Source organism: Anopheles gambiae, chromosome 3 (genome assembly GCF_943734735.2).
Source record: "Anopheles gambiae chromosome 3, idAnoGambNW_F1_1, whole genome shotgun sequence".
In the NCBI taxonomy this organism is placed as follows: Eukaryota; Metazoa; Arthropoda; class Insecta; order Diptera; family Culicidae; genus Anopheles; species Anopheles gambiae.
The window spans coordinates 16764384-17223084 of record NC_064602.1 but is presented as its reverse complement, the minus strand read 5'-3'; the positions used below and the strand labels follow the sequence as shown (position 1 = coordinate 17223084).

General features: G+C 43.6%; 22 protein-coding genes across 47 annotated transcripts; 12 read left to right on the top strand and 10 right to left on the bottom strand.

Annotated features, from left to right (window-relative positions):
• The first annotated feature begins 6481 nt into the window (after positions 1 to 6481).
• On the top strand, positions 6482 to 8794 carry LOC133394118 (very long-chain specific acyl-CoA dehydrogenase, mitochondrial-like). Its single transcript, XM_061663120.1, has 3 exons — positions 6482 to 6970; positions 7043 to 8311; positions 8378 to 8794. The coding sequence occupies exons 1-3, from the start codon at positions 6530 to 6532 to the stop codon at positions 8729 to 8731; spliced, it is 2064 nt and encodes a 687-aa protein (XP_061519104.1). The 5' UTR covers positions 6482 to 6529; the 3' UTR covers positions 8732 to 8794.
• Positions 8795 to 9134: 340 nt separating this feature from the next.
• Positions 9135 to 11398, top strand: LOC133394119 (very long-chain specific acyl-CoA dehydrogenase, mitochondrial-like). Its single transcript, XM_061663123.1, has 3 exons — positions 9135 to 9511; positions 9595 to 10863; positions 10935 to 11398. The coding sequence occupies exons 1-3, from the start codon at positions 9224 to 9226 to the stop codon at positions 11286 to 11288; spliced, it is 1911 nt and encodes a 636-aa protein (XP_061519107.1). The 5' UTR covers positions 9135 to 9223; the 3' UTR covers positions 11289 to 11398.
• A 242-nt stretch (positions 11399 to 11640) lies between these two features.
• Positions 11641 to 15426, top strand: LOC1275626 (very long-chain specific acyl-CoA dehydrogenase, mitochondrial). 2 transcript variants are annotated; one of them, XM_061663122.1, is made up of 4 exons: positions 11641 to 11775; positions 13225 to 13417; positions 13501 to 14982; positions 15048 to 15426. In XM_061663122.1, the coding sequence occupies exons 1-4, from the start codon at positions 11699 to 11701 to the stop codon at positions 15186 to 15188; spliced, it is 1893 nt and encodes a 630-aa protein (XP_061519106.1). In that variant the 5' UTR covers positions 11641 to 11698; the 3' UTR covers positions 15189 to 15426. The 2 variants fall into 2 exon arrangements, with proteins under 2 accessions (XP_061519106.1, XP_061519105.1); XM_061663121.1 differs by lacking the exon at positions 11641 to 11775 and adding an exon at positions 12451 to 12806.
• On the bottom strand, positions 15350 to 17932 carry LOC1275625 (leucine carboxyl methyltransferase 1). Of its 2 annotated transcripts, none has more exons than XM_061663126.1 (6): positions 17835 to 17932; positions 17448 to 17700; positions 17178 to 17361; positions 16753 to 17104; positions 16485 to 16679; positions 15350 to 16404 (listed from the first exon to the last, which is right to left on the bottom strand). In XM_061663126.1, the coding sequence occupies exons 2-6, from the start codon at positions 17661 to 17663 to the stop codon at positions 16368 to 16370; spliced, it is 984 nt and encodes a 327-aa protein (XP_061519110.1). In that variant the 5' UTR covers positions 17664 to 17700; positions 17835 to 17932; the 3' UTR covers positions 15350 to 16367. The 2 variants fall into 2 exon arrangements, with proteins under 2 accessions (XP_061519110.1, XP_061519109.1); XM_061663125.1 differs by having other exon boundaries at positions 17811 to 17887.
• A 2922-nt stretch (positions 17933 to 20854) lies between these two features.
• Positions 20855 to 47163, top strand: LOC1275624 (neurogenic protein big brain). Of its 2 annotated transcripts, none has more exons than XM_061656451.1 (6): positions 20855 to 21454; positions 24744 to 24910; positions 26238 to 26364; positions 45207 to 45414; positions 45490 to 46328; positions 46410 to 46600. In XM_061656451.1, exons 1-6 carry the CDS (start codon positions 21270 to 21272, stop codon positions 46420 to 46422), a joined length of 1539 nt encoding a protein of 512 aa, XP_061512435.1. In that variant the 5' UTR covers positions 20855 to 21269; the 3' UTR covers positions 46423 to 46600. The 2 variants fall into 2 exon arrangements, with proteins under 2 accessions (XP_061512435.1, XP_314891.5); XM_314891.5 differs by having other exon boundaries at positions 20856 to 21454; positions 46460 to 47163.
• Positions 47164 to 48157: 994 nt separating this feature from the next.
• Positions 48158 to 64993, bottom strand: LOC1275623 (neurogenic protein big brain). Its single transcript, XM_061656450.1, has 6 exons — positions 64294 to 64993; positions 63645 to 63811; positions 61999 to 62125; positions 52398 to 52605; positions 49977 to 50770; positions 48158 to 49838 (listed from the first exon to the last, which is right to left on the bottom strand). Exons 1-6 carry the CDS (start codon positions 64458 to 64460, stop codon positions 49436 to 49438), a joined length of 1866 nt encoding a protein of 621 aa, XP_061512434.1. The 5' UTR covers positions 64461 to 64993; the 3' UTR covers positions 48158 to 49435.
• Positions 64994 to 96389: 31396 nt separating this feature from the next.
• On the top strand, positions 96390 to 199609 carry LOC1275619 (inactive dipeptidyl peptidase 10). Of its 3 annotated transcripts, none has more exons than XM_061663118.1 (17): positions 96390 to 96591; positions 121652 to 122556; positions 165647 to 165742; positions 172232 to 172346; positions 172492 to 172586; positions 175170 to 175297; positions 176721 to 176932; positions 177644 to 177803; positions 185695 to 185808; positions 190230 to 190353; positions 191384 to 191498; positions 193009 to 193123; positions 193264 to 193878; positions 193953 to 194305; positions 194372 to 194490; positions 194921 to 195106; positions 197707 to 199609. In XM_061663118.1, the coding sequence occupies exons 2-17, from the start codon at positions 122527 to 122529 to the stop codon at positions 197755 to 197757; spliced, it is 2628 nt and encodes an 875-aa protein (XP_061519102.1). In that variant the 5' UTR covers positions 96390 to 96591; positions 121652 to 122526; the 3' UTR covers positions 197758 to 199609. The 3 variants fall into 3 exon arrangements, with proteins under 3 accessions (XP_061519102.1, XP_061519103.1, XP_061519101.1); XM_061663119.1 differs by lacking the exon at positions 96390 to 96591 and adding an exon at positions 96765 to 97385; XM_061663117.1 differs by lacking the exons at positions 96390 to 96591; positions 121652 to 122556 and adding an exon at positions 140198 to 140392.
• An 8908-nt stretch (positions 199610 to 208517) lies between these two features.
• LOC1275618 (uncharacterized) lies at positions 208518 to 218881 on the top strand. 13 transcript variants are annotated; one of them, XR_009766018.1, is made up of 10 exons: positions 208523 to 208789; positions 213121 to 213338; positions 213537 to 213548; positions 215036 to 215114; positions 215203 to 215317; positions 215399 to 215630; positions 215818 to 216182; positions 217298 to 217625; positions 217689 to 218012; positions 218095 to 218881. XR_009766018.1 is itself a non-coding variant. In XM_061656981.1 (9 exons), the coding sequence occupies exons 2-9, from the start codon at positions 213228 to 213230 to the stop codon at positions 217911 to 217913; spliced, it is 1467 nt and encodes a 488-aa protein (XP_061512965.1). In that variant the 5' UTR covers positions 208523 to 208775; positions 213121 to 213227; the 3' UTR covers positions 217914 to 218881. The 13 variants fall into 13 exon arrangements, 10 of the variants coding, with proteins under 10 accessions (XP_061512966.1, XP_061512965.1, XP_061512963.1 ...); XR_009766019.1 differs by lacking the exon at positions 213537 to 213548 and having other exon boundaries at positions 208523 to 208775; positions 213064 to 213338; XM_061656981.1 differs by having other exon boundaries at positions 208523 to 208775; positions 217689 to 218881.
• A 5903-nt stretch (positions 218882 to 224784) lies between these two features.
• On the top strand, positions 224785 to 229084 carry LOC133393751 (protein split ends-like). The gene is made up of 2 exons (XM_061660060.1): positions 224785 to 224889; positions 226189 to 229084. The coding sequence occupies exons 1-2, from the start codon at positions 224878 to 224880 to the stop codon at positions 228238 to 228240; spliced, it is 2064 nt and encodes a 687-aa protein (XP_061516044.1). The 5' UTR covers positions 224785 to 224877; the 3' UTR covers positions 228241 to 229084.
• A 1623-nt stretch (positions 229085 to 230707) lies between these two features.
• On the bottom strand, positions 230708 to 236974 carry LOC1275617 (REPTOR-binding partner). 2 transcript variants are annotated; one of them, XM_314882.3, is made up of 3 exons: positions 236601 to 236974; positions 232117 to 232198; positions 230708 to 232002 (listed from the first exon to the last, which is right to left on the bottom strand). In XM_314882.3, the coding sequence occupies exons 1-3, from the start codon at positions 236646 to 236648 to the stop codon at positions 231788 to 231790; spliced, it is 345 nt and encodes a 114-aa protein (XP_314882.4). In that variant the 5' UTR covers positions 236649 to 236974; the 3' UTR covers positions 230708 to 231787. The 2 variants fall into 2 exon arrangements, with proteins under 2 accessions (XP_314882.4, XP_061509029.1); XM_061653045.1 differs by having other exon boundaries at positions 230708 to 232005; positions 236601 to 236972.
• A 360-nt stretch (positions 236975 to 237334) lies between these two features.
• Positions 237335 to 238674, bottom strand: LOC1275616 (translocon-associated protein subunit gamma). The gene is made up of 2 exons (XM_314880.5): positions 238299 to 238674; positions 237335 to 238203 (listed from the first exon to the last, which is right to left on the bottom strand). Exons 1-2 carry the CDS (start codon positions 238432 to 238434, stop codon positions 237782 to 237784), a joined length of 558 nt encoding a protein of 185 aa, XP_314880.3. The 5' UTR covers positions 238435 to 238674; the 3' UTR covers positions 237335 to 237781.
• Positions 238675 to 238894: 220 nt separating this feature from the next.
• LOC1275615 (pre-mRNA-splicing factor CWC25 homolog) lies at positions 238895 to 240993 on the top strand. Its single transcript, XM_061662610.1, has 2 exons — positions 238895 to 239027; positions 239094 to 240993. Exons 1-2 carry the CDS (start codon positions 239010 to 239012, stop codon positions 240936 to 240938), a joined length of 1863 nt encoding a protein of 620 aa, XP_061518594.1. The 5' UTR covers positions 238895 to 239009; the 3' UTR covers positions 240939 to 240993.
• A 981-nt stretch (positions 240994 to 241974) lies between these two features.
• Positions 241975 to 244361, bottom strand: LOC1275614 (glutamate receptor ionotropic, kainate 5). Its single transcript, XM_314878.4, has 5 exons — positions 243525 to 244361; positions 243334 to 243460; positions 243150 to 243258; positions 242287 to 243091; positions 241975 to 242221 (listed from the first exon to the last, which is right to left on the bottom strand). The coding sequence occupies exons 1-5, from the start codon at positions 244248 to 244250 to the stop codon at positions 241988 to 241990; spliced, it is 2001 nt and encodes a 666-aa protein (XP_314878.4). The 5' UTR covers positions 244251 to 244361; the 3' UTR covers positions 241975 to 241987.
• Positions 244362 to 245415: 1054 nt separating this feature from the next.
• Positions 245416 to 248286, top strand: LOC3291806 (uncharacterized). The gene is made up of 8 exons (XM_557916.2): positions 245416 to 245906; positions 245984 to 246093; positions 246170 to 246236; positions 246316 to 246732; positions 246847 to 246966; positions 247018 to 247246; positions 247308 to 247923; positions 247988 to 248286. Exons 1-8 carry the CDS (start codon positions 245752 to 245754, stop codon positions 248077 to 248079), a joined length of 1806 nt encoding a protein of 601 aa, XP_557916.2. The 5' UTR covers positions 245416 to 245751; the 3' UTR covers positions 248080 to 248286.
• LOC1275613 (BOS complex subunit TMEM147) lies at positions 248203 to 249512 on the bottom strand. The gene is made up of 3 exons (XM_314877.4): positions 249229 to 249512; positions 248968 to 249109; positions 248203 to 248881 (listed from the first exon to the last, which is right to left on the bottom strand). The coding sequence occupies exons 1-3, from the start codon at positions 249303 to 249305 to the stop codon at positions 248411 to 248413; spliced, it is 690 nt and encodes a 229-aa protein (XP_314877.2). The 5' UTR covers positions 249306 to 249512; the 3' UTR covers positions 248203 to 248410.
• Positions 249513 to 249653: 141 nt separating this feature from the next.
• On the top strand, positions 249654 to 251969 carry LOC1275612 (syntaxin-5). Of its 2 annotated transcripts, XM_314876.6 has the most exons (3): positions 249654 to 250593; positions 250672 to 250955; positions 251040 to 251969. In XM_314876.6, exons 1-3 carry the CDS (start codon positions 250008 to 250010, stop codon positions 251523 to 251525), a joined length of 1356 nt encoding a protein of 451 aa, XP_314876.5. In that variant the 5' UTR covers positions 249654 to 250007; the 3' UTR covers positions 251526 to 251969. The 2 variants fall into 2 exon arrangements, with proteins under 2 accessions (XP_314876.5, XP_061518593.1); XM_061662609.1 differs by having other exon boundaries at positions 249670 to 250593; positions 250672 to 251969.
• Positions 251970 to 255767: 3798 nt separating this feature from the next.
• LOC4578045 (striatin-3) lies at positions 255768 to 285816 on the bottom strand. 6 transcript variants are annotated; one of them, XM_061662603.1, is made up of 7 exons: positions 285636 to 285816; positions 281182 to 282417; positions 261468 to 261669; positions 261152 to 261379; positions 260823 to 261041; positions 260358 to 260486; positions 255768 to 259868 (listed from the first exon to the last, which is right to left on the bottom strand). In XM_061662603.1, exons 2-7 carry the CDS (start codon positions 281542 to 281544, stop codon positions 258721 to 258723), a joined length of 2289 nt encoding a protein of 762 aa, XP_061518587.1. In that variant the 5' UTR covers positions 281545 to 282417; positions 285636 to 285816; the 3' UTR covers positions 255768 to 258720. The 6 variants fall into 6 exon arrangements, with proteins under 6 accessions (XP_061518587.1, XP_061518590.1, XP_061518589.1 ...); XM_061662606.1 differs by having other exon boundaries at positions 260433 to 260486; XM_061662605.1 differs by having other exon boundaries at positions 281182 to 281786; positions 285636 to 285809.
• Positions 285817 to 286548: 732 nt separating this feature from the next.
• Positions 286549 to 287421, bottom strand: LOC1275609 (barrier-to-autointegration factor). Its single transcript, XM_314872.4, has 2 exons — positions 287267 to 287421; positions 286549 to 287179 (listed from the first exon to the last, which is right to left on the bottom strand). The coding sequence occupies exon 2, from the start codon at positions 287141 to 287143 to the stop codon at positions 286871 to 286873; it is 273 nt and encodes a 90-aa protein (XP_314872.1). The 5' UTR covers positions 287144 to 287179; positions 287267 to 287421; the 3' UTR covers positions 286549 to 286870.
• Positions 287422 to 287493: 72 nt separating this feature from the next.
• LOC3291804 (zonadhesin) lies at positions 287494 to 292028 on the bottom strand. Its single transcript, XM_061653780.1, has one exon. The coding sequence runs from the start codon at positions 291902 to 291904 to the stop codon at positions 287678 to 287680; it is 4227 nt and encodes a 1408-aa protein (XP_061509764.1). The 5' UTR covers positions 291905 to 292028; the 3' UTR covers positions 287494 to 287677.
• A 5384-nt stretch (positions 292029 to 297412) lies between these two features.
• On the top strand, positions 297413 to 408055 carry LOC1275605 (E3 ubiquitin-protein ligase TRIM9). Of its 2 annotated transcripts, XM_061653778.1 has the most exons (10): positions 297413 to 299867; positions 376335 to 376430; positions 376903 to 377034; positions 377323 to 377424; positions 383430 to 383589; positions 386253 to 386285; positions 390590 to 390729; positions 398985 to 399123; positions 406189 to 406422; positions 406554 to 408055. In XM_061653778.1, the coding sequence occupies exons 1-10, from the start codon at positions 299004 to 299006 to the stop codon at positions 406841 to 406843; spliced, it is 2190 nt and encodes a 729-aa protein (XP_061509762.1). In that variant the 5' UTR covers positions 297413 to 299003; the 3' UTR covers positions 406844 to 408055. The 2 variants fall into 2 exon arrangements, with proteins under 2 accessions (XP_061509762.1, XP_061509763.1); XM_061653779.1 differs by lacking the exon at positions 386253 to 386285.
• LOC133393849 (uncharacterized) lies at positions 371469 to 373287 on the bottom strand. Its single transcript, XM_061660660.1, has 3 exons — positions 373170 to 373287; positions 371849 to 373075; positions 371469 to 371742 (listed from the first exon to the last, which is right to left on the bottom strand). Exons 1-3 carry the CDS (start codon positions 373215 to 373217, stop codon positions 371536 to 371538), a joined length of 1482 nt encoding a protein of 493 aa, XP_061516644.1. The 5' UTR covers positions 373218 to 373287; the 3' UTR covers positions 371469 to 371535.
• Positions 399158 to 403489, top strand: LOC133392748 (interaptin-like). The gene is made up of 4 exons (XM_061653777.1): positions 399158 to 400244; positions 400308 to 400949; positions 401030 to 403044; positions 403167 to 403489. The coding sequence occupies exons 1-4, from the start codon at positions 400032 to 400034 to the stop codon at positions 403213 to 403215; spliced, it is 2919 nt and encodes a 972-aa protein (XP_061509761.1). The 5' UTR covers positions 399158 to 400031; the 3' UTR covers positions 403216 to 403489.
• Positions 408056 to 458701: the final 50646 nt, after the last annotated feature.

Here is a 458701-nt window from a genome sequence, read left to right as displayed (position 1 = left end):
CGTCGAAATCTATCAGCTGATCGTGAAAATCTGGGAGCAGTAGGAACTACCGGAGGAGTGGAAGCTGGGTGCTGTTCACCCAGTCTACAAAAGGGGCGACAGGTTGGATTGATCGAATTTTTGTGCCATCACAGTCCTCAATGCTGCCTATAAGATCCTGCTCTGCAGACTTGCGCCCCTTGCTACAAATATTGTCGGCAGCTACCAAGCTGGGTTTGTTGCAGGCAAATCCAACACCGACCAAATTTTCACTCTACGGCAGATCCTCCAGAAGTGACGAGAGCGCCAGACCCCAACGCATCACCTGTACATCAACTTCAAGGCGGCCTACGACACCATAGACCGGAATGAGCTATAGAACATCATCCAGCGGTGCCACTTCCTTGTGAAGTAGATCCGGCTGTTAGAGGCCATCATGAACGGGATGGTGCAGTGCAAGGTGAGAGTATCGAACTTGACGTCGGAATTGTTCGAATCTCACAGGGGTCTGAGGCAAAGTGACGGACTCTCCTGTCTGCTCTTCAACATCGCCCGGGAAAGTGTCATTCGAAGTGCGGTGCTAGACAACGATATCCGAGGCACGATCCTGTATCGGTCTCTCCAATTTCTTGGCTTCGTGGATGACAACGACATCATCTGCAGGACAACAGCAAGGCGTACATCCGATTCAAACGCGAAGCAGCAAGAATTGGAGTAGCCGCAATGAGACGAAGACGAAGTACCTGCTTGCCGGAGACTCAGACCATCTGGGAAGCAGTGTATTAGTTGATGACGACGATCTCGAGGTAGTAAAGGAGTTCTGCTATCTTGGGACGATCATTACTTCGGACAACGACATCAGCAGTGAAATCCAGATCCAGAAGACTTCAAGCCCGCACGAAATGTGAGATATGTCGCACATTGATTCGCCCAGTGGTCCTCTATGGACACGAGTCTTGGACCATGCCGAGCGGAGGATGCAAACGCTCTGGGCGTGTTTGAGCGACGCATCCTCCGGACCATCTTGGGTGGTGTGTTCGAGCATGGAGCGTGGAGGAAACGGATGAACCACGCTTGCTGAGTTGTACGGTGAATCGAGCATCCTGACGGTGGCGAAGGTTGGCAGGATACGATGGTTGGTGCATGTCATGAGGATGCCGGACTCATGTCCCACCAAGAAGGTGTTCGACAGCGATCCCCAGTTCGGCCTAAGTCGCAAGGAAGCACAGCGAACTAGATGTGTTGTGAGCTAACCTGGCCCGGACTCATTCACGGCGGTAACTCACGGATGACAGCAAAGCGTCATCCGTCAATGTATGCGTGTGATCGATCCGGGGGTCATCGGTTGCGCGGTCACGGACGTTGACCGCCAAACACCAGCGCGCACTGAAGAACTAGCGGTCACCAAGGAAGCGTGCTCGAAGCCAACACCAAATTGTAACCAAGTGAAGTTGAATATATACGTTAGTAAATTTATTAGTAACGCGTGAGTTTTATTCGACCACCTCTGCGATCGAAAGAACATAAAAGTGGCGACGAGTAAAAAAAAAGCGACGTAAAAAAAAAAGGATTTTTTTTTTTATTGCATTTCGACTGTGAGTGAAGTTGTGCTGTTCGAAAAATTACGCGCCCGCGAGCAAAACGCAGAAGGATGAGCACCAGCGAAAACGGTGCATCGGATTTCCCCATGGAAGGAGAGCAGCGAAGATCATCCTTGCTGCGTTCGACTGGTTTTGCTACGGGACAGCAAATTTTTCCACCCGCGAACGAGAATGTTGTGCCAACGGTGAATCTGCCATCGCAGAATGCAGCGGGGCAGCCATCGCTACAGCATTTTGCTGCGTCATCATCAGTGCCGGCGCAGTCACCCGATTCTGCGATGCTGATGCAGATGATGCAGTTAATGCAACAGCAGATGCAGCAGCAGCAGCAGCAGGTGCAGCAACAGATGCAGCAACAGCAGCAACTAATCACGCAAGTATTGCAGCAGTCACAAATTACAAACCAGCAAAGCCAGGCCTTCCCGACGCAGGTCATTGCCCCCAGTAATCCGGAGTTGATTATTGATGCGTTGTCGGGTAGCATCACCGAGTTCCGGTACGAGGCGGAATCCGAAATAACTTTCGATACGTGGTTCGCGCGCTACGAGGACCTGTTCGCACAGGATGCCTCCCACCTCGACGATGCAGCAAAGGTGCGCTTACTGGTGCGCAAGTTAGGCCCTGCGGAGCACGCACGCTACGCTAGTTTCATCCTGCCCAGCGTTCCTCGGGAGATACCGTTCGATGAAACGGTGAAAAAGCTGAAGGCCCTTTTTGGGAGAGCTGAAACGCTTGTGAGTAAGCGCTACAAGTGTTTGCAGCTAACGAAATCTCGTACGGAGGATTTCGTGTCGTTTGTTTGCCGCGTGAACCGCTCCTGCGTCAACTTTCAGCTGTCCGCAATGAGCGAGGAGCAGTTCAAATGCCTGATATTAGTGTGCGGCTTAAAGGATGATGCTGATGCGGACGTGCGCACGAGACTTCTCTCTCGTATCGAGGAGAGAACCGACGTCACGCTAGAGCAGCTCTCCGCTGAGTGTGAGCGAATCTCCAGCTTGAAGGTGGATACCCTACTAGCAATGAGAATGAAAAAGTGTGCGACTTTCAGGTGAGGGGCATGTAGAAGCATGGGGAGACGGTTGGAAATTCGCGGAATTGCTCGGAGGCGCGAGCGTGTTTTGGTTTCTACACAGTTTTTGCACTCACACAATTACACATGTGTGAATGTGTGCGTTCACTTTCAGCCTGCGCGCTCAGTTTGGTTTTCTCGCAGCGGCATGCGGGTATCGGTGTCTCGCTCGCACTAGTGCAGCGAGTGTTCCTCTGTGCGCTCCCCTTCTTGCCACCACACGAAATCGTCAGTTCAGCTCAAGCGTTCGCCGTGAAAGGCTGCGCGCGTGTTAGCCTAAGTCCCGGGCGATCGAAGTTTCGCTAAGTGTTGAAGTGTTGTGCACATTGAAATGAAGCTGCGCTTTTGTTTCACCATTTATCTTAAATGTGTGATATGCGCTGCTTTATTTCAATGTTTATTTTTGCTGTATCGAACATCAACAACGGGATCCACGCAGTTTGACGGTTCTTTGAAATACGACGATTTTTTTATATTAAGAATTTGTGTGATTTTGTGGCAAGATTGTGTGAAGCTATGTGTGAAAATGCCCCTTTATTTGCAATAAAAGTGATAAAATATAAACCAAGTTTGATGTGTTCAAGTTTTTGTTTTGATTCGGGTGTACCAAGTCCGAATGAAGGAAAGCGCACAGCGCGCTACGAAAGAAACGAGCGGGAGGGGGTGTCAGTCCAGCGCAGCGCAATTCGCTGGAATCAAGTGGGAGGGGGTACCAGTTCAGCGCTGCGCAAGCCGAAAGAAACGGGAAGGAAGGGGTATGAAGAAAATACGATGAAACAGCGCGAGCGAGCGTTCTTTACAGCGAGAGCGCCTCGTGTATTTTAAAGGCAAGCAAGAGAGCGCATTCTCTCCGTGGTAGCGCTCCATCCGCCATTTTTAATTTCGAGCCCAAAACAACGGACTTTGGATCCGATCTTGGGCCGGGCCCCCACCGCGTGTTTCTACCTACCCCTCGCCTGAAAATTTCGTTCTCTTTGTCTGTCGGGTAGCGCCATGATCGCTACTCAGGCGGAGGAGCAAATCCTAGCACTAAGAAGTAGAAGCAATGCACAACAGCAGGCGAGCAAGTGGAAACAAAGGAAGCAGTACCAGCATACGAGGAACAGTGATAATGTAAACAAACCACCTGGGCCGTGTTGGTTATGTGGTGAGGCTCATTGGGCAAGTGAGTGCTCATATGCTCTGCACAAGTGTCGCGATTGTAACGTAACCGGTCACCGAGAAGGTTTTTGCAACCAGCAGAAAAGAGGCAACAAAAAGGGGAAGTACAAGAAAAAAAACGCACGTCGGTGGACATGCGTACGGTGACGGTCAATGTTTGTAATGTCCAGCAAGCTAGAAAATTTGTTTGGACACGGGAGTACGCAAATGCTTTTAACAGGTTCAAAGACCTGTTAGCATCCGACTTGCTGCTGACGCACTACGACCCGAATGCAGAGATAATGGTCTCTGCCGATGCATCGTCGGTTGGACTAGGCGCGACCATAAGCCACAGGTACGCGGATGGCTCGCTGAAGGTTGTTCAGCACGCATCGAGAGCCCTTACGAAGGCTGAAGCAAATTACAGCCAAATTGACCGCGAAGGTTTGGCGATTATATTTGCTGTGAAAAAGTTTCATAAGATGCTGTTTGGGCGCCACTTCCGATTGCAAACCGATCATCGACCCTTGTTGCGGATTTTCGGGTCACATAAGGGTATACCAGTGTACACGGCAAATAGGTTGCAGCGGTTTGCATTGCAGTTGCTGATGTATGATTTTACCATCGAGTACGTGCAAACCGATAAGTTTGGCAATGCGGACGTGCTCTCAAGGCTGATACACGAGCACGCAAAACCGGATCCGGAATACATAATCGCAAGCGCTGAGTTGGAAAATGATGTAAGTTCCATAGCATCATACTGTATTAATATATTTCCACTCAATTTTAGAGACGTTGCGAAGGCCACGGAGTCCGACCCTGTCCTGAAGAAGGTTTACGGATACATCATGGAAGGGTGGCCCCAAAATGTCGCATATGCTGCAGAGCTGGCTTGCTTTTACCACAGAAGCGAAGCCCTAACCACGGTCCGTGGTTGCATTTTGTTTGGGGAAAGAGTGGTGATCCCTAGCAAGCTGCAGCAGCGTTGCTTGAAGCAACTACATGAAGGGCACCCCGGTATCCAGCGAATGAAGTCGAAGGCCCGGAGTTACGTGTACTGGCCATCCGTTGATAAGGACATAACGGAGCACGTAAAGGGATGCCATGCTTGTGCGATAGCGGCAAAGACTTCACCTCGCGAAAAACCTGTTCCCTGGCCAGCGACACAGAAACCTTGGGAACGTATTCACATCGATTTCGCTGGGCCAATCGATGGTGACTATTTTCTGATCGTGGTAGACGCTTTTACCAAGTGGCCAGAGGTGATACGAACGCGAAGTACCACATCAGCAGCAACGATCGCGATACTGAGGTCAATCTTTGCGAGATTTGGATACCCGGAAACGATGGTGAGCGACAACGGGCCACAATTTGTCAGTGCTGAGTTTTCGGAGTATTGCAGTAGTCGCGGTATACAGCACGTCACAACTGCGCCATTCCATCCGCAATCGAATGGGCAGGCGGAGCGCTTTGTTGACACCTTCAAGCGGTCGATGAGGAAGATCCAGGAAGGGGGAACAACGCAGGACGAAGCGCTTGACGTTTTTCTGGCGAGCTACCGGTCAACCCCCAACGCTATTTTGCCGGACATGCAGTCACCAGCTGAAGCCATGCTAGGCAGAAAAATGCGAACAGCGTTGGCACTGCTGAAACCTCCACCTGCAGCGCAAGCAGAACCGGCCAACTTGGATAGACGATTTCAGCGCGGTGACCTCGTCTACGCCAAGTTCTATGCGCGGAATTCATGGAAGTGGGTTCCGGCGCAAATCATACGAGAGTTGGGCAGCGTTATGTTCGAGGTGCAGACGAACAATCAACGGGTTCACAGGCGCCATGTGAACCAGCTGCGAAAACGTGATACGGCCGTGGGGGCTTCCAGCGAGGACGTGGACATAGATCATTTGCCGTTTGATCTGCTGACGGACAGCGCGGTAGCGGAATCGAGTTCTGTTCCCTTGACGGACCATCAAACTAGCGCGTCACCCACACAACCATCTCCACGCCCAATCCCGTTCGCTACTACAAAACGCCAGCAGCCGATACGGTCGCCACGCCGGTCTTCTAGGCTTAGAAGACTTCCGCGTAGGCTCGAGGGGTATCGTCTGTAATTAAAAGGGGGAGATGTTGTGAGCTAACCTGGCCCGGACTCATTCACGGCGGTAACTCACGGATGACAGCAAAGCGTCATCCGTCAATGTATGCGTGTGATCGATCCGGGGGTCATCGGTTGCGCGGTCACGGACGTTGACCGCCAAACACCAGCGCGCACTGAAGAACTAGCGGTCAGCAAGGAAGCGTGCTCGAAGCCAACACCAAATTGTAACCAAGTGAAGTTGAATATATACGTTAGTAAATTTATTAGTAACGCGTGAGTTTTATTCGACCACCTCTGCGATCGAAAGAACATAAAAAGATGAGTGTATCAGGTGAAGCGAGACCTGTTGGAAATCGAGTGTCTACATGGATGGGAGGCTGCAGCCACGCACTGAGAGAGACATTAAAATACTAAGCTTAATTTTCGGAAGAATATCTTCGAACGCGTGGCTTCAAATATTTGAATTCTCAAGCAATATAAGAAAGAACACGTTCAAAATCCAGTAAGAAGGGCAACAGATAGCCCGTAAAAAGTGCAAAGTTCGCCCACTTATCGATAAACGTGACCACAGTTTGTGCAAGGCCGGCCTGCACATTATCAGCCTAACCGGGTGCGTCCAACAAGAAATGACGTGCATTTTTCGCTATGCGATTTATCCTGCGCTTTACCTTTTTTAGCGACTTGATAAATCCTCGATTGGATAAGACGGGTTTCGCACGAGCGCCGGCTCTGCATCATCGTGCAGTATTTTATCGCAAGACAGTCACAGAGCAGTACAACTCAGTGTTGTTCCGGCATAACGACATCAACGTTGCACTCTCGCGCTTTCCCAAAATGTTTCGTTTAAATACTATCCCGCAAAGGTTTGTTCGATGGAACAAGGTGAATAATCATGCTGTTAGAAGTGTAGCAGTGAGAGCTGCTTCATCGCTGTCGGACCCACAGCGCCCTAACCGATCGTTTCTGATGAACATGTTTGGCGGGAAACTCGAAACAGCAGAGCTGTTCCCCTATCCGGAACCACTTAACGCGGAGCAGAAAGAGTTTGCGGCAGCTCTAGTCGATCCTGTGCACAAGTTTTTCACGGTAAGTGTGATCGCGATGACCCACTGTTCTCTTATTGCTTTATTCTAATGGCTTGTTGGTCCCTTTTTGCAGGAAGTGAACGATGCCGTCCGAAACGATGATACGAGCAACGTTGATCGTCGAACGATCGACGCGCTGTGGGATCTTGGACTTTTGGCCGTGTATGTACCGCCGGAGCTCGGTGGTTTGGGCCTGTGCAATGTGCAGTCCGTGCTGATGGCCGAAATAAGTGGTAGCTACGATCTGGCGCTCAGCTTACTCATCGGCGCCCACAAGAGCATCGGGACGAAGGGCATCCTGCTGTACGGCAGTGAGCGGCAGAAACAAAAGTATCTGCCCATGCTAAGCAGCGGGCGTGTGTTTGGTGCATTCGCGCTCACCGAACCGGGGACCGGGTCGGATGCGGCATCGATAAAAATGAAAGCAGTGTTAAGCCCGTGTGGCACCTACTACACCCTGAACGGTTCGAAGCTGTGGATATCGGGTGGTGGGTTGGCCGACATCTTTACCACCTTCGCGCAGGTGGAGTCGGTCGATGCAGCGACCGGTGAGAAGCGTAACAAAATGACAGCGTTTATTGTGGAGCGAAGTTTCGGTGGCGTTAGCACCGGGCCGCCCGAGGACAAGATGGGCTTGAAGTGTTCCGTCACGAATGAACTGTTTCTGGACGATGTTAAAGTGCCGGTGGAGAATGTTTTGGGTGAGATTGGCAATGGGTTTAAGATTGCGGTGAACATTCTGAACTCTGGCCGGTACGGGCTAGGAGCGATGCTGTCCGGGACGATGAAGACGTGCGTTGAGAAGGCAGCGGCTCATGTGAGTGACAGGGTGCAGTTCGGGCGGAAGTTGATTGAGTTTGAAAATGTGCAGGAAAAGCTGGCGATGATGACGATTCAGCAGTATGTGGCGCAGAGCCTAACGTACATGGTGTCTGGGAATATGGATAAGGGTTCGGTGGACTATCATCTGGAGGCGGCCGTGAGCAAAGTGTTCTGTACGGAGGCGGCTTGGAACGTGTGTGACGAAGCGATACAGCTGCTCGGTGGGAATGGGTTCATGAAGCCTAGTGGATTGGAGCGTTTTTTGAGAGATATAAGGGTGTTTCGAATTTTCGAAGGGGCGAACGATGTATTGAGGATGTTCATTGCCTTGACGGGTATGCAAAAGGCGGGGAAAGATCTTCGTGGGCTGCAGGATGCGCTAAAGAATCCATTTTCGAACATGGGAGTGATCTTCACTGAAGGTACAAAGCGAGCAGGACGCAGTGTTGGAGTTGGTGGAACGAATCTGCGACCTTTTGTTGCAAGCGAGCTCCAAAATGCAGCCAAACAGTGTGCTGAGGTACGTTGTAACTGCTTGAAATAAGAAATTCCTAATATTTGATTATTTGTGTCTTCTTCATCGCAGAGTATTGATGTCTTTAGTGCCACAGTTGAATCTCTCCTTCGAACACATGGCAAAGGAATAGCGGAACGACAGTTCCAGCTCGCCCGTGTTGCGGATTGTGCTATCTTTATCTACTCGATGGCCACCGTACTGTCCAGGGCTAGCCGTGCGGTAAAGTTGAATCTTCCCTCCGCGGAGCAGGAACTGCTGATGGCACAGATCTGGTGCAAGGAGGCAAGTGATCGTGTCCAGCAAAACATTCACCGTATCCAATCGAAGTCTTTCAAGGAGAACTATCAACGGATGGCAACGGTAGCTAGCTGTATTTCCAAACAACGAGGACCGACGTACACGAACCCATTGGAAATAGACTAATAACATGTGAAAAATGTTGAAATTTGGAAGAAAAGCAATAAATATAAAATAGTAATAAAAATGTTAACAGATTTTGACCACTGCTTCTCTGAACCGTTGTGCTTATTGGTCCAAAACGGCGCAATACGAGATAAGTTATGGGCTCCCCCTCCCGTCCTCGGTCAATGGTCGAATGGAATTCCCCTAACCTAGGCAAAAATGTCTGCAAACTCCCGGTGGGGTAGCTTGAGTTCATAAGCCCCCTCTACCCCATAATAGACACGGTAGTACGTCCACTTCCGTTGCAGACTCACACGCAGATACCTGCCGCCGGTGGAAAGATAGTGAACTTTTCGCTTCGATATCACCGTTATCCGATAAACCCCTGCATACGCCCCGAACGACGCCACCGTGTGAACTCTGATTTAAAGTAAAGTTTAGGAATTCGGTTGCGGGTCAGTTTTGAAACAGCCGCAAACTGGTTCACACGTGTCGTTTCGCCGTATATCCACCATGTTGCAAGTGGGCAAGAACATTGTACTGACCGCCTCAGTTCGTCGCGCGGTGCAGTTGCAGTGCAGTGGAGCAGTGGTTAGAAATGTGTCCTCTAGCGGTGTAGTGAACGCGAGTGCCGCTGCACAGTCCAGCAGCGATCAACCGAAACCGAACCGATCGTTCGTGATGAATCTGTTTAGTGGGAAGTTGCAGACGGCGGAACTGTTCCCCTATCCGGAGCCGTTGAACGAGGAGCAGCGTGAATATGTGCAGGCTTTCATCGATCCGACAATTAAGTTTTATACGGTACGTTGAGGGAGATTGGGAGCTTTTGGAGTTGTTGGGACTCAATTTTGGATTTTTTGGTTGTTGTTTGTTTTGCACTCCAGGAAGTTAACGATGCAGCTAGAAACGATGCGACGGCCTCGGTGGAGAAAGCGGTCGTGGATGCGCTGTGGGAGCAGGGCTTTCTTGGCCCGTTCATTCCAACCGAGTACGGTGGACTGGGACTCTCCAATGCCCAATCCGTCCGGTTGTCGGAGATCTCCGGCAGTTACGATCTCGGTATGTCGATCTACGCCGGAGCGCATCAGACGATCGGTACCAAGGGCATCCTGATGTACGGCAACAAGGAGCAGAAGGAGAAGTATCTTCCCCAGCTAAGCACGGGCCGTGTATTTGGTGCGTTCGCACTCACCGAACCGGGAACTGGCTCGGATGCGGCATCGGTTAAAACGAAAGCCGTCCTAAGCCCGTGCGGAAAGTATTACATCCTGAACGGTTCGAAGCTGTGGTGTTCGGGCGGTGGCATTGCGAACATCTTTACCACGTTCGCGCAAACCGAGGTGGTTGACCCGAAGACGGGCGAGAAGAAAAACAAAATGAGTGCGTTTATTGTGGAGCGTGGCTTTGAGGGTGTCAGTACGGGTCCGCCCGAGGACAAGATGGGCATCAAGTGTTCCGTCACGACGGAAGTGTTTTTCGACGATGCAAAAGTGCCGGTGGAGAATCTGTTGGGTGAGATTGGGAATGGGTTTAAGATTGCGGTGAACATTCTCAATTCGGGCCGGTTTGGGTTGGGCGCGATGTTGTCCGGGACGATGAAGACGTGCGTTGAGAAGGCGGCCGAGCATGTGAGCAATCGGGTACAGTTCAAGCGGAAGTTGGTTGAGTTTGAAAATGTGCAGGAAAAGCTGGCAATGATGGCGACGTATCACTATGTGGCGCAGAGCCTAACATATATGGTGGCGGGCAATATGGATAAGGGTTCGGTGGACTTTCATCTGGAGGCGGCCGTGAGCAAAGTGTTCTGTACGGAGGCGGCGTGGTATGTGTGTGATGAGGCGATACAGCTGCTCGGAGGGAATGGGTTCATGAAGTCCAGTGGGTTGGAGCGGTTTCTGCGGGATATGAGAATATTCCGAATTTTTGAAGGCGCAAACGATGTGCTGCGGATGTTCATTGCTCTGACGGGCATACAGAAGGCAGGAAATGATCTCCGAGGGCTGCAGAAGGCACTGAAAAATCCACTCGGAAATATGGGAGTGATTCTGGCGGAAGGTACGAAACGAGCAGGACGCAGTGTTGGAGTTGGTGGAACGGATTTGCGTTCTTTTGTTGCAAGCGAACTTCAAAATGCTGCCAAGCAGTGCGCTGAGGTAAGGCGAAGGAGACATCCCGAGGATTTCCCATCCTCATTGACTATTCTCACTCTCCATTCCATTTCCAGTCAATGGACATGTTCAGCAAGACCATCGAATCTCTGCTCGTGAAGCACGGCAAAGGCATCGTCGAGCGACAGTTCCAGCTCGCCCGGGTGGCGGACAGTGCCATCGACATCTACACCATGGCGGCCGTACTTTCCCGGGCGACCCGTGCCTCCCAGCGGGGACTTCCCTCCGCCAGCCATGAACTCCTGATGGCCCAGATCTGGTGCCAGGAGGCGAGTAGCCGCGTGCAGCGCAACATTAACCGCATCCACTCGGGCAGCTTCAAGGAGCACTATCAGCGGCTGGCGCAGGTCGCACGGAACGTGTCGGAACGGCGCGGCCTACCGCACACTAATCCGCTGGAGATAGATTAAGTGTGTTTGTGCTTTACAATACCTTCCCCCAGTTTTGTAGATAAACGATAATTATCTTAGCACAGTAAATCATTGACGGATAATAATAGAAAAGAAGGAAGAATACACCACGTGCAATGTGTCTTATCTTAGTTCTTTTCCCCGCCGGCCCGGTGGTTCGTTTTATCACAAATCGAATGAAACCGGTCAGCGGGCGTTATCTATTTCCTTGAAGTCCAATCGGTTACGGCTGCAGATTGTAATCCGGTTCCCGAGTATTAAGGGTTTTTTGGTTGTTTTATTTTAGTCTTTTTTTGTGGAGTGCATGAAAATTCATACTACAACTGGTGCGATGCAACTCGCGAACCGGTCAGTCTCGTGCTTACCGTCGTAATTGGTTGGTGAATCGGAATCGGTCAGTGTACGCCAGAATGTTGCGTTTGGGAAGTCGTTTGATTGTCGCAAGGAATGAGCAGTCGTCCAAGGCCATTCTCGAGCAATGCTGCAGGCAAGTACTTTATGGAAAGGAAAGAACGAACCTGTTGCATGGTGGAAGTGAAAATTACTCACCTGGAAGGCTAAAACAGAGGCTGGAAAGACTTCACGGTTAAGTGGCGTCGTCTTCCAAGGGATTTTTGAAGGATAAATTCATGTAACGTAGATATGGTAGACATTGATTCACTGATCAACTACGTTGCTTGCCTTTGAAGGTTGTAGATGAGTCACAACAATTCTTTTGAACATCTTGGAGGAGTTTTTCTGATTTTGAAGGGATTTGTGGTGTAAAGGTTCTGGATGTAGATCCTTCCGCCATGTTGTTGTCTGTGCTTTTCTATAGTGAGTAGAAGTACATTTAAACTGAAAAGATACACGATATGTACTGTATGTTCAGATTATCGAAACAGGTTCTACAAGATTTTGAATTTCTTACTATTTCTATAAGTGATTTTCGCAATTAAGAAGGTGCCGCTTTATTTCACAACATTATCCAATGACGTCACTAGAAGAACAGGGTGCTTTAATTCCAAACCTTCACCATACTTCTGCAAGTTGCTCAGTATCCACAAGGACAGCGCTTACTGTGATCAACCCTTCCAGAGGAATATTGCGAGAAAACAACCCCTTTCTGAAGTGTCAATGAACGAGCGCGCCCGTTCGATTGTTGATAAACAATGTGCGTGTGGGGAGCCGCGCAGCAGCCTCCTGCTCGCGTATTGCTTGTTCGTTGTTCGCAGTTCCGCATCAAAGCAACACGCGCGCGAGAGAGAGCGTACACGCAAGCGAGAGCACGCGAGAGATTTGCGCAAACTGTCATCAATGAGCAATTCCTCCACTCCCCTCGGTTTGGTTATTCGCGTATCGGCTGTTGACGTATACGCACACGTACTGTGAGTTGTGGCGGAAATTTAATAAAAAACACACTAAAAGCGACAAAATGCATCGCTTCCATCGGCTGGTCGGAGTGTCCAATCGAGGCGTAGTGGTGGCGTGCGATACTAATGGTGCCGCCTGCTGGCTGGCTGGCAAAAGCCAGCAAAGGTAAGTTGTGCAGTAGGCGGCGAAAGTCGGTCAGTGTTTCGGTATTTGCGCTACGCGGTTGGACTTTGCACCCTTCCGCTGGTAGATAGAAGCAGCCAGGGCTACACTTGCGCGTCTAAATCCGTGATGAAATCGTAAAAGCGCGGTGAGTTGGCAACATTCGCCACAGTGCGGTGTCGACTGTGAACTTTGTAACGGGGAAGCCGGATCGCTTAACCGGGTGGCTCAACTGATAGGCGAGCCTGTGTGCGTGTGTGTGTGTGTCTGTGCGTATGGCGATAATGCGCACTCAAACCATGGGTCAATGACGCACAGGGCGGTGTGTCCGGGAGAATGGGAATTTGTGTGCAATTGATTCCACCCATGCCAATTGAAGCAAGTGACCTAATGCTGCTGCTTCTTCTTCCTTTTATTGCAGATGGCTTTCCGCATCGCCGCAAACGAAACCGAAGGAGCGCGCCGCGGCCGCCCCCACGGTCAACACCTCGTTCATGGCGAATCTGTTCCGTGGCGAAATCGAACCGCTGCAGGTGTTCCCCTTTCCCGATTCGCTCAATCCGGACCAGAAGGAGATGATCGGTTCGTTGATTGATCCGGTCACCAAGTTTTTCGTACGTTGGAACCTTTTTTTCAACCTGTTGCTTACATGAACTTTCTTAAGATATATTAATAACCTACTTTTCTCAATTTTTAGGACGGCTACGATCCAGTCAAGGCGGAAAAAAATGGCGGCCCGGACGAGGCCACGTTCCAGAGCATGTGGGAGATGGGCCTGATGGGCATGCAGGCACCGGAGGAGTACGGTGGACTTGCCCTGCCCAACACCGGGTACGCCCGCATGGGCGAGCTGGTCGGTGCGGCCGATTTGGGGCTGGCGGTGGTGTTCGGCGCCCACCAGAGCATCGGCTGGAAGGGTGTGCTGCTGTACGGTACGGAGGAGCAGAAGCGCAAATACCTGCCCCAGGTCGTCACCGGTGGCACAATCGCTTGCTTCTGCCTGACCGAGCCAAGCTCGGGCTCGGACGCTGGTTCCATCCGCAGCCGGGCGGTGAAATCGGCCGACGGTTCACATTACGTGCTGAATGGGTCAAAAATCTGGATCAGTGGCGGTGGGCTGGCGGACATCTTTACCGTGTTTGCGCAGACGGAGGTGACGGATCCGAAGACGGGCCAGAAGAAGGACAAGGTGACGGCATTCATCGTGGAGCGTGGATTCGGGGGTGTGACCAGTGGGCCGCCGGAGGATAAAATGGGCATCAAGTGCTCGAACACGGCCGAGGTGTACTTTGACGATGTGAAAATCCCGGCCGAAAATGTGCTGGGTGGTGAGGGCAATGGGTTTAAGGTGGCGATGAACATCCTGAACAACGGTCGGTTCGGTATGTCGGGCACGCTGGCGGGTACGATGGCCCACTGCATCCGGAAGGCGGCCGAGCACGCGACGACACGCGTGCAGTTCGGGCAGAAGATTGAAAACTTTGGCAACGTGCAGGAGAAGCTGGCCCGCATGGCGATGCACCAGTACGTGAGCCAGTCGATGGGGTACATGATCTCGGGCAACATGGATGCGGGCCACACGGACTACCATCTGGAGGCGGCCATCTCGAAGATCTTCTCGTCCGAGGCGGCCTGGTACGTGTGCGACGAGGCGATCCAGATACTGGGCGGCAATGGGTTCATGAAATCGAGCGGACTGGAGAAGTTCCTGCGCGACATCCGCATCTACCGGATCTTCGAGGGTGCGAACGACATCTTGCGGCTGTTTGTGACGCTTACCGGCATTCAGTACGCTGGGTCGCATCTGAAGGAGCTGCAGCGGGCGTTCAAGAACCCGACGGCGAATCTGGGGCTGATCTTTAAGGAGGGTTCGCGCCGCGCGGTACGAAGCATCGGGTACGGCGGCACGGATCTGAGCACGTTCGTCGTTGATCCGCTGAAGGAATCGGCCGCCCTGTGCGCGGACAGCATTGATCGGTTCTCGAAAACGATCGAAGCGCTGCTGATCAAGCACGGGAAGGGCATTGTCGATCAGCAGTTCCTGCTGATCCGGCTGGCCGACTCGGCGATCGACATTTACGGCATGTCGTGCGTGCTTTCGCGCGCTAGCAAGGCGGTGCGCGAGAATAACCCTTCCGCCGAGCATGAGCTGCTGATGGCGAAGGCGTGGTGTGTGGAGGTAAGTTGAAATGGCGTGAAAAGGGAGGTTAGAATTGGGAACTAAATCCATCTTTTGCGTTGCAGGCAAACGATCGAGTGCGCATCAACATCCGACGGGTGAACAACGGTGTGTTTGTGAAGAACTACGACACGATGAGTGCGATCGCGAAGAACATCTGCGCCCGGCAGGGAATTGTGCAATCGAATCCGGTCGGAATTGCGTAAAAAAGGGGTGCCAGGGTGACCTGCTGCCATCATCACTACACACACCACACCATATGCAACCATATATTGTGATAAAAATCGTACCGAAATTAAAGCGCGTGTTAATTGCCGTTGTTACGTTTAATACATATCAAAAAAAGGACGTTTAAAAGAGACGGATCTTTTTGCTTTTTTTTGACACGACGTTTGATTTAGATTACTTTATTTAAAATAAATAATAACACAACATTCGCAGACACATGCTATGTAAGGAACACATGAGACCAATTCCGAACCCTGCTACGTTTTGATCCTGATTTTTTTGTATTTTTAGGTTTTGTTGTATTTTGTATGTTGTTTTTTTTGGCTACAAACTTCCAATGCCTTTTGTTCTGCCATCTTTGTACTGCCACATTGCAGCGGGTGCAAAAGGTATTGGTGGGGGACCGATGCTTGGCTCATAAGATTTTGAATAAGAAAACGGTTTTGGGGGCTGTTGGAAGAGATGTACTTTAAACACGGGGCCACCACTTCGTTCGATTTCTATTAAATTAAACGAGTTGTTTCGAGAAATTCGATGTATTTGACTGTGTGCGCAGATGATGTCCAATTTGTTATACCAACCTATCTACAAAAAAAAATCCCACCAACCAGCCAGTGCAGTCTCTTTTCAGGTGCTGGAGAGAGGAGGGCAATTAATGGGATGAAAAAGGAGGTGAATGGTATTTTTGCTGCTTTTCGTTGTTGAAAACTATGCTACATCAGAGATACAATGGTATGGATGACATCATGGGCAAGAGTGGTGGAGTATGTCACCCACCAACACACATACACACGCACACACACTTTAATGAACGTCTAGAGACTGTCCTATCGATCCGGCCGCGTTCTATTGGCCCTTAGAAGTAGGGTAGGACAAGGCGGGCTGATACGAATAATACGAACCGTGTGCAACAAACGTTTAAAATACGATTCAAAGGTGCTAAAGATCGTTACGGTTGTGTTTTCATTCTTACAAAGAGTTGATTGTAGAAGTTGACGCTACCGCCACGTGCTGAGGTAAAGGGGGATTAAGAGGAGTTCGGGGTGGTTGTAGGGGGTTCGGCGTTTTGTTTTTAGTTCCGATCGTTAATATGTGTGGGGGGGGGGGGGGTTTAAATGTTCATCCTGTTGTTGTTGTTGTTGTTGCAGCGCGTGCGTTTAGTCTATGTTCAGCGAGGAAAGCTGCTTTTCCACCCTGAAAATGTACAGCAAGAGAGCGAACGTTAGAGTAGGCGATCGTTGCTAGGGTTCAAATATGCTGCAAAGGATGCTTACGTAATCTCCACGTCCTGAAACAGGTCCCCTATCCAGGCGATCGAGATGCAGTAGTGTTGAAACAGCTGCACCAGCAGCTCCGCCTCGTCCAGCATCTCGATCCGTTCGGTTCGTGCGCGCTCCGACGCGGGAATGCTGTGGTAGATCTGCACCATATCCCACGCCCTGGCACCGTGCCAGTTGCACTGCAGAAATCTGTAACGGGGGCAATCAAGTCGCGCAATCAAATCAAATGCTGATCCGTCTCATTGCAGTGTTTCGATTTTACCTGGAAATCTGTGCGTCAAGCGATACGCATGAATCGACGCCGGCTAAGCTGCAGCCCCGCTGCCGCAGGTTGTTCAGCATCACCTCGCCGAACCGGTCGTTCATGTTGACCTGCTCGTAGTTGACGAACGCGGCCGTCTTGAAGTTGGCCGCGAACCATTTCAGCAGATTGTGGCAGTTCTGCGGCTCAATGTACACCAACACACACTCGGCGAGGAAGATGGTCGGCACGCTGTAGTCGATCTCGGACTGCTGCAGCTTCAGTGCCACCTCCTCGATGTTGCGAAGGTCCACGCCCACTATGTGGTAGTTGGTAGAGTGGAGATCGGTCGGGCTGAGGCGCACTTCCCCATCTGCGGGAGGGAAGGGAGCGAACATCGGTTTGTCAAAAGAGGTGAGCTAATTAAACATTTATCTCCCTCCTACCTTCGACGTGGATTTTCTCAAGCAACACTTTGTTTCGCTTGATTTGGTAACATTTGCGGGAGGTAACGTTGGGGAAGTCGAGCTCGACGAAGTTGGTCACCATGTGGCCGGCCTCCCGCAGCCTCCAGTACAGCGTGTCGAAGCCGCAGCCCAGATTCACGATTTGGCATTTGTCTCCGGTTTTCTAGAGAAAAAAAGTAAATAAATCATCACCGTCAACGACACAGGCATTTTACATACGCACACTCACACACAAACACACCAACTAACCTTGAAAAACTTTTCAATGCACATCTCTATACCCTTGACGCGGGCATAGTAGCCCCGGTTTATTTCGGGCGCCTTGCGATCCGGGTTGCGCACAAAGTGCGCGATGTAGTCGTCCTTCCAGTAGCCCAGCTTCACCGCGGACCGTTTGCAGTTGCTCGCGTCATCGTTGGTGGAGATGACGGCTTCGTCGCACGGATGGAAACTCGGTGGTTCCATTTTTTCGGTCTGCTGTATCCTGCGGAAGGATCTCCGCCTGCAAGGGAAGAGAGCGTTTGCTTTTAGCCTTATTCAACGCGACGTGAAAAAAAACACAACGCTGGGATAGAGCGAGGGCTAGCTTAGCAGCTAAAGTGCAGCAATTACCCTTTTCCGTAGGTATAAACAAACCTTTTTGAGTATTTTTCACGAAACACAAATAGAAGACTTTGGTTCTGCGAAGGAGGATGATTTTTTGTTGACAGAGTCTCGATTTGACAGTTGTGAATTTGTCCATTTGGCCGATTGTTTTGAACGTACATTTGCCCATAGTCCAGCGTATGCAAGGCCCTACACAGACGCTCAGTTTAAACGGTAAAACATTATTTAAAAAAAATATTCGAAAAATAGCTATAACATGTTAGAATTTTAAAAAAAAGAGAGATGCGTTTTAAAGAAAAACAGCAAACAATGTGTTAATCTCGCACTACTGACCAATTTGTCAACAATCGGTGGTACTGGGTGCTCGTGTTTCAAGAACGCCTAAAAGTATGCAATCAGTACAACGTCTGAGTATTTTCATAAACTGGGCAACAGATTGAGCAAATCCTATTTCAGCTTAAAGTTGCCCAAAGGATAATACCGTACTTTGGCGAGTATAACGACCCCCTTTTTGGTCAAATTAAGGGGGTCGTTATACATGGTAAAATACAGCACTTTCTTAAATTATTATATTATTAATGTGTAGCAATTTTATCGAGAAGAACATATCTGGTAAAATTAAACATAGCTTAATCAATTCAGGCAAAATATAATATCGTTTTAATATATGTCTTTGATATAAACTTAAATGATAGTTTACGGAACAAATGAGCCGAATTCTAACGATAGATCCCATCTGGAACATTGAATTGTTGCTGCTTGTTTTTTTTGTTCCTGTAATACAGTAGAACGCCATTTATCTGTGGTAATGAGGTCTCGACCTCGCCTGCATAGGTCGTATAATACGGCTAATAGGTTGAAGTATAGTTTTTATCACAATTTCGTGCAGTTTTTAAAATGTTGTGTTACGTCTGTGACCAGTATTACGTCTGTTTCAGTAGTCAGTTTTTAAGAAGGAAAGTATGTTCAATGAAAATATTTGAAATTTGCCATGAATCTTTGTGTTTTTAGTGTTGACAATGTGCTCTGATTTTTTCCAATACCTTCCTCAGCAAGGAATGTCTCCTTTGTATTGAACTGTAATTTCACAATAACACGGTCACTTAACACGGGCAGTCGGATAAAAGGTACCCGAATAAACGGCGTCACACTGAATGTTATTTGTGACACTTGTTTACTTGTTGTCATCACGGGTTCAAACCTAGAATAAACCGGGAGATCTCCAAATCACATGATAGACCTTGTGAAAACCCCACAAATCTTTGTGACCTTATGCAACAGAATGTCAAATCTATCCCATAGCTGGCTAACGAAGGCTTTTACGCACCTGTCATGTTTTATGTTATGTTTTGTAATCCGATGATGTAATACTAGAGTCAAACAGAAAAACATACATAAAAACTTTTTTTTTTCTTTAAAAGATGCATGAATATTTGAGAAAATTACGAGCTTCTGCGTTTTAAACGAATTCTTCAGTTTAGTACAAGAACACTGTAGAAATTCAGTCACGTGGAGCTCCCGAGGGGGGCTGTAGGCTTCAATCATACCACTCCGTGTTTCTCTCTTGGTCCTTCTACGGTTGAACTAAACCCACGCTCGAGTCTTCTGCAGTGTTAACTTTCGTGAAACTGCTTAGAGCAGAGGATTTCAACCTTTTTGCAGCTTTTCCCCATGTGTGGGGTGCATGTAGGATTGCATTACTTCCTCACAAATTATTGAGCGGGTAGTATTCAATTTTAAGTACGGTACTTAACCAAATTTTGACCAGGTTTATTTGATAATTAGTCCAAATATTCCAAAGAAATTTGCAATTGCAAAAATACTGTTCGTGCTATAAATTTAGTCAACTACGAGTATACGTTAACGAAGAAGGTGTGTGAGTTTAATATAATTTAATAAAAAGTATATATTCATGAAGTATATTTCATTTTGAAATTTAATTTCATTTGGCTAGTTCTGATCATGAACATTACAAACTTCGAAACTCATCAGCTTCTTTAAAGTCATAGTTGGTCGTATATTACAAGAAGTGAACTAGACACAAACCTGCAACCGTCAACAACGGACCGTTGGACAACGGAGAGATGATGTACGATAAGCTGCACCGGTAAAAGAGTAACTCTCACCTAAACATCTTCGCACGGTACGACATTTTAAAAAGCCTATGAAATCAGAGCAACGCTTTGTTTTAAAACATATCAATTATTGTTTTAAATAAGCTCTTCTGTAGTATACAAACATAGCGCATTATGTTGCTGTAGGCTCTTGATATTTTTGCTAAAGATAAACCGTATGAAGGCTAGATCAAACTGGGACAAGAAACTTTATCCTCTAGTTTCTAGCTAGACTTTGTTTTGGTCAATTCAAACCTTCTACTAGAAGCGTCAGCGCTAACCACGTATCAGTTTCTCGACAAAAGAATACATCCCCATCTTTAAGATATCATTTTTACTCACCCATCAACAGCTTAACGACAACGGCCACACCACGAACGGGGGAAAGGAATGTTGAAAGCCGGGGGGGAATGTTTACACAGCACAAGAAGGCGCATCAGATACGCAATTTTCTTCCGTACCACGGTAGGCCCCACCATAAATCATCGATTGCATGCCGAATTTCCCGAATCTCGTACACGTCCAGCGCCTGCGGCCGCTTTGGAGGGAATTCCAGCTGGGAGTACAAGCATAAAAGTGACCTATTCTATCATGAAGCAATTAAAATATTGACGCCATAAATAAAACTCTCACGTATCGCGCGCCACGCACCGGAGGGACAGCCGAAAACAGGGAGCGCATCCTGGGGTGTGTGTACCTTGGCTGTAGGTCAGGAAATCCCCTGCCTACCCGCGTGGAATCCCCTCCGTACTTTCCCTTCGCCGTATCGCGGGCGTAGATGTACCAAAGCCGGGAAAGCATAAGCATGCTCGGAGGAGCTGCTGCACGAAGCAGCGCACACTTCGGGCCGTGTTCGGGTGTTCGCTCCGAACCTTTTTGTGTTTGCTCGCGCGACTCTGCGGAGCATCAGCCGCATCAGCAGCAACAGCAGCAACGGCAGCATGTTTGATGTTTGCTCCGGCCAACCGGCATCTCTCGAGCGCACCACACCATTTCGGATGATCATAACACGCAACGCAGCGACCGTGAACGCACGTGTTTTTCGTACAGTTTGGTTCGCTCCCTGTTCGCTCCGTGGACGTTGTGTGTTGATCAGTATCTAGAGTGACTTCATTATATTGATATCAAGCAATGGTAGTGTTTGTGAGATTTTAAGTGGCTGGTTTGCTGTGTTTAATTATTGGAAGAAACAAATGAGTATTCTCAGCAGTGATTAAACATTATTTATGTGATTGAAGCGAAAGTGTAGACAAATCACTAAGTGGTTCTACAAACTACTAACGTACTAAAGCAGTGACATTAGTGGCGTTTTTACTGAAAGTGGTTCACCGTACCAAGTGCTCAGTTTGCAATGAATCAATCGACGACTTCGGAGGAGTCGCACTGTCACATAATGGATAAGAACATCGATTTCCATATCGTTCAGCTGTTCGAGCGGCTGGAAACGCTGCGGAAGGATCCGGGCCCGAAGCTATCCCTCTCCGTGCAGGGACGTGCTAACATGCACAAGGAGCTGCGTACGCTGGAGCTTTGGAGGTGCGTATTACACAGACCGTTCGTTGAAAGCTCGACAACAAACAATTCCCATTCCAACCCGGTTTTCCATCATCCGTTCAAATTCCAACTACATCCTACTCCCGGTTCCCGTAAAGCACATTCAAAGAATCAATTATATTCGTCCCGACTGTGCGGGGCGGAGGCCGTATGAAAACGGAAAACGTCGCTAATTAATCACTTGTATAGGCAATTATCATTTCCGCCCATCCGGAACGGCGATCTCCCCCACTGCAGGGCTAAGGTGCAGTCAAGTGTTATTGTCTACTGGTTGGCTTGTGTTTTTGGTGTGTTTTTTTCCTCCTCCACTCGGCGCCTCTCGGGCTTAATTCTGGCATTTCTTTAATGCCAGTGAGACGCTTGACTGAATCGGTGACTCGCCTTGGGGCTAGGCGATAGCTTAAGTGTGAGCTACCGAAATGGTGGATAGTTGGTCTTTGATAGTGCTGGAACATGCACACTTTTAAACTATTTCCCCCGCTACACCCTCAAGGCGGACAGCATACCATCGTTCGGCATGTGGTTGTTGTTATGATAGGTCTATTAAAATTTAATTTCACTCTCTATGATCGATGGCACAGGGCGGTCGATGGCCCAAGATAAAACTCGACGGTAGGGATTAATTGAAAGGAATAAAATGGAACAGTTATTTCTTTCCACTTCAGCGATGATAATTTGAGATGTCTCAAAACAGAGCGCGTTTTGTCGAAGCCGGGGGTAATGTAACCAAAATAGCCCATTTTAAATTGTAAACGAACTTAAGTTCAAGTAATGATCGTTCATCAGCTTCTTTCAGGTAATTTATAAAAAAGGATTAGATCTACAAACTGTTTTTTGTTAAAGTTTAGCAACTAGACAATTTGCTTCAGTTTAAAAGATATTTATTTTTGCTTTTTAATGTTTACGATGTGCTGAGCTTTGAAAGCAAAGTAAATGAATGGTTTTATTCAACCAGTTGAAGTCCAAACGTATAACATTAAAATATCTTTGTTGATCAATGTAGGTTTTATGACATTTGAAGTAAATAAGTCATTTGAATATTCCATTGATTGATTGATCTCAACAAATCATTCGTAAATTATGCTACAATGATAATGCAGTTGCGTTTGATTTAAATAATGTATGCAAATTTATTAAGTTATTAGTAAGAGCTTTAACAGAATATTGTTGAAAACTAGAAATTGCCTTAAACAGTCCCTAGTTGTCCTTAAATAAAACAAACTACATCTGAACAAGAAAAAAACAACCATAAAATACACACACATATACCAGATAAGAACCTTACACACACATTTACCAGATAAGAATTGCTTATAAGAACCACGATTTCTTACAAAACGAAAACCCACGAATACAAATACGAAAATCAATCAACAAAACAAAAAATCTTCATTTCCGTTTTCAATAAATCTTTAATTACAAAAAAACTAAATCCTGCACACATCTTCAATTCTACCAAAAAAAAACTGTCCTCAAAAAACGATCTTCTTTCGTTAACAACCAAACTCCCAGCGTCCCCATATCGTCGCTGCCTTTACGGTCTGAAAACGGACGCGCAATCGCGTGTACACGTCGCGCGCATGTTTCGCGCCCGTCCACAGAGCTCAACCGCGGCAAGCGAAAACATCTGCATCGTAAAACGTGCATCGCGTCGTTTGAATGCTTCATCTTTCTTGTTTTCAAACTGCTTTTTTTTTTGGTTTTTGGTTTTTTGGTTCGAAACACTGTGACATGAAAAACTCTCAACAAAGCATCCCAAAAAAAAGTAGCCCTCTAAAAATCGGTTTCGGTTTTGTTTTTGAGTGATGGCGTTTGGTGAACGGAAAGAGTCAAAAGCAAAGCACGCGTAAACCTACAGAAGAAAATTCATAACACACACCCCAAACCAACACAAAATGCATGACGGATGTGTAACAAATGTGTATGACGCGCTGGTGTACCGTGGCGCACGAGGAGGGGGATTGAGCGAGGAGACAGGGTTGTTGGCGAAAATGGTTAAAGGATATCTTAAAATAGCTCCAAACGGCTCCAGGCCCGTAATGGGTGACCACTGGCGGGAAGAAAGGAAGGTAGTTGAGACCGTTAAGATGACAAAAACGTAAACCTTCGAAAAACGTTACACATACACAGCGAAACAGAGGGACTAGCTCACTCTCTGTCCGATCCTCATACTGCACGATCGCCAAATTCCACTCGAAAGCAAATGATCTGTCGTTTCGATGAACGGCTGCTGCCATACGTGCTGACCTTGGGATGTCGATTTTTTTTTGGGTTTGAAATTCACTCAAAAGACCTTCTCCCCCACCGGATGACGGCTGCATGAAAATTGGCTAAATGCTATCGAATAAACTGCGCGAAAAGCAGCCTACACCCACCCTGTCAGCGCCGGTCCCGATCGGTTGCATCCAGGCAGGCAGGCCTGGTTGGGATTCGACAATTTATTGCAACCATAAAACAGTGTGTATGTGTCCGTGTTTTCTCGCCCCGTAAATTCCCGACTGCAACGAGGATCGCCTTTTCGCAGCTTGGGCGAAAGAAAATATTGCATGTTTGGCTATCATCGTCAGAATTAATGATCGTCCACAATAATAAGGGACATCATCATCACCACGTCGTACACGTCGTCGCTGGTTGGTTTGTTTAAACAGTGTGACAGCGGTTGATCGATGCTATTGCTACTGCTACGGCTGCACCGTACCCTATACCGGTTTGTTCGTTTGCGTTTGCTCCTTTTGGTTGTTCTTGCAAGGGAAATAAAATTTATCATCATCCTTCCTATCCGCCGACGAGCGATGGGATGAACATCTGGGCGACAATCTCAGATGATAATGGAGATCCTGCGCCGAAGGACGACCAATACCGTCTTCCAGGTATTTGTCTTTGGGTCGTTGGGTAAAAGCCTGGTAGCAAGCGCATCTTGCTCCGTGTGTGTGTTTTCCCTCGAAGAAGCAACAGGCAAACAACGGGGACGAACGGGACAAGAATAGGGACGGCCAACACAGGCACCCACAGGCACAGAGCTTCTTGTAGAACAAGCTTGTTTTTGCTACTCCGACCATAACGCCGATAGTCACCATAAGCATTCCGACGCACCAGCCACGTGTGTGAACACGCCAAACGACATTAGATGCCGCGGCATGGCAAGACCTCCCCGAGTCGTTCGCCGGGTGCCAGATAAGAAGAATGCAAATGTTGCCGCCCGTATGCGTGTGTGTGTGTGTATGTGCTAAACTGCCGTTCTACCAAATTTTCTCTCCTCTCTCCCTTCCAGATCGGTCACGTCCGAGTGTTTGGCTTCGTTCTTCTACGTGTTTGTCGTGTGCGGTGCAGCTGCCGGTGCGGGCGTTGGAGCGAGCGTCTCCTCCCTGCTGCTGGCCACCTCGCTCGCTTCCGGCCTGATCGTCATCGTGCTGACGCAGTGCTTTCTGCACGTCTCAGGTAAGTTTGGAGGATACTGTTTTAAACCGTTTTATAGATGTAGGGCTTTCCCGGCTGAAGCTACGATTGTCGTAAGGCGTGAGACTTTTCAACCAGGTACAGAGGATGTGGGGCTTAGGTCAATAAAATAATTCCAAGCATTTTTAAACAAGGCAATTGGAACCTTAAAATTACGCGCCAATGGTAAGCTGGTTCTGTAGCGTGAGAATCAGCAACATGTAAGGGAATGGTCCATAAAGCTGCCAAAACTAATAGTAAGCTCGTTTTTACACACAACGACCCATTATAAAAGAATGTTACGTTTACTTTACATTTCCATTTTTTCCCCCTTAAATAAATACTATCCATACACGCATCGAAAAATGCAAGGTTCGAATGTTTATCTAGGCGGAAATTTTTCCCAGTTTTTTAATTGTGCTCGTCCGCTCGTCCTGCTCGGTTGTAATTTATTAATTTACTCTCACCCACATCGTGGTGGTTCGCACCGCGAAGGCTCGTGACCATTTCCCACAGCTGTGTCACTGGCAGAAGGATCACGATAGAAATGGGAAATTTATGAGCCTCCCTAGTGAGGTGGTTGCAGTAATTACAAGAGCGCCAGCGAGCGAAAGCCAAAGACAAATTGGGCCAAATCGAACCAAAAAAAAGGAAGGAAAGATATAAAGGAACAATATTTATCGTACAATATTTTATCGATTTTACGTATTTTTGTTGTTGCTTCAATTGCACTCCGTACCACACCGAACCGTGCAGTGTATAATTATCGTTTTCCTGTCCTGGCGGTATCTCCGTTTCGGCTTGTTTATCGGTAAATAATATCTTCATCTGATCCAGCTACCAGAGTTCTTGGTATGAGAGAACGAGTCAGTGAAATAAGCACAAAACCTTCCATTCCCTGATATCGATCGATAGTGCATGAACCAGAGAGTTACCTACAGTGTATCTAAGCATCGCAAGAATGAGGCCAGCAAGAGAACGCGCGCGCGTGCGTTTGCTGCCAGCGACAGACCGGGGCATCGTAATGGCATCGGCTGAATTCATTACGGGCCAGCCGTTGGAGCCGCTGCCGATTATGCCACGGGGCCGGCCGGGCAGCTGCACGGGTTGGCACGCGTGGCGAAGACGGCACCGTGCATTCATAAATGTGCATGCTCAAATCAACAAGTGCAGGGCGGCATCCTTTCGGAGTTGCACTGGACCGGCACCGGCTGACCGGATGTAATGGTGTACTTAAATGCGATCTCACTGTCTCCAACCCCAAAACTTACATATGTGTGTGTGTGTTTTTTTTTCTTCCTCTCGTTTTCTTCTCCTACCCTTCCTGCAGGCGCACATATAAATCCAGCTGTCACCATGGCCCTGGCGGTGACACGAAAGATATCGGCTCTGCGGGCCATCCTCTACATTACGGCCCAGTGCGGTGGATCGATCGCCGGTGCAGCCATGCTTTATGGGTAAGTAGACGGTTTTCTGTAGAAGTTGCAATGGAACCGCATCGCAGTTCTTGATTCTTGAAGTTGATTTTAGTTAAACATTTTAAATGTGTTATAAACAACATTGTAAGCTCAATTACTTCTCGAGAAATGTAATAGTTAAACGATTTAATGAGGTTGCACGAGCAGGTGGGGAAGAATAGCATAGTAAAAAGGATTAAAAACCTCATAAAAACAAAACCAGCACATATCTCAACAAGTGATCAAGGTCAAGGCCTCCCGAAAGTGAGACCTCAAACTGACCTAATGCATCGCAGCCGAACGCTTTCCCCCTCGTCACATAAATGCTACATAAATGCTGTTGCCCACCGCCGTAGGTTTGGGCTTCAGTTTCGTCCCTCCATTCCACACCGGAAGAGCTTCTTTTTAGCTCTTTGCCAAAGTGAAAAAAACCTCATCACTTACGAAACAAACGTCCCTTACTCTTCTTAGCCCCAGGTGTTGCGGGAAGTGGTTTGCTAACAACAGAAGAAACAAAAAAAATCCCAACCTCCTTTTTGCCTACCGAGCTGCGGGAAGTCACCCTATCCCCCCGTTATCCCGGGTGGGCTGCACCAGATGCTCCTTATTTACGCCGCAACAACCGAGCGTCGCCAGCCAGCAAATGGAAATAGAACGGACAGCGGGAAATAGAACCAAGAAGCATCAAATGATGGGGAACCCCTTTCGCTCCGTTTGCGCTACAGCACGTGGCTCCCCAAAACGCGAGCAGCGAGTTGGGCGCCGCCGTGTGCACGGAACCGGAGCGAAAGCGATACCCGCGCCCGGGCCCGGTGTTTTTGTGACTGTGTGTGTGTGTGTGTGTGTGTGCGAGCGTACGGCGGGCATATATAACCTAAATTTTGTGCCGACCAGAGCCTGTTGCTGATGATAATTTATGGATGATAAACGCCGTGCTCTCGGGGCAGGTGCTCCGGCTGCCAAGACCAGCGTCGCGTTGCGTTCGCCACAGTCCGACGGCGGCTCGTGCCAATCGTCTGCCTTTTGGGTGGGGTGGGCGCACCTTTCAATGGCAAGCTTCCCGACCAGCTATCGCTATCCCTCAAGTGCCGTGGTGGTCGAGTTTGAGCGAGCAATAGCGAAAACAGCCATACGGGACGGATAAGGGTAGGGATTCTCGCGTGAATTGAATGAGTAAAAAAGCACAACAAACTGGGGTGGAGGGGGGGGGGGGGGTAAAAGAGGGAGCCAAGCGAGTTGTGTCATTCCAGAGCGCGCTTGGGGGCATCTCGCTGACGCCATGGGTTGGGTGTGCCTTTGGTGCGAACGTTAAGGCTGGCTGCTCGATAATGATGATGATAACAGTGCGGTGCACGGGGAAGCATATGGGTTGAGTTGAAGTTTTGCAGCGATCTTCTGACGCTGGAAGCGAACGTTTGTTTGCAGGGGGTCTCCACCCGAGCTGTCTTTGAATTGAGTTGAGTGGAGGGAGCTCTGTGATGTGATCTAAATTCGATGCGTTTTGTGCCGCTTATTCCCGGGGAGTTTAAAAGTTGATGAACCGGAAGGATTTGTCCTTAAATCTCACAGCACATATGCCTCCAGTGGCAGGGTAAATGCACGTGATTCGATGGCCTACATCCTTATGGCCTGATGTCCAACAGTGCAGTCGGGGCGACCGGCTGCTCAGCGCCACGGTTGTTGCAGGAAACAGGATGTGTTGCACAGAGTGACGGCCCGATTTGATTTGTTCCAACCAAGGTGCACCGAGCGAACAACGAACGGAAGTCCTGCAGCAGTCCTTACAGCCGCATATACATTGTAGCTATTCTACGGCCGGACGTCTTAGGACCCAAGAGCCGTGAGATGTTTTCTGCCTTGTGCCATCTGCGCACATCCTGCAAAGGCTCTCAAGGCGTTATTAGTTTTTTGTCTTTTCATCAAGATCCTTTCCCAGGGCTACGGCTACGGCCTTAAGCGTGTTTGTGTGAGCCTCGCAGCATGTTGTAGGAGTCGCTCAAGATGTTGAGGATTCAGTGGTGCTTGTTGTGATGCAAGCAGCAAAAAGTGGCCGGTGGGAAACTCAATCATTGAGTGTTAGGTTTTTTTTCTTCTTTCGAATACATCTTTCTTCATGAGAAAATAATTCTTAAAAAGAGAATGATTCTTTGGGTTCTCTTTATACCCCGAACATTTGGTAGACTTGAGCGTTTCCTAGTAAAGACGAATTTGAGAGATTACTGCATCACCTAAATCACATCGGCAAAATAGAACACCTAAGATGCTCAATTTTTGGACCCAACTTTTCCATTCTTCGATGCAAAACACCCAAAAGTGCAGGCCTTGTGACGCAAAGGCACGGTAAAAGTGGCAGCTGTTGCTGTTGTTGTGCCACTTTTGCTCACTTCGCAGTCATTTGCGGTTGCTGTTTTGTCGTGTTGTTTTGTTGTGCAGCCCGGAACGCTCGCCCGGACCATGCGGCGCGCTTGGAGTGGGTCTCCCCGGGTGGCACAACGTGCGTGCTTCGATTATGATGCCGATGTGTTCTTGCTGTTTGTGCGTGTGTTTGCTGATGCACACTCTTCATTCCTGTGTCCATCCGGTGTTTCGGTGTGCGTCCTTGGCAGGACCACGTCGGGGCTGCTGGCGAAAACGTCTTCAAGATGCACCCGGGACAGTGATGAATTGCTTTCATGCGTGTGCCCGAAGCTGTGCGCAGACGGCATACAATGTCTCCTGCTTCGCTGTGGGATGCCAGCGAGAAGACGTTCTGTACATGATGATGTGTGCGCTGCACAGTGCCCGGAAGGGAGAATCAATCCCTCAATCCCTGGACTTGCTCAATGTGGCTTCGATTGATGTCGGAAAACAAATATGTCAAATTAAGAGGAGCGTAGACAAAACCGTTCGTAGATTGATGGTGACACAGTGGCAATGATTGACCACCGGTTTTGGTTTGTAGCTCGAACCGGTTGTTGGGACATCGTCTTCAAAAAGCCAGTCACGATGAGTGTTTGATGTTGAAGTTGATTAAACATTTCATAATGATTGATTAAGTTCATTTCAAGTTTTCTCAATAAATTGTTGTCCTTTATGTGCGTGTCACAAATGTGAATTTTCTAAAATTCTAACAGCAGATATCTGCAGAAAACATAATAGTATCATCATTTGAATATCTCTATGGCAACCTTTAGAGACTCGTGGGTCATAAAATGACATTTTCATAGGCAATTCAAGCAGATATACGGGCGCAACATTGAACCAGTGTGGCGTTGTTGATCCTTTCGTTCCAATTCTATGCGCGTTGATCTCTTTGATCAATAAACCCGAATCAACCCGAATGCATATGTCATTTTTACAGCTGATTATTCAATCTGCATCCAGTAATCCCATAACTACAATAGATGCAAATGCAACCCTGCGGCACACGGTGCATTTACTTTTGTTGCGTTCGCAGATGGACCCAGCAATTGGCCTGCCAGTCGTAATTTGGCGCAAGGCAGCTCTGTCGAGGGAAGGGTTTTAGGGATCTGCTCCGATTGCAATTGGCTCGATCGCGATGGGACAGCTTTACCCGATCGGTCTCGGTTTGCTCGAACCTTTTAACCAATGTACGATCGAGTGTTCTGCTCTGCTCGGAATCCTTTCACGGCTTTTGTCAATAGTGATGAGGACGACAAGCGTAGTGCGTACTGTGGCACTCGCCAGTTGCAATCTGAGGGCTATGCAATTGAGCGCAATCCGTTTCTAGCTCTAGCTCTGTGAAGAGAGAAAGGACATAGACCCGGACAATTAAACAATAGCGTGGTGGTTGCCAATCAACCGATTCCCGGTGCGTACATTCTATTCGTACCACACCAGCTGGTTTTATAGGTTCTGCCATTTTTCCCCCTTTCATGCCCTTATGCAGAATTGCATCCACTGTCCGACGGGCGCAGGATGGTAGAACAAAAGCGAAACGGCAAAGAAAGGACAGTGGAAAGGATTAAGCGCTACGCATGGCAAAAGGGTTTGTACGGGAACGGAACCGCAAGGATCTATCAGAAAGGATGGGAAATCCCTGGGAAAGCTGTGTTTTTGTGACAAGGATATGCGCGCATGTGGAAAGCGAACAAAAGGCGAAGATGATTACGAAATACGGTTCTGTATATGTGTGTGTGTGTATTTGAAGCAACGTAATCTCTTCCCACCCTCAAGGAACGGGATCTTCGCAAGACGACGGCGCAAGACGCGAAGCCCCTTACAGATCGGAAGAACGTTTGCTCGATCTTCGTGGCATTGTCCAGATGGTGTCAGATTTCGCTCGATCTCACCGTTCGCGTGGTTTCTTGACAGGAACAGGAATCAGAACCCGAGTTCCCAGATTCCGGCACTGCTGTGTGAATGATGTGCAACAGTTTGCCGATGGTGGATTGGTGTTGCCTTAGACCTTGGGCTTGCCGCTCGCAAACGTCCCGCTCCGTTCCGTTTGTAATTCTCATGCGCAGGAGGACGGCTCTGGGACGCCATGCGTGGCCAAATGTGCCGTTCGTTGCAGTGTGTTTCAATCTGTTGCATCTTCTGGGATTGGTTTCTCGTTGTCTTCTGGACCACAAATGCTCTTTTGTTCCCGTCCAGCGCGCTCGGTGCCGTTTGCTTCTTGAACCGTGAACAGATCAAACCCGATCCTTGCCTGTTGCATTTGCCAGGCACACGAACGAACATCTTCGGAGGAAGCAGCTGCCCCTGTCCCAGTGATTCTGTTGCTTGGTTTCGCCCTTCGTTCCCTACGCCTCTCAAACGCCACACGCCACTCTGATTCTGCTGCTGCTTCTTTTCTATCGCCTGGCGTTCTGGTTGGTTTTTGTTTTTGAATAGAAATGATAGAAATCTTTTTTTCTTTCATGGAAAAATGCATCGCAATGCCAACAGAGGTTTCGGCAGGACAGTCAATAGAAAGCGCCAAAACCTTAAGAATGGCACGAAAGATCACGCGTGACGTCTCAGGGATCGCTGTATCATCGCTGCTGGATGCGTCCTTCTTAAAGCCCACAACACAATAGGAACACCAACCCGGGGGAACGGGGATTGTTTACGGTTGTTCTCTTTAATGCTAAAGGAACTGTTCGGCAGACCCGGCCGGAACTGCAGAAGGGGAATATCAAACGACGTTGACGACGTAATACGCTCTATCTTCCCGTTCATGGGCATTTAAATCGTTTAGCGTAAGACGAAAGGAAAAAAGGGGCCGAGCAAAGGTGACCTTGTGCTCAATTCGGTGTGAAAAGTAAACAGTAGGACCCTACGTACGACTTCTATAAAATGGATACGGCAGCAGGACAGCACAATGTACACACGCATCCTTTCTTCCCGAAATGTTTTGGCGCCGAGACCATTCAATATCCTCTCTCGCTCGGCGATCTTCGACGATGAATGATGCAGCACGAATGCAATTCTGCGCGCATGCTTAGTGTCCTTACGGTATAGACAGACAGGAGCCCGTCCCAAGGATGAACCGGGACGCTTTTGTTTGTCTTGCGGCTTTGTTGGCAACACGGTATGTTTGCTAGGAGTTGGTGGAATTGGCGCCAAATCGAACGCACATCGAAACCACATTAATAACACATTAATTCGCCCAATGCACACATGCAGGAGATGGAAGGAGGATGCAGCTGAAGAATGTAGAGCAAAGCATCTGATGCTAAAGATTAATGAATGAATGAGAGGCTCTGTTTGTTATAGGGAGCTAAAATCTATTTGTTTATCGTTACAAGAATTCGAAATGGATCTGGCGTTGATGTTTAAATTCGTGCCTTCAGCATAATCCGATCAAAAGGTGTCAGTTTAGAGCTAATCCTGGACCTTAACGCTTCCGGTTCGGTGTTAATCTTTTAAATCTGACATTGAAACCTCATGACTTACTGTTGCTTCAGAAATGTTGATGATTTCTTGGCTTATTGCTTGAGTTTGCTCCAAGAGCAACTTTTGGAGCTGCATGGAAAATTTGAACCTCATTTTCATTTCTCATTTCTCAACAAATCTCCCCATCACTTTCGCTGTTCATCATGCCAGTGATATCACCTTTTAACAGCGCTAATAAAACGCCCTGCTAACGATGCATTAACGACACAACAACGCTCTTTGTTCTTGCACGATATGGCAATGTGTATTCCCAGTTCAAGGGAATGCTGTGCAACAAAAAAACAGCAAACACACACACAAAACTGTGCCGTGCGCCGTTTCTCATTCGTGGAAACGCAAATAAAATCTCACTACATGGCATCAGGTTTTCCCAGCAGTGTCGTAGCCGCAGCATCAAGTCACGCATGAATATCCTGCCAAAATTAACTCGGCATGTTTTCGGCACGGTCCCCCGGTTTGCCCGACCAGACACAAAGAGTTTTCGGCGAAAAATCACATCTCCGACGACGAGATGTTTCGTCTGTTTTGGGTAGTGAGAATGGGAAAAAAGACCAAAAAATCGGTACAGGAAAATTGTCTGCTTTTGGAGTGCCATTTGTAATGGCGGAGCGTGCAGTCCCTTTGCGTTTAGTGGTTTTTCGTCGAGCTCAAGGTTAATAACCGTTTGCGAAGTTAATTGTGTTTTCTAAAAATAAGTTTACTATTGAAGTATGCGTATCAGTTTTTAGAAACAGTTTTAGAAAGCAATGCAGTTGAGTTTTTCTATCTTTAGTTTCAAAGTATTGTGAGAAGATAAGGTTTTGTGAAGTCAAAATTATATGTAATAGTGACTGAACGGAAACGAGTCCTTATAACTTATAGGTCCAAAATCTGTTGAAATAATTTCAAGTTTATCTTTCATTTTAATGAATAATTTCTTGACAAATTTCTTGAAATTTCTTCACATATATCTAACGATGTATTGTCCAAAAGTGTGTAACGCAAATTATTCAACACATCTTTGAAAGATGCCATATGCCAATCACCATACGCTATCATAAAGATAAAGCCTGCAATGTCTAGCAAGATGCTTAATTTCATCAAATGTACAAGATATAACCCATTCATATTGAACGGAAGCAGACTCTTTAGCAATAGACTGCTGCTAGAATGCATCAATCTCCTGCTGAAGAAAAGGAAGCTTCTTAAGCAGCTCTTTATGCGTTTTTTTCTTTCTTATAATCTGTCTACCTCCGCTCATCGAACCAGCTGATGCCAAGTAATGTAGAAAAAGATCGAACAAAACATGCACACACACACACACTTAGACAACCCATACCATCGGAATGCACTGCACCAGAAGCGAAGATGATCTAGATTGATATGTGCGCGTGGCTCTGGGTGTCTTCTTGGATATCATTAGCAGCTACGGCAGATCATCCGGTCGGATGTCGCTACGGCGGGGCTGGCTTTTGGGTGTGGAGTGTAGTAAGCATCTTAAAGATGAAATACAACGGCTCCATGGCAACGGGCGAGGGCTCGGGAGTGAAAGATCCTGAACTATTAATAAATATTTCCTGGCACGGGGAATGCCATTGCTGAAGGGATGGGGAACATTGATGACGAAGAGTACCTTCGTACGAAAGGGTTTGGAAGAAGCGGGACCAAGAGCCGGAAAACCTCCGACCCTTTTTTACAGTTCAGTTTTTTTCGGGATAAGATTTTCGCTTCCCCTAACCGAAGGAGCATAAGGCTTCGCCATTCATTGCTTTTACTTGGCACCGGGGAGGACCAAGATAAAGAGCCGAAGAAAGTTGCAGCGTGTGTGAGTGTGTGTGTGGTGTGGGCATGTGAAAGGTTAAGCTGCATCGTTTATGAGTTTCCTTTCATGCATCAGGATGAAGGTGATCATCTGCTGTCAGTGCAAGCCGTAGGTTAGGATATACAAAACGAGCATTCAAGCAAAAAGAGTTCACCGGAGAAAGACAAATCGTCTACTGGTTGTATGAAAGGGTATTTTTTTTCTTTCATTTTAATTCCCTTAGTTTTCTTTTGCTTGGGGGGCGGGGGTTAATACCAAATGCATTGCTGAGGTATGCAACCCATCGCTTTCATCGTTTGCGGTCATGAAATTGAAGAGACTAATTTTGAGCTAACCCTTAGCTTAGGGGATCCAACATACACACGAAAAAGCTGCTGACGTCAAGCCCGACGCTGGCAGCGGATTTCGTGTAAGTTGGACAGTTTTTTAAAGCCAGTTGAAAAGGCATAAATAATGCGATACAACACGCCCTGGTAGCAGCATCTGTCGGGGTATGTGTAGTGTGTTTGCCGGGTCGCTGTTGGAATGCTGTGACGCTCGCTGCCAACTGTGTCTCTGGTTTGGCGGGAAGGAAAGAACATTGCGCTACATTTGGTAGGTTTCAATTTAATTTTCCAAAAAACTCTCAAATTCCATCATCGCATTGGAGTGTGTCACGGAACCATGAAGTGTATGTGTTGCATGATTTATGCCTTACTTGGCTTAGGCCATCTTTGCTCCGGATGCTTGGGAAGACATAGTTTTTGTCCGGTTTTTTTTGGTATACATTTAATTAAAGTATATTTTAATGGAATCATCATTCATCATTGTTAAAACAAACGTCATCGAAGCCAGATTTATGCTCTTACTGATATCTTTGTTTTAAATCCACGAAAATAATAGTTTTTGGTTAAAGGTGATAAAAATTTATAAGAATAAGAAGAGAATAAGAGTGATAAGAATTTAATAATTTTGATTTGATGAATTTCTATTCTATTCTATAATACATCACTATTTAGATGGTTGTTTTTCCTTTCTCGAAGGAAAATTCATATTAGCATATCTCCAACTTACTATATAACTTTATCCTAAGTTAATTCCTCTGTTGCGGATATCCTACCAAATTTGTATGTGCATTGATTTTTTTCAATTTCTAGTTCTTGGATCATAAATCTTAGTATCTTGTATGATAAAAGGAAAACTGACCTCTGTTCTGGCAATCCTAAGAATTTATTTAAAAAACATTTTCCATTCCTGGTGTTGCTTAATATTTAGAAACGAAAGGATGAAGGATAATAGGGGAAAGCGGGGCAAAATGGGCATGTGGGGCAAAATGGGCACCCTCTATTTAAGCATTATTTGACTACAAAGATACTTTCCAATGCTCAAAATGTATTCATTAGAGTGTTATATGAACACCATGTAAGTTTCATAACCCTTACATAACAAATAACTAAGAAAAATGCAAAATAAGGTTTAGCAGCATATTGATGTAATTTTTGCCACTTCGAAAATAAGCTTAAACGTGTGTCACAGGGATGCGTTGAAGTTTTTAATGATATATTTTTAAAGATATGATATTTCTTTACAATTTGTCTGAAGCAATCAAGGCGATTGAATTCGTATTTTTACTAATATAACAAAAAATACAAAAATGCTACACGTGGGGCAAAATGGGCAGTTACTCTTGGGGCAAAATGGGCAGATGCTTTTGACATACGGCGCTTGGTGAGGCTATGGTGTTGTATTTGTCGCCTCAATAATGATAACAGGCACAGCTTCAAAACATTCGATTTTGTAGATTTAAACGTGTAAAAACTGTTATAATTTTGATAACATATTTTTGGAAGAATTTTAAGGGCTTTTCTGACCAGCAAATTAAAAGAAAGAACGAAAAATACATTTCACGAAACGTGCGCAAAAGCATAGACCATTACCTAAGCGCAGTTGTTGTGGCCCATATTGCCCCAGTGTTTTGACGTTTCACAGTTTGTTTACATATGCCCATTTTGCCCCAGGGCTATGCCCATTTTACCCCGTGTGTCAAAATAGCTTCTCGTAAAACATCAACTTTTATTTTACATTATTTTATTGTTTTTAAGTTGTTTTCATTCTATGTGGCAATTTTAATCCATAGATAAATGGTGGAGGCATACAATAATGAAAGAAAAATTGTGTTTTGTGGCATATTCAAAGGAATATTCAGTAAACTGCTTAACATGCCCATTTTGCCCCGCTTTCCCCTACATTATAAACCATCATCATTATTATAGAATAACAAAAACATTGAATCAATTTTTTCATTATAAACTCAAAGCATAGCCTCCAAGACATTTACCAAATGTCAGGTTGTTCCTCTAACAGCAACATCCTTTTCCTGTCCTGTACCACACGCAAAACACCGGGTTCGAACGGGCCGCTTACAGCTTCCACCTGGCATTCAAACCAGGATGGGACCGAGCAGTGTGCCACCATCGGAATGAGATCTTGGTCTTTATGTGTGTGTGTCTGTTTTTTCCGTTTGTATAGAATCTTCTACTTGAAAAGAAATGCAAAATATTCATAAAAAAACATGGTGTACGGTGTGGTCCTCTAGCACCAGGTGCTGCGTGCAACAGGAGGACCATCATACCGATGGTGGGCCAAAAAAGGTTATCAACGAAGCGAAGCGGAGAGTGTTTTTGTCTGATGTATGGAAGTATGTCAAAAACTGGAAGGAAGAGAGCAAAAAAAACAAGGAACGCACACACACAGAGTTTGTTTAATAGGAGAAAGCGGAAATAGGCGCCGAACAAGTTGCTCCATTGCCCAAGCGGCCCAAGCGTGCCGTACCGAAAACACCCGGAAGCGGCTCATCCGGTAGCCGGTCGTGCGACAGAGCACAGAGAGTAATCCAACACCATTCATCTTCCTGCTTCGGAACGACGAACAGATATCCGGACGTGCAGTGTGCAGTGCCGTGTGTATCGGGATGCAAGGCAAGGCGGAACCGCTTTCGCGAAACACGTGAAGATCCTCGCCCGCAAAGACGCGAGACGAGGTGCAAAGTAGGGCCCTCGTTAGCCTCTCGTGAGGATCGTCCGTATCAGAACGTTGACGATGATGATGAAGAGGCTGATGATGAACGAAATTCTGAAAAGTAAATAACATGAGAAGGGAGTTGGAAGTACCCGCTGGGAGGTGGCAGCAAACAAACCACCGTAAGCAACTACGTAAGAACCTCTCTTAATCCTTGACAAGGAGAAGCAGTTCGTTGGCAGGTCCAGGAAAGCACGTGTGTATGTGCTGCTGCTGCTGCTGCTGCTGTGGCTGCTTTTCTGCCCGATGGTCAACGTGAATGACACGAGGACAGTCCGCGCTGCTGAAGGGTAGAGCAGGTCCAATCCGCTAAAGTGAAATGTGTCCGGCCACGTTTTGACACGGGTCCATCGTCCGAGGCCGGATGTGGATAGCAAGCGAAAATGGTTCCGGTTTGGTTTGTTTTTTGCTTCTCTTCATTCCTTCTGATGACACCTGCACGACCTCTGTCCACACGCTTTATTCCATCTTTTTTTGTGTCTCCCACTTTCCGGTCCGCCCCTCCTTTGCCACAATTTTATTCACCCGCGTGAAAAGATGGAAAAACAAACGTAATGGAATGAAGGAATCGCTTGCGTGTGAGTGCGCGCGTGTGTGTGTGTGTGTGTGCTTTATTTTTTGGTCCTTCCATACTGGACCGACTGGAAGACGAGTGTAAAAATGCAAACCCGAAAATGTAATGTAATTATCTCGTGGTACGTTTTCGGGCATCGTTTTCGGACGGGATCGGGTTGAGTGTCTCCACCCGGCAGGGGACCGGTAATAATCATCATAACTGAATGTTAATGCGGTACCGCTGCTTCCTGCGCTCGATCGAGATGCACCTTACGGGAGGGAAGGGAGTACATGATCGTGATGCATTAAGGGTGCGTGCCGGCAGTCCGATCTAATGGAGGAAAAGCACTTTCTTTCGCTCATAATCATTAGCACAGCCGGTACTGCAAGGTGGCACTGCATGTTCGAATGCACTTGCCGAGGGACGATGGGCCAGGGGATGGCCGTTCTAAGAGCGGAGGGTTGCTACGGAGGGAGGGCGAGGTTGCGGTTGAGAAGACTGTCTATCATGTTTAATTTTGTAAAAGTGTAACCACGCGACCGCGCATGCACGTTGCTGCGGCTGATGATATCTTCGCTTTAGCACTAAAAAGCACCTTATCATGTATCTTGATTAATAAGGGAATTTTCGGGCGAATGAATTTGAATTGGGTTTATGCATTATTTCTTTGAAGCTTTTGCAGGGTATTTGATGTCACAGTTGCTTTGCAGTTTACGTAATTTATGGTGACACGCAGAAGGTGTAAGATACAGCTGCAAGTTTGGGTGATCAACTTTTATGCATTATACTCCAATTAGTATAATGTATTCGCTCATCTACCATCACACGAAAGTTCGATCAAAAATATTCAATTTTGATTTTAGGATAGGTTATCATTGAAAGAGTGATAAGGCCATCTGCTCAAATGGAAAACAGACAAATCTATTCCGGAAGGAGTCTTCATACATGTTTAACTCATCTTGCGCATTATACGTGTTGTATTCTGCTAATAAACATTTTTTTATGTTAATATATAGCAAAAAAAATCGTAAAATTCAAATGTAATTCTAAATCGTACATGTAGTACGTGTTTTTTTTTTTTTTAAATTTAATAATAGAGACTGTTTTCTTCCGTCTGCACAAGCCCTCTAAAATTGCCTCAGCAGTAGGAGAAACTTGGTTTTGGAGTTGCATACTTTTAGGCGCTTTTCTTCCTTCTCACCGTACAATCTTGAGATGATGTTTGTGTTCTTTTAGCTAACTTCAATCCTATTCAACAGTACAAAATTAATGAATCTTTATTCAATTTCTACAATCTGCCAGATTTTTGTAAAAGAAAAAAAATCTTAAAAAAGTCGGTCACACAATTTTTAACAAACCGTACAAAAACAGCCACCCATTATTCAGCCCATTTCTTGGTGATACATATTCACCCTGCACTCCGGTGCAGTGCAGCGATAAGTGTGAAGCCCACCAGAAGAGGCAACGCCAGCACTCACATGGCAACGACCTCAATTCGCAGCGCGCGTTTTTTCGAGCGGAACCGGCTTCCGCAAACCAGCGCTGTGACGAAAGCTGCCGCCGGTGCCGGTACTTCAGAATTTCGGAAGAATTATGTAGCGGGATGAAAATATTTATATGCACAGTGTTCTCCTCTTGCTGTTCGTTGTCGTTTGTTTTTTTTTTCACCTTTGCGGGGCGGAAAATGGCATCCCGAAAAACAATGGGCATCTCCGGATGTTGCTGAGAAACGGGGTCGCCCTTGGGGCAGCATGGCAGGGAAAGACGAGCAAAACCGCCACACCCCAATGCACCCTAACGAGGCTTGCGGCCAGGTCGAAGAAAGTGCAGCGTGCTGGAAAGTGCACGTGCATGGGTGCTGCGAATGCATACAATGCCGACTTCCTTCGGGGCGGTGCATTCTGGTGAGAGATGACAGCAAAATAACAAGAAGAAGAAGAAGAAGAAACCCAACCACACCCCCTGCTACCGACACACGTTACACACGTTGGTGTTGTTCCTTTTTTATGCGAGTGTATGTGTACATGTTTTGCTTGGAAAGCAACTCACTTTTATCGGGCCGGAGTGGATTCGAACACGAAAAATACGAATCACAACGAGTGCCACTTGAGCCTCCTGCCTGCATCATTTGAAGCGGGGCGGCGAAAAACATGCATGAGCAATCCGGAAGTATAGAATATCACTTCCACCGGCTAGCAACCTCGAGCCCAGGGCACGATCGTTTGTCATGCCGGGGGCTCTGCTGATGGCTCTTTATGAATACGATGGGACATTTGCAGTGCAAGAGGCAAAACGCATAATTATGTGCACGCAGCGATGCCTCCTGAGCCGCGCTCGAGTGTCAACTGACAGACGCAACTGGAGAAGGATGCTCTGCCGTGCCCTGATTTGTCACCCGAGAGGGGCTCGCGGGAGACACTGACGTCTCCATGCCTCCTCGAACGTGGACGAGTGCATGAAGGGAGAACATATTTTTAATAATAAAGAACCCACTCGAGAAAAATGCCTCTTTCTATCGCTCCCCCTTCTTCGATGCGGAACGCTGCAGCATCACTCGTGCCCCTCGTTTTTGTTGCGGCACGTCTTCGAAGTGTTCCACGTGCTGACGGAGAGGCACGATGCACCCGTATGAATGCATTTTACGTGCGAACTGATGAACTGAAGATGCCGATTCCGGATGAAGACGGGGAGAATCCATCAATATGTTTCAATATCAGATCGGCTCGATCACGATGCACCGTTGTTTGTGGTTGTGTGGAAACCGTGGTGGGGAGCGCTGTATGGTGTTTGTTTTCGACGGATAGGATCATTTAAAAGATCTCAAAATAAACAAGCTTACTAAGGTGTCCTTGATGGCTGGGGGCAGACAGACGATGGGGGTTCTTCGTTGCTAGACGATGGAGTAGGTCATGCTTATTTATCTTTGCGTGATGATCGAGTGACGACGACGAGTGAGGCCGTGAAAGTGCCTCAGAGGTGTTTAAAGTACACATCGCTGGTATTGTAAACTATGCACAGTTTGTATGGAATTGGACAATGGATAAGGAGATGTTGTTTATAAGTTGTTAATTTTGTTCCAATTCGGTCTTGTATCATATTCGTCTATGTGATGACGAGCTACCGGTCCTGTCAGTTTTCAAATCTTTATGCGGTTCATGTTTGGATATTCCATTTATGCACTTCATTTATATAAAGTAATCCAAATTAATATTCTCCATGTGCTGATATGACCTTCTCGTTACTGTTCAGTGTCAAAAATGTAATATCACCCTTCATTAACTCATTAAATTATTCCCTAGAAACTTTGAGTTATGATTTATCTTGCTCTTCTTTTGAACACATTTTTCAAGCAATTATTTTCTTATTAAAAATATGTGTGGGAAAAAAGAACGGTGAACCTCGCAAACGAGCACCGTTAGCCTTCTCTGTCAAGGACACGAAGGTCGGTTTTATGATCCATCACCATAACCGAAACGACACCACGCCAACAAGGCAGTCCAAAATTTGCCCTTGCACGCATATTTTATGTTTAATATATCCCATTAAACCCCGAATAAGTTCACTGAACTTTGCTTCGTTGCATCGTTCGCATTGCGTTTGCCTCCTGTGCCTTTATTCACTGTTTCACGTTCACATCGATTGTTTACACCGCAAAGCATAATTAGACGAAAAGATGCAAATGAATGGGCACCGAACGGTGGAATCAAGTAAAAGTTTAATGAAATTCTTATCAATTTGCTACCAATTGGCTGTGGTGGGGACGGAAGCAGCGGAGACTTTCGTGTGCCGTTTGGGCAGTAATTTGTGGTGTCCAGTTGCCAGTTTGGTGCTGCTCGTTCGCTTCGCCGCTTAATTGTTACTGCCAAAAGGGAAGGATGCTTTATCGCCCATCCGTACGCTCTTCTCTTCCTATTGTTTATTGTTACGTTTTCATCCTTTTTGTTGTTTTGTTCTTGCCTTTGCCTTGCTGTAAGGAAAGTGGAAAAACGCCACACCCGTACCTGGAATCTATTTTTTCCCACGGGCCAACCAACACAAACACGAAAGCGGTCCATCATCCGTCAGCTGCAATTTTGCATTAAAATTTGTAGCAGCATCAGAGCCAACAATCAATTTGCATATTTTGCGCGTCACAAAACTTTGCGACCACCACCACCACCGCTGACGGGATCAATTTTCCCTGGGATCCGCGCACTTGGGTACGTCGTACAGCAGTGAGGACATGTGTATTTTGTATGCACTATGCGGGATGAATTTCCCCGTTCCCGTAGGGTGTGGGTTTGCAATTGTTAAATTTTATTGCTAATTTATGCGTCCCGGTGACCGTTCTTGCCTAGTGCGGGAGCGATGCAGATTTAGCTGTCGGGGTTTTTCAACGATGCAGTCGTTGATTGCACGAATTTGGCACGACCGAAACCAACACCGTACGAAAACGGTGTGCCCGAGCGGTGGTTTTGTTGCAATTAAGTCATTTTGGGGCGAATGCAAACACATTGTTAGAAAGGAAGAACGCTTGCCATGCTCCTGCCGATAATAGCATTAGAGGTAGCGGATGCTTTCCTCACGTTCTCTATTTAAAAGCAAGGAAAGAAAGGAAATGGTTGTTGTTGGTTGATTTATTCCGGATCGTGCCTAAGCGTGCATTCAGACACTGCGCCGACGACGGGTTGACATTTTTGATGTGATCGGGCCGGAGTTGGTTTCCGAGTTTTCTTCCCGGCGACGGAAGATCGACACTCGGGACGTGATTCGAAACGCAAACGTTGGCATTGTTACGCTTGTTGTCGCTGATTCCGTCTTTCTTCTCACAAGAACGTCACAAATATCGACATTTGGCTGGAAATGCTGGTCGTGCTGCAAGTGAGCGTCTCTTCTGCATCGCACCCTATGCTTCTTTGCCACTTGTTTAATCGACCTGTGTGTAGTTTGTGTCATCAAAAAACAGTCCAACAGTTCCATCCAGCCAGAACAAAAGAGTGCCAGATTAACACCCATCCCTCGCATCCTTCTATGCCTTCCCTGGCGCCGGATGGCACTGCATTCACAAAAGTACACCCAAAATGCACCAAAAATGTTCCTCGATCCTAACGATGGCCATAAATCTCGCGCGAAAACAAGTGCCGAAGTGGAGGATGATTATTTTTTATGCCCTCCGAAGGTCGTCCTTGCTGATTAACGGAAGCCAAACAATAGACACCATAACACGCACTTCGAGTGTATTTTCCGGCTTTCCTGCTCAGGGGTTGCACCGTTCGCCTATTTTTCCAATGGAAATGATACACTTTTTCCACCCAAAATAAAGCACACCAAGCAAATAGTTCCTCCCCCTGTTGGGTTTTTGGGTTTTTCCTTTCCCAACCCCACGAAACATGGCGCGAGAGAGCGCGGGTTAGCGTTTGTGTGCCATATGCAAATAAATAATAACCACAATCACCCGTGGGCGCAACTCGTGTCCTCATCGGGTGGTTGTTATTGTTGCTGCGAGGCTCGCACTTTGCAGAGGGACGGTACTTGTTCGATTGGCTTAGCCACACTGGATTGGACTCGAACGAGGAAGTGATTGTCGTCGAGTGAATAACATCTGCATATGCCAACAATTATGCACTTCCGAAGGAGGCAGTCGCAACGGGAAAGGATTGCAAGGAACGCCTCGTGGCAGATGTGAAGATGTCGGTTGCGGTTTGGGCGGTGACGATGGTGTGAAGAAAGTGCCCCCGTACCCAAGCCAGCGGAAGCAAGCTAACAAATAAATTATCTTCCGACCACTTCAAGTCATCGACAGACGTTGACGTTGAGGAGGAGTGAAATTGGACTGAGTCGGAGGAAAGAATGATGCCTTGCGGAAAGACATTTCGAGACAAAGTGAAGCGAAAATAATTCGTTGGACAAAACGTTCCACTTTGGGCAATTACAATCAATTCGAGCCCGAACATTGAGTTGATTGTGATCGTAAAAGTTTCAGCGGTTTAAAAATTTATTGCACCGTTGCAAAATTGTCGACCGATTGGCCAATGTTTGCAATGCTGCACTTCCTGCTAGATGGTCCATTCCGTGCGCAAAAACATGAGAAACGAATGCATGGCGTAATGCGCACTTGTCCCTAGACCCTAGATTGGTCGCAAGTATAAAAAAAACTGTAACAAACTGCTTTGACCTGCAAACCCACTGCGCCCTGTGTTCTTGTATGAAGGGGGAAATAAAGGTTCATGCAGGCGCGGTGTAGCGCCCCTTATGCTCTCTCGCGCCCTTGCTTGTTCCGAACATGCGGAGGTCACAGAAAAACAAACAACTGTTCGCACAGCCCCGCTTCTCCCTTGGCCAATTTCACCTCGGCGATGTGCATTGGAAAGCCAACCCTCCTGTGTTGCGGTTAGCATTATACACTCTCCTTTGCTGGATGCTGCAAGGACGTGGTATGATCACAGATTACGAGAGTGTCGAGCTAGTGCAGTGTGGTGTTTAAACTGTCTCTCCATCTCCCGCCACATGTATCAATTACACAGCAATGAACTTTAAAATCCACTTCCTATCCCTGGAGAATATCCTTCTTTCCAACAGCAAAAAAAACCTCAGCCAATTGCATAACCGGCGGAAGTGCCTTCTTCACCTTCTGCCAACCCGGAACTGGTTTTCAAACCCCTCGGGTTAGTGGTTTTTTTAAAACACACTTTTCGCACCACTCGACCCTTTCGCGTTGTCCAAACAAGAAAGAAAAAGGGATGGTCACGCACAATAGAGTCTAAAATTGCGATAAAAAATACCCTCCAATGGTGGATGGACCCCTGTCGCCGTCGATTGGCTTAATGTGCAATGAATTTTAAGGTTGCGCAGTGTTGTAATTGAATTAAATTCCACTTGTTGTCGCTCCCACAACTGTCCAAAGGAGGGAGATAGAGCAAAAAAATACGCCAAACCGGATATCGGGAACGATTTATCAAACTTTTCATCGGAACATCAGTGGCAAGTGAAGCGCACAGTGAACCACGTGTACAGTGATGGATGAATGGGCAGTATTTGTGTGTGTGTGGTTTCTTTGCCGCCGCTGATGACAGTTGTTTGAGAATGGTTTGAATAGAACGGCTAATTGTGCCGTATGGTGAATAAAAAAAAGTGTAAGCGAACAGGTTGACACAGTAGCTAAAAAATGAAACTCATTGCTTCATTTGATTCTTGTCGAATCGAATCACTCCCTATTTTGTCACAAGATACAATGACTCCTGTGCTTCCGGTTTGTCGTATTGATCCTTCTTAGCCATTGTTCATGGAAAATCGTGTGCGATGAATAAGTGATCGCTTGATTATCGTTTGATCTTGCAATATGCAAATCATCCCTGGATGAGACGGCAATTCCCGGCTTAGTCCGTAGCATTTACCTTCTCAATCTCTTCAATGAACCGTGCAACCCTCCAAAGAACATTTCTTCACCGAGCGTTTCCTCTAATCCTTAAATATCCTTATTAGATTCGTAAGCAAAAACTGGAACAATTTCCCCTAGGCCACTTTGATGCTAATATCCTTTTATCTTGTTGTATCTCTCCCTTGCAACAGTGTAACAGTTCCGGGTTACCAAGGTAATCTACAGGCAGCTGTTTCACACAGCGCACAGCTAGCACCCTGGGAGCGGTTCGGGGTCGAGTTCATCCTCACCTTCATCGTCGTGCTGGCGTACCTCATTTCGACCTGTTCCTTCAAGAAGTATTTCGGATCGTCCGCGATCGTCATCGGTGCGGCGTACAGTGCGTGCAGCTTCGTATCGGTAAGAGTCTTATCTTTTACACTATAATAATGTTCTAAACAACTTGATATACTAATAAGAGATGCTTCTTTGCAGATGCCCTACCTGAATCCAGCCCGTTCCCTGGGTCCCTCGTTTGTGCTGAACAAATGGGACAACCACTGGGTGTACTGGATTGGGCCGTTCTTCGGCGGCATCATTGCCGGTCTGATCCATCAGTTTGTGTTTACGCCGAAACCGAAATCCAAGAGCAAATCGAAGAGCGGCAACAGCTCAAGCATCTCCGCCGTTGCTGCCGAGGAGCCGAACAACTACACGGTGGATGTGAGCAAGATGGCCGCGGCGCAGGGTGTCGTCGGGAAGTTCCAAAACGCCCGGCACCACAGTGGAACGCTGCCGTCGCGCTTCTGCCACAGCATGTACGCGAGCAGCGATCAGCCGACGATCAAGATTGAACCGCTAGATCCGATCTACGGCGCTGCCAGCAAGTCCATGTTTGGGAAGAGTCCGCAAATGTCCCGCTCGAACTTGAATCGCTCGCAGTCGGTGTACGCTAAGAGCAATACGGCACTGCATCAGGAGATTCCGGCTACCGTAGCGGCCACGGCTACCCTGCGCCCGGGCATGCTGGTCCCAGCACAGAGCCTATACCCGCTGCGAGTGTCTCAGCAGCAACAGCAGCAGCAACAGCAACCACACGTGCACACACAAAACCAGAACGTGCAGAATCAGCTGCATCAGCGCTCGGAAAGCATCTACGGTATGCGTAGTGCCGTGCGACAGCAGCAACAGTTGGCCGACCATCTTTCTCAGCAGCTCGCCCCACGGCCAAGCCACTCGGAAGCGGGCCAGACCGGCTTTCAGCCCATCTACTCCGTGCGGAACAATCCCGCCTGCTCGACCGATGGTTTGCGCGATGTCCACGAACAGGCTGGGTAAGTGTGTAGAGGCGCGTCGAACCGTCCACAACACCACGCAACACCTCACTCACGTACTGTTCTTTCTCTAACGCTTAGTTCCCTTTTCTGAACCTCTTCTTCCCCCCCTCTCACGAAAACACGTGCAGCTGCGATAAGGTAATCAACACGCTCGCCCGCACCGACCGGCCGGAATCGGTGTACGCCGCAACGCGCCGCATCCACTCGACACACTCGGACGACAGCTCGTACGGGTCGTACCACGGCAATGGGCAGGGTAATACGCCACCCACTCGCAACGATCCGCATCAGCAGCACGGTGGACCTGGTCCGTACGGTGGAGCTTCCCTGCTGCATCCCGCGTCCAGCTCACGCACGCTGCCCCATCCGCACGGACATCGGGGCGTGATCCTGCACGATCCTAATATGCCACCGCCACCGCCTCCGCTCATGAGCTGTAGCTAAGCGGGGAGCGCACGCTCCACACCACCACCACCATCACCAAATGAACCCGTAGCCGTTAAGAGTGTAGAGTTTTTTGCGTGTTTGCGTGTGTACTGCGTTTATACGAAATAGTGATCCTATTAGACTGTAAGCATGTTATTTATAAAGCAGAACTAAGCCACAAGACAGGCTCGCTCTCCTCCCTACCTTGTAGATTGTAGTAATTTATGGCCAGCTTGAAAGGATGTCACATCATTGCTGTTGTGATGAGCTGTGGGAAGGTGAAGACTGAGCAAATATAAGCGAACATGGCGAACGCAAAACGAATCGAGCAAAACCGTTGTAATTGAGAAGAATTTCTATGTTTTGTGTACTTATGGTGAATAAAATATAATCCTGGTTAAAGAAACAATAACGGTTTTTCTTGATATATCAATTGTGATTGGTGAATTTGGTCAATGGTGTTGTTGCACATCCGGGAGGTCTGGGCTGATTATATGGCATGCATATGAATTCATTACTATCAGTATCAAAGCGATAATTAAGAAAAACAAGTTCTAAAATTATTAATACACTGGTTTTGGGCTGAATTGAATTAGAATTGAGTCAGAATTTTAAAATACTGCAATATCGCTGACAGTGATGCTCCAAAATTGCATACCTGTAGGCGTTTAAGACATTTTTGACCGTACTGTATAACAGTTCGACAGATGGTGAAGTAGAACAGTGAAACGCGGTAATTTAAAAACGTATTAGAATCAATTTATGATTTATAATAAATGATATTGAACTAGTGAAACTGGCATATGTGAAAAAAGCCTCTATGCAGATGTTGTGAATTATACAACCATGTCTCGTATATGAATTAATTTTACTCCCTCATATGATCTCCAAATGTTCGAAATTTATACTTAGATCATTTTAGATGATTTAAGTACTTTTAGCTAATTTATTTATTTTCAAAGAAACTTGTAAAAATGATAAGAAATCAGAATATCAAAAACCATACACAATTTCAAATATTTTACTATCGTTTTTATTATCTTTTCATGGAGAAATATGACGTGATTGTAGTGTGTGATCATTCGTTACTTTCATATTTTAGTAAACATCTCTAGCAAACTAGATTCCGATTTTCAATCATATCCGTACTTACTTCATCGGTCTAGATAAGGGGAAACACTTCAAAACTAACGACATTTACATTTTCCCCGAAAAGAAATGTATCGGCATACCGATCAGTCATGCCGTTCATATATTGGCTTAAGAACATTATTTTCAATTAATACGCCAAATAGTAATCTTTGCTTCGAGAGAACGTATAAGATGGGAATCGCCTCAATTCCCAAATTATAGGAGATGTGGTGAAAATTTCTTTCGTATAAAAACACAATCAAGAAACGTTATATTGAAAAGTTTGTTATATATTTTAGCTTCAATTCGCTGTGTTGCTACAATTTGTTAAAGTCGTTACATTCTGGTCTAGGTTAATCACAAATAAATATGTACAGTGCACGAAACCTTTCGAAAGACGCACAAGCATCAAGCTCCTATCTCACGCAGTATAATACTATTTTTTCTTCAATAAATCTATGAACAAATTCAACTTTTCGTTACAATACAGCGTCAGCGTGCCGATACAGTCGAAGCTACTAACATGGTCGATACATTTATCGTGTGCATTGCTTTTGTTCGCCTACATTTTTACTCGTTTTTCTTACAACAATTCCTTCCATCAATTTTACGCATCAAACTGACCACGATGCAATGAAGGTCTACTCGCAAAAATAATAAAATTAAAAGCGTAAAAACATAAAAAAATAAAACAACCTCCACATGTCTATCTATTTACATTTGTACTAGAAGGGGGAAGTGTAAAACCTAGAAACGAGTTCATCAAAACTGAACCCAGATTGAACAGATAAGAAAATAACCTTACTATACAAATTTGTTAAGTCAGTCTGAGCTTTGGAATTCGCATAAAGTGTGCGTCTAAAGAATTCATCCAAACGTCTCTGCTTTGTCTGTCTTCTTTCGCGTTCTCTTTTGCACAAGAGTATAGTGTATAACTGACACGCGATATCATATGGCATTTCTGGAAACAATCCGCACTAGCTATTCGAAACCGATAACGAGTGATCGTAGTTTGGAGATGAAGATTCAGTCTTATTATCAACCGGATTGTAAGGGTTTTGGGGAAAAACGCTCAGCTATCGAATGTCGGCACCATTAACAAGCGTGTAGACTGACCTTTAGCGAGGTCCCAGGTTGGAGTTGAGAGAGGGGAGATATTAGGATTTATATATAAATTGATTGCCGTTAACCGCAATTGACCGAGATCGCTGCTGGATCAATTGATCATGATCAATCGAAACAGTCAATCCATTCGGTTTAGGGTCAATCGCAACCGACTCTACGCTTAGCTCACTGGGGAAATTTCCGAAGAAAAAAGGTTTGTCGCCACCCGAAACCGAACGGTTTGAGGGTGAAACTTAAACATTAAGAGGAACACACACACGCACACGCGCACACAAGCACACAGCACAATGAACAAAAAGCACTCAAACACAAACAAAACGCACACATTCAATGCACTTACATTCTAGCTCCGCGAGCGATCGTACTTGATCAGTCTGGAGCAACTAGCTTAGTGTCTTCTGGAGAGGGGTGATAGGAAGTATCTAGTTCTGTCTCACGGAATGCATCCCGTATGGCATCGTGTGGTGCAGTGGTGGCGGTGGTGGCGGCAAGCTTGTGTTCTGTATGCTGGCCGTACCATTCTGGCCATTGCGCGATTGCTGCTGTTGCTGTTGCTGCTGCTGGTTCGAGGAGGACGATGAGGACGTCTTCCGTTCGTAGTTGGGCAGCACGGTACCGACGACCGGGTTGTAGGTGCTGCTGCTGTTGCTAGCGTTACGCGTCGGTGGCGTCAGTGCTGGCCCGGGGCCATGGTACGAGCCGTACGAGCTGTCGTCCGATTGGGCCGAGTGGATGCGCCGCTGGCCGGCGGCCCCACCATACATCGATTCCGGCCGGTTGGTGGCGTTGCCGCGCGAGAACTTGCAGCTGGGCGGTTCGTCACGGCTACACGTGCGGGAAGGAACGGGGCGAAAACGAAGTTCAAAGGAGAGAACTGTGTCAGTTAGCGGGGAGAGCGAATTAGATGGGTAGGTTCGAAAAGCAAGAAGAAAAGACTCTCATTGCGCTGAGATTGCCGCTTACCTGTTGGGATCTTGACGGTCGAACTTGAGCGCATCGGTCGAGCAGTTGGGATTGTTGCGCGAGCCGTAGATTGGCTGGAAGCCCTGCCCCGGTGGCCCATCACCGAGCGGTGCCATCTGCGGTGGCATCTGGGAGCCCATGCGCCCGTCGCTGGGTGGGCCCGGTTGTCGCATCGAGCTGCGAATGCCGTAGATACTGTCCGAGCGCTGCTGCAGCTGGTTCTGTACGTTCTGGTTCTGGAGGTGTGTCTGCGGTGCGGCTGACACGCGCAACGGGTACAGGCTTTGGGCGGGCACTAGCGGACCGGAACGTACCGGCAGGTCACGGTTCAGTGCGGTGTTGCTCTTGGCGTACACGGACTGCGAACGGTTCAGGTTGGCACGCGTCAGCGGCGGTGACTTGCAGTACATGGACTTGGTACCGCCGTAGATCGGTTCAACGCGCTCCACCTTGGACGTCGGTTCGGCCGTGTAGATGCTTTGACAGTAGCGTTGCTGACTACCGGTCAGAGTGCCGCTCGGTGGCCGGTACTGATGATATTTGCCCTGGTGCGGTGGCTGTTGCTGAGGTTTCTCCAGGTCCATGTCGTAGTTGATGTCGTCTTCGGAGTTTAGGCTCGAGTCGACGTCGTCCTTGGTGCGTTTGGAGGAGCGCTTCGCGCTAAAGATGAACTCGTGCAGCACACCGGACACGGCACCGCCAACCATCGGTCCGACCCAGTACACCCAGTGGTTGTCCCATTTGTTCAGCACAAACGAGGGACCGAGCGAGCGGGCCGGGTTCAGATAGGGCATCTGCAAATGGGAATGGGAATGAGGAAAAGAAAGAAGAAGAAAACACATTAGACGCTTTTGTTCCGGCAGCAAACATCTTCAGAAATGTCATGTAAGGATGTCCCATCAGGGGGGAGAAGACATCTTTTCGTCGTCCTTTTCTTTTAAGCGATTGGTCACACGTACGCAGGCTACTAAGCGCTGCACAAAAACGGGATCCTCTAAGCGTTCTAAGGATCCAAAGAACAAAGAGCGTCATCTACCTGGCATCTTTGGTCCCGGTGGTTATTGTTTGAGGCCGGTTTGAGAAGGATATCCTTCTTGGTTGTTGCGCCGAGCGGATTTTATATCTCAAGGAAGTGCCCGTTCCTCTCTCACAACATCCCGTCCCGTCCTTTATTCTAGCGTAGCATTCGTGTCTCGCTTCATCAGAAAACAAGGATCGTAGATCGGTGATCCTCGGCTCAGTCTACCTGCCAGTCCATTATTTCCCTTTTTTTTAATGCTCAAACTGACACCTCTTCAGGGGTTCTACGACTCCGCGCAAGCGTTGCGTATCGCAATGGACAACAAAGCAGGGGAAATGGAAGCGCGCAAAAGCAGATAACTAATGGATGGAAGGAAGAAGGAATCAACCCAAGCACGGTTCCACCGAAGCAGAAAGCGCTGTTCAAGGCAGGTGTTTTATCCAGATTCAAATTTCATACTTTTACAACGCTACGGGGAAGATTTTCAACCAAAAGAAAAAGACAGAGAGGAGGAGGATTGAAATCGTTTTGTCTATTACCGCACCGGTTCGCTGCTGCTCAATTCCACCTTCATCAAAGCTTCAAAACGGAAATCGCTTGAAGGAAGTAACAAAAAAGGTATGATACGGATGAAAAAACGCAAGAATTTAGAGAAAAAGAACCTTCCAACACACTGCCCACAGGAACTAGGAGGAACTGTACGCTGTAGGGGTGTCGTGATGTAGAACACATCATTTTATGCTGGCAGGCAACATGTATGTATGTGGACACATTGATCGCTTATCGCTTAATGCTTGGTCCCTTCCCAAATGTGTCTCTCCCTCTCCCTGTCTGGCTGTGAGTGAGTATGTGTGTGTGTTCCCAATAATCATTCGCTTTGTTTGTGTTGCGAGTTTGCCTGTAGCCATAGCGATCTATCGCTGATGGGTTTTACAAGTGAGGGAGTGTAAAATTTGACCGTTATCGGTACCGAAGCGAAAAAAAACGAGACGCTATCGGACGAGTTTTGTGGCCCATCATCCCAAGGAGCGACGCTTACGATGATATCTTCATTAAATAGTGGATTTTGAGTTGCTCGATAACAATCAACCCAGGCTAGGAGCATTTTAGGATGGGTGCAGTGTTTTGTTACTGCTTTTTTGGGTTCTCCTTTCCTCCTTTCCATTTTTTTTGTTGGTAATGCCCAGGCTTATCGTTTTATCCTTGCTTTTACGATCGGTCGTAAAATGGGAAGTAAACAGTGGACCGATCACGCGGATTCGAAGCCGGATTGCAACAATGATGTTGTCCCCGAGGCCCTCCGAGTTCTGTGTGTGTGTCTGTGTGTGTGTGAAATTGAAGTCATCCCGAAGGCACAATTAGACCCCACGCCGGGGTTGGCATTGCTCGTTTGATCTTACCGATACGAAGCTGCACGCACTGTACGCCGCACCGATGGCGATCGCGGACGAGCCGAAGTACTTCTTGAACGAGCTGGTCGAGATGAGGTACGCCAGCACGACGATGAACGTCAGGATGAACTCGACTCCGAACCGCTCCCAGGCGGCGAGGGATGAGCTGTGGGAAACGGCCGCCTGCAGATTGCCCTGATAACCGGGCACGGTGACACTGTGGAAGATGAAAGAGCAAAAAAAAACCGAAAAGATAAGAAACATTATCAAATACACGAGAGCGAAGCAATGCGAAAATTTGACATTCATCCCCGGGAAGTCGTTCCGGGAAGATGAGCAGATTTTCGAATGTCAAAACCCGGTACGGATGTCAGGTAATTTGGATAATGGACCGAAAATTGGTTCGATGCTTTGCAGGGAAAATCCTTTACAGGCTCATCACTTCTTCCACAGCGCAGAAGATGACAGGTAGTACAGGTTCTGGCTGTCCTGGTTTTGGGATTTTTCGGTCACAAAATTTCCCAAACTTAAGGTAATTGCAAAAAGTGTGTGTGTGTGAGAAAGATGACCAAAAGATAATAGGCTAACTGTGCAGAATGGTGACCTCCTGGGGCTGCGTTTTTCCCTAAGAAGGTAAGTGGTAAGAATTGACACAAAACCTTACCCCTTGGAGGTGGTCTAACTGTTTCGAGGCTAAAATAATTTAAATGTTTTTGTAGTGTACAAAAAAAGGCTGTTAAATACGAAAGCAATTCATTGTTCAAGTGTCACATCCTCCCAAACTGTTTCTCGGTTGGGCTCGTTGTGATGGATGAAAATTGCAGATAATTGTCCTTGTGCTAATATGCTTTACAGTCGAAACCCCGCCGAGAAGGCCTAACCCTCCTAACTGTTGTTGTGTCTAAAACTCGCGTGAGAACGCTTGCATTTTGTGTGTATTTTTTGTAACAGGTTTGAAAGGCTGAGCACTCGAGACACTTCCTGCACACAACACTTGACCGAATATCGGGGATTGTGGTGCACATGTTTCGAAAAATCCACCAAAAAAAAAAAACTATCCTCTAATTGATGTCGAGGTTTAAAATGCGCTTCTTCAACTGCAACGTAGAGCAGCAGCAAAAAAAAGAAGACTGACACATAATTTATTGTCGTTTTTTGCTTCGGAAGGGCAAAACCCAACAAGTGAAATTTAATTCAATTACGATATCATGCACTACTGCACAGTGCCTGAGTACTCTTCAGACATTTGATCGCAGCTGACAAGTGTGTTTGTTGAACCCCTCGTTCTCTCTCTCTCTCTCTCTCTCTCTCTCTCTCTCTTTCTCTCTCTCTCTCTCTCTCTCTCTCTCTCTCTATCTCTCAACTACAACACATTTGTGTGATGTTTTAAACATTTGAAGGGGAAGTTTGGCAGCAACAATAATAAAAAATGGTTCTAGATCCGGTTTTGATTTTCCAGTCCAGAAGGTAAAGGGCATTTTTGCGCATGAAACGAACCGCGAAGTGATCGAGGGGATAGGAAGTGGATTTTAAAGTTCATCACTGTGTAATTGATACATGTGGCGGGAGATGGAGAGACAGTTTAAACACCACACTGCACTAGCTCGACACTCTCGTAATCTGTGATCATGCCAGGTCTTTCCACGTCCTTCCACTTGCAGCATCCAGCAAGGGAGAGTCTATAGAGCTAACCGCAACACAGGAGGGTTGGCTTTCCAATGCGCATCGACGAGGTGAAATTGGCCAAGGGAGAAGCGGGGCTGTGCGAACAGTTGTTTGTTTTTCTGTGACCTCCGCTGTTCGGAACAAGCAAGGGCGCGAGAGAGCATAAGGGGCGCTACACCGCGCCTGCATGAACCTTTATTTCCCCCTTCATACAAAAAATCACAGGGCGCAGTGGGTTTGCAGGTCAAAGTAGTTTGTTACAGTTTTTTTCATACTTGCGACCAATCTAGGGTCTAGGGACAAGTGCGCATTACGCCGTGCATTCGATTCTCATGTTTTTTGTCCACGGAATGGACCATCTAGCAGGAAGTGCAGCATTGCAAACATTGGCCAATCGGTCGACAATTTTGCAACGGTGCAATAAATTTTAAAACCGCTGAAACTTTTACGATCACAATCAACTCGATGTTCGGGCTCGAATTGATTGTAATTGTCCAAAGTGGAACGTTTTGTCCAACGAATTATTTTCGCTTCACTTTGTCTCGAAATGTCTTTCCGCAAGGCATCATTCTTTCCTCCGACTCGGTCCAATTTCACTCCTCCTCAACGTCAACGTCTGTCGATGACTTGAAGTGGTCGGAAGATAATTGATTCGTTAGCTTGCTTCCGCTAGCTTTGGTACGGGGGCACTTTCTTCACACCATCGTCACCGCCCAAACCACAACCGACATCTTCACATCTTCCACGAAGCGTTCCTTGCAATCCTTTCCCGTTGCGACTGCCTCCTTCGGAAGTGCATAATTGTTGGCATATGCAGATGTTATTCACTCGACGACAATCACTTCCTCGTTCGAGTCCAATCCAGTGTGGCTAAGCCAATCGAACAAGTACCGTCCCTCTGCGAAGTGCGAGCCTCGCAGCAACAATAACAACCACCCGATGAGGACACGAGTTGCGCCCACGGGTGATTGTGGTTATTATTTATTTGCATATGGCACACAAACGCTAACCCGCGCTCTCTCGCGCCATGTTTCGTGGGGTTGGGAAAGGATAAACCCAAAAACCCAACAGGGGGAGGAACTATTTGCTTGGTGTGCTTTATTTTGGGTGGAAAAAGTGTATCATTTCCATTGGAAAAATAGGCGAACGGTGCAACCCCTGAGCCGGAAAACACATTCAAAGTGCGTGTTATGGTGTCTATTGTTTGGCTTCCGTTAATCAGCAAGGACGACCTTCGGAGGGCATAAAAAATAATCATCCTCCACTTTGGCACTTGTTTTCGCGCGAGATTTATGGCCATCGTTAGGATCGAGGAACATTTTTGGTGCATTTTGGGTGTACTTTTGTGAATGCAGTGCCATGCGGCGCCAGAGAAAGCATACAACGATGTGAGGGATGGGTGTTAATCTGGCACTCTTTTGTTCTGGCTGGATGGAACTGTTGGACTGTTTTTTGATGACACAAACTACACACAGGTCGATTAAACAAGTGGCAAGGAAGCATAGGGTGCGATGCAGAAGAGACGCTCACTTGCAGCACGACCAGCATTTCCAGCCAAATGTCGATATTTGTGACGTTCTTGTGAGAAGAAAGACGGAATCAGCGACAACAAGCCAACAATGCCAACGTTTGCGTTTCGAATCACGTCCCGAGTGTAGGGGTTTGTGTCGATCTTCCGGAGCCGGGAAACAAAACACGTCACTGCGTTCGATCACGATCCAGAATAAATCATTTGCCCCCTTTACTTCATTCTCAGAACGTTTAAAACACTTCCCTCCGGGCTTTGCGTTCAGTTCGGCGGCACTGATGGTTAGTTCGCTTCCTGTCACGCCAAATCGTCCACTTCCCGTTCCCGTTCTGTGGTTACGTATGCATCGAAAATAACTTAATTGCTGTCGAACGGGACCGCATCCAATCGGTAGCTACCCTTTTTCGGCTTTTAAAATTGGCAAATCATCTTCGAGCCGGCGGCATAGCCTCGGTTGCCTTTTCGTTGCATCCCAAAATACACACAAACACCGGCCGGTAGGGTATGCATAAATTAGCAATAAAATTTCACAGTTCTCAAACCCACTGCTGCCCCTTTCGTGCGCGCAGTTACTGTGGCGGATTGCTATCGATTTCGGCAGCGGTGCAAAACTGTCATCAGCAAATTAAGGTCGTGGTATGCAAATTAAATCGTTTGTGACCGTGAAATATGCTTCCAATCGGTGGTAGCGTGAGAATCACAGCCCCATGTTGCGTGTAGCTATCTCGAAAGCACATCTCGTTTCGATTAAAATGGTAGCTCGCTTCGGGGGAAACGGTTAAAATAGAAAAGCATTCTGTTTGCACAACTGTTGCTCTTAAAAATCGCATCAGGTAGAGGGTCAACTACGATGCTTCGAGCAAACAAACCCCGCAGGTCGTATTGTCAATTCAATACCAATGAAAGGTCCTGCGGATGGTTTATATAGGACAAAGGTCTCAAAAACACACACACACATGCGCTTATTTAGGCGATATTACTGCGTAGGACAGGTCACAGCAGCTTTCAATTCAAATTCCATCGCACTACAGGTCGGTCGGCTCATTGTCGAGGAGGTTGGAAAAAAGACACCGGCACCGGCAGGATCGACCCACGGCGGGGTCCTGTTTTGTTCTTTTGGCCGAGCTCCGAGCTATCGCTCCGAGAGCTACTAAACAAAAAAACCTTCAGATATGCACACAAAACGGACGGAGTTTCACCATCGTCGTAGGAGTTCTCCGCTTTTCTCCACTGCGCCAAACAAGCGCCCTTCCAAACATGGTTTTGTAAACGCTGCTTACTTCCCTCTGCTTTGAATGCGGTAGTGCACCTGGTTCCGAAAAGGGATTTCTCGTCCCTTATTTTTTCTCTCTCTCCTCACAATTCTCATACCACATTTCCTGTGCGGCATGTTCGTTTCATATGCGTATTTGTATTCAAAACTCGGTACGGTAAAGAGCAAATGGTGGGGGGGGGAGTAGGAACAAAACCGAAAGGTTCATATGCTTAAAGCTCACACACATAGAGCGCGGACCTGAGCATGGAAACCTGTAACCCTGGCAACTGTGCAGCCGGAACGAACGAAAGCACCGATTCGCAGGATAATTTTCCCAGGAGGTCGAAGTACAGGTCGTGGTGGGGTTTTTTGTTGTTGCTTTTGCCGTTTCCCTGCATAACCTACTGGGGTGTTGGTGAATGGCTGTGTTTGCGTCCTTTGGAGTCAGCGCATGAAAACAGGTAGAATTTGTTGGTTTTTAGGTGCGCTAATATTTAGTCCCTAAAGGGGGAAAAAGCAAAGCGACGTTGGTACATTCCGAATTTATACAAAATCAAATTTACTTTCACTGAGTTTTTAACGTGCATATCCATATTTCACGAGATGAGATGCTTTATAAGCCTAATTGGATCAATTACTCTCCTTAACCCGAATGGCAAAGGACAAAGGAACAAGTTCAATAAAAGAGCAAAAATAAGTCTGGCAATATTCTTTCCCACATTCTTCACGTTCCAGGAATTTTAGATCCTTCGAAAATGCCTTTTCCAAAGCGAAACGAAAGCGAAAAAAATACTCCACAAATCTCCTGCCGACAATCGACGTCTGCACATGACTACTACCGGGTTGGGGATGATACACTTAGCTCGTCCAAGTAAAAGTACAATGACACCAACCTTCCAGCGATGCCGCTCTTGCACTCTCACTCTCTCTCTGTTCCTCTAAAACATACATCTCCCAGTGTCACCGAGCTGGCGAGCTGCACAGGAAAGCTGCAAACCCATCTGCAGTAAGATCCCGCGGGAAACCACTTGTCTGTTGGCTTTAAAACGTATGTAACCATGGCGTGTCTCTCTCTCTCCTTACCCCACGAACTGGAAGCAACAAATTTAAGACACATGTTCACATGCCAGTTAAAGACAGCACAGGGACACACCCGGACTTCCCAACGGCGTTGGTGATGGTAGCTAATGACTGTCGCATAGGCTCCCTGCTCCCTTGCACAACGCTCGTTCTGTAACCCTTTTTCCCGCGCGTTTCTGCCCGAAAAAGTCACTGAAACGATGAGTGACACTTCAAACGCGCGTTCGTCATGTGCGCGTAGACGGTTGCAGTTCCCATGAAAGCGGCAACAGCATCACGATGCAACGCAGGCAACTCTTGTCAGCATCAGGGGTTGCTTCCCCTATGCAGTTTAAAATCTCGCTCGTTGTGGGGCCACAAACAAGCACGCTTTATCTGAGCGCTGCGTTTGAAATGGAGAGTGTTTAATTTACATCGAAACCAATTATTATGCCAAGATGCATCCAGGGAGAAGCTGTGAAAGCCACAAAACTGGGGCACATCAAGTGGGAAGTCAGCCGTCGTGGAGTTGGCTATGGGAGTTGGTGCCTGCCAAGCGTTCTTTACGACGACGATGCGGAACCACGATGTGACTCGGTAGGCTCGGTTGTTTCGATTGTCGGTAAGGTCGCAGAGTGCATTTGATGACAGATTGAAATGTGTTCCAGCCCGATGGACCAGTTGTACGACATCTCCCAGATAATTGACGCTCATTCTCACCCTCTCGAGCAGGAGTTCTTGTTCTAGTGGGGACCGCCACGACACATCTATCTGGAAGTGGAATAAAAGGCATATGGAAATCATATGCTTCTGGAACCAAACTTCATCCAGATGACAAAGAAGCCTCATTTTGGAAGAAAAGAACACATAACGATCGTGTTTAAATTTTGGACCTCTTTTTTTGCGCGTTATAGATGTCCACATCTTGCTCGCTTTGTAACACAATCACCAAAGAAATCGAACAAAGCGACACTGGAGAAATACTTAGAGGACAATCTGTCCGATTACTTCGGGACATTCGGGTGTGCTCCACACCCAACAAGAAAAACAGGCCTGAAAAAAAAGAGAGCAACCTAACCCCAGACACGAAATCAGAGAAGGACAGGACGGGAATCGTTAAGCAGGCCCACACCAAACGAAAACAGAAAAAAACGGCCCGTAACCCAAAGCGTTGCAGCTGTCATGAGCTGTTCGAACGTGCGCGTGTGTGTCTTCAAGACAGCGGCGAACGATCGCGCGTTTCAGTTTGAAAAGGCTGGTCAAATTATTCTGGTCAAAAGAAGGGGGATTTAAATTCTGTTGGGGTTTTCTGTTGGACGAGTTCGGTTTTTGTTTTCCTGCTCTTTTAGTTTTTGATACGCACGACGGGATATTATGATGACCCTGGTGGTGATGGTGGCCGGTAAGTTACGAGCCCCGTGAGCATGATGAATGGATCACTGTGTGCTGTTGTTGTCGTTGACTTTTCAGCTGCATTGGTCGACCTCCTCTTTTTTTTGGTTGGTTCGTCAGAATTGATGGTTTAATTCGACGCACGGCGGTGAAAGCATGCGCGACTGCACTTTTCCTGTTTCGTGCCCATGCATAATCGTGACCGTTTGTATGCGTTTGTGATTGAAGATGCGGGCCCCCGGGAGAGGAAGGCACTGACGCCAAAGTCCAAGGGACGTAATCGATATGACGTGATAAAAATCGAACCTACGACTGCATAACCGGTGAACAGCTGTTCGTTAAGGAAACGCTCCTCCCCCGGGCGTCGAAGAATCGAAAGCATTGTCCGGCTGGACGTTTGGGGCTGTGATGTGGGTTGTTTGACTGTACACAAAAAATAAACGGGGCAGTAAACACCTGGCACCTGGGATTTGGAGCAGAGTGTATTCGGGCAGTTTGTTTTTGGTGAATCAGCGCTGGAAGGTTGATTTGTGTTGCAGGAGTTTCTTATTAAATTAACTGATTCTAGTTTAGCAAATGAAACACATCTTGAGCCTGATTTTGAACCACTTTGGAGAGGATCTTCCAAAAGCTCTTCCAAGAAGTAGCAAGCGTTAATTTGGAACACAATCCTCCAAAGATCAGCCAACCAAACCTGAGCGCGATGCGCAGATGGCGTCAGATTTCGAATCGCATCCTCAGCTAAGACGAATGGCGGGCACATTCAACAGATTGCTACCAGGGTCGCCCTTCAGGATCCAAAACGCGGACAGAAGGCAACCGTACCCAAACAACATGACCAACGAACGACGATACAGGGAGAGAGAGAGAGAGTCCTTGCAAAGGATTTCGTTTTTTTGTTAATGTTTGTGATGGCTTAAAATCCAGCGTTTAAGCAACTCGACTACAGAGCAAAAAAGAAGCGGGAACCTTCAGCACCGAAGCGAACAGATAGAAGAGGATCAGATTTTGACCTGAACCTGAAGCTATCACCGCACCAGGAGTCCTTTTTTCACTAGGAGACCTTTTTTCTGGCCTTTCCATCTCTCCCATTCGCCTGTGATTCTTAAGGCGAAAGGCAAAAGACGGCACCAGACCCGAAGCAACAGCTGCATCGGTGCTAGTGGTTTGCGCCGCAGAGATACGCATCGGCGGACATTCCCATGCAGGCGGTGGTGTTAAGCGCAGCATCCCGCCAAAGGATCTTAACTGTACGTTCTTTCTAGAGTTTCTTCGTTTTCATGTTATTCTTCCTCCAAAATGGCCGCCTACGAGTGAAATGTGAAGGACTTGGTTGCCACTGGGAGCGCACTGAAATCGCGCCAAATATTGAGTTGTTTAGAAAATAAACTCTCCAGCTTCGGTAGCCTCATCCTAATGGCTTTTCCAGAGCCTGACTTATTACGATGGTGACTCGAGTTGTGCGGTTGGAGATGCACTTGGTGAGAGATTTATCAACCGAGTGTTGTCATAATTTTCCAACCAAAATGTTCCCAAGGATTGCCTACAGTCTTCACCCGAACATGGCTTGTTGACAGGCCACGAGCAAATTGCTGCCACCTCGTCATGAACCCGCTAAAACGGTACCTAAATCGTTGTGTTTTGTAAACATTCACTGCAGGTCGATGATAGCAACGCATTCAAAACTGCAGCGCGGTGCATCCAATAAATAAGGATTTTGTTTTGATTTGGTAATGGCCGTCGTTTACGGATGAAATGAATGGCCACACGCTTGTAGTCTCATTTTCTCTCGATCTGCAACCAACTGATGAACATTAAGGGGCAATTTGAATGTGGGCAGCATGTGTGAGTTTGTGTGTTGTTGCATAACCCCACCACCAGCTGACAGGTTAATGAAGATAGATCGATCGTGTTACACACACTGTCGAAGGTGACGATTTAGAGGGATTATGCTTAGCCTAAGCCATGTAGCACACTGCAAGCGCCAATTATTGGACTAGAAAGGAAACGTGAGCACGCGTCAGAATGAAATGTATCTTATCCATTTGAACGCCATTTCAAATAAATAACGCAAAACGTGTGCATACAACCTTCAACAGTGGTTCGATCGAAAGAGTTCGTTCACATTACCAAACGTGCTCCCTGCTTCGTCCGATTCGTTCTTCTTAATTGTGCCTAAATTGACGAAATCTTCACAAAAAAATCTATCGACTCTCGGTTGTTTGCGGCGCGCCAAATTGCTTCCAGGCTGCACGCTTCGGCCTTTGCCATACATGAAAGGTGCACTTTAGAGGAAAAAAGCTGCTGCATATTTTGCGGCGATTGGCATATTTTCACAACCTCGCCGAGGCACACATGCCAAACGTAAATCGGCCGGAGAAACAACAGCGCAAAGCGTAGAAGCGAAGAATGTATCACCTGCCGGTGATTACGGGGTCCATAAATTATCATTGGCTGAAGGAGACCCACCACCACCACCACCAGCAGCAGCATCGGCAGCAGCAAGAGTAGCCCCAGCTGGCTGAGTTGAGCGGATTTTTGACCGAGGTTATCGTTGAACTCATGTCTCTTATAGGATTTTTTTTAAATTTACTCCAAATTTCGAATAAAGTCACAATTAATCTGGCTTGTTTATCGGTAGCTCTACTTTTTCGTTCCCGTTTGCACGATCGTGTGTGTTTTGTTTTGTGTCAACGCTCTTCAAAACTTACCCATACAGCAGGGCCGCACCAGCAATAGAACCGCCACTTTGCGCCACAATGTACAGCAGGGCACGCAGTGGTGAAATTTGGCGCGAGACAAGCATCCCGATCGACACGGCCGGGTTAACGTGGGCACCTGAGAAAGAAAGGAAAGAACACGAGAGGTAAATAAAGAGTATGCAATTAAATCCATCATCAATCTTCGGTCATACAATATAAACTGCATTCGGGTTTATCGTTTGTGTCGTAAGGAAAGAGAAATTGCTTGAAAACAACTGTCTCATGCTCAACTTTAAAGTTCTGGCTCCAGAGCAACCAACCTCCAAGCGGTGGAAATTCAATCGTTGGTGGTGCTTTTCCCTTCTCTACCAAAAAGCGAGATAAACAGAGATCGGGAAGGAAAGGCGAAATTGAAGATTTATCTGCACACAATGGCTCTTACTGTGGCTTGCGCTCGCTTATAGATGACCCCTGAAGCGCAAGGATCTTGCCTTATTGTGCCCAAGGGATTCTTGGAAACGGATCGTCCTGCCGTGGTCGTCCCTGCGGCACTGCTGGAAAGTAAAATTGGCACAAGCTGCCTGCATTTTTCTTTTGCCAGGGTTGTATTTTTTTCTTCGTTCGGCTGCTTGCTTCATCTTGGGCCTACTTCTTCTTTGAGGGCCTCGGAAAGGGCAGATGTGTTATGCTTTTTTTTGTTTCTTGTTGGGCTAAATATCTTCTTAGGCTGTTCTCCCGTGCACGTTTCGGCGTATCTCACATGAACGATGGTATAATGGTGGTGGTTTTGTGCTGATGGTGCAGGCATACGCATTTCTTTTATGCTTACGAGCGCGCCCCGTTCTCGGCCGTTCTTTATGACCCGCTGCAAATACATATTCAGCGTGGAGAAATTACCACCATCCACTGGCCGGTCCCGGGTGCACCCAGGTCCACGCTGGCGAAAGGATCCTTGTGTGTGCCCATTTGCTCATATCAGCGTATTATTTTCTGTGCGTCTCTTCTTCCGCGGTGCGGGCATGTTTGACGTTCAGCCTCCGATCTTGCAGCGAGACAGGTTATCAGCAAAAATTACCAAAACTACCGCAGAAAAAAACGCGTGTGGAATTTAAGAAAAACACGAACCAATGACACACGCTCCGCTCCGAAAAAATGCTTTTCCCCCCGGGGAAGTGGGGACCGGTCGAAGTTTGGTGAAATTATAGGGGAGAGTTGTTTCATGTTTACGTCCATTGCTTTAATGATGATTGTACGCACGGTGAGGCACGGGTAGCCCTCAGGAAGATGTGTACGTCTCCACTCGAGAGTGCATCCGACAGCAGCCGGCACACGACCCACAAACCACCAAGCCACGGGTCCATTTAATCGATGTAATTGTTTCTTCTGCTTTGGCTCCGTTGTAGCCGACCATGCAATTAGTGGGGTACTTTCTCTCAGGCGATCGTTTGTTGTTGTTTTTTATGTTGCTTCGACCGATCATCATCGATCACGGTTGCAGAAACGCTTGTTCTTAGCTTATGCTTCGGTTCGGTTCCAAACACACACAAAAAACGACCATCAACAGTAGCGACCGGTTGTCACAGAACCTCCATTAGCAGCGACATCGTGTAGGGTGAAAGTAGTTTATGTAGATTAGCAGTTGGCGGCAAACTTACCCGAAATGTGCAGGAAACACTGCGTTAGCGCAATCATGGAAAAGCCGGACGACAGGGCGGTGGCCAGCAGGACGGAGGATACGCTCGCGCCGACCCCGGCACCCGCCGCCGCACCGCACACAATAAACACGTAGAAGAAGGAGGCCAAACTTTCGCACGTAATCGATCTGGATGATATTGGAGAGGAGAGAGAGAGTACAACAAAAACCATTAAACGAGATGAGCTTAATATTGAATGACACACGCCGGTGGATGAAATTTTAAAATTCAATCATCGACTAGGGAACTTGAGCAGTTTTTAATCGGAGAAGGAGAAAAAACGGACCAGCCTAAGTGAACATAAAACTTCACTACCCAATTCTTATGCATATTTGATCGGAGTGTGACCGTTGGAATGGGATTGGGTTCTAGCGAGAAGGGAAGAATCTCCCCCCGTAACATGCAAACGTTCCCTATATTGAGTTTTATTGGCTTAAGTGTGTGACGCTTGGTTTGGTGTGAGTGTTGTTGCCTCCCGACCCGTCAGCGTATGCTTATCGCGTAACTTTGTGCGCACCACAAATACACATATCGCACTCCGATAAGGTGTCTGTGGTTTATTTGAATATCCGTTTAGTTTGATTTTGTAATTCTCTTCTTGTTACGTTACCTCCATAGCTCCAGACTGCGCAGCTCGGTGTGCATGTTGATGCGTCCCTGCAACGACCGGGACAGCTTCTGGCCCGGCTCCTTGCGCATCGCCTCGAGCCGCTCGAACAGCTGGACGATGTGGAAGTCGATGCTGGTGTCCGGTACGTGCAGGCTTTCGTCCGCCATCGTTCGTGCGCAGGTTAGTACACACAATTACACAAACCCACACACACACACGTAGATACGAATAAAATCACTCAATCAAATCAATTCTCGACCCTTCTGCTCGGTTAGTGAAGGGGACGCGGCTCTTCTTCAAAAGTCGAGGTCAATTGGGCAAAAAATGCTGGAATGTTGTTCAAGTTCGACCGCTATACTGACCACTGGCATTAAAAAAAAACTGCACACTTTTGATCTGCCACACGACTTAAAACACACACACACACACACACACACACTGCACACTTGGAATATGCTAAACTGTCCGCATGGTTGGTGGAAGCAGGGAAGTAGCAAAAATCGTTTATTAACCACCACTTGTTGAATAAAGCTGCAGCGAATGCAGGAAGAAACGCACACTGCCCCACTGTCACAGTACGATGCACACGGAACGAATTCGGCCGGGGGTTCGATCCCTCGGTGCCGGGGCGCAAACAACAAAAAAGCACGTCCTTCCGTTACGAGCGTACGACTACGAGTGTGCTTCGCGTAGCATAAAATCATGCTCACCGGCTCGCGCGGCATCGAAGCAACCGAGCAACACTCGGTTCTCTTTTTCCCCCGGCGAGAGTGTGAAGGAGAAAAAGAGAGAGAGAGAGAGACAGCGAGAAAGAAAGCAAGCAAATAAGGAACAAGACAGAGAGGGAGATGAAATTCTCTTTTTTGCTCTTCCTTTCTTGCTCCCTTCGCAACCGGGAAGGGATTTTGTCCCTCGCTGTTTTATGCGTTTTATGCTTTTTGTCGCTTAGCCCGGCGTGCAAATGCATCATGAAAAAGCATACACACACAGCCAAACTAAAAATCTTTTGCGTCCTTTCGAGATGCAGAAGAAAATGCTTAAAATTCAAAACTCACCACCGAAAAAAACAACATCAGCGGGAATGGTTTTGAATATAAAAAAAACCCACAACAATCAACCCATACGCCATCGCACTGTGCACGATATTGCACCGACTGCACAGTGACGCATTCGTTGTGGTTTGCGGCATGCACATGCAGCAGCAATAACGCAGATCAGGAAGAACAACAAAACACTGCACACTACAGCCGGCATTTAACTAGCGCGCAAGTTTTATGCTGCTTGTCTTTCGGCCGTTTAAGTGTTGCTTTTTGTGTGCTTCCGTAGTTTGCATTCGGTGCCGTTTTCGTTGGTCGAGCATCTAGGCGAGCATGCACGGGTCGAGTGGTCGGGCATTTGGCGGCTGTCAAACTTTGCCATGCAGAAAAGGATGCAGCTTATTTTTTTATTTTGCAAAATCGGAGCTCGCCGCTTTTGTTAATGGTTTATTTCCTTTTCATGCGTTTTAAAACACCGTGAGAATGTGGTTTTACATCTTACGTCTTACAGCATCCTTCAACTGCATAGTGTATGCTGTTATCAGGTGATGTTCTTTGGATGGTTCGTTGGAAGTTTCTTTTCAAATTGATGACCAAAACATTGTAGTTTCATCGTTCGGTTTGGCTTCGGTTTGGCTATTTGGGCTGATGTTTACGCATTTATTTGTAAGATTAAACGTAAAGATAGCTATCCAAATAGATATTATTGAGCTTTTACAATCCTTTCTATTCGATTTTTACACATTGCGACTTGTATAAAATATATTTTTATACTAACTTTTATTTCGTTTATAGGCCGCTCAAAAGCTCGATTGATTACACATAAGCAAAAATACTGTATTGTGATAAGATCATATTGTTAGTATAACTGACCAATTATTTAAAATTCGAAAATTTGAGAATTTTTTATATTCTATTTCATCTAAAATTTTATTAAATAAGTAAATTTTCATACGGAATCCAAATAATTATCAATACTAATGTTGTATACGAGTTTAATATAAGGTTAAATACCTTTGCAAAATTTACGGAAATTAAGAGATCATCGAAGCAGAACATCGGTCAAAAGGTTAAATATTTTACATGTTGGCCAACATTGAGAACACCAATATTAACGATAGCGTTCAATATTTTACCTAACCAATCCTTCTAGTCCAACAAAATATAGCAAACTCCTGATTTTAATTTTAAATACTACTTGTTGATTCTTATATGAATTCTAGTAAAAACACGTACAATTATTAATTTAAAATGTACGAGAAGCTGACAGTTTTCATGTTTAAGCCCACAACAATCGTTACTTTTGAAGCTACGAAAATCTGAACATTGAAACTAGTCTCACTGATCAATCCATCGTGCAAACAGTGTACGCCAAATATTCACCAGTTGTCGTTCGGTTGTCTCAATTGGCCTCAGTTTTCGCCATTCAAAACGGTCGGGACAAAGCATTCCTGCTAAATGCATTCCCAACCGGCGAACAGACAGCCCGCCGAACGACTTCGCTTCCACGACAATTACGACGGATTGAACTGATTGCCTTTCATGTGTTTTGTTTGATTCTTAACAGGTTCACCGTGCGCCCATCCTCGAATCCTTTCATACGGCGCTCAATGCTACTATCGGCATGCGGCCCAAAAAGTGAAACCAATTACGCAGCTAATATTCAAATGATGCGCCAGCCGGTATGCATAATTACATGTAATTTATTAAGGAAGCCGACCCCGTCGGGGATGCATGGGGGTCGCAGGTCGAACTGCTTTGCATAATAATGCCACTCCCGTCGCTGATCGTGCATGCTCGGTGGCCGTCGTCTCGAGGCCCCGAGGATGACTTTCTCCCGGCTCCAGTTCGCTCCGAAGATCTGTCCCCTGGCTTGTCGTTTGCGATCCTCTCCCGAAGATCCTTGCGCACATCGGTCCATCGATCAACTCCGAAATCAATGCACGCCTAAACATTCCTGAACGATGGTTTATGATTATTTGGAACGAAAATAATTGCCCCCGCTTGAATCGTAACGAATTGCGCGGTCGTTGTAAAAAAACAATTTCAAACCAAAGTCGCTGGGAGCAAAGCAAAGCAAAGGACTGGCTGATAAAACCGTGCCGCCTAACCGTTCGGCGACGATCGGCGATAAATGTTGAAACTGCAGTGCGCCCGAAAAGTTCGTTGCACCAGCTAAACGATGCGCGCTGCTGTAGGTTGCATTGGAATATGCAACCGAACGGGGGAACAGAAGACGCTGCACAGCGATTAAACTCTTCCCTCCTCCGGGCTCCGGTGGGATCTCCACCTTCGCGTTCGAGCTTTCCAACAGCACACACCTGCCATGTGATCGTGATTCGGGGCTGCCGGTCGAATGGTAGCTGGTGCTGAACGATGCTTCTGCTTCTTCGTTGAGTGAAGCGCGCAACGATCGATTGACGAGTCTGTGTAGCGCTGCCCCTGGGGGCGATAGGATTTCTTGGGCATGGCAGGAAACTCAAAAACAAAGAGCACCACACCGGCACAGTTCTTACGGAGATTTTTTTTTCTACTGCTTCGTTCTCTCTCTGGTGATATCCTTTTTTTTTTGCTTAACAGGAGCGCCCCTCGTTTACTTTAGGATCATCAAGGTTTCGGGTTTAAGGAGAAAAAGGCTAGAAGGTTGAGCCCTGAAACTGCATCCGAAATACGCCCTTTTTGTGCGTATGAAGAATGCTGCAGTACATGCGGCCACGTACAGGCGGGAAGATACTGGTCCAAAGCGAGTATCAGGTTAATGCTGGGTGCCTGTACATTGACAACCTAAATTAGGGGGTATTCGTTTTCGCCACATCAAACGCCAGTGTGAAGCAGGTTGTGTTAAAAGCGTTTGAGCGTCGTGATCGTCACTTTTTTCGCTCTTTTTTTATTTGCAGAATTGTTTGTACTGTGGCGATGTTGTGCATTTTACTGCACAAGGATTTGGTATTGCGTATTACAGAGAAAAGGGTGCGAAATACTTGCCATTTTTGGTGCGAGGCGGAAGAAATGTGTTGCTGTGCCTGTCACTGTAAGCATTCTAGTACATAAAAGAACAGAGTTTGAAAAGGTGAACGATTACAACACAATTAAGCTCCTTTGAAGGGCATTAAAAATACGTTGCATTGGCATCATTTTTCACTACATCCAACTGTCTCAATAAAAACCGTTCCAGCTCGTACAAACTCGTCCCTGCGCCCACCATGTGGTATCGTGCGGATGACGCAGATCGAGTTAAATTAAGCCGAAAATCGCTCCAACGGGTGTAATCGTTCGACTAAAACGTAGGGCCACACACTTATCTCAGGGGTGCAACCTCCTGGGCTCAACTGGAACAGTTTATATCCTAACAAAAAGTAAAAGGTGGCGAGACAGTGGGAAAACATAATGATAAAAAATATTATTCCAAACACAGACAGCTCCGGCACCACCACCGCCTGTCAGCGGCCTTGTGCAACCCTTCCGCCGTTTTCAGCGTTTGATTATTATTTCAAAGTTCAACGAAGGCTTTAATTGATGGTACACTTTTCGGATCGCTCCCGACCGATCTCCTGGCACGGAAAATTACGTCAGCTTTTCGGTGCAGTTTTCTGCCTTCGGCATCGTTCGTTTGGATTACACCCGCTGGCGGTAGGGGCACGCGTGGCTATGGACTTCCTGGAGCTTGGGTCTAGCGACTTGGAAGATGATTATTTGATCAGTGAGACAGCTGCCCAAATGGACAACTGTTGGGCGAACCGGCGATCCGTGGTTGACCATGTTGGAGAAGCTCTGCCACGCGTGCCTGGTTGTAATTTGATCAACCAGTGAAGTATGCCGGAACTACACGATGCTCGTACATTGACAGACGCTTTATTAAGGAAGGATCGATACAAAGTGGACGAGTTGTTCTGAACAGTGTTATTAGTTGTTAAAATTTTTTGAACGTTTTTAAAGATATTTTATTTTGTTTAATGTATTGCATTGCACATTGTTTACTAACTTACTTTAAATCAGTAATCGAATGATTTTTGGGAACATTGATTAAAGAGAAAATTGCTCAATTTGGCAATAAATGAATGATTGTTCAATTGATGAACTGGTTGATTCGTCTCATAAAACATAAACGTATAGCGTGGGTATTGTATCAAACCATTAGACCGGCTGTTAGGTTAGTAAGACGATCATTTTATGGCCGTTTTTATTGATTGCCATCAAGTCTCAAATCAATCTTGGCCTTATAGGAGAGATTGTGACGTTTATATTTAGACGATTATAAGAACTACAAATATTAATTGTTGTATGCTTTGGCAATGTCAGACATTTGATTGTATTAACTTCGGCAAACAAACAACAAATTGCTAAGTGTTTTATGAGCCACACTTTTTTTTTAAAATATTGTCAAAAAACATTATCATCGGCTAAACCTGTTAGCAATGTTTTAATAAATTGTAAAAGACCCATCGCTCCCTTTTATTCCCGAGTACCTTGAAAACGCAAATCTTAGCCTACGAATTGGGTATTGTGCTGATAAAGAACAATATGGAAAAAGCTTCCAGAAATTCTGGCTGTAGCACGATATGCCCTCTGGTTGTAACATAGCAATGGTTAATTGATAATAGGATGAATAATCACATCATGCTCATAGGCAAAAATATGTCATCCAATTTCTATGAAACGCGAGAGAGCAAACGCAGCAAAGGAGAGGAAAAAGGAATATTAAATCCATTTCGACTGCTTTATTAGCATAGCATAGCATTAGCTTTATATTACAAAGAAAGAACAAAAATCATTACTCTTTATTACATAGTCCAATGAAATGTATGAATCGCTGGACTTAAATAAAATATATTATTTAAAGCAACATGGAATAATTCAAAATCAATTTATGGCATGTAGATTATTCAGATAAAAGTAGAAAATATTTTTAAAATTGTGGTAATAATTGTAATTAGTAACAGGCAAACAAATATCAGTAAATTAAATCAATGCATGAGCTGTAAGGAGTTTAAATAACGTTTAAAACATGCAATTTTATTTAAACCTGCAAGATTTAAACGTACATAATGTATTGCAATTCTACAGTAACTGTAGTCACTAAGTAACTCATCACATGATGTTTTACTTCAATCTCGTGACCTATCCTTTTAAATAAATGTCAATGAATCGTACGGAAAGCACGGTGCAGATAGCATTTCAAACATAGATTGGAAAAACTTTTTGATGCAGTAACCTTTCCGCTTCATTCACCAACACAAAAACACACATAAAGTTCTACAAAATCGATAAACCACCACTCGATTACACCGTCAGCTTCTGGCGAATGTTTGTCTAATGCAAGCGTTTCATACACTTTCCCAATCTGTGAAAACCACTCTCAACCGAAACCATCCTGTTCCTAGCGGGTCAGAAGGAAAAGCTACAAACCATTCCCAGGGCGACTATTTGCTCATCAAGCTGACAGAGAGCGGAGGGGTTGTACTTTCATAACTTAGGATTACCCTGCTAATGCTGCACACACCTGCTGTGGTACGGGCCGGCTTGCTGCAGCAGCTTAGACGGGCCCGTTGGGTTCGAGTAAGGTGTAGCTTTAGCTTCGGAAAGATGAAGTAAGTGTACTCTCAGTACACTGGTGCTGTTATTTGCTCGGGGGCTTTAGCGACAAATTTGGAGACCGATTTTGATGCTAAAGTAAAGCCGGACGTTAAACCATCGCTCATTCGTGTGAACCTATAGCATTGCACTGCGTAAAAATGTTTGTAATTTTAAAGTATTTCTTTTAAAGAAGCTTCACACACTCTCAGCTTGGCTTTGTCCTGGTTTGCTTTAACCTTTGTTGCTAATATAATTATGGAATGTTAAACTGCTTGCTCCAACTTTATCGCACAAAACCATCACACTGGCAGAAGTTTCACGTTCTACCCAAATTGAATTGGGACGAGCAATCGCTTGTCACTGGAAACCGGAAACCACGAGAAACTTACACCACCACCAGGATCATGATCATTTATCATCCTCATTGCAGGGCACGGTGAATGAAGCACTTTTGACAATCGATCAAGTGTTCTGTGGGTGAACTTGACATCTGGCAAGAGGACACTGGATGGTGCAACGATTTCAATACGACGTTCGATGTCTGTTTTCTACCACGATTCATCTGTTAATTGAATTTTACAGTGTCTGTGTGCTAGGAGGAAATATTTTTGTACCAATTTACCGTTTTATTTAAATGCAGCATTTATTGCTGAACCCTCAAACTAGTTCGTACAGCATTGGAAGATATAAATGTTGGCGAATTACTGTGCGAATGCAACAAGTTAATTTACAATGCTAGAAACTCAACCTCGTTTGACGGGTTTCCTCATTCTTGGAGAACATAAAAAGTGTGAAGGAAAAACGTACAACCTGTACAGACTTTTTGGAAAAATTCGACCCCATCATGTTCTGCGGGTGAAACAGCTACAGAGTGAAACTTGTATAATTAAAACGATTGGCCTCGTTTTGGGTTTCTGTTCATTCGCTCAACTGAATAATGGTTTTCCTCGCAACTGGTTGAGTGATTTGATGGTAAACCGATTGTACTTGTACTTCATCAGCTTCGGGCACCAGACACTCATTAGCTGACTTTCATCATTGACATTACCATCACGATGTTGTTCGGGTTTGCTTTACCGCTTTTTTTAACCGATCATAATATTAATCGTTCAACGATGTGGTGGATGGTTTTATACAGCACATTGCACAAGATTCAACTTTTTTGGGAAATCCTTTGCACATTTGCACCACGGTCTTATCGGTCACGTCGGAACCCGTTTGCAACATTGTTGTGCGGCGAAATTTAACTGCAATCAAGAGCGACAATTATCAACAGTTTGCCTCGCTTCACCACCAACAACCGGGGCCAACACCCCGTGCAACCATGGAATGGAATGTGCAACCGTACAGTGTGTCCCAAAATAAACGCCACACTAAACGAACCACATCCTTACGGTGATAATTGAAAGGAAGACGGACACGCGCATGTACACGCGGAGATCGAGAGTTATCGGTACCGGTTTGGTTGGCAGCAACACCATACCACCCTTCCGCATTAACGGAATGAGATAAACGAGATCAGCACGATCGGAGAAGCCGGGCTGGGTTGGCCGAAAAATTGGAAGCGGCAAAGGACCCATGGGCAGGTATAATCAACCGTCATAAAAGTAATGACAGATGGGGTGTAGAGCTGCAGGAATTTGGCCTCAGCTCGGCGAAACAACTGGCGGAATGCGTTTTGCACGGTGCGCACCAAGATTGATGGATATTGTTGAGGCGGCTGTGTGGTGATGTGGTGAGAGAAAATAGGAAATAATCCGTTCGCAACGGTTGATCGTATCCGGGAGAGTCGTCTGCTGGAAGGCGTGTGGGTTTGTGTTTTTTTGTCATCGATTGTTCCTTTTACAAATCATATAAGTTTTTTTTAGGATTTGTTTGGGAAGAAAGAGGAAACGTTTAGAAGGAAATGTGTTGGCTCAAAAAGAAACATGAAAGGTAACTGTGCAAGAGGTTGCAAAGCGTTTTGGTAAAACATATTGGGTTGAAATTTCAAATGTTTCCCTGTACTGCTGTACAGACGATGTTTATGTTTCACGTGACATGTATAAGAATTAAGTTATTACGGTATAAGAATCCAGGTTTAAGTTGTTTTTGATGACACAAATAATAAAAATAAAAATAATGAAAATAAGTTTACTAAATATGTTTTAAATAAGTAGCACTGTTTACTTAACAATTAGCTCTGAATACCTGTGAAAACTAAAAACATACATTTGTATTATGTTTAATAAACTTTAAACCATTCGAATCAATTTAATATGTGTAGAAACCTCTAAAACATCTAAAGCTTATACATTCCTGAAGCTTCACCAAATGATTAAACGTCTGTGCCATTAATTATGCTTTAACGTTTTTACCGTTTGTTTGCAGAAGTGCAGCTGTCTCATCAAGAAACTGGATTTAAAAATCCACTTTTGCGTTCGCGCATCATCAAAACAAGAAACCGCCCCCAAAAACAAGTTTTACTGCTAAGTGGATCAACGGTTGCGTTCGTTGCATGCTCATCCAGCGCACGAGGATGATCGATAATGAACGTCAGTGAAATCGCTGCCGTTATCGTTCCTGACTGCCTTTATTGGTGGGCAAAATTTTACAAGGAGCAACGCTGATGATGCTCTCCTCACTACGATGATGGACCTCCCCGGCTCTTTCTCTCGCTCTCCACAGCATCATATTTTGGCAAGTCGCCTTTCTTGTGGCCCTGGGGTTGATAACCACGCACGATCAGGTTCGCCCCGGTGCGCTGATAGCAGTCATGTAGCAACATTTATCCTTCCTTGATCACCTTCATCACCCTCCCAACTGCAAACCGCCAAAACCGCCCTGCCCGGCGGTACACGCGGTACCACGCGCCATCACGCTGAAAGGGCCGAAAAAAAGGCATTAAAAGCAATTTTCGTCACAGGCAGGTGTTTCCTGGACTGGTTTTCGGGATTGTGTTTTTACACGATCTCTCCCGAACGTTCTGCTTTCGATCGGTTGGATTTTTGGGTTAGATTTTGTTTTTTGCCTTTGCATCTTTGGTCGCTTGCTACTCTCAGTTGCTTTCCTCTTTGTCACTCATTCGCCTCGAAAAGTAGGAAGCAAAAATTCCTTCACTGACGCATCATCGCAGCAATCTCCACCAACCACCGATCACCACCTGCTGCGGAACTGCACGGAGCAGCATGCACACTTTGATGCTTTCAGGGGCAGGGTGCAGGCAGATTTCGATCAGCATCGTATTTGAAAGGAACAATCTATGTTTCAGACGCTGCAAAGAAAAGGACGAGCAGGCGGTAGCGAAATAGAGGAATTAAAAAAACAGTATCAAGCATAGTTATTTTATCTTCCTAAAGGTACCGTGAAACGAGCGATACACATTCCTACGCAGCTTCAGATATCTGATCTCGGCACACCTTCGCATGTTCGGTAGTGTCGGAATGCGGAAACACGGGATGTGCTGAGCTGTTGAACGATTTGAATCAAATATTGATCCAGAATCCTGCACGCCGGGCGATCGCCGGTCGGATGCATCTGCTCGGAATGAATCGGATGACGAAGAAAGGGAAGGATTCATCTTTTTTGTATGCTTCCGTGGCATTGTTGTCAAGCTGTTTGCATTTTAGATGGAATAAGATTTGGAAAAAAATGATCAAGTATCGGCTAACAGAAACATAGAACAGTTTTTGTGGTATAATACCACGTATTATTTAATTTTTTACATTCCAACTAATGTTTTGAAATTTGTTTCTATAGTTTAAAGTTAAAAATTGATAATTTTTAGCATGATTCTGTCACAAATTTATATTTCTATCTAACATTTTAGTATTATTAAACATAAGATAATCAGCCACGCTCCCAAACTCGTTCAAAGATAAACGATAGTTGCAATTGCCTAGTTACAACAGTTGCTTTAAGTTTTTTCATCAATGTGCTGCTAAGTTATGCGTAAAATATAAATAACATGTTCAATGACATCCAAGGAAACTACAATTTAGGTCATTTTAGACAACCGCTTCGATCGTTTCCGCCTGGATAAAGTTTGATAATGTGACTGAATATGTCCACACAAACTGAAAGATTATCTTAATTTTATTGAGTTAACATTAAATTGTCTTTTGGCTAGCAGTAGCGTCATTTTTGTGAATTCGTAGCTCTTAATATAGGAGGAAGTGCTTAGTAGATATTCCGAGAACTCGCATGAACCATGAAATGAGTTGACTCGAATTATAAAGTGAGTGTTGAATGTGAGCCATGAGTAAGTCATTTGCAAATTCTTAAACATTCTTAAACATTATGAAACTTACGAATGATTGAATATTCATGACTGGTAAACATATTGATATTGGCTGTTTCATATTGATTGATTTTTAAACACTTTTTTATTTATATTTGTGTTGGATACTGTGCTGGATTTGCTGAATTTCTGAGTCTCTAGCTAAGGTATGCTATTAAAATCTTTATTTGCTATTAAAATCAATACAAAATACAACATACAAATACAAAGTTCAATATAAAAATGGATAGAACTCAGTTTGGTATTCACTCTTTACTCAGTTTGCATTGAATTCAAATTTGCAGACACAAAAATTGTGACATGCTGCCAAAAATTGGTGCCTTACAGGCAAAGATAAATGAGTTAGAATCAAAATTTAGTGGATTTGTATAATTCTACTTATTTTCTATTTTCAATTAGATAGAAGTTCACATTGATTTGCATTTTTGTTTTTTTTTTGTTGTATAAAATTAACCATTTCGATTGGTTTTTCAACCATTTTTTCAAAAATCATAAATATCCTACAGTGAAACTTTCTTTTCGAAATATACCTTCCAATGCACTGTGGCGCAAAGCAACGCGTGCTACAGCGAACCACCGATTGCCAAGACAATGTGCATGTTTTTAGTACTTGTTATCTTTGATTGCTTTGAAATGAGTAAAGAAACAAAAAAACCCTAAAGGAAAAACCTCACTTTATTGTTGTCACTTGAAAGCAGCTCCTAATGCAGATGGTGTGTTGATCGTTAGGTGTGCACGCGCAACAGGAGGCTGCACTGTAGAGCTAGCAAACGAAAGAGACAAAGCGGAGATGCAACGAACAAGGAAACAGGACTAAATCAAATTACGTTCAGCTCACAGCACGCAGCTCATGCAGTGTGTTTCTCTTAAGAAATGGAAAAGAAGTATGGCATCTTAAGCCACTGAATAGCAGTAAGGACGAACATCACCACCAACCGAAGCATCTTTAGAGTCCTTAGCCTGCTGCTCTCCTTCCAGCAGTGCGAGATCGCTAAAGATGGGCGATAGAGTGAAATATGCTCGGCACGAAGATGCTTTCGAAGCGGAATCCGGCATCCTTTCCAAACAAAGCTTCACAGAATGCACTTGGGCTGATGGGTTCACTTTTTCATGGTTTTGTTTGTGCCTCTTTTTTTCTCTGCCCTGTTTTGTCTCCCTCCCGGACTGTAAAGAAAGGTTGCTTACTTTCGATACATGCAAAGGACACCGTTCGGTGGCTTTTCCATTCGCTCAGGCTGCACAATTCACGGCCATTATGTCCGGAACCGTTCACACTATCCTAACGCACACTAGGGCACAACTGCCAGGGCGTACAGTGTGGATCGCGTAAACGTTTCTTTGGAAACGATGCCGTACCCGGCTTTCAGGATGCCCGGCGATCTTAAAGAAGGTGCTTTATTTCGCTACCATCTGTGCCCGGAGCGCGGAGCTCCGCAGACACCCGTTTCGTTGGTGTTGCGATCGTCCTCCAGGTTCAGGTCAAAACCAGCACCACCATTAGCTTATGAAAGTGCACGAAGAAGCAACAGTTGAAGGAAGCAAGAAAAACCAAACAGCCAAACGAATTGCTCGCAGGCGTCTGCCATACCCTGAAGGTGGCCTTTGATTTCTTGTGGCTTCCCAGCTTCGATCGTGAGGCGATTTTTTCCTTCCCTCTTAATACGGTCACTTTTATGAAAAGGATCAACCCGAGGATGCTGCTGCTGCTGCTTGTTTCAGCAGCCTTTCTTTTTTTTATAGGTCCGCTTGCTTTACATGTGCGTGGCACTGGTTAAGGCCGTTTTCTTCTTTCTCCGTTGAACGAGCGTGACAAAAAAAAAGGGATACGAAGCAAAACTTCGTTCAGCCTTTTTTTTCGTCTCTCGCCTAACCCAACTCCCAGCTGTAGCGGAATCCTTTCGTGCGGTTGTTATTAATTTGATTGGATATTGTTTAACGTTCCTGACGGCGGTCGCATGGCCGTGCTTCCGAGGCATGCTGCCGGGCCTCGGAAGCACGGGAGCTTGGGACGCGCGTTCCGACAGCATGCCAGACGTACGCACCCGCACGCCAGGTGCTTTTGAGGTTTGGGAAGGCCTTCATGCTTTGGTTTTTTTCGCCTTCCTTTGCATACTTAAGAAGAGTAACAGAAAAAAACACAATCCAGCAGTCAGCAAGCTGGTGAGTACAGTACAGTAAAATACGGCCCGCTTCACGCACCAGCCCGTGTCTAGACTATCGGGGTGCCATCGGCTGACGGTTTGAGCCTATTGGAATTCGCCCAGCTGTACGACTCATTATCAGCCCACTCTGATCCGTTCCGATCGGCTTGAACAGCTTACAGTGGTTGCAGATTTACTGCAAAGCTATGCAGTTTGACTACTTCGAGTTACCGTTCGCTGCAGTTCTGGGGCTAAAACGTGGGAATGTTTAGAAGAATGTGTCACTTTTCTCGATGTGTTCAGCTATCGTTACCCTTCGCTATGTTTGTTTAAGATAAATTAAATCTTTCGAAAAAGACTGTTATAAAGATAAACGTTAATTGAAAAGCGAAAGGGTGTGATATTTGTGCGCTCGGTGTCCAAAATTGGTGCAGATAAGGAAGTGAGGAAGGAATATGTTGGGAAAGCGAAGGACCAAGTGAACGGAGCATACGTAAAGAGACTTCGTTTTTTATAGCTGAAAAACGCATTATTGTTTGTTTTGGCTAAGATTGAAGGAAAAACATACGATTTACTTCAAACAGTATTCTTATGTTGTGCAATGTTTGAAAAATTAGAGTCTAGATGTGTGTATTCTGCGAATTTGCTCTGATACATGCGAAACATATGAAATGCATATTTTGGTACAAAAAAAGCCAAACACATAACATAATACTGGTTAAACAGATATTTAAACTATGAAATAATAATAAGTAATGGAAAAAATTACCCGAAATGACGAAGCTGACACAAAAATGAACTGAAAATTTTCAAAAATATCCATTATTTTGTAATACGTATCGTGTGGATAGAAAGGACATGCAATGAATATGAACGAAATTAACTGTGAACGATTTTGATATATGATAATTCTAACAAAGCCTTTTCTTATGCTTCATTTATTTGTATATTGTAAACGATAGTTGTTTTCTTATTTATTTTAGAGTAAAAATAAACCAATAACATATACCTGCTAGTTCCTTGTGCACATTGTTTTTGTACTGATCTAGTATGATGATCTATTATTGCTGTAGGATTTTCTAACAAATGACACAATATTTCTCTTCTTCTTTTGTATTATGAAATTCAGGACCGATGCAGTCCTAGATTTTTACCAATGAGACAAGTCCGTCTATACTACGAGGAGATGGTCCAGACGGGAATCAAACCCGTCTGGTTCTGTAGCGTCTATGCGATAGAGACTCTCAATGCGATAGGCCAGAGCAATTACTATTTCAATACTTTTCAGTTTCTGTTGAAAATAACTCAGATAATATACGCCAATAAGTCGAATATCAAGTATTGAAAATATTAACTGAATTAATAATATATTGTTGTTAAAGTATTTAAAATGTTAAATAACACATGTTTTGTGTTATACGATTATGTTCTACGCAATTGGCTTCCTGCACGCGACAGTTATACACGAAGCTGTGTGCAACAATTGGTTGCGTGAACCGGGTTGTGTGCAAGATTATGGCAACGTTTATGGTTTCCAATTTTTTGTCTTTGATGTGTGCATGTTCAGTTAAATGAATAGAATAAAAAGAAACTTTATTTTATTTTATTTATTTTTTATTTCCTCTTATGAACATTTTCTATGTTCTAAATGTTCTTTTTATGTTTGGTATCATTTTTGAGTAACTAAAATCAGAAGAGAGAAATAAAGGCTCTTTATATACAGGTGTTAACACACGAATTGCTTCGTACTAACTATTAAGTACAGAATAACTTTCTCATTTGGTCGATATAACAATGCAATGTGGTAAAGTAGGTAAACCAGACATCATCATCATCACTTATCTTCATCCTGTCATGAACTCAACTTTGCCTTCCTCACTCTAGCCAACCTCCCATACCAAGCCGTTAAAGTGTGCCGTTTGCGTTGGAATGAGTATAGGACAACATTAGAATAAACAGATTTTCTGTGCAATGCTACGCCTAATGACCAAGAGGGGCGTACAAAAACCAGAGCAAAAAATTATCCCATTCTGTGAGTCTTAAAAAAATGGCATGAAATTCAGTTCGAACAGCCGTCACATGACGCAGGAGCTGCCTGCACAACAAGTCACACAGAGCTTCCCCACTGTCAGAAACCTGCCCTAGACAGACGAGAACAAAAATCGTAACATAAATATTTGGTCACTTGCTCCATGGGGAATGGGGGCTTCATGTCACACCCAAAACTGTGTGGCTTATAGCGTATTTTTTATGTTCCAGTTCGTTTGACTTCATGAAATTCATATTACACACGCTTCTGCGCCTGTAGATGAGATTGCTTCCTAGAGGTCTCCACCGGACTTCTTCTTTTGCTCGGTGTGGTGTGGTACACCCCAGACGTTGGTGATGATTTCTCGCAAATCGAAAAATGAGGTTTTAGATGCCACGGTGAACAACTAGAGGAATAAAAAAAACACACAGTGCCAATGAGCCAAGGATTGACCGGATGTTTCAAGAATGGAGAAAATGCACGTTAGGGTGTGCTGCTTCGTCCATTTTCGTCCTAAAGGCTCGGTCGAGGCATCGGTTGTGGATGTTTATGCTGATTATGGCATCGTTTAGCAGATGATAGACGTAATGCTAATGTGTTCAAGGAATACCTCACTCTATCTCTCTTTCTCCTTGTTCTTCCAAGTGTTGTCAAACTGGTACTTCCTAGGTTTTGTTACCGCTCTCGGGGAAGGCCGAACTGGGTGGCAGCGCTATTGTCTAATAGAATAAAACGATACGACCGAGCCGTTGGCCGTAGAATCGGTGAAAGGTGAACAGGCAAGCCTTAACATTTGATAGCCATAACTACCATCTTTGATCCAAGCGATTAAAGTTTACGACCGAAAGGCTACCTCCTAGCCGTAGTTAAGATGAGAAATTGCTTCCTCACAACATTGTGCGTGCTGGAAGAGAGATTAATATGCGAGACAGCATGAGCAGTAGAGATTGGCTCTAGAAGCAACAGCACAAGAAACACCGATCATTTTCCCACTAAACCAAGGATAATCAGCTAACGAGGATATTTGCACGCAGTTGAATCATTCGCACTACATCGTGCACGTTGCGGTTTATCATTTTCCACGCAATTAGCCTGACGTGCCGTTCGAAACGTTTGCTGTGAAACGGTGCGACCGTGTTTGTGGTTTTTCGCGTACGCTCCACCGTTCGCTAATAGTGTGATTGATGATGTCAAAGTCGATCGTTTTCTTCTATGATCCTGTGGTTGTTGAGGTGGCAAGCATCCGAGTTGGAAAGGTGCATGCTAATAACGTCACGCACAACTGCGATGGGTTTGCCAACATTCATTTGCAAGTCAGACAACGTTAATTAGTGGTTATGAATGATGGTATGTTATGAGCGGTATCGCACTGTCGTAATGGATACTCGCAACATTGGTGGACATTGGTTTGAGATAACGCGAAAGGATAATCTAATCCACAAAGAGGGAGGAGTATCACATGTCATCATACAGCTTTGAATAATCAAATATGAATCATACTTTTCGCTAACGACCTTATAAGCGAAAATTTAAGTTCTGAATAACACATCAAAATATGTTATTATACAAGATGAGAATATTTCTCAACTGTAATAAGTATGCAGTACAGTACAGTATTGTATAGTACACGATAAAGAAGTTTATTCGCAACAGGTAAGAAGTCGCGACAGGTTCGTTGAGATTAAATGATTTCTCAGGCTGTAGAATGACCGGTTGGTTGCGCGCAACTCAGCTTCCATGCTGTTGTCGTTGCCAGTGCTGCAAAATGTCAAGAGTATCACGAGATTTTCACCAACGAAAACAATGAAGATATCCGTGGTAGCTTGATACTCATTGCTGATAGTCAATGAAAGTGCGCTGAACACGACATGGACTCAATTCTAGAGTCCAACGCGATACTCTGACTGACAAACTTAGCTTAATGCCGGCGCATTATCATGATTTTTTTCTGGCTGTGAACAGTGCTGCCAAATGCCACTGTTTTAGTCATCAACACTCATGACTGAAACGAAGCTCAAATCAGATCACGTACACAACTGAGATGATCAGTGACGATACTCAAACAGTTGGAGAATCAATCACATGCTTGGTGACATTTAGTTTAGCACCCAACTTTTGATCACTCACTTGGTCACGACATTGTTGTCGGCGATAATCACGACATTCTTGGAATATACTTGGCGCGTGAGCTCTAGCAACAAAATGAGTATGCTTTCTCCCTCTATCTGTTTTGATTATCTGTCGGGTCAAACAGAGCGAGAAAACATGCTCATTTTGTTTCTTGGAACCACTCGCACCCAATGCATATCTCCCGTGACCATCGCGATGATCACCGACTGAAAATGTCGCGACCCAGTGACTGGCCAAGAGTTGGTTGCACACAATGTCACCAAGCATGTGATGGTCGCACCAACTGTTTGAGGCTCGCCTCTGATCTTCGCAGTAGAGCTCGTGATGCTGAGATGATTTTGTTTCAGCCAGAATTTGTTATGACTATGACGGTGACATTTTCAAAACTGATCACAGCAAACAAAGTCGTGACATAGTGAATGACCAAGCGATGGTCGCAAACATGTCATGAGCATGTATTAGTCACACCAATCGTTCTGAGTATCACCACTGATTATCACAATTGAGTACGTGACGCTGATATGGATTTTGTTTCAGTCAGATTTGTTTATGACATTGATAGTGAAATTTTGCAGCACTGGTCGTTGCTGACCTTTGACCCGAGATAGGTGAATTCTGGGAAGACTTCAAAAGTGCGTTCACCTATCTATACGTCAAGCCTACTTAAGTTTGGATTTGTTGTTGGTAGGGTCGCTGATGTTGCCAACTGATCTGCAATCCGAGGTTCTCAGCCGCTTGCTCGACACCCTTGGTATGCTTTTGCTACATAAGAGAGCCGCAGACGATGTCTATATAAACAGCGTATACCGGGGTCTGGGTTGAGTTATACGAGATGGTTCCTGAAGTCTCCACCCTCGAGTCCCGGAAGGCCCTCTTTATCGCCAAGTTGAATAGGAGACAGGCAAGCCCCTGAGAGTTTTCTATCCACCTTCACCTGACTAGTGATGTTGATCATAGTCATTCTAACTTGCCTTATCAGTTCGACGTGCTGAAGGATCACGGAGAATGCTTCATAACTATTTTATCATTCCAATGGCCAAAAATTTTGCTTTTAATTTAACCACTTATAAATGAACAACATTTTATCATTGGGGAAGAGTTTCAAAGCTGTCTAACGCTTACAACAGGCATCTAGTTCATCAAAGGACCTCAAATGAATAAATATTGTCATCTTAATCTTCTTTTGCATAAAATCATCTCATTTTAATTCAGTAAAACATTCAACAATCATCCCAACTTAAACAGGAAATGATACATTTATAAATCCGCAACCTCCGTAAAAGCATTGTCACGCTATTTTGTGTCCCATTATCGAACCATAAACGAAGCGTCCGACACTACCAATTAGCTATCCCGACAAAAGCCGAAACATCTTAATCAGATCTCCAAAAATCGGGCCACACCGAAAGTGCGTACCTTGTGTGTCCTCGTTCAGTGTGTTGTTTTGTTTGCCCAGCAAAGCAACCGGTCAAACAGTGCTTTAACAACTTCTTCCCGATCCAACCACCCCGTGGCCGATTAAAGCTGCCAGTCCCACCACGGGGACCCAATTGTTTGAGTGTAAACAACCGGACGTGGGCCGGGTAAACTGCTGCCGAACGTCGTTAAATAACGAATATCCACGTCTCGCAGTTGTCTGAGCTAGCGCACACGAGACCTGTGCTGTTTAGTGTGCTGAGCTTTCTTTGCTCCTTCTTTCGTTATATCCCCCCTCTATCTCTCTCGCTTGTATTCTTTGCACTTTAGAACCATTTTGCTGCTAATATTTGCTCCACCATCATGGAGGAAACTTATTTCAGGCTTTGAGCCAAACCGTAAGGATAAGAAGCATTTCGTGGCTCGCGGGAGACTTTTTATTTTTTGGATTTGTTTGCATCCAACATATTCCAAAGCACAAACACAAGCAGCAATAAACATGGGCCGAGGTTTCGAACAGGGTATTAAATATTTACCAGCGCCGAGAGTGAAAGTTCACTGAGTGTCGCTGCAATTGGCAAACATTAGAGTATGGGAAAGAATTGAGCTGCTTTTTTTTTGCTAACTTCACTCTGGTATTTGGTCCAGTGGTTGGTTCAAAAAGCAAATGTCAAACCACAAATTCTACAGCACAAGCAATGGAAAGTACGAGTAGAACAAGAAGTGCATGAAAACGAACTCCCACACACTGCAAGCATGGCAGCACAGGGAAAAACTAAAAAGCCAAGTATAAAAAGAGGAATCAAAAGTCGTCCTTTTTAGTTGTGGTATAGCATTATAAAAGCAAGTGACTGGAACTTTGTCCATCCAGAGCGCACACGGTGTCCGGCCTGTGCATTGGGATTGCTATCGGGCGAGAGTCGGCAAAAGAAGCGACAATAAAAAAACAACCATTAAAAAAACCAAGTCACCAAAGGGAAGAAGTTTGGTCGAGAAGCTTAACGAAATGTTTCCCAAGGCCGGGTACCAGTTGGCGTGTAATGAGAGTTGCTAATTATTTTCAACACTCCCGCTGCCTCTGGCCGGACGTCCGATCTTGCTATCCGTAGTCGTGCCAGTTGCTGATGCCGTTTCCCACTTTACAGCTCAAGAATAATGATTTTGCATAACATTTCGTTCGACAGATTTCAACAGATTTGAATAAATTCTGTGTTTGCTTTTTGCTTGTGCTTCCTTCGGTCAAGCTGTGAAAAACATGTTACTGGAGAAAGAAATGAAAGAAAGAAGGGAAGCAAGGGCTATGGTCGGAGTAAGTTTGCTGCCTTATTTTGCAGCAAAAAAAAAAAAAAAAATGGAAGAGGAAATTAGTTTATCGCTTCTGGTGAGCCCCGGCCCCGGATTGCTGAGGAGTTGAATGGACAGTTTTATGCTGCTCGAGATTCTGTGGGGAAATTATTGCCGTGGCGTGGAGAATTTGACGTTCAAACGATCATGCAGTGGAATAGTTGGACTCTTTGGTTTGTTGTAATTAATTTTATACTGCTTCTTGAGTAATGCGCTTGACAGTAGAGGCACCAATAAAAGGAAATGTAGATCTTTGACATTTTTTTTAGATTAGTTCTCTGTTTTTGTTGGCTATGTTTGGTATCATCATCTAAAATGAACATAGTTTCACAGTCCCCAAGTGAAATTGAAGTGTTGGTTGAGAAAATAGAATTTATAAATGCAAATGACCAATTGTTTTCGTTGTGAAACTTATGAATTTAACCTAATTACCATGATTTTAATGTAATAAAAAACGATGAAATTATTGTTTTACTAATACTGTGAATAAGAAATTGAGTAAGATTAGCCTTCAGCCAACAAATAAACTAAAAACTGTTAAAAGAGAAAGATTGTTTGCTTGGAAAATAATAGCAAAACATAAGATCTGTTAGGAAAGAATGTGGTAACGAGTTGTGTGATGTTTTTATTCCCGACTTATGGTGTTTCGCCCAATTTATGCGCAAAAATCGTTCTGGGTGAATCAAATAGACGATCCCTTTCTCTTCTTCTTCTTTTGGCTCAACAACCGTTGTCGGTCAAGGCCTGCCTATACCACTTGTGGGGCTTGGCTTTCAATGATTTATGGATTACCCCCCCATAGCAGGATAGTCAGTCTTACGTATGGCAGCACGGTCCATTTGGGGCTTGAGCCCATGATGGACATTTTGTTAGAGTCGTACGAGTTGACTACTGTACTACGAGACCGGCTAATCGATAGACGATCCCTTTAGTTCATGATAAACAATCTAAGATCTTTGAAATGCAATGCGCAAAAAGTAATCACGAAACACTCTTTTAAATATCACTCGAGTCGGTGATCTTGTGTTGATCATACACTCATCTCGTAGATCTTTGTGAAGCTCTTAATTAAATAGCATTATTGGGTAAAAATAATAAACTTCTTCTTTTCTTTACCTTTTTTTCTTATAAATCATGTCTTGTGAACTGGTACTGAACATTAAAATGGCATATCAAAACCTTTGATTTTCCAAAAACAAAAAAACCACTACAATATGCGGAATTTCCAATCCCAATAAAATTTTTTGTTGTAAGTTATGCAAATTCTTCAAAATTGTAAAAAAACATAAAGAAGAAACACATAGCGTAAAATTAACAATAATTGAACTCACATCCAATTACCGTGATCGAACTTTCCCAAAAGCGACATGCGACAAAAACGAAAAAAATCAAATTACACATCATCAAACGAGCCAATTGCTTCTTTCAACAACCTTCTTTCCACAACACATTTCCTACACCGCTGGATACCTTTGCTGGTTTACAATTTTTATCAAACACTGTTTTTGCGGTTTTGCAAGGAATTATTTTCGACTGTTTTTCTCGCACCATCATCATCATCATCAGCGGGAGTGCGAAAAACAGCACCACACTGGTGTAAGCAATTATAATTTGAAGCATTTTCATCCACTCTCTCCCGCGGTGTACTATTTGTTTGACGTTGGATTTTCATCAACTTGGCGTTGGTGCATAGACGGGCAGGGGCTTATTTTAATTGTGTCTGAGTGTGAGTTGAGTGACCGAGTCTGAGAAGAAAGCAAAAAAAAAAGTAATATACGAAGAGCACTGAGATACGTTCCGCTAGTATTTTTCAACGGCCGAAAAACACACACTTTCCGAGCTAGGTCTGCTGTCTGCCTGAAGATGTTAAGGTCGAAAGCTTTCCGGGAACGAAATCGGAGCACGAAACAGAAACATACACACACACACATACCTAAGCCTGTCTCGTTTACGAGAATGAGAACAGAGATTAAAAGCGTGCTTTTACGTTGTTTTCTTCGAAGGAATATTTTGTTTTCCATGGGATGCTGGAAGCGCCCGGAGGGAAATGGTTGTTCCCTGTGCACACTTTCGGCACTGTCTGGCAGCTGTGCTGCACGTAAAACGCTATCCTGCTTGTGGACATTGGGTGGAAGTAACTGGCGGCAAACGTTTGCGCAGGAATGTGGGAAATTTGATGGATGTTACCGTAAATGGATCAGTTCCTTATCACAGGTTGTGTGCGGGGGGAAAGTGTAGCCAGCGTTACCACACACACACACACACACACACACACACACACACACACGCGCGCGCGATCGAACCTCCTGTTACGGTGGGTTCTTTATCCGTACTCCCCTCAGTCAAATTCACTGTCTGGTTCGAGCGAGTGCAAAGTTTCTCCTAGAAAGCGACCACAGTTACATCGGAACAGAGCAGATCCCGTGTACAGTGGTGTTTCAAATCTTTAGAGGTTGTTTGTGATGTGATGAGCTTTTTTTGTTAATGCATTTCGTTACATTTACCCCCCGTTTGTTGTGTTATCTTCTAGAATTTCAGGGTTGTCGCTTTCGGGGGCTTAACAATCGGGGTTCGAAGTAACCGTACACCCCGCCAGCAGAGGACGGCTGATAGTAATTGGATTGAAGATGGTTATCTTCGAACGAGCGCGAGAGCAGGAGGCTGGTATGGGGTTTAACTGTTGGATGTTTAGACTGCTGCTGAAGGTTGTTTTTCGTTGCCTTCTTTGAAAGCGCAAAGGCCCTGCTCATTGCCTTGTGAAAGTGTAAACATATTTAAAAACACCCCATTCGAGTGGGTTAGAGGTAGATTGGAGAGGCACAGCAGGGGAGCAATGCGAGCAGGAAAAAACATTGTAATACTTTTATCGCCGAAACACACATTCTCTCGCTTCGAGCACACAAACGCTATGAATGCGGTTTTTCTCATCCCCCCCTCCCCATTTGCGTTCGTGTGAGGGCGTGAATGAGCTCTGGCAAGATTTCGGGTTTTAATTAGAAAAGCCAACAATCGGTTTATTGAAATGAACTTTTCGTCGCACGCTGACGGTGTCTGGTGGCAGTAATAATCTGGCAGCTGGAAAAAGTTGGTACGGGAACTGCGCACGGGGAAGGTGTCGGGAATGGTACGAAGCGCATAGTTAGGTATGTAATTGCATAGTTTGTGGGGCGTAAATTGAATGTATGTAATCTTTATCCGTTGGGAGTGCCGGCAGGCAGATGGATACGCCACAGATGTTTCCAATGCATTCACAACCACAATGGGGGTTCAAGGATGATGAATTTGCGCTTTTGAATTGGTTGTAGAAATGCAGTAAAATAGCAAATATGCACACCAGTAGCACAGAAATGGTCGCACTGATTGGGTATTTAAAAGAACTGTAAATACATCTTCAACTCTTATATTTCATCCATTGGTAGCTTCTCTAAAGCACTTGAAGGAATGTTTTACAGGATGATTTATGGATTTAAGGATATTTTAAAATTCGATCGTCTCTTATCGTTTATACCATTTTACCATGTTTTGCTAAACAAATGCAACACTTTTTCTGTAATTGTAATGTATAATTGTTCAACTAATTTCTCTGTTAATCAGCAGTTTGAATAGTTGATACTGAGTTAGACTTAGGAACCGGTTTATTAATTTATTTTTATATAATTTTTTATTTATTCGATAATTTATTGGTTGATTAATTTATTTATTTTATGTATTTGTGTATATTTATTTATTTAATTAATTACTCATGAATTTATTTATTTGCTTTTAATTCATTTATTCGTTTGTTAAAATATTTATTATTTTTCTGAGTTATTTGTTTGTGTTTACTTGTTTATTTATTTATTAAATTATTTAATTTTTTTTTTTTCAGAATTAAAGGTAAAGCTCCAACACACTTGATCACAATTGAATTTTCTTCAGCCTTTTTTTTAATTCTCCGTCTAATGAAATTGATTGATTTTAAGAATAATTCAATTCGAATTAATTTATTTTTACATATAAATGCCCGAATTTTGAGAGAAAAACGTTTATTATTATAATGTTTCGTAAAGATCGTCAAACATATATAAAAAACACAATAGCACAGAAAAGGTTCCTAAAAAAGCTTCATATGAATATCAAAACTTTTCTCCAGTATACCAAATTCAAAACCGATTCTAGACCCCATCTCTTTGCTAACTTATTCTCAGCACAGCCACCACCGAATTAAAATTGAGCACCAACTGCTTTATGAATACCAGGTGAAAATGTACCACACCAGTAACGATGCACTCCAGCTTGGATGGTTCTTCAGACCAGACACACGCAGCTCGACCGCGTAGTCGCTGTTTGACAAATGTAGCTTTTTTCCACCGATCGTTCAACAACAACGTCGAAGCGGTTTGCAAACGGCAAGTTGAATTTATGGTCCAACGCTCAATTGACGAAACGTGCCATGCCAGAACATCAACCAACCCGAAGCTTGCGAACCCAACCAACCAACGATTGAAAGTTCCAAGCTCAACCACAAGCGCTACACTCCAGCGCAACCACTTCCCGGTTTCCAAACCCGGAAAGGATGCTTCCCATCGACGTTGAATTATACATTAACGCAGTTCTCACCTTCACGCTAGTTTTGCTCGGTTCTGAGCATGACGGATGGTGGGTTAGTTTATTTTTACTCGATGAAAAACGGATCACATTTACCCGATTCGACAGCCAGCTCACGTTCCGGCCTCGAAGGTGATGAGCGAACGAGCTCTGATGGTACAAATTGGAGTTTAGGCAGTGTCGTGTACACACCGATCGGTGTTTTCGGGTTCGAAACGTATCCGCACGATACATTGATGCATGCATTATAGGTAAAGCGACCGGTCGATGGGTCGCAGAAAAGTTGCTTAACACTCCAGAAGTAAGCAGACAGACACTACTGGATGACAAAGTACGACGACGAGTAAGAGAGTACGGTACATAAAATTGGATGCTCGACGATAACTCTCAGGCTGATGGTTATAGCTGGAACGATGAAGTTTGCGACATGTGTTGACGAGAAAGTTTACGATTGGTAAAAACTAGTAATGTGCTTCCTTTCGGGATATCACACAACATGACATGAAGTTTCTATTTTAGATTGGAAAATGTTTTGAGATTCTGGCTTTTTGAAATCAAATCTCAACTATTGACGCACGTGTCAGATGGTCAATAATGGTCGAATATCTTGCAAAATAATCCTCGTTATTTTGTGTTCATCTCACATCGAACGTGGATTGATCGATTGATCGAAAAAACTGAGAAAACAAAAATCAACTTATAGTTCAATTTAATGTCTGAAAGGGCACAAATGTCTTTTAAAGGCTCTTTTTATCATTCAATGTTAATCGTTATGAAAAGATTTATATTTCTATTCTTAAATTCATTATATGTTTTAAAGCACTTTGCTTTTAATTATTTTGTTTTTTTCTTAATATTTTTTGGCTTATGTAGTTCATGCCAGTCGTCGCTAAGCTAATATGGTCAAAGAAAAGCTCTTTACTCTTTCTTACTTATAGCTTATGCATAAACTATAGATTTATATCAGATCATACAGTTGTTGATTAATTGCTTATAAAGTGTTTGATCCTGCAGAGATATTGAAAACATTTTCTAATTAATCATTTTAACTTTCTTGACTGTTCTTATGCAATTTTACTTTACTTTTATACAGCAGATTTGTTAGTTTTTAGATGCTTAATTTGAAAGAACTTATTTTGACATTTAATAATCCTGAAATATTGATCGCTGCGTTACTAGTTTAATACATATTTAAGCAAAATCATGCAAAAATACTCAACACCTACCTGAAACTCTAACAAGTAAATCATCAGTAGAATGTATGGTTATCACAAAAGAAACTCAGTGATAAAATCCAGAAATCATGAAGGTAAAAAAGCATAACACTGAAGCTAATTTCAACCGAATGCATACACCGCATGTAATATATCAACACAAACTACCAGCGCCACAAACTAGCTTTATCATGCTTCATGTTCAGTGAAGCGCAGCAAAAGCAACACCAAAAACCTCCTCTTTGTTGCTTTCCCATAAAAAAAAACCTCAAAAAGGGCAAACGAAATTCAACGCTCGAAAATGGCATGCGGAAAGTTTTCGTATTAAGCACCCGACACCACGTGCACTGTCAAACTCTCTCGCAGATACAAGAAAAAAAAAACTCCTCCCAATACACTTTTCCCAATTGTGTGCGGTGTGAAATGCATCGAATTGCATCAACACAAGCCTGCATGTGCTCCCGCTTCCGAGGGAGGTGATGGGACATACAAGTTTCCCGTTGTACGTACACTGGCGCACGTACCGTCTAGGGAAATACGCCCGGAAATGTTCGTGCTTTTTTACATTTTACATTGGTATGAATAATTTTCCAAAAATAAAAAAAAAATACCACACTGCTTTACAGTCGCTCTTTGATCTGGCTGTGCGCTGTAGTAGGGGAGAGTATTTATTTTGGTCCGGGTCAACCCGGGTCCCATATCTGGGAAATGGCGTGAGATGTTGTTGTTGCACAGAGGTGCAAAGTTGACGATGATGTGCAAATTAAGCACCGGAGCATTTACATGCAAACGTGGACACAGATACGGTGCAGACCGGGTGAACGAAACAGGGACAGAACAGTTTCGGTTTACAGTAACACGCTTGGGCTGCTTTACGTGCCTTCGAGGGAGTAGATTGTCACGGTTGCCCTGCAGTGGGGGTGGTAACGCATAGCCGTTTACTCAGGACGTGCGTCACGCTTCAAAAGGGAAGGAATCACACGGACGATTCTTGTAGCATTCTTGTTTAAATATGCAGATTTAAAATTAATGGCACAACAAAACCTACAACGTTTGCTTTGAGAGCTTTGATCAATGGCTTCGTTTATGTTCAGTGCTTGGGGCAATGTTTGCTCTACGGCAAGATGCACTTGATATGTCCACATAATCATTTATTCTGAAGAACAAAAGTAAAAACGATTTACATTTGTGAAGCAGCAGCACTACCCTTATCGTATTACAATGACACTAATTTGTTCATCATCGCTGCAGTGCTTTTTACTTGCTGATCACTTTATGTACTCACATACCAATGCAAATGCACTTTCTTCAACTATAAATGATACAAGGATGGTTTGAGATAGAAAAAAGGATCGCAAGCATCATCTGCATCATAATGTTTTTTTTTTGCTAGCTTGATATGCAGCTAGCAGTAAGAGCAGTAACGAGTCATAAAGCGCGTGGAAAGTAGAATAAAACTGTCCAGCTGGAAAATGATAAAATTATAGCGTCATTACGAGCGTCCTCCATACCCTTGAAGCGATGGTAATGGATCGCTGTGAGTGGTTTTTTTGTGGTTTGGAGATTGAGTATGGGTTTTTAATACAATTTGCTGGTATTTTAAGCGATGCTTTAAATGTGGAAAGAGAAAAGCATACTCGAGCAGGAGCGATTGAGTAAAGCTTAAGTACAAGCATATTTTATTGATGTAGTTAGAATTGTTTGTATTTCTTCTGATGAGATTGTAGTAAGATTGTGAACTGCTGAGCTCATTGGGTCCTTTTTTAAAATTGAGCCAATTGTATTATTTAAGGTCAGTTTAACTGCATTTTTCAATGTTTCATATTTCATATTTACTGGATTATTAATTAATAAGTTCCTTTGTGGATTTTACATTTTCTCCGATAACATGTTTGAAAATGACAATATTCCTCTTGGCTTTAACCAAACCAACAAGAAAGCACCACCAGCAGGCTCATTTGCACATCAGACAGTGAAACGAATTAATATCCTATCCCATCCTGCACCCCGCAACATTTGAATTAAATTACACTCCTCACGCACGTTCGCACACACACACACACACACCCATTCGCCTATCAGCTGACGCGCTGAGGCCCTGATGCAAATGAGCCAGAAAATGTGTACCACTTTGCCAAGGTCACCCGAAAAAGGCAAAACCGGCACCGATAAAGTGTAATAGGAAGCTTTGCTAGTCATCAGCGTCAGCATTGCCGTCAGCTTCGTGATCATCATCGTCATCATTGATTGTGATTGCTGGCCGGGTGCACGGGAGCAGCACCGTCGACCCTTTTATTATTGGGCCAACAAAAGACGCTCGGTTGGGTGATTGCGAATGCCGCCGGTAAGCTGCATCTTGATAAACCTTTTTTTTTTGGCGTGATTATGAGAAACTGGCTGCGGTGGGTTTGTACGTATGTCTTGTCTTTCTTGCCTGGGCTTGTCGAAGCAAACGGGCGAAATGAACGTTTCGTTGCTGGCCCAATTTTAGCGATCGGTAGATGTGCTCCAGAGAATGGCATCGTTGGGATGGGATTCATTCGATTTTATGAGATAAACACGTGTGCCGGCGTTTGTCCGGATGCGGGGCATCGGTTTTATATCTGAAGCTCGTTTTAATGCCCAAACCTGGTTAGCCGTAAAAGTGATCAAAACGATAAATCTGCTCAGAAACCAATCACAAGAACGATAATGCTATTACGTATTGGTATATTAGACGTTTTTCCTTCCTTTCTAAGCTTTTCCGCTCCCATTTCTACCGAGGGGGAAACAAACCCCAAGGAGAAACGTTGGCTTTATTAAGAGTGGCTCTAAGAAGACTAAAGTAAATAAAAAGCTGCAGCAAACATTTATTCATTCATTCACTCATCCAGATGCAGCTAGCTCTCCAAGACCACACGAAGAGCGTGTCCAGCCAATGACGCTCGCTTCCAAGGTGACTTTACTCCAGAGCTTTTGCCGAAAGACTTAGTGCACCCGGGAGACTATGGGGAGATTGGCACACAGTCTATTGACGGCCGGTGTTTAAGATTCGAACCGTTATCATACTTGCAGTTCGTTTATGCAGCAGGGGGTTGTAATTGGTGGTGGAATACCGAAGAGGAGGGATAAAAACTGCTACTAGAGCAGGATCTATAAAGGTTGGAAAAGAAGCTGCACCAGCAGCAATTAATCTTGCAGTGCAAATTTATGCAGCGTTTATTTGGACTGAACTTTGCATCTTTTTCTGCTGCCAGTGAAGTTGGTATTTTTGTAAGACTGTAAAGTATGATTGTAAAATCAATATTAAGGGTATTAAGGGTTAATATTAGTACCTGCTTGAATCAGACTATGCCTTTAAGTAGCTTTTATTAATTAAGTAAGACACACAATTTGTATTTTAGTGAAATTATTGTTGTATGCTTTGATTAAAAATGATGAGCTACAAGCTCGAAAAATGCTCTTTTGTTCAACAACCTCATTTCAACGGAACCAATTGACCGTTTCAATAAAGTTAGTTCGTTTCCAACCAACTCAATAACAATGATTTTGACGAGTAATGAGACAACTATTAATTGCCTGTAGTGTTAAATTGCAATCAAGAAAATCACCAAGGAAAATGTTAAAGTGCTCACTCACTATAATTGTATGAGAAAAAATGCAACAAACCAGCTTGTTTTTCTTTATGTTTCTTTCTGTGAAAATATATAAGATCAAGAAAAATATATAAAAATTTTCAACAGTTTTGCTAATTTATTATGTTTTTCAAGCAAAAAATGAATATGAGCATGATGTTTGCTTCGTTTTTATGGATTATTGATCATATTATAGTATAATGTTTTAAAGTATCAAACTGATGCTATTTTTGTTTAAAAAAAATTAATTAATTAACTTTTATCACTTAAAAGCTATCCAGCTAAAACTAAACATATCATTAAACTTAGGATAATTTATTTCTCGTAGTACAGTATCTCGTATTTTGCCGGTCTCGTAGTGCAGTCGTCAACTCGTACGACTTAACAACATGCCCGTCATGGGTTCAATCCCCAAATAGACCGCGCCGCCATACGTAGGACTGACTATCCTGCTATGGGGGGGAATCAATTAGTCACTGAAAGCCAAGCCCACAAGTGGGTACAGGCAGGCCTTGATCGACATCGGTTGTTGAGCCAAAGAAGAAGAAGAAGAATTTATTTCTCACTTGTATGACTAGTCAAATGGTTTATAGACAAATGATTATTAAAAAAATATATATTTTTAAGGAGGCGAAAGAACTCCGTTGTAGCCAAAGCCTCTCTAAACTATTTCAACAACTACATTTGCTTTTTTATCTTACTTCTAATTTTGACAAACAGGTTTAGATGTTATTTAAAACTGAAAAAACTGCCTTTTGTAAAAAGCTCTTTAACGAGACTTATTAGAAGATGTATGAACAAGTTTCTAAGTTTCCATTCCTATTATTTGCATCTTTTTTTCATGATGATATGGGAATATTAATGATAATGTTTTTTCTCATTCTAAGAAATGTTGATCCTTTAACACACATACTTTAATATACCTTTTAAAGCAACAAAGTGTACAACGATTGTTGGGTGCATGTTCCCACTTGCCCCATGAGTGCCATTTTTCCGCTGCAGCTAAACGAAACCAGGAACATTTCATCTCGTTCCACGGCTGGCAGCCCAACCGTAAGCATAGTTTTCTCTTATTTCCCTGCAGGAAACGACAGCGTGCAGTTGGCGGATATTATTTATCGTGAGTGATTTCAATTTTCTCTACAATGTCAAGCGTACCTCCGGTACGGTCTCGAGAGATTGCACGTGTGTGTGTTTTTTTGTTTTGTTTTTATCCTATCGTGTTGCACACCCATACTCCAGCAGTCGTGCAGATGTAATATGAGTCTCGGGACGAGCAGGAAGCCCACTGCCGTTGTGGGGACGGTGCGTGCTCGTGCAAAGTACGCTCCCGGTACGATTGTTCAACTCGGGCTGTTGGCAGTTTAAAAGTGTGGAAAATGTACTCGGCAAGTCTACACATTTCCCTCAACAGCAACGCAGCAGGGGACAGCAGGTGGGTAAAAAATCAGCTTCCAAAAGCTTTCATCAGCTGAACCTATGTGGGGCATTGGGAAGAATCTAGCTTGGAACGAAGGGGGCAAGAAAAGTAGGTTGACCGTTTTCCATTTACCGCTGGTGAAGTTTCATCCATTTTTTATTGTTAACAATTTCTCAAAACACTTTAAACCCCTTTTCTGGAGTGTTTTATTCGTTTCCATGCCGCGACAACACAACAACTTCCCGGAGCTACTAACAATTGGAGCGAGCAAAAGCGTACCAAAGCAACAAACGTACAAACAGAAGAAGAAGAAGAACAAAAAAAAACATAATAAAATGAAAGCCCCAACAGGTATTTGGCAAAGGTAACCTCACGCAGACAAACACCACCAACACCAGAACAAAAAGCTCCCAAAATATTGTTTGGACGCTGGTGGAAGCAGCATAAAAAAAAATTACACATACACAGTAGCGTAGACGCGTACGAAGAGCATTTGTATTGTAAGACACAGCTTTTTTTGTACACTTTTCCCTCCACAAGCCCTTATCGCTGTGTCAAACGCTGTGTTGTGTTGGTGACCTAGAGCAAACTGTACAGCAAGCTACGCTCTCAGTTTTTTTCCCGCTCTCTCGCGCGCTCTCAGCAGTGTGCCTTGGGAAGCGACATTTCCATGTGGCGAGCACGTTGTATTGTGGTGTGGACTGTGGACATCCGCCAAGGAACCGACAGAGTCCTGGGGGCTATGTGGGCCTGCTTCCTGCGCATGACCACCAGCATGTCGGTCACTGTGCTGCTGTCGGTGGTAGTGTGTGCGATGCTGTGTATGTGTTGTTCGCTCTGTTTGTTATCCTGGCACCAGGACGTTACTGAGAGTGAGAGAAAATGAGACATTACTGGTAATAGTGAGTGAGGATAGTGGGAGCAATGTTCATCACTGTTGGTCTAAAAATGATGTGCTTTTCTTCTACGTCGAATATTGCTAATATTTAAATTAAATGAGAGAATTTGACATTACCACATCTTTAATATATGTTTTATAAATATTAAAACAATATTTAAAAACAGATTAATCCAACATAACTCATTTGGGATATAACGTCAGTCTGAGCAATTTCATTTAGTTGGAATTCCATCTCACGCTTCCCAAACCCTTAAGGGATTAATGGGGTCGTCTCTTCCGCGGAGTGAGCTCACGGACGCGCCGGAGCATAAATCTACATACTACTACTATTACTACTACTGCTACACAACACACTCAACAGCTCCCGGCCCGCGTAGCAGTCTGTGGAGCTCAGCTGCTTCCAAACAGTCTGCCGATGGGTTAGTTTCTCTGTAACCGTGCGAGCATACAGTTCTCCACCGAAAGGTTGCGCTGCAAACGACAGTACCACCATTCCCTAGCTTCCTGGAGGCTGGGAGCATTCACATCTTTGTGCATCTTTGTTCCCGGGAATATCAGTGTCCCGTTGGCGCGTTGGACAGTGGCGTGCGATAGGCTTGTGTGTGAAGAAAGGTAAAACATACTAAAGTGCCAATGGTTGTGAAACTTGTAAATGGCAGAGTTTCTATCAGGTGTTTCGTTTCCTCTTGCCCGTAATACGTATCAGAGTGTGCTGTAGGTGAATAGCTCCATCGCACGTGTGCGTGTGGATTGTCAAGCAAAAATTACTGTCAGGCAAGTGAAAATATCTCGAAAAAGTTTGACCATAAAGCAAAGCAAAGCGCTCCAAATGACAAGTTAAACAAATCTCAACAATACGGTAGCGAACAGTTTTCCCTTAAATCACTACACATCACACATCTGCCTGCCTGCTCGGCTGTGTCAGGAACAGATTCGCTCTTCTCGTTACGCTCCCGGATGAAATGGAGCATCGCATTTTCTCGCCCAGTTTCTCTTGCTGTTTTGCTCTCTCTCTCTCCTCCTTTCTCCCTCTCGCCAAGGTTAGATAACTTCGCACGCTCTTTTCTGTCTCATCCGCGCTCCTTTCTCTCCATAATCAGCTGTCAAACTTTTCGCACATTAGAACACTGCGTGTGTGTCAACTAACCGTATAGCTGCGTTCCCGTGTGCTGGTGTGGGGTTGTGGGTGGCGGAGGCGCAAATTACGAGCACATAAAAGCAGGCTGTCCCCGTTGCGTCCACAGTACGCGTGTGTTAGTGCGAGAGCTGTGTGACTTCCAGCTCCAGCTGTGTGTTCCGAACGCGAGTGAGTGCACTGATTCGCTTCGATTAAAGCTGTCCGTGGTGCAGATCGAACGTCTGCGTGTTGTATTAGCGCTTTGGTGGTTTTGAAGGCAAGAGTAATTGTAAGCGATATTTAACGAAAGAAATATAAAAGAAGGTATAGGTACGATAAATGAAGATAAACAAAATACCCAACACTGTGCTGGTAAACGAAGAAAATTCATAACTTCTCGTCTTCAAAGGAGCGATATCAACCTTATCAAAGTGTACGGCAAGCAGGAAACGAGTCAAACGTCAGTGTCAGGTGTGCTTATTGCCTATCTGTGAGGTCGAAAGCGTGATTCAATTAGCTTTCCGTAACGCTTTCCTCCGCGAGGCGGATTCCGATACCTCGATTCACCCGAAAGAACCTTTGCGTGATTGGTTCATAAATCAGTGGCAATTGTACTTTTGACGATGGCAGAATTATGATTTCAGCAACCCACACACCATCGCGCACCGTGAGCTCCCGCCGGACAAGGTAAGCATTTCAATCTGCTATAACGGTTCCCCATAGCAACTTCTCATACCATCATTCATATCATCCGCCCAGCGCGTGGGAGAGAGAAAGACTCAACTCAACTCAAATGGATGGACGGTTTCCCGCCGCTATCTTAATTGCTGGTACTTTCACCTCCAGTTCCTTCCTACCTGGCGCCGCTGTGTGCGCCTTATCATCACAGCAAGTTTTTGACGATTTCTTGAACCGACCGCTGGGATCTTTGCTGCCGTTTCGGTACCCGGGGCTACTGCCCCGTTGTTAGGCATTTTGTTGTGACCCCTTGCAGCACACGCCCCGGGACGGACGCCCCCCGTGCGCCGTCCGGAGGGTGGAAAGAATTTCTTCACCATTTCAATTCAATCACAGCGTGAAACGTGCTCGAGCGCACGGTGGGTGGTTAGGTACTGCCGCCGTTACTGGGTTACTGGGATGGAGGGACCACGGGCGGAACGGGACTCAGGCGTTGATTCTGCTTCCATTCAAGACGCGCTGCTAAAGAATGCCACGAAGAAAAGAAAGAAAACGCAAGTGAAACATTCAAACCCTACACCCTCTCTCCCTACTTCATCGCCCTGGTGTTGTTCTGGTAGGTGGTGTACCATTTTTTCTTCTGCTGAACCACTTTTTGTGGGAGTTTTTTTATGGTTAGGAAGGCAACATGAAGGAGCGCCTGCATGACAAAATGAAGCTTGCTGTCCATGGCATAGCGACGGAAGTGGAGTGGTAACGCGTAAGGGTAAAAATAGGTATTTTTAGGGATTTGAATAGAGAAGAAAAGGATCCAAGGGGCCATTTTGCGACACTGACCAGCTGTGCCGATTTGCCGGCCAGCAGCACACAGTGGCAGCCATGAAGGGAAAGGGGGCTTAGCCGTTTAGGAGTTGGTTTCGTCGTCCGAGCGGGACTTGAAAACGGTCCTGACTACTTAATCACGTCCCTGATTGGGGATGGGGGGCAAAATGAGCATACAATATGTAAAGAAATAAGAAAATGTTGCCATTGATGTATGGAGAGCAAGAACATGCTGTGAAAATATGTTTTTACTTTTCACATAAAACGCAAATGGTACCGAAAGTAAGAGGCAAAAGATTGAATGATACTTACATACCGATTCCTTCCAAAAAATTCAAAAATAGATGCGTGATAAAGCTGTGCCTATGCTATTGATTGAAAATTTTCAATCACCTCCTTCATTAGCAAACATCCCCGAAAAGGCTTCTCTCGTGGATCGGTCGAAAGGTATTTTAAAAATTAATTCACAACCGTTTAATTATCTGCTGAATAGTTAAACAAGAAAACCAATACCTGGAAATCATATTTACGCTTCGCCGTTCTCAGTTTTACGCTAATGAACAGTTTGCTTCTTCTTTTGTCCCTAATTTTGTTCGCAAAATGTTTGTCAACATTTGATGTCCCGTCGGCATTCGGCATCAGGGATGGGAAGCCATCACCTTTTTTGTGTTATTTTACATCAACCTTGACTTCGGAGAAAAAGGGCCGCCAGGGATTAGAATGCTATTTGCCCTTCCCGGAACGGGATCTGATCGATTGACCTGTACTTTCATGGCGCAAGGAATGTTTCCCCATGGTCTTGCATTGTTTATTATGTGGCGTTATTCATATTTATGTCTGCTTCTTCGTTTCCGTTCCCTTCTTTTGCATTTTGGTGGCATTCAATCAAAACCGTCGGTAACAGCAGCTAGTGACCGTACTGTACCGTCACCTTGAACGGTGTTGGCCTTCTAGAATGTGTTCGCTCCACAGCCAAAGTCAAAGCCAAAGCCACATTATGCAGCAGTGTGCTGTTGGGGTACAATCAACAGTTTTTTTTGCTGTTGTACTTCTCTCTCGTACACATATCTCAGCACACAAGACCTGGCCAATTAACGGAATTGTGGCTGATCGATATATGCTAATTCGGTACAGCTTCTGCGTAGCGGCTTTTGTTTTGGATGTTTACAGGTTCTTAATAGTATGTGCGCCGCGCATGGAGGGGGGTGGAATGAAGCGTGAGAACGTAATGTTTTATGTATTTATTTTCCTAAACCGATACCTAAACATAGACCAACGACCAACGGCGTAGTGGCGTTGCGCGTTAGTGGGCACGGGTGTGGGCCAAACGATTTCCAGCGAATAGCTTTGTGGAGGGGGAAAAAACCCCCCGAACCAAGAAGGCCAGTGGTCGGTTTGGCCGACCAATCGATACGTTTTGTGCGATTACAATAATTCTTCCGAGCGGCTGGCACATTCCAGTCGAGCTGAAAATCGAAAGCGATGGTTTTGATACAAGTTCGATAAAACGGAAAGGAGGAAAGGCGGAAACACGGGACGAGCAAATTGAACCAAAACATTCTCGGGCATGGATGGATGGTCGATCGTCTTAACCGGGGGCCATTGAGCTGAGGTCTTGCAATAACAATAGAGGGTTTTTTCTGTTTTCCTGCTCGCTACTGCCGGAGGGTGCCGACCGTTGCGGTTTCTTTTTGTTGTGGAAGAGTTTAGGAAGTGTTGTGGAAAGTTTTTTTTTTATTTTGGTTGGCAGTTGAGGAGTTACGTAGTGCTGATGGGACTAAAATAAAAGACGGGTCGAACAGCTTACCGAAAAAGAATGAAAACGTGCGGGAGACAAACAATGGGAAAGACATTTGATAAAGAGCAATCACAATCGGTTATGGGTGTGTCTGAGTGGGCGTGTGTGTTGTATTGGTTTGATATAAAGATATAATGCGTCGTTGTCTAATAATCATGTATCATCATTCCATTGTTTGTGATCTCGATTAGGGCGTTGATTATTGAAGATGATATAGCTGCAATAGTTGCGTTATTGACAGCTCGTAATGGGAATTTCCTTCGGGATGATCCTTTCCTACTTTCGCTGCTCCGCCCGTTTTTACTTCGCCTGCGCTATCTATCCCTCTCTCTCTTACTTCTGCACAACGCATCATGTTAGAGCCGCTGTTGAACAACGATTTTATAGTTTAATTTTTCTAGAATCTAGATGATTTATTCAAATAATTTTTACAAAGGGAAAATAAATTTACTGGTCACTGTGACCAGTGGATACTAAATGGAGGCGCCTAGTACATTTGAACTCAAATCCTTATGGAGACGCCTGGTCTTTGACGCCGATCTTGACAAATAAGAATTATTTACCCAGTTATTAACACTTTGACCGCCGGCCTGACGTCACAGTTTGCGAGTGAGCACGAGGCGCATGACAAAAGAGCGATGAGAGCGACAATTGTTCGTGCGTCTATTATCACTCTTTTGTTTCATTTCGATAAGCCGCGTAGCACATGTCGTTCTCTTTCTCTCTTTCCTACCTCATTCGTTATCAAGAGAATTGGTGAGCGTCAGATACAAGGCCCGATTATTAAACACAAATTGTAAAGACAAGTTGTCAAAATCAGAAGATTTGTATTATGACATCCGTTTGTGTTGTGTGTTGGAAAAATAAAATTTGACGAAACACAAACTCACAAGCACACTGCCAAGATATGTATTATGAAACACAAACGGAAATCCAAAACTGTCAAACTGCTTTCCGTCAGCTTTTTGTCACGGAAAGGCGCCAATCTCAGATTGTTTGACCGACACAACGCAACAACAGAGTTGTTGCAGTTGCTTTTACGACAAAATATAAGTATTTTAATTCAGAAATAATCAAATTTTATCATCTTAAACAAAAATATGTATACTGCCATATCCATGCAAATGGCGATATGCTGGAGATACTGGTAACGTGCTGCTGTTTTGGCTTAAGAAGCTGTTGTTATTTCCTTCCTCTGTTGTTGTTCGATGGTAGCCGAAAGATAAAGGGCTCACGCACGGCTTGCGTTCAACAGCAAAGGATTCCAGCAACTGCTTCAGTGAGTGACTGCTTCAACAACCAACAGCATAGGCACATGTAATTATCACATCTAATACTGCATACACTTTTCGGAATAACAAAGACTCGGAGGGCTCGATCTCCGCCAGAATGTCAAGGAAAATTTCCTTCGACACACGAAAATTTTTCTTAGATCTGAAATTAACAACCACGAAATGAAACATGTATAACACGGTTTGCACAAATGATCCGCATGCTTAACTCACGCTTGGTTAGAAAGCTGTAACGGGTTGACACAAACACAGCAGTTGGCGCTGTTTTGCCAGATCAACCGTTGTTTCTTCTTCACTGCTGCTATCGTCACTTACGATGTGGGAGAAAATCATTTAAATGTTTTAAACCAGGATTGTTAGCTTGATAAACGATCGTGTCTTAAATAAACTTTTTTACGTTTTTTATTTTGATTTTGAACATTTTGACATCGACAAAGGCTTTGACACAGCTTTAACGAAAGAAAAAATTTAACAAAACTTGTCTATCTCAAGAACGGTTTCAAAATGCATATCTATTTTCCGTTTGTCTTGACGCACTTGTCTTGTGTCATTTCCGTTTGTGTTTAATAATCGGGCCTACAGTGCTGAGCGGTGAACAAAGCCGTCGTGCGATTTCATATGACGCGGCGCTTAAAGTGTTAATAGAAACTCTAAATTGAATTTACGAAAGAAACTTCTTATTTTCAAAGCGTTAGTAAGTCCTATAATTACCTATGCATCACCAATATGGAGAAACAGTGCAAAACACATATAAAGAAATACAGATATTTCAATCAAAAATTCTTAAAAACAATACTAAATCTCCCGCCAAAATAATAGCATACGTACTATACAAAACCTCATCTAATCCGATACTTCTATTTGTAAATACTACCTTTTTCTTTATCTAATGCCTATTCCCATTATGAAAACGTCCCCTTTGTAGAGCCTTTAAATGAATAAGTTAGTTCGTAGTATAGAAAATGTAACCAAATTAAGAGATTTTTTTGTAATTTTTCCTCCATTAATCTATCCTAGCCATTTTAATTCAGGGGCCCACAATGCTAAGAGCAATCAAAATCAACAAATTTTGCGTTTAGGAAACTCCGGTATCGATGAAATACACTAAATTGCAATTTAGGAATATTGTACATCTACTAAATAAATACAAATGAATGAATAAATAACGCCGATCTTGAATTCTTGATGCAGATTATTTATGAAAAATGATTCTCTCGAGCCTCCTTTAACTTTGACGTTAAAATTCATTTGTTTATACGGTATTTGACAATGAGAACACAAAATTCAATCATTCAATTTATTCAATCTAGACATAAATATGTTGTATATCTATATTTTTCCAATCATTTTTTTACATTTAAAATGTTGTATTTAAGTATTCGATGCTTGATTATTTGTATTGTTTCGAAAGCTCTATTCGAAAAACTTTAAATTGTCGTTTTCTAAAGGCTTTTGTTCAAATATCTTTTAATACACTTTTTTACATACAAAGAATTGAAGAATTTTAAAACAATATATTTTTTACAAATATAATTTACACATACTAACTTACTAAATTCAGCAATACGACCTAATCGGACCGTTCCCACTGAATAAAAAAACTTAAATAAAGTTATATAAAACACAAAAGATTATTCTAATGAACAATTTATGGGATACTTTTTAGCCAAACGGCCTACACATTCATTCAAATTGTTGCCAATAAACAATTTCTCTCGGTGTTGTAAAACAAGCCATACAACCGCGTTTACGTTGCAATCAAATAAACCATTCACTGGGAAAACCGTTGTAAAACAGCAATATGCTTTCCTACTTCCCGAACCGTTTTTTTATCGCTTGTTTATGCTTTGAAAGTTTTGAAAGGGTGGGAAAAGACTCATCGAAACGCCACAGGGTGTCATGTAGAGTCGGTACCACCGCCTGTTGTTCATTGTTTATTGCATTTAGCATTCTGGACAGTGCCGCACGGTCGAACAATTGTTGGAACAGGAAAAAAGCGTAACATTTATTTATCAAATTCAATACCACCGCATACCGCGTGTGCTCGAGAATTGTTTTGTTCCATTGGCCACACCGTCATATACTCACCTGGATGAGTTTTCTCCATCGTCCTTCAAATAATTGTACTTCCGCGTCCATTGAATCGTGTGACATGGGGAGATAATAAATGTTGCAGATAATATGTGTCACTGTCGTGATATATTTGTCGTCAGCCAGCGCCGATTCGAGCACTGTGCATTGATTTTGTCCAGTGTTTTGTTACGTGTACGGTTCATACACAGATGTTGGTTCGTTTTGTTTTGCGAGTCACAATGCCTCGGTCACGGTCAGTGGAGCTTTGCAATGAATCAAGTGCTGCCCGATGCTGCTGTTTCGAAATTGGGCCGTATCGAATTGTGAAGTGATTAATATTCCTATCCAGAGACGGACGCGTGTGGAAAAGAGAATGTGGAAGAAGGACCTGTCTATTGTTCTATGTGTGTGTGTGTGTGTGTTTGTTTGTTCTACCTATCCTTGCATCAACCACACCGTATCGCAAATCCGGGAAGATTGGTGGTCGTGATTGTTTCGGTTAGGCAATCGTATATTTCCGAAAATGACTTAAACATGTGTTCCATCGCAGCGTGGCGTTTGTCGTCCATTCAGCGCGTTGATCGATGATGCTCGAAAATCGAGATCAGTGAACAGATTGGGCGCTTGCTGTCAATTTCGTTTGACGGTAAAGCCTCATAGCTCTTCGATTCAATGACTACAAAAAAAAAAACAACCAAAATACTAATAATAAACAACAACAACAGGATTGCTTTTTCGTGAATGCTAATCAAAACGGCTGCAGGGAAGTTTTCTACAGTTTGGCGCTCGGATTTAAAACTCGCGCAAAAATGCTCGTCCACCCTGGGGCGATTGATTAGTATGCGTCGCATGGTGTGTTTGTGTTATGCAAATGAGCTTTGTATTTTGTGTCTGGATGGATGAGATAAACTTCGCGCCAGTTTGAGCCCGCCCGGCGACGAGTGGGTGAGTGGCAGCATATCTTTGAAATGTCTCTCGAACGCTGCGCTCCGTGTACGTGAGCTTACAGAATGCTTCTATGAGAAATTGTTCTTCATTACAAATTAGCATTCTTAAGGCGTGGCGTGGAAATTATCGTTTAAAATAAATAACCAGTTAAATTAGTGTTGAGTGTTTTTTCACTCTCATATTTTGGGTTAATTGCAAAAAGTCGTTTTTGTGTCTACAACAGCTTTTGAAAAAAAATGACAAAGTATTAGCAAGTATTCTAACACCATTCATTAAACGCATCACTTGGTAAACCGTACAGTGAAGATGACTTCTTTCATTAAGCAACGGTCTGACGCTGAGTTTATTGAGAAACAATCTTTCACTCTATCTCTCTCTCTCTCTTGCTTGAAACCATTTATCTATTTCTATTTCCTTCTATCGTTCTTTACCGTCGCAGCCCCAACGCTTGCTGCTGAAGTAAATGTCAAGTCATCAATTTCGAGATTTCTCCTTCGATTGCTGTAGGAAAATTAATTTGATCGTGTAGCGTTATATGACGGCTTTGACAGCTTTTTATCGCAACCGCTCGGAATTCAATTCTCCCCCCGTGTACGCTCTGTTTGCCTTCCCTCTCCCCCCGCATTCCTCGCCTGCACTACATCAAGAGTAACGTCAGCAATCAATTTAAGCATTGAGACATTATCGGGCAATATTCTATTTCATTTGTTCTTGCCGCGAGTGAAAAACACATCGCTACAATGTACGATCTTTGTTCTGTGGTCCCGTTGTTCCAGCTCCACCTACCCACCTCTGAGCATTCTGGCTTTAGTAATGAAGCAATTAGTAAATGGATCGCTTAATGTGAATCATGGTGCATGAGTGTGTGTGTGTGTGTGTGTGTGTGTGTGTGTGTGTGTGTGTGTGTGTGTGTGTGTGTGTGTGTGTGTGTGTGTGTGTGTGTGTGTGTGTGTGTGTGTGTGTGTGTGCTGCGCTGGTGAGTGTGGATAAAACAGCAAAATCAATCTGGTTCAGTGGAAGCGATAAGGCAGCCAGAATCGTGGCTACCACTGGAAAACATTAAATAAATTATTCGACAATGACCCAATTGCATTTGCGTGCCGAGGGGATCAAAGATAAATTCACTTCGATGTGAATTCGATGTGCGGGAACAGGGAATGTAAAATGTTTATTGCTCATTTGAATGCTTTTTATCCCACAGAAAATTTTTCACTTTTAATATGGTTGTTGACAATCCTATTTTCTAGCAAATAAACTCTGGAATATAGTTTTATAATTATTTTAAACCTTAAATATTATTGCGGAGCTACATTTTATATTTTACAAAACATATTTACACTTCATTTAAGCTTGTAAAAAACCTTCTCACATAAAAAGGAAAACACATGACAAGGTTCCAGACTAAGTCATTAATCCTTCAATGAATAGCTTTTATGCCAAATATTGTTAATCATTATCTCATGCAAGGGAATATTGTATAGTTCTCCACGGTTTAAATCTATTTAGTACTCACTTGGCTAGTCACGCTGAATTCTTGCAGAGCTGATTGAATTTTTTAAGCAACTCATTTTATCCAATCAATTCAGTGAACAAAAGTCCCCTAGCGTTTGCATGTGTGGTTTGTTCCGTATAAGAAAAAAAAACTCGATCGAAAACTAAAACAAACTAAACTCGCTTAAGCTTGCCAGACCAACCGAGCTCAAAAACTATCCTTCCTTCCAAGAAACTCCCGGGATGGTACCGATCCGATAACGATGAGTCGGTACTTTTAACCGTGTTCAGAACATCCGATCAACTTGTTCTGCCGAGCCAAGGCAAGAAGGTGCAAACGGGTAAAAGGGGACGCGCAACGGTGTGCCCTTGTTTGGCAAGGGCAGGTGGCAAAGTTTTGCGAAACGCCAGTCAACACCTTTCGACCCGGTTTGCGGTTGACTTGCGTCTTCGGTACCGCCGATAGACTGAAATGAGCCATCGTCGATAGTGGTCCCTGCTGACTCATCATCGCTTACCGTCAGCGTTCCCCAAGCGGGAGCTTGTCCTTTGGGGTGGGGGAGAGGGGCTCTTTTCTTTTGAGCGTGAATCGAAGCTCGCGCGGACCACCTTGGGCGTCGCACGGTTGGTACAGTTGCGGCGGATGGTGAACATCTCCACCGTGGTTTGTGGATAAAGTCATCCCGAAGTAATTATCATGGTTCACATCCTCACCGCTAGTGGGCGTCTTATACACACACACGCACACACGCCCCAACTGACGGATGACTGACTTTTTATGACGTTCTGTCACCGAAGTTTTATTAGATTTTCATCAACCTTGCCGTCGTCGCCGTAGCAGATGGGTTTTATTGATCGAAGCAGCCCTATGCAGCAAAGCCAGGAAAAAGGTTTGCTACAATTGTCTTCGCTTGCCCGCTTAGTGTCCCGGTGTCTACTGCCAGCTGTCACATGTGAGTGGTACACGTGCAGTCGGCAGAAGATTGGGCGAGAAGTGTCTGTTCCTTCTCCGCCCTCTCGTGTAATTTGATGGACAAACTTCACTCGTCAAGTGGGTCGTCTCGGACCGGATGACGGTGCGTAGTCCCTTACTCCTCCCAAACCGTGTTTTGCCCAGGCCATGGGGAAGGGGCCTCCCACTGCCACTCGCAGACAACCTCACCCACTGCCCGCTGGAATGTGGTGGGTTTTTCGCTGTATATGGGATTAGGGGATGAAACAAGGACGAAATCTTCCTTCCAGATGTTATCGCACAAGTGGACCCGCCCGGCCTCCGCGGCGTAGGGGTGAAAGCGAGTGATGAAAACACTGGGAACAGATTGAAAATAACCAAAAGGGATTCCTTCCTAGGAGTAGCCCCCCCTCCCCCAAAGGGACGCGGTTCTACCTGGGACGCGGGTCTACGAGACTAAAAATACATTCTTCTCTCAGTTCCGGCTGTTTCCAGCCCGAGAATGGTTATCTCTTTCATTCCGGCCCTGACGTGACCTTCGTACGGGATTACCTTTAAATATGAGCAGCGGCCATCTTACTTGTTCCGCGCAGCACTCCCCCGCTCAAGACGCTGTAGGTAGAAAGATTAAAATATGCCCCGGCCGGATCATTTGTTACTGTCTCGAGCCTAACGTTTTGTTCGCGTACGCATGACGTTTGTACGAATTTGAATGAAGCAACCTCTGTCACGTTTTGGGTAATTTTATTACACTTTTAAACATCGTTCAAACGCCTGCCGACGGGAAATTTGTTGCAAAGATTGCCTTTTTATTGTCTTTTTATTGCTGTCGAAATGAAGCTTAAGCAGGTGGGGGCGGGCTTGCTAAGCGGTAACAGATTGCCAACTATCGTACTTATTACGCAAAGCTTCCGGAAAGATTAAACTGAGGCTTACGTTAAATACGTAGCGTTTGTTACATAAAGGTGTGTGTGTGTGTAAGTGTGCTTTTAAATGAAACTAAATTAAGGCAGGTATGAATTACGGACCTTCTTTCCGGGTAGCATAAAGCTGCTGCTTCCCCTCCGTGAGTTTACAAAACCGTCGGTTAACTTTTAACGCGGTTTATCGAAGCCGGGGCTGTGAAAGTTACGATGCCTAGCTGTTGTTTTCCTACCTGTACAAGTGGGAAGCCATAAATGTTGTTTAATCTTTCGTCGAATGAAAATGGTGGAACTTTTAACGAAATTGTTCCTTGTTTACCTTGCCTGCTACTATTGAGTTGAGTGATGATTTGCTTTATTTGGTTGTGGCGATTGAATTTTAAAATCATTGAGGATATATTAAATTAGAAATAATGAAACAGATTAAGAATAACTTTAAATGAGTAAGCGTTTATAATTATTTGATTTTTTGATACATTTCATATCATAAAGCAATTTTTATAGTGCACTTTTTACTCAATCACAAAAATCAAATGAGAATGTTTGCTTTCCATTTTTAGCTTTGTTTTCCTTATGTATCATATTTTAACCTTTTTTTTGGTTTTGCTAGAATTATTTCTTCTGTTGCGCCACATGGCAGAGTACCTTAATCATCATTCTTTATTATGACACATTTTGCAAAATCCTCTAAGCTGTGCAACATCAAAATCCTAGCACCACGCACTGTGTTGCTTTATCCTTCACACAAAACAAAGCAATTTCAAACAATATTGCTTCTTGTGCATTTTGCTTCATCCGTTGTGCAAAGCTTCATAAGATCTGCTACTGTGCAGTGGAGTTTTGCGTTCTTTTTTTTTTCGTTGGTTTAAATATGAATGAAAGAACGCACGGAAGGCTTCGCTTGATTAGAAAACAAAAATAGCCATTCGAATGCCCCGAGTCCGGGTCCGGTCAAATGCATGATTGCTACCATCGTTTGAGAATTTCTCTCTCGACCGACCGAGATCCCCAGAGAGAGAGCTACTCTGCCTGCCTGCCTGCTTGCCTGCCTGCACCCAGTGTGGAATGTTCGGCCACATAGCAGAGCATCGTAATAAATTCATGCCAACAGCAATACAGGCATCTCGTTCTGTGCGCGGCAGCTGGCATGCTGGCCGCAAGGCTCCAGGGAGCTGGTCCGATGAACCGTACTCTCGACCAATACCCGCCAACGCAAGTTTGTAATTTATTTTGCAAAGCTCGCCTTCCACCCTCGCCACAAACGCACGCAGCGACTGTGTAGGCATTCTCGGGCTGGGACTGGGAAATTATGCTTATTAGCAGCGGCGAAGGAAATTTGTGTGTGTGTGTAGGTTTAAGCTAGAAGTATTAGCATACTTCTAGCGGATTGCTAGGTATTTTTATAGTTGAGCTGTAGTCGCTTATCCGGATTAGGGGAATAATTTTCCTGTGACTTATTTATTTCCTAAACGGGAAATGAACGGTATAGATTTTTTTTTATTTTTTAAAGAAACAAATCTCTTATTAGAAACGATAACAACTTTAATAATTTTCTTTTATACCTTAAAATTGTAAAAACATTGTTTATTTCGTTCCAGTGTCTCGCTCGGTATGCGAAAAACTCGTTGTGCAGGAATTTCTTATCCATATAATAAGTATGAAAAGAGAAATTACTGGATCCAGGACCGCAAATGAGCTGGTATAAATGTATATATGCGTCTATTCAACAAGAAAATGTCTTCATAATCCCTACATGTGCACAGATATTAGAAGTTCACTACATGTTACGATTATTGATCCATGTTCTTGAAAAAGTGGTCGGTTATTTTAGCATTTTCTATCATATTTTTCAAACTTGACAAATCCTTTGTATCGAACACGAGAGTTGTGTGTTGAGGTACAGTTTCTCCCGGACTATGTTTATAAGAGAAAACAATTTCAAGTCATCGATTGCATTGTTGCAAAAAATTAATGATATTGGATTGATTTTACCGGTTTGTGTCTATGAAGAGGTTGTTGTGCAGCTGTTAGACATTTCCCACTAGAGTTGTGTTCCAAAATAATCAAGTTTCATCACAATTAGTTAAATTAATTGGCATTAAAATTACAAAAGATTATGTGTTGCTCTAATCACAGTATCAAAACTCAAGAAACACTCGTCAATATTTCACTCATTTGTGCACAACTATACCGCACTTCTCCTCCTGGGAATAGTTTTATACTAAACGATATTTAATATCGAAGTTCTCATTAAGCGATTTTTTTAGAAATGCTCAATGTTATCATTTTCGAACTTGATAGCATATCGGTAGCGAAAACTGTATCAAAAATACAAATGATATTATTCGTTATGTGAGATTTTACTCATTATGAGATGTATTTGTTGAGCATTTAAATTTGCTTGTTTTGCGAAAAAATTCCTATTAAGTGGTACTCGTTATGAGGGGTTTCACTTTACATGGCTTATTTGCCAATTTGTAGCTTAAACCTTGCTTGAATTCAATCATTTCACATTTTAAGCAAAACATATTACAACTCTGCCCCTTTTGTTGCCAACAAATGTCACCGCACCGTCGCAGACCCTTTTCCGACCAGCTTCCCGGCAGCCGATCATTTGTAGCCATAATTTAACTTGTACTAGCCCGTTGCCCCAGCTGCCATGAATATGAACGATCCCATTAATGAGCACTCCAACGAGACGATTGAGCACCGCACTAATCTGGCGTCGAGCGGAATGTCAAGAGGTCATTACACTGGGCTTTCGGCCAGGCCACCCGGACCGCGCCAAAAGAGGAAACCATCGCGCTCGAGTTAATAAATTGTGAGCGCTCCCTGGTGACAGGAAGTATTTTCGGCCGAACCTCCCGCCACGTCACTCAATCCGGCTTCCGGGCCGCGGCTATTCAACTGGTACCGGGCCGACTCGCCTTCCGCCTGACCTGCTGTCTCTCTCTATCTCTCTCTCCCTTTTCTTATTCGCTTTATTCTCGATATCGCGTTTCGAACATGCTTTGGGCCCTATTATTTCTGATTCGCCTACTGACCCCGACTGGCATTGTCGTCGGTTGGGGCAACACAACACGAACGAGAAAAAATGCCCTGGAATGATTACGCAGGATTCGTGCATGTCAACCGATTCTCGAGCTGGATTCAGTGGTTTGCTACTTCCGGGAAGTCGCTTTTTTTTGGTTGATCAAGTGATTTCTGGCCGCTCGAAACCATGGTTGCGCTTCATTGTGTGCCTACACGTACTCGCTACTATTATTTAATTTTTGTTTCTGCAGACAGAAAAGAGCGGAAAACGATACTTTTGATGGGTGTTTTTTTTTTCCCCAATACCTTATACCGTGTGCACTACTAGCATCGGCGCCAGCAGCTGGTAATGATGGCAATAACAATATCGTAAAGGTTTTTATGGTGACGTTTGCCAGACCAAGCACCACCGGCCGATGGTGGTTAATGTGGAGAGCAATGTCACCAGCGTTGCAAAAGCGGCCCATGCCCAACAATCGGTAGTGAACAGATATGGCTTGACAGCAAGAAAGTAACAAAAAAAAACACAACGCGTCAACAGAAAATTTCCACGCGTTCATAATGATGAAGATGATTAGCGATGGTTTTTATGCCGTATAAATAGAAACCGTTGTGTTTAGTGAAGATGTAATAAAATCGGCGCAACAAATCCTTTCCAACGGCGAACGGTTAATGTACCGGATTCGGAATTGGAAGAAAGTTGCAACGGGTTATGCGTCGACAGAGTGTATTTTTTTCAGTGGGACTTTCTTCGTTGGCAAGGTTTGGTTGTGATATTGTCTTGTTGTTTGGCCTTTTAGGCGCCTACATTTGACAGTATGCATCAATCAGTGCCTCCACCGGGTATTTTTAACATTTCTGTTAAATACTCAGCAAAATTCAATAAATCATCCTATTGAGTTCTTCATATTTCATCTCCTGATGGATCCAATTTTGACTCCTTTGAAACATTTCAATTCGGGAACTAAATTGAAACTTTTATGCCGCCCATGCAGGCTACTGAGACTTGTTTAGAACCACCACGCGGCCGAATAATCAGTCCTTGCTACGTGGAGACGGTCCTTATGCGGCTTGAACCCACGACGCGCATGTTGTTAAGTCGTACAAACTATACCATGACTGTACTACGGGACACTTACATTAATTAATGAGGGGTTTTAAGACTGAAATTGCACAAAATGATGCAAAATGACTACCATCGAGGAGAAAATTGAGACTCAATGAACTTTTTTTCATCTGATAGTGAAAAATTTCGATAAAAACTGTAAAAAAATAAGTGCATCAGTTGATTCTTTTGAAAAAATACTTTTATATAGCTCTTTGAACATTTTGGGATGCATTTATAAGAATATTTTTATAATTCTTTATATTATGACCATTGAAAGCTCGCTTCTACAGGAAATAACATTCCTTCCACACTAAAACTGATTCTTAATTTAAAATATTTACCATACCATTGATCGATTGTCGATTTGTAACATTTTTTCCTGCATGAATGAATTTTTTATGCTCACACACACAAACACTACACACCGTAACGAGCTAATAAAACATTCAATAAAAGTGAACGATTTCACATATTGTCTCCACCTCCTGTCATCAGCAAATAATAATGCCCGTATGCAGTAGTTTCGTGCCCAACCCCGACCAGGAACCGGCAACGTCCGCAAACATTAACGTCGTTGTACGGATTGGTCGTTTAGCTTGACATAAATTTCAAAATTGGAAATCAATACCTGCACCGGGTCCACATACCGAGCACTGCTCACACACACACACACATACAGCAGTGCTGTCGCACTAATAATCGCAGCGTGTGAACTGCAGCAATGCGGAAGAAGCCCCCGTACGATGCACCGGCCAAAGAAAAGAGGTTCAATGTGTGTTTTAACTCGTTTGTCATACGATACGAGACGATATGTGCCTGGCATGTATCCCCTTTGGGTGCAGTAGGAGAGCAATTGTTTCTTTTCCCATGTGCCGAGAGTGTTTTTCAGTGCGACCGGCTCTTATCTTTTTCATGAAGCACCGTTTCGTTTTGAAGGTGTGCCAATGTGAAGAGTTTTTGCGCTTGTTATATCGCTCAATAAAAATGTATCTATGAGTGTGTGAGTGCGTTTGAAATCGATATGACCACACATGCATCGATGACCGTTGGGAGCCGTTTGCGAAATAAAAAGGAAACTAACCCGCAATTCCGTTCGGTGCCGTCGTTTAAATGAAGCAGGACAAGAAAACGGGTTCAACAAGAACTGCAGTGACGCAGCTAAAAGTGGGGAGGTAGAAAAAAAGTCTGACCTAAATATAAATATAGGCTCCCCACCATGGGAACCTTGCCTACGAACCACAGCTCCAACCAGATTGTCTGCGAAAAGCGAGAGCAAGTGAGACGGTGAATAATGGGAAAAAATGTGACCGGTGATGGGCGAAGTTAAAGTACCAACACTTGCATTATCAACCGACCGAGAGCTTGCATGCGGACTGAGTAGAATGCGTAGAAAGGCATTGTCTGTGTGTGTATGTGGATGGGTGGAGAGAGGTTTAATGGGAAGCATGGGAGAAAGCATGGGAAAGTTTTCCACCTTCTGTCCAATTAGCTCCGGAGTGAGCAGTGTCCCAGAAGCTGTGGCTTTGCTGCTGCTACTGCTATGGTTTTAAGGGAAGAATGTGTTGCTCCACGATAAGAGTTTACCCGTTCCATCCATCCAACAACTCATCACGCCACAGTATCACATGTTCTCACATCCTTAAAGCGGACGGTTGGACGGTCCCAGTGCAGGCAGCAGTGGTAGGCCAAAGCCATATTTTCCCTCTGCCCGCCAAAGGGAAAACGGTTATTGTGGTGAAAAGGACTTGTCTGCTTGTAACACTCTCCCGCGTACCTCGTCAAGGACTTGCCGAGCTGCCTTGGGATGGCATGGGCCGAAAGGATTCAGGTCATTCTGTGGTTTTTCCCAATGAAAGTGTGTGCGTTTGTGCAGGGGAAAAGGATTATACAAACTCGGGCGGGCTAGGAGAACTATTTCTAATTTGCTTTCATTTCCTGCACATTCCTTGTTCCCGAGCTTTCGCGTGGTTTTCGTCAGTTGCTGGTGACACAGCCAAGCCTTGTCCACAAGGATCAGCGCACAAACAAAGACAGCAGGTACGTATGCCTTGTGTCGACGGCCCAAAGTCCCGGATATGCTTCAACAACTGGTCGCATCCTTTCCCGATCCGAGCGAATGGCGCCTGCACACTGAAAAGGACCTGTGATGATCGGCTTGTGGCATAATGAATGTTCCAAACCCAAAATGGTGGTGCTTCTCGCACGTGCAGCTCTCCTTGTCAACAGGGAGCTGTCCTTGTGCGAAAGCGGCAACGACGTCGTGCGTATATTTGTCTAATACGAGCAAACCGTCCAACCGGAAGACCGCAGCGACCGGTAGAGGTGATGGTAGTAGTGGTGTCAATGCATGAGTTATGACTGCTACCGGTGTGACGGTGATAAATTCAAACGGATCGTTTCGACCACCCTGCACGTACTCGCTCCAAGCGTTTCTTAGCCCAACCGCACGGTTGCAACACGCAACCGGTGCGCGGGAAGTCATTCCCCCAGTATTGGGTACAAAATTTATGCAACCCGACAAAAGCGAACAGTCAACACAAGGGGGGGGTGGCGACCAAATTGACCTTCCGTCTTGCGCCTTCACACAGCGCAGCGCATTGTATGGGCTTTTTCCCGCACGAAGGGCAGCGAATGGTGTTACTTCGGCTTCCGGCGGCATCCTTTTATGGGCCTCAATTTCCGGGCTTAAAGAAAGCAGCCCAAACAAGCCGAAAGAACAGCCAGACAGCTGGACCGTGGACCTTCAATGGACAAACGCCGTTAGCGCTCGTAGTAATACAGATTAGATTTGTTTCAATTACAACCGAATTATTCCAATTTGTGGCCGCAAATAAGTAGCGACCGCTCGGCTGGCCGGCTCGTTACTGCGATACTGCGATTACTCTGCCACTGTCCTGCTGCTGGCTGCTTTGTGCGAACGTTTTCTGCAGTAATGAACACCCGGTACGCTGGCCGGCCCGGGGGACCCGCGTACAGATTTTCCCACGGTCAAGTACAGGTCGCTTTTATGGACTTTCCCATCGCGAACGGTGGGAGTCGCGTTTGTTCGTGCTTTTGGTGGAGAATTTCCACTTGTAAGGCGGTGAGTAATAAAACATACTACATCGCCCATCAACTATTCCGCTTCCCGCTGGGCAAAACGGACAAGAATGCCTTCATGGGTCTTGCCGCTGGGTGGAATAGTGGATTGCAGGGGTTTTCGGCAGGGAATGCATAGGGCAATGAAATATTGCCTGTCATTGCAAAACAACATTGAAAAAGAGTAAATAATTAAATACATTTAGTAAATCTCAGAACGTAGCATAGCTCTGTCTCATGGCTAAGCGATGCTTTCAAGATCATCATGTCAAACCAACAATTCTCTTATCTTAACATAAGTTTTCGTTACTCACAATTTGAGTATTCAAAACAAAATATGTTGAAAATCATACAAACGAAATGAAATAGCATGCTGATATGCTAGAAGTACGTATCTTACAAGTCAAAATACATCCAGAACTAAATTGCATTTTGTTATCATCATGTTTCTATGCACTCCACACTTGTCGATACACCTTATTCGTACCTTTCAACTGGTTGGTATAAACTTGACAAACGAGCTACAGCGATCTACAAACATGCTTCGCTCTTCCCCCCGCAACCCCTGCCCGATCCTCTTGACCTCGGGCCGGAGGCCAAAACCGTTGAGGGAACGATGCGAATCTCGCATCATCCGCCTATCGTAGACACACTGCGCAAGGTGAAAATGTACATTTCCCATCGTGAATAATTGACATGCAATTTGCCGCCCCTTTGTAGCCGTGCTCGATTGCACATAAAATGTCCCGTCAGGCAAAACAGTAGCAGTAGCAGCAGCAGCAGCAGCAGCAACAACAACAGCAGCAGTATGTTCCGTATGATGAAGCGCTTCGCATGGCGATATAAACTCACGGTTTTTGGACGGAATCGCTATATCCCACGGGGGTGATGGTATGCCATGGCGAAGCATATATCTGGGACGACGACCGTTCCGAGTAGCTTTCCGAGAACGGCATGCCGTCTGTAAGATATGCAATCGTTAGCGCTGTGTTCTGTGTTTGGTGAGGTGGAAAAAAGATGCCCTAGTCACGCGAGCAGAAGATTTAGGCAGTTTGGCAGAATGGTTTAGATGCTTGGGTTAGAGAGAGAATGAAAATTTCACTGCATAGTTATGGTTAAATTATGGTAAATTATACAAACTAAATAGTAAATAATGTGCAGTAATGTTGAAGGTATTCATGTTGAGCCATGCAGGAAGTGTTGAATATTATTTGAAAATATTAAATTTAATGTACACACCACCCTACTGTGCCCCTTAGCAAATTGTATCCTAGGAATAATTTGCAAACTTTATTGGGCTGAAAGATCGAACTTCTTCTTCTTCTTCTTCTTTTTCTCGTAACGTCCTGGCGACGCGAACATGCCGACTATACAAGGTTTTGAGACTTAATTCATTACCACGCAGCCGGATAGTCAGTCAATGCTTACTACGGATGGACGGTCCATTGTAGGCTTGAACCCATGACGGGCATATTATTGAGTCGTTCGAGTTGACGACTGTACCACGGGACTGCCCCAACGGAGCGAACTTATAGTTCTATAAAACCATACACGTAACCATCACTTAAATAAAGTAATTTTAGGTATGATTGATAATTTGACGAATCAAAGAATAGTTTCTAATCACTGATCTTGCACTTTATATTTTTCGTGCTGTCCATAGTATAGTATCTTCTTCTAATTCCTAGATCGTGCTGCTAACGTTTGGAAAGGGACGAAATGCACATTCATCACTCAAAAAACTGAGCATATCTGATCATGAATTAAATTAGAATGAGAACATGTTACTAAAACAGATGAAATACTGAAACATTAAGTGATTACAGATGATAATCTGTTTACAAATGTTATAAGCCTTAGGTCAAACCCCAATGCAATAACGTCGTTTCGCCTATTTATTTAAGGTATTTCATCACGCAGCCATCACCATCATCATCACCAGTAATGATGATATTGTTTTCATCTACTAAAATCATAAATCTGTTCATTCTAGATTGGTATGGAATAAAAACTACCAATAAAGTCGAACATTATTCACACCCGGTGCGGCATCCGTATTGGCATCCTTTTTCCTGCTGCCTTAAAGCTGCGTTTTCCATCCGCTGGCAAATAATAAATCCAACCAGAAAGAACGCAACACAACACGCGACCTATACCGACGGCATTATTGCCCATTAGTGTGCATCGTCTGAATGCCCGCCGTTTTCCGCTTCCCCGACTAAATGGGGCGCTGAAGCGAGACCACATAATAGCCGTCTTGTGCAACGAACTGACAGCACATTGACTAGCCGGGCTGCCTCTTCCACCAGCGTGGAAGGGGTCGTTGGGAATCGGCGTCGAATGCCGCCCTGCTGATCCCACACCACCATCGTTGCCATTGCTTTAAGTGACACTCGCTGTCACTATCATTCAAAGGAGGAGGCGGCCTCCACACACACACACACATACAATTTGACACTGATTTTTATTGAACTTACCACTTCTAAGCAATCCTAGCGATCGGTGGCGTGTCGAAGGGAGGAAATGGAGACCATCCAGAGTTAGAGAGTTTGTGGTGTCGTGGTGGAAAGCGCGTGGGGGACCATGTTTGAAGGCAGAGCTTACTTGGAACGTAATATATTCACCAACTTTATGAAGTTTTGTTGCCTTTCAGGACACAATTCGCAATACTAGCCGTTTTTTTCTGGAGTACGAGATACGTATCCCTATGAACCCGGGCACATACACATACACACTCACAAATCAGCGATTTATTCTCTTTTTCTGATCCTTGTTCCTCCGTTTCGCTTGTACGAGGGCGTGTGAGGCAAAACTTTATTATTGCCAATCCAAATGTCTGCCAGAAATGGTAACCGAAGGAATCGTGTTTGGCCTGGGTCTAGTAATGCGCGTAGTTTTCCCCCTTTGGAGCACTACCCGTTCCTTCTCCACGTAGCTTAAAGCCTTCCCTTCGTTGCCAAAAACGCAATCGACGTGGGTTATTTCTTGGGTATGGCCATGGACGAACCGTTTCGTGCTTCGGCTCTCAGCTAACACGCCTTATCTACGAAGGAAGCAACGATCCAGCGTGTAGTGTGGTTTATTGACACCGTTTTTTCTGCCTTTTTTTCACACACGCCACCACAATCGAAACGTAGACAAGAGAACACACCGAAAGGGATTACACGAGCTTTTTTTTCGGCAAAACTTTCCCCGATCAAATGTGTCCTCTGCAGCTGCTTCCTGGGACGCACTGCTGCCGCGTCCTTGCGTGTTCCAGTCCAGCCTGTCGGAAATGTATTCGATTTTATTGTGACTTCTATTTAGATATTATACAGCCCATGCCACAGCACCGCTTGCTCCTTTCCGTTACTCCGTTACGCACCCACACACACTGCTTTGGTTCTTTATGATGGAAAATGGCATTTGTATTGCCGTTTGCCGTGTGCCACCGTGGCCTTGCGGGTCGGGAATCGAGCGTGCCAGTACGGTGGTACCGTGCAAGGTTGTACGGTGTTTGGATCGGCTCGCCCTCTATTACGGCACGAATGTAAATAAATTGTCTGTTGCTTGTCTGTGTGGGTGTAGTATTCCTTCCCGTAAAGAAGATTTCATTTCTTCTATTTCCTAGTTATCGATAATCACGCACCACAATCACCGCAAAGAATAGACCAATCAAAGCGTAATATTTTTCTACCGAACTTAAAATAGAACTTGATGCTCTTGATGACATGAACACAATTGTCTTTTTTGTGTGTGTTGAATCTTTTTATGTTTCAACATGCATGATTTCATCATTAAGATATTGATAACCTTATCATTATGACATAGTTATTTGTGTGTTTAAATAAAAGAAATGCTAACATATCTAGAATTTCTATTGGACTCCAGTAGAGCTAGTGCTAACAGTGAGTTTAAACATTATAAAAGTATTAAAAATTATTCTAATATCTATTTTTTGGACAGATTTTGATGTGGTATTTCACCTATAGCACATTTGAACTAGCCTTCAATTTATTTAGATTCACATTATTAATTTGAATTAGCCTTCAATATGAAAAACTTGTTGAGATTTTACTATTTTCCATTCCAAATTTTATCCTTTCAAACAATTCGTTCCCAAAAAACTCTCGGTCCCTTTTAACCTGCACAAACTATTTCAATATTCCAAAATTCCGGAACGCCATCAACAAATACGGTGATGCTTAGTGTTTCCGGAAAACATTTGCCACCATATGCTCATCTGCCAGCACTGCCCGGTTTCTTCGGCACTGCAACCGAGCCGGCTTCCGTTGTTTTAGCATTTAAAATTGGTTTGCTCATGATTAATTGAATGTGGTTCCCGGTACTGTCCGAAAACGGGTCCAGTTTGGGCAAAAGTTTTGTGCTGGCCCTGAGCGCTCGACCGTACACCAACAACAGCAGCAGACAAACGGGAGAGCTCAGTAGTGTGCAGAGTGGTTATAATGGATTTTCGACCGCCCCAGCCCCGCACCCAACGGTACGACGACGACAAATGCGTGCAATTTGTTTTGTGCATCATGCAACAGGGCTGCCGCTGCACGGGGAGAATAATTCATTGCTGCTCGCCCATGTACGGAGCATCATGAACGGAGAGCGCGCAGCGTACGCGGGTGAACGGAAACGAAGCTAAATTGGTTTTAAATTCAATATTGCTCCAAATCGCTTTTCCCCAAAGCGGTGGCGGGAAACGGGTCCGGGTAGGAGTGCGAGCGAATTGTGGATTGTTGTCGTCAATTTTGCCATCCCGTGAACGACACGTACGACATGGCCATTTCATAGCGGACTAATTAAATGCACGCGATCAAAACTCTTGTTTTCGATTACGGCTAAGCGGCCTAATAAGTGCTCTGTATTTTCTGTCGACAGTTGGTACACTCGTCAAGCGGCATTGATTTGCTTTGATGTACAATCTGTTGTTTGATTAGCAGAGTTTTGGAACAAACTGGGAGAAGCTTGCACAGATGCACTGTTAATTGGTAAATTGAATAATTCAATTCGAGTATATTTACTCAAAAATGAGCTTGGATTCCCCAGAATCTGTGTTAGAATTGTTATGTTCAGGGCATTCGTTCCACGTAAATTAATTTAATTAAAATCTTGTTTATTTTTATGACAACCTGAAGTCTTAACAAAGTGTTTCTCATCAATTTAATTAATTTAAACTCAAACATCTAATTGAAATTATTCAGTTTAAATATGAAAAGTATAAAAAATATCTTCTAATAGAATCCATTGACCACTTCTTAATACCAAACATTTTATTTCTATTTCTTTCTCAGAATACCAGAAAAGGACCACTTCTACCAGGTTCATAAAACCCCAAATCACGAAAACAACAAGTACACCGAAAACTATATCAACAATGTCACCTTCCCCAGTGCAGTGAGCTGATTCTATGCAACGAATAAATGGCATGAAATAAAATCGTCCAGAAAATGAACTCATCCCTCACGACGGTGTAGAAAAATAAACTCGACAACGAATGCAGCAAAAATCAACGATACAATGTGCAACACACAGACCAGCACAGTGCAACCGGACATGAACGAACTCATAAACAACGGACATCAGCAAAGTAAAGAGCAGCAACCGTTACTGCTCCTGCTAGCGAAGAAGCGATTACTCCTGCCAAGAAAAAAAGAGCATCCGCATCCGCTGACCGGGAGAAAAACAACCGGTCGAGTGCAACCGTGTAGTACTGCAATTGAATTGCATTCGGAAGTGAGACCTTTGGTCACCGTAGCCGCACGAGCAGGTCACCTAATCGCATCGCCGAGGCGGATGATTGTGCGGCAGGACATTTTGTCCGGCAAAGAAATATGTTCTTTGCATCCTTCTTTCTTTTTTGCTCTTAATTCGCGTTGAAAAGGACAAACAGCGGAAGAATAGCACTGAATGGGTTTAAGATTTGTTTACTCCTGGAGCAAAGAGAGAAAGCACCACGATTGTGGTAGCCCAATCAATGCTCAATACGTCCAATCAGAGGTTAAATTGGTTGTTAAGAAAATAGTGCCTCGTGGTTTTACCTGTTTTTTGTACCCGATCTGATTCATTTTTTGTGGTTCTTTTTAATGAAAATTGAGATAATTTTCGTACAGTTTGGTGGATTAATTATCCCGCCATTGAGCTTCTAAAACGACCAAAAATCGTGTGACAGCTCATTCTTTTCCTTTCTTATTTTATGCTCTTTTTACCAATCATTAATCGTTGTGCTTCTGTACAAAGAACTCAAACATTCTGATTAACTTATACCAAAAGCAAGTGGCAAGTCTTGCCCTCGATAGCTTAAGAAAAACACAAAAAAAACACACACAAAAATAAAGTAAGCTCCAAACTTCCTCCCTTTTTCTTAACAGCAACGATCCTGCCACCGTCACCACCACCACCGGGTGGCTGTGGTTGAGCAGCTTCCCGTGATAAAGACATCGCCAAAAATGCGAAAGATCACCGTCACAGCCAACACCACCGCCGCCGCTGCCGAGCGCAAAGCGGTGAAAAGTTGAGCGTAAATCGCGCGGAAAAATAAAGTGATGAAAAGCGGTCCCCTTTTCGCCCAAGGTGCTGTGCTGCGCGGTCCCGTGTCCTGTGCGAGGTTGAGCGAGCGAGTGAGTGAGTAAACCGCCACCAGCACCAGCAAATGAGTACATATTTATAGGGCAAAAGCAGTGCAAAAATCGTCACGCCCTGATGGATAATTATAATTGAAATCTCTTCGCCCACTCCCGCCAGTCCTTGGCCCGGTAACGATAAGGCTTGCGTGGCGCGTTTTTGTGTTTGTGTGGTGATTCGTGAAAGGGAAAAGTTTCCTCTTTTGTGAACGCGCGCGCGTGTGTGAGTGGTGTGGTTCTGTGTGTCTACCCCGGTGTTATTGCCACAGTAAGTGAGTGTGAGTCTACCCGGTTGCATTGTGTGTGCAGGCCCTCTCCCCCCTGTACAGCGCCCGGAAGCGTTCCAGGCGAGACGCTGTTCGCCTTTTGGCACGCTTCCAGCCGTGAAGCACCGCGAATTGCGAATTGCCATAAATTAAAAGCATCCCTAATCTCTCTCCGGCTCTACCGGCGAATTCCACCCGCCCGACGTTTGCGCTGAGCTGTTGCGCTTCGGGACAAACCGTCGAACCGTGCGTGCGTGAGTGTCACTAGCCCCAAGGGGGAAGCGGAAAGCAGGGACCACAGCACCACACCGTCTCGGGTGGAAGCGAAACGCATCGGAACCGTAGCGCCGCACCACCATGACGGAAGCGGACAACTACGACGACGAGGTAGGTGCAATTTGCTTTGAAATAATTAACCGAAGCAGAACAGCGCGGCTTCGAGTATCGAGCACGGGGATCGGATGTTGTGCTCGAAAGAAATTTGCTCTAAATTACCCGAGCGATAATCGCACACAGCAAAGGGATTAGAATGCGAAACACTTCCGCTTTTAGCGGTCTTAAGGCTTACCGGGACTGGGAATGAGTAGCGGACGATGTTCCTTGCTGTTTGACGCTCAAGACGGTCGCAACTAATTGGCTATATCCTGGACGGGGTTTTGAGGGCCGCGTGATTGATGGTGTTGATTATGCAGCGGGGATTTGGGTGCGGTATTTGAGCATTAATTTTGTGTGGTGTCAAGCAAGCAGGCAAGCAAGCAATAAAATGGTGGGCATTTTTTCCATTTATTTCTGCTTGATCGCTTAAAACTTTGAATTCGTGCTACACAAAAGAACAATACCAACCAAATCCGATTAGAAATGGTTACTTATCTGTTTCTTCCTTTGATTTTGGATGGATGAAGGTGGTATATTACGTAATAGGACGCAGTCTATCACTCTCTGATAGCATTGGATTACCGATGAAATGAAGTGCACTACAAAAATACTTAATTCACTTCCTTTATGGGATTCTATTCATTTAGCCTTTACCTGGTCGACCGACTAACTTGGGATTAGTATACTCACTGAATGGTTTAGCATTGATGTAGAGTTCTCAAATAATAAGACATAAAAAAGATGTATTGAATAAAATTGTATGACCCTTTCCTCCTGAGCTGAGTCTTTACATCCACTTGCATCATTCAACTCACTCAATCTCTATGACCCAATGCGCATTCAATTCTAGGAGTACTTATACGGTCTCATTTTCCAGAGAATTGTTGTTGATCTGCAGGCAACGTACTAAAACCAACGGTAAAAGAGCGTCAAATCAATCAAATTAATACGACGGACACATTTCAATCAAACCGAGTGGTTCCTAGAAACCACTATGAGCTTTATAAGTTTACATCCAATAAGATGATTTCACGACCAGAAGTTCCAATAAGACATGAAGTTCCAATAAGATGTTTACACGACAACACTTGACGCAATACAATTTTTTAAACACATATCAAAAGGTCCATAACGCACACTTTTCATCCTCCTTCAGAATTATTGCAGAGGTAGAATCACAAATATGTCTTACCAGATGATCAATTATATTTATTGTTTAGTTAAAGTAAGACAGTTTTAAGGTATAAGTTGACAAGTAATTAAATCTCAACTCTTTGCCCGATTATCTCACCACAAACTCAAATATCGTTTAAGTACCGAAATTCTTCTTCTCTTAAGAAAAACACAAGTATCTCAAAAACACAGAAAAGGACACAATAACTTCTTCTCTCTGGCAAACAAACAAATAATTTTCCATTAAACACAGGATCAGATATCAATTTTGCAAGAGCTCGCAAGATCTCAAGGAATAACTGCCACCCAAAATTCCACCAGATAAGCAAACTTCAGGTGGCAATGTGTATTGTTACGTCTCCACCTTTGCGAGATTTCTCCCGCAAGAAAAAAAAACAACAATATCACACCCAAAAACCACTCAAAATGGTACGAAATGATCCGCAAAATTAAACAAATGTACATTCCACCAAATTCCAAATCGTAACGCAAATAAAACGCGACCCATACACACATTGGGCTGTGTTGTGTTCTTCCATTTCCCATTTTACTGAGCTTTCTTTTCGCCTTTATTGCCTGCAAAAAAAGGCCTGCGGTTACAGCCTGCTTTACTGTAGAACATTTTTCATTTCAACTTCAGCCTCCATTTCCTCGAAAACCCGGTGCGTGAGCGGACAGAAAATCGTTGGGCCCATGTGCGCGCGTGTGTGTGTGTGTGTCTGTGGGTATCTTGTGATACACCCCGCGGGCCATTAATTTTACCAAGAACAAACTCCGCCTCTATACAAACATACACGAGCCAAACGCAAACCCCGCCAAAGCAACATAATTGCTCGGTACCGTCGAGCTTGCTTCACTGGCACTCCTGCTCGCCGCACTATTCCCCTTCCCCCCATTCCACTGTGCCCAGTAAATCCAACGATAACGATAAGCAACAGCGCGCCAAGGGAAGAACGGCCTCGTGACTCAACAATTCCGGTGAATTTGAGTTTCCGGTCGCCGGGTTTTCTTTTACGGTGCTACACGTTTCCCCTTCCCGTGGCCACATAAAACGCATTCAGTACGTTTCACTTGTAGAGCAGGAAACAAGAGGAGAGAGGAGGCCAAAACGACGCCCGGGGGTTACTGGAATGGAGCTCCCCCGATGAACAGGAACCGAGCGGCTTTTGTGGTGCTTTCCAGCGCTTATCGTAGCCATTGCTTTTTATTTGGGAGGCAGCACCGTTTCACGCCAGTCATCGACACCGGATGGGTCCGAAGTGTCGTGGCATTTGTCGGTCGGCAGTTCTGTTAAAAATAAAATCATAATTTTTGTACCACCGGCATGGTTTGTACCGGAGCTTGACGGTACGACTCAATCAATTATGTTGCCTTCCTTTTGGTGAAGGTAATTTACGATAGTTTGTTTTGCCCTCCAAACCGGTCAACATGAAATGATTAAACGTTTTCTACACTTTCTTGAAGAAGTAGTAGCTCTTCTCAATTCCTAAAGAAAATATTTAAAATAATGGTTTTTAATTGTCAGGTGTCGTGTGCTAACAATAAACGTATTTCTTGCCTTAGAATTATGTGCCAATCACTTTAAAATGTGCTCGAAAAACTTGTCATTGTTGACAACATAAATTAGATTAATCAACATCTACAAACTCATATGAATTAATCCTCATCAACTTCCAAAACAACTCTCCAGAAATGCCGAAATTAGATTATCTTCTTATTTCATTTGCGAGCTGTAGATTCTTGCGTTGCCACTGTACCGGATGCTTAAGTTCATGAGAAATTGAATGAAAAAAATACTCCATAAATAAAAAAGCCTGCCCATCTGTACCTACCTACATGCGTGCAATGCAAGACAGCAACAAATCCCTGGCCGTGACATGCTGCCAGTCAAATGTCAATTCCAACTGCCACAAAGCCGTACCATCCTTCACCTTTTGCCCTTCAATTATATGGCAGCTGGAAAGGTAGATGGTTGCACTGACAATGCATAGGCGTTTGAGATTGACACAAAACGTGGATGATCATGACAATGATGGATGGAAGAGGAGGGCGGTCTATCATGTGCATTATTGTGTTGCATTACCTCGATGATTTTTTTTGCATGATGTTTTATGTATGGTTGCAAATCAGAATAGTATAACAAATTGATAGTAGATCTCTTACATGGGAGATTTGCTGCACATCTATGAAAAGGGGTCTTCCTTTAATTGCGTAATGCAAAAGTCAACACCAAAGCTTTTGTAAAATACAATTAAGTTTGTAGAAAATTTGATTTTAACAGTATTAGGAATTACCAAAGATTAAAATGAAACGATTTCATTAAGACCAACATCATGTTGTCATCTTTTTGAATAAAAAAAAAATCAAAGTCAACTGAATGTCTTAAACTATCGTGTACACAACATGGGCACACAACATTTCTGTGATAACAGCTATAATGCTTCATTGCTTACCATTGAACACTATCGGCATACCATTGAAACTCATTTAATTCTTTGTGCACTCTTTGATAACATTGTTGAATGTTTGAGTTTAAAACTGCATTAAGGACAACTTCACGTTCCATTGATTTGCCTCACTATCGTTGCAGTCAAACCATTGAAGGATGAAATGATTTATTCTATTGAACTCATTTAAAACATTGCACTTGCACATCAAAATGTAAGATGAACGATAAACTCACAGCAGCAAACTACAGTTAATTTAAAGTGAAATGCAATTGACAATCGCAAACACCCACACAAGTAACGCTTCAATGTGGGCCGCACATACTCTCGTTGGGTTAAAAATTAAACTCCAGTGAAAGTTTACATTCCAGCAGTAAACTATTGGCAAAACAAAATTGCCAGCGCCAAAGTAGCGCTAAAGAACTTGGCTACCCGCAAACACCACTTGAAAACTGTCCACGTTGGACATCTTCAACTGTTGGCCCATGTTGACATACCTTCGCAATGCAACTGAGAAAGTGGACAGTTCGAAATTGAAAAGAAAATAAACTTCATCTCCAGCAGAAACGTGCAAACAAACAGTTCAGCAAGGAACTGTGTTGGTGGGTGTGTGTTTGTGTACGGGTCCCATTGGCCTGTATTTTATAGGGAAGTTACACTGAGCCGCACGATTCACTATCTCTGAGCTGAGCCAAGGCTCAAACTTTGTTGCAAGTTTGTCCCATCGCTGAGCCCAGTTTCAAGAGCAACGCGATAGCAAACAACGAACGCAAAAAAAAAACCGTTTTTCCGCCAACCTCTCTCGCAATAAAGCGGAAAACTTTGCGGCCGAGTATGCGAACGGCAAGGAGAAAAAAAACGAGCAAACGAGTAGGAATCTTTTCAAGGAAAAAAGTTTGAGTTCCGTACCGAGGGGGAAGGGAGTTTTCGCGTTGCACTACTGCAATCATAAATTCTGAAAGTAAAAAACAAAAAAAAACTTTACGACAAAACTCAAAACAAGTGCGATGGGAAAACAAAATCACATACCGATGCTGCTGAACGATGGTAAAACAATGTGCTCGCATTACGTTATAATGGGTACATCATCGCGCTGCAGGTTGCAGGTGGGTGAAAGCGATGAGTTGAAGTTGGCGTGCGTACACTCCGGACAACTAAATATGCTGCTGTCGGCATGGTAACGCAGGTATCTCTCTGTCACTTCCGCAGTGCCTGATGGAGCAAACCTTAACTTCCATTCCATTTTAAAGTACGGAATGCTGCGCTTTTTGCTCCCGTTGCGGGATAAACGGTTCATTCTTTCTCTCTCTCTCTCTCATCTCATGAAAATGAAATAAAAAGCAAACTGGTACGACCAGTTCAGCAAAACTTACCAAGGGGGTCGGAAAATTAACTTCTGTTTTCTGAGTTGTGCAAAATGAAGCAACTTGATTGTTCCTTCGGATTGACTGCAATCTACTTCACCAGAAGGAAGCTTGCTCTTGTCGACGATGTTGGCACAACATCACATCGCATCACAAGAAAGAAAAAAGAAAAACAAAACCGTTGCCACGCTACACTAAACGAGCGATGCGGACGCGTAATGATGATTATGGTGCTGATAGTTTCCTTAATCAAAACCAACCCAGGGCCCACCCCGATCGTGACGGTTTCGGATTGATGAACTTTTCTCCCCTCCATCTTTTCCTGCATTGCTTTCTTTCCTTCCTTCCTGTAGTGTCAAAAATTTTGCAGCCACTTTATGATGGCTCGGCTCGATTGTGTAACTATTTCTTTAGTGCGGAACGATGTGCGGCACTCTTCAACTTTCATCCGACCCCGTTCATGAATATTTCAATAATGATAATCGTGCACAGCGCACTTCCGCTCCCTGCATTCTGTGCTGTGCTTTGAAAATGTGCATGCTATTTAAATTTCATTTTTCATTTCACTGCTTCTTCCTTGCTGGGTGATGATGATTTTCCTCATATTGTGTGTGTGCTATCGGCCCTGGAAGCCGCCGTCCAGGAAGGCGGACCTAGAACGCCCAGATTAGAGCACCAGCATCGGGCTAGATGATGTGCTAGCTCGGGCACACTCTCCCACCCAGCTGTAGTGGCTCTAATCCAATCTGCTTTAAAGCGTTTGTCACAACGCACCAGCATGACGGCGGACAGAATATAAGGAAGATTTCTACTCTCCGGATCGGGTATAAAATATAAGGGTGAATTTATTTTGATAAAATCCCACTGAACAGAACGAGCCGAGCAACCGCGGGCCATGGGGTACAGTGGACGACTAAACTGAAAGCCACAGGCATTACGATTATCATAAAATGCCAGCCACTGCCACTGGGTGGATATGAATGGGAAAATATGCTTCTCCCTGTATGAATCGTTCGTGGGTTTCCCAGGCTTTTTCAATAGACAACTGAGGATGCATTAAAAATTCAGCGAAAAAAAAAGAAAAACAAAAATCTACCCAACATCCAGAGTAAATCAGATGCAGCCAAAGGCATTCATTGCCTACAAATGCTGCCTGGCTGTCTAGCTATGGCACGGAAGCAGTTGTAATGCTGCTAGCCTTCGGCATAAATACACGCCCACGTCGAGCGTTCTCCCCTTATCTGTCTGTCTGTTTCTTTCCTATCATTTATTTGAGTGTGGTTAAGCGGTAGGTAAAACGCTGTGTTTAAAAGATAATTTCTACCCAAACCTACCCTTAACCGCACTGAAATGGTTTATTTTACTATTAAAAAGAAGCATTTTCTTAAAATTATGCTAAAATGTGCACCACACGAAAGCGCTACCAGGCGCCTCCATTGTTGCCGGGAAGCAATTCAGCTCAACAAAAGCTCAACTTCTTTTGCTTTGTCAAACCTCGGGCAGGGAGACCATTCCACCCTGCTCGTTGGTTGAAATAGTGTAATGAAGTCGTTGCTATTGTTTTCCGAGTAAATGTGGTGGCGATCCGGCATAATAAACGGTAAATATTTAACCGCCGGGCATTATGGCTTCGTCGGTGCGCTTTCCCTTCGAGGAGCGAAGGATTAAGGTTTGGCCTTTCTTTAGCCAACAGTGGTGTTGTCTATTGTTTAGAGATTTATGCTGAATTGATGCTTATTGTGTGGCTTTTTTAATGAAACTTTCTATTACATTTCATTTCAAAATAAAAGCAGCGTACAATGTGTAATATAAAATGCTCTTTAAATTCCCGATCTCAGTGCCGTTTCGAATGTTTAAACTCTCTATTTACCTGCCTTATACGAACGAAAACTGTTTCGATTTCCGATTCCGATAAAACATCGTTCGTACCATTCCATCCGTTCCCTTTCTGGGAATTAGAACCCTCGAAACCAAACCACTCCTTCCTTTCCATCTTTCCTACCATTCCCTTGACTTTCTCTTTCCTTAAAAATCTATCGTCCTTAAATCATGACATTCCTTTCCACCCATCCCCGGAAGTGTCAAAACATGTTACCTGCATGCCCCCGTACTGCTGCAGTTCAATGCTTTTCACCTGTCCCGATCGATCGATTTATCAACCACTGCAGCAGCAGCAGCAGCAGCTTTCACCTTGCGGCCAAACCCGAAATAACCTGTCCATCCGCCGAAAGGACAGCTGCTCTTTTGCTCCTTCCAGAAAGTGGGTAACGAAAGCAATGTCTATATCTTGCAGACTATGTATGGGCATGTAGGAAAAGGGAGGAAGCCAAAAAACCATAACCCTCCGCTTCCATGCAGTATGCGGTAGGTGTCAATATTGTGCTATGACCGTCCTGTAACTTCTGCTTCGGTGGTGTTTGGTTTTACTTGTGCTCCGCCATCGCTTTTTAAATTGGACAGCTTTTTATTGTTACTTTATCGCATCGCTATAGCCATCGAGAACGAGTGAACGGGAGAGTGAAAAACTAAAAAAAAACTCAAAACCACAACCACCAGTAGTTGGGGCACTTTCAGCATCAGCCATATCGGTGACAGTATCATGCACAGTTTGATGTTACAGTTAACTCCATTTTTGGTTTGTGTATTGCTTATACTAATTTCATGTGGTAGTAGTTTGACATTTTCCACCACATTCCAATGGATGTAAATTATACTTTCCCAGCTGCTGATAAATTGGGTTCAATATGTGGGAAAAAGAAAGAGAAACTTATTTATCGCTTCATTGAATGTCATGCTAATAGCGGCCTGCGGGATGAAATATTACACGTGCGCTGCACCATATCAGGTGATTATGAGCTTTAATTTCCAGTTGACGGTTGCAGAGAAAATATTGCCATAGGAATTAACCCATTAACGCGGTATCATGCAAGTGATCGTTTGTAATTGAACCGTGCAATAAGCCATTCGCAAAGGGATTACGATATCAAAAAGTGGAAGCGGAAGTAAATTAAAAGTCACTGATCCATGAGATGGTTGAAATCATTACGTCAGCTATATACTACACTTGCGCTCGTTTCGTTTTGAATCCATTCTAGCAGATTTTAAAACGAAACTTCCACTGCACACAAATATTCTGATTAAAAGTAAACCGAAGAATGTTTGGTCAATATTGACGCGCTGCCGCGATATGATCAAATAAATCACCACCAGCTGATTGAAAGGACAGACATTATAGTTACTGGTGACGTGACTGGGCACGTACCACGGGCTTAAAACTAGCCCTCAAATTCAATCTTCCTGACAGTGATCAATTGTTGTTTAGTTTCATCCCTCCGTGGCATTCCGTCCGCATTCCCATTCCCGTGCAAAGTCATGTCGTGCCTAATCAGGCCCCGGATGGGCAGCTCTTGTCCCGTTACCGAACAACCCACGGGCCAGGAAATGTTTCCCTGCCCCTCGAGTGGCTGCTCGTCAGCCAATCTTGTCGATTGGAAAACAATACGCCAGCGCCTAGCCGTATTGGAGGCGGCACGAGACAGGTCAGACAGGTACACTTGCGGGGGCCGACCACGCAAAAGTTCAAATTTAGATCTAATCAATCATGTTCCAGTCAGTTACTGTTCGGTTGAGACAAGTGCACACACACACACACACCCAAAACCCAACGAGTAAAACAACGGAGCAAAGCCCAGTCTCACCTGACACGGCTAGGTCCAGCGCCGTACCTTTGGGCTGACAATTTCTATCATCCTTTTCGTTTGTTTTTTTGTGTGCCTTGCATTACGTTCGCCCTTGTTCAGTAATGTCCTTGACATACCCCTGGGGGAGGCTGGAGAAATTTGTTTCGCCTACAATAAGCTAGCTGCTTCGGGGCCCGGCCTATGGTTTTAACCGATGCTGCCGAAGGGTCGTATCCGTGCCCGACCGATGGGCGGAGTTTACCATTCTTCGTTTGCGGAAAAAAGGTTAGTTAGCACACTTGATGAAAACTCATCAATCTTTGTTAACGACGGGTTTTGCTGCCACTGTGGGGCATTGAAGCAATGACATTTTCGAGCCGGCTTTTGAAAAGGTGAGAAACATTTTCACTCGATTATGGCAAACAATGCAACCGAAAAGGGCATACGCTTGGCATAAACGTTTTAATTGCTTGGCATTGTGGCTCACGGGGCAGTGAGCTGAAAGGCACTTAATTTACCACCACTTTGACAGTATTGTTTATGAAGAATTTAGAAGAATGTTATTTTTTATGCTGCTGGTTGATCATTTTTAAAGCTCTTTAAATTGTATGACTTGAAACAGTTCGATCAGATTTTTAGCCGACACAAACGGTGGTTACGAATAATAAGTTTAACTTCCTTCAAAATAAGTATAAATAAGGTACTTACATATTACAAGCAATAAAATAAAAAATAACAAAACGGGTCCAAATGCTCCATCCACTGTATCTGAGGGAAAACCTAATTAATTGTGCCCAAGGATTAATTGTGCTATTGAAATAAATTGTACAGATAACAAATGAAATAATTAAAATTAATCAGGTGGAAAGTGAATTCCAATCAGAAAAAAGGTAATAAAAGATACTGGAATTTAGCGAGCGGACAATTTTATGAGATTATTCTATAAGCTGCAAGAGCTTCTAAGCCATTTAACCCCATGACACTGAAAAAAGGTCCATTTTCATCAAACCACTTACACCAGACACAACTTGTAAAAGCTGTTTGATGCTGGGCCAGCTAAATACCAGTTTTAAATATCACACGGCTGAAGTGTATTGATCGTGACTGACATTCAACAAGAGCTTCATATTTATTATCGTATATTATAGTAACTGTTTGTAATATAAACTTTTTCCTAGTACTCATCTTCCCGAAGGTAATGGAATTCCCAACCTTAATCATAGCAAACCCGAACATTATCCATGACGAGTGGCCCATTCAAACCCATCACAACCCAAGACCATAATTAACGGTCCAAAGTTTAAGTCGAAGCCACCAAGCATCAATTATGTGAACCACTGCACCGAACAGCATCGTATCCGGTAATCGAATTAGCTGAAATGCAATGTAATTACTCGCCCTTTGACCCCTCTCCCCTCCCGGTGTACGATGTAATACAGCCCAAGACGAACCCCGCGCGTGACGTGAGCACTTCAGCGCCATGGCAAACATTTCTCGATCGTGTTGATCAATAAATTCTAATGAGATGCTAGCACCTTTCCAAAATCGGGTGACCAAGGCAAACGGTAACCATGCACAGTATCGGCCATCGAACCGCCAATTCGACCACAAAGGTCAATTACCGATCGATTCGATGAGATTAGATTGCTCTTTCGGCACCCGCACACTCAGTGCGTTTGTTTACTCCGCTCGAAACATACGTCGTAAATTTAAAACACGCTCCCCGCATTCGGCAACCATTTTCAGTCCAATTTCGATTGAGATAATCGCGGTTTCAGGGGGTTATGGATAAGCAGGGGTATGGTGGGGAAAATTATTTACATGCTGCTTATTTTCCTGCCACTGATCCCGTGTGGCGCGTACCCGATCGCTCTCGAGTGCGCCAGCCGTAACCATGCCAATCAATTTGCCCTTTCCAGACGTGATTGGTTTAAGCATCCAATTAGTGTTTGGGGATTTTTCAAGCTGTTTCATTGCGTTGATACGATGTGGTGAAATTGCTTTGGGGGTAAACTGTTTCATTTTGTCGAATTTCACTCAATTGAAACTTACCGCAACAGTGCGTGTGAAATGAATAGCCAACGTAATCGGTAGGCTTGGAAAACTCTATGCAGGGAATCGATTTTTATTTTATTCTTTCTTCCAAAAACTACAATTTTTCTCTTTGTTTCTTTCCTGTTGAGTCAAAAATCAACACAACTTTAAGAAACGGACTCAATTGCCAGAAATTTCATTCCAACACATTGAAAAATCGCTCAATAAGCACAGATGTTCTTAGATTGAAAAGTTGGGATCGAACTGTTTTCACACCCAGCGGACCCTTCCCAGAATGAACACAAAGCAAATATTTATGTTCTACTTGACCAGAAGGGTTTGCCTTTCTCGCAACGGGATGAATACCTTTCTCGGGGGGGTTAATATCAATAAAATGCGAAAGGAATGCGAATTTATCGCTGGGAAAGAACAAAAAAGAACACGATACAAAAACAATTCAAGTTATGCAGTTAGAAAGATAAAAGCGTTTTATCTTCATGTTGTTTTGTGTATGAAAATCAACCGTCTCTCTTTAAGAAACTGTTGTTTAGTTTTTAGCAAAATCAATTTTTTTAAATTAATTAAAGTTAAACTTTAAACAAACTATTATAAGATTCTCATTAGAACAAATGTTATCGTCCCTTAGATTGAACCTATAAAAGCAAGAGATAACACGGTGCGACAGCTATAACATAAACAACATCAATTTACCCTTGCACGCCGTTCACGTCACTGTCTGTATCACTGCCCGGTGTCGATTAATATTTCTCAACTCATTTCAAACTGTTCCAAAACATTAAGCAACGTTCAATCGCCATCGAGCGGTGGGGCTGAGAAAAATTGCACACTTTGCTAGCTGTTCTGCTTGTTCTTGGCTATCTCCGTGCTGCAAAGAAAGCCCGCTCTGCACCATGCAACAATACCGCAGCAGCACCGGAGACGATGGAGCGAGAAGCTGAGAAAATTAATTACGAATCAATTTATCATTACGTTCAATCGCACTTTTTCCTACCATCTTTGGACACACACACTCAGTGGGAGAGAAGTAAATGCCAGAGGTGTGTGTTTGTGTATGTTCAGCGACGAGACGAACCTGAGAGAGTAAAAACTTTTACACAAGCACGATTTAATGAGACGGCAAAATCGGAACGGCCACTGCCAGCCGGATGCATGGTGGAAAATTCGTTCTCGGCTTGTGTTTTTATTTTTCACCCTGGAACCTTTCAGATCGCTTTCGGATGAATGATGTATCGCCATTCAATCGATGCGAACACAAAAACTGACCCTGCTTCATTCGGGGTTTTCCATTTTATCCTTGATCCAAATGACCCAATCAACGGGTTGATGGCGCTGATCCATCAACACCATTCGTATGCACACCATCGACGCATGCGGTGGTGCATGTTCGATAAGTTCACTGTGCCTGCAAGCGAGTTTTTGCCGTTCGTTTTCCCGCTTTAACACTCATGTGTGGCTCCAATACGCACACACAAACACACACACATACCCACGCTGGTTTAACGCACCTCAGATGAACGGCCTCTGTGCCAAGTAGTGCACACGAACGACGAAAGAGAGGCTGACAAGCGAAGCGGCAGCATAAATGATTGAATCATTTACAGCAATAATTAAATTTACATTTTTCACGCCATCCTGCACAGCGCTGCGATCGTGGCAATTGGGAAAGCGAGGTGGAGGTCGCGGTATGCCACGTCAATCATTTCGCATTAGTGGTGGCGGTATCGGTTTCCGGTTGCACTTTGGTTGTGGCGGTGAAAAATGAAGCAGCAGCGGCACGCAAACAGCCTTTGGTCGTGTGAACAAATGTGTTGATGGGATTGTTGGCATGCTTATCGGATCATAGTGCGAAGGTTTCCTGACAGTGAAGCTCAAGCCGGTGAAGAGCAGATAAGAAAAGATAGATATTAAAAAATTAAAAAAAAATGCTTTGTTTGCGTCTTTTTGCTTTAATTTGCACGTTGAGTAGTAATTTGAGAATTTGGTTTTAGAATATCAAATAACCAATTGTTTTAAGTCAATATGTTTAAAACTAACTCATAATTTTACGTTTCCGCCAATAGACACCGACTGTAAAATGATGCATACAAGGTAACGTTTCCTGCCTCGCTTAAATAAGATATTCACCCTGAAATTCCCTTTCGCAACCACAATAGCGCACTATTGTGTGCTTCCCTGTCACTAATGTACCTCGTCAGCACCACCACGGGTCGACGTTCGTGACTCAACACCATTCCGTTGCTCCATTATCCATGCCACCTGTGGGTCTACTACACCACAGCGCCAATTCCACTATCGTTCGTAGCACTGCTGCACAGGAAAGGCTTATGTATATATTTGCACATGCAACCATCTTCCGCTCGACCAAACGACTCCTCCAGTGTCACGGGAAAGCAGTTTCTGATTTTAAAGGGTACATTTTTCCCACCCCCCTTTGCTTGGTGGCTTGTTGTGCATACATTAAAGGAATAACCTTACCGTACAGCGTCTTGCATCGCGTGAAGTACTGGGCGCCTCCATCACCAGGCTCCATTAGTCACAGCGGGGAGTTTATTGGCAGCGTTATAATGTTTATCTTAAAGCAACGATCACAGCGGTTCACCCTGTACCCATGCCTTGAAACAAAACCCCCTGCCCAACGGAAACGTGCAGCAGCATTGGTAACGATTTATGGATGTAAATACGAGCTGAAGCCATAGTGGATAGTGCGGTTGTGTAGTGCGGTTTGCGCTTATCGCGCGGTTAAGGGGAAACCCTTTCGCTTCGGTCCGGCATTGGAGTCGGTGGTAGAAAAATGAAGCCACATTTCTTATGCCATTTTGCTACTACTCCGTTCGCTTGCTGGTCTGTTTTACTGTTGACAGCTATTAAAATTCATTTGAATAGAAACGATCTGCAAAGAGAGCAAAGAGGAAAAAGCAATAGAGAGCGTGGCAGCATAATATGCTGTCAGCTTTTATTGGCCCAATTGTGCTGGGCTATGCATACGGAAAGGATTTGCTTCAGCAACTTTTTCCGGTTTGTTTTATGTAGATGTGAAGATTGCTGAACTGAGCTTCTTTTCCATATCTTCGTGAGAAATGAAGTTGAAAAACTATTTTCATATTACCCCTCACATTCAGGCGTGCAGACAAATGTAAATATTGTTCTTCTAACAAAATCCAACATATTAAGATGCTGTGGTTTCTTTGCAACACAGTTATAACGTATGCCAATATTCATTTGTCTTCAGCCAATTTACGAACTAGCTGCTATGGGCAATGGAGTATTTTCTCTCCTTTTTAACCCCTCGAACCGTTATTCATCGATGTCAGATGCTAACCATATTTCCCCGGAACTGGCCCTGGCCGGTCCAAAAGCCGATTAAGATAAGCTTAGTTTAATGCCCGCACAATCTTCTACTGACTCGTAACTTTTCGCAACGATACGCTACAACACATGCCCCATGGCAGACGGCGCAAAGACATCGTTCCATGCCTAATGAATTACTTTTCTAGCCTTCCGGAACCGCTACCCGGTGGCGGACAGGCGTTGGACACCGAGCGCCTGTCCGTTAAGCGCAGGCGAAGCCATAATAATGTGCCCTCCGTTAATCCGCCAGCATCAACGAAAGTCGTGTCGTTTGTAGCAAACGGTTGCCTGTGAATGGGTTTATGGTTGTAAAATTTACGATGGTGTGATAAAAAAAATTGCCACCGGCTACTGGCCACTGACACTGCTGACGGGGTTTTGCGGGAGCTTTCTTTGTGTGCTATCCGGTGCAAGATTTCGAATCAATCACAAAGAGACAATCAGCTATATTATTTACTGCATGCGATACGAAACGCATAAAACAATGTAGCAATTTCGGAGCGCACGGTGCAAATGCATTCACGGAGCGGATTTTTGCTGAGTGGCTGCTGGGGTTTGGGAACCTTCCAAGGTTTCCCGATTCATCTACTTCGAGTGCCTGTGTGCTTGAAGCTACTTGGGCGTAATTGTTCGTAACCAATCTAATAAGTGCGTTTATTCAATTTATGAAGATGACCTGTGGAATTATCTGTTCTGAAGATCAATGTCATCAATGCTGTTACATATACATCTTTTTACTAACAAGAATTAGTAAATCAAACTAAGCAATGATGTCATTTCAACCAATAGCAGCAATAGCTAGACGCTGTTTTTTGTGAGGGAATTATACATTTTTATTCAGTTTTTGTTACAAATTTTCACTTTTCTAACAATATATTCACTCAATAATATATCAATTTAATAAACAATGAAAACTTACCATTTCTATGTTTAATACAAACCAAACAACACGATCTTTGACTGGGCTATATTCTTGAGCCAAGCCTGTACCAGACTAAGCAACGCCAAATTGTTTTGTATATGCTTTCACCATCTCAACGAATCAAGCAGTTTATTTAATTACTATAAATTATAAATATTACAGTTAATCAACCTTTCACGCATAGTTTATAAGGATGATAAATAGTTATTAAACCACTTTATAGACTTACCTAGGCTAGGTGCTCGAAACTAGTTCGTAGGCTGAATTTTCAGCCTGTCAGCTGTTTGCATTGTATAGCAGTTTTCGAGCAGCTATCTAAGTGGGTATAATATACAGGTGGCCTTTTCCAAAAGTATATGTTTTAGAAGGCTGATTTTTATTGCTTCTGTTTCTGAATGAAGATATTAAGAAGAGTGATTTGTGTATTCGTCAAGCCTCTAGAAAGCTTGTTTGAACAAAAATTTCAAATTTAGTTTTAAAAATCATGCTATGAGACCACCTGGACTACATACACTTTGATTCTGGATTCCATCACCAGATCTTTTTAATGCACCTTGGGATAAATATAAACAAAACCGTGTTTTGCCATTTTTTCGAACAGGTACTCGAATCTAATTCTAGCTTTGAGTATAGAATAATCTAGACTGAAAATTGCAGGCTAGTTTTTTGTGCGGTTTTGTTTGAATTGTTTACATGATTTCAGCCTCCAACTGTCAAACTCCATACAAAAAGCTGACTAGAATCGTAAGGGGCCCCTTTATCAGAATTTCTATTTTTATAATAAAAAATAACATAAGAATAAAACCACAAAAAAATCATACACATATATTTAAAACATTCATTAAATGCTACCCCAAAGTAGGCGAAATCTGGCACCGCTACAATAAATCATAAGCGCCGAATGCACCTCCCGCTACAATGTCTTCTGCTTTGTTACATCATCAGTCTTCCAGCACACATGAAAAACGATTCCCATCGAGCTTCTTCTTCAGTGCCGGTAACATTTGCTGCAGTTCTTTAAATGTTATTGGAAAGGGTATGCCAGAGGCTGGTGAATCTTTTGCAGAAATCTTTCTCCTGCATTTCTCGCATGATTTTTAAAGCTGCGTTGAAAAGTGATCTCAGCTTGCATTTATTACTCATAGAGAGAGTGCAGCACGCCTCAGATTACGCCGAGTGGCTGAGTTGCATTCCCACATCTCACGCGCACATACACATACTCACACACATACACAGCCAAACACAGTGGCAACGGTCTCCATCGTACCCGAAGACGACAGCTTTGGCCAACCGCAAGCCAAAGTCCGCTGGGGCCATGCTGAGCGAGAGCTAAAAGCACAGCACGCGCCTAGACGCTCAACCGGCTGGGGGAGCAAATTTATTACCCTTTACCGTATGGCGCTGGTATGCACCGGCTTCAACGGACCATAATCATGAATCGTGGCCACTCGTGGAAATTCAATAGAGCCCCACCATCCGTCAGGATATTGGAAGGAAATGGAACCTGCCGCCCGGAGCGAAGCACACATACACACATACACCCACATCACCCCCAATCCACCCCCACACGGTGACAACGAAACCGTTCGGTTTTTAATGTGCATGCTACAATGTACACTTGCCTACCTCCGTGCGACCTGCGTCGACATTGTCTGTCCGGTAAGATGAATGTTTGTGTTCCGGGCATCTTTGTTCGGATGGCAGCAGGCGAAACGATCTAATGGGATCGAGAGGGGTGTGCATGTGTGTGTGAGTGGGACGTTATTTAAGCTCGGTTTAATAGGTTTACTTATGCAAATGCTCTCCCGGTACAGCTGACAGTGGGACGCAGTGCACTGTCGAACATCTTTCAAAAGGCCATTGTCGATGGAGGGAAGGGGGGGGGGCGATTTTTTATCCTCTCCTTAAGCCTCAATATATTTACTATCTTTTGAACAATCTCGTCGCATAAAAGCCGCTACTTAAGGGTATTACGATGCCAAGGTTCGATGGACGCAAAAGGCAAATCGATGTTGACGTGTGTATGCGGAGAGATATACCTCTGGCATGCCTACGGCCAGGTTGCGAAGTGACCGTGAGAAGGTTAACTTTATCGATCACGAAGCCAATAGGCTACGGTCTTGACCTGGTCACTGCACAGTGGGAGCAAATAAGCCCGACATGTTTATAAGGGCATTCAAGTTCTTGGAATGTACAAACGGATTCAAAGAAATGCTTATTTGAAATAACTGGGGTTTCCCGTTTATTTTGCTATATTTTTAAACATTTTAGTAGTTCAATTTTATTCTTTACGAAACAATAACGATAGCTCAATATCCTCTAGGCAATGTAAAGTGCAAAGTAAAATTGGAGGTCCACCTGCACCCCTTTATCCAGCCGGAACCTGTCACGTGTTCGGTAGACACATGTGTTCTTAAACTTACAAAGAACCTTACACCACTGGCCCCACAATGCTCGGGCAATTGCATTCACTTGCATTGGACTAAACGCACACACACACACACACATACACGTGTTGGTAAAGTTTTGCTGTGCTTCATTCACAGGTGCGCACAGTGCATACGCCAGTGTTCGATTGTAAGCGCAACAGTTCGATTCAATCACAATGGCAAATCGTCGGTATCGGCATCGGTTCGAGTGAAATGTTGCACTGTGTGTTGTGTGTGTGTGTGTGTGCGTTTCCAAAGTCAGACTTCAGATGGATGTGTAAGCTGTAAAGTTGCCAGCAAAAAAAAGCCACTACCTTTGCTCGGAAAGTTTATCAATGTTCTGGCAGAATTCGGGGAGTCGATTCGGTGCAATTGCCCTTAACAGCGAGCGATGGAGTACTTTCGTGTGCAGTATGAGCAGGATATGAAGGTATTTGCAATCGTAACCGATTCACTACGCAGCTGTGCAAATGCATCTATTTCAAATGCGCAAATGTGGGGGATAAGAAGTTTCACGATTCCTTTGTTGTACCGCAGTGAATGTGAAGGTAAAGGTAGATTTTATTGGTAGTGAAAGGATACAGAACAAAGCAACGAAATGCCTGAAAGAGGACTTTGTGCTGAGATGTTGTAACAGTGATAAGAATTATTTATGCAATACAAGCAGGGGTATGCATTTCGTTTGCTAATTCATATCTCAGTGCCGTCTGCCAGAACATGACCTCAAATTATTTTAAATTCAGCCTGTAGATCCACATCTGTTCTTTGTGATTACAATAATCTAAGTATGTGTGTTTGATCTAATATATCAGATAATTTAACGGAAGGACGCACTAAACTAATGTGTTTGTGATTGTGATACAACTGTATAAAAGACAAATCAGCAATACGTTCTTCTTGTGTATATGAGCATTAAGTTAAAACTGCTGGTGAATGTGAGATGTGACAGAAAAAAGTTATCAGATAATGATAACAACACTTGGCTATGTTCCAGCCAGCATAAATGATTGTGAATCTTTTTCTTAAACTCAAAACTATGATTTTAGGGGTCGTTTTTGGCTGTTAGCATCAGTTTGCATCAATTTTCAATTCAATTTAATTGATACACCTGTATGATATTATTTCCTTTATTAAATGAAATGATTTCCTCATATTTACATTTTTTAGAAGAAATTCTTTTATTACAAAAAAACAACGAGATTAGTTACTTTTTCAATAGCTATCCAATTTGACATTACAATGCAACAGCAAATTTGTCAAATTATCAACACGTTTAATTGTATTCCACACATAAAGCAACACAATAATCTGATCTATCTGTGAAGAATTTAACTGACGATTAATGTACAAAAACAGTGTTTAAATATTAAAAAAAAAAACAATTCCTTTCAACGAAGTAAACTACAATTTATACTGAGCAAAATTAAACGGTTATTTCCTTTCTGCGTATCTTTTAACAATGCATCACTCTAATACACACAAAAACCGGCCAAAGAAATAAATTACAAGAAGCAATTAAACAGCCCCTGCAAAGATATGTTTTGTCTGGGTAAATGTTTAGAAAACATTCACGCTCAACAAATGCTGCCCAAAACCGTGCGCTTGTGTGTGTGCGTGTGCTTGTGCGCGCACAAAATAGTGTTATTGTTGGTAAAACAAAGCAAACAAATGGGCGCAGAAGATTGGAGAAGTTTGTTGGAGATAATTCCACCCACACTTGACCACCAGCTGCGTGTGTTCGTGTATGGGCGAGTTTGGGACCGTATCACTCAACGGCAAGCGAAATAATATGCCCTGATTGACGCCACCGACTCACCCGGCAAACCATGCCAAAGGGCATTCGTAGTTAGCTCACCTTTTGATCAACGTTTTATGAGAATTTCTCTCGTAGGTGGAGCCATACCTTGCCCACCCTTCCAACCGCTTAGCTATACATACAAAGGATCAGCCTGTAACGGCTTTGTTGGCAGCATTGCTATTAATCCGGGCGAGCTACAAAGGGAAAGGGAAATTACTCTTCGTGTGTTTTTCATCTCAAAATGTCACTAACACCGTTCGGGCAGGCATACAGGCGATGAAAGCGAAATATTGTGGAAGCTTCCATAATGGGGAATTTTAGTGTGTGTGAGTGTGTGTGTGAGTGAGGGTTAATCAAAACTGTGTTGCTTTAATGTTGAATTTAATGCTTAAAAACCAAATTACTCATACGCTGCTGAACAACGCGGCAAGCGCAAACGATCTTGTGCGTCACGTTTAACCACGAAGCATCTGTACCGCCAAGTCAATTATTTTCCATACACATGTTAATTACCGTACGCCTCATTACAAGGAATCGTTTGCTACATGCGTTGCATGCGAGCCAACCACTCCATCGCTTATTTATGCCGCCGCCAGGATTTATGCTTGTCCATGGCGCGGGCAAAACACACGTTCGCGCAAAACCGCTTAACCCACTCGTGCGAGAAAATCAGTTTTCGGCTGCCAAACGCAACTAATGTCCCGCCTGGACGGATTCGTTTCGACGAATGTGCTGGTTTGGGACGGCCGCCATAGCAAACGCACGCCAACAGTGCTTGTACACACACACACACGTTCGAGTGAATTAATACTTTTGCGCGATGCGTTTCGGCACATACACATATATAAAACCATTTCGGTAACAACTGGTATGGTTGCAGCCTGAAGTGTGTGATAATAATTTTACGCTTACACCATCCATGCCATGCCGGTTTGCGCGGTTGTGGGTTGATGGGTCGTTCGTCGAAACCAAGACACTTGCTGCTGGGTTGCTAAGCCAGCCCAATCGGTGGGAGAGCATATCAGTTGCCCCGATACCCGCAGGTTATACCCGCCCGAGCACAGAGAACGACGCCGCTTGCGAGTGACCGTCGGACAATGCGGCTATCCTGGCAGGCGGGACACGTATCACATGTTTGCCGATTTGTGGTGACATTCACCAGCCTAAACGGATCCACTTTTGGCAGGTTTCGCGTAATCCGATTGCTGGTGGGAAAGTTGGACGCGATAAGCTGCGCCGGGTCCAGCCGGTGTGGTGTGTTAAAACTGTGTTTCACAACTGCCTAAACGGTGCGTTTTGTTTTGGAGCACAGTCCAACCGAAGTGAGCTTGGAGGCGGTGAAATATGCTTTTCTGTTTATCGTAATTTCATGATTCAATTGGTTCGTATAAGCAATCAGACTGTTAAACAATTATTTTAATCGTGGACGGTAAATGTTTATTCTTCAAGGACAGTATCAGCATTGTTGTTTTGTCAAGTAGAGCAATGGAAAAAAACCCTTAAATTTCAATTACTCATCTACTGAATCAACACTAGCTATGAATTTGTACAAGTCACTTCCATTATCGTTTGAATGCACGGTTGTTAGCTGCTTTATGATTTCCATCAACGTAATGACAGAGATTGCCAGTGATGACAGTGAAAAAGCGCTACAACGTAATTAAAAATGTAAACAAGCGTATAGAACGGAAATGGTTACAAGCTTGTTAAATTGAGTAAGAAAAAAAAAACAAACTTCCCAATGCACGCTCCCCAAGTGTCGTAAAGTGACGCAGCACAGAAATTAACGCTGGCCCCGCTGAAACGCTCACTGCAGCTGTGTGTGCAGTATGAGTAATTATTATTAGTGCACTAATGAACGACTGGCCTAATTTATTCCAGCACGCAGCACGCGTGATGAGTGTCAATTTCCGATCGGCACTGATTAACAATTTCATTATTTGCAATGATGCCAAGGGCAATCAACGAAAAAAAGGCACTTAAAGTTGATCAAACAAAGGCTGACAATGGGACGATTGTACAAATGACATGAAGCGTGTGGAAGAACAAACTAATCCATTTGATATAAAAACCCAATTATTTCAAAGGACAAAAACGATTAATTATTGTTATTCAACTTCACGCTACAAACCCTCGTAAACTTTAACACATTCCCTTTAAATCAAACATTCATTCCCGTTTATCGCACCGCTTTACTACCGACCGGGAGAGTAAACTGACCGATTCATTTCGCCCCATAACTTCCAGCAATTGACATAAATGCCAATCAACGGACCCGTTTAATGACACTTAAGGGAAACCTTAAACCACTCAATAGTGGCATAGCCTTCGGCTATAAAACACCGGCCGTACCACTGTCCACCAGGTAATGGAAACAGAATACCAAATCATGAGCTCAGCGCCTACATGTTCGCTCAATCGCACGTCTTAGCCAATGGGAACTGATGCAAGCTGATTCCTCGAACAATCCTCAACACATGTGGAATGTCCAACTGAGGCAGGAAAAGGGTACGAGAACAATCATCACCGCACAATGTTCAGTGGTGAAATGGGACCCTGCAAATGAAAAATTCTATGCATTTCATATGATTTCATCGCTCGGAGCGAGTTGATCGAGGCTCGTCGTAAATCGAGGCCGGCTCTACAACGGACAGAAAGATAAACTAATCGGCAGGACGAAACTGTGTGGATGTAAAACGATTCACTACAGAATAATTTACCCCGCTATCAAGGAGCTACGTTCGATACAACTTTACATTTACTGTGCTGTACAATCAAACACACATTCATATTTGAACAAGCGAGTGTTTTCATACGTGCTCTTTGTGAGCAACTTTAAGGCAATGCTTAAGGCTTACCCCTTAAAGCGCTTGGAAAGCATTTTATTGCTCACGATGAGTAGCTTATAACACAACTAACTAACAACTTCATTGACACCGAACCAGCCTTCGGAGTTCATTTTCTTTCGTTGATTACTGGGCAGCATTATCCTTTCATTTTTGCAAACACCTGCCAACACTCGGGGCAAGATATTGCCAGTGCCAGCTCGGGTCGAATCGTCCAAAATAGCAAACATTACGAACACCGGTGCTCTAATGTTTGGATTCAACCACCTTTTGTTCTGTTTAGTTGAGGGTCTTGGCTATGTTTGGTGAAGAATATTAAAAATGACTTGAAGATGTTTGAAGGATTCAAGACAACGATGGCGGCACAAGAGTTAGGCTATATTAGTAAGTTATACTGAGCATTTTTTCCAAGACGTTAAATTACGGAAAAGAAAGCAGTTTACAAGGCTGTCCTTATGAAATAAGCAGGCCGAGGATAGAATTCCACGTTTCATTGTTTTGATGTAATATATTATTATTATTTAAATTATTTATATTTAATTTTTAATTTTAAGAATTTTAAATTAACGAATTTAAGGTTATTATTTAAATTTTAGAGTACTTTTAAATTCATAACACATGCTGGACGTAATTCACAAGATTTAGTTATCGAAAAACGATAAGAAAATGTTTTAAAAATATGCACTTTTTCATCTTCAAAATATTACTTGACATCATTTCCACTTCACTTGTTGCACACACCTGTTAAGTGTAACAAATCATGCAGCATAGTCCTTTACGCAGAAAACCAGTTGCAATAAAAGCATCAAACATTTACGATCTTCATTAACGGCCACCGCGGTGGTGATTATCATACGCTCATGTCACCTGTGAGGCAGAGGCAGCGTAAGCTTTTCCTGCAATCAATCTTCCTTCGTTGAGCTCGTACCACTGTCGTGTTCTTTTAACTTTTCACACATCATTCGCCTCACAAAACCCACCTTATTCACTTGTTGCAAATGTGTGAATGAATGTCTATGTGTGGATCGGTCGGTGTGCGCTCGGAGCAGGAAATAGGTTAGGGAAGGAAATGAGTTTCTCACTTCTCAAATACTGAAAGAGCGTTCCAATCATACGTCATTCCCGTCCCTACACTTCTGCTGTACTTCACTGTAGCACCGGGTCGAGTTGATGGTTTGCATCAAAGGCCTGGACGGCTTCGCTTTTACCCCGCTGCAAAGTGCAATGTCACAAAAACGGTACTATATTTCTTCCGTAGCCGTAGGTTCACAACGGAAGAGAATATCGGGGTCGTCTGCCCCGGTGGGCATTGTTACTGCCATGAACGTAATCATAGTTTGATGAAAGTTCGTGTACGGTGGGAATGGTTCAACGGTCTGTCCGACGTTCTACCGGGGCAACCAGGGATAACCGTTGATCGGTAATCGATACCATACCGTGGCAGGGATGGGGTTGTTTGGCGTGATGGCGATTTAATTTGTTTCTGATTATGAAAAAGGAGCTTGCCGATCGGTGGTAGATTCTTTGTTATTACTTTTTGATGTTTACTACAGTTTGATCAGCCTGTGATGAGAAAATGATGGTGAAGGTTGTGATGGTTTTTATTGGAAAAATATTTATAAAATCATTGAAGTAACATTCATGCTGAGACTTTAATTTAAGGTAAAACTCAACTTAACACTTACTCATTTTGTCTCATGTTTGTTGTGTTAACACTTTAAGCGCCGTGTCATATAAATTCGCATGACGGTTTTGCTCACCGTTCAGCTTTGCATCTGAAGCTCAGTGATTCTCTTAAGAACGAATGAGGTAGGAAAGAGAGAACGAGAACGACATGTGCTACGCCGCTTATCGCAATGAAACAAAAGAGTGATAACAATGGCACGAGAAACTGTCGCTCTCATCGCTCTCTTGCCATGCGCTACGTGCTCACTCAAAAACTGTGACGTCAGGCTGGCGGTCAACGTGTTAACGTTAATACAATATCCATTTATATTTTATAAAGGTATGCATCAACATTTGAACCATGTTTCATTTCATTTAACGAACATTAAGTCATGTTTGGTTCCGATGGTTTGCTCTCTCAAGAAGTCTACAGTCTACTCAAAAAGAGATAATTTGCAACTCTTATTTTTTTTCAACACATTCCAAAGATGCATAAAACACATCCCTTGTGATAGAATCAAGAGAGCATAACTAATCGCCATGAATGTTGCATGGCGTAAGTTAAGTGCACCATTTGTGCACATGTGCTCAGCGTTGCATGGATGGTTGCAGTTTCTTCAACAGTTTCAAATTTGTTTCTGTGTAACCCTTTTCAATGCCATTGCACTGTATCGGCATTGCACCGTTCCATTGGTGCCACATCGTTCGCAGAGTGTGTGTGTGCGTGTGTTCTAACAATTGTTACAGATGGGTTTCTGCTGAAAGAACATTCACTCCCACCATGAACTCGGTTCGAGATTGTTTTTCTTCAATTTATAGTGTGAAATGTAAAAAACCAATACAATAAATTTGCTGAAAATTCAATATCGGGAAAGTTCGCCAATTGTTACACGCATATTGGAGCGCTGTTTTTGGGTGGAGGGAAAACAACAGTCACGTTTGCCTGTTGAAACGAAAAAGCGGTTTGAACTGTGAACGAATTCTTTCGTCCTCTAACATCAACATCCACTTTAGAGAGGGCAAGAAAACCGTGTTAACAAGCTGAAAACTATTTTCTTACTTGTCAGGAAAAAAACGAAACAAAATAAAGCACATGACGCAAGGAATGCACACACACAAAAAAATAGAACGAAGAAAGCTTCTCTGCACAGCACATAACGATGCGCATAACATGCGCTTAGCGCAAAACTTTCATTCGGTGTTTAGTGACATTTTAATGAGAAAGCATCGCTCCACTTTCCCTGGAAGGCGTACGTGGTGCATGCTACTTTGCAGGAAAAAGAAATAACTAGTCATAAAATTTCATCCTATGCTTCGGCTGCGACACAGAGAAAAGGGCTCTCCTCTGCCCCAGGGACTGTGTCAGCTGGGTGTAATAGTTCTATGTCCTTTCCACTGCTTACACGATGTTCAATACGCCATAAAAATGTCATTTCGACCATTAACCGTCCACCGAGTACTGGTCGAAGTACGGTACGCTGTGGGTCAAATTAGCTAATGACTTCCAGTGGCCGTAGCCGAGACGATAGGCGATTTCCCCTCCCGGTACAATGCGATTCATTAAAGCTACTGCTACAGGAAAGCTTGAGACAGTGACAGTGGCAAGAAGTGAAACAGCGCGAACCGTACACTTTTCCCCCGAACGGACGTACAGCTTGACGTTTGAATTCTTGGGCGCGTTTCCCTGCGCCAAGCATCATTATCACTAAATTAGTGCTGTGTAGTGGAATTAATTTAGCTTCTCGGTCGCTGCACGCGTAAGTGTCTGTTCGCTGGTGCTGGTGTACACTGCAACTCCTGCTTCCAGCTTTGCCACTTTAGCCACTTGAAAAATGGCAGCGTGTGGAGCTTAGATTTTTTTCTTCTTCTTGTTCTCCAACTCCAACTTCCATGCAACGAAGATGGCAGTTGTGAATGGTTTCGCTTTTTTTCTTCATATCACTAGAACCAGCCAGCCATTCAAAAGAGGGGTAAAAATTGAAGCACAAAACGAAAAAGCTTGCACCACTCACAATTGAGATGACAAACTCGATTGCCATGGGTTTCCCCCCCCTTGGTACGTATGATATTCCTCTATACGAAGCGTGTTAAGGCTACGCAGTTTGTTCTCGAAACTCATGCGGAAAATTAAATGAAAGCACCACTGCAGGTCGGTATTTGAGGATGAGTGGCTCGACATCGTCATCTGTGCCAGCTTATCTGCCTGAGCCGGGTGCTCTTGGGCTGTGGATGGGAAGGCAAGGTGAGTCGCGGTGGTTGTCGTTCGGTTTGGTGTGAAGAACACATTTTCCTTTGTTCTGTAGCGCTTGTGTGTATTGGCAAAACACTAACACAAGCTTGCACAAGAGTCAACAGCGTGTTGCAACGCTTGCTGTGGAAAGATGGGATTCAGAAGGAACAAAGTTTGCAGTAAAGGTACCTGTACACTGCATCTATGTTTATTTTAATGTCAATATTTATCTTACAGTCATATCTTCAGACAATTATAATTTGAAAGGTTTTAAACACTGTCGATGATGCTAGGAGCCATTGTTATTCTCATTTTATTCACCTTTGGTTTGAAACGTGTAAAACTATTGACCCTTCAATAAGTATTCAATTTAGTATTTTCCTATTTAACTTAGAATTCAACTGCTTTCACAAAACTTTTGAAAATTTCCTTCATTTACCACTTTTATTTTATCTCGAAAACATGTTTCTATACTTTGTATATGGTACAAACTTACAAATAGTTAATCTTAAACTTATAATATACCTTAGTGTACCATAGCAACATGTCATGTGTAACATGAAAATAATTGCGATTATTGCTTCCGTGTAAAGGCGCCCTCGCAAACTTTACCAAGCCGGAAGCTTTTCATTCAATTCACAGCCCTGATCTCGAAGCAAAATTAAACTAAGAAACGATACTTCCACTTTGTTCAAACCCTTGTTTACGCTCCTGGCACATTCCCTCGACCGGAACAATGAAATAAAAAGCGACCTCGGACGATAGTCCAGACGACGAGCTGGCCAGGATCATCAGGAAAATCTTTACCATCGAAGTTATCTTCACAGCAAACCGGTGCCGGTTCTTTTATATATTTCCTCCCTTCTGGCAGATGCACAGCGATGCACAACGGCATGTACAAATAATTAAACAGTGTCCCCATGGGGTACTGGGGGCCGCTTCAAATAGCTTTCCGGGTCAGCCTCGACACAGACCCCGGGTGAAGTAGAGCATTCTTAACGCTCCCCTTTTCACGTTCCATGGTGCGGTGTGCGCAGGCACTGCAGAGGTTGGCATGCAAGTTTCGAACGCAACCAACCGGCAAAAGATGCTTCGTTCACTTTCCACACCACAACAGCAACAACCACAACGAAGGAAACGCCGATGTCTTGCCGAGTCAGCACACCAGCACCATCGCCGGCCCGAAAGGAAGGAAAGCGGGAATTCATTAACACCGAGCGGGACGCGCTCGGCGTTTGCTGCCGTGCTGCGCTGTGCACCGACACGTTCGCCATTTTTGTTTCCCATGCTGCGAAGCGTACGCTCGGTGGTGAAACTGCAGCCCGGTCATGTTTGCTCGATTGCAAGAACCACTTAGAAGTGATTTGTAGTGAATGAGTGAGGGTGAGGGTGTGTTTGTGTGTGCATGTGAAGTAGGGAAATGGCACAAGAGTCAACACAATTGTCGTCGCTCGCGCCGCTGCCTTTGATAGTGCAGCAAATGCAAATGTTTGCCCAGCCGCTGCATGCTTCGAAGAAGATAAACTGTTTCCATTGCGAGCGTTAGAGCGTGATCAAGCTGGCCCTGCCTGTAATCAATGGATGGTGGATTATATTGTGTACGTGTGTATGTGTGTGTTTTTATGATCGCCCATGCATTGGTACAATTGTTTCGAATAAACATGCGGAAGGATAGTTTGTGTTTCGACAATCTTCGGGTTGGAATGTTTATTTTCATATTTTGGAATGTTTTGCCGACAGTTGGTTCTTCAGTTTATTTATTCGTATTTACAATTCATATCATTTGAAAAGGAATGATAATAGTAAATACATGTTAAATACCTATTAAAGATGAAGTATATTGTTCTTTAGTAGTTTCCCTTTCAAACTGCACTGCTTAACAATGTAATTAATTTAATTTATTCGAACAAATTGACTGTTTTCTACTTTATATTTAATTGATTTAGCCGGTCTCGTAGTACAGTCGTCAACTCGTACGACTTAACAACATGCCCGTCATGGGTTCAATCCCCAAATAGACCGCGCCGCCATACGTAGGACTGACTATCCTGCTATGGGGGAATCAATTAGTCACTGAAAGCTAAACCCACAAGTGGGTACAGGCAGGCCTTGACCGACATCGGTTGTTGAGCCAAAGAAGAAGAAGAAGAAGATTTAATTGATAAATATACATACAAAATTATTCTGAAATGAAGAAGTCAACATAAAAGAAATAAAAAAAACTACTAAGCTATATTCCCAAAATAGTTCTTCTATTTCTTGTTTTTGGGCCGGTCTCATGGTACAATCGTCAACTCGTACGACCTAATAACATGCCCGTCATGGGTTCAAGCCCCAAATGTACCGTACCGTTGTTGTGCTATAAAAGAAGAAGAAGTTCTTTTATTTTCTACAAAAAGTCTTCACATTAACACACATTTTATACAAGTATAACTCTCATACCTTACTTTGGACTGATTAACATGATTTTTCTGCGGTCCTTTTTCATAAGAAAAATGAGTTTAATGTACTAAGATTTTGACTCTACGGAAAATTTGAAAGATATATTGAAGATTCCAATTTGATTCTAAATGAGACTTTTTAGATAGAGTCCACTTCCCGTCACGAAAGTATCCCAAAATTCTGAGAAACCCCTGCATAGATGTTGTGAGACCAACATGATGAAATTACATAAAAATGAATTAGTCATCATTTGATTTCTAGATCGACGGATGAATTTTTTGCGCCTGGGCTAAACATAATATAAAACTATCGACATAAAATCGATTTTAATCATACTCAACCACCTGGACCGCACAAATTATCTAGTAATACTCAGCTAGCAACCTCAAGCAAAATTGAGCAGCGTGAAGACGCACAATGGAAAACAAACAAAATTTCTTCTGCAAACACCGTTGATTGTCCTTTAACGAACTCCAAACAAAACTATCATATATTTTTCAATTGCATCATCCAACCAAAACAATAACCGTCTACTGACTTCAACTCGATTAAAGTACCATTCCAGCACTCCCGAATGTGCTCCATCTTCCGGACAGGGAATTAATTAAATCATGTTCCCACTCACTGCACCGTAAGCCATTGCACTCTCCTGCTGCAATGTGCCTGTTCTACGATGCTAGTCGAATGTTCAACAACCCATCAAAAGGTTCGACTTCTTGGCCGAATGTTCATCAACGGTTCGAACCGGGCGCACTGATGGAATGCACGCCACCCGAAATGGCCAACGAGCCGAACGGGCCGGATGGGCCACACTCAGCCGAATGGCAATCATGTTTCCGTTATGCTAATGGGACCACCCTTCACGTTGCGTTCCAACGTGCTCTTGTGCTCCTGCCAAGGGAACGTTATTCAGCAGTAGTTGCCGAAATCTTGCCTGCTGTTTTCCGGGCTGCTCCAATTAGAGCGTTGCAAAAACGTCCATCAACGATCGCTCCCGGTGGCCGTGCACTATTATGGTGCTCTATTGGGGTCGACTGTGTGTGTGTGTGTTTGCAAATTCGACCATTTGTTTCACTGTACACGTGATGGACGAGTTACACGCATTGCTGAGGTGTAACACTGGCCCAACGAAACCTGTGTGTAACGAAACAATTAATTTCCAATTTTGATGATCGACAGGGCATGCTGAAAACAAGGTCAAATGAAGAAAGGTCAAAGCTGAGCATGTCTAACACGCCTTCGATGATGTTTCGCTCTATATTCTATCCAGTGTGTATGATAACATTTGCCTTTTCACATTTTGTTCTGTTTTTTGGTTGAAATAAATACGTTTCTTATCATGATAAACGCACTCAAACGAAACGAGCTTCCACTCGTCTCGTAGTCCCGGGTGCTGTACAGCGCGTACAGGGAAAAGATTCCGTGTAAAGTGACCCATTTATCCCCATTTTCACGGGATGCGCCACACGGTCGATAAATTTTGCTGCACATCGAGCACAAGAGCACCATCAAACCGTTCGTGAATACTATCGGGGTCATAAAATGAACACTTTATGACTTTTCTCGGTTTGTTGGTTTTGGAGCGATACTTGAAAATTGGAATCAGCCTTACGCTACATCCCGTTTTTTTTCTTCTTCTTCTTTTTTCCTTTATTTGGAAATGGCGTCGTGTCGTGGTGAACGCGCCTCCACGCGTTTGTAGGCCATGTGCTCAGTACGCGCCTTACCTGGCAGGAGATGAACGGTCCCCCGCCCAGTTGCCTACGCACCTGACGCGTAGTTTGGTTTATTTTATTCATCGGGCAGGGGTTTAGGCACGTTAGCTCAGCCACCAGAGCAAGAAGAAGAAGAAAAAGGCGTAATCGAATATGCCCAGAGTCAACAAACAGATAAATTCAATTCCAAGCACCTACCTTGCTTTACGGTTGAAAGCGCATCGAAGTAAAAACGGTAACTTTGAATCGTGGCAGCAAGAAATGCGCCCTGCTTGATGTATTTTACGTTTGCCGTTCATTTGCATAAGCGGCTACAGTGTGTAGACGAGTTTGTACTTTCCCGTGGGCCGATACGTTTATGGCAGGTGTACTGGTGATGGAGTTTGATTTTATGCACATGAGCAGTACGAGCAATATTTCCTGGTTTAACATTACGTGTGTCAAAACGGTTGATTGATTTGGTGCGCAGTTGTCGGTAAGTGAGAGAGGTTCAAGCGTTTGTAACATTTGAATACAAAAAATGATTGCGTTGATAAAAAGGTACACATAAAAATGTGTTCTAACTTATATATCAGTACAATCAGTCGTGTTATTGATAGGAAAATTGTTGAAATGTTAAAATGTCATGTAAGAAAATTCACTCACATACTTAAGTAGGAAGTAATACAGGCATACATTCATTTATAAACAAACTATTATGAATAAAGTTGTGCATTTAATTTGATCAGCATTTTACCTAATTTGTAAATTCAATAAACCTAGACAGGATACTCATATTCTTTATAGATGAAATATTTTTAACGGAACGCTTCCTTCATCAAGAACTTAATTTTTATTATTCTCTACGTATTTGCCTTGAACATCCTTTGGTCTTTCGGACTGTCAAATAGGTTTATATGATCTTAACACAATTTATCATTATCAAAAGTCGTTCCCAGATTTCTATCACATAAAACCGATACGTAACAATTCGTTAGAGTTTCACCCAATCAACTTCGACTACACCTGCGACCCAGCAAGCCTTCCCCCTTCTTATCAACCGGTTCAACAAAACAACCAACATCTAAAGCCGAGCATCATCACATACACAACAACAACAAAAAAATCGCAAAATCAACCATCCTGCATTCGTTAGGCGTACCGAACATCATTTCCGCATTAGGGAAAATGTCACATTCCACCAACAGATGAACCATGACACTGCAGAGCATAGAGCACGTTCGTTTGCCCTTGTCTGGATGTTGGTTCAAAGTTTAGTCTCGTTTGATTTTTAGGGATTTGTACACATGATATCGTACCATTTTTTTCTCTGTTTTGTTTATCCTTTCCGCAGGTTTTCCCTGAGTTTGCACTTAATTAAACCATGAGGGATCTGTTCTCCTCAATGGCAATCGAATGAGAAACAGAAACAACAAAAAAACAATCCTTAGCAATCCAAATCGCAAGCTTTGATGTAGCTTTAGCCCCGCCAAGACGAAAGCTCCGTAAAAAAAGGAAACAACTCATTATTATGTACCATTGAATCTCTAGATAAATGATCCTCCGGATGATACCATCTGCCGCAACAATTTCGCTAATGAACGCTTTCACTAGAATAAAAAGAAACAAACCATTTGTCTGTGTGCTTTGTTTTACAACTCCTGTCTCGAGTCTCTAACTTTCTATGTTATCCGCTTACACGGTGCCATCTATTTGCAAACTAAAAGGCAATCTATCTTCATAACGGTTCACGCGGTTTCGCGTTTACAATGCGTATTTTTGCTTCAATCATTCATCTTTAATGGGAAGTATCACCATCATGATGCTAGCATCATAATAAAACGCTTATTATCGTTACATAAGAATACAAAATGTGTTTAAAGAAGTGTCAAATTTAATAGCAAAAATTATGATAAAACTTTAAAATCGTGTATACAAGAATAAGGCCAAACACAGTAAATAAAATATACGTATACGTGTTGGACTATAATTTCACAACTCATAAGTAATATTTTACCAAAAGACCAAACACAACTTTGCATCATTTTTATAACGAGCGTGATACACTGTGGTGGTAAGCGAAAAACAAAGCACTAAAAATACATCTTTATCATTTTCGTTCCCCATTAGGAAAGGAAAACTTTGCACAATAAATTATCCCCTTGACGTTCCCTGGACGATAAAACTTTCATCATTTCCAGGACCCGTCCAGAGTGTTCTTTTTTCCCTTTTTTTTGTATTTGACCGTCCTTTGCTCGTATAGCGTTTGATGCTTGGTCTCATCATTCGATCAACACCGGAACCAACCAGCCTATCGGGGTGTATCCTTTTCGCAAATACGTATCACACCGGTTTATCCCACGCTAATCCCGATTATGCGTGAGTGTGTATATGAGCGTGTATACTTGAGTTACGTTCCACGTGCGCTTTACTAGTTATATCCGATACTTTCTCTGCATCGTTATATCTATTCAGGCACTTTTACATGCACACACACCCCCTGGTAGGCCATGCTTCTTGGAACACGGATCATTTTTCCACCCGCTCGAGTGTGATTTGGCCATATTTGATGGAGTTGTTTTCTTTTGCCCCCCTCCCGTTCCCGAACGTGAGCAAGATGAACACGTTCCCTCTAATGGTGGTCGGTGGAAATTTGTCATCTCGATCGGTGCGTCACTTGTCGCCGAGCAGCGATTTGATCACCAATGAAGGGTCGGTCTCAGAGCTGAACAGCGAAAGCTTCACGCTCGATCCCGCTCGAACGGGCATGCTCGCGTACCCGGTGGGTACGTGTACGGTTTCCTACGGGATGCTTCAATCTCAAGGAAACGCGATAAGTGGCCCTAGACGTTGAAGAGGATAGACAGGACAAACACAACCCGGCCTCATCTATCTATCCTCCGTTAAACATTAGACCAAACAGACACACACACACAGCCCTTGGAATGGAGGAGACGGTGGAAGGTGGCTATATTTTCGCACACAATATTTACATACCCTTCCACCAGCACTGTCTCACGCAGGGGGGGCGTGATACACATTATGATATCTTCCTGCTCGTCTCTTGGCACTTTGCGTGTAATAAAACAGGGAGAAACCGTGCTGTGAACGCTCGATGCGCTCTCGCAGCTGGAACTGTCTAGAGCTAATTTGTCAAGTAACAAAAGCGTACACAGCTCTCCCCCCCCTGGAACAATGGCACGCTCTCAACGGTGGGAAGGCGACAACGGTGCCACAATGATGGACGATGCAAACGATCCGTACATTATACAACCACTCGTACTCGGAGCAGTTGTTTGAGCAGCAAATTTTTAAAACCCCCCAGCGAACACAATCAGTTTTTGACGTTTATTTGATGGATGTTTACCTTCCAAAACGATACCAGCAATGGCATCGGAAAGGAAGTATTATTGTACGTGGACTCACGTGGGTTTCCGTGAACACATCAAAACTTGCCGCCTGGTGTTTCCTGGAACGAAGCCTTGGAATCGACGCACACGCCTCACCGGAATCACCACGAGCTTGGAAGCGTATCAATACCGAGAACTGCTTATTGACGCGATGTTAATTTATCTGGTTATTGTGCAGCGTGTTTGGTGGAAGCGCACAGCAAACACTGCCCGAACGCGTAAGGTAGAACCGCTCAAGCATGCTTCTGGGAGGCGCAGTTTTCACTTCCAAGAATGCATCGCATTTGGTGACGGGGAAAATATCTACCCAAAGCAAGGAAAGCTTCATCTCAATTGGCACCACCGTGCACAACCGTTGTCGTAGCACATTAATGTAAATTAGTTGAAGTGACTTCTTTGCTCTAAGTTGATTACAAATTGATGTATATTTCTTGGATTTATTTCTTTGATTTACAAACAAAATTGCTAACCAAATGATGCTCATGAAGGATTTTGTAATTTCAAGACCAAATGAGTATACAGATAGGAGATAAATTATAGGTATATTGGAAAGATGATGTCCAGTTCTATGAAAACAAATACATTCTGAAGTTTACATAAATTATAATGAGTTTATTTACTATAATGGGTAATTATATTATATTTTTAGCTATATTCCCAAATATTTTATGGAATCTTTCCAAGCAATTTGATTATTGTTGAACACGAGTCTAGTAATGGGTAGCTTACGCTGACTAGTATTTCGCGTCAAGAACATAGCATCCGTCTTTGTTCCGTTTAACTTTTACTTTCATTTTTTGCAGTATTTAGCGTATTTCTTTAGGCCAGTGTAGAGGTTTTTAATTCTGGTTTTAGGATTTTTAGCGGTATAAGGCGATATCTTCTGGATATAACTTATATTATACCATTTATATCATATTTTCTGGTTCATTATATTTCTTCGCCGCTATATTTTTAATATTTTTATAAGTTATGATTATTTTATTATATTTTTATTATTTAAGAAGAACAATTCTGCAGTACTTAAGTATTACAAGTATAACCAACAAATGATAGTTCATCAAACATATCAACACAGGAACCACCATACGCTTGTAAACTCCCCAATACATTGATCCGATGTTTTTTGCTCTCAAAAAATTACGGCTTTAATTATTCCACTTCCTATCGATCCATCAGTTTGGGATGAACTTTTTAATTGAGTTTCGAGCTCTTTTAATGCACACGATCCACCAGCAAACAATTGACAATACGAAATGGGTATCTCAACTCGAAACCACAGTCACCCCGGACGCAATTAATTGTATTTCCAGCTTGGACCAGCTTTGTAAAAGGATTCTTTCGATTCGTACCCTTTGCCCACATCACCGTATCCCGATCCTTTGGAAACAACAGAAAGAAAGGAAAAACAGGATCGACAAGTGTAAACCCACTGCTGCCCATAAACGCCCTTATCTTAGCATCTTAATGCCGGCAGCGTTATCGAAACGCTCGCCATCACACGTCCCTTTTTGCGCACGGCATCAATCAATCCAAAAACCAACCCTTCCTTATCGGCTTCGGCTGACCCAATTTCGTAGCTGTAACTGTATCCCGTAAAGTAAACGAAAACGTTCGGACATGTTGCTGCGTCGGACATGCTTACATGTTCCAAGCCCTTGTCTTGCTCAATGCCAGCCAACGAGCGAGCGAGCTGGGAAGGAGAGGGGAACGAAAGACCCAAAAGCGAAACATGTAATCGGTAGAGACAACACTCTTGACCCACTCATCTAACACCATTCCTTCCATCCATCCCTTCCCCTGTTTACGTGTGGAATTATTTTAATCCCATCAATGTAATTGAAGTTTCGGGCGCCATAAACAGTTATCCGGTCTGTTCGTCCTGTTTGCCTGCACCGTCATTGCCGGTGCTGTTTTCCCCGTATCGTACCCTCCCCTCGCCTCCCAACCCCATTGCACGCAGGCAGGCGACACACCCAGACATTCCGTTCGGTTATTTTTGCAATCGAATTTCGATGATGATGATGATGGTGGTGGTCCTGGTGATGGTGGATAGTGTCGCACGCTTCCCATCTCGTACGCAAATACCGTACCGTCATATCGATTTGGCCAGCAAAACCACTTCCGTCCGGTGGTGGGAAGGTGGAAAAGATGTGTGTGTGTGTGTGTGTGTGTGTGTGTGTGTGTGTGTGTGTGTGCAAGAAAATCTGAACCAAGGGCAATTGGGCCACTGCCGGTTGCGAAGGTCGAGTGTCTGTCGATCTGTTTTATCTTTCACTTCCGATAACTTGCCGAAAGGCACGGTGCAATGGGTGTAATGGGAATTTTGCGTCACGCCTGGCACGTGGTACGACGAGTTGGAGAATTCTAGGAAACTTTCTACCCCTTCTTTTTGGTGTGGTAAAGTATGAACCGATTTAATTGGATTTCCAGTTATGAGTCGTTTCTGATTTATTTAAAACAAAAATTTCTATAATATTTTAAGTAAAACTTCTAAAATATTCAAGTCATACTTAATATCGAAGTCTATATAATACAGAGGTCGATGCATAGCTCGAGTTTGATCCACCATTTTCAAAGCTTGGTTTTGACAGCTTGTACACTTGTGCTGCACATGATTTCGTCCTAATTTAGGCACTGATCTTGTTATAAGCGATAATTGCATTATTATTCTATATTTTCTTGATATTCGTAAACTTTGTGTATTAAAAATAATGGAAAAACGTTATAAAAATGACCGAAACGTGTCTCGATGCACTGCATGCACAACAACTAAATCTTCAATGAATGCTGCGATGAAACTAATAAAGCTTTTTCATCTAACTGTCAAAACTTTCCCACGCTTTTTAATCAAATGTTCTATATGATATAGACTTTGCTTAATACGTACAATTTTGTTCGATGCTTCTCTCCGGTAGATAACACCCTGAAAGCTTTCATCCAATAACGGGACGCTTTCCGCTCATTTGCAGTCACTCACTGAAAATCGAAGCAACCTGATTAAATTAGATTTCAATGTTTTTTTCCCTGTACACAGAGAGAAAATTTATACATTCAGAAGCACACAGAAGTCCCAAAAATGATTCCACCTTCAACCAATACAACGATGATGATGATGATGGTGCAATTTTGTAAGAATATTTAGTTGACTCGAAAAGGGAAAATATCAAATCAAATAATAAAAAGAAAACTGATTTCTCGTTCCTTTGCCAGGTAAACAAACATCACATTCACCTTTCCTCATTTCGGGAGCTTATTGCTCACCGGAATCGAATGTGAACATTTGCCACTGCAAAGTCAACCGTACCTAAGCAAAGAACGGAAACATTCTTGCACGATTCGAATGTTTCTCACCCAATCATCCTTTTTTGCTTTCATTTGAACACACACTCGTTGTGCAGCTCAGGCAGTGTAGTTTATTAACGGAAAAATAGGTCAATACAGAAAATTACACTTTCTTAGCAAAGCGTGTGAGCAAAGTTTGTTGGGCAATCTCTTCCGAATCCGATTAAAGACATTGTGAAGTGCGATGCGACTTTACGGCATAACAAGCAAACGTTCTGAAGAACTTTTCGATCCCGACATTTTTGCTTTTCGGAAACCTTTTAAACCTAACAAGATTATTTTACGGAAAGTGTGTAGCTATTTTAGATAGCGGGGGCTCTGGCTGGTTTCAGGTTCATTTTATGAGGCTTAATATCGGGAGTTTATTTTCCCGGAAGCAGACCCACCTTCGGAAGGCTATTTCAAAGGGTCAGCTTTAAGAATGCAAAGGTATTTTGGTGGAATGTTGACAAAGAGAAGCCTTTTTCGGTAATACAATCACTTTAAACTTGTTGAGAATGAAATAAATTAAAGCTTTGATTAAAATCCAGCAGATTAAAGCTTCTTCTTATCAAATCGTTCTTGTCAACAATCATTGACGCTCACGAGCTCTTTTAGATCTTTCTTACATTGAATGAATGCTCTAAGTTTAAGTGTGACTTTATTCACTTTAATGCTTTATAGCATACATAGCAATACATTTTAAACCACCATTGATAAATAAATATCAACACACCACGTAACCACAGCATTCGAAAACATATTTTTGAGGTGCACGTTCCTGAACGCTCCCACATATCGAAAGAAACACATAATCTCCAGCAATGGCGGCGTATTTTCCGATCGTCGTACAGAAATGCAATGAACTGTGAATTTTTTATTCGATTTCCCAATACCGAGGCTCGATTCTTTCCAACCTCGCTCACACACCTACGTTGGTGGCAAACAGCACATACACAGCAAGACTAGTGCATGGTGCTGTTTCGAGCCAACACCACAATGCAGTTCCGTCCCAGTCTGCCGGTAAGCCCACGAGATCACGTACTGGAATAAATTTATTTAATCCAATGATCAAATTTATTTCGAACACATTTGAACACATTGGCCCGTGGTTCAGCTCGTGCAGCGTCCGCCTACGGGGTGCAGTTTGAGCTAGTACGCCGAGGGTCTGTTTGCTTGGAGGGTTCCAGGTCGGATTGGTGGGATTTTTTTGTCCCTGTTGAACTAGCCTCAAAAAGCATACCGCAAAGCTCGTGGACGGTAGACCTATGACAAAAGTCACACCAAGTCACACCGAGAAGACACCCTAGAGAAGACACGGTAGAGCAAACTTTTCCCCGCAGCTCGCTCCCCAATGATGAAGACTAATTCAAGGATCATAAAAATTAATCAGTACCTTTCATAGAGCTTGCCACTGCACACGGGGGGTGGGCAGAGTGTCGTTCGCTCAAACGAACAGTTCATAATGTTTGACCCACAAGCGAGGGAAAAGAAGCGTAATTTGGGTGCAATAAATTTCCACCCAGCGCACGGTACATTTCGCAACACTCCAGCGCGCTCTATGTGCTTCATTGTGCTTGTGGCTAACCGCAATCGCGTTGACAAAAGCCCGGTATTAACAACGCCAACCGACGGACAGATGCTGTGGAGCAAAAACTTTTTCCCATTTTCGCTTCAATAAACTGAACTATTTCTCAATAAAATTTGCTTTTAGTTTGTTTTTTTTTTGTTTTTTGTCATCCTATAAGAGGCTTTGATCCAATTGGGGAAAGGGAGAAGAACACCACTGCAACGGGAAGGTAAAATTTCACCGTCCCGTAAATGAATTTTATTTTATCCACTCGAGTCGAGCGGAATTCCAAAACCAACGACCGAAAGGCATCCCTTAGATGTAGGCAGCAGGTGTAGGATGGGCAAAAAGGGGGCAGAAAATTAAAACGAGTGTCCTTCATTATGCAAAGGCTAGCAAAAACACAGCTACGGCGCGCAGACATTATACTCCTGCAGCGAACTTTTACCGTAGGGTTAAACTCTGTCAGGCTCAAAAGTTGTACAAGTGGGGTACGTTTTAAGTATACTCACAATAAAAAAAACAGTGGAGGGTAAAGTCCGTCCCTTTTGCTCTGGGCGAAAGTTTATCTCTGCCACGGTTCGTGACACCTTTGGGCCGGCACACGGATCGGAAAAGGCAAAAATGTGTACCTAAAAAAGACACAGCGTCTTAAAGTACTAATCTTGCGGGGGCTTATTGCTTGTGGTCAGTTTATGCTTTTCATTGAAATTCATGTCGCTTGCTATCGATAATTTCAATTTCTTGTTTTTAGCGCAAGTATTTCAAGCTTATCTGCTTTTGAATATGCATTTTTTTTACAGGGTTTCGAGTAGAGATGTGCCAAAAGAACCAGAACTGTACGATTAATTCAATTCATCCTAAAGAACGAACGAGCTACGTTCTAATCTTCGTTCATCGATTCTATATAAATATAAATGTACTGAGTTTGTACATGAAAAGAACGTCCTACCCGTCGAAATAAAGAACGTCTTAGTACGCCAGGTCGTTCATTTCCCCCATACAAATATGAATATGAACCGTATGACCAGATCATTTACAAAAAGAACGTCCTACCCGTCGAAATGAGGAACGTTTTAGTACGCCAGGTTGTTCATCTCATCCAATACAAATATGAAAGTGAACCATATAACCAGATCATTCACCAAAAGAACGTCCTACCCGTCGAAATAAAGATAGTCCTGGTCTGCCAAATAATTTTCTAGATTTGATAAAGTAATTCTTCTTGCGAAATGAAACCGTTTACCATATTACCATAAACTGAAATGAACGAAGGAATCGCGATTCACGTTCAGTTCATGTAAATTAAACAACTAGTACGTTCACGTACATGGAAATGAACCGAATTGCCCAAGCCTAGTTATCCGAGTCATATAATGGAATAGTTCAATCGGTTAAGAGAATGTTTCAAACCGGTAGTGAAATCGTGCAAGCCATCTGTGGATTTTTGCAATGATATAATGGAATGCTACAACATAGTTGTGGAATTTTTCAAGCATACTGTGGAGCGGTTCTCAGACTGTGGGTGACGGTGTAACAAGTTTCGATATTGATACCGATGATAATTTTTAAAAACATCATTTAGAGTTGTTTTCCGTGTGGCGTTCAGATGTACGGAGTCATTATTAAACATGATAAATAAGTAAAATTTTCGAAAATATTTTGGGGTAGTTACGGCGCACGCACAGTCTGACAGCCGCTCCACAGTATGCTTGCAAAGCTCTACAATTCGGCTGCAACACTCCATTATATGATTGCAAACCTCCACCGAATGCTTGCACGTTTCCACTACTCGGTTGAAACATTCCTTTAACCGGTTGAACCGGTATTCCATTATATGACTAGAAACCCTGTATTGTGTTGTAAAAATGTGAATATTTGTGAAATTATTCTCAGCAACACATCGTTCAGTGTAAAGCTTATAATTATTTGAACATACAAGAACTTGAAAGTGTATTAAGCATAAGGCATATTTAGACTTTGCGTTATAAGCAGCATAACATAAGCAGCTTAGAACATAATTCAAATTCAAATTCAATAATTCAACAAAGTGAAATACAAAGCAATGGAATCCTTTCTAACTTGTCTTCAAAAGTATCATAAAAAAACTTATTCATTTCAACGATTTAAAACTGAAATACATTAAACTACTACTTGATATAGAAGTAAAGTATTAATTTTTTCAACTCATTTGTTTACTGTATTAAAATAACATTAAAAAAAACCTTTGTAATTGTTACCTATTAGACTAATTATTATTTGAAAAAGTTCTACAAAATCTCTTAAACACCAAATACTGCATCATACACATAAAAGCTTATTGTTTCATGCACAACAATTCTTTGCAAACCTTTTCATTTCTTTTTTTTTCATCAATTATTGTAAAGAAAATATTTCCTCTTAAAACACAATACTGTCGATAAAAGAGCTGTACGATCTGAATACAAAGTGCATAGCTACCGTTCAAAGCCTTATATCTATACTCACCCTAACGAACGTATCGAACACAAAAAAGCTCCTTTGCACGCCTAGCCATTTTCACCGCCGCAGAGTCATGAATTATTCATTCGCTCCGACCGGATTGAGCTTTATTCAATCACACCAAAAGCCAGATCGTCAGCGCACTCGGGTGCATTATTATTCTCTCCCGTCAAATCAATCCACCGGCAGCGACAGGGTGGCTCGGCGTCCTGCTTTTGTTTGCCCGGTGGATTAAGTTTCATCATTTATGCTTCCCAAGTTCCCACACCTGTATGTGTGGTGTGTGTGTGTGTGTGATCCATCCGTCAGTCTGAGGCTCATATTTTCACCCCACTTTGCACCAGGAAGTGGTAAACAGTGTCCGCCAGTTGCACCAAAGCAGGTGCAATCTGCCAAATGGCAGAGCGGTGAAAAAGGCAAAACCGTATTCCACTAAGGCGGGAAGGATTTTAATTTCAATAATTCCACTCCGTGATGCATCCGGCATCCGGAAGGGAGCCACGGGTGATACGGCCAAGAGAGAACAAGCTTATTCTCTATCGGACGGAGCGGATGCATAACGCTCTCTGAGCTGCTGGTACAATCGCAATCAGCACGTAATCATCAGCTGCATCGTCAATGTTGCACGATGTGCATCGATGAGCTCTTTGGCCGTCCCTGCATAGCGCGCAGCATATTCCCGCTTATCCTGGAGTGTTTGTTTTCCTCGGCTCACTGTCTCACGCTTCCGTGGGAGGGTTTATTTTTAGCACGATGCTTTTTATGCTAAAACGAAAGAAGGAAAAATCAACCAGTCAAAGCAGCGCTGAAAGGGACGGGAAACGAGACCGAAATGTAGCAGCATCGTCGTGCGGAGGAATTCACAATGAGATCCGACCCGGTGCGAACTTGACTCGATTGTTCCGGGAACAAACACTCTCCCCCTCCACCGGAAAGGTGCCCTGCAGGGTTGTGGAATGGAAACGAGAAAATGCAGTAGGTCAGAAGCGGAGCTCGAGTGCTAATAAATGGATCTATTTCATCTCATCGTCTGCCAATGAATGCTTTTGTGCTTCTCAAATGTCTCACGCCCCATTCACAGTAACATTCCCCCATTTCCCTTTTATGGCATCGTCGGTTTGTTCAAATTCACTTTAAAACTTCATCCAATTCGCTGCTCGCAATTCATCTTCAACTTCAGTGGTCACACAGAGCGGGGTCCAATTCTGCACAGTAAACACCATCAATCAAGCCACGTTTGCTCCTTACCCAAGTACTACACTACGGAGGGTTTGGGAAGAGCTCCATCTACGGGTAGAAGAACAGAGCAGAGAGCAAAAACACACACACATACATCCCTTTATTTTATTACCATTTTTCAACACTCACTTCTACATCATCGAATGGGAAAACAACAAACAGAATGCTGCTCGGTAGCGGAAGAGTTGCAGCTTCGTTTTAGGAACACACATCCCCCCGCCCACACATGCACCCACACACGAGTCACACGGGTCACGAGTGAGGTCTATTTATCCATCTGATGGATCACGTTTTGCGATTATTTATGACCATTTATGCCCACACGCGAGCACGATTGATTCGAAAAATGCTAAATGCTTAAGTGTTCCGGATCGGTAAACGGAGCACGATGATGGATGTGATGGCATTACGCAAAAGCGGCAAACACGTCTGTACGATGAATGTTTACCACTTCGAATGGTTAGAATGTATGACGAATGTGATAAGTGGAAGCTATTAATCGATTGTTTTGTCCTCCACAAAACAAGCAAAATCTTCTGTGCAGCACAATCAAGATACTGGTCTTACATAGGCGAGCTATCTTAGCTATTAATCCTGGCGAATACAAAGACGGTCAAGGGGCAAACAATCGGAACATGCCAATGGTTGATTGCCGAGGTTCATTTCAACCGTAAAAATTGCTCATGCCAAAACATTACCCCTTAGGGATTACGTTGGTCCCGGGCTCAAAGGTTTCAAACTCAATTTAAGCTTTATTGTCTTTTTGGGGATTCGGGATAATCTATTCCGAACTTCCTGGACGTAACTTTTAATTAATGCACCCGCACAAAACAGCGCAGCATTCCGCAGCATTGGCAGGAATCTTCAATTGGCTGTGGAATTAGCGCACAAGAAAACACGGAATTCCCACTCAAGGTCACCTCAATTCTGGATCCCTTGTTCTAATTTGATTTTTTTGTTTTTCTCTCGTTTTCTTCCTCCACAGCTCGTCTCGGCCAATCCGAACCAGCGGAACTGGCGAGGGATCCTGATTGCACTGCTGGTCATCATCGTAGTGCTCGCCCTGATCGTCACATCCGTGGTGAGTAGTCCCATGAGTCCAACCGACAGGCACATCACACCAAAACCCACGAGTCTTCCGCCACCTGCCCTATCGTAGCACGCACACTAACGTCCGGTTCGATCATGCGGTCAATCAGGTCCAGTATCGCTGGGTTCAGCTTCAAACCCGGCGGATAGCCGTACTGCTTACGCTCCTGGTGCCCTATCGTGATCGCGATATTGCTCTCATCGAACGGCATCGTGCCGGTCACCATGATGAACAGCACGCACCCCAGCGACCACATGTCGTGTGCCTTCGGGTCGTACGGAATGCCTTTGAGCACTTCGGGCGCAGTGTACGCAATCGATCCGCAGTACGTCGTGCTCAGCTCGCTGGCTCCACGCTTCGGTTCGCTACACTGTTTGGCGAAGCTGAAATCCGTTAGCTTCACATAGTCCTGGCTGGCCAGCAGCACATTCTCGCACTTGATGTCCCGATGGCAGAAGCCCTGGTCGTGCATGTACTGTACCGCCCGCACCAGCTGCCGGAAGAACAGCTTCGACCGGCGCTCCGAGATTCGCTTGCGCACCTGCACGTACTGCAGCAGATCGCCGCACCGGCAAAAGTCCATAAACACGCACACGAACGGCCCGTACTCCTGGATCGACATTACCGACACGATGTTGGGATGGTTCAGCGCGAGCATGGCGACCGTTTCCCGCGGCAGCAAGCGCTCGTAGTCCTTGGACGTTCGGCGCCGATCGATCAGCTTCAGGGCGATGGCGTGGCCGGGACCGGTTTCGAGCAGCACCGGACGGTAGACGGCTTGGTACACTTTCGAGTACGAGCCCGACCCGATGCACCGTCCGACGATGTAGCCCTTCGCGTTCAGGATGTTCTTCACGCGCATCCGGCTCCAGGTGGATTGCGCCTCGGCGACACCCAGCGATCCGGTACCAATTTTCGGCAAACACGTTGAATTTTTCTCCATTCTGATGAAATTTGGCGCTCGAAATTGCACACCAGCGTTCCGGTTTTGAATTCAGCCCGCTGGTGGTGTGGTTGGCAGGGTTGTTCAAGCAGAACTGCTCTGCTCCATAGTCTACTTAGACGAAAGAGATGCAAAATGGATTGATTTTTTTCAGAAACAGGCTGTTTTTGTGGTTTCTATGGACTGTCACCAATTTGAAATAACCGTTTTGCTGGCATACCCCTTCTTTCAATATTATGTTGCTATTAATTTCCTCCAAGTTATGCACATTTAAAAAAGCAGTTAAATAGTACACAATATCAAAAATATTTTCAAAGGACTCAAACTTTTTCCACAAGCGCTTGCAACATATCTGTGATCGTTTTAAGTAATCAAACAAACCGAATCCATCCCAAATGCGCACATCCATTGTCATTCATTTGCTCCTCTTTGCGCCAATGCATCACGTGGAATCCAATTTCATGGGTTCCTAGGACCCACTTCTTTTCTCCCTTCTTTTCGATTTCTCACCACATATGCGTGCGGCGACACCTAATGCAATTCTCCTGGCCGACCTTGAAACCGATCCGTCTCGATACATCCTAGAACACTCGCTATTTCGATTCCCGTGACGATTGGATCCATCGCACAATTCAATATACCGAATAATTTAATTTGCCCAACGCTCGAGAGACACCAGTCGTCTAGCAGCGGTTGCGCTACCTAACCGTAATATGAGAGAGAGAGCCCTTATTCTTCCAGGAACTGTATCCACCGAATGAGACAACCGAGGTCGAGCCAAGGCGTCGAGAGAAGTTCCCAAGTGCTTCTGCCGAAAAAGGAGCTTATTTCCCAATTCCTGCCATTCATGCACTTGACACGATGTGGTTAATTTCCTTATACACCCTTTTTGGGTAGGCGGCACGGTAGCCGCACACAAACACCGCTTACGTACCAGGGCCTGTCCACCCACGACGATTGGTCTGTGAAGGTTGATCTAGTACTCGTGCTGAGAAGATGGAAGGAACCGACCGGTGGCGTGCTCGAGTGGTCACCAAGTTGTTGGCAGATTACTTTTGACCTTATATCACCACACATTGGGCGAGGGGACAAACAGAGAGGAACACATGAAAGGAGAAAAGAGAAAGTCAACTCCATCCTTTCGGCATTGTGAAGCACCTCAAGCGGTAAGGCATTGGGGCGAGGCTTGACTGTTGGCTTAAAGCCAATTTGTTGCAAATCCGTCAAGCCAGTGTGGATAGTTGGTTTTGGTTAATACGTTTAAAGCACGAAATCGGCCATTGAAGGATTTGAAGGCTTCATGTTTTGCTTTATCAGATAATTGTACCTAGAATGATCATTATAGTTCGTTTTTTTATTGTATGCGTCAAACATATTTCGTTTTAATATAATAATAATAATTCAATGAGTTGTTCGATTCAGAAGTAGTGTTTAACATATTTTACTATTCTTCGAATGTATTTTGATTACTTCTGTGAATCTGAAACACACATTTGAAGCTTTTTTTGAACATAACCATTATGTAAACAATTACCTCCCGTTGGTTCGTTAATATCGGTTCAGGGTTCATTTTTTCCCATTTTTTGAATTTTTGGTTGTTTTGTTACTGGTGCGTTAGGATAGGTCAACCTTCACCAAAAATAAATCAATGCTTGAGGATTGCTCTTGCTTACCAAAACAGGAGCTACCAGATGTTTCCATCGTGGCGCAAACATTCGTTCCTTATCTTGTGGACCGATCGGTAAACCAATCTTCTTCTACCTTCATTCGAATCCATTTGGTAATACACTCCAACAACATCGCTTTACTTTGCCATATTATTACAACTGAAGGAGCGAAAAGGGAACCACGCTCTAACGCTGTTTCAAAACAGCACCAAGCAAAAAGGCTTTCCATACATAATTGAGCACATTGTTCGCACACATATACACCGTTTATCAAGCCGCTGTTGCAGCTCAGCACACCCTTTTGGGTTGGTGAGACCTTCCACGAAGTACTGGGAACTTTAAATCAGTGCAACTCTTATCAAATTCAGTATTTTTGGTTTTCTTCAGTTTCGTGTTTCGCCATTTTGATGCGCCAGAGTAGACAAACAACCCGTTGACTATGCAGTTCACTTTGCAGCTCGTCAAACATCTTAAGCCCGAAAGCTAGAAACAGTGCAAACAGGGACAGTAAAAACAAACGAGCACGTAAGTTGTTCGCACATCGTGCCAAGGTTGGCCCTTTTCACAGCTGTTTTGAGAGACTGTTTATGCCTTCACCACAATGCACAGTGGGAAACTTTACTTGAACTTTTATTTGAACAGTTGAATGAATATGTAATTTTGGTAAAAATATGAAAACATTCTAAGGTTTGTAAAAGACGGCTTTAATAATTAGATAAAGAAAAAATCAAATTAAAAATAAATTCCTTGTAATTATTAACCTCACCTTAGATGAATCCTTATGATGGAGACGCCTGGTATTTATAACAGCACAGCTAACGTTTCGCCAAATGGGGATTTCAATTTATTTTAATATTAATTATTGGCACGGTTATAATCAACATTTACGATATAATTTAAGTCAAATCAAACAATGACATAAATTAATTTTTAAAAAAACCCCTTTGTCCCAAGGCGAGTCCACAGTGTGCTACATTCACACACTTCACTTAAACGTCGCTTGCGCGAAACTACAATTAACATCTCAACACGTACAGTGCCGTCTCAATTTATTAAAATATAAACCATTTCTGCACCCCAAAAAGTGTGTAATTAACACAACCAGCAACCTCTTGTAGGGGTGAAGTGCTCTGCCAGAGAGTGAAAAGCAGTTAAGTCGCAGTGTAGCGAAACATCAGCACCGTGGCATGATGCCTAACAGATCGGTCATCCGAGCACGTTCCAGTGCCGGCTGGCTTTTTGAAAATTATATTTAATTGCTTTTTAGCTTCCGGCGTGCTGTTTGCCACTACAGCACGAACCTCAACATGGTTCATAGAGCATTTAGAAGAGATAGATCGGTTATTGTACCACAGACATTTCGTACTCGTACAGTGCGTATGGTACGGTGCATTCAAACACGTCCGCTGCATACTAACCGGTACCAAAAATAGTTTGAGGCACATTAATAAAGCGTTTATAGTTATTTACATGCAAAATTAAATAACACCCTTAGCAAGAGATTTAAATTGCTTTACAAAATCTATTTTTTAAACCTGTTTCTATGGCTGTAAACTAGCACCAACTGACACTAGAGTGTAATAATTTACATGCAGCTAACGGCACGGGTCACTCGTTGGAATAAACTGCAAACTGCGGCATCTGTTTGCAATAGAATCTGGTGCGCAACACTCAAAACGACTTCACCCTCTTTCCCCCGTACAATCCTTTCTCGTCTGCACGTAACACCGAAAGGTGGTAACCACTAAAGCCTTTTCAATGGTTTCGGCGTTATTTGCATTTCTTTGGACCGGTGCTCACCGGAGCACCCGGTGACGATGTCGAAATGCAAATGGAAGGCCAGTGGTCGAGGTGGTTTTATAATGGAAATGTCCTCCACGTGCTCCACCTGGATGTCACTTGCTGCAACTGAGGGTGCTGCTGCAGTGCTGCCGACCTACATTTCAACTCCTCTTTTCAATTAAACAGCTTTTGCTGAGCGGAAATCACTGCCACGGCCACTGTACCACTCAGTGGCCCTGCCCTGCCACCCCTTCCCCTGGCTATTAGCATTCGTGCAGAAGGTGTGCAATTAAAATGTTTTAATTACTTCCAAGATACGCAAATGGAAATATATATTAAAAACGAGTCTGATGCAACGTACTGCGTACGGATGCAGCGCAAAACACTAGCGAAAATGTTTGTGTTGACAGCTTGCGCCGAAACGAAACACGAGACACGCAATGCTAACATTTTATTGCCACCGAGCATTCTCAATGGCCATTGACACAGTTTTGCCAACAATACCCCAGAGATCAAGATCACGGGAACAGAGTGCCCCGGGTGGTAAACAAACAAACAAACAAATACCGAGCAAACCGGAGGCTTTTGTGTGCACTATTTTCTGAATGTTTGAACCTTCTCGTTGTGCAACCGGGTAACAAATGGCTAAACGCATACCATCAACGCAACGCAGTTGAACGATACTATGGCAATGAAGCGCCTTTTTTGGAGGGAACATTGGCACGTGCAGCATCCTACGCAACGTGCAAAACGGGCTGTAGCGTATTGTTTGGAAGCGGTTTGTCGCTCACCGAACGCCTTTCATTTCCATTCTTTGGGGCCAATTGTTTCCGAAGGAGCGATGCTTCTGGCTTGTGTCAATATTGAACCTGAAAGTGCTACTGCTGTTATTCGTGCTTATTTTTGGGCCTAGCTAACAATTTTCGGAATTCATTTATGCCAGGTATTTCAAACTTGTGACTACAGCCTGGATGTGATTCATTGTATTGATCCGGTACAATACTAAGAACTTGAACATGATTATATACATCACAATATGGAATAAGTAAAAAAAATAATTTATATTACTTTATCCACTAACTGTCAAATTCTTCTTTTTCTTATTACAATGTACGGAATATCACTCGAATAGATTATCTGCAATTTCAAAATCTAGAAGTTATTCTATTATAATATACCTACCCAAAATGATCAAACTATGGTTTGATCTAATAATTTCACGTTTGAGATAATATTTTATTTGTAGTTTATCCTTCTGTTCACGTTTAAGCCTTAGCTAAAAGTACAGTAAGTGATTTTAAACAATGTATACGGCCAGAAAGGAAACTTTAAGTTCGATTTATTGAGAAAAATTGTATCTTGTGAGTGTAAATCATGCCATACAAATTTAAATATCTGTTAAATTCCGTTTCAATAAAAATATACATTTTTTTAACTCGAACACTATTAACGCAAAAGAATATTAATAAAAGGTGAAACTTTCCTATAAATGTATGATAAAAACAAGTTGAGGTTCATGGAAGTCTGCATTATTAGATTAACTTATTGTGCTCATCTCGTGCAGTCATCTCGATTCAATTTACAGATAAGAAAAGTCATGCATTAATTTAGCTTTATTTTGTGGATGATAAAACAACATTTGTTCAGGGCTTACCTTTGCTTACACAACTTGCACAAAATGTCTCTATCAGACTAAGAAGATCCTATAAGGCATTCATCGCACACACCAGCACCAAACCACAGGATTAGCTCAATACCTTCCGGAATCTCTGATCAAACAACTCATTTTATACCGCATCGTTCTCATGCCTCACTTCCGACGCTTCTAAATAGTTCCAATAGTCTTTCTTGTCGAAGCTACTTAGTCTCTTCCTCCTTCTTTACTCCGCTCTATGCTTCAAAGGCCAACCTTTGGTCTTTGTACAGCCAGTTCAAACCTTAATTCACGCCTGAATGTCAACCAGGGCGCACGTGTGTGCTTGCTACGATTTTACGACATTAAACCCTTTAACCTCAAGCGCTCAATATCAAACCTTTCGAGCACTAACCGCTGGCTATGGCTTCCGTGCCGGGTCTTTTCTCCTGCAGGTACTGCTGACACCCCCGGACGAGGGTCCTCGTGTGAAGGGCCAACGAATACGGTTGCAGGACATCATCGATGGCGAGTACGCACCGAAGAAGCTCAACGGCAGCTGGATTGGACGTAAGTTGCTCATCAGCTGCTCTGCGGACGATTTCTATACGATCGCTTCCTAATCTGCTTAACCGTCCGTTTGCTATTCCACATTTACTGCCACCGTATCTTACCCGCACGATGCTGTCGATGATGATGACGATGATGATGATAGCCGATGAATTCCTCTACCAAAACCACTGGGGGGAAATCAGTTTGCTCAACATGAATAATCTCTCCGAACGGGTGCTGATGTCCAACACGACAATGGTAAGTGGGTTTCAACGGGTTTTTACTCAATATCTTCATTTGTTCTGAAGTATCTGATACTTGATTGGGATATTTCATCATCCAGTTTCTAATAAATCTAGTAAAATAAAATACATTCAAATTAAACCTAAGTTCTGGTTCGATGCGATTGATATAACATAGACTACAACGAGAAGGCTTTATTCAAGAAGCATAAAAAGAAAAAATAATCAGTAAATCGATTCAATTTTATGAACAACATTAATCAATTTATCTGCGATGAGATTTCTATCAAATCTAAAACTCACACACACACTAATCGCCAACACTTTCCTAAAACGGTCAAATTCTTCATCACGAGCACGAGCCGACACAACATAAAAACCTTATACACGAGCTACATAAACATCCTAATCTCATCATCTAAAATCTGATTTGCAGCTGGCGAAGGATAAGAAATTTTCCATTCTAGCACGAATGCTCGCTGGTACAGCCTGGAGTTAACTAGAAAACCACCAAAAAAATAAATGGTTATAAATACATCACTCCAACTCCGGCGCCACAAATTTGGCGAGGACACTGTTGCGAGCGATGTAATTAATCTTGTGTTCTTCTAAAGCTCACTTGAAGAAATCGTGGCGGTGATGGTATCCCTTTCTTTAAGTGCGGGCTCGCCTGATGAACAAGCCACAAATCCTTCTACTTTTGCACCACAGCACAACACAACACAACCACGTCACCGAATCCGGCTGTATCAACCCAGCCTGCGAGCTTCGCTGTAACGAGAGTAGGCTTAATTTAATTACCCTCACTTTAAAGGGACAAATTTGGCAAACCACACCATCTTAAAGCATACAGCTTGCAGGCATAACAAAAAACAACATGTCCAACCATCGTTTGTTGGAAGACGCGAAGGATGTTGAAAGGCTGAAATGGATTAAAACGACACCCCTGCCAACGCACAAACCGTTGGAGCCTTTGCTGTACGCGAACTTGTTTTCGTTGCTCCTCGATGGGAAAAGCTTCTTATCTTACCGATGATCAACATCTTCTGCCAATGTCTTCATTGCGTCTGGCGTGTGTACGGTTTGTGTTATTCCAATTATTCATCAACACCCCCAAGGCGGCTCCTGCTTGTGTGGCTTGTTTTCGGGCTGACTCAGTTGCCAACCAAACCGTCCCCGAGTTAAAATCTCAATCCAATATTCCAAAGTGCAACTCGTTCAACCCGTTGCTTTTTGCTGGCCGGATATGAACAACAAATTGAATATGCATCGAGGAAAGGGTGGATGGGAAGAATTATACAAACAACCCGCCCGTACTGAATGCTAACTTGACGCGTAATAAAGATCACAAGGTGAAATGTATTTAACACAGCGTAAAAAGATGTTTTCGCCAGCCGCGAAAAGCTCCTCCTTTGAGCTTCCTTTCCAGCGGGTTTACAGGCGCGATTATTTTAGCAAGATCATCCCATTAAACATACCATTGCCTCATGCTTAAAGCAGTCAGTAGGTTGTGGTGGAAGTTTATGTTTTATTCGCGAACTTCCCACCGCTAACACAAGAGGGAACTGTCAACTAGCCGTAAAACGGAGCAGAGAGAGAGAGAGAGAGAGCGAGAGAGAAAAGGCGAGAGACTCTAGGGCCGGTAGAGTCAAATCACTATCAGCCACGGTCTTACCGCCCCTTCATGATGATGTACGCCGCAGTACATTTACCCCAAAAACTTTCCCAATTACTTTCACGCTGCGAGTACCTGCGGTGTAGTTTGGGCTTGCCCCGCACAAAACTTTGCTCCATGAAACGGCAGTGTATTGTTTATATCCAACACGAAACCAAACCAAAGTTGGAAGAAAAAAGAAGCAAAACAGTATGCAAGATAAAAACTCTTTCCCTCGTTTGGGTTGCCCCGTTCGGGCACTTACACTGGATCAACCACACCATCCGCGATAAGGACGAATATTTCGCAAAGCCAAACCAGCTGTTCGCGTCAAGTTCAAGCCATTCTTCACCCGATACGGCATACAGACGGAGGGGCAATGTGGAACAGATTGAGGAGATGCTGGCGTTACGAAAATAAGCTATTCGCGCTTAAAATATTGGTACCAGAGATATTTTACCGGTAGAACTTTCTGCCCATCGATCGTCTGCCGCAATGACATTAAACCTGAAATAAACAGAATCACAAGACAAAGAGAAAGAGAGAAAGAAAGAGGTAGAGAGAGAGAGAAAGATAAAGAGAGAGAGAAAGGGTGGGAGAGGAAAAGAAATAAGGATAAAGAAAGATAGAAAGAGATGCAATGGTGATCATCAAATAATGTTGGATCAAACAGATTGGATCAAAATTATTCCTTAAAAGTTTGGAAAACAAACAAGTTTCACGCAATTTAAATTTAGCTTCTATATTTCAGCCACATTATTACAAAACAACTGCAATTTAAAGCCTTGAGTCTTACTTTGAACGATTTTTACAAGAAAATTAGTAAACAGTTTAAAAACATTTCTATCCCTCACAAAACTATTTACTTCGGCAGTAACATTAAATGAATACGATTATGTCGTACAATTTCCTCTTCTACAAAGAGTCTTCTTTTCCTCGACACAGAAAACGCTCGCCCCGGTGAAGTTTTCCATCTCGGCCGATCGACGATACCTGCTGCTAGCGCAAAACGTCCAGAAACTGTTCCGACACTCCTTCCTGGCGCAGTACACCGTCTACGATATCACCACCAGGTAAGCCAGACATTGTTTTCCCTTTTCGACAGCAATTAAAAATTACAACAAACGCTCACAACGCGACGAAGCACGATAAGCGTCAAAGCGCACGCAATAAAACAGATCCCTCACGCGGCGCGGCGCGCGCAAACACACCAAAACCCCTGCACAGGATGTTTGATTTGTTTCGAAAATAATTCCTTCCCTATAAAACTTCCGTCCATCAGCGCAGCTGACCGCCGGTAGCGATAATGTTTAACACACAGACACGCTCTGTCACACAATAGTCCTTTCCCCAATGTTCCTTTCCAACAGAATTCCTTCTCCCATTGCTCGACGAGCTTTAATGGACGCTGGAGTTTCGAAGGGGCGAAAAATTAACGCTGCCCCCGTTTGGATGGTAAAAGAGCACTCGGACACACAGACACACAGACACACACACATATACAGAAAAACTCACCCGAAACTGAACCCGGGAACCGGAAAACTCGTGATGACGTGCTTTTAATGGCCCATTAAACCGGAAGCCCAACTGACAGCTGCCACTATGGTGCGAACGGGTCCCTTTTTTCGCCTTTTTCCGACTGGCAATCTTCGGTCAAATAAAAATTGTTTCACGCTGTTGGATCAATTTGTGGCCTTTAAGTGACGTGACATCCGCAGAAGGCACTACGGGGGAGGTTTTGGCTGGTGTGTACTGGCCGCTGGTGCGAGCCAGTTTGCTTTCCTGATTGGACGATAATTCATTGATTTTTGGTGCTTCCGTTTGGATCTGCTTTTTTTTTTGTTAGTCGGGACTGCTGCCCGAACTGATCAATCGTAAACCTGGATATGTTGACCAAGCTCAGCTGTGATCGCTGTGAGTGGTTGATACATTGTGAGCTGGTCATGCTTTGTTTCATCCGGCAGGCTGTTTTATTGCGCTTCGACCACAGTAAGCATCATGTTTGATGAAGTAGCTGTAAAAATGAACATTGTGTCCATTTGGGGCTTCGTTGTGTATATGAAGATCAATGTCCATACTAAGCTACTCAATAAACTCATGCAGGCTTTTATTTATGCTTGATAAAACGCATCCCTTTAATGAAATAATCCTTAAATCTCTGAGCAGCAAACCCCTGCACACAAAGGACCTGCAATGTTCCATTAACAAACTTGTGCTCGCGATACTACCAGCTAGTCAAGCTGCTAATTTGCTCCACACCCCATCGAATCCCAGCGGACTCTTGCATGCAAAACCTCAACCCAAAACCTCCACCAACACCCGGTGCAAACATCAAACGTCTGCGCGTTGCCCTGAGAGTCGCTAAGTATGCATCGTGCTGTGGGTCAATTACGAAGCAATTACCAGCACTCCACTCTGCACCGTTTTCTCCCAAACATTGACCATACAGCGCGTCTAACCGTTCCTTTCCAATCTAAAATGGTTCCTCGATTCTAGCGAAACGATCCCGCTGACGATCAATTCGCAAATGGATGAATGGCCGTACCTGCTGCACGCCGAGTTCACACCCAAGGGACAGTCCATCGTGCTGGTGTACGAGTACGACATCTACTATCGTCCATCAGCCCGGGCACTGCAGGCCTACCGGCTGACCAAGAACGCTATCCCCGGCATCGTTTACAACGGTGTGCCCGATTGGCTGTATGAAGGTGAGTGGGGGGTTTTTTGTTGTGGTCGGTCGAACGCGGGCGGAGACCGTGCCAAATTCAATATTGATCAATATTGTGCTTTATTTTAGTGCCATTTAATCGAATGATTTTCGATTTTATTTTCATATTTTGAATATCTTTTAACAGACAATTTGTTGATCGGTCTAAACATTCATAGCTCTAAAATTGGACATCCGATTGAACATTTAATTTCCTCGTGGGACATTAAATTACATCATCATATCGTTTTTATATTCAGCCCTTATATTTATGTTTATAAGTAGAAATAGCAACATTTCATGTACACAAACTTTTTTAATTGTTAATAACCCTTTTAACATTGGAAGAACAATTATTTACTAAAATGTACTAAATTAGCTCCTTTTATGGTAAAGTTAGTAAATACAGAAAAAGAAGTCACTTATTTTATTAAACGTTCTTTTTTTTATTGATTTAAAAAAAATCGATTGAATCACGACAGCAGCAGCAAAAGTTTAATTCCTCTGAAAACCCCCTTTCATCCCGCATAAAGCTTTCACCATTATGGTATCAACCAAAGCTTAAAAGCATCATATGGTACTCGCTCCCACTGCCAACCAGTAGCCATTAGATGCAATTGCGCTACATTGACTCGCTCCGGTGCAATTATGTGATTTTTTAATTAACTTACCCGGTTTGGTCCGATGTTTCACTTTCTGTCGTTTTCGCTAGAGGAAATCCTGCACACCAACAAAGCCATTTGGCTTTCGACCGATGGCCACCTGATGCTGTACACCACCTTCAACGACACGCTCGTGCAGGAGCAACAGTTTGCCTGGTACGGCACGGCGACCGGTGACATCAATCTCTACCCCCAGATTCGCTCCCTACGGTAAGCGTTTGGATAACATTTTTGTTAGTTTTTTGCTATTGCTTTTGCTTTTCCTCCATGCATTTCTAAAAGAAAGCGACCACAGCAAACACCCCACCAGCGGGACGATGAAAGAGAATATAAATTACCCGCCAAGGATAAGCCATTCGTCGCCGAGCGTCGGGCTGGCAGTGTGAAACTCGTACCAGAAGAAGCCAGTTCTATTAATTGCGGTCGAGCTTTTGCAGCGCTTGAAACTGTTGGCGACTGCGTTGGGAAGCTAGACGCTCACACACTTACACACGCTTCCGTTCCATGGGTGTATTTTCCTAGGGTCACTGTTTACAGCCACTGCCCGAACCATTAGAGCCAGTAACATTCAGGGTTGCTAAAGTGTTTTTGGTAAAACTTTTCCGCATTAGCAGCACGGTCACGTGCACTGGTTTCTGGTGGATCGTTCGAATCAATCGATTCGGTTTTTGGACCCGAGCGAGATGCTGTTTGGTAGTCAGCTCTTCTGCCAATGGTTACGCTGCTTAAATCATTCCAAACATTATCAACTCGTTCAGAGTGTTCTTCGGTGCGTAAAAACATGTGTCATGATTATCGACCCTTTATACGGTCGAGCCGATTACGGTCGAAGCAGCAGAAGTTGCTGATTTGAAATAACGAGCAAGTATTGTGATGAGACATGCCTACGTATCTCTTCAATATTAAGAGATATGAGTATGTTTTGCAAAATAGGAGCCTCTTTAAAATGCAAAATTTACAAATCTAATAATTAATTAAACGTAAAAATTTACATATCACCATATAGTTAAAGACCTTCGTTCATAAATTAAGAATGATTAATCCGCTTTTTTATTTATCCATTTATTGTGAACCATCATTTACCAAATACTTTCATTATTTTTTTGTCAAAAACACATCAGACATTGAAAAATAATTTTGCATACCCTGCAATTTCACTATTATCGTCCTCTCAGTGATTACTGCATAGTATTGTTAATGTCTCTCAAATGGCACGGATTTGTGCTGAGATGGAAATAGCATGCATAACACAAAGCGCTCAGATACTTTGCTGTCCACTGTCGCATTTATTGTCACATTCCTTGCTTGTTTGGTCACAGGAAAAAAAGGATAAATGTTCGAAAAGGAATTTAATATATTCAGGGACAACTGATGCTCATTCTACACTACGTCGAGCATTTGCATTGTCACTTTTTCCAACCTTTTGAATATGGTAATAGAATGAGATGGTGTTAACGCTGAATACCGGATATATTGAATGTTATATTATCCTAGAATTTTGGATAGCAAACATCGATAAAAGGTAAAAATAATATTTAATACTTTCAACTATTGACAGTAATGAGAAAAACATTTATATAACTAGTACCATCTTTATTCGAATGCCATTCGACATAGTTTTCCCACTTCAATAAACTCTGGAGCTCATAGCACGAGACACCAACGAATGAAAGGAGCATTACAGCAACAGATAACCAAAGTATCATTTCTTCCGGACCCTTTTTCGAGCATTCAATTACGCCAAACATTCACCTATCTTCATTGCCATCGTTGAATCATTTCGCCATTGTTACATCGATTGCAAGCTAATAATAATAAAGCGAGGAGTATGAAGGACAGGGAACGAAAGAACATGGAAGAGAGTGATATTTTTGGCTTTCCACATTATCCCAGCCGCTCCGTACATTCGCTGCTTCGATGAATTCATTCTTCCCTACATTGTGCCATCCTTAAAAACAATTTTTGAAATGATCTTTAATACACCGAACCACGGCAAATGCTTCGATTACACAACCGTGCTGGTTGTGATTTTTTTTATTTTTCAATTTCCTTTCCATTTTTGCGCCGGGTAAGGCAGGAAATCTCCGTACCGTGCTGCACGAAACAGTGGAATGAGCTTTTTTATGTTTTCCCTTTTACTGACAAGGCAGAAAAAAACGAGTGTTGAACGAAGCTTTGTGCAAACGTGCTACGCGGCAACCGAACCTGATGATTCCATTACTCGTCTACATCTACACACAACCTCGACAAAGTGCACCTTGTTGGCTGGTGCTATTCTCTTGTTTCACCCCTTTGCGGCACCCGCGTAACGGCCCTCTTCCGGCACACACACAGAGAGAGAGCGACAGATTCCTTCCCTTTACATCCTTTGATGCTTACATCCGTCCGTCATCCGGTACAAAATCCGGATACCCGGTACACCCGGGCGCAGCCATTTTGTAACATTTCCCTTCGACATTTGCGCCCCTGCATCCACCTCATTTATGCGCGCGAAAGCTTTTCATCAGTAAAGGCGCTCATCTTACTTACTGCGCTGGTTGGAGAGACTGGCCCCGGGAAGCTAAGCGTAAAAGCATAAGCACTGAAGGACATCCACTACCATTTTTCACACGTCCATCTGTGCACACGTCTTGCTTTCCCTCCTTTTCAGTATGATCATATCCTTTTCTTGCCTGAATATCCGAGGTGTGTGAGTGTGTGTATGTTTCATTCTTAAACTACCCTTTTTTACTGCTCACATGTGTTTACTTACTCAGCCTCATCCATTCCAACGCCAATGTTCGGTAGGACAACTTTGCATACACAAGCAACAAAACCCCTTCGGGGAAAGAAAATCCGCCTCTCCTTTATGCTCTCGGATACGCCCAAACAGAAGCTCACCGTGTAACAGGAGCGCTTGGATGAATAGCCAAACGCGCGGCTGCTTCCGCACTTATCATTTGCCACATTGCCTCGTTCACGTTGCACAGGGTGGTGGATCAAGCGGGCGGTAAGCAAAGCACACAAAAAAAGGATGCGAAACAAGGTAGGCGGCTTCTCTAAAACGATCAACTAAGCAGCAGTAGTAGCGACAGGAAGCTTTCCTTCTCAACTTTGCTTGCCATACAACCTTGTTAGGCGGCGAGAACACACATCAAGGATCACAATTGATTCCTTTGCTTGCATGCAGCAGCCAAGTCAGATCGTCAATGCTGCGCATCATTTTCTCTTCCTTTTTCTTGTGCCAAAACGACGCCATTAAAGGATAAAACAGAAGTCCTAAATGACGTCGTTTGTGCTGCTTATGATATCCTGTTCGCTGTGGAAAGGACTGTAGCAAACGGGTGGATGAAAAACAACGGGCACATGGTGCACACATGCAGCAACTGCTATTATGGTTTTGTGCTGGAACAGGATCCACGTTGAATGTTAGACGACAAACAGCCTTGGAAAGTGGCAGGATTGATTGTGTAATTTTGTGCTGATAGTTTTGCGCTCAAGTTCAAGTGTAATTGAAAAACTGCTTGCCTCTGCTAGCATCTGTTTCATTTAACTCAGATCTAATTTGTTTTTAAGGCATGGGAATCATGGAATCATTACTAAAAGGTTTAATAATATGGACAAATAATTAGTAGTAAGTACAGCAAGCCCTATCGGAGTTGGATAGCTTTGATCGCAAGCTGCAAATTATTTGCAAAGTTTTTGAAAGAATTGAAAGTTTAAATAACTGAAAATTAAATTCACATTTAAATGAAATTATTCCACAACATCATGTAATGTATGCCTTCTTCACTAAAGCTTACAACTCTTCTTCTATTCATTGTGATTCTATTTCATTCGTTTCATTTTACATTTATTGCGTATGAAATCATTACTTTTGTTCTATTACGTTTTCTTTTCCTTCTCTTTGGTCTCGCAATCTTCCGACAGACATACCCGAGTGATTCTGAATGAGCACGGTCCTTAATTTAGCGTGTATCTAATACAATTCATGACAATTTGGAAAAAAGCTTCCTGATTCAATTGTTTTTTTGGTCGCTTTATTTATCTACTACGCAAAGTATTTGTAAATGAATTTGCCTCTCTTTAGAATCACCTTTCTTGCTCTATTTCCCTTGCTCCACCAGAGATGGTACAAAAATATCATTTAAAGGGTATAATATCTTCCAAAACCGAGGCAAAATCAACGGTTTGTGATAGACAATCTGAGTAACTCCTGTGAAAGTTCCATTCATGTTTTCTTCAATGAAGGCCAACGGTTTTCTTACCGTTTCAACCTTGAACCGGGTGCCTAGATACATAAAAAAGAAGAATAACGACCCATCATCAAGCTCGTTCTCTGGACACTTTCTCTCCATGTCCATCCATAGAAGGAAAAGAAAGGAATTCCATTATACATGAAAAAACTACACTCTCTCCGCCACTGGGCACGGTATTATCCTTTCGTCTTTTGTATGTTTGTACTTGTTCCAGCGGATCGTTTCATGTTCGCGTATATCCCGGATGTGCTTTCCCGATGAGCTTCAACGAAAAATCGACACACTCAGGAGCACACCTTTTCTTTCCCTTTCGTCTCATTGTGCGGCTAAGAAAAAGATATTTATTGTGTTAGACCATGACCATATACCCTCTTTTTTCTGTTGCTCTCGCGTTTCGATCGGGTATGTTTTTCCACCCATACAACCCTTGGTTACCTCGCCGGAATGACATATGTGAGTGAATTATTTAGAATATGCTGCTGAATGGAAACCCATCAATAACACAAATGAAAAATGACCAGCGCCGGGGAGTGAGGGGCGCATCGGTAAAGAATGTTTGCTGCAGGAGGACTCGAGATCGAGATAAAAAAAAACCCTTCCACTTTGCTTTTAGATGGAATGTGGAGAATGTATGTTTGGCAACGATCTATGCGATTTATGTTTGACAAATTGCACCGAGCTTGAACCGTAATTGTATGCTACGGGAGGGATAAGCTTAGCAATTCAAACAATATGCTCACACAACACACGCAAAACAACATGCTGTACCACTTCTGACGCTGAACTCTGAGCTCTTAAACATGACCATCCACATCCACTGAACTGATGGCAACTGTAATAAATGATGAAACGAAATGATTATTGATGAGTTTGGTGCAGCCCATCAAGGGCTGTCATGCTATCGTGATTTGATTTTGATGGAACTATGATAGTGTTGTGTGTAATATTTGATCGATTGACAGTAACTGGTGGTTTTATGTTATTAAAACATTAGTTTTAAGCAACACATTTAACGATTCCAATGATAATTCGCTCTAACAGGATACATTTCAGAGCTTATGCTAGCTTTTGGAATTTTCCATCGTCAGGTAAAGCACACCGGAGCCTCTCGTTCCTATGCTTCACTATCTCCACCCACTGTAATCACTGTGTTGATCCACTTTACCCAACTGTAAGCAATGCCAGATGTCTGCCGTGCACATTACACAAAGTTGCTCATGCGATCCGGCCGGCATCCTGGTGTCCGTGTTGTTAATCGTGCTCATTTCATGGAAGAATGATCAGCACAAACATAAACGTCAGGTTACACAACTTTACACGCTCTGCATTGCAACTGTAATGTCACAGCAACCGGGCAATGTGATGGAAAGTTAACGAAGGTGAAAATTTGTTTGTCATAACCAAGGTACGTTGAGCGTAAGTTTTACACTTCAAACAAGCCGTGTGTAGCCGGGTGTACATGCTACGGGGGAGGAGTTAGTTTGGCTGTTAATTAACTTTGCGAGGAGAGACACTGCATCGAAACTGTGATAATGATACACTTTTCCACTGTGAAAACTGTTTTAATTAATTTCATAGAGTCATTATTCTCGGTAATGCTGTGTTATTTGGAATTGAAACAATGTGATATAGTTGTCCAGCGCATAATTAATAGTTGGAGAGACTACATTTTAGTTTCTATATTTCATTTTCATTTTATCGAATTTATCCAATATCACAACAGCAGCTTCCACTTTTTTAGCCAAAAAATTTATTCTCATTTCACAATTAGCTGTGGTAAGCTTCTTCATCCAGCCGTTCCCACATCTCGCAGGATCTATTAGCCACAGTACATAATTTATTCACTTTCCCGAATTCCCCCACTGAGCTCTCTTATTAATGAGATTAATAGTTCTCGTGTGAGCATCCTGGGAACGAATGGCAGCTTCCGTTAAGTTCTTACAATACCCAGCACAAGCAAAGAGACGCTTTGAACTCCAACTTTACGGAAACCGAGGCGCTCGTAAGAGAGCTGTCACCGATAGTACCACGACCGATCTATTGGACGGAAACTTTCAGCAAACTCAATTCCTGCCGGAGTACTTTTCGCCAGCTTATCAAACTCTTCCTCAACAGTACTAATTTAAAGTCCCTTTCACTAAGCGTTTGCGTGCCAAACGGGATTCCCAGCAGGGGAGAACCAAAGTCTCAAAACCAATGCCAACACCACCGTTCAAACGAGAAAAGCCCATATTAGAATTGGAAATTTCAAGGACATTTGGCTAAAATTCCAAACTTCTAATGATAGAGATTTACTACTGTCAGGGATCGTTCGCCCGCCCACCGTGCTTTAGAGCTACATTTGCAACTCCGTAATTTCACTAATTGGAAGATAACTCAAACTCTACATCCCCTTTGGCGGAGAATGGCAAAGAACCTAAACGGATAGCTTCCCCGATGAAGTCGTTGAAGGAATGTGAAAACTGTTTAAATATTTACATTGCATGCTCGCAGCAGTCTCGACACGTCAATGATTCATCGCCTTCCGGCAAGACATCGATACGACGATGCGTTCGAAATGGGAAACCGTAAAGTGAAACAGAGTGTCCACGGCAATGTTTCGCCAGCTGTGTGCTCCTGTGGTTTGAACTTGTTGTGCTTAACTCTCTCTTTGTTACGTCTTAGAATCATCCTTTTTTGGATGTAGCTTTAAAATTATGTACTCCTTCCATTGCTTTCTGCTTATACAGGACAGAAGAGTATTTATTTATCAAGCACAAAACAAGCATCTCAAACTAGGTCAACGCCTACTCGATTAGAATTTATGTCTTTTGCATCTGCATTTTATGGGAATTTATTTCAGCGGAAAGCGAAACACCAACAAATACTATTCCAAAGTTTAATTTAATTCATAATTTTAAGATTTCCCAACTGACGCCGGTTTCCTGATTCTTCGCTACGCTACCCAACGTCTCGTAAATGTTATGATTCAATAAGCCAATCGCTCGCCCAAACACGTCACCAACACTAATGAAACAATGGAAGCAGCACGTGCAAAGTTATGCGTACCACGGGAAGTTGGACCTGGAAATTGATAGCCTTTTTCGGTCTGTGGAGGATCTCGGACTCGGTTATTATCGCGCACCACACTTCAGCTATAGGAGCAGGATCGCGAAAGGGAGAACAGCTTCTGCAATAAAATCACAACCATTTTACTATTTTCCTCTCGGTGCTACAACACACCATGGATGCTGCTGCAGCCAGCTGAATGGATAAACTTTTTCCAAACCCATGTTACCATTCCGTGAGTAAAGGGTTGAAAGGAAGCACGCTGAATGCTTCAAAGTTCAAATGGTGTAGTTGGTTTTTTTTTGTAGAGTTAGAGGAGGTTAAGGAAAAAAATGCACATAAATATAGCTACCGAACCCGGTGATGGTGCAACTTTTCATCGCTTTCCGTTTGACTTTGCTGGATGTGCTTTAAAAGGTGCTCCTCTCGGGTGCTTTTTTCAGAATGGAGCAGGAGAATGTTTGCCGGTTCGCGCTAACCGGCCACAGTGATGCTATATGAGAGTGTATGAGGAAGTCGTTTAGTTTGGAAAGCGTTCGCATTGCCATTGGATGTTCGTTGATGGTAGCATTGGATGTCAAGTAGATACACATGTGATACGTGGAATAAACCGCTTTATCCACCCGACTGGAACGTTGCTGTCGTAAACATGAGAATCAAACCGCTCTAAGGACTTCCTCGTGTTTAAACATTTGCATTTGCCTCGTGTTTAAACATAAAACATCCTGACCTTTACTTCCGCTAGGTTGAATTTTTTTAATGATAATTCTTACATACCTAAACTTATAGCTCTATTTTTGCTTTTTATTCTACAGGTATCCCAAACCGGGCACCAGCAACCCTACCGTCACGCTGAACGTCGCCGATCTGACCGACCCGAAGAGCATTCGAATGAACAAGCTTACCCCGCCACCGATTCTGCTCAATCAGTAAGTATGCAGACAAAGATGAAAAGATCACTTCTCACCACTCGTAACCCCTACCCTTGGCGGGTCACAAGTTTGACAACAACTTGGCGAAAACTTATCTTATCGCTTCACGTTCGTGCCCCAGCATGCTTAACGAAATCACTTTTCACAAAGTTTGAAAGTATTTTTCTTTATTTTTTATTAGCAAAACTTAAACCCCAGTGATTGAAAAATATGCAGATAGATTTACCGATGTACGGAATACAAAGTAGACGAGACAAAGTTTCTTACTTGAGTGCACAGAGTGCAACAAAGCTGCCAAAGAATGTACTTTTCACAATGTTGTGTTATGAAATTAAGCAAAAAAGTTAATTTGTGTCACGTAGTCGCCATCTTGACTTCATGCCACGTGGACAACCCTTTTAAAATGGTTTTCACAATTTCATTCAATGACAAAACGTTAACAAACCGCTTTTTAAATTTAATAATAATTTCGTGACTATAGCCGGGAGTTCTAGACCATCGGATCTATACCATTGCTAGATCATTCTATACAAAGGCATTCCTAGCTATTCTAATGCTAAAACGTGACTTAATGCTCCTTAAATGGTTTTTATGCTAAAATAGAATCATAAAACATGTTATAAAGAATAGCACATGTATGATAATTATAGTTGATAATGATTTTTATCGTAAAAAATTGGTCGTTTAATCATCAGAATCGAAAGGAACATTATGCAACAATCTCTAACGGAGCTACACACTTAACTTTGCATTAAAATAAAGATAGGTTATAGTGCTAGGACTCAAATTCAACAATTGAAAGTAAATGTTCGAGTTGAGAATATGGAATAAGCGAGACAAAATGCAACAATTTGATGAATAATGTGACCAAAATGTATACACTTTTCTACCTAACAGCGTGCAAATTATTTTCTCTCCGGAACAAAATGGTTTAATCTATCACAATCATCGTTCGTCAACTATAATTTAAACTGTTCAAAAAAGCTTTCAATTTTCATCTAAAAGCATTCGCATTTTGATTGGACATCAATTCTGCCAATTATTGATTACCGTGCACTTATCCACCATTACCAATACGTATAAATCGTTACCATTAGTTGGATGGATAAATCCATAAAATTATAGAACATTATGGTGAACATTACAAATGTGAAATAATGTGTTCCATATATAAACACACCATCATACGCTATCTAAGGCACATTGGTACTTTTGTCACCATGATCACAAGTACAACATTGATCCTGATCGTCGGTTCGGTGCTTTTGACTTCCTCTGGCACAAACGCTAAGCTTGAGCCGGTAGAAGAGTTATTCGCCGAGAAACGTGTAACACATTTACTAAGTTCCATTCTTTCCGCATTAGAAGATCCTCAACCAATTATAATCTCCCAATGCTATGGAGACCGTTTTGCGGAATCAATTATAAACAACGTTCTGCATTTGTGTGGTTCTACCTTTCAAAATCCTTTAGTTTACAATCGACCACCTTCACTCCAAGATGAAACAGCTGGTGTAAGAGGCGTAGTTCACAAAGTGAAAGTGTGCATCGTTTTTAAAATCAACATCACCTACGATCTACCCCCACGCGAGCTATTTTACTACACTCAGCAACAGTTTTGGGATCACAACGCTTATTTGGTGATCATGTTCCAGCACAAAGCATCTATTAAAACAGCCCGTGCACTTGCTACCGCGCTTGAGTACTATAAAATGCTGGGACTGTATCGTATACTATTTCTGGCCGTGGAACTACGCACCGAAACGCTTACTCTATACACCGTAAATCCGTTCACGAAACACGTTCAACTGCTGGGAGAAGACGAAGCCAACCTATCACACTTCTATCCAGAGTATCTGTCCGATCTGCAAGGATTCCAGTACAGGATCGTGTCCATTTCGATCGATCCACTATACATCGCTGGCAAGCTGTACGGACCGGAGGTGAATTTAATGCAGGACATTGTCCGCTATCAAAACGCTACCTACACTCTGCTAATCGAACGGAACCGCACAGATCGGTTCATTGAGCGGGGGCTTGGTGATCTTTCGCTATCGAAAAGCTTTCTTGCCGGATCTTCTCTGCGACAACATCACGCCATCCCAACGCATGGTGCCATTTGTGTGCACATACCAGCCGGAGATGTGATCGGCTTGATTCACTTCTTCGTCAAACCCTTCCACTTGGACGTGTGGATATGTGTGGTGGCCAGTGTTGCAGTAATCATCATCTGCAAAGCTATTTTCCGCGGAAGAATATCGCTAAACGTGGGTTTCTTTTTCGGCGAATCGTCCTGCAACTGGGCACGGTTTAGCGGTTATGATCGAGTGTTTATCGTTATGCTTGGCTTGCTGATACTGTTCTGTCAAACGCTCTATGAAAGTCAAATACTATCACTGATCGCACTGCGGCTGTACGAAAAACGGATCGATACTGTGGCGGAGCTGTTCGCCTCTGACTTTCAACTAATAGCCCTTCCAATGGTGCGCAACTTTGTAGTGGCCATCTTTCCGGAGATTGAACATCGGCTTCCTGTACACGAGCATCTGCCGTATGGAATAAACACAGATAGGGTACAGAATGCCGAACGGCGCACTACATTGGTTCCTTGCTCGTTTCGAGTGTTTGCAACGGTTAGAAACAACCCGATGGATAAACAGTACTACATCATGCGCGACGCTTTCATACCTATGTTGGAGTTTTTCACCTTCAATCCGCATACAATACTGGAGCTCAAGTATCGCACCTATCGCCAGTATCTGATAGAGGGTGGATTTTTTAATTATTACACCAGTTGGTATGAGCAACTTGTGCAGAAGGTGAAGCATCAGCAAACGTCTCACCTTGAAGCAGAAGTGCTGAAAACAGAAACGCTTGAAGCTATTTTTCTGCTCTATCTGTATGGGGTAGCAGGCAGTACAATCGTATTTTTGTTGGAAATTGTTCTGACATTGTTATCTCTGATTCAGCACAAGTTCTTTGGGAAATAATATTAACAAGGTAGTTTAAATGCAGTGTTTTAATGTGGGCGTTTTTCATTCTTTCGACGTGTTAAAATTAATGAGAGCTTTTCGTAGTTAGTAATGTTGGTATCTCGCAGTGGTTGAACTCTTTAAACGGGATTTATCAGAATTGCACGCGACCCGTAATTAATAAAAATGGTTCCCTTCTAAAACATGTACAAGTGTGAAACAACAAACCCATTGCGCTCTGCAGATTTACATTAAAATTTACAAAATAACACATTGAATTCACTATTACGCATGCTTTGATCTTTCAAGAATGAATATTCGAAAATGGTTTAATAAATGGATTTCTTTTAATAAAATAAATAAATTACCCGAAATTTGTTACAAAAACATGCCAATGCTCTGTGACTTCTATTGTAGCTAAGAAGTACGCGACAAATGATTTTGGATATAGTAGAAGTGTATCCAGATTAAATGTTAAAAATTAAACAAAGTTTTTTCCTTTTATTTTCAATTATACAGAAATCAGGGCCATTTTATTCTAAAAACTAGCATCCGATAGCTACGTAAAGCTCATCTAAAACATAAGCATTAATTTCAATAGCTATTCAAAAGCTCAGCCCTATCGCAAAGCAACCTCCAACGATGAGTGCATTCTTTAAATGTTCCTTCCCTTCCAAATGAATGCTTAAAAAGTAAAGCGTCGTCCAAAAATTGGCACGCAAAACTCAAACACAATTACAAAGTTACGGTTTAGTTGAGATGTTTCACTTTCAACCTAAAGACCGTGATTATTCCCCGTGGACTTCATGTCGATTCAGTAGAATTTACGTATGGTCCACGTGGCCAGCAGAGGGCATGCTTTCATTTACAAGATTTGTTTGTACCAAGGCGCAGCTCCCGAAGCACAGACGCTCGTTTGGCGCTACGGGAATCGATCATAACAGGGCAAGTTCGTGCCAGCGAAAGGAACAAAGTTGCAAATGAATTAGTGAGCAGTTTGACAAACAACTTTTAACAAACTAACTTTTGCTTACCTTTCTTCGCAAATTGAGGAAGACAGAAAGGAGCATAGAATCAATATCAGCAAAATTGGGATATTTCTCCGCTGCAAAGCATTATGGAAAATTAAATAACATTTTAAAGGAAAACAATACCAATTAAAAAGGTTGAGCAGTTTATTTTATAATACAATAAGGGATTTATGATTTGGTTGATGCTCATAATTCAATAAACAGTGCCTTACTATCCTCACCATACACGGTTCCATCCTCGAAAGAAGTTAATCACAATCACTGCCTCGATCCCAAACCATTCAAGACTGTCAGCGGCTCTGTTCGTACTCAATTAATCTACACATTCGATCCGCTCCGATAGCCGGCCACCTCACGTAGGCAATGTCTCTGTCCATCTGTTTACGTTCGCTTCTTTCTCCCTTCCCTTTCACAGAGAGCATTACTTCACCAGCGCATCCTGGGTGTCACCGTCGGAGGTCAGCGTAGTTTGGATGAACCGACCCCAGAACCTATCGGTCGTGACGCTGTGCAAAAGCCCGATGTGGTACTGTCAGGAGGTAATTTGTCTTCCCAACAGCATTATCCTTGTCCATTTGCTTTTCTCCCCCCTCCCCCTCCCTTCCCCAACGCACATCCTAGCACCCCGTTGACGATGGGGACAATCATGAAATCGTAAGTGGCGAGAGCAATCCGCCGAGATGGCTTTATTCCAAATCTCGAGCCACCGACGACGAAACAAACGAAGCGAACGTAAGAACACTGTACCATACAACCGTCACAGATCAAATGCATACGACTAAATCTCACCGAGATACTTAACATCCAATCCTCGCCCTGTACCGTTTTGAAGCACGAGCACGAGCAGACTCACCTCTCAAGCGTCATCATGCCGCCTGTCTCTTCAACTAGAACGTGCGCTCGCTGAGTGACTCGAGCGTGTACGTGGGAACGTGAAAAAGCTCAACAATCGGATGTGGGAGGGTGAAGCTTTTCTGGCGAACAGAGCATTTCAACTGTGAAATTGAAACAATAAATCTCTGACCAACGCTTTCGGTCACCACTGCCACTAACATTACAGCGAAATTGGCAACGGAGGCAGGTGAAAAACACAGCAAACTAAAAACCACAAGGCCAATCAAAACCATTGGCCATTCTCGTTGGTGCAATCGTCGCGAAACGCCCCATGAAGAATACCACAACGTAATGACATCGTTTTTCGGCGGTTTCCTTTATCTCGACAGAAAGGAAAGCTGTAAACGTGAAGGGGTGACGAAAAGCGTTCTCCACTATATAAGCACGGATTACCATCGGTCGGTAGTTTGCGAACCCGGGAGCCACAATGGGGCGGTAAGGAGTAAGGCCAACACTCGACTAGCCCCAAAGCTGCTAGATCAAAGCCACCGAAGCTGAACGAACGAGCGAACGGACCCAAATGAATGCCCTGCCCCGACACTAAAAGCGACATCATCCACTTTGCAATGTTTGTGAATTAAGCAGGATTTATTCGAGTGCGTCTCTCATGCTGTTCTTTCGTGTCCGATTTTTTTCTTCTTTTTCTTCTTCCCCTTTCCCAACCTCCCAACACAGACACACCGGATTAGTGGCGATGGACGCGGCTGGGTCGACGAGATGTCCGTACCGTTCTTCAGCCTTAATGGCAGCTCGTACATTGCCATCTCACCGTTGCGCGATGGATCCGCAGGTAGGTCTCATCGTGTGCCTTGGTTAGATGCTTCTGTTTTTTTGTCGCAGTAGTTGTTGGAGAGGTTAGAAAGCAGGAGAGTAGGTTCCGTTCCTTACCAACGCCACAAACCAGATGCTTCCGGATGTGAAGACACATTCTCGCGCGAATGAGAGGCTCTATACCGCTTCCGGCACTGTTTTGCGTACATCGCGCATCCGTATTAATTATTTAAGCGTGTGCATAATTCATGACGTAGTTTTAGGGCACTGTAGCCTGTCGAACATTACAATGTAATTGAAGCGTCGTCATGAGACTTCGATTCGGAGATGATACTTTTACTGGCTGTCTTCTTCAAACTGGCAAGTTATTATAACAATTGGAAAAGATGATACTAGAATTGCTAATACTACTAAACTCTATAAAAAGGTTTAAGACTACAGGGGCTCTGAGGGATTTTAGGATGTTTCTTGATGTCTGGATGCTCTGCTTTAAATCCTCCTAAGATTAAAAGATTATTTCGCATGATTTTCTAAATCTTTTGTTTCAAAAAGGTTGAGACAATGCCAATAAATCGTGGGAAAATTTCTAAATTGTAAAGAAAACAATAACTAAATAGTGGGAAAAACTATAAAAAATCGCAAATAGGTAATAATTCACCAAAGTTGTTAAAAAATCGGAAAGGACCCAAAAAGCTTGGAATATAACTAACAATTATTTTGATGATACCTCATTAAACTTTTGATATATTTATAAATTGTTACACTTTTAGTAAAAAAACAAAGGGTTTTATAATCTAACGTTAACCTCCATGTAACATAAATAAATAAATCATTTCATAATAAAAAAAGATTATTGAAAGTAAATATAAACGAAAATAAGATATTTTCAATTGTAGGCTTTTCTGACAAAAATGCTCTCAAAATGTGTTTAAAAATATATGAGAATGATACCATTTTTCCCTTATTTTTGACATTTAAGGTACACTTTATTAAACAAAAAGTATCCTTAATGGGAATTAATGTGAAATTGCACACTTACTTAGAAACAATAAAAAAAATGAAAAGAACCTTCAAACATACTGCCCACGACGAACCGTCTATAAAAACAATGACCCATCCCTCCCAAAAGAATAAACGATGTACGACCTAATGCTAAAGATATGTCATCTTGCCAATTTGTTACCGTGCCGTATCGCATACTGCATACACTTAGCGCCCGGAGACCCTTCGAAACTAACCATACGCTACCGCCAAAATGGACTGAACGGACAGGCACATCATTCATTCAGGGTTCGGACAGTACCGTACCCCAAATAAAACTCGACCGTCTTGTCAGGCTCCCTGTTCGCCTCTCCTCTCCAATCCAAACCGAAGATGGATGTTCCGTTTGATCCGGTTCGGCACCAGCTTCAAAGTTTCTCCATGGATTTAGCTCATTATTCAGTCACTCCATTATCCCCTGTTCATATACATACATGATGATAGCCTGTTTTTTTGCTTTCTCGTCCGTTTTTTGCTTACTTCCCAAGGACACTTCCGGCACCTGGTCCACGTACACATCGGCAAGAAACGCATCATACCGTTGACGCATGGTCGGTTTGAGGTTAATAAAATCCTCCACTGGGATCAGGCGAATAATTTCGTGTAAGTTAGCTGAGCTTCAACAACAACAAAAAACCTCACACACACACACCAACCGCCGTGCCCTTTTAGTGTGCATGTGTCTCTGGAAATGGTGTAATTTATCGTCGGTATTATTTTCCTCCACTTCTTCCACCCGCTAGCTACTACCTCGGTATCCCGGAGCATTCACCGGCCCAGCAGCATCTGTACCGGGCCTCCTCACTGCCACCGAAACAGGGCACCTCCCCTAGACCACCGCGCTGTCTCACCTGCAGCCATCAGCACAGTGCGCACGCGCACGTCACGATCAAAGCATCGAACCGGGTGCAGCAACAGTGGAACGACGATTGGGAGGATATCGAGGACGAGGAGGAAGAGTATGTCGAGGAGCCGATGACGACACCACCCACAAAGCGAAAGCGAAAACCGTCCGAACCGGAAGTGGTAGCACCACTGCCGCCAATGCCCTGCCAATACTTTACCGCCGTCTTTGCGCCGAGCAATAGCGAGTACGCACTGATCGAGTGTCTCGGTCCGATCGTACCATTCAGCGCCATCTATCGCATCGTGCCAGACCTGGCCAAGAGTCCGACGCAGGTGCTGTACTACCTGCAGAACAATACGGCGTTGGCCGAGCGCATCAACAAGGTGGCACTGCCGCAGGTCAAATCCTTCCCGGTAATGATCTCGGGCGGATATCATGCCCAGGTGCGACTGTTCCTACCACCCGGTCTGCGGGAGGATGAAATTACGCGCTATCCCATGATCGTTCACGTGTAAGTATTTCTTCCGAAGGTTTTAAGATGCTTTCGTATAATAATTCTATTACATTTTCCCTTCGATTCTTCAGATATTCCGGCCCAGGTACACAACTCGTCACAGACAAGTGGCGCGTCGATTGGAACACCTATCTCGCGGGCACGAAAGACTACATCGTAACGCAGATCGATGGCCGAGGATCAAGCGGTCAGGGCTACCAGCTGCTGCACGAAGTCTACCGAAGGCTCGGCACGGTTGAAGTGTCCGATCAGCTTGAGGTGGCCGAATATCTGCGCGACAGTTTGCACTTTGTCGACAAGCGGCGGGTCGGTATCTGGGGCTGGAGCTACGGTGGATACACGGCAGCCCTGGCCATGGCCAGCCCGACCAGCCTGTTCCAGTGTGGCATCAGTGTGGCGCCCGTCACAAACTGGAAGCTATACGGTATGTCTCACCCAGGCCTTGACTTGAGCCATAACTCATCTCACTTTTCCTTTTTGCATCGTTCAGATTCAACGTACACCGAACGGTACATGGGCATGCCGAACGTTACCGACAACTACAAGGGCTACGAGGACAGTGATCTGTCGAAGCACGCCGAGAAACTGCGAGACAAGCAGTTCCTGATGGTAAGCATTCGCTGACGTCCATTAGACCGTTAGGCATTACACATTACACTAGGAAAAAAGCACAAACAAACAGAAAAGGATCGATTGCAACCATAGAGTGTGCTAGATTACGGCTATCAACCCTATACCCGGTGGAGGATGGGAGCAAAGCGCAATCCTTCATCGAGTAATTTCCTTTCCCACCATTACTTGATACGACCCAACGAACAGGCGGAAGGAAAAGAGACCTCCGGTCGAGCATTTTCGCCGTCATCGCTCGGCAAATTTATGTTCCGTACACCTCAGCCGCCTCTGCCTCAGCTCCCGTCGTTGCAGTAGGAACGCGCGAACCCGCTACCATTACATTTAATCAACCATTTCTTCAGAACTCACCACCCCGATTTCACCCAACTGTTCCGCTCTTCTCATTTCTCGTACACACCAAACACAGGTTCACGGTACGGCGGACGATAATGTGCACTTCCAGCAGAGTATGGTGTTCTCGAAGGCACTCTCGAGCAAGGGAGCACTGTTCAAGCAGCTGATCTATCCGGACGAGGGCCACAATCTGGCCGGCGTGAAGAAGCACCTCTACCGGTCGATGACGCTCTTCCTCGAGGACTGCTTCCGGAAGCTGGTAAGTTAGCTTGGCGAGCCGAGATTGGGTCGAAAGTGCCCGGGATAAATCTTTTCACCCCCGGGTGGCAGCACCGCGGCCAGGCATGGGGGGCATGGTGTCTGCGATTAATGGACACAGTGCGATGGTTGGAGAGGAGGCGAGAGAGGCTTTACTATTCTTAACAGTGGTAAATTGATGCTCCACGCATTACACTCTACGAAGCGTTCCTTGGCGGGATGGCGCTAGCCCTTGCCACAGCAAGGCTCCATCGGCGCCATCTGAATTGCAAATGGTGCGTGTGGTTTTCGGAACGTTTTTACGGTTCGGTTGTAGAACAAACGTCGAAGCGGTAGTTTAGCGATTCTTTAAGGCAGTGCTATTCACCGTTCTTATATTTCTTCTGCTGTTTTATTGAGATCATCCTGAGCGTTAAAAAAATTCAATCTTGGAATGTTTCAGTCCATTGGAACATTGGAATTATTCTACAACTGTTGTGTATTTTCCATACCAAATTAACGGTGACGTTCCGTTGTATTGGATTTTAACACTTGTGCACATCAAAGACTCGTTATTATTTACTTTTTTGGTTTTTAGAATAAGTTGTTAGACTTTAAATATAGTTGAATCATTAAAGTTACTGTTTCTAAAACATATTTTAGTGACTTAATGGTAAAAATCAATCGTGCACAACCTTTTCAAATATAAAACAATTTGTTAACGTTTGCTCCCGCCTGATATTCTGTTTGGAGTGTTTGGATATTGTACATAAATTTTGCTGCTAAATGACAAACTCTTTGTAAACAAAGGAACGCACCAAAGTTGGTTGACAAACAGTGTGTAATGCAATAAAAAAACGTTTTTATTTTGCTTTGATTCAAAGATGTCACGGGAAAAATACTCAGTAATGCTTTTGGTTTACCTGATTTGATCTGTATAGCCTACCGCTTCAATTTTTTCATTACATTATAATTAGTAATCTCATTGACCTTAGCATGAAAGTTGTACACAGAATTTAAGAAAAAAAAACTCATCTGGCAGGGCATTAGCACGTGTGGTCTAAGAAACGACATTTCCATCACAACTGGAACCATCACATAAGAGATCTACGTCCAGGAGTGCCTGGTAAAGCATCTGTTACCTTTGCGAATGCAACATAATTCAGATTCATAAATTCACATAATATTCCTGTATTATCTTCTCAAAAGTTTTGTTTTAAGAAATTTTCCCAAAATACACTTTTTGTACATTTTGAGGGGCTTTTTGGGTATTCCAGTATTTAAGAAATTATATTGAATGGCAAAACCCATTGAAATCAATAATTTAATCATCATGACGAGCATCATGTTCCAGCTTGCTTCAACTTCTTCAAATTACTAAACCAATTGCAATAATGTTTTTGTATTTATATAAGTATTACAAACGGCTAAAACAATGTTTTGGTATTTTTCAAATGTGAATTGTTTTTAAATTCCTTGAAAAATAGCATCTTTGGCATCGTGCAATGACCTTCGCCTAAAAGGGCACACGTTGCGCCTGGTTTACATACTTTGTAAAACATAGATTTATAAACCACTGAAATTGAAAACGCATAATACGGTGTGTTGGACCAACCACTGGACCGTTAAGTAGATAGTTGATTTAAAAATGTATTCAAATCTCTCTTCTTCCCCTTCCTTCCACTGTAGCTCACTGAGCTGTCCCACGGTGATGAAGTTTTGCCATCTGCACAGCTTTAGCAATTAGCCACATAAAACGTTCCCGTGTAATGTGTACATGCATAAAACATTTTCAATCGTTTCGCCAACCCGCCAGCATCGAACCACCATCCTGGTAAACCATTCCTGTTTGTCACGTAACGGCCTCATATCGAAGCGCTCAAGACAAGCGCGCCAGCCAGCTTTTGATACCTTAATTAACATTCAAAATCATACTGCCATCGTACCATCATACCAACCGTAGTGCTGCAAAAAGCGAACTTTCGACCAACCGTAACATCGGCAGGACCAGAGTAAATAAAGTTTCATTACGTCCTCTGCTACCCCCCATCCCTCCGTCAGAACACAAACCACTTCCTGCGTGTGTGTGTGACGGTGTAAGAACAAACTTTTTTCACCAAACTTTTCCTCGCGAACGCACCCCGAGTAACGGGCATTTACTCCTATCAGAGCTCGAGGCGCTGGGAAAAGAACACTCCACCGCGGTCCGCGTGTTTCATTAATAATAATGTGAAAGCACACTTGATGGAGCTCGGTGCGTTGCGGGATGGCGAATGGGAAGCTTTTCCCGGCCCCGGTCGTACACGGCAGTTCAACCCCATTTTGGTTGATCGATATCGAGCAAACAGGCTGATAAATTAAGCCATTTGGCCCCAAGTTGACCCGCCCGCGCTAATAAACCTGACATCACATCACATTTCAGCGACAGTCACACGCCCCAGGGAAACGTCTCAATATAATGCTGCCGTTTTTCCGGCCACGCCTTGTCCCGTTCTTTCTAAACTTACTTTCAGCGTCTTGCGTATTGTTTTGCGTATTTTTTTGCTTTACTTCTTCTTGCATTCTCGTGTCAAACGTTAATGTTCTTTCTTTTCTTTCTGTCTGTTTTCTTTTCTTTTCTAGGTGCCGCTAGATGTAAAGCCCGGCCTGGGCAATGGTGGCTCCAGTGATTAATATTTGCTTGATTACTTCGGTGCTACTGATTCAGCTTCAAGTTTCATGTAAAAGTTTCTCACTCTTCTCTAGCAAAATCGCTCCCTTTCTACACTTGCTCTAGCTCGGACAGCTTGTCTGCACGGGAAATGGTGCGCAGTGATGGTTACGTACGTGGTAAAACTACCAGGATCAAATAGGGAAAAGTCTTCCCGACATTCTCCCACCCGATCGATTTCGCAGCAACATCATCACACGCAGCGGATGGTAGTAACACACGAGACACCTCTCAGTGCCTGCCCAAGGCACCAGACCCTAACAAGAGCTTCATGCGTAAACACACACGCACGCACCAGCCCGTGAAAGTAAGGAAAGGGAAGCGAAACAACAAATAGGAAACAATGCGTTACACACAAACTTGTAGTTGAGCCAATTTCTGCGTAGTATCTGAAGTAGGATTTTCACATGCCGAGTGACTTTCTCTTTCACTCGGCAGCACGGTAGAAACGAACAGGAGGGAACGGGAGAACGGGGCGGGCGGGTAGAAGCAAGAGTTACTCTCAGCTGGAGTGTCGGACCCGGCACAGCGCAGCGCATATCCTTTGCCGCCACAATGCCCGGGCTGGCCCAGCACCCTTTGGGCCTCAACATTCAAACCCGCATTCACTTGGGTGAGCAAATACACTGCATCATTAAAACCGGCACCTCGCCAAACGTACGCTTGCCATCGAGCGTACACCGAAGCGGCACGAGCGGCATCACAGACGGAAAGCAAACAGTCGCGAAACATTATAAATACCCCCGGTACACCGGTGTGTGTATGTGTGTGTTTTAGAATAAAGGGAATAGGGTATAACCGAGACTCGAGCAAGATTCTGGGAACATTTGTTAGATAGTTGGCCGTGCAATCGTGTCGCAGTGATGTTGGCACGTTTTGGCGCTTCAGCGCTATCCCACGGTATCCCGAAATGCCCTTTAATTGCCTTCCCACTTGCAGTTTACTTTTGGACTATTCCCATACACTCTCGAGTGAAAGTCAGACAGAAGAAAAGGGGAAAGAAAGGAAACAAGGAAAAGCCATCACTAGAACAATTGTCTGCAAACAGAAAAGGATAACAAGAGCACATGAAAAAGCAAGTAAGTTCTTAAAGAGAAAATCACCAAACAATGCTATAATAGTAAACACAATAATGTAAAGCGACGACATTAAAGATAAACAAAACAACACAACAGGAGCAAAAATGAGGACAAGAAAAAATAATACGGTTGTGACAGATTAAACCAAACAAAACACGAACAACGTGTGACTGCGAAGAGTTCAGCACACGCCATCGAGGTGGAAATGAATGCAAGCATCACCTGCTGAGTGACGGCATTGGCCGGAAGGGTCGTTGTCCTTTCTGCCACATACATACATGCGATACACGCTACTGAGCGTCGTCACCCTGGGCTGGGCAGAGACAGTGCAACATTAAAAGGTGTGCAGCAGCACCCAAAGGAATTCGAGCTGACTCGCGCATGAACCCTTTCCCAACTATCTTTCCCCAGCATTATGGTTTATAGAGTTTAAAGCTAAACAAAACTGTACATATATCAAAACGAACGTGTGATAGTCGGAATCAGTGCGGAAACTGCGCTGAAATGGTGGTCTGTAAAATCAACAGCAACAAACCTTAAAGCGCGTGCAATGTAACAATTAGCAATCCCGCGAGAGGTAAATAACCACAATCGTACATTACCCTGTTCGATTGGGCTTGGGCCGTGTTTGCGCAAGGTGGCGTCTTTTGGTTGAAGAAACGGTGTATAAAAGTTCCCATAGGAATGTTTCGGAAAGTGATGTAGTTAATAACAATAATATTAATAACAATAATAATAGTGGTGTTTGTAAATTTATCCCTAATGAGATAACAAGAAACAAGTTCCCGATTCTTATGCAGCCATGTTCGGCGAGGACGAGAGAAGTGATCCTTTTCCAGCCTCATAAGTCATAATTCCTATCATATTTCCTTTTGCTTTATTGTGAGTATGTATAAAATAATACTTAAATCCATTTACCCTTCCCATACGGCTTTGCTTTTAACGAATGCGCGTACAGCACTATCTTCTGTTAATGCATTCAAGCTCAAGGTTTAAAGCAATACAACTAGAAACAAACAAAAACAGTCATATCAACTACCACCTGAACACTGTCGTACACACCAACTCAAAACATCAGAAAGTACATTAAATTGATATGTTTGCACACAAGCTCACAAGCTAGCCATCTTTTTCAAACTGTTTGTTTCAATCTCCTCCACTGAAGCTGCTCGCGAACAGAACGTTAGCCTATGCGAATGGGAAAAGCTAATCGTACTGATCTATCTGAACCCATGCGCCAGTGCGCTAACCCAGTGGAATTAAACAGGGTTAGGCCCCCGTTTGGAACTGTTTTTATTTTCTCTCTTTCGCTTTCTCTTATTTACACTCTAACCTCCCCGTTCTCCAGGGAAATGGAAGGTACGGTGCGTAACCCGTTGTTTTAAATTTAATTAACACCCCGGAGATGGTATCATCCCGGAAAGCCACCGGATGGCCACAGCTCGTGCTGAGCTTTCGCCAACGGGCCCACACGAATGGTCCTTTCGGGTGGCGCCATTTTCAGGCAAAAAAAAACCCAAGCAGGCAACCATCTGTTGAAACGAAGGACACTCCCAAGGACACATACACACGCACGCACACACCCACCGAGCGGATGTGGGTTTTCCAATTTTCTCCGAACCATTGCCTCCCCTCCCCCGAACCATTCCGCATTTGGGGGACACAGATTTCATGGGTGTTAAATTAATTTACGATTATGATTTTGCTCGATTTCACACATTTGCCAACCGCATCACAACAACCGAGAGTGGGTGTACGTTTAGAGGGATGAAGACGGGGTGGGTTGTACATGGTACAATTGCCAATTTCTCGTACCGGGAACGTTCCATTCCCTTTTCTCGGTGGTTCTCGGGGCGGTGTGTGTGTGTGTTCGGTTGCTCCGATGCCTTTCCCGATCGAACATGGGGTAGAGATTAAACTCAAAGCTCTCTGCTAGTCTGGTGGGAGCGTGGGTTTAACATCACTGAACCGAGTGTCGAGTTAGATTAGAGAAGATTTTTTTTTGTCGTTGTTGTTATGTGTCCTTGCTTTTGCTAGTAGGATTTTTATTTCCAGTAGGTTTATTAGAATTTATGAGAACGCTGTTGAACGTTGTGCCATTGCGTTGAAGGCATGGCCTTCAGTGCCGCCTAACATTATGAGGTGTGACACCATGAAACCGAAGGGCCAAACGACTGGGTTTTTTTGGGGGGGGACAGGGACGATTGATGATGTCCGTTGAAGAACTCTAATTCTCGATGGTCTAATCCCTTTGGAAACTTATTTGAGTCTTAGGCCCCTTAGGATCTAACAATTATTTATGATATCTTTCATTTATCAAACCACTACCTAACTACTCCAAAATAATGCAAACATTTCAAAACGTTATGAAATTACAGCTGTTTTGCTGTACGAAAGCCGTAACGCAGCCGGGAGCAACTATACCCAAATGATTATGAGTTTTCCCGCTCCTGTTTACCTTTTGCTTTCCAGTTACGAACCTCATTCTCATGCATACGAAGGGTTTTACGATTCAACCATAAACCGCTCGCCCTCTTCATCACCGAAGATGGATCGTCAAATCTCGTTGCGAGTTTTGATACTTTATTATTTACCTTTGGCAGCCATTACAACGGGGGATGATGCACGAAAGGATGATGCTCTCAGCATGCTGAAGGGGTACAACAACAAATAAAAAAAACCCTCATTCTACACCCAGGCGCTGGTATTATCTGCCAGCGGCCAATACACATGTGAATACGAGATTTGCGTGGCTGTATGCGTGTGCGTACGTCAACGAAACAATTCCAACGCATACACCAGGGCTGGTTCCCCAAGATTACAAACAATCCCTGTGCTCTTTCCCCATCTGGCTGGTAGGAAGCGGGATGTGATGTGAAATTCAAACACAAACACTCTCCCATAACCCTCTCCCTCGGGCAACACGTGTATTCCTTCCCCAAAATCCATACCCACGTTATCTTATTTTTTAACCGCGTCACGGAGCTTTTGGATGGAAATTTGTGATGAAAGCGCGCGCACACTCTCTCTCTCGCTCGTACATCAGTTGCACGATGATGCCGGGAAATCATTACCCCGCTCTGCCATCGGAACAAAGAGAGGAAGAAGAAAAAGAACGCATAACTTTCCAGCTGAAAGCTTTCGAAAGGATGAGTTTTACCTTTGAGTTCATATGGCTTGACTGTGTTCCATTAGGCTGTTGTGTAACAGAGACGCATTATACCACACGTCCTTTCGCGATTGCTTGCGGTGGTGTGCGGTTTGCCTAGAGCGCAACCGACACCGAGTCATGTTTCTGCTTTGTGTAAGCAAAAGGTTTTGGAATGTTAGGGGTGAGGGGGAAGGGGGCAGGCTATCATTGTACTTTAAGAAACAATTTAGACCGACCAACATTAATCACTTGATGGTGATGTTTGCAATAAAACGGCGCCGAATAATAACGCGCCCGTAGTACCCACGATAGCGCCGCCGGTTGCGCAAATAAATGGCCACCGTTTTCCGTTAATGGTTTCTGAGCGTTCGCAAACTAACTTTTTCGGCGGGCTTTTGCACGTGGAAAGGGTTTTACTCTACCAAAACGCCTACTCCCCTAAGGCTTGTATTCTTGCTTCGTAATAGGCTGAGAGTGTTATGTGAACGCTTCCCCCCCCCCCCCCCCCCCCCGCTACTCTATACCTTTTCATGTGATATGCTCCCTATACCTCGTCATTCCCTAGTTATGACGAATTAATCATCCGATCAAATCGAAATTACTGTTACGAGAAAAGTTATTCCTCGTGTCCTTTGTGTTTGCATCTTTCTTTTGCGTTTTGGGGATGCGTAAAAACACGTGTTGATGAGTTGCTTTCGGCGATAGCATATCCGTTTCGTGTTATCGTTCTTCCTTTAATCGCATCGAGACGCCTGTTTGCGCGTTTTTCCTCTCTCTCTCTCTCTCTCTCTCTCTCTCTCTCTCTCTTTGTCTCTCTCAATCATATCAGTGATATAACAGTAGACACCTTTCTGTGTGCTCGATACATTTACAGGGCAATCAACGCATAGCAATTATCACACCTCCTCGAACTCTGCTCAAGCCATCAAGTTTGGTAATCTGATGCTGCAATAGAATATAAACTACAAGCTCCCGTTATAAGCTACCGATAACTTAGCCAAGAATTTGTGTGCAAATAGTCCTACTATTCGAAGCCACAGACCGTCAAAAAGTAGCTAATATAGGTTAAAGTTTGGTTCTTGGATTGTAGCAACATGTTCTGCTCCTTTTGTTCCGTTTGCTTGCTAGTACAGAGAACCAGAATAAAAGCAAACATGTCAATAAGTAGATAAAGTACCGCTCTATTACTTCAATCTTAAGCAACATCCCTTTTCAATTCGTATGTTTTTCTTTGCAAAACCCCTATTACTGATACTGCTGAACTGAGCAGCAGCACACTGGTTAGAGATTTACTCCTTAGCGAACACATAAACAAAACCAATAATAATTATACAATAAAAAGAAGAACAAAAACACAGATAAGATCCTAGCAATAAGACCCCAGCTCTCCTCTACTAGACCTTAAACCGCACCGCAATAGCGGATGTTCGAATAGTGTAGCGAATAGGAATATAATAAATTAAGGGTCCAAACAAAGCAAGAAATAAAAATTGTTGACAACATGAGTTTAAAACTTATATACCATACATAGTTTCAAAAGTTGTAAAACCAAAAACTCTTCAAAAACGGTTCAAAAGAGGTCGACGTCAAAGTGACGTGTGCAATTAGCAAAAGCTCGAGTTTACTATATAGAACAGGCTAGTAGTAGTAGTAATAGTAGTAGTCGATGTTGAGGCCACTCTTTCTTGCTCCCTCTCTGTTGCTCTGTCTCCAGCGTTTTACCTTTGGAGAAGAGAGAAGGAGAGAGAGAGAGAAATGGCTCGAATCCCATGTGTCCATGAATATGTGTGCGTGTTTTTGGTGTACGTAGTCGTTAAGTAGTAGCAGCCTTCGATGTTCTTCTTCAAGTTTTGCATAGCCATTCAAAAGAGTGAAAAAGAATGGTTTACGTGTACATATAGCAGCATTTTACCACATATGCAAACAAATCTTTTCTTTTGTGCTTAAAGCAGAACATAGTTTATGTAACGTCAAGAAGCATTATTTATACCAATACTCTTTACATTATAATGCGTTGCATTTCACACATAATAAGTCGGAAACATTCATCAATTTCTAAATCCATTTGAAGCGCTTATACCTGTACAAAGCAAACACGAATTTCTAACAAAAGCTGTTCAATAAAAACATATTACCGAAAAGAGATCCGTTCTTTTCAAGCGCTAAATCAAAGAAAGGCAACCATGTTAAGAGTATTTTTTTTGGAATGATTTTAACAATCAAACGATTTGATGAATGCAGGGCGTTTACGCTGGACGAACCCGTCCGATCAAGGGTGTATCGCCCCCTGTTTTATCATGCGTCAGAACAGAAACAATTCTAAACAAGAGAATTTATCATTAAACGAAACCAAAGAGGAACGCAACGCAGTGTACTGAGCTTGACGCAAACCGCAGTCGGGACAGAAACAGGGTTAGTAGCTATCGTTCGTGGTTGCCACAGAAAAGCTCACCGTACGGCAAATAAAGTTGCGCCCCACATTGCGTACCGTATTGTACACAAGCCGCATCCACAGTTGCGTCCACAGTTGCAACGTTGTATGCAAGAAAGTCGAAGGAAAACAACCCATCATTCGTCACGATGTGCTAGCAGAAAGATGGTACATTTATTGTTTGACCATGTAAAAATGTTTGAAAAATAATTAAATCAACTAACAAGTGCACGTGTATAATATGAAGCAAAACACTATTACAACTACTACTCCAAAAACAAACAAACAAAACTACGCTTGCGTCACAGCATCAAAATTGCAATTTCAATGATTTGGAAGGGCAGTAGTTAGCTGCCTCTGCGATATCCTCTCCCCCGTACCACTGGGTTCGTGATAGTGTGCAGCCATTGTGTTTGAGCAGCAACAAATCACTCTAGCAATAATTGGGGTCCTCATCCCTGCGGGATGTGGGTTCTAGACTTTCGTACCGTTTGCCTTTTTAAATTACTGCTCTGTAATACGAGACATCTTGAAACTGCATGTGACGAGCGAACAAGCCAGCAGGCACGCACTCTACTCAACCACCGTAACCGAAACAGTTGTAGAACGTAAGCAAGTGAAACTATCCGATAAAACAAACGACACATAAAACTGCGTAAACTATTATGTTCGCTTCTAACGTGAGGTGAAATATGTAATCGAAAAACAACAACAATATGTACAAAATAACACACAAGCACCGGAACGCGTGCTGGCAAATGTACGCAAAAACGCGCGGCATTACGCATTACCTACACACAAACACACTTCATTGCATGAGTAGTGAAAGTAGCAAGAACATATTGTTCCCCCTTTTCTGCAGCAGAGCATAATGCGCGTGGCGCACATTCGGCCGAGAAGGATGTATTTCTAAACCCCACCGACGGGCGGGCGTATCTAAGCTAACACTGTTACCCATTCTTTCACTGTTATTCACATCTATTCTCCTACTAGGCTATTGATTTGTTTCTCCGTAGTTCGAATTTAACCGGTTTTAAACGATACAATAAACACCCCCTTGTCACTGTTTGCCACTAGTGGGGATGGACCATCTGTTCGTATTCATATCAGCGTCAGTCCAATTCCTTATCCGTCGCTAAAAGTAGCTAAATTCTATGGACTACAGTTCTACTTCAATTCTTCCCCTTCTAAAAGCTCAAATCGGCGGACCACCAATAGCTAACCGGTGGACAGTATTACTTGTGTACATAGCCAAAGCTAGCGAAACTCCCTATATCCAACACAGGTTAAAAATAGAACGCGTTCTGCATAAGCTCTCCATTGAACGAATGCAAATAAAGTAAGAAGTAAAAGCTAATCCAAAAGCAGTAAAGTGACTACAAGCTAATATGAAGAAGCAAAAAAAAACGAGCAGAAACATGAAAACAAACACAAAACATAACAAACCAAACCACTTTAGTATATAAATTCTACCTTCGGTTTCTGTTTATGCAAAGCAGGAAGAAGCGTAAGAAAGAAAGTGTAGTTGTGTACGTGAAGAAAAAGGAAAAACATATAAGCAAAACTATACCAAAAAGTAAAATCGACAAACACAAAATCAAACAAAACGATGAAGAAAACAAAAGAAATCACAACAAATACTCCTAGCAGGAAAGTAGGAAACTGTTAAATATTTACAACAAAAACAAAAACAACAACAACTCCCTCTTTCGTCTCGAGCTAGCCTGAAAACTGTTACATTCTGAAGAAACACTAAACTAAAGCAAAGCCAATAATGTGTAAGTTATTATACATATATCTTGTAAACGCGTAAAGTAAGCAATTGGGAGGAGTGCGAGAGCAGCCTGGCCAGCGTTACAGGCAGAAGAGTACATCAAGCAAGTGAGATATAACACTACACACACACACTCACACACAAAGCAGAAGCAGAAACTGGATACTAATTGCGCGAGTTCAATAAAGAAAGATATTTTAAATTCATGACAAATGCAAACCGCTTCTTCCTTTTCCGGTGTGGCGTGGCGATTGATGGGGCTAATACGGGATACGGGCTACGAATTGTTTTCATTCTGTGGACCACCTTCAGCTCATACTAACATCGCACTGATGCGTTTGATTGTTTGGATCGTTTTACTTACAGCGACTTGGTAAGTAATTTTAAGAGATAGAACAATTATACACGTTGGTCACGTTATTGCATTTTAGGAAGTTCAATGGACACTTCAATGGCATGGCGTGCTATGGTGTTGGTGGTTGCCGTGGTGCTCCAGACAAAATCTTTCACATAATCTTGCCGGCCGCATTGAAGATAATTGATTTGGAGGATAATGAATATTTTATAGCGCAATTCTTCATCAAATTCTGAAAGAAAGTCTATTAGCGAAGATATATCGATTAACGTATTGTAAGACAATTGATTAAGGCTTCGCAGATTTATTCAACCTCATAAACTCAAGAATAAATGATTTAAAATTATTGATCAATCTTCCAAAAAATACTAACGCTCAAGTATTAAAAATTGTTGTTAAAAAATGAAATAAGTTCTTTTTAACATTTGTTTAATTAGTTTAGTTTAGATTAGTGTTTTAACAACAGTTTTTAAATAAGTACTTAGATATTAGGCCGGTCTCGTAGTACAGTCGTCAACTCGTACGACTTAACAACATGCCCGTCATGGGTTCAATCCCCAAACAGACCGTGCCGCCATATGTAGGATTGACTATCCTGCTATGGGGGGGAATCAATTAGTCACTGAAAGCCAAGCCCACAAGTGGGTACAGGCAGGCCTTGACCGACATCGGTTGTTGAGCCAAAGAAGAAGAAGAAGACTTAGATATTCTCAGATACCAATGAACCGATTTGATATTATTATAAAACATTCTTTTGGACATTTTTTAAGTCTTTTTGAATGATTTCTTTATTTTTATTTGTTTGACAGGCAAAATAGTGTCATTTTTGTGTAGAAATCTCCTCCAAATGGCGATTTTTATCAAAACTCACTATTCTAAATGACCGGATTTTTCATTATAAACAAGAGTCAACAATTGGTGTTGTCATATTATTGTCTAATTTAACTGTCTTTCTATACTTGCCTTCTAATTTAAAAAAAAAAATGCCAGTTACGAAAAATAAAGAATACAAATTCAGGAAATTTAATTATTTTTACAGCACGCTGAATTTTTTTTATCTAAACTCATGTTTATCTATGCCAATTTAAAACAAAGTATGTAAGTTTTCCTTTCAAAAATACAACAATTATCTAATTTTTCCAACTGGATGGATTCAACCTTAACAATATTTCAAACATTATGCATCCAAGGCCGTATTTTGTTCAACATTAAAGAGGCACGGAATTTGTTAAATAAATACCAAACATCACATCGTCTTCAACAGAATTATTTACGATACAACAAACCAACGCTTGCAACCAAGAAATCTAACTACGAATAAACCATACGCAATAGATACCGGTGAGAAGAGACACCGCCAGCCAGCCGATTGTCACAAACGCTTCATTAGTCATCGGTTACTCAACGGTCCCAAAAGAGTAGAACGCCCTACCGACCCGATCGGCCCCCGCACCACTGACACACACACACACAATCGCTGACACCACGAGACATGCCATTGCACGCCAGCTTAGAGATGCGCGAAAATAAACCAACAAGCGAGAGAAGTTGCGCAAAGAGCGCAACCTATCGTCGGTACCGGTTTGCAGTATACACGATTGCATGTGAGCACAACATCCGGAGAGTGACAATTCTCGCTTAGTTAAATGTCACCAACGTATTGTTTGCGTTAGAAATGGATTTGAACTAATAGGTTTTGTTGACCGTGTAGAATTAATTGATTGAATGATTTCATTTCGGAGTTCTGGTAGTCGCTTCACACGCGCTACTACCAAACTCCCGTCCAAGCACTCTCTTGGTTCAATCCGCGACACCTACATACATCTTGCAGTACCACGGAAGAACCACGTTCTAAGAGCATACACGCCAGAGAGCGAGAGAGCACACGGTGACATCGGATCGAAGCTGGCGGCCACCTTCGACGGCCCGAGATCGGAACGGACCGGCTCAGAAACTCGACACCACTCCGACACGATACACACACATTCTGTTCCGAACTAAAAGAAAAAATAAACCAAACCCCAAATCCGCTACCTCACGACCGTGTACGTGTATGCGTGCGTGTGTGTGTTTATGCGAGCGCGCGCCCATCCCTGTCCGATCAGCTTGCTGAGATTGCTGTGCAGTGAAGTGAAGAAAAAACGAATGTGAGAAGGAAAACCCCCGTGATCCTGTAGGAAAAAGGGTGCATGTGAGTAATGCTAGGTAAGCGTGAAAGTACTTCCCGCTAGTGAGTGACGTGAACAGTTAAAATGGATTATTACAAGATAATTCATTGAATTTGTGTAAAATATTCGAAGAATTTTCCCAATAAGATCTAACCCGATCTTATAAGAGAAAGTGTGTGACTTGTGGTGACAACGCCATGAGCTACCAGGCGCACGCATACCGTCACTCCCCGCAATGTTTGCTAATGGCTCTAGAATGCGCACGGGATAGAAGTGAATAATTCCATACCGCCATCATTTACCGTGTTCGCAATCGAGGCCATTCATGAGTGTTCGTCGTACAGTGAGTGACACGATCATCGTGTGTGAAATGAATCAAACGCGTGCTGCTATTGCTGCTACTACTGCCATCACACATATGAATGTGATAAAGTGCAATGGTGTTGTGCTGAATTCTTTCCGGGCGAAACCATCACCGACCTTATCATTCGTATCTAACCAAATAATTAAACACACAAAAGAAGACACCCTGGTGCACCGTGCTGTTCGAAGATGAGATAAAGATTGCAGCGCGAATTCGCGAGGGCGCCTCGTGGTGTGTGTGTGTGTGTGTGTGTGTGGATCCACTTTATTTAAACGAACCATTTTCTTCCACCTCCTGGTGACGCACCTAGTATCTCAGCAGAAACGAAAACATCTAAGCCAAAACATACATACCAGCCAGCAGTGTACTACGGGCGGCACGGTTAGTCGCTAATAATAAACCCTACACACCGTTGACGCCCGGCACGAACGGTTCGCGGGCGCGCGTGTGTATGCATAGCAGCGCGATCCGCGCACGTACTTGCTCCATCCGCATACTGTCAGGGAGCTGCGTGTACCATAGGGGCAAACGTGTCGGTTTAACCGTCGAAACCGTCTCATTGCGCTGTGGTTTGTTTAGAAGTTTTCCTTTCGTTTCTTTCTTAAATCTGATCTGTGTTTTTCGGGCTGCGTAAATCGATAAAGTCGGTACACGCTGGTACACTGGTTCATCAAAACAGCGGCAGCGTACACGCGCGCGGCTTAAACAACCCCAACTCCACCCGGGTCAACTCCTGTTGCATTCGTCTCACCCACATGCACACTCACTCACACACACACACACACACACACACACTCATTTGTGCGGACAGACTGGCAGCCCCGATCAGCTGCTGGCAAAATGCGGTGATGTCATCCGGTTGAGCTGGTGTTCGTTGCGGACGCCTCTGGTGCACACGACCAGATCTCTGCGAGATCTTGCCCCGTTCTTGAAGGCGTTCGGAGCAAACGGACGTGCGCGCGAGAGCATGTGGATGCGTTGAAAAGTGGATTTAATTAAGATCAACGCTTCTCATCACCCCTGCACAGTGCTTGTTAGTGGTTTTTGTGGTCTCGGTTCGGTACTACGAGAGTTTGAAGATTCGAAACGAAACAACAGTGATATAAAGCGTGTTTTTACTCTTTATTGAAGCAGTTGCATCGTTGCACGATCCAGCCATATCTGTGTGTCGTTTCCACTGCACTCTCTGTGTGCGTGGGATGTAAGCTAGTGAGTTTCCGTTCCGAAAGGTTGTAAAGCTGGGTACGAGTAAACAAACCCGCCTCGGAAGTGATCCACCGCTCCGGGGAAACGTGGTTGTGGAAATGCATCTCGATTCCACCCGGTGCATCAAAGGGAAGATGAAGATGAAGGTTTTGTTATGACAGCTCCAGATGCAACTCCAGACGATGGATTAGCCTGGATTAAGAAGATTGAAAGCGATTAGATAGCCACGTGCGAGAGATACATAACGTTTAGCGTGGAGGTTAATTGAGTTTTGAACGAATCAAACTTGATGGGCAATCAACAGTGGAGTAATTTCCTTTCGATTTATTTCCAATAGTGATGAGATTATTTTCGTGGAAATGGAATCAGTTACTAGTTCAGTGCAAATGGATTTTATGACACCTTTTGGCTAATATTCTACACTCCAGTGGGATGTTCTTCAGGCTTTTAAAATGATGATGGTTTTGTTCATAGCAATCTTTTGGTATGAAGCCTTTTGGTCGCTGTTTATAGTAAAAGTTGTTCAGGCAATAAACAAAATTTCCTAAGAAATGGAAATGATCCTTAGGTTTGACACTTATTCTCTTGCCTAGACCATGGTCCTAAAGTTCAGGATGAATCTTTTTTATGATCGTGTTACTTTGATCGTACATTTTAGGTTACTACACAGACGCTCAACTGATCTTAACATGTGTTGGAGTGCAAAGTTTAACATACGATCCTCAAGAGCAACGTGAATACGTTATTGTGATGACACACAACAATTCTTCAGTGGATCTGTTCTAGTTATTTCTGGTAATTCGATCTGTTCAACCGGTCCAGCTGTTGACAGGAGAGATCTGAATTTACGGTTCAGGGACATATGAAAGCAGTTTATAAGGGAATATTCTCCTCATTGTCCACACAGAACCCACCCTTAGTTCACTGGTGTTCCTTAAAATACCATTGAAAGTGTTTCATCGTTCCTTACACAAATTAACTTTTTGCAAATTGTGCTAAAGGTTTCCAAAATTTGCTTAATTCGTATACGCTTAACAGTCGAATTATTTCCAGTTAATCAAGGCTTGTTAGATAGAATTGGTTAATGATAATAGAATTATGTAGTTGGGTTTTATTGTTTAAGGTCTAAACATACAATAATATCCCTTTTAAATTGATGTTACTGCTAACTTTTAGTTCCTCTCCCCGTCTAGCATCAAGCTTTTCCCCGTCGAAATCCTCCTGGCATTATCAATGACTAGGGTCTTCTTTAGTGTCTTTTTTTTGTTAAAAATATTTTCTACAAAGTGGACTTATCGGAAAACCTTTTCTTTGTCCAGTTGTTGACATAAGTTCCTCGTCTTTTTTGTATTGTTCGCAGTGAGACTGATGATTATATTGCACATGCATTTTAAATTAATGCATTATCAATTTGTTTTGTTCCAATTAGAAAAAATAATATGCTTCGTTTAAAATCATAAAATTATTTAAAATTTATATTGGTGCTAACTTATTGAACTGATATAGTGAAGAAGTAACTGCAGAAGTAGCTTTAAACCTCTTCATTCAGAGATATTTAAGCATTCACGCCTAATCGTCAAAGCGCACGCTAGCCTATGCAACACCATCCCACGCCGGTATGCAAATAAATCAAACAATGATATCGCGTCTATCGCAACCCACCAGATGAGGGTTTGCGACGTTTTTTTCTGCGACTCGATTGCCTTGAATTTATTCAACATAACTTTCCTAACACCTACGAGCAGGTGAAAATGTTTACCAAACAGCTACCGATCACCCAGCCCAAGCTGTACGCCAAATTACGTACGAATCGACCTTCAACACCCGCTTCCCGTTTGCAGCGCGTCACCCGCAATGTACATGATGCACTTGCATTTAATAACGCAACGGGTGCGAATTCAAACATCAACATCTGCCCACTCCCAAACGACAGACGGTGGGTTTTTTTTCGGAGGGTCACAAACATTCAAGTTCACAGGTTTGAGGGAGAGAGGGAAATAAATAGATAGAGACGAGAGAAATCATAGACTTGCTACCTTAAATTCGCACCTCACCCACATCCAACAGACACACACGTACGAAACTCGTTCTCTTGCGCATGAACGCACACCGGCGTAAACGTTAGACGCATCTCGCGATGTACTACGCCTATGGCTATTCCGTTGCGCCTCGTCACAGCTACAGGAAGACCAGAAGAAATGTAAACGTACGTCGGAGGCCCAGGCGCGATGTGCGAGAAGTGGTAGAGAATATTTTTGAATAATATTTATTTCTGTTTCCGGACAGCGAGCAACGTCGATGACGTAACGTGGTGCGATCGCGTGCAATAGAGCGTTGCGCAGGGTGTGGGTGCGCGCGCGCTCAACCACTGTTACCTAGACACAGTCGCCACGACCGGAAAGCACAGAAACTGTTTGATTTCGTCCGTATGTAAATCGTCTCCGTCACTTTGGTGTGCTTCACCCATAAGAGCATAGCATGACCGTGCGGCTTGTACTAAGCATGAATAATAAACAGGCAGATGGGTGAGGAATTTGCTTACAAATTGTCTACCCTGCACACCATTCAACCGCTGAAGATGTTTAGATAAAGATCGTTTGCTTAGTTAAGCGGTGTAAACAGGAATTTTTTTTTATGCATTTTTTATTATTCTACGAAATGATATGAATTTCTGATTAATTTTAGTCTTAAATAATTGTTATTAAAACCAAGAATGTAATTATAATACGACTTTATTATAGCAAGTGCAACGATATAATGTGCCTTCCATCTGTTTAAATGCGCCACATTGGAATCAGTGAAGCAAAACAGTGCTGAAGAACACTACACTAAAGCAAACGCACCAAGAAAAGCACCGATTTCTTCGAGCAACGCTACCTCTGCCGTCAATCCGCACCGTACAGAAATGGCCGAACAGAACGAAAATGCAGCGACGAAAAAGAGCGTCAAAATTCAGGACTACATTTCGCCGGGCATTTCGCGAGAACGAAGCTTCATACGCACATCGAACCAGCAGGTAAGAGGAAAGGGGGTACATGATAGTTTTAACCCCTCTTGTTGCTAATTAGCAAACCTGTTGCTAAATCTCCGCCCTATGCGCATTTGAAACTATCTGTTCAACGTGTTAACTTTCCTTCTACCTTCCTTTCCATAATCGGTAAACGTGCTGCAATGTTTGGCAAAAAACAAATCAAACCCAAAATTGGCTGTCTAGCAATTTTTTGAGGTAATCGTAAATTATTAATACAGTTTGATTTAGTTTTCGTGCGGGTTGGCTAAATTTTTCTTTCATGTGCTTTTGTTAACTAATTTTCGATTGTGTTTATGAATGTAGATCACTTCGTTACGTTCCAGATGCTTACATTCATTATTCCTCAACTAATCTTTCGATATGCATGTATTTTTTATTTATTTTATTTATTTTATTTTGTGTGAACTGCGTAAGTGTGTAACATGCGGTAATGCATTTCTTTGCATTATCAATTATAAACAGTTTGTGAGATTTTGTTTTCTAAAATATCGCGTTATTATTTAATTTAAAAAAGTCTATCTATATAATGTTTTGCTGTATTTATCACCAGATAGTTTTTGTTCACTTAGAATTCTGCTTTGTAACTTTCATAATCGGTACAGGTGACTCCCGAGATACGACTGTATTTGGGAACGATAAAATGTCCCAAAACAAGGCCTATGTCGAAAAAGTCGGATGTCAAATATCTGTCAATATAATTTTTATACACGAAGTTGAGAAGTCGAAATCTATGATATCGTGTATTTTATTTAAAACAATGTTCGATAATGTATTAATTTTACTGCAAAAGTCTATTACATTCTATCAATGTTCAAAATTGGGTAGTTGGGGAATCTTTATAAATGTGTATGTAATGGTTATCAGTAAGAAACAAATACAAAATTACATGAATTTCTTCTAAATGACAGTTTTTAACTGTCAAAATCAAAATCGTCGTAACTCGAAGGGATCGTTTCTCGAGGATCGTCTATATAACAATTGTAAAAATTTGAATAGCTACGAATCACTAAATCATTGATAATACTACAAAATTTAATAATGATTGACTTGATCAACGTATAATAGATCATACAGATTCAGACCCCTTATTAAACTTTCTGAATAAAAATATTGGCTTTGAAACATATATTGATGTTGTAAAGGAACTATTTAAAATAACGTGGCACCAATCGGTTATTAGCGACAAGTATTGGTAATTTAGAGGTAACATGAAGTAGCAATGCTGAGAAAGAAAATACAATCGCTAATGATCTTCTGAGTTTTTGCCTTTCTGTAAAGAAAAAATATTCGTTGGAACACAAATACATTGTAGCATGAGTTTAACAAACCTGTCCAAGAAGTAAAACGCAAGCAGCAATTTAGCATTTACGCATTTACTCCCAAGGGTTGCCCGAATTTTGAGACGCTTAGCTTGCAGCTCAAATCCCGTCCTGCACCAATACTTAACACTGCAACTCACACGTACATTTCCATGGCACGCTTATTAGTAACCAATGAATAAGGTCATATATCTCATGCTAATTATAACGATCTTAAATCACCTTTTAATCCTGTAAATCTCTGAATTAACTTAAAACAGCAACTTTAAAACTTACTTACTGTCAGCAACGTTTGTTTGGATTGTCAGTGAAATAGCACAGTATAAAGTAAACTCAAAAATGTACTCCATACACATTTCACAGATGAATAATAGCAACAAGCGGCGCAGTTTGGCATTCACCCAAAGTCAGGCCCATCAGCACGCCCAACAGCAACTGCGCGGTAAGTTTCGGTATACATGCGAAAAGTCAGGGTTTCAGCAAACATCTTACCCGTTTTTGCTTTTCTTTCGTGCCCTTTCCCTGCCCAGAGGGCCGCCTGGATGGATTGGGAGCCATGAACAACAAGCTGAACGTGCACGCGCAGGAATTTCAAATGAATAATTTACCCCTAAACGATCATCGGTTTCCACTGCAAAGCTCAAGGTAAGGGTGGTGCCAGTTATCGTCGAAAATGTTTTCCACCTTTGCTCACCCTGTTCATTCACTCGCGCCCTTTCAATGCAGATCTCTCAACATCTACAGCAGCTCCCTGCAGCACTCGAAGTCCAGCGTCACGATGCCGTTGGGCAGCATGCCCGGCCGGCATCACGCACTGCAGCTGGGCAGCATCGGTAGTCCCGTCCCGAGGGGATCACTTATGATGCCCGCCCATGCGCCGCTCCATCACGTCGGGGTGCAGCTGCAACCGTCCCACATGCCGCTGGTAAATTCACCCTCTAGCAGCAACATACTGCACGTAAGTCCGCCGGGTGGAAGGTACGACGGGACGCATCCTTCCGCCCCCCGGGAGCCATTAGCTCGCATTAGCTATCATTATTACCTGTGCCATCGCTTACTGTAAACGTATCCGTGTCTGGTGTCCTCTGCCTCGTTTCATGCACCGTCGCACCGTACCGTTACCCATCCCATCCCATCTGCGACAGTCCAGCGGACCACGCGTCAAGTTCGCGCCGGAACCGATGCTTCACGCACACGCACACAGCAGCAACACGCCTCATGCCGCCAACAGCAACAACGGTGCCGTTGGTGGCGGTGCCAACAGTAACAACACGCAACTGAATCTGGCCCCTTTGCAGCGCTCGAAGTCACTCTCGTCGGCAGACACGCTAACGCGCGGGTTGGCCAGTCTTGGGCTGGGCATCGGGTCGGAAGCGAACGATATCGGTATGTTCTCGCCGGAAGTGCAGACCGCCATTACCAAGGCCATCGAGGATCCGAACCAGCTGAATGCACGCTGCCTGATGGACCTGGCGGCACAGTTGCTGCATCGTGCCGTTGAAGGGCGCCGGTAAGTCTATTGATGGGTTACGGACAAACGACGTGAATACAATTACAACATACGAAGGCATAAGGGAAGAAGCGGATTAGTACATTAGTGAGCGTATTACGCGATGAAATAAGTATGCTTACTATAATCTTTACTATTTCTATTCTTTTTTTAGGATGGACCTTTCAAGCTTTTACGTGTTTTGGATGGTTCTTTAATTTAATTTGGGAATCTTTGTTACGTTTGAATGAATATTTTTTATCTTACAGTCTCAATATACAGAAATTGACAAATTAGGAAGATCTAGTACGGGATTTGCAAGGACTCCATGTAAAGAATAAATCATTCTTAGGATAAATCAAACTTGAAAAACGTATTTCTAAAAATTCAAACATATTCTTGATCTTTGAAGGTTGATGTATACATTTTGAAATCTAACTAATCAATACGTTTCCAATGGTTCACAAGTTTTCGAAATCTTTTGAATATTACCAATGAAGTATATCTACTGTTCTTTAACACTCCATGCTACATGAATCATGGGGAGCTATGTAGGGCTTTTAAATAATTTAAAGATAACTAATAGGTTCCATTTTGCTCTTGACTCTTGTAGAGTTTAAGTTATCAGAAAGTATGGCAATTACAAGTATTCACGAATGTTTCGTAATCATCAGTTTTATTTATAGGTGCGTAGTTTTATGCTTTTCGCAATAAATTATATCCTGAATCATGAATACTTCCAGAGTTTCAGTTCTTTTCGTTCTGAAATACTTGATTTTTTTGATTCTGTAAGGATCATTCATCGTCTAATCTGAAAATCGGATTTATTGCTTATTCTGGAGAATTTCTTTTGTATGTTCTTATTCTTCTGAATTGGTATGACAATCTTTGGGGATTCAAGTCTACTCTAGTCACTAATAGTCATGCCCATGTGTTTGGTTTTCTTATAGTAGAAATATCGGTCAGTTGAAGCTTGACCTATGCGGGACCTAAACCTACACCGAACATGTTATTAGGCTGTACAATTTGAGCACTCTGTCACGAGAATGACCATTAATCATATACAATGAAACCATTCTTGGAGAAATGAATCACTATAGGACTATTGGTAATAATATCCTCTTTTATGCTTTTAGCTACTCCCTACCGATATCGCGTCTCTGCATTTCGATCATCGCGAAAGAGAAAAAGGAAACATTTCTGGAGGCACTGCTCAACACCTGCCGCCAGTGGTACCAGGAGCGGGACAAGGTACTGGGAGCGATGCAAAACTCAAAGAACCCATCCCGGCCCCGGTTCACCTCGTTCATGGCGTTCCTCACCGAGATGTTCTGCCAGCTGAAGCGGCGTCAGCTGCAGCTCCGTACCGAGTGTGACGGTGTACCACCGCCACTGGTACTGCTTACCGTGCTCGGCAAGTGCTGTGAGGATTGCGTTCAGCCTCCGGTTCGATCACTCTCGGAGGTAATGCTAGAGATCAAGAAGGAACTTCAGTGTATTTAATTTAACATTGCACTTTATCCCTAGATCGAATGTTTGTTCTTCGTGCTGACCTGCATTGGGCGCGATCTGGAAACTCATCTGCCCCAGCAGCTCGAGTCGCTGCTGGCCGGGGTACGCGATGCGTTCCTGAACTCGGCCGCTTCTGCACCGGCCATCCGGCGCACACTGTTGCAACTGATCGAGTTGCAGGCCTCCCATTGGCAGCTACCCGGAAACACGGTTCTGTATTACTATCCCTCTTCCAAGTAGCAACCACCAACCAACACCATACCATACCACGGCCAAAACAGAAGCCACTACGGTTCGCGAGAGGATCGACCGACAACTGACGACCCAATGGCCCAACGGGTAAACGGGCTGATATATACACTTCTTCTTTTTTTTGTGTTCATTTTGATTCTTTTTTTTTAATTTATTGATGGACTGCAAGTCTGGTAGCGCCACCTCACGGGGTGTAGGGCACGGCCGCTCGCCGTCGCCGAACGAACAATACGAATCGAACGGAACCAAGCATCGATGGTACATTTCATTTGGAAACGGACGCTAAACAGGCACCACCGTGTGCCGTGTGCATGCGATCACTTTATTCGAAAACGTTCGAGCGAAAGATGGACAGAGAAGAAAAACAAAACCTAACGAAGCGATCAGACTACATTCCATCAAAGCTGGTGAAAAAGTCACTGTAAAAGGAGTTCAAGTCATGCTGATTTAACTAGATACACGCAAAAAAATGAAGAAAAAAATGAAATTTTTAACGCTAGCGACAAAAAAAAACGCTAAACGACGATCAGGGACGATCCCTTTTATAAGTTTAATACTATTGCAAGCTTGTTTTGCTAAATTTCACAAACTTTCCTTTGCTGTTTCTCTCATTTAATCATCATCACCTTACTCTGTAACCTTTGAGATTCTTTCTTTCTATTGCTTTCTGCACACGAAATGATTCTGTAATCAGCAACATTACGAAACGATTGGTTATAAAATGCCATTTTTATTAAGGTACCCTTTCATACAAGAAGGAGTTGTGGTTTAGTGTGAAAGGAATTTTGATTTTGCAATCGCTGCATATATCCATCATCCGTGCCATTTGCCGCTTCTGTTCTGTGGTCACACACACAAAAAAAAACACTCTCATCTAACTCATTGCCATAGTTGGAAGCGTTTATGCAAGCCACACTTAAGGAAAGGCTCGAAAAGCAATGCGAATCATTAACGCAGGGAGTGCGCAAAACAAAAGCAATGGCACAAGCATAGATCCTAGTCACTAACGGTGGCAGTGAGGTGTATAGGTAGGTTGCGCACCTTTTACGCATAACTCCTGCACTGCTATTCGTACAAGCTACCATCATCACCAGTAGCTCACAACCAGCGCAGTGGAAAGTGATTATTTATTCAAGCAAAATGTTTCAATGAGAAGTCTGGTTTTTTTTTTTCATTTAATTTTTTCGATACGATTCAGTTATTCTTACCGCACTTAATCGTTAGCAAGATTGTAAGTTTGTTTTATATACGTGAAAAGTTGTCAGTCAACCGATAGTTTATTACCAGTTGTATCAACCAAAACAAAATAAATGAGAAATATATCCATCTGCAACCAAAAAAAACGCTAAAAAATCGTGTGTTTCATTGTTAAGCGTACAGTAAAACATTAAATATCTATCACAATTAATATCCAACATCCATTTACTTAATGTACTCTGATATACACGGTATACATTAAAAATAAACTTGTAAATCGCTTTATCACATAACAATGCAACTCAAAGCAAGTGTAAACTGTATTACTGAGTTTGAGCGTTGCAATTAACGTTGCAATTTTGTGTTTACTTTATACTGCAATTGAAAGGCAATTGAAATACCTGAGAAAATATTATCTTAAGCTATCGAAAAAAAGCTCCACAAAATCGTACATTAATTAGTGCCACAGATCCGGATTAGCTTACACACACACACATCATTAAAGCCACTTCTTCAAACACAAACGCTTTACTCTACGCGGTTAATGAGCTAAAACGTGTAGGAAACAGGAACAATGTACACCGGTTTTTCTCTCTCTCTCTCTTTCCACATTTTAATGGCACCGAGGAAATTGATGGTTAAATTGAGGCACCCAACGGGCCCCCCGGTACCAGGGGAAATAAAATAAACACACTAACAATTATGTGCAGACATATTTATTTGCCCACTCTCCCCCTTGGGAGGCAGAACACATGCAGTGCATTTCCCCGACAAGGTTGCGCACTCGTACCAAATCCCATTGCGCAACACAGCAGCACCGACATGGGCCGCAACATGCGCAACATAACAGGGGCAAGCAAGAAAGGGGGAAAATCTCACCTATGCAAAAATCAACAAACAACCAGTGTGCATGCATGCACGCACCGCGCACTGCACACTGTCGATCGTAGCAAAAATCCATTGCAATTGTCTGGCCTGTCTCCAAAACGCACGCGTAAGATCGCCCGCTGTGGGTGGAGGAACCACCGGGCGCTGGCGTGAATCTGCACCACACGGTGCACCATAATGGAAATGGGAAGTGCAGCACGGCACGCCGCTAGGTAAACATGGTGATTACTAACCGAATACCGGCACCTGCTCGCCCGCCCGTCCGTCCGCCCATACAAGCGAGCTTTTTCCTTCTTCACGCACATGTAACGGTGTACCGGGCGGTTAGGTAAATGCATTTCATTGTGCATCTGCAGATAGTGGTTTCGGTTTCGTTACCATTTCTTTGTTGGTCGAATGTTTTCTCCCACTCTTGTTCTCTCTCTATCTCTGTCTCACTTGTTACATACATAGGATGGATCATCTTGATTGTAATCGATCGTCGAGTCCAAGCTTTCGACGGTTCTGCTGGATGGAAAGAAGCGGTGCCGGATCGGGGATCAAAAAGAGCGACCGAATCTGATAAGCTACACGCAATTTTCTTTATGTATGGGTAGAAAGAGCATAAACCAGCGCTGAATAATTTGCAAGTGTGAGCAATAGGCGTCGAACAGGTGCTGATTAAAGCCGCCTTCCTTCTGATAACGCCACGATCGCTGTTACTTAATCGGGTTTCGTCCATAGCTTTCTGCTGTCTGCGGTACTTCACAATGCTTTCGGAAATTGTAATTGATGGTGTTTACTACTGGGAATGGAAAATCCAGGAAGCAGACGACTGATCGTGTGAGATAAAATGAAACCCACAGTGTGAACATTGCGCTCGTCCCTTATCTGAGGCTTTTCTTAAGGCATGATTGATGTTGTCGTTACTACGGCAACTTCTCGAGTCAAGCCAAACGGTCTTTAAAAATGTGTTTAATTGGCATTTAAGACATCTAATGGAAGCAATAAATCTCTCTATTAAATAAGACTACCTGTCCGGCCATTCTGTTTGCTTCCAAGTGATCGTTCTGACAAGCAATATTTCAGAAAATAAATTAAACAAATAACAATCAGGCAGTAATAAATGCATCAATATGTTTCATTCTCGCACTGCAACATTTAAAGTCCCAGACTTGGAACAGTATTTGAAACCACGATATATCAACCAGCCACTTAACATATGTTTGTTATGAAATTTACTCTTGCAAAACTCAAGTATAATGTGGAGAAGTAAGTACTCCAGTAAGTACAGCTCTCCAATAAATATATCTTAGAAAGAAATGTTATAAGATCTTCCCATTCCTGATTAGCTTGTAGAGCTTTACGCTTTAGCAACGTAAAACCTTTTGATAAACCGTTTTCTATCTTATTGATCTCCATTTCTTCTTTGAGTCCTTAGGGCTCCTCTCTTTATGTCTTATTTACTGTTCGTACTTCCCACTAGGCAAGGCTGGCTCTGTTTGCTATTTTTAAGAGTTTATATTTATATTCTTGTCTTATTACTTACTATAGAATGACTTGTCTATCCTAGAGCTTAAACTAACCCGGTGCTTTGGTACCAATCGAAAACGACATAGAGCATGAAATATGTATAGAATTTGACAGGATCGAGTCTTGTTTGTTCTAGATGTCTGACAGTGCATCTTCATATAATTCTGTACGTTTGTTTGAGTGGGTTGTCTTGTACGATGGCTAGAGCGCTGCCTAAGTCTATCTAGGTACAGTCACAAACTGCAACGACTCAATAAAATGCCCGTCATGGGCTCAAGCCTAGAATGACCCGTCCGCCCGAAGCAAGAACTGACTATACGGTTGCTTCTTACTGAATAAGTCTCGATAGCCTGTATAGTAGAAATCATTTAAATACTCTTCCAATGCTACATACTTTAGAGCTGGTTTGTCCTGAAGGCTAAATATATGCCCGCACTAGTGATGGGCATTTCAAAGCGCACCAACGGCTCCGGAGCCGGCTCCGACATTTGCCTGGGTCACCGACGGCTCTGGAACCAGTTCTGCACCAACGGCTCTACACCCACGGCACCCACGTTGGAGCGAAGTCAGCTTCAGAGCCGTTATAAGGGCTATTAATAAGCCTTCATCCTTCGTAAGGTGTAACTCAGAACCAATTCCTACAAAGAACTTCTTGTCAATTGGCGTAAAGATCTTCATAAAAGTGGTTCAGCTCCTCCAGACAAAAGTCATGATACGTTGCTATGATGTCTATAATTATTCTTAAAACATATCTGGTTAAGATACTATCACTCTGGTTGGTCGACTAGCACATTCAATCAAAGCCAGCGATCTTACTGACTCCTATATTATGTCTTCTTCTCTAATTTAAAGTCCAAATTAACTATGTCTGTTTCAGAAGAAGAAAAAAACAGCACGACTACTTTCTTTATGTTTACTGTTGCAACTTAACGGACCAAAAGGTTTTTTTGTACACCTAGTATGATTTGATATACGAACTTACGACCATGGAGTGTTGAAAATTTAAAGCTATTTTCAATCTACACGTTTACAAGGATATTTAATTGTTTATGCCTTTTGAACACGCTACGACTGCGAACAAATTTCCCATTACCATTCGTCCAAATTTTTCTCCCGCCCGTTTTCGTTCACCTCTCTCAGCACGGCGAAAGTTGAGCGAACTTTCATGCCACTACACTGCGGGCGGTGCATCTAGTTATGCACCGCCCGCGGACGCATCCTAAACGATGCGCGCCACCAGTAAAGCGGTGTGCGCGATGCAATTTAACTATGACAGCTCGTCCGGCCGTCCGCACGCTGATCGTGGCCGCTGTCACGAAACCGTGCCCGCACGAAGGAAAGTTCACGCGTGCGGGCAAACGAACTGCTGAAATGTACGTCGGGTGGATGGGAGTACAAACGAACGAAGAAAACAAAAAAAAACACACACACACAGTTCAAACCGCCTGCACCGTGGTTTTGCAGACATGCGGCCTGGCGTTCGGGTGATTTGTAAGGCTTGAGGCCGACTCATCGGTTAAATACGGACAATTGTCGTTGTTTCGCCGGTGGAAAGCAATCAACGAGGATAAATGATGTTATTTTTTCTGTTGTTTATTTCAGGAAATCGATTTAAATGTTAACAAACACGAAAGAAACTCCATTTTACTAACATTCTCTTAAACATAACAAATGTTTAAATAATAAAACAAATGTGAACCATTTGCCAAACCAAAGGGAATCATAAAAAGGCAATGAGTTTGTAATATGCAATAACATTGTTCATTATTTCAGCACAATAAGTGTATGTTCTTGTCTTGATATTAGGGATAGTAACGTGAAATTCATTTATTTATCTATTCATTTGTATCTCTTTCTCAATATTAATATAATATATTGATCAATTTAATTTACAACTTCTTTCTTAATTATTTACGGTTATATTGATTGATTTTTTTAATTTTATATCGTTTTCTTTAAATTCTCTTTTCGTTATCTTTTTATTATATATTATTCATATGTTTATTATAATTTTGTATATCTACGTTTTTACTAGATTTATTTATGTTTTAAGCAATGTGTCTTCTTCTACTTCGAAATTTTTAAAACATGAAATTGTTCAAATTTTCCCGAATTAATATAAATTTAGCTTTAAATGCCCCACACTTTTGCCACTAACACTCTAACCCTTTATGTAGAATTTGACATTCAGTAACTAGGTCACGATGTTCCAGTTGTCCATCAGTCCCATAAACTACGCCAATCTAAAAACCGTTCGATTTTGCTGGAAGCTTCTTCGGCCTCTGTCCACAATCACGTCCAAAAGATCCCGGGCTTTAAGCCACCCATCCACCCCCTCGGACGGCATTCGCACCTTCGTGAGCAGCGGTCATAATCCATATTTTTCCTACCCATATTTCCTCCACCAAACGACCACGCCACGCTATTTGCTGGAAATGTTTTTTGTTTTGTGTGTGCGCTTTTGCATTGCGCGTGCATTTCCTCCTTGCAGGCTGCAGCGCAACAAACACACGAACATCATCAGCGTTGCATCTTTTGCATGCGCGGAAAACCCATCGCCCGCAATCGCCGCTGCCATTTCCCGTTCGCCCTCCCCCAGCAACTGGTGCTGAAAACTGAAAACAAAAGAAAGTAGCTGCGTGTGTGGGAGACCCGCGCCCGTTCCGCAAAGCGTCGTCGCCCGCGGTACACCTGTACCAGTGCGCCCTCCCCGTACACTCCGCATGTAACGACGGTGGAAGAAATAGGAAAAGAAAAGCGAAAGTACTAACCTTACCAGCGTGGCGAGAGTGGCACAGCAGGGGAGAGGGGAGGAACAAGCACGAATGGTTCGCTTTTAATTGGCGCTAAAAATGGGAGCCCTTTTACTTGAGCATGATGGCAACAACAATTTCCCTTACACCCTCCGGTAGCAGAGTTTGCAGTGCTGCGATCCTCTCTTCCTCGCTGTTCGGCGCACGGGTGGGGCCCTTGGCATGGAAAACGAGTGCGGAAAACATTGCACGACGATCCGGACACGGCTCGCAACATAGACACAAACACAAGCGCACACACACACACACAAACGCCTAATGCAAACGAACCTGACCGTCTCGCGGTTGTTCGTTCGTCTAATTTTTCCACTTGCAGATTTTCCACTTCAGCCCCACTCTTGCGCCGTTTTTGTTTTTTTGTTTTTTTGGATGGCTGGAAGACTCGCTTATCTTTCGAAGTGGGGCTACCATGCCGTGGAGGGCAGAAAACCCACCGCCACTGATACGGTTGGGTTGGTTAATTAATATATAAATAGGCTGGCACCGACGGAACATTCAACCAGTAAACTTTGTACTCTCCGTCCATCCATAAGTGTATCGAAATGAAGTTTACGGTAAGGATTCAACAGCGCACGCTGGTGTGTTTAGTTTAAGCGTGGTGGTGTGCCTTGGGAACGGTGATTTTTGTGAGCCATTACTTCAAGGAATATTATCGAAAATGTGAGCTGTTGGTGTGACCTAATGCATTGTGATAAGCAAACACTGTGAATAACTTCTTCAGTGGCTCTGAACTACTACAAACTACAAAATTACTATGAACTGTCACGAGAGCGTTGTGTAAATTGTGTGATATCTCATAAGTTTGTGCAGTGACTGTGACATTTGGATTAAGTGAAAATACTGTTTCTAGAAATTCGTCAAAACTGTGACTATAACGTTAAAAGGCAGTTACATCTCATGAACCTGACGATAGAAAAGAACGAAGAAGATTGATGTTGAACATATGAAATGAAGATATTATCAAAATTGAAGATCATAAGATGTGAATAATAACAAAAACTGAAGATCACATCAAGGGATTGGAGACAATAGAGATCTCGATAAAGATTGAGGATCAGGTGAAGATCAGGCAATTCTAACGAAGAAAACCTCCAATTGGAATCAATGGATTCCTAAAGTAGTGTGTTTATGTACTTCTGCTAAAAACTAGCACGTCTTAATTCTTTGCGAAGCTCAACTTCAGGAGTTTCTAAAGTGACTTTCAATAACAACTTATCGTATCATGTTATATCTACAAGCCGGAGCTTTACATCTATCTAAATTATTTTATCCTTATTATCGACTCTGGTTGTCCTATGTCATTCTAATAATAGAACCAACAGCTCCAATATCTGACAATTCCTCTTAATTGTCAAAATGGATCTGATCAAGCCAGGCTATTTGTAATTTCAATCGAGATTTCTTAGTATGAGTGCCTTAGTTTGAGAACTTCTTCCTCTTCTTCTTTGGCTCAACAACCGATGTCGGTCAAGGCCTGCCTGTACCCACTTGTGGGTTTAGCTTTCAGTGACTAATTGATTCCCCCCATAGCAGGATAGTCAGTCCTACGTATGGCGGCGCGGTCTATTTGGGGATTGAACCCATGACGGGCATGTTGTTAAGTCGTACGAGTTGACGACTGTACTACGAGACCGGCAAAGTTTGAGAACAGTCTGATAAATAAGGGCAATAACTTCTTTAACGCAATTCTCCACAGTTATTCCACGAAAATATTCCGAACTTGAAATTTGGAGCCTTCTTCCTGATATAATGCTATGCAAAAATAGTCCATAAGATCAAGTGCATAACATTCTTAACAATCGATTTCATACGCTCACTTTCTCACTTCTGCTCTCTCGCTCAACACCGTACAGATACTGGTGGCATCGGTGGCTGTCGTCATCACGGCAACACTGGCGCTGGAGTTCGAAAGCAGGAAGCTGCACCCGGACGCTGGCGTGCACGATGACGGAGGGCTGTCGATGCTGGAGCAAACGCCGGCCGAAGATCGCCAGTGGCAGGCGGTGAAGAAGCACGAGAAGCGCCAGACGGGCAAAAAGATCCACATCTTTCTCGGCAAGCCGAAGGGCAAAAAGTCCAAGAAGCATGCCGCCGGTGCCGACGGTGAGCCGGAAACGCAGACACGCAAAACGCCCGAGCTGACGACCCGCTCGGACAAGGGCGTGATCGACACGACGTCGGACGCGCCGGATGCGGCGGTGGGCGAAAGCCAACACTACGACATCGGCGAGCATAACATCGTGAAGGAGAAGATCAAGATCAAGCACCATCACCATCACCATCATCACAATCACGTCAAGACGGTGGTCAAGAAGGAACCGTATCCGGTGGAAAAGGTCGTCCAGGTGCCGGTCGAGAAGATTGTGCACGTGCCGAAGCCCTACCCGGTGGAGAAGATCGTCGAGAAGGTGGTGCACGTGCCGGTGGAGAAGATCGTGCACGTCCCGAAACCGTACCCGGTGGAGAAGATCGTCGAGAAGGTGGTGCACGTGCCGAAGCCCTATCCGGTGGAGAAGATCGTCGAGAAGCCGATCCACGTGCCGAAACCGTACCCGGTGGAGGTGAAGGTACCGTACCCGGTCGAGAAGATCGTGCACGTGGACAAACCCTATCCGGTGGAGAAGATCGTCGAGAAGGTGGTGCACGTACCGAAGCCCTATCCGGTGTACAAGCAGGTGCAGGTCCCCGTCCCTGTTGAGGTGAAGGTCCCGTACGAAGTTCCGAAGCCCGTACCCTACCCAGTGGAGAAGAAGGTCCCGTATCCGGTCGAGGTGAAGGTCCCGGTTGAGGTCGAGAAGAAGGTCCCGGTGCCGGTTAAGGTGGAGGTGGAAAAGAAGGTCCCCTATCCGGTCAAAGTGTACGTGCCGCAGCCCTACCCGGTGGAGAAGAAGGTCCCATACCCGGTGCCGGTGAAGTCGGGCTCCTTCCCGTTCCCCTTCGACAAGGACATTTCGAGCAGCTACGCGAACAGCTACGCGAACAGCTACTCGAACAGCTACTCCAACACGAAGCTACATCCGTTCGAGTCGCAGCACCACGAAGAGTACGCCGGCTCGGATGATAGCTACCGGCGCACCACCAAGACCGGCTACAAGAAGGGCAAGGGCAAGAAGTCGAAAAAGACGGAACAGCAAACGCAGCAGCAGCAGCAGCAGCAGCAGCAGGAGCATGCCTCGAGTGCACCGGTGACGGAAGATAACAGCGAGACGGGCCAGACGGGCATGGGCGCATCGTACTCGGCACTGAGCACCGGCACGGATCATGGCGCACACTACACGCAGACCACGATCTATCACGGAGGTTCCGGCCATCAGGCACAGCAGGAACAGCAGCAGCATCAGCAGCAGCAACAGCAGCACCAGCAGCAGCAGCAGCAACACCAAGCTCTTCTTCAGCAGCACCATGACCAACTCCAGCAGTATCACCAGCAACAGCAGCAACAGCAACAACTACAGCAGCAGCAGCAGCAGCAGCAGCAGCAACAGTACGGTAGTCAAGATGCCACTACCTTCTTTAACCAGCAGCTCATCCATTACGGCCAACAGGCAAAGTACGGTCCATCCACCTTCCCGAGCCAGTCGTCGCAGGGTGCCGACTACGGTACGGCTCCACAATCGACCGGTCAGGACGGTAGCAGCCAGCAGCAGTACGGTCAGTACGGTGGATCGGACCATTACGGTTCAGGCTCGAACCATCAGGAGGTGATGGTTTCACCTCCGTCCGGATCTGCAGCTTCCGGATACGGCCAACAGCAACAGCAGCAGGCAACTTACGCCCTGACGGCTCCATCCAACCCGGGCGGTAGCTTCCAGCTCGAGTCTCAGCCACAGCCGTTCCAGCTGCTACAGTTTGCACCGTTCCAGTACCAGACGCCGACCGGTTTCTCGCTGCCAACGGCTCGATGAAGTGAGGGATCATGATCATCGTTCCCATCATCGTGAGACTGACACCCTTCAAAAGCAAAGCCAAAGACACCCTTCTGTAGCCTGCGCGCACACCCATGGCTAGAATCGGAGTTCGCCCGGACCGATGCCGTTTGGAGGATTCGTTAACTTATGTAGCCCACCGTGCGCGGGGCTAGGGCGCAGTGAATGGTTTGTTTTGTTGTTGTTGTTTTTTTATAATGATTCTTGTGTACTTTTTGTGTTTAGCATTATGAAAACGTTTTGTTTCTGTTTTGTTTATTTGCCAATTTTAATGCCCGGTCAACAACCGGTGGCTGGGAGGTGATCGTACGGGCGAAAGGGCGTACTTGAGACGACCCACGGATGGGCTGTTTTTGTGAAACAGTCTGCATCCGTGATTCGATCGTAGAGAGTCGCTTTCGCCCCCATTTCGATCCTCCTGTACACCGTTGCAGACATACACACACATACACATACGCCTGGCGATCGCATGATAAAAAGATAGCAGAAAATCGAAATTAAAAAATGGAGGTGCATCGCTTCGATGCGACCTTTGTTTGCTAGAGGCTTAGATGGCTGCTAAGTAGTAGGATCAAAATGTTAACAGACTCCTTTTCCGATGGCTGGCAGATAACAGACGCGCCGCGTGCTTGAGTACTGTTCTCGTCCGCAAGCACGAGCTGGTCGGTCTCGCTCAGGAATACCGGAAAAGGGAATTTTAACGTTGGACTTTTACCGTATTATTGTACATATTATTCTTCCTTCTGTTGAAGACACCACTGTGGCTGACGCTGAGCCGTAGAATTGATGCTATTGTTGCATAATAAAAGATGAAAAAATCATACATTTTAAGGTGTTTGCACTTAACGGTCTAAAAGGAAAGAAATGTTGTGTGCCAAAGGTTGGAAGTTGTAATGTTAATATTAGTATTGGGTTTGATTTAGAAATTTGGTAAAACACATACCGTTACAGCACTGAAGTTCGGAAGACAGTGTTCTTTTCTTTGCTGATCTGATGCTTGGACAGGGTCAGTTGTAACATTTAACCGATTTCATTTCAGAACCAAGAGCAATGGTCAGCAATCACTATGCAAATTCGAGTTAAAATTCTTACGATTTATCCTTCGGAACAGGAACTGTATCGGTCCCAGGACCGACAAACACCAACGTTTCCTTCCAGATCCGGAACAAGTACGAGTTTAGAAATGAATAAAGCCGAAAACCTCTTCAGACCCAGGATCAGTTTAATATCAATTCCAGGACTGGTATGAGTTCAGCATAAGTTCCAAGACTGGTATTGATTCGGTATCAGTTTGAACACCAGTATAAGCTCAGTATCAGTTCCAGGACCGGTATGGGCTTGTGTTCGTTTCAAGAACCGATATTAGTACGTGACTGGTTGCAGGACCAGTATGAGTCAAGTATCAGTTTTAGAACCGGTATGGGCACAATATCAGTTCTAGTACCGGTATGGTTTCAATGACCGGTTTGAGTTAACTATCGGATCCAGGACAGGTGATCGATTCTCGGACTGAAATGTGTTCCTGATCGATTCCAGGACCGATATAGGTTCAATATCATTTCCAGGATACCTACGAATGCAGTATCAGCACCAGGACCCGTATGAGTTTAGTAGCTGTTCCAGAACTGGTATGAGCTCATATTCAAATCCAGGACCGGTATTGTTCGATCTCCTCGGAGTAAAGGGCGTCCCTAATATTTCATCCAGTTTAAATCAATTAATATCACAAATGAGGTAACAAATATTCTATCAGGACCAGGACAGGACCAACGTAAAGTGTCAGTACTAGAATAGATTCAAAGCAAGATTCAGACTAAACAAGTTGGAGGTCAATAGCAAAAAAATAGTTTAACGGCCAGGTTGAGTTTTACAATCAGAAAATATCAGGGGAAAAGACCAAGCCTCAACTCTAGATCACATGAAAAGTCGGATTCTGGGTCAACAACTGGAACAGTTTAGTCTGGTACAGACTCAAAACCACGTTTTGGATAAGGTTGAGTGATATCTTGGGTCAAGTTTAAAAAGTTAACGTAACGCCCAATGCTGGGTAGATCACTTGTTTTGCTAGGCAGGACTTGCTTCGCTTCCCATTCCGGATTCTCAGCATGAACGTTGACTATGCAGCTCCGTGTTACTAATTAGTCAAGGCAAAAAGAAATTAATGAAAATATACTTTTTTGAGATTTGCGCGCCTTTAAAAATCTTGTAATTCCGAACACGAGGGCGCTGTACAAGAAAGCGCCATCTAGTGGATGGTAGGTAAGTTATTTTACGAAACATCCAAAAATGTAACCGACGAAGTTGTTTTTAAATTTTGATCGTACTTTAATTATTTAATGCTTTGTTAATTACTTTCCACCAAGAATCTAAAGAAATTCACTCGCTTTAATGAATGAAGTAAAATAAGATCAAACAAAAACTGGCACCCAGTGCAAAAGCGCAAAAGTGTGGTTAGAAGGAAGTGTTTTCTTTATTAGTAGAATTCACAAATATATCGTACAAAAATATTGTTTTTCTGGTTCTCTCGCGTACAAAAAAGCAAACAATTCCTTGCAAAACTATTCCTTTGCATTCTTAAGATGCAGAAGACAATAAAAAACGTGCAATTATTACGCCTCTTACCCGGGGGGCCACCGCAACGCGGCGCAAAAACAGGAATGAAAGTTGTTCGCAATTTCAAACGAATGCTGCCCTCGCAGCACTTGGGCGCAGCAACCAAATGTAACGGCCGCTTTCGATGTGAGCTCGTTTTTTTGAGTGTGTTTATTTCGTACAGAGTAAAACCTAACACAATGAGTCCTGTAATAATAATCTTAACCTGCCTAATATATGTAACGTGTTTGCTCCTCACCCACTGCTACCATGCAGGCCATTCGAAACCTATGTGTTTTGTGTATTTTGTTTGTTTGCTTTGTACCATCCTATTACATAAAACTAACTGATAATATACACACATACACTGAAGAGTTTGTGTATTTGGGGGTTACATGTAGTGTTCATCACCATACCTTAAACAGAGGTAATCGCTTTCCTCCCTTCTCTTTCTCTATTGGATTCTACTGTCTTTAAGTCATGTATTAACCGCTGCAGATTGGCTGTATCTCTCATCTCTCCTCCTTGTTTTTTTTATATCTTTACTTTTACTTTTTTCCGTTTTTTATGTATTTTTTCTTCACCTTCCTATTCCTCGCGCACTGGGGCGCGGAGGCTCATTCTTTTTATGGCAAAATGCTCAACGAACAGAAATACGCAAACGTAACTATGGAAACGAAAAACGAAGGACAAAAAAAGGAACACTTGTGCAACACACACGAACTGAGCGCTATCGCGGTGAACGACGATCACGGTTCGATCTCGACGAACACAACAGCTCTCTCTCTAAGTGCACCCAGAGAGGTCAACACACCAAACTTATTACTCAAGAAAGGAAGCAACAGTGATTCACTTTTTTGTTTTGTTTAACTTAAACACAACCAAGGCAGACGCAATTAGGGTGTGGTGAGTTTGTATGCGTGCACTACCGGCACTACTCCTGCTTCATGGCGCCCAGCTCCTCGAGAAGCTCCTGCAAACCGTCCGGGCAGCGGCCAGCGTCCACCTCCAGCGCCCAGTTGTACAGCTTCTCGAGCTCTCGGCGCAGCTCCACCACGGCCTTCTCGCGATCGGTCACCAGCTCCTCCAGGTATTGGTAGCGCAGCTTCTTCCGGGCACGACACTCGCGAGCACTCTGCCGGCTGCGTTCTGCTTGGTAGGTCGGACACAGGACGGAAGAAAAGGGGCAAACGTTAGTATCGTTAGTATCATATCTCGTTCAAGATCAAGCGCCAATTGTGTACACGCTCATTGTGTACCTACCGAGTTTTGCTTTCATATCGATCTTCTCGATGGACACTTTACGTCCCGGTTTGCGGCCTCGCTTACCACCTTCCTTGCGCTCCTGAATGAGGGAAATGGGGGAAAAAGTGCATTAGTTGATACAATCATTATCACGAGATCATTAAATACAATACAAAATGGAGTAATATGTTCTTAAGAAAGCTCTAAATGGAAGGAACTACAGACTACAGCCCCCAAAAAGGGCCTTTCCACCTGTACCTTCTTTATAACGCTTGTTGCGCATTGAAAGGGATAGTACCAGCATCAGTTCCGTTCATCCTGCTGCATGGGCACCCACCCACACAGGCAAAATTCGTCACGTTAAAAAAGGTCATGTAACACGGCGCAAATCGAGTGAACGATAACGACGTCATAAACACCCGGCATGCACAGCCGAGACAGAGTGACACCACTTCCACTTCACAGCCCAAGTTTGCCCAACTGAGACGCAGGTTTGGCTCGTCTCTCGAACTGGTGACGGTGAGTTATTACGCATCATCGGTGATGCGTTTGACCCGGCGGGGGGGGACCTCTCTCTTTCTCACGCTCCAGAAAGTCACATCAGCTCATCCAACACCAGCGTTAAAGTGTGCGGTAGAATCCTTAGCCGAAAATATTCATTTTTTTTCGCTTATTCAATCTTCAATTACCAACTATGCCCACTATGGCCTTAACAGCCTATAAGGCGTTATTGCGACGTAATTTAGCACAACACGGCAATATATCCTCAAAACCTCAAAACAACGTGCAAGAACCTGGTGATGCCAGAAGAGACTCATTTGCAATCGGGATTGATGAGAGTGAGCTCATTAAAGAATATCACCACCAGCGGAGAAGTATGGAAATAGAACAGAATTTGGACCCCCTTTTTTGCTACTGAGACCCTTCACGGCATCCAAATTGTCCAATGAGTCAGGTTGGGGATAGGGCAAGAAAAACGGGCTACGACGCAAAAATCCACTTCTCCCGGTGGTCTTTCTAGCTAGCTGGGACCTCTATTACCTGTGCTCTCGGTTAACCAGTGCCGGTCGAAAATGCAAACTTTCAACTATGGTGAAACTAAGGATGGTGCTCTGGTTCCGGTTCCGTGCTGTCTTTTGTTCCGAAACCCCGGGAAGGCCACTCCACTTGCCAACTGGAAGGATGTTGTGGCAGTGTTGTGTCACAACGATGTTCCACTTTTTACCGATTGTCCGATCCCGGTCAAACGGATTAGTCCGGTGCCACTACACAGACGGTCAGACGACGACGACGACGAAACACTCGCACAACGCGCACACACCACGGTGAACCCGCGAAACGACCATCCCCGTGAGGCGGACCAACGGCAACAGAACGATGCTGCGCCATTCAGGTTGCGAATCGGCGGCAAACCCCCCCCCCTCCTCTTCCTACCCCCAAACCCGCCGTCTCCTTGTGTCTGTGCATGCAGCCGACCACCACCCCCGCATACACCCCTTTTGCAGCCCAGCCCCCCGACCACAACGGCTTCACAGCGCGCGCTCTCGGTTAAGGCCAACGACGTAATTTGCGTTTAGAATCGCAGCAATTTTTTCGCTCTCGCAGAATGGGCAAAGGGAAGAGAGCGAGCGAAAGGGGCCGAGTAGAGAAGAGCGCGCGCGCTATTACACGGCGGGCCGGCAAGATGTATTACGCATTGGAAATTGCTGTTTGGCTAAAGGGAGCGAGATAGAGAGTGAATGAGAGAGAAAGAGAGAGAGCGGAGAGAGGTGCCGTCGTGGTTCGCGTATCGATTGCGTAGCAAGGGCAGGGCAGCACAACTCTTTTGCTGCGCAAGGGGGGATTTTAGAAGAAAGGTTTGAATAATTACGCTTTAAAACGATTTTTTTGTTAATACATGCTATTCACAAATTAAATTCCTCACTTTTTTTCACAAGATTTTTATCTTAAAACTTGATTTAGCAAAAATTACTGGTGGAAATTTTTGGTCATCGAGGGAATGGTCGTGCCGGATCTCAAATTTAAGTAGTTTTTTCACCGTTTTCTTATGCGACAATGGATGCAATATGTGCAGAACATATATATCTATTATTTACAAAACTTTTCCAATCCATTTTTAGTAAAAAAAAAACTTAGAAAAATAACATATATTCTGAAGCGGCTTCAAATTGTTTGGCAAAATGCTTCGGTCAGCCGCCGCTAGATGCTCTAGTGAAAATCGAAATTACACTAGCTAGTACGGACAATGTACCCCGGCCTTAAGAGGCTGATGTAGGATTTCATTCTTGCGGAGGAGAAAATGAGCAGTTTTTTCATAAACAATTGTTCATAAAGAATTTCCCACAGCATGTTCAAATATAATCCTTTTTTGTGGCAAAAACTAAATGTGTAGACTCTTCTTCTTCTTTGGGCACAACAACCGTTGTCGATCAAGGCTCGGCTTTCAGTGACTTATTTGAAGGGGTTTCCAAGTCACTTTCAAATATGCACATTATTATTCACCGCATCCAAGATGTTTTTAAACAGCTGTCAAATGGTGTACTTGCTTCAAAATGAAATTTCACTTTCAACACATGATTTTCAACACAACCTCAATCCAGCTTGAGTCGTGTTGAAAATCACGCTGAAGAAATCAAAAATTATTTTGATGGAAATGAAATGTCAGATCTTTAGCAACACGGCCTTTTTGGACCGTTACTCCTGAATAAAAAAAAAATATCAGATCTTTGTGAAATAACATTTTGCACGCGGTGAATAACAATGTTTACATTCGAAAGTGACTTGGAAAACCCTGTATCGACAGGTGGAGTAAATGAAGTAGTGTCTTCAGTTTAATTGGTCCAATTCATTCCTTCTTATTTGACAATATTGGAGTGGATTTTAGTGTGTAGTGTACCGAGCAGCGTGAATTTCGCAAGTGTGAGGTTTATTGCTGAGTGTGTTCTTGCATGCATTATTGATCTACTTGCTCATGGCAAACATTTCGATACTAAGAATTGATCACTGGACCACTGTTGCCACTTGGAGGTGTAATAAATAAATGAATAAATAAATATACCTGCACTTTTCTTGACCTGGAACCAATTATTTCTCTTTTCATACTTTTCCATTGTATGAACAATATCCTCTCGCATAACGAGTGAGTCATTGGAACGGAATAAACTCGTTATAGAGGGGTTCTACTGTTTATCTTTTCAAAAACAGAATTATAGTTTTCACTCAGTTTGTTTGCCTTTCTTTTCCAAAAATTTCAAAAAAATCTGAGCTAAAACATAAAACAACTTTCTGTATTTAAAAAAAAAGAAAAAAAAGATAATGTAAAATAAATAATAAATAGATATTTAAGTGTTTTTTTACAAATATAACAGTAATAGAGACAAATATCTTCATTGCAACCGAAATATATTAAATTTATAAATCTCCATTTATAGAGCTGAAATTATCAGTAATTTAATTATAATCACAACAACCTATAATGATTGTTGATTTACTCGCGCGTATCTTAAAAATCGATCAGAAACTGTTCTCAAAATTATTAGAGCTGATTCAATTAAATGCCTTGGATCATGTTGAACTGGTTTTGAAATAAAACGACAATTTTATAAAACATTGTGTTTCAATTTTTAAAATTATTCTTGACAGTCATGAAAATCTATGAACAATTTTAAACTAATCTTACTCTCGTAACACACGATATCCTTCGACTAATGTGCCCTATTTTAAAAATAATGCTAAAGAAAACTCGCTTCGAAGCAACTCTCTTCCCCCTCACTGTTTTCCACACAAACAATTCCTACAACAACAAAACAACAGCAACAAAAACCCAAGCCACGCTAGCCGAAATTGCGTCGTAGTTAATATTGCACCCTTCTTGCTAGAATATGCTTGCGCAAAAGCTGGTCATCGAACCCTTCTCAAGAGAGTTCCCGGCCCTTTAGCTCCTTCGCTTTGCGTGTTTTCTGTTACACGCACGGAGCCCACATACACACGCTTACACTCCCAATTTGCCGATGCGAGGAAAAGAGCAGAGTGTGTTTTGTTGCCTTCGTCAACTGATCTATGACGTCATGGAGCACGCGAGCGACTCCCAATGGGGCACTGGTGTGGTGTTGGTGGTAGTGGTGACTGTGTGGTTTTATTATTGTAATCGTATTGAAATTGATTGTAAATTTGTGCAATCATTTGGGTGTCTAGGATTGATGTGACTAACTACTAGAACTAGCTCACGCTTCACACACACACACACACACACACACACACACACACACACAAAACACACATTCACCTTGGATAAATAATATATGCGACGTTCAAGGTCCAACGAAACCACAAATCAAAACAAACAACCACCAACACCGCGCAGCACGGCAGTAGGCTATGGTGGACGCCATCTTTGTTTTTATCGTCATTTCCGTCCCCACTTCCAAAACACAGAACCCTTCCTAGGGGGCAAACACGTTTTGCATCCGCAGGTTTTTTATCGACACAAATGTTACGCTTACCGATTGATTTTGCTCCTCCACCATCGTGGTAAGCTCCTCGTAATCCATGTTGAACGGATTCGCCTATTTAGTCTTCCCACACACCACTGGCACTTCGAGAAGAGTGTCACACACGCACACAGAAAGTTCTTTTGAAAGTGACCTTTTTTCACTTTTTAACTTGCAATTATTGTTCGTGTTTCGTTGAAGGCTCGTGTTATCGACAAACTTTAATCACTTTAAACTGCAATTTCGTATGAAAAACCCGTGCAAAAACACACTGTTTTGGCAAGCGCACTGTTTTCACGTTGTTGTTCCGTCTGCGTAATGTTGTGAAGTGTGTGCTTTGTTTTGAAAACGTCCCATGACGTCAAGTAGCTGTCGTGGCGTTTGGTGGTGTGTGTGTGTGAGCAGCTTTTTCATCGAAAGTAGTCGATCAACAGCGCTTAGGCTATGGTCTCTAATTTGTCTGCCGTGCTGTGTGAAATGGGTTTCTCACACAAATTTAGCATTTTTATGTAATTTTGAGAAAAAGTTTTACTTTAAAATAAAAAGTAGGATTTCATTGCTATTTTCCCTTTTTCATCTCTATAGAATTATAATATTAACTGCCAATCCCATTTAAAAAGATGATTCTTCCCTTGCGGTGCAGCTGTTTCCATCCCCTAAACGTACGCTGACACGTTTCCGATAAAAATTATGTTTCTCATTCCTGTTTTCGGATCAAACAATGAAGCGGACACACAACTACATACTTAATTGTAGTAACTTAATCTTTACTGAGCGATGCATCGAATGATTATTAGTTAGCCGAACGGAAGAAAGAGCCGTACGGCGTACAAGTAGCAGCAGTGAATGAATGTCTCAGTTCGTAATAACGAATAAACGAAAAAGTATGCACCCCCCCCACCACGGGGCACAATCGCACACAGTCGCAAGTTTAAACTATTTTGTGTGAGTCTTGTTGTTTGTTGTTTTTGTGTTGTGCTGTGTGAGTGTGTTTGCGGGATGAGAACGCGCCGTACGCCCGACAGTGCTCCAATCACTGTCCTAACATCCTAATGCCAAAAAAGTCACCAAGATGGTAGGATTAAGAATTGAGTGCCATGCGTACGGACACACGGTCGCGCAGAGACGGCTACAATCCCCCCCCCCCCCCCCCCCCGCTCGCACATCACCCTATGCCACCCCTTGCCCACCATTTACGTCGATTTGCCCGTCGACAGCAGGGCCAGCAGTCCACCGGCACCGACCATGGAGAAGATGTAGTTGAAGGTCGGGGTGAACGATCGCAGCAGGTAGAAGCTGGCAAAGATGACCACGGCCAGGAAGAGGGCGTTGTTGTAGAAGATGGAGAAGGTGGTCGCCTCATACTCGGCGACGTCGATCTTCTTCCACAGCACCCGCTCGTCGCGCTCCTTGCGGCTCATCTTCTTATCGTCGGCGAGCTGGGCGGTCATCTCGCGCGAGACCGCGTCCTCGCGCTTGATGGCAATCTTGTGCTTCATCGTGAACTTGGTGTTGCGGTACGCCATCGCCAGCAGGTACGTGCACAGGCCGGTCACAATCACGAAGAACACGACCGACGGCAGCAGGTCCATTTGGTGAACCCTCCAGAACAGCCCTGGTCGGTGAGGTTTGGGGGAACATGAAACATTCTTTAGTGAAAACATTGCCTCCTGGTGCCCGGGTGGAAGGGTGCCACCGCACTATACTTACAGATGGGGACCGCGGACACGATGAAGGCACTGCCATAGAACAGGACGTTCGATTTGGTGCTCACGTTCCGGCTAAAGTCCTGCAGCAACAGCTCCTCCTCCTTGGTGAAGCCGAGATCCTTCGTGTTGTCCACCATTTTGCTGGCTGGTTTAGCTTGGGCAGTTTACGGACAAAAACTAAAATATTGCTTGCGACACTGGTACAGCGTACGTTCCGAAATTTGCTGGAGAACGAATGCACACAATTGTGAAGCTGCGTCGACGACGGAGACCGCTACGCGAAGTGGACGAGGCACACAAAAAATAGGTAAACGTAACGATACGTGTCAACTTTCTTGGCGATGTGGAATCGGTGCTGTCACTTTCGTGGCCCAAACATGACAGTTCGAGCAGGGTTGCCAGATTGAGTTGAATCCAAATTGAAATAATAAAGATATTCTTTTTCTCATATTTCATGTAATTAAATGGATGATGTATTCGCAAAATGTATTCTCATAACTATAAAATGTATATTTTTGTTATTTTTAAAACATAATACTCATTTACCAGCTTTTTGTTGCGGCATAAATTGTAATGGCCCAAAACATTTTTCCATTTGTCATGTTCGGATCATCTGTCAAACAGGCTGCAAAACAAAACAAACTCCAAGCATCCGCGATCTGCGCGGATACGCTTGTATTGATTGAATATTCCCCGAAAAAAGTGACCAAAAATGGGTGGCGGTGATCTGGTAAGTAAAAATCTTACATGTAACTCCACATAATCTTCTCACTGTTTCCCTGTTTGCCCTTTACAGAACACGAAAAAGTCATGGCATCCGAACACGATGAAAAACCAGGAGCGCGTCTGGAAGGCGGAACAGCAGGAGGCGGCGGAAAAGAAGCGCCTGACCGAGCTGCGGCGCGAAATAGACGAAGAGCGCAACCGGGAGGAGCTGAAAAGCATCGGCCAAAAGTCGGGCATCCTGCCGGGCGACGAGGGCGACAAGAAGCTCGAATGGATGTACCGCGGCCCGTCGCAGCTGGTCAACCGGGAGGAGTACCTGCTCGGGCGCACCATCGACAAAACGTTCGAAGAGCTGGACGCGCAGGAAAAGACGGCCAACTCGACGTTCGGTGTGGCGCAGCCGAAAAATCACGTCGAACATGAGTGCATTCCATTTTCGATCCGTCAGCACAAGGATGTGCTCAGCAGCGATCAGGTCGATCTCGCCCGGAAGATGATGGAGGACCCGCTAATGCTGATCAAGCAGCGGGAGATGGAATCGCGCCAAAAGATACTGCAAAATCCCGTCAAGCTGAAGGAGCTGCACCGGCTGCTGAAGGGCGACCGGAGCCTGAAAGCGTCCGAGGGGAAGAAAAACAAAAAGAAGGACAAAAAGAAAGATGGGAAGAAAAGCAAAAAGAGCCACAAGAAGAAGAGCAAGAAAAGCAAACGCCGGAGCAATAGCAGCGCGTCCGGAAGCGACAGTGACGGAAGCGCGGATTTGGACAAGCTGCTGGCGGAGAAGTACAAAAAGGTAGCCGGAGAAGGGCAGGAAGGCGTGAGCATTGACAAGCTGCTAACCATGAAGTATGACAAGCTGACCAAAGAGCTGGACATGATGGGTAGCGGTGGATCGAAAGGGAAAAGGCAGCGGGCGCGCGAACAAAGTGCCGACTCGTCCGGATCAGACAAAAGAGGCACGCGCCGACGGCAGGATGATCGGTACGGCAAGCGGGAGGAACATGGTAGGCGTGATGATCGAGATAGAGGGAGAACAAATGCTAGCAAAGAGCGTTCACGGGATGTGAGGAAAAGCCGAAGAGATTCTTCAGAGGAAAGTGTAAAAGATCGAAAGCGAGATAGAAAACAGACTCATTCAGAGAGAGATAGAAGTAGGGATAGGCAAAGAAACAGATCACCGGTTCGTTCCGGCCACCGTTCTCCCGTGCGTAAAGCGGCCCCATCGAAAGACAAACACAGTCGTGGTCGTTCCCGGTCAAGATCTCCCGAAAGGAAGCAGTCGCACAAGGAGACGAAACGTCGCTCACGATCGCGCAGCCACCGGCGACGTAGCCGAAGCCCCGCACCAGAACACAGCAAACCGAAAGCGAAACCCCGCAGAACACCATCCAGCTCGTCATCCTCATCGTCCGGATCGGATTCGGACGCTTCGAATCAACCAGCCCAAACACACCCGGCACCCGACGACTCGGACGATGAACGGCGCGTCCGGAAGGTGCGAAACTTTGGACTCGTCACAGCGTCCGGTGAAAAGTTGGACACCTCCACCCGGTCCGAGGTACGGCTGTACAAGCGCGAAGAGATCAAAGCCGAACAGTCAAAGCAACGGCCAACGTGGAGCAAACCGCAGGAAAAGAAGCGACCGCTGTCCGAGCAGGAGCTGGAAGAGAAACGGCTGGCCATGATGAGCAATGCCCAGTGGCGGGATAAGGAACGTGAATCGAACGTGAAGCGGTACGAATCGGAAGATCACCGGGAGGATGCGAAGGAAAGCCGAGAGTTCGATAAGGAGTTTCTCACGAAGCAGCTGAAACGGGCGGCAGCGAGCGAAACGGTCGAATCGCGCATTCGTTCGAATCGGAACAATATTCAGCGATCGAACGGTGCCATGGATAGGAATTTCGTGAAGCGATGAACGATTTTTAGGACTGATTAGTTGAATACTATTCTTGTGCGGAACGATTGAACAAGAGTGAGTGAATGCGTTTGTTTTAGGAAGAAAGAAATTAACTTTAAAGCAAAGGTTCCACAAGTACAGTAGTGAGGACCAGAAATCGGGGAAAGGACCCGTTTCATGTAGAAAAAATGCGTTGCAGGTAAGTCAAAATTTAAATTGTTTTGATTAACCGATAACAAAGACTAAAATTAACAACAAAATTCACTAAATTTAACATTACACTAATTCCTACGCTGCTCATTTGCTAGCGGGCATAGTTTGACGACTAGAACTAGAATTGTATCGTTGTATCATTTATCGGGAAATAAATGATTTCGCGAGCTATTTCTGGATCAGTATGGGTTCATGATCAATTCCAGATTGGTTCAGGTATGACTTCATGATTGGTTCCAGGACCAATACGGGTTCATAATCGGTTCCAGGACCGGAAAGGATAATGATAGGTTCCAGGGCTGGTACGGGTTCATATTCGTTTCCAAGATCGGTATGAATATCATTTCTTTGACCGGTTTGATGTTGTGTTTAAAAAAAAATTATTGAAGATAGAACTTTCTTTAAATTATTTTTCCTAAAGATTTTAGTCTAATCTGGGAACAATTCATCTCAAATTTCCTATTGTTTATTGCCAACATCTAACAATTTGTCAACTAGCGTCTTTTCGCATTTTTTCTATCAACAAATTGTTTTATTTCCCTTACAGAAGAATATAGTACTAAAATCAAACGGTTACACTAACATAACATTTAAATTCATGTATTAAAGGCGGATATTCTATAGAAATTACACTTCAAATTTATGTTGAAATTTAGCAAAATGTAAACAATATAGGTACAATGAACATAATAGAGTGCTTTTACCGTAAAGCTAGAACTCCTAAATTCAAATTAGGAATACTTTAAATTGAATTTAGAAGTTACAGCTTTAATGATTCTAACAAGCATTCTTAATAAGATTGAATAACAAATAAGAAACTAAAAAGTCAATGGGAAAAAACCTTCCCCAACATTCTAATCTACACTTTCTACTTCCACTTTTTGCTTCGTAGTCAAATTGGAATTTGCCCGATACACCACCAGCTCCGCTACGAAAATAGCGCTCGCCAGACTGAGCCCCACTAACAGTATGAAAAACACGCCGAGAAAATGTGCCATCCGTAGCTTCACCGGCTCGTGGTCGGAGTCCTGCACCCGTGCGTTCGCTAAATTGCGCTGAATCTCCAGCCCCATGTTCCGGATAACGCTCTGCAAAACAGACCGCAACTATTAAAATGATAAAATGGTAAGCTCCCTTCCACCACCCTGCTTACCCCCAGCTCCCAGTAGCGCAGGATGCCATTCTGCTGCACGCGCAGTATCAGATCGTCGTAGTACCCCATCAGTGGCCACGTTTTGCTGCACGCCGTTACGATCTGCTCCCAAAACACGTCCTCCTTGAGCGGTTGCAGCAAGCGCGTCGCATTCAGATTGATGAACGACTCCAGCGCATAGCTCCCGTACTGCAACCGCTCGTGCACGTAGCCCATGTCGCGCCGTGTGTGCGAGTAGCGGGCCAACGTATCACCACCGTGCACCTCGTACCGGTCGCGGATCGTTACCAGCTCCGGCTGTTCCGCCATCAGCAGCGAGTTCATCCACGCAACCGTCGGGCCGGACCATTTCATCCCGCTGGCGGCAAAGTCGGCCCGCGTGTCGATGGACTTTTCGTACCGGGGAATCGTCATCACGCAGGCCAGCGCACCGGCATAGCTGTTACCGATCATGAACCCTCCGAAGAGGAGAAACGTAAGCAGCATCGAACCCGCCAGCAAACTGTTCGGCAGCGGGACGGACTGTTCCACGTACAAGCTCACCATGAAGAAGATGGAATCGATCAGCCTGTTGTTGTGACTGGTGGAACCGGAAAGCGGACGTATGTGGTGGCGGGCGTGCTCGGTAAGGAACACGGCAACCGTTCCCACGCAGAATGAAACGGCCACCATTAGCCAGAGGCTTGGCGGGAATGATAGGAATGGTGTTTGCCAGTAGGGTAAGAGACGGGGCCGCGGTACAAGCGCGGAGACGCCCGATCGACCAGTGTAGGTCGACATTGTCATGTACTGGTACCAGTTGTACCTGTGTTGAAGGTTGAACCTTTGGAGTTAAGGGCATAACGAGGCTGGCTCATGCTTACCAACGGTATATTGCAGCCACGGCCACATCCGAACGACGATCGATCAATGATCCTATCAAACCATCGGCCGAACCATTCGGGTACACCTGGCCCCATTCCGAGTTAGCAACTGTGTGGGAAGAAACGAGGAGGCATTGCAGCATAGAGATAACGAAGAAGGCATCCCCTTTCGTTTTCGACCTACCAAGCTCAATCTCCAACGTACAGTTGTGACGACGGCAGAGCTCCAGTACCATCAAAATTTCCGTCCCATCCGCCTGCAAGGAGTAGTTGGCCGGAACCGTACTGCGAGCATTTCCTTCACCCAGTGGCTATGGAAGGAATTTGAGCATTAGAATGTTTGGACTGTCCGCAGAGATCATCTCCGCAAATTACCACTTCATTCGCCACGCTGCAGGGAGGATACGGCAAGGTGGACAGCCGAACGCGTCTTCCCTCCATGTCGGTCAGCTTATCGGGAAACTTTCGGATCGATTCCGGCAGCCCTAACAACAACTCCTCCCCAAAACGGAACCGCTCCAGCAGCATCAACTCTGCCACAATTCCTCTTGGTTCCTGCGGCGATAACTTCGTCGTGTAAAGACCAACCATTCCTTCCGATTCATTCACCTCCACCAGCAGCATGTTGGGCGTAACTTCCATCGTATCGTGCTGTAGCAACCGTTCCCTTGCCACTGGACCAAGCCGAACAGTGGCAATGATACGTTTGTTATGCGCTCGGAAGTAGGCTGCTTCGTGGGCCGACCGGAAATGGTCCAGAAATGGAAACAGTGCCCCTTCCAGCACCATAAATCCTTCACAGCCGGCATTGATGGAGCGCACCAAGCGATCGCCGAAGGTGGTGTCCGTGGTGTTGGCCGGTGCTTCCAGCGTAACGGTTACGATAGCGCGTGGAAACTCCAACCGAACATCGTCGTGAATGCTGCGCACCACACAAACACTATAGTGTCCGGACAGGTGCGTCAGGGCTAGTGTTTGCAGGAACAGTTGAAAAGCACTGGTAAAGTGTAGCAAATCTGTGGCCAATTCCATACTGGTGTTGGGTTGTTGGGTAGAGTTCAAATTTGAAACTTGTTCCCACGTGTTGGTTGGACGTTGCATTTATAGGCTTGGCTTTTGGAAGGGAACAGAACCGTGTACGGTTGATGGTGTATTTGCTTTCGATTGAAAAATAATGATGTTATCGGTGTTGCATAATGCGAGCATATCGAACACATGCCGACTGGACAGCTCGGTAAGAGTTTGGTAGCAGGTTTGGTGTCATGCTCAAAGCTCCTCTATTATTTGTCCATCGCTCCTGCATTATCATTTGTTTATAATCTGCAAACATACGTTGCACAATCACGCAAACAATCCGAATGGGGGAATCTGACCCATCGAGGTACATCGCTAATGAGGCATTGCTGGGCTAGCCGAGATCAAGAAAGGGCTTTGCCGGATCAGTTTCTCTGATTGGATTTTATTCGACGATGTCTTAGCTGGTTTGTGACATACAAATTCTAGTAAGAAGTAACGCTCATTAGTTGCGTTACTTCTTGGCTACTTGGATGACTATTTCTTGCTTATAAAGGATTGGTTCGCGATTCGTTCTTTGTCTCAGCCAGGGCAGATACAGTTGTTGCATTGGAAAACGTTTAGTAGCAGTTGTAAAACCGATGAAGGTTGGAAATCGATTCCAAGACCAGTATGGGATCAGTGGATGGTATAATTTATACTCAATTCGGAATCTTGGCAACATATTTCAAGTGCCAGATCATACAACAAACATGAGTTGTTAAGCAGTTCCAGGGCCAGTAGCTCAATATAGGTTCGGGATCATTTCCAAAATCCGTAATTGTCGCAAATTGGTTTCTCTTAATGTAACTTTTAAATTTAAGAAGCACCTGGGAAATTTGAATGTCTCAAAAAACTAAAAAGTGAAATGTTTAGAGATTTTATCCTAGTTTTTCTCTACGCTTTCCTTTAAGCTCTCTAAAAAGACTCTTATAAGCCTCAATGCTGACACTGCTCTAATGCATTCTATTTATTCTAGACTAAACAGTTTCATTTTGTTTCCAGTAAGAAACCAAAAATGAATCAATTTCAAAGCCAAACAGATTTTCTATTAAATACGATTTCAACATTAAAGCTCATTTAAGAGGTGAAAAATCCGTTTGGCCTGTTGCCAATTTTTTAGGCAGTGTACACTTGCGCTAGATGGATTGCACAAAACAAAGGCTACTAAGATCAAACTAGGAACAATCATTCACGGTGTGGTTACTCAATACACTCGATCTACTAAGTGACGTGTGAGTGTGTGCGTGTGTGTGCATATAGAGAATACAGGGTCCGTATTCCATCATCCTCTCCTCTCTTCGCTCCACTCGATACATAAGATCCGTTGCTACTAGCAACCAGAGACTGTGGCTCCAGGCATTAGCCCTGTTGCCATGTTGCTATTTTCTGTCATTACAACGGACAGCATCGGAGCAGAACGGTCACGTTGTGTCACAGCATTTTCTAGTAGCAAAATTCTCAATCCTCCTGCATCCTGCAGTTTTCTGTAACAAAACCATTTCCAGCTCAGTAAAAAGTGTTCAGCAACTAGCAAAACCAAAAAAAAATGGCACCCCAAAAAGAAAAACCTCAACAAGAGCAGCAAGTGGCGCTGCTGAACGATAATCTGTTCACGTGCGTGCTAACGGCCGGCACCAATGTGAAGAAATACACTCGGCTGGTAGAAAAGAACGAGCATCAGTTCGATCTCATGGAAGTGAGGTACCACCGATAGCGTTGGAAGAGCGTCGCAATGACAATGCGTTACATTTCATTTTTTTCTTTCTTTTCATTTCAAGCAAATTTGTTTTTGACCTCGTTCAAAGCCGCACCAAGCCGTTGGATGTAAACGCCAAAATCGTTTGCGGAATGTGTTACATTTTTCTGTTTAATGTACAGAAACTTCGTGGTATGTGGAGAGCAGTGGGAATTTACATTTTAATCCGTATGTTATAATTTACGTTATAATATTTTTTCTCCCACAGATCGCATACTAATTGTGGACCAGAAACATTTCAAGGGACGCAAAATTGGTTACAAGGAAAAGAATGTGTAAGAGTTTGTCGTTGTGTTGCCGTTTTTCCGTGTTGAAATACTCACTTACCATTGAGACTTCTTTCCCCTTTTTCAGTGTTCGACAGTTTGAGGTTGAGTGCCGGCCCGGCAAAGATGGTCGCCCCAAAGTGCCGATAACCTTGGACGAATTGTTATCCATGGACATCGACATGCATATGGAAGCCGGCAGCGAGAAGGATGTGATTGATGCGCTGTTGGCTAGCCAGCAAAGCACAACGGTACAAAACGTGGACGACATTACGCTGCGCGAGCTGCCGCCTTCGCTGCGCCACGATGAAGAGTATCATACGGTGGATAATGATTTCGGGGAGGCGAGGTCTAATGAGTTGTTGGATTTTTTCAACGACTCAGCGCAGGAAGCGGAAACGGAACCGGCGTCCATGATACATTCGGACTTGCCCGTTACGCAGGACGACCTGATGGATATCGATCCTTCGCTAGAGCCAGAATTAGATGCAGTGGATAGTATTCGGTAAGCCGAAGTAGTTTGTAAAGAGTAATTTATTGTAATTTGTAATTTTGTAATTTATTTGTAACGAGTTTATGGTTTATGTTCCGTTCATTTTATCTTTTCTCTTTTTTGGAGGGATAGTGATATCCTTCCATTAGAAGAAGACACCTTGCAGCCAGTACCGATGTATGTTTCCGACGAGGAAGACAATAAGGACGAAATAGAACTAATTTCTTTAAATGCTGCATTTTATGCGTAAGCAACGAAACCTAAAAAATAGATAAAATTACCTCGAATTCATATTTAACTCCTATTTTTCCTCCACAGAGTAAAAGAGGAAGAGAACAGCGCTGACGAGACTGAACAAAACCCACCAATCGAAAACAATCTTATGGGGGAGAAGAGACACGAAACTAGCCCAACAAACGTCGTCCCCAAAAAACGATCGAGGCTAATTGTGGACGTTTTTACGCAGATCAGTACCAACTGCTTGGCACGACAGTTGGCAAAATGTGCCAAAACGACCGTCACCATGGTGAGTAGTTGTGGAGTGGCAATTTCTCTAGTTTAATCATCACTGATCCCTCCGTCCCCAGGAACAACCAAGGCAAGAGGTGCAAGCATTTTTGGCTGAGCAAAAGCTGAACCAACTATTCGCCGAACCATTGCGCCCTTGGCTTCATAGCTTCCTGTATAAGCGCCACCTCACCGTACGGAAGGAGAGAGCCACACCCCTCTCTAAGTTTGAGTTTTGCAAGAAAAAAACAACCAAACGCGATAAAAACGGTATTTGCAAGAGCAATGCTCCGCAAACGGAGGAGGTACAAACGGCCGAAATCGTTCCACCAATTGAAACGTTAGCGCCGATTGAACTACCTACCGAGTTGCCGGGTGTTCCTGCAATGGTTACAACGGCCGAATCTGCTCCGTGTGTTGAGCCAACGGGCAATAACGCTCCAACGAGCATGCGTAGCTTCCTGACGCGCTTTACTGGCAATCCGGCGGAGTGGGACTATTTGAAAAGGACGGAAGATCCACACAGCGAAAAGCGGAAGGATAAGAAGGACGAAGGCGTAGTGACGAGCCACGCGCTGCAGGTAGTGCTGCGCTCCCTGTTCGATGAGGTGGCGGACGAATCCATCCCGTTCGAGATGATACAGGCCAAGATGGGCAGTCGGCAAATTGCTGCGTCGTTGTTTGCCAAGCTGTTAGGTAAAGTAAATCATCTTTTGTTGTAACTATTTTATCCTAACAAGCTGATGTTTACTTTTTACAGAACTCTCCGCTACTAAAATCATACGTATTGCGACGAATGAATATGGATTGCCAGTAATGGTGCAAAAGTTTCAAAACTGGCCACTTCATTAATGCAACGATAAGGTCATTACCTAGTTTTATACCTTCTTTTGTAGCGATAGTGTATCTGCTGTACGTCTGAATGTGGTGTTATCGAGGGTAGAATTGTACAAAATTGAAGACTGAACTGAACTGTATGTTTAACTACCGTATTGCTATTGATGAATTTATTCACCCGATGCAACAACACGAACTTAAATAAAACGAAACTATAAACGATCAAAGTGTCCACCAGTTTTCCAAAACAAACACCACTAGAGACAATGAAAGTAAGAGTAGCTACTACTACTAACTCGATAGTTGTACACTATTGAGCAGAGAACGGGGGCACCACACCACGCCCCTACAGGCCGATCTGTTGCGCCAGCCCCGAGTAGATGTGCAACGTACCGACGCCCATGCAGCTCGTGATGAGGGCTTTCAGTGCCAAGCTAAGCCACGGCCCGGCGGACATGGCGTGCAGCGTTCCCTCCAGCCATACGCCCCGGTACGAGGTGGCCACGAGCAGCAGCACCACCAGCGGCACCAGCTTCCTGTCCAGATCGTGGCGCGAGAACAACCACAGCAGGGTAGCGGTCGACAGGTGCTGCACGAGCAGCACGTTCGACTCGAGACACTTTTGGATGTAGAGCCAGGAAAACTCGGCCCCGCGTGCGCCGACCCACAGCATCAGGCCGCGGGACAGTATCACTTCCGCCGTTGCCCAGCCCAACCCGGCGGTGATCAGTTTGCTGTGCCCCTTGCCCGGAATTCGAGACAGCACGAAGGCAAGCCCAAGGAAGTCGACCAGATCGACACTGCAGCGGAGAAATTCCTGTAATGGAAGGGCAGGATTAGGGTGATTAGGGACAGTGAGTCGAAACCCGTGTGTGTGTGTGCATGATGGGAGGGTACACTTACGGCAATGAAGTTAAATGGTGCACCTTCCGTGAAGGTGTCGGTGTCGGGGAAGAACGTTGCAAGGACAAGCATTTTGCAGAGCTGCGTAAACACGTAAATTCCGCCCGCCTGAACGCATTTCCAGAACGCACCATATTCGGAGCTGCATGAATCGATTCGAGTTAGAGTAAAGAAAAATGGTACATAATTTAATTAAAAGATAAAATCACAGCACGGAAGCGATCCACATTCGGAACGCGAAGCAGAAGGCTAGGTACTTACAGTCCGGAATATTTGTAGGTGAAATAGTACGGCACGTACACCAACGCGGCACAGTTACCAAAGTGGTAGAGCGTCATTTTCAGTCACGAACAGCTCGTTTTCTATTTTAATTAAGTTTTAAGTGGATGCAATCGTGCTCCAAAATACCACCGGGTCGTGTGTCTGATAAAAAAATTGACAACTCTCTCATTCGTCCCAAGATACCTAGATACACACTGGAGGTGAGATCAATTTGACAGTTGGTATGACAGCGTAGCGTTCAAAAAGGCTTTAAAAAAAGGTTAATTGTCTGCAAATTTTGATGAAATATTATGTTATTCAATAACTTGCTCATATTTTAATGTGGATCTTGTGTGAAATAGAATAATACTTAAAAAAAAATAAAAACGAAGAAAAAGCCAAATGAGCTACCTTACACTACTCACCTTGGTCCCTTTTGACAAACAGTCTGTCAAAAACAGCAGAGAAAAAATAAGCCAAAATTTGTAACTTTTTCATTCCACGTCATTTTGTAGGAAATCGTACAAAAACAATTGATTTCACTCATTCCAATGGGCGCAAATACCAACTAATTGTGTTACCCGCAAATTATCCCATGTGCCTACGTTAAAGAAAAAAACCCGTCCTTCCCGTCTGCAGGATCCCTCTCGTCCGCCGTTCCCCGCTGCAGACGCAACGCAAACGACAACAACATCCAACAAAAGAGGAGCCCTTCCTTTGGGGGGTGGCGTTTAATGGGTGTTTCGGTTGGTGTGGTGCTACGGTAGCGCGATTATGCGATGCAATCAAGGGCAAGACGTCGTTACGGTGCTGACGATACGGGTGACTCATTCGCTGTAATAACGATCGGCTCGGACGGAGCAGCAACTTCCGCCTCGTCATCGGGCACTAGCCAGCACCACCACCAGCGAGTGGAAGACGACATCCCCGAGAAGCCCAAATATCCGGCCCCTAGTTCGGCCACCAGCTGGTTACCAGCGCTGTCGCAGCGAATCTTTGCCTCGGTTGCACCCGCACCGACCAATCCCGCACCAAGGAACGCTTGGAACGAGCCACCACCGAAGCAGCAGCAACAGGGCTTTTGGGCGAGTGAAGGCCAACGGGAGGAGGAGGAGGACGAGGACGACGATCTTCTCGGTAAGAACAGTGCACTGCCGGAGTTCACGATGACGGCGCGGGACCGTTCCGGTGAGTTTGCGAGCGCAATCCGGTCGCTCCAGGGCCGCAACATCCAGCGGGCAGTGAACCTGAAAGACCCGCGCAAGGCCAAGCACATGCAGAGCTACGCGGAGTTTATGATGATTGCCAAGCACATTGGCAAAAACATTGCCAGCACGTACACCAAGCTGGAAAAGTTGACGCTACGTAAGTGTTTGCTGCACTTTTCTCGTTGCATGTAAGCGTGGTTTAAAAATTCAAACCGTATTTTTCCCATTTTTCCAGTGGCTAAGAAGAAGACGCTTTTCGACGACCGGCCAGCCGAGATACAGGAGCTGACGTACATCATCAAGGGCGACCTGAACTCGCTCAACCAACAGATCGCCCGCCTGCAGGAGGTTTCGAAATCGCAACGAAGGTCCACCAGCAACGGCAAGCATTTGCTTTCACATTCCTCCAACATGGTGGTGGCGCTGCAGGCCAAGCTCGCCAACATGAGCTCCGACTTCAAGCAGGTGCTGGAGGTGCGGACGGAAAACTTGAAGCAGCAGAAAACGCGACGGGATCAGGTACGGCCGGGCAAAAAAGGCAGCTTCCAGCTTCACCAGACAATCATTTCATTTTCGCTCCTCCCCTTTTGCACCATTTTACAGTTCAGTCAAGGTCCGATGGCCGGTGGATTGCCACCGTCGACGATGCGCGGCTCAACGCAGGGCAGCTTGCTGCTACAGGAGCAGCAGGATCAGGTGTGCATCGATATGGGTGGCGCCGGCACGTCTGGTGGATCGTCGTCCGAACGGGCGCCGTTGCTACAGCAACAGCAGCAGCAGCAGCAGCTGGTGCTGTACGATGAGTCCGACAGCTACGTGCAGGAGCGGGCCGAAACGATGCAAAACATCGAAAGCACGATCGTGGAGCTGGGTGGCATCTTTCAGCAGCTGGCCCACATGGTGAAGGAGCAGGAGGAGATGGTCGAACGGATCGATAGCAATCTGCAGGACGTGGAGCTGAACGTGGAGGCGGCCCACGGGGAAATTCTCAAATACTTCCAATCGGTCACGAAGAACCGTTGGCTGATGATCAAGATCTTTGGCGTGCTGATACTGTTTTTCATCTTTTTCGTTATCTTCCTGGCGTAGTGTGGGTCTGAAGGGGTGGTGATGGTTTTTGGTCGATTATTGCGCTCACGGGAGCACGCACACACACACCATTGTATAGTTGAATTTTGTTCTATTTTTAGTAACAATTTTTATCCCATTCTCCCCACACGTTGGCTTGATGAATCCCGGGGAGCGACTGCAGGCGTCCTTCTGTTTTATTCTGGCATATTATATCCTAGAACCTAGTGGCTTTTTGGCTTAGCGAATACGAATGCGAAGTGCTAACGAATCCGGGGCTGGGCAGAAGTAAGTGTGGAGCTGTTACATTTGGGGGGGCGAGTGGACGGACGAAGATTGTGTATTACCGAAATCAATTGTTTGTATATAGAAAGTGGTGAGGTACGGCCGGGCGGAACATGTAACACACGTTGTCCTACGGGAGCAAAACAATATAATATATAAATTAAATCATTTTAAACACAAGCCTTAACAAGTATTTCGGTAGCATTTTTTTCCAATCAGAAAATTATAGTTAAATGAGAAAAACGCGTGCAAGGTTATTTGATTTTAGTCCATTTATTTAAACTTTAATAAATTTAATGTCATTTACCCCGCCAGCATTACTCCCCTGCTGGTGTTGCTGCTACTGTTGTCCTGTCATCCTGTCGTGTTCCTGCGCTTTCTGTTTCCTGCACTTTTCTTATTAGATTTCAAACATTATGTTTTCTAACGAGATTTACTCGTCTCACGTTCTTTACTTTCTTCTTTCTTCTTTGCCTCTGTTTCGGACACCGTGGACATCTCGGTTTACTTTTCTCCCCTTCTATTTGTTTTACCTTTCTGTTTCATAGTTGTTTCTTGCATTTGTTCAAATCATTTACGCTTATTTAAATGCGGTCTGGCCTGCTTCATTTGTGTTTTTTTTCTTTCTTCTCTCGTTTCTTACGTGATTATTCTGTCGTTTCCGGCGCTTTATTGCATGTTTCCTTTTTCTTTGTTTTCTTTTCTCCATTCTCATTCTCGTTTTAAAGTCCCACCCATTGACTTGAGTGTGACATCATCATCATCACGTTCAATTGTTCACTTTTGTTTCACACTTTCCAACTTTTGTTTGTTCTTTCCCCGTTCGTGTTTCTTTGTTAATCGCGTTTAAGATTAAATTCTATTTGTTCTCTACTTTGTTGTGTTTTTGTGTTTTGTGTGTGTTTTCTTGCTCTTTTTTTTATACGTTTATCATCATTGTTCAATTATTAGTACATGTTTTCATTTAAATACAATATATTACAAGGTAAAACACAATATGATCCAGTTTTTGTTTCTTTCTTTTTCTTCGGTACTGTTGTGTGTTTATGTGTGTGTTTAGTAGTTAGTACTAGTAGTAGTAATAGTAGTAGTAGTATTAGTAGTAATAGTTCGTCCCCCGCCAGTTTCATCAACGTTATCATTATCATCGTCATCAGGCAAAAAGGACATCTCGCGGTAGGTAGCTGGCAATGAAACGGCCAGGCAACCAGTGTGTGTGTGTGTGTGCCCTTTCTCCCCGTTTTCTTTTAAATTCTTTTTCAAAGCGATTTTACACAGCAACTAACACATTCGAGAACGTTAGCGTGTATTTGCTATACTTTTTTTTGTTTTATTTTGTTTTATTTTTTATTATTCGTATTTGTCCTTTTCGGGTTATTTTCTCTTTCTGTTTTCTTGTTTCATTTTCTTTATTTTACTTCCCCACTTCTCTCCTCTTCTCTTCTGCTTTTCAGTGCTACTAGCTAGCTAACTTCCAGAAAAAAAGAGTCCGTGCTTTGCAGGCCACTTACTATTAGCTTTGTCGGGCGCGCGCGTGCATATTGCCTAAATTGTTTGCGCGCATATTGCCTATCATAGTGTGTAATGCCATATATGGTATGTTTTGTATGTTTTGCATGGTGTGTGTGTGTGAATGTACGTGTCTCTATTGGATGGCTATAGTGAGTTGAGGTGAGTATGAACGGTTCTAAATGGTACGAATGGTGGCTATATTTGCTCGTTAAACATTGCGCACTTCGAATAGTGATAGTGAGTGTATTTTGCTTATTTTCAAATGGGTTTTGCTTCCTTCACCTCCCTATTGTTTGGTTTCTCTCTTTCTTTCTTTGTTAGCTTCCGGTTTACCCCAAGGGTTTCATTTTTTTAGGATTTATAAGGGTTATTTACCATTCGCGAGACCGGTATTGCCACATTATTCATGGTCCGTTTGTTTTTTTTTCTGTTCAACTGTGTCTGTTTTGCTTCTTTTCGAATTGTTACGTTTCTTCTTTTCGGCTTCTTTCCGAGTTTTATTTCATTCTATTTTCCTTGCTTGTTTGTTACTTCCTTTTTTGTTCGTCTTCGCTTCTTCTCATCATGCCTTGTTTACTTCTTTTGTCCTTTTTACTTTTTACTTGTATATTCTATTAAAATAAACTACAATTCAGCGATGCATTGAATTTTATTCATATCAAAGGTTTTATAACTACTTATTATCATTAACGACTGTTTTTTGTTGTTTTTTTTTTTGGGGTTAGAGAGTGGTCGCGCGTGTGTGTATTATTTTGCCATGTCAGTTGCTTTGCTTGCCTTTGTTTTCTTGTTGTCTGCTCAACTTTACTTCTATGCAGTTTTGCGCAAGTGTGGATCGGTTAGGTAGAGTGGTAATTGGAAATAAAACTGTATTTATCAAGTTGCAATTGCTGCTTTTGCTAGCAGAGGAGAGTGTTTTAAAAATTAGGAAGGAAAATAAAACAATTAACATTAACAATTATAAGAAACATGACTTGAAAGTTCTATTGCTTTTCATTTCACCCCTTTACGTGTAACAACACACTAGAAAAAAACGTATACGAAAAAAGAAACTTTCTAGTTTGTCGTCCATTTTTTGCTTCTTTCTTTTGCTTATTATTGTGTTTGAGTGTTTACTGCACAATACTTGTGTAACGTTTTTCATGTGTTTTTTTTTGTTTCATTTTCCATGTTGTTTCCATTACTATTATATTACTATAACGCTACGCATGAAATGCTACATTTCGAGTACGAGTTGCTATGTTTAAGGGTTTTTTTTGTTGTTGTTTGTTTTCCTTCTTTGCTTCTTTTCTATCCACTTTTCGCTTCGGTTTTAATGTGTTATGTTTCCTTCTTCATTTTTGTTCATTTTTTTTTTTGGTTCAGTATCTACAAACACGCATAGAGAGTCAGGCGGGGAACCGGAAGCTGGCGAGAAGATTCTCCATTATCATACGGGTTGCGTGTGTTTCGCTTGCGATTAAGTTAAATAAAATTTCAAAGGAAACTCCGAAAAAGGAAGAGGCAGCATTCGCTTTTCCATTGGCATGAACAAAAAAAGAAAGAAGGAAAACAAGAGAATGTGCAGTTCTATTGCCCTATAAACTGGCGTCGTCGTAAATGTAAGCTCCTCTCTCTCTCTCTTAAGTTATGTTTGCGCTTTGTCGCATATTGTTACTGTACTGTGTTACTTTAACAATGGAAACCATAGGTTTTTGGCCAGTGTTGCATATTGAACAGAAAGTTACATACTTGTTTTATATTTGTCCATTCAAAATTAGCTCAACTCTAGCTGCATCTTCTCGTTTGCAGTACGAGCATGCCGCCGCCGGAGGTGATTAAGATGCTGTCTGTAAGGTGTTTTTTTTTATGATTAATAATTTCAGCTCATTTTCAGCTTCAATTATCTGCTCTGCTTTGCTCCACCCTCTAGTTCTCTCACTGTTCCTTTAGTTTACGCGTTTATATAAAATTTGTATTGCTATTAATAGTGTGTTGTGCGCGCTATACTCCTCTTCCTTTAATTCTTACTGTGGTGCTTTTCGCAGATTAGCGTTGTGGAGAGTGCGTTGCTCTTCCGGTTCCCCGTTTAGCTACGTGAAGAAGCTGCTACCACACTACCACACACACACGAGGTTTAGAATTTATTGTACAGCAAAACTGTAACGCTCTTGCCGGACTCGTTAGATAACTCCCAGATTATGGCTTCCTAAGTATCCCTGTGTGTTCTCAAACTTAAAGTGCGCATTTCCATCTTCCATCTGTACGCGAAACGCGCATTTCAACGGCCAGCGTTGATAGAGTATTGTTCTCCACGTACATTTCGAATTAGCAACGGCCGTCGGGTGTGTTGCCGGCTGTAAGTAAAACCAAAAAAACATAAGAATATAATAGAAAAAAGGGGCGAAAAAACGTAAAACCAAAATCAAAACATCAATACTACTAAAAAAACATAAAAAAAGGCAAACAAATAACGAACGATCGATGTGAAATCATAATTACTCTACACTTTATTAATAAATCAAAATCTTTAACAACATATTTTCGCGTTTTTTCTTTGCATTTTGCGGAGAGTGGTGGTGTTGGGAGAGTTGGGGAGAGAGTTTGAGTAAAATAAATACAATTTCCCATATCATATCATAATGCGCGCAACGTGTGCGTGCGTGTGTGTGTGTGTGGGTTATTATAATTTGTTGTTTCGTTCTACTTACTTCCTTGCTTCTATTACTGCCTCTTCCCACCGCTGCTTCTTTCTATATCTTTCAGTCACAATCACACCACACACACACACACACACACACGTACACACGTACCGATCTCGTGCTCTCCTCGTCTGCTGATTGCTCTTGCACACTATGCACTCCCATCGTTCAGTATCCCACCCATTCCGCATTCCTAACTCTTATCATATATAGTATAATCGTGTCTGTTTGCTGCTGTTTTCCACTTTTGCCTTAGCTCTTTGCCTCCTTGAACTCCTTTTTGGGGGTATTATAGTGCAATTTACTATTAGCATCCAGAGCGTGGTGCGTGGTGGCGGTGCAGCACTGGCGTAAGTTGTAAGTAGTGCCGCACAGACGATGCTGTCTACCACCATCCGGCCGCTACGATCCACAGCACACAACAGGGCTACTAAATATGATACTTTTTGCTTGCATTTGCTCTAACACATATTCGATACCATTGTTTACGGCGCGCGCCCTAAAATTCGGGAGGGTTAAGATTTTATCTTCTCTATGAGTTATGAGGACGACTTTTCCCCCTTGCATGCAGAGAGGGCCCGTCTTCATAACCAAGCTATTGTTAGCTTGCAAACGTGCCACTCTATAGCTTTCCTTTCCCCATTGGCTCCCCTTTTACATGTACAGGTGCATACATGCGCGTACGCAGTAAAACGAAATATCAAATCAAACAGCATGTTGTTATCTGTATGTATGGGTGTGTGTGTTTGTGTGGGTGAGTGTGAACTACCTAAGCTTTACCCTCTGTTTTCCTCATTTTATAAGAAAATGTAATAGTGCTTGCATCAGGTTGTATCTCAATGATCCACCTTCCCTTGATACGATCAACCGATCCTTGAACCGAACCATAATCGAGCAGTGTTGTCATTTGTCCACTCTTGTACTCTTTCCACTACCAACCCACTACTACACCACGTTTCGCAGCTTTTCCGTAAGTGCTTCCTGTCAATACCCGCACACTCATATATTCTCGTTCTCGTGGTATGCCGGTATGCCGGGTAAATTATGTCGAGGTGCATGTAATGTTTTACCACCATCATCATCCCCACCAAATTCTGATTCGTTTGCGTATTTTTTTACTATTTACTGTTTGTTTATTCTAATTTTCGCTTGTATGAGAGAGTAAGGAGGAAGTGTGAGATGTGTGTGAATGTGTGTGTGTGTGTGTGTGTGTGTGTGTGTGTGTGTGTGTGTGTGTGTGTGTGTGTGTGTGTGTGTGTGTGCATATATTTTTTTGTTTGAATTATTGCAACTACATCGGTCTGATCGGAAGTAGGAAAAGCAGCACAATCAACTAAAATGAGAATGTTCTGGACCGTTTTCAGCTTCGTTTCATTAAAACAAACGTCAAAAAAAGGGGGACATTGAGATAATTAACCTTCGTCACGATGAGCAGCTTAATAATCATAGTACTGATGATTTGGGGTGCGGTGATAAGTGATCATTTTGAAATGATTTTTAAAAAATAAACCATTTACACACACGGTTGTGTTTTGCAGGCCAAATTAGTCCATTTGCAACAGTGATTAGCTGGACACAGTCCAAGCAAGGGATAAAATAGAAGGCGCCTTTACACGAGTTACATTTGCCAGCATTTGCCCACATTTTTTGTTTGTTTAAGGGGTTTTTGAAATGCAAAGTTACACGGAGCAAAAAAACACGAAACACTATTGTGTTATTTACACATTCCAAGGTCGAAAATCATAAAAGTTATGAGAAAATAGGAAATAATCTCACACCAAGCGGATGAAGCAAGTTCAACTTTTGCTAATTAAGCATCGCCCCACGCATGTCATTCCATGACTGATTTCACGAAAGCAAAAAATTCACGTAATACTCGCAAACCCCGCCCAAACAAATTCATACTTGCATGTCGGGATCGGGACTGCGTCTGTCTCTCTGTCTGTGTGTTTGTGTTTGTGAGTATGAAATTGCTAAATGTATCGTTACTAGAATTACTCGTCTATCATCCATTCCGCGTCATTCATTCGATACAAAACGCTTTTAGTGCGCCTCTCAAGGCGTATATAGAGTAGGATTTAACGTGCGCATCTCTCTTATCAATTTACGTGCCACAAGCGTTATACAAGCATACACGCACGCACACACACGTACACTCATAACATTATCTAACTGTTCGTCTGTGGCTTCTGCTCGTATTTGATTAGCTGTGATAGTTTGTTTCGACTTTTCGATACTATTTAACAACGTAGCGTAGAACCTTCTCTACTTTTACCGTTTGTCCACACCGTTGTTAGCAGTTAGTGTTGTAAATGTGTATATATGTATGTGTGTATGTGTGTGTGTGTGTGTGTGTGTGTGTGTGTGTGTGTGTGTGTGTGTGTGTGTGTGTGTGTGTGTGTGTGTGTGTGCATGTCTGTATGTGTTTTTCGCTCGTGCGTTGTCTAATTTGGGATAAAACAAACATTTTTTTAGTACTGTGTATATAACTATATCAGAAGTATGATTTTAAAAACTAAACATACACGCACACACATAAAGCGACCGCACGGGCGCGCGCTAGTCTTACGGATTTGCCCATCCCCCTCCTTTGAACGCTCCCCCAGGCTCTAATAATACCACCGCCGCACACGCGCCTCTGGCTTTGCTCACAATGACGACGACGATGACGACGACAATACGCGTCCGGGTGGTGGTGGTGGTGGTGCTGGTCCCCAGGTGAGTGTGCAGGGGAGATATTAAACGAACACCTTCGCTATGGCGTCAGCGCCAGCACTGGCAATGAACGGTTTCGACGGATGAAAGGCGACGTCCAGTATGCTTTCGTCGAACTTTTTCCGATGCGCCGTGATCTCCTGCACGCACGTTTTGTTGTCCATGTGCCACAGCCGGATCGAGCAGTCGTGCGAGCCGGACAGCAGGTACAGCCCGTGCGCATCGATCGCCAGGCTGGTGACCGCGTCCAGGTGGGCCACCATCGAGTGCACCAGCGAGCCGGTCCCATTGTCCCAGAACCGGATGTGCCGGTCCTCGTGCGCGGTAATCGTAACCGGCAGCGTCGGGTGGCTGATCACCTTGTTGATGTGCTTGCCGAGATTGCCGGTCATCTCCTGGCTCGCCTCGAGCTTCACCACCTGCTTGCCCGTCTCCGTGTCGTAGATGATGCAGTGCGTGCTGCTGTACGCGACCACGATGCGGTCGATCTGGTCCTTCACGAAGTCGACCGACGTCGGGACGCCCTCCGTTTCCGACGTGAAGGTGGTGCTGTTGGTCGGTATCTTGCCCGACGGTGACCACAGCTTCACCGTCCCGTCGGCCGAGCAGGAGACGAGCGTGTTCTTCGCGTGGTTCACCGCCAGCCCCCAGACCGCGTCCGTGTGGCCGTCGATCGTGCAGCGCATCACCTCCGGATCGTAGCTGTCGTACGGGTCGATGTTCGAGCTCGGCAGATTCCAGCAGTTGATCGCACCGTCCAGCCCGCCCGAGTAGCACTGTTCGCCGGTGGCGGACATGGCCAGACACAGCACCGGGCCGCTGTGCGAGCGGAACGTGTACAGGGGTTCCACGTCGAGACTAGCAGACTTTTTCGCTGGCACCGTTTTCTGCAGATTCCACAGCTTGAGCGTGTGGTCCTCGGAGGCAGTGATCAGGACCGGTTCCTGCGGGTGGAACGCGAGCGCCCGCACGCCGTCAAAGTGCGAGCGGAGCGTGTACTTGGCGTTCCACGTTTTGCGGTATGGCTCCTTCGAGTTGGACACGTCGTACCCGGACTCCGTCTCGTTGTTCACCGTCAGCTGGGCCAGCTCGCCGAGCGACGAGTCGACCTCCTCGTCGTTGCCGATGCCCGGTATCGTCGGATGGCGCGGCATGCCCGTTTTATTGTATCCTGTAGCAAAAGTAAATGGGCGTGGGCAGAGAGGTTAGTGAGAGCATTTCGTGCGAGCTTTCATCTACATGCAATTGATCTATGTGATTCCTGATATTTTATGTTGCTGTTGTGACAATCGCAGAAGATGATCAATATGTTGCCGGTGACCGCGCAAATGAGTAATGCTGATTGCCCATTGCCTTCTGTGGTGGTTGCTGTACACAGCAGGAAGATAAGGTGAAGCACACGTAAATGAAAGGAATGTGATCCAAAAATCGAAAAGAAAGCATAAGCGTGACCGATGATATAACAAAACACTTGAAACGGAACAACACAAATGAATGAAAATTGATTTTTTTTTCGTAGATAAAGCCATGATGATATAAAAAAACCAAAACAAAACAACGTCCGCACCACATGTAGAGAGGGTTGGTTGACTGTAGTATATAAAGCATCACTTTTGCTCAGCACTTCCCATACGCAGCAAGAAACGGACTCTTCACTCACCGCCATAAAGATCATCTCCGGCGACGTCCACCTCGCTAATGCTACCTTTGTCCTGCGCCATAATAACATCCTCACCTTCTGTTAATGGATTTAACTCATTGATTACTTCATCCGCCTCCGCATCCATATCTGAGATTCGCATCGGTAGGTAAAGCGTCAAAAGCGTTCAAATGCCAAAGCAGTAGAGAGAGAGGTACGCCAAAACGAACGTAAATATCGATCGTTCGTACGGTAACATTACCACCAGAAGAGGTTGTCCCATGGGGAAAAAGATTAAAGAGAATAAAATTTAGTACAACTATCACTAGACACTCTAGGGAACGGGGAGCCAAAAATTAAAAAAAAAGGATAATAATATCCACAGCGCACGATTGTGCCCTGTGAGTGTCGAAAGGTACGACGACGAGGTCTTCCAGAGAAACTTAACTAGAAAAAACGCGATATTCAGCTTCTCACGCTACTCACCGTCATTCAAAGTGCTTCCTTTGGCTTTCCGTTTGGTCGTTTTCATGTCCGTGTCCTCGCTGTCCCCAACCACATCGATCTCGTCCGACACGTCGTCGTCGTCCGACATCTCCACATCCTCCCGGGCCAGAAACTCGAAGTTCGCGATGACCGCCGCCTCCGAGTCGAGTATCATCGCTTCCGTGACGGAGGATGGTTTTTTGGCCGGAGTTCGGCGTCCTACAAAAAAGGGAAGAAAGACCGATTAGTTTGCGTTCATCATTCCTATTGGCGTAAGCATGGCGCGTCACAGGCGTACCACAAGCATGCAAGCATACCACCACCCTTACCTTGCGACTCGCTGGCACGCTTGTTCGATTCCGTACCGCCGTTCACGTTCGGATTGACATTCTCCTCCTGCTCGCTGTTGTTGTTCAGCCCCAGCAGCGACCGCACCCGGTTCGAGCGTATGTCCAGGATTGTGTCGGTGTAGCCAATCTCCTGCAAATACTGGCGCAGCAGCAGCCGGCCCTGCCGCCAGGTAATGTTCGACACGGAACTGTACGGTACCTCCGGATCTGCAAACACAGAAAGACACAAAAAAAGGATTATTAATTGCGCGTCTTAAAATGGGTGCTAGGGGGGGCGTTGGTTTACACAACGTACCGGGAGCTACTTCTGTTCCAATGCCCGGCTCATCGGTTGGCGGTTTGATATCGTTCATCGGTGGGTCGACGCCGTACTTTAGTCGATGAAACTTGGCGCGCTCCTGCTTCAGTGCGTACTCCAGCATCTTGATGCGCCGGATCAGGTCGGATTTGAGGGATTCCTGACCCTTGCGTTCGCCCACCAGTACAGCAATCTTTGCCTAAAGAGAGGAAGGTGGTAAAGAGAAGAAAAAAGAACTATTAGATACTTGTTCTTATATATGTTAAGCATTCCCCAATGAAAGTAAAGAGTCTACCAGACACAGTGAGAATAATGCGCCAAGCGTTGCTCGTAGTGAGCGCAAAAGGGCTCTCACGCCCGTTACGCTACTTTTGGTGTGGAAGAAAAGCTTTTATCGCCAACCCACCCACCCACCCAGTGAAAGTAATCAACGTTGTGCAGAGGAAAAAAAACTGATAATAATGTGTGGATACATACACACGCGTGCAATCTTGTACGCCCTCCGCCCTAATATTATTAAGGCAGGCGCACGCACAGGTTGAACGACCTTTAAGCCTTCTAACATGAGGCAAAACAACCCCGTTTCCTTCTGACAAGCTCTATCGTCGTCGTGTTTTGTACATCTCCAGGGGCACACACACACATTCAAAAGGGAGTGATGTATTTTGCTGTCTTATTGTTTTGCCATTTCTTCCAGCTCCAGCTCAAAAACAGCTAATTGTGGTGCCCCAAGAGAGAAAGACGAACCTGGAAATGTGTTATATGGCGTGAGAAGCAAAGAGCAAATGGTTCCAATACGTGGGAAAGACGAGATGTTTTACAAAACGATCTACAAAAAGCATATCATGTCATGAATGCTGGGAGGAAGCCTTATCAAGAGATGAGCCGTAACCGTTCACATAATTAAAGGCGCAGCATTCTTCTACTAATTTAATGCTAAATGTTTTACCTTTAATCAATAAAATGGGTGTTCTAAACAGCAGTGTTAGCGTACTACTCTGATATTATTCATTTTATTTTCATAACAACAATTTCCCTCTCTCAATCAATTTAGCACACCACACAGCTATAAAAACGGACACAAAAAGACCCAAAGGAGTAAACACAGCAAACGTGTCTCTCCCCACCCATCGAGCATACGGTCATGTCATGAAACTATTTTCCTGTTGCCACTTGGTTGGTTTGCGCTTCTGTCCACTGCCATATAAACGGACCTGGACCGAATGAAGCTCTACTCCAGGGGTGGCCCTCCGACCCGTGTGTGTGATTCCTCGGTCGCCGTCCCTTGGCCACTTTGGTGTCTATTTTTGTCTCACCACGGCCGCAAATGGATGATATGTGTGTGTGTATATGTCCGCCCTGCTGCTAAATCCCATTTGTGGTTGGGATTTTTTGCTTCCTTTTTTTGCGAAATACACACACACACACACAATGACATTATAATCGAGAATATGGGCAGTATATCTATTTATTACGATAATTAAATTTCAGTTCCATTATACACCGAGCGGGGGCATAAAGGGTGTTCGGGCGGGGTAAATCCGCTCGCTGAGGACGTTTAGGTGGAAGGCAGAAGGCACACGATATGAAGCTGTTTCGATAGAGAAAAAATCCATTTTCTTCCAAAGGTTGTTAAAGTGTCTCAAACATCACACAGAGAGAAAGAGAGAGAGAGAGCGTAGTGAGCACTTAAAGGTTGGTTACATTTTTGTGTGTTCATTTGCTATATAATGTTGCTATATATCTCTTCATGACTGTTGATTCAACCAACTACGTCTATGTTACGAGTGGGACACGGCGGGCTACCACGTCTTACAACAAACGTTTCATTTCCGCTTCGTAGGATACACACACACACACACACACGCGTATAACAGAAGGACGACACGTAACAGCACGGATGCAACGCAAGTACAGAAGACAGAGTATATTCCAAGTGTTGTAGATCCTTCCTTCACAGCACGTCGTGCGTCGTCACTCACAGCCCCAAGGAAAATAGACCAAACACGATTTACACACAAAAAAAACACAACAGCAACTCCGACATGAACAACAACAAAAGCTCGCAGCAGAGTAATAGTTGTTGCACGGAAAACAATACCGTAATGCCAACAGCACAACACAACAAACCAAACAAACCTCGCTGGTGGGGTAGGTGGTTCGGACGGTTTTGCCCATCCCAAACACGACGCAACGATATGCTGACCGCGATCTGCCACTGGAAAGTGCTTTGGGGAGTGGATTTTCCGTCAGCACCACGCGGAAGATGGGGTTGGTAGGCGAAAGTGGTCCTCCTATCCACTACCCCACCCCTCCCCTCCCTGCTCTATCTGACATTTGAACATACACACTTTCGCTGGCGATGGATGCGTTGGCGATACCGGCCACTCTCTCTCCCACCAGCGTAACAACAACAACAGCTGGTTTGTAGTTTTGCGCTTCCTTCCTCCCAAGAGCGCGCGCGTTGTTGTGTTGCGTTTGATTTTGTCTTTTGTTTCGGCGCCACATAACCCCCCCCCCCCCCCACACGCAATCAAAACCAGTGCACTGTCAGTAGTAGGCCGGCATTGTTGTGCCAGGGCAGAAGTGTCAGCAAAATGGGACCGAAACTGGAGCTGACAGTTTCGTGGAGATTTGTGTTTGTGCTCTTGAGATGTGGAGTGAAGTGAGCGTGTGTCTTCTACGAGTGAGAAGATTCTTTACAGCATGGAGCTGATTCGATTCGATGGCTGGAAGTGTTTAGGTTCCATGGTCCTGTGATGCAATCGTTTAACCGTACGATAAGACAGCATGACCTTGATGGGTTTAATACTCGTTATGATATTGCCCCCCAATACGCCCAAGGACTTTGAATATCTATTTGAGGTACACACCAATCTATATCATAGATAGCCACTCGCTATGTCCACAAAAGACCTGAGCGAGCCATGATGAAACCGATTCCATCAAGTTTGAGTCACTCACTTGGCTTCTTTCTGCACATTGACTTCTTTTAGATTGTTTCGTTGGCAAATAAAGCCCAGACAAACGACGGTCAAAGATGGTGGACTTCAAACTGTTTTGTTGATTCTTCTCCCGTTCCTTTGGAATGATAAGTCTTCTCAATTTCGCTTTTGCACACTACCCATTAGACTATGAGGAGCCAAACTGACAAGATCTTCTTAGTAAGACCCTGGGTAGGCAAAATAGAAGAGTCCGGAAGGAATAAAAAGGAAACTTCGAGTTCCAGGAGCGGTAAGGAACCAATTCCACTCATGCTTCAAATTCAATTTTAGCACCGGTATGGGATTACGGATTGGTTCCAGGAACAATATTGATTCAGGATCTATTCTAACCCCGACATGGGTTTGGGGATCAATTCCAGGGCCGTTTTAGGGTTGGGATCAGTTTCCATTTCGGTATAGGTTCAATACCAACTTCAGGACCTGTATTCGGATTCAGGATCAGTTTCAGTTCCAGGACCAGTTCCAAGTTCGATGAGGGTTCTGTATCAATACCAGTGCCTGTACTGGTTCGGGATGAGTTCGGAAGTCGATCATGACTTCAGCATTACAGCCAAGATCAGTATGGAGTCAGTTCAAGATGATCAGTTCAGAACCATGATGGCGGCAATCAATGTTTTGGCATGTTTCTGACGTACATCTCAAGGTGAAGAGGTGCTTCTATAACCGGGAGATATTAACTAGTGAACAAAAATCCACCATCCACCCACTATTCCTTTGCTTAAGAGGCACTCATCAGAAGAAAATCGTGGCCCAAATCTTCGTAAATTGTCAACTGGGGATGCAAAATGTGTCCACAAAACCATAATGTGTCTCTTCAGATTTTGATGCATAAAAATGCGCACTCCTAACCATTCCTCTTCTCATCCCCCCTCCCCTTCCCATTCCATTTCCGTGGTATGAAAATAGATAGACGAAAACAGGGAAGTATCAAGTTCAGCAAACTCTCCTACAATTCCAGCGAAATTCTAATAACCAACCCGCGCCGCCAGTCATAAAAGTGTTATGCTTATTTCCGTCGATACTTTCTCGGCGACAGGAAGAAAGGCGGCAAAAGCAAACGGCTTCGAAATACCACCCCCATAGCAATGTGATGATCGATGTTGCGCTCTACTATACGCCCCGTAAAAATAAGGGAGATGATGTATCACCCACCACCTCCGGATAAGCGACCCGAGGACGACGGCGGGACACGCATTTGCGTTTGTGCTAATCTTTTCTTGTCTTTCTGTATGTTCCCCTTTCCGGTCGATCATTCCCCTTCTTCATCTGTCACTCTTTCATAAATCCCTCCCCAAAGAGGGAAAAAGGCGGGGAGTTCGGTGAGTACGCAAGAGAGTAAGTGCGCAACGTGTATCATTGCGCGTTCATCGAACTTTTCTCCCCCGGGGGCTCGAAAGTAAAACTTCCAAACAACCCCGCAAACCGAGAAATTCATTTTCATTGCAAAGATCGATATCTAATGATTGAGGGGGTGGGGGGGGAGAAGGCGGCCAAGTATGGCAGTTGATTGCAGTTCGCCGAGGTTAGCTAATAATCGGGTGTAGATGTGCTCGAACGGTGAAGCGAAGAAAAGATTCGATCTATGCGATGAGCGCTACCACTGCCGGGGGTTCGGTCTTTGATTGTCTCTCTATTGGTTGCCGCCGACACCGATATGAATATTACGATTTCTCTTTCGCTGATTGATTGATACATTGAGGGAACAATGAGCATTAGGAGGAGGAGAAAAAAGCACCCAACGATTGAATTTACAAGCCAAGTAAATCGAGCCAAATTGTTTGGTAGATCACATTACGTGTATAATTTTCTTTTGCATAACGGTTTCTTTATCAGCACATACAATTATTTCCCTCAGGTTTAACTGAAAAAATGACGTGGCTGACCCTTACACAGTAAACCCAAAGCTTATTTAACGTTAGCTACACTAAAAAACGAGCAACAAGAATCAATTTCACCGTCTCGACGATCTTTTACAAACCTCCATAATTGACTACACGTGCCATAAATATTAAATCAGTCCACTAAAACTCGTTATCAAAGCGCGTCCAGGCGTGCAAAAATCGCAACTTCTCTTCTTACAAATTTGCATACTTTCCTTCCATCAAAAGCGAACGTTTTACAGCGCTGCCAGCAGACACCACCACCACCACGACCAACCTCCAAATAGCTAATTTTCTCTTATCGTACCGTATCCCACGGTAATCATGGCAGCGTCCATCGTTGAATCCGCGTCCCGTCAACACCGTGCAGCCCATCATTTAATTTATGATGTTAGGGCCCCTCCTCGAAGGCCCTCGCGCACCCCAAACATGACGATGACTGTCTAGTTTTCTGTCCATCACACACTTCACCTCAAGTCGTCCAAAAAACGATGACATTATCCATGGGGTAAAGGCGTGGATAGTGATTCAGTTACAAATTTCAAACCTCACTCTCTCTTTCGCTCTCGCTCGGGCCGTGTCATCGCCGGTCTGTTGTTGCCGGTGCTGGGTCATGACCATGATATTGAAAAAAGATGCTGAACTTGTGATGGGGAGCGTGTTTCTGCACCCTCGTAATAACACCTTCCCGTGCGCTCCCCTCTCGTTTCCTTTTGAGGGGGGTGTTTGGTTGGTTGGTGGTTGCACATTGCAATGCACCAAACAAATAGCGATGCAAAAATACGACCAGAGAGACGAAAAGGATGTAACTCATCAACCACCTACACAAACACATACACACACACATGTGTGCCGAGGTTGAAAACAAGACATGAAACAAGAAGATAAAACGCTCATTTCCGCATCTAGAAAGTGTGCTATCCCCCTCAAAAAGAAAGATCCCTTACCAGCACAGGGAGCTGAAAATTGTGTTCCAGTACATGGTTTGTGTGTTGTTTGTCAGAAGAGAAAGGGACACACGGTGGGGATTGTATATTGAGTGTGGGTTTTATAATTTTAGACACAGGACACAGTGGATCGAGAGAACGTCTGAAGAGAGTGTGTGCGCGCCCGCTTGTACGCGACGATGGTTTAGTATGCAACGACCATCTTCTTTCTTTCCCGTTGAAGAACTACTTCTTCAAGCAGCATTTGGGACGGATTGAATTCTCCCGGAAGACTAAATATAAAAATAAATAATTTTACTGCTCTCTCTCTCTTTTGCTACCGTGCTTTCGGCTTACTACACACCACACTCCGTGTTCAGACAGTGCTACGCTCTCTTCTCACAAACTTGATGTTTTTTTTTTTTTCAAAAACAGTATGGGAGTAGGAATTTGCGAAGATGTAAAGAGCGCTGTCGGAAGCATAACAAACATCACTGCGCCCCGAAAGGTGGAAATGATTTAATAACCTCTGTCTACTAACTGGGCATAGACTTCTCTGTCTACTAACATACATAGGTTAAAATTAAATCTGACTCGAGCCACTCATTATCGAGTTGATGTTGATGAATGTTGATAAATAAATACAGTTGTGTGTTGAAAAACATATTGAAACGGCACATTATGTCACATGCAACTCAAATTTTAATGCTCAATTTGCTCAACAATTATCAGTAAATGGAAGCTAAATGGTGCAACTGGCAAAGCATCAGAGCATTTTACATGAACGTTTTGATGCGTGGGGGTTTATCGCTACGTTTCGCTTTTGTTTTATTGGGTCAAAGAAGCTTTAATAGGTAAATCGGTTTAGCTTCATCCTGTGTAAAGCCGGTTTATTAATTAAATTGATTGGGCGCGCCGCTAAAATGGCCGGAATGACAAATAAAGTAATATTTATTTAATTTAAATTTATTTAATTATAATACACTAATATACTGTATTTTACTGGCATTATTTCTTTAAATGAAAAATAGTAAAATATAGACGCTTGATTAATTTAAAACAAATAACCTGACTTCCTAACAGACAATTTTTAAGCAACATTTCTCAGGGAAGAACCCTGTTGAGTTGGTCCTTACCAGAAATCAGATATATGAAGCTTCCAATTTTTAAACCAACATTGCCCTGTTATCAAAAGCTCCATACGGCAAAATAAATATTAAACCATTTCTGTGTGTCTTTGTGCCTCTTTTTTTTCTCTTTTCTCGTCGTAAGTAAACATTTCATTACCATTCGCGTTGTGGTATCAAACCACCCCGATATTCTTGTCTGGAAATAGCGTTTTTTTCCAGTTATCAAAGGGCAGCCCCCTCTTCAGGTATCGCCATCCCAATGATACCGCTTCCCGGACGACAAAGTCAACGATATGAAACATTTATTATCAGAATCGAATGTTAAAGGTCACGGCCGCAGAGAGGCGTGCACGTCACCTTTTCAGAATTTAATTTATATACAAAGTCACGAACATAACGCTTTTGTACGTTATTGATGATTCCTACCACCATCGATTCTGCCAAGTGTTCGCTTGTTATTGCTCAAATCTATCATATCGTTTGAAATCATGTTAAAAGGGAACAATATAATTGCGAACATTGAATTTGAAGAAAACAACAATGAGGCCGAAAAACAAAATGATTGTGCAAATGTAAGAATTTGGTGAATTATTTTGATCTTTTCTCGGAACCCAAGCACCAACCAAAAGGGAGCAGCAGCAGACCGTGCACACACGACGGCAGCAAGCAAGTAAACGCACATACCGAACATTGCGAAAAGGGTTCACAAATATTTCCTTTATCCCCTCAAGGTATCGCCACGGATTGCGAAAACCATCCTCTCACGAGAAGCAGTTGTTGGGTGTATGCGGCAAAAGCTGAAAGGATACAGCAGAAGGATAGGCACCGACGCCGACCGTTGGTGTGGCTCAACAATGTCGGATAACATTCTGCGAATGATTGATCTGCGCGTTACATGTCATCTATCTCTCTGTCCTTCTCCTATCACTCTCACTCTTGTGAAACGTTTTTCTCCTAAACTGAAACCTTAACTCAAACAACAAGTGTAGCTTTTGCCCAGAATTATCCATTTAAAAGAACGGGATAGCATCTCGCTGGTTCGCAAATAGAGTCTCCACGTCCCAGGTGCAGGTGTGTTGAATGGATGATGGTAGGCCCCAGTTGGAAAGACACCATCCCCCCCATGCGGCCCATATAGAGAGAAATGGGGAAGCGAAAATGAAATACGATCGTACACACACACTGCTGGCGGGACCCTTTTCTTTTTAAGTGTGACCGTACGGATGCACCTCCCCGTTAGTAGCAGCAGCAGTTCAACGTTCTAAATTTATGATGTTTAGATGCCGAGACACACTACAGAGACACTTCATCTCCGGTGCTATTTTTGCTCCCGCGTTTTACTACCTGGGAGGACGGTCTGTGTCCTCGGCGCCGGCTCCTCGCAACCGTTGCCGTTTTAATTAATCTACTCAAAAATGATGTAACGGGAATAGTGGAAAATTTGTGCACCAATTAGTTGTGAGCGGTTGGGGAAGCCGTTTTGATGTAATTGCCTTCAAGAATTTGTGTGCAGGCTTTAAAGTTCATATATTTTTTAAATATATTGACTTATTTTAAGCAAAAAAAATGGTTCATTTAATGAGATGGATCAGTTCTTTACATTGGAACAACATTTTATCAATAAAAAAGTGCAATTTTCGTGCTAAAAATGTAATTCAGTATCATCATCAGGATGATTTTCAACAAATGCTTTGGCAACCAGTTCATATAAACATACAGGATGACAGTTGGCAGTTGTTTTGCAGCTTGTGTCAACTACAACTGAAATGTAAACAAATCAATTACATGAAAAAATAGACAAATTATTGCAAAAAGAACTTAAAGTTATAACTAGATAGCATAATACACAATTAAATTCGTCAAGCACGTAACCATCACACGTAATCAAGCTCCTTTTGTCGAAGAACAAGCAGACATTTTCAAAACACAAATTATTAAATTTCAAAGTTCATGTTAAATGCTATATTTGTATAGCTTTATAGTGATTTACAGTCCATCAACTTCACACTACAAAGCCATCACAATGTCTTAAAACACCACCACCGAGAGAAGGCACGGACTGGTTGGTGGGGAAGGTAAGATTTTCCAACAATTTTCCCATCGCTCGGAAGGAGCACCATCATCTTCTGCCGGCAGGTAGGTAGGTAGGAAGGGTAGATAGGTGCACAAAAGATGAATCTTGTTAATGTAGTACAAACATCACCAAGAAGCTGCTGTCTTGTAAACATTGGAGACCACACCTGGTTCGTTTCACTTGCCATATACACAAAACTCCAGGTATTTACGTGCCCTGAGATATGGCCACTTTGAAGTGGGGCAGAGGGGGAGACGCGGTGTCGTGGGACGCGCTCACACAAACAGTCGTAGGTTATTACGAGTAAAGCGAGCGAAACGAACCTTAAAAACTCCACGCTCTACCCTTTCAGTGGCAACTTTGGGTCATACACGCATCCTAATATTAAAGGGTGAGTGTGTGTGTCTCTTCGTATGAGCATTTCAGTCAGGTGTAATGAACAGGATGTGAGTGGCAAGAGACACGAAGGAGTTTGGTTTTCAGCAAAATGGTTATAACTAAAAGCTTCACAGCACACGCACCACCGGAGAGATGAAAGTCTGTGTGTATATAAACATCTTCGCCATCGTTTACTTGCACCACTGACATTTGGTTTAGCGAAGAACAAAGGATCCGGACACAATAATTATGGAGAAACCACAAGCGCATCATCATCCCGTAGCGATTGTCTGATGTTTATTTAACGTTTGTGTTTAAATCGCACAAAAAGTGACATCAGCTGTATGAAGGATTGTGTATTTCTCGCGCTCGCTCGTCTATTCTTGCCTTCCTGAGTAACGTTTGAAAAATGACGCCCTACTTCAGAGATCTTCAAAAACGATTTAACAGCTGTTGGTGCGTTGAATCATCTGGCAAATGCGTTCGAAATAATGCGCTCGTTGATGTACTCTGCGTGTGGCAGACAATCTGCGATCGCAATATTCCTTATGAAGCTGGATCATCCAACGACATTAAACATGCTAGTTTACAAACACTTCAACGGCAAAGGACTTAAGTTGATACAAGGCTACAAGGCCAAAATTATTGGATATAGGTCGTGTACATTGGATTCTATCTGCTGGAATATCGCTGAAGGTAAACATCAATATCAATTTTTATCATTTGTTATCAATATCAATTTTTACACCAAAAAATCTTCAGTTCATTAGTATATTCAATTTTATATGTGATGTACATTAATGTACAGACGATTCGAAATTGAAAACTGATCGTGTTTGATCGAATGGTAACGTAATAACGTAACAGAAATGGAAGAGTACAGGTACAGATGGGTTACAAAACCACTTAGCTCATGAAAACGGACGCTCCAAATTATGCAACTGCCTTAAAACGTATTTTTTATTTGACATTATATAAAACCGAATTGATAAGCAAAAATTACAAGACACCAAATGACGTTGATAAATCTGCCAAGTATAGCTCCTATTTACGAAATTATGGACATTCAAAATACCATGAACTAATTTAGAGGCTGGTGGTACAGTCGTCGACTCGAACGACTTAACAACATGCCCGCCATGGGTTCAAGCCCCGAATAGACCGTGCCTGACTATCCTGATATGATAACAATAAGTCACTGAAAGCCAAGCTCACTTTACTAGTACTCAATTGTGATGATCAGAGGTGTGATACTCAATTCGATTGGTGTGCTTGGAGACATGTTTGCGACCATTACTTGGTCAGTCACTCTGTCATGACTTTTGTTATAATGTGATCAGTTCTACAAAATGTCACTGACATAGTCATGACACATTCTTGTCAACGTCACGAGCTATATTGTCACAATCAGAGGTGAGACTCAAACAGTTGAAGCGACCATCACCTGCTTGGAGATAGTTTGTGTGCCAAAGAAGAAGAATTTAGAGACTAAAATCTACCACTTCAAGCAAAGTTAAACAAAAATTTGTTGTAATTAGACTACAAACTTCAAAACTCGACATACGCTAACATTCTACATGCGCGATTGCCTCCGGTCCGCATTAATAGCGTATATCGGAGGAATACCTGCACATCATCAATAAACAAGACATAATTTCAATCATTGAAAAATGTGTATAAAAGAGGTATTAATTACAGAATTTGCAAAACATTACAGTTAAGATAAAAATAAAGCTTTTTACTATTTAAAACATTGCGTTCCAATTGGCTTGGACACTAACACTACAAAACTAATCTTTCACCATTCTACCATCGTTGCCACAAACACGAACAAAAACGCGCCATCGAACGTCATACTAACTGCCATACTACACACACACCCGTTTATACCAGGCGCGGGTCGATGAGTCGTGAAAATATTACATTTACATGCGATCGATTCCACCAACACCACCCCTCTCTCCTCCTCTTCTTTGCGAAAGGGGATGTGTTTCCATCGACGTAAAATGTGCCACGGTCTTCTGTTCTTTTCCCCTCTGTTTCCCACTGAGCTTTGCAAACCTGCTCGCGCTAGAGGGACTACTCGATTATTCCGTTGACACACTATTATAAGCGAGTTTTTATTCTGCTGTGTTTGGTTGCTGTTAGCTGTTATTGTTAAGAGCGTAGGAAAAATAGTTTCCGTAGCGATTCTGTGAAAGAAAATCCACAGTCAATGTGGTTTGTGTCGCGCGCTATCGAGCATATCGATTGGTACTACTACTCCACAGCATTGAGCCGCGGCCCAGAAACGAAGCTTTCGCGGGGTGTTATTTTGCCATCAAAAGATTCTGTTTTTACAATCAAACGAAACTAAAAAAAAATCGTTGATTTTATGGTGTAACACCTCGTTTGTATTACGTACGTCTTACCCCACTCTTTTATCTGTGATCCATCCCCCCAAGGGTCGTAAAATAGTGGAAGAAGCACGTTAAAAATGGTTCAATCGTTGTCATTGTTACTTCCGGGCTTAAGGGAGTGGACGTGTCCGGTTTTTTTTATAACAAACAGAAACTGGAACAAGGATCAGGAAGAAGCGCTATACCCAAGACTCTTCCGAACCTTAATCATTGCCAGCGTTGTTTGCTGGTGGTAGGTAGCAGCGCATAAACCATAAGCCTCAGAAGAAATAGCGGAATGGAGAAATCAACACGACAAAGAATTGCTCACGTTTCAAATCCTTGTACTACACGCCACGTTTTTCCCTCCAACCGGCGCAAGCATAAAAAAGGGTTATGCGGGTCATTTAATCCCGACTAAAACAGCACCTCCCCCTTCTCCATCTGGTAGTTCTTTTCGCATTAAAAAAGAAGACCACTTTTGTTTCCGCTTCAGTTCAGCCGATTGCATCACAGAGTGAGAGAAAGAGAGAGAGAGAGAACGAGGTTTCCTTCTTAGGTGATCAGGAATAGCAAACTAGCAAAAAAAAAATAGTACAACAAAACAACAATCCATTTCGCGAGGCCAGCAAGGCTAAGAAGGACGCAGCGTAGCGTAGAGCATGAGGTGGGGGCATGAGGTGACACACCGTTGGGGTTATTAGCACACAACCACGCTAATGAGATTTTCACTCAAAACAGTCACCTTCATGACCGGAATGAGCCAGCGACTGAAAAGGTAGAGAGAGGATGAGCGTGAAAGAGTGAGCAAGTAGATGAGTTATTTTAAGGAGTTTTAGCAACGTCCAGGTCTAGCGAAGGGACCATTGCTCCATTATGCCACACACACACCAAGACTAACGCTAAAAAAATTGCATATTGTGTGTGTTTTACTACCTTGCTCACTCACCATTCCCTCCCCCATGTACGCCCAAGAGTAGCTCCAACACGACCCAAGGGACCGAGAAATGGTCGATGTAGATAGGACCAGGACACTGCCGAGGACACTACAGTGAACGGTGAAGCATGCTCTTACCATTGAGCGTTTCCGAACATACTGCCTGCATTCGGGGCAAGTGTGGTCTGATGCAACTAGCGACGACGCCCCCCGGGCGTGGCGTGTACCGTAACTTGATTTGTATCAGGCTGGGAATAGAGGACCCAGTGGGGAAGTTGGTGCGCTTAAGAGCTGGAGCTTCTTTGGTATCCTAATGTAACGAAGAAGAAGGTACAGGATCGCACCACTTGCGGGAGGCACCAGCAGCAGCAGAGCCGCGCCAAAGATTCAGATCTTGCCTGACCATCTTCTTTGCGGAAAAGAGTTTCGTTTTAATTGGATTTCATCAATAGCGTGTGTATCGGGGGTAAGTAGATCTCCTGCTGAAAGGACATTGGGCGGCACTGTATACGTAGGGGGATTCTTTAATAATGCATTGTGATAGCGATGAGAAGGCGAAGTCACTACGGTGCCTTGGCAGGAAATTATTTTTCTCGAACCCGGTAGGTAGCTTTTGCAGGTCAAGGTCAATGTTTCTCACAAGTACTAAGATGTTGTTTAGCAAGAATTGATAGAGCATCTGATGGAAGTACCTCGTTATTTCTATTTCAAACCAAAAGCTTGGTTTTCCTGGGGAGGCATGTTTTATCACATTGTCTACATGCCAAATAAGAGAAAATTCTGCTAACAACTTTCATCAAACAAGGTGGTGATAACACATAGTCGTTGTCTGCGACTTAACCATACTTAGCATGTATCAATCTTTGTATAAACAACAAACATAAAGTAGTCCTAGTATAAAATAAGCATCACATCAGAAACTTCAATAATTCATCCGTCTAACTTTCACTCTTGGCTTTGCTCTAAACTTAAGTAAACAAGTTCTAAATGTGCTAAACCGATACTTCCGATAACCGATAACAAGTTCTAAACCGATACTTCAAAATTGTTGCTCTTAAAAATACATTTATCATAGGACAGATATTCACGAAACATTGGTTTTAAGCGGTACTAGCGTTAAGGTCCCAATTGTTGGGATACAATGATGTCACAAAACAATGTCCTAGACAATTTTCAAACAACCTGCACATGACCACACTATTGATGTAATGTTTCACCAAACTTTTACTCATTACAAAGCAAATTCAGAATAATGGATGTTATCGATGTACTAATTCCCTTAGAAGTAGAAGATGTTTGAGTTTATTTAAAAGATATACTACTGTTCTTAGGGGCGGTCCCGTGATACAGTCATCAATTCGTACGACTCAATAACTTGACCGTCATGGGTACAAGCCTAGAATAGACCATCCCCCGTAGCAAGGATTGACTTGACTGTCCATCTGTGTGGTAATGAATTAAGCCTCGAAAGCCTGTATAGGCCGGTATGTCCGCGTAGGACGTTACGCCAAATTGAAGAAGAAGAACTAATGTTCTTATTCTCCCTGGTGGTGATAATTTGGAACGAATTTATGGCTTATGCCTTACCTGGTTTATCAAGGCATCAAAGATAAATGATCTTCGAATTCTTACAACATGACAACTAAGGTAAAAATGTCCCAAAATAAAGATATCTTCATCCATCAGGTGTTGGGACATTCTAACTGAAAGATCTGCGAACTAAAAGTCTGTGTCGGATTGGAAGACCAATATCCAGAACCAACATCCAGAAAATATTCACCAACATCCTGAAATTTAAGAGATTTTTTTTCCAGCACCAACATCCAGAAATTTAAACCAACATCCAGAAAATATTAGACCTAATGCTTGCATGGTAAAGATTGCGCAATTAGCACTTCTAGCTTGTAGACCCTTTCATCTGAAGATCTTCTGAGATACTTTTAAGGCACAACTTTGTAGTTAAGTTTTTGTAGTTAAGTTTAACCTTGAAAAATAAACAAATTTACGTACAGAAACAAAAACGTAATTTTTTGAAACACAACATATGTTTAAAGAAAATGCAATCATTCATGCAGTTGCAAAACGTTACTTCTGAGAGCATTCATTCAAATTGTCACACTTTATTACCAATCCAATGATCTTACATATTTGTTTCATTTTTCCTGTTCCTGTATTATTCCTTTTAAATGACAGGATACTGCACACATTACCCCTTTCTTGATGACCAGTAAATCGACCGTGTTTATGGGCGATATCGCAAACTGTGCTAACTGCGCCATTTGCTCCAGACGTGCGCTGCGTTCACGATGGACGGAGAGTTATGCCAATCGGACAGACATGGCACACACACACAATGGCCGAGCGGTATGCGGTATGATCATCATTACGTGACTGTGACGACCGTCATTGTCGTTGTCACCGGGTAATCGCGCTGATAAGCTTACAGATAACGTGCCCTCCCGCATACAAGCGGGTGAGTAAGCAAAAAGGGCTCTTGCAGCCACACACAAGCCCAGCAGTACTGATCCAAACAAATAGAATTAAAAATAAAACCCTTTACAAGCGGCGGTGGCGTGTGGCCGCGTATCAGTAGCAACAACAACCGCAACAACAACATCTACTACAGCCTTGAATGACCTTGCGAGATTGGCAAGAGTGGTGCACGCTTACGCGACTCTCCAAGAGGCCACACCTGTAACATGGCGGTGGCTTGTTGCATTACGCAGTGTGCTGTGCAAAAGCAAAAGAACAAACTGAACCGAACCGTGCATGTGTGTGTGTGGATAACACGAAACGAAGAAAGGGGGAGCGCCGTGGTGGGTGAGAGCTTATCGAAGATTATCGATCGGGCATGTTAGTTTTGCTGTTAGGTATAGTACTCCCCACCCCGCACAACCGGTGTGCTGGAACACAGCACCTTCGCGTAATCTAAACCACACCAAACAACGTTTCTCGGAGCTCTGGAGGGCTCGAACCAGAGGGGCGCACAGGATGAAGGAGGAGAAGCACTGCGATGTAACCCGAGACACCACCCCGAGGTTCGTCGTCAGGTGTGCTCGTTAGTGCAAACAAATAAGCACCACACCAGCATTTGGCACCCATTCAAACGGAACGGAAAGCCATTCCTACACATCAAACATGCCTTCCTCCTACTCTGTTCGCCGATCGATCCTTCACAATTCGATTGCCTAAGACTGGAGCGGCGGCCGCCCGCCAAAAGCCAAATCCTCTTCAGCTGATTGCTTTTGAGTGGTGGTAATTTGCATCAGTTAAACACTGGTTTAGATCACCTTTTTGGAGGTGAGAGTAACAAGGGCGCCGACCGTCGCTTCGGGAGAGCTGCTGCTCATGGCATATGTAACACACAAGGGGGAAACAAGCCCCGTGTCCCGCCGGCGCGTGCTAATTAAAATTGGCAATCACACACGAAAGGCGCGCTTCTTCGTTCGTGCCGTGGCATTATCAGTCCATAGGACTAAAGGTATCAACATCTCGTCATGCCAAGACTTAGGCCCTATTTATGCAACCAAAGTATATTCGTCCCCAGGACGGAATAGGACCCCGAAGAATCAGATAAAAACCACTGTCGTGTGCGTCATGGTTCAGGAGTTGTTGAGTTGTTTTCCTTTTATTTTCTTCACCCATTTGGTTCACTCCCGTTAAGCCCACAGGCACACTTGCCTGCGAGAAGGAAATCTAAAATGCACACTTAATGCTGCCACAGCCGCTTTTTCCACTGTTTATGGTGGTAGCCTACCAACGGTCCCACCACACTGTCCGTTTCGGGGTAGTGGTCGTGGGCGCTGAGTGAATAAATAAATGCCTCCCAATCATAACCGAACCTTCACAATCACTGCACACAACATTCGGTGGTGGTGCTGGGTGAGTGGTAGCTGCGTGTGGGCATTAGGCAGGTGTGTTACCGCTCTAAACTGTTGATCAACACAGGCACACAACAACATCAAGAGCAAATGATTGCAGAAAAAAGCAGTGTAAAGAAATTAGTGGCCAGAACGAAAAATGTTTAAAATTCAACCCATTTTGTGTGTGTGTTTTTAAAGCTTTGAATGGTAATTGCATTGTAAACATATGAATACACATTACGCTTTATAGATGTATGATAAGTTTTAATGCCTTTAACATACGTGCTTTGGTATGGGGTGGAACATTTTTTTGATTCTACAAACTAATTTGCTTCTTTTGGGGAATTGAATATTAAATTCATAATGTGCTCTTTTAAAGTACAGCTTTAATTGTGAATTTCATTACTTAAACCTTCTTTTAAAAGTTCAGTTCAGATTTGGTCCCAGATCTGAGTTCTTCTGACAGCTTGAAATTGTAAAATCTAGACGCAAAGTCATCCCAGCCGCTCAGAGTGCAATGCAAGCAAGCGATTAATATTAAATCACATTCAACACCATCATCATCATCATCAGCACCGGTATGATAGAAAGTTTTCCTGTTCAACTGCAACACACTTCATGCCTGCCACGTGTGGTGCTCACAAACAAGAACGCGCGCAAAAAAGGCCACCGGCAACGCGCAATATTCTACACGCAGCGCAAGCGGAAGTTTGCCTTAACGCTGGCACGCATCCGGTTGCCGCGACGCGGTGGGTTCTATATCTAGCCGCAACGGACAAAACACGATACCTAGTAGTATTCCTTCTATCCGTTTCTTTTTTCTTCTATCCGAGGGAGTTGGGGGTTCATACATCCGTTAGGGAAACTTTAATTTCAACTCCCTCCGGCGAAAGAAAGAATTAATTCTGCCCTTTCGAGCTTGGGATTTCGTATTTTAAATTAAAAAAAAAGGCATTTCAAGGATTTCACAAAGCGCACACATAATATAATTCTCTCTCTCGCAGTGCGCAATCCATCCACACTTGGTGCAGGTGTGAAAGGGGAAAGGCGGCCAAATGTTTTACTTGCAGCAGCATACAAAATTCCCAGTCTAGTGGAGGTTCGCGGGCAGTTCCCCCCATATCTTGTGCATCATCCCACACTGCTGCCGCCCAGGTCGATGCTGTCTGTGGTTTGGTTTCGCCGGCGGCCTCCGTCTGGCTTTCTCTGGTTTCGCTCCATTTGCGTACGGTGCGTGCATGTGTAGAGCCGTAGCGGTTCCTGTGTCGTAGAGACCAAACACCGTTCGTTGCGCGAATGGGCGAAGAGCCGGTTCTCGGTCGAGTCGAGGAGCATAGCATCTCGTCGTTAAGGTGCGCGCGCGCACATTCACCGCCATTGCATGGACCAGTTTTGGTAGGAGCTTTTCTCGGGACTTATCAGTCGATGGTTTTAAATCAGAAGGTGTACTATGAAAGACATAGGGACATTTATATTTCTGCTAGTGCTAACTTTAATAAACATCTGAACATAATTAAATCCACTGTTCAACTTTGTGATGCTTATATAGGTGAGTTCAAGCTTATTTTTTAACAATTTCCGGTAAATTCCTACCCAGAGAAGATTGGTTTCTCATGGTTCGTAGGTTCGAAGAATACCCCCATGGATTGGACCCCTATAGCTCCAAAACATTGCGCTAAGTTCAATAGTTAGTTTCATGAAATCAGAAGTTGTCCTAGAATGTTTGATTCACATAACATTCAAATAAAACCCCAGACACTCATTCCGGGTAATTTTGCTTTTGAAAATTAAATTCTTTCGCGTCAATTCTCCATCCACTCTCAATCTAATCTATCCTGAAATTTCGTCTGAAGCTCATATCGAAGCTAAAAATAAATTTGATACCATAAGTCTAAGCAATTTCAAGGTTAAGAAGAGTGATCTACTGAATCTCATATCCATTATTATCATACGCTTAAAGCTGAAAGGACAATATTTAAAGCTTATGGACTACCATATTCATCCATTATTTCATTTATAGAATTCACCTATCATGTACTATCTTAACCAAGAATTTCTGCTTGAAATTCTTCGTAGAGCTGAGAAACTTGTCAGAACGACATGCCTTCAAAAAAAGATTTAGCCAGCGAATTAGCTCTTAACTACAATATCAGCAGATATGGAAAGTTTAAGGACTTCAGAAATTCTGAAGTATCACTCTATTCCAACAAATTCTGCATACCAGTATCTATACAACTAGTTATTGCGGTCGTCCTTGTAGAGATTAAATAAATCATGTGTTTTTTAGAAAAAACACTACATTCCTCAAGTAGATATTAACATCTGCTTGTGAACGTACCAGTAGGTTTAGATGCTATTTCAGTGTTAGTATAGATGAAAGTATCAATTCTAACAGGGTTTTCCAAGTCACTTTCAAATGTAAACATTGTTACAGGGTTTTCCAAGTCACTTTCAAATGTGCACATAGTTATTCACCGCATCCTAGATGTTTTTCAACAGCTGTCAAATGGTGTACTTGCTTCAAAATGAAATTTCACTTTAAATACTTGATTTTTAACACATGACAAAGAACTGTCAAACTCTAGCTAGCTTAAATCGTGTTGAAAATCATGCTGAAGAAATTGAAAATTATTATGATGAAAATGAAACGTCAGATCGATGTGGAATACCATTTTGCATGCGGTGAATACAGGGTTTCCAAGTTACTTTCGAATGTAAACATTGTTATTCACCGACTCCAAGATGTTTTTCAACAGCTGTCAAATGGAGTATTTGCTTCACAATTAAATTTGTTATTCAACACATGCATTTCAACACATAACAAAGAACTGTCAAACTCAATACAGTTTGATTGGTGTTGAAAATCATGCTGAAGAACATATAAATTATTATGATGAAAATGAAATATCAAATTGATGTGAAATAACTTCTTCCACGTGGTAAAAAAAACAATGTTTACACTCGAAACTAACTTGGAAAACTCTCTACTCTGCCAACTGATTACCCATCAGCGTTGCAGGACAGTTCAGCTTTGATTCGTGTTTAGAACCCACATATGAGGCTAGTTTGAATGTTCGCGAAAACCACTCCCCCACCAAAATCTCCCCTTCGATTCCATCGCTCAAAAATCCCCTTCTTACCTGCAGCTCCGCACGATCCACGTCCCACTGCGAACGCTCCAGCTCGAACCGGGCCCACTCGTGCTGGATGAAGTGCAGTATGCCCGGGATCGAGTACTGGGTCGGCGTTTTGTTGTTCTGATCGTCGCACTGGCCGGCCCCGACCATGCCGCCACCGCCGCCGCCCGCGCCACCCTTGCCGACTAGGCCGCTGCCGGCCCCACCACCGCCCGACATGTCACCGAGCCCGCCGGTTCCGCCGCCCTGGCCACCGCCCGCACCACCGCCGATACCGCCCAGCTGGCCAACTGCACTTCCGCCACCGTTCTGGTGACCGAGCGAACTGTTGTCATCCATTCTATCTTCGATACGATTAATTCTCATGACATGTCCACCATTCGCCGGAGAAACAAAGAAAAGAAGAACCTATACGATGACGACGACGGTGGGTGGTCTGTGGGTGGGATGGGAGAAGCGCTCTGTCACACGCACGGGAAGCGTGTGTTTCGCGAAATCGCTTCAACTCACTGTGCACTTTTACACAACTTTTGCAGCACCTTTTATGTGTCGTTGAAATAAGTATTTTGTTGTTGTTGTTGAATTGAGGTTTGCTTTACTTTTTGAAACTTTTTAGGAATAAAAAAAAAAGAACGAACACACAAATTATCACCACAATTAACACATTAAAACAAAAGCACACTTTAAACCGGCTTTTAAACGCGTACAAACACACAAACACTCTTCTTGCTCCAGCAAAAGCTTTCAATGTGTATCGTAATCACGCACAAGTGGACGATCGAACACACTTGCTCACTATTGCGCACACTACGTACACCCTAGAACACACACACACACAGAGACACGCACAGAACTGACACGCACGCACGCACGCACCGGCACAAGAGAGAACAACTGCGTTCTTTCACTTCTCACTCGCTCTCGCTCGGATGAGTTGCGGATCCGCTCACTCGGATGGGTTGTGTGTTGTTACAGCGAGTGGAAAAAACCGAGCCTTTTTCGCCTTTTTTGTGTGTGTGTGCCACTGATACACCCCACGTGCACCTTCAGGACATACACAAACGCACACCGCGCGACACACCTGTGGGCGAAAATTCACCTACTGCCGTGAAAAACACACTGTGCACAAACGTTCCTCCGATTGTTTCCTCCCCGCGTGTGAGGGGGCACACCACTCGACACCGCCACTCAGCACACGACGACGATGAAGCTCTTACAGTTCACGCCCTGCAAAGATAGCTAAACAAAAACACACACACACAATTAGAATCGAAGGCAATTTATCACTGGATGGGAGTTTTTTTTGGTTCGTATAAATTAATGGAAAACTGATATAAAATGCGTATATAGACCTTCCACCTTCAATTAGCACCCGTTGCCATGGTTCAGCGGGTTTCGAGTGTTTCTTATGACATCTCTTTTTCTGTCTTTTTCTCTCTTTCTCTCTTTGCGTTCTACAATATTCGCCCACCTGACCTGACCACTACAATCACACACACACATATAGGTAAGTCGACGTAACATACGCTCTTCTCTCGACAAAAAAATCACGCACTTGCCACGCAACCCGCACTACGCGCACGGGTGGAAAAATAGGCGAAAAATACGAATTTGCACTGCCAACGAGCAAAAAAAGTGGTCCCCGCTCAATCACTACGCAACCTTGAGTCAACCAGCGGTACGATTTTCCTTTCACAACGACAATCTTAAACCCGTGTTTTTTTTTTCCTCTACTGGAAACCAATTGGAAAAAAACGGAGCGAAAGGAACACGCGGAATTCGATTACAACAAATTGCCCTCCTCTTCTCGTCAAAGTGGAGGCAGAGGAAAAAGAGATTCCATGTCACAGGCAAAAGCTGTTGAGTGGTATTACATTGATTCGACAGCAGCAACAGCAGCAGCACTATCCGTAGTAAACTGTGCGGAAACGTCCAAGCAACACACAGTTCACAACTCTCTCTAATGCTGCTTCTAGCGGCGCAACAATGCAACCCCCGAGGAGCGCGAGTGTGCTGTGAGCGGTTCGAATCCAATCTCTATCGTTCGAATTTGTGGCGACAAATCACACACACACACACGTTCGCAGTGGATGGTGTGGTACAGAATTTCAACCCCATCGCAGGGGGAACTGGTGTCTCCTCGCTGGACTTTATGGACTACAATTTAAATCCGGTTTTCGGATCACAGCGACGGTGACAACTTTCTTTTCTCGCGCTAGCCAAGTTCCTTCCCATGAGACCGAGAGACTTCTTCAATGGGTTGGAGCGAGCAGAAGGAATGCGTTGCGTTGTGATAACACAGTCACCACAGTTTTTCCTCCAGCAAGGGGGCGGTTTCTTCTTCTTCTTCTTCTTCTTCCTCTGTGGGTGACAGGGCTATTTGGCAAAGTTCACGCTACTGTCATACGCGAGTGGGTTTTTACAGGCGGCACCAGCGCGCTTCCACTGGACGAAACGAGCGAGCGACGGCTGGGGCACAGTCGAAGAGGAGACACACCAGTGAAAACTGATTTCGCCTGCATGTGCATGTGTGTGTCCGTGTGTCCGTGTATGTGTGCTCTTGATTACACAATGCCACAGTCCGCTGGTACGCTCTCACGTCTGCGTCACGCATGAAGTGCGATTGTGACGTTTCACCCGAAAGAAAAAAAAAAACATTTAGAAATTAACTCAATAAAGAGTTTTGCTAGTGTTACAGTGGTGCGTGTGTGTGTATATACTAGAGAGCAGGAGGTACGAGGGTTCCACGCTCACTATCTCTCTTTCGCACAAACACACACACAATTGGGGGGTAAAAGTAAATCTTCCATGCGCGAGCTCCATTCATTACTTTAACGCAGCAAGCGGAGTGAAACAGCAGGCAATGGCCAATTCATCCACCCCACACATACACGCACACACACACACGCACACACTGATCATCTTCATTGGTCGTTTGTCAATCTTTTTATGAGTGCGAGCGAAGCGATTGTAGAAAGAAAAGAAAAAAAAACATTCCGCAAATCGCCGCTTTTTACTCTACGCTGTGTGCATGTATGTGCGTGGATGTGTGTGTATTACTATATGCTATTTGACAATGTGTTATTCACTTGGACTGTATTTTTTCGCAAGTTCACCTTTTCCCCGCACAGCCTTGAACTCCGTGTTCCAGACGGTTTTTTGGGAAACGAATAAAAAAAAACATCAAATTCACTCACACACCACACCACCACACACAAATCACGGTTCCTCTCGGGGCTGCTGCTGCTGCTGGTACAGTAGTACACCCACACACCAAACTGCTCTCGACCGTGTCACACGCACGTCGCGGAAGAAGCGCCACAGATGCGACGACACACAGCCGTGAAATCGAGCGAAACACAATCGAGGGCAAAAAGAAAGGGAAAAAAATACACACACACACACAGGCGTGTGTAAATTCGCTTCCTCTTGCTCGAGATGCGGGAGATTCAATGTAGAGAATAGTGCTCTATCCCAGTGTGTCTGTGTGTGTGTTTGTGTGTGTGCGTGGCTGTGACTCGGTTGCCCTTAACCACACGTACACGGCGGGGTTGGTGCATCTTCTAGAGTAGATCTTTTCGTTCGGGGTTGCATTCTGCACAACTCAACTCCATTCTTCGTCTTGCTCTTCTTCGCCCCTCCTCTTCTCTGCCAACCGTTCTATTCGTTCCGTGGCAGCGATGATGATCAAAGTCCAAGTGTGTGCGTTGGCTGTTTGCTATAATCCGCTGCGATTTTTGATCGATTGAGTCCAGCACTGGGTAGCACTTCCGCCCAATTCGTACCGAAAAAAGCAAGTCCTTGGGAGGTTAGGCAAGCGCGAGTGTGCGATTCGCGTTTAATTTTCTTTCCACCCGAAACGAGGGAAGCTCGCCTAAGCTGATGGACAGAGTGTGGTGTGGCACCTCCTTTCCCCTCCCCCACACCCTCACACACACACAGAATACAAACTCGTTTTTACAGTCCACTAGCACCCAACACCTTCCTCCATTTTCGCCCTGATTATTTTCCCTGAGTTTTCTTTCTCTTCTTCACGCACGGCACTGGCACACGGTGTGGCACTCCCTGCGAACGTTCTCACTCACGGCCAACATTATCCAACATCCCGCAGCGGGGGCACGGGAAGAAGAGCAACAAAAAAAGATTACGGAAGACTAGTGGAACGAAGCAAAAAAAACGCCACATCGGTTTTCACAAAGCAGTAGCACCCTCTCTTCTGTCGTACCACACAAAAAAAACCACATCACACATCCAGGTCCATGCGAAAGGCACACCACCGCGCACACACACAGCCACACACGCACAACTTTTCCTTGCATTTTTGTTCAGCCCCCCTCGCCCTTTTGCAATAAACTGATACCGAATTGGGGCCGAATTTTGCGTTCACACATGGAAATTCCTTTTCCCCCTAAGCAGAATACACTCTCCCTGGCATGTGAAAACCGTACGAAACCGACCTGTTTTTACACCACTAGGTGGCAGCCTTTTTTCACCGATTTTTAACTCTCACTGTGTGGAACAACGATGGAACTTCTTTCCCTGTACGGATTTTTCCTGCTTCTCGGGGCAGGCTCTGGGGCTACGCGATGCGCTGGCACCAACACAGGCAACCCGTCTGACACGGGCGATGGGCGATCTTGCACGCACACCAGCACCCATCGCCGCCCATATCGGGACGAAATTGGGGCTGTCGCGAGTGAAGCTGCGCAACGGTGCGTGAGCGAGAGCAGGACAGATAGCGAACGGGATGCGGATGAGTGAGAGAGAGAAAGAACGCTAGATGATGTCGCGGCTGGCCAAGACGGGGCGAATTTTTATGGCAACTTGACAGCGGCAATGGCGAATGTGTTTTGGAAGGTTTATTAATTGCAAAATTAATTCTTTTTTCCATTTTACTCAATTTTCCGATTTTCAGAAACTGTCTAAAATGTGTTACCTTTGCATACTTTTATGTAAAGAGTAGCATTATACTAAACTAATATTGATCAATAACAATTCCTTGGATGACAATAAATTCACATGCGACTATGCATTGGTAGTGACGCAGCGGTCCGGCACTTGAAAGATTATTTTTTTATTTTTCGATTATTCATACATTTTCTGTTTTTTCTACCGTTTGCTAGAAAGTTATTCTTTTATAAATATCACTAACGCTCTTTGTATATTTTTGAAACATCCTGTCCGTTCATGAAAGCCGCGTGACCTTGAGCAGATCCATTTGTAATCTCCTCCACCCTACCAACGTACTGTTGTGGATATGTCGTCATGCTAGAAAAATGTCCAAAGCCACAAACAGCGGCGTCATGCAGGTTAATCCAAACAATGAGTAATTTCGGACACGACGAAGAACAAAAACAGCAACGCTTCGGGTTTCACTTCACTTAGTCTATCGGAGATTTTATAAAGGTTAATATTTAAATTGCGGTAAATAGTCCATTTGTCTGAATTCGTTACTTAAAAGCTAACAAAACTAACGCCGTACGCCCACCACCCAAACCAATTCACGCAGGGTCCGAGCGTGTGTGTATGTGTGCGTCCATGTTAGTGTGAAGGGTTACAGCGCATCAGCGGCTTTCCGAGGGACGGAGGAGCTGCTGACTCAACCGCAAACCCGGCCGGATGCTGCTGCTGGGACGCGTGCTGTATTCCGTTTGTCAAAATGCGCTGAAATGCAGGCGTTGCTGGTCGTTATTTACAGGAACTCGTCGCACCAATCGCTCAAGCACTGGTAGCAGTCGGCCGCCTGTTTCGAGTTCGCGCCGCAGGTGTCCTTCATCCACTCCTTGAACAGCTCTGCGTCCTTCTTCAGGATTAGGTACTGGCCGAGCACCGTGTACGCCCGGTCGAAGCCGGCTGCCTCTAACCGTTTGCCGAGGACGTCACCCACACCGGCCAGATCTGTGACGGGCTTTTCACCCATCGGTTCCGCCACGAAATTTCTATGCTTTTGCGATGTGCTCGACATGGTTGCTGCTGGTGGTGGTAGCGCGCTGGCACGTTCCTACGGGCAGGTAGGGGGGAAATACACATATTAAAAGACAAGGAACAATGTTTCGGGGGTTATTTTAATTGTTTATCGCCCACTTACCGTGGAATGAAGCACAAATTGGAGCGATTTCGCTGTGTGTTTTTGCGTTTGCCCGCCTCGTACGATGCTTCCGCGTTTTTTCCCCCGTTTGCGATGCTGCTGTTGACAGTACTGACAGTTACGTTCAAATGGAGCCGTTGAAACGTCAGGCGCATTATGCCGCGCTCTTGCAACTGCACGCTGCCGGCGATGTTTTTGTGATCAAAGAGTTAAATAAAAAATTCAAATTGTCTGTTTTTAGCGATTTATTAGAAATTCATAAAAAGCAAAGAAAAGATAAAATATTGCTGAATTTTTAAAACACTACAAACAATACATTTAAGCGATCTTGAAGGTATGTAAACAGTTTCATTGAACGGACTTTTCTCGACGCCTGCTATGCCCAACAAAAAAGAAACAAACACGATAAAATTACAAACTAAAGTGTTCACAAATCTTCGCCCCCCGGTACTGGGCACAGAAAGTGTTTGCCTCCTTAAAGTTACACTCCTCCTCATCCTGCTCCTCGCAATCGTAAGTGTTGCAGTGTTTCGCACAATTGGCCGGTCCAATCTCGCACTGCGCACAGTCCGTCCCGAGGCCTTCGTCGTGATCCTCATCATCGCCTTCGTCCTCATCGTCTTCATCGTTGTAATCGGAAGCTCCACTGCGACGTGCCGGTGCCACATACAGTCGATTGCCCACGCGCACCGTACGCGACACGGTCAGATAGATCCGATCGTCCTCCGTCAGGCAGAAGGAACCGCAAAGACGCTCCTGCTCGTGACGACACTCGCCACCGTCCCGGCAAATACGCGGTGAGTACACCATGCAGCACAGATCCACCCCGTTTTGGGCCGGAGCCGTAGAGGACCAACTTCCTCCACCCATCGTGCCGGCCGTTTCGTTCAAACACTGAGCGCAGGAAACGGTTGGTCCGGTTGTTAAAGCCAGCGGGCCACCAACATCCCCACAGGCCGATCCGGACGACATGCGGGAGCAGATGCGCTTCACACAGGCCCCATTCCGCAGCTTGTAATCCGCAGGACACGAGGGGGTTTTGTACAGCTTCTTCAAGCACACCCCGTTCTGGTAGTGATGCTCCGCCGGACAGTTGTACACGGCCCGCTCCGACTTGAGCTGGCAGAACCTTGGCTCGTACCGGTCCGGGCTGGTGCCGGTCGGGCAGACCGGTTTACTCGTCACAAGCTGCCGGCAACTGCGCCCATCAAACATTGCTCCCGACGAGCTGCAGCGGGGCGGTTCCAGCTGGCAGAAGCTTTCGGCGCAGCTAGTGCCCGCCGTGGCGCACTGTGCATTCTCCACCTGGCAGCTGTAACATTGACCACCCGTTAGCGCATAGCTTGGGGGACATTTCGGCGTGCCGCCAATGCACAGCTCCCCGACCCGCGTACCCTTCCCGTGGCACGATGCGTCGACGAACGTGCGCAGCTGACACTCGCCACCCACCAGCGTATGGTGCGCATCGGCACACCGGGCATGCTCCACACACTTGCCGTGCTGCAGGAACCCGCGGCTACACGTGGCCAGTCCGTACTCCGCGGCCTTACACTCGTGCACGTACGGCACGATGCAGAACCCGTTGCAAAGCGTATAATCCCCGGCAGGACACCGCGGGCGCGTAACGTCCACCGTGACGCAGTAACCGTCGCGCAGAAAATGCCCCTCCGGACAGGCGACCCGATCCGCCGTACACATCTCCTGCCGTATGGCCAGGTGGGCAGGGCAGTTGGGTTTCTCGCTTTGGCAGGCGATGCAACGATCGTCGCGCAACCGGTACCCCTGCGGACAGGTCGGTGCGGTCCGCTGCCAACAGTAGCCACGCGAATCAATCTCCGAGGTGCACTGCGTGGCCACGTGCTGGACATCTTCACACTCGGGCGCATCCGGATACACGCAGTGCCTGCCATGGCGGTACGTTCCCTCCGGACAAGGTGCAGGCTCTTCGATCCGCACGCACATACCGTCGATCAGCACCGCTCCGATCGTGCGGCAAGTGCCTTGCGTGGTGCAATCTTCACCCCGCTGGATGTACCCTTCCGGGCAGGTGGGACGGGTAAACTCGCGCTCAACGCAGTACGCTCCCTCGATGGTTCCGTTGCGACAGAGCGTTCGTCGATGGCAAGCGCCTTGGAAGAAATCCCACCCCGGTGGGCATGGTTTCGGTGAGCGATTCTCCCGCTTTTCGCACGTCAAGCCCGTTCCGGTGAGCTTGTAACCGTTCGGACAGGATGTCTGTATGCAGGTGGAGCCCGCACTCAACGCCGGACGGTATCCCGAAGGGCAGATCGGTGCTACATGAACGGCTTGCGTACACTCTTCCCCGTCAAGCTCGTAGCCAGCGGGGCAAACCTTATCGTAGTAGGCGAGACAGGAGCTGTTGACACGCTCGTACCCGGGCGGACAGACCAGTCCGATGATCGTCTGCGGTGGACAATCGTTATCGCCCGCCCCTGGTGTAAGGCAGCGCGTTGCCCTCGGTCCAAAGGTCGCCGTAAGTCCACCGGCGGCACACGGCTCAAACGGGCACGGCGGGAAGCTGCACTGCGTGATGCAGTATGCACCACCACCGCCACAGAACGCCCCGTAGCAAGGGTTGAGGAAGTTCACCAGCGACGTGTACCCCGCCGCCCGGTACGTACAATCCGTCCCGGTTCGTTCGTACCCGGTCGGGCACATCAGATCCACCTCGCAGTAGCACCGATCGCTCCGGTCCGTGTAGATCGTGCGCGGCGGACAGACGGGAAACGTGCGCACCAACCGCACGCACCGCTCCTCCCTCCCGCGCTCGTACCCATCGGGACAGACCGCATCTTTCCGACTCACGGACGCTTCCACCACCGTCCGCCGGATGCACACATCCCCCTCGTACGCGTACCCCGCCGGGCAGGTCGGTTCGGTGGCGTTAGCGAGCCGCCTCACTTCGCGCACGCACGCGTCCGCCCCGGCCAGAAACCCTTCCGGACACTCCTTGGCGATGGTGCATCTGCCCTCCACCGCGTACGAACCCTCCGGACAGTGGACGTCTTCCCGTACCGTGCACACCTCGCCCTGCAGCTCGTAGCCGCCGGTCGGGCAGGCAAGCTCCCCGTGGACGCACTGCTCCCCATGCTCGTACCCCTTCCGGCAGCTGTACCGGCGCGTATCGTTCCGCACGCACACACTGTCCTTCCACTCGTGCCCGGCCGGACAGGCCGGTTCGCTCCACACGCACTGCCCGCCGGTAAGGTTGCCCCGCGCACACGCCATCGCTCGCTCGTCGCACCGGGTGCAAAGGTCAACGCCCGGATCGTACCGATAGTTGGAGCGACAGAGCGGACTCACACTGACACACCGATCGCCCCGCTCGACCGTCCCCTCGGGGCAGCTGTACGCGGGGCGGATCTTCTCCCGCAGGCAGTGGCCCGCCTCGCTCAGCGTGTACCCCTCCGGACAGTTGGCCGGTAGACCGCACCATCGATTCAGCCGCTGGTAAAGCCCACACTCGAACGTACACGCGTGCGTGCCCCGCCGGCACAGTCCGTGCTCGTCCAGCGTGAAGCCTCTGGCGCAGCGCGGCGCCTCGAGCGCGCAGTACTCCTTCTGATACGGCACACCACCCTCCGGACAGTGGGGGCGTGTGCGCGTCTCCCGCACGCACACCCCATTCCGCAGCTTGGCCGGCGGTTTGCAGTGTGCTCGGGAAATTACGCACACCCCATCCAGCACCTTGCCCGCTGCGCAAGCGCTGGCCACGTGTTGCTCCTGCTCGCACGAGCAAACGCCGTTTAGTGTGCCCCGCACACACTTGGCCACCTCCACGCAGGACCCGTTGTAGAAGTGTCCGCTCCGACAGACTGGCCGTCCGACTGTGGTGACCGTTTCGCACTGTCCTCCGTTGAACGTTTGCCCTGCCGCGCACTCCACCGGCAGCCGGTAGGTGACGGAGTGGATTCTTAGATCGGGAGACGCTTGCTGATGCCGCACGCACCGTCCCCACTGGGTGCTGTACCCGGAGGGGCATATCGTTGCGACCACCTCCTCCCGGCAGTCGCAACAGTCGGAGCAGGCCGCCGGTGCACAGTTACCACCGCCGGGGTGCTGTTCGGTAAAGCCGGGCGGACAGAAGATTCGGGCGGAGGCCGGGAAACACAGTCCACTTTCCCACCGGTAGCCCGGCTGACAGATGTTGTCCCGTACGCAGCTCTGTCCTCGCTGCACGTACCCCGGTGGGCAGCTGTAACTTCGCACTACGCACCGATTGCCTTCCCGTTTGCTGCCCGGTGGACAGTGGATCTGTTCCAGCACGCAGCCGGCCGCACCACCGGCACCGGCACGCTGCACGTACCCGGGTGGGCAGATCCCGTCCTGACGCTTCGGGCGGCAGTACTGCTGGCGAGCGTCGACGGTGTAACTATCGGGGCAGGTGCGGGTACAGTTGGTGCTGGCCCCACGGGAACAATCCTCCAGCAGGCGCACTTTGTGCGGTAACACCGGTGTGTGATCTAGTAGGATCATTTTCTTCACCGTGCGTTTGGGTGGCTTTTTGGCTGCGGTCTCGTCCGTTGCTAGGGAACGGCAGTTTGGTAGAATGACGGCGAACAGTAGTAGCAGCACGACCACCGCCGTGGAAGGTTGGTATGGTTTTAGTGGTTTCATTTTTTGGTTTTTTGCACAAACACTTTTCACTTCTTTTTGTCTTTTTTAGGTCACTTGTATCACTTGCACCATTTTTACGGGTGAACGGGGGTAAAGATCGCGGCTAGTGCTTGCCGATCGGCCACTGACTGGATCGTCTTCCTGGTTCGCATCCTTTTAAAGAGCATTGGCAGTGTCAGCAGCAAGCACAGATTGGTTACTTTGTAGCACAATGTGCAGCCTACTGTACCGGATGAGTGTTGAGAAAGGTCGTTGAAGTGGATTGTCATCCGGAAGTAAGTCGGTGAGTAGATTAGGAATAATTTTTCTAACATTAATTTAGTTCAATTGCATTTTACCTTCTTCTGTAGCTCACAAGCATTTAAATTCGGTAGTTTAAAGTACATCAATAGTATCATTATTTCCCCCGCTAGGGGGATACGTAGACAGGAACTAGCGTTTAGTAAATATTAGTTCTAGATTGTGTGAACAAAACAAAAAGAAAATCGCATTCACAATGTAGCTGCCAAGGACGCGGCTTACGCGTTATCGATAGAGCCGTTCCTCCGGTTACGTTCTAAATGACATCCACTCCCCCCGTTCAATAGACCCCAGCTCGGACTTAGGGATGGGTAAAGTTGGCAAAAATCCGGAGTCGACTCCGTTCTGACTCCGGTAAATTCGGAATCGACTCCGGAACGTAGGTCCGCCCTGCATTATGTGGAGTCGTACGCAGTCGTACGGAATCGCCCGGGGTCGTCCGGAGTCGTTCGGAGTCGTTCAGAGTCGTCCGGAGTTATCCAGAGTTGTCCAGAGTCGTCCGGAGTTGTCCATAGTCGTTTGGACTCGTCCGGTGTCGTTTGGAGTCGTCCGGAGTCGTTCGAGGTTGTCCGGAGTCATTTGGAGTCGTCCGGAGTCTTCCGGAATCATTCGGAGTTTGAGTCGTCTGGAGTCGCCTGGAGTCGTCTGAAGTCGATGAGTCATTTGGAGTCGTCCGGAGTTGTCCGGAGTCGTCTGGAGTCGTCCGGAGTTGACCGAAGTCGCTCGGAGTAGTACGGAATTGTTCAGAGTCGTCCGGAGTTGTCCGGAGACGTCCGGACTTATCTGGAGTCATCCGGAGTCATCCGGAGTCGTCCGGAGTCGTTCGGAGTCATCCAGAGTCGTCCGGAGTAGGTTGGAGTCGAAATCGTTCGGAATCGGTTAGAATAGAAGTCGTCCAGAGTTGGCCGGAGTCGGCCTTCGAAATAAAGGCCTGTTTAAGAACTGCATGCGCAAAGTGAAAGACAAAAAAACTTAACGAAATTAAATGTTTGATCATAAGCACATTAAACCAAGGCTCCTATGGATTCCGGTCGACTCTAATCGACTCTAGACGACTCCAAATGACTCCGACTCCGATTGACTCCAGACGACTCCGACGACTCCAACGACTCCGGACGACTCCGACGACTCCGGACGACTCCGACCAACTCCGGACGACTACGACGACTCCGGACGACTTCGACTCCGGACGACTTCGACTCCGAACGACTCCGGACAACTCTGGACGATTCCGGACGACTCAGATTCCGAACGACTCAGAACGACTCCGATTCCAGGTGGATCTAGTGGTTCCATTTTGCCGGAGTCGGAATCGGAATAACAATAGTCGGGGTCGGATCGGAGTCGTGGATGCGCTCCTGAGAGCACATCACTAGCTCGGACGCACTATCACTCTCATTGGTGTGTCCGGTGCGTGCGCGATAAGGAAAAAGGCGTCCGATGCAAGTGGTCACTGTTTGATTAGACGCCAGATTATCGGCCGCGTCCGTGGGAGGTGTTCCCATGCGATAATGCAGCTGGGCGTGTTGAGATTAACTGCTTTGAACTCTCGCCGAGGCGCTTTTAACCGACAGAAAGGTCACAAGTCAGACATTCATCCCCAAAGATGAAAACGTTTGTTTCAAGGTGTGCGAGCTATGTTGTAGCCGTCTTAATGGGTGGTCCCGAGAGCAGCATAGGACTTTTTTTATTTTCAAACGAACGATTTAAACCGATGGTACTTACGCGGGTGTGCACAGGGCGAAAGTACGCAGCTGTCAACTGCGGCTACGAAGGCTAGTTATAAATGGTTCCAAATCCAATTCCGATGCTGTCCAGCATTAACGACCAAAGTGCAGAAGTGCATTTGTTGCTTACCTTGCGGTGTGGCGTCCGTTTTGCGCCACCACCACCTAGCCCCCATTTTAGTTGCCTCCCCCTTAAGCGAAGATGATGACATTTCACCTTAAATGGTACCCTGGAGCCATTAATAATGTGACGCATCTTTACTTACCAGCACCCTCTCGGTGACTTACTCTGGCTTGGCAAGCGGTTACACACGACGAGCGCGACGACTCTACGGCTGTTTTAACGACGCCCGGACGCACTAACCTCTACTGCCTTTTCCCGGCCGGCCCGCCGTTGCTTATTATCTCGGGCGGCAAATCTCGTGCCACGAAACGTGAGACACCCCAAGCCGTCAGCTTCCTTCCGAGTGCAATCTGAACAATATGTTCATTAGAAGCGGCAGATCTTTATCGGTTATTGGCTTTTTATGCAAACGGTTGGAAATTTCGTGATGGTGGTGGTGAAATGCAACCTAAAAATACTATTACGGTTATGCGGTGGCTTGGCGTGAGTACACATAAATCTCAACGGCATGTCCGGGAACTGGAGCTGAGGGACGTGCGCGCCCGCGCCTTATACTTAACCGGGCGCGCTAAACTCATTTTTTATCCACTTTTTTCCCCGCCTGACCGACCGGCCTGGCATTGTTCCGGGCTGTGGCTCGCATTGGTCACCAAATCGCGGGTGCACACTCTGTGTGAGTGACATAAAAATATCATCATTTATCAATCTGTTAAAAGTAAATAGCGGCGTAATTATAAGGCAGTTAGCGGATAACACGATGAGTAGTGTTTTGATTTTAATAATGAATGCTTTGGGTATTTCGGCGGATGCTGCCTTACTGTTCCCATTTTTTTTTTGATGGGTGGAATATGTATGGGAATTATACCATGGCGGTGTTTTGTGATGAAATTTGGGCAAAAAAGGTGACGTTTAAAATGTACAGCTGCTTTTGTGAAGATTGTTCCAATGCTTAAAAAAATATTAAAGAGGCTAATTTATTCGTCCATTATTCACCTTTTTGGGCCTTATCAAGCGCTAGCCACGCTGAAAGGTGCAGAATGCACGCACTTTACAGGTATGGCATGGCATCTGGAATGGATCTAGTGCGTCGAAAAAGACAATTTCAAATTATATAATTCATTTAAACCTTGTTTTTATTATTCGCACACTGAAAACATCATTTCAGATTGCAAAACTTATTAAGGTTGTGTTCTGTTAATATTTATATTATTAGCAAAATTATTATATATTTTTTTAGCATTTTTAAAACTTTTTAAAAGGCCGTTTTTGGTCTTATCTGCAACATAATGTAAAAAGAAACATCATTTACTAGTTATTTGACCACTTATTTAACATTGGTTTGTTTTAACAAAACGTCTCGTAGACATTTTTCTACGTATAAAAGCGATTGGCCTCGGGTCGATCCACAGATTGAAATAGCTTTTTAAGAGATGTTCTTGTTCTGATTCATCTTAATGCCAACATACAGTTCTGTCTTACTATTTGAAACAGTTTTGCGGTCCACATTCTCGCGTATATTGTTGATAAAATGTTGGCTTTTTGTATTAGTTTACGTTGTTTTTGTTATTTATTGTTATTTGAGTTTCAGTTGTTATTTGTTATTTAAATTTCAGTACATGAAACCGGTAGAATTATATATTTGTTATGAATAGGTACAAGATTATATTAAATACAAACTTAATAAATTTGGAATTTATCTCATAGTTTTTTTTTGTCAAAATAATCAACATAACTTTTGTGCAAGTGAGTCTATTCTATCGACTTCTTCTAAGCAATTACAGGGTTTTCGAGCATTATATAGACATGTTCAGCGAGTTGTAGATTCGTTCAGGCATATAATAGACTCTTTCAGCGAGATATAGAATTGTTCGGATGTAGGTGTAGACATGTTCAGCGATTCTGTAGAGCTGTCATTTGTTTTGTTTACACACTGTGCCGCAGGGTTCAATTTTTCATTCTTAAAAGTCCTAAAAGTAGCTAATAATCATTCTCCAAGCTGTTTAATACATAAATTAGTTGAAAAAAGCATATTTTTTCGAAAACCGTTTGTTTACCTTCTGATGAGAATGATCCAACTTGCAGTCCAAGGGGTACGAAAGTGACAGCTCTACAGTATAACCGAACATGTCTACACCTACATCCGAACAATTCTATATCTCGCTGAAAGAGTCTATTATATGCCTGAACGAATCTACAACTCGCTGAACATGTCTATATAATCCTCGAAAACCCTGTAAGTTGATGAATTATTTAAAATATTGATTTCGTTAGCGTTTTGTTAATGTATTTATGTATTTATTTATTTGTTTATTAGTTAAATAATCAATTTGTTTATGTATTGGTTTATTTATTTATTGATTTATTTATTGATTTATTCATTGATTGATTGCTGGATTTATTTATTTAATTATTTATTGATTTATTTATTTATTTATCTGCTCATTGCCATTACTCGATAATCTTTTAAATTTTTTGTAAACGACTTGCGAATTTTCTATGTTTTAAAAAGACGATTACAATATTTTTAAAACGCGTCTTTTAATATTATATTATTTAGGCCTAATTTGCCAGATCTCTTTTTTTGAATAAATAAATAAATACATAAATAAATAAATGAATTAATCAAGTAATAATTACCTAATAGATGAAAAATGGACTCTACCTAATATCTTATGCTGAAATTATTAATTTGAAAGTTGTTGGTAAAAGCCACAGTTTTTTCGTAAATCTATGAAAAATATTGAGCCGCGATTTGTTGTTAATGTACAATATTTTTTAACATTTTCTTATTACTTTTTGAATGTATACACGAATAACTAAGATATGGAAATTGGTAGAGTTCATGCAAACTCTAATTCCATTCGGCAATTCCGCTTAGGCACTCTTTTGTTGTATGCATTATCTTGTAGTATTGCACGAATGAACTCTTGCCACCTTAACTGCGTTCTAAATAAGAAAAGAGAGAAATATACTTTATACATTCCATTCGTTTAATCTGAGTATTGTTGGGAGTGCCATACACTAGAAAAGCATTCTAAAAATTAGTAACGAAATTACTAGCTACAAAAATAGAGATTTAAATTTATAATGTTTTTGTTTCTAATAAGATGAACCTTCTGGTTCCATTTGTTCCATAGAAGAACATACTTTCCTTCTGAAATGCATCACCTACCAATAATCGTTTGGTGCACGCTAGACTTGTTTCCCGTGCGAGTAAAGAGCACAGGCCCTTCGGAGCCGCTCGTGCCCTCTCCCTTCTGCAAACACTCACACATTGGCCAGCTGGGGCCCCGAGCATCGGCCGAACGGCACACGAACCGCTCGCATGAACCCACGGCACTGCTGATGCCGTTCACCGTTCACCGGCCGCCAGCCAGAAGTAGGAAGAAGCTTGTCGAGGCAAGTCGTACGGTTCTCGGAGGCTGCTGCACGGTCCCGGTCGGTGTGTTTGAATTGCCTTTGCCGCGGCAGCATAGGGTCGCGCGCGGTATCGTTCTCGCAAAGCCAACCACCCTTCAAAAAAAAACCGTTTCCATCATCGATTTCGTTGCACATTGGTGTGGTGTGTGTTAAAGGCGCGCGTGCGCTGCGATTTTCTTGCCACTGTTTAGGGACTAACACAGCAAAGGGTGTGCGTGTGAGAGTGCGTTTCTGCTGGAAGTTTAACCATCGACAGGAAGAGAGATATTGGGTGCATCCTTTCGAGAGTGTGTGGTTTGCACCTGCCTCTGTCGGGATTTTTCCGTACGCGATTGTTCCTCTGGCAGGCAGAATGGAATTAAAGGCGAGAAAGGTGTACGTTACCGGATATGAGCAGCTTGACCGGGTGCCATAACAAGAGCCGCCCCGAGTACAGTGTGGTGTGAGGTGTTGGCTTTTTCTGCAAATTTTATGGGCTTTAAAAAAAACAGTGTTTTAAAGGAGATTTGTGAGATAATTGGTGAATGATGTATCTTGCTGATTGATTGTGCAAGAAAAGAAAATTGAAAGTAACAGATAGTTTTGGGTAAAAAACACCAAACTGTGAGTTGAAGAAATTGGTGCATGAATAAAACTAGTGAATTTTTTAAATTTTCGAAAAATCAACAAAATTATTACATCTGCAAAGTAAATAAACAAAACCGTACAGAAGATCATAAGAAAGGGAAAAAACAACGTGAATATTAATATCGACCTTTTTCCCCGTCCATCGAGCTGTGTTCCCTGTTCATTAAAAAAGATCCTTAAAAATTTGAAGCAAACTCCGGCTCGTTTGAAGTTGTCGTTCTGTAGAACAGCCCGAAAAGTAACTGAAGTGTAAAAAATTACCTTCTTTCCCCCGAAAGCATCTTCTATGCGGCGATACAACAACAACCAAACAAATCCTAACCGTAAGCACGCTGTGATGAAAATGCCAATTTTCCATCAGTCAGGGAAAACGAGCTCCAACTGAGTGGAAGAAAACGTGAAACGTGCTCTAGTGTTTGTGGTTTTGGTGTGGTCCCGGCTTTGTGTATTTGTGCTCGTGTGTGTGTGTGTGTATGTTTATGCTTAATGTTTGTGGTTGGTGTGTATATGATTTGCATATAAATTGATCAGTGTGCGGTGTTATACTCGCTGCTCGTTCAAACCCATCCACCCAAGGCAGGCCTTGTGTTCTGCCGGAGTGCTTGCGAAAAGGTGATTTCGGTGTAACGCAAAGTTCCGATTATCTTCACGTGTGCTAAAGGTGTGTTTATTCGTGTGTGTGTTTTCAAAAGCCAGTGTCCCCTTAAAAAATCCCACAAGTGTCGGTGTCGGTTGTCTGTCGCAGTCCGCCTCGTCGAAGGACCAGCCAGCGGTGAATGGTGAAGCACCTTCGCAGGTTGCTGCTGCGTGTGCTAGTGCTCCGCGGACTCCGGCAGGGAGTTCGGACCATCGTCGCCAAGCTAGCCGGTGCGTCGCGTCGCGGCCAACGCCGTCCGTAGGCATGGAGGAGGAACTGCGCTGTCCGGTGTGCAAGCAGCTTTACGCCAGCCCGGTACTGCTGCCCTGCTATCACGCGCTCTGTCTCGCCTGTGCGCTGGACATTCAGACGGCCTCCTCGTCGTCGTCGTCGACGGCCGGCTCGTCTTCCTCCTCCACCGCTTCGTCCTCCTCGTCGGCGGGCCATCCGCCCTGCCATCCGGCCATTGCAGCGGCCCATCTGCACCAGTCGCACTCGCAGCACTCGTCCGCCGCCAGCACGGGCAGCTCGAGCGCTACCGAGAGCGTCTCGTCCGACCAGGACCAGGCGGACAAGGTGAGCATCCTGAGCGAGGCGGACTCGGGCGTCATCTGCTGCACGTCGCGGCCGGGCTCGTACGCCGGCACGCCCAACCTACAGGGGCTGCTGTTTCCGCCGGCCGGTTCGGGCGGGTCAGTGTACTCGCTCGCGTGCCCCGTGTGCCGGAAGCTGGTGTTCTTTGACGAGCTGGGCGCCCGCAATCTGCCCCTGTACCGGGCGATGGAGTCGATAGTGGATCGGTTCTGCGAGCGGGAGGCACTGCGCTGCCAGATGTGTGAAACCGAGCCGCCGAAGGTGGCGACCGTCATCTGCGAGCAGTGCGAAATCCGGTACTGTGACGCGTGCCGGGAGCTGTGCCATCCGGCGCGCGGCCCGCTGGCAAAGCACAGCCTGACCAAGCCGAGGGGAGCGTGTCAGCTGCGGGAGTCGATCTGTGGCGAGCACACGGAACCGCTGACGATGTACTGCATGGGGTGCAAGCTGCCCATCTGCAATCAGTGCATCGGGGACAACCGGCATCAGTCGCACGACCTGCAGTCCATTACGGCGATGTGCAAAGCTCAGAAGGTAAGTTGGTTGTGTTTTTTTGGGTGTAGGCGATGCAGTGATCATTTTTGCTTGGATGTCCTTCTTCTATCAACCAATATTGAACAAATATAGAATTGGTTATCATATGTATAACTCTAGTAAAATACCTGCATTACTCGGAAGTAGGCCCCAGTATCCTGCATCAACATATTTTTGTTAAATGCGTAGGATGAAACCTCTTACGAAATCACTTCAATTATGCCGTCCATATTGCAATGATTCAGATATCTCAAATATCATAAATCACTTCAGATATCTGGAATTCCATTTTCCATATGCCTGTGTTTATTTTGTTTGGGGATTTGAGGTAGAATTTATCCAAGAATTTCATCAGCATTTTGATTCGGTAAATGTTTGATATGCCTAACGACAATATCATTTACACAGCAAATACTGGTCGATAGACCTTACCATTCGCCCGAGTTGAGGTGTACAGTCTGTTTGAAATCTCTGGTATGTTTAACTGGTTCTCATTGGAGATCTAAGATTCTTGCAATACAGTGTGTTTTTGAAGTTCTGGGAAATACTTTCATTGACCCGCTTTAAGAAGAGATACCGGGTCTTAAAGTCGTTAAATCGTCCTCTTTCAACACCTTAAGATGTTCAGCTGTTCAGATGAACTGCACATGCACTCACAAATATAACTTCAAATCTGGAGCCTCACAAGTCTTGGTAGCCCTGGCCGTTGGTTAGGGGTTTACAGTCATTTGATCTAATACTGTAAAGTATTATGCGTTATATATATTTTGCTCCAAAAAGGAGGCAAATGGATTTCCTCTCCTAGTTGCTTCTAATTGTTATTGATGTAAAAAGGCTGCTTTGCAAGATAATGCTTAGCTTATCATAATCACTTACGACATGATTTTCCCATCTCAGGGATGCTGCTAGTTTGCCTAATGAAGGTACAGCGGTGTAATGTGGTGAGTTAAATGAAAAAAACCCCCTCAAAAGCCATTCAGTGTTTATCAGTAGCAAAAAAAACCTTCTATCCCTTCATTCCTTTCCAGATTGATGATGATGAGTCATTGAAAAGGCTTTTAGGGCTTTGCATTTTTTTACAATAAATGCTGAATCTACTACACTCCTGAGCAAGGGTGCGGCTTACCTGATTTTGAGTCCAGCAAATTCCTTTTTCCGTACTGTTTGGTACTTGCTGAACTGTTTTAAATCCTGATGAAACGCAAACCGCTTTAAAGCGGGGAGGAATAGTGGGCAGGAGAGCTGCTTTGCTGCTGGAATGTTTTACGCAACAAGAAACGGTTAGTGGGTCGGAAATGATTCTACAAAAAAGCAAAAGGATCAAAAACACCAGTCCCGAGAGTAAAAGTTAATGACCGTAACAAAACGAAGAGATAGCGATAAGGAAAGAAATGAGACATAACCAAGAAAGTGAAAGAAGATACACACAGCGGGAGATCCGGAGCAACTTGCTGCGGAACTGACAAAATACCTTGCCGAAAAAATCAAAACAATGCCGCGCTAAGAAGGCGGCGCATCTTACCGCTGGGTTAAATGCCGCGAATTCGTACAGCGAAAAAACCGGTTCACCGGTAGGCAATTATCACGCAACCCTTCCCTTTTCGGACACTTTGGTTTCCTCGCAGTTCGATGCTCTTTGAACTTGCTGTTCTGCACAGGTTGTTGCAGGGGGGGGGGGGGGGTGATTTACACAAACGCAAAAACTGCATTCTGCATTGCAAACGGGGGTGAATGCAGCTGCATTTGTTTGTTGTCAACAAACAGCGTGCTCCGGGGCTGGGTGGTGTGTTCCTATGGATATTGCCGTTGCGCCTGGAGGCATTAAGGGTTGTTAAGTGATTTTTGTTTTGATTGCCAAGGTGTTGAAGCATAAAGGCAACACTTGGAAGGGACAGAGAGAGAGAGAGCTTGGCAAATATTGCATGTGTTAGAAAGAAATTGGCCGCTGCAGGAACTCCGTGCACTGAAGCATGCAAAGGTGTTAATTTTATTGCAATAAATGGTGCATTTTAGTATGAATTAAGGATGAAGTTAGGCTTTAATACATTCTTTTTTGTTTCATATATTACATTATTCGATGAAAGACTTATATCAAACCTCGGCCAATATGTTGGTTTGTTTTGTCTACATGATTTTCAACAAATTCACAACTAGCAAAATGAAAAAAAACTGTTCACTACTAATGAGAATAAGGTGTAACTCGCAAAACCTTGTAAACTAATCTCGCTTGATTGTAAAACTTGAATTGCTTTTTCAACCTCTCCCCCCCGGTGTTGCTTTACTTTTGTCACGAACTGTGTTTGTTTCTACTAAAGCAATAATCATGTTGTTTGGAAATGTTTCGCCCCAAATAACAAATAGGGACGTGTAAATTGGCATGTTAGTGGATGGCAAACACTGGCCCAACAGAAAGTGCCCGTTGGCTGTCAGTTTGCATTATAATCGTGTAGATTTGTCGCAATTACGAAGAAACACGACAGTCCGTCCCATGTTTCCCGTTTGTTTGTGTGTTTGCGTTAAGTTCGATTGGTTCTTCGGCTCCAATATCGCTTCCCAAACATCTCTTAACACCTTTCCGGCTGTCACAACTGGTTGAGCATCCGGTGGAGATGTGATCATCCATGACAGTTTAATTATTTCTCTGTGTCTTTCTGGCTTGCGCTTTTGCTGTCGTTGTTGTTTGGTTGTCCAAAGTCCGAAATCCAGAAGCGTGTGTCCGAATCTTGCGCACCCATTTTTATCGTCTTAATCTCGTGCGGGCAGTCATCGTGCAGCCCCTTGGGCGCGCAGTGCCTGCCGCTGCTGCGTACTTCCGTGAGAAAGTTTGCCACAATATGCGCATACCCTTTCAAGGGGCGCTACTTTTGGGGAGCGGGGTTTTGGGGAGAACCATCTCTTCTCCCCCCATTCATTGCCGTTTATTGAAGCAGAAAGAACAATTTCATTTCTTTTTCGGGGTGTGTGTGTGTGTGTATGTAACTGTCTAACTGTTTGAGCTATCTTAGTTTTTCGGCAGGGGGGAAAAACAGGAATTTCTTCATGGTAAAGCCCGTCCTCAGAAAAAGGGGTCGCACATTGTTTGCTGCTGCTCCCATCGGTCGGAGGAAATTTGTTCGCAAACTACGACAACCGGCGCCTGGGGCGGGGGGGATCCAAATTTATGAGTCGATTGTTTAACGATTGTGTTTTCACTGCTCTTCCTCGGGTCGGGTTGATTGTACGGTTGAAGCAGTGCCAGGAGCGTAAAATTAGCGCTCCCCCTCCCTGAGAAAGAGTTCTCAGCGAATTAAACAATTACCGTGCGCTGTAATTATGACGGTGACAAACGTCTTTAACTGCGTTGACACGTGATGATGATAAGTTGGGCAAGCATTAGGGGCGTTGTAGGGTTTGCCCTTTTGTCGATATATGGTGACGGAGAAATGGGGGAAATATATGCTTTTATTACGAACAAAATAAGATGTAAGATAAAATGTTTGAAATACTGTAAATTGAGAAGAAATTGGAGTCGAAATAGGGTTTGGTCACATGTAATTGAAATTGATAAAGAGAATTGCAATTCCAGGTGAATAAGCTCGAATTCTCCCGTAAGGGGTGGTGGTGTCGAAACCACCCTCAACCCTATTCAAAAGGTGTAAAATAAAATTCCATCATCGAAAATGTGTGTGTACTGCATGTTCCTATGGTGTTTCGACACTGCACGATTCGTCGTGCCACAGCATCTCTCTGCTGGAATGATTTATGCAGTCCGCAGCCAGCAGAATAAAAACGAGTAACGCTCCCCGAGACTTTACAGTTTGAAGGGCGGTTTCGGGGCTGGTTATTGCTTTTACTATTTGGTCGCAAAAATCTCGCTCGACGTTTGGCGTATAATTTATGTATTTATTCTGGAGCTTGCCCGACTGTGCAGGAATGAAAACCAGAAGAGGGCGATAACGGAAATCCAGCATTTCTCCCCTCTCTCTCTCTCTAAACACTCCAAGGTGCAGATACAGGAAGATATATGGGAAGGTGCGTTTGAAGGCGCCGGGGGTGGCTGCCTGCCTTTTTTACATGAATATATTTCTTACACATCAATTTCGCGACAAAGTGTCATAAAATTCATGGCGCATTGATTTCGTCTCATGCATGCATGCCCAGTGACAGTTACTTGTGTTCGAGAGAGGGGGGTAAGGTGAGTTGCTCGTGTACATGAGAGGCCGTCTATGTGACGTTTACTTTTTTTTACGATTTCGGGCGTTTCTTTCTGCATTTTATTGCTGTTTTAGAGGCGCAAGGATACTAATCCTCAACCCCTATGAGTGTGTGCTTTGAAATGTGTTTCTTTTAGGAATGGTTTCTCAGATCTCTTCTATCGCGTAAATAAATTCCACCAAAAAGGCATTAAAATATGAAACGCATAAAAGGAGATTTTATTTTTGAAATTTCATCTTCGGTTGGGATGCTTTTCGGGATATTGGTGATAAAAGTATTGATTTGATTTCTCGTTTTTAAGGAATATTTTATTTGCTGGTACTAAAAATTGATATTTTTAAAGAAGATATTTTCATCCTAAAAATATAAAAATGATATTGTTTTTGGTAAACTTTTTGAAACCTGGATTAAAGGGTTTTCCAGGAGTTCTCATAGCTGTGGGACACTTTATTGACTCTTTGCTATGTGAAATGAACTTAATGTAATGGGAATTGGACTCTATAGCACCCTAGTTGGACAAATGCAATAGGAATTCCCATAGAGTCCAATTTCCAACAACAGAAGTTCACTTCCAATAAGCAAGAGTCAAGGAAGTGTCCCACTAATATGAGAACCCCTGGAAAACCCTCTAAAATAATTGTTTAGAGGCATATGCTTTTAAAAACGAAACATGCTTTAGCAACTAGAATCAGCTTGCTGACGATCCGAAGTGAAGTACTGTGGTATGCTTTAAACCGCAAAATCTTGACTTCACTGGCCATCCACGCCACCATAACGGTACGATCCGACTTCTTTTACCGAAAGAGCATACTTTACGCTGGCGCCTAAAGGTGGTCGACATTATGTCGGTCAAACCGTGTGGATTCAATTTGTCTTTTGGCTGCAAGACTCGCCAAATGGCAATTTGCATAATCGTGCCCACGGTGCGAATCGTTCGGCCGTCGTCGTCGTTTTGCTGGAAACTGGAAACAGAGAATAACAGAGGCCCACATACACTTCACACGAAAAGACGAATCGTTTTCCAAAACCTTAAACATGGGATTCTCTTGGCTTCTACCTTCCATGTACCTCTCTCTTTCTCCCTCTCTCCTTCTCTCTTCATGCTGTAGCCCCCGGTGGTATTTGGTGGAATATTTGTGTGCCGAAAATTAGGTCGATGTTGTCGGCCGAAAAAGATGCAAAACACACACACACACACACCACCTGCGCAGCTTAACTTTTCCACCGTGATACGGGAACGGTTCTTGCCTATTATTCGTTTACCTTTTTTCCGTTCTACTCCACTTGCCCGGAAGCGACAAACGGTAACACTGTATGGGGGGAAACCACCGCCCCGGAGAGGAGCCAGTAAGGGATGCGGATCGGGGGAAACCAGGGAAAGGGATTAAAAATTGGTACGAACCCGGAGAGCGGGACAGGAGAGTAGAACAAAAATTATGTAAATTTAGAATCACCAAGATAAAGGGATCCCGCTTGGAAAAGAAAAGAAGGAAAACATACACACAGACACACACACTCACACGCCACACTGCAGTGGACGTGCTGCTTTTCTTCGGTATGCGCAGAGCACCGTCTTGACGGTAGGACGGTACGACGAAATCCGGTTCCGGTGGTGGTAGTTCCTCCATGTAACAACGTGTCTATGTGTGTGTGTTTTACTCTGCAGCGGATGTAAGGTTCGATGGTGTAAAACGTAAAATATCGTTTTCGTTTTCCGTGGCACCAACGAACCACTCGACGGAGGAAGGATTTTGCTTGCTTAAGCGAACACACGGGTGCGCTACAACAACAGCCACGTCCACGGCCGTTGCGTCGTAGATGGAGTCGATTTTCGCCTCGAAGACGTCGAACGCCGCGCGTCCTTGGCTGTGTGTGTGTGCCGCTGTAGATAATGTCCTTCGCCGGTTTGTCCTTCGTCCGGGCATAACCGGAAGCGACAGTGGCGTTGAAACCGTCTCCCATCACTCTTTTGATCACATTTTAAAGGGGTTTTAGAAGGAGGCGTTTGGTTCGTTTTGTGTCAACTGCCAGAACCTTAAGTAGTAGAAAGAAATAAGGACATGTATGGAAAATGTATGTAAAATGTGAAATGTTAATTATCTCAATTAGGATGAGAAATCGTCTTCTTTTTCAGCTTAATTGTGACATTCTCCAAAAATATTTTCATTGCGTATAACAACAATTACGTTTAAAATAAAGCATGCTTAACGTACGGTAAAAACAGGCAATAACATTTCATGCCTAACTGCTGCCACTTGGCTTGGGACACGAAACCCCTGGTATGTTTGGTGGGAAAAATTTACACGCCGAAAAGAAAAGTACACGCTGCCTGAAGGGGAGAGCGCACGGCAACGGAGCAGGAAAGCACATTCATCCTTTTGCTATTTTGCGCCAACCACTTTGCATTCAGGTCTGGGCCGGTGTGTGTGTGTGTGTGTGTTTTCCTTCCCCAATTTTTGCGGCATTTTTTTCCTCCTCCCTTAGGCTCCATTTTTCTACTTTTATCACCCATCCGCAGGCTTCTCGGTTTCTCGGCAAAAGAGCTAGTTGGTTTAGTCAATTGATCAGGATAAAGAGAATGAGAACCGGGGAGGGATACGGGGATCGGAATGGAACAAGACGCAATGGATGGCAATTTTCCATCTCGTGCTTTTCCTCTTCCTTCCCGTCGGAAGTTACAGCGACGGAAGGTTTCCTGCGTCTTTGGGCGAATGTTTGTACCGACAGAAACGGGGAGCTGCTTTTTTGCGTTGCTTCCAGGGCCCTGCCCTTCCTGTCACTGCACTGCACTGGCGGTCTGGGCATAGAGTTGGGACAAGCGAAAAGGGGGGAAAAAGTCAAACAGAAACGAGACATGGACGGATAGAATAATACGCCTAAAGTTTTCTTTTGAATATAAATTTTTCCCTTACCCCTTAGAATCCTTCATTCCGCCCGGCCCAGAGGTTCCGGGAAAGTTGCGCCACGGCTCGAGTTGAGTCGGATGTGCACACTTTTCCTGTGTGAACCTCCCTATGCTTGAGCTGCCCTTTTTTTGTACTACCACAGTATGGTGTCCGTGTGTGTGTGTTTCATGGTTTTCTGGTACTCTCCTTTGGGTATCGTTTTTTCGCTGCCTGTGGCACACCAAAACCCGCCAAGAACAACAAGGAACGCCAGGGAACGGCGTATGGCGTTTTCGTCTGATTTTGGCAAAAAGTTTTCGGAACTGGCAAAATGAACTGCGCTCACTAGTGGGGCGGGCATAAGGCCCGCATGTAAGTGCTACTGCTGCAGTCTGGAATTGGCCAGGACCCTCAAAACGGGCTGGGGATGTCACATTTGCCGCGCTTAATGTCGTGCCTTTTTTTTCTCGTTGCACCGGTTGATAAAAGTGAGCTGATTGTGTCGAGTTGAGGGCCAGGGCAAAGAAGTCAAGTCGTTTCATGGTTTCTCGCACGCGAAAGGGCGTCGTCGAAATGGTGCAAAGACAAACCGCACAAAGGTCTATCGCCACCGAGACGGGGAAACATAACGTCCGCGGATGTGCGATTATCGGGCAAAGTGATGGTAGTAGAGATGTGTCTTGCTGCCAACTTAACGTATTCGCGTTTGGTGAGGAGCGAGTTAATAAAGTTAACCTGCTGGAAAGAATTAGCTTGAAGATTGTTTGCATTCTGTTTGCATTGGAAAACTGGAAGAGGGGAGTTATTTAGATGATGGTGGACTGAAGAGGAACGGACCTAGGTTATGATTTATATTGTGCCGGTAGCGAAGTTCATGAAGCAGCGTTCATGGTCATGTGGCAAGATGCTTTGTTCTGGCGCATAACAGGTCGTGTGTTCAAATCTCTGATCGGATGGATGCAGTGTTCTCGGAGTAAAACATATTGCAAAAGTTTTATAAAACTCCCGATGTTGTGTCGCGTAGGTTTGAATGTCATGTCCATTCAATATGCTCTCTCAAGCTTATTACAATCATTAAATGCGATTATGATCTGTAATGTCACATACCCTATTAAGAAGAGCGCTTTAATCGACATAGACTTCGGGGATGAGTTGTGTTGGTCCATTTTGAGTTAATGTTAACGATTAAGTAGAGTGCCAATTGTCGCCCTCTCCTCACTCTCAACTCGTGATAAAAGCAATGTATTTAAAAAGTACTCGACCAATCATAATTCATCACTGGGGCGTAAATTGAAAGGATTGCTTTTTAAGTGCCCGCAGTGTTTGAAGCTGTCCAATTTGTGCCCATCAATTAGTGGGAGGTGTGGAATGTGTTACTATAATTTATATATTTTACAACGCGAGGGCTACAATACTAGTGGACGTTTAATCGGTAGGGTATTACTATTACGGACATTATTATTTGATTTCAACTGGCTAAATTTAAAAGTCATTATAAATTTAACTGTTTAATCGATTGGAATTTAACTTTGGTGCAATAAATAATTTGAATTAATTTTTAAAAATTCAGTACTTGCTTCACTGTTTGTTGTAGTGAAACTAGTTCAAATCGATTTAATTCTATGAAGACTATGATTGGTTGAAATTGCTACAGAATTTCCAGTGTAAGTACTATTTAACGAAGTTTGAAGAGTTTGAATTTCAAGTGAACTCGCATTTCAAAACAGTGCTTCTAACCCCTCGAGTAGTTACAACTGCACTCAACTGCCATCGCATCAATCGAACTCGTTTGAAGTGCACTTACGTTGTTGAAAAAAACTGAAACAATTTAAAACAATAAATTGGCCCTTGAGGCGAAACGTAACTGATGTGTGTGTGTGTGGTGCCTAGTGAATTCCCAACAAATGCAATCGTACCCTCCCTCACTACGTGCGAACGAACATTAGCGAAGCCCATCTGGCTGGCTTCTGGTACCAAATTAATATTTTGCTATTGCTGTTAAACTTGGGCCACACCCCTAAGAGTGTTTTCCGCCATGCTTTTATTTTGCACATTGAGAAAAAAAAACACTGTAACCTTCAAAAGTTTCAGTGCATTGATGAGATATTCACGTACACAACAACACAAACTGCTGCCGCTTTTCAAACATGTGGCACGTTTGGAGATGATGGCAAATACACTTGCGCAAACAGTCCGCGCGTCCAAGGGCATCGTGTTGCGGCGGGTGGTGCATTCGGTCTGGAAAGGAAATTGGACCAAATCAGTAAAAGAAATTACGTTTTCTGCAGCATAGCGTCTGCCCGTGCTGGTGAGGGAATGGCTAGGAATTGGAAATCGAATTCTACCTAGTTATGTAGTGCGTTTTCCCTTATTTTTTTTGTGCATCGGGGTTGAAGAAGAGAAAAAGTATCAGACGAACCGAAGTGCCTAGCTTACAAGGAGGACTTAAACATCAGGAGGATGTTTTGTAGAGAATCCTTAAACTAAAAGACGTTATTTGCAACTGTTGCAACTTTCCCAAAGAAAATTGTAACCAACGACAGTAAATTCCTTAGTTTGTTTTTGTACAGACGTGCAGTTTTTGGTGCTGTTTAGCCTGTGTTGTCTGTCTACTCCTTCGTTCCCGAGAAAAATGCTCGCTTCGAATAATGACACCCGACAAATGTCGCATCTTGAAACGACAATCAACAATAGATATTGTACAATTTGCAAGAAATCTCATTACGCTTGATCGTTACCAGAGAAGCACGAAAGTTGTTGGTGCACGCTTTGCCATTAAAGTGAGCCTTTTTTGTTACTTTCTTGCTCGCTGCTTGGGTGCCTTAATTTAGAGTTCAAGATAGGGATCTTTGCCATATCCGAAACCTGTCTTTTTCCCGCTTCACTGGCGATAAAGCTGCACCACTCGCAGTGGGAATGTAATTTTTGGCCTCGGGGCAAACAGCTACACCACCGATAGAGTAAAGGCTCAATAGTTGGCATCTTCTGTCCCTTACTGCTTCTTCCTGTTTCCCCGACGGACCGACGAGCTAGGCCGGAAAATTGTGCTGATTCGAGTCCTGTTTGCGGAAATGGAGTGTTAGTTTGTTAGTTATCCTGCCAAACGAGACCTGCAAGTAAGTGTGGTGCGTAGGTAGTAGCTGCACACGGAACGGGGCGAGGGGACGCCATTGCAAAAAGGTTGGCTTTTGCAGTAATTGGATTAGAGTGTCTGATTGAGTTTTCTCTATTTCGAAGCGTCGAAGGAAATGGGAAAACCATTGCTGAATTTTCCGGGATTCGGAAAACCGAATCGAAAGAGATCACCGGGGCGGGGAAAGAAACTGCTGGGCTCACCACGCGGCTTGTTGTTCCAAGCTGATGGAACAAACGTTTTGGGGAATTGCCACTGACGTCTTGCTGCCGGTTTGAAGGGATGCAATCAGCGGTTAGGTCGGCTTAGTGGGTTTTTATTGATTGAAAGTGTTAATGAGTTCATCAACAAGGGACAGGAGCCAGTGCTGGCACTTACTTCGAATGGGTTTGTGCTTTGGTTCTTGCAGTGTGAGGGTTTTGATTGTAAGGGAATGCGGTAAGACGGATGAGTGTTATTTGATATTTCTTGTTACAGGAGGGTGCGTAGCGATGTGAGATGTTCAGTGTACTGCTTGTGACATTGCTCAGCGTCAGGTTTGTTGGAGTTATTTATTTGTTTTTTCTTTGATGTCTTGTTATTACTGTTTATTTTGAGTTTGTTTGGCCGTTTGCTGCACTTTTTGCATCATTCTTGCAACTGAGATCAATCATATATTTCATAGAAACTTCATTGCATGCAACTCTTATGCTCTCAATCACACGAACGACACAAACAAAATACGTTTGTACGAATGACATCTTCGAGCGTTTTTTAAGCCACTATTCTATCTTGTGTAATGGGGTAATTTCTACAACTCATTTCTTGCAATTCTCCGATAGCCAGACAATACAAACACGCTTCGAATTCTGCGAACAACACACACACTGCGTCGAACAAAATTCCGTAGAAAAGTGGCTTATGAGCAATTACGATTACGTACGTATGTGGAAAAGTGGCTTACAAATACGCTTCGAGTTCAACAGCCTTGGTGAGTTGCATTAAATTATTGATTGTGTTTGGTAGAACAAACTTTGGATGGTTTTGATGTACAGAATTGCAAACTGGCCAGAATTCTTCTGCTGGAAATTATGGGATGGGACCTGATCTGATGAACAAGCAATTACGCTTTTAATTGATTGGATAGTTCAGGTTCTTCGAAGCCTTCGAAACTTCTCAAGATCTTAGTTAAGTGGATTATAAGCAATTTTGATAAGACTAGGATTTTGATGTCTAACGTTCATCTCAATGCTATTGCAATGTAACCATTTTCAAACGATTTAACCAATTTTGCCCGGAATATGAAGAAAATGTTCGAATATTCCTGATGTAAAGTCTTAGATTTAATATAATTATGAGGTGAATGAAGTCAGTTATTACAAAGTCACACAAAAAATAACATAACAACAAATCCTTTTTAATCCCAAATCAAACTCAACCGAAAGAACGATTTAAAATCCTAATTGCATGGTCACTGGGAATGGTATTTAATCGTTTGTTATTCGATGTTGTTGGTGCACAAAGAAACCCTTGTTTGATGTCAATCGATTTTTTCTTACGCATTGCCAAGTGCCTTGTTAATCAATACGCTCGACTTAAAAGTGGCTTCATCAAGGGTGACAAAAACAGCATCGCTTGCTGTTGTTCAAATTTCTATACCATTTTCCTCCTAAAAAAACCCCGCTGGATCAAAGCAATGCTGCTGGCTGATGTCGGTTACATCGAACCTCGATTCATATCTCTCTTACCCCTGGGGCTTTAAATATTAATCCACAGCTGGCAGGTGAATGTCTCCGTGGACAGATAAACCCATTAGAATCGATAGAGACACTGGGAACTGGAAGTGGAAAACCTTTACCGTCCCGATGAGAGGCTCCCGTACAGTGCCTGTACTGTGCCGCTCCTTGAGACGGAAATGGCAAATAAAGGAGTCGAGAAACAATGGACATCTTCCACCGGCCATCTCTCCCGGTCCGTGGACCTTTTGCATGGACAAACTGCGCGGCCCCCGTCGAAGATTACGCCAACAGATACAACTAAAATCAATCGTACTGCTCGGAGCAACAGTCGACCGAATGAAAGGACATGGTAGTGGTAGCAGTGAAGGGTACGAGCGCTCTTCCCCTTAGGGGACGCTCGGCTCGTCTCGGATGGACGAAAAAAGGGCGATGAATGTTTGGCTTTCAGCAACTATTTCTGCACAATCTGGCAGTTCCTTTTGCCGCCTAGTCAGTGCCTGTTGTTGTACTGCATGTTACTGGGACGTGTTTTCAAAAATCAAAAGAAGAGGCTATGGGGTGCAGACTGTTTGTCGTGTTACTGCCGAGCGGGAAGCAGGAGAGAAGGGGGGGAGAGTTTGGAATGTGTAAGGACGTTTGCTCTAACAGCTCTAACTTTGCTCCGGCACCCGCTAGGGAATTGAGGGAAGTGCTGAAGCCCATTTGAAAAGGGTCCTACCGGGTGTGTTTCGGTGAAAAGGGATCTTCCTGTCGGGATGATGTCCTGCACGAGAGAGCAAGAGAGGGGTGCTTGTGCTGTAGAGAGGCAACAAAAGGCGCGCTGGCAGCAAAATATGTTCCGTTTCTTCGTCGATTTTGTGTGAGTTTTTTGGTTGTTCGGTGGTTGTTGCCCGTGTCCCTATTAGGTTTTCGGTGTTGTAGTAAAAGTTAGAGGCGAACCTTACATTCTTTACCTCAAATAGTGAACGATGAGGCTGCAGTAGACGACACGGCGTTGTAGAATCGTTCGGGCAGATTCATTCCGTTCATTGGTCGTGTTTTGTGTAGCGTCGTCGCAGGGAAAGATGGATGCTTTTAGGATATCGCTTATAGCGCATTTGCGTGTGTGCGATGTGGAGGGCCTTCATGGAGGGTGAGGTACAAAATGGATGAGGAAATTTTATTACCCGTCTGAAATTACACTGGCACGAACCCACCGGTAATGGGGTCAATGATCCTGAATCTGTACAGCCCCTGGTACAGCGGGCTGTGCTGTGGTCGTTAGTGAGGGGAGGGGTCGAGGAGCAGAAAGGAGAGGGACGCTTTATGGTAGTTTACAGCGGAAGGTGCATTTTTGCATAACAAATGGGGTACAAGTGTGCATTGGAAATTGTGCTTTCCAATACGAAGCAAGGTTTATGAGTGGTATTAAAAAATATACATTTTAGTGTTTGTATTTATTGTAGCAAAAACATTGCATAGGTTTTGTGTGGTACAGTTTTATACTAAGATTATAATTTTGTTCAGGAAGTTCACCTAATTGAAGGATGTGTTCTATAGGTAAAGTTTACCTAATTGAAAGATGTATTTATTGAAAACACAACAAATGTTGGAAAGTGATATTTGGATACCAACAAAGTCAATGAGTTATTTTTCATTTTTAAAATTGTATTGCTAGTTAAAATTGCGATTTTGTTTAATTGAAAATTTATTATTTTAACTTTAGTTTTGTAACAGATGTTGTTCAGCATACCTGATCGAAACAAGTGCATTAATTCACGCTTTACTAATATTCATTTAAATATCTCAACAAGGTTTCTCACTTCACACAAGAACATTATTGAACTTGTTTTTGAGTTTGTGGAACATGCCTTTTAATCTTGTAACATAAAAGAATCATGGAGATACGACATAAAATCTCAGATTTTTGAAAAAAAACTGATATTGACGTAATTTGTGATTCTAGCGAGTTAAATATTTGTATGTAGTTTGACAATTACTAGTTGAAATGTCACCTGCATACTAAACCACTTGTCAAACTATAAAAATGTAGACAAACCCCGAATCACTGTTTGCTCCATTAGCTCATGTTTGATCGAATTGTTCTGCTCAAACATAAATATTGTATCAAAAAAGGTTGAAAATAGTTTTAAATGATGGTTGAAATTATATCGTTTTCTAGGCAATAAAAGCGAAAAACGAAACGATTTAGAGCTGTATTATTGTTATTACACACTACCGAAATCCAATACGACGGTCAACAACTGTCGAATGCGGTCACAGATATAACAACCTGGATAATGAATATATTTTCATTCACAGGGTGAAATTTCAGCTCTCTGAATTAAACCATCCAATGGACCAATAACTGTATCGTCATATTGCGAGAAAAATTGTACAGTTTTGGGTTGTTCGTAACCATATAGTTAGTTTCATTCTTTAATTCATTATCCGTTTACATGAAATTGATATTTTAATTCTGTTGGAACCTCTAGGTGAAATTTGAAAAAGCAGTTATTATTGTTGCAAATAATACCTAACAGTAGAAAGGTATATTACATTTTAACTACCTTTTCACAGCTCTCTTACAACGCGTCTGTACAAGTCTTGCAGAATATTGCATTTTCCCATAACTCTCTTCCTCCCTCATCCTACCTTTTCTTGCTAAACGTTTTTCTAGAATTTTCCCAACGTTCGCCTCTCGTGCAGGAAAAATTTTAACCACACACCATCCCAACAGCTGCTGCGCAGCCGAACCCTACAAACTCTGAAGCTGTTTTGTTTTCGGTGGTCCGTGCCGTGACGTCTGATTTTTGCTCCGCAGCAACGAGCAGCACACGGCAACACACCCTGTACCGCGTGGCGGTAGTACAGCAAGTGCGCCATCCTGCGGAGGGATAAAATTTAGGTCGTAAGTGGTTTTCCAATGGTACCTTTTCGCTGCTGTCTGCCTGGCTGCTGCTGCATTTCGTTTCGTAGCTCTAGCTCACCCTTCTCGTCCTGGTGGCTGGTGAGACCGATCGTCCTGACGTAATCGTAAGCAATGCAAGAGGAGAGGGCACAACATTTTCTGAACGGCTGGCAGGATCTGTTGTATCCGGATGGAATAAAATGGGAGAAAAGGACGATATCGAAATATCGAGGCATCGAGGAAGAAGCAGTCGGTGTTCTCCACTACCAAAGAGCTAGCGCGCGCCTTCTGTGCGAGAAACACTTGAGGGTGATTATTCGGGGAACATAAATTGTTTGTGTTCGATAGGACGAATGATTGCTTGATATATTCCTCCCGCTGAGGGGGACGCTGGAACAAAACAGGATGCTCCTTTGGAGGGTTGGGTTGGGAAGAAAGCGAATGGCACACGGCGGAGCGTGGGCATGTAGGTGAAGGTTTGCTGTTTTTCAATTCCCTTTCCAAAGGACGACGGTGCACGATTGGTTGCGTGATTGTTATTCAGTTGGGTTTTCTCGGGTGCGCTACACGGGGGTTTTTATGGGACAACACGGTTAGCCCTTGAGCAGACAGATATATGCTAGTGTGTTTTCGTTGTGCGCGAGGAAAGGGCATAGAACAGCACGGAACCTCAATTGTGGGTGCTGCTCGGTTTTTTTGCCGCTCAGCAGCTCGAATAGGTCAGGATGATTATTGTCATGTAATCGTGTGCCGGTGGTAGCCAAAGAAAATATTACCCTCCCATTAATGATGCATGCGCGTCGCGTGTTTACTTTGTAAAAACGGTTTCATATGGTAAGGTATTCGCAACGGCATGTGTGCTAATATCAATAGGGCGAGCATCATCGTTCCGATGAAATTACATCTAAGGATGAAATGAATACTTTTTACATTTTGCTTGAAGTATTTTTTATCGGAGTATCTAGTTGATATCTTCCTACTCATCTTTGCCAGTCGTGTGTCCAACATTGAAGTTTTTGTGGGATGTTCGGTATGCTGTTGAACATTTGAAATCGTTACTCTGAAAGGATTGGACTTACTTATCCGGCGCTACAACCGCTTTGCGGTCTTGGCCTGCCTCAGGAGTGTCCGAAATCGCTAACAGTCTCACGCCTTCGTCTGTCAATCCGTTATCCCGGTCTTAATGGCAGACGCTTTCACGCCATCTTGCCACCTCAATTTGGCCTAAGATGGCCTAGAAAGACTTTCCGGACTGGGTCGTCCGTTTCCATGCGTACAACATGGCCAGCCCACCGGAGCCTGGCGAGCTTGATGTTTCGTTAATTTTGGACAATTTCCATGTCTCAGAGGCGTATGTGAGTACCGGAACTATATAGGTGCCATATAGTCCCAGCTTCGTCCGTCGCGACAGGTTCGTTGAGGTTAACTGATTTCTCAGGCTGTAGAAAGACTGCTTGGTAGCCAGCATCCTTGCGCGCAACGAAGCTACCATGCTATTGTCGTTGCCGACCTTTGACCCGAGATAGGTGAACGACTTCAAAGATGCGTTCACCTATGTGTACGTCACGCCTACGTAAGTTTGGATTTGTTGTTGGTAGGGTCGCTGATGTGTGCCACCATCAGTTTGGTCTTTGCCTCGTTTATCTGCAATACAAGGTTCTCTTCCCTTGGGTGATTTTATTAAATATTTCAAAATCGGAATGAAATATAACTCTAATTGAGTGTGTAATTTATGTGTAATAAACCTACCCGAAATCATATCAGTTAATGCCTGATTAACAATGCCGTAGTTAGCCATAGTAATAGTATAGTAAATATTATAGTACTTCAATGTAAAGTTACCGTATCTTCCGAGAAACGAGAAATTCGAGACACTTGTTTATGTTTTTTGTGATACTATAACATTGCTTTACAAAATATATGAAAAAGGACATTGAGGTGCTGCTAAATATATGATGAATCAAATTCACTTTTTAATGGCGATTTTTTAGTATCAGAAACTTTCTAAGTATTATTTTCAGCAAATTAATTCAGATATGAATAACTAATTAGAATGTGTATGTATGGAATACAAATAATGTTCTTTTGCAAGCCGTAATCCTTGTCAGATACACTCCATTCCACACCAACAAGTTCGCACTATTGTTTAACCTTACTCTTATCTTGTATCCGGGGCGATTCTACTCGTGCTGTGTACTTTAGCACCGCAATCATTAGCATGTTTCTAAAGATCTTATCAACTAGTGTGCCGCTAGCCATTTCCATCATTAATCATTGTGTGGGTAAGACGGGCGCCACTTTAAGCTAGTGGTTCGGAGAATAAAAAAACCCCTCACCCAGCCTTATCCTTTCCACACTTTCCAGCAACGAACTAAATTGATTCATTATCTTACGAATCAGCTTCCGGATGGCTCTTTTTTTTTTTGTTCACCCACCGGTGGTGCCTCGAGCAGAGCGGGAAAAATCAAAATAGACAGAATAATCTGGCAAGCATTAATCAACGATAATTGCTTAATAATGATCCTGAGCTACTACTACGAGAGTGAGAGAGCTAAAGCGCTCGTCAGCCCGTCCGTAGTAGTGGCTGGGCTCACCAATCAATTACTTGTGTGTGCAGTGGCTTGCCGGAGAATTTGTCTAGTGGAGCATATTGTTTGCTTGAGCAGAATCCGTCACCTCGTCGTCTCAGCTTCCCCCCCCCCCCCCCTAGACTCCTCCCTAGATGTAGTTTCCGTCCGATTGTTTCCCGTTAGCACTGTGTGCTCTGTGCCCGTAACTAGGAGAGGAACAATTCTTAGAACTAGGTCACACAATAGTGGAGCAAAACGCGATGGCATGTTTCTCTGGAAAGGGATGACTGAGGCAGGGATAGGGGGTATATTTTTTGCATGTAGATGAAAAAGGCAAGCACTTTTCTTGATTCTATCCAATGGTATTGTTAGTGGCAGCACAACACGGTGAGAATAATCCGGAACTTGGGTAATGACCTTTCAACGAGGATGCTCCATGATAAAAAGGCCTGCTTGCTTTCAGTGTGCTGTGCTTGTTTGTATGCTGCTGAGCCGAGCGATATAGGCAGGATATAAATAATTTAGTTAGCTTGGTGGGATGATGCAGAAGAAGCAAAAAACATGGACACTCATGGATAGACGAAAGCAAAAGAAACATTGCCTAACAAGCAAATGCTCGAGGAAAAAATAGGCTTCCTTATTACAATAAACCCGGAACAAAACTAATGATCATGAGCTCATTTATTTTGGTCTTGTTGTGTTGTTGATGGAGGTCTTTTTCACTCCGGAAGTATTGGCTTAAGTGCCGGGAAAAGATGTGCTAGGATCGAACAGTTTGTGTTAAATAAATAAGCAAAGGAAAATCGAACACAGGCGCCTTTTAAACTTTGCTCCCACAGTGTAAAGATTAAAACCATTGCTTCGGTGACTATTGAGCACGGTTTTCACTGTCACAAAAAAGGAAAAACAGATTCCTTCTGGCATAGAGAGCGAACTTAAAATTGGGCATCGGCGATAAGAGTCGAACTGTTTTGAGCCAAGATGTCACGTACATTTCTGTCGCCCATAGCTACACAAACATCGGCAGGTGAGGTGAGGTGTGGATAGAGGTTTCGGCGTGGTACACGTTTGACAGCGCGCTGCTGGGCTTCCTTTCGTTGTTGAGGCGTGTAATTTATTTGTTTTCCTTTTTTCAACCCAAAAAAAAATGGTCCAAAAAGCGCGCTCTGGCCAGGCTCGCCGAAAGTTGATCAGCAAACAGAGACACCTCGGAATGGGCGATAAGATGACATTGTTGTTGAATTATCCTGCTTTTCTGTTTGTGGTGTTGGTGTGTTCGTCCTTTTCTTCTTTTTTTCTCTCTCTTGGAGGCCCTTTTCTATGATAGAGCAATGTATTGTTTGTTGTTTTGGGTTTTTTGTTGGGGTTTGAGGCGTCGAAGAGGAGGGGAGGGGGTGGGGACAAAAAGTTTTCCATTCTATGCGCGCACGTTGTTATCTGGACAGTTTTCTTTGCTTGGGCAACATTCGTGGACGCGGCAAGTACGCAAGTGGCAACCAACGTTCAATAATATTTCATGTCCAATAGCATTACTGTATTTGGTTTGTGTGTGATTTATGTGATTTATCGTGTGGATTATTTTGCGAGGCGTTTTGTTTTGGTTTGCTTGAATAAAAACATAAGGGACGCCTAATTCGTTAACTTTGGTAGCATGGCAATGTTTGAAAAGTTCTTCATACTTGCTATTTTGATTTAATGTGTTTTGTTTTTGTGTATGCACCAAACATACACATAACATTGTGAGGCGAGCTTTTATGTGCAATAAAACGTATCCATATTTAGCCATCATAATCTGCAGTTCACTCATCCCCTTTTTCATCCTTGCGGATGTCCGTCAACGAGTAGCGTAGATTAAATTTGTTTTCTGTACAGCTCGAGATATAAGCTGCGGGCTGCACAGAATATTGATAGGAACTGGATGCTGTATGCGATTGATATCATTCGTATGGATTTCAAATAGATGCTTTGCAGTATCCTTAACCCAATGGGGAAATATATAATCCTTTTGCGAGTACGGTCAGCACTCGTCTCATGATGCAATTTATTGCATTCACGTTCAGAAGCGAAAATTAGCATTCAGCACTCGTTTGCTTATTTATGTTTGTGGATCTGTATATTAGCTTGATGTGTGTGTGTTTCAACTCGCAATGCAATAATGTATCTGGAAAGTGAAGCAAATCATTTCGTTTCAGATGTGTGATTCGATGGGAAATGGATGTTATGAGATAGCTTGGGATGGAACACGTTGTTTATCTAATCTGGTCGATAACATCATGAAATTAGATACTTGGAACATGCTTCAATTAATAATAGTATTTTTTATCACTTTGATTTGCTTTATCTGTATAGATCTTGTTGTTTTTTTACGCTCCCATGCAACTTTAGAACCTTATTGCTTCGTTCTATGATTACTATGTCTGTTCTATGTGTTCTTATCTTTTTTTTTCTGCAAATTTCTTTTTTACCCCAATTATGTTGTTAATTAATTTCCCAGTTAATCACTGTTTTTTTCTTGGAGAAGCTTTTAATGACGTTAATGATGACGCTAGGTCAGCGATCGGCAAAGTGCGGATCGTGAGCCACATGCCACACTCTTTGATATCGAGATGGCGGCTCTTAACAGTTCCTATATTTCATAGAACTTTCACACATTTTTGCTCTTGGTGTAACAGTTTGGCTCTTAACGTGAATCTCTACGAACATTATTGTAGAATTTGGCTCTTTCGGTCGTAAAATTTGCCGACTGCTGCGGTAGGCCAAGCGTAGCATCGTCCGAAACACATATTTCACATAGATTCTATCATAACTCTATGAGGTCTTTAAGAGGTAACAAAGAGCTAATCTGCTTATGGGAGGAGAGTTCATCTGCCCAGTTCTATTGTCCAAGATTTTTATCCCGTTGTGTGTTTTCTTGTATAAATTATGCCAGATCTCCATTTTTTAATACTTTTTGAGTCGTTAATATGTTTAACTATTATTTACTATTGTTGTACTATTGTTTTATTACTTTAGAGTACTGAAGTAAGAATGCATCACGCAATTGACCGATCTGCAGCACGATTTATCATGACTAACGCGTAAAGAGATGATTGTCTGCAATAGCAACGCTCATCCCCATTCGTTTCTTCGCCAAAGCGAATTCAAACATAAGTGCATCCCAATAAAAAAATAATTACGCTTGCAGACAATCACAAGTTTTGTGTGCAAAACTATAAAACCCAAATCAATCAATCAGTGTGCTTGCCTTTCTCGCCCGACGGTGTGAGTGGGGTACCTTCACGCTACGAAATCCATGTATCTCGCAAACCTCTAAGCCCTCAGCCAGAGCCCTGCCGCCGGTACGTTTTATCTTTATAGTTTTTAATGTCGTTTTACGAGATTTTTTTTCTTCTTCTTTTTCTTCGTTTTCTATTTGGCCGTCTGCTGCACCGCAATACGCAATCGGTGGAACGCAAGCGTGGTTCAATAATTCATTTGCTCGGACCATTTTCTGTGTCCCGATCGTGATTTAATAGCTGGTGCAGTTTACGGGCACGCGGCAACGTGTGACCTATCGCCCGGGTGGCGGGTACGGGCTGGTGAACGGTTTTGTTTCGGCCTGGTGACAGCTTGGTGAACGCCACATGGTCGCCATCGTTCCATAAATGATGTCATATTAACGGTTTTATTCGTACCGAAATGATAAATCTACCCCAAAACCGGAGGCTGCAGCAGGCTGTTTTTTTGTTGTTGGTTGTTGCTGTGGTCATTGTTGTTGTTGTTGTTGGTGTTGCGACCGATACCGCTCTTTATTCGGGAGGTGTTATGATTTCTTTTTTCGGATTTTCCTTAATATGATGATTTATTGCGCTTTGGTTTCGAATGCGCTGTGCTGCGTACAACTGGGCGAGGGTAGTCGCTATAAAGCCAGCAGACATCGGCTATAAAATTGAAATCCAAATCCGAAAATTGGCTGCTATTGAGACATTTTATTGATTCCCGGTAGGGCGGTGAAATCATCGAAGCGTGCAACAACGGCGCCCCCAGAAAGCGGTTTTTGGTTTATTTTCACGAGACGCGTACAAGAGTTTCTTTATGTAAACTCATGGACAACATTTGCTTTGATGCTGAAGGCGCATGTCACACAACATAATAGTTTTGAAAGATGACTTTTTGATGCTTTATATGTTTGTGAAACGCAAACTATCATGTATATCGCTCTTTCTCTCTCTCTCTCTCTCTCTCCCTCTCTCTTTATCTCTCTATCTTTCTCTTCAACTTCCGAAAAATGCAACTGGTTGGTGATGCGAGAAATCACTGCGTGTGACGCGCGCCACTTGCTGCAGCAGCAGCTGCATCCGATGCATCTTGCATCCAATGCCGAGGACACGGGCACAAGGAAAAGGGAAACACATAGTGGTGGTTGGCACGCGCCAACATACCATTTCGCTCCGGTGGTCACCCACCCGGTTCGAGCGAAAAGTGGAAGAATGAGAAGAAATGTAGAAATATGCCAAACCCTCAAACCCAAACCGAAGAGCACCAGCCTAAAGGTTCAACATTCACTTCGCGTTGCCCTCCGGTTTGGCCCTGCTGCAACATTGTGCGATGCGAGTGGGAGAAGAAGACTCGAGAAAGGAAGTGCAAGCAGCATATTTGTATGTTTTCAATTATGCTGCATCAATAGAAGGCAGACTCTCGATTTAGCATTTTTGTTCCGTATGCCCTTGCTGCCACTGCTGCCGACGCCGTGCCGCATTTCGTTTGCATTTGGAGATGATTATCCTGAGGTCCAGAGCACAGACTGCACACTCAGTGAACACAAGTGTGCAGTGGGCGTGTGTGTGTGTGTGTCTGTGGAATCTAGATTAAATGGGCCATAGAATGGACAGCTGAACGGCACAGGGCCGGGCAGGACTGGGGCACGAACGAGACCGAATAATTGCAAATATTTGCTGCACATAACGCCTCTCGGTCGTATTCTATCGTGTCCTGCTGGTACCACCCCCGGTGCAGCTTTATTGTGTGCCGAGTTAATACTTTTGTTTCGTTGCTCGCTGGTTTGTGTGCAATGAGGTATTCTTTTTTTTGATTATTATTAGATTTCATTTATGAGATTTAGCTTTTGCGTTGGCAGCTGTGTGCGTTCTACATTTGCTTTTGTAGCTTTCATTTTTGACTTTGCTTTTAGGAGCTTGTAGGACAAACGCAACTTAACTTCATATTTGTTTTAAGCTCAAAGCAGAAAGCGATGAATGACTACTTTTATTGTTTAAAAAAAACAAAACGTTATAAAAGATACAGGTTTTCATCTGAATTAAGGCATTTCAGATTTAAAAAAAGTGTTTTTGGACAAGATTATAAAAAAAGAATAAAATTATCTAAATTATCGTACAGTTCCTACCATCTGTTATGAGAATTGCAAAACAACGTAATAAAAACAGTGCATAACATTTAAATAATTACAAAATTAATAATTATGTCACATTTCCTCATTGTAACACAATTAAGTAAGCATATCTGGTATCTCATAAATACCAAATCACCACAGCAGCTAATAAATTGTTCACCGTTCTGTGTACGATCTCTAGCAATAGCTTAACACATTTGCATCTGCTAATTTTATGCGTAATCATTAACAGCACTCACTACCAATTAGTATGCATTTCAATGAACGTTGTATTTTCGATCTAAAAATGCCTTGTTTTCGGGGAATGTTTTTTCTCCCCGGCTTAAATCGATTGATAGCTATCGTTTACGCCGCGGGCGTAAAACATCCCTCTGAACAAGCGGAAACATTGGCGAGAAAGTCCTTTCCAAAAAAATAAACCCACGAGAGCACCACATTATACCGAGCGCGATTTACATATGCATTATAAAGTTTCAGCAACATCAGACCTCGGTTTTAGGCGGTATACGGGGATGTGCTTGGTGTGCTGGAAACATTGCCAGAATTGAATTTCTAAAGCATCTGTGTATTGCTGCGCCATGTATTTTGATGTGTTTTGCCGCGTTTATTTTGGTTCATGCTATATGCACACGTTAATTTAATCCTTTTCGTTGTTTTTTTTTATTGTCTCGCTGTATGACACAATCCCACACGCCGCTTTTTGCCTGCGTGGTTCATGTGGGTGGTTTATAGAAAAAGGAACGAAAAAAGACCAACCGAAACATAACATGATATGGCAGCTTATAATGTGAAATGTAGGAATGTACAAAATGTTTACCCTTCCCATCTCCCTTGTGTTTTTTTCTCCAACGAATGAAATGAATGAAGGCAGGAATGGGCAACAATTTCGCTTAATTTTGAAGGAATTTGCAATATCCAATATTTCCCAATTTGGGGGGCACGTGTAGGTACTCAGAGACGCGAGCGAAACAAGTGGGTGCTTTCGTTTACCGCCTGGATTGTTGACCCTGCAATAATACTCTGTGTGTGTGTGGGAGTATGCTTAATGTTGAAAGCAATAATGAGTTGGATGGTGGCGATCGGGATCGTAGGTTGGATGGAGGTGTGGTAATTATCATTTGACCTAAAAGCATTCGAGTATGTTTCATCGAAAGATTTGACTTGAAAATATAAGTTTGTTTTGGTCAATTGATTTATTTTACTGATTCAATTGTTCATTTAAATCGTATTTATTAATTGACACATTCAAAAAGGCTCTATTTGAAGCTTAGGAATAAAACCATCATTCCACATCGACCGCTCCAAACGGAATGATATCATTAAAACCTCATTTAAAGACTGTTTTGATAATAAGGCTTGCACGCCATTATGTGTGTCCCATAATTATACCTACGACGTCATGTTGTGTAGGGCGATACAGCATTATTCATATAGCAGCATACAGGGCCGCCGCGCATTAAATAATAGATCAGTGCCGCGTCAGCAGGAAATTCCGTGCGTCATTAATTAACCTGCCTGGCCCGGGAGCAGCGCCACTACTGCATTGGAATCGCTTTGGCGGCGCGCTCGGGCTCGGTGAGGAGAGCAGAGCAGTTATTAGGAAATTTTCGCATGTTAACAGTTTAATTAGCGAACGGCGGCGGGTACACTGTGCTAATCGATATAGCCCTGCTGTGAGACCACAGCGCGTTTATAGTGTCCGATTCCTGGTGTCGGTGAAGTGCCGGCACACTATAGCAAGGACTGGTTTGAGTACGAAAGGGACGCAATACATCGATCCAAACAGGTTGGCATTACTCTTTCGGGCGTCAGTTTGGCATCGCCGGATCAGATCCTCGGAGGCATGTGAACTGCTGCCAACGAATGTGTGAGACTATCTCCAACCTCCCGGGGGCGATATTTCAGAGTTTGATGTGACCGCCTGCTCATTCGATATGCACATGGCTGATGAGAGACGGAAGCACCGGAATGGATTAGACCGGGAATAGTTTTCCGGAGGATGGAAGATGGTTTGGATGGTGGAGTCTTTCCCGGGATTGAACATAACCACCACTTCCAACCAGACCCGGTAGTGGTTGTGGAGTTAAATCTTTTTCCTCTCTTCCTCTTTAGCCCACCTTACACAGAAAATTTTTTTTACTGAACTTCAGTAAAATTTTACTGAATTTTTTTTAACTGAAGTTTCAGTAATCCTTTCAGTAAAAAGAATGTTTACTGAATCATTCAGTAATGTCCGGTGCTCACCAAAATGACAGCTCGTTTACTGAAATCCCAGTAAAGCCATTCTCATATTACTGATTTTTCAGTAGTTGGTAGCGATTAAAAAATGACGAAATATTTATTTTAAATTGAGTTTTTATTGATGCGCAGATATTGCCAGTCCCTCAGTTCATATTCATACATGTTTTGTGTTGTTTTATACAGATTTTATACTGTATTTTGCAGCCGCAATTGTAGATGGCTCAGTAAGCGCTCACAGACACCACGCAATTTCAGCAAGCACAGTGGATTGTAGCAAGTATTTTACACACCAACACGGCTGCCAATTGTGTGAAATAAATCCCGTAAGCCGAAATATAACCTGGAATTTCACCAGGGTGCCTGTAAGCGCCTACAAAATCAACTTTTTGCACATCACGAGCAGGTGGGAACCGCATTGTTTTGTTTTGATGTTCTGACTGACAGGTCGATTTGACAGAATGAATTGCTGCATTTTCAGTAATTTGTTTTACTGGTATCCAGTGAAACGACTAATTTGACACTTATTTTACTGATTTTCAGTAAAATGCGTATTACTGAAATGAATTCAGTAAATTATTTTGCTGAAAGTCAGTAAAAACATGACATTCATGCTGAAAATCAGTAAAATATTCTATTACTGAACCGTTTCAGTAAAAAACTTTACTGAAGCAGGATGAGAAAATTTGCTGTGTAGGATGGGATGTGTACATGCCTTGCGGACAGGTTAGAGACGGTCGCACAATGCCGCCCGCTTGCGTTATTATGCCTGTATGTCCTTTTGAAAGCGCCCCCAGATTATTGTCGAGCGGTCGTCGCGGGAAACCGTGAGAACCAAAACTTATGTGCCGTCGCTATCGTGCAGTTTCGCGGCAAGATCTTTGTCCAGAGTTGAAATGGGAAAGGCGCACGGGGGTTGGGACTGTTGCGCTAAAATTTGGCACAGAACGCGGCTCAGCCCGAAATCCGCGAGCGCGCGAAATTGTATTGTACACACTCGCGCGCTCCGATGAATCCGTGCAGATGACGCTGATGACGAGAATGAACAATGATGATTGAAAAGAGGGTGGAAAAAAGTTAGCTGGGAAGCAAAACAATGGAAAACTAGAAGGTAAGCTGCGTTAATGTTTAAGTGCTTAGCATAACATGCGGCTTTGTTCGGTTCGCCGCGCGATCTACGGTCTACGTTCAGCTGGATATGAAAACTGCGGGTTATTTAGCAGAATGTAAGGTTTAATATCTTGTCTTGGTTGTCTTTCCATCGCTACACCCGTTACCGGATACAAATATTGTACGAGGTGGTGTGTGTATGTGTGTGAGTGTCACGTGAAATTGCTCTTCATCAATCACACTTTTCGCATCGGCGAAGAACAGCAAACGAAAGCATGATGGTTCGTTAGGTTTCTATTCTGGTTCTCTGAAACATGCTACCTTATCATTTGTCTCCATCGGCTGGGAGCATTTAGAGATTCTAGAAAAGGATTGTTTTTTTGTCCGTTATTTTGGAAGCGGAACAACATTCAACTCCGTCGCTGTGTCAGTTTTCCATTTTTTGCTGTTGTGTTGTATTGTAGATGCAGCTGAGTGGTGGCGGTCAGCAATTAGGAAGAACGTGAGCAAAACTTGACATGTCGTCTGCAATGCAAGAGGTGGAATATTACACCGAGAATAGGTTGTCTTACTGTTTTGAATTTAAAATTTTAAAATATATTTTAAATATTGAACTTTCTTTTCCTCTATATAAAAAATAATCAAAAAATAATATTCTCTTTGCTATAAAATTATATATTTTCTAGTATTAAATTCATAAATTTATAATTTATTTTATCTCATTGAACTTCATCAAAGAATCAAGAACTTCATCAAGAAATCATCAAACATTCACACTCATCTCTGTAATATTATGTTTTCATAGCTTATTTTTCATATGTTTATTTCAAAAATGTATAAAGAAGTCAGCAGTTCATTCGAATGAAAAAAATAGGAGATAATAATATGAAAAATACTCTAAAATGATACTTTATATGTTTGACATGTAAAGAACGACATGAACCAAATAACTTTGAAAACAGATGTAATGTTATTAGTTAGAACTATATTCTTTGATATTAGTTTTTTAAATAACAAGCATTTGTTTCTTATTTTCGTGATGAAAGTTGCTGGCAGTTTTTTTGTTCACTATTAATATTTTAAATTTGTTTTTAAAAGGGATAATTTTATTGCACAAATCTTTCCCTTTTGAATGGTTTGCTGAAACTTCTACCCACATCCTTTGCATGTACACCGTACCTACACGGAATGCAATTTGCTCACATTGTTCCTGACTTGGGAAGCGAACGTTCTCGCTTAGAAGAACCATAAGAATGTGCTTTGGTTTGGACATTCCTGACGCGAGACTACCTGCCGCGTTTGTGTCCAGTTCAGTGCCGGTGGAAAGCACTTTTTTCCCAAACCTCCTGCCCACCCCGTCAACCTGACCGTTCCGTTTGATCTGCGGGAAGCGGCGGGCACTAACGGGGTGGGATCGATAATTTGCTGGCCGTTTTTCATTGCATCGTTCTTCTTGCCCATATAGAGCAGGTCGCCGTCGCCCTAGACGGGGCCCCGGTCATGCACGTGTATGGCGCGTTCTTTGGCGCATCATTATCGAAACGATGGGATAGTGGAGTATGTGTGTGTGTGTGTGTTTTTTTTTTTCTCCCTTCATACCGCTCCAGTTTTTTGTTCCTATTCATTTTGTTTGTGTCCCGGGAAGGAGTCACGCCGAGACCGCCGAAACGGAGTGATGGTTTGCGATGCATCAGAAATCTGTCGCCCTGAAAACGGTCCCGTCTGTGGTGGTGGTGGTCCCGCGGCAAAAGGGTTACGAGATGCAGGGCGAAAAAATCGAATCACTGCCCCCGACATGGCACACGACGGTACACGCGGTACCACAATGCACTCATTAAGGCTGTGTCGATCTCGTTTTCGTCCTGGGGTTGGTCCTGAGGTCTCGGTGCTCGTACACTATCCTTCCAAAGCCTGTCTGGTGGGAGAATTGCGGGCGGACTGTCCCACCGATGCCGACAGCGATATTTATCATGTGGATAGAGACAGTAGGGGGGAATAGGGGAGGTTCCTGGACTGTGTTTTCCGCTGGTCAATCGTGCCCGCGTCGCGATATCGTGACCAATACGGTGCACTGACCGGTAGGATACCTTTTATGGGATGCAAAGACTCGCGTTCCCTCCGGTTCGCTTTATTTTATTTTGTTGTTCTTTCCTTTCTGCACGAAAATTAAACCAATTTATCGTAGAGGACAATGTATGTGCGGCCGGTGGGTGAAGGTAGATTCTAGAAAGTGATCCTTATTAGTAAAGCACGATTACAAAAGATTGATTCAGGGGCGCAGTTTTTGATGGACAGTCTGAGTCCTTTCACCTGCCGAAAGGAGGACCAGATTTCGTTGGGAGGTTTGTAAGTTTAAAATATAGCTACATTATTGGCAATAACGTATTATAAACAGTTATATACAATAAATCAAGTAAAGACGAAGAAACATAAATTGTTTTTTTCCCTTGACTATTTAAGTTATGAATCATGAAGACAATAAAAGAAGCAGCATATAGATCCTTCCAAGAATCGATTTTAGTTTTATTGTACAAAGAAGATATTCTTATTTCGCTGCCCTATAGTCATAGTAAAAGGTGCCAATTTTCCTTCATAAGGCCCAACATAAATGGAGTGTTTATGTCCTACCCTCAATGATATGATGTATTACACTTATTTTTGCTCTGTACTGAAAATAGGTAATTTGTGGACACATTGAATCACACGCACTACGCACTTTCGTTCGATTGGACACTCTCAATCACTTTCCCAATTCACTGTTCACTTTTGCACTATTTCATTGAAACCATCATTAGAGTGCTTCATAGCAAAACGCAACAGATCGTTGATTTGCGCTTATTGATTTTCGATCGCACGAATGTAACACACATCACACCCGTAATCGATCGCGCACCAACCACCCGCTCCGTTGACGTGCTGTGCTGTGTGGTTGAAGCGAGGGTAAAGTGTCAGTTTGGCGATGAAGCGATGAAGCTATACACAATATCAACTATCGCGGTCGGGGGATCGCGGCCACTCGCTCCAGCGACTCACCCGGCCCAATCAGTTTTGATTGATCGACGATGATTTATTGCAGCCCACAGATCCATTGTCGTTTGGGAGAGGTGGAGCAGCCAGTGGAGCGCTGGAGAGGGAGCGCGATAACTGCGGGTGCGAGAACTCTCCTTCGCAGTAGTGGTGTGTTCCATCCCGCGGGATGAAAATGGTTGCTATTTATGCATCCATTTGCTCTTGTGCTGCTGCTACGTGCTGCTTTACGTGCTGTGACCTACTTCTATCATAAAATTTCTGCCGCGACCCAACTGGACTCGCGGGTGTTTGGTGTTTGATATGGAGTGTCTGTGTGTGTGTTCGCTGGCTATCGTACGGGAAGTGTTCGTTTCGTTCGGATTGATTGATTAAAAACCGGCCAATACCCGGCGGAGTCGGCAATACACGGTTAGGTCTTTCCAAGTCCAAGTCAAATACGATTTTCTGTTCGTGTAAAAAGCACGTGCTGCAGGGTTGCCGCGTGAGAAGCAGCTTCTTTAGCTACAGCGTAGAAAGCGTGGTGTTGTTGGGCGGTGGGAACGAACGAGTGAAGATTAATGGAATGGGAATTGGAGATGCCAAGATGCCGAGAAGAACGTTCTAATATGCTTTGCAATACGAGCTGCTTCAGCGCTAGATATCGGGTTGTAAATTTATCATCTCACTGGAAGCCTCCACTGGGAATATTGCAATGAATTGAGGATATTAATAATGATTAGTTGTATTGATTGAGAGCGAGGGACCAGAAACTCGGGGCGTGCTAAAGACATCATTGAAGAGTTGTCGGTGCGGATGTAATATAATGATGATGTTCTCCTTGTATAGAATTGAGTTTGGACGAATCTTGCAAAACCTTATTGGATTTTCGATTCGACGAAAATGTTGATTATGTTGTCAAACATCTTAACAGAAATTACATGATATTTTGATTATGAGACCTACCCGGGTTGCCACTTTCTTTCCAAGAAACATAAAATGTCTACCTTTCTTCTATTTTGGAGTCCATTTGGATCGAGTCTACGTAATGAAATAACTCCGGACGGACTAACTCAAACCTCCCATAGGTAAAGTCATCTTAGCATTCAAGCGAAGAATTCTACCATTTACCATATTGTTCCGCCAAAAAACCTATTCTCTCAGTACGAGTGAATCCATGCATTATTAATGGAAAAATGATCGATTCCTGGGTAAATGTAGCACCCCTCAGTATGGAAGCCCTTACCTCAAGCTTTTAAGAAGGTTTTCAGCCCGGCACGCATTATCATATTGCATGGCAAAACAACAGAGAAGATGGCATAGTCCATTTTAAAGCCGTTCCAAACGGTTGGCGCTACCCGTGTTACGCAAGCCAGAGAAACCATGCTTTAGCCCTGGTAGGATAAGATTTATTTCACTGTGCGAAAATATTATGAAACGTTTGCGACGCATTAAGTTCAAGTGCAATTATCTCAAGATCACTAATGGGATCGCACATTGGTCACGATTGGGCGGTTTCGCTCCAGAAGGTTGGCAAATCGATCGATAAATCATTGTCTCCAATGTGTCCTCTGTGTCAAGGGTATGGGTTTGGGTGTTGCTCATGTGTTAAAGGTTTTGGACCGTTGCCAAAACTTTTGCCCAAAAGCGTACACACACACACATGTACGTGCGACTGTGTTCGATCGATCGATTGGACCTGTATCGCTTTGAGAAGCTAGGGAAGAAAGTCGCAAAGCTTAGGTCCTTGCGATGAGTGAAATAGGACAACTTCCGGCGATGTGTCAGTAGTGTGGGTGTGTGTGTGGTGGGTTGCAAGGTTTTCAGTGATGTTATGTTGGCGCTTCCCCTTGTCTCACATGCTTACCTTCCAAGATAAAGTATGTTCGGATGTAGCCATTTGTCAGCATTGAACCGTAACAAATAATCCGCTCGAAACACAGGGACGAATGCGCTATTCGTGGGCGCACTGAGCACGGTGAAGAATATCCACGGAAGAAGCTGACAAAACTCTTAGCGTGCGCTCTCCCCCCATCCTGGATACGAAGTCTTCTGGTCCGTAAGGGATTTGTTTAACGATACGGTTGGCGTCCATTGCTCATAATATTGGGTCATCATCGTTGGACGAAGGCGGCTCCCAGCGGGATGATGTCTATGGAGTAGATGTTTCTTCTAGCGCTCCGTGGTGCTGATGCTAGCTTATCTTCATCATCATTATCATGATATGCTCGTCGACCGGTGATTTTACATGATCCGTTTCGATTGTTTAACCTCCACAGCGACAGCAAGAGAGGTGATTTTGTCTCAATTTTTTCTAACCATACATTCTATGTATCCTCCAGGCTTTGGAACATACCCAGTGAATGCAGGGGTTTTGGGAATGGAGTCGTCACAGAGCTCAATGTATTCGGTAGCGTATCAGCTTGCTCTCTCGGTTAGCGTTCACCGGCAAAGACGGATCTAATGCCAGCCCGTTAGCTTTGTGTTCAGGGGTTACTGAACACAGGAATGCTTTGCCCCTTGGGACGATTTGTCACGGAGGATGAAGTATGTTGCCGATACACACGTCCACTCGATTGAACCGGGGTTGTTTTGTGGTGTACACTGTTATCAGAAGATACACATTCGCCCCACTCATCGTGTGTATTGTTTATAAATCTTTCGAAAAATAAATAACTGCACTACGCGACGCAGAGAGAGAGTGCTTGGCCGGTTGTAACCCTTAGGCTAGAATAAAACCCAATGCTCGGGTCCGTGAAATTCCTGCCGATAACGAATAATGGGCGGCTTTTTTAATTCGATACTGATCTCGGGCGCAAGTCACCTGAAGCGTTCGCCCGGACCTTGTTGAACGTGTGGTTTGAAGCGAAAGTTCCCGGCCGCGCTTACACCCGAAGGTGACGAGGGAACGGCTTTTCTCTCCGCGAAGCCATCCAATTCCAGCGGCTCTTGAGCAAATGATGATTGATGCGACCCCGGTCGCGCGCATATTCTCTGTGCCCGCTACACTCACGGTGAAAGGTAAACAATGGAATTGGATGGTCGTGTACGGATCAATGTTGCTGCTGCTGCTGCTGATGCTGCCGTTCTTAATGGTAGATAATTTTTCTCCATTTCTTGGTCCAGCATGCCAGCATCCATATGTGTGTGTGTGATGAGACCGAGGAGTCGTTTGGCTTTTGTTGGAATAATTCATGGCGCGCGTGTTTCTGTGCCGGACGTTTGTATGTGCCTCCCTCGCCTCTGCTGCATGCGAAAGAAGTGCGCTGGCGGTGAGTTATGGTCATGAATGCAAAGCACATACTTCCATGATGGATGCTGTATTGATGCGCGCTAATGGTGATAAGGGGCTCAACAAGTGTTGCTTAAATGCAAAATATTTACCCTTCGGAATACATCACACTGGAGTGAAACAAAAGTATAAATTGTATGTTGTGTACACTGGAACGGTGGGTTAAATTTAGGTAATTGGTGATTCAATGGACCCTAATGTATTATGTATTTTGTATTACCTAGTATTGTTTATTTTTAAAACATGTTGAACTTGAAATTTTTTGTGGGATTTTAACTTTTAATTTATATGCAATTTTCTAATTGAGCTACAAGACAAAAGTTTCTTAAATCCAGATTCAAACAGTATTATTATTTATTACTGATGGTATTTCCAATGAACTAGAGAATACCCAATGTAGCGATGAGAGCAAAGAAAAACTAGAATAAAGCTAATAAATGTGTTGTACAAATGTGCTGTTTCTTATTGATTTGTCGAATGTTACAGTCTCAAAACATGAATATTTAATATGTTGGGCTATTGTTTTGATTTACATAAATTATTTGTCAATAACTAGAACTGGCTTAGGTCTTGCCGGAACAGATTAGCTATCTATGAATTACATACAGCAGGAGACCTAGTCCTCCCTTGAAATATGCTCGTGTATTCTTGTCTTTCTAATAAAAATAAATCATTTGAGCATAAATCAATGTGCGCGATGAATATGAAATATTAGCATTTATAAAATAAAATATGCTTATTTTGTTCGCTGCGCAGGGAAATCTATCGATCAGCTTTTTTAATACCCTAGAATTGTGATTAAGTTGTTTGTATCACTCGCATCAATTGGGTTTTATATTTTATGATTCTTCACAATCCGTGCCATCACAACACAGTCACCAAAAGAAAAATGGCTATAAAATTCGAATGTTCATTATAATAGATAGATAAATTATGTCTTTCGTTTGTAGATTTATGTATCGTACCAGAACTAGTTGATATGAATTATGTTTCCTCCCCATTTACGGTAGCGTGTGTGTATGTGCACATTTCAGCATTTCCTTAACTCCTCTGCTGCACGGCATGTATGGTGATGGTGGGGACGACGCGGAGGCTTAGAGACGAGGGAGAAAATAATAAATAAAAAAATAAAAATAAACCAAAGTATTACACGGAACGCGCCACGACACGCCACGAGGAGCATTTTTCTCAGCAGGCCGTTGCGCTTGTTTGATCGAATTTTTTTCCATTTCCCGCCCAGGGAGGCCCACTCTCATGCAACCTCGTAGCCTCGTAGCGTTTCGAAGGAAGATGCATTGGAGTTTGGTTTATTTATTATTTTTCTAACCGCAACAACATTTGTCCATTTGCTTCCGTTCCGTACCGGCAGAAGGGTAGGACAACCTTTGCTTGTGATTCTGATGCCTTCCTTGTGGCCCTCGCTATGTGTGGTGCCGGTAGTTCGGCAGTTGCAATCGTGTTTGGAGGTAGATTTGTTCACTTGGTGGAGCGTGAATTGGACAGCAACAACAACAAAAAATCCCCTCTGTCTGTCCATGTGCCCGTTGGCAGCCACTGACAATAATCAGCCAAATTGTGGTGTTGTGACGATAGTAGTGATGGCAGTGAAATTTTCATTCCCATAATAAGCATCCAAATTGATGTAGCAACGACATGGAAGCCATGATAAGAAAATACTTCCGCCAAGCACACTTGCATAAAAAAGCCGAAGCCGAAAAACAGACAAGAACTGCAAACGCCGAGGTAGTAGTGAAAGTAGAGAATGCAAAATAAAACTAAAAAAAGACAAATGATCGCCACTGTAGAAGGAAAACTCTGTTGTGTGAGCCTTCGGTTTTGATGTTTTTTGGTCGTACGCAAGAAATCAAACTGGGAACGTATCCAATTTCGACTACACGGCCTCCCGAATGCGACCCTCTGGGTCAACCTTTGTTCACCCGTGATGTCTCTCTATCCCCCCTCCCCCCGGACCGGGGGTTGTTTTTCCGGAACAAACCGTCGTCGTCGTCACCAGTGTGAAAGTTGATTGGGAAATGGCTTGAAATTGGATTCCAAAAATCGAGCAGGAAAATAGAGCAAAAGCGTGAACAGTTTGTTTTTTTTTGGGTCTTTCCTTCCCCGCCGGTCAGGTTGGCGCAAGAATTCAAAATATGCTTCCGATAGTGGATTGGCAGTTTGCTCTGCTCTGGCCGTGCGAGATAATTTTCCTCTCCCCGAAAACCCGGTATTGCATTTCTGGCATTGCATCGGGTGTGGGGATGGGGGGTATTTGTTTTTCTCAACCTCCCCAAACCCCCGGGACACTGGCACAAACACACACACACATAGACACACCATCACCCCAGCTAGAGATTATGTTCCGATCGGGTGGGCAGTTGAGACAGTTTGAAAGATTTATTGTAGAGTGATTGATCTTAATAGATTTATAGCTGTGATAGTTTTTGGGGGGCCGTGATTTAGTGTGTACTACCACCGCGGGTGGGTTGATTTTCGGAAAAATAGTCAATTTTTACACTACACTATTTTCATGCTGCTCTGTCCTACTATAGTAAGTTCATTTGCCGCGCACTTCGTGTGGGACGGCTGGGAGGCGATAAATTAAGATGACAATTTATTGACCGAACCGATCAATGCACGATGGTGATAAAGTGTGTTTGGGACGAGTAATTAACCTAGTTTTTGTGGGAAAGCAGGGACACACACAGTGTGATTGGAAGAGTTGCCTATTTCACATGTTTTTCGCTTCATTTATTCATTTACGCTGAACTGAAGCGACGCATCGATCACAGCAGGGGACAGCAGCCATTTGATTATACTCTATTTTTACTTCCAAAAAAGAAAGATACAGTGAAAAATATTGACAAAGAAAGTTTCCTGTTCATTCTGCTGGATTTTTCCCTTATCTCTGTACGCTGCTATCTGTTTTCATGCGAAACGAGAACGTATTTTTTCCCTCCGCTGTATACCACCAAATGGCACTAATGGGAGATTTAATTTCCACACTGAAAAGACACTGGGCAAATGGGAAATCCGTCATTCGCACCAAAACTGTTTCATTTCATTTGAGTTCCACCGTTTTTTTTCCCTCCCAAGCATCTTTCTCAAATCCATGGCGTTGAATGTCTCGAAGTTGGTGGTGTCCTTTTATCATTTGTCCCGGTGGTACGGCGTCATGACGGGTCCCCCCTTGAGTGTACAGCGTGAAAGTGTGAAAAAATAGCACCACCACCATCTCTCACGTCAATTGCAAATTTTCGTTTTCGTTCCGTTTTTCGCCCCTCTCGGATGGTACTCTCTGTCTCAATGTCCTTCGTCTGTAGATTATCTGAGTAATTTCCGCAGCTCTTCTTGGTGGACTAGCTTTTGTGTTCTCTTGGAAGCTCACGTTCCCGTTTCTCGCTGGTCGAACGTACAAACCGATGGCGAAAACGTGGAAATTGATGGTGTCGTCATTGGGATGGGATATGCTTTTGGAGCGCACGGATGCGTTTGTAGCATTTCCGGGATTGATGCTTTTTATCTCGGCACCGTCACCTCACACCCCGTGCCTGTTGTGCAACTCTTACTTTCGTTCGTTAGTTTGCTCGATCAAACGAAAATAGATGACAAACGGATTTCTCGTAATCTCGATACTAATCTTCGTTTCGAATGGAAGCGGATCGGAGGCAAAAGGAAGGATGCAATGCGATGTCTTGTCGTCTATGAGATTACGATTTTTTGTTAGAGTGTTTGTCTGCCTGGAACTGATGATGATGCACTTGGAAGAAGCAGTGCAGTCGTTGTAAAGTGATATAAAAAATACGTTTAGAATGATTTTGCTGTAAAAGATTGATGAATGTTACCGACAGTTCGATGCATTGTGATAGGTTTTTTTTCCATTTCTTTCATTAGTAAAATACTGTTACTTATGTCTGTTCTTTTTTTCCTCTTTCTTTGCAGGTAATAACATCGAGTGCTTGGTAAAATCCTTTATCTCAACACGATGCAAGATTACAAATTCAATCAGAATCTAAGGATAAAGGTTGAAATGCATCTCTCCTAAAGTGAGTGATTCCAAGATGCAACGGAGAGTGTGCTCCAACACTACTTCTGTGAGTGGATTTTCTTTCTTTGGGATACACAGCTGCTTGCAATTGAAAACGGAAAATTCATAACTTGAATGCTTCGAGGGTATTTTAGTCAGCACAAGTGTCTGCTTGCACAGCTTGTTGCAGTGCAAATAATCTAAACGATAACATCGTTTACTTAGGGAAAAGCTAAGGAAATGTGTAACCATCTCTCATCGCCTTTATCATCATCATCACCATCATCCAGCAGATGGCGGAAAAGGCATCCTTGCTACTTGTGTTTATTAAAATTCCTCCAATGTGCATTGCAACTGCAGACTGCCGTTGGCTGCTCGCTGGTCTGGCGCTCTATCAAGCTCTTCCATCTTGTGTTGGTGTTTGGAAAAATTGTGCCAAGAAAAACAACACCACTCGGGAAATGCCCTTTCCGTCATCTTCATCTAGCAAAAGCTTCTTCATGAAGGAAGCATCATTCGAGGAGATTCAATTTTTGCACGTCGAAAAATACTACCAACTCCTCCTCTTCCTTTTGCCGTCATTTGAGACGGAATCGGATTTGATGTTTCCCGGCGGCTGGGTGCAACTTTATCATGCTTACCGAACGGCACCCGAGCAGTGTAGCGCACTAGCAGAGTAACACAATTTTATTAATTCTCTGCAACGCAATGATAAATTACGACAAGCAGGAGTGAAAGCGGGCGCGCGCGCTCCGTTCGCGAAGTTACTCGCTCAGAATGGTTCTCGGGAAGCGAATGGTGTTGCTTTTTTTTTGCTTTGCTCCCCCGTGCAGCATTGTAGCAAATGGAACGAATTTGAAATTCCATCTACATCCTTTCCAGCGATTCAGCGGCCAATATACCGCCCGCGGGGAGGTGGTCTTTGAATGGTAGCAGAGGATGTGATGGACAGCAGCATTCCGTTGTTTTTCCTCTTACTTCCATAGAACCGCGAGAAAAAAACGCTTTTTGGTGCAGCGTCAACTTGTTTCGTGCATAAAGATGCAAAACTGTACCCGGTTGGGTCGGTGGTTTGGTGAAAAGTTTGTAATTTTTGCTTGTTATGTTTTCCGCCCTATGTTCTTTGCGTTAGTTTGTTGTGCCTCTGTAACTTTAAGAACGTTTCGAGCTGGTTGATTTTTGCTGAAAGGAATCTAATTACGGAAACCTCCAGTTCCGGTTGCAGTAGTAGTGGTGTGGTAGTCGCCGCTCACTGATGTAAATGAAATATCCGCATCCGGTGGGGAAAAACGTGCCATGGGTTCGCTTTGAAAACGCAGCCAAGTAAGTTGATGTTTCGTGGAATCTTGCATAAACGGAAAACGAAGTAGTTTGAGTTGAGGAAGTGCAAGTGTTTGATTTTTAGTTTAGACGTCCAGGGGTAATGTAAAATGTAGCTGTCGTGCTTAAACATGTGATGTCATAAGCACATGGTTAGTAGCTTGAGACGAGAAGGATTGGAAATATGATTACATAAATAAGTTGAAACAAAAGAAAAAAAAAACTAGTTACATTACAGCAACAAACAAACTATCCCTAAAAACGACAAAATTGGATAAATATCAAAATCTACGCGTCAGCATACATTTTATCAAGTTTCTTCATAATCAAACATTTGTCCCGTAATCTTATATGCATTTTTTAATAACGTCAGCATTTTCAACACGAAGAACTCAGCGTATTTCAAATAATAAACACGAGAATATCCAAATCACATCAAACCCCGGGAACTTTGTATCCCAGAAACTATAAACATACTTATTCGATGCTACAATCGCTTTACGATTTTGGCCTGCTGTAGGAGTGTCCGAAAGCGCTCATGATCTCAGGCTTTGGTCTATCAATCTATTATCCAGATCTTGGTGGTCTTGAGCCTCCACGTCATCTTGCCACTTTTATTTGTGCATAATAGCTCCTGGGTCCCTTGTCCTTGTTGACGACCTGAAAGGACTTTACGAGCTAGGTCGTTCCATGCGTTTATACGTTGCACGACAGTGAGATCACTGGTTATAGACAGCGTATAGAATAATTGAATTTCTTCTTCTGGATTATTGCTACTTCTAATAAGCTCTAATAAGAATAATACCTTGCTTGACCTTTTTTTGTTTAATACTTCAAAAGAGTCTATGTCATCGACATGGTGCTGAAACTTCCTCGAGCTTTTGGGACATAATGGTGGAAAATGTCAAATGAAGAATTAATCTCTAAACTTAAGATAAAATATGAAGACATCAGACTACATTCCAATGTATGTTTTACATTTATATTTCAAGGTTGTTGTGTTTTCTTGTTTGATTGTTTCAATATCATTATATTTTAACGATCAAAACTACTTTTAACGATGTAAATTTTTAAATGATTTATCTAAAACATCGCCCAATAATAGTTTATCCATTTACATACAACCTTAAATCTCTTTTGGTGCAAACTAATCAATAAGCTCCTTTAATATCAATAAGCTCCCGATCCTGTGTACATTGTAACGCAGTGATTTCAACGTGTCATAACTAAACCCCACCGTGGCAAAATATCGTCTGAACCGGCTCGCCTGAAACAGCAAAGAGTACGTGTTTTGCAACGTTTGCCGTCAACGGTGCATTAGTTGCAGAATGTAGCGCCCGCCCGCCAGCACACAGCAAACAACAGGTTTTGATTACATTGCATCGTTAAAAATGGAAAGATGGTAGTGTCCCCCCGGTCGTCGTCCATCCTCCCCGCTGTCTGGGACGCCATTGGACATCAAATTAATTGTAGCGCGTTCTGGCCCGATGGCGCCACGGCTTGACACCTCACTCTTGGCTGCTGTCGTAAGCGCAAGAATGTGCTGTCACTGTGCCCTGTTTAACAGCTTCCGTTATACACAGGAGTCATGCTTTCCTTAGTGGTTCCATTTATCTTACTTTCTTTTCGTGCTCGCTCGTCGCACAGCAGCAGCAGCAGCATGGGAGGTGTGTCGTCCGCCGCTTTTCTGGAGCGGTTTGTTGGCATTTTTCCTCACATGAAGCTATTTAAAATTCACCTCTCTCTCTCCTGTGCGCACACTGTCAGCGGGAGGGATAGCACCACGCCGACCATGGTTGCCATTTTTCCGGTCAGTGCGCGTGTAAAGCATGTCCTTGCTGTGTACTATGTTGCCTGTGTTGGCGCACACACATATCCTGCTGTGTATGTGAAACCGATGAGTCGTGCGGTTTGGGAGTGTTTCTCGCTTTTCTCTCGTTCCAGCATTTCACACTTGCAGCGTGTGAGCTTGGTTGATAGTTTTACGGAAAGGTTCCGTCGGTTGGGTCGTATGTATCACTTAACTGTGGGATTCCAATTCTCGGAAGAGGTGATTACTATTTGTTTCATTTCATCAGCGACAGTTCAGGAGCGGGCTGACGGAACGTGGCAAAAGGCTCGTGGGGCCTTTTTTACTTTTTGCCGCATTTCCGCTTTGCCATCTCACTTGGAAAGGCACGGGGCGAATAAATGTGAGCGTGTGTTTGTTTTGGAAAATGGTATTCTTTCAGCCGCTTTAGCACACACACGCATACACACATCCAAACACCTCGAGCAGAGCACGGTGCAGATGGGAGTCCATTTTTTTTTCGACCCCATTTTCACTTCCACACGATGGCACCGGAAATGAAACGGAAGCCAGAATTGGGTAACGGGAGTGAAATTGATGGCGAGCCATGGGTTCCCGCTGTTCGTCGTCCTGTGTGTATGTGTGTTGTGTTGCCGTCCGTTTTCGTCCTGGATCCTGGGTCGGGGCCGCTACTTACCAGCTTCCACATCATGAATATTTGAGGACACTTTAAAATATCACTTTTTCAACCCATCCCACAACCACCGCCCACTCGGTGTTACCACTCCACTTGTGGGCTGTCTGCTGTGGGGGTAAGCAGATGGTTCTCTTCAGATGGTTGCTCACCCCAAAAAAAAAAAACCCGGTCATCGAAAATGCGGGCTGTAGCCGGCTGAAACGAGCGTTTGCGTGAAGACGCAAGAGCTTTGAAGCGTTTTTATGCCCATGGCCGGGGAGCGTGTAATGTTACAACGAGGCGAGGTTGGCTGTTTTCTTCGGTACTTTTGGGTTATGACCGGGGAGAAGCAGTTGTGTTAGTGCTGTCATGTATTTGTGCTTTAATTAGAAAACTTGTTGAAATGGTCGCGTCGATTCGGGGTGGTCGGTCGGCAGTATGAATGTGTAAATTAGGAATAAAATTCCCCTTTTAAGGTTAGCTTGATGTAAACGGGAGGAGATGAGTTTAGTTTAATGTTTTTGTGTGGACGTTAAAATTTTTGTTGAAATGCAAAATAAGCTGCTTTGCATATTTATTTATTTTTTTTTATTTTAAGAGTTATCGTTTGGTCGCAATCATGCAAGCGATTGAAATGAAATTAAGGATTTTTTTTTCAGAAGCATAAAAGGTTTTGTTGTTGGGTTATCATTGGCAATAATATATGTGAGATACAGAGATTGAACATATCTTTAAGTTTCATTTACGTTTTTGGAACTACATTAAAACTAAACCCCCCAAAATCCAATCCAACTAATGAGTTGTTCCATTGAATAACGCAGCATTCGATACAGCACGTAATGAGACTGAAAGTAAAAGTGGTTTTTAACAGACAAACAGACCAGACCCCCCCGACAGACCCGGCAAAAATGTGAACCCAACCTGTCAAACAGCGTCGTGTTCGCTGCTTGGTATAAAAAAAACACGGTGGACGATGGAAGAGTGACAGATTCCATTCCAAACTATTCAGCCCCGTTGAAAGGTGACCCACAAATCGTTCCAAAGCCAAGATCCAGAAGAGCCCCGGGAGGGAGCCGAGAATGGAAGAGATAAAAAAGAAGAAGTAGAAACCCCCATCAGCATCTCGGTTGGCGGGGCACGAAGGGATCGTCTCGAGGTCCCGTGTCGAAACTTGATATCTTCTTGACAGCTCCAATGCCATGGTGAATATTGATTATTATCGTTTCAACAAGGGATTAGCCGCCATCACCGCGGCCCTGGAGAGACGGAGCAGAAGCAGAAGAGCATGGAGGCGGAAAAGGAAGCAAGTAAAGAAAAACGAGGAGGAGGAGGAGGCAAAACGCGTTCGATAACCATCGGAAAAATGTGAGAATGTAAATCGTCGCCTTTTGTGCCGTGTGTCTGATCCATTTGGTGGGAATCGATGGTATATCTCGCGATGGTGCGACGATGGCGTCGGGGGAGATAAAATAGATTATGTGCTGTGTGTTGCTGCACAGCACGCGCGGCAAAAGTCAGCGATAAAACGCGTTGGATAACACGGATAAGCCGTCGATGGCGATTTGCTGACACGATGCAGCACCATCATGCATGGTATGCACCGAATCGTGACGAGTTGGTGGTGGAGATGTTGTATTGTAGAAAGGTATATTAGTTGGGATTTTGCTTTCAATTCCTGGTTTATCGGGGCTGTCTTTGACCTTGCTTTCCGATTGCGGCACTCTCACTTGCCGTCGTTGAAGGTTGAATAATCGAGCGTGTCTAGCTTAATGTCGGTTGTAATCTCTTGTCTAGCAAATGTCACGCTGCGTGTGTGTGTGATGTTGCATTATCTTTGATTTGCAAATTTGATGCTTAATGTCCCCCTTAGTTAAGGACCAAATTTAGAGTTACTGATGCTACGCATCATTTCCCAATTAGTCCACGCAAATGAATCTCTCGTACCGTTTCTCTTTCACTCGCTCGTTCGTTCGATATTTAAATTCAGTAATTAAATGACGTGCCCATCAAAACCCATAATCCATACTCATCAATTAAACATCTGTACACTGGCAGGGCCTGTGGATCGGTTCTGCTACCAAATAGGTCCGCCCGGGTGCTTTCCAGGACGCTTGCAACTCCACTTGACATCGCTTAATTATTGATTATTTAGCCATGCTACAAAAGCGTTACGCAGCAGCAGCAGCAGGTCATAAAGCGGCGTGCGTAGTGCAATCGTGGCTATATCCAAAGTCAATCCAAAATAGTCTAAAGGGAAGGGAGTGGGACTTGATATAATTGCAATTTCACCTCCCCAAAACGAACGGTCGCCGTACCGAATGATGTAGCCAACAACGGCCACACCAAACACAGTGCACCGTCTCAACCTAACCAATTCGCCCAGCCTGCACAGCCCGTGCGTCGAAGTCGTCATTATGCGTCACTGCACACACGGGACGATTCCGGAAATCTATCGGAAGCATAAACACATCGGGACGCATCCATCGTCCCGATAGCGTTTTACAAGCCGTTGAATCCAACCGTAATTAGACGACGGATCAACCTCGCCGATGCGTAGCCGGGTCCGGGGTTTTGCTGTAGTGTCGCATCCCAGCGTGGACGACACATTGCAACTCTCAAACACCGGTATGACGGCGTGTTATTACTGTCGTGAGTGTGTCGACTGCAGTTGGCAAACAGCATTCAGTGCGCCATCCACGGTCAATATTGACCAATTTCAGCGTGTGCGAATGCTGCCTGCGAGTTGTCGTGGGTCGTCGTCATAGTCAATCGTGGTCGATGGATGATGACCGTCCTGTTGCGTCCTGTTGGGGATTTGTGGTTCGTTTGTTGGCAAAATCGATTCGCGGTTGCCGCAACCAGGGGCAACTACACTGGCGCGCTAGGGATGATCGTGGGTTTGTTATTAACTTCTATTTTCATTCATTAATACTAGATCAAGGGTCACAAATTGTGTGTGTTTCGATTGGTTTGGGAGAGTGCTATTCGTGGACACAATTTATTGTAATTAATTTCTGTTCACGTGGGTGTCTTAATCGAATACTAATTTTTTTTTTTAAATTCATGTAAAATATACTCTAGATTTGCATTTCTTCGTTGATAACGTTGATATTCGTTGATATTATTAATTTCAGCTCAATTACTTATAAAAACATTATTTTAACACTAATGTTTATTATGAGTTTTTTGAAGAACCGCCTTATTTCTGTACGTAGCTTATTTCTATCCGCTTTATTTTCGTGACAAATGTTCATCATTCGAATTGCGTTTGTATAAATTGAATATTATAACTGGGTTAATGATGGGGAAGTAGCCGTGATTTGTCGAAATGTAAAAATCGAATTTTTATTATTCGAATAATGCAATCAAAACACGCCCAATCGGTCTGAGGTGGTGAATGGAGCTTTCGTCTAATAAAGATTTAATCGACTGATTTCGATTTCGTACGATTTCCTGACAACGGACGCAAGCAAAATTGGGCCCCGTTTGCCACTTCAACAACAACAACAAAAACCCCACTTACCTAATGAAATCGAATTGGAGATAAAATTTAACGACCACCAACCAACGGTGCCAACCGCGCTTTTGATAACCCGACGAGCTGGTCCGTAAAATTAGCGAATGAAAAGCTCCGGCCCGTCTCCTCAACATCCCCCAAAATATTGGGGCCAAGCGCAAAAAGTGTTGGTACCTCGGGGCAATCACTTTCCCATTACTGGCGGCTGGCACTTGGGGTACTTCCGCCGTGGTTTAGATTTATTTTATTTTCTCATTTTCCGTCCCCACTGTGAGCGGCTGAAGATAGCGGGATGTTGGGGCTTTTTTTGGGGGGAAGGTTGGAAGTGGCAGGAAACAGTTGGCTTGATTGGGGACACTGGAAACGCATCGGCTGTACCCGGGTGAGGCACCGGCACCTGGGAAAACGTAATTATGGGCGGAAATTGAAAATTTCTCTCCGGTCGATTTCCACTCTCGCTCCAAAAACCTGTAGCTGGACCGAAGCCTCCGTTCGCAACCATGGTGGGGGCGTACAATGGGAAATCAGCATCCTTTTTAGCTTCCCGGCATGGGATGAAAAGCAATTCGAAGCATTTGATCAGCAAAGGATCGGTACGGTTTCTTCCGTACCTTTCCCCTATTCCTATTTGTTCCAGCGTCAGTGCGCGCGGTGTGTTTGTTCAGGTTCCAGCGTGACAACAGGCGCCGTAAACAGAACACTTTGCCATCACAGCACCAACGTCAGCCGACGGCCCTGGAGCCAAGTTTTTCGGGTATGAGGAGACACATTTCACTGATGGAAAGCTCGCAATTTGCAATTAATTTCGCCATCAAAATGTGATAGCGGCTAATTGAATTAAGTCGTCAACGGTGGCGCACTTCGACTGACTAAACACTGCGTCGGCGGGGACGCATTCCCGGGGTTGGGTGAGACACTTTTTTTTTTGCTTACGAAAAGCATGTTCTGTACGTTCTACTTGGCACCTGCCATTCTGTCTGCTGATGCTGGAAGCACCACGGTGGGGTATGATTTGCCATCTTCGTACGTACCGGAGCTAAAGTTAATTAGTGTCGTTTAAACGGCATTTTAATGAGCTGAAGAAATTGACACGCTTCAACGGCAGGAGTGGCTGGCTGTTCGGGTCTGGCAAAAAGGGTGCTCGAGCGCATTTTCTTGAGTTTCGTTTGTAAGGGTAAAACAGTTTCCCTCTGTGGTAAAAGTGTCGGATTTTTGGGGAACGGTTTCTAGGGCTATTGGTGTCCATAATAGCTAGTTTAGATGAGCCACGTGGGCGCAAACAATGGGATAGACCGTGTCAATGGCAAACTGGTAAGGGATAACGTTCTATTTTCGGTTCCACAGGCATGGCAATTTAAAATGGACCATTTGTCACTCAATGGGAAATGAAATCGGTTGTTTAATGGAATTATTTTTATAGTTTGATTGGAATTGGTTTAGCAAGAGTGACACAATTTGGTGACCGAGACATTGACAGGCACTGTGTTTAGCAACATGGCGTGATTTGAACTGCTCTGACGGATAGACATGATGACACAAAGAGACAATTAAGTTGTTGAGAAATGCTACAAATAAGCTCCTTTCTTAATAGCAATTATATATCTTCTAATACTACTTAATGTTTAAATAACGGTTGCAATAGACTTCAACTTCAAAACTCCACCTTTGAGAAGCATAACGACTGCTATTCATCTACGCCCAATCGCCAATTGCAATAAAGAGATGCTATCGGTGTCATAATATCGGTAACCCTTCAAACGTAACCCGAAGGAGGTAAAAGTTCAATGTGAAATAGCACTCAAGAGACGTTATTGTCCCACCTAGCCTTGAACTGTTGAGACAAAACAAACGCTCGCTAGCAATTCTCCTTATAAAGCGAGATTAGATAACGCTCCTTTTATGAGTACGAAATCCTATCCAACTCCATATCGCGCCTCCTCCCTTTCTCCAAAGCGCTGGACAATGGTAAACAGATACTTTGCCACAAATCCGATATTGCACCGCCGCCACCCAGCTCTGCTTGTTCCAAAGCACCCAGGCTTGCTCCAATGTTTCCGACCTCAACCGTTCGCATTGAACTCTTGAGAGTCAATTTGGCACGTTATAACCTGAAGCCAAAATCTTCACTCTGAAACGCCTCTGGGGGCCACTTGAACTGCTCGAACGTACGTGTGTGTATGATGACTCCGAGATATTGGCAGAAATTCCACTCCATTTACCGCAATGACACCTTTGTTGTGCGCTCCCTCTCTCTCTCTCTTTGTCTCTCTCTCCTTAGAAGCTGTGGTTTTGGGGGCGCTAAGTGAGTTCGCTGAGGCGATATTAAAATCCAAACGGTATGTTCAACCCCCTACCCTAATCAACACCCGAATGTGGCACATTCGCAACGCGGAATTCCCGGGCAACCGAAACTGCATGACGCTCACAAACCGTTCTGCGATAGCTTCCACAAACAAAAAAAAAAAAAACAATGTCAAAGCCGGTCGGTGTTAATGTGTCGTGCAAAGTGGCGTAATCTCTTCTAAGCTGTCCAAGTTTGGACAAACTGGTCAAACGGTAAGGTCGCTGTCCTTTAAAAAAAAGCACGACATCATGTACCAAACTGGAAAGGAAGACTGCTACAAGCAGGCCAAATCTCAAAAGTGGTCCTCAACAAAAAAGTGACTAGCCGGCGAAATAATAACATCTTAAGGCGATGATAAAATTAAGATGTCATCTCCTGAAGCACCACTAATGAACGTCAACGAGGCGAAAAAGGCTTTGAAAAAAAACAGCTGCTCGTCGTTCGATTACTGGACGTTAAATGGGGTGCGCAAACGGTAGACGGAAGGGAATTGAAACAAAAAGTTGTAATCGCAAGATAACGGTAGCGAAAAGTGGAACAACTTTTTGCCAGCTTAAAGGGAATTAGTCCGATTTTTTGGCTGTTCATGTGCTGCCCATATTTGTATGTATGCACTGTAGGAACACATACAAGAAATGCGTCGTATGTTTTTAAGGAGTGTCAAGTAATATTGAACTGTTCACACTTGGTTAATCTTAAGCTGTTTGTATTTTAAACAGAAGAAAAAATCTCATTTGCAAAATATCACACCTCAAAGCAACTTTAAAATGTCTCTTTCTGTGTGTAAAATACGTATTACCTCCCATACAACAGCCACTAGCACTATTAAATCCCTTTTACGTTTTGATAAATAGTCTCAGAAAAAGTGCTCCCCAGCACGAAGAAACGGAAGTTCTCCTTCACCCCAGTTGTTCGGATTTAAATGGCAATATTTATCATTTCAATCCTGTAGTAGCCATACACACTAGCGAAGACTTTACATCGTTCGTTTTGGGTTGTTGGAAGGGCACCATACACACGCACACACATTTAACCGCACCGAGAGAAGCATGTTTCTTTAATTGATTGATTAATGTGAACAATTAATCTTCCAACTTTTTGCTGGTGGAAGGAAGGTTGTCTTTTGCAATCGACACCGGTCGTCCAATACATTACACACGTCACAAGTGATGTGTAGGAGATCTGGGAGTAGCGGCAGCTCTCGCCTACGCAACCTGAAGAGTGCACCTTGTACCGAGGACTTGCTTCCGGTTGTGGCGTGATGTGGTCGAATTAAAAGGAGTAATTTATTGTGATGTTGTCCTGTGACTTGTGGGAAGAAATAAAACTCACATCTAATAGATGGAATATTTCAGATGAATTATGAAGAAGAAATTAATATCGTGTTCTTTTTATAGTTCATATGTAAAACCAATAGTTTACGTTTTTGGATTGCATTTTTCTTCTTTTTTCATCGTATGTCAATCTTTTTTGATAAAAACATGTTTCAAGTCTGCTATTTTTGATTCTGGAAGAAGGGAAACAAGGATAAAAATTTAACCTAATTAACTTGATATCTAAGTGAAATTAAAATCAAATAATGGGCCTCTTTCCGTTTTTAGCTTGTAGGCTGAACTTTCAGCCTGTCAGATGTTGTTTGCATTGTATATTAGTTTTCGAGCAGCGACCAAGGAGGGTATAGTATACAGGTGGGTTTATCCAAAGGAATATGTATTTAGAAGGCTGATTGCTATAGCTTCTACTTCTGAATGAAGATTTTGAACATGTTTTATGTATTCGTCAAGCTGCTAAAAAGCCTGTTTGAGGAAAAGTTTTCCTGTTCCCGTTCTGTCAAAAAGTGACGTTTAAATTTGGTTATTAAAAACATGCTATGAGACCACCTGGACTAAATACACTTTGATTCTATATTTACCACCTGATCTCCTTAATGCACCTTGGGGTAAATGTAAACACCATCTTGTTTTGCCAATTTTTCGAGCAGGTACTCGAATCTAATGCTAGCTTTGAGGCTTAAATCATCTAGGCTGTAAATCGTAGGCTAGTTTTGTGTGTGGTTTTATATGGAGAGTGTTTACATGATTTTAGTCTCCAACTGTCAAACTCTATACAAATAAGCTGGCCATGATAATACAAATTAGAATCGTTAAGGGCCCCAATATTTGTTGTTTAATTTTATATAATGTTTAATAAGCAAAATTTTGCGATATAACCTTTCAATATTAATTAATAATTCGCTATAAAAAATGTGTCTCTGTCCTATCTCGTCACATATTTTTCCCCTGTCTAAAGCTACGGAAACACTCTTCGCCCGCTTTGCACACCCCATCAAGATAACAAAGGCGAGCTTTTTGTCTGATGGCAATAATGCATCCAGCGTCTTCTCACTCCCAAAGCGAGCACCATTAATCTATACCCCTTCATTGTCGCTCATAAATGCAAACTGGGAGGGAGGGGAGAGAGTAGAAATTAATGCACTCACAGGATCACCGGTTTGTCGTACCATAGCGCTAGTGCTGATAAACAACAGCACATACACACGAGCAGGATGACACTGTAGCAAAGACGCAGAACGGCTATAAGAACAGAATCGATTGGCATGTGAGAAAGCTCCATGGTAACGGTGGTCGTATCGCAACGCATCGCCCCTAGCCGGTGCCGGTGTGAGTCAACGTTCGCCTGACTGGCGCTCTCGGGTGCATTTACAATGAAGCCATAAGCAGCAGCCATGGAAACGGGGTACCGATTAAATGATCATCTTTATGCACATGCACACGTGGCCATGATCTCCGGGGACAAAATGGTGACACACCGGCGCTCCATCCGGACAGGCACTGGCTTCACTTTCCAAAACAACTGTGTCGCTCGCTCGCTCTGAAGATTATCTTGGTGAAATGAATGTGGTAATAAAATGAGCCATTGCAGTAGCTCGTAAGAAGCTTTTGGACAGAAGATCAATGCGATATGCGAGGGGAAGGTTTTTTGAATAAAGATGTTATGAGTTTTCGCTTCGGACAAGCTTCGAATAAATTACGCCAAGCGAAGGGCCACATGCACATTTCATCTGCCGGATATTGTTTGGGAGGGATATGTGAAGCAATGTTTCTTTGTCGTCGCCCTGGCGGTGAGTGAACTGAAATCAGAACTTTAAACCAGAACGCTCTATCTGATTTATCTCCAAGCACCGGGGGTTGACTTCCATTTGGCGACGAGCAGCTTTTGCGATGATTGAGTTCATAAAATGCTGTCAAAATATTTAAAGAAAAAATCAGCTTTTCATTCGTTCACTGCAGCCTGACGGCTGGTGGTGGGAAAGGATAAGTGAAGCAAAATAGAACCACAAACAATGACCAGCAGGCACGTGCATGACGATCGTGTGGATGGTAAAATATTGCACGCTTTTGTTTGCTTCTCCCACAGCACAACAGTGGCTGGGCCGTGTCGGGGGTAATCCTGGGAATGAAATAGCTGCCAGGATCCACACCGTATGACACCGACGTAATAAAACAGCATGTCCTGTGCGATGCCACAAACAGGGTTGATCTTCTGCCTTGAGGGTTGTTTCGCTTCGCCTCTGTAGAATGTGCTACATCTTGTCAACGGGTTATTTTTTTTTTGGGACAAAAAGAAGGATTGAATGAAGCAAAAAGTGGACTGAAGTGAATAAGGGAAGGGAGTAGCGGAAAGACGCTTCCTATTTGCCCTCGGGCTCATACTGCTGACTGCTTGATATTATCCTTGTCGGGTGGCCCCCGGAATGGCAAACTTTGATTTGCACGGATTCGAGCACACAGATCACAAACCCGGCACAAGGTGGCCATCCTGTACTGGTCCATCCTTGCGAATCCGAATTTTCTTTTTACGCTCCATCACAATCCCCTTTTTTCCATCATAGCGCTGTGCAGCTTTTGAGGCGAGCAAAATAAGAACTTTTTTTTGGGTTGATTCTTCTTTCAAAAAATCGATATCGAAAACGGAGCGAGAAAAGAAAGGAAGGAGACGGCAAAATCGGGCATTCGGAAAGATTCAAACTTTGACAACGGAAATTGAGAAATTGCAACCGAACCGAACCCGAGTGGTGGTGGAAGAGTTAACCCGCCGCCGCTGCCACGGATGACAGGAATTACATAATACGATTGCCAACGGGCGAAATGGTTCGCCGAATGCTGCTCCTTATTCCTTCCGACGAGAGTGGCTTGAGAATGTCACGGAATTGGGTTTTTCCTTTTTTTGTTGGGTTCATTTTGCCGACACAGAGAGTAGATGAAATGAATTGACATATTTTGACGGGTTGTTTAGACTTGTTGATAATGATGTTGATTTACCCAGGACCACGACACCGTTGGTTTGTAAATTGGATATGTCGATGGTGTGACGCGAATGGGCCAAGTTGGATCATGTTTATTCGGTGTATTGAATGTGCGATGAAATGTAAACTATATGAGTTAGCATGAAACGTGTTTGATGGTGTTGTTTTTTTTGTATATATTGAGCTTGTTTGAATTATTTATAATACTCTTGTAACTGTTGAACAAGCTAAGTAGCAGCTCAACAAGAGCTAAACAAATGCCTCTTGCAACTGATAGCTTGAATCAAAATGTGTGTAATTTGTTCAATAATATCATCATAAGACGTAAAAATGGACAAAAAACTGCTATTGGAGGGTTTGACGATTCTAGTCTGCTTTTTGTATGGGGTTTGACAGTTTAATTTTTATCTTTGTCGATACCAAATTGTTTGATCAATTTTTTAATAATTTTTAGAATCGGTAATAGCTGTCAGCTTCAATGAACTGTATAAAAATATTGCAACAAAGATTGTATACTAACTGAGGTAGGTAACTGGTTCTATTTGCTGTTCTACTGAGGCTATAAAAAACTGTAAAAAATGGTTGGTAAACAGCAGCTTAATCTGCTATATATACACAATAGGATGTCCTTTGCGAATATCATCGTTCATTTATGTTTTTTTGAAGATTTAAAACGATTTTTCTAACATTTAGGCGTTCTTTTCCAACAAACATTATTCGTTTCGAAATAAAATTCTGTCATCATAAATTCCTATGGTTTATGGTAAAAATGCACGTGCAACCAACGATGTAAAATTGATTTATCCTGCGGCAATCTTCCCGTAAAAGGGCTTTGAGTACTCCATTCGATTGCGTTTACCGCACCATGGTCAATCCGCGAAACTTAACGAGATGCACTTGCTCGGCAGTCGCAGTTCGCGGTAAGCCCGCTAAAGCCTCCCGTCTTAACTGCCGCACGTCACTGATCGCTGATGGATGACTGAATCAATCGCGGCAGTCGAATCGAAGATCAATATTTGTGTAATTGCCAACACAAGCGTCGGGGGTCTTACACTGTTTTGCTTCGTACCTGCTGCTCACGATTGTTGCAATTGTGAGTGGTGCGATTGTGTGGTGCATTTGCATATGAATCATATTCGAGTGCGTTTGTTTGTACCCTTTGCGCAGAGATTGATCGTACCGAAGCGAGCAAACGCTTTCGTAATGTTACAGCGGCAGCAGATGCTGCTGGTCCCGTATACTCCTACTGCATGCACGCTCTTAAGCCAGTGGGGCACATCGCGAGGGCAGTGAACATTCAGAACCGAGAGAAGATAGGAAGACCGCGTCCATACAGCACCGACCGATGTCGACGGATGATGCTGCTGCTGCTGCTGCTCTGAAATCATAATATTTACACTGATTTCAAATGCATAATTTTATTTACATTTCCTGGAGAGGAGATAAAATTATTATTACCGTTTCGCTGTGTCTTTGTGCGCGCGCGTCCCTGTAACGGCGGTATACTACTGTATGGCAGGCTGGAGGCGCAGAGTGCCGGAACCGAGACCTGCGAGGCGGCTAACGCGTTTTCCGTCTGTTTTTCCCCCCTTGTGTGTGTGTGTGTTGTCGAGTGTGGGAGAAGATGAGATTCGTCTCGGTATGTTTGCCACGCTGTGCATATTTGTCGCTGCACAAGTGGAAAAACGGCGGAGCAAAAATGTAAGGAAAAGAGTATGGAGGTATGCACTACGCTGAAATAGCAATGGGGGATTTTTTTACCGACCGTCAGTGAAGCGCTAGACAACAGTGAATATGTGAAAATTAAACAAATTAACCCCTTACTGTGTGTGAGTGCTGGGTGCGCTGCAATCGTACGTCAATTTGTGAAGAAGAGCTACATTCGCTTGCATTCGCAAATGTTTCTACGTTTTTTCTCGTGATGCAGAAGAGCTTTCTTAATTAAATGGCGTTACTGGTGTGTAACAGAATTCGCCTGTAAATTGTATTAATTCCATTTGTGCAATAAGCATATTTCATGCAGCTTCTACAGGACACAAACTTTGATGCATGACTTTCTCTGTAAATGCTTGAAATAAATAAGAAATGTGTGACGTACATTGCAGCCATTTTCTGTACACGTTGCCTGAAGAAGCCGCCCGGTCGGGTGCTTAGGCGTGGTTGCCCTTTTGGAAAGGGAAGATTTTTATGACTGCACTCCAAACCGAAGTAAGCGGGAAAAGTTTTTTGAATGAAAAATGGTTGTTCGTAAACTTTTGTTCTTGCAGACGCACTTTGGTCTTTCACCTTATGGCTGTTTGCTTTGGCTGTAAGTTATTATGTGCCTTTTGTGCCTCCCGGGGTGGGTGATGGCGCGAAACTCTGGAGGCTTAGGGGAGAATTGTTTTGTGGTTACTGGAGGAATCATTTTTATATCATTTAATACCAAGAGATATATTTTATGAACAGGATTTTGTTAATGTGAGTTATGTCCTTAGCTCATCTGTTACAGCTCGGATCGCGTGTGTGTGTGTGTACTTTAGACAGTTATGTCTTATTTCATAAGATGGCGATAAACACGCACTAAGGCTTAATGACATCGGCATGAGTCTTTAGCAAGCATAAAGCTCCTTTCAAACTGTATTAAAAGCAAAACATAACAGCATGAAAAACGTTACGATGTGTTGTAATTCAGCTCATGGCCATCCACCACAAATATAAATCAAAAAGCTTGACTAGCTGCTCGATCACCAAGCGCATTACTGTGGATGCTGCTGCCGGTCGTCCAACGAGCTAAAACTATTGAAATGCTTAATATGCTAGTTAGCAAATAGTGTGCGCCCGCCTCGCAAACACCAAGCTCGTACAGCCTGTGCCTGCCCAGCGGTAGCGCAGCATAAAACGACCAGATCCATATTTGAATGCTTCGATCCGGCAGCAGAGGACCGTGCTGGCGAAGAATAGCGTAAGCATTAGCGAGAGTGGAGTGAATTATGGTCCGATTGTGTGTGCGTGTGTGCCGTGCGCACTCGGGCCAAATGAGTGAGTGCCACCGATCGCCACGGACCCGAGGCATGTTGGGAGACCGTGGTGCCGGTCGAAAAACATTAGCAATGGTTGTAATATTTGCATGGAATTTAATTACACTAATGGAGTTTTCTTTTGTTATTCGGTTGGTTGGTTGAGCCGACTTACGGAATCGGCTTCTCCATCGCTGTTTGCAAGATTCCTTTTTTGGAAATGTGTTCTCCCCGGAGAGTACACTCCGATGGTGCGGGGTACTACACTGGTTGGCTTTTATGCTTCCGGAACGTGCGATTAAGCGCGCAATGCCTCTTTTTATTAATTACATTTATTGGAATCAATTCCGTTGCCTGGCCAACGACATCTTCTGGCACGGACGGACGTAGTGAACCCATTGGGATGATTGTTATTTACACGTCGCGGGAAGACGGTGTAATGCGAGTAATGGTAATTAGAATGGCAGTAACTTGGAAGGTACTTTCTGTCTCTTTTGCACAGGTAAAAGGCAAGACATGTATACTGGTTGTATTCCTTTTTGAAGATAGGGGAGAGTGTTGGAAGTTGTGTCTTGAATGTTATTAATTATTTAAGGGTGCTTGACAAGATAACTTCAATGAGTGCCTATATGATATTTTCATCTTTATGACATCAATAGCTGTGATTTCTAATTAGTTATCTATGATCATATACCACCTCAGTTGCTCAAGATGCTTAGTTTAAGAATTATTATGAAAAGGTCGAAATCCCACGAGTTGATCATAACAAAATATAAAAAATTCCTTAGCATCTTCGGACCAACAAAAGCTCTCCAACCAAATACGATAAAGTATATGCATATGCTGTACATGTTTAAATGTGGAAGTTGAGTTCCTTTAATGATCATGGCGTCATGATGTTTCAATAAAGAGCTAATCGGTATGACATTTAGAATTAATGCAGTACAATACAGTATTAATGTATTGTTAGAAATACCTGATTACCTCCTTATATTACTCAAACATTCTTTTAGAACAGGGTTGTCCTAACTACGGCCCGAGATGACTTTGTGAAGGTTAAAATAAACAGTTAATTATTGTAACTATTTTTTATCAAAACTGTTGATTTTTGGAGACTTAAACCAAGTCCCAATAATCGAAAGCTATTGAAGTTTTGTATAATCTGTTGGTGTAAATGAAGATTTAAAGATCGCACTAGCTAAAGGAAACGGAAAATGGCCCTCATTGCCGTTATATGCGAAGCTATGCGTTTGTAATTGGGCTAGAGACTTCTTACAAACCACCGGATTGAGATTTATTTTTAAAAAAAATATTTAAATTGCTATCAGTTGAAATCTTAAAATGTCTTACTTGTTATAATAGTTCTATTATAATTATATTATATTATGTGTTATAATAGTACAAGTAACTATTTGGTATACAAAAACCTGGTTCTCGTCTAGATCCCGTTCACCAATCATCGCAAATCGCAAATTAAACAACAACTCACTGAACTGAGTACTCATAAATGAATACAAATTGATACGATTTGAGCGGTTCGAAAAATAACAAAAAAAAAAAAAATCCCATGTAAACCATAATCAAAATATTGCAAAACATGCATTTGCTGTAACGCTGTCCGATTGTGTGTGTGTATGTGTAAACCCATTAGCGAAGCGAACGCTGGGCTTAACAACCTGACGTCGACACTATCGCCGATCAGCCAACACCTCGCACACCCGGCTTCATCACCTGTCGTATGATGAAAGATACAGTTGACACTATCGGCGATGGATCTGATTGAATCAATCGTGTTGGTAGCGAGAGTTGAGGTCCGGTCTCGATCTGTTATGTTTACATATTGCTACAAATTAAGTACATACCCGGTGCTGATGAAGGTTGTTTGGGGAAACAGGGTTTTTGCGGTTTGTGGTGATTTTTGCAGAGTCAACACATCAAATGTGGCGTGTTGAACGGGACTGCCGTTTTGTCGAAATCTGTTCCCTACTTGCGGACGCGTCTGCGCGAACACAGATAATCCGCTTGTCAGATGTGCGGTTTAGATAGCTTCAATCGCCGTTGGCATAATTGTTTGAACCATCAGTTACTTTATTTTTGGATATTTATCGGGAATTGGTCTCTTAGTACAGTTGTCAACTCGTACGACTTAACAACATGCCCGTCATGGGTTCGATCCCCAAACAGACCGTGCGTCCATACGTAGGATTGACTATCCTGCTATGGGGGAAATCAATTAGTCACTGAAAGCCAATGCCCACTAGTGGTACAGGCAGTCCTTGACCGACAACGATTGTTGAGCCAAAGAAGAAGATTTATCGGGATACGTTTATCGATTTGCCTCATTTTAATGTGTTGTACCTAGGCTTTTGGGGTTACAGTGTTTGTTTAATAATTCTTCTGTTGAAATTCAAATGAGTTGGAATGATTTTTGAAATAAAAACAAAAAACAAATAGGCAATTACGTCGAAGGAGAATATGATCCACACCAATCTGTCAGTGCTCGACATAAAATCCACTATTTATAGCACTTCCTCCAGCCTTCCTCTCTCTCTCTTTCTTTCTTTGGCATGTCGTGTAAATAATATTTCATCTGGAAAGTAAATACTGACCCCGAGCGAACGACACTCACTCGCCCAATCTCGCCGCGACCACGTCCGAATCATCCCTCCCATCCACCGGAAACTGTCGTGCAGTCAAGTGTCTTATGATGTGTGTCACCCACACCCGCCCACACCGGCTCGAACCCGTCAGATGATGAGGAAATAATTTGAATGGACAGCCGAACGGAAAGCTAGAAACAAAGCGAGCAAACTCCCATGGAGAGAGAGACGATCGTCCATATAGTAACTACGGGCGACCGCCCGTTGCCTGTTTCAACGTTGTCTGGTCTTTGGCGTCGGCGGTCGCCACCATCGATGCCACCAATTATTATGCTACACTGCTAAGCACATTCCCAGGCCGACAGCACGTGCCATACATGACCCTGGCCAGTTGCTACCCACACACAAACACACACCCGATATATGCAGCAGGAGAAACGTTTGCCACCGGGAAAATGATGAGCGCCCGGGTCCCAAAGGGAACCATCTACGGTGGGCTGTTGTTTACATCTTATTACACTTTTGTTCCATATTTATGTGCAACAATCCACGGTCGGCCCTTTTGCTGTGGTCCCGGGATGCTTTTGTAAGCATCTCTATCGTCTATGTATCGTTTAAAATGTTGCCCTTTCTTCTGCATATCTACTCTTCTTTCAACTCTTTCAACTGCAACACCGTGCATTGTGCCCTGGTTCCCTGGTGGAGGAGAAAGGTGTGGCAGTGATGTTTAGGTTTTTATTTTTGTGGTTTTTGTTTTTTTTTCTTCTTCTGCCACGTACGGCGGTTGGACTGGGTGAGTGAAGCAAATGGTCATTAAGCGAAGCGAAGGGATGGGAGCTGTAATATTTCCGTTTTACCTAGCGACCGCGGCAAAGATGAAGCGCTATTGAGCCGGGGCGTGAATGGTACACCGCTGACCTATTCAATGGGCAGCGCGACATGATACGATATTTATGAGATCAGTTAAAAGTGTTAAAAGGAGTGTTTTTAAGACTCGTTTAATATTTATGGCATGAGTAATGTGAGTGTGCGGTGGAGAGCTATTTCAGAACCAACTTGACGTACCGCTAGATTGTGGAGAGAGAATATCAGATAGATGTAGCATAAATGAAGATTTTTTACAAGATTACAAGAAAATTTTCAAATTCTTCAAGAAAGTAAACCTCATAAAAAGACCTAAAATAAGGACCAGATATGCGACTGTTCTCCAAAACTGTTGGCAATTAAAAGTTGTAAGAAGTCATGTAACTACTTGAAGAATGGTACCTCATCCTTCCCACACGCCTGCATTACATGACTTTGAAACATAAATTAAATAAAAAAAACAGAAACCGTACCCATTTATCTCATAAGCGGACACACTCATTTGCCTAATAGAATGTTTGGAACCAATCCTTATTTTTCTTCGCTCGTGGATGCACACTGCACCATTATGTCGGTGTGTGTATGTAGGGCTGATGTAAACTATCAGCCCACCTTCTCATGTAAGTCATTTACGTTCTACCCATAAATACGCAACACACACACACGTACGGTTTATGGAGAAGGAACACGCGTGATTGAAGAGCGACCGGGTTGTGTCTTTTTGGGTGAGTGGCTCTTATGTTTTCGGTTCGGTTCGCGTGCCAACCGTATGTTTCGGTCGTAGTCAACATAAAGTACTTTTTTCCCTCGGCGCCTAATTGCTATCACATGTAAGCTGGATGACCCTGCGGGGTAACACGTGACGGAGAAATCGGTCGCGGGTCATTTGTGTATTAAGCTATCAAAGAGAAGGAAGCAGGCACCAAACCCATCTCGTACGAAAGGTCTCTCCTACTCGCAGTGGCTTTAAGCGGCTTAGTGGAGTGATTTTTGCTTTTTTTCTCTCCCTCCCAGCCCATGCTCGAGGCATCTCACGGCCGCTGTGCGTGGCGTGTTAATACTGCGGGATGATTTATCAAAACCTCACGAAAATTTCGAAAAACAGAGAGCGCGAAAGGTAAGAGAGCCTGTCCCCGGCTTCTGCTATATAGACTGCTGCAGGCCGGTTGCCGGTCGATGAAGACGTCAGACGAACCATGAATAATAACTGACTGCACTTTCCCGCTGTTTTGTTCGGTGTTGCCCTCGGGTGGTGGTTACGATACGATGACACACGCCGGGAGCCGGCGGGTGGCTGTAGATAAGGCTGGAGAGAAAACTTCCCCTTTCCCTTTCGCGGTGATGCGTACATATGCTTCCCGAGTGTGGTGTGTCTGGTTTGTATTTCTGTTTTTCGACGGTTCCGTTCGCTTCCGCAGTTCTTGGTGGATTTATTTTCTTCACTCCACCACTCCAGACACACAGGGATTACTAATGACTGTGAAAGGATTTTTATAGAAGTGATGCACCGGGCGTCTATGGGTGAATGCATGCAACTCGTTGTCTGCCCCGGGGAAGGTAATATGAGCTGTGTATCGCAAGGGACCGCATGTTTGCCGTTTCGGTGGCTTAGAGTAGACAATATTTCGTTTTAAAAATGGAAAACATACCAGCAAGGCCCGACTCAATTTGTGAGCGTATTATGTAGAGAAGATGCTAGACTCTACCACTCACGGATACACGGTCCAGCTCCGTATGCGCCGGACAATGGTCGGAACGAAGGATGACCGATCGGCGGTTCATCAGTTTGTCGCCGCAAACGAACCGTACCGAATTGCGTTTGGATCTGCCTTTTTAGGTCCTGTCGGCTAAGCAAAACCCGGCAGACAGCTACGGTTTCCCACGGGGCGAACAAGTTAATTTAATATTTGATTCAATAAATGGACCGCCGGCCGGCCATCATGCTGGTAACCAGCGCAACTCCAGCAAACCCGGACGGGCGCAGGAAATTAATGACGTAAATACGGCCCTACGCGGTTGTGCGGGGAGTTACCGATGCGGCATGGGATGGTGTTTTCTGTGCGGTAAAGCATAATTTCCATTTGTCATAAAAAATCAACGACATATTTACACGTCGTTTTAAGCCGATATCGGGTTGTGTGTACCGGTTGTGGTACCGGATGGATGTCAGCAGCAGCAGCAGCAAACGATGGCGCGGTTTCGGGCACTTGAAACGAACTGTAACTAATGTGGGTTCGGTGCGGTGCTCGGATGAAAAGCCTTCAGGGCAAATGGTGGGGACTCGTTAAAGCATTGCTTCGCGTCATCCCGCGTCGCCAACAAAATGAAAGGAGCAACCGTATTTAAGTAACGTTTTTACGATTGCTGCTATAAAACACTTTTATGATCGGTGTTTTTTTGTTGTTGTTGTATCATATTTTTATTGAGAGCTCGACGAAAATTTATTGTAGTTTGCTCGTAGGGGCTCACTTAAGCTTTTGGTTAGTACCCGTCGGTATGACCAATCGGTAACTAGGAATGATAATTTATTTAAATTCACAGCGCCCGTCGATCGTTGTTCTTTGTTTGGGTGTGAAGAAATTCCGAAAAACACCCAAGCAATTGTCAACAGCAACAATATACACTTTTTATTGTGTTGACTATAGAGCATTCAAGTAATTTCAGCTTAAGTGGTGATTAAAGGTTTCTTGTGCGATTTATGTCAAAGGCTGATGTTTGAATTGTATCACGTTGTTGAGCATTATACGTGTTATATAGCAAATAAACGAAACACAAACACATTTTCAATAAAACCTTCAGACAGTTTAGCGTAGGAATGGATTTCCAGAATTGCAGTGATGTATGTTTTTAATTATACAAGGGTTTTTTACTTGATTTCACAAGCGTAGCAATGCTCAACGCAACCTGAGCATTTGGCAGGAGAACGTCATCAGGCTTAAGACAACCTTCCCCCTCAATATCGCAAGTACGGTACACAATATCACAAATCCAGTGATTCAAAGAAGTATCCAACTACAAGTGTATAAACGACATCATGAAAACGACATCAAGAAAGGTTGTTGATAAGTTTTTAGAAGATGTTAGAACAATTCCAAAATATTTGTTCACGTCTTCTTTATTAAAATCTTAATTGTCAGTTATTAACACTTTATCTAATTGTGTACTCTCATTTATTGGGTGTTTGTATTACTTTGAAAACGTTTATAGGCGTTGATTTAATGATTGTTTCAAGCCGCATCATTTTTTGTGATATTGTGTACTGCTTTTGCGAATTCAAGTGCGAAGGTTGCCTTAAGCGTGATGACGTTCTGTAAACAACTGATGCGCTTGTCCTTTCAAATGCTGCGGTTGCGTTAAACGTTGCTACGCTTGCGAAATCAATCAAAAAACCCTGTATCTTTTTATTTGTATCGAAGTTTTGAAATTCATTAGTAAAAGTATTTGTTCTTCAGTAAGATCTTACTGGATGTAACAAAATTAATAAATAGGCCATAAATTTATTTTATATTGTATTATTTGAGATTTTTTCAGCAGAATTTAAATTTCCTCTCTGTGACAATGGAGATACTTACCAATTATCTGTAATTTTATATAACTAATTCACAGTGTAAGTTGATCCTTGTTGCGGCACGATGTCCTTGATGAGAATAAAACCTCCTCTGGCCCTGGTAATTCACATTAGTGAATATAAATGCCCGGGGGGTTGTAGTTCAGCTATTTGATGCTTATTGAAATCGACGGGTCGTTTGTGGATTATTTGATTATTAAAGGACAATTTAACCAAGAACTTATATATAAGAGAAGCTAGGAGACTTCATGATTTCACATATTGCCTTATGATTGTGTTCGCATCATGCGTACTTTTACCTTACAGGGTTTTCGAGGATTATATAGACATTTTCAGCGAGTTGTAGATTCGTTCAGGCATATAATAGACTCTTTCAGCGAGGTATAGAATTGTTCGGAAGTAGGTGTAGACATGTTCGGCTATACTGTAGAGCTGTCACTTTCGTACCTTTTGGACTGCAAGTTGGATCATTCTCATCAGAAGGTAAACAAAACGGTTTTCGAAAAAATATGCTTTGAATGTGTTTCTCCGCAAGCACGCCATTTAATCAAACCCGTTACCATGAAATTGGTGCTTTAAGCCAAAGCCACCTGATAGGAAAACGGCGACCACGGCTGGCTACACTTAACACCCGCGACCTGTTGTGGTTGTAGTTGTTGTAGTAGTGGTGTCCGCAGGTGAGAGAAAAAAGAGATTAAGGTACGCGGGGTAACATTTCCATTAATTATGCTCGCTTTTCCCTCGGTACCGATTATCGGGAGACCCGTGCTATACACCCGTGCGCCACCGCAACTGCAATTCGGTGCGATACCATTGAAAGCGAAAGATTAGCGTATATAGGATTCGTTTTATTTATTTGGAGCCGGTGTTTGCCTCCAGCCTGAGCCGTAAAGACGGTTAAACGAAACGAAAGGTGGAGCAGAATTTATCGAAATGCCTTCAAATCACACCGTTGCACGCTATCGCGCACGAGAGCGCCACCACGGCTAAAAAAGATATATTATGCTGAAACGAACGGAAGTCATGGTTTTGGGGTGTGAATGGGGAAAAGAGTGATTGGGGTTTTTGGGAGGGCGGAGAGAGTGCGAGAAGCAACTTATGGAAGTTTCCAAACGATGTTAGAGTTGTTGGAACTGCTCGAGAAGATGGTGGAAAAAATGGAAGCAAAAAGCATAAATTTGCTCACGATTCCAATTTATTCCATCGTCCCACGGGGCAACTGTGTGTGTGTGTGTGTGACTGTGTGCGAGACTGTGATATGTTGCCCAAGCCTGGGAGGCCATGTTTGATGTGTATATCTCCGCACCAACCCCGCCATGGTACCAGCTCCAAATTGTGCACCGATGGGGACACCAACGATAAGCGGGCGCCATGTTTCGGGGGTTTTCTCCCGTTACAGTATCGCACGGGATCGATTATGCTTTATTTGATTTGTCCCTTATTACAGCGTGTGGTGGCGTTGCGCGTAGAAGGCCCCGGGCATGGAATTTCGAATCGATTTCTGTTTTGCCCGGGCCTCCGCATTGCTGATAGCTTGCGCCTCACTCACCATCAAATTTTTGTGGCCTTGGTAATCGCATTCGAAACCGGTGGTTTTACCTTTTCTTGAGCATTCCAACGCAGCAGCGTCGGGTGTGCTTGTGGGTCCACATTCTGCCCCCCTTTCCTGTTTTCGGTATTCGACATTTGTCGCGTGATTTACCTGCCAGGATATAGGCGAAAGGCAGGGGCAATAACCAAAAAACGACGAGTCGAAAAAAGTGTAATCAACTGAACACGACCACACAATCCTAAAAGTGTACCACACCCCCAAGACGTGAGCCGAGTCTCAACTGGTGAGGGGTGAGAGAGTGAAAAGGGTCTCTTTGGGCCTTTCCTCCCACACCCCCCACACCCTCACACTTTGTCTTCTTTGTTACACCGATAGCGTTTTGACCCGCCATCATTCAGCAACGGTCAACATTGGGCTTTTTTGATAGGCTCCCGCGCGCAATTTACATGCAACGGCAATTCATTTCCATTTGGTTTTTCTCTCTCTCTCTCTCTCTCTCTCTCTCTCTCTCTCTATCTCTTCTTTCCCTTTCCGTCTTCTTCTTTATTCCTCTTATACCCGATCAATTCTTGACTGGGGAGACACAAAAACAAACCACTACTGCCATGAATTATGATTACTTTCCATACCGTGTGTGGTGCAGCACGACTAGTGATGGGTAAATACAATTTTTTTCCGGAGTCGGATTGATCCGACTCCGGCACCCCTCGGAATCGGACTCGGAGTTGCTCCGGACTGTTTTGCGGGGGGGGGGGGGGGGGGGGGGGGGGGGGTTGCGTACGGGAAAACCCTCGGACTCATCGACTCCGAGTCCGGATCACTCCGGATTACTCCGGATCACTCCGGACTACTCCGGATCACTCCGGACTACTCCGGATCACTCCGGATCACTCCGGATCACTCCGGATCACTCCGGATCCGGAATGACTGTTCATTATCGTTTAGACAATTCTTGTTCTTGTCAATGATGAGTTCATTGACTTTCAAGTCGTACATCTAATATGTACGAAAACTGATCCGGACTGATCCGGAGTGATCCGGACTGATCCGGAGTGATCCGGAGTAATCCGGAGTGATCCGGAGTAATCCGGAGTGATCCGGAGTAATCCGGAGTGATCCGGCGTAATCCGGAGTGATCCGGAGTAATCCGGACTGATCCGGACTGATCCGGACTGATCCGGAGTCGAATCCAGTTATGATCCGGAGCCGGAGTCATATTTTGCGCACCGGAGTCGGAGTTGATCCATGACTCCGCTCCGGATTACCCATCACTAAGCACGACGATCGCACTCAGCCAGCCAAGCCTCGGTTGCATCGAATGCGGTTCATTCTACGCGGGCCGGGGTTTTTTTTTATTCCTTCTTTCAATAGTTACTGCTGCTCGATTTATGTAATTTTAATTTCTTTGATTGATGCTCACGATTTCAATTGGGTCGATCGGGGAGCGGATTGTCCCGGGCCGGGGGAGATCGATTTAAATCAGCGCTGCATGTTGCAGTCGATAGTATGGAGTGCTGTGCGGTACGGTATGGGGGCACGATTGGGCTATAAATGATCGTGGAGTAATTTATCGGAAAACGATTGGCCTATCTTATGGTGGGGATCGGGTTGAGGGGTCGTTTGTATCGTTCCTATCGGGTTTAATTATCAACATCAACGGGTTTGATGTTAGAACATTGGGCGCCGTTACGGTCTGGTTCTGGTTTGCTGGTGTTTGTAGTCTTTGGACGATTGGACGACGTTTGGTACCATTACTGTTTCTTCGATTGTGTTTTTTCGATTTTTTTTCATTTTCCAGTTTGTTCCATGTTTGTTATGTCTAATTTGCTTATTTGTTCCCTTTTTTATGGGTTTTTACTGTTTAAAATACAAAATTACTTTAGAACTAACAATAATTTGATCAAATATTTCATTTATTTATTCACATCTTCTCGTGTTTGTGTTATTTTTCTGTTTTGAACATATTTTGTATAAAATAATGTATAACATTTCTATATTTAGAAAATATATCTGTATTTATCTTAAATATCTGTTTAAAAATATTTTATAGATAGAAAAGTGCATACTCTGAAACACGTTTGTAAAGATAAATGCAAATTTGTATATATTTCTTGTTGCATTATTATAAATGGTTTCATGTTTAAATATTCAAAATACTCAAAACACGAGGGTGTGTCAAATTTGATAGAAATTGTGATTAACATAGCAAAACTATTGCATTGAAACTCGTCCTATAAAACTGTCGAGCAACCTAAACAAATACAGTATGTCACTCATTTTACATGTTTTACATACGCTCCAAACAGGGTTGGAAAACAACATCGGCGCGCACGAAACACCTGACTATTTGAATTCCCATTCAAATGGTCTGTTTCCCGGGTGCAAATACACCACCAGAAACGTTCGTAAGGGAAAAATGAACCCCAGTGCCGAAAAAAAAGGAAAATTATACACCTTTTAACTTTTACGGCCGTGTGTCACGAAAATCCCGGGAGGAAATGTGAAGCAGTCAACACCAAAATAGTAGCAAAAAAAAACGGGCATACACACACACGCTTTGAGGAACATATTTTCGGCGGTTCCCCCAAACTGTGGTGTCCGAAAGCTTCCGGCAAGGACAGTGTCGAGAAAAAGTTTATCCTCCTCCGTGTTCCGTGAGCGCGCGCCTCTGCCGTACACGATATTTGCGATAGAATGTGACGCTGGACGGCGGGGGTCTGTAAAGGCGTGTAAACAACTAAACAAAAGGTAGCGTATAAATGGAAATGCTTCCGAGGCACATGATGTGATTTGTGTGTGTGTGTGTGTGTGTGTGTTGCTTTCTTCTTGCCTTGGCATTGCAGGAAGTTTTTCCCAGTCTTTCGGTCCTCTGGCACGGAACAGCGCCACAAGTTCGCTTTGTACCTTATATTTACTAACTTTTCGATGTCATACCCGTCATCCAGAGCGAATTGGGAGCGTTAGGCAATGCTTTACTGGTATCTTAAGCTACCGAAAAACGAATAAACAGCGCACAAGCATGATTGCGCTTTCTTTGCACACTGTTTTGTTTCCATTTGCGTCCCCGCCACTAACCCATAAAGGTACTGCAAACTGCAAACAATACAAAGAACCGACCGACACCGGCCCAACGCCCTGCGAAGAAAGTTTCGCACTTCATCGTGTGCCCTTTGGCGTGCGAGCCGGTGCGTGCGTGCGTGTATGCGCCCAGGCAAAAGCCACATGAGCGGGGTTAACCCGAGGGGGGCGGCCTTCTGTCCCAATACGCTCAACTTTTGCACACAAAATTGAGAAATAAAATATGAAAATTTAATTTATGCTTTCAATATGAACCGTTCGCCCTCCCGGGTATACCACCAGTGGGGGTTTTTGTCGTGGTGTGTGTAGTGAGGGAACTGAAAACAAAAGCGATCAAGCGAATGTTTCCTTTCCCGTGACCCTGAGGACAGAAGCGAGGAGGAGCAGCTGTGAGCATACAGTAGCGCTAGAAGAAACGCCGTGCGCTTTAGTCCTTCCAACGCTGGTAACTGTTCCGATTACTCCGGGGAGCCATTGGCAAAGGTGTTCCAAAAGTATGCGGAATTATATTTTATGGTCGGTTAGTAGCGCGCTTACTGCTGCTACTTGCTGTGTATGTGCATAAAAACGGGCGCACAGGAGCGACAGAAGGCGGACGAATGAAAAACAAGCAGCTGATAGTGAGCCATAAAGTGAGCGCGCGTAGATTTTATGGGCTTTGCCATGTGTTTACCTTTGTGGGGTGGTGGTGGCGGTGGTGGGGGATTTGTTTTTGGGAGGCGGATGAGCTTTGGCGGAATGGTATTTTTATCGGTGTACTGGTAGGGAGCATGAAACGGCGTACTGGTACGGCGGCAGAAGTATTGTTTTCTCCCTCACGTGGGTCGGTGGGTCATTGGAGAGTGTTTTATTGTTTCACATTTTTACGATCACCGAGTGGTGTTGTAGGTTGTGGTAGTGGTCGGTGCGATATGGGAAGGACAGAAATGAATATTTCAATTCATTCACTTCATTTCAGCCTTGCCAAGATGGATAGGATTCTGGTTTAGGGAATTGGTCAACATGGTATGGTGACCAATTGGAAATGGGAAATCTTTTGAAACATTCTAAGCTTTTGTACGGTGAGCTAAAGATAGTAGGTTGCGAGTTATTTATTGCTTTTTTTTATATTTTCAACTGATCTATGTGTTTTATGTTTAGAATTCAAAAGGAGTAAATCTTTTTTTTTTTTTTTAGAATAAGAAACATAATTAAATAGTAATTATTGTTTTTATTTATTTAAGGTTGTAATAAGGATATGTGTATACAGTGTTGCAAAATGTCACTGTCAATGTCATGAAAAAATCTGTCATGTCGGCATGTCATGTCAGCGTCACGTACTCAATTGTGATGATCAGAGGTGATATTCAAAACGATTGGTGTGATCAATACATGCTTCGTGACTTTTTTGTGAACATCGTTTGGTCAGTCACTTTGTCATGACTTTTTTTTACTATGATCAGTCCTGCAAAAAGTCACTGACATAGTCATGACAAATTTCGACTGAAAAAACCATGTCAGCGTAATGAGCTCTACTGTGATGATCAGAGGTGAGACTGAAATTGTTGTTGCGACCATCACATGATTTGTGACATTTTGTGCAACCAACTCTTGGTCAGCCACTTGGTCGCGACATTTTTAGTCGGTGATCATCACGATATTCATGAGAGATATGCGGTGCTTGCGAGTGGTTCCAAGAAACAAAATGAGCATTGTTACTCGCTCTGTTTGACCCGACAGACAGTCAAACCAAACAGAGCGAGAAAGCATGCTCATTTTTGCACACGCCAAGTATATTCCAAGAATGTCGTGATTATCACCGGCCGTAAATGTCGTGACCAAATGAGTGATCAAGAGTTGGATACGAAACATAATGTCATCAAGCATATGATTGGTCCACCAACTGTTTGAGTCTTACCTCTAATCATATCAGTTGTGTACGTGAGCTGATTTGAGCTTCGTTTCAGTCATGAGTTTTGGTGACAGAAACATTGGCATATGGCAGCACTGTTCTTTGGTATACTTTAGCTACATAGGAGACTCGCAGATCAATGATATTTGCATCAGCTACGTATGCCAGGATCTGGGCTGACTTCTAGAAGATTCCAGAAGTCGAACCCCTTGATGTCTCGAATGACCCACTGTATCTGTAATGTTTTAGGATATATTGTACTTAATTTTAAAAAAAACCCGTATGATAAATGAATAGGTAGAAATAGGAAAATCTCATGACATTAATTCTGATTAAAGTATTGTTTGTTTGTTTGTTTGAAAACTTCACTAAACATCGACGATTCAAATATTGGTATCGATTTAAGCGAACCCTTTTAGCAATTAAAATAAAACAACCATATTCAGAGGCAAAGAGCACATCACGACTGCCAAAATAAATTATAACAACTTTCCTATCATTAACTACTAGTTATATGAATACATTTGTAGAGTATTTGAAGATATAATAATTTTAAAACACATCTAATAATGTGCATTTATGTCAAATCTCATTTCCACCGTCTTAACATTCCATAACACACACATCCACACCCTGCAAACAGTCTCGCACACAAATAATTCGCTCGACAGCACCCGTTATGCTTCAGTAGCAGTTCCAGAACATAAGAGAAGGCGTGTAGGAAGCCGATCGTCTGCCATGTGCAAACAACTAAATGTAGTCGGGCGAGCCCGACCGATCAAGGAAAGCGGGCGCGCGCATTTCGCTTGCTGATACTAAATTACAGTTTCCAGTCAAGCAAAACGACCATGTTTGATGAGTTTTGCAATGTCATTGACCTACCACTATATCGGAACACTTCCCACTTTATGCGTGCAATCATAATGTTCGAGCATAAAGACAAACACCCAGTGGAAGGAACTTTACGCATGAATAAATGTAGCCGCTTCTCGTGTGAAGCCCATAAGCCCACATGATCACAGACTGAATGTCCTCGCCTTCATCTACGATTTATCATAATTTGTAACCACTCATCCAATCTCGCACAAACACTGTATTCCGAAGGTCTCTCCGGAAATAGCACAGTTTAATACGTTTAAAACGAAACACACTGGTGAAGGCAGGGGAGGGGAGAGGAGGGGAGAGTTGGCAGGCAAAAGAAACGTGGCACAAAACCATTATCCTTATCGAGGTAATGAGGGTTTTGCTGAATGGCTCACAGATTCACATTAACTGCCCAAACTTTGTGCCATTTCTGGTTGGCTTCTGACTCGTGTGCGGCGGGTGATCAGCGTCAACAAGAAGGGAGTGTTGTGCGTATGTGAGCGAACGAAAGAGAGAAAAAAGGGCTAAACAGTGAAGAGAGAGAGAGGGGGGGGGGGGGAGGGCCCATCGGGTAAAAGGGCAAGAGTTCAAACCATTAAAAACTTTGCCTGTCACGCTTCGGTAAAAGATTTCTTTTTCTCCTACTGCTCCTGGTGAGCTGCAGGAGGGGAAAAATGGATGAAAAAGTTTACCCAAAACCGTTCCTCTCCATCACAGTGGTGGCGGTGAGCGGGCTGAGTGTGAAACTGTTGTTCCGAGTTTGCATTTGTATGTAGATTCGGGGCAATGCAGCGATAAAACAATCATTAGCACAAGTTTTAACGATATCCATCATACATCAATTTATTATTTTATTGTACGTACGAAGCATTGTGCGTTGTGCCCTAACCTGTTTGGCTGGTTTGGCTTGTTTGGAGGTGTTCCCTCACAAAGCGTATCCTCTGCCAGGATAAATTCAATGTAAAGTTTTTGAAAGTGAAACAAAATTCAATTTCAAGCTGTTTGTATTCAACCAAAAGCTGGAAATACTATGCTTGAGAAACAAAAAAAAAGGAAAGGAGTGTGGAAATGATGGGGCTTACAGAATGGGTATAAACTGCATTGGTTTTTGAAAAACACTTTACAGGTTGCAAAAGGCGTTTTTCATGGTTCTAGTGAGGTACGAATGAGCAGTTAAAGTAATCACAATGATTTGTGACTTCTGATAGTCGCTAGGCATAAGATAAGAGATATGTTTATTGTTATGTTTTACAGTTCCAAAATTCTTATAAAAATTCTACAGTAGACTCTCTCTTATTTGAGAGCTAATAGGATTGTTAAATAAAAGAGAGTTTCAAATTAGAAAGGATGAAAGTATATGAAAAGTTCATACAAAAACTAGAAAGAGGTAGAACATTCAGCCTTGACTATTGCTATAGATAACTGCGAAATAAGAAAATTGGGAAATAAGAAGAACACAGATTTCAGAGCTTTTTGAAATTAGAGGGGCAAAAACTGATAATAAAGTGACTGTCAACAATTTAAATAACAAATAAGAGAGATTTCTCAAATTGGATAGGTATGAGATTAACAAGAGTTCACTGTATTGAGTATTTGTTTTTATTCGGCCGTATCGGGGTGGTCGTTCGTCGAAGAACGTTCGTCGCTCATGAGTGGACAGGGTTGTACCACTAGATAAAGCAGAACAAAACCTAGACAGTTTTCTAATTTTTGATCATAGAGGGCTATGAAATGAGTGAAAATGAGCTTCGCGGCGAACGTTCCCGGGAACGAACGAACTCCCCGATACTGCCGATTAACTTTATCTGAAGTCAATTAAAGCTGAAGAATTGGCGCAATTTCATCACAAAACGAATCCCAACTAATAATTCCTAAGATTAATACGCTGAACTTTTAACTGAAATTTAAACGATTCAATAATTCATTTTCAATATATAGTTTAAAGTGTTTAACGCTTTGGAAGAACGACGATGTGGTTGTTGTTAATACAAATGAGCCACCTCTTATTTATTTTTAAGTTCGATAAGAGTGGCTATGCTATGCTTTAAGATTCTATTATTTATTATTGCAAATGCTGCCTTACCAAAATACCATTCTCGTTTTAGGGTTCTCGGTTATAAATATAACACAAATACCATTTATTTATTATAAAAAATCTTCTGCATTTCTCAGAATTCCATAAATTCAGCAAAATGTAAAACATATCTTGAATAACATACCTTATTATACCTCATTTCTCTAGTGATTTCTGTTAATCTCCTGCTGAAATCTAGTTTATGTTACTGCATTCATCCCCTCTAGTGGCCGTTAACGGTTTGACCCAGTTCCGGAATGTTCAAAACCACGCTAGACAGTCCCATCCTATCCCATCATCCAGCAAAGCTCGTTGGCGTGGAAGTTCATTCCGCTGCGATAAAATAACTTTCGATGTCCACGATGGTTCTCTGGCGCTTGGTGCTCGTAAATCTTCTAATCAATGGCGCAAAATTTGATTCCTTGCTTGTAGACATACACACCCAGCCGTACCGTGCTCAAATTTTATGGCCATTCTGTGTGAGAGCCCCGTATGCTGACTAATGGGTTTCCCGTTCATTTGTGTTTTTGTTCTAGAGCGCCGCAGCCCTCTCAGTGACAAGTGTTCGGCAACACAGGCTGGTGTTTATCGGGTCTAAGTAGTTTTTTTTTCTACACTTGGAACGAACTAGCTGAGGATTTCTCACTTAAAAATCCTGTATGCATCCCTACTGCAGTAAAACCGTGCACCATATTCACTGGTGCGCGTTGCGTTTCGCTGATGCGGGTGCGAAAATAGCAACTTCATTCAACACATTGACTACAAAAGCAGGAGCGTTGCGTGGGGGACAGTTTGTTAGTGAAACAACCGGCAGCACGAACCAGAACCAGAACGGTGTGTTTTCTTTTCCATCGGTTCTGGGACTTTGCTCGGTAGCTTGATGTTTGCTGCCGGTGATGTTTGCTGCGGTAGGTTGTAAATCATCTAGCGTAGAGGACGCTGTTAAATGAGAGCATAACAGAGATGCCTAAAATCTTTCCCCTATGCTGGTCGTAATTGGGAAAGGAGGTACAGTATACCAGTTTTTGCTGGGCCATTAGAAGCTTCTTGGAATCATTTTTAAATGATTTTTTCGTTCATCATTTATTTTAGCGCTAGCTTAAGCAGAAAGGAAAGTAAACAAAACACGTTTGGTATAAATTGTTGGTTGATTGATATTGTATTATTTCGAGGGATCGTCTAGCGATGGAAATCGATAGCCACTACCACCACATTCGTCGTCAATGTGTGAAAGTGAAATGCTCAAATTGTAATTGATACTGGAGTTGTTATAAAGGCACCGTTCGAGCAAATGAATCTCAAATTTCGTACTCCATTTGACGCAACACTGAACGTAATTCAAGGTTTACTCCCAGTGCGCTCGAAGGCAGAGACACATTTTGTAACCTTGGTTTCATTTCAATTCGTAGAACTCTATCAATAGGTCACACCACATGCAAGAATTTTAATTGGTGTTTCTTAAAACTAGGGTAGCTTTCAACTACGTGTAGCTTAAGTGTGAAGTGTGAAAATAAAACGTACATAGAGGCGACACGTCAGCTAATTCATTTTTTTGGAGCAAGCTCCTTACTGTCAAACGCTTTGTTCGCTCATATGCGCCTAAATGTATGCAATGCTTTTTGAACAACCACAACCGAAAGCGTTAGCAAATGAATACAAATAAAAAACACCGCACAATTCACACCACGACAGTCTCGCAACGATACTACATTAAGCTGATTATAAGCTATATTTGCTGTCAAGAATAAAACCACACCGTGGACTTATTACATGTAATTTATATCGGAATTTCCGGACCATTGACGTGACAATCCGCAATATCAGACGTGGCGGAGATGAGCTGCTGCATGTTTTTCAGCTTGTTAGTGGTCAGGCAGCTGCCCAGACGCTGGATGCTCGCCCTTCCCTCGGCAGCTCCATACTTCAGCAGGAAGCCCAGCTTAGCGGTTGTCTTCTCCGCCAGCGCTACGTAGTATGGTCCGATCTGTGCGACGAAGAAAAAAAAAAGGTGAATAAATAAACACCCCGCCAAAAGCCAAATATTGCATTTAGCGCACGTCTGCTGCAATGCGGTCGGGCAAACTACTTACGGCGGCAAGGCAACGGGCAGGCGAGCTCTGCTTACTGCAGAAGGTCAAATTGTCGATCAGATCTTCCACATCGAACAGGATGATCTTTCCGACCTCGAATGCCACATCGGCGAGAACGAACATTCGGCTCGATTCGATGATGAAGCACACCTCCACATCGGTGACGATCAGTGCGTAGTAGTTCAAGAGTAGGGGCGAAAATTTGAAGAAGCAGAACCGTGAGTTTGCGCCACCGCCAATCAATATCTCAAACAGGTAGTTAATGGATGAGTACGACCGTGGTACTAGAGCTTGGGTGTATTCGGTGAGGTACGTGTTCGAAATATTCACGTATTGCACGATACCCTCCCCTATCTTGGCGGTCATGTTCGACAGCTCGGAGAATGAGCTGGAGAACTTTGCTAGCGCCGTGGCTGTTTGGTTGTACTCGGGCAGGGCGGTAATTGTCGTGGTGGCATTGGGCAGTTTGGCCGCTACAGCGTTCCAGCCGTTTTTAATATAGTCCGTCGACTCGACCACCACCTCCCCATAATCGGTGAGCGTGGTGTTGAACTCGGACAGGTAGTATACGAGATCGCTGTTGAACTGCACGGTCAGCAACTCTAGATCATTGAGGTACGTGTCGGCAAACTCGATGTTCTCGATGGTGGAGTGCACGATGTACTCGACCGGTGATACGGTCGCCTTCAAGAAGCTCACCGCAATCATGATGTCCAGCGTAATGGACGCATCGACCTGTGCTCTGCCGTTCTTGACGGCCGCGGTCGTAATGGCTCCCTGCAGGCGCCGGAAAGCGGCATCAACCATCACGAGTGCTTTGCGCATGTTGCCGAAACCGTCGCCAAATAGCACGTTGATATCATCGCCAAGCCGGTAGTACAGTGTGGTACGCGTTCTGTTGACGTCCGTGTCGATATAAGTAAGAAACGCTTGGATGCTGTTTAAAATCGGACTAAACACGGCGGTATAATTTCCGTCCGTTTTCGGTATAGCGTCAATTGTTACGTTGGTCATAGTGGTTCCAAGCTTTGTGACGTTGCTGCCGATCTCCTTCATTAAGGGCAGCACCTCGCCGAAAAGCGTGTAATTGGTTAGTAGCACAAGATTATTCTTATCGTCGATCGCTGCAAACTGGGGCGTTGTGCTGTTCACGGTGGATTTAATCGTCTGACTGGACTGGACCGTACCGATCGAACCGAACTCTGGACGCGGGGCGGCAAACGTGTGCTGCAAATGTAGTGTGAAGATGGACAGACCAGAAAAGGCGTTTAGCTAAGTGTGGCACGGCACCGAGATTAGTGTTAGCGGGTTGTGAGATTACCTGGAGCAACACGCAGCACAGCAGAAGAAACACACCTAGTCGTGCCATTGTGCAGCGTCAATGGCGAATAACTGAGAATTATTGGTTCCTTCACGGTGGGAGAACTCATTTATATAGGTAAAAGCCAGATATAGCTGCCTACTATCACCTGTGCAAATATGGTTCGAGCGAGAACAGATCTTTCGTGGGCATGCGAATCGATGTGTGTGCTCCAAAACAAGGGCCACTCTCGAAGCATAGCCTCTGAATATTACGAAAGATGGGACAAAATGGCATTGAAAATATTATTCTATTTTTTTTGTAATCCTCTAGTTGTGTCCATATGAAGCTCATGCTATTTTGTTTTGCTCTACTACATCAACTTGACCAGTTTGTCGTTGAAAGCGGAACTGTTTGTACAGCTATGAATTAACGCACATTCTATATTTATAACTATAGCTAATTGTAGTTGGCTATTGGCTATTGTAGTTGGCTATAGAAGAAGAAGACAAAATCCTTTCTACAACATTTAACCAATAAATAACAAACAGATTCTGTCTGTGGCTGTACGTCGGTGGCTTTAGTGGCCACAGGAACAGGGACCGATATGCGTACACGAACTATTCGCATGCGCTGTAACCCACTGGGTTAGGTGTGTTTCAAATCATTTGTGTAAATATGTCTTCTTTCAGTTGTGCAAATGGTTCTATCAATGACGAAAGCGGGTGGAGAAAAAAAATCTGGACGTAGGATCTGGATTTTGGTTGGGAATGAACTTCTTCCTCTCATCCACAGAGCTTCAGTGGGTGCGCGTCGAAGCACGATATTATATTTTAGCACAATACCTTAGACGAACTGCAAGGTTAGCAGGTTTAAGATAAGATTGAAATTGGGATTTTTTTTTCAAGTGGTGAGTGGTTTATTGTAATCAGCTGTAATGTAACTCGAGAGAAGTCTTCAGCTAACCGTTCCCTGTGTAGGATTATAATCGTTTCATTCTACTTAAAGAAATCAAGAAAGTAAGCAGGGTAACTTCAGCTAAACAACGACGAATATTACAAGCACAGACAAACAATCCCGTCGCTGCTAGGTGAAAAATCAGTTTCCCCTCATTCTACCATAAACGCGGTGAATTAAACACTTTGTATAATTTCATTGCCAAGCAAACACAAATTATTATTCATGTGACCGATATTCGAATGCTTTTACACCTTTTACCTCTACAGCAGCACACCCATTAGCAATGGCTGTTTTGTGTTTTGTCTCTCCGTTGTAATGTTGTGAATAATTTTAGCAAAAATTTCATTCCTCCTTGTCAATGTTCCACCTTTTATCCTCATTGCCCGTGTTTTGCTTCGTTAGCGGCGTTAGTGTGTCAGAAAAGTTGTTCTTAGCGGCTATAAAAAGACTGAAAAGTCAGCGGCTTGAATATTTTGATGCGTTTCCTCGTGTCTTAGTGATAGATATCATTCAGGGCGTGAGAACTGAATGACGTTAAATGTGGGGAGAAATACAGTTATGTTATGGCGTTTGGAATAGAATAGTTTCAGACTTTTTTCTAGCTCTAACACACAGCGACCATTCGGAGACCTTATCTTTGGCGATGGGTCGTGTTCCAGTTTTTACTAGACGGCTGAATGTTTTCACCGAATAAGGCGCTGCTCCGTAGTCATTGGTCCAAATTTTTTTTGGGACTTTCGTTACTGTTAGATGCGCTTCAAAGATACAAAACTTCATTATGCATTCAAGCGGCACAATGCTTCCGGCATTGTTGGTTGTGGTCTAGAGGTTGTTATCATGTAAATTAATGAACGTTAATACGAGGCAACAATAAAAAATGCGTGAAAAACTTCAATAAAACCCCAACTATTCTAACGGAACTATTTGTTACAAAAGAGCTATACCTACATAATTGTAACTCATTCGCAGAAAATAATTGTTTTGTTTTATATCTTTTTGACATGAACCATGCACTCTCATGCATTACATTAGGTGCGAACAGCTGTAACATTTGTTTCTACCCGTACATGTCTGGAAGAATGTGCACAAACTCCAACCGTCCGTTAATTCAAGAGTGTGTTCGGTCGAGTGTAAGCATCCGTGCACTTTCCACCAGCCTGGATGCGTACGGATCAGTGAGATTAGGGACTCTTCCCGGAACGGTTGTGCTCGGTCTACCCTTCCGTCAAGCGGAGTCAACTCAAGTGCACGGAGCAGATGTCATTCACTCATTGTCGAGATCCCTCTGTTTGGGTGGTTTGGGGTAGTCGTACATCAGTTCTCTTTAGATAGAGTAGGGGAGGAGGGGAACATTCTTCCTAACATGTACGCAACAGCCTGCGTCTGTTTCGCTACAAACGCCCCAAGCACCCTGCCCGGCGGCAGACGCAATATCAGTTGCGTGTAATTTCAAATTAATGTCTGCAAGCGTATGGCGCAGCGACTGTTGTAACGGTTGAGGTTTTCCCGTGCGGGTGGGGACGTGGGACTTTCTGTTCTGACAGGGTACAGGATTGCTCCAGCGCGACTCGTCATGGAAGTTGGGAAGGCTTCCTGTGTGCTGCTGGTCTAATTTTATTGATGCTGTCTGGCACCTTAATTACTCGTTTCAGGCGCAGAGCCGGCGCTGGGATGCGCTCTCTTGTTGTTGGTAAACCATTTACCGGTAGGGCCTTTGCCTATCGGTGGTAGGGCTCCGAAAGCATCATGCTCTGATGGGTAGGTTTTTTAGGAAATCAGAAAATGCTTACGTTTGGCGGGCACAAGCTAACTAACCTTCATTAAAATGAATGGTTTGAAAGTGTTCTCAATGGGTTGCAATCAGTCTTTATCATCGGGTTCAGCGTTGGGTGGGAAGGTAAACATTCCGTTGAGTGATGCATCCTTACTTTTGCAACCGGGATGCAGTTTTTGGGAATGCTATCCTTCGTCTGGGGGTCTGGGGTTGGTAATTTAATCCCTGAAGCTAATTGAGTTGTGCAACGTGTAATCACGAGAAAGATAGTTGCCATGTTGATTTTGTACATATTCTATAATGATTTCTAATTGGTTTTAGTATAAAATTATCTTGTAGGATATTTTTACTTTTCCACTATTTCACTATTCCACATCTTAAAATATTAAATTTTCACCATAAAGTAACTAATGTTTCATGTTTTTTCTCCTTTTCCATTTTTTCCCACACAGACTGAACTATCCCACAACCTACAGCAGCTCTCGGAAAAGGCGCGTTCGACAACGGAATTCATCCAAAGACTGAAGGGAATGAGCGATAAAGTGACGGTAAGCGAGGTGCACACATAAACCCCGGGCCTAAATCCACCCCGAATATCAACTTCCCAAAATTCCACATCCCATCCATATCCACTCACTCCACGCGTAATAACCAACAGTAACTTATTCCCGCGGTCGTTGGAAAATCCGCGTCGATCCTTTCCTGGCGGTGGCACAATAATCGGCCCGTTTTGTTTCCTGGCAGCCCGGGGAAGAGTGCCCGGAAAAGCTTCATCGTTTCCGCTCTTTTGAAAAAGGATATCCCCGGATTGTGTGCACGGTCTGGCCCTTTGTTCTTCGATCCTTCGATGCTACACGGCCTAAAATCGCTTGCGCCACGTGTGCTTTTCCCAGCGCTAACCCGCGCTCTCACCCTCCTTGCAATCGACCCTGACTCACACACGCATTCTTTCCGGTGGGGGGGATGGGATGGGATCCCCAAAAACCTCCACTCACTTTACCTTTTTCCCCTATTTTGCAGGATTCGTGCATCGAGTTCGAGCGGCTGGTGACGGTACAGTGCGAAGCGCTGATAGCGGCCATTAACGCCCGAAGGGACGTCCTGCTCGATGTAATACGAAGCGATAAGGAAGCCAAAATACGCACGCTAAAGGTAAGATTGATTTCGCTGTAAACCCGAGCTTTGATGCGTTGGGGGGGGGGGGGGGGGGGGGGGGGGGAGGGAATCGCTTTGATTTTGCGATACGTAGCGTTTGCATGTGTATACCCGCGTCGGCCGCCACAAATGGGTGGCGTTTAACAACGGGCACGGCTCTAATGAATGATCACAATCGCAAAAGCAGATACGCTTCATAAGGGACGAACAAAGTTTAGCACTTTAGATAGTGTAGAAGATGTATAATTTGATATTTGATAACTTTGCTTTTGCTCGTACCCACAGGATCAACAGGCAAGCTGTACAGGGAAGCTTCAGCAAACTACTGGCCTCATTCAGTTCTGCATCGAAGCGCTGAAGGAAACGGATAGTGCAGCATTCTTGCAGGTAATGTATTTGTTTTATGTATTTTTACTATAAAATATCTGAAAAGTTTCAAAGCTCAGCAACAATCTATTGTAGTTATCATTGAAAAAGGATTTGTGTTGTTAAAAATGTGAAATGGAAAATGTATTTTGCTCAACTTAATGTCACCCAGTACTAATAACTTGTTTCAATTTTGCGGTAAGGTTCCTGTTAAGTTATCCTGTGAAGTTCTCAAGCCTAATACCACTCCAATTTGGCTAATTTTGTATTAATAATCATGAGCTTGAGCTTATTTATAAGACTTTTTCTTCAAAATATTATAATTGATTACTACAATGTTACTTATTATATCTCGAAACGTCTTGTCTTACTTTCTCAAAAGTGTGTGATATAATATTGGAGTGGTTTCCTTCCACTTGGCTATTTGTATGTAACAAATAAATAAGTACGTTGATATATTTTAAATAAAAAGCTCCTTTACCAACATTAAACAGCGCAGTCGAGTTGAAGCGTTGCCGTGAAACGGTTTAATCCCGCGCGGATGCAAACGCCATCGTTTCGATATCATTTTATGATTGCAACATTGCAGTAAAACTTGGACGACGGTCGTCGTCGCCCCAGCAGCAACCAATATGGCATTGTAGCGATGGTTCCCGATAGCGAGATAGCGCGTTGGCGCGCAAAAGGACGACGAAGCAATGACGATAAAATATTCAGAGCGCACTCGTTGGACACAGAAGCGTGGAGGAGTAGGGGTGGGAAAGAGCGGTCTGTTTGACGTTCGGGGTTAGCAAAAATAACATTTATTGTATGATCGGTTCTGTTTGTTTTTAAGATGTGCTTGTGGAAATCGCATGCGCCAGCAGCAGTGGGCAGCCGATGGAGCCGATTCGATGCATTTTATATTCATTTTTAAAGAATATAAGAATACAAAGGAGTTTGACGGAAAAGAGGGCTTTTAAAGTTGTGTTTTGCATGCAAAAATAGGTGGAGCTTTGAAAGCTTTACTTTAAAAAGCGATTTTTTGTTTGTTTATTCCAGGATATCTACACACGATGGAGTTAATTATTCATTATATCAATTGTTTATTTTAATACAAGGCGATTTTTTCAAACAACTCTCTCTGTCTACAGTCTAACAAACTTGTATCATACACTTTCATGGTACTTTTATGTCAAAAAACAAATGTATTATTTCTACATTTCCATTGCATTGTTCCGTTTTCGTTTATCCATTGGTAGTGTAGTGCCTTGCTTTTTTGGCCACCTCACAAAAATCATGTTTGGTTTTGCTCAACAACAAAACAAGTTTCTCTACCATTTGTATTTGTTTGCACTACCGGCGAAGCGAGCACGGATGGTTTTCGTTTTGGAAGGTTTGTGGTTGTGCCATTTTTTGTTGTTGTGATAAAGAGTTTAGTATCCGCAACGAAATGCGGAAAATACAGACCGAAACCGACCGGAAAACGATTTCACTTTTGGGGCTAAACAACACACGCAAGGATGTGCGCGAGCGTTTCCAATGCAGTAGTATGTACCACCGGGAAGAATAAATTGGGGTGAAATTGGTTGGTGTTTTTGTGCGGGCACTACCGCGGAAAAGTTTATCTTCCGTATGCGTATGGGTGGTTTTTTTTGTTGGTAAATGGAATTTCGCCACATCACATCAAAGCAGCTGAAGGGAAAATGAGTGTTGTACAGTTGAAAAAGCAGGAAGGAAGTGGACCGCCGCATCCGCGCGTATGGTTTGTTGTATGGGGATGGAATTTGCCCATTTATCTATGGGATGGGTGGGCATCAGATGCAGAAGGCAATGAATGTTCTAGTGATGTGCTGTATGGAGCGCACCCACGGCTCCAATCCGACTCCGACTATTGTTAGTTCGATTCCGACTCCGGCAAAATTGAACCACTAGATCCGCCCGGAGTCGGAGTCGTTCGGAGTCGACGACTCCGAACGACTCCGAACGACTCCGAACGACTCCGAACGACTCCGAATCCGAACGACTCCGGATGACTCCGGACGACTCCGAACGACTCCGAACGACTCCAAACGACTCCGAATGACTCCGAACGACTCCGAACGACTCCGGACGACTCCGACTCCGGGCGACTCCGGACGACTCCGAACGACTCCGGATGACTCCGAATGACTCCGACTCCAAAACGACTCCGGACGACTCCGACTCCGGGCGACTCCGGACGACTCCGAACGACTCCGACGACTCCGAACGACTCTGAACGACTCCGAACGACTCCGGACGACTCCGACTCCGGGTGACTCCGGACGACTCCGAACGACTCCGACGACTCCGAACGACTCTGAACGACTCCGAACGACTCCGGACGACTCCGACTCCGAACGACTCCGAACGACTTCGAACGACTCCGAACGACTCCGGATGACTCCGGATGACTCCGACTCCGGGCGACTTCGGGCGACTCCGGGCGACTCCGGGCGACTCCGTACGACTCCGGACGATTCCGAACGACTCCGGATATTGCAGCGCGGACCTACCTTCCGGAGTCGATTCCGAATTTATCGGAGTCGGATCGGAGTCGACTCCGGATTTTTGCCAACTTTACCCATCACTAGAATGTTCCGTTTCAATGGGGAGTGGAACAGTTTTATTTGAAGTATCTGATGATTTTTTTTTGCTGGGAAATTGTGTTTAAATGATTAATTTCTCGATAGAAAAGTAACATTTACCTTAAGTTTTTCTCTATAAAATTCAAATAAAATGGACAATCGTAACGCTCTGTCCACTAGTATATGAACCACCGCATCAATGAATAATCCCCTATTTGTGGTGATCATTGGTAAAGCGGCTTGCATCATCATTATTCGCCCTATCGGGGGGGAAAAAAGTGTGCATCCAACACGAACAATACACAAACAACGGTAAATGGTGGTCCCACGTAACACGCGTTTGCTAGAAAAGTCCCCAACTTCGCGACTAATTAAAATGCATTTTTAATTCCCTTTATCTTTTAGCTGGGTTGTGACACACTGTAAAAAAACATCACCAATAATCGATCCACCACAGTACGCCAATTGGTTCGAGTGATAGAAATAATCCGATCGTAAAGGCCGACTGTCCAATAGGGAGAGAGATAGAGAGGTGTCCTTCCGGTTTCGATTAGCAAACAGATAATATCACTCCAGTAAAAACGCACCCCACAACACAATGGGCCCCGGTTCGTTGTGTGTGGAATAGATTTATGAGGTGCTAAAGAGCAATGTTTCACTACTCCGGTGGCTGATATTCATTGTACATTGGAGTTCATCGTACATGAATGGATGCTGTATTGCGGGATGCGGGGCGCTCCGGTGTGAATGCAGCTGAACAAACACAGTTGGATTTTTTTTCCTCGCCTCCCAAATACATGCCTAGTCTCAACAACTGGCTTGTTTTCCATTTAATTTTGTTCAGTTTGTTTGGCTTCAACCGTAGCTGGTACTACACGAAAAGTATACAGACGCCAACGGTGGAACATCCGTGTGAGGGATTTTATTCATCGCGGCCCGCTTCGTATGGCATTCAATAATCATGAATTAAACCATAAAATGACTAATAACGCATAAATCCCATTTGGGATGAATTTGGCACATGGAATTTGGGTCCACGGTACAGTTACAAACAGTTGCACGGTTTTCACTTCATTATAAACCATTAGCCCCCTCTCGCACGGATGGATGCGGGTGTGTACTGCCCGCGAATGGACGCGAATCCCCGGGAGAAATTTCCAAAATGCATTTGCGGCAGAAGGTGTCAGTGGTGGTGTGGTGCTGTTGCAAGGGCAGTGTATAGGTACGGCCGGCAGCCTATCAACTACCGCTACCGCAAGTCACGGTTCCCGCTTAATCAGTCACCGAGCGTCCAGCCTACTAATGGCCGTCCATCGCTCGTTCATCGTGTGCTCTTTGAAAACGGTATGTGGCAATCGATTTTTGTGGTCAATCGACCGCCCAGCAAAGCCGCCTGTCGGTTTGTGGTTTTCGATGCCGCGCCAAAACCCCGTACCATTTATGTACGTTTGGGCTTTTGGGGCCCTGGTGAAGCGTAACGTTAGCAGAGCGAAACATTATTAGGCACTTTAATTACTCGGCGCTTTTACTCGCCGGGGGAACGAACGATTTAGGATAGGGATTTATGCTTTGCATTGAATGCTTCAACCAAGAGGGGTGACATTATTATGCGTAATTCATCACAAATTCCGCTATTTAGCAGTTATAAATTATGCTCTTTTGTGTGTGATTGTGGTCGTTTGGAGAATTATTTTAGTTATGAAAACTTGGAGTGTAATTTGAAGAATGATCACTCTCTTTGATATTGCTGACAATGTAATGCCATGGTTTTGATAATCAATTTTTAACAGGCCTCATTAGACCCACGAGGTTAGCACATTTTAACATTATATACATCTACTTAGGCTGCGCTTAGATATTACCTTTACTTTATCGTATAGTAATAAATAAAACACAGTAATTTAAGGCATCATTCAAATGCAAATAATATTATCAAAGCATAAAATAAGTAAAACAAATGTGTTTTGAACTTTTTTTTAACACTTTTACGAATCCTTCAGTAGATCACTATTTATAATATTTGCTTCGTTGCTAATATTTTAGTTGTACATCATAGAAACAACTTTTAATAATTGCTATGAGATCAATACTAAATGACAATAACTTCATTTTAATTGGTGCTTGCCTTTTTTGGGAGGATTAACTGAAACATCCCACGACCTATGGTCTGATCATTGTATAGTGTTTGACTCTGAGGTGTGATGTTATCGATTGTGGATATTAATAGACGAATGCTCTCGAGATATTCTTTAATAGTTCTGCTCTCAAAATTATATGATAGCTGTTGAAAAACATCTCAACTAACTCGAAAATAATTATATTGTATTATTGTGTTTTAGTTCCAATATAAGCGCAAGTGAAAATATGTTTTTAAATTTACTTGAATCTGTTAATTTCACTACATCGAACATCGCAATATGAGAACTTTCAGGGAACACTGTACTCAACACAGTGAGCTTTGAAGAGCGCTGTTTTTGGATAGACACGCACATCTCGTTAATGAACACATTCAAACCGCAATGAACTTTTACAGAAATGCACTGCAATTCGTCATTCGACTGCGCTTAAATGTCTTGATTTATTGTGAGAAAATTCTGTCTGTGGCTTAAATCAAGTTTAGAAACGATTCCACTACGCTACGGCCCCTTTCAACACGGTACATTAATGCAGAGGCTTTAAAAAAAGCAAGTGCTGTTAAGACGGCATTAGGAATTGGACTCGTGATACAACACCTCACCCGATCGGGGACCAACCCACTGCTTCTCCTCTCCTTCTCCCGTCCTGCTCTAATGCTAACAACATTTGACAGACATTTTCAACGCCTCCCCCAAATATGGGCTTCTTGGCAACGCCACGGCTCTCAACTTCATTTACTTTTGACACCGTAGCTTCGCACCGTTACTTCTCGGCCGGGCCTGCTTGTGATCGGTGTGATCGAAAATTTAGGTGAATAGCATAGCACGTTCCCCTTCCCGAAACAATCGCAAACCGTTGCTCTAACACACACCTCGCTGGTGCTGGAGGTCAGCGGTTGAAAAGGTTGAGAAATAAATCAAAGTCGCAAAGACATCGACTCGTAACAGACATCTCCTAGTGTTTGCTGTACACTTCTCCTCGGTGGCGTCGGTTGCAGTTGTGCAAAACCGAGGTAAGGTGCATAAAGCGGTTTCGCTAAGCAGGGCCCGACGGAGTTCGTGGTTTATCCGTTTATGCGACACAAAGTGCCACATCACGGACCACGGGGTCAAGTGTGAGCAAGGGTTTGGAAAACTGGAAACACATTACTCATCTGGCAATCGGTCGGTCCCGTTCCGTTTGATGATTCTATTCCGTGCATACCCCGTAGGATCCATTTAGCCGTCCATTTTCGTGCGTTGCGTTTGCGGTGTATTTATCTTACCAATTTCCATTTTCTTCCCTTTTCTTCCCGTCTGGCAGGTGGGCTCCATGTTAATTAACCGCGTCGCCAACACGGACATGACCTGGCACCAGGAGGTCACGAATGCGGCCCCACGCGTATCGCCAATTATCGATCTCACGCTCGACGACTCGTCGGTGATACGCGCCATCGATAATCTCAACTTCATTCAGATGAAGCGTAAGTATCCGTCCCAGGAACAACAGGGGACGATATTGGGTAGGTAGGGAAGTGGGCGAATGGCGTGACTTTCACCACACAAGAACACGCGCAGCAAAGCCATGGCCAGGTCCGGTCAGGCGGGTCGTCTGCGCTCGGGGTGGGTGAAATTAATTTATTCAAGGTGTTATGCAGCACGCAGGCTTCATGCTGGGACGAAACCCCGAATGCACGAGCTGCATAGTTCGTGCTCAATTAAAGACAAAATTAAGATTTTCTCACGCAGCCAACGATGGAGCTACGGTACAGTACGGTACTGGTTAGCATTTCAAGCTGCTGAATTATGTTAAAGGCAAATAATGCAGAAACTTCCGATAGCGCAACACTGGCATTGTCATGTGACCGTGTTTTGAATGATATAAATACTAACAGATTTTTTTGTTTGGGAAAGAAATTGTGCTTTCTGTTAAGAATGTGTAGATCAAAGTGGTATTGTAAACGATATTCCAAAATCATCATCTTTTATCACAAATGTGGTAATAAGCTGTCTTGTAGTTGCGCTAAAATTGTTGTGACATATTGTGGTACAAACAAGATGATTTGTCATTGATCACAATTGTCAAATAATATTTTCATCCGTGACTTAGACGAAGCTTTTTGAACTCATCATTTTGTGATATCATATGGTACATTTGTGAAATGAGATAAGTGGCTTTTTACTTTTTTGTAGTGTTGAGATCAATTATGATCCTCTCTTATATTTATACTATCATTTGTTGTAATAACGGTAACTATATTTTGCCATCATGCTACAAACACGTTTGAGCTACTATATTTAGAATATTACTGCATAAAAAAAGTGTTAATAACAAAATTAATTCATAAGTAACAGTTAAGCTCAATAATATTTTTGAGTATTGAATGAGGTTAAAAATGATGATAAAATATAGGTATACTTCAAATTTAATCCTCCAAGTGGCCAAAAGTTTGTAATTAGTGTTGGGTAAAATTGACCACACACTGAAGTCGACTCCGATCTGACTTCAAAAAATTCGAAATTGACTCCGGAAGGTAGGAGGTTTGCTCAGCATTATCCGGAGTCGTTTAGAATCGTCCAGAGTCATCCGGAGTCGTCCGAAGTCGTTCAGAGTCGTCCAGCGTTGTCCGGAGTCGTCCGGAGTCGTCCGGAGTCGTCCGGAGTCGTCCGGAGTCGTCCGGAGTCGTCCGGAGTCGTCCGGAGTCGTCCGGAGTCGTCCGGAGTCGTCTGGAGTCGTCTGGAGTCGTCTGGAGTCGTCCGGAGTCGTTTGGAGTCGTCCGGAGTCGTCCAGATTCGTCCAGACTCGTTCAGAGTTGTCCAGAATCGTCCAGAAACGGCCGGAGTCTGTTTAAGAAGCGCACGCGCAAAGTGAAAGTGGAAAAAAACACCACGAAATGAAATGCATCTCGCCCAATACGATTCCAGACGACTTCGGCTGACACCGGACGACTCCGGACAACTTCGACTCTCGGCAGAACTAGTGATTCCGATTTTGCCCGAGTCGGAATCGGATAAAAAATAGCCGGAGTCGGATCGGAATCGTGGGTACGCTCTAGAGAGCACACATATTCTAGTATGCAATATTCTATTCTACTATACGTTTTCGTATTCTAATTTGATAATCAATTGAAATATTTAGAATAATTCTGCAAAACTAGAAAAAATAAGGTGTCCGTAAACCAAACACTGCATCATGGCCATAGAGAGATATTATTTACTCATGCAAATATATAATAAGAAATATTGAAAGGTACATTGCTAATCATCGTTTGAAACGATACTAATGATGAACTTTTTGAGATTTGCTTGACCTTTTTAAAAGTGCAGTTTGTTCTGTAAAGTAATCAAGTTCAGAACCGAACCGATGATCTTGTTGTTTCCTTTCGCTTGCCATCCCTGAAATGGAAGGTTTCGCCGTATCCAAAATGAGGCAACTGCTTGCCTGTTATGGTAATTCCAACATGGTGCAACATGCCTCCCCCAGCCACTAAAGCTAACAAAGCTGAAATAAAACAACCATTTTTCCTTCTTGTTGCTATACAACGCTCAAACAGGTGAGAAACGTGAGCATTAATTATTCTCGACCCGTCGTGAAATGCACTATTAATAACGATCCTGGCCGGATCACCGACAGGAGGCGCCCGTCGGTCCCCACCGCTCTCCGCTGACTTCAAACATAGTCGTCGATGCCATTCGGCGGCACCGGTAATTTGCGGCCGTGCACGAATGGGAGTTGAATTTTAATTAACTCGTGAAGTAGCGGCTTATATACATATGCTGGTGGCACAACTGGTGCCTGCCTGCGCCGACCTCCGTTCTCAGAGGCTCAATGGGTTTTTAATGCTCTGTTACAGAGACAACGAATGTTAAATCGTACCGTGGAGGGAATAAAAAATAAGAAAGATACGACACGGCGGCAACACCAACTGCGTGCACACATAAAGCGCCCCTCTCGAATACGTTAATTGCACCGTGCGCGCGCGATCATTGATGAAAAGTGCAATCACGGCCAAAGTGTGGCAGCAGAGACAGTACGATGATACGCAAGATACGATCGTTACGCGTAACGACGGTGTGGTGTATGGTAATCGAATCTTAACTGAATCTTTTTTCCCCTTTCTTATTCTTCCTCATTCGCTACACGCAGCCGCCAAGGAGGGCGAGGAACGGCTACCGGCAGGTGAGAAAAATAAATAAATAAAACACATAAAGCCGATTTTGTTTCGCTTTCATTCCATTTTTGGATTTGTGTTGATTGATTTCGATGTGCGTGTGAAGTTTTTATTTTTTATTTTTATTTTTGTCCCGTCTGTGACATGAATTAATCATTGAACTGATTTGTTTTGTTTGTTCAAATGGTTTATTTGATATGTTTTACATTATTTCACTTTAAAATGAGGATAATTTTGAATTTTTCTTTCTTTTGTACAACATAATGCGTTTTTATGTTGTTTTTTGTTAGTAATTATTGTTCATATTTCATACAAGTTTCATGTTTGATGTTCCATAATTGCGCAACTTTAATCTTCATCTATTCGTATCTTTTCATGTATAACAAACAATTTAATCCTCACATTTTTTTGCGGCGCTCGCTACTACAAGCACCACTGTTGCTAACTAAGCTTGCAAGTGTTCATTCTACAACCTTGCTCCCCGTGTTGCCTAATCCTTGGCAACCGATTCGTTAGGTGCGGCATTACGGGCGCTTGAAAAAGTACGGACAGATACAGATTTTCTTTGTCCCAGTACGGGGAAAATCCTGGGATGCACCATCCATCAGGCGGCGCGAAGGCACGCTTGTCGAACGAACGCTTCTATGTATAGGCTTTATCATCGTAGTTGAGCGTTGAGCGTTTGGCTTTCACGGTGGTGGGAGCCATCCACCAGCGAGGTGACGTTATTGCGGCAAGAACACTTGAGCGCAACAAAAACATCCTTTCCAGTGAGTGTTTTCCGTACATTGTGTTGCCTGTGCCTAGTACACACGGTACCAGGGACAGGCGCCCGGATCCTCTTATCGGGCGCTGAGGATCGTGTTCCTTTAATACCCCTCTATACGCGCGCAGTAAGGGTAGCGCCGGTGAGGGAACAGAATATCGAACCTGGACCTGGGGGTAGGAGTGGTATGCGTGCGTGGGATGCCTCTGTGGACACAAACACCCACTTGACACCCACTCGCACACTGTGAGATAGGAAAGGGTACAGTGGATGTTTGCGTTGTGTTCCTTTTTGCCCGCAATTCGATCAGCGCGTCGTCAACATTGGCACAGTGGGCTGCGCAAACAAACAAACTGGGCCGGACCGGGGGATTTTTTTTTCTTCGAAAATTAGACCCGAATGTTCTCGATTTAAATTGGATTCAATTTGCAAATCTGATTCAAACGCAGGCGCTGGATTTTTTTTTGTGCTGTCGTGTTTATTGTTGTCGTTGCTGCAGCTAAATTGTCACCCTCTAAGCCGCGGTGGTGAATGGGTGAATTTAGCTGAAAATCGATGAATCGATACTCTGCGACTGTGGTGATCGGGATTTATTCACAAAAGTGTGCACAAAAGGCATGTTTGTTAGCTGCTTTGAAGCATAGGAGCATCTCGGGGTGCACACGCCATGTGACTTTTGTTTACTTATTTGTTCATTTTAAACATCTATTCAAGCCGTTTATTGTTGGCAATTGTTATAGTTCATGTGTTGTAAGTGCTGATTTAATCGAGTTCTGCCATAACATATTTGAACATTCTTTTGTTAGTTCATGGGCCTTTTGAACGAAAGTATTGTGTTTAGGCATTATAGATTGGATAATTGGATGAAAAGATTCCTTCAAACATTCCTCGAAAATATCCTTTTGTATCAAACAATTCACATAGAATTTGGTCAAACATTTCATTTTGTTTATTTCTTTATTTGATAAAATAAACCCATCAAACTCATTTGGTTTAAACGAGTAAATATGCATATACATACTCAGCTTTTTTGAAATAATTCATAACAAACACGTTTACTAATTGCTAGACGTAGACACTCCCTGAATGTGGCCTGAGGTGTATCGAAATCGAATAAATTAGTGGTCAAGTTAAAATTACGGGAAATGGATGTTATGGGACTTCTAATTTATAATTGCGTTTTTGGTATTTGTTAATTTTAATTGTTTTATCACAAATAGTAAAATCGTAACTTTTAAACATTTATGGAGCATTTTGAATGCATTTCGCTGCTCATGATGTGCATCTCCCCAAAAGTTTTCCAATTTTTTGTGGAAAATGCGTTCTACCCGCTGGACAAAATCCCTGTTTCCGGCAAAACCGCACTGAGTGTGGTCGTCTGAACCCACATGTGAACCATTAGCCACGGTATCGAAACCCGTAAAGCTCCATCGATCAAATGCGCACAAAGCAAGTCGCAGGCCTTGTGTCATCGAAAAGGACTCGCTACGCGGCAGGATGCCTCTCCGATTAGTGTCACTATTGGAGAGTTTTTTAGGTTTTTTTTCTTTTTTGTTACATGCGTATAACTGCTCTAGTCTTATCAGACACACACGCAAATTGGAGTTTTTGTGTGGTTGCTACGTTGCTACTATACCGCAGCATCATTTTTCAGCACACATCAGCTAGTGCAGAGGTTGCGCAGCAGCACGGTGTGATTTGAGATACTAATCGGTATCGATTTGACGACTATGGTCAGAAGCACACGGAACGAATACTTCAACGAAAGCTGTAAATGGTACGAAGACCCGAAAATGTTGCAGTTTTTTGTTCCTGCACCTTCCTGCAAACCCAAAATTGTAACACTCTCGTACGGCTTAACCGGAATAGACCTCGTGTCTCGGGTCCGGTCTGGTGACACCCGGACAGATAACAACACAGGAGGGTGGCTCGCATGCTCATCAAAAAAGAAAACACCTACCGCCTTTTCGCTTCCTGGAGGTGTGGTACAAAACTGCGTAAGTGTGTCCCGCTAGATAGGGCAAACGATGCCAGAGCAAACGCTTTTCATACACGCATCCTATGCACCCGGCCGTCCTACCCAGAATGTGATAAAGTGTGAAGTTACACGACATTGTTGCACACTGCTGTGTACTCGCTTGCCACTTAGTGGGTAACTGGTGCGTATTACGAGCTATCGACTGTAGTACAGCCATGCATAAAAGCGTTCTCGTCGTCGGTGCCGGTCTGGTCCAAAACCCTCTGGTTCGTACGGGGTGTGTTTTATGTGTCAAGCAATGCTGCTGTTTTTTGTGTGTGCTGTTGTTGTTGTTGCTATTTTGCACTCTTCTGTGCAAGTGTGTGCTTCATTTTGTGCAAAATATTCAGTGCGGACAAACTCATTTTTTTGCACTTCATCTGTTAGAGCTGTCAGACTCTCGGGTCGTGCTCGGGTTGGTGGGTGATTTATTGGCCGGTCATTATTGAACCATATCGCATATGCAGGAGCACTCGTAGCCGTCAGCAGCAGAAAACACTGCATTCAATCACCACACATGCACGAACCTTGCGGCAGTGCACACGGTATACGGTAGTTACAGTTGTTGAGAGTTTTTACATTTTGCTACATTGTGCGGTGGTGGGTTATTGGTGGCATGGTGTTGGTGTCAAACCACAGCTGCCAATTAGATTTTAGTAGCTTGGTTCGTTTATTGATACTGTTGATGTGTTAAAAGCTATTGAAAATAATATCTTGTTGTCGTAAATTTTGTTTATTTTTCAAATTTTATTACCATCATCGTTATAAGCGCCTAAAAGTAGGCAATGCCCATAACAGCTCTTAAGATCATTTGGGCAAAAGGGTATACCGTTTAACGCCTATAGATGATTATTCCAAATCATATTTTTGCTTGAGTAAATAGTACAAGAGTATGAGATAGTAAGAAAACAACTTTTCCGAGAAGTTAAACGAACTTTTAATAAATTGATAGGTAACAGGATTTCCCTTAAAAACTGATGTTCTGGCAAAAAGAACCGATGTACCTTTATTTCAGCAACGGTTGAAGCTTAATTTTCGATAATGTAACGCCAAATTTGCTTCAAATGTAACGCAATTCGTTTAAAAATTCCATCAGTTTTTTGCGTTTCATTCTGTCTGACCCGAGCTTTATTTGATCTGCTATGCAATGCATCGCGCAATGTTGGCATTGTTGGCGTTGAGCAACAAAAAAAGGGAAGCGGAAAGGCAACAACCATGCCGACAGGATTTCCTCTTCGGCAAGCATAGTTTTCAAGTATTTATGATTACGTTAAATTTTAATTGCTCCATTTACTTTTTGCCATTCCATTCCGCCTCGATTCGCACGGTTTTTCCATTAAGCTTCTGCCCCGGCACGCTACTCTCGCTTGCTCTCTCATGCGTCGACTCCCCATAGCGAGAGTGCCGAGCGAGACGGGATACTTTCGATATGCTTAATAATTTAAATAATTCATCTTTGCCCCCTCCCCTCTCTACCCAGCATCGCTCGTTTGCTAATGTTATCTCTGTTGTTGTTGTTGCTTCTACAGTGCCCCTAGCACCCGTCATCATCCCGGAGGACTGTTCGGCGGAGAACAACTCGGTAACTGTTGCATGGCAGGCGCCAAGCCACTCGTTCGTGCAAGGATACGTGCTGGAGCTGGACGACGGCAATGGTGGCGAGTTCCGGGTAAGTGTTGCCGGGTTGCACATCTTTCAATTGGAGTTTTGGGGTCGCCAGGGCAATGCAGTGCAGTGTGGCTGAACGTATTGCACTTGCCCGCCGGACAAAGCGGGAACAAAGAGGAAAAACCACATCAGAAACAGATGCTTCTTCTAATCTCGGTGTGCCAGCAGCTCGGGGGAGCCGGGTTCTGTCGCTTTCCGATGCACGGTGTACGATGATGAGGCAAAGAGCTTGCCGGCAAAGAGTAAGAAAAGTCATTCCAACGACAAAACGACGATCCCCCGACGGTGGTAAGGCATTTACGATTGGCAGTCGGCTTTGTAATTCTGGTGGTTTTAAAACCACACCGTTACGACGACGCATGGATTTATCGCTTACAAGTGGTAATGGTAGAAGCAAGCACCATCCCTGCAAGGCTCCAGGGCACGATGGCTCGAGATGGCAATGGGGATTTATTTACAAAGGACAATGTTTCGGTTTGCGAACGTGTTCTGCTTGATGTTTGAATGTAATCGAGAAGCTTTGCTGCCGGAATGCCGGCAACCGTCTGAATGCCGGCAACCGACTGAATGCCGGATGTCTTTGATGTGAACTAGTGTTGCAGAATAAGGTGCCTTGTACTGATTTATGTTGATGTAAGCCTCTATTTGAAGATCGTCAGAAGGCATGTAACGTATTTTAACACACTAATGCACTTACACTATGCAGGAAGAATCAGCGTTTCTCGGTCAGAATGGTTATTTATACCTTATTTTGCTGTTTTTGAAGAAAGCAATGTTTTTCATGAAATTGATACACTTACTCTTTGGTGTAGATGTATTACTTTATGCTTCGTGAGAAAATAGAGGTGACATCAAACTTAATTATTTATTTAATTTTATTTTTATATATACATATAACACATTTATTTAATGAAAATATTCTTAAACTTATACTCCACACAGTTTTGACAGGAGTTCGACGAACTAGATACAGAAATTGGAAAATTGTAGAAAACAGTTATAGTCCAACTTGGTAACCAATTTGGTTACCAAAGAATCCTAAATTTATTATTGAAAGTGCGGTTGATTGTCCCAACTTGACATTTAATGTAAATTAAGTGGTTAGTCATTTCCGCTAGATGGCGCTAATCAGTTAACTGTTGGCTTTAGATTCGCTCAGTACTAACGTCAAACGTTGACGTTACTTAAGAATCTATGGATAGTAGTTGCCATGGTTTTCATTTCAAGACTTCAAGAATGTTACGAGCTAGCTATATTGCTTGATATTTTTCTGATTACGTTAACGCATTCAACTTAAAGCTCAGTGGAATTAATGTGAGCTTTTTGTTCTTATCATATGAACTGACTGTCATTTCTCATTCATTTCTTTTATCCAACTGGGGCCGTGATCTTTCCACTAAGGCATTTTAAGCGTGTTTATAGTTGTAATGGTCATTTTTGTAGCTCCTATGTCATATGTAGGCAGTTATTGTACAAAATAGAACTGCTCTTTTATCTGCTCATGGGTCGTTAACTTGTTTAGCGTATTCTCTCATATCTAGGTTTTCTGACATATTAATGCACTACAAACTCTCTCTCTCTCTCTCTTGCTCTGCCCATAAAAATCACCACCATCTCCAGGCACTGGAATATGCCAAGAACGGAATGAATTCCATTATAGTGCGTGTCGTAAACTTTGAAATCCCACCGGAAACCACCGTCCACATGCTCGGTTCGTAGGAAACGACGGAATCTTTCGCATGCGTCGAAATTCTAGAACCTGCTGAACTTACTTTTTTCCACACCCAAAGACCCTACACAGCACATCAAAGTGTCACCGCGGGGTGAGCAGTAGTACGTGAGTTCGGTTGAGTTGAGCAAGCAGCGGACCCTAACGCTGACACCTTGCCTGCTTGCCTGCTCACTCCGTAAAAGGCCGTACCTTCGTCAACGCGGGGTGTAGTAGTAGTACTACTACCACATCGGTGTAGCACCATTATCAGCACCATCTATAAGCCGCTAGGCCGTTGAGCGGCACTGCTCGGTGTCCGAAGTCAGTCAGAACTGTCGGGGTGGAGTAGCTCAAGGAGCGGATTGACCTTTTGCCTGCTCCATCAACAACGGGACCCAGTCCCCGTCCCCGACGTCGACTTTGTACGGATCATTAGAGGCAAAAATGCACATAAATTGCTACCTACCCTGTACATTGTGGTGGCCGGTTTCGGGACGAGGCAACACCTCAAACCTAACCCCCTCTCTTCCGGCCGGCCAACCCCTTCGGTAAACTTGGAATGCTCCCTCGAGGGGAAAATGGTTTCCGGGAGTTTTGGGACGACGGAAAACTAATGCATTCCAGCGACAAAGGCATTCATGGTGGGGACATGATGAAGATGATGATGATGACGGTGTGTGTGGGGATTGAGTTTAGTTCGCGTGTACTTTTGGGGAAGGAAAATTGTAACGTTATGCTCGTAGTGGTAGTGATAAGGTGTGTGTTTTTTTTCTACTGATACGAGGGGTAAAACTACACGCACACGTAGTATTAGTACCAGTAGTAGTAGTAGTCTTACTAGTAGCACCAGCATGGTGAATGCGTCTACCGTGTGGGGTGTTTGTGGTTTTGATGGGTGGACAATTCCCAAATCGGCGGTAGCACGGCAAATTAGCAGCACTCCCAGTTTTTCCTGACCATTATATTTTTTTTCGGTACGCTACGTATTTCAACATAATGGAATTCAAGTCCGTTTGTGCTTTATTAAAAGGGAAAACCTTTTTTGAAGGCAGTCGTTTCGTAAAGTAGCCTTACCACTTCCGCTTCTGTTCTGTGCGGGTGTGATGGGGAATTTTCTTTTTTCGGTCCCTTGCAGGAAAGACGAAAAACTGCTTCACTACCGGTCAATTGTCACCCTTGCAGGGGGCAACATGACTTTATTGAGGAGACTTTTCTTTCCGGACGGTGTAAATGCGGTCCGGTCGTGTGTGTGCTTGTGTTGTGTCGCATGATTTGTGGCCGAATATTCACTTATCGGGCTGTCGTAATCATCTGGTTTTTGCATATCATTGGCTTTAAAGACGTGTTTATCTTTGTTTTTGTGATTTAGCTGGTGATATTGACGAAGGAAATTCGTGCTTAATGCACCTTTAAATCCATTAGATATCGTGTCAATCGTGAGGCATGCATTTTTTGTAGTCATTACTTTTTTTGAATGGTTATATTCACATGAATATAATTTTAAGATTTTATAGAGATACGATTGAATCATACAATAAGGAAGTCGTTTCTTACTAAATTAACTGAGTAAACGATACTTCCACAACGTCTTTAAACCAAAATGCGACTACGAAGGTGGTGTTTGAAGCCAATTTAAAGCATTCTTATAGGATTAGAATAAGTTGACCAAGCTTTAGGAAGCTATGATTTGAATGCATTTTACACTCCTCTAGAGTCTCTAGACGATTATATTGATGACAGAGTATTGGAGTGTTGTGTGTTTTTCGTATCGTATGATATATCGTTTATTATATCGTTTTAATATTACTCTCGTTTTTAATTTCGCTCTTTCCATACTTCTATTTGAATAATTCAATGAAGCATGGAGATATAATACTCACATTCTTTTTCTTACGCATTGAAACCATCTGGATATAAATAGAATTTACGTTCTACTTTCCACGGTGCGAAGTATTGAATGTTTAAAAACTTTACAATTGTTAGCAATATTGTTAACCATGCTGTGAATGTCTTTACACCGATAATTAAATAATACAAAAAATAGGCCGATAAATAGGCATTTCAAAATAATCACAGAAAACATTGTGTCGTTGCTTGTTTCCTGTATTATATTTCGAAAAGAATCATATAATCATTTCATTACGTGTTGTATAATTAAATGGACATTTAGCGACCTCATGTGGCAATGGTTTTAGATAGAATAGCACCGTATAGAGCTAATGTACGAAATTCTGCACTCGTTCCATTTATAGCAGATCTCTAATAATAGACTTTTTTTCCTGCATTACAGGGTTTTCCAGGGGTTCTCATAGTCGTGGGGCACTTCCTTGATTCTTTCTTATGGGAAGTGAACTTCATATGATGGAAATTGGACACTTTGCCCCCTTTTTAGACAGGCTACTTGGAAATTCCTATCAGATTTGTTCAACAAGGGTGCTATAGAGTCCAATTCCTATTACATTAAGTTCATTTCACGTAAGAAAGAGTCAATAAAGTGTCCCACAGCTATGAGAGCTCTTGGAAAACCCTTTAATATGTTGCTTGGCTCACCACAATTGATAGATTTTTTATGCTGAAAAATAAAATAAAAACTATATATTTCGGGCCTGGTCTGGTGGTACAGTCGTCAACTCGTACGACGTAACAACATACCTGTCATGGGTTCAAGTCCCGAATAGACCGTGCCCCCATACGTAGGACTGACTATCCTGCTATGGTAACAATAAGTCACTGAAAGCCAAGCTCACTTCACTAGGGAGTACAGGGAGGCCTTGGCCGGCAGCGGTTGTTGTGCCAAAGAAGAAGAAGAATATATTTTTTACTCCAATACTTAAAGTAACGAGAAATTTTTTGCTTTGTTAAGTAAAAATTTTCCTAAAAGAAATCTAAGGACCTCGAGGAGATCAACACATTGAACGGGTTTTGTTTAGTACTTTTGAAGAATTATTAAGGTGTCTGCGTGTTTTGCTTCAAGATTTTATAAAACTAAAATGATCTGCGTTTTGTCTTTTATTCAAAAGCTTCATGTTGCATCCTCAAACCAAAACAAAGATGCCAAATGACTGCTGGCGCTATTATACATATAACTCGTATATATGAATAATGTTGTTTTCCCTATGGAAAATACAACAACAAAAAAACCCAACACGGTTCAACTTGCTGCAACATAGCAATAAAACTTTGCTCTACCAATTCAAACCCACCACACAAATCTGCTCGTACCATCAACGCGCGACTCGTTTCACAGACCACAGCGATCCCAATTTAAGTTGATTCTCACCTCAAACCCGACATACAATCAACGTCACACGATGATCAGGATGATGGTAGCCGTGCATAAAATCTTTCGTTTTTCGTAGAACAACAATAGCGCTACGCTGGTGGCGCCCGGGGAACGAGTGACTTTATTTTGTCTGCGGTAGCAATATGACATTCCTTCCAGCCTGGGCGGGGATGGCTGAGGGATGTGATTCTCCAGGCCAAGGGCGTAAGCCTCGCGTGACACACCACGTGCAACCGCCAGAGATTGTTCCACCGTTTTTGTTCCCGGTTCCGGTCTGGCACATCATCCAGCACCTCCGAATATTAGACCGGGCTAGGCAAAAGTAGTATCAGCAAGCAGCATGAAAAACCTTCATTCAGTGGGAAAATAAAGAAATATTGCACATACAAACTCACTTGCGAAATAGCATAAACCCACAGACACACACACGCACACATTGTGAGAGAAAGAGAAAGAAAGGACGACACGAGGATACGGAGACAGTGAGATACAGCCGCCTACTTCTGTCGCGTTCTTTCAAATCATTCTTTCGAGAGAGAGTGTGAGTGTGTGTGTGTGTGTGCATTTTTTGTCTTTCCTTATCTATGCCAACATTCCTTCTCTTTTTGCACTTTCCCGCACTCATGCCGAGACCACAGCGACCAAACGATTTTCGTATCTTATGGAATGCCATTCCGGGTTGCCACACTTCTTGCCTGCTTAAGCCCGTGTTAGAGCCTCAGTGAAAATAAACGGGAAATCTTAGGCTCTGCTGCAATATTTCAATAAATTCTTATCAGAATATGGCTTATCGTACACCAAAAGAAAGGATATTCAATTCCCCGAGTATTTAGATTATAAAACATGTTAAATTAATAAATCTAATGCGTTTCCTAGTGATAACCCGCATTCTGCACGATGAAAAAAATATAGTTAGCGGGGAATCACATGGAAATGTATCTAATTCATTATTTCAATATGTTCTACAGACTAACTAGTTGAGGGATTTTAGTATCCTTTCTTTTGGTGTACGATAAGCCATATTCTGATAAATATTCAATGAAATATATTTAAAAAAAACATTCCCGTTCACTTTCACGCGAGGTCTAAAGCGACCTTTAGGTCCTGTGAACCGACCTGCTGCTAGCAGAACTAGCCAGCAGCAGTGGTGGTGGTAGTGGTAGCTGGTGTAATATTTTGCTGCAATGACAGTCGACTCGTACCATCTCCATGCTCTGAACCATTTTCCCGACATAGCTGCTCCAGGCCATGTGCACCGACCGTATCATGTCCGTGTGACGTTGCCTAACACTTTGCATCTTTCAGACACACACACACACACACACACATACGGGAGGAGGGAGAGAGGGCGTATGATAACGCGGTTCGATGCGGTTATTGCAACGAAGGCCGACGGTAAATGAAGGACGAATATTTTGGGGATGCTAGTTTGTTTTTTTTTTGCGTGTTTATCACAGCTACACATTTTATCAAAATTGTTCGTAGAGTTGAGCCACAGAAAGTAGATAGTGCAAAAGGTGTGGGGGCGTGATATGGTGCACAACACACCAGTTTGATAAAGTGGGTCGAAATCGTTAGAACCCGACGCATGTATGTGGTGATGCAGTAGAGAACGAACCTTAAGAGGGAGTTTAGATGATTATTGTTTAAATTAGACATAAATTGAGCGAAAAATATAATTAAATTGATATTATTTTGTTGCGTTTTCAAATAAACTTATTATCTTTTTTACAGCGAAAGATAGACTAAAACATGAAGCAAATAGTTCATTGCAATAATTAGAAATTAAACAAAAAAAATGTGTATAAAATCAGTTAAAATACGTTTTATATCTAAGTTTATTTCCTTGTGAGCCAATATATTGAAATATTCAGTTGACATATGCTTTTATGTATTAACATGTTTTCACTATAATATATAAAGTTGGCTTTCTTTCTCAACTATTACAAGCACAACTAAAAGCTTTGCCAGCGATTTTAATAATTTTGGGACATTTTTTCACTCTTTCATATCGTAAGTGAACATTGTGTGACAATAAGCACCCTTTGTGGTCAGACTTATTGGAAATTTCAATTGGAATTTCCTATGACATATTTATTGTCCTACAGAAAGAGTCAAGAAAGTGTCTCAAAATTATCATCTCCCCTGAAAATCCCTCTAAATACAAAACAATGATTTAAAACCATGCTTTGAAGATTCTAGTTAAGATGGCAAACGGTATAAGGTGAAGAGATAAATCGTATCCTTACACTACTCAGGAACTTTTTGTCCCCCAAAATATGTTATAAAGCTCAATTGTAGCAAACATTACCTCGTTCGCTAGCAATTCTTGCTAACTGATGTTATTTTTCGTCCCTTATCACATAACAATACAATAACAAAAGCCTTTTACTGTATGTTTGTACAGTCTTCTCTTTTACAAACTTCTCTTACAATATCCATTTCCCTATTCTTTCGCTGTCTTTACTTATCCTTCCACCATCCCACAGAGTGTCTGTGTGTATTGTTTGTCTTTCCTCACCCTCCATCATACTCATGCTTCAAATCATTAAAATCTCCACCGAGCCAGGATCTTCGTTACTGCGGGATTTTCCCATTCATGCTGAGTTTTTCGATACAAATGGTATAAAATTTACATGAGTCACCTTCGTGAGCGGTATCATCCATTCCACCTCGGAAAGTGTTATTTCGAGTTTCTCTTGTAGTCCCTATTCCATCCTCTCGTGATGGAAGGATTGTTAAGGGCGAAGATGCTCAACCACCTTGTGACACCCTCAAGCGCTAGGTAATGATAAAAAAATGCATCGACTGGTGGATGTTCCTGGTATGGTAGAGAATGGCAAAGGATTGCCATTAAAGCCACACTGCAAACGTGGAATTAAAAATTCAAAACGCGTCTCCCTTTACTCAACTTGCCCCGGGGACTGCATCATTCTGGACCCGGTGGACTGGTGGTAGTACTATTGATGCGGCAAACCAGACACAGGATCGACAGATGCATAAATATTCATTCCATGGCCAACCACGACCAGACAGAGTTTGTTGCGCAATTGTTGTGTTTGTGTTTCGAGTTGTTTGGGTGTGGAGCTGCTGGCGGCAGTCTTTTAAAAATCTGAATATGTTAGGAAATAAATTTAAATCAAAACAAAACATAAAAGTTTTCCTAAAAACATTACATAAAATTATATGCACATAACTCCTTCATTAATGCATTTTCCTTTGTTTTTTTGTTGTTCTCCGCTTTGATATGCGCTCTTGGCAGGAGGTCTACTGCGGCAAGGAAACGATCTGCACCGTCGACGGGCTACACTTCAACTCGATGTACAACGCACGTGTTAAAGCCTTCAACAACACTGGCGAGGGTGAATACTCCGAGCTTATTGGATTACAGACGGCAGAAGGTAAGTCGCCGGCCGCTCCGTCGGTCGGTTGTTTTTCAAGCACTGTGGACACACTCTCTCACACACACAGCACACATCGTGACGGTGGTTGATTGAAATAAAGTGAAGCACAAGTGAAGTTCGTCGGGAAAACACAGTAACACAGGGGGTTGGCAAAAAAAAGTAGGAAAAACTCAAGCCGTCAAGGGACGCAGGATTACTCGGAGATAGATGAGAGTGGCTTTTCTCTGGTGCTGCTGCTGCTGCCACTACTGCTAGCACTGTTGTGCTGTGTGGCACGATGCTTGACAATAATGTGTACCCATCCGGGCGGTGGTCGTATTTTGCAAACACACAGATTAAGCACTTGTTTTCTCGGTAGCTCGGTAGCTAAAGCCCCGTTTGGTTGCTTGCTCTGCCGCTACTACTGCTGTTTTATGGTGAAGACGAAATTACGTTTTTGTTTCTGCCAGTGCAAGGACTCGGCAGATTTGTATGGCACCAAATGCAAAGCAACACTCACTCACACTACCCACCTACCCAAGTGAAGTGTTTCCTTGCCAAGGACATAATGATGCCGTCTTCTCATTAGTGTCACTTTTGCGCCATGCTCTCTCGGTTGTGGAGCACTTTCGGGTTTGTGAAATGAGATGAAAATATGAGCCTATTTAAAAAGCAATTTTATGCCACCGGCGGGCAACAGCAAAGTGAGTGTGTAGCTTAGCAACCTATGTTTTTGGCTTTTCATCAAATGTTGCCCATCCGCGCCCTTTCCATCTAGCAGGCTCTGATCGACCGAGGCCGAGAAAGTTGTACGAGCGCACCACAGTGTAGGGTTTTGGTTGTTAATAGCATCTTAGGTTCCGTGCTGTCCGGGTAATAAATTAAGCAACATACACACACACACACACACATATGCTTCTGCAAATATGGCCTACACAACGCAGAAGCAGTTTCTAAGCGTTGCGTTCCTGAACGAAGACCCGAAACTGCCGAGCCGGAAGCGCAGCGATGCAGTGCTGAAGTCGTACAGCTCGTGCTACGACACCCGGGCCTGGTCGCTCGATGTGCTGAAGCAGTCCCAGTTCATCGGGGACGTCGCAAACAGAGCCCTAACGCAAGCCGCCAGGGCGCCACTTCACGTAAGACTTTTTGTTGTAACGGGTTTGTGCCGCAAAACATCTGTATAATTACTTCCGCATTAGTCCTTTTCCGGTGCGGAACTTACGAAAGAAATCTTAGTTCGGCTGGATGCCGACAATCTTGCTGACTACATTCTAAGCCTAAGGGATGAGGTAAAAAAGCGGAACAGCTCCATCGAAGCGCTGGAGCAGACAAAGGCGGACCTTACCCAAAAAACTGAGCAGCTGGATGAAAAATTGAACGCGTTGGACGAAGAAAATCGACTGCTGCGGGCGGAAATTGAGCGCATCGGTGCCTGCCAGGAGCAGCAGCGCCAGACGAACCAGTTCGACGAGGCGGAGCTTGCCGAAATCAGTCAGATGATTATTGATCTGCGGGACTATAACGAAAATCTGGAGGATGAGATGCAGATATTGCGCAACCAGCTGCAAACGGCGGCCGCATCGCCGGTCGGCGACAATCAGGTCACTGTGGAGGCCGAGAACAACTTTCTCAAGTTCAAGGCGAAGGATTACGACCGGCTGGAGGGTGAGCTGGCACTGTTTAAGGCGGAGTACGACAGTTTGACGCTCCAGAGGCGGGAGCTGGCGGAAGAGCTGCACCGGGCCCAGCAGTACCGATTGCGAGCCGTGGAGTTGAAGCAGGACCTGAAGGAGGAACTGCACCGTCGGGAGATGTGCGAGGAGCAGATTGAAATGTTGGTGGTAAGTGGCAGTTTGGGAGGGGTTCTTTTTGAATTTTCTGGTGTGTTAAAGATATGATTTTTGTTGTCCACGTGTTTTAGAACATGTACGAACAACAATCAGTTGAACTGAATCAATTGAAACGTCAGGTGCACACGTTCGATCGCTCCTCCCAAGATCGTCTTTTCGATGAGTCGACGGAAGATCATGACGGTTCGCAAACCACAGAGACACTGAATGTCGCTCAAGATGATGATGGCGGTATTGAGTTAGTTGAGACGATATCCTTTGAAAAGCCCGCTGCCTGTCTGAATTGTCCCGAACACCTTAAAAACATTGAGGATCTGAAACGAGAAATCGCTTCGCTGCAAACTCAGACTGCCAGTCAACCGCAATCGATCCCGCAAGACAATACAGACGCACAGAAACAGTTAATGGATCTACGCCAAGAATTGACGGACTGTAAACGCCAACTACAGGAGTCAGCGGCAGCAGCTGAATCCTCCAAATCTTCACCGCAAGTCAACGCCGATCAACAGCAACAGATGGCAGATCTGCGGCGGGAGTTGACAGACTGTCAACGGCAGCTCAAGGAAGCAACGGACCAGTATCAAGCACTGCGAGCGTCTTCCACCGCGGACGGGCAGGAGCTGGAACGTGTGAAGCTGCAGCTGGAGCAGCTAGCCAGCGTTTCCGACGCACCTGCCGGACAGCTGGAACTGTTTGCCGCAAATGAGAAGCTAGGCGCGTTGCAAAAGGAAAATGAAAAGCTTCAAAAAGAGTTGTCCGAAAACAAAGCTCGCATCGTTGAGCTGGAAAAGAAGGTGCAATCGGCTGCGTCAAGTGTTCCGGCTGCGCCGCCTACCGGTGGTGAGTGCTGTGCAGAGAAGATCAACAAAATTTCCGAACTGGAGCAAACCATTTCCCGGCTGAAGGATGATGATGCCTCGAAGGCTGTTGTGAGCGCCAGTCCGGCAGCTGAGGCAAGTGCGGAAAATGCGAACCTTCTTCAAAGAATAACAAACCTCGAAAAGGAGCTGCTGGAGCGGGATCAGAAATTGAAGATGCTACAGGAAGCGGTGGATAGGAAGGGTGTGGCTGCGACGGCGGAAGCGACCAGCGTCGATGGTGCCGAGATGAGCGCGCTGTTATCTCAGCTGGCGGAAAAGAACGAACTGATTAAAAGGCTGCAAGATAAGCTGGACACCGTGTCGTCGGTCCCAGCAGCTGCCGATGATGATGGACGGGCATGTCAGGAAGAGCTGGCCGAGCTGCGGGTCCGACTGGAGGCGTGCGAAGGTGAAGCAGCCGCCCGGCTCGTGTCGGACGCGCTGCCCGAACCGAGAAAGAGTGTCCGAATAAGCGACGAGGTGGAAGAGTTCGAGCCACTGTCCATCAAGGAAGAGCTGGGCAGCGAGCAGGACGAGAAGGAAACGGAGGAAATTAAGGCCGAACCATCGGACGAGCAGGAAGAGGAGGAGGAGGAGGAGTCCGACAATGGCGACAACGATGGTTCGCAAACGTCCGTCGGGCACAAGAAACGGCTGAACAGCTCGCTGGAAAAGCTGGAGCAGCTACAGGAGAACCTCAGCAAGCGCTGCACGCTGGCGGCCATGATGGGCAGGCAGCCGGGGGTCGAATGTGACTGCATTCAGGCGATAGCGTTCAAGATAGCGCAGGGCGGGCTGGAGGTGCTGCTGGTGGCGGAGCTGTACGTGCTGCTGCAGGAGATTTGCAGTGCCATCACGCGTAAGAACGCCGTGCTCGGGAGGAATGTGACCGTGCTGGCCAACAGCATGACCAAGTGCTGGCAGGTCATCACGGATGCACGGGTCATGATGAACATGGAGCTGACGAACCGTACCAGCCACCACCAATCGGTGACGTCCGTGTCGGCCCACTGCATGTCCGTGCAGGAGGTGCGCGAGGGAGCAGTGGAGGAGGGGGAGGAGCAGGACAACCGTACTAGAACCGCCAGCCACACGGCGGGTCATCTGTCTCGGCCGAGCGGATGGGTGGGCACGGACGGTACAAGACCATCGACCATACCGCCGCACCAATCGATGTCGGTTGGCAGTGACGATAACAGACACTCGAACGCGCTGGATGTGCAAAGGTAGGGGATATGGTGAGAGGGGTCGAGGGTGGTCTGTAGAAAACTCCACACAAAACCATACACACAACGTTTTGCGGGACTCTACAAAGTTACCAGCCATTTTCATCGTTTATTTGTTGCAGGCGTCGAACGATCAAATGGATGGAAAATGTGAAGAAATCTGGTCGGTGAAATTTGGAAGCCAGCGTCTCGTGACGAGCGTGTTTCATCACTTGTTCGAGGTTCACTTGATGCAGAACGCAAACACACTCAAAAATTCGCACAAACTCAGACAAATTAAAGTGTATTTCAGATTTACCAGAACTAAACAGACCGGCGGAGATGGTTTATCGTTTATTTGAAGGTTGCTTCTTTGCGTCGGATCTAACAGTTTCTACCATTAAATCTGTTGTGTGCGATGAGTAGGAGTGGAAAAATCCCATCTCCATCTCCTCATGCTCCTCACCACCATTTCGGTTATGTATTTATCGAATGCAGTGATGCTTAAAACGAACTGGAAAATTGCTTCCCGCACCGCCAAAACCCCTTCGCCATACCGCGCACGTACCCAGTTTAATCCTTGACTCCTTCGGTGCTTGTGGGTGCGGCGGTCACCCATCCGTATCCCCATTTCGCCAATTCAACCCTATGCTTGTGAATGTAACTCCATTTTGGGTGAGGTATTTGCGGTAAATGTAGCGCTTTTTTCAATATCTCGCTCTTTCTCTCTTTCTCTCTCTCTCTCTCTGTTTGCATACCGGCATTTGAGGTTGTACGTGTAGCTTAAATGCCGCTTTTCACGGTGCTTGCCCGCAGGCGGGCTGGGAAGAGTTGTTGTAAATAACATTCGACGAAAAGGGTCAGTGTGTGATGGAGAAGAATTTGGTGTAGCATTAAAAGAAGCGGGAATGTTGTTACGCTTCGTCAAGCTTCGTTACGCACTGGGGGAATTTCGACGGTGGAATAAATTCGCACCTGATAGCATTTTGCGTTTGGTGGTGGTCTCATCCAACTGGTGGCGAGTATTTCGTGTTGAAATTCGAACTATTTAATCCAGTAATGTGGATGAGTGTTTTGTACACAGTTAGCTAAAGAAAAAACAAGATGCATTAAATAGGGGAAAGCGGGGCAAAATGGGCATGTTAAGCAGTTTACTGAATATTCCTTTAAATATGCCACAAAACACAATTTTTCTTTCATTATTGTATGCCTCCACCCTTTATCTATGGATTGAAATTGCCACATTGAAAGAAAACAACTTAAAATCATGAAAACAATGAAAAATAAAAGTTGATGTTTTACGAGAAGCTATTTTGACATGCGGGGTAAAATGGGCATAGCCCTGGGGCAAAATGGGCATATGTAAACAAACTGCGAAACGTCAAAACACTGGGGCAATATGGGCCACAACAACGGCGCTTAGGTGATGGTCTATGCTTTTGCGCACGTTTTGTGAAATGTATTTTCGTTCTATCTTTTGTTTTGCTGGTCAGAAAAGCCCTTAAAATTCTTCCAAAAATATGTTATCGACATTAAAACAATTTTTACACGTTGAAATCTACAAAATTGAAACTTTTCAAGCTGTGGCTGTTATCATTATTGAGGCGACAAATACAACACCATAGCCTCACCAAGCGCCAGATGTCAAAAGCATCTGCCCATTTTGCCCCAAGCGTAACTGTCCATTTTGCCCCACGTGAAGCATTTTTGTATTTTTTGTTATATTAGTAAAAATACGAATTCAATCGCCTTGATTGCTTCAGACAAATTGTAAAGAAATATCATATCTTTAAAAATATATCATGAAAAACTTCAATGCATCCCTGTGACACACGTTTAAGCTTATTTTCGAAGTGGCAAAAATTACATCAATATACTGCTAAACCTTATTTTGCATTTTTCTTAGTTATTTGTTATATAAGGGTTATGAAACTTACATGGTGTTCATAGAACACTCTAATGCATGCATTTTTAGCATTGGAAAGTATCTTTGTAGTCAAATAATGCTTAAATAGAGGGTGCCCATTTTGCCCCACATGCCCATTTTGCCCCGCTTTCCCCTACATTAAACATGATAATGGGTTACAGACAGTGCTTCAAAATGTCATAACTCATGAGAATCACGTGATAATCACCATCTAAAACAGTGAACCTATTCGTGATAGCTTGATGTTCAATGCTGATACTCAATGAAAGTGCGTCATGACTTGCCAAACACGACATCTAAGTGCTTGAGTCAGACCCGATATTCTAACTGACAAGCTGAGCTTAATACCGTCGCAAGCATAGTCATGACTTGTTCTGGCTGTGGACAGTGCTGCCAAATGCCACTGTTACAGTCACCAACACTCATGACACAAAAGAAGTTCAAGTCAGCTCACGTACACAACTAAGATGATCAGATGTGACTGTTCTTTAACGGTTGGTGGACCAATCATATGTTTGGTGACATTTTGTTTAGCACCCAACTCTTAGTCACTCACTTGGTCATGACATTTTCAGTCGGTGATGATCACGACATTCTTGGAATATACTTGGCGTGTAGTCCCAAGCAACAAAATGGGCATTCTGTCTCGCTCTGGCTGCTTTGATTGTCTGTCAAACATAGTGAGAAACTATGCTCATTTTGTTTCTTGGAACCACTCACACGCACCGCAGATCTCTCATGACTATCGTGATGATCATTGACAGAAAATGTCATCACAAAATGTCATCAAACATATGATGGTCGCACCATCTGTTAGAGTCTCATCTCTGATCATCACAGTAAAGCACGTGACGCTGACATAGTTTTTTTTCAGTCGGAATTTGTCATGACTATGTCAGTGACATTTTGCAGCACTGATCACAGTAAAAAAAGTCATAACAAAGTGACTGACCAAGCGTTGGTTGCTAAAATGTCACCACGCATGTATTGGTCACATCATCTGTTTGAGCATCACCTCTGATTATCACAATTGAGTACGTGACGCTCACATGGATTTTGTTTCAGTCAGATTTTTATTTTGTTTTGTGACATTTTGCAGCACTGGCTACAGAACATAAAGTTCCGTTTCATCTTCCAAGTGCCATCACATCAATCGCACCACCGTTTACGATGTATTTTTGCACTCTCGAAAGCCAATGAAAAGAGCACACTTTCTAACCACGTTCCTTCCTTTCCAGTTGCCTGGTTCACATTCGATTCGGTCCTGAGCGGGGGCCCCTGTTCCGGGCTGAACTTCTCGAGCGAAAACCAAACCGTCTCGGCGGACGGCTGGGAGCATCGGGTGGCGCTCGGGTCGGTCGGGTTTTCGCGCGGCGTCCACTACTGGGAGTTTACCATCGACAAGTACACCGCCGACACGGATCCGGCCTTTGGCGTGGCGCGGCTAGATGTGGCCCGCGATAAGATGCTCGGTAGGTATTCTTCGTACGTTTGTTGCGATGATGATGATGCTCTTCGCCAGCGTGTTACCTCAAACGCGCCACAACTAATGTATTTTCTGTTTGTTGTTTGTCTGATTCGTTGCACCTCGCCTCACCTCCAGGCAAAGACGACAAGGGTTTTGCGATGTACATCGATCGGCAGCGGTCCTGGTTCCAGCACAACAGCGTGCACGAGCGGCGTGTCGAGGGTGGCATCTCGACGGGCAGTACGGTCGGCGTGCTGCTTGACCTCGAACGGCACACGCTACACTTCATCGTGAACGAGATGCCGCAGGGCTCGGTGGCGTTCCGCGATCTGTACGGCGTGTTCTATCCGGCCGTCAGCGTCAATCGTGGCGTAACGCTGACCCTGCACACCGGCCTGGATGCGCCGCGGATGGACTACCACTAGGGAGCGGTACGGGGTTTTGCAGTTGGGTTACACGGATCGATAAGATGAACATCACAACACACCCACCCCCTCCATCGGCTTCTGTCGTACGCCCACGGGGCACGGGTAAGAGATAGCAGACGATGATGGTGGCGAGGAGACGCGATTCCTTTTTTGCATATAGCTTGTGGCGTGTAGAAATTAGAATATTAGAGAATGTAGTTTAAGAAGCTATTTTTTTTTATTTACAAAAACTCAGTCACAGACAAATGAGAAGGTTAGCATTTAGGAGAAGCATTTTGGTTTTTGTTTTATGCGTATGTATGTTTCCTTCTGATTTTAGCACCACTGACCTGAATCCATACGTTCCCATGCGGTGACACAAATTGTACAACTCGCTCATAATCGCTACACAAACAATCAAATGTTTGTCGAAAATGTCGAACCAAAATGTCCCAACCGCAGCAGCAGAAAGAGAAGAAAGGTAAAGGTAAAAAGGTTAAGCACTGAACCGCATGGGCATGTCTCTCCCACAGGCGTGAACTCCGAACCGGACCGAACGCCATCTATATCGCTCGGTTTTCATCACTGGACACGATTTTTTCGCGACCTTAGCTCACCTCCGTACCCTTACTGGGGAGGGCAGGAAATGCTAATAGAAATGTACCGAATTGGTAGCCACAGCCACATATCGGCACGGTGGGAGATGAGCTCTAGCGCAGGATTTGCATTTTGCTCGTTTACCAAATCCCCCTGCCCTGGCCGTGAGGTTGAACAACCCGAAAGGTAATTTCTCGGGCACGGCTCTAAGCCCATTCGAGTAAGCCTTCTTTCTCTCTCTCTCTCTCTCTCGTAGCGCACCAAAGAAACCCCAAATCAGCTCAATCTTTGAACGTACCGGCCGGGCAGTGAAAGCGGCAAATTTACGTTACCTTTGCGGGCAGGCACGTGCAGGCGCTATGGGGCACGTTGCCACGCTGCGCCCAATTAATGCACAAACACACAGGAAGAAAAGAAAACAACAATAATACACCGCGGACGGATCGCGGTCGATTAACATTGGGTATGCTAATGCAAACCAGTGTTTGCACTCGGGTTTGATACAAGATAACGCCAACACATATTCCCATTTGCATTCTGTGCCTGGAGGACCTATCCGTTGGAGGAGCTATCCAGCTAGCGTGGCATTTTATTTATTTTAGCCTCATACAGTTGGAGGCTTTTTGTTTACAAAAATCCCTTTTCCAAGCTAGGCTTTAATTAATCCCTTTTCAGAATTTTTCGCTTTTTTGTTGGTTTGAAAGAATCATTTTTTCCCCGAATTAGTAATCCGGGATGGAAAGGAAATCAATATGTATCATGTTTCAATTTGTGCATGTTTGGATTTATTTGCTTTCCTTTGCTTTTAAAAATGCAATTGGAAAAGGAACATGTCTTTTTTGTTTAAATGATTTTCCAATGCAGCGATCAATAACGATGACACACGATTAAAACCGGGTCAGCTAGTTCCTTTTTTTTTGGTTAACAACCGACCGACCGATCATTAAAGGATACTCGATGAAAAATTCAGCACCCTCGATGATGATAAGCACAACGCACAGCATAACGAGTTGCAAATGAATGTGCGAATGAGAGGGAAGTGGGAAGTAAGAAGTGGGTTTTCCGGCCGTTTGCGATTTATTAATTGGCAAGTGCTCGATAGCGAATGATGGGAAGGAAGCATGGAAAGAAATGCTGCAAAATAATGACCGTAATAATAAAAAAAAACAGTGAGACCCCGTTAATTGGGGAAGGTAAAGCCGGACGTACGAGATTTTAAAATAAAACTCCTGCACACTCCCCCGGGTGCGTATTATGGAAAGAGGAAAAAGGGACGTGTGAAATCGATTTGAAATCGATTAATATGCTGCACTGTGCAAGCGGCAGCACAACAACTATTATTATCAATGAATGAATGCCTCGAGGTGCGGTACGATAAAAAGGGTAAAAGTTGTATTTATAGTGCCAGAAATCAGAAGCATAAGCGCAGAACAGCGTTCGAAATAATCGTCCCCGGGCAGGAAACAACACCCACTATAGCAGGCCATAGTGGATAGCGTTCCTATTTTACCTTCTTTCCAACCTGTCCGTACACGCGAGTGAGTGTCAATTTGGTACCGAAAGGTTGATTGGTACTGAAAGCACGGAAACGCGTCTGTCCAATTATGGAACGGTGATGCTCGGTGGCTGCACAACCGTTTGCACGGGTCAGCATAACACGTTCGCATTAAACGAATTATGTTCTGGCCTGACCTTTGTTTGTGATGATCTCTACCATTTTCTCTCTCTGTGTTGGATGTGCACGCGATATTGGTGATCAATTATTTGTGGTTCATTATTGCAGCTTGATCGAGTTGTGCATTGTCTTTTGTATTTGTTTGGCTTGTTTTCGGGGCTGGAGGTAAATCGAGGTAAATCATATTTATCTTTAGTTGTGACGCATTACGTGACACATTGATTGTGTGAGTTTTAACACAACAACAAAAAACCCCATTATTTATGCATCACCCCCCAGATGGGGTGATTTTTAATTTATTACACTAAACTCGTTCGCAAACGCAACAAAAAGGGAAAGGCAGCAGATTAAAATCAAACTGCCGTTTTACTGCTGCATCTGTAAATATGAGCAAAACATAAACAGCGAAAAAACAACACATTGTAAATATATACAAACGAACTGTTTTTTTTAATGTATTTCGAGCACATCATTTGCACGATTAATTCATTTTAAGCATGAACGAACTGGAATCGAAACCGAGCGTAGGATGAATATTGAATCTAAATGAGTGTTGATTTAAAACAAAACCCGAATCGAACATAAATGGCTCGTTAATACTCAATGAAACTCAATCACTAATACACGCACAAGCGCTGTAACGCAAGGAAAGCTGAAATCGATAAAATAGTGAAAAAAGAAAACAATTTTCATCAAATACACACACACCCACATTGGCGATGCAAAAGCGAACGAATGCAAGCGAAAAACACTGCAAAAATATAATCATAATCACAACAGTGTACAGGAAGAAAGAATCGATGTGTGTGTGTGTGTGGTAGTTTAAGGAAATGGCCATTAATTTTGTACAAAGTGTAAAGTGATGTATTGGTTAAGTTATTTTATCGACAAACGCGAACTAGTTAATGGAAAGACAAACGAACCTCGCAACGAAATTGCGATGTGTTTGTTTGAAGCCAGTTTGAAGAAAGGATGAGATAAAACAAAAGTATCCTAAATGTATTCCATTCTAACACAAAGCGAACACACAAACGCAAACGATGACAAAACGAAAATATTAAACTTCTCATAAAACGAAGCAAACAGAACGAATGTGAGATTGGAAGTTTACAGCAACACATGCTAAATTCGATGCACATTACATTACAGAGAGAAAAATAAAACATTTCATTAGATCAATAACTTGAACGAAGTAAAACCTTAATTGGAAAAAAAACAAAAAAAAGTGAGGATAAATGTTATATCCAAACCACCCCCCACTGCAACATGTACAGTTAAGCAACGAACAGTAGAGAAACAGATGTGCTAGATTCCTATACCGAAATGTATTTGCTCGCTTGTTGCGTAAAGTTTATGACAAACCCAATGCGGCGAAAAAACCCCAAACTAACAAAGAGCTTCTGATAAATTAACCATTGTGAAATGCAAATGCAAAACTGATAAACAAAAATGAAAATAGTTGCGTAGCAGAAACCTAAACACACGAAACATGAAAATATCAAACAGGTGAACCATAAGATAAGCAGAACGATAACTAACATAGTAACAGAACAGAAGTAGAAAACGAAAACAAAATGGCTCCATCATGGTGGAACATTAATCAAAGAGAAAGAGAGAGAGAAAGAAAGAAAAAACATCACCGTAGGAGGAGCGTAAATTAACATTTGCAGCTAATCAACCGGAGAGCTTTTCGAGAGGAAGAGAGAGAGAGAGAGAGATTAAGATAGAGGATACAATGGAGGAAAAAATATCGTAGCTAAACATTTTACGAATACTACTCACACACACAGAGACACACCACACACTACTATTCTAAAGCAGCGGTGTAGTGACGGCATTTGTAATCCTTTGGTAATACACACATTGATCAGTAATAAAAGCGTATTAAAACATGGAAAGAAGCGATTATTTTTGATAATTACAAAATATCACCCTCTTTTGTGGTTACAGAATATTGAAAGAAATTGGAATTATTTTAACATTGAATTTTACTCTTAATATGTTCGCTATTTTACGTTGTGTTTACCCGTTTATTGTAGGTTCTCATTAGAAGGGAGGGATATTCGCTTCCTGATTTTCCTGACTTTTTAAGCTTCCAACTAACTGTGTACCGTATAAATTTAATCTTTGCGAAATTATATTATTATTATTATTATTATTATTATTATTATTTATTTGTTAATTTTCAACAGGCCTTATGGCCTAATTAAGATGGGTAACAGTATACAAACAAAAATTACATAGCAAAATCAAGATTTGTATCGCAATTCACTGTGGCCTCGGTAGAAGCCCGAGACGTTCCTTGAAGCACTGAGTTGAGATGCTGAAGTCGAAGCAATCCGAAACAGTGTGTAATACAGCCGACATGCGGAACATAGGGTCAGACTGACCAGCGCTGGAACGAGGTTGAGCGAGCCGTAGAGTCTCTTTAGACCTAAGTGTTCGGGATGATGCAAAGATATCGACTCGATGCAACAAAGGCGATGGGTTGATAGAGCCATTTAGCAAACCAGCGATGAAAGAGCACTGTGCATTGCGTCTTCTAACGGAAAGAGGTTCAAGGCTTAGAAGACGGCACCGCGCAGCATACGGAGGAAGATTATTGCGATCCTGCCAGGGAAGTAGGCGTAGGGCATATCGCGCTTACGTGGAATCGCCTCAAGTCGAGCAATTGATGAAGCACTAGTTGGGCTCCAGACTACGATTTGTGCGATTCCAGAACCGAACGAACGATACTATTGTAGACAGCTTTGATGCACATGGGGTTGCGGAATTCATCAGTAGTCCGGATAACCACGCCAAGTAGTTGGTTTCCTCTGGCTACAACGTCATCGATATGCTGTTCAAAATTCAAAAATTGAATCATTGAATTGAATTCAAAAATTCGAACAACTTCTTCCTCTGATCGATTGTGATCGCTGATTATTCGGGATTAAAGCTTGATCTTTGGTTGTAATATCAAAACGATTCCGAAGCATCAGCAAGTTTTATTCTAACTTTGCTAAGACCTAGAAGAGAATATTACTGAGGTAAATTATTCCATGACTTAACGTGCCAATCGGAAAAAATTATGTTAAACTGGCTTTTTCTAACACTTTTACAGAGGTTATCAAGGGTTCTGATAATTTTGGGACAATTTCTTGACTCTCTCTTATGGGAACTATATGTAACGGTATATGGACTTAGCGGCAGCCTTTTTGGACAGGCTCATTTAGAATTCCAACTAGAATGTCTAAATACTTCGACTCCTGTAGGCTCCTCCTTTGCCTTCCACACATACGGGGCCTAAGACCATTCGGAGCATCTTGCTCTCGAATGCGGCTGAGAGAATTTCGTCAGATGCGGTACTGTTAAGGCACGATATAGTCCTAAGACTATAGAGACTAATTCCTTTCTCTGGTTGACCGAATGGCAGCTAGTATACTTTCGCCTCAGCCTCAGCCTCAATGTTGTTGTAAGTGCTCACCTTTTCCCCGAGATAGGTGAAATCTTGAACGAGTTTAAAAGTACCAACAGTTTGATCGTTACCTCAGCTATCTACAGTCCGAGGTTTGCTGCCGCATCTAGCTAGATATTATACTTACTTACATACTTATCAGGCGCTACAACTGCTTTGCGGTCTTGGCCTGCCTCAAGCCAACCGCTCACGGTCTACCATTCCGTTATCCTGGCCATAATGGCGGACGCCTCCACGCCATCTTGCCACCTCAGTTTGGGCCTACCACGCCTCCTCTGCCTTTGTGGACGGCCTAAAAAGACTTTACGGGCTGGGTCGTCCGTTTCCATGCGTACAACATGGCCAGCCCACCGGAGCCTGGCGAGCTTGATATGAGCTTGATGTTTCGCCAAATTTGGGTAATGTCCATGTCTCAGAGGCGTATGTGAGTACTGGTACTATATAGGTACTATATAGTCCCAGCTTCGTCCGTCGCGACAGGTTTTGAGGTGAACTGATTTTTCAGGCTGTAGAATGACCGGTTGGCAGCCAGCATACTTGCGCGCAACTCAGCATCCATGCTATTGTCGTTGGTGACCTTTGACCCAAATTGTTGCCACCATCAGTTTGCTCTTTGCCTCGTTTATCTGCAGTCCGAGGTTCTCTGCCTCCTGCTCGATCCCATGGTAGGTTTCAGCTACATAGGAAAGCCGCAGACCAATGATGTCTAGCTAGATGTTATAGAAGTTGATAAAACATGAACTGAGTGATCGAAGTTTATTTAAGTTTTAAGTTTAAGCCCAGCGAAAGATATCAAAGACGAAAGCTTCTTCATTCCTCTCGATCAATTGCATCCACAGGATCAGTCGCTCCGCTGTCTCTATTAGTAGAATGTATGATTATGATATGATGTATGATGTATATATATGATATGTGTTTGTTTGCTGATAAGAGCTACCTCTACAGTTAGATGCTCTCCTGTTCGTCAAATTCAAAAACGGTCCCAAAACAGTGGCTCAAACGGTGGCTACAAGGATCGAAATGAGGGAAACGATACATGCGTCTTCTTCTGCGTCAAATATACTCTGCCAATCCACTGTTTTAATAACAAAGGGAATGAAAGATTGAGTTAGTTTTCTTACATCCCGAAGAAATGCTATTCCGTCTTATTGCTATTAGTTAAAGCCTTTTGAGAAATGCCTATCATCACTGTTAGTCGCAATGCTTTTTGCTATAAAAAAGCGCATTTAAAAAAATACGATTCTCCGTTTTATTAGTACGCCTATATTGTGTACGCCACATAAACTTCTCCCAGCAAGAAGAGTCACACTAATAAACACGCTTCTTCAAAATGCCACTTCACACCAAACGCTTCTGCTTTCATGTCACGCTCATTTCAGTTACTGAGTTACTACTACTACCACTACCACTACTACTACTACTACTTGCAGAAGTAATCTCCTCTCTGCCCTTAATCCTGCCTGCAAATAAGGCTGACCAAAAGGCTGTTGCCTGATGCGTTCCTCTTATTCAAACTTATTCGAGAGAGAGAAAAAAAACAAGAAGGTACAAACCCATTACCCCCTTTCCGCTGGCCACGTTTCCACTACTCCGCGCTCCGTTGCGACACACACAGCAACCGCGAGAAGTACAGTGCGAAAGGCAAGCAACAGATGAGAGATAATGTAAAAGTGCAGTGGGACGTAAAATTTCATTCCGCTACGGCCCATCATGGGTGCTACGGGTCTGAAATTACGTTTTCGAGCAATTCCAGCTGAAACGTTCCTTTCCTTTTCTTCCCTGATGGTCCTGATGATTATCCCTGTGTCATTTGTGTGGCTCTGTTTTTCACGGTTTTATCAACCAGTACCATGTTTTTTTGTGTTCTTCATTCACCGCATTTTTATCGCGTCGGAAAAGCTTCTGCCTGCCAGCATGATGCTGCAGCAGTGTTAAAATCTACATCTAATCCGTTCGGTCCGTGTTCCTATAAGAAAGCGCGGGTTGGGTTCAATTTTTCCAACTAGCTTTCTCACTGTGTATGTGTGTTTGTTGGTGGAGATGAAAAGCGCAAATGAACAAATGTGACCAAATCCTTTACACCGTGTTCGGCACTCGGGTACTGAATTTTCTAATAACATTGACCTTAAGCCCGACACCATCATGCGGTGGGGAGGGACGGTGCTTATGGGTGATGGTTATGCATCCTGCGCCCCTGTTTTTGCCCTCCCATCCGTTTGGCTGTGTTTGGCTTTTGGTTTTAGGCACGGAGCAATTTGGGTGGATGTGGGGTTAGATTTAAGCCAATGCCGTGCCAAAATACGTACCGAATGTTTGGGAAAATCCTTAAAAAAAAGGTACATTAAAGCCAACAAAACACAAGTGGTGGTAGCCTTCATGGAGGCCTTGCCATAAAAGGACGAAAAAGTGAGAATAAAGCCACACATACACACAACTGGGCGGAAAATGTTTGTAATCCAATTACGGCAACATGAGGATTAGTAGGAAAGGGAATGGTGATAGGCGACATTTTTTCCATTAAATTGCATGTTCGCCTTTTGCTTCTTTCTTTTCCTTCCGTGCTTTTCCCGTTTGATCCTTGATGTCCCTTCATGTGTGTGTGTATGTGCCGGGGTTGAATCTATTCGATTTCCGTAGGCTCCATCCCATCCGCGCAATCAAGATACACCGAGAGTGTTTTTCCACTCGAGAAGCGCCATCGTCGTACCTTTTAATAATCTATCCCTTTTTTGGTGCGGGGTCAGTGTTTTTCCCCTCTCTCCCTCTTTCTCTAATTGTCGAGCTTTTTTGTGGTTTTTCTATTTGGAAGCCGCGGGAGGAAAAAAAAGGTCTCCCTGTAGTATGTGCCATACGCTAGGATACATGATTGCGTAGATAAAAACCAATCGTGCGCTGTAGCGGAGCTAACTGGAGCTGACCGCTGCTGGGCTATGGGGTTGTTCCGCTTTCTGCGTATGACATGTGTACAGATTTGGTGAAGGGACCTTTTGAAGTGATGGAGCAGATGGTGGGCTATAAATGAATTTTTTCTTTCTTTTTTATCTCGTTTTGGCATACATTTTTATAGTATAGTATTCTCTCAGTGTAATATGTGCAGGGAATGAATTATTTTGCCTTTTTTCATCAACACTTAAGAGCAATTATAAATAAACAAACCACTAAAAGTTATAAATTGCACCGACATAATTGAAAATTACTAAAAAAATGCTCTAATTTACAAGTGGACAATCAGGTTTTATTTGCAAGAGTTCGCGGCTGCACAAAGTGGGGAAGGTCTGGCCATCTGCATGGCGTAGTTGCGTCCTTATGAATTCTTGGGATCTTATTAGTAGCTTTTTAGCGAGTTACTTAAAGGATGCTAGGGAATACCATTGTATTCGATGGAGTATCTTCTTCTTCTTTGGTTCTTTGGTGGTTGTTCTTGCCTCAAAGGCCTGCCTCCAGAACCACAAATGGACTTGACTGTCAGTAACTTTTTGACGTACCTATCGCGGTCCTACGTATAGGGGCACAGTCCATTTGGGACTTGAACCCAAGACGGACGCATGTTGTCAAGTCATTCGAGTTGAGTGCATACTTCGGGAATACTTACTTACTTACTTACTTATCCGGCGCTACAACCGCTTTGTGGTCTTGGCCTGCCTCAGGAGTGTCCGAAACCGCTCACGGTCTCGCACCTTCGTCTGCCAGTCCGTTATCCCGGCCTTAATGGTGGACGCCTCCACGCCATCTTGCTACCTCAATTTGGGCCTACCACGCCTCCTCTGTCCTTGCCTAAAAAGACTTTACGGTCGTCCGTTTCCATGCGTACAACATGGCCAGCCCACCGGAGCCTGGCGAGCTTGATACGCTGTACGACAGTGAGGTCGCCGTACATCTCGTATAGCTCGTCATTATATCGGCTCCTCCATTGACTACGGGATTAGTGATGGGAAAAATGAATCAAATAATCAAACAATATCAAATCAAATAATTGGTGAATTATCCGTCCGAAACCACCACTTGCTCGTACATTTTTAATTTCTACAAAAAAACTTCCTTAGAGTGATACTATCGCAAAGATCGTCCTTCGCAAACCTGTGTTCGGGTAAGAGGTGGGACTCATCATCATCATCATCATTATCTACAATTACAGATACGCGTATGGCAGTCTCGATAGCTTACCCGTCTCAGTTTCAGGTCCTGATCTTGGAACAGATCAACGCCATCATAACTGTTCGTCAAACTATTCGCGCTCATCGACCGCAGCGGAGGTAATTCTAGTCCTACAGTACGGTAGTCCTACAGACGGCTGTCAATAGCTTTAGCGAGTGGTGCTGTCGTAATATGTTAATTTTGTGTGTCGAAAAATGTGTGGCTTTGTCTTTTACACACGTCTCTTTACGTGTTCCAATCGTCATAGTTTATTACATAAATGGACAGCGACTTCACGCAGCACTACGAAGACACACTGAAACAAGCTAATAAGACACTAGGATTGATTTTCAAGATAGCTAGAGATTTCAACGATGCCATTTGTATAAAAGCTCTATACTGTGCGCTAGTTAGACCCATCTTAGAATACGGAGCAATTATCACATGCCCATATTCGGATATGTGGAAGCAAAGACTAGATTCAGTCCAAAACAAGATGTACTCGATACGTGCTACGATGCTTACCGTGGCAAGATCGTAACAATCTACCTCCTTACCAGTCTCGGTGTCTTCTACTTGAACTGGAAACTCTTGAAAACAGGCGTAGAAATAGTCAAGCATTATTTGTAGCAGTTCTGCTAGGTGACACTATCGACACACTCGATGTTTTTCGGAGAAGTTAAGCATAAATATTACAAGAACAACGACACGTAACCGACAGTTAATATATCCAGATGTTAGAAACACGCAATATGCCGCAAACGATCCAATATTTTCGATGTCTAGGACGATGAGACTTGAGCCGGTCTCGTAGTACAGTCGTCAACTCGTACGACTTAACAACATGCCCGTCATGGGTTCAATCCCCAAATAGATCGCGCCGCCATACGTAGGACTGACTATCCTGCTATGGGGGGGAATCAATTAGTCACTGAAAGCCAAGCCCACAAGAGGGTACAGGCAGGCCTTGACCGACATCGGTTGTTGAGCCAAAGAAGAAGAAGAAGAAGGACGATGTACGAGCACTTTTAACACTAACGTAACAGCTTTCAGGGAACGCTTGCGCTTTGTAACGTAACATACAGATACAAAAAAAAGTCTCATAACGTGTATTTGTAGCGATCGAAACTTGTCTTTTATAACTAAGCCTAGTTATAAAAGCGGCGGATTTCACAATAAATATCCAAATAATTTTGTACATAATAAATATCCAACCAACAGTTGTTACAGGCATTAGCGAGAAGGATAGACAACTGCTTAGTTCAGCATTAATCAGTGGGTTTCTGGGTTTTGCAAAGGACTTTTGTGATGTTTTTCCAATATTTTTGAATTTCTCTCTGTACTGCCATAAAACCACGGGACGATGCAAAATACGAAATTCCCTCAAATTATTGGTAAACATTTTAAACATCACACCACAATAAATCATGTAAATAACAATGACATATTTTTTGTAATTTTGAGATACATATTTTGGCTATTAGCTGTTCTCCTGGTCTTCAAATCATTATAGTTTTGAACCTATTCTTTCAACTTGTTGTAAAGATTGTCTACAGGTTCCGGTACCTTTTCCGTTTCTAGACCTGGACATGGATCATTCTCAGAATTGAAGCTATTCTGTCCCATCTCAATAGAGTTATTGCAGGGTTTCAAATAACATAATTGAACAGTTCAATCGATTCTTGGAATGTTTCGAATCGATAGAGGAACATTGCATAGTTGCTTTCGAGGTATGCAATCATTAAATGGAATATGTCAACCGGATTGGGCATTTGTACAAGGAAAAGACCTTAAAGGACCTCAACTTAAAGAGCATAAAATTTGTTTATTAAAGAATACCATGTACCTTAAAGTAATCATGCAATTAAAACTTGCCTCATAAAGAAGAAGAAATAAACCACATAATAAAAGAGAATTACGTAGAAAGCAAGGCGATGTAAAAACACATTAAAACGGTTTAACACAAAACAATTTTATTGAAATTAATTTTCAATAAAGTGTTACTTGAAACAGCACAGTGCACACAAAAAAAAACGAACATTATGAGCCCAAGCCTGTAATTCACCGGTTTACCATCCTATCCAAAACCTCATTACTTACAGCTGTTGCACATGAAACTGCTTATTTGCATGTGAATCGTTGTTTTTTTTTGGTGTCCAACCCTCCATTGTACTTATTCCCAAAAACCAAATAACGCACACACACACACACAAATAAACTACGCTGCACAATTTTACGGGAGGGAAGGAGGATTTAAAGCGAAAGATTACACGCCCACGGAAAAATGATAATGCCAACTTCCATCCTTACTGCTGTTCCAGCGTTCGCTCCCCTCAATGGTTGCTGCAAAACCAACAACCAACACATCCCCGCTCGGACCAAGATAACCGTCCCCTGGCGTGGCGTGGTCAGGACAAATTTATTGGACAATTTGTACCCCCCAAACCGCAGATCCATCCCCCCTCCGGATACCCGCCCGGATCGTCATCGTGGTCTTATCATTCGGCTCGGGCACGAGATGAGCAGCCAAGATTGAGGCAACAGCGGCCACCCACCAGCAGGAATGTGATATCCCACCCTGGCAAAAGCCTAATGGAAGGGATTTTTGTGTCGTGAGATGTAATTATGATTAAATTATAAATCAAAAAGCATCGTACCGGTGATAAAACCCGTCAATTGCCGATTGCAGCGAGCAAGGGGGATTGGAATTGGGGGGGCTTTTACAGTGTCCGTGTGTCCGTGTGTCCCAAATATCTCCCTCGTTTTGGGGATTGTTAGGTTGCCGTACGCTAGTAAACAGTGGACATTGCGAACGGTACGGCATTCAAGGGGACATTAATTTCTCCCTCAGCTTTAACCCCACGCAGTGCCGGGGCAATGGTGGTTTCGTGGAAGGAAACAAATGACATAGACAATAATTTAAAAAAAGCGAGGGGCTAACGGGGACAGCATCATGATGCAGCCATCTCGAGCGAGGGTAATTACATTTGCGAATTGTCACATGTCAGCCGCAGATGATGAATGTTGCATTTGCGATGGGACGGTAGCCGGCCATTGGCATTTATTGCCATTTGGGGGTGAGTAATAATTATCGCACAATTCGCACGACATCCTCGATTGGTATGAAAGGGAAGAGAGGGGGGGGGGAAGCAATTTTAGAAAATTTCAGTAAAGTTTATCGTTCAAGGTTAGAGGACATGCTTGAATGACTAAAACAGGGGGGATTGAGTGCGTTGGTTGGTTGATTAAATTAGTGTCTACGGTGGTGCACAATGGTATGTGAGTGAGAATTACCATAAAGGGAGACTGTAAAATGACTACAAATTTGAGGATTGAGTTGATCGAATAATAGAAGAAAAGGTTGTCAAATGCAGCGCTGCTGGGGGATAATTCCACCTTGCCTTGCGCCTAAAGGTATGCAATGTGATGTAATGAACTGTGTGGAAAACTGAATAAATATACGAATCATGGATAAAGCATGAAATGAAGCATTTTATGTACTCTACTGACTCGAAAGATCTCACATTCCGAGAAAAAAAAAATCCATAGCGCAGGCATATTCAAAGTAGCAGACAGTACGCACTAATTAAATAGATGCCTTAAGGCGTATCGAGCTCAAGCCGTGTGCTCAAGAACAAATGAGCAAAGATAGAACAGTATGGTTAGGCTAAACATGCTCTCTCTAATTATAGAATATATCTAAGAATACATCTTATACCTCCTACCTATGCGTATCCTTGGTTGGAAGCTTTAAGACATCTTCAATGTGGTATTGATTTGTTACACATTCGTATTGTTTCGTTGAATATTTCACTTGTTCAACACGTTTTTGAATTAATTCCTTACACTAAATTTAATATTTGCTGCATAAGAGGTTTCTTAATTCATGCTTAGTTTATGTTAACAGGTTTATCCAGTTTGGCGAAGTTAAAACTAGATTTCATTGTTCTTAATATACAAACCATTGCTGAACATATTTCAATTAATAATCAAAATTGTTGGGGATCACTGTGTTCAAGAAATTGTGTTCGAAAAAGACGTCTCAAAGGTCTCCATTCAGAAGATGAAATAATTGAATTAAAGGACGATTTTATATCGTAAAATAGAAAAATACGATACCAGGAAGAATAAAAACTGATATCAGGATATCAGGAATCTGAGTAAATTAATTATTTAATAACAATTTGGAGCATTGCAATTCAATTCAATTCAAGTTTATTTCAGATTGCCAGGCTAACGGTTCAACAATTCCAAAATCAAACTAATACCTAACTTAACCTTGCTCAATACCTAAGAACCCCATAAGTTGTATGAAAAAAAAAGCATATCGGAGTAACATTAGAACAGAGGTTAGAAGAAGTTAAACTTAAAACAAGTTTTCAAACAAAATATACAAAAATAAGAAGAATAGAAAATAAGAAAAGTAAAACAGAAGGAGTTGAGAAATCGAAATGATTGGAAGAAAGAAAGGAAAGAAAAATAAGAACAGAAATAATAACAAGAGATAGAGAAATGAGAAAATGAAGGAGGAGAAGTGTTCAGAGAAAGAATTGTCAGTGGTGATGGGGCGGATCTGTGCTACAATTAAATGCACCAATGCACTGGAACAGAGACTTATCAGAACCTTACAATGTACTAAGAGAAACAACTTTTAGAGCTCTACTCAGTCGCAGCTGGATAGTCACCATGCCATTTGAGTAAATTTTAGGGTATTTTACATCATCATCATCATCATCATCATCAAAAGAGCCATAAAAAAACAGCAAATGAAAAAAAAGAATATCTCAAACAATATGAATAATTGATTGCTAAATGACACATTATGTGCGATACATACCGTTCCCTAGATATCATCCACCTTTCACGTACATTGACGGATTTATTTCCATTTAAAAATTGATTACCACACTTATCCCAACGCACATTAGCATTAATTCACATTGCGTTTAGTCGCGCATAATACGCAACCAAACAGCCGGTGTCGCCCCACATGTGTAAGCTGCTTTTCTACTTGTACACCAAACAGAGAGAGAGTGAAAGTTTACAGCATGCTGGTGGTACCGCGGAACCACACGTGGTGGTAATAAACCTTTCCCGAGAACGCCATCGAGCCTCCATAGCAAAAGGTATGCTAATCGCAACTCACCCACCCACCTTCCCAAAACCCTTCCAACACACACACACACAATGCTTTCCTTTCCGCCGTTAAAAAGCTGGATAGAAGAAAGCACACATAAAATCAAACTGCTGCTTCTTTCGCCATTTCTTATCGGTTACGTTTTACGTGGTATTGGATTTGACGTACCCGACGTACGCAGCAGAAGATTATGCTCAAAAAAAAAAAACGGCGAAGAAAAGCTCCCACTTAGCACGAACCCTACCCTACCTGCTCGCGTTGCCAGTTAGAGTGTTTAAATTTTCAAATTTTAAGTAATTTTCCACGTCCCACAAGAACCCACAAACAGCACCTGGTGTGTGCTTTGAAGTTTCGCATACACTTGCGTGTTTGTGTGCGCGCAAAGCGTGGAAGCATCAGAGAGTGCGATTGCGTACCATCAAGCGACGATGATTATGTTGGTGATGGTGATGATGATGATGATGGTGACGACAACAGCGACTGCTGAACGAGACTGCCATGTTTCAATTAAATTTTACATGCTTTCGACGACCGTCTGCACACACCAGCACGTCGGGTGGGTTTTTTGAAGTTTCCTTCCCGTTTCCCCCAATACGTGACACACAGACACACACACACACACGGACCGTGTTCCGTGGCACCAAATAAAGGCACCATATAAAACAGGAAGCAGCCGGGGGATGAGCGCTCACTGTAGGAGAGGGAAAATGGGAAATTTTTGGGGATGAGAACAACCGACATGCGGGGGATTAAAAAAATCGGGACTACACTTTCACACAAGTGCTAATGATGTCACTCGCATGGTCGCGATCGTAACGGACGGAGGGAAGGAAGCACAGTAGATAAAGCTTGGAAGTAGAACGTTATTGCCTTCTCACCTGCGTATTTCCGTCCCCCACACACACAACGATAGATAGAACGCAATGTGGCCATGTGCTCGTGTGGCGCGTGTCTAATGGGTGGAAAAGCGGTTCCGAATCAACACTTGCCAACTGCACTAATTTCGGCACACCTTTAATTTCAATTCACTCACACGTCGCGGGATGCTTTAAGCAAGTGAAAGAACATGTGTTGTTCTGTTGTTTTGTTGTAAAGGGAAACATGTGCTTGAATTTAAACGGTAGCAGAGAGCTTGATTAGAAAGCTTGGCGATAAAAATAGCGTTGGAGTGAAATTTTAACCGTAAATTCGTGGAGGATTTACTCGACAGACTGCCGAGGAATTATGTCAATATTTCCAGACAAAGTGAGAAACCTTTTAAAGCAGTTCTTATTGGATGATTCATTCGGCTTAGAAAGCTTCTCCATAGCTGACTCTTGAAGCCTTAACCATCCATGACGATGTGGAGAATCTTATTCGTTCAGAATTAAGAAGTAATACTGTACTCCGAAAGTCTGTACTGTGTAAAATGAAAGCTTTCAAGCAGATCATCTTTGAAACGTAGGAGAATAGAATCGTCCCCACTGAGACTGTACAGAGAGTATCATAAGGAAAGCACAAACTGTACAAAGAGTATCATAAGGAAACTCCTCTTACTACTGGAACATAAACATACTTGCCGAGTTATAAGTCTTTTGAAGACTCAATTTTAACTCGCTTTTCTGAATGGGGATGATGCTGTATCTATATAAACCCATTTTTTACTGCTTAAAATAGAGAACAGTTTACTTACATGTTGTGTGATTTGAACAAGTGGACAAATTCAATCTCAACTTTTACTACTCCTTTTGTGATTCAACTCAACGAGTTCGAATCGCTCACTCACTGGATCGACTACTGTACCCTTTACTCTTTTGAGATTTCACTTCCTGGATATGCATGTAAAAAGAGTTCGATAAGACTGAAAGGATAATATTAGTGACTGGCTGGACTGCTCGAATTTTCGAGCCATCACAGTCCTCAATGCCGCCTACAAGATCCTATCCCAGATCCTGTTCTGCAGACTTGCGCCCATTGCTACAAATTTTATCGGCAGCCTTCAAGCTGGGTTTGTGAAAGGCAAATTCACCATCGACCAAATTTTCACTCTACGACAGATCCTCCAGAAGTCCCTACGCACCACCTGGTCATCGACTTCAAGGCGACCTACGACACCATATACCAGAATGAGCTATAGAACATCATCTAGCGGTACCACCTCCTTGTGAAGTTGATTCGGCTGTTAGAGACTACCATGAGTGCAGTGCAAGGTGAGAGTGTCGAAATAAATGTCGGAATCGTTCGAATCTCACAGGGGTCTGAGGCAAAGTGACGGACTCTTCTGTCTGCTCTTTAACATCGCTCGCGAAGGTGTCATTCGAGGCGCGGGGCTAGGTCACGACATCCGTGGCACGATCCTCTACCGATTTCTCCAATTTCTTGGCTACGCGGATGACATCGACATCATCGGCAGGACAACAGCGACGGTGTGTGAGGTGTACACCCGACTCAGACGCGAAGCAGCAAGAACTAGATTGAGAATCAATGCGACGAAGACGAAGTACCCGCTTGCCGGAGACTCAGATCATCTGAGAAGCAGTGTAGTAGTTGACGGCGACAGTCTCGAGGTGGTAAAGGAGTTCTGCTATCTTGAGACGGTCGTCACTTTGGACAACGACAGCAGCAGTGAAATCCGGAGACGCATTGTGCTGAGGAATCGGGCCTACTATGAGCTTCACCGACTGCTGAGGTCCAGAAGATTTCAAGCCCGCACTAAATGTGAGATATATCGCGGTCCTCTATGGACACGAGGTCCTTTATGGACACGAGTCTTGGACCATCCGAGCGGAGGATGCAAACGCTCTGGGCGTGTTTGAGCGACGCATCCTTCGGACCATCTTTGGCAGTGTGTTCAAGCATGGAGCGTGGAGGAGAAGGATGAATCACACGCTTGCTGAGAGAGAGAGGGAGAGAGAGAGAGAGAACAAGAGAGAGAGAGATAGATAGAGAGAGAGAGAGAGAGAGAGAGAGAGAGAGAGAGAGTTGCATGATTAAACAAACCTACTCACTAACTTATTCGGTAAGAACTACTCAAGCTTGTAAGGTATTAAGCACTTAGCTATTATTTGCAAGACGTTAACGTATTTTGAACAAAATTCAACGCTAAGCAAATTGAAATATCGGTCTCCTCCGAAAAACTAAGTCTTCTTCTCGCTCCTTTTCATGAAAAACTGTAAAACATAACAGAAATTATAATAAAATAGAATTTAATAATTTTACTAATTACTATCATATTTATAAAAAATGTAAGAAGACATGTAAGCACAAGGCAAAAACTTTTTTGCATTTTATGAACCACTGACAACACCTACAAAAGCAGTTAATTATTGTAAAGTTAATTTGAATAATCATGTACATACAATCAACAGGGTTTGAAGTTTGTTGCAGAAAGTTGTAAAAAAGTTAGTCATACCATTAACTAACGCCTCGTAAAACACAAAATAATAATAATAATAAGCTATAAGGAAAACATCATGTGCATAAACCAACCTGCCTAGCTGTGTGCAGTTGCTGGCTGCAGGCTGCATCGACTCGCAAAAGCTAACCACACCACCAACGAAAGCAACCCCCGAACCCCTGTCTGGCAAACTGTGCCACGGCTGTCTATTACAAATTAAATATGTTAAAACCTCACATCCTGGGCGCACGGGTTTTTTCTTTTTTTTTTTTTTGCTGCCCACCCGCCCGAACTTTTGCAACTTTTGCCACGACGACAGTTTGCTTGCATCGCAAAACATTACAATCGCCACTGCAAACTGGTACACGGTGAGTGCGCGGCCAGCGGATAAGTTTGCCAGAGAGTGAAGTGAAAATTAAATACCATCCTTTTTGCGCGCTCGCTCACTGCGCTATCATAGCAGGCAGGGAATGTAGCGAGAAGCTTGCCCCCGCTCGTTCGCTCGCTAGCAACCCCGTATTCCTCCATGCCATGCCAACTTGGATGCGTTGTGTGCTGAGTGTGCTGTCAAAAGTTTCGCTACAAAAACATATACACTCACTCGCCACCATCAACACACACACACACACAAACCCGAAAGTCAAGTGCAGTCAACTTCGGTCAACAGCGCGCACCGTTCGTACCAAAACCGTAGTGCACCTTCCCGATCGGATCATGCAAAACCCCCGTAAAGTGGAGCGAATGGAAAACTTCCGCTTCCGGCAAAGTGTCCGAACAGTGTGTGCCGAGGTTTTGGTGTGTTTGGAGCGTGGTGGAAGTTGGCGGAGACCGACACAAAAAAAAAACGCATCGGGCTGAGCCAGGTGCCAGTTTACGTAACCGCGATATCACACACACACACCGGCTTGGAAAACGCCGTGAGGAGGGGAGTGTGTAGAGAAAAAAGGGCTGGTTTCGCCGCCATGAAATCATCAAACCGGGCGAATGAAAACGGTAGCAGTAATGGCAGTTTCGTTGCCCCGACCCGCGATAAATGGCCGCCCGATAATGGGTGCTGACATCGGTATAATAAAAGTTAGTGCCATCCTGGTGCGCGCGGTCTATATATATTGGTGAATGAATTGGAAGGGCCTGTGGTCAGCATACGGTTTAATGCGAGAAAGCCTTCGCTGCCTTTGAGGTAAGTTATTTTTCGGTTTTGTTTTTGGTACTAGCCGTCTGATGGTCGAGTGGTTTGTAAAAAACACAGACAGATGAATTTATTTTTATTTTACATACTCCCGTTTTTGGTCCCGTTCGAAGTCTGTGATAGCCATTCGCCCGTCGGCGGTATGCGATTGTTGCGAAACCGGGTCTTCGGTCTTTGTTTTTGAGCAGGGAAACTGAACTGTAGCAGAAATAAACATATTGTCGGCAAAAACCATGGCCTGTTTTGCTTTTTTTGCACAAATTGTGTGAATTATCAATAGCAACTACATATTTCTGTTGTGTCAATTATTTGGATTATAAAAAATACTATCTTTTGATTTAGTAAACCTTTTAGAAATAATTACTTTGTATATCTTTAGTACATACTAAGGATTTCTATGAAGAAGAATAATCACTTGCGTTCGAATAAGCTTGCGTCTTCACTTGAACACTTGAGAAAAGCTAAGCGTTTATCTAGGACTTTATCAACAATTGCACTCTGCTTAGTTGGTTGAGGATTTGCTTTTTTTAGGAAATTGAATATGAATACAGTAAGAATGATTTCAAATAGATAACACCTTTTTATGTATTAGTTGTCTTTTAACTATTTCTTACATTAACTTTCTGACCACGTATGCTGTGTCGTTACGCTATGTTAACAGCTTATTACACTGTTTTCTAGCTCAGTTTTCAATGCGAACAGCATTACTCAATAATTTCACGATGTTTTTCAACAGCTTATGATTATTTGTGACTGCTGGGCTGTTGGAAAAAACTTCGGGCAATTGTTGATTAATGCCGTTTACATTAGAAACTGACCCGGAAATCAGTGTAGTGGATAATGATATTAAGTTAACCAATACTAATTTTCTTAGTAAACCAATGCTAATGATTTAGTCTTCAAAAAAACGCAAGAAATATTCTTTATACAATTTAAAAAAATATGTAGAAGGTTTATTCATATAATTTCAGCAACATTTGGCGGATTCTAATGATAACTTTGTGCCTAGTCCCCTTCTTTTCCTATCTAATTGATGTTAATTCGATTGTTTCTGCAGACAATCAGCTTCTTTACGCAGACGATGTTAAACTCTCTTACCTTATTACCTCCATCTCTGACTGTTTTCTTTTTCAGCAACTATTGTATTCGTTATCCCAGTGGTGTGTAGCCCACATGCTATCACTGCGCTCAGATAAATGTTCTGTTTTATCGTTTTCTATCGTTTTTCTATCATTGATTTCGATTATTCTTTAAATATGTTTGCACTCAATCGTGTTTCCTCTATTTGCGATCTTGGAATAACTTTTGATAGTAAGCTCTCATTTAACTCGCACATCGAGTTGCTTGTTGGAAAGCATCTTAGGACCTTTCAAATATGCCAGTATGGTTACAAACAATTAAAACATATGCTTTCAAATGTTTTCTTTTACGGATCTTTTGCTTCCGTACCACCATACAATGTATGGTGTCAATTACTGGGCCTTGGACACATCAGAATGCCGACGAAATAAAGCCCAAGATATGTGCATTGCTGCTGGCTTGCTTCCTCGCGAAATTAATTGACCCAACTTATTAGCTAATCGTTAATACACGATGCGCAATCTCAGATTGCGCATATATTCGTTTTATCAAAATATAAGTCATTTCGTGTAGCCAACCCTGAGCTATAAACGTAATTTCCATACATTTTCAGTTGCGCCAAGATTGCGCATAAATTTTCAAGATTATATGTCCGAGATCTATAAATTTTTTTTTGACAGATAAATATATCAAACCGACCCGTTTGACAGATAAATATATGCGCAATCTGAGTTTGCGCATCGTTTATTGCAACGGTAAAATCACTCCGTCTCAGAAATTCATTATTCATTCCCGCTCGACATACTGGATATCAAGATCTATTAAGGAGAACAGGTCGATGCAAAGCCCGTTGCTAGGTTTCCATTTTCAGGTCGCTTTTGACAGTTTCATGAAAAAGTGTTTACAAACAAACGGCCAATAGTTAACGCGGAAAAGTGGACGATTTTACTATTAGGAAGATTATATTGGTTAAATTTCTTGCGGTCAATCACTTCTGGAGAATAAAGGAGAAGTAATTGCAGTCTACTCTGTGTTCAGAAACGTTGATAACCTTTTTCATTGTTTGCCATTCCGTGACCACAAACCACTACCGTTTGCAACGGTCCTGCTGGAAAAACGAAAAGTTTAACATGTTCGAACTGGGTAAAAGAAGTCCTAGTTACTTTCAATTAAACACTGAGAATAAATTGGAACATCCAATCGACACACACTGGTACAATATGTATACCGTCCTTTTCTTATAACCCGGCGACGAATGATAAATTAGATCCTTGGATTGAATCAGCCACGTAATATTCTAATTAGATGCTAATTCTTATAATATTCTAAAAGGAAATGAGTGCAAAATGCTGAACAAAAATCTCATTAACTCCATAGCAACGTCCATCGTTAAACATAAACAATAGGCCTCATCGCGAACGAAAGTCGATAACGGAGTGGATAATTTAGCCGATCGGTTAGCAAAATTCCAATGTTATCCAATTGCGTTTTCTCAATCAGAATCTTCGCTAACCGATCGGTTTGGCAGTGGAGTGGAATGGTGTTTGCCGCCATAGCAACGTGGTTAAAAAGTCGAGCAGTGGGATATGCAGTTGAAAACTTCATATAAAAAAAACCATTTCAGTCGGATAGCCATATCTACTGCTCCACCCCAGTTGATATAACAGTGGAAAACTAAATAATATTAAAAACCATGTTTCGCAGCTCGCAAAAAAGGATGTTTTATCGCTGTTTGAGTTATTTAAGATGTTTTATCACTCGATTTAGCTAAAATATTATTTTTTAGAAAATATAAATTTACCTGTTTTTTTAATAAATAATCAAAACACATAAATTTAGGTTTATAACAGGTATCTAGTTTTTATAGTTCAAGATAAGAAATAAGAAACCAAAAATATCCTTTTCTGCTAATCCTTCTCTTTTATCCAACCTTATGTTATGGCCTTATGGCATGTTAGAATCGGTTCCGACACGTAAATGCAACGAGATTGGGAAGACCAGTATTATCACTAGGTACAAGAAATTATAAGCAACTCATATCCGTTGGAGCGGCGAGTTCCGGTCGGAATCGTTTGCGTTGTTTTGCACCTATCGAAGGTGTTGTGCCTACTTGTACCTTCCGGACTATCCCCAAAAACTCAGGGTCGCTTATGGAAGGGTACAGCCCGGGAGTGTTCGGATTGACACACACATCGCTATTTTCCACGCCTCGTGACAAACGTGTCACCCAATGAATTTTTTTGTTCATCCATTTAAACGAATATGTACACTTGAATAGCTTCTCTTCTGAATCACATACATTACAATTTTAACGTAGTTATTTTATTTTTATCAAATCTGACGAAATCATCATCGTATGTGTGGAAGCACACTCATTGTCGTATCAAGCTCGCCAGGCTTCAGTGGACAGGCCATGTTAAACGCATGGAAACGAACGACCCAGGTGTTGTGCGGAAGGTGGTGAGGAGTGGATTTCATCACTTGGTTTTGAAACAAATATACTTTTATTTTTTTTTTTTTGGGAGTGGGGGATCTTGTTTGGGATCCCTCATATATGGGTCCCCTTGTAGTCATTGAGTCCCTTCGTCCGTGGAGCCTCTATCGTTCACGGAGGCCCGGGATGAGACTACTGTACACACCATATATGCTGGACTTTATATCCATGGAGCCTCCTGCGGCCAATCAGTCCGCTTACGGTTAAATCCGCAATTGCGAAGAGGGCGTAGTAGGTTTAAATTTAAGTGGCCAGATGACTTGGAGGCGTCAGTCATTAAGGCCAGGATAATGAACTGGCGAGGGCGAGAGACCGTGAGCGGTTTCGGACACTCCTTATTGCACGGAATAAGTGTACCGCGTTGTTTCAATATATTTTTGCACGAGGGCGTAAAATACGGACGTTCACGGATCCAACGTTCGCGGTGGCTGGAGTTGATGGACGCACATGGTATATGGCACAGGACAAGCGTCAGTGAAGGTGGCAAGCTCAGAAAGGATTCAAACCTCGTCCTCCAGTTCATACGATTTTGTTTCAACTAGACTTGTTCAGCCTACAACCCGTTTTACACTTTACCCGGATTGTTTGAATAGGCCTACAGTCAGTACTGTCTAAGGCATGGTGTAGATTCTTCACTAGATGGTCCGTAAATAAGCAAAATTTACTATTTTATTCATTCCGCAAAACAACACCTCTAAATGTAAACAAAAGTATAATTGACAGATAGGCAAAATCAATGGCTACTCGAATCGGAAAGAGTTATCCACCGGTGGAGAAATTATCCACCGGTGGAGAAAATTATCCACCGGTGGAAAATAAATTCCACCGGTGGATTCGAGCAAATTAACCGATCGGATAAATTTTATCGACTTTCGTTCGCGATGAGGCCCAATGTTCACTTTAACTGTCAAAATTTTCCCATGGCTTTCTGTCATTTTACTCTAAACGCTTCGACCTGTTCTCTTTCAAGGACCTTGGCAACGTCCATCGTTAAACATAAACAATGTTCACTTTAACTGTCAAAATTTTCCCATGGCTTTCTGTTATTTTACTCTAAACGCTTCGACCTGTTCTCTTTCAAGGACCTTGCTGGATATGGTCAAAACGATCCTATGATTACTTTAATTCGTATTTTCCGCACTTCGATTTTAATATGTCTCTTTCTACTTTTCGTGCTCGTCTTGCTACGTTGGCTGTCACTCATCCGTCTTTACTGTAACAGTTTTACAGCTTTTTTTAATCTCGATCTATGATATCTCATGCGATCATGATCTAATTCGTTAGTTTATAAGCTTATATGTACGATTAGCTTGTGTGTTTTAAAACCCCAAGAGTAAAACAAGTTGCTTATGCTTAAAGTGAGAATTAAATAAATAACTATACTCTTTTTTGCAGGAAAATTTAAGCATTTTAAATGAGGATAACATGTTGTATCAAAGGGCTTTCAGCGCGAATTCTATATTTACCACATACCTTCTGCACTATGTGATATATTCAGCGAGACATTCAGGCCTTGTTTGTGGATTAATATGTGATTAATTAATTAATTAAAACAAAACAAAAACTCAAAAAAGTAAAAGAATTGCGAACCAAACGCATCGGACAAAAGGATGTTAAAACATTAGAAAAACTTCAAATTAAATCTCAAATACTATTAAATATGAGAACGTGTGGAGTGAATTTGACTTTAGGAATCGGTTCAGAATATACGTATGCATTATGACAAGTGATAGAGTGTAATTGAAAGATGGGAAAAAGTATTTTTTTAATCAAATGAAACAGCAGCTCAGAAAAATTGCAAAAACATAAAACAACATTATCGAGGTTTGCTCTATGGTCGAAATATTTATTCTGCTGCTCTACTCAAGTACCTTTAGTTGTGAAGGTTTGTTTATTATGCCTTGCTGTACAAAGCTGTCTCTCTTTGGAATGATTTGATGTGTAGTTTTGCGAATATAAATTGATAAATTAAATCCATTCTACTCGCTTTTTCTTTGTGTACAGGTTAATTGAAATTGCAGTTTTTGGATGCCACAGCACACAGTTTTGCTGAAGATTCACTCTTAACATTGCTGCAGAATGACGCAATGCACTGTTTTCAGTGATAAATCCTAACAGATTGGTAGTTTTTGGGTTGTTAATCCACCGTTCCACCACCATACCGGCACACCACCTGCTTAAACAAATGCACGAATTAATTCATCCTTTCTGTGCTCCCGGTGCTGCTGCACACACTTCCTAGCCGTACGGCCACAGACAGACGAAGCGTAAAACAATGAACTGTACGGACATGTTTGCATAATTATTGATGCCATATTCTATCCCGCTCCCGTATGAGTCCCTGTACGAATCGAAATCGTTCATCTATCGCTTCACAAGCCCTGGAGCACGGCACAAGGCAAGCTGCAAGCTGGCTCCATCATCCTCATCAAGCCCAGCCGCTCATTAGAAATCAAACAAACGTTTCCAACCCAGAAAACAATGCAGAAACAAGTATGCAAATGCCTTTCGTTGCACACACATCGCTCTTCCAGCGCTCTTCGCATCCATCCGTTAAGCCACCGAGCCTGCAACACGCTGGAATAAATTGCCATTTACACTTACTAAATCATAAGCCTTATCGGACCTTATGGCATTGCGGCAACCCTTTCCCACAAGTGCGTCCCGTGACAACCCCCATCCCGCAAACCAGCAAACCCCGTCTGCCAGCAAATGGTCGGCCAACTCCGGGTTTTCCCCAGGACGAACGAGACTTCGAGACAATTCCCAAATGGGAGGGAAATTGCATGCAAGGAACAGTAAATTGAACAAACAACGTCTGCTTTACCGCCCCTGCCCTTTTGCTTTCGTTGGCGTTATCGCACGAACCTTGGAACACGGAAGAGTTTCACCCCTCCCTCATCCCACCATTTTCCCGATTGGTGCCGGTGTGCAGCTACGTACGTAACTCGTGCGGCTCGGTCCTTCCGAATGCTTCTTTGGATCATTCTTGGCTTCATTGTGCACCACGTGAACCATAAGGCCCTGCCTGGAAAGGGACAGGGAAGGGAACGTGAATGCATATAAATCTTGCGCCCCTGAATCGATGGCAAAGGGACGTGGCGAGGGTGAGGAACACAACAAAGAGGAAGGCAACGGCGGCTGCCACACGGCGGCGCAATGGTAAGACTCGCGTGAAAGTCAGAAAATTTATCGTTTCCATTAATTTGTCACAGTGCGATATAATTTAGTGAAGTATTAATTAAGTCCCACCGGTGGTCTACACGATTGCGACCTGCGCGAGTTGTGAATGGTGCGGATGAGTCGGGTTTTGATAGAGCAGGAAAAAAGTTGGCCACTTGGTCGTTGGTGTGCAACGGGTCAGAAGGATATTCGGGCGAGGGGTGATGAGCTGCAGCAAAGTGGGTGCATCACAGAAAGGGCATGCAAAAGATATGATGGAATGCTAAAGTAGGAGCTCAAGGAACATTGATCGTTCAAAGCTAGGTGAGGGGAGCTGCTGGATGATTTATGCAGCTGGAAAGGATACAATTTTCAAATGTTTTATTTGTAATGGGTTTATGCAGTTCTGTTGTGGATGCCATTTTTTTGGGTAATTTTCATTTGCGTTGTGTAATTTACTTGAGGTGTGTTTATGGATCCATATGAAGCATGAGCTCAAGCCAATCCTGTCTCAAGATGATATCCAATGGTAATCATATTTAAACAAAGGAGTTTTATGAATACTTCAAGGGCCTTTGTCAAGCACTTCTTTTTCTTCTTTTTCTTCTTCTTCTTCTTCTTCTTCTTCTTCTTCTTCTTCTTCTTCTTCTTCTTCGCTTTATATAGTATTCTAAAACTCATTTACAATACTATATAAAGGATTATGATTTATACGATCATTGCTATTGTATATTGCTATGAACTGGACTATTTGCACCTTATTTATACACTTAAAACTTTATTCACACATATTAAAACATACATAATAAATATTGATGAAACGTACAACACTTTTAAACGTAGGCCGCGCGCCAGCCGCACCGAGCGCCCCTGCCGAGAGCTCCTGCTCGATCGGCCTTCGTGCACACTCTGCCTGTATGGCGCTCGGCACACACTAAGCCTCGCGCGCTATGACCTTAGAACGAAGCTAGTTAAGACCAACCCGGAATTAAAATTCCAGCAGTAAACTAATTCAAAATCCAATCAAATTCGATGTTAATCTGTTTTGTGAGTATGATTTGCGCTTTTATTCCGTTAAAATACTAATTCTGATCATGATATCCTCGATTATATTAATCCTAATATAATACAAAACTAATCCTTATAATATAGTCATTGCTGAGTATATCTCATCTCTGTTGCAAAAGGTGTCTATCTAGACCCGTCTACGAGAAAAAACTTCTTATTAGCAAGCGTGTTACCTTCAGAGCTCGCTCGCAGTTCGCAAATTAATAGCAAATTCACAGCAAAGTCGTAATGAAATGCTTACTGCAATATGGTTCTGTTTGGTTGCGTCTATATTATTAGTCGCAAAAACACTTTCTACCTCACCGCAAATAGGCAAGCCACTTATAGCTGCATAATGTAACAGATGATTTCCCAAAAGCATCTTTCAAGTAGCTGTTTCATGGTGCATTTTGAGATGTGGTAAAAAAATATGCGTACCTTTATTTCACAAGATACTCTCCTTGCACAAAACAAACCCACAACCCACTCCGTCCTATTTCACTTCATCTCGTGAAGGCAGGTTTTCACTTTTATGATGGTAATTTTTCATCATTTTCTACAGCAAGAAAGTTTCCCTGCTACTCTGTGCGTGTGCGTATTTGCTGTGAAGTGTTGGCGGAGATCCTTCATCAACAGTGCCGTGCTGCGTTCGTCCCCGATGGCGTCACAAACCTACACCCTTGGACGGACTAAATCCTACCGAAGACAGCACGAAGACGACCGCTCTAGAGATGTAGCCATTGTTGTTTGCATTCGTAATTAGTTGAAATTTATTTTGTTTCTCTCTACAAACCAACCAACGTACGTACGTACGTACGCACGCAGACCCAAGACTAACGATGAGTTTGTTGTGCTTGGTTTTGGGTCGTTCAAACGTGAAAGAAAAGCTCGTTTTAAAAAGAGCAATAAAATCGCTAAACCATTCCAAGCCGGCGAATGGAATGGTGCCGTCCTAAGTGAAAGTGAACGGAGTGTAAAATGCCTGCGCCAAAAAGACGTCCCCCCGAGAGCGTCAAGGCGTGGTGGACCATCGCCACGCACAATCGGTGGTAAAGATAAGTTTAATAGCACAAATAAATCATGTACTTTAGGGGGTGGATTGTATTGCTGTCCCAGGGTTGCCTCTGTTTTTCATTTTTACCTGTGATTTTTGGGAGGTTTTGCGTTTTTCTGGCATGGTAATGTTTACTTCGCTACAGTTTCTGCTTTAGGTTTGCAGATTGCCTACAAATCTCTTTAAAGCAGCCCGGTGAGCTGTTGGCTGGAGATTATGGTTGTATTTATTTAACCACGAAGCATATTATACATTCTCTGGTGGTGTTTTATTAGAAGATTGTGTTTTCATTTGAACTGATTTTGAATATCACATTCTTGAAAAGGAGTTTTATGCAATTATTTCGTTGTTATGAGATTGATAAAGCGATGGGTTTTTTACATATTAGCATTTTACTAGTGTTCGTTTATTGACAGAGTAAAGATTTTTTTATTTTTAGAATTTAGCTCAATGTCACTCAGCAATAACAGTTTAAATAATTAAATCAATTCTTTGAGCAGAAAATATGCTTTTCATTACAAACTTTGAGATAATGGGTACAATTAATAAACTAGCTATGAATGGCCATTGCCTATCGATAAATAATGATATTATAGTAAAAATTGTAAATCAGTTAGAAGATTTGATAAGAAACCATTTGAAGTATTTATTACAAAACTTTTAAGTTAATTAAATCAATCAATATCGTAAAAAATACACAAATTGAATAATAAATTTGATAAAAATCATCGAAAACTCCGCTCAACATAACCCTCTGAACGTTTTTCATTTCATTTATTCATCTGCATGCTTGACTTTTCAAGCATCACAGACCGTTGCACCAGTTCTAACTCGTAACGGCATATGCATCAAATCGATCTCTGGGGAAACATTTATTGCTCGCGGAGTGAGGTTGTTATGAGACGATGGTGCCATTCATTAAATTTACCAACGTGTTTATGGTTGAACGAAAAATAGACAACATTTTGAAAGAAATAATTCGAAAAGATGATGCTTTCAACATGTTTAGCAAGACATTCAGTTCAGTCGTTTCCAAAAATTTATAGCATAAATAGACTTTAACTTTTTTTTTCTGCCTTTCTATTGAGAACCTTCTACTGTCCCTTACATTCACTGTACACTTTCGTCCCTCCAAAACCACCTTTTAAAGGTTCATATTTTAAATACATCCCGCTGCATCAATCTCTTCCTTCCGCTCGTTAAATACCTCTCCGCAACGCCCACATAAACGAAAGCCTCCAAACAGCCCAACACAACACGTGGACGGCTGCGTCAAAGAACCTCGTCAGTCGGTCGGCAGGCAGTGTACACCCAGAGCCCGACAGGAACTTCGTTCCGCTGTGCGCTTTAAAGCCGCCAAAACCTACCGCGCACGACACGTGACCACCATTATCAACGCGTAATGAGTTTTGCATTTTCAATTAAACTTCCCGGGGCTGTCGGGGCTGTCCGTCCGGGCCGGGAGGCGGCCACGCGGGAACGCGTCAGATTTGTATCCTGCAAACTAAGTTCGGCCTCTTCCCGGCCTCTGCCATGATGAATGAAACATTCCTCGAAACATTCATTCCCGGAGACGCGGAGCAGGATATAAGATGGCAGGGAAAGATTAAAGCAAAAACGGTGGCCATTTTTTTGTGTGTGCTGTTCGCATCGGAACAGCCCGACGGGGCGACTGAAGATTATTGATCGAACAGGTTCCACCGTGTGTTTGGTTGCGTTCCAGCCTTGTGGACGGTGAGTTTTAAATTTTGTTTGTGTATTTACGTTTTGTGTTTCATGTTGCACCCCGTCCGCGTTGAGTGATGGTTTAATGAGCCACTCGGTGGCACGCGACTTGGTTCGCGGTTTGCTGAAGTGGTCTGTCAAAACATTTCTATAATCCGATAGATGTACTTGCTTTAAGTGTTTGTTTCCCTGAGTGTCCCGATTGCCATAGGGTGCTGTTGTAGGAGATTTGTCTGAATTTTCAATAGAAAAACTTGGAGTTTGCATTGAGTTTTTAAACAAATCTCCATGTTCATGTTTAGTTGTTTCGGTTTTACAGGGATTTTCAGAGGTTCTTATAATTTTGGGACACATTCTTGACTCTTGCTTGCCGGAGGTGAACTTTATGTAACGGGAATTGGACTCTACGGTATCCGTTTTTAACAGGCATATTGTAAATCTAGAGTCCAATTCTCCCCGTGAAAGAGAGAGTGTCCCAAAGTTATGAGAACTCCTGAAAACCCCTGTATTGTTACGACCTACCAGTGGCGGATTTAGGGCATTGGGGACCCGTAATAGGAGTTAAGGAAACCCTTGTAAGAATTGATCGGTGTCGCAAATTACTTGGCCGCAAAATCATTGGTAGCAAAATCCTTCGTCGCCAAATGCTTGGACGCGAGTGTCTTGGTCGCACAATTCTTGGTTGCAAAATTATTGAACGCAAAATCCCTCTTTATTATACAGTTTGTTCCCGAGGCATCCACTAAACTGGAATACTTTGTCTCTCTCTCTCTCTCTCTCTCTCTCTCTCTCTCTCTCTCTCTCTCTCTCTCTCTCTCTCTCTCTCTCTCTCTCTCTCTCTCTCTTATTGGCCTGCTCACGATAGAGCACGTCAGTGTGACATGGCCCGGTCAACAATCGTTCTCCAGAATGATCGGTCCCTGGCTGCAGCCTTCCATCCATCTAGACACACGATCTCCGACAGGTCTCTCTTCACCATATCCAGCCATTGAGTTCGCTGTGCTCCCCTGCGCCTTATGCCGAACTGGGGATCGCTGTCAAAATACTTACTTATTTACTTATCCGGCGCTACAACCGCTGTGCAGTCTTGGCCTACCTCAGGAGTGTCCGAAACCGCTCACGGTCTCGCGCCTTCGTCTGCCAGTCCGTTATCCCGGCCTTAATGGCGGACGCCTCCACGCCAACTTGCCACCTCAATTTGGGCCTACCACGCCTCCTCTGTCCTTGTGGACGGCCTAAAAAGACTTTACGGGCTAGGTCGTCCGTTTCCATGCGTACAACATGGCCAGCCCACCGGAGCCTGGCGAGTTTGATAAGCTGCACGACAGTGAGGTCGCCGTACAGCTCGTATAGCTCGTCATTATAGCGGCTCCTCCATTGTCCTTCCACACATACGGGACCAAGTATTCTACTGAGCATCTTCCTCTGGAACGCGGCTAAGAGGGTTTCGTCAAATATGGACAGTGTCCATGTCTCAGAGGCGTATGTGAGTACTGGTACTATATAGGTACTATATAGTCCCAGCTTCGTTCATCGCGACAGGTTCTTTGAGGTGAACTGCTTTTTCAGGCTGTAGAATGACCAGTTGGCAACTCAGCTTCCATGCTATTGTCGTTGCTGACCTTTGACCCAAGATGAATTGTGGGACGACTTCAAAAGTGCGTTCACCTACCTGCACGTCACGCCTACGTAGATTGCTGATGTTGCTACCATCAGTTTGGTCTTTGCCTCGTTCTCTGCCAAAATACAATGGATAAAAATGGAAAGTTTTGATTATATTTATTAGTTTTATTATGTAAGTGTTTTATTTAGTAGTTGATTTCATGTAATTCATGCAACAAATCAGATTATTTTTAGCTTTTAGGCAGCATAAAAAAATTACTAAAAAACGCAATTTATTCTGTATTTGACAATATCAATCATAGCTGTTCTAAATATCTGTGGATTTTAATTAAAGTTTGTACAAAAGATACTACACAATGAATCTTGCGGAATGGTTTGTATCCATATTATTGCTCCCCTCAATATGAACAATGTTCAATCAATCACGGGCTTCACGACTTCGTCGCGAAAGCACCAAACAAGTATCATTCAATATTTTATGGCAACTTGGCTGTTTGATGGAATAAATAAGTTTTTTTTTGTTTTAATAACTCTCTTTGCGTGAATTCTAGAACTAGAAATGTGTTAAATCATAAACTTGTTAGTTAACATGTTACATATTAGTATTCTTTGTGAGCCCAAGTATCCTCCCTTAAAATCTTGTTTTGATGTAAAAATTCAACTTTTGTTTATTGTTCATCCATTGGCACAGCAGATTAGGTAAACAGTGAAAGACTATTGGTTTACTACAAAATCGCAATAACATCGTTCGCTTATCCCACTCAAAACTCACTCGAGACACTCGATACAACATCATGCGTGTTGCCAAACATATGCGCCGAAAGTAATCACCCTTCGTCCTTTAAAACATATGAGCTGTAAACCAACCGGTTGGCCAAAAATCACTCCTAACACAGACACACACACCTACTCACACACGCATTCACGTACGGCCATTTCGGAAAGACAAAATTAAACCCACCCGAGCGCTTTGGGATGCAGCTCACTGCCCAAAAGAGTAAGGAAAGGAAGAGCATGTTTGAGTTTGTTGGACGAAATTTAATCCTGTCGGTGAATCCTTTGCGCGATTCCACCACCCCCTCCACATGCGAAGTGGCCACGTAACCTCACCTCCGTCCCACACCACCCTGAACCCTCGTCAAAGGCAACCCCCTATCCTTGCCTCGAGCAAATTGCTATCCCTTTGCTCATATTGCACTGTTCGGTTTTGTTTGGATTTTATTTATTATGATTAGCTTATGAATATGAATTTCAGGAAACGGCACACTATTTTTTACCGACCGATTCTTAAATCCTTTTCCTACCCGGAGGGTTTAACTTTTTTCGGGACCACTGCTCTTCCACTGCTTCTTCCACCGTTTCCGAAAGTGCCCGTATTCGGGGACGCGATATGCGTTCTCCCGTACCGTTTCGTGCAGCATGATGTGCAGTCCATATTTCATCAACTTCCCCTTGCCAAGGCACTTCCCTTACCCAGGGGCGAGGGTGGAAGAAGATTATCCTACTCCACCCCCCCCCCCCCGCGTCACCTGCCCTTCGATTCTGTTCCGATCCGTTCGGTTTTTGAATGATGGATTGGATTAAAATTTATGTACATTTGAAGATTAAGAGTCGTGTACGATCGGTGTTGTTCGGTCGGTCGGTCCGAGCACGCAACCGGATTTATCATCGGGCAAAGGGGGTTTGGTACTGGAGTTTTTGGTTTCATCATTTAAAAATCCTCGTGCGATGAATCTCGCAGTCGCGGGAAGGGAGGGTTCGTGGATGATAATGCAGATCATAAATTATCCAGAAATTAATTACTTCGCGCTATCACCGGATCGATTTGTGCTTCCACGGTGCTGCTTTGCACGTTCGGTGCGTTCCGTTTCCTTTCCACTTGCGATTCAATGGCGACGGGCCACGCAAGAACAAAAAACAGGGGGAAATAAATGATGATAAAGCACGCCAGTGAAAAGGCTACTCCCCGGCTCGAATGGTTCTATGGCTGCCAATTGGGGTTGAACGGGGAGAAGAAAAATCAGGTGTTTTGCGGTGGATTGTGCACAGATGAAAGGAATCTTTTTTGGGAAATTGATTGTTAATGATGCTGTGGGAGGTTGATTGGAAAGATTAAATTATTTTTTAAAGTTTTGTTTTTGACAGTCATAACATGATGCATTTCTTTGTTCAATCTAAGAAATAATATTATTCAGCATTTGCAATTGTGAGTAACAATTGAGTTACAAGAAAAACAAAATTTTGTGTGTATTATATTTGCCTTAGGAAGCACTCTGTTTTGGCTAATAAAGACGAGTATGTAATCTCAGAATATAAATCGACTTAATTATATCTTTTGAACCACACCTTGGGTATGCAACCCCTGTAATAAGTCTTGTGTAATGTAATGGTCCAGTGACCTTAATAATACAGACGTGGTTGGGCTTCCTTTCCACAGCATCTGCATGTACACAAGATTGGCTATTATCCTGATATTGATGTAATTTAGTTCATTGAAGAAGGATTGATAACAGATTATTACGGGGATTGTATCATCGTTATCTTATTGACATGAGCATGTTAACAGTCGTCTTGCATATCGCTGGTTCCAATGATACATTTCACTTGAATCAGTGCATCTTGATTCTTGTTTGATTTAAATACCATTTTAAAGATTGATTTTAGTTCATTTTCAATCTAAGAAAGAAAGTACTGTTTTCTTCATTCTCATGCTTTAGGATTGAAGCCTCTAAAAGATGACCATCTGTAGCAATGCTCAACACATCGAGTGTTAAGCGAGGCAGTCCCGGATCATCTAAACATAACGATCCTTGCAATTAACTCAGTGAACTCAGTGAGATGTGAAAAAAATCCAGTTGTTTACCTTCAATAGGATATTATTGCTGTTTAAAAATTGATCTTTTCGAAAACAATATATAAATTCCTCGGTTTTTTAGGTTCATCAATCATTAAAGTTGAACTTAAACTCCCTAAAAGCCTAAGGTAATACTGTTCCTGCCGGTTGGGCCGGTCTGGTGGTACAGTCGTCAACTCGAACGACTTAACAACATGCCCGTCATGGGTTCAAGCTCCGAAAAGACCGTGCCCCCATACGTAGGACTGACTATCTTGCTACGGTAACAATAAGTCACTGAAAGCCAAGCTCACTTCACAAGTGGGTACAGAGGCAGGCCTTGACCGACAACGGTTGTTGTGCCAAAAAGAAGAAGAAGAATACTGTTCCTGCAACTTGGCTGTACAACATACTTACAGGGGCATTACTTGTTAATCTTTAGTATTTTCACCTTGATCTTGCATAATGTAGGATCTTATTCTTCTCATAGACATGCATCCATAGACATCCATATACATATCTCGATTTATAGTCATGATACTCATGATACTCCACATAGCGCACTATTTGCAGCCAATCGTGAGGTTAAGGTTACTATATTTTCATGTTTTATGTGTTGTATTCCCATAATTGTTGCGCCTTAAGCGTCTAAATATCCACTAAAACATTTGTACGTAATAATTAAATTACCCTTTCTATTTATTAAGTTGAACGTTTATCACGTTTCTCCCGGATGCATTACAAACAACCAAAATCAACTCTCGGTCCCACCCTAAAGGAACATATGATCACCAACATTTCCTTAAAGAAATAACCAACTTAGCAGGACAGACAGGATGTCTGATGGATTTCTTTTTCATTCTTCCCTTGATTTGCCTTCTATTCGCTCAAACATCTGCACATGTTTGCTGTCAAACGGTTCCATTAATCATTTGCCCAGTAACAGTAACAGTAGCAGTAGAAGCAAAGCAAAAGAACCATCATTTCAGGGTTTGCTAATTTTAGAAGGAATTCTACAGATGATATGGTTTTGTTTGTGACGCTGCCCTTCACTCAATACTTCATTTGTTTGCGCTTGTGGACCTCCCGTTAAAGGACTTTCTTCGAAACACCCGACTGTGTCACAAGAGTATCTTAGCAAACATTAGGCTCTTGGTGTTGGTGTAGTTAGAAATAAAAGAACAAGCTGTGGCTTGCGAGAGGTAAACATGGTTTGAAAAATTCACTACATTACCGGTTGGAAAGTCACTTTAAGCCAAATAAATAATGATGTCGCTCGCAGACACCGTGGACGCCGAGGGAAGGGGATATATTTTAATCCACCTCCACCTCTAGGTCGGTTTGTACGCGCGTTCCGTGGCGGATGCTAGCGCTGCCAGGCGCTCTAATTGCTCCCAGCAAAACCGAACACACCCGTGAGCACCCGAATGCGATGCTCACAGGGCTCCGAGGGCACAAGCGTTTCCGTTGAAATGACAAATGGGGATTTAATTGTGCAACTATTAATCCCGACAGACGACAGACGCTCCTGATCTGCTCCGGGAGGGCACTGGTGCATAGTAGTGTGCGGTACAGTGCAGTTGCCAGGTCGGTCGGCTTTCCCCCCCCCCCTCCCCGCCCCTTTTTTCCCCGACGCAGGGAACGCTTATTACGGCCGGAAATGGAAACGGTTGGCGTACGAACGATATTTGAACCGGTTGGTGGCTGCCAGCTGCAGACACACTCGGGCATTCGTTATCAATTTGCTGCCGTGTGGATGTGATGGGATTCCATTTCTCTTCTCGATTGTGTCATGTTTTGTTTTTGCCGTTTTCCCCGTTTCGGTGTATCTGTGTGCCTTTTTTAGGAGCACCGTCGTGTTCGTGTCCGGGCTGGGTTTTGGTTCAGCCAAGCAATACACCTACATCAGGTGTCAATATTTTTGCCGGCCGGGTGTTTTTTTTTTTGTTCGAAATTGATTGGAGATTTAATTTATCAAGGTTTTTTTTGCTAGTTTGAAGCGTTGGATTGTGTATTTCAATCGGACAAGATTGAATTGTGGATCATGTGCTACAGTCCAAATTTGTCAGTTTCAGGAAGAGTTTAACATGAATGAGATCGTTTTCGGGGTCTTTTTTTTGGCTTCCATAAAAGCAACAGTCGCAATAGACACTCTGTTTATAAGGCTTACTATTTGCGTACAGTGCGTGGTTGTGGCTTCCCTTTGATGTGAAGCGTTTTGATCGTTTGTAAAGTTTTCCAGATTTGTTTTGGATTGCCTTCACTTAGTAGCTCAAAGCATCATCTTCGGTGAATGTGGGTATGGCATGTTTTGAAGCGTTTTTTTGTATTATTTTATCTGTCATTAAATATTGTTCGAAAAAATGCAATTCATTTAAAATTTCATATTTAATAAGAAATTCCCGACAGACATCATGTAATACATTTTTTTTAAATTTTGTTTCATCTGGGCTGTATTGATTACTGCTTTCAAGGGTTGGAAGTAATTTTTACTAAATACAATATGCATAATTTTGTAAAGATTTGTTCTGTTTTTTTCAGCATTTAATTGTTCTGCATTCATTTAAATCGTTCTGCAACGTAAGAACGAGTTTATGAATGTCACTACAGATGACGCCAGCAGCGTTTTTGCTATTTTAATAATACTCCATTCGTTTACCATTTACTAACGGGAGTCGTATAGGCGTCATATAAGACTATGAGCTTGAACAATTTAAACGTCTTTTAAGGGATTTGCGCCACTTAGGACCACTTTGGAAATGGTTAAATTTGCGTGTTCGACTTGACTCGAATAAAAATGAAGAAAATAACGTTAGTATGAGTTTTCTCGAATGTTGAACTCTATATAATAAACCAGCTTGGGCCCTTTAAAGGAACAGTTTAGCAAATATACAATTATATTTGCATTTATTTTTTTATAAAAGCATATTATTTATTTTTATAACTTCATATCAAAAGCACGTTTAAAAAAAACGCTTCAATTAAGAGATATTTTGAATTTGATTCAAAAGAAACAACGTTGTGCTATTTTTAAACAGAATTAACCCCCTCCTCCCCCCCTATGAGCTATTAAATTCCCATTTGAAAGCACTTTATTACGAAAAATCGTTTGTTTTCTCTTTCAATAATGCGAATACTCCTTTCTGTAATCAAATGTGTACACTTTATCATCATAAAAAGGCTTCAAATTGCACTATTAAAATCAGATTACCTAGCGATACTGTGCCAATGCTCACTCTAAACCGACTCCATTGAACGTTGATCGATACACGACTCTAATGTTGATTGAACGCTATAAAAATACTCAACCCGTCTAATTGAACAATAGAGGCATGGGATTACTTTTTTCTTTGCAACATTTGCTTTACTTGTGCATGCAGCAAAGCGATAGTGTGCGTTCGAGCGATTTGTGCCTGTAACTGCAGCTAATGAAGCGAATGTGAGCTTAGAAAACTCATCATGCAATATCATTACGATGAAGGTAGAAAGAAACGAAACCGAGTGTAGTCCCTGTACGGAGAGAGCTATTGCAGTTCAATTAAATTAAATTATAATACTAACATTCATTCCGTAAGTGTGTTTTCTCAACAATTGTGTTTATTTGAGATACTGGTGCCTCACTTTCACCGCTTGTTCGACCAAGGTGGAGGGTAAGGAACTCACGGAAAACTGATGCCTCGTGTGGGATTGTGAGCTGTGAGACGACCCACACGGCCCTCAACCAAGCAGACGACACATTAGCATAATTGAGAAAACGTGCAAATGTAGAGTGTGCGACACAATTTCCAACGCAAATTAGATTGTAACTGAAAGGGCCTGAGATGGCTCTGTGCCTACGGACCATACAGAACCGGAGCCGGAGACGGTTGACGGTCAATCAATCGTAAAATGCAATAATGGAATTGTATTTTTAGCTCGACCTTCAAAGATATGTGTGTGCATGGAGGCTTATGTTTCCATTATTAGGCAAGCGTGCTTAACATTTCGCTTTGTTCTGTGCATTTTTGTTGAAGCTCCCATACCGATGCCTTGTACCTGCCTACCTACCTGTGCTAAAATCGCAATAATCCACCCAATGCGCGGGTTGTGGCGTCTTTGTTCACGAAAGAACACGATTACGTTTGCACACGGTGCAATATCTAATTTGCTTATGCTAATATTTGATCACCGAATATGCAGCGCGCAGTGTAGGGTGAAATAATTATGCGCTTTAATGTTGCATGGGATTATGCGGTAGATTTAACACCGTTGCACACAGAACAGGTGGGATGATACGGTGAGGCTGGTAGCCTTGGTAGCCGAAATAATAAAGCGAAAGGTGGAACGTGTCGAGCCGTTTACATTACAGCTAGTTATGAATAGTTAAGCTCGGAGTGGTAATGAAACAATACTTAAAAGTTCCATTTTAGTGTTTTTATTTACTCTGATAAATCTGACTTTTAAATGAAAATAATTCATACTCTTTGAATAGCTTTCTAGTGTTAAAATCAACATTATCAACGTGATTAAGAGTCATTGTACATTATGAAGCAAGTATTTTTTAAATTGCATTCAAGCTGTTTCATCCTTTATAGTCAGATTTGTATGGGTTTAAAAGTCTTTAAATATTATAAGATCGTTTATCGACTAAAATTGTTAAATTGAACTATAGCTCCGAATGCACTAGTTGAACTTCAAATGCCTACCAACCATTGAATTTATGATTACAAGGCACTGAATTGTTACACAGTAGCAAAGATAACAAAACGATTTAAAGGAAATAAATCCCTAATCATCTGTGAAATGCAAGAATGCTCAACATACGAAGGATACGTCTTGTATGCAGTTGAATTCGTTTAATGTGTTCCTACTTCACAGTTAGTTTGAGCCACGTTTATGACGCTTATGACTCAGACGGTGAAGACGATTGATAAGGAATTGTTTATCAAGGTTTCATAGCACATAAATGGAAGCTTCCTCATGTTGTATCTATCTGTAAAGTTATCAATTAAGAGCGCAAATGGAGAGTTTCTACCTTCCTTCCTTATCCGGCGCTACAACCGCTTTGCGGTCTTGGCCTGTCTCAGGAGTGTCCGAAACCGCTCACGGTCTCGCGCCTTCGTCTACCAGTCCGTTATCCCGGCCTTAATCTTGCCACCTTAATTTAGGCCTACCACACCTTCTCTGTCCTTGTGGACGGCCTAAAAAGACTTTACGGGGTGAGTCGTCCGTTTCCATGCGTACAACATGGCCAGCCCACCGGAGCTTGGCGAGCTTGATACGCTGCACGACAGTGAGGTCGCCGTACATCTCGTATAGCTCGTCATTATAGCGGCTCCTCCATTGTGGAGGAGGCGAGCTCCATTCAACGGGGGAGAGCTTCTAGTGAGCTTTAATGCATATAATAATCCGTGAACGGGCGCGGTCCCGTGATACAGTTGTCAACTCGTATGACTTAACAACACACGCGTCATGAGTTCAAGCCTCATTTGGACCGCCCTCCCCTTGTAACATGGACTTGACTATCCGGCTGCGTGGTACGAAATAAGTACCGAAAGTCTGTATAGGCCGGCTTGTCCGTGTAGGACGTTACTTTAAATAGAAGAAGAACAGCTCCTGAAAAGGAAGGTTTCTGTATTTGTATGGTGTGTACAGACAACAAAGTCTCAAAAGCTCCAATATTACAGACACGAGTCTTTTGATGATGGTCAAGCGCAGACATGTATGCAATGTATGCAAATAGAATAGAATGAGCCAAATTACCTCACTTTGCAGCAGTAAGTTTAATTAAATTAAGTGAGCCATGCCGTCCCTCTCCTTCCGGATTAAACGGCACTGCTCTCATAGTTGCCAGATTGTTTCGACAACGAGCAATATTTGAAGCATTCTCCGATAATCACAATATATAAGGCAGTTCAGTGGTCACATGCAAACTTATATGAAATTTGCGTCGATACGCAGGTTTGAAAATTTCACAAGATGATAGAAAATTTTACACAAACCCAACAAGATGATGGATTATTATCGTAAAAAGTTTCGAGCGAGTGTGCTTGCAAGTGTTTGCATATTGAGTGGGATAAGCACGTCGTGTAGTGGAAAAGTTAGTACCAAAACATAAGCAGGATGGAGAACAAAACTGAACAGTAACAACAAATCAGCTAAACTTGAGCAAAAACAAAAACACTTTGTATCGGTTCAACGATGCTACGATCAGTACGCATGCATGTACCTTCATATTAAGCTTCTTATGTTTGTATTCACTTGATGGTAGGATTGTTATCCTTTCCATACAGTTGAATGCTTTACACTACTCCGCCAAAAAGGTGCCCGTGTGCTAAACTACAATGTTTAACAAGCTTTGCTGGGGGATGCTTACCCTTTAGCGGTGTCTGGTGCTTTGTGTTCAATTTACCATTTCTTCCAGCTTCAAGAAGATTGTTACGATCGATCCCTTCGTGCGTTGTGTGCACCCCCTGGCCCAACCCCCAAACCCTGCTATTTGATCTTTGGCACGTGGCCGGGAAAGGATTCGCTGGGGTTGAGTTGATGTCTAGTAGAAAGAATAGCCGAGGACTTTTCGGGCGAACCGTTTCCTTCCCGCCGAACCCATTGCGGTTCTGTGCCTGAGCTTGCACTTTTGCTTTACTTTTGTTCGATTTTTTCAAACCCTCACCTCGCACTGTTACCCCAGGCGCAGGCGATAGGTAATGTTATTTTGTCTAGACGCCCGGCAGTGTCGATCTACTTCTTCTCCTTCTCCCGTCGCTGCTTATCTGCAGACAGGGCTGCTGCTGCTACAAATTGAATAATTTATCGTCAAACAGATTACGCCATGCATTATAGAAATTGCTAACAACACTGGTGTATTTGCAACACCACCCCAATGTCACCGATTTGGCAAAGGGTCGTGCACACTCCTTTGACTTGTTGAGATGTGCCTCTGTGTGTGTGTGCGTACTGCGCAGAAAGCTCTCCATTGTACGTTCGAAAATACGACAAAATAATTGTCGAATTATTCCATTTTATATCAATACACAAGGCTCCAATGACAACTCAGCCCAGCGCCATTAGAAAGGAAGGCGAGAAGTACATTTTGATTAACAACCCTGCCACCTCTCTATCCCCGTTGGAAGTCTGCATTGTGAGGGGAAGGGTGCAAGTCACTCCAACTCGGGCAGCTTCCAATTAGAGCACCATTGTTGGCTGGAATCAAATTTGCATTTTGATAAACACCTTCTCCGCTGCTCTCCCTACATTGCATCCCTTCCCGCCAGCAAATGGAAATAAAACAATAAGCTTGAAAACGAAAATCAAACGAGCCAGGCAGCCAGCTCTAGCAGTAGTGGTGGTGGTAGTCCCGGAAAATGGATTCGAAAACGTGCTCCAGTTTTGTGGTTAACCTTGTGCAATTTGCGAAAAACCCACAAACACCGCCATCGTCATCATCATCATCACCATCGTCATCTCTCCATCACCAGCATCATCAGCACCAATTCGCATGGGCTTTCCCATTTGGGGGCTTTACTCAATCACCGGGTTTGATTTAAGCGCTCGGTGCAAACAATAGAAACTCGATCCCGCCGTTGGCCACCGTTCAGGCCCTCAGCCATCTCCTCGCGGGGGTTGTTAAGGGCTTTTCCCAATATTCCCTGCTCAGTGGTTGGTGGAGTTAGAGGACCTTTCACCGTTTGGTGGGGAGCAAAAGCGGTGCCAAGCGGTGTTCACTTTTTAGGGGGAGAAGAACAAAAAAAAAACAATGGTCGAATCAAGAGTTTACTCCAACAATCAATTTGCATATTCCATTAAAATTTGGCCAACCATTTATCGTGTTATGGAACACCGTGTTTCGTGCTTTGTTGCAGCCCGCCCTACTACTCATGGGGAGTAAGTGAGGGGAAAAGGGTGTAGATGAAGAGCACTAGCGAGCAGACGAGCTTTCGAATATAATGCATTAACTTGTTACGGTGGGCTTTGTTTTGGTGGATTTTACCCCGGGTATGTTACAGTGATGGTCAGCAATGCATGCACAAATAAGCATTGGAGCTGTTTTTTTGTTACGAAATGTTTTCTTAATTTTCACATGAAGGACCACTTTATAACTTTATAGCTTTCAGATTTTTTTGAATATAACGAGCTTTTTGTTATCATCTGTAAATACAATACTTCTTGTATAATACAGGAATTTGGAATAGCTTCAATCGATGCGAACTTTTTTTTTGCACAGCTATTTAGTGTCTAGTGATATTTTCAGACTTTACATTTGTTCAACAACAGTTGTTAAACTTATTTGTAGTGATAAAAAATCTACTGATGATCAATCGATTGGTTTAGAGTGAGTTTTACAACCATTGTATTTTATAACTTTTATATTAATTTGACATTTCTTGAACCATTTTCCGTGGAAAACGGTTAACTGGCAACCCGAGTCGGTCGACTGGTCCCGACCTGTCCGAATAATTGACGTTTTACTGTAATTATCTGACATCTCATAGAAATTGTGAAGAGAAAAGAGATAAAGAGTATTTTGCACTGAAATAGATAGAGACAGTACTGCAAGAAGAGCTATATGGTCACAAATTAAAAAAGAAGTTAGTAATAAATAATAAATAATGATAGTAAAAAAGGCAAATAAAACATTAACGATAAATAGCGGATTTGGGGCACAATTGCCACTTCTTCTTCTTCTTCTTTGGCTCAACAACCGTTATCGGTCAAGGCCTGCCTGTACCCACTTGTGGGCTTGGCTTTCAGTGACTAATTGGTTCCCCCCCATAGCAGGATAGTTAGTCCTACGTATGGCGGCACGGTCTATTTGGGGATTGAACCCATGACGGGCATGTTGTTAAGTCGTACGAGTTGACGACTGTACTATATAGACCGGCTAATTGCCACTAAGCATTTTTTTCCAAAAAAAACTTAAGTTAAATGATCAATTGTGTATACAGATGGTTCCAATCACTAGGTATACTGTGCCGAATTTCATACATATCAATAGATTTTTCCCATTTTTTATTTATTTATTTATTTTATTTTATAAGGTATCGAGCCTCCATGGCCTACATACACAATTACAAATAATGTCTTATAAACTAAGAGTTCCTAAAATTAGACGTAATGCAGTCTCGTATGACACTAGTACATTTCGGTACACTAAAGGACAGGTCTACAAAATTTGAAAATAAATTAAAATTCTTGGACGTCAATAACAACGGATCCCTAGCACAGAAAAGACGTCGTAAAAATCGACGTAAAAATTGTCGAGATCTTAAAGGTCTAGTAGGGACATAAAAGTTGTTTTGAACTTTTTAATGTTGAGCATCAAAGTTGAGCAGAAAATTATAGTTTTTATAGTTTATATTATAGAATCAAAGCAAATAAGCTCTCAAAAAATATGGAAACAATCAACCGGGAAAATATTTATACCAGCGTAAAGCTGAGAAAACGTGAAATTTTTTGTGGGGTTAGTTGAATAAAAAACTTTCTTTTTATCACTGAAAAATACAATTTGAAAAAAAGTTACAACTTTTGGGGTAAAAGAGCCACCTCCCTTTGGGGCAAGCGCGTCACCATATTTCACAGAAATCATCAAAGAAATCAAAGATCAAAGAAAACTTTTATTTTAATCAGGTGGCCTTGTTGCCCCATAGCCCATAAAAAAAAACAATGTCTTCTTCGACCCTTTTTAAACCTATTCAAAAATATTGTTTGCACTTATTTCAAGCGAAATTCATTTATAAGTGAGGAAATAGATGTAAAATAGATTTGAGATTTAAATCAGCTTTTGATAAACAAGTTTTAGTGTGTTATAACTTGAAATTCTTAAGATGGCACACTTGCCGCAAAAGCCGCAACAACGATGTAAATATTTGCAAATCAACACTCGATATGAACGAAAAGCAAACCGAACTAAAATCACGTCCAGCACTGTGCCCAGCGCTTACACGTACGATCCCATTTCGGCCCATTCGCCCGGAAGGCTTCGCACAAAATAGCTTACTTGGATGAAAGAATAATGTAATTGATTTTATGTTAAGCACAGCACAGCGTCCCGCAGCTGGACGGGGGACCTCTTTAGTGCGCACTGTGCATGTTTGCCAGGTTGTTAGCAGCCATCGGAATGAAACTTTTTAATAAAATCAATTACAACAACACATACCTCCAATACCTCCAATGGTCCTTCAGCATCTCCCTCTCTCTCACACACACACACACTCGTTCGGGGATGGTTATAGATCTTTTTCGCCGCCTAGTGCGCCCTCCTTCCCCCATTGCATACGTAAGCAGCCTTGAAAATCGTGCTATTCGATCGAAAACTTTTCCGGTTGATTAACGGAAGGAAATGAATTAGTTATACTTCCTTCCTCCATTTGTGGCTGTGTGGAAAAAGGTTAGCCGTTCCCGTTCAATATGGCTGGATGGTCTGCCTCTTGTTAGAGGTGGGATAGCGCTTGAATAGTGAAGTTTTGTATTGTGAACCGGAAGTGAACAAACCTCCCCAAAACCGAGAGGAAAAAAAGAAACGAGAAGCAAGCAAATCGGGAATAAAAAAAAACACACACATCCACAATCCACCAAGATGAAAGGAATGCCAGCAATAAAGCATTTGCTGCAATTGTTTTCCAGCTTGTGTGCTGTGGCGGCGGCGGCGTCGGCGATACTAGACGTTACCAGGCCCTGGGCTCGTGAAAGCAGCAACCGTTGAGCAACATTTCGGAGTTTACGGAGCAACAAATTAAAACAATTGGACCACGTCATTCCGGTTGCAGCTTGCCCGCCCCGGGCCCAACGCTCGGGTACGGTTGGTGGAAATTTCATAACTTTCAACTCAAAAAGCCATTTCCACGAGATGGCTGGCTGGCTGGCAGGCTGGCTGTCTGACGTTGATGGTAACTTGGTAAGCTTTTGCGTTCCGTCCGTTCTATAGAGGGGCAAAGGTACACAGGGGAAGAAGGACACAAAAGGGAGAAGGAGGAAAGTTTCCAAATTTTCCAACTGCAGCATAAATTCCTCTACCGGCATGGCAAGCACACTCACGCACACTACACCGGAGGCGGAGAAACTTTTAACTGTCTCCTAATTACCGAGTGACACCGAGCGTTGAGGACCAACATGTAGGGTTTTTGGAGAATTTTAGATTGTTTGTTGCTTAGGAGCAAATTAAATGCTTTTGTAACGTAAAATTAAGAAACTGTTTATATTTTTTTGGGTGCTGGTTTTAATATTATTTTTGGTATTTTTTCCATGAATGTTTTAAGATATCTTCTTCATGTTTTGTAACGATTATATTTATTATTTTTCTCCAACAATTGATCAGCTTTAAACCTTTAATAAGTTAATACATAAATTTACAGAAAACAGAAGATCGCACCAATAAGATAGAGGATAAGATCTCAGACGGATGGGGAAAATCTCATTTAACTCTTGCTGGGCTTTTATTTTCTGAACGGCCTTTTACATGGCCTAAGCCTAATTAAGAACTATCCTAATTTGTGCATTAACTATCGACATATGGTAAGAGCTGATGTTAAGGCGTTTAAACGAGCTGAAGGGTGACTTTTAGAATGCGTCAGTTGAGTGATTTATATCAAATCAATAAAGGGAAAGTTAAACTTTGAGACACGAGCAGCATAGGGCTGTATAAAAGTAAATACTTGGCTATATTATATGTCTGGTCTTAAGTATACTAGGCTGGATTATTAATATTAAGTCTAGAAAACAGATGTAAGGAGTCAGCTCAAAATATTTAACAGTATTTTGGCCACAAATACACTTTGGATAATTCTGCGTCGATATTTTAAGGGTTGAAGAAGAATTTAAACGATGTTTTATATTTATCTTAATCAAAATTTAACTAAGTTTTTGCTTTTCTACTAAAGTAAAATCGTGTAAATTTATTGGAGTCGTACATTTTTTCTCAATTTTGATCATTTTTAATTAATAAGTAGCAATGTTACGAATATAAACAGATGTATTAAATGAGATTTTATTTACATATGTAAATAGTTTGATATGATTATCATTGAGGCATCTGACGGGTACAAACCTCGCTTAAAATGAGGTTAAAACATACTTTTATAAAGGTAATTGTGTTCGAAACCTCATTAAAATGTTAATAGATTTAGTTATCGTTCTTGTGTAACTTTGCCTTATTCAGGATTCACTAACAGCTCATAAAATGACACATTAGAATTACGATAAAACGATAAATTTACAGAAAAATCATACCCTTGATAATAAAACTAAGCTATTTTCACCATCAAAAGAGTGTTAATCCATTGCAACAATCCCGAACAGAGTTTCATCTACATCTCCACTTAATTAGAGCGCACTAAATGGCACTCGTAGTGCGTTCCCGATATTTGTTTCACACAAACACTCGCCACACACGTATATCCGGCACGATATTATTGCATCCGGACGCGTGGAAAAGGGAGTCCGACAGCGGCAGCAGCTTCCGGGTTCGAAAGCAATCATTTGATTCAATTCCTTGTCCGCAGACCCGATACAGCAATGGCGGGAAGCGCACCGAGCAACAAACCGAGTCCCCGTAAACGGAACCGATTTGTTTTTGCCTATTCTATTCCAATCGCAAGCGTTCGTTTGCGCGTTTTTCCTCTATTTTTGTTTTGTTTTTGTATTTTTTGCTCAATATATAGTGTATTAATGCAAAGCAAAATGGTGGTGCGCAGAGGAGCGAAAACAAAGCGGAAGTAGCTTTTGCTAGTAAACTCGTCGCCTACTACAGTACAGTGCGTACGGCACCGGTTCTGCAGTCGCATCACGAACCAGCAAACGCACCCAAACAAATCCCGGAAGCGAAAAATCAACGCCAACTTTGCTGCCCGACAGTGAGATGGTGCATGTGTGTGCGTTTGTGTACATGTATGATTGTAGCAGAAGAAGAAAAGTCGAACGGAAAGGACTACAGATTGTGGTTTCGGTGATCGGTTCTTTGTTCGATGAGAGGCAAATGGGGGTTTTTGTTCTTCCTTCCTTTTTCTATACTGTCGTTGTTGTCGGCCTATCACACGTATATGGAGCTGAGAGCGTGGGCTTGACACCACGCACGCTATAACAGTAAATGACTTTTTCCTGGTCAAATCAAGAGGCGCTATCGATCGGGCATACCGGAAGCTGCCGGCTATGATGCCGGGCCACCCGGGCCGGTTGAAATGGATGTATTTTTGTGTTCGTTTTCTGCGTTTTCCGCGTTTGCCGGCGCGTTGTATGCGGTAATGGGGGGTTGAAAGGGTGGAGGGGGAAGTTTTTTTGTATCAAACTCTTTTTTAAAAATATAAATGGATACAATCAGATTTCACGTTAACGTATCGGCCTGCCGTCGTACGGCAACGGAAAGCCACAACGTGAGCGGTTTGCGATTTGTATTGCGTACGTACTTGGAATTCAATTCTGTTCAGAGTATGCAATTGAAAAGGATATTTTGATACTTCGAAATCGTGAGCAATGTTTTCGTATACAATATAAACACGTTGTGTAAAATACCAATAAACGTTACTAGTTTTAAAAGGTATAATTAATATGAACATTTAAATGCTTGCAACATTTAAATATGAATTAAATCCAACACAATTTCCTCTTAATTCACACGACAATATTTCTTATTTTTAATAACTATCATAAAATTAAGTAGTATATTCAACTACTCTTTCATGTGCTCTTTCGCTACTTTAGCATAAACAATGTTTTGAAAATTATGCAATGTCCAATGATCCACCAAACCGAAAAATCCAGAAGATCAGGCAAAGGAGATACAAAAGCATTTCTAGAATTCATATTAGTCAACCTATAGGGCTTTTCTCGATTTATTGGTTTGTTTTCGTTAGTTTTAGGGCTCGACTCACGATTTATTCATCGCTTCCCATTGATTTTTGGTTCGTTTCCACGATTTATTGATATCGTTTCTATGAATATCAACAAAATTGAACCAATAAAATTTGAGGGACGTTCTAAAAATCGTGGGAGCACAAAAATTATGGAAATGAACCAAACATTTTCGGGAAACAATCAAAAAACCTTGGGAAACCCTGTAACAGGGTGGTAACACATGTCGTAATGTAAATATTGGAGATTATGTTTTGTTGGTTCTGTAGTTTTTGGAATTTCTTCTTACATATTTCTCATAAGCTACAATTTCCGCACCATACTCTTAAATGATGTAAGATAAGAAGAACCTTAGCGGTGATAAGATTATTAAACAAATTTCCTATTTAAATTTAAATTTAAATTTTTCCTATTTTTAAATTTAGTATTTTGTATAAAGATATAATCAAAAATAATAAAAGACAATTTCTCATGGAGTAAAAAACGATGGCAGATGTTGTGTAACCGATTATGAAAGTTCAGTTCAGCACAAAACTCTCCTTTTTAGAGAGCATTCGATTCAAATACATAATTAAATTCACGCTTATTTTGTTTAATCGCGCTAGTTTTCCCAACAATGACTTCATCGGAGCCATAATAATTACTTTTGTCTCGTCATTTTACCTCTTCAGTTCCTATCATTCCTCTTCATTTGATCTCAAGGAAGACCTTAAAAGTGCTTTACAAGCTAAGCTATTCGTTGCCATCAGAATGAAATGGCCAGATCATTGAATATTTGCCTCCGCTTTACTGAACCACAGTGAGAACGTCATTCATAATTTCTCACTGGCTTCAATCGCCATCTAGATATATTGAATGTTTGCGTAACTTTTTGATTACCCGTGCAACCTATTATTGCAAACAAAATGTAAAACGTTTCAAATACCAATGCCTGCCAATGCTACTGCCGACCCAAACGGCAGGACGTTACTCAATCAAATTACCTTTAACGGAAACCACCATCGGCACCGCAATTCAAATCAGGTCACGAAGTTTTATTCCCCCCCCCCCCTCCTACCCGTGTACCGGAAAACGATAAAGCCCGCCAATATGTTTGTGGTTTTGATTGTAATTTCCGTTCTTCCGCAACAGCAGACGACCTCAACCTTCACTAACCTTTCCAGCTGAATTACGATTCATGACGGAACGTGGTGAAAGTTTGTCACTCTTCACGTTCTCTACTGCCCCCCCACTCTCCTCTTTCTCTCTTCCTCCCTGGAGTAGAATGTTCGCGCTGTGGTGATATTCAATTTATATTCCACTTGCCCATCATTAAATTCGGAATTCAACCGGACGCCGATTCCGACGAAAGCGGTACCACCACCACCAGCGCCACCGGAATGAAGATGATGTCCGTCCGTGGTGGTTTGGGAGATCATTTTTAATATTCGCAGCGCTGTATTGGCATTGGTATGGGCACTTCCGGGCTTTGACCGCTCCAGCAATGCTTCCAGCAGGAGCAGCAGTACCAGCAACAGCAAGGAAGCATTCAACCTGCTGGGCACCGGGCCAGAAGACAAATTAAACATTGAAAAGGCAACCGACATCAAAGGGAAAATGGGAAACCATGCTCTGTAAATAGTGCGCCGTTGCTTCGGTGGTTCGTTCCAGGAAGATGGTGGGAGCACGAGTGGATTGAAATTTTTCACTTCTCTCCCATTTCGGTACTGTTTGTTCGGGTGCTTTTTTTGTTTTGTTGTTGTGTGTTATAACGGCACGGCGAATGATGGATGGACGAATTGTACAGAGTGAAACAATGCGAGAATATGGGCCTGGGTACAAACAATTAGGAGAATTTAATATCGCTCGTATTGGGTATGGTTCGGTAAAAATTGTTGTATGATTTTGCGATTCGCTTTAAAGCTAAGATTGTTTAGCGACCTTTAAGAGGACGGGTGGGAAAATTTAACCACGACCAAGTACTTACATTACTATTCCCATCCCTCATAAGAATGTAAAGAAACTTTTTCATTTCAATTACCTATTATTCAAAATTTTCCGGGTAGGTGTGATTGCCTCACACAAGAAACTCTTGAACCAGAAGCTTTTGTCGTTGGAAAGCATTTTGTCGATGTTAACTGATAGCGCAGATCTCAATTAATCGATTTAATTGAACATCCAATTAGATCAGTGGATAATCAGGTTTGAAGAAACCATTCCTAGAACGTTAAATGCCATTGGATAACTCTAACGGTCTCTTCGATACCAGCCATAGATCATTCCGTCTCTGTATAGTGCATTTAAAGACTGGTTAATCAGGTTATTTGTAATAAATGAGTCTCATAGGACTATGTAAAAGTTCATGCAGGTAAAGGAACAGAAGAGAACTCTTGGAAGAAACATATATTGCTTTTGAACGTCAGACTCTGTGGTCCTATGGTAAATACCTCTACTAACGTGATTACACTAAGATACTAAAAAGCAGGACCTGGAAGTAGAGAAACACATTTAAAACTTAGTTTTTTTTTTTTAAATACTGGAATGGTTGAGCTACTAAAGGAGAATTCTTCAATAATCAGCTTGTGCCTGCCAACCGTTCTTCACGGGAGTCATAGTTTTGACAGTTTTGAGTTATAGTATAGTAATTGACTGAATTCAATAATGGAAAGCTTTATATCCCTTATATATGACGAAAAGTAGCTCCATTTTCTTCAAATTAGCACGAACTGTCACCGAACTCTTGAACTTGACACTATAACTTGTAGTGTGCGCAAATATTCGTTGAATTATATTCGTTAAGTTAGATCCGTTGGATCAAACAGGCTACAGATGCGTTAAGTTTAATTTGTTAGTGTTATTGTTAGGCCATTCCCTTCCAGTCTTTTCCAATATGGATGTTAGACATATCAAATCGAACCTTTGTTTTAATGCATTACTCTTATTATATTTTAGCGCAACAAATGTAGTAAATATGACTGAAGGCTTATTGATTTGCCTTATTTTATTAAGGCGATCTTGATGGTATGGATTTATTTATTTATTTATTTATTTATTTATTTATTTACACTTAAAAACAACATGGCTAAAACAGCCACTATACTTAATATTGAATAAATAAATAAATAAATAAATAAAAGGTTACATTCCTCGTAAAATAGACAATTCATTATGAGAAGAAAAACAGACAAATTTAGCTATCTAGCCAAATTCTGTTTCAAAAGAATTGAAATAACGAAATGATAAAAACGCAAATCATTCTAAAAATGTCCCGAAAAAATGAATTCCAAACACCGGAAAGCTTTACCCATCTAATCGGCACCAACCGCTTTGCTCCCTCTGACAGTTTCCACGAACTGAACGGGCAGAAATGAGAGTTAAATGGCCTGCCGGTTGAGCAAGTTTTTGCGCACCATCGTGAAAAATGCTGTGAAAGGGCCGCATTTTTCACACCCCGTAGAGTTGATCCATTTTGTTTCTAGAAAAAAAAATACAG

Bases quoted from the DNA above. Each gene is read 5' to 3' on its own strand.
- LOC133394118 (XM_061663120.1), top strand. From the start codon at position 6,530: ATGCGATTTATCCTGCGCTTTACCTTTTTTAGCGACTTGATAAATCCT. The intron at 6,971-7,042 runs GTAAGTGTGATC...CCCTTTTTGCAG, and splicing joins CTGTGCACAAGTTTTTCACG to GAAGTGAACGATGCCGTCCG. The intron at 8,312-8,377 runs GTACGTTGTAAC...TCTTCATCGCAG, and splicing joins CAGCCAAACAGTGTGCTGAG to AGTATTGATGTCTTTAGTGC.
- LOC133394119 (XM_061663123.1), top strand. From the start codon at position 9,224: ATGTTGCAAGTGGGCAAGAACATTGTACTGACCGCCTCAGTTCGTCGC. The intron at 9,512-9,594 runs GTACGTTGAGGG...TTTGCACTCCAG, and splicing joins CGACAATTAAGTTTTATACG to GAAGTTAACGATGCAGCTAG. The intron at 10,864-10,934 runs GTAAGGCGAAGG...TTCCATTTCCAG, and splicing joins CTGCCAAGCAGTGCGCTGAG to TCAATGGACATGTTCAGCAA.
- LOC1275626 (XM_061663121.1), top strand. From the start codon at position 12,703: ATGCATCGCTTCCATCGGCTGGTCGGAGTGTCCAATCGAGGCGTAGTG. The intron at 13,418-13,500 runs GTACGTTGGAAC...CTCAATTTTTAG, and splicing joins ATCCGGTCACCAAGTTTTTC to GACGGCTACGATCCAGTCAA. The intron at 14,983-15,047 runs GTAAGTTGAAAT...TTTGCGTTGCAG, and splicing joins CGAAGGCGTGGTGTGTGGAG to GCAAACGATCGAGTGCGCAT.
- LOC1275625 (XM_061663126.1), bottom strand. From the start codon at position 17,663: ATGGAACCACCGAGTTTCCATCCGTGCGACGAAGCCGTCATCTCCACC. The intron at 17,105-17,177 runs GTAGGAGGGAGA...TCCCTCCCGCAG, and splicing joins TGAGAAAATCCACGTCGAAG to ATGGGGAAGTGCGCCTCAGC. The intron at 16,680-16,752 runs GTAAAATCGAAA...CCCCCGTTACAG, and splicing joins CTTGACGCACAGATTTCCAG to ATTTCTGCAGTGCAACTGGC.
- LOC1275624 (XM_314891.5), top strand. From the start codon at position 21,270: ATGAATCAATCGACGACTTCGGAGGAGTCGCACTGTCACATAATGGAT. The intron at 24,911-26,237 runs GTAAGTTTGGAG...CCCTTCCTGCAG, and splicing joins GTGCTTTCTGCACGTCTCAG to GCGCACATATAAATCCAGCT. The intron at 46,329-46,459 runs GTAAGTGTGTAG...AAACACGTGCAG, and splicing joins GATGTCCACGAACAGGCTGG to CTGCGATAAGGTAATCAACA.
- LOC1275623 (XM_061656450.1), bottom strand. From the start codon at position 64,460: ATGGCGGACGAAAGCCTGCACGTACCGGACACCAGCATCGACTTCCAC. The intron at 63,812-64,293 runs GTAACGTAACAA...AATATCATCCAG, and splicing joins CGCAGTCTGGAGCTATGGAG to ATCGATTACGTGCGAAAGTT. The intron at 52,606-61,998 runs GTAAGTTTTGAA...CATCTTCCACAG, and splicing joins GGTGCGGCCCTGCTGTATGG to TGTCACCGTGCCCGGTTATC.
- LOC1275619 (XM_061663117.1), top strand. From the start codon at position 140,354: ATGGAGTACTTTCGTGTGCAGTATGAGCAGGATATGAAG. The intron at 172,587-175,169 runs GTAAGTGGGTTT...TCCTCGACACAG, and splicing joins TGATGTCCAACACGACAATG to AAAACGCTCGCCCCGGTGAA. The intron at 193,879-193,952 runs GTAAGTATTTCT...TCGATTCTTCAG, and splicing joins TATCCCATGATCGTTCACGT to ATATTCCGGCCCAGGTACAC.
- LOC1275618 (XM_061656975.1), top strand. The intron at 215,318-215,398 runs GTAAGGGTGGTG...CTTTCAATGCAG, and splicing joins TTTCCACTGCAAAGCTCAAG to ATCTCTCAACATCTACAGCA. The intron at 216,183-217,297 runs GTAAGTCTATTG...TTATGCTTTTAG, and splicing joins CGTGCCGTTGAAGGGCGCCG to CTACTCCCTACCGATATCGC.
- LOC1275617 (XM_061653045.1), bottom strand. From the start codon at position 236,648: ATGGATTACGAGGAGCTTACCACGATGGTGGAGGAGCAAAATCAATCG. The intron at 232,199-236,600 runs GTAAGCGTAACA...TCCCTCATTCAG, and splicing joins TGGAGGAGCAAAATCAATCG to GAGCGCAAGGAAGGTGGTAA. The intron at 232,006-232,116 runs GTAGGTACACAA...CGACCTACCAAG, and splicing joins CGATATGAAAGCAAAACTCG to CAGAACGCAGCCGGCAGAGT.
- LOC1275616 (XM_314880.5), bottom strand. From the start codon at position 238,434: ATGGTGGACAACACGAAGGATCTCGGCTTCACCAAGGAGGAGGAGCTG. The intron at 238,204-238,298 runs GTAAGTATAGTG...CTCACCGACCAG, and splicing joins CGTGTCCGCGGTCCCCATCT to GGCTGTTCTGGAGGGTTCAC.
- LOC1275614 (XM_314878.4), bottom strand. From the start codon at position 244,250: ATGCAACGTCCAACCAACACGTGGGAACAAGTTTCAAATTTGAACTCT. The intron at 243,259-243,333 runs GTAGGTCGAAAA...CTTCCCACACAG, and splicing joins TACGTTGGAGATTGAGCTTG to TTGCTAACTCGGAATGGGGC. The intron at 243,092-243,149 runs GTAAGCATGAGC...CCTTCAACACAG, and splicing joins GTGGCTGCAATATACCGTTG to GTACAACTGGTACCAGTACA.
- LOC3291806 (XM_557916.2), top strand. From the start codon at position 245,752: ATGGCACCCCAAAAAGAAAAACCTCAACAAGAGCAGCAAGTGGCGCTG. The intron at 246,094-246,169 runs GTATGTGGAGAG...TTTCTCCCACAG, and splicing joins TAATGTACAGAAACTTCGTG to ATCGCATACTAATTGTGGAC. The intron at 246,733-246,846 runs GTAAGCCGAAGT...TCTTTTTTGGAG, and splicing joins GATGCAGTGGATAGTATTCG to GGATAGTGATATCCTTCCAT.
- LOC1275613 (XM_314877.4), bottom strand. From the start codon at position 249,305: ATGACGCTCTACCACTTTGGTAACTGTGCCGCGTTGGTGTACGTGCCG. The intron at 249,110-249,228 runs GTAAGTACCTAG...CGATTCATGCAG, and splicing joins ACCTACAAATATTCCGGACT to CTCCGAATATGGTGCGTTCT. The intron at 248,882-248,967 runs GTAAGTGTACCC...CTTCCATTACAG, and splicing joins CACCATTTAACTTCATTGCC to GAATTTCTCCGCTGCAGTGT.
- LOC1275612 (XM_061662609.1), top strand. From the start codon at position 250,008: ATGCAATCAAGGGCAAGACGTCGTTACGGTGCTGACGATACGGGTGAC. The intron at 250,594-250,671 runs GTAAGTGTTTGC...CCATTTTTCCAG, and splicing joins GCTGGAAAAGTTGACGCTAC to TGGCTAAGAAGAAGACGCTT.
- LOC4578045 (XM_061662603.1), bottom strand. From the start codon at position 281,544: ATGAGAATTAATCGTATCGAAGATAGAATGGATGACAACAGTTCGCTC. The intron at 261,670-281,181 runs GTAAGAAGGGGA...TCCTCTCTTTAG, and splicing joins TGGATCGTGCGGAGCTGCAG to GCAAAGATTGCTGTACTGGT. The intron at 259,869-260,357 runs GTGAGTGAAGAG...CTTTTGCTACAG, and splicing joins CGGAGATGATCTTTATGGCG to GATACAATAAAACGGGCATG.
- LOC1275609 (XM_314872.4), bottom strand. From the start codon at position 287,143: ATGTCGAGCACATCGCAAAAGCATAGAAATTTCGTGGCGGAACCGATG.
- LOC3291804 (XM_061653780.1), bottom strand. From the start codon at position 291,904: ATGAAACCACTAAAACCATACCAACCTTCCACGGCGGTGGTCGTGCTG.
- LOC1275605 (XM_061653778.1), top strand. From the start codon at position 299,004: ATGGAGGAGGAACTGCGCTGTCCGGTGTGCAAGCAGCTTTACGCCAGC. The intron at 376,431-376,902 runs GTAAGCGAGGTG...CCTATTTTGCAG, and splicing joins GAATGAGCGATAAAGTGACG to GATTCGTGCATCGAGTTCGA. The intron at 399,124-406,188 runs GTAAGTCGCCGG...CTTCCTTTCCAG, and splicing joins TGGATTACAGACGGCAGAAG to TTGCCTGGTTCACATTCGAT.
- LOC133393849 (XM_061660660.1), bottom strand. From the start codon at position 373,217: ATGGCACGACTAGGTGTGTTTCTTCTGCTGTGCTGCGTGTTGCTCCAG. The intron at 373,076-373,169 runs GTAATCTCACAA...CTACATTTGCAG, and splicing joins TGTGCTGCGTGTTGCTCCAG to CACACGTTTGCCGCCCCGCG. The intron at 371,743-371,848 runs GTAAGTAGTTTG...TTCGTCGCACAG, and splicing joins CTGCCCGTTGCCTTGCCGCC to ATCGGACCATACTACGTAGC.
- LOC133392748 (XM_061653777.1), top strand. From the start codon at position 400,032: ATGGCCTACACAACGCAGAAGCAGTTTCTAAGCGTTGCGTTCCTGAAC. The intron at 400,245-400,307 runs GTAAGACTTTTT...CTTCCGCATTAG, and splicing joins CCGCCAGGGCGCCACTTCAC to TCCTTTTCCGGTGCGGAACT. The intron at 400,950-401,029 runs GTAAGTGGCAGT...CACGTGTTTTAG, and splicing joins AGCAGATTGAAATGTTGGTG to AACATGTACGAACAACAATC.